This window comes from Bombus huntii, chromosome 7, assembly GCF_024542735.1.
Source record: "Bombus huntii isolate Logan2020A chromosome 7, iyBomHunt1.1, whole genome shotgun sequence".
In the NCBI taxonomy this organism is placed as follows: domain Eukaryota; kingdom Metazoa; phylum Arthropoda; class Insecta; order Hymenoptera; family Apidae; genus Bombus; species Bombus huntii.
In genome coordinates, this window is record NC_066244.1 from 4730780 (window position 1) to 5307495 (window position 576716).

A 576716-nucleotide genomic window follows, 5' to 3' on the forward strand; every position below is an offset into this window, starting at 1 on the left:
CGTAAGTTTTATTATTTTTCAGTGACAGATATTAATCCTTCGTTGTTAGTCCCGTGCTACCTACGCGATAGCCGCACATCGATAGTCTCCGGCTGAACTTTCGACTCTAAAGGAACAAGATACGAGCGATCGATAGAACGGACCTTGGAAATCAAAGATCAAGAGTATCGCGTACTCCCACCATAGCCAAGTACTTACCTGTTAATATACGAGCTCGAGGTGCCCCTTCCTCGATAGTGTCCACGGAAGGCTCGATCCTTGGACACTTTCTTATAAATGAAGCTTGTCCACTGGCTCGTTTCTCATTTAGTCCTGCATCCCTCGCATTCGGAGGGATCCATCTCCGTGTATACGATCGGCCACGTACAAGCATACTTTTTACTCTGTTAAATCGTCTCAGTGTGTCTGTGCATCGAATCGATAGTGATATACTAATTATATTCTTTCTTTTTTCTCTTCGAGCTTCGTACTGGTGATTTCAGCTGAAAAACGAGCAGAACGAATAGGTAAGTAAGAAGCAATAATAGACGATTTATTTTAGCGGTTGATCTCGAGTCTCGGTAACTCGAGTTCCGAGGGAACTCGTATTTTTAATACGATTAACAAATGGAAGGTATCCGGTTCGATTATTAATCACAACGAGCGCTATAACGCTTCGACGTTTTCTCTATTTTTGCGTCGTCAGATTCTCCGTAAATGCGAAAACGCGCGTCGTGTTTTTCGAGCAAACCAAATTCGACGGACGGAAACGGCTTAACGTAGACGCGCGAGGAAGAAGAAATTCCACTTCTGGAATATGCATTTAGACGTACATAGATATTACGTACTTGGAAAAATAAATGACAGTTTGCGCATCATGGCGTTCATCGTACTTAACGTTGACGAACATTCGTGGAACTAGACAAATTTGATACGACGGAAGTGAAACGTATATACGTAGAACCTAATGGAAAGACGCTGTATCGAAGCATAAGGATACGGATATGTGCGAATATCTTTCGTAGCCGCTGTAAGTTGCGTGCGAGGGACACGCAGACGCGTGGTGCAAGGATCACAAGCGTAACGACTTTGAGATACGATTTTTCATTGTAAGCTCTAAGTATATGCCTGTTATTTTTCATTCTGTAAGCCAGGCCAAACGAGTTCCTTTTTTTTCAAGTCGCGTCGAAAAACAGGATAGAATAATAAAAATAACGATATATAGTTGTAGTATCGAGTTTTGGTAGTTTTGATCAAACTTCAACTTGATCAAACTGATTAGGTTTAGGTTTTTAGGAAGTAGGTTTATATCTCGATTTGCCGAGGTTTCCACGGCGGACCAGGAGAACGAACAAAATTGTAGTTTTCGAATTACAGAGGCTCGAGTTATCGAGGTTCGACCGCATTTGTAACGGGTGAAACAAACTTCTATCCAAATTATGTTCCTTTATGTTCGTAAAACTAACTTGCACAAATTGCATAAATAAAATACTCGCAGTTTATAATTTTTATAATTACTGCATAGAATATTGTATTAATTATATAGTTATTATTGTTAATATAATAAATAATGTATTAATTATACAGTTATTATATAGTTAGTATTGTATTAATTATAGTATAGTGTTGTTCTCTCATATTTAACGAACGGTTCTGCAAGTTACAAAGTATTTTTACGATAGAATATCTTCTCACGTACGTGTAACGGAAGGTTGAGAACCGAGAGGCTCGATGTCGAACGAGAGATAACATTATGAAAATCGGGGAAAGAGATGTGATTTAATTATGTACTTCTATTTCGATGAGACGTTATCGAACTCGTATTGTTTGATACCGAGATCGATACTGTGACTAGAAATTTATAATTGAACGGAAGTTATTACGTACTTATCGCGTACTCGAGTGTGCAATAACTCGTATAAAATGTTATTTTTCTTAAACGCTGGGAAAATCGTATTCTCCCATTCCGATATACTTCTCTCGTTTATTTACGTTTTCCAAGAAACATCGTACGCGGATCCGTGTAATTTCCTTTTTGGATTTTTGTACATTTGATTCTACGATAACGTACTATATTCGTACGGCTTCAAGCGTATCACGAAGAATCGTAATCCATAGTTTAATGTACACATAATTAAAGTTAGTGGCAGCAAAGTTAGTAACTTGCTAAATAAATGGAAAAGATGACTAGCTTAATTTTTTTTTTTTTTTTAATTTTTCCATCGAGACAACGATCTACAGTGAGATCCGTTACAACGAGACGCGATAAGGTGCACGCGTACCGAGCGAAAATTCAAAGTGGATTTTCTCGAAAGCGAAGCCTCGAACGAAAAATTTGTATTCTACATTTTTTACTTGTTTTTTCGCGTAGAATCACCCCCTTTCCGCTTGTACCACCAGTTACCAACCACCCTGTATAACGTATAGATGGAATAAATTCGATCAGTTTGGGCGATCGTTCGCGCGATATTATGGAAAATTCTTTTACGGCAGTAGATAATTAATTATTAAAGGACAACAAACGCGTCCGTGCACATAATAACTACGTGTACGACTACGTAATCACGAACATGAGCGTTTTGCATTCCGGAACTCATTCCAAACGGTACGACTCACGCACGGATTTCTTGCGGAAAGCTCCGCGTTTCGTGTTTCGAGCTGACTCTGAATCGCGCTTATATTTTAACAGAATAAACACCGTGTGCCGTAATCTACGAATAATACGTCTGACGCGTGTATTTCGAAAGTAACGAAACACGAATAAGTTTTAGAAAAAGAGAAAAATCTACTGGCAAGCTTATAAAATACATTATTTGTTCAACGTACGATGTTCGCGAAGAGAAACGACGATCAAATATTATCCTTGTAATTTTCTGTTCTCAGCTGTCGAGATCTCCTTTTCTCACAGATTCGACGATAGACTTTCTAACGCGGCATTTAAATATTCCAAGCTGTCATACTCTCGATCGAGATACATTTTTCTTGATTTTCCGATCTTAATGTCGCTCTATGATGAAACGACAGAATTTTAAATATGACGTAATCGAAAACGAAAACAAACTGTCAGGAATGGAAAGATTGGAAAAGCAAAATATCGAAATAAAAATAATCTACCGAAACGGAGTATCGAAATACTGAAATATATAGATTTGAAAAATAAATGCTACAAAATTTAACGTAATCGCATCTAACTAACTTAGACGTAAGTATAATAAACACAATGGTACGTCGGTATCTTTTATAGTCACCGTACAACGCATCAGTTTTCTACGTTAAATCTTCCAACATTTTCATGAGTCACTGTATATGTCACTGCGAATCCAGTGAACGCCAAGTAGATCGGACCTCGATCGCGATATGGTTCTGCATTATTTGCGCAACGGTTGTTACGAAAGTGTAAACAGATATAACTGGCGTGTGCTGTCGAATAACTATCATTTAAGCGATATTTCCTGAACCAGTGTTTGTCGAGTTGAATCTACTTTGATTCTTTCGTGTCAACAACCATTAGCTACGTTTAAACGATGTACAATTCGGTCAACACCGCATTCTGAGAAAATCGTGATTATTTTTTTTTTTTTATTTATTTATTAAAATTACAATCAATTCTCGCGTTGAGAATTTTCAGTAATTTTTCTGGCGTGGCGCAGTGACATGGCTGATTATTTCTAATAAGTTAATACTTGTTATAGATAAGTATAATTTATAAGTATTATAAATAAGTAAATATTACCTAATTTGGATAACTAATTGAATCTAGCGATCCCGATTATTAACGCAAACAAGTGAAACTTTATTATATTTCACCCTTAAACGCTTATATAATATAATATCGTCGTTTGCTAATACGACTTATATCTCAACGGGCACGCGATACTTATCAGAGTAATTTACCAGACTAATTTAATAAAGAAAACGTACGTACTGTCGCGTAAACTTGAGGGTTGCGTGATAAAGCAAAAATAGTCGAGTCGTAGCACGACTATTAATTTTGTTTTAATCGAACTTTCTTACAAATTCAGCGATCAAACTGGAGTACACACTGAATTAACATAAATCACGATTCGCTCCAACCACGTTATGTAAAACTTAGTTACACCGATACGTTAGGTACGCGACTGTTACAAGGGTAGAGACAGGTAAAGATACGTCGACTATTCTAAGGATACGGAATAAGCGAGTTTCGCCGACGATACCGTGTCTGAGGAAAGCTGGGGGTGGGTGTGTCTAAGGACACGGGACTATCGGATTTGTCGATGGAAATTTTGGTTAAGGAAGCGAGGGCAGTAGACAGCGTCTCCGATTAGATAATAAGACGGTTGGTGGACCAGGAAGGGCTTTGGCCGCCCTCGTGAGAAAGTTGCTAACGGAACGTACCAGACGCGAGGAAAAACTAACTTTCCGTGTTAACCCGTGGCAAACGATAAACGTGAAAGGAAACCTAAGACAAGAGATACTCGCTTGGTCCGAAGGATCTTAACTATGAAAATTCCAAGACCCCCGGTGGGCACTTAGGACTATCGAGGGTACGCGCCAAGGATGTGCAGACATCCGGGCGCCATCCTGCCCGTGGTGTGCGACCTGGTCTCTGATGCGAATTGACGTTACAGTAGCATGGTGAAAGAGACGTTAAGAGATCCGTTGGAATACAACGATATTAATCTTATACAGACGAGGTGAGCGATCGAACGGATTCTTCCCTTCGTTGCCCTTCGATATCCCCACCAGCGTGCGTTCGTTAGACGCACCGCGGCGGCTGGCGCGTGTACGCTCTTCCGAGAATTCGGCGGAAGAAACGCGAGGATATGGGTGGAACATTGGGCACGTCGGTGTCGCGCTTTGTATCGCGAAGCTGCTGAAAGATTTCGTGGCGCATGTCGCCACACAGACATCTACACAGGCATTTGAACAGGGCACTTACACAGGTCACACTCGTTACTGTATAGAGAGTGGGGTTGAAAATCTTTTCAGGAGCCATGGGTCGCTAAACCCCGATAAATGCGACCATATTACATTCACACTGCGAAAACGGACACCAACAACGTCCTACTGAACGGCGAACAAGGCAAGTCAAATACCTAGGACTCCACCTAGAAACACAACTCACGTGGAAACAGCATACTAAATCGATAATAGACAAAATACAGACTGTTGAAGTGGTCACCACTTATAAGAAAACTCTGCATCTGGTCTTTTTAGTTTTCTTTTCTTTTTATTATTATTTATTAAAATTGCAATCAATTCTCGCGTTGAGAATTTTCAGTAATTTTTCTGGCGTGGCGCAGTAACATGGCTAATTATTTCTAATAAGTTAATACTTGTTATAGATAAATATAATTTGTACATAAGTAGTTTTTAGTTTTCTCAAGCACCGAAGCCATCGACAGCGCGTAGACAAAAGACTGCGACGAAGTCAGACCACAAACGGTAGACAGGCGACGTTGGCTTCGGGGTTTTCAGTTATTGGGTAACGCAGCTAGCGTGCGGATCTGGGCCAGCTGAAATTGTATTCTTACTTATAATTACGCTTCTATTTAAATATATTTTCTGCTTTACAATTTATCCACGTGTTTTCTCTGTTTACACATCGAATAACCTCAACACAGACAACAAGGAGACAAATGCATCGGCTGACAAATGGAAAATCCAAATTAAGCATAGAAAATAAATGAAAAATATACAAAACGATCATAAAACCACTATGGGGGGCAGCAGCAACGAGCCATATAAACAAAATAGAGACGGTACAAGCTAAAATTCTTAGAACAATAGTAAACGCCCCATGGTACGTTAGAAACGAGGATATACGGAAGGACCTGGGGATACCAACGGTCAAAGAGGAAATTAGAAGAAAGAATAGGAACACACCCAAACCGGCTAGCCGTGGAAACGATCAACACCTCAAACATGGATAGAAGACTGAAAAGGAAACACCCAGCAGACCTCACAAAGGACATAACCTGACAAACGCGAAGATGGTATCCTACTGGGGGTAGCCACCCACATGATAATCCAACAGCTAAAAAATTCTACCAAATGTCCAAACTGGACAAATTGCGAATGTAAACAACAAAATAAAAAAAAAGAAATGCGTCACTAAGTCAGTCAGTCTGAGAATAATTAGCCAACTGTCGACGTTCCACGACACTCGCTTGTACTTTCTGTAATTTTGTTTAATAAATATCGCATAATATTATTTCAACACAAACGTTGCGTCTTCCACGGATTATTAATCTTAATTTCGAGATTAAATTCTAACAAGATCGCGTTTCAGAAAATGTATACCTAACAGCCTGATTTACGCACGAATAAGAAATTCTGAGAGACTCGTCGATAAAAATCGTCACGAATTTGTACGATTCCAATTATATGATCCTTTCAAACGAGACGATAATCGTTAGTGTTAACAATGCTCCAAATAATTTGTCAACTTTATTTGATATTCCTGCTCGAAAGTCTTAGACCAGATTAAAACGTAGAGTCTTATTCCATGATTTTTGTAACACCCTGTACAACTTGTATCCGTAGAGTATGAGGGACACGCCTTCGTCTCCCGACGATATGCTCGTTCATTCGATCGCTAAACATGTTATGGCCTACATCTACAAACAATAGCCGGACTAATAATAAGATTGATCGTTATTATCGAAGTCATTACGAATACCGGTAACTCTATATACCTGAAGAAGTGTAGCAGGTGATTTAATCGAGAGGGCCCGCTATCGATATCCAATCGGCGTACTCGACTGCCGGGCATACGCCCATAAGGCTCGTCCAACGACGATTCTATCTATCATAGGTGAATAATTATAGGAAACTACGGCGGCTACGAGAGACATCGGTGCGATGAAATTTTCCTCGGATTCTATGTTTCTCATTCTCGTAGAATCAAGGTTTCGTAGTCGTACGAAGGTACTGTCGAACGATACAACGTTTGACTCTGCGTAGGCAAATTGCTTAAAAGAATGCCGAATACCTGAAATCGAACTTTCATTTTCGAAGAAGTGTCAGATTTGGAAAAAATCTCGGACTGAACTAGATTTCGGAAAAAACGGAAGAACCGTTTAAACCTTTCGCTCGAAAACCGAATGCGCAATGTACTCGATGTACGTACGATACGTTAAAGACTCGAATAAATAGACTGCGGATTTTTCTGCATTTGAATGGATTTGGATTTTCTGCATACGAAAAGATATACGAAACGTGCGAAGTATTTCGCTTTCTATGAAATACTTGGTACGTAAAACGATCTCCTACCCAGGAGGTGCTAATTTTTTAATTATATTCTCAGAGATTATCAGATTAGAAAAATTATGAACTCGCGTAAAAATTCGCGGCCTACCGACGAGCGTCTCGGAAATACTTCCGATACGCCTAAGGCGAGCATGGTAAAAAAGAATGAAATACGGTCGTGTACACGACTCGGTTTATCCATGAAAAATGCGATAATATGCTGCTTGCCCATGAATCTACCTGAATGTAATTAAGTAGTACTTAGCCGATACGTAAACGTTACATTAAACAGGAAGGTGTGTCGATACTTTTTATAGCCAGCGTATACCGCGTCGTCGTCCACTGCCGACGCTATCGCTCTTGTTTCTTATCTTTCTTCAGTTCCCCGTTACGATACGTTACGTTCGCAGAAAAGAAGAATCTAATACATCCGGCTGTTTCATTGTAAATCGATTCTCGTTCTATCCTCGTTCGTTTACGGCTATTATAACGTCGTTAACTAATTGTTCCAGTATGAATAGACGAAATAATAATAGACAAGCGAAGATTTGTCGATGATAATGTCTGAATGTAGATTTCTGGGATTTCCGATACATATTTTTTGATTAGCGACGGATTAGCATGGTCGGGAAATACAGTGGTCGAAATAGTGAGGAAACCGATGCGATTGCGAGCCATTCTGTTGCGTTATTTGTCCTATTGTTAATTAAAAGACAACAATATCGTTATTTAACAAAACAAATATCGTTAATTTAAGTATCGTCTTCGTCGTATTATTGTTGAAAATGACAACGTGAGTTCTCGTTCGCCATCTATATACTGACGACTAGTTACAAAAAGGAATAACTAGAAGATATTACTAGACACGGTCGATAACCCAGATCGATAGTTTAAGGCTTCATTTCCGTTCGTTCGTTCGTGTCCCTTCCAAGTGTGTGCAATAAAGGTTTTTCGGCTCAGAGAAGTGTGGTATTTTTCATCCGAATAATAAACTAATAACTAACGCGATTCTACCTCTAAATATAGATATAACAACAATTATTCATTGCTATTATAAAATATCGTATTATTTAAATGAAAATGTACGATTCGTTTGAATCGGAAAGAAGCGAAACTTTACAGTAGCGGACTACCGTCGATGGAATCCAGTCTCTTTCACTGTTCGATTTTTATGATCTTCACCGGCACTGTTCATACGACTTTTTTTTTTTTAATGATGTTTATTTAACCCAAGATACAATTTTAAATACATTTTGGTATTCACAATAAACGGTGAATTTTTGTAATGATGTGTTAGGCAAAGGTACCGATACGCGACGGTACGACGTAGCCATGCTATATTATGTGTCGGCGCTACTGTTCGTACGACTATTCCATTAAAGGTGAAATTTCCAACGAACATTGGATACATATAGTTATGACATAGCGCGCGGAGATTCTCAATCCGTACGAGGATATTTACGTTGCGCTATACCGAAAAAATTTTACTTTTAAACGATTCTGAAATTCTTCACCGTTGACTAATACTATCGGCTCGCAAGTAACCGAAATAGTCGGATTTGTATTCTAAATAATGGATAAATCGATGATATAGCAACTTGATGTATGTTGATTTTTTACAGTCGTCTCTGTTAGAAAAAGAAGAGGAAATAAAGGAAGGAAGGATAAACGAAGAAATTCCAATTAAATCAATGATACTGTCGTTCGATATTTAACCAATAAATCGACACGTTCCTTTGCATAAAAAGGAAATAAAAAATTACCAGTCCTTTTTAGCTTTTTAATCTCGATCCAATCGATAATGTGATAAATTAATTTATGTTAATTCGATAATCGTCCGATATGTTTTTATCTTCTTTTCACGATTATTCGTATAATTGCGGAATCTTCAGGAAACTACATAATATGTATCATCGATTAGCTAAAAGAACGTGGCTGAGAAACGTGTTAATTATATAACGACCGGAAAAACTATTCGCGCACTATTGTATTTATTATAGTATTTGTATTTATATTAGTACTTATTGTTATAAAAAACCAGATAAAAGACGCTTGATCGGAAGATAAGGGTACGTGGAAATAATTTTTATAGCCAATTTGCATATCGTTTATATATCGGAATGTTTAATTGCCGTGAAGTCGTAACGTCGCGAATAACAGCGTCTCTTAAGCGAAACCATAATCGTTTTAACATTGTAGCACGGACGCATGGTGGAAAAATGGTATACTTGTGCGTACTGCAAATACGATTTTTTTTTTATTTATTAATATTTACGATCAATTCTCGCATTGAGAATTTTCAGTAATTTTTTCTGGCGTGGGGCAGTGACACGGCTGATTATTTATAATAAGTTAATACTTATTATAGATAATTATAAGTTATAATTTATAAGTAAACGTTATAGAAATACGATTTCACGCTGAATTACAGTCATCTTCGAAAAATTATTTATTTCTACGTTGTTTAACGACCACCGATAGATATTATTTACAATTTTGAATGGTATTGCTCGCTAGTTGCACCATCGTTTATGCTATTGCAGCATTATCGTTGGAATGGTATCGGTATTATAATTAGACCGTAGATTTCTAGATCTTTATGGGGAATTTAAAAGTGGAAAAACATGTGAGCGATGCAAAATCGAGTGTTTCTTATAATATTTAGCAAGTGAAATACACGTCTGATTCAATCGTATTTATAAAAATATAATTTTGCATAAATGTCTGCGATTGAAACGTAATTATTTATATTTAATAAGAAATATACAAAAACCGTTGTATTGCCGAGCTAAACACGTAGATTGGTATACAGACAACAGGATATTACGCAATGCGAATAAACGACTTTACGGTGTAGTTTCACGTTTTCGGTAGTAGAAATTATCTCATATTAATCGTCGTCAAACTTACGAACGTTTACTTGAAACATCGATCGACAAACGTGATACAAAAATAAGAAAAAAACAATCGATCAATTTGTATTATATTCAAGAAACTTGCTTCAAGGTTTCCTGTTACATACTTGCACACATCATTGGGTGGAGTTCATGGCAAAAAATTGTACTAATGAATAACGAAACTTGATGTGGAAATATACCGACTACTATTTGCATACTAACAGAGTAGGAATCATGTATTTTTACGTTCCCTTGTTATTACGTATTGCATCTCCTTATAATAATTACCAACCTTTTACTTTTACTCGATACATTCTGCTTCTACTTTTATGATTATTCTCTAACGATTATCCTTATCGTTTTATTGGAAATTCGGTAATAAAAAGGAACAATATCTCGTAAATTATCGTGCAATGATATGGACAATTATTTATTGCGAAAGATCGTTAGAAAAGGGAATGTTTAATTATTTGAAATAAATACATATTATTCGATGAAAGATTAAAATCTCTAAGAACGAACGTTTAAAAATTTTCGAACAAAATACGAAAGAAAGCAGAAGGGGCTTAAATATTCAGATTCAAATTTATCTATCTTATATATATATAACTATAATAAATATTAAAATTACATAACATATACAGCCTGTAAACTAAATGCAATTGTGCTTAAATAATTCTTTATAATTTCCAAGTTAAAACGGTAAAGTTTCAGATATTTCGAACAAAAGAATTTTATATTAAGACAACAGAGTTGCTGACTATTTCTGGTAACAATGTAGTTACGTCAAGTATCGTCACAATGATATGGACAATTATTTATTGAGAAAGATCGTTAGAAAAGGGGATGTTCGATTATTTGAAATAAATACATATTGTTCGATGAAAGATTAAAATCTCTAAGAACGAACGTTTAAACATTTTCAAACAAAATACGAAAGAAAGCAGAAGGTACTTGAATATTGAGATTCAGATTTATCTATCTTATATACAGGGTGGTTGGTAACTGGTGGTACAAGCGGAAAGGGGGTGATTCTACGCGAAAAAAGACGTCGAAAATATAGAATAACAATTTTTCGTTCGAGGCTTTGTTTTCAAGAAAATCGACTTTGAATTTTCGCTCGGTACGCGTGCGGTACGTTATAACTTATCTCACCGTAGATCGTTGTCTCGATGGAAAACTTAAAAAAAATTAAAAAAAAAATTTTTATTCTACATTTTCGACTTCTTTTTTCGCGTAGAATCACCCCCTTTCCGCTTGTACCACCAGTTACCAACCACCCTGTATATATCTATAATAAATATTTAAATTACACAACATATACATCCTGTAAACTAAATGCAATTACGCTTCGTAATTTCCAATTTAAAACGGTAAAGTTTCAGATATTTCGAACAAAAGAATTTTATATTAAGACAACAGAGTTGCTGACTATTTCTAGTAACAATGTATTTACGTCAAGCGTTGTCAGAATGATAAATCCTAAATCGTCATACACGGCAACATCGTTACACGACTATATTTTTGTAATTATCTCGTTATACATACTACCGTTTCTTTTACGTCACTATTATTTCTAGATATCACGTGATTTCGCAAAAGATGCGATATAAATGTGCCTCGTATGAAACGTACAATTATACAAATCGATCGCGGATATAGTTAGCGAAGATCGATCGATTCAGTGCTCAATTACGCGCCGTATTATTTTACTGATTAGTATTTAATTATTAGGTGTACCGTGACACCGACTTATTTAAGAGCGACACATCCGATCTCTTTCGGCAAATATCGTCGCGACGAATTTTCTGTGAATTAAAAAAAATTATTTTTTATGACGCCACTATTCGTCTCTGATACTTTTTTAATGAATTCTTAGGAAGATAGAGGAGTGTACTTTATGATTCATGTTTCGTAATAACGTTGTAAACGTGAAAATCCATCTCAATTAGATTAATTGATCGATATGAAAAGCTTATTTTTCCAGCAAATTTTTATATCGTCGTTATTTTCAAGCTGACTTTCAAGCGAGTTCATAAATATTAAAACAGAGGAAAAAGAATTGTACATACGAGTCGTGACAAGATTCGCGAAAGGTAAAATAATTTGTCAGACAGCTGCATCGACGATTGCACTACGATTTCTACCAATTTTCAATTTTGTATAAATGGAAATAAAATATCTAACGATCTCGATAATGAATGCTGTTAACTACCTGTGTGATTCGCACTACAATTGTTAATAATTTATATGTAACAATAACTTATTAATAAATGCATTAGGACGCTTGTAAATCTCACGAAGAACGTGATAATTGAGTGAAATTATTAAGGAAAGAACGAACCGATTATGATTCCGCGTTCGTGCGAGATGAAGATTCAAGATACACGTGGAGAAAACAACGATCAGAGTCGTTCGATTTTGAACTTCCTTGAGAAAATACTCGACGAATTGGATACGCAATTCAAAGAAATCTGCTTAAGATCGGTCTCTGACTCGTGCAATTTGCAGAATCAAAGAACGACGAATATATCGGAAAATCTAACGAATAGAAATATCAAAGCGAACGAAAAGAACCTTTAATTATGCTAATCGGAATTGATAAATCTTTTAACTTCCATGATTGCAAACGAAACATTAAAATATATATTAATCGTCGACACGTAATAACAACATTTTAAATAAATAATTTGAAACGCGAATTAATTTACGATCGAGACGAGATCGTGAATGAACACGTGCGATGTGAGCGAGAGTAATTTTTAAAGGAACGAATAGAGGGGAGAAAGCCTGGGAGCTAAAAGGTCAAAGAGAATGGACGTATTAATTTCAAATATTATTAAATGGCTATATTTATACAGGGTGGTTGGTAACTGGTGGTACAAGCGGAAAGGGGGTGATTCTACGCGAAAAAAGACGTCGAAAATATAGAATAACAATTTTTCGTTCGAGGCTTTGTTTTCGTGAAAATCGACTTTGAATTTTCGCTCGGTACGCGTGCGGTACGTTATAACTTATCTCACCGTAGATCGTTGTCTCGATGGAAAAATTAAAAAAAAATTTTTTTAAATTTTTCTTCTACATTTTCGACTTCTTTTTTCGCGTAGAATCACCCCCTTTCCGCCCTTGTACCACCAGTTACCAACCACCCTGTATATATCTATAATAAATATTTAAATTACATAACATATACATCCTGTAAACTAAATGCAACTACGCTTTATAATTCTTCGTAATTTCCAAGTTAAAACGGTAAAGTTTCAGATATTTCGAACAAAAGAATTTTATATTATGACAACGGAGTACACGAAACCGTCGGACCTTAAATTAATCAAGGAAGTGCCTCACAGTTTTAGACAAAAGTTGTGAACAAATTTTCGAAAAGGAAATTCACCGGTGTTTTCTTATAAATCTGATGTCAACGACTCCAGATTGTCACGTACGATGGAATTAATATTATCAAAGCGATAACATCTCGTTACGTCTGAATGATTTTGGCTCAAGGTGACCAAGTCGCACGCGTTAGAAACCTACGGACATGTGAGTTTGCGTTTCTACCGAACACTCGCCATTCATCGGGCTACGTAATGATCGACGCATTAGCTCTTTCTCACTGTCCTTCTAGGGTAAAGCGTTAAATTTGCGGTATCGTCGTCATAAATTGCGATAAACCGCGATAGCGGTTGAAATTGCGAAAGAAATTCGCTCATTCGCAACAGAGCGTGTTCTTAACGACAAGAGACGTAAACGTAACATAGTAATCGACGTTTTTGCGCGTCTACGATGTTTTGCCGCATAGTATTTGATTAGCCAGACGATGACAAATCGTTTATTAGCATGTTATTAAATTACACCCAGCCACTCGAGACATTTTCAATCGATCTATTTATTTATCTCAAATTTATGTATTTGACAAATTAAGAAAGTTAATTGAAAATTATCGGTCGACGTTTTAACTTCGAAGCTAAAATCCTTACGCTTTGATGTTTTCCGTCTACGATATCGTTGCATCATTTATAAATTTTGCATAAATAACGACAGTAGAGTTTCGTACTTTTACTCTAAGCAATTATTTGCATAACAAATCAGCTTGAATAGAAATTACACCAGCCTTGAATAAATAACCCTGTTTAATAGAATGGTATTTACCGGCTGTGCCATGTTCATGGATTTAAATTGCAATTTCAATGCGTTTTTAATTACGGTCTATGAATATTAAATTTATTGATACGTTACCAATGTGAATTTATGAATATTAAAATTATCTGAATCTGCTAGGTCGAAAGACGACCCTATTGTATCGTCATATTTTATTATCAAAATAGTTATTACGACGACAATGTGTAATTTCCTTTGTCATGGTTAAACTGTACGTTTGAAACATTTATACCAATACTATACCATATTCTAATAATTATGTCGTAATATACGAAAAGAAATGAAAAGCGAGAAAGACATATTACGTATCTTATTGAATTTTCACTTTTTTGCTAGTGTCTGTAAAAAGCTGGATTTAAAAGTCGCGTAAAAATCATTTATTTAACAATTAATTAGTGTCCTATAGCGGCGAAAGTACAGGCAATGTGTACGTGGGAAGGATGCATTCGCGGTATTAATTACTTCACGGGCTGCAACAATGTGGAACAACGTGGATGTAACGGATTCAAATTTATACGATGCGTTTGTCACGATCAGCATACTTCAAGCGGTACTCGGCGACAACGTATATCGCTGAAGTGCCTAATGAACCATCAACGTCCCAACGGTCCTTCCACCGAAGGTTCTAGAAGAAAGAGCACGTGGCAACGGTCGCGGACGCCTAGCAAAAATGCATGAACGGTGGGGATGTCGAGGGATGACAAAAGAAAGTAATCGGATCCGATCGAAAGTAAAATCATAAGAGTCAGTCTTAGAAAGTCACGCCTAGAGTTCGGAAGTAGATTGTAAAGTGTATTGATGTTAAAAAAAAATAAAGTTTTCTTTTTTTATTTTTCACCTCAAATTCCTTTTTTATTTTGTTATTTTACGTGACACGTTCAACGAGGATCCGTGCTGGTTCTGAAGACGTAAAGTAGGAAATTTATTAAGAATCGTCATAAATACTTACAAGAAGAGAACCACCTGCTATCGCGATACTTTTTTGTTTTTTTATACATTGTCAAGATCATTATCCTGAGTAGTGTTGCGAAGGTTTCAACTGACGGTCACCGTGTAGCAAAAACATTATTATTGTTATTATTATCGGGAAGAATTTACTCGAAAGTACGTAATTTACCGAGCACCGTTTGTGTTTCATCGAATGCGATTATCTCTCTTTTTTATCGAAGTACCTTTATTACGAATGTTTATTTATTTACTATTTATTATTACTATTAATTACGCGAATATTATGAAACAAAAGCGAGGGGTATGATGCACGCCACGTGGAAGATGTCCAAGCTAACCGAGATCTGATTAATCGATTCGAGTTTTGGTGAATTTTTACGAGGTCGTTGTACAGGTAACGAAGCAGGAACCCCGCCTACGCATTTGATACACACGCCGTATTAAGAACTTCACGATGCAATTTTTTATTATTATTATTATTATTTATTAAAATTACAATCAATTGTCGCGTTGAGGATTTTCAGTAACGCGATGCAATCGAGAATGAGAATGTTGAGGTTATCCGATGTGTAAACAGAGAAAACTGGTGGATAAATTGCAAGGCAGAAAACATATTTAAATAGAAGCGTAATTCTAAGTAAGAATACAATTTCAGCTGGTCCAGATCCGCACGCTAGTGTCACGTAAAATAACAAAATAAAAACAGAAATTTGAGGTTAAAAATAAAAAAAAGAAACTTTATTTTTTTTCTAACAACAATCCACTGTACAATCCACTTCCGAACTCTAGGCGTGACTTTCCCAGACTGAAGCTCTTATGATTTGACTTTCGATCGGATCCGATTACTTTCTTTTGTCATCCCTCGACATCCCCACCGTCCATGCATTTTTGCTGGGCGTCCGCGACCGTTGCCACGTGCTCTTTCTTCTAGAACCTTCGGTGGAAGGACCGTTGGGATGTTGATGGTTCATTAGGCACTGATATACATTGTAGCCGAGTGCCGCCACATCTTTATCTGTGATTTTAAAGTGAGCCGGTCGTGTCAGCGGCCTAGTCTCTGATGTGGATTGACGTTACAACTTCCACGTTTTTTTTTTTTTTTTTTAATATTTATTAAAATTACAATCAATTCTCAGGTTGAGAATTTTCAGTAATTTTTCTGGCATGGCGCAGTAACATGGCTAATTATTTCTAATAATTTGACACTTATTATAGATGAGTATAATTTGTACGTAAGTATTGTAAATAAGTAAACGTTACTTAATTTAAATAACTAATTGAATCTATGGTTTAGGTCTAGCGGGTAGTGTCTCTTCAGCCTGCGGATCTGGTCCGTCGTATCAAGTAGTCCAGTGATTAGGGGGTTTCGGTGTTTGTCGACTCTTTTGCTATATCTGTCGCTATATTTTGCTATTTCCTAACAACAAGGTGCATCAATTAGGGATCTTAACTTCCACGTTAAATGAAATTTACGCGATTAAACCACTCTATCCTGCTTACGCAATGTTAAGTACGTATTCATAAAATAATTATCGCTAAAAAGTAACGCCACGATTTTATCGTATTTTTTAACGTCCCACCTCTTGGCAGAAACCATAATTTATCGTACTAGCTATATTATAGGATACGAAACTCCGCAATCGATATTAGGCATGCATATGCAAGAGAATAACGTAGGTATACAAACTACATATTCAGAGATAGCATCGACGACCATATATTTACGATCGAGTAAAATGTTAAGGAGTACGTAAGCGCACAATGGGAATATAATTTTCGCGATAATCGACGCAAAATTATACCCGTCCATTATATAATCCGTATTATGATTTAACGATAATCCGTTGTGTCATTTTATATACATATGTAAAATTATATGTCTGTACGATTGTAGTTAAACGATTAATTGACTTAAACGCGGATCAACAGAATTATAATTTAATAATTTTACGAAATTACTAATTCACTAGCGAAAACCAAGGGTGAAAAGTACCACCAGTCCCATTTTCATAGAATTTTAAAGCTCCATACGTCGGCCATACAAAATGAAAAGACGTATAAGAGAATAAAGAAAAATATGTCGGCAACTGTTGAATGTCAAAGAAATCTAGGAACTTGACTCGTAATTCTTGGAAAGATCTGTATTAGAAGACGTAATCGCGCGGGGTAAAGTTCTCACGCGAAACATCGTATTCTGTGTCCGATTGCTCGTAAACTGCAATCTTATCTTTTGGCAGTAACAATTAACAAAAAGAAGGACCAACCTAGAAGAAATAATAATAAAAATGATTTTCAATGGCGTTGTTCGTTCAGATCAGCATCGATATCGTATCACAGTGTACTTTGGTTAGCCAACCCATGGGTGAAAATCAAAAAGAAAAAGAAACTTTGCATCGTCGTTAATTCCTTTGTAGTTACGTCCTACAGCTTCTGTCGAATTCCACTTCTTTTATTTTACGTTTACGACGAAAGCCTTAAATCTTGATTTACGAGTTTGCTTCGTGGATTAGCACAATCCGTTTGACGAATTAAAAAGTTGTAGAATCCGAAGTACACGACTTTGCGCGTATTTTTCACATAGATAGAGCCTGGATACATCAGAGAGGCATAAGGCGATAAATTGTTAGCGATAACAAGATACAGTGACTCGACTCGCTTAGTCTTTGTCTGTATGTTAATTTCGTTCTCGATTAATTGTAAAATTATAAGGTCGTTTCACGACTCTGAACGAAGAAGATAACGATTTAATCTAATTTTACGTTCAACAGGATACGATGCTGAGCACAGCGACTCAGAAATTGCAGTTCTTGTACAAGCCGTACGCGTTGGCCATTGTTTCAGTTGGATACGTACTTGGCGAGCTAGGTCACTATTTAATTGGTAAGCGATGTACATTCAATTGCGCGCGCTTATGCTTCCTCTTCCTTAAATCGCCACTCAATTATCCTCGTAAACTCGCTTATTCGAGTAATTACGTTCGTCGCGATTACAGACGCCTGTCTCTGTCCTTTTCTCTCGAACGCGAATCTCGTGACGCGTAATACGCAGTTAAAAATTTGTGTGTTTTACGATTGGAAACTATAACGTCTAATTGAAATTTAACGCTTTGCATCTCAATCTTGAAATACTGCGAGATCGAACCGAAACGCGATGTTTCTCGCTTGAAAGTTTCAACCTCTTTATCTTTATATATAGCGCTTCCTATTACGATTTTTTTCTTTTTTTTTACTTTATTTATTAAAATTACAATCAATTCTCGCGTTGAGAATTTTCAGTAATTTTTCTGGCGTGGCGCAGTAACATGGCTAATTATTTATAATAAGTTAATACTTGTTATAGATAAGTATAATTTGTACGTAAGTATTGTAAATAAGTAGATGTTACTTAAACCTATTACGATTTAAAAATTAATTCTTGTTCCTTCAGTTTCGTCGAATTCTACGATTCCATGGGTTCTTTTGCCTCCTTCGTAGGACTCAGGCTACTGTCCATCGAGTGTCGCTTCATAGGCGCGTATTAGACGCGTCGGTGCTAACAGCACGTTGCAAAACGACGTCCACGAAATGCCGGCGAATGGTTTTCGTCGCTATGCGTTCTCGTCATAACCGCCGTCGATAGAGAGGCGTACGTTGCAGCTATAAACAAACGTAGCGATACAGGATGAAAGCGTCTTCCGCGTTGCTCGATCATATCGTCAGACGTATGGTCGCTTCCAACAGGTTATGTACGTAGAAGCTGGCGCTTGTACGAAGCGACGCTCCTTGGACATTGGGCCCACTTATTTCGACTTTACTTTTTAAATATCTATTTCATTCTAAATTATTTTGTAAATTCGCGTAGCTCTCCGGGTTGCAGTAAAATTCCTTTTCTTTCGTAAAATCAATTCAACGAAATATAAATAAATAAATAAGAAGAAAAGTGCAACTTATCTGCTTATTCGCCAGAATACCTGTTCGTTCTCCTAAAGTTTTCCGTTTCTCTCGGTCATCTTCTTATTTTTATCTTGTTTACCGTTAACGTCTTCCTCGCGACAGCTTTAATATCGATAATTTATTTCTGTACGTATTTTCACGTAATACGTCCACGCAATATACGGATACAATTAGATAACTAAACCACGGAACGCTCATTGTCGATGTAATTTTCTTACACGTGTTTTCAAGGTGTCACGAGCAAGGCGACGGCAGAGGATTTGCACTACGGCGACATTTCCTGCCAATTAAATACAACTACGTTATCCATCGTGGATTTACCAATCCAGTGTGAAGTGGCCAAAAATGAAAGTTTGTAAGTATCTTCGTTCACTTTGCATCTATTTAAATTATCGATAAACTATTTTTCTATTATTTTATTTCACGTTATACAACTCCGATCGTTATTTAGTATATCGTGTATCGTTATATCTTATATTTGATAATATCGTTCACATTTTTCATTTTAAAATAGCAAACAGATTACAGTACTTATGTAATTGGTATTGTAACGCTTAACAAAACGATGCGATGTATAAACAAATCTTATTTTATATTTCTATTCTGTCTGTATTATTATTATATTTTTATAATTACTGTTAAACGAGTCCTTTAACCTCCAACTATAAATTATTCTATATAATTTCAATTACTCATATACACATATACTTACTTCTTTTTCTATCTCACGTAAGATCAAAAAAATTAATTTTACAACTCACAAAACAAGCATTTGGACGTTTACCATAGAAAATAATCAGTCGCTAAAGCATATGTTGAAAATGACAACGTGTGTTCGTGCTCGCCATCCTAGTAACTAGAAGATAGTCCTAGTTACAATCGATAGATTTAATCGATAGGCTCAAGATGGTTTTTCGTTGTTATCCCTAGTTTTTGTAAGCGCGTGCAATAAAGGATTTTTTGGCTCAGAACGGTGTGATAAATTTATCCATTCGATAAAATAATAACTATTGTGATCCTACCTCTGAGTATAGAAATAACAACAGCATAGAAAATAAAACTGCCAATTGTCAAGGCCTTAATTAGACCTTCCTTAAATTATTACAAATTGTTAGATTACAAGTGTAACGCACGATCTCTCTCGAATTATCGTTTATCGTAGACACAGTATATCGCTAAAAGTTATTTCTACAAGTATTTCTATAAGATACTTTCACAAACTATTGCATACACGTTCGGACAAATATATTCGTGAACTCATATATCCGCTTAGCCAGAGATCGAATTAGAACGATGTATTGGAATGTATCTTATTTCATAGTTGTACGTCCCTGGAATTGAACGGGTCCCGCTATTGCGAATGGAACTACAACGGCCTTGGTCTCGACTATCAAATCCTAGCAGGGCCGAGTTTCATCGCCGTGTTCACGATCGTTGGCGTTATTCTAGGTATCGCAGCTGACAAGTACAACAGGTAACGTTTTTCTAATAACTACACGCTGCATATTTATGCGTTTATAGGAAATTTGAAATTGCGAAAATGCGCACGATGTGCGCATAATCCGCGGTCGACCAATAACGATAGAGGTGCAATGTAAAACGCGGTTAACGCTGTTATCAGCGTTACTGTTGCGGCGAATCGCGTTGCTGCGATCAACGCAATTTGAGGCGTAGAGATAAATTCCCGACGTTTTACTGGCGTTGCAGTTAGCTTGGTCAGGAATCAAGGGACGCAACGATGCTGATTTCAGTTGCAATACAAGCAACGACCGATAACGATGGGCGATATATCCATTTTAATGGAAGATTAAAATCTTAGTTTAAATTCAATTTGCATACTGTGCGAGTGGTTTGTACCGACTTCCCAATTATCATTTTTAGATACAATATATTCGTGAAAGGATTAAAATAACGCAACGATATCGACGAATATCCGGAAGCCTCGAACAGCGTCGAAAAGTCTCGAGGATCTCGTAGAAGACGACGAACAGAAAGATATCGTCGGTATTTTTACTTGAGAAATATTTATTCACATTCCACTTTAATATTTTCGTGCTTTATATCCCTCGCGTTCAAATGTTAATATAGCAATTTTATTAAAAGTATGCGTAACAATTACCACTGTCGTTTTTGTGTAGAAAGGGCCCCGGCGTAGTCGTTTGTATGCCTAGGGCCCGAGAAGCTCTAGACGCGACCCTAATTACTACTACTGTTACCGTTTACGAAGAAGAATGATGGAATATCGTATACCGTTAGGGTAATGCTAGGTATTTTTATAGTCTTATTATGCAATTGTTTTTTGCTTCATTTCATATTCTTGGAACATGATCGAAGCGCAATATTGAGAAGAGAAGCTAGACTAATTTCATATAATTATACTTATAATCGCGTAGGAACTATGAAATTGTTATGTTAAAGCAAATTTAGTAAAATATCGAAGATTACAGGAAATGAACGTCATAAGTCTATTTTATTGTCTGATTTTAACATTACAATCATCATATCAGTCAAATTAACTGGTTTTACAATTTTATTTGAAACTTCCTACTTCGTGTTAAATTTTTTTGTCACAATGATGTAATGACTTTCTCAACGATAACTAAAAGAATAATGTAATGAATTTTATTTTGTTTTCTATGTATTTAAACTGAAAATAATTTTGTATCGAGGCTACTTATACCAATACCAGTGAAAATAACTGGTACTTAATTAAGTGCAAAAGGGTTTATTTTATTGTCTGATTTTAACACTAGATCTACCCTATCAGTCAAATTGACCGGTTTTACAATTTTATTTTCAAATTCCTACTTCGTGTTATATTTTTTTCTGCAATGATGTAACGACTTCCGCAACTATAACTAAAAGAATAACATAATGAATTTTATTTTGTTTTTTATGTATTCAAACTGAAAATAATTTTGTATCGAGGCTACTTATACCGATACCAGTGAAAATAACTGAATACTTGACAAAGTGTAAAAGGATCTATTTTATTGTCTGATTTTAACACTAGAACTACCATATCAGTCAAATTGACTGGTTTTACAATTTTATTTTCAAATTCCTACTTCGTGTTATATTTTCTTCCGCAATCACGCAACGAGTTTCGCAACGATAACTAAAAGAATAATTTTGTTTCTTATGTATTCGAATTGAAAATAATTTTGTATCGAGGCTACTTATACCGATACCAGCGAAAATGACTGGTACTCGACAAAGTGTAAAAGGGTCCTGCGATCTGTTTATCGAACCCCAATTAACCAGTTTCCTCGTTTTGTACAACTTGCCACACGTTTTTCAAATTTTTACCGCGTATCGTTCGATATGACGACATCAGTTATCAGGAAAATTCCGGATCGATCGCTAGATCGCTAAATGCTAACGCTAGAAATACCACAGCAGTCAAAATGACTAGTTCTACAATTTTATAAATATGTCGACTCTCGTTTAGGAATCGTGGTCCTAGATGGATTAATAGTACCAAAAATGTACTGCGTAACGTGGAATTGCTTCTGCAAGAAAGTAATAAATCGATAAATATAAAAATATTCTATTATTACGTATTGTTCAGAGACCAGTCATTTTTAATGCTATAAAATTTGTCAATGCTATTGTCAATGCTATAAAAACGTCTGAGAAAGAATACTTAGAATAAAATATAGCAGAATACGGTATCGAAGCCAGCAAAGCAAGAGATCAAAAATATTTGACAAATTCAAACTGAGATTTCGTAGAAAAAATACAGAGAAGAGAAGAAGGATATTCCTGATATTAGAATCGACATTTATCGCTATTATTTGTTTATTGTAGCGAGGCTTAAAGCCTAGTACACAATCTCACAATCTCTGTTACGAACGTGCAGATTAAAATCTGTATTTTTTGAAACGTTCAGGATATATCAAAGATGTTTCGCGCAGAAGTCAAATAAAGATGTATTTCTTTGAAAAAGTAAACAAAGTGTATGGTGCATTTTCATGACAATGGTTACAGGTAATCAAAAAAGAAAAGACTCCAAGTCCCATAATGGTTATCGATAAAAGAAATTAAATTGTCATCGAAAATGATTACCGATAGCCAAAAAGATTCCATCGACGATAATTAGTTGTCTGTATTAACAAGTTACCTATCGGTTACTAAATATTTGATTATTTGAAAATGAGATTATTCGAACCTCTGGCCCATTCGCCTCGAAGAATCTTTAACAGTTAGATTACATTGTTCTTTCTCACCTATAAATACACAGTAACAAAATTCATTTTTATTTACAGAGTAAGACTACTAACCATATGCACGTTGGTGTTCAGTATCGCCATAGTTCTAATGGGAGCAGTTAAGAAATATTGGCAACTAGTCATTCTACGTATGGTACTAGCGGCAGGGTAAGCTTCAATTGCTTCTCAGTTTTAATCGATCGACTGTTATAATCTAAAACATTAAATAAACGTACAGAGAAGCGGGATGCAACCCCTTGGCCACGGGTTTACTCTCTGATTGGTTCCCAGAGGAACAACGAGGGCTCGTTATGTCAATTTTCAATTGGGGCATCTATGGAGGCTACGGTATCGCGTTCCCCGTTGGTCGTTACATTCCAGGACTAAATATCGGAGATCTGGTGTGTATAACTTGCGCTTGAAAATATCGAGAAACGTTAATTAAAATAAAAGACCGCATAGCGTATTGGAAATTCCCGCTATTTGTCCAAATGCACGGTGAATGTATTTTACAGAATTACCAAAGCTGATTTGGCTTGACCTGTAACAGAAAAATTTAGATAAAGCTTTCAAACTAGCACGGTCGTTTCTTTCTTTCGCGTTAAAATCTGCTTCCCGTTGCTTCGAAGAAACGATAGTGACGAACAAAAAAGAGGAACTTGATTATCCACAAGAAAAGTACGACAAGTCGATACTCGTGCAAATCGAGCGATCAAAGGGGATTCGAAGCGAAGTAAAGTTTCTTTTTAGCAAAGATTAAGCGAATGGATTAACGGATGAATCGTGTGAGTAGAGGATGAAGAAAAAGCAATTAGTAAAAGGATCAGATAACACGACTGTCCGGAGCAGTCAACCAGAAAATGAAAGATTTCGGACGCCACATTTTCTTCGCTAAATCCTGCGATTATCGTTTCATTTTGTTTTTTAGAATTACAGCGTGAAGGTTATTTTGTCGATATCTGACTGGACGCGTTTTCTGTTAATTGTATTTTATGGTATATAAAAAGAACGATCGTGAAATCTTAGAGCAGATGGGAGAAGAAATTCAACGAGATTGAAAAATAAATATATTGTAGCGTATCGAGTACTTGCTAGACTCGATAAGGATTGTTCCAAGATCAAAAAATCAAAATCGTACAATTCTTTGAATACTACGATAACGAATAAAGTACTAAGTTCGTTACAAGAGGTTCATATCTTATTACTATTGGTATCTCTATTACGGTCTTTTAATAGATTTGTAAAGGATCTACCTTTAGGTATAGAAAATTCTTTTCTTATTCGCGGTATACTCCGCGATACTTTTCTTAGTATATTCTGTAATTATTATTACAATTATTGCACGCATTATTATCACACGATAATAGTTACAGAATATACTAATATTCATGTTCAACTGGAAAAACCTCGAATCCTCTCTATACATAATAAATCATAATAATCAAAAGATGTTAATATTTGTTATCTAAATAATCTGATTCGATAAATTTCATCGATTAGTCTGCCGAGATTTAACAATGACGATGAATTATCTTTATCTTCTTTAGGGATGGAGAGCATGCTACTATGGAGCTGGTATAATCGGACTGATTATAGCTGCTCTTACTTTTACTCTTACCGAACCACAACGAAAAACAATCGGCGAGGAGGAAACGAATACCGATGGAAAGAAAGTGCCAGTTTGGAAAGTAATCCTACAACCGAGGATTATAGTATTATGCTTGGCTGCCAGCATCAGACATTGCGGTAAAAGGCAATACCTCGATGCAAAGGATTGAAAAATGCATTCGAAGGGTATATTAGCGTCTACCAGCCTGGTTTATTCCAGCAAAATTTCTAATGCTCAGAGATTTATTTGTTTATTTACATTCGCCTTTAGTATCGATGGATCGTGTATAGTAAATTTGTTGGTATTTTATATGACTTGCGTTCAAATTTATTTAATTAATTATTTATTTGAATGTCTATACTTCTAATATATGTCTATAAGGAAATATTTGTTTACATTGCTTATTGATATTCGCGAATCTTAATTTTAATCTTAATCATTCGTATTTTACATTCTCTGTGTCTAAATTTACGATATCTATACTACATTTATTTAGTCGTGTTCTTTTTTAATATCGATGAACCGTGCAGAATAAAATCTTTACGTGTTTAGAGTCGTTCGAGCATTGTATGAATTAATATGCAGTTTAAAATATTTCTTGCGTGTTACAAAAGGCGTCGAGTTTTTCAAGATTTCAATTTCCCTCGTTTTGAAACGAAGAGATATACAAAGAAAAATATTAGATCTCCTTCAATCCTATAAATATTATCTTCAAAATACTTCTACAAATTTTTCTTCGTATAAATTAACTCTTAACTACTATCAATGACGAACACAACAATTTAAGATTAGATTACTGGATTTTCGAATTTTTTATTTAATTGAATTTCATTATTAAACTTTATCACGGAGAATGTAAAACAGAAAGTAAAATGGAATACCCTGAATTTTAGTAATCTAACGTATACGATAATATAACGATACGAGTATTTAAGGGTTCAGATTCTTCTCAGATCCTAAAGTCTTTTTCCAAATTAGAGCGAAACTGGCCTTTTAGTAAAAAGAAAAAAGATAAACGACTCTTTTACAATTCGCATTTACAACGATTCGGTTCGCATATCTATACGTTTGAAACATATTTGAAATTATTTAAAAACAATTCTCTTGCTTTCAGGTGGAATGTGCTTCGCTTACAATTGCGACCTCTATTACAGAGATTACTTCCCCGACTACGATTTAGGCTGGTGGCTGTTCGCGGTGACTATAGTGATCGGTAGCATCGGTGTTGTGGTCGGTGGAGTAATTAGCGATAAATTTGTTGCGAAAATGGGTATTAGATCGCGAGTTGCTGTTTTGGCCATCAGCCAAATAATTGCTACACCGTTTGCATTTGGCTCGGTATACTTCAATCCTTTATGGGCTATGATCACCCTTGGCATTTCGTACTTCTTTGGTAAGTAAATTTAAATATGCTTTTTGTAAAGTATACTTTAGATTTGCTGTGCTTCCCAAAGGTACAGGTGCACAAGTCCCTATATACCTGTAAATAGATCTTCGCTGTTATCAGACGCATTGTTCGGCAATTAGTATAACAATTGGTAAAAAGTAAGCTCAGGTTGTGATAAGCTAAATTTAAATATGCTTTTTGTGAAGTATACTTTAGATTTGCTGTGCTTCCCAAAGGTACAGGTGCACAAGTCCCTATATACCTGTAAATAGATCTTCGCTGTTATCAGATACATTGTTCGGCAATTAGTATAACAATTGGTAAAAAGTAAGCTCAGGTTGTGATAAGCTAAATTTAAATATGCTTTTTGTGAAGTATACTTTAGATTTGCTGTGCTTCCCAAAGGTACAAGTGCACAAGTCCCTATATACCTGTAAATAGATCTTCGCTGTTATCAGACGCATTGTTCGGCAATTAGTATAACAATTGGTAAAAAGTAAGCTCATGTTGGGATAAGCTAAATTTAAATATGCTTTTTGTAAAGTATACTTTAGATCTGCTGTGCTTCCCAAAGGTACAGGTGCACAAGTCCCTATATACCTGTAAATAGATCTTCGCTGTTATCAGATACATTGTTCGGCAATTAGTATAACAATTGGTAAAAAGTAAGCTCAGGTTGTGATAAGCTAAATTTAAATATGCTTTTTGTAAAGTATACTTTAGATCTGCTGTGCTTCCCAAAGGTACAGGTGCACAAGTCCCTATATACCTGTAAATAGATCTTCGCTGTTATCAGACGCATTGTTCGGCAATTAGTATAACAATTGGTAAAAAGTAAGCTCAGGTTGTGATAAGCTAAATTTAAATATGCTTTTTGTGAAGTATACTTTAGATTTGCTGTGCTTCCCAAAGGTACAGGTGCACAAGTCCCTATATACCTGTAAATAGATCTTCGCTGTTATCAGATACATTGTTCGGCAATTAGTATAACAATTGGTAAAAAGTAAGCTCAGGTTGGGATAAGCTAAATTTAAATATGCTTTTTGTGAAGTATACTTTAGATTTGCTGTGCTTCCCAAAGGTACAAGTGCACAAGTCCCTATATACCTGTAAATAGATCTTCGCTGTTATCAGATACATTGTTCGGCAATTAGTATAACAATTGGTAAAAAGTAAGCTCAGGTTGGGATAAGCTAGGATAAGTAATTTCGTCAGAAACCCCGAACAGAGCATCCGATAGTAGCGAAGATTACGTATATGTACATAGGCCGCATAACGTGACCAAAGGTTGAGACTCTACTTCGTTGAAAATGAAGCCTTAAGTGGAAAGATTCTGTTCCACATTTTGGACCTATTTTCGCATATACAGAATAATCTGTCACTCGTTGTTCTCTCATACTTAGTTGACGATTAGATGAAAAGCAAAATTTTATTCTATATCTTCGGCTTATCTTCGCACGTAGAATCAATCTCTGATCGGTTGGCCAGATTACGCGGGACACCCTGTATAAGAGCTTTTATACCTCGAGACTACTATCTCGTCCAATGATCTCGATCAACGATGGCATTCGAAAGAATTTTCTTTCTATTTATATTTTTCTCTATATTTACTGTATTTACTAAACGTTCTACGTTTAAATATACTTTTGTATATTGGCAATGTACGTTAATACCGGGTGTTCCATTTACATCGATCCCTGAGAACATTAGCAAAATAATTCATGATATGGGAAAATGTTTCCAGCGAAAGTTAAATGATTTCCATGCTGGACATAATTCTGCGTCATTAATTTTGCCAAATGCACAGATAGAACTCGGTCTTCTTCCCAAACTTTTTCCTATACATGTTAGCGGTGGTCGGTCTTAGTTTCCGAGATATTTGCGAAAAACTGTAGTTACTACTACAACGAATCGTACGTAGAATTGAGAGTTTGCGGCAGCGTATGCGTCTGTGTTAGTTGCCAGCGATTGGATTAAATGAGCCGCTCGATTCTACGTAGGATTCCGTGTAGTAGTAACTATAGTTTTTCGCAAATATCTCGGAAACTAAGACCGAACGGCAGTAACAGTAAGTATAACGTTTCGCAAAAAGTCGAATCCGTAAAAGTGCACTGTCATGTGGCATATGCCAATGTAAATGTATAAAATTCTCTTTTATCTATGAACGATATTCTGGGAAATAATAAAATAAAAAATAGAAGAGAATATATAAATATTTATCAATGAAAAATGATATCTTTCTTATCCGTGAAACGCACTGTCATAAATCTATATCTCTCTAAAAAAATTACAAATTGGTCATTTCGACTACTCTGGTAGTTTTAATGTAGAAAAATAGGGATCAAAACCATACTTTACGAGGAAAACATAAATGGACAGACCGCAGACTCCAGATGGAGTTACAACATGGCCCTCCCCCGGAAAGACACCAAAGACAAACACAGAAAAAAACACAAAAAAATACTGGTGGATACAGAACCCATAACAAAATAAAAGAGAACATTAAACCGACAGAACTCAATTCTGACACCGCATAACACAGGTGTAAAATGTAAATATTGTAAATATTTGTAAATATTTGTAAATAATCCTATTTGACATCCCCCCTTCCCCGCCCCATCCCTCTCATCCCACTCCTCCCCAAAGTTACACAGCACCCAAAAAGCAAACTACCGAAGCGTCCTGTTTTGCGACCAAGTTTTTCAGGACAGAAAAAAAATAAAAAAAAAAAAAGCTCCGCTCCCCAGAGGCTTAAACCCAAAAACCGCATCATACAACAAAAAATGTAAAGCGCCGACACATAATACAGCATGGCTACATCGTACTGTCGCGTATCAGTACCTTTGCCTAACATACCATCACAAAAATTCACGTTTATTCTTTTCTATTCATGTTTATTATTAAAATCTGTATTTTCTGGACTCAATAAACTCCTTTGTAAAAAAAGGTAGTTTTAATGTTAAAATTCAAACTAAGCAAATATATTATCGAGTTAACGCGTACCTTACTTTGATTGCAGCCGAAATGTGGTTTGGAATCGTGTTCGCAGTGGTCGTAGAAATAGTTCCTCTTCACCTCAGGTCAACTACTATTGGTGCCTTTTTGTTCGTGATGAACAATATCGGTGGAAATTTACCAATACTGGTCGAACCAACCAGAATGGCCATCGGATTTCGAGAATCTCTTTATATTTATTATGCCGGTTTCTATGGTATTAGTAAGTATTTCACATTAATATTTAAGTATCGATTTATATGTATCATTTTATTCATTTATAATCAGTTACCTTGTAATCCATTTTTTATCCTTACTTGTATTTTCCAATTTATTCATTTATATCCATATTTTGTATACCGTAAGTTGTAGTTCGTGATACCAATGAAATCAGGCAGACTCTATGGTACAAGATAAAACGAAAGTCAAAAGTAACAAAATTCCTTTAGAGATCTCGTTTTTAACAGGATAGGAGTATGCAGTTGGCAAAAATATATTCTACGTATGAATATAAATAACAAAAGTAGAATAAATGTTTTCTCTTTAATGTCCTATTTTTTGAGAAAATTAAATTTGAAAATACATTGTGAATATTGGAATTTATTGGCATTTTTAATTACTTACGTACAAATACCGATGTTTAAAAAACAGAATTTCCAATACAATTTTATTACTCTGATTTTCACCTTATTTTAAACTATAGAATCTCTTTAATCACAAATTAAGATTTGTATTGTACATGCACATGTACAACGTATATTTTCATGGTTAAGTTTCGAATTATGCGAAATAATATTCTGAACGCGTAGTTGATTAATATTTAATACTTGAATTATTAAATTATTATTGTATATTATTATTAATATTTAGGTTCTATTATGTTCTTCCTAACCATGTTCTTGATGGACGGAGCCAAGAAAGAAGAATCGAAAACGGAAATTAGTAGGAAACCAGAATTTGGATATGACAATAATACCTTCACTAACGACGAAGGACGAGTACCAACTTTAGAACTTCCTCGATTATATCCACCACCACCACATCGATTCGAAAATTCTAGGTTATAGAAGATCATAACTTCGTAAACATCAAAGATTGGTTGTAAATACATAATATCGGGATTGAAATACAAAACTATTTTAAATGTATTCATGTAAGAAGCCACGTTTCACGAAATGTAATGTCGTCTACATCGATCGATTCGTTTTAACGCGTAGATTACAAAAATACCAAAGTTATTCCGCGAAAACCTGTTATTACTGAAATATTTCATTGCGAAAATCTCCATATTGTAATTCGATCTTTTAATGCAGATAATATCGATCTCATTTTAAGCAACGATATATCGTTTAATGCATTAATCGATTTCTAATCGTTATTATCGAGAAAATATAGAAGAAGAAAGGAAATAGCATAACAAGTAGAAAAGCAAAGTATTTTAATTTAAGATTCTCAAGCTTATATAAAACGTTGCGGGTAATTTAGACCGAAAACCGCGGTCCCTACTTTACCCTACTGTCCCACCCTGTCCCATCCAATCGTCCTTCCATTTAAAGAATTGAAAATCATCTTCGTTTCTCGAGAAATATCGTTGAGTTGTATTTATCGAGGTTCACCTTTATGGAAAACATACTTTTATTCACTTCGCCCTTACTGCTCACAATAACTCATATGTATGCTGTATTTGCACTACCGTGTAGAGAAGAATAGATATAAGGATGTAAAAACCAAAGCTCCTCAAGATCCGAAAGGTCAAATGAGGCATCGATAAACAAATGAATAGACAAGCTATGGGAATAATTAATAAAATTATTTATTTTAACTAATAACATTTTTAAGTGTTAAAAATTTGTCATTGTTTATTCTTGCAATAAAATTGTCTTTGTAGGGTAATTTTAATGTTTTTATATACTACGTATCAAAATAAATCGATTAATTAATATATAACATAATGTGTATTTCGCGAAACGTGGCTTTACTAGCAATGTGTCGAACTTCGACTTTCATGACAGCTATTCAAATACGTATGACGTTTTGTTTCTTCTTTCGCCGCGAAAAGTATGACAATAGGATAATTACTTTCTGATCAAATTTAATAATTAAATCGAAATTAGATCTCGACAGGTTAAATTATATAAAATCTTCAATAATCGAAATTAAAATGTCCTCTTGATTAAAAAATTCAATTTTTCATTGATGTTACAAAATTTTGAATTCTATGTCTTTTTAATAAATTTCTAGTTAATTTCCTAGATCCTGTAAATATAATAATAAAATAATGTTCTGTCTAGCACCTTAATTACGGTGAGTATGATAAGGTCAACGGTGAAGTCAACAGAAACGTTATTTGTCCACAACAAAGCAACTTCTGGAAATAATATTAATATACACACGCTACTTAAGATGATTATAACTAAGAATGTCAACAACTTTTGATTGATTAGTTGAAACATAACAATCCATTATAATATGAATGGAAATTTGAATAAATTGTTTAATTCAACAATTACAAGAATATGAATACTTTTATTATTGCAAATTACGCAAAAAATTGCTTATAATCAAATTTAATGAATGACAAATTGCTTAGTTTGACTGAAATAACTCTACCTTATTCAGTAGGGAGATGTAAGTACTTCTACAGTTTATACTTGATAAAAATAATAAGCCAGAAGAATAATTTTTATTTTCCACTGTATTTTAAAAACAGCCTATTGAATATACATACATGTATTTACGCGTCTCGACAGATATATAAAAATACATATTTCGAAAACACACACGTCGCACCAACTGTGTAACACACGATACACAACAAATATACTTATACCAAGATTCATCATCAAATCATTTCTTTTATGTACAGATTATTTAATATAAATAAAAAATTATCCTTTATTTGTAATGTACAAAATAGTTCAGAGAAACTATCCTCGATTACTTCAAGGCTCAAAAAACTTGTCATGAAATATTATTGTTGCGTGTGTTGAAGGTGTGTATATTACATATTTACATATGTACACGTTCACTGGCGAAAATACTTCGAAATTTGAAAACCACAAGGGAAAAACATAGTAAGTCACGCTTTCATTTTGAATTCAATATGCTGTTAACCAAACGCATGTTACCAAACAAATCCATATTTAGCTTGTGGATATTTATGCATTTATATGAAAATAATACAATACAAAATAGACAAAATATGCAGAAATATATAATACATCCAAAGTAAAGCGCTAATCATGATATTTAGTGGATAGAACAATTTTCTATTTAATTTCCATTCCTTCGGTTGAATTCATAAAAATATGATTTGCATAGAAGTCTGCACTCTACACATATTATATACCTAGAACTGTTTATATAGTCAAACTTCGATACCTCGAACTTCTTTAACTTAAAAACCTTCATAAAATAGATAAAAATGGGATCTATAAATAAAAATTTGATTACACCTCGAAGTAACAGGTATATACGTATCTACATCTTATAATGAAATACCGTAACCTAATCAACCTGCATTCACCATGCTCTCCTGGCCCTCGCTCCACCTGCGCACGTCCCACAAATACAACCTATATAAGTTAAACTGCTATTCACTTTTCTAAATTCCAAATAGATAGTCCATCTTTGAAAGATGAATTCCTTTTTCTTCGAGCCTCTACAATTCGAAAAATATTAATCAAAACATTTTTAAACCGTTTTCGCTCGTTAAATTTCTCTTAAATTTCGCGAAAAATAAAATTCGACATAGTCTCCATAGGTCAAAGATTTTAGCTTTTCCCTTGAAATTCGGGTTCCTGAAGTTCGACTGCAAAAGTATTTTTAGTTACTCTATAAGTGACATTCAAATTATGCATTTATAGGAAATTTGAAAATGCAAAATACAGAGAAATAAAATATTCAAAATATAGTATAATTATAGTACTTAAAAGTCAAAACTAATGTCTATCTAGATTCCATTTTCTAAATCGAATTTGCGAAAGTATGAATCATGGACATAAGTGTCCGTAATTTAAAAATCACGATATCAACAAAAATGAATTTGTCATATTTTTCCTATGTGATCTTCGTTTATATCGGTAATAAACACATATATAATTTATTCAAGTGTTGCTTATTGTACATCACTGAATAGTTCTGTAATAACAAAACATGTTACAGTGAACGTTTTATGTGAAGTGTCATTGGATACACAAGAGATGTAAAAAGTGTCTTGTGTACCAACACTTCACCTGACAACTTTGTTATTGTATGTCTGTGAAACGATTCAATCATATGATCTGTGCTATGAGATATAGTAGAGACCACAAGTATTGTACTGGCAATGAGATTTAAAGAGAGAAAATTGGAAAATTCAGAAATGTATAGAATAAACTTAATATGTTATAATATATTATATAATATATTATAAAACAATATACAGAAAACATACAAGATAAAGTACCTATAATAATATTTAGTGAATGCAATAAATGCCCATATTTAAATTCCACCATAAAAATATGAATTTGTGTAAGAATATGATTGGCCAAGAACTTTCTATGTATCTGCGGATTTCTATATAGTAATTAAAACATTCAATTTCAACAATTTCTCCATTCCTGAATGATTTAAATTTTAATTTCATTAGTTAACCGATTCAGGTTAATAAATTCAATGAATAAAAATATAGATTTCTTTGCAATACTATTTTAGGTATCATTAATAGTATGTGATAAGTTTCAATTAGTTATTGTGTTATTTAGTTAATAGCTATGATCTCTGCTATATATGTAGATTGTACATATGATATATATATATATATATATATATATATACATATGTATAATTATGATTGTGAACAGAACAACGCATATAACTCCTGATATTTTACAGATATCATGACGTAAAATGTGGATATCATCACTTGAACAAACATGAGGATCTATATATCTTCTGTACAGCCTCGTTGACAGTATTATTAATTTACTCCTATAAATAACATAATCCAATGTTACATAAACATTAAATACCTTACATATATGTATGTATACGTATATACATACCTAGATAATACTATTGACATCTCATTGAAAAAGTAGTACGAATAATTAGTGGAACAAACATAATGTTATGTCTTACACATATTCATCTCTGTGTATTAAAGGAATCATATATGACTGACAAGTATGATTCTGTGTATGCTGACTAATTCGCACTTTTTATCTTATAACTAGCTTATTATTATTTATAGGCTGGCTACAGGAATTAGGAATTAGTTGTTTGTTATACTGCAGAATGGTTCTTCAGTTTGTTTTCCACCGAATTAAATTATTATGTTCGATTTACCCAAACATTTCACTTTTAGAAAAGTACAATCAGTCACAAAAGTTCTCACACGCCCTAATAACAAAGATGTATATTTAATATAGTATCATTTTTAAATCTAATATATTATTAAGATATATTAAATATATTTTGTTTTTATTAATTTAATAAAGTATTTTTATTCCATATATGAGAATATATAGAACTATAAAATGTAAATGTGAATATAAATCATGTAAATCATATTCATAAATAAGAATGTGATGAAGATGTTTTATTTTAATAAAAACTAGTCTTTTTATAGAGCATACCAAGAATTTTGTAACTGACTGTATATCATTTTCACGCTTAATTGTTTTAATGTGTACTTATGTATACTCATTGGTTTCATTTGCTGAATTTTCACATTGATTCTTCTAAATACTAATTGTGCATGATCTGTATTCATTTATAGATACTCCATCCTAATATTCCTGTCACCAGTTATTTTCTAATTTCAAAAGAAATGTTTATTGATATTGATTACATCTATAGAAAGACTGTATAATTTAATTTCCCTTTCTCAATAGAATAATACACTTCTTTTGTTTTCATTTATAATTGTCTTACAAAATAACTTATAATTATTTTACTAAACTTTCATGATTTATGTACAGAAATAATTTACAGTTATTTATAGTTAACACATAGGGAAATTACAAGCATATTTTACTATTGTAAAGATTTGGTAAGTAGATACAATGTTAAAAACATTTCTCTATTATTTGGCCATTTGCATAGATCTGAATTTAAATTATATTTTACATTTAATTTTACTTTTCATCGAAGGAAAATATTCTCTAAAAAAAAATTTTCTGAAGAGTTAAATACATCTAAGAAGATATTTGTTATTATAAGTAAAATAACATTTATTTTACGATCTTTTTTTTAGAAAAATATTCTCTGATGATCAAAGTATGAATGCAGTTTTTCTTTCTTTCTTGTAATAAATTGTAGACTATAACCATTACCTGGTTCAAACTTCATTTACAACAAAGAGTGTCGAATATATATTTTTATAATTTTTATAGTTTTAGATAATATATTTTTATAATTTTGAGTCAAATGGTTGTAATGACTGCAGTTTATATCTTGTTTAAAAATTGAAGTTATTTCTGCACAGTATATCAACAACCACTGTTCTATCATTAGCACCAATGTTCTATTAAATCAATCATTTTTCAATGTGAGTATGATTTCTTTCTATGAAGAGTGTTTCTTTCAAAGTATTAAAATTGGATATAGATAGACAGAACATTGTTTATTTAAAAAAAAAAACTAAACAGATATCCGTCTTGAAATAAAATCTCTATACGTCTCAATTTCCTTCAAGAGCAATCCTTAATTACAGACTCTTACTTGAGAACTTAATCTCTATACTATTAAAATTTAATATAGTTAGTGTTTTTAATGACATATATATTTTTAAGTATTGAAAATATTCAACTGGTAATGTTTTTAAAGTTCTCTATCAAATTGTAGAAACTAGATAAAAACACAAGCTTTCTCCAGAGATGAACAATCTGTAGTTAAAGATTTCTTTCTTTTCCAACCTATTATTATTATTAAAATATTAGTGGCTCTATTTCTCTAAATCACTCGATTGTTTCTTCAAATCACTCAATATAACCAATTCTACTTGTTCACTCAAAACCTATCAACATCTCATCTAAAACCAACTGAAACACCTGCACACAATTAACTGCGCATTAAGTACTCCACAAAAACCATCTCCAATATAAAAAGAAGCCTATGAACATGATTAAGTCAGGAACATCACGGATCTCAACATTCCTCCGTCGAGGTGCTGGAGATCTGAGTACTGGCTCCGCTAGAGAAGCTACTCCTGCAAGTTTCCACAGCTAGCGCCGTGTCTGGTACTTGGACAAATTGAACCTTTTCCTTGGGCCATCGATTCTTCCCATACATGCAACTGAATATATTATACTTATGATCCATCTCAAAGTGACTGAGATTACTACTGTGTCTCCTCCTCAACACCTTTTTAGCCATTAAGCTTCTATTGTTCTTATAAGATAATTCTCTCCTGAAGCAGAAGAACCTTCTTAACTCGCGTTTCACTCTTTTTGATCTATAGCCGAACAACAGTGGGCTGATATACGCGGCCAAGATCAAGAGGCTGGAGGCCAACACGTCGTATTTATGGGGCAAATGTTGGTCAGTGGATCGAGGTAGATTCTTCATTACCAGTAATATCACGTACGGCGACCAGCAGATCAGACCCATCACGATCACCAGAGCACTTATTCGCGCCGCCCTCGTCTCCTCTCTGTGCCTAAATATAGAACCATTGCTTATCCTGTCCTTTAGAGAGTGTATGTAACTCGAGGTGCTCCTCACGCTCGAAACACGATGCAGGTTGTCGTTCTTGCTTGGCGCTGGGGTTATTGTCACTATTGGTGCTAGCAAACACGAGGACGATTCTGTAACGCTGCTACCGTTAGTCTTTTCAGTCTTGTTACTGTTTTCATATGTATGAGATAGAGAAGCGTCTTTATTCAAGGATGACGATAACCTACGGTTGGGCCTCGTTTCTGAAAAATTCACTGATAATTCAGAGTCTCCTTGACTCAATATTTGGTTCTTCAACTCGACTTCTACTTGCACCAAATGTTCTTCTTTCCGATCGTTGTTAATATCGTTCTGTTTGCTTTCATTATTTTCTTCTTTGATAATTTCAGAGACTTGCAGTGATTCTTGGAATAAATTCGAAGAATAGTTACAGAGAGGTGAGAATTTTTTATCGAAGCATTCAAAGCGAGTTTCTTCCTCAGAATCACTGCTCTCGTCGATAAAACTTCTTGAGATCCAATTATTCACCTGTTTGTGATCTTTTAGATCTCTAGACGATTCTTTCGTCTCTTCGTATCCCGAAGTTTGCAAATCTTGCTTCTGCAAATCCTGACACTTACTCTCTCTGGCATCTTTCTCCATTACCGAATTACAATTGCTTAAATTATCATTAATATAGTTTTCTTCATTTGTAGATTGAGAGACTTCGACTCTCTGTGGACCAACCGTAAAAACAATTCTAGAAGGCTTTTTATCCTCCGCTTCTTCGGGTGGAGAAGATGCATCCATATCTATAGAAGAAGCAAAGGATCGCCTTCTAGACAACTGACCGGTGGGTTGCATAGTCTCGCTGGTCTCGTCAATCGAAGACAAACTCGATATCTTAGGTAACTTTCTAATATCCTCTACAGTATCCGCCTGAAGACGTTGGTTCCTCAAAGGGCCATTCTGCTCTTCGCTAAAGCTTGCTGAAGATAATATAGGCCTAGAGCCACTTCTTCTAGCTCTTTCCGAATTTCTATGTGCAGCCACGTAAATAGTGACATAGATCCAGCAGACGGCAATGAATGGGATGAAATAAGCAAATATGGTATAAACAATGGCATAAATAAAGCCATAAGTGATTGTATCGTCTATAAGCGTATCAAAGATCACAGTAGTATTCTCTATAAGATCTATGTCGTCACTGAGACTAACAGTTTCCACTGTTTCAGGAATTGCACTGGTATTGAGCTCGTTGCTATTGGTTTTGTTCTCCAATACTGTGAGAGTCGATTCTGTGGAGAAACTTACGGAATTTTGTTCTTTGGAGATGCAGAAAAGCCAAAGACTTTGAGGATTTGAGTTGAAGAAAGCGAGAAAGCCGAAAACTATGGAGATCATCCAGGTGGAGAGGATTAGAATGCCGCATTTCAGTTTGTCCACACGAGCACGGTAACGTAGAGGATCCATCACGGCAAAGTATTGATCCACAGCGATTAACAGGACCGAGAAGACCGAAGATGTTGTTACTACCGCCATTGCTCCCTCTGACATTGAACAAATATTCAGTACAGGTGCAGAGTCGAGTATGGAGGAGTTGGAAGACGTTGAAATAGCGTCCATTATTAGTAGGGGGTTCATGATGGCACAGACCAACAGGTTTGACACGGTTAGGTTCATGACAAACCTGGAAACAGAAACAATGTGTTCCTTGTCACCTAATAATATCGCAATACATCCAATTCTGTTTTTATATAGATCTTGACGTGATATGGTGTAATTAAGAAATATGTATTTTTCTTTTTGCATGATTATCTGCAGTCTAATAATATAATATGCTATTACGATATAATATAACACGGTTCTGTCATATTAGTACGATAATAAAACGAAGAATAACCTGTTGGAAATGGTCCGTAGCGACGGACGTACGAGGAATGCCATTAGAAGTATGACATTGAGTAAGAAACAGCCAATAAAGGCGAAACTCCAGACCACTATCGCATGATTATTCCACCATCCCTCTAGATCTCCTAGATCTGAAATCGATCCTTCTCCGACGATGTCTGGCGAATCTCCAACCATTCATGTATAATAAATGTGACGCAATCCTGAAACGAAAGAAACGAAATTTATCAATGATTTTACAAACGAGTTTCGTAAAGTTTCGTTATTCTACGTTATTAATAAACAGCGGATATTTATGCAAATTCACATTGTTATGAACATAGTTAAGAAGATGAAACCTAGGTAATAAAAGGTTTTGTTTCGGTCTTTGATTTTTGAAAATTACCCTGTGAATTCTTTATTATTATAAATGTAATAATATATATTTATCATTGTACATATTCGAAACATAGGAATAATCTAGCACAAGGTACGGTCTACCCGTGCTAGATTGCATGGATATTTTCACAGAATGCGCATACGGGAAAATCCGTTAAGTCTAAATATACTCTGATGGTAACACTGTGCCGCAATATGTATGTATATTGAGAGATTACGCGCCATAATTTCAAGAAAAATTGCCCTATTTCGCCAGTTCATTCAATTCCAGTTCTTATTCATTGTTCCAGCCGTTCCTCTCGTTCAGCTATCAGCAGTCAAGATGCAGTTATTTTCGTTCGAAATACACTGTGACTTCGATCATTTTAAAATGTTTGATTAATCTACCAGACGTTTATGAGAGAAGTTAAACAGACTGTTACCCGCATAGATCAACAAGTTTAATAAAGAAACCCATCGTTCAAACTCGAGCTTGATTTCTGCTTTTGCAGTAAATGCAAACCTTGCTTATGTTTTGGAAACTCCACCGAATATCTACAGTGACTCACGCGTGTATTCAAACACCTGCCATAGATTATTTGTTAGATATATATATATATATATGTAGAATTCGCTGTAGCGGTACCGGCAGTTTTTTTGCGAATATCTCGGAAACCAAGGTCGATGCATCGGTTACACGTATGAGAAAAAGTTGCCTAAAATGTTAATTTCTACAACGTATTCAAAAATTATCGAAATCGGTCAGGTGGACGAGATACCGATAATTACCATAAATATCTGTTAGGTCGATAGAAGAACTCTTTATTTACTCGCGCGATAGTTTATAAATCTTTTTCGAAACACCACAAATTATCTACGACGCGCTAAGATATATTATGCGTAATCTTCATGTATGGCATTTATCATTCGGTGTTCGGATCTCGTGTTAAGTTTCTCTTAATCTCTGACACTCGGTAATTCGACACGCGGTGATTCATAGATATCCTGTTACGCGTTTGAAAATGAGAATTAATAGCAAAAAGCGCTGCGCTTTTTACGATTCCTTTGTCTGGAACTAAGGAGCGCGAACTTTTATTGTCCGTGGTCGATGGTTAGACACGTCATTACGAGAAAGAAATTTTGTATAAATACAAGGAATTCGAACAAAGGCGTGATAAAAATAAAAGACATAACGAATTAAATTACCAAGAAAAATTAATGTTTCCGTTAATTCTTCGTAACACTAATTATTTGATTAACTAGCTACAAACTCGACTGTATTTAATTTTTTAATTATTCAAAATATTGCATTTTCAATGAAAACCAATAATTATATCGTTGCATCGTAAATCTACAAGTACACCTATAAACAACAAATACAACGTACACACACGTATACATAGTATATATAGGAGTTTCACGATTTTCGGAGAATGAATTAAGATCTTGGGGGTAAATTACGCAGTAATTCATTAGTAAATTATATTGAACGATAAGCTTAAGTAAAATGCTGTATCATTTATGGAGTTTTTTCCTAGGATACATGATATGTAATTACCATGTGATGTAAATCTTGCATTATTTATCGTCATAGCAATTATACGATCATTCGATAAAGTTAAAATGCAGTAATTAAGGATACCAGAAATGTAGATGTCCATGTGAAAAGTTAGAATTAATAATAACAATAACAATAATAACCGTAACTCTAAGTTAAACATAATTAATGAAAAGTAACTTGAACGAAGTTAGGTTATTCAAATTTAACATGTCTAACTTCATTTTATATCTTTTCCGTGACAGAGATTAATAAGAAAATTCAACGAAATTAAAAATTACAATATCAAGTAATTCAATGCCAAGGTGTTATGGTGTCCAATGATTCTTTTATTTATCGTGGGACCGTACATCCCGATATACGTCTCAAATGACGTCTCAACGACGTCAGACGAATTATGGTAAAAGTTGCTTTGAAATCTATCTTTTACACACCGGTTAAGTTAAATCGAGGCGAGATCGAGATACGAGGGAAAAAAGTCGAAAACTGCAACGGACCAGGGATCGTATTTATTTCGAGGAAAAAACCTGGATGTTCACCTATCGACAGCAAGTTGTGAGAATGAATCGCAGCTCGTGACGCAGATGCGGGGTGACTTTAGTATTTTGCTCGCAAAATGCATTAACATATCAGCAAACAGCTTGCTCGAAACGCAAGAAACAAAAGAAAGGTTAAGACGTCTTAAGTTTTGGCGGTAAAAATAAATATACGCGGTTGAAGCAGCGTCTATATCGCTTGACGTCATAGGCAAGGTTTTTTAATACATTTTAAAATATGTAATTGGCTTGCTAGTTTTCTCGTTGCTATTACGCGCTTATTGCAATTCTCTCTCGTTAACCGCGAGATTTACAGAGAAGCGAGTCTTAATAAAGAAACAGTTACGCGTGTAAGTCCGACTAAATAAATTTCGAAAAATTTGGCTTCCGTAATATGAGATAACAGACTTTGAAATTTTTATGTTAATTGTAAACTAAATTAAATTGAATTTGGTATAAGGACGTTCTCTGTTTCTGTAATACAGAATTTTAATATACATTGGATGAATACGTATAGAATTATACAAAAATGTATAGAATTTTATACAAATGTTGATGAAGATACAATTCAAACAAAAAGTTGTTGCTACAATTGAGAATCGGAGATCGTCTTGCAAAAATCTTTGATAAATTTAACAAAACAATAAAATTAAAAAAACTGCTGTAACAATTTCCTTGTTCTAAAAAAAAACACCTTTCTTTGAATAAGAAATCCTAGAAATTAGCCAGTTTTTATATTTCTACGCTCAAGGATTGAAAAATCGCATTGCATTGCAAGAATACGAGGCCACTGCGAAACAATCTTTTTACTTCTGCAACTTGTACGAGTTACGTGGTTGAAATAAAACTATTTTTCTCATCAAAAACAAAAGAACACGTGCAAAAGGTGCCACACACTTTTTAAATTGTCATTAAAAATACATATCGATTGTCCATTTCCTGAGAAATCATAATTTCCCGTATTTATCAGCTTTCAACCACAGTCACAAGACAGTAATTAAATATAAAAAATAAGCAGGAACGAAATTTAATTATGGTTTGAAGCGGAAACCACGATTTCTCTAGAGAAATTTCTAGGCTATGGAAACTTTTTCCGATAAGAAGTAAACTCGCGATATCCTTCTCTCCCTTGTAACGGTGATTTTGTTGTAAAAATAATTTTGAAAGCTGCAGGGCCAAAATATTCGCACTTACTACTGACGGTGTTTCATATTTTTACATCGTTTTGTATAATTTATGAGAGATTTCTTCCTATTTTTCAAATTCACCTACGTAATAAATAAATATTTTCAATTTTCAAAAATTTGATTTTCGCGTAATTACAATTATCAATTATTAAAAGAAGATTAAAAATACCATGGTATTAGCAATACCAAATCAGACACGCTTCTTACAAAAATTCAGTTAACAACTTCGTTCGGTTATTTGAAAAAAAAAAAAAAAAAAAAGAAACTGGTGTATTAAAAAAAAGGGACGAACCGAAAGTTGCTCAATTTGTCAAGGAAAATATGCTGGAACGCGTAACGGAAGATTATTTTTCGCTGCTTCCGACGCGACGTTCCAAACATCATAATTCAACGATGAGTAGTTACGGGTTATTTGCATGTTGCGAGATACCTAAGATCAAAGATCTCGAAAAATGAATAGCTTCCACTAACGATATTTTGTTCTTTCTTTACAGCCTACCACCGGTCATTTGTTCGTTTTCCTACACCTTTCCATCATCTTGTGACGTACGTATGTATTACGGACGCAGTCCGCAGGGTATCTACGTATACAGAGTCGGCGTTACATACCGTTGCCTGGCAAAGTCCAAAGAAATGCTGGAACAGCGAACATGCCAACATGCTGCAATATCAAACAGTAGGGGTACAGCGAGCGGCGTCTTTCATCGTACTCGATGCCTCGTCCCTTTAAATTGGTCGTACGAACAAACGGGATGTTCGAATTGGTTAAATTCGATATCTTCGATTCACCTAACCCCTAATAATTAGCGATGTGTTTGTTTGCGTTATTCTCTGTAATGGCCGGATGCTCGCGATTACGTACAGTTTCCTTACCCTTAGTATTGAATCCCCGCATAGTCTTACGAATGATTCGATCATAGTCTTATTACCGTAAATTGATGCAGTTCGTGGGTGCGTTCCTCTTGAACGAGCGTTTTCAAAGCATCGAAAAAGCGGTAAAGCGCGACAGACCGCGTTTCGTCGTCAGCGGAATTTTCAATTCGCATCGTCGTTACGTACGAAACTACAACGATACTAGTTATTTAAACAGGAAAGCGTGAAGCTAGGTGACCTTCTACAAGTACATTCCATCGTTTTATATGGCTTCGATACGTAAATAGATATTACCTTCTAGCCGACCCTCGTATATAATTATGAGAAGTATATGGTCTTATCCAATAATAAGTTTGATCGGAGATTAGTTTTATTAATAGACAGAATAACGAATATATTTTAATTGCATGACTGTCGCGAAACGTATTTTAGTTTCTGTTCGATGTTTGTCACTGTAAAACGTTTCTTCCGTTATTGCGTATTTCCTTAAGAAGCGTTTCGTTTCTATCCTTATTTTTCAAATTATGTCATCGCGAGGCCGATAGCAATTTCCTCGTCGCGTTAGACAGGATGCTACGGTATATGCTGAACTTGCTTCTATCGCTATATAGCGTTAGCGAGATTGACCAGAGGAAATTATCGTCGCACGAAGCAATTTCGTATCGCACACGCGATTCACGTGCAGCGTTCTTTGGCTCGCGTGACAGACCGTTGAAAACGGTCGTCAACGACGTTTAACGTTTAGTGTGACATCTGCTTCGAATCCGCGTTGGTCGTTGTTGCGCATGCGCATCGATCTACGCTACGAGTTTCAAACGCTTCTTAAAGCTTCGTTCAAAATGGTCAAGTTATCTGAATTTAAGCGATTTAAGGCCCGATGCGGACGAGTGATTTTTCTCTGGGCGATATCGCTGCGATTATAATATGTCTGTCCTCGGTGTTTTTAAACTAGGAAAACAAACGAAGACATATAGCTGCAGCGATATTACGCAGGCAAAAATAGCTCACCTGTATCGGGTACTAAATTTCAATAACTTGAAACCTCTTCATCACCGTGGAATTGTCATTCACTTTACTCGGATGTTACGTAAAATTGTATTAACGAAAAATGATAGTTTTTTCGAGTTTCTACTCTCGTTAATTAAATCACTAGATTTGTGTAATAATTAGGCTGTGGATATTTTTGCAAATTTATATTTTGATTGACACGATCAAAGAGATGGAACCAATATAGAAATGTGGGTCATCCATTAAATAAAATAACGCGAGTGTTATATTTCGAATATTTTACATACAGGGTGGTTGGTAACTGGTGGTAACCACGCGAAAAAAGAAGTCGAAAATATAGAATAACAATTTTTTTTTTATCTTTCCATCGAGACAACGATTTCCAGTGAGATCCGTTATAACGTACCGCACGCGTACCGAGCGAAAATTCAAAGTCGATTTTTTCGAAAACAAAGCCTCGAACGAAAAATTTTTATTCTACATTTTCAACTTCTTTTTTCGCGTAGAATCACCCCCTTTCCGCTTGTACCACCAGTTACCAACCACCCTGTATATTTTCAAATTTTCTATAAATGCAAAATTTGTCGTCTTACTTGGTTTAAAATATGCTTTTGAACTTTCAAATGAAACCAAGGTTTCTTCGGTTGTTCCCTGACTCGAAAGAAGCAGTAATTGCTACGTTACGTTGCGTTATTTTCAATTTTCCACTTATCGATATCGTACCGACCTAAACCAGCTTAGTTAATCGGCCAAGTTTCAAGCAACTTAGTAAACTGAGTCGACCGACTGATTACTTAATTTTTTCAGTAACAAACCGTGTGAAATAACGATATAACGACAGTGTAAAACGTACGTACTGAATATTTTAACGATTGATCATCTTTATAATATTCACGTAGAAACCTCCCTTGTCGATCGTGCCACGATTACCGACACACCCTGCATTTTCTTATTCACTCGCATACACAATCTCTTTCCGTTTTACTCTCTATTGGATAGCCTTTCAAAATTAGGTTACTCAAATTTAAATGGCTCGAACTCGAGTATATCTTGACTAATGTGAACGAAGCTTAACCTCGACTCTCTGCTGCAGCTTTTCAGCTATATTTAGAGGTACGGTTGTAGCTTTTGCTCGGCAGTGGTAATAAAAGCGATCGTGACGGGTGATTTACCGGCGCTAATCTTACAGCTTATGCGCACGCGTCCCAAACGAACAAGCACTCGCAAATTTGATGGAACCGTGGCACCTCTTCTTTCGTTATAAAACGAATTCTCAAATGAATTTTACCGACGCGAAGTCACGTATTTCGTGCGGCCGTGAATAACGAGTTTCGAAATATTTATAGTCTGCAGATATGTAGCCTGGTTTTATGATATCTAAGGTATGAAGACGTTGTCCGTGAAGCTTTTCAAATTCACGAGTCTAATTATATTAGATACGGACATCGTGCGTGGTTATTAGCGATCAACGAGTAGATAACGGACGTTCGTTTAAGGCAATTCAAAGGTATCTGACTGACGATCGTTTGACAATTACAAATATCCCAAGTTGGTGGATCAGATTTAAAGATTAATTATTTGTCGTTTGCGGTGAAAATTTGCAGAGATTAGATCTTTGTGGAAAAATTCATCGTTGTCTCTTAACGTGTACAGAATTTTTTCCTTACATTTGTAGGAAATTCCGTGAATACAAAAATGCATAGAATAGGCACAATGCTCGTGGTACTTGGTTTTATTTTATTATACAGGGTGGTTGGTAACTGGTGGTATAGGCGATTCTACGCGAAAAAAGAAGTCGAAAATATAGAATAAAAATTTTTTTTTTATTTTTCCATCGAGACAACGATCTACAGTGAGATCCGTTATAACGAGACGCGATAAAGTGCACGCGTACCGAGCGAAAATTCAAAGTCGATTTTCTCGAAAACAAAGCCTCGAACGAAAAATTGTTATTCTATATTTTCGACTTCTTTTTTCGCGTAGAATCACCCCCTTCCGCTTGTACCACCAATTACCAATGACCCTGTATATTTCTTTCGGTTACTTCACTCGCGTAATAAATATAAAAATTGCACGATACTGATAAATACTTATTTAGAAATTAATAATCACATAGAACTCTTTTTATTCGATCAATCATACGTGTTCGACTCTACAAGGTCTCAAGTATGACAAATAAATGAAAAAAAAAGTATGTGGAATGCGATAAGAAGATAATTAAGCGTAGAATAGAAAGATAATTAAAAGATTAATTTAAATTCATTACAGTCTATAATATAGCTGGATGCAGATGGAGTTTGCGGGTATGCAGAGATTTAGAGACACGTGTGCTCTTAAGCGTGACTTGCAGATAGTCTCGAGATTACTTTATGGCTACACGTGTGAACTAAGGACCAATAAAAATAAACAAGAAACTATGTTTCTTCTTAGACTTTGTTGAAAGAATCGTTCAGTCATAAATGTTTATATTTATCGTAGTAAAATTTGGAATTTAGTGTCAAATTGATTTATGATCGTGAGTGTATAGATAAGGAAATATTTACTCGTAAATTCAACTATTAACTGTATTACGAAAGGTTCTATATTCTACAGATAGACGAGATAGGATATATAAATTGAAAGATAGAAATAATAACAACTGAGAATTAAGAGATAATTACAAAAAAAAAAAAAAACAAACAAACAAACAGCCAAGACCAAAGTCAGTATTTCGTAATTTTTACGTGCATTTCCACATGGCTTTTAAATTTCACCAAAATAATCACGATAGTCGGATCGCGTCGAAGTGCTGATGAAATTTTTAAACGTTTCGTACAATGCACAGAATATATGGGCATAAAAAGTTTCTGTGTCGGTATTGCGTGAATTTTATCATCATAAATCATATCTCTTTCCTAGTTAGAAGTAAAAAAAAAAAAAGAACGAGTTAATAGTGTTGACGATCTTCGCATGATTTGAATTCTTTCTTTTAATTGAGATTATGAAAGTTACTGATAGATGTATACCTGTTGCCTCTGTTTAACAACTGCAAATATTAACTTGTGTATTTTGAAATTCCTTCGAATGGCTGGAGACAATGGACACAAACAGTCTTGAATTTTCCCGAGACAAAAAGATGAAAATCATAATATTCAATCGGACATTCGTTGAAAATCCAAATCGAACAGACTAATTTTTCATTGTTTATTTCTTGCAAATTTATTCTCTTCCTCCTCCTATCTCCTCTATCAAACAACAGCATAGAACCGATCAAATTCTATTTTACGTAAAAAATAGTTTTTTTTTCTCGTAGAGTTATATGGAAGTAATATACATATATAACTTTTATATTACAAATATTTGTAATTGATTAAACCTCGTCTTTTATCAGAAAACCATTTTTCATTTTGTAAAGTTCTGTAGAATCAATGTATTTATAAAAGTTGTACAAGTTCGATAAAATATATACTTTTTTATTATTTTCTACTATTTCATTTAATAGTTATTCATTTAATCATTTTGTTCAATTATTATTATACAATTAAATAAATCCAACTAACTAAAAGTAAAAAGCTAAGGAAGATACTATTAGAAAATGTAATGGAACGTTAGAATTAATATAGAATAGGTGAATATACGTATACAGGGTGTTTGGTAACTGGTGGTACAAGCGGAAAGAGGGTGATTCTACGCGAAAAAAGAAGTCGAAAATATAGAATAAAAATTGTTCGTTCGAGGCTTTGTTTTCGAGAAAATCCACTTTGAATTTTCGCTCGGTACGCGTGCGGTACGTTATAACTTATCTCACTGTAGATCGTTGTCTCGATGGAAAACTTAAAAAAAATTAAAAAAAAATTTTTATTCTACATTTTCGACTTCTTTTTTCGCGTAGAATCACCCCCTTTCCGCTTGTACCACCAGTTACCAACCACCTTGTATATGTTCCCAGTACGATACAGTTCTATTATGTCTGTGTAGATACTTATATGAATGTTGGAAACCACGTTATATATTTTTAAAACTTACATAATCTCTATCGTTACAACTTTTGCATTTCTTATTCTATCAAAGACTAAAGTCTAGATTATTAAACAAGATTTGCTGGCTTCCATTTCATTATATAACGTCGCATATCTCTTTTTTCTACTTGTCTACCTTATCTTACATTGAAACTACTCGGGCATATGACAAAATATTCTTTACTATTGTCATCCTTTGTAATACACTAATACTAAAATTCACTAACATTAAGCGTTTAGATAGCTGATTGTATCATAGTTTGAGCTATAAGAATTGCAAGTTGAGAAACGGAAAGAATATTTTAGTCGTGTTATTTACAAAATGTAAACAAACTTTCACGACATACGTAAGTTGATATGTAGTAATAGTTCGGTTTGTTACTGTATATACACGGAAGTTATAAACCGGAAGTCATCCTAACCTATCGGACGAATATCGCGTGTAGTACACAAATAAAAAGTAAGTAAATAAGTAGATAAATATATAAGTAAATAAATACGATAGGAATCTTGAATACTGTGAATACATTTACAAAGCAGGCTCAGACAGAAAAAGAATGGTATTCTCCTTCTTCAAAAAAAAGCATCTATGTGTCATTAAATAAATAAAAATGGCGGTTTAATTGATAGACTAAACTCCGGTCTACGCTTTAATCGCTAAAGGGTCTCAAGGTGAACTTTATATTATTAAAACGGGATACTGTAATATATTTCCTTCTGTTACTTTTTTTATATTACTTTTATATATATTACTTTCTTTTTTAAGTATCCTGCAGTGATCTAGGTCATAAAAGTAAGAAAGGTCGGGAACACGCAATGAAATGAGGTTAGAAAAATATCACGTTGCCTCTAACCGTTCTCTGTAACAGATCTTCTCAGTTTTGACCTTCGACTGTGACACCATAACATCAAGTTTTATGCTCTGATAGTTCCAAAAGTATCTTTCATTGGATACACTACTGGCTTTTAATCGTTACTGGTTACAGTTAACTTCGGTTCCCACGAAATACATAGGAGTGCGAAATGGCAATTGCACAACGATACGCTACAAGATTATCTTGTTTTGGTATATGTTTGCGACAGGAAATGATCTTGTAACAGAGGTCGTTAAGCGCGGCCTAACGTCGATTGAAACACTAGAATGGGGGGCATAATATTTTGCTCGAAAGAATGATATTAACGCTAGAATCAATGTTTCTTAATATTGGCATACATTTCGCTTTTAATATTTGTGACTATATCTAATATTCAATAATTATCTGTGATAATCAACTAGGTGATATTTAATAACATATGCATATTTCGTATTTACGTTGTTTACATGTTTTTTATTTGTTTCTGTATATTATTCCTTATGTCTTATATTTATTCTGATAATTTTCCCGTTCACAAAATTGGTATTAATATTGGGAGCTATTTTCCTTAACGTCTTTTTTTCAAATTCGTAAGGAGAGAACAGAGGAGGTCGAAAGTTTTACGTTCGATAAAAGCGGAAGTACTAGGAACCACGTAGTCAACTTAGGCTAAAAAAAGCTAGGTTAGCGGCAAGGCAGATACGAGATTTGAGGAAGAAAGTATTCGGGAATAATTTTAAGATAAATATGTGGTTGTATGAATTATAGAATTGACCCATCAGGGTGGAAGGAACGAGAAATGCTGCAAATAGTAAAAGTAAGATATATAAATCACTTGATACACAGGGATTTGACAGATGGACATCTAATTACATAAGGTGATCTGTTCAGTGAATGAACGTCTCCCAGTGAATGAACGTTACTCATATCGTACGAAAAATTAACACCTATCGTGCTCTCTTCTCTTTGAAATTTACACAGCGCACAGTGTCCAGAGGAAACCCACAGATGTTTCGCAAAAGCGTCCTTCATTTACAATCTGTACCGCACTGCGTTCCATTTGTTTAACCGTAGTCCTCGTGGCGTCCCACGGGTCGAAGGTAAAGCCTGGTCTACGCTGGATTCGACAGGGACAGTCCGCTTGGCGACAGTCACGTTTTTATAAAGATAGATTACAACGATCCGTGTGTTTCGTCTCCAACACATCCTCGACTCATCAACACACAGGTATACCCGAGTACTTGTCACAGTGCTAGTGGACAAACGACACAGGCAGTTTTGTGGACTATCGGCGAACAATGTATATAGATGATACATCAGTGTACATCAGATATGTAAGTGTTGTGTCGCTTTATGCCTACAATTTATATTTTGAGGTGATTTTAGTGGTCCTACGATAAATTTGTTCTTATAATTACACCGTTTAGATCGAAAGACACTGTATAAATAACGGATTTTCAAGAATTTGCCGATTTTGTTAGGTTAGATTTTCATGCATCGAATGGGGTTAGGTTGAGATTAGGTTACACAACGATGTAAGAAAGGATCGTTGAATAAAATTTAATTTTGGAAAATGGGTCGAGACGCGACAAAAAGATTGAGAACGTCGCTTTTTTAGAAACTGTCGTCCTGCTTGAAAAACTTAAAAATTAGTACAACTTGTGCGTACTTCGAGATTATGTTAAGTATCGTGAAAATTATTTATCATGGATGAGATTGTAAAAAACATTTATATCGTTTAAAAAACAGGCATCGTATGGAAGAAGCAGAAGATTATTTTCCATCGAGAGGAGTGATTTATGACGATAATATTTGGTGTGTACCTTCTGTGTTTAAGCTTATACGTTATTTAGTGAAATAAAAGCATGTTTTAAAGCATGTTCGAAAATATTCGATCGAATATTCTTAGCGTGCTGTTTTAAACGAAAGTATAAAAATAGCAAAAATGTCGGTGTACAGTAACAAGTTTTACATATTATCCTGTTTTACATATAAAACGATACTTGTAGCATATTCTTCCTACTTTGACAGATACATAAATATAAATGTACATTATACAAATTCTCCATTTATTTTAAAGCTTAAAAATCGTCAAAAATATTATCCTGTAGTGTAATTTGCAAATAATCCATAACAGGATTTACTATGTAATTTCATATTCGGTACAAATAAATATTGATATATTGATAATTATTAAATATAAAATAAATACAAATATTTAAAATCAATGATCTGAGAATTTTATTATAAGATTGCACTGTATAAATAATTAAATAAAAATATATGAATGAGATTTATCTGCAGCAGACAGTGATATACCTAAATCTACAGAATTTTGGAGGTGAAAAAAATTCAAGATAATAAAAATCAAGTATTTTAGATATTTCTTTATTTCTTTCTATCATTCATTTATTGTAATCGTTCGTATGGCGTGATAATGTTCATATAATATGATAAGTGTGTTGTGCGAATAGTTCTTTTTTTTTTCTTAAGAAAATTTTCTTATCTTGAGTTAAACTCAACTCTCTTATCATACCTAACCCATCATTCATGCAGAATCATAATTACACAATTTCAATGATATACCATCGTCAGCAGAAGTGTCTAAATATTTTCTCTCGGTTAGAACATAAATTATTATCAACGTACAAATGATTAATGGTGAACATAAATTACCATCTTCCAAACGATCCATATTTGAAGTAATCTATTTAATCATTTCACTTGAAAACTACAAAAAAAGGCATCGCAGTCATTCTCATTTTTCATTCTTTTTTGAGAATAATTAAAAAATTGCCAAAATTATTTTTCTGTCTTCTGGAAATAAAAATTCTAAATTGCGCCAAAAATTATCATCAAAAATTATCTTTCCTACCTTTTTACGCCTTTTTCTGACGAGAAGGATACAAAAGAAAAGAAAAACGAATCGCTAATAAATTACGAGTAGCAAACGTTTCCCGCATCTTTCGTACGCCCACAAAAGCAACCATAAATCTCCTCAGATTATCTTATATGTTGGACGAACTAATCACTGACGTAGACACGATGCTCAACAAATTGTAGCACACTGCTTAAAGCACAACTAAGTCGGTTTATTGTTATAATCTGAAATAGAGATTTGGAATTTAATTCGAACTGCAAAAAATGTTCTTCCAAATCGCGTATCGTAGAAGATATCGTAGAAGATAAACCGAAATGAAACGTTTCATAGTACAGCTAGTTGAATTTACACATTTTTCATGTTTTTCGTATGTTTCAGTTTGCCACACTGTACTATTTATTATTTTTAAAAGGTACTATTATAGTTTTAGTATTTTCTTATAGTTACGTTTTCCCTAAGACAAAGAACAATTTTATTTATATTATTATCTACAGTGACGAACACTGCGCTTCTGTGCTCGCCCATCCAAGTATTATATATCGCTGGAAATAAAAGTTTGCAAGTCTTAAGCTTATGCTACCTCAAAGTAGGTACTATAAGAAATACATGTGCATATTTTTAAATCATATATCAAAGACGCGACGATTTTCCATCGAGAAGGAAAACAGAAATCAAACTTTCCTCAATACAATTACATAGTTGGATTTACGATTGAAATATTCCTCTATTCGTGATATTTACTAGACATTCATTTTCCATTTTATATCTGGTCGAATTCGGGCAATTTTATGCCAATTAACTCGATTTGTACGAGTAAAAGCTTGAAGTTTAAGAAAATGTAAATCCTTTATCTGAATTGACTTTTAAAAATTTTTAAAAATTTTCCAGCAATATTTTCGTAAAAACCTGGGTTCGCTCATACGCGCAAGACACAGGATATTTATAAATGGAACAGGTTATAGTAGGTACTTCTTTGAATATAAATAGAAAAGTAGAGGCAAGTATTGTGTACTTTGGTAAACTTCCATTTTTTTGCGAAGTTATTCTTGTGGTTTTCGTACTTTTTATACAACGATTGCTTCTCTAAAAGATTGGATTTTTCGCAAAATGTTGAAAATCACAACGTGAGTTCGTGCCCGCCATCCATGTGCAGATGCGTTAGTTGTAAGAAATAGTAACCAGAAGATAGTCCTAGTTACAATCGATAGGCTTAAGATGGTTTTTTGTTTTTATCCCTAGTTTTCGTAAGCGCATGCAATAAAGGTTTTTTGGTTCAGAACGGTGCGATAGATTTATCCATTCGATAAAATAATAACTATTGTGATCCTACCTCTGAGTATAGAAATAACAACATAAAACTATTATACACATATTTTTCTCGATGATTAATTTATACAAGGAATTAAATAATTTGAGAAAAAATAGCAAATATAGTAAATAAAATAGTATTTAACATATACTATGTTATCGTATTGTTATTCACTTTAGTAGTATTTGGCCCGTTTCTAATACATTCAATGTGTTATACTTTATGCAGAATGTTAACTTTTATGGATAAAGATACATATAGATTAATTACTCGCTTTTGTTGTAAAAAGTATACTTTAAAAAAAAGGTATCATAATTTTCTTACAAACTAACAGCGTTTTATTCGTTGGAACATTTTGAATTGTAATTTCTCATGACAAAAGCTTCTATATTGATTTGTAATTCTCTATAGCGATGTAACAAAATTGTTTAACGGAATCGCTCGATATCTGAAATTTATTCGCCATCTAATTTATCATTCGTTTGGACACTTACGATTTCTGCAGCAAACTCAACAAAGCGTGCAGATATTTATGAGTACTATAAAATTATTCAAGCAAGTACGATGAATAATCGTGGAATATTAAACCGAATGGTCGACTGTGGAAAATTTAATGGCATTTTAAATGACGAAAAATAAGAAAAATTTATACCATCGTATTATAAACATACCTATTTAAAAAAACGTAATCTAAGTAGAAAATTGTTTTACTTACCAAACATTATAGAGAGTACTATACTCTCGATCCTTTATACACAAAATTAAAAGTCTACTTATAAAAAATACAAATACGATTGTGTGCAAATACTTTTTGTAACCACTGTAGCTATATCTAGAGTTAATATGCACCAAAGATTACGAAACATTAGTTCGAACGGTTATTTTTCATCGGCACCGATGGAACACGTGCAAATCGTTACAGCTAAAATTACTCCGTATGATAAGTCGTGAAAATTGCACGTCACGTGCATCACTCGATGCATAATGGAATTTTTGCATATATTATATCTTCATATTCGAATATTAACGAGTATACATTAGCACTTGTAATTATTATTCGAACGATTTTTAAAGTCGATAAATGGCGTATGAATAATACAGATCGACGATACGTACAATAGCAGATGACGATGAGGGTGAGAGTAGGCATAAAGGAAGGTATTTAAAATCGTCAAATTATTCTCAAATAAATCTCAGCGAGGACGTATTTTGCGATTTTTTCCACGAATCAACGTATCTCTCTTTACCAGGTAGTCTAGAGGAAACTAAATGGCAGATCGTAACAATTCGAAAATAGACAGAATAACAGCTTAACGTCATAATATGCGGCAATTGGAACACCGATTTAGTAGTAATTCAATACTACCTTTGTTCGAAAAACGAGCCACGGTTGAGTCTCTTCTTTAGCGAAAAGATTCTTCTAGACATTCTGCTCAACGTAGAAGTTTCTTTAACAACTCCGTAAGAACGACTTTCCCGTAATTAATGAAAAAGTTGTGCAACGGCTTGCTACGTGTTAAAATTTCCAAATCTGAAGATCGATATCTCCACTTCGGTAAGGTTAGATTCTCTAAAAATCGAATCACCCGTAGATAATATACCGAGTGAGGCACCGTCGAAATTTCAAAGGATTTCAAGCACGATTTACGCTACAAATATCTTACGGACTCTGTAGAAAACTACTACTGGCCAACGATGGAAAAGAGGGCGCTGCGCGTTAGGTATACAACGACTTTCGAGTAACAGAACCTAACGAAATAAAATCAGGGGAAAAAATTACGAATTATATAAATCTAGTAAGCTATAAAAAGAAGAAGAATAAAGAAGGAGAAAAAGTAGATTAAACGAATTGTTGTTAAATGTAAATCTTCCTGGAATTTAGAGATTAAAATACTTAAAATGCAAGTCGGTCCCGCGAATGATTTACTACGCTATTACCCGATGAGCGCAAAGTATCCTCGAGTATACTGAAATCTTATCTGAGTTTCAAGTTTTCGTACCACAGGCATATTGTATTATACTAAAATACCGCTGCTTGGCACGAAACCAAAATTTTAATCAATTGCCATGTTTGAAACACTAACGTAAACAAAATAATATTTAACTTCTTTCTTACATGACATTTAGTTTAAAACAATTTGCAAAGTTTTTTTATGAAACTAAATATTTGCAGAACGCTATTTTCATGTACAATGTGTTCGTTTCGATTACAAGAAAAAAAAGAAAGAAAGGAATAGCTCGTACGACATGAAAGATTTAAACAAATTGTTCTTACATGAGTCGTCTCCTCGCGCAGGAAGATATTATACGATTTAAATAATATTTTCGCGTATGAAAGAGTTGGGTAGATTCCACGATTTTTCTAAAGGACAGATTATATCCCTCCATTTCTATACGCAAGCAAAAGTCCTGCCTTTTTGTGTCGTTCTATACTTTTATGAGGTAAATTTTACAAAATTAAGGTTAGAATATCTTTTGGATTAGTCACCGAATGTGTAAAATTAAAGATAAAGTAATTTTTAAACTAGTCACCGGGTTTACAAAATTAAAGTTGAAGTGTTTTTTCTTTCAAACTAATTGTCAAATTTCCAAAATTCAAGTAGAAAGAGAATAGATTGCATGTATGTAGATACACGCGAGTGTAAAAATTTGTAAAAGAACGGCCATGAGTCGTCGTTCTGAAGCAACTAACACTGTTTTGACATAATTGTTTATAAGAGCGAAAGTATGCAACCGAGATATCGACGACTGCGAGACGAAGGAAACATCGAGTATATAACAAGTTTCGCGAACACGAGTTCAACCAAGTGTCATTTCGCGGAAGGTCAGTACCCGCCATTGTTCTATTAATTTTCTTCTCTTCTATTTTTGTATCCTTTGTACCATATTTTTTTACTTTGGGTTTTTTTCTTCATTTGAGTACTTTGTTCGTTGTTGAATTTTTCACTCTTTTTTCTATTGACAAATAAATTATTTATTAAAAAATATAATAAGGGTTAGACATTAAATTGGATATGAAATAAAATGAACGATTTATAAAAAAGTTGGTTATTCGAGTTTGCGGACGTGTTTCGACAAATAAAAGATGTCTTCGTCGTACTAAAGCAAATTTACAGGATAACGTTATTATCCTTGTTGGTCGTATAAGGCAACCTATCTTCCTTGAATTCGAAAAGTATAAAATCTACGATAATTTCGTCTTTCGCGGAGCTAATTGATTCACGATTAAGCAAAAACACGTAAAACAATACCGATAAATATTTTCTCGTATCCAACCATGGTCGTACAAACGTCTTCGGTTCTAATTAACGATCCTATCGAATCTGTTCTCAAGAACAAACTGCAACAAAGTATTTCTCGTGACGTCGATCCAGTAAAATTCGTAAAATCGTCAAGGATATTGCGTTCGCACCGATTGCGTTATGCACAAGAAACAATCGAGCAGATAAGAGAAGCACGCGAATCGAGAAGACAACCTTCGGCAAGAACTTTTCCATCGGACAACCAAAATCAGAAAGAAAGAAATCGCTTCCTTGGAAATTTATATTCCTCGGATTTCTCATTTTCAATGATACATAATATCGATACGATACGATACGATACGATACGATACGATGCTGTGGATCTTATTAACAAAAGACGAAGGAGAACGATACGAAACCGAGATATACAGGGTGTCTCGGTAATAAATTACGATGCAACCGACAAGTGGACGATTGAGACGACAAGAATGAATCGAAAATGCGCGACAAGATTTGTTCATACCGAGAAAATCGGATTTGTAAAATTTAGCCAATTTCTGAGTGGAAATGGGGGGGGGGGGGTCGACTATTCTATGTGTGAAAATACGTCGAAAATGTAGAATAAAATGTTTGTTCTTGCATAAAGTTGCAATATACAGGGTGGTTGGTAACTGGTGGTACAAGTGATTCTACGCGAAAAAAGAAGTCGAAAATATAAAATAAAAATTTTTTTTTTTTTATTTTTCCATCGAGACAACGATCTACAGTGAGATCCGTTATAACGAGACGCGATAAAGTGCACGCGTACCGAGCGAAAATTCAAAGTCGATTTTCTCGAAAACAAAGCCTCGAACGAAAAATTGTTATTCTATATTTTCGACTTCTTTTTTCGCGTAGAATCACCCCCTTTCCGCTTGTACCACCAGTTACCAACCACCCTGTACATATACAAAAAAAAAAAAATATTTTCGGTTCTTAAAAGTCGATATACGTACCAATGTACCTCCTACTATACGGAGAAGACAATACCAATTCCCAGCGTGGACGACCAATGGTAAATATGTAAATATCCTTTCAAAATCGATAGATTTCTAGAGATAGAGACACTGGCCCTGACGCTCTCAAAATTTTACGTGCCAGTTACCTAACGAATATGCAAACCACAAACGAATACGCGTTTCTTGACACCTCGAAATTAAAACAAGGGGTTAGATGCGCGGTACGCGCTACAGATGCAAATAATCTGCTACGCCGACCACTAGAAGCGTTTACCGTTTTCACTAGCTTTGAAATATACAGGGTGTTGAGCGAAATCGCGCGCACGAGCTTTGAAGCATTTCCGATAATGTAACAAAAAAAAAAAAAAAAAAAAAAAGTTTCAAACGAGAGTCCTGTTTTGAATCAGCTATAAATTGCGATACTTAAAATCGCAAAAAAATATTTTTATAAAAGACTCGAGGTGGCCTTGACATTTTTAAATGGGCACGAAAATACTACGAGCTTAGGATGACCATAAGTTCAGAAATCATAAATTCGTTGATATATTTCTACTTCAATTTACGATTTATAATTCATATTTTATATCCACTGTTGATCGTTGCTTCGTAATATATATTGCGTCGAAGCATTGTGCTTTTAAAAATTATTTCATTGCTTCGCCTCTTAATAAGTTAAATACGTAGCGATAAGTATAGCAAGCATAATGAATAGCGAATAATTAAGAAACTTCGATGTGCGTATTATAGACTACATATAAGCGAATGCTATTTAATATGCACAGTGATGTCGTCAACTTTGCTTATTCGAAGAAGTAAGCATACAACGGCTTGGAAGGAATTTATAATTAATACAAATAGAATTGTACGTACACATAGCGGTATAGGAAAATTACGGACGTTGAAGGCGCACGTAGAACAATCGAATTACTTCGGTCAATACAGTTAATTAAAAATGCTTGGAAAGAAGGAGAAACAACGTTTTAGGTGATATAGACCGCTTAATGTAATTACGTTTTAATTAAAACAATTTAGCGATTATCTTATGCGACGGTTTCAGAAACATTTAACGAAGGATAAACGTCTAATAATTCTCTGTTGCGGCGCAGTTTATCATACAGACAAAAAGATATATATGATAATTTATAACACGAACGTTCAATTATTTTATTAGCGCCGAGATAGCAATTAAGTTCGTAAGTTCGACGATAAGTACCTATACGTATGTACGTATGTGTATAATATAACATATAAGTAGATAATATATCGTGTATACGGGATGTTCCACGCCTCTGGGATAAGCTGTATCTTGCAAACGGTTTCGCACAGAGAGAAATGTTATAGGCCAAAGGTAAATGGTACACGACCAAGCATAATCCGGAAATAATTTTATGCAATTGCGCCTGGAAAACGCAATTGCCCCTCTTTTTCTCGCATGAAACGCGTCTTTTTATTCTCTGCGGACGAGTATTAACGTATTTATCATATACCCGAAATCGACTACTTTACAAGTTACCGACTGAAAGTTTGCTAAATTATTTCGTCGTGTCGTGGGATACTGGCGCTGTAACAGATACCGATCCAGCGATTCTCAGTTCCAATCTCAACGTCTTTTCGTTCTTCTCTTGCGTTACGCGTTACTTAACACTTTCTCTAATTTTGGATATTTGTAACAGAATATCGTTATCGGATATCTCGAACACTAATAACGGGATGAAAATACTCTCTGTCTTTCGAGTATCCAACTGTCTCGATAATTTCTATTCAAATATTTGATGACAGCTCGAGAATGTGCTGAAGCACCGTCTTGTTGAAAGTATTCTATTTCTTCGCGGTGCAGATAACGGAATATCTGTATCGTGTAAATTAGTGTACAAGAACTGGTAGATGGAAATCTAAAAAAGATTGCCGTGTCTTTGTTCGCTCAAAATTCCGTAAAAAAGATAAGATCCGATAATCCATTTATCGGATATGTGGCAACAAACATTTACACTGTATCGTGCTCGATTATTAGTATATTTCATCTGGAATGTGGATTTTCTTTACGCGGTGTATGCCCGCTTTGTCCATCGATCGTTCCACTGTTGGTGAACGTCGTCTCGTCTGCCCGCGAAACTTGCCAAATAAAATTAGCATTTTCTCGAATACGCCGTAAAGAATATCGGCGACAGTTTATTCTTTCAATTTCGTCCCTAGATGGCAATGTTTGTCAACTGGAAAGCCGATAGGTAAGGACGAAACTTGAGCATTTTCGGAATACGTTGAACCGCTAACGTGTACTTATCATCGAACTTGTAAACTTAATAATTAACTTTGCAATAATAATTGCGACAACGATTCTACGTTCGTCGCATAAATTACACCACGAAAGAAATTATAATTATAATACATATGTATTTGAGCTGTGTTAAATGCTTGGAAATCCGTGGGATGAGATAATCAGGTATGTAAATATATTGTACGTATGTGATATGCATTTGTTAACATTCTATAATGAGAATGTTTCTGAATGCCAATGTACAAATAATTGAAATGTATTTTCCAAAATACGCGAATGTGAAAGTTCTTGACGCGTTCTATCTTCGAACGTAGTTCCGAAACGAGACACTTTTCTCAGTGTCAGACAGAAGAAAATAAAGGACTACGAAATTGAATGAAGAATAATTAAGAAATGCGCTTATTATTAGAAAGAAATATACGTACACTTATCGTGTTAACATATTTTACTAGATGACGGCGTTGTATTGTATTTTCTCAGATTTTTTCGCATTTACGTTGACACAACTATCGAAAAATACGTTTGGTCAGTGTGAGATCGTATGTTACCGTCTCTAGCATCTATCCAGTTCGTGATAATTAAGCATAAGACAGCTGTATTCTAAGAAAAGTATTTAATTGTGAGTGACGCACTTGAATCATTTCAGAGAAATGACATTAACGTTAGGTTCGATGCATTTTTTGATTGGCTCAATGAATTGAAAAACAGAAACGCATAGCAGTCGTTGAGTAACGTTGCTTTTCAACGTGGAACAGTCTCCGCTACCTGCTTTTACGTATTTTCAACCCAATTACGACGTGTACGTATTTTTCCAAAATTTTAGAAATATCTCTTCGAATAAAATCTGCAAAAAATCTTATCGGAAAATTTTTAGATTTTTAAGCGATTTAACAAAATAGTCAATCTTCCTTGGTACGATTTTTAATAAAATATTACACGCTTGTTAAATGCTGCTCGCATAGTTCGTTCCGATTTTCAACACTTTGGTCGACGTAACAAAACATATTGAAAAGTTCTTCGCCGAGAAGCCTGAGAGCTTCTGGAAGGATGGAGAAATATTCAAGTTGCGTGACAGACGAAGAAAGGTCGCAGAACAGAAAATCCTATGTAACTCGATCAATATACAGGGTGGTTGGTAACTGGTGGTACAAACGGAAAGGGAGTGATTCTAGGCGAAAAAACAAGTCGAAAATATAGAATAACAATTTTTCGTTCGAGGCTTTGTTTTCGAGAAAATCCACTTTGAATTTTCGCTCGGTACGCGTGCACTTTGTCGCGTGCTGTACGTTATAACGGATCTCACTGTAGATCGTTGTCTCGATGGAAAAATTAAAAAAAAATTGAAAAATTAAAAAAAAATTTTTATTCTATATTATCTTCTATAATATCTTCCGCTTGTACCAGCAGTTACCAACCACCCTGTATATCGAATCTTAAATCGGAACGAACTTTCCAAGAGACCGTTTGAATCCTTTCAATTGCGCCAAAAATACGCGGGCATTCAGACTATATGCTTATCAGAGTTTATGGTCGTGAGATTGTTAAAACGTTACGAATGTCGTTCGTTCGTTGAAATGAGATCAGGACTAAAAATCTCTAATACCAATAGAATAATATTTGTAACAGAAAAAAAGCATTTGCTACTGGGAAATTTTGTAAAAAATAAATATCAATCGTGTTGGAACAACGATGGTTCGGATACAGGAGACTGTACCGTAGTTGAAGTTCTAACTTCCGACTGCGTATATTACTGGAAATCAGGCACGTAACAAATGAAAAGGAAGAAAAAAAGAGGAGAAAAATAGCACGTGCAAACATCATGCTATGCCTGATGCGGGTTCCTGGTTCCTCGCGCGATTAATGACGCAAATTTCTCCGTTTAGAAGGCTCTGACGTTACAAATCAGTTGAAACAAGAGTTTTACACCTTATATCCAATTCTAACGTACGTTTAGCAAATGAAAAGTTATATTTGCTCGCGACAAATATTAGCAAGAATTTGTACTTTGACTGAACACTCGTGTCTCGAATACGGAAATAACCTGAGGTAGAAAAGAATTTTAAATTTAATGGAATTAGTATTGTCCTCCGATAGGATAGAAATGAAAACGTTAACCTGTGTAATACGGTAATTCCTTTAAGACAGTGTCAAAGACTTATTTTTATTCCACGTAAGACAGATAATTACACGGTTTAATATGTTTTTATTACACACAGAAAAAAATTATAGACACTAATTATGTCAATAAACAAGTGCTATACCTACTTTAAAGTTTAAAAGATTTACGAAGGTATAGGATAGTTTCGAATAGTACGTGATACGATATTCTCGTCAGATTTTGATATTAAAATACGATCGTCCATGTACAACCGGCGTATGACTTTTCGTATACTTCGTAAGAAGACAATGTTTATTAAAATAAAATGCTACAAACTTTCACTGCTAAGCTATTGTGTTCTATGTGGAAATAATGAAGTTTCATCTTGGTTTAGACGAAAGAAAAAATGATTCGGATGTTGTGCATATATTTATTTTACTATTGCTAAGAGCTTGTAGCATCAAAGTAGCATAGACTGACATTCAGTTTTATGCAAATCATTCTACGAGCAAACAATACAAGTATTTGCTGATGTAATTTAGCTATGGAATTTGATACGTTCAAACGACCATGTCGTAAGTTCCAACCTGGTAATTCACTAAAATGGAAAAATCGAAAGGATTTAGAAATATCGTCTGTTTCATTACTTGCTGCCACGTTTATATATTAGATGCCAAAAATGACGCGATCTCTCGTTCTGAATGCGAATTTGTAGAGTGTAACGCCGCTTCAGTTCTTTGGATTTCGTTTCCAGCTCGTTAACTTCTATCGAATTTAACGTTAACGTCCATCGAATTTCGCTTTGATCGATTGTTTTGGAAATTACGTTACGTAACGACCAACTCGTCCAGTTAAATAATGCGATACATAGTTTTAAGAATTCAAGGCCTGCAAAGCAATAGCAATTCAATCAGAAAGAAATCGACTTGCCTCGAAGAAAATAAATCGAATACGTGGAACGAAACTTTGTTTTACAAACCCTTATTTTGTAACGTTACCAATGAAAGCTTCGATATCGGTCGTAAGAGGCAAGATTGTTAATTTTCTTACAAATCTCTAACAGATTTATGCACACATTGAATTAAGTCATCGATATTTATAAGACATAATTGGCATTATGTCAAAGCAAAAAATAATTTTTTATCTTGTCGATGAATATTAAAGGCAACTATAAAAAAATAAGAATAGATATTAAAAGAATTTACCGACATTTTAGTTTTAATATTTTTTCTATTAAATATTATACGTCTAATATTTATCAGTATTAGGTATGTATATCATTTTACAGGTATTTAACTTCTCAGTTTTTAATTAAATAATTTGATTACAATTCATTTATACATCTAAATTTTATTTACATATCATCAATATTTTTAATATTTCTCAACATTTACAAAAGTTCCTTTACGTATCCAACGTCGTATCCAATATATTAAATTTTGTATTATACAATTAATAAGAAGAAAATTTAGTGACTTCTTCCTTTTGTTATTCCATTTTAAACGCCACGTACACCTTCAAAAATTACATCCGCTGATCGGTTCCCCAATAATTTCAATCAATATTTCTTCTGCGAGTATCGTTGTGCCATCTATTTTCGCACATCCTGTATAATATGCGTCCAGTAACTTTAATATCATATAACCAACTTGCTGGTATGCCAACTCATCGCTACACACGTGCGGTTTCAAAGTCCTTTCCTTCTGCCGAAAGATACGGAGGGGCATGAATTAATCATTCGGACACAATTGCTAATTTTAATGTGATTTCGATCGTATGGGTCGAAACGAACATCGTATCGACTTCTATGCCATAGAGCATATCTCGATATTATGTCAGTAATTATGGAGATACATTCAGGACTAGACTTTACGTGGTCGGACAAATTTTTATAAATAAATTTGAACAATTGCACTCCCTATAATGCAGGATTTAAAAATGCATCTCTTGTACTTTGTAACACTTCTCGGATTTGTATTTCTAATAATAGTTACCAAGTAAATCAAGTACCTATAATTTGGTATAGAAACTATCTCTAATTATATACCCGCCATTGTAACTGTTTTCATATCTTAGTAAAATATATGAATATAACCTATTTTCACTCGTACTAACTTTAACTTTAGAATTGAAAGTTACTTTTATTGCGACTAAATAATGTTCAATTTCTTATTAAAACTTTCCCTATTTATGTATGTTACATATGCTCACCACTGTAATTATTTTTATGTATACCGTAGAAAAATTTATATTTTTACGCGAATTTTTTACTCTTTTTATATTCATTACAGGAAAGCGCACAAGCTACATTAAGAAAGAAGAGAATTTCATGTACTTACAACCTACTTACTATCGATAACTAAACTTGCGATCTAATATATAGTAAAACACGACGCATGTATTCCGTTAAATAATAATTCGTAAATAGTCCAAGAAATGAACCATCTTCCATTTGTTTTATCGACGTTTATTTAATCGTAATTACGTTACTTAATTACAGTTTCAACCAACAATTACTGCATCAGTCAGAATGACTAACTTGTCAATCAACTATAATAATTTCGATGAATGTATGCTTGAAAACAAAGATTGCCAAAAACCATAAATGAAACTTACAAAAACATGTCACTCATCGACTAAAAAAGAACCTGTCGATGCCTTTCTGAAAAGAATCAAACCTAACCTCAAAAGCCTGGTTGCACAATGCGTGCTTCTCGTGCGCATTGGATCCGATTTTCGGATCCATTCGATATCGAATATCAACGTCTCGGTAATTATGGTACGATCGACGAGGATTCTACGTGAAAAGATAAATCGAAAACATAGAATGGAATAAAATTCTTCCATATATACCTCGCTAATAATTTATTCAGTATATATAAATTTAACTAATTACCGCTGGGCGCGGTTCTGCGTGCGAAAATAAATAAAAAACTATAGAATAAAATTTGTTCGTTCAAGACCTCGTTGTCAAGAATATGATATTTGAACGCGTTGAGTTAAGAATTGGCTTGATACATGCGTACTTGATTCAAATTTCATTTTCTCGGAAGCGTCTATGAGCAAATTTTTGATCTCCAACACATCTTCAACTTATTTTCGTACGTAGTATATTCTTATCGACTATTCGCTTCTGTCCAATCCGGAATTGGCCAAGTTCAAGTATACGACACAAGTTTTCATACTCGGTTCTCTCGAAAACGAAACGTCACATTTTCTTCTATATTTCCAAATTGTTTTTTCATGTAGAATCGCCCACTTACCGATTGTACCGCGATTGCTGGGGTACCCTATACATTATTGCGTTCGAAATTTCGAAGTGAATCACACTAAAAGCAAACTATCGAAGAATTAACGATGTATCTCGAAAACGCGATAGTTTACTATCTAGTGAAGTTTATATGAGATAAGGAAAACAAATAAAAACGGAATTTACAAAGGATGTGAGTATTTTGCTACGAAATCATTTACCTGAATTTATCGTGCAATAAGTTATCTAAAAGTGGCGAATTATATATATATATATATATATATAAATTTATGAATTTTATTCTAAGTAGAGAAAAAGGTTAAACGGTACAACTCTTTGTAGGGACTTTTCCCTGAGGGAAGCGATACGTAAATGTGGAACGAAAAGCTATTGTCTGTCTAACTGTTTGTTTCTCGGAGAAATTAGAAAAAAACGTATGAACGAAAAAAAGAGAAATTAAAAAATTCTTATTAATAAGCTTTTTATCGTCATCTCTTATCCCTTATTTCGCGTTTATTTATAAAGCCCGATATTAAAATTTAACATCTAAAACTACGAAACCGGGCAAAATGACTGATATCAGATCTTTTTGCTCTTGCAATTACTAGAACAGGATTTTCCTAGTTTTAAAAGTCACTTAAAGAATGAACATTTCGTACATTATGTAATATATAATATGTACAATATGTAAATGTATGCGTCTGTCAATCGATTACATACAAAATACTCCTATACATATTAATAATGAATACCAAAGTTATCATTCTTTGCAGGTAATGTTCTCGTATATTTGCATAAATTCCTGAATTATTATTATTAAACGATTACCGAAGGTCGTCTTATTTTGAAGTAATTATCTTTCCTAAATTTCCAATCAAAATGCTTTTAAGCTAAAAGGTCTTACACTAAAAGAAAAAAATCGAGGAATTAGATCGATTGATATTTGATAGCAAATACTAAGAGACCAGACATAATACAAACACGATACGGATTTTCCACGCAATAACAGGCTGATTGTCACAGGTTTAATCTCATTATGCCCGTCTGATATAAAAAATAAACTAAGTCGACACTTGTTTCTGCACATTTGACCAACAGCAGCCTACGTTAATTTCCATTATGTAATCAAACCCATAATGTGAAATACACGCAATAAAAATTTATAATTTATTATTGCTGATTAATGGCGTGTCAAAATTTGCATTCGTCAAAATATACACGCAAATATTTCTATCTGAAAAATTCTTCTAGTTTCGTACATCGTCGACTTTTGATAACTTCCGATATCGCTGACATATTTTCAACGAATCCCTCGATTTGTACATACTTTTATCTGTGCCAGCCTGTGGAAATTCTCACTTCCAGTCCACCAATGTTATATACACTTCCACTTATAGATATTAGGTCATTTATGGCTTATGAGAAATCAGTACAGACAAGTATACTTAAGGTTTATAACATTTTATTTCACGTATATGTACAATACAGCATATCCAGGGGACGTCTTTTTCAGAAAGATTATTCAGGAAGATGAATGTGTTTTGTGCTTTTTCCAACAATACGTCTACGATAGCTTTCTGTTTATGCGCTTCTGTAATTTATGCGCTTCGAGGTGCAATAATTATACATTTTTGTAATTCTTAATATTCATAATTTAATAACAAGTTCAGGTCCAATTTCAGATGAATAAGGTTGAACGGTAGATACGGACGTCAATTATGTTACTCTTTAAAAAAATGGCATAAAACTTTTTTATGACGTCAGTAGGATGAAATACGAGAACGATTCCAAGCATTGAATGTCAAAGTGTCACCTTTTTCATTTTTCTGCGATTTCTGCGATATTTTAAGGAACAGCTGAACACATACAAGCGTGTCTCAATTAGTTCTAATTAAAGCAATTTGTAAGTTCTTTTTCGATGAACGTTTCTTAAGAATTCTATTTTTGAAAGTAAAATAAACGTAACGATATTTGAGAACCAAAAATGGACAAGAATATCTGTTATTAAGAAAAATATAAACATTAATTTTTTTCGTTAATTTCGTTCGTGCCTTTACGGGTAAAAAATTAATTTTGGCAAAAGCCTCTAATATTTTATGTATATATAATAATAACATATAATGGTATTTATAAATAAAAAAATGGTTTCATTTTATTATTACGTTTTATTCTATTGCTACATTTTTCCTGTATCCTGTTGATATGCAAATCAGCTTATTCAGTGCTTTCAGAATAACATTTATAATTATTATTTACCTTATTTCTATTAATAAAACAAATATACGTTATAATAATAATCTTTTACTATTTTTAACTGACTTACAATTAAGTTCAAATTAAAAATTAATTTCTCATGCAGATAAAATCGATTTTCCTTGTCCTTAATTATTTTTCCTATTATTACTAAGTTTATCATACTTAATATTCACATTTACATATATGGAATTTAAAAATACTACCTCGATGTTCGTATACCTAACACCTAATTTTCGTCACCTAATTCGTTGTCGCAATACTTAATTTAAGAATTGTAAAACTGAACCACTCGAAATACCTCGTTTATCGCTTAAACCCTGAAATATTCCGCTTGAGATATTCACGTAATTATTAAAACAATGTCACAACAGTTGGGAACGTTGAACTGTGGCCAACGATACACGCAAATCAATTCATCGTCAGCCACCCATATAATATCATGGTTTACGTTGCACATTTAACTCGTTACTTCGCTAATTTATTCGAATAATAAATTATTCGTTATTTCCAAATAATTTCGTTCGTCTGTAACCTTCGTTGAAAAATTATTCGGCTTAGAATTAAATCGAAGTTGCGTTTCAATGATTTATTTAAAAATGTTCGAAAATTCCTGCTGAGAAATGTTTCTGGAATAATTTGTAAAAAATTATTTGGAAATTTGTATTCGAATAACATCCAACTCTGCAATAAACGTTTCATATATCATATACATGCAACAGACTTCACTTCCGCCCCATTCGATTCAAATGCAAGCTTACGATTTAACGAGGAAACCGTGATATTTTCAAAACAAATATTTCTACATAAGTTTATTCTTTTAATGCGCGAAAAGCAAGCGGAATATCAACTTTTAACCAATCTGTTTAAATATATACGTAACAAACACTGGTCACGATCTTCGGTCACGAGGAAGTGAATCAGTGAATTTTATTCGTTTCTCGGTATGCTCAACGGATTCACGAGTTCAACTACGATAATTGTTTTTTCCACTTCGAAAGCACGTGGTTCGTACGAAGAAAGGAAAATAACAGACTTACGACTGTAACGCTAGAAGATCAGCAGAAGGTTCTCGGTTGGCTAGAAAGGCTTCGACTGAAATCGGTTAATGCAGAAACAATTTGAAATCTTATACGATTTGAAGAACGTCAACAGTCTACGAAGCCTCTATTAGCGAAAAACTCGATTAGACATAACCTCCGCAACTTGAAGTTCTCAGCTCTTTGCTTGAGATTCGATTTATCGAGGTTCGATTGTAAAAAGCAAGTAATGGCACTTGTTCTACCATTCGAACAACAAAATTTTCATGACAGGAGGATAATACGCGCAAGCTCTAATGGTAAAGCAGGCATCGAGGTTGGTTAAGGAATCAGGATATTTATAAACATAACCTCAAAAGCTAAAAATGAAAGCATTGAAAATGACGTTACCCAAATGTTGAAGCAACATTATCGTAAAATTTAACTGTTATTAAAGAATTCCGTATTCGCTAATAACTCAAAGTTAGAAAATGTGGGTGTTTGATAAACAGCCAATAATGTACTTTAAGATATCCTAATGTATCAAATTTATTATGAAATTCTAATAAATAACGTTATTGATTAATATCATTATTTTTAATTTGTTATATAAAGAATGAAAAATAATAATGATAATGAATCAAAGAGGGAAGATTAGTCGAAAACAACTCGTGAAATTACAGAAATTACCGATCATTGAATCGTTCGACGTACGTTTACATTGCTAGTATATCGTTATTTATTACGTTCGAATTTATTATTGCAATTTTCTGTATCCTCAAACGGGATCAATCCAGAAACTAGAAAGAAAGTTAATAGAACTGAAATGGTGACTTAATTGTTCATATTTTGAATTTTGACAAACAATTGAAATTAAAAACCAAAAATTCGATTCTTTGTAAGTACATTTTATGTAATGTAAAATTTCCAACTTATGAATAATATAGTAATCTCGTTGCTTAGCTGGAACGGATCGAATTTCTTCAAGCAGTTCAAACAATTGATTCGACGAATCACGCAACGCCCACTTAAATTTCGACTAGATATATTCGCCCATCTCGTTCTTTGAAGTACCACATGGAAAATTTTTAAAAAGCGAAGAAGCCCTCTATGGATACTTCAAACATCTGATGTCACTATCATGATACGTACTACATCGTTAAAGATTTACAGTTAATCCTTCCTTTATTATTATTTTTTCTAAAACACGGAACTATATTTGTAGCAAAACTTTATTAAATTAAATACTTTGTAAAGTTCCATTTAAGTTAGAATGTCAACGATAAGCGAAATATATTCTAATAATCTCAGTTAGCAAAAATATACATGTAATCTCAAATTTTTTGGTGCTACATAACGTATAAGAACCATTAAGAAGAACCAAAGGTCATCAATATGCTTGAATATGAATTACGCAATCCAGCAAAAATTTATACTTTCTAAACGTGTACTGTATGTAGTTAGCGATATATACTACCGTCCATAAGTTGTTACACATATAGTTAGATAGGTTTCTAGTAAAATGGCGAAAAATTCTCATATATAATTTAATTTTAATTTATAATTTAATATAAATGATCAGAAATAGAAAAAAATGTGATCGTCATTAGAAATAACAAAACAATATTGTATAACTTGAGAAATCTTTTTATAAAAATGCATGAAAAAAAATATCATGTAATGAGTAAAAAATTGTTTAAAAGAAATATCGTTAATATCGACAAATATAAAAGAAAGTAAAGCAAAAGTAAAAAAAATTCTATGAAATAATCGAATATTTTCGCAATCGAATGACATAACAGACAAGATATAATGTTTCGGTCTATCTTATATAATAATTAAAAATACAATATTATAAAACTACTATAAAAATTACATACGATAAAAAAATTTATATATACACATGTATGCAAATAAAAAATCTTTTCTATACAAATAATTAATATTAAATTTAAAAATAAATATAAACATTTCCAAAAACTTATTTTCCGCCTACATTAATTCGATTGATTGAAACTAAGATTTTCGGTTTGGTCGACTTTTTTGTTCGAGTCCGATGACTTATGGCTGGCAATGTAGGGGCATAACAGGATGCTCGTGCTTCTCCGATGAGCACGAAAACGTTTACCGTACACGCTGCGACAAACCTCTATTATGCACGCGTGGCAATAGAATGAAAGTCATTGTTCGCAAGGAAAGACGTCAACGACAGGAATACAAATTACATATTTTCACCGATAACAAAATATTAAATCGGAAGCTTACTTAATGTTGATGGAAAACTACCAAATCACTAATTCATAGAATAAAATGCATTCTTAAGCTATGTTTCATTAAATGCACCTTCTATAACGCATGTTTCATTCAATTAAATATATTTCCTAATTTTAACAATTTCTATAGTTTTCACAGAATTACACATAGCTAATACTAAGTAATTAATTCGGTTAAAAATATTTCCTAATTTGCACTAAATATAACTTCTATACTATGTAATGCAAAATTACATATAGTTAATGCTCAGTGAGCGATTCGATTAAATACATTTTCTAATTTCACCTAGAATTATTTACTTTAATGCTTATATAACTATAAAAAGGCAACTTATTGATATAGTTACGCTACGTATGTATATTTTCGTGTTAAATTGAAATACAGAAATGCAATACAAGAAGAAAAACACGATGGAATCGTGTTATAAATTTTATAAAAAAAATCACAAAGCGTACATATTATCATTTCTTCCGTTATATGATCTGAGACTAAAGATATTCATTCCAGCATACTAAAGAATCATCTTTGTCAATCTTCATGTATCATATACACAAGGTGATCCAACGATCGTGGTTCAATAGGTGACAAACATTCTACGTAAAAAAACAGATCGAAGATATAAAATAAAATTTGTTCATACGATGTTTAGTTTTGAAGGAAAATTTGTAAAGTACAATTTGAACTTGGCTAATTGGCTTGAACTGGACAAAAGTAAATAATCAATAGGACGTTGTTCTACAAACTATGTGTGAAAGTAGTTTCCGAGGAAACGAAATTTGAAAATTGATCAAGTACGCGTGTATCAAGCGAATTCTTAGTCAAACTTTCAAATCCTATTTTCTTGTGAATGGTGTATTGAACCTTAAACGGAAAAATTCCACACTTTTTATTTATTCTCGCATATAGTATAACTTCCTGCTGGTTGTTTATTTCAATCCAGTCAGTAATTAGCCAAATTGTACACTAAACGAATTTTAAAATTCGATTTTACTAAAAATAGAGTTTGGTATGAAATATTTTATTCTACATATATTTTCGATTTATTTTTTCACGTTGAACCACCCCTTTGTGGATTGTATGACGATTTCTGGGACACCTTATACAATTGAGAAGTCTAACTGAAAAGTAAAAGTAGACACTTACCAAACAAAATTTCTTCGGAAGTAGAGAAGATCAATCCATTTGGACGAAGCAGGTTTCGGTCGACATGCAGCTTGCGGATTGCTTCACGAGGATTCGTTTGGAAAACTGTCAAACAATTCCGCCAAGCACAAACTTTGGAAACCTGACGCACCACTTTACATATTTTCGTGTGAAATGTATCGAGTCATGTATTTGAGGTTATGTTTTGAAAATTTTTGAAAAAAATTTCGCGTGTTAACCCGCCTAAAGCTGCCTATATACAGTAGATATAAACTGCAGCGTGAAGAACATCGTCGCGGAACGAGCGTTGCTTCTCTGCTGGACGAACTGAAGCGAATTGCGAAAGATTCACGAAGTCAGTCGTGCTTACCTCGTCCCAGCCGAACTCTCCCGAACCCCGAACCACCGAGCCGCTGTGATTGGCCCATTTTCTCCCTAGTTCACTGGACGAAATCCTGTCTCCCTGTCCCCTCCCTTTCTTATAGGAACTCAAAGGTAACAAGCACGAGTGACTTGTAGTCAGTGATGGGATTGATACGATGCATATCGATGATACTCGAACAATTCACGAAAATATTAGAACATTTACCACAAAAGACTGTTATACGTATATTGTGTTTGTTATATAAAACATTTTGAAATTTTATTATCAATGAGATGAGAATCGGCTATCTTCGTTATATAGGTTAAATTTGAAATCAATCTAAAAATGCATACAGAGTATAAAAATTACGGGATATTCATCGCAAACTTATATTTAGTGAAAAATCAGTATACAGTATGAAGAACTATCTCAAACACATCATTTTCAAAAATGGTTCCGTCGAATGTTGAAGTTTATACATTATTAATATAATAGATAATCGAAATATCTTAAATACTTTTGCGATCTCTGTGAAATATGTATTTGTATACTCGCGCTAAATACATATCGTGTAGCTTCTATATGCTCTTTCAAATTAATTTCAAATTCGATCGATATAATTAGGACAGTCTGATAGTTGAATCTCATCTTTTTACTTATTTTGTCACATAGAATCATCCTCTTACCATTCGTGCCATGATTACTAGAACATCCTGTAGATTGATTTCTACTTTGCGGGTATAATATTAGTATTAATATTTTCATGCAGTATCAATTTTTATATTAAATATTGAAAAGGTATCGACTATTCTTGATGCCTACGATCTTACGACGTAGAATCAAAATTCGTAAATTGATATCGATGCGGTATCATTCCCAACGCTAACGAAGCACGAATGACTTGTATCTTGAACAATTTCTAGTTAATGTCTTTCAGGGAATCCCCGTGCGATTTTATCTTGCTTTTTTTTTTAAGCTAGTCAGTGTGTATAAATAGAAGGTGAAGTATAAATATTGATATACGGAAAGAATGCAAATGTATTAAGGGAATTATCTTATTAGAAAAATTGCTGTAATTCTATTAGTTTCATTCGATCAATCAATGTTCTTATCGTTCTTTTTTCTTTTTGTAAGCTTCGTTTATTGTTCAGGATGATTGTGACTGTTGACATGATCTTTATACCTACGAAATAGAAGAACGTTCGAAATTTTGTTTGGATATCGTTGAAGCGCAAAAGAGAATCGATTATTTTAATTATTACTTATTTTATTTTGTATTATCATCGACTTTAAATTATATACAGTACTCAGATTTAGAAAGCTAGAATCATTTAATCATAAAAAATAAAAGAATCATCCACTCTACTTGTTATATCCTTATACAGGGTGGTCGGTAACTAATGGTACAATTAGGTACAAAGTGATTCTATGAAAAAATAAGTAAAAAATGTGGAATAAAATTCTTTCATACGACGCTTCGTTTCTTAGACTTTTCGAAGTTTGAAAATTGATCAGTATACGTAAACTTAGCTAAGTACAGACTAAATTTGGATGGAGGTTATTATATATGCAAAAATAAGTCAAAATTGTAAAATAAAATTTTTCTTGTTAATCCGTCATTTTCAAGAATCTAATGTTTGAACGTGTTAGTTAAGAACTGATCTGATGATACACATAAATTTTTAAACTTATTTTTCTCGAAAAAAAATCATCTTAAGAAAAAATTGTATTCTAAACTTGATTTATTTTCGCACGTAGTTTATTTATCTCTACACGTAGCTTATCCTGTTGATTATTTACTCTTGTTCAGTCCGGAATTAGCCAAGTACACTTATCAAATTTTCAACCTCGACTTTCTCGGAAATGAAACGTATAAATTTTTTATTCCATTTTTCCGCCTTACTTTTACTCATAGAATCACTCTATACCCAATTGTGTCAACAGTTACAGGTCACCCTGTATATACCTACTCTAAATATTTTCTAAACCTTCTATGAAAATAAATGAAATATAACATATAAGCTACTTTCACTTGGCTGCATTTGGATTAAGAAATATCATAATTAGTTTATCATGGATAATACCAATTAGGAGAAATAGAATAACAATCGACTCAGTTTATGATAAATAGTAAAATAACAACAAAGTATACATATTTTGCAAGTAAGTATTTACACATTTTTAAAAGTTGTTGATCAGTTAGAAGAAACTGGTGTAGGTTATGTAAATTAGAATCTCATTAAAATTTTGCTTGTTTTAGCAACATCACGCGGGTTAGTACTATGTGCATTGGCAATTAGTGCTAAAAACGTTCAATACGAAAACTGCAAACACAAAACGGTCATGATGTATATTTTTTCAGTTGTTTAAATATAAAACAACAATTCCAGTTAGTGGTTTATTAAAGAATGAAAGTACATATTACATATATGAATATCGAAACGTAGTTCAAGTCTCAAGGGAATAAATCATACTTGAACTTCTAATAGTCTAATAAAATGTGTTTTGTCACGTGCCACGTGACGAACAGAAAACGTGTTAAGATGAATGGTTTTATTTTAGGTGATAGACTGGCACGTGTATCGGTGAATCCTCTTATGATTATTACAATTTATATCAATTTCCTTCTCCACGTGGACTCCTTTTATTCGTGGTCTCCCACATAGAATTACACGTGTCAAGATGAACAAAGAAACCTCATGTGGCGTCTAACGAACGTATAACACATATGTACATACATATACGTACATACGTACACATATGTATATGTATAATATAATATAAAACGTACAAATTACGATGATCAAGGTAGCAAAAGTAAACAAAAAGTAAACACGATGATCAGCGATAATTATCAAAATTAAAATTTTCAACAAATACATTATTATAAAAAGGACTTTTTTATTTTTTATCCAAATAGTACTGGGAATTCGAAAATCCAAAAATTCAATACACTCAAGTCGGATCATAGCAAATCAAGGAGTCTTTCTTTATTGGAGGAGAGGGGAGAGTGGCAGAGACAAAGAGACAGAGAGAGGCAAAACGTACAAGAGTCAAGTATATATCAGTATATTTTCGAACTTTCTTTTACAAGATTTACAATTTGCTTGCAGTTTATATTTTAATATCTCTATCTGATATTGTAACCTAAATAATTAAATTCACATTAATTATAAGGATGACTCAGCCGAAATTACCATTAAAGTCTCCTCCTCTTTTCCTCTATTGGAGGATATGTGCCACCATTAGGTACGACTGTCGTATTACCTCGAGGAAGTAATCGAGGTAATTAATAACATATTTTATTCCAAGACGGATTTCTTCAGTCGCACAATTTTTCCTCTTCATCCTTTTTTCGGGCATGTATTTTGACTTTATACAAATGTTTTAAAGCCGCTACTCGATATTCTTCTCCTTTGGTGCATAACGTGCACGATAAATTTCTGCGATCTCCAAAAGTTCTCCCAACATTCGCTATAAATTTGGGATCGAAGCGTAATGATGTTAACGAATCCTTTGAAATGCCGTTCTTAAATTATACATTGAGATCTACCTCCATACTGTGCTCTCAGCAGATAAACGACGACCGTTTTTCCTTAATTCATTAAAAGTTGTTGCAGAATCGCAAAATATCATTTTAACTAAATCTTGTTTTTCGATTGTATACAAGAATTCCCGTGACGTCACTTTTGCACGCATATCCGTATAAAATTCATCCATAGTTTCTACCTTGCGCAACATGTTACCGTTGGATGATTAATTATCTCCATCAGTCTCAATAAACGTTGGCTCAGCGTTTATATTGACTCAACATGTCTTGAACATAAATTCTTACAAACGAATCCTATTCTTCCTACGTTGAACCCAAAGTTGAATTTTAACATCACCTGCCGTATTTAAAAATGTACTGCTTTCGGGTTGTTTCCCTCGACAATTCCATCGAGTCAATTTTACCATGATGGCAAAAAATGAAGCTATAGGAATTCCGATAGACAATCGGCAAACTCGTCATTCCACTTTGTGGAAGCGTTCTCCCTCTCTCATCTATTCTTTCGCCGACCGCTAATTCGACTATTTTATTAGTACGACTACCATCACTACTTGTAGTTAAATTATCGAAGTCTAACGTAATCGAAATTTAATCCAAATCTAATTCAAATACGAATGCAATGGAAATCTAACCCAAACTAAACTCGAACTCACTTATCTAGACATAGACTTATTTCTCTAAATGATATCGTACCTTTAACCGTTTTAACGCCAAGCAGCGCCCTCGCTGTTTGCGTACAGTGGTGAACTGCGTCGCGATGTTTGGTCACGATCGTCAATTCGAAGCGCTATCGCACTGCATGGCACAATCCGGCACGGATAAACCCCTGGCACTAAAACGGTCCTTCTGCCAGAAGGTTCATCGTCTAACCTACTCCGTGGACAGATCCTTTCAGGGCATTGTTATCATCTTACGCTCGCCGTGGGGCATCATGACGTCTGTAACATTAGCACCTCTTACAATTTGTCGGCCAAAAATTATACATTCGCGACGCTTAGAATTCGTTGTTAAAACAAAATTCGCGATTTTCGATAGTTCGATGAACCTTAAAAGCAATCGCTATGAATATCGTTGCCGGCATAACACATAAATACAGTATATAAACTTATTACGGTTCATATAATTTAATCACTGTTTGATGAATAAGGAAATTTGTATTTATTTGTAGAAGTCCATGTTCCCGAACCTAAGTAATTAAGCCACTTACTTTGAATTGGGTAAATTGGATAGATTTCATTTTAAAGATACCATAAGATGAAGATTCCTAAAATTAGAGAGAGAAAGGGAGGGGAACAAAAGCGAAGGGTATCTTTTACACATGCAAACGTTCCCTGCCACGTGTCGGTTTCTTCTACGTGTCGTTAAGATAAAAGAAATAGGGCATCGCAGGATAAGCAAGGAGTATGAGAAAGCGCAAAGGTTGAAGAACACCGTGTTAGTCGCGCTGCGACGAATCGTTCCATGATCGGTGACCGAACTGTAAACACGTGTAAGACGACGCTGATTCGAGATAACTGAAATCGCGTATAAGATACTTCTTCGTTCATTAGATACTTAACGTTCGTCTGCGTTAATGATTGTACAAAGAATGGACGAGTATCTTAGACGTTACAATCGTAAAACCGTTGAGGCCCGCCAACTTGTGACGTAGTAAAGAAGGGGGGCCTAACTTAAGGCATCTTCGAGTGTTTTCGCGTTCTCTTCGTAAAAAGCACAGAGTGACGAAAGCCAGCCGACCGTCTCAGAGTTTCGAGCTACACGTTTTCTTACACACGCAAGCCAATATAAAACAGAGTACAAAATAAAATAAAACCGGAACAAAGAAAACGAAACAGAGCTGGTGTATTTATCGAAAGACTATTTTCTCGTGGATTTGAACAGGACTTTTCTTAAATCATTTTCTTATGGCGTCCAGATAGCAAAAAGGAACAAAGTAATAGAAAAGGATTAGCGGATATCGGTGATCTTAAAGAAAATAGAATACTATAGACATTAGTAGGACGTCAGGCGGATTATGTACGACACGTATACGTGCTCCATGTGTATGTGTGTGTGTATGTATATGTGCAATTTGACTCACGAATATTAGATTAGGATTCGATTAGTTTACGTTAATACAATTTTTGGCGAATGCATTCGTGTAATAGTATGACTCATGAGTGTGCTAACAACTTATTCGGATTATTCTTTCTCTTATTCGTATGTCATAACAGAGTGGTTAAAAGTAAATCCCTTCAAAACCGTGAAAGTGTAGGTTTTCGATAAGTAACGTGTACGATGAGATATTTTCGAGAGTCAACGAATGGCTATGTCTCTACCGCTCATATGTTTATGCTTTACCAACACACTTGGTAAGGATATACGATACACCACGTGGAATACAAAAGTATAAAATAATGGACAAGGGACGATGGAGTGTTACTTTTGTAAGAGGATCATTCTTTTCCGTGATTGCAAATGGATGGTATCGAATCGAACGGAGATCAGCTGAGCATATAGAAATAACAACAGTGAAACAAAGTTCAATCGTTTAATTGAGAAATTATTGTAAACTATTGTAAAACGTACAATATATTATAAACATAAAATAAAAAGGTAATTTGTATACGTTACTATGTAATGTTTATAGAAATGGAAACTATCTCAAGAGAATTTTTTTTTAATATTTGTAGAAATCACTACCCAAAAGAATTTGCAAATCATAATGAAAGAGGAAGTACAAACATTTAGAAAATTAAAATAAATCTTGTCAAATTAAACCTTTACCTTTTGAGAATATTCTATCATTATATTATACCCGTTTCCAAAAGAAAAAAAAACGGATGAAATTTCTTTATATATTGCCAATAAATGTTATGAACAAAAATAAAAAATAACAATTATTTTTCAAATTTTTACGAAAAATATCAGCGAGAAAAAGTGAACCTTTTTTTAAATAAGAAATAGTGATTAGTAAAATCTAAAGATTTCATCCTTCTGAAAAATGAAATTAGTAAAAAATATAAATATCTTTATATATTCTAGTTACGAATAACCAAACAAAGAAAAAAATCTGTTTTTTAAAAACGCATTTTAAAAACATTGAGGTTGATTAATTCCCATAAATTAAAGAAACATACGATATATATTTAACTGAATAAAAAAATTTTACATGTGGTTTAGTGTGTTATCACTATATTATAGTGATGTGAAAACGTACTGCAAATATACAATTTTAATTTTGAATAATTACAAATTTATCTCTCTTACGATGTATGGAATATTACAAAATATTTCTTATCGTTGTCATAAATGTTAATCCATTTGGACCGATGAAGATTTGTAAAACAGAACTATCGCGCATAATTCATCTTGATGTTGAAATTTAAAACCTACGCTGCCCTTCAGTTATGTATTTAGTTACTATTAAAATCCTCCAAATATTTACTATATCGACGATATCAATGTGATTTTATATACAATAAAGAATCGAATACGCACAAAATTTTAAAATATTTTCTATGGCCTTCTTAAGATAGCTTTCGTAATAAAGCAATACATTTATATAAAAGATAAAAAAAAAACATTTTTACAAAAAAATATCTCGGTTGATATTGATATCTCGCTCATTCCACTGATTAGGATTTTTTAATGTTGTAGAAATTAAAATTTTTAACAATACATACATTTCTCCTATACATAAAACCGCCGCTCGGTTACTGCTTAAAACAAACCTAATTCTTATCATTTTTTATAGTTTATTGGCATATCTTCTTGTTGGATTTGGATGTTATTCTATCCGGCAACAAATATTGACACATACTTTGCAACGAATGCACAGTTATAGACACAATAATTCACTCTAATGGTATCGACAGTTCTTTGCGAATATCTCGGAAATTAAGATCGAGCGCAGGTTTCACGTACAGGAAAAAGTTGTTAAAAATTTTAATTTCTATATAAATAATAATAATGTATTAAATATTAATATTAATATTAAATATATTACTAAATATACTTAAGATATTAAAAAATCGAAATATTAATATTAAATATATTACTAAATATACTTAAGATATTAAAAAATCGAAATCAGATAGGATTAAATATTGATGATTATCGATTTCATTTGTTCTTGCAATAAAATGAATATAAACTCATTAATTTTTTGTTATACAGAGTGTAAATTAACAATATTCTATCATACACAGACGTCCGCTTTAAAAATTATGTTATTCTAAATGAATAATTAATAGTAATTAACAATTTTCCCAGAAAAAATTAATGTGATGGAAATTCATGGAACATTGAAATCTTTTAATATTTTATTACATATTACGATTTAAATACAAAACTTTATCTTAGTCTAATATTAAAATGTCAATTTATCAAAAGAAAAAAATTCTAGGACATACGTTGAAGACAAACTTAAAAAAGATGACCCTTCGTATGAGTCCAAAATATTTAAAGTCTGTAGTAAGATTTCATTTTATATAACCCAAGAAATCTCTCTGTCTTAGTTAGCTGGTGATATAACAATATGTAATTTGAGCATATCTTTATTTGGACCTACTAGAAAAGGAGATGTATTTTCCGAGACGGAACCCTGCTGCGGGTTAAGTTCCTCAAACGGTAAAAGATCGTCCAAATTAAGAACACGTTCTTTTTTACTAAATCTGTGAATAATTTCTGTTACTCTTGCAATATGTTCAACGCCATCCTGTAAACCATATATTAAAACACCTATTTTTACACGCATATCAGCATTACTATTTACAGATGGATCCTTACAGGTGAGTGATAATCTAACTGAACGTTTCACATGTTCGGGCATTTCTACGGTTCCTTGCCACACTATTAAGAAAAACTTTTTAAACCAAACACCTTTTGGATATATATCTACAACCCATTCACACGCGCGGTCACCAGCATACTCTGCTAAACACGAATGACTTGAAAATACGAGCGTTCTGGTGTGATAAGAGGGTAAACCATGAAAATTTTCTATCGTAAGTAATGAACTACAGGTGTCTATAGTGTATAATCTTGGTTCAAAAAGTAATGCACCATCTTCTTCGTTTAAACTTACTTCTTTAACTTTATCCAGCTGACCAGAATGAAATGACATTCCTATAGACATCCGTTCTACAAAGAATTCTTTGTATTTTTTCGTTAAAGGAAATAAAAGTAATTCTGCTAATTGTCGAGGAGACATCATTGGAAATCTAACAGGAGACATCACAGCTATTACCAATTGTTCTAACGTAGCTTCTAATTCGTCGTGCGACAATTGACTTTTCAACCGATTTGCCTGATGATCCAACCAAGATTCTAAACATTTGTATAATGTCATTTCATCCTTTACCACTAAACTACTTTGATGTAGCAACGATACTAAAATATCTAAATCAAAATTTCCAAAGTCTGCAGTTCTGGCCACCAATTCCAAATTCCACTTAATAAAATTTTGACATGCTTGAGTAATATTGTGATGACCACAATTTGACGTATACTGTAACCATGATACTAGAGTGCCGTGTATGGCAGCTAATGCAATATGATTTTGCATATAATCAAGGCACAATGATATTAAATCCTTAACATTATACTTATCGGCTAAAGATAATATTGGTAGAACAACTCCATAATTAATTCTTATTTGACCAGTATAAAAGTACCGCAAAAACTCACTAAATATAGGTACACATTGTGGCGTTTCTTGGAGGGTTACTCTACTTTCCTGTGACTCACTCCACTGAGGACTCATTAACATTACCTGCAATAAGAAAAATTAGAGTATATGTTGAAATGTTAGCTATACCAAAAAAGATAATAATAAATATAACGTTAGGTAATTATGTAAAATTTCATCGGCTTCGATGACTTTGAAGTATATCGACAACATTTTAACTAACTTTTTTCTATATATATATATATTTTATATATATATATATATATAACCATTGCTCAATTTCCGAAAAGTTTACAAAAAACTTCAGTTAAATTTAGGTTTGAGTTACACTACGTTTTTGTGAAGACAATTGTGTGGCGGTGACCGTATTTTTAAAATATAAGTGACCCGCAGGCAGCGACCAATAGTGATGCTGTCACAGACCCAAAACTATGCTCAAAATTCAATTAATACGGACAGATTTCGCGAATATCTTGGAAAGTAAGGTCGACCAACGTTTATATGTATAAAAAGATGTTCTAAATGTTGATTTCTATAACATATTCAAAAAAACACCGAATATAACATATTCAAAAAATTCCGAACTCGGAGAGAACGGAAATCGTCAAGAATCTATAAACACCACAGCTGTGACACAATGTTAGCAGTGATCACTAACACGCAATTTCAATTAGATGCTACTGAAAATATTTGTATTTTGGTCAAATCACCTATATAATCATTTTTTATTATTATTCGATTTGGGGATAAAAACTCAGAATATTTATTAAAACAATGAGAACCCGTATGTATCATACTGAAAAGGATATAAACTGTAGCAAATGAAAAATACAAAGAAGGAAAACACAAATTATTAACATGTACAATATGATGTATGAATACATATATAGTGAATAAAATAATCTCTACAGCAAAAGAAATTTGGAGCTGTCCTTGGCATATCTCTTTTAGCAATTCGAAACCATGCCTTTTCGTAGATTACTATCTTCAGGAACGGTACATTTCTGATATTTTTATTGAATCATTCTGACATTGTGGAACAAAAGCCATTTATAATTTCTTTTTTCATGAACTTCCATAGCGTTTATTAGATTCACAATCAGGAAATCATTCTCACTTTGTGTTGACTTGTACATATTGCAGACGACGCGACTGACTTGTGACGTCACGCGTTCTTGGAGTAAATTCGGTAAGCGATCGAAAATGTTCGGTTTTATTAATTTTTAATTGCTTATAACTCTTTTATTTTTAATAATTCAAAAAAAAGATACGAGTTTAAAATGTTTGCTTTCTGAATCCATTTACATAATAAATCAAATTTACATAATCTTTATTTTGCTACAATGTAAAGGTTGTTAATGAATTAGTTAAAAATCTTTTGTAATTTAATGAGCCCAAACATACTATCAGTCGGTCTATTTTAAATAAGGTGACTGTTTGGTGATCTTTTTTTTATAATGTTCTCAACACATTTTGAATACAAATAAAGTCAGATAGAAAAACATAGTAGTGCAATGTAAAATGTAATTTGTCCTCAACTCAGTTGTATTTTGAAAATTCTTGTTAGATATGCCAAAGTTAATCATTTTTAATATATGAGTGAAATAAGAAATATGTCAACCTATCATTATTTGGCACAATATACGTATTTTATAAGTAAATTAAATTCCACTACATAATATTTACTTTACTGCTAAAATTTAATTACATGGATAAGTATTTATATCATATGTACAAAATACGTTATTAAATTAGTGTTATCACCTAAAAGAAAGTAACTATACAGAAAGAAAAAAATCAACAAATTATAACAACATTTCGCCATAAAAAGCTTTGATTTCAAATAAAATGATAAATATACATTGAATATATGTATATAACACCATTGTACTTATGTCTGAATTAAGTTGTATCTATAAATTACTTTTATTACTTTATCATACTAAATGATGAAGAATGAATAATAAAACAGAAGTACCTTCCACTTAAAAACTTACTGTTTATTAATAAAAAAATTTGCTAGAACAAAATTTTAATGGTCTACCAACATAATTATATTCAATACGTTTATATCTTTTGGAATATACTAAATATACTGAATGAATTATTAATATCAATTTACATGAGGAAAATGTTACTTTATACTAATTTACTTTTTTTAATAAAATCATATTCTTTTAAGTTACATTACCAGTTTAATGACATCCTGTATAATGAACAATTATGTGTTTTATTTTATCTTATTTTATATTCTACCTTAAAATTTACTTACTTGGAAAACATCACTTGAAGCACAAAGTATAAGGCGATGTGCTGGATATTCTATACCATTAACAACAAGACAAATATCATTCATAAGACGTTCTGCATATAATGTTGCTATTTTTAAAAGAACTGTACGCGAATTATCCACCTAAATAGAAAATATAATAAATTCAGTTCTTCAAATAAAATTTTGTTAATCTTTCTTTTGCTTAAATGATAATTTATATCCCTTAATAACAACCTCTATTGAATCTGGACTTTCAGAATTTCCAACATTATTTGGAACATTACTAGATTCTTCCGTTTCTTTGTTTGTATCCATCTTCGAAGAACCTGTCATACTTGATCATTACTGTTTCTTTTGGACTAACTTTTAATTCCACTTCTATAGCATAGTACTCAAATTTGTTTTATAATCAGAATAATGGCCTGAATAAATATTCATCTTTTCTTTATAAATTTTAATGTTTTAATACTCTTATAACTGTAAGAAAGAATATATAATATATAGGGCATACGTATCTTTATTAACTAACTTATTATTATTAAAAGGTAAACTAATATATATATTGCAATATTTTGTATAATATAAAAGTATACATTATATCCTCAAAAAAGAAAATAAATTGAAAAATAGTAATGGATTTTAATAAAATTGTTGATTATTTATATGTTACTTAAGATTATTAATATATGTAATGCATATGTTTTATAAACAGAAACGTTATATGTTTAACAGTGGTTATGTTTATCTTATATAAAGACATTGAATAAAGTAGCAATTGATAAATTTTAATTTGTCAAAGACTGTATACGATTGTAATGAATTAAACAGATTTTGCTAATTAAATACGAAGGAGGTAAATTGTGAAACCTCAGTTGTCTATTTTAATATTAAATCACTAAGATATATAAACTCTTTTATTAAACTATGAAAGAACTATCACTGTTTTTATTTTGTATACATACGTTAATATTCAACTGGATTTATTTCATATACAATTTCGAAATGTCCAAAACTTGTAAAAACCACATCGACGTGAGATAGTAACTGAACTGATTTGAAAGTCGATTGTATAAATACATACAAGACTAGTGATAAAGTAAGCTAAGCGCTGTAGTATATTCAGCGCGAATTTTGATACAAGTTTTAGAATTACTTGATTCTTAAAGGAAATTTCAAATATACTAAATAATTTAGTTAACGAAATAATACACGAATAAATAGTTGTCTAATATGACTATGGTTAATCGATATAAGATATATTTATTTGATAAATTTAAATTGATCGATACATATTACGACTACTTTCAAATTTGGAAATTTCAATTTCCATGTAGTTTCTTATATTTTTATTGGTAAACAAGATTTTTATTCAAAAACTGAACAAATGATTTACAATATATGAAATAATCTGTATCATTTTATTATATGTATAAGATTCAAACAATAAAAAAGATACAAATCCAGATACTATGAACAAAATAATAGAGCAAAAGAATTGTATTATATCATGATTTCTCTCTTGATATTTTATTTATATCCAATAAGGGTGTTTCTTTGGAGTTTAATTTAATTTTATAACAGAATCTTAATTATCATTTTATAATACTTGAGTGTACTTTCTATAATTACAAATAAAAGAATATCAAATTATTAATTATTATTAATTATTATTATTAAGATTACAGCAGTATATTTATTAATATTTATTTTGTATAAAAAATACTTACAAAAAGTTGTATAATATATAAAATTTTATATTTAATTGCAGGTAACTAAAATTTGATAGGTTATCTGAATTAATAGTCTTAATGAGTCAACTTATACGTTTCCTTAATGAATTACAGATATCTGTATAGACTAGTTAGAATATAACTTAAAATTACGAGTACATGTTATTTAACATATTCTTATTTCATTAGATTTTAATATCACATCTTCAATGGTATTTCCATATTGTCTTAACTGCAATATTAGCTTCTGCGCTATCCACAAATACAAATCAATAGATTTGTGAATTTTAATTTTATGTTCAAGTGCTTGTAAATTGTGTTCAAATTTTATATTACACAATAAACAGATTGTATCATGATATTTTAAGTAATGAACTTTGTATTGCTGAGTATTTGAGAATTGTTCTGAACATGTTATACAACTGAAACATTTGTTTTCTACAATAGTATCAAATCTTTGATATTCGTAAAGTGACAATAAACGTTTTACACCAAGGATTTCTATTATATCATTTTGAGAATTTATATCTCCTTGTATTATTTCAATATTAGCATCGTTTTCTCTAAAACACACATTATTTGAGACTATGTGATCAGATATTAAATGTTTTACTACTTTATCTGTAAAATATAAGCTATTACAAATTTGACATATCTCTCTTTTATGTCTTTCTTCCAGATGAAGATTAAATTGTACTGCTGTAGCACATAATGTATTACAGTGCAGTATATTTTTATCATCGTGTGGTATATTAGATGTAATGTGCATTTCTGAAAGTTTTTCATTTAGTTCATCTAATTCTTTAATTTCCACATTTTTATTCCTATAAGGAATAGCCTTGTCATTCAATTGTTTTCTACTGAATTCAGAATTAACATTTGTATCATCTACAGTATAAGGTAAATAGTTTTTCGCAGGTACAGATAAATCTATGAAAGTTTCTGTAACATTGGAATTATTACTTATAGAATGCGTTGTTTCATGTCTTGTTAGCATGTACATTGTAAGAAAATTTAATTTACATGTTTTGCATACATGTGGACCTACTTTTTCTAAATGATAATTCATATTATGTCGTGTTAGAGATATACCGTTGGGAAAAGTGAGACTACATCTTTTGCAATTCCAGGTAGTAACATTAGTGCACATATGAATGTTCACCATTGCAACTGAAGTAAGGATTTTGTTACAATTATCACAAATATGAACTACAGATTCATCATTATGACAGTAATACTTATGTCGTAAGTAGTTTCTAAGTAATGCAAAATTTTCTTTACATGCGTTACAACGCCACTTTCTATATTTTTGTTTATTTTCCTTTTGCAAAACTTTCTTTGCTTCTTTTATTTTACATATCATATTGCGTTTCATTTTAGATACACGAGTACCTTGTGTAGACAGATCTTTTACTTTATATGGTATCATTGATAAATTTGGTGATCTTGGATCTTCAAACAACGAATCATGTAAAAAGAACATATGTTCCTTAAATATTGTCAAAGAACTAAATCTTTTGTCACATATAATGCAATGCAGTTCTTTTAAACCATAACTTACATTTTCTTTACTTGCATCTATTATTGAATTAGTATTTGTGGTAAAATTTGTTGGAAACATGTTTCCAATTTCATTTTCTGTATTTTGCTGCTCATTAGTACTTGTTTTACGTTTTTTTGTAATGTTCATACTGTATTTAATTAATTTTTGCCTTTTCGCATCATTTCTTGTTTTTTGTATGTGTGTAAGGTTTATATATAATGCAAAATTACAATCATCTGTTTTACTTGCTACATTATCGTCTTTAATATCATATTCTACATTTCCATTTTCACCACTATCAACTTCATTATCAATTGTTTTTGATATTAAAGTATTTTGGTCTGATTCTGCCAAATTTATAGTAGAATGTAGTACATTATTATCCTTGAAACTTTTACTGTTGTCTTGAGAAGTTTTAGTATGTGCATTTAATACTACATCATTTTCATGTCTGATGAGATCATTATTTTCTTCTGCTTTTTGTTGCTCATGTACATTAGTATTAAAATTTGTTACATGTTTAGACATATGAGATAAAAACGCTTGTTTTCTTCTATATTTTTTAAAACAAACATTACAAATAAAAGAAAAGCTTTTTTTATGTTTCCAATATTCTTTAAATCTTCCATCAATTTTAACAGATACATTAGAAAGTTTTAATTCTGAAATACTATTTGAATATTTTTCATCATTTAATTTTTCTATATCTTCCTTCAATTTTTGGTTTTCTTTTCTTATTTCAGTAACATCTGAATTATTTATATCATTTATTTGTTCGTCTTTTACTTCCATCTCCAACAATAAATTTTTATTATTTGAATTTGTATGGTATATATTGTTTTTAAGAATTATTTCTTTTGCGTTAATATCATATTCGTTTATATGATCATTTTGTATGTTAATTTCCTTTCCTGAATTAGAAATTTCATCTATATTAGTTGGAACATCAAAAATATAATTTTTATCTAAAGCATGAGTTTCATTAAATACTTGTTCATTTTTAAATGTTGTATATGTTTCAGAAGTTACAGCCATTTGTTCTGCCTCACATTTTTTAACATCATCTGTATGATGATCGAAGCCGTGATGCATATTTTTAATATGTTCCTCAAAATTTGTTGTATGATCAAATATTTTTGAGCAGCAACAGCATTCAAATATAAATTGGTTATTGATATTTAAATCTAATTGATCACTGAAATTAATAATAGCAACTGCAAATTTCTTTTGTTTACGTAATGATTTTCTTTCACATTGTAAATGTATATCCATTAGATGTTTTTGAAAATGAAATAGAGAGTTAATTTGTAAATTACATAGTGTACATTCAATGCATACTTTTTCATTTTGTACAAAGTTTACTTTACCTGAAAATTGTCGTAAAAGATTAAAGACTTCTATACATTTAATGCACATTGCTACACTTTTTCTTATATGATATTTATAGATATTTTCAATACTTGATCTCAATCTTGTTCTTATATATATATCTCTTCTGTTTTCTAGAAAAAATTGTAAAATATTCTCTGGAGATATTTTATACGTCTCTTTTTCAAATTTTATATTTCTTATATTTTCATCAATTTTATTCACTACATTTTCTTCAAATATTGTACATCTTTCCTCAAACACTGATTTATACAATATATTTATTTCCTGTTCTTGTTTGAGTTCAGTAGCACTGTGTTTTTTATATGCAGAACATTGTATTTCTACGATATTCCCTGTTTCATTACATATATTTTCATCTTTTTGTATATTCTCTTTATTTTCGATAGATTTGGTACTCTGAATTAATTTAGATAATTCAGATGTAGGAAGATCATCTATTCTAATCAAAGGTATTATCAAATTTTTAATATCTATACAATTTTTATGCCTTGCTATATCTTTGTTTATTTTGGTATCAATCTTGCTTGATGGTATTATGGTAACTGTGGAAAAATTACTTATATCCTTTCTTTTTCCTATTACTTTATAATATTTATTTTTGGTAACTTTATTACATTGTTTATATTTATGTACTGTACTGTATATCCTTTTTTGTTTGTTTTTCTTTATTTGTAAATGGCAAGTTGATTTTATTGTTCTTTGTCTTTTACCTTTTGTATAAACACCTTCCCTTGATTCTTCAGTTGTAATAGATTTCCTAATATCACAGCTATTTTCTCTTTTAGTTTGCATCGAGATATTGCAATCTGTTTCATTAGTAGCATTAGATTGATTTCTCTTCCTACGTGTTTTTGCTTCTAGAGATCTTTGTTGCGATATTATAGGTAAACTTTTCTGTTGAAATTTCACATTTTGTTCACAGTGAATTTCGTTCTTATTGTATAAATTGCAATTTGTATTAGATTTATTGCAAAAGCACGTTATATTTTGTAAATCATGATTTAATACTGCTTTATGGTCGTCTTCTATTATATTTGGTGTTTCAGTCATACTCGATTTCTTGTTATTCCTATAGTTTCCCAATAACAAAACAGAGGTATTTCCATCGCACTTGTTTAAAACTCGATTTACGATACTTGTAGATTTTAAAGTATTTTTTGGAGAACTACTTAAATTTTCTTGGCATTTATCACAGTTCCTTCTGTTTAATGTAGATCTGATTGTTGAATTCATTAATATATTTTGATTCTTATTTGCACAACTAGCTAAAGTGATATTATAATTCTGATTTTCTTTATAAATTACACTAACAATCGCTTGCCTTTCTTTTTTATAATTTTTACAAGAGAATTGCTTTTTATTACAAATATTTTGAAATCTACTATGCGATGAAAAATTATTTGAGTTCATTTTCTAATTGCATTTGCTTCTTAATAATATTAATTTTGATGAAATTAATATTAATATTTTTATTAATTGTAATAAAAATAATATTAATTTTTATCCTTCTGATAATAATATTGTATAATCTTCTGATGATAATATTGTATAATCTTTTATCGATTCTTATGTGATTCTCAAATTTTTTCTTTGGTAAATGATTTCATTATGGTCCTAACTACACCAAATGTCCATTTCCTGCTGTAAAAAATGTATTAAATTATTATTATTATTATATTTTCATATCTGATGAGATCATTATTGAAAATTATATATTTTATATAATTCACTTTTAATTCGTTTTTTAAAAATATAACTAATGTAAAAAATATCACACTTAATAATAAATAATTTACTTTTATAAAATTCCAATAGAATAAAAATTCACTTTATTTTTGGGAAACTTTTTGTTCAATTAAAAAAATGTCTTACTTACCTATTTATTATCGCATTTGTCTCAGGAGAACAATTTTGTAGAAATTACTCAATGGTATAAAATGTTTACGAATACTGCAGATCAAAATACAAAAAATTGATCTAACATTCAATATATCTTTGACTCATACTTCTGTACGTGCCTTGCGCTCAGTGACCAGTGGTTATGCATTACAAAGGTTCTAGTCAAGAGCCTAGAGGACGATTGTATAAACACGAAGTACATAGGTGTTCTAGACCTTCCTTACTCTTTACCATTTTAGTGTCATTCACGAGATTACCGATTTAACATAGAATAAGATTTGTTAAAATGAATAATTTTATTTTAGGTTTTATAAATAGATACGTGTATCGCTGAAATCGCGTATGATTCTTGTAATTTATTTTCCACGCAATTTTCTTTTCCACGAATAAAGATGCTTCGTGTACATATATCCTGGAGAATTATTAATTAGATAAAGTATGATATGTATTAGCAGAGAGGAATTTCCTCTCTGGTATTACAAAATAAAAATTTTGTAACTTATATATCAATTAATAGCAAAGTAAACAATGATAGATTAAATGATCAATTAAAGAAATTTCTCTTTTTATGATAGTTTCGCTATCAATTCTTCAGGACTAAACTACTAATTATTAACAATTTTTAAGGATTATATTTGTTTTTAATGGAGGCATTCATGAAGCAGGATAGAACAATTTTTTCAATTTTTATGTAATAATAAGTTGTAACATATCAACATGTAAAGTAACATACCATATTTTATTCATTCGTGTAATAAAAGTTCTTCATTAAGAACATAATCTTATTCGTAACTGTTATTGAACATTATCTTAAATATGTTTTCTATTCCTCAATTGCATCAATTTAACTGTTTGAATACACTAAATTTGCGCGCGCTCGTATATACAAAAATCGAGCGTTCCTATTGGCGCAATATATCGCGAAGTCGAATCAAGCGTGCCTATTGGTGCAGAATATTGTCAAATGAAATTGAGCGTTCCTATTGGCGCAATATATTGTCGCGTCGAATGGAGCATTCCTATTGGCGTGAAATATTGGAAAAGGCAAAGTGTCGTGGGGTGACATTGTACTCTTGAAAGTCGTGGAGCGAAAATTTGTTCCATAGAGCGTACCCTGTCATTATTAGTACTTTCATTTCGATTTTATCAACATTTCTACACTTCTCTCTGCTTCATTTAAATAGTACATTTTCATTTAACCACTTATTGATTATCATTTTAGTAAAATTAAGTAGTATTCGGGAATTTTTTTTTCTTTCATCGTTGACTATATTTGACAATTTACAGTCATCGATAGTTCATATTACCGATCTTTAAGGCAGAATTTGGAATCGATTATCGTTTCATTTCATTATAATTGGTTCCATTTTTGTAAATTACTGATTTATTATACATTTATTCTTGGCTGTATTTCTGATGGCTAGAATTATCGATAATTCACATTACCGGTCCCTGAGGTAGGATTTGAATTCTATTGTTGCTTTATCCTACTATAATTTGTTCTGTTATTGAAAATTATTGGTTTCGTCATACATTTATTTGAAATTGTTGATTTTCTTTTGTACAGATTATTGGCTGGTCACCTGATTGAAAGAGTAGAGGTTTACGGCACATACGTCACAGACGATTAATAATCGATGATTCGAACTGGTAGGAAATGAACGCCATAGGTGATTAATAACCATTTGATTTCCCATGCAGATTTAGTAAAGGTTGAGTTATTCTAATAAAGCAGACGTATGTACACGACTATTTTCTCTTTTTATTGGATCAGTGGTAATCAATATTTGCTATATAATTGTTATACGAGTTACAATTGATATATAATGATATTATTCTTTAAAATAATTGCATAATTTCTTGAAGATATTAAGATTTAAAAAAAAGGAATTAAAAAGTCACTTTTTAAAAGTACTTCGAATATACAGATTATCTTAAGTAACTAATGTTTTTATATCAATATATAGCAAATTATACGAATTATTCGATTGTTGTTAGACAATAATCTATTACTAAGTTATTATATTTTTATATATTTGTACGAAAAAATCAGTTTATTATTTTATCGAAAGAATCTGCGTAACACATGTTCAGACACGTTTCAGAGCAAGATTATATTATACATTGTAATCACTTGTAAGGCATGTTTAGTTAAGAAAGTTTAATTTATTACGAGCATTGTCAAATCTCTATAAAGTGCAACATAATGCGTTAGTAAAAATCATATTTCAAACTCTGATAACGAACGTTCACAATTGAATTCTTCTTGAAGAAAGTATTGATTTTACGTTTTAGGATATTAATAAATATTTGTAATTATATCAGAAGATATCTCGCAATATATAAACAGTGTTTGAAATATTACACGTATATTCCATTTTCGTAATATTTGTGTGTAATACCTGTTTGTCCGTGAAAAATGAATATACGTATCAAAAAAACAGCAGTATTTCCTAAACAAATACTCTGCCCCTCCCCCTCCCCGTCCGCCGGTCAGCTAACACAACTTTTTTTTCAGAGAATGTTTGTGACCGCGTGCAATGCAGCCAATAGAGTCAGTGTTTCCTGTGTAATAACATTTGTTATATTGTCTAGAGCACAATAGCTCTTAATAGTTATATGATAAATTCAATTACAATATTTATACGCGAAATTAGAGTCAGTATGTAAATGGAAGCGTCAATAACCATTTTTTCTTTTTTTTTTTTTATACATCTTTGTTTTAAACATTCGCTCTCAGTAGTGGAAACGCAAGTTTCGCAAGAGGATATAGCCTCTCCTGGAATCTCCCCAAGAATGTAAGTATTTCTGTATTTGTATTTTAATTTATTTTATCATTCGTATTTTGATCAAATTGTTATTCATTTCCATTGATGTAAGATCTAAAAGTTATAATATTGAAATACACAATAAAAATGTTTAGCATGCTTCAAAAACATGATTGGCTTCTCATCATTTCTAGGTTAAACATTGTTATTGTAGTTTTTCAATTGTTATAGTAATTAAAGTTTACTGGCAATTTAACTTTTTTGTTATTAATAGAGCTCGAAGTTTGCATAGAGTTTCATGGTTCATTATCTGAAATTTTTTGGTCGTTTATCAGCCAGTTTTTCAAACAAATTATTAGTATAAAAACGTTATTCACATATGTACATTATTCATAATAATAATTCATATTTTTTTAAAGATTTATCACTACTTCCACTTCTTCCTGTTTCCTGAAGAAGACCTAATGGGGCTTCAAATGTCTGGAATGTAAATAATTTTGTAATAATCTATACTTCATTTAATTCTATTGCTTCTATTTACATTTGCCATTCTTGAATTGAATGAATTTATTGTCTTTAAAAGTTTTACAGAGATTATTAGAGGCTAATTTTCCACTATTTCAAATTTTCCAACTTATTAGCATTATGTTTAAGAACAAATTATAATATTTCGTACCTTGTTACAGCTTTCTTCCATGGGATTGTATGGCTCCCCTTGATGATGGTCTTCACGATGACTTTCCCTGAGCTACCAGAGCATCGATGACCCTGTTCTTTGCATCTAATGGCGAGTCGCATGCATTTTTGTTCCTCCGGTTACTCGATCATGTCGTAGGACGAAAGGTCCGAATCGACACAGGTGACTGGTTGTATTACGTAGAAATTTTTGCGAGCACAGTGACCGTGGGTATTTATTATACCCGTGCGTAGTAACATTTCCTTTTTCTATGTATTATTTATTAGTTCAGGACAGGTCTTCTTGCACATCGAACGATTTTTACGAACGTTTACGTATTGCTCGAGCATGCACACGCGAACGGATAGCGACCGCTATAATCGTTGTTCATCCATGTGCGCTTGGATCAGCTTTCGCCACTTACATTTTCATTGCATCTTTGTAAGTTATTTTCTTGGTTTGCAATTTAGAAAGTCTCGAGCTTAGATGTAAGAAAGAAGAGGCTACGAGCCGAAGAGGCCCGGCAAATTGCCATAGAAGAGGGTGACTACCAATGGCTTTGCATCTTCTGCATCATCCAGACAATGGAAAGTCATTCTCGTTACTATTTCGTCACTGTGCTCGCCTTTAGTATCTGTAGTAGTAGTAGTTGTAGTACAATAGTTGTGATTTGTTAGCCGACCTACATATCGGCCCATCGTCGTGTTGGGCTAATCGCGCTCTTTGCCATTAGCGTTGCGAAGAAAGTAAATTTCGCGTTATCAGTTAGAGTTGCGAAAAAGTATCGACTTCGGTTTGGATTAGCGTTACGATGATCTCGTTTGCTTTAGCGTTGCGAATTATAAGATGTCACGATTCTTCTTAGTATTTTCTATCGTGAATAATTATTAGAATTTGTCGAAGAGTAGAGTTTGTTAATAATTATAAATAATTATTAAAATGACGTTAATTTTAAATCAATTTCGTAGCGTTGCGATTCGTGGCTATCGCGCATAGTTGAAATAGCTTTTTTTTCATTTATATGTAGTAACTTTAAATTAAACTCGTTTCAAGACTCGGCGTTGCGATATATTTCATCGAGATTGTTTTTTATCATTTTTCCGATTAACGCCCAAATTTCTTCCACTGGGATTGTGGAAATTTCTTATACTTGTCTATATTGGATAGAAAAGTAAATAGGTTCTTGCCTATGCTAGTGTGTAACCAAACAGGGCAAGTTCCTACTTTTATAGGTTCTTGTATATGCTAACTTTAGTTCACTTGAGCACTTGGCCGCATGGTGCGGCACCTGTACTGTGAACAACTAGAACTACGGGCGCGAGCACTCTCGTTTCTTGTTTGATATTATATATTCGTCAATAGTTTTATTTAACCTTGGTTGTCGGTCTAGTGGTTCGTTCTCTTAGTGTATGTTTATAACCTAAGTTTCACATTCTGTATCTGTCAATGTAATATTTGTTGTTAAATTTATATGAGCAACTATTTATCTCCGTAAGATTTGCAAAGTTATAAATATTTGTTTACATACTCTCTCGAATATATTTATATTAAATTTATGACGAATAACAAAGAATTGATTATTAATTATATATTTTAATCTAATATATGTGTAATGTACGAAGTACGAAAATTTTAAGAATTCAAATCGATTGATAAGTTATTATTGTAAAAAAAGATAGCTACATTTTTATCTTCGGATCACCCATATTAATCATAGATAGATGGTACTTATACAATTAAATATATAATTAAGTATTGTTATATGTAATATATAGATTAATAATACAGTAGTGTTTATTTATTTGTGAAGTAATATATATATATATATGTGTACATTAACATGTTACTAAAGTGTAGCAAATGTATGCATTGTTTAATAAATTAATAAATATATGTAGTAAATCTAAGGATGTTATACATTTTTATAATTTTTAATACTTTTGGACTAAAATCTCATGTAAATGCATACATTAACTAATTGAAGTACTTTTTTTAGAAAAACTTTTATTAGATTTTATGCTTTCATGACATATATATGTAATAATTAACAGTTTATTTTGTTTTGGCTTATCTAAAGCAGCTCGATAGATTGATTATTTTAATTTAAATTGTTACAGGTTATACTACAAAAATGTACGCGATATATTACATTTCTATTTGTATAACTGTTTGTATGATAATCATTGCAAGAATATATTTTGTAATGTTTCCTACATATAAAACAAGCGGAAGGAAATCGATTCGAAATAAACCAATTAAAACAATGATTGTATTAGGATCTGGAGGACATACAGCAGAAATGATAAGAATACTTAATTATTTAAGCTTTAGAAATTACTCGCCAAGAATATATGTGTATGCTGATACAGATTCAATGAGCATTGAAAAAGTTAAATATTTAGAAAAGAATAATGTAGATTATAAGATAATTAAAATTCGTAGAAGCAGAGAAATTCATCAGTCATACTATACATCTATTTATAGTACTATTTATGCAACTCTGGAATCAATTCCTTACTTATGGAGAGAATGTCCAGAGTTACTTCTATGTAATGGTCCAGGAACTTGTGTCCCTTTATGTATAGTAGCATTCTTATTTAAAGTATTTTGTATCGCGCAAACTACTGTAATATTTGTTGAAAGTTTTTGCAGAGTCAAAACATTGTCATTAACGGGAAAAATTTTGTATTATATAGCAGATTACCAAATAGTACAATGGCCATATTTACAAGAACCAGATGACAAAAGTAGTAAAATATTTTATTTCTAAATAAAATAACTTTAATTTATATCTATGATTTATTTTCTAGTTGCATACATCATTTTTAAAAAATGTCTAATTGCACAATTATTGCCAACTTTATATCTTGGAATCTATTAGCTGAAAATATAGAAAATCATTTACCTATTGAAATGAAGATACACTTGTCATCGGTAGAAAGCAATTTAAAAACATCCATTGAAGATAAAATGTAAATAGAAATTTTTATATAATTGTATAAAATAATTATAAAAATAAAAAAAATCAAATTTTACTTCATGATTTTTTTATTACGCATACATAATTATAATTACATGAATATATTTAAACTTCACAGAAATAATTTATAATAATACTCTATTTAATACTTAAATTATATTTTTTATTAATTGAAAAATAAAAGGAAACAAGATTAGCATGAGTTAGAAAAACAGAAGCAATATTTATAACTCTCTTGGAGATCATTTTAAAGTTATCAAATTGAATTAAATTTATACTACATTTTATAGAGACATATATTGTTTATTTATTACAAATATGTTATAGCTATATTATTGTAGCTATATTATAGTAATATATCTATAATGTGATTTCTAAAAGTAATTTTAAAATAACAAATTTTTATTCGTTTAATTCCTTCTTTTAAGGCTTCAAATTTATCTGATAATAAACAGTAATATATAAACATTTATCTAGTATTGTCAATATTATATTCAAAAATAAAATTAATGTAATTTCTCTTTAACTCTGTATGTGCTTCACTAAAAGCATAATTAAATATAATTATATATTATTTTATGTAAATTTGAAGATCTTTAAATGATATTGGGTCCATTTATATTATTTTATGTTACTTATTTAGCTATAATTATGGGATAGTATATACTATAAAACAAACTGCTATATGGCTTTATATATTTCAATCGTACTTTTTACATAAAAATGGTAAGAATAATATTTAATCCTTATCTTTTTTATGGAAGGATTCCATCGATAAAATGGATAAAAAATTCGTTAATAGTAGTTGAAGCTTGTATGGATAAAACGTGGGAAGTACTAAATTCTGGTCACTGGCAATTTGTTCCAATTGAATATCGATACTGTTACACATTATGTACTATCTTAAAGGTAATATAACATATTAATCATTCCGTTGAATGTATCTTATACTATATGTTATATCATATTTATGTAAGTGTTTGTAATTTGATACTCTATATCTACAGGCAGTTCTACTGGAGCTTCAGCACAATAATGATACTAAACAATTTACAAAGAATACAATTTTGTTGAGGAACATTATTCAGCAGATTGATAAAGGTATTCTATTAGGAGCACCGCTTCCAAATGTAATTGATTTATTACCAAAAGTTGCTTCAATGTTGAATAGTTGTATCAGTAAGTCTTACTTATTATAATGCCATATGTATGTTTATGATAGTGTTAATGTATTGTATGTATCAATAGCTGTTTCATGTGATTATTCGTTATCTTCTTCAGCAGAGTCATTGGGAGAGTTAGATGTAGAAGAATTAATTATTGATTCTGAAAGTTTATATAATTTTGTATTGCCGGGATTTACTGAAATTGTTCAGTATGTTGAACCTTCGATGGAATTATTTTACACAAAAATATTTATGCCAAAAGTACCAGCAATAATGAAAGGTAACATTTCTTTATCAATCTGTATATTTGAATATGTTCTTGTTATATCATGTCAATTTTAAAACAGGAAAGAAGATTATTTCTAAGCTATTCTAGTGTATATATACAGTTGATATCTTTTTTTTTATTAATTTCTATTGTAATTTAATTTGAAATACTTGTAATATATTTTAGGATGTATCAAACATTGGAAAGCTCTAGAACAGTGGAAAGATCTAAAGTATTTAATTAGCGTAGCTGGAAGTAGAACGGTTCCTATTGAAATTGGTTCACGTTATACCGATGAAAATTGGTCACAGCAGCTTCTTAGTTTTTCAGAATTTCTACAAAAATATGTATTAACGAAAGGTGACCAAGTTGGTTACTTAGCTCAACATCAATTATTTGAACAGGTTTTGTTTTTTATCTCTCGATATTTGTTATAGTTTTAACGTTTCTAACGAAAATCTAAATATCAATTATGTCAAAATGATTTTAGATTCCTGAATTGAAAGATGATTTTACAATTCCTGAATATTGTAACTTTACAGACAATGATGATGTGGAACAACCAGATATAAATGCTTGGTTTGGACCTAGCGGAACTGTTTCACCTCTACATTTCGATCCTAAAAATAATCTTTTGTGCCAAGTATGAAAATTAATTGTCATTCTATGATAAGATATAAGTTAAATTATTTGCGAAAAAAAAATAATATAATATAGTTTATTGTATATACTAAATCTCAAATTTTTGCTACATAATTTCATTATTTATTATTGAACATTATTGTATATAGAATTTAATTATTGTCATTCCTAATTTTTAACTTCTTCTATTTTAGAGAAGTAAATTATTATTTTTATACCTCTGTATTGTTATATTATATAATTATAATCTAATAGCTTTGTATTTGTATTAGATTAGTATATAATTTAGTATATTAACTTATAGTATTGGCTTTTTACTAAATTTCAGATATTTGGACACAAACGGGTCATTTTATATCACCCAAATGATTCATCTAATTTGTATCCATATGATACAAGATTATTGAATAACACTGCACAAGTTGATCCTTTGAATCCAAATTATGAGAAATGGCCTAATTTTAGCAAAGCTAAAGGTTTGATGACCTATTTGAGACCTGGAGAAATACTTTACATTCCTCCAAAATGGTGGCATCATGTAACTTCTTTGACTCCAAGCTTTTCGATTAGTTTCTGGTGGAGTTAAGTACGAAAGAATATATTTATAAATTATTAACGTGCTTGTAATGCTCCCCATGTACAATGATTTACTATAGTATTTGAAAGTTTTAATAAATACAGTATATATGTATGTTAAATTAAAGTTTTCTAAATAATAGAAGATAGAAAATAAATGAGATAAGTAGATAAAAGAAAATATATATTTTCAATACATATATATTTATTTATGATCATAAGAATAATTCATACGGTAGATAAAAACTAATTAAGAAAGGCAAAGAGAGAAATGGGAATAAAAGGAATATTGTCTAATACACGCGTAAATATGAGAAATTATGGGAGCATAGTGAAAGAAGAAATACATGAAATTATTCCCCCAATCTTACACAAATTTTCAATTAATATTTGATAAAATTGATTGAATAATAAGAAGAAAGAGATGGAGCGAATAAAAATGACTAAGATAATAAGCAAGTAATAAACAAGAAATCAATACAAAGAAGATGAAAAGAAAAGAAATGTTTGTCAATTTAAAAAAGATGAATTATATTGGTATTCTGCATATTTGTTATCGCTTGATTGGTTGTCAGTACGTAAAATAAGGGTAAAGTCCTGGATCTACTACGGATATAAAGTGTTAGATGGTGTAAATTTACTTTACATGTATTACAGGGCAAATAATTATTTTAATTTTATATTAGATCGCTCACATGACGAAGGGAAGGACAGAAAATTTGAGAATAAAGATGAAAACAATACACACACGGATATTCAAATTTTAATACAAAAATATAAATGAAGAAAAACAAAAATCGTACATCAAAAAAATGGATTAACAATATTTTGTATAATTTTCTTCTAACGAAATGTATTAAAAATTGATAATCCTTATATCTTTTTACTACTTTGTCATAAATAACTTCTAATCCATGAATTATTACTGTATAAAAATTTTAAGTTTATTACGTTTCATACATACTTATATAACTATGTATAAAATAAAAAGATATTTAATTTTTTATAATTATTTTGTTATTTGCTATTAATATAAATAATGTACTTATCATTATGATCTCAATTTCAATAATATTACATTTTTTCTTATTCTTTCTAATGGTGGTAATAGAATAACATCGAATTGTTGAATGTAAATTAAGCTGTTTAAAGGCTTATTCTAAAAAAATAATCAGAGATGATTTTGATATAAGGAATGCATGCATGCCTATCCTTCGATCTGATTTAGTAGCGATAACGATACGAAACAAGCATCTTAGGTCTATTACAATTGATAAAATAAGTCAATTATGCATGATTTTCTTAACGTCAGCGAAAAAAGAAATGGAGCTTTTTAATTCAGCTATTTTTTATTTTGGACGCCAGAAAATAATATTATTACGTTAAAGCAACGATTAGCAAAACAGAATAGTGCTAAGTATGTTTGATTGGTTTAAATAAAATATGTATATGCAAATCATTGAAGCAGATGCACCACAAAGGCGTTCATGAGAATAAAACGGAATGCTATAAATACCCTCTGACCTACGTTTTCAGTATAGAGTGTAGAAAATATACGTATACGTAAAGTCTGTCAAACGAAATACACAGTTTATTATTTGGGAATGACGACAGAGGAGGCATTTCCACCGATCATTAAGTTCCAGGTAAAAATGTGTGAAAATAACATATGTCAAAGGATGTGCAACATATTTGTGCTAAAGCTTATACCACAATGTATATGACGCATTTAAAAAATTTCTTTCCTCTTTTCAGTGCACATCGAGCTAAATATATTTCCGGGTTTTCGAAACAAATATTACAGTAATAACATCCCATGAATAATAATTGCAGCATACTATTTCTTGATAGAATTTTGATTCTCATACCCGTATCAAAAAGATATCGACTGCCTTGTTATTCTCATTACATCCATATTTACGTTGTAATATTGGCGAAAATCCAGTGTTTAAGAAGGTGAAAGATATTTTTAGAAAATTCATATAATTATCGTATTGTTGGTTCACGAAACGAAATGTGTTAGTTATGACGAAGTAGGAAGTCGAAGCAGTTTAGATTTACATACCTAAATGCTATAAGCTTTACATCATTTTTCAACATAAAGTATATATAAGAGTACAATTTTTTATAGTCATATCACAAACTTTAATTTGAAAACAGAGACGTTATTAATATTTAAAGACATGTAAGTGACGTTAAAGTATTTCGATTTTATTAAACGTATTCCTTTTGTCGAAATAAATAGGTTCTCAACATCTTTTTTCTGACTTAATCAACAACAAAGACAGTGTAAAACATGTACAAAGTAAAACATGATTTCTCATATTCTAACAGTCGCAGTATTCGTGATTTCAAAGCTTCTTTTTTTTACTTATGATACATATTCTTTTGTTTTCTAAGATATAATAATATTATTTTATAAAATGTAATAATACTAATAAACGATTACTTATTTACTATATTTTATAATTCTCTTTAACCCGCCACAATTCAATTTTCATTATATCTGCAATCTGTGTATGTTTTTTTTCTACAATGTAAAATGCAGGTGATTGTGTTTCGAAATTAAACGTAACGATAGGTAAATTACATGTTGTTGGTTGTAGAGAATTTTATATATAATAATTTGGAAATGTAAGATTATTATCAAGTCAGCTAACGCTCGTACAATTAAAATAATAATAAGCAGTTTGGAATGACGTTTAAAAATACTAGTAAACTCAATATATGAATATTAGTAAATTATGCGTCATAAAATATATTATTCTATTCATCGTGTGCATAAATGCATGTGCAGGAAATGCATATATTAATGGACGAATTAAATGGGTTAAATACTGGATTTTTTGAAGACAATTTAAAGTTTTAGAATATCGATGGAATATTATTTTTAAAAGTTGTATGATTATTTAATATGTCATATTGATCGTAAGCTTTCCGTTGACTTTACTTAACTCACTTTTACCACATTTACTACATATCGTAAAACAACGAGAAAGTTGGTTAATAGTCGTTTTTGAATTCGTTCGACTATCGCACATGCGTACAATCTCTCGAACGTATTATGTATTGTGTTTTCATTGCTACACTTTCCTATATATATATATATATATATATATATATAGTACATGTACCGCATAAAAAGAAATAACCTATCTTTATCTTTTATTTCTTTCTTAGAACGTAAGTTGATCAAATTATCGCGAATGACCAATTTGAAATTTGATATCGCATATAAGGTATTTACCTAAATGTAAGTAGACTTGTTCGAAGATAAAACAATATAGAACCAGCTGTTAAAAATATCGCTATGTCCGATTGAATTTTTGTCGTCGATGTAACAAGAAATTGTATCCCACGATACATTGATGTATGTAATATCGGTGGTAATATTTGTTCGGCCGATATTCGCATGTTGAGAAACCTGGTTAATTTTCCTAGGCTGTCATACCCCTAGAGGGAGGGAGAGAGAGAGAGAGAGAGAGAGAGAGAGAGAGAGAGAAGGGAAGAGAAAGTATGCGTATGCGTAGGTGTGTGATCAGATTTGATAAGCGCGTGCGCATAGTGTCGGGAACCGATACACCGCATGAGTTGGTGGGAGAAAAACAAGGACAGGTATAAGAAGGGGTGAGAAAGGCAACGATGCAACCCCTGTTTTTCCCGTAATCGTTGCCGCTCGATTCTGCGCCTTGGTTTCGTATGCGGGGCGGCTCCTATATTCCTATTCATCTATCGCCGCGTTACCTCAGGAGTGCATGAATGGTGATTTAACGCGTGCCTAGAAAAAGAACCTTCGTGTTCGGCAGTTGCTGGACGAGTGAAAGAATCAGGAGGATAGTGCCTAGTCTCTTATAAAGCACGATGGTTACGGATAGTACGAGTCAGGTATGGTTCTATATATTTTGCGTAGCGAGAGGCGCCGGAATGTCGCCGGTATTTTTTCCACCCCCGACTGATCGAAGGGTGTGAACGTTGACCGATAATATCGAAATTATTCGATTTCCTTCGTTGCTAGAAAATAGTCACATCGACTTTCCGAACGCCGTTTTCCCTTACTTCGTGAATTTTCTTTGCCCCGGCATTAAATGTACCGAAACGAGCGGAACTTTAAAATTCTGCCTGATAACCATAGATAAAGCAAAAGGCAGTCGTGAGAGGGGATGATGTAAGCAAGATATACATACGTGCATACGATAAAGGTAGACGTTTTATAAGCCGGTTGTTGCCGTGCGGTTACCACTTTGCAGATATTAATTTAGAAATAATCAAAGCAACGTAACTTGCTACAAACGTTCTAGCAGACAAAATTTATCAAGCGGAATACGTCGAAGTTGTTGGTGGGATAAAGGTCATGGTCAAATCATAGCGTATAATGTAACCAATTGCATTACTCGGATCGAGTACTTGAATCAAAAGTAATACCACTTCTACGTTTCAAAATGAAGAGGACGGATAAAAATTCTATGATAATATCAGTCTATTAAAAGTTTCTCAATTATTTGTCACCTGAACGTATCTATCATCGTATTTTGTAAACGTTAAATCTGAAATTAATTTTATTGCTAATATAAGGGATTCGTACGTAAATTTTATATCGTAGTAATGAAATCATTTCGATTTTAATATGACAACATCCGTATCATTTCTGTAGATAGAGTTTTCTTTTTCACATGGAAGTATATTTTTATACCGCATAATTTATTTATTCATATCGTTTATCGTTTGTCGTTAATTTATGTAACTCGTTTAGATAAACGCTTTACCAAGCTGTTTCTTAAGCAATTGGCAATGTACGCAGTAGGACAAAGTATCCCAATATCGAATAGTATTATACGATTGGTACTTGTACTATAAGTATTAATTTTGCTGCATTGACCAAAGGTTAACTAACGACTGGTCATTTTAATACTCTTTGATCTCAAACGAAGCAACTTTTTCCTTTGATTATCTCCTCTATCTTATGCTTATTATTATGAATTAAATTAAATTACGAATTAAACTGCTTAATCTTGGTGCTCTTTTTGTGATTGGTCCCATAAACGTAAATGTGTACAGTTATAAAGCTATGTAATTTTTTAAATTATAACATAGATCGCGTAAACAATTGGTCGAAGTTAATTATACTAATTACAAAAGGTTCTTTTTATTTATTTAGGTATTTTAAATACAATTTCTTTATTTATTCAGTTTTATTTTTCCCATCTTCTTACTTCTCGTTTAAATACAAATTACTACTACGAACTACTATGAAATTTCATATACCGTTGTTAAATATTACAAGAACAAAATTTTTATTTTGCACACTGGTCCACAAGCTAAAAATATTTAAGAAACGTTCCATTTTGCAATACCGCTGCTACGTTCGGTTATAAAGTCGTATAATATTTAATAAACATATTTACATTTTAGAACTTCGAAATATGTTTCTAATGATTACTTTATGTCAAAAAGTCATTAATCATGAAACGTGTAAAAAGACTAATTATCCAGGTGGAAATTATCCATGACTATTCCAACTTATTATTTCTATCATAGAATTTTTGCTGTTGAATGAATTTTTCTTCAAGGATCCTTTTACGTAAATTTGATATATTTAGGACGATTAATACCAATCGTGAAGTAAGTGAAAGGGAAATAATCGTGGAACATTACATTACGATTGGTAGTCGTAATCGCGATTATAGAATTTACAGATTAATCGAATAAAATAAATATTAATATGTGTGTGTGTGTGTGTGTTTCTCTGATTTAGGCTGACGACACGACAGCATTTCTTCGTGCTGCTCGGTCCGGAAACCTTGAAAAAGTGATCGAATTCCTCGACACCGATCTAGATATTAATACAGCTAATTCGGTAAGTATCGAGCTAATCTATAAATCGTTCTAATTAGCCCATGTTACGTACGGATTCATTAGATGGTATCACATATCGGTTCTATATTAAATGGAAAAACTTGATGTTACGTGTCGCATTTCAGAACGGTTTAAATGCTTTACATTTAGCATCGAAAGATGGCCATGTTGAAATAGTAACAGAATTATTAAAAAGAGGCGCTAAAGTGGACGCAGCTACAAAAAAGGGGAACACTGCGTTGCACATAGCTTCACTGGGTAAATATAATTGTTTATTACTAATTCACCATAAATATATATATATATATATATTACTGAATAAAATTTGTAACATGTTTTTAGCCGGCCAAGTGGAAATAGTAAATATTCTTATTCAGTATGGTGCTGCAGTTAATATTCAATCTCAAAATGGTTTTACACCTTTATACATGGCCGCTCAAGAAAATCACGATCAAGTGGTTAAATTATTGCTCGGCAATGGAGCCAATCAGAGTCTTGCTACGGAGGTGAATATTATCTGAAACTTTGCATGTCAATATTTAAAAATTGTATTCCGCGATTGAGATGTATTTGCGCTTACTTGTTTCTCGGTTCAAACGACTCTATCTATATTCATGAAATGTTTTATGTATCTCGTAATTGGAACGGTGAAAGATAAAAATAATTTTTCAGGATGGATTTACACCTCTCGCAGTAGCGATGCAACAAGGACACGATAAAGTCGTCAGCGTTCTTTTAGAAAATGATTCTAAAGGAAAAGTTAGACTACCGGCACTTCATATCGCGGCTAAGAAAGACGATTGCAAAGCTGCGGATCTGTTGTTACAGGTGAACAACGATACTAGTAGCTGATCGTTATTGGAATTGTTATATTTCTTATTCAAACTATCGCGATTGTTTTATATCGTCTTTGAACGTTGACGTATTAAAGATGATTAATTTTTTCGTTCGTTTTTCAGAATGATCACAAACCCGATGTTACATCAAAAAGTGGTTTTACACCTTTGCATATCGCCGCCCATTACGGAAACGAAGAGATAGCACGTTTATTAATAAAGCGTGGAGCTGATGTTAATTATTTGGCAAAGGTGCGAATACATCGACATCGACAAGAGTAGTTACAAGCCTGTACTGATATTTTTCATTTCTTTTATCAGCATAATATAAGCCCTTTACATGTAGCGGCGAAGTGGGGTAAAAACAACATGGTTAAAGTATTATTAGAAAATTCTGCGCAAATCGATGCTAAAACTAGGGATGGTTTAACACCGCTTCATTGTGCAGCAAGATCTGGTCATGAACAAGTGATTACCACACTTCTTGAACATTCTGCACCAATTAGTGCACGAACGAAAGTACGTAAACGACGTTAACCGCTCGTTGTATCAACGATTTTATCGGCCTATATGTTTGAAAGATATACGTACATGTAAATTGATCGACATTTCGACTTTATCGACGAACATGTCAATTCATTTCGCATACGTTTCACAGAATGGACTTGCACCGTTACATATGGCATCGCAAGGTGATCATGTGGATGCAGCAAGAGTATTATTGTATCACCGAGCGCCAGTGGACGAAGTTACGATCGATTATTTAACGTCTCTTCATGTTGCCGCGCACTGCGGCCACGTTAGAGTCGCAAAACTACTTTTGGATCGCAAAGCTGATCCAAATGCACGCGCTTTAAATGGCTTCACACCATTGCATATCGCTTGCAAGAAAAATCGAATAAAAGTTGTCGAACTCTTATTAAAACACGGAGCATCGATCGAATCTACTACCGAGGTAATTACCGTATAACGATTTTCCCCATAATTACACGTTAATTATTGCTTGTAAATCATATTCACTCGCAAAAAATAATTTCTTTCGTTCAAGTTTATTTTCTCTCTTTTTTTAAGTTATTCACCCGTTCATCGTTAATTTTCATTCTGAGTTATTCGTTTAAACGACTTAGACTTTAGAATATAATTTGGTAAAAGATGGTCGAAATGATATATTTTACTATATAAAGACAAAGTACTTACATTTGTCCGGTTTGCACTCGAATCTTGGAAATGAAAAACGTTGCATCGTTTCTATCAGATTATTTTACCTTTTTCGATTACCTTTACCCGAGGATCGATAACTGTCCCTTTTAACTACTTTATCGTCATGTTTCTCCACCTAAGAGTCGTACGTTTATAAGAAAAATTTATTTTAATTAGATTAGCGCGATTCGCAAGAAATAGATGTGTTTTGAAATTGGCCAAATCGTTAAGAAGATATTTAAAATTTCTCATTTTTTTAGCGTTTGACTCAAGAACTAAGTAAAAAATGATCGTCAGTTACTCCGCTATTATACTACGCTATTTATAAATGTATGCCTATAATTAAGATAATGAGAAAGAAACGCGTTAGAAAGGGAAATACATCAGGTTTGTTTGTTATAGAACGCTTTATAGTTCCTTGGTTACGAAAAGACTGGTTAACGGCTATTAATACTATCATGATCAATACAGATGATCATTTCTATGTATTCTATGTATGTTGATAAATATACTCCGAAGAAGAAAGTATCGGTACGAAAGTCATGGAGTCATAGTAGCAAAATGTTAATAGAAAATACATATATTTTACAGTCTGGACTGACTCCATTACATGTGGCCAGTTTTATGGGATGTATGAATATCGTGATATTTCTACTGCAACACGAAGCCAATCCTGATGTGCCAACTGTTAGGGGTGAAACACCTCTACATCTGGCAGCTAGAGCTAATCAGACAGACATTATTCGAATTTTATTACGAAATGGAGCCAAAGTTGATGCTCGTGCGAGGGTAAGTAAACAAAGAATCTTGCTTGAAAACCATATTTCCGGACGTGATCAGGTTTCCTTGATATTTTGGCAAAAATTGCACTTTGTAACAAAACGATACATATAAATGGTCACATGCGCATTCGTTGTTATTAAATGTCTCGCACATTCCATTAACCAGTCTCATTATGTTTTCTATGTTTATATCATTATCGTTATTATGCTTATCCTTTATAATACATACTCATTACGCCGTTAATTTATTATAAAAGTTATTAGTACTGATTATAAGCTATAATGATTGTACACGTGTATATACTTATATATATATATAATATTAACAATATGGTATATTTAGTATATGTTCCGATTTTTTAGGAACAACAAACACCTCTTCATATTGCGTCGCGATTAAGAAATATCGATATTGTTATGTTACTTCTGCAACATGGTGCAGCAGTTGATACTACCACAAAAGATATGTACACAGCGTTGCATATCGCGGCAAAGGAAGGCCAGGAGGAGGTAATGTACAAAGAAATTTCAAAGATAGCGGATTACATCAGTACACAAAGTAGATTATATTTATTTTGGACAAGATATCGTGAATACTTTATATAGGTTCTGTAATAAAAAAAATTTCTTATTTTCCGTTGTTATATGCAGATCTGTTTTCTCTTTATCATTTACATTTCATTTCATATTCTGTTAATTAAGTTTTGTTTACACTTGTTATATTTTATGTTAAGTTATTTATCTGTAATGAATTTTAATAAAATTTTTCACCATGTTAATTTATTTTTTACGTTGCCTTCTTTCAACGTTATGTTGCGTACGTCATTGTTAATATCTTGAAAATTCATAGTTTCATCTTATTATTTTCATTCTGCATTCGTATTTATGTTGCCATTTAGATTCACCTGTAAACTGATTTTTGCGAGGTAAGAAGTTGAGAAACCCTCTTCCTGTTACTAAGTAACTTTAACAACCTGATCAGTGAACGTAGTAATAAAAAATCATTGTCAGGTCATCCAATAATGTGATTTTTCCAAGAGCTAAGTTTGAAACAATGGGACAGGTTGCGATTGGAATTTTCATAGAAGAGGAGTAGGAATAATTCGATAGAAAAATGGCAAAAAGATTGTAGAGAACGGCGGAATATGTACAATGTATCACTTTCACTCGTCAACAGTTATTTCTAAAAAAAACTTGCATTACTTACATGGTACGATCTAATATACAGGATGAATCATTTAAGACTGGAAGCTGAAATATCTTCGAAACTATTAATTATATGGAAAAGTAGTTTCGGGCTATTTGTTCGATATGATGAGCATTTTCGTAAGCGAATCATACGAAGATTGGTATGTATTTAGGTAACATACGTTTTTTGATGGATAAATCGATTTATTTCGGCATTCCCAATGAACAAACATTAGCTTCTTTATGTGAAAAAACCATCTGTGTGCAAGACATCTTAATTGCTTAATTTTCTGCAACTTATCGTATGAAAAATAAGAAAATACCCGAAGCGATACTTTTGAGTTTATGTTACTCTTGTTCAGAGACAAACTGGTCATATACTGTACAGAGACTCAAAGAATTCCTCTGGAAGAAACGCGTGCCTACCGTATCGATAGAAAGTGTCACATATTAAGGCCTAACTAAAATCCTATTTAATAACAATCCTATTTACAGTGTTATCCCTCGAGGGAATTCTCAGATGTTCGATATATATTGTTAATATTTTATATTTTGGTTCTTAACACTATTGTTTACGTATAAAGGGATGTTCGGACAATAAATACATATTGCCAATAAGTATAAAACGTACGAGGAAGATATGGTTTGTCAATAAATATTGACGAAACATATTGTCAATATCATTTACCGACAAACCGCAATGATATTGGGAATCTTGAAATATTGACAACGTTATTGATCGTCCAAAGATACCCTTATATTCTTCTTGAAATATTTTCTATCTCTTTAGTTATGCAAAAAAAGATGGAAAGAAAATTGAATCGATTAGCTCCCTGTCAATCATAGTCTCATAGAAAATAATAATGTAATACTTAATATTAGAACTGTGACACCCAATATACAGGGTGGTTGGTAACTGGTGGTACAAGCGGAAAGGGGGTGATTCTACGCGAAAAAAGAAGTCGAAAATATAGAATACAAATTTTTCGTTTAACGCTTTGTTTTCGAGAAAATCGACTTTGAATTTTCGCTCGGTACGCGCGCACTTTATCGCGTCTCGTTATAACGGATCTCACTGTAGATCGTTGTCTCGATGGAAATATTAAAAAAAAAATTTTATTCTATATTTTCGACTTCAAGTTAGTAACTTGCTAAATAAATGGAAAAGATGACTAGCTTAATTTTTTTTTTTAATTTTTCCACCGAGACAACGATCTACAGCGAGATCCGTTATAACGTACAGCACGCGTACCGAGCGAAAATTCAAAGTCGATTTTCTCGAAAACAAAGCCTCGGACGAAAAATTGTTATTCTATATTTTCGACTTGTTTTTTCGCGTAGAATCATCCCCTTTTCGCTTGCACCACCAGTTACCAACCACCCTGTATATTTTGTACTTTGATTATACTTATTCAAGAAGAGTGATTATTACTCATGGAAGAACATTACGAAACTATGATGATATTTTGAAAAATAGTCCATTCAGAGGAGACAATAAGCAATATTCCATTTCTTGAAATAATTATTACGTGTAAAGGTAACACTTGAGTGAATATTTCAGTTTGTCGATATAGGCAATAATTTTTAATACAACTTTCACGATATTTTTTAAAGACGTTAAACGTGCAAAGTGATTTTTGTAAAAGCAGGATTGTTTGAGAAATTCAATGTCACGATGCAAAAGTGTTTGTGTTGAATATATTGGAGAAAAATTAATTTCTTATCTATGCATAAAGCTATAAAGTAGGTATATTTAAAAATTAATTTCTTGCTTATATGTATATGTATGTATACAACCAAATGCTACGTCGTTTATCTCACGATACGTCAAATCAGAATAAGACGCATAAGAACAAAGTGTTAGTAATATGAGGTCATCGATCAGATATCTATAAATATTATATCTGACGCTATATACGTTTAATCAAAGTTATTATATTATATTTAATTGATTAAATGTAATATAACAATTTAGCATCTAAATTATTATTTGTAGCTTCCAGCTTAAAAGATTAATTATAATTTCGTTCGATGTTTTATTTAATGTATTTATATGTATACAGGTTGCAACTATTCTTGTGGAAAACAATGCTTCTCTTAAGGCTACAACTAAAAACGGCTTTACTCCTTTACATATCGCGGCTAAATATGGCAACATGAGCGTTGCTAAGATACTTTTGCAAAGGGATAGCAAATTGGACGCGCAAGGAAAGGTACGTATCAATTATTATATTTTTATTCAATATGTATGTTATCTACATTTTTTTTATATATATGTTTTATTTAATGAAAGTTACGATTACATGTAACACGAGTACAAACTGAAAATTATGTGTCTCTTAATAATTCGATTTTATTTCTTGTCAACCTAGATATTAAAATTCTTTACCAATATTCTTACAAATGAATATTTAATTACCCTTTTATGTTCAGATTTCTGTCTATCTGTGTGTTATACAATTTAGTATCGTAATATCATAGTGTATAACAATTTACGTGTCATTATCTTATGTAAATAATCGTTTCATTATTTAGTTATACGTAATTTGTAAAATCTTTACTAAGGCGTTAAAATACGTTTCAGAATGATATTTCTCCTCTACATTTGGCATGTCATTATGACCATCCAAATGTAGCAAATCTTTTATTGGAAAAGGGCGCATCCCCTCATTTAGCTTCGCAAAATGGACATACTCCTCTACATATCGCTGCTCGTAAAAATCAGGTAATACTTACAATATAGTACGTGGCTGTAATGATTCGTTTTGGTGACCACTTAACCCGGATACGTAGCTTTTGACGACGAAAACGAATTCTAATACAATCTTTTTCTTTTTTTTTTTTTTTTTTAGCAGTTCTTTCACATTGCAGTCTGTCGTCGATTTAATATTGATTTCGATATTTCTAAAATTCGATTACAATTCTATTAAGAAGTTATTTGTATGATTTAAGCAATTCTAGAAAAAGATTTCAAGCGATATATAATTAATAGATTAAAAATTCTTTAGATGGATATTGCTTCGACTCTCTTAGAAAATGGGGCGAATGCGAACGCCGAATCAAAAGCAGGATTCACGCCTCTACATTTAAGTGCACAAAAAGGTCACTATGATATGACGAATTTGTTGATTGAACATGGAGCTGATCCGAATCACAAGTCAAAGGTAGGAGCATTGTCTGGTAATCAAATAAAGAAGCGGAGCGAATCAATTTACATTTGTATATCGTTATATCTCTAGACTTGATAGTCGATTATCTGTAATTATTTTGAACAATTAGATTTTTGTCTTTATAGCATAAAAATGCGACCAGTTAGAAAATTTCATACTTTTACGTATATCCTTTGATATACATTGTATACGATCAAATGTTGTTTCGAATTTCTTTTTACAAACAACGGTATTACTATCGGTACTCTGTAAGTTAAAGAATTCAACTTGGAGTTGTGTTATTAAAATTACAGTCAAATTACCTCATACGTAGATATTATTCTTTTCGGTCTTTTTTATTTTTCAACGACGAGCGTTGTTTTATCGCATAATCGTCAAACGTGTTTATAATCGCGTAATTGTCATCGTTAAAGGATAACGATCGTTTTGTTTAGAATGGTCTCACTGCGTTGCATCTATGCGCTCAAGAAGACTTTATTAAAGTGGCTTCTATCCTGGTGAAAAATGGTGCGAATGTAGAGAGTGAAACGGAAACTGGCTATCGGCCGATACACGTCGCGGCACATTTTGGAAACCTTTCTATGATTCGATTTCTCTTAAAACATAGCGCGACTATCGACGTAAAATCTAATCAAAATTACACCGCATTGCATCAGGCTGCTCAACAAGGTCATGCACATATTGTTAGCGCTTTATTGGAGGGAAATGCTTCGCATAAAGCACGAACCAATGTGAGTAATAATATTTCGATACATTTTCCTCCAACTGTATATACACGTATATGCTTTGTAATTGTGGAACGTTATTAATTTATAATAATGTAGAAACACGTATGGTACATGCTAAAATTGTTCTAGGATGGACTAACCGCATTAAATATAGCTCAAAAATTAGGATACATATCTGTAATGGAGGTATTGAAAGGATTGTCTTACGATACATTGGCACCTGATAACAAAAATTGGGACGAGAAGTACAAAGTGATCGCTCCTGAAAGTCTGCAAGAGACCAGCTTTATGTCTGACTCCGAAGACGAAGGAGGTACGATGTTTATTCATAACAGAACATTGTTACGCGTATACGTAGTTTAATATGTAACTTAACAAATATTATTATGTCTGTTTCCCGTGAAATGAGTAATTCTGTACGCATGCGTTGCAAATCAAGTTATATTATTGCATTTTACGTTCTATAGACAGGAAAATATACACTCAGACTTAAACAAAGCTAAACCATAGGTATTATATTTTGTTAGAATAAATGTAAATGTTAGAGTAATAAAATGCGAAAGAAACGAAATATTTTTATGAAACAAAACTCAATCGAGATATTTGTTTACAGGTTCGGATGCGTTGATCAGCGAGCAGCCGTATCGATATCTTACAGCAGATTTGATGAAAAGTTTGAGAGACGATTCTCTGCCTATTGATGTTACACGAGACGATCCAATACACAGACAAGGTAAAACACTTATTGCTTGTTTTTAAACGTCACGATCGTTTTACGTAATCTGCTGCGTTGTTTTCGACTAGTCACAAAAGAAGAAAAACAGGATTTCACTCAAAGCAATAATTATTGTCTAGCAGAAAACTTTGATACTGATGGATTTAATTTGGGGTATGTAAACACGATTTTATACAATAGTCGCTAAAGTAAATTACTTGGAAATATAACATCATTCAATGACGTATCAAGCATTTGTAGCGTAACATTTTGTACCAGAATTCCTATTAATGAAAATCAAATATTTTCATTTTAGCCGACTTCATTTCAGATCGTAAGTAACATTTATCGCTAAAGTTCGTATGTCTGATTTCACAAGTACATTGTACAATGTAAAGTCACGTTACGTTATTATACATATAACCTTTTATTCTAAAGAAAAATCACAGCAATGCGTGCTAACTTCACTTTTCATTTCGCTCGTCTGTTTACTGATTCGATAAATACATGCTTCGTAAAGATGCCTATTTCAAACGTAAATTTCGATAAACGAAAAACGCACCTCGTGTGAGTATTCGTTTCACAATACAGTATTCGCCAAAAATAATATGTAAAATGTTTAAAAAATCGCGAAAAGAGAAACATTTAACAGTAAGTTTATTCGATTTACTTGTATATTTACTAACATACACAAAAGTATTTTTCTCGTTAATGTCATATTCTGTACGTTTATCAGAAAAAGTCAGATTATAATTTTAATCAATTACTGTGATCTTTCTTTATGAAAGTAAAAATAAGATACACATATATTTTCCAATGCGTCGTTCAAGTCGATAATTTTTGGATTAATCGCTATTTTTGTTTCACAATCTTTTCCTTTTCTACTGGACTGTTCGTCATAAGGTGTAGTCGATTTATCAAACGTGACCTTATATCATTTTACCAAGAGATTTTATCGATTAGCGTCGATCGACATATTAATTTTTAATTAAACTCTCAATTTGAGCTTCCTTATCTATGCTATCTGATCGCAGATTTCACAGTTTCAAGCGAATCGAAAAATATGCGCACTTTTATACAAGTAATTATCTTTTTACGGTAAGCTGGTGCTACATGATATTTACAATGGAGATTTCAATTTTTAGATTTTTAGTAAGTTTCTTGGTGGATGCACGTGGAGGTGCTATGAAAGGGTGTAGACACAGCGGTGTACGTATTATCGTACCGCCACGCAGAGCGACAATGCCAATTCGTGTTACGTGTAGATTGATAAAACCTACTAAAATTGCGAATCCTCCACCTTTAATGGAAGGAGAGGCTTTAGCAACTCGTATTATGGAGATGGGGCCGGTCGGTGCAACGTTTCTAGGGTAAATACCATTCTGCGAATCGTTTTACACGACGATATGTCCTTTTTGTTATCAAGAACTGGACGTATCTCGTTTCAGGCCTGTTCTAATCGATATACCCCATTTCGCGTCTATTCGAGGCAAAGAGAGGGAAATCATTATCCTCAGAAGTGAAAACGGAGAAACCTGGAAAGAGCATGATAATTCTGTTGACAATGATACTACTTTGTTAAATACTCCATATGGTATTTCCGAAATATAGCTTACGTATTTCGTATCGAGATGGAAACGTAACAAGATTTTACGAGCTTGTTATTTTGCAGATCCACAAATGAGCGCTGCTCATTCTGGCAGAATCACTCGAATAATAACGACAGATTTTCCCCAATACTTTGCCATTATCACGAGAATTAAACAGGAAGTTCACGTAATCGGTGCCGAAGGTGGAATTTTGACTTCAAGCGTGGCCAACGACGTTCAAGCTGTTTTTCCACCAGGAGCGTTAACGAAGAAGATCAAAGTCGGCTTACAAGTAAGTTAGATCGTAATGCATCGTACCTTGGAACATTTCCACGAACCGTATCGCGTAAACCGACGATAATCGGGAAAAATGTGGATGGTTGCTTTTCATAGGCCCACGTGATTCCGGCAGAGCTTACAGCAAAGCTACTAGGAAATTGCGTAGCCGTTTCACCCGTGATAACAATCGAACCGAGAAGACGAAAGTTTCACAAACCAATTACTCTTACAATACCTGTACCTCAAGCTGCAAATAAAGGAATGATCAATCAATACGGTGGTGAAACACCAACGCTACGCCTGTTGTGCAGTATTGCAGGTAAAGTAATCGTAATTGAAACTCATCGAGTATCTATCTCTTTAGGGTAGAACTATTTATTGCACATTCGTTCGAATTGCTATTCATTTGTCTCGCGTTATTTTCAGTAATACGACTTAGAACATTACTGTCGATATTTCCGATATTTCCAACTCTTTTCTCCAGATTCATCCTCTAACGAGAAATCGCTACTTTGATTTTCGCGAACCATCGTCAAGTTACCCTATCTCCTTGGCAACGAGGTTTAACAAATTTTTTTATAATAAATCCTGTCGGTACTCTCTACGCGTACGTACTTTCATATATTGCGGCAAATTTCATGTTCCGTGGTGCGATCGATGATAATCGATAATACGACAAAATTTGATATATGGCATCGACCCCTAAAGTCGGAAACCCGGACCAACGATATTTCACATATACGCGAAACCAGTGACGCTTTTTAACGCGATGTCCTTCTATTTCATTTTACATTTAGGTGGGACGAGCGAATCACAATGGGAAGATGTTACTGGTTCGACACCGTTAACTTTTATGAATGACACAGTATCCTTTACTACGACCGTATCCGCTCGATTTTGGCTAATGGATTGCCGAAATATAGGCGCAGTTCCGAAAATGGCAACCGAGTTGTACGAAGAGTCGTTATTTGTGCCATATATTACGAAGTACGTATTAACGCCGACATCGCTTTGATTGGATTAGCAGTTTTTCTAAAATGTTAATATCTTTCTCATACAGTTTCGTAATATATTCGAAACGAATGGATGTGCTCGAAGCAACATTAAGAATATTGTGTATGACCGATGGAAAGGAGGGACTGCATACCTTGGAAAGGCAAGAGGAATTTGTCGAAATTGTAAAAAGCCGCGATGTTGAAGTAAATATCGTTCATTACGTAATTTTATTTTATCGCACTCGTAAGAACCGAAGAACGCGTGTATTCACATTTTTCGTTTTCTTTTCTTTGATGTATTTCGCTCGATTGTCATATAACGTGATATTCTTACACCACGGTTTCCATATGGCACGATTTAATGGACTTGGACAGCCCTTCTGTAACACGATATTTTTATAATACAGTTTCTATGCAACACGGAACGAATTAATCGCGTTACAGGAGGGTCGATTGTATTTAGTTTTATTTTATTCGATTTATTATTAACGAGTATCGTCTCTTTCAAAGATCTCAAAGATTTATTCATTTTTGGTAATGGCGTGTGCTTTAATACGCACTCTTTATTTTTACGCACAATAGATTTCATTTCTTTCATGTTCCATAATTCTGCTATGAATTCCCAATATTTAATAGACTTGAACAGCCCTTCTGTAACACGATATTTTTATAATACAGTTTCGATGCAACACGGAACGAATTAATCGCGTTACAGGAGGGTCGATTGTATGTAGTTTTATTTTATTCGATTTATTATTAACGAGTATCGTCTCTTTCAAAGATCTCAAAGATTTATTCATTTTTGGTAATGGCGTGTACTTTAATACGCATTCTTTATTTTTACGCACAACAGATTTCATTTATTTCATGTTCCATAATTCTGCTATGAATTCCCAATATTTAATACAACAAAAATTACAAAATTTAAATACAAAATTTAATTGCATATTTAATACTTGGACAGCTCTTCTGTAACACGATATTTTTATAATACAGTTTCGATGCAACACGGAACGAATTAATCGCGTTACAGGAGGGTCGATTGTACGTAGTTTTATTTTATTCGATTTATTATTAACGAGTATCGTCTCTTTCGAAAATCTCAAAGATTTATTCATTTTTGGTAATGGCGTGTACTTTAATACGCATTCTTTATTTTTACGCACAACAGATTTCATTTATTTCATGTTTCATAATTCTGCTATGAATTCCCAATATTTAATAGACTTGGACAGCCCTTCTGTAACACGATATTTTTATAATACAGTTTCGATGCAACACGGAACGAATTAATCGCGTTACAGGAGGGTCGATTGTATGTAGTTTTATTTTATTCGATTTATTATTAACGAGTATCGTCTCTTTCAAAGATCTCAAAGATTTATTCATTTTTGGTAATGGCGTGTGCTTTAATACGCATTCTTTATTTTTACGCACAACAGATTTCATTTCTTTCATGTTCCATAATTCTGCTATGAATTCCCAATATTTAATAGACTTGAACAGCCCTTCTGTAACACGATATTTTTATAATACAGTTTCTATGCAACACGGAACGAATTAATCGCGTTACAGGAGGGTCGACTGTATGTAGTTTTATTTTATTCGATTTATTATTAACGAGTATCGTCTCTTTCAAAGATCTCAAAGATTTATTCATTTTTGGTAATGGCGTGTACTTTAATACGCACTCTTTACTTTTACGCACAACAGATTCCATTTATTTCATGTTCCATAATTCTGCTATGGATTCCCAATATTTAATACAACAAAAATTACAAAATTTAAATACAAAATTTAATTGCATATTTAATACTTGGACAGCTCTTCTGTAACACGATATTTTTATAATACAGTTTCGATGCAACACGGAACGAATTAATCGCGTTACAGGAGGGTCGACTGTATTTAGTTTTATTTTATTCGATTTATTATTAACGAGTATCGTCTCTTTCAAAGATCTCAAAGATTTATTCATTTTTGGTAATGGCGTGTGCTTTAATACGCACTCTTTACTTTTACGCACAATAGATTTCATTTCTTTCATGTTCCATAATTCTGCTATGGATATCGAATATTTTCTGTTTGATTTTGTAACACCGAGGAACCTTTGCAGGATTAACGTGGTAACGTAACGCGTAATATATTGTTTTATACTTTAATCTTGGAACATTTCGATACGAATCGTCATAATCTGTTGCATATTCATCGCGATTTGTCGTTATGTGCGACGTACGATGTGCAATTTTTACGTGTGAATCACTTTTCGAAATCTGATAGTTTTCCAAATATTCTGTGAAACGTATTACCAAGCCCCAACTTTGGGGGTTGTTTTGAATCCTTCAACGTGAATGCCAGCACGTATTTTTTTACGTGTGAGATATTTTGTCGAAAACTACGTCATACATAAGTTTCATTGATCAGGGGATATTCCTTTGTAAGACTAAAAATAGGCGATATTCTACATGTAAAAATGTACTTGTAAAAAATGTATTACATGTATTTGAACATTTTACAAGTAACGTGAAGCATTTTTTTTTTAAATTATACGATAAGCAACTGAGAGTGATCAATATCCAACGAGTTGCTCGTTTGATAATAAAATAATTAAAGAAATATTTGATTAACGCAATGTGCGTATTTTCTACTTGTTGGTGAAATTTAGGGAAAATTAACTGACATAACTCGTACGTAGCTATATTCTTAAAAAAAGCATACAAATTCTGCATTGCGATTAAACAAAATTCTTCCAATCCAAAGATCATGGAAAACATCTAAAAATAAATACGACTGGTATCGTAGCATTTTTCAATTACGAACGTTTATTAACAAGCATATGTACAGGTTCAATCTTCCGACTAGGACGAAAAAACGGACCACTTTTCAATCCGATAGCGTGGTAGGATGACGTATTCAAGATGAAACAAGCGAAATTTCGTAGCAGTGAAAATGAATTCTTCTTTGGCTTCTCTCTGTCTTGTCATAAGACGTCCTCTTTGAGATAGAATAAGTTTTATTTTAGCAGTAACGAACAGTCGAAGAATAGTTGGTAGAGGATATTTCGTAGAGATTTATATTGTAAAAGCGACCGATATTTTCTGACTTGTTCGTGACCAGCAACACGATTCTTATGCTAGAAATAATTTTGGTACGGTTCAACAATCTCGAAGGAAAGGAGACATATCATTTGCGATTTAGATTTAAGATTTATGTTTACAATGTTTAATTACTTCTATTTTTTAAATATTATTTCTTCTGAAAAATACCAACATTCTCATGGGTGAAAATAATTTGTTTCTGCAATGTTGCTGGATAAATAATCATATTTTTGCCCGGCTAAAGTTGCATATACATATGCATGTATGTTAGTTGACAATTTCTTTGTATAAATTAATTCCAGTAATAACGAGTGGCGTTCGAGCCTCCTAATGACGACTAGTGACGAATAAAATGTGTATTCGATATAAATTCGACCAAAGGAAATGATATCAAATACGATATTGTTTGATTACTAATTACTAATTATCGAGATCATCAACCAAGAAGGAGAAGAAGAAACGAAAAAAAAAAGACAGTAAAGGAGCAGCAACCTGAATTTACCAATATGATGTTATTGAATAAGCGGCACGACTCAAAAAGCGATAATTTTACGAGAAAGAACAAGCTGACGATGCAGAATCAGATTTCTTATTTCAAATCTCGTTTTCCAGTAAATCAATGTGACGCGTTTGCGTGTCCTTTGTTCTTTGCGAAGATGATATCTTCCTATAAACCGACAGAGCTTATTAAAGATAAAATAACAAAAATTTGATGTACACATACAAAAGAGCTTGCTGTAAAGTAGCATAAGAATATACGTAATTTTGATAGAAACGTATTAATTGGTATATTTGTTTTGTAGGCGCTCGATGGGAAAGATCTTTATATCGAATTCAGTGGGAATTTAGTACCTGTGACGAAATCGGGTGTACAATTGAAATTTACGTTCAAAGCGTTTCGTCAGAATCGTTTATCTTTTCACGTAAAAGTGAAAGATCCGTTGTTAGATCCTGTCGCCAGGATGCTGTTTATGCGAGAGCCAAAAGTTGCGAAAGGAGAGCCACCTCAACAACCAATTTGTGTATTGAATATCGTTCTTCCAGAAATAACGACTAAAGTGGAAGTACAGAAGAAATTGAAAGGTAAAATTTGTTGAACGTTTTAATGTCGGGCAAGAGATCCAGTGCAAAAGGGATTTATCCCACAAAAGGTTGAAAAACGAGATTTTTATTAATTCCGAAATCTCTTGGTGTTTAGTTATTATCCCTTAATCGATAACTACGTAAGAAAATTCCTGCTTTTACCGTGAATGTTTCTAAATGTAAAGTAACTTCCATGTAGTTCTCCTTCTCTTTAATCAAATTTTCAGATCTAAGCGTATAGGAAATAGAATGAAGAATAAAACATTTCCTCAGATACACTACCTTCGTATTAACAAGTTTAAGTAAAAACATAGTAGTCTTAATTATGCAATTTTTATCGAAACACAAAATTTTCCATAAAAACGACGTTATTGTTGTGACGTGTAGCTTCCTCTTGCGCTGGACCTCGATAATACTCGTACGTGTGCTATATACGATACGTATATTTAATCAGGTCGTTCATTCTTTCGTTATAGATTACGAAGATTCAAATATTATCGATCAAAAATTGGATTCTTACGAATCGAAATACAAGATGGAACAAAAAGAAAAAGGCGACGAACCTAAAGATACTTCGCCTTCCGAACAGAAATTTATTACCGACACCTTACAAAAAGAACGAACAGGTATGATATTCATTTCTACCTATTCGCTTTATATTAGACAAATTAGAAAATTTGAAATATAATATCCTCTACTTTGTTATAACGGTATATAAAAATTATAAATCACAGTGAGACGTGGTTTCCAAGACACCGAGTGGTGTCGTCGAATATTCAAATGCAAGGTGCAAAGAAAGGAAATCTATATATGTATATATACAGGGTGGTTGGTAACTGGTGGTACAAGCGGAAAGGGGGTGATTCTACGCGAAAAAAGAAGTCGAAAATATGGAATACAAATTTTTCGTCCGAGGCTTTGTTTTCGAGAAAATCGACTTTGAATTTTCGCTCGGTACGCGTGCACTTTATCGCGTCTCGTTATAACGGATCTCACTGTACATTTTCGACTTCAAGTTAGTAACTTGCTAAATAAATGGAAGATGACTAGCCTAATCCTTTTTTTTTTTATTTTTCCATCGAAACAACGATCTACAGTGAAAAAATCCGTTATAACGCACGCGTACCGAGCGAAAATTCAAAGTCGATTTTCTCGAAAACAAAGCCTCGAACGAAAAATTGTTATTCTACATTTTCGATTTCTTTTTTCGCGTAGAATCACCCCCTTACCGCTTGTACCACCAGTTACCAACCACCCTGTATATATCATGTATGTATGTATATGTATATATATGTATATTGAAATACGACAAAGAACTATATACTTTTAACATGCAAATTGTTTTAACGATCACAAACACATACGACTGCGATAAAATAAACGACGATCGATTTTTATGCTAAGTTAGGTGAATTCGCTATTACATCGAAAAAGACAAGTTATTTTCAAAACAATCACGCTCCATACGGTAGCAAAATTCCACTGTAATTCTATTTTTATTTAAGAGGAAAAGTTAATCTGCTTATGGCTCGACCGTTGAGTGAGGCTTCTTTAATTTAATTATGCGTAACAGTATCAACAAACGTTCGACGTAGCTATGACGAACCTTGTTTAGTTTGATTCGAACCACTACTGGAAGCAGTATCTTTAAAACTTATCTTCTTTTGAGTATCACCCTACCGCAATTTGACACATGTGAGTTTATCTTACTTAAATCCAGTGTACTTAAATATCTGTTACACTCTTTGATTTTACTTTATTTATCCATAACACACGCCAGTCTTATATTATTCTCGTATTTTTGTTCGTTTTGAGCATTAATTTCCTCTTTCTTTCGCAATTTTCAGTTTCAGGTTTTTTTAAGTTCTTTAGTAATTTGCACTTAAGATCTGCGCGCTAAATCTAAAAAAGACGAAGAAAGAAACTTATTGCCGAGAGTCGCTTCTCGTCATGGAAGAATCAGGCGACAAACAGGAGGAAAATTGTACGTTTGAATCTGCGAACCAGAAGGGATTATCCATCGATAAGATCGTAGCCGGTACAGATTCTTTAGATCCTAATCGAGTCAACGATCGCTCAGAGACGGGGAAAAATGCAGAAAAGATCGTAGAATGTTCGCGGATGGTCGATGGAAACTCGAGTCCTTCGAAATCGAAAGAAAGTGTTACAGGCGCGAAAGTAAAGCGTAAATTGAGATCGACGCGTAGAAAACTGAACGCTATGATTAACAATACGTCGTTACATTTCTCCGACACCGATTCCGAAGGAGAGTTAACGTCCATTAATTCTCAAATCAGATCATTGAGTTATACGGCGGATGAACAACAAGGACCGATTATTTCTGTAACGTCGGACGACGTGGAGGCCGAAGGCTCCAAGCTTTTGTCACCCGATGATAAAGGCTCGTCTCAGCCGAATAATTTCATCGAAGACCTTACGGACGTTGACGAAATTTATGCCAGCGAGCCAGAAAACGAGCGAAAGGAGGATCGGAATAACCTTAAGGTTGGCAAAACTCCGTGTCAAGGTGATACGGATCTCGAGGATTTCGAAGGCGAAGACGAAGTACACTCGATGATTTACGTGAAACCGAGGTGCGATATATTTTGCGACTATAGCGGAGAAACGATAACGACGAAGGAAGGTGACGGACCGTTTTCCGTAGAAGTGCGAAATAAAATGTATCGGGAAGAAGAGCCGCGAAACGGCTTGGGCAGTAGCATGCCGGATATCGTGGTTATGTCGAATACCGACGAGGAAGATATGGATATATCCGAGGAGGAAGATATGCAAGAAGCCTGTTGCAGTCATAAAGAATTGCTCGAGGATTTGGACGTTCTGGCAGCGTCTCAAGTTATTATGAGAAATATCAATAAAATGGAGAACACGTTAACTGTGAAAGATATTGGTGACGACGCGATCAGCGATTGTCATACGGACATCGAAGAAGTCGATCCGAATGAATAAATTAATTCGAAATGCGTCGATGGTAAGGACACGAATATAGAAAATACGCTTTCTAGCGAGAAATATTGTGCTATTTAGACTCTGATGAAAATCTCATACATATTAAATCTAGTTTGACCAATTATGTATCGAATGTATTGCAAGAACGCACTGCATATTGTCCCTTGTGTTATCCACTCTTTGCTCGTTATAATATTGCTATATATGTTATACAATTACGAAACATATACAGTAAATATCATACGACTCGACATCATGTTAAACATAATGTTTATCGAGGAATTCAGAATATTCTACGAATTACAATGGATTACTTGTCACTGACCGTGAGGTAGGACTCTCCAAGAAATCGTTGGAATAATCATATCGATTATATACCTTTGTTCGGAGTAGAATCAAATATTATTACATTTTGTCCGACAAATGGACTTATTTCGTAACGCATATTAAATTAAAAATACGAATAATATAAAATTTAAATCAAATGAGAGAATATATGTAGGATTGTGTTAATCTTTCGCTTATATATATTTTGATATCGTTTATAATTATTTAATTACATATATCATGTCTTTCGTTGATTTCTGTAGAACAAAGTAACAAACGGAAACGAGAAATGTTATATTACTTATTAAAATATTCGAAACTTAATTAATTGTAATTGATCTACGATGAGTTGAATATAGAGTAAAGTCTTATTTCGTATATTTACAAAGTAGCTGCATCATGTAAGCTTACTCTTAATCGTTATTTTTACTTTCGAGCTATAAAAATACGTCTTTTATTATAATGTTGAATATGTTGGTTTAAAAGAAAAGAAGAATGTTGTACTATAAAAAAAAAAAAAAAAAATACTTTAACGTTTCCTTTCTTCGATATTTTAATTTTTGTACGAATCTCGGACTTTAAATATTTTTATACTTTAATCGCACGTCTCGTAAGATAATTTAGAAAATAATCCAACGTTTTAACGATATACCATGTTTTACGTACACGCTTTGAAAATTTGTTTTTACTTCAGCAATGTAAATATCTTCCTACGATCGCTATCTTTTGAAAATATTAACACGTTGATTCAATTTCGTCGTTGTAATTACGCATTTGATCATTACTTATACGGTAAACACATATTCGACGACTAGATTTCCAAGTCGAAAAATAACAAAAGCTTTCTGTTATAAGATTTTCAAAATTTATTTTATATACAGGGTGGTTAGTAACTGGTGGTACAAGCGGAAAGGGGGTGATTCTACGTGAAAAAATAAGTCGAAAATATAGAATACAAATTTTTCGTTTAACGCTTTGTTTTCGAGAAAATCGACTTTGAATTTTCGCTCGGTACGCGTCCACTTTATCGCGTCTCGTTATAACGGATCTCACTGTAGATCGTTGTCTCGATGGAAAAAATTAAAAAAAAAATTTTTATTCTATATTTTCGACTTCAAGTTAGTAACTTGCTAAATAAATGGAAAAGTTGACTAGCTTAATTTTTTTTTTTTAATTTTTCCATCGAGACAACGATCTACAGCGAGATCCGTTGTAACGTACAGCACGCGTACCGAGCGAAAATTCAAAGTCGATTTTCTCGAAAACAAAGCCTCGGACGAAAAATTGTTATTCTATATTTTCGACTTGTTTTTTCGCGTAGAATCATCCCCTTTTCGCTTGCACCACCAGTTACCAACCACCACCATATATATCATTTTCGCAAATTTATTCGATGCTCGTAGAGAACATATTTTTATAATCTTATACCTATAGAAATGTAATAATTCGGATGAGAAACTAAGATGAATCTGTGCGTATCATTTCAGGTCAGAAAATATCGTAGCATTAACGAGCGATGATTCGTGCCTTTTACTTTCCACAAACTATTCTCATCTTTATCGTGTTCGTAAAATTAACTTACTATGCAAACCTTCTCTTTCTCTTTTGCACCATGCTTTGAGTACAGTTACTGTTATTTTTATTTAAAGTTTAACCTATTAGCGTAACGTAATTAGGTATAATTAGAAATTTGGCTCGATTCACGCGAGCTTCGTTTGGAAAACGAACATTAACGAAAAAAGTCATCGTGATGATATAAAAATACGAATTACGCTTACACGCGCGTTACGAGAATCTATCGATAGAAAATATTTCTGCTTGATTGTTATCGCTTAGTATTAACGCAATCTTCTGTACTTATAATTGCAGACAAAACTGCCGTCCTCGACATTATCATAGACAACCGTATGGGATATTAATTTTAAGTCTCGAAGGATACCAATATCCACGGATATTGATAGAAAAAAGCAATTATAGTTTATAAAGGGATTTAGAGTTATATGCATATCAATGTTTATGTACTGTTATGTGCATGTTACAAGTTTAATGAAATTAACGATACCTCGGTGACGAAACTTATTTTTGAAATTGTATTTCTTTTTAAGAAGAAATTGTTATGTGTACAGTAAACAGAGTTTACGATAGTGTTGTGTCTAATAACGTTCTAAAAAGGATGCTATAAAGTATAAAAATCGTGTTTACTCGTTATGTTTGTGAAAGTTTGATCGTGTAATCCTTTAAGAGTTATATGCGAAACTGTAAATATACGCAATGTATTTCGTGCATATGTATTTACCTAATAAAAAGTAATGTGAGCATAATTCTTGGTTGTTCTAGATGCTGTTACTATCCACGAATTCCTTGCGCAAAAAGCGGCTTGTTCCTTAGAATCTGTAGATGCTAGTTATCCCAGTAAAGTAGTCGGACAAGAGCAAGACTTGTCGCCCAGTGTCGAGAGACAAACCTATTCGGAGAAGAGAAAATTCTGGGAGGATATTTCAAGGAAACGCGAAAGTTATCAACGATCGGAGTCCGAAATGTCGAGAACGTCGCAGTTAACGATAAACGAAAGCGACAGTGAGTATATACATAATATTACCACAGAGGACACGGCGGATATCGTCCAGCAGATGGACAAGTCCGAAACGTTGGAAGATTTGAACGTACCTGATATTTCCGAGTGCTCGGTGGCGGAGAAGGCTCAGTATTTCGAGGAACAGATACAGAAAGAAACCACGAAAATTCCACCCAAGTTGCTTCAGCAAGACTCGTTAAAGTCCGAGAAAGAGAAGCTAACGAAAACTAAAATGAGCGACAAAGAAAAGTTGGACAAAGATGAGAAGTACGTGACCGAATTGAAGCAAGTTACGAAGATGGAAGAAAGCAGAGAAATCGTTAGCTTGCAAAGGGAAGAGCGGAAAGAGGTGGAAAGGAAGGAGACGAAAGAAACGATGAAATTGTCTTCTGAAGATGAGAAAGAAAAAGACGAGAGTAAACCAACTTACGTGGATGTAAGTGCTAAAATAGAATTAGCCAAAGCGAAACTCGATGAAACGACTGAAAAGGGAGAAAGGAAGGAAGATGTGGAAAAGACGGATGCCGTGCTTTCTATGCAACCTCTAGAAATAAAGGATAAGCATGTAGAAAGGAAAGAGCATATCGAGAAAGAGGCGGAGCCATCGATGCCGACCGAAGAAAAATCACTCGACATGACGCAGAAGACGGAAGAAAGTGGCGCGATGGTGGAAGATCAATTAGTTGAGTTAAAAGTTGAACGTGTTACGAAGCAGGAAGATAGAGCAATTGTTATCGCCGAAGTACCTGTACAAGATATCGTAGAAGATGTAAAGGTAGAAAGAGAAGATACAAAACGGTCAATTATGGAATTAAGCGCGAAAGAAACGAAGAATGTAGAGGAGAGACATAAGGATGTTGCGGAGTCTGTGGAAGTAAGTATGCCGCAGGAAAGCATAAAGGAAAGAGTAGAAGTAAAGGAGAAGGTGGAAGAACCAAGGCTGGAATTAACGACAAAGGAAGAAGATATAAGAGAGAGAGTCGAGACAAGTACGGAAGGAGAGAGGATGAAAGAAAGTATAGAGGAGGAACGAAAGGAAAAGCGAGAAATTGTTAGCGAGGTAATTTTGCAAGAAAGTGTCGACCAGAGTCTAAAACGACAGAAACGAGGAGAGCAGGAGGACGCGATCGCGGAGGTAACTGTAAAGGAAGACGGTACGAAAGAAAAGGAAGAATACAAAGAAGAAGCGATTGAAGAACAAGAGGAAGCTATCGCAAAGGTAGCTGCAGAGAAAGAGAGTACAAAGGAGAAGATGGAATACAAAGAAGAAGCAGTGGAGGAAGAAGAGGTCGCGGAAGTAACTGCGAAGGAAGAGAGTAGGAAAGAAAAGAAGGAAGATAAGCAAGAAGCGACGAAGAAAGTTAGCGTAGAAATAGGTGGCGAGGAAAAAGTAGAGGATATCGAGGAGAAAGAAACGGAAGAAGAGAAAATAACCGACGCGCGAGAAAAAGAGGAGGAATTGCACGTGATAACAGAAGCTCCGGTGGAGAGAAAGTTACAACGCGAGGTAATCACGGAAAGGGAGACGGAAAGGGAGACGAAAAGGGAAGAGGCGCAAGACGAGGTTGTCGAACACGTAGAAAAACAGGAGAAGGAAAGTGAAAAAGTTGTTACGGATGTAATCGTGCGGGAAAGAGTTAGAACGCCGGAGATAAAAGAGGAAGACGTTGTTAGAGAGAAATCGACTGGAAGACGCATTATAACGGAAGAAACTACCATTATCTACAAGGTGCAGAAAGATGGCACTCTGGTTCAAGAGCAGGTGTTAAAATCGGTTCAAGTAGAAGGAGGAAGCGAGGCTTTAGCCGCCGCGCTAGTTCAACTTCCCGATAGTAAGATCGAAACGAAAAGTGTCTACGAAGTGGAATCTACGAGCGAAGTTACACCGGAGATTACGTTTACAAGCGATATCAGAAAAGAGATGCAAAAATTGCTGGAAGGTGAAAGAGCGACGGAAATCGAAGTCAAAGATAAGACGAAGAAGGAGATAACGTCGATCGAAGAAGAAAAATCGGAGAAAGCATCTCCTGTGGCGATCTCATCGATCCAAGAGGTCGAAGACAGAGAAATCAAAGGAAAGAGAGAAGAATCGAGAAAAGAGGAGAAAGAAGAGATTACGCTCGATAAAAAGACGGTAACCGAGATGGAAACGAAGCACGTTAGGAAAGAATTCGAGTCGCGTATTCCCGTTTCAACGGCAAAGATAGATAAGGACAAAATGCAAAAGGAAACGAAACCGAAGAGTATAACGGAACTAAAACAGATTCCGAGTAAACTCGAGAGCGACAAGGAATTAAGCACGGAGGAACAAGAAATTTCGCCGACAACTAAAAAGAAAGAGTTCGAATCTCGAATTCCCAAACGTGTTATAGATATCAAGCCAACATCGGATAAAGCTGGAAAGAAGGACACGCACGTTAGAAAAGAAAGCGAATCGTACACGATAACGGAAAAAAAATCGAGCGAAGAGGTGACTTCAAAATTGGAAGAGCACCTAACCACGAAGAGCGAAACACAAACGTTTTCCAAATCGTTCGTCGATCCGCAAGAAGCTTTCAAAATGTTCGAGGACATGGAAAGCGCAAAGAGCGAATTCGCCACCGTCACTTCGATGATCGATCATAAAACCTCCACTACGACGGAAAAGAAGGAAGTGGTGTCGTCGGAGATTTCCAACGGTAGGGACAAAGTAATCACGCTGGAGGAGAAGGAACGCGTGGAGAGGAAGAAATCGTCGGAGTCGCGATTAAAAAAAGAATCGCCGACCGAGACGTTGGAGGAGAAGAAAAGCAAACACGAGGAATTAGATAAAACGGCGATTCAAAAGTTGTCGATGAATTTGACGGATACGCAAGAAATAATAGACGCAGCTGCCTCCGAATCGAGAACCGAAACAAAGAAGGAAGAGACGTTGAAAAAGTTATCCGACAAGGAGGGAGTTATGACTCGCGAGGCGGGTAGTAACCTGTTAAGAGAAAGCGATGCCGACGTAGCCATTCGGATAAAGAAAGATATCGGTGGAAAAAGGGACGATGAGAAGGATGAGGTGAAAACGGTAGAAGGGAAACCGGCGACGGAGAGGATATCTAAACCAGTTGCAGATTCGGATCACATCGAAACGCTCGCGCAAGGAGAATCGCGCAAAGAAAGCAAAGAAAGTTTCGATGTTATTCAATTCGTTCCAAGCGAGAGGAGGAAAACGGAGGAGGAAGACTTATCGAAGAAGGAAGAAGAAGCGAGCGAAGCAATGGAAGAAGAAGTAACAACACCGAGAGAAAGTTTAGAGGAAAAGCAACGGCTAAAGTTTAAAGAGATCGAGGCACGTACCATAGCGGAGACTTTGATTCAATCGATCGAAAGGGAAATCGAAGCAAAATCGGCAGAGGATTTGAAAGCAGAACTACTTGGTAAAGGATATCTGGAGCAAATTATAAGCGAAAGCGTTGAAACGGATCACGAAAAACTGGCTGACGATTTGACGCGCAAGTTCGAAAGTATCATGAGGAAAACGATGGACAAGCAAGCGGCACAAATGAAAATCGACGAAAGTTTAATGGAATCGCCGAGACTGAGGTCGTCGATACAGGAAGAATCCCTGGACAAAAGTTCTACGAGAGACAGTATAAGCGTCAGCGAAGATATAACTAAAGACGAGGAATCGTCTCCGCAGGAAAAAGAAGAAAGTTTCCCTCTTTCGTCGTCCCAGGCTAAACTGCAAGACAGGGACATTACGATGAGCCCTAGCAGCATATCGGAGCAAATAGATTTCGAAGAAACCATCGACGTCGATACGGACGAATTGGAAAGCGTGTCGAAACCAATCTCGAGCGCACAATCTGAGAAACAACGATTCAGCAAGTCGAGCAGTCAAGTGGAATTGCAAAGAGATTTCCAGAGTGACGTTAGTTTGCCTCGGGATAAGATCGTATCGGAGATTTCAGGTGCCAGAGTTCTGGAAATTCTCGAACCTGGCGTAGACAGTCAATCCAGGGAAGATTCGGTTGACGTGCCTTCTTTGGAAATGGACGAACATAAAATATCCGAGCAGACAAGTAGGGGAATTCCGTCGTTGCACGAGAGTGCCGAAATGGATTCGTTCGATAAGATGGATCAAGAACGGGATATAACGATAAGTCCTAGTACCGTATCCGAGGATACCAATATAGATTATTCCTTGGTACAGGAGTCTTCTCAGCCTATCCCGATGCAGAAGGATCTGCCGACGATCAGTACGAGAAGAGCAGACAGCTTCGAGATCGAAAGTCCTCCATTGGTCTCCCCGAAACCGAAAGTTCGCGGACTTGAAATTAAACCCGTCGATTGGATGATCGGTGACGAGAAAATTGAAATATCAGAAACGCTGCAACCGTCTCAGATTTTCAACCAGGAGTTAGAAGCTTACGAATCGATGAAGAAGAAGGAACGATTATCCTCGTTGGATGGATCGACGGATCACGAACAAGAATCCGGTACTAAATCTTCGGAAGAGATCAGCGTGATAGAATCGACGAAAGAGACGGTCGCGGACAATGGTCGCGATAAAAGTACGGCTTCCTCGGTCGGTGAGACGAAATTAACGGCGATTCCTGTCAGCGAACAAGATTTTGACAGCGAACTGGTGGAAAACAAATTGGACGTTAGTTGTCAGGAGTTGGTAGACACGTTACAACGAGAATACGACGCGAAGACGCCTATCAAAGAGTACATTGAGAGTATTCAACGAGAAATATCTGGCGAACGAATCGTGGAAGCGATGGAAGAGCGAGAGGTTTTACAAGCGGACGAGTCCGCTTCGCAAGAACGTCCCGAGGTTCTACCTGCAACTACGACAGAGAAATCTTTGGTGGAAGAAACTCGAGAGGAAACGATCAAAGAGGACGCGTCTTCGGTCAGCGAAACTTCTAAACGCGAGGAAATCCTTTCAAAGTCGGGAATCGAACTGAAATTGGAAAAAACAACGACGAGATCGTTAAAGGAGAGCGAGAAACCCGCGGAAGAAGTATGGCAAGAAACGACAGACTCTGAGAAACCAGTACGCGTGGATGACGTGTTAAAGGAATGGACGGAAGCTTATTTGTCGAAAATGAAACCCTTAGGCGACGACTATAAAAGGCATATGGAGAAAGCTACGGAGAAACACGATAAGCCTGGAAGATCCACGACAGTTCCTTCCGACACTTGTGCCTTTAAAATAAAAAAAGACGATCTCCCTAGCGTTGATTTAAGCGCACGATACGCTATAACCGTTCTAGATCAGGTAGTTAAAAAAGAAATAGCCGAAGTGAAAGAATCTTTAGAAGCAGCGAAACAAGACCTGATAGAGGAATTAAGCGAAAATAGCGAAACTGTGATTCAAATTAAAGATTCCCCTTCAGAGTTCCGATTTAAATTACAACCCGAATCCATTCCGAACGATTTACCATTTTTATACACACCGTCGTTCCCTGAACAACAGCCGCACGAATCAGATACCGAAGCTGTAAAGAGCGAATCTCCTATCGATAAGTCGATGCCGTACGAAACGAAAGATAGTACAGAAAGTAAAGTGGAATTAGAAGAATCCACTTCTAGCAGTATCGAAGAACCGGTACATCTACAAGGAGACACACCTGTGATCAAAACCGAAAAGTCTGACGCAGAGACTGCTGCGATAACCGTCCACGAAGATACGAAAGACGACGAAGAGGAACATCCTAGTCCTGTACCTGCTAGCAGATCAGGCTCGGACATTGACAATAAAGACGAAAGTTCTTCTTTGGCTTTGCCACGCCCGGTACTCAGAAGACGACAGAAACCCGGTAGAAGTTCTAAACGCGTGGCATCTGACAGCGACGCGGATCTTGGTTCTAGTTCCGGCGAGAGTAGCAATTACCAATCTTGCGATTACGAGATCGGTAGCGGCAGCCGACCTAGTTCTTCCGACGTAGAGGCTTTGCAATCCTGTGGCGTACCTTCTGCGACGGCTTCGGAATACGAAACCGCGATGATGTCTATCGAGCATTCTTCCTCTTCGAAACCAACCTCTCAGGAGTATCATACAGCAGCCACCACGATGAGCTCGCGCGAGTCTATGAAATCTCTGACGTCTTTGAGTTCCGGTCACCTTGGTAGCATCGACAGTACCAGCGAATTGTCGGAAACGTTGGTGCCTTCCGAAACTGACGCGGAGAAAGAAGAAGTGGAAGAACGTCTCGACGGTGCTCTGGAGGAAGAACACACCGAACAGTCGGATTCTTCGGGCAGCGATATACCGATCGACGAACCGATAGACAACATCTATAGCAGTATACCTTGCCGTATGAAGCGATCTTCCGAAATGATTTTCCCACAGGTCCTCGATAACGCTGCTCTCGAGGTTGAGTCCACGGAGGAACTGACGACGAAAGACGCCAAGGGAATTGATTTCGCTACGTCTACCTTGACCGCGATACCCGGTACTCTTCGATCTGTAGATATAATGACATCACGGGTTTCCGAACACGGTGTACAGAGCGTATGCACCCAGGTGATTTCGACTCAAACCACGTCCGAGACCGAATCATCCTTCGAAAAGGTGGAGAGCGAAACTTTTGACGCGGCAACGGCCGAAAAGGACACGGAGGAAGTAACGTTGGACGTACCGACGACGACCGAGTCTGAGCTCTTGGAGCAAAGATACGTTGCGGCAGGAGTGTCCAGCGAGAGTCCTGAAATGTCCATGCAGACGTCTACGCCATCGATAATACAGCAGACGAGTATGTCGACGTCGTCAACATCGGGCGTGTCCATCGATACGATCGTAGGAAAGGAGAAATCGGACCGTCATTCGCCGGATAGCGATTCTTTCGAGATGGTCGACAAGCCTGATATCATCGACGACTTTGTAGTTATAGAGGAAGTCGGCAAAGAGGCCGAAGAATACGATTCCGAAGGTAAAAGTATACGTATTAGTTCCATACCGCAAGCGAGTAGCAAACAGTACGATCGAGATCTTGAGAACCTTATAACCGAAAACAAGCAGGATTCGCAAGTGTCGACCAGTCAAACGTCGAAAAATAACGAATTATTCGATTTCGAGTCGGAAGAAAGTCCACCGCAAGTCTCAAACGACGATCAGTATTCGCAGTCGTATTCGGACGAGGAGCAATACGAAGGAGGGAAGAAATGGATAGAAATGCAATTTCATGCCGATCCCCGAGTCTACGATATCGAGTACGATCGAGGCCCTCTAGAAGACATCAAAGAGGAGGAAATTACCGACTTTGAAGCTGGCAGTAGTAGATTTGGAAGTTTAGGTAGCCATAAAGAATCGATAGGAAGCGTGGGTAGTATGCGCGGTAGCTTTGGAAGCACACCCGATTACGATGTCTTAACGGGTAAAAAGTATTTCACTAGACCATCCGATCACGATAACGTATCGTTGAGCTCGTTGCAAGAATTCGAGAACTTGGAGAGCGCCGTCGCTGCTGAAAATTCGAAGAGATTACAATGCGGTTCGCACGATTCCGTTAATAACGGTAGTCTTCCAAGAAGGTACATGACTAGCCGATCCGGTCACGGTGACGATATCTCACTGTCCTCGTTGAAGGATTTCGAAGGATTGGAAAAAGCGTGCAGGGAAGCGCACTTGATCGAATTGCGCGCCAGAGAGGAAGAGGACTTGCTGGAACACGAAAGTCCCGAGAACAAGTACAAATTGGAAAGTCTACCGCGAACGAGGATCGACACGAGTACGGCTGGCTCGTTCAACGCGAGCACGTCGGGATCCGATGATTACGAGAAGAGAATAAAAGAGATCGACGAGATCATACGAATAGCTCAGTCGAACGTGGAGAAATTTGATCGGCAGGATGATACGACGGAGGACATTTCGCAAATCGAAATTACGGACGTTGAGAAAATCGGAGCTCAAGTTGGTGTGCAATCAATCTCGAAGCCGGAGGAACCGGAAACTGTACTGCCTCTCCAAAGGGAGAGCAACGTTATGGAAACGAGTACGGATTCTCTGGAGCTGGAAGATAATATGGATAAAAAGCATCACCCGTTGTGTCGAAGCTCCGATTCGTTAGAAATGAAAACCACGCTAGACTTTCCTTCGTTAAGTTCCGACTCGTTGAACAACGTGCGAGATGCGAAGGAGATGCAATCGGACGTAGAGCATCATGCAAGCAGCGTTAGGCGTATTTCTTCGGATTCTCTAGATATGCCTCTGTTGGAACCACAGGATGCTGAAAGTCGCGAGAGGCCAAGCAACGAGGACGATCATTCGGATGGCGTCACGTCGGACAATTCTCTAGAGCAAAGGTCAGAAACGGTGGACACGGATAAGAGTGATAAAATGAGGACAACACCAAGCACTAATACATAGGAATATTTTCGTAGGTACGTATCGTATGAAAAGATTATGTTCGACAACGTAGTTACCGACGTTATGGTTCTACCGTAGTCATCGTAGCGTGTACTACCCTTAAGCCCTTTGCTTTCTGTCATCGCCGATAAAATTGCGTGAATTCTAATTCTTTGCGCGGTAGTAACATAAATGTACAACTAAGATTAACCATACAGAGTTATGCTAAATTTTTATCGCGACCGTTGCTCGTCGAAATATCGGATAATTGGTTCAAGAATAAAAAGTACACGAATGATTTCTATTCGTTCGCTTGGTTCCCTTAAACTTCATTGTCGCGTTATAGTGGCCAATTTCGTACGATTATTCGAACGACTAATTATTATCGAAGAATCACTTCGAAAAATTCGAACGCTTGTTTTTTTAGGAATTTTCAAGAACGGTCTTCGGAAATATGCATTGTCTGAGCGGATATTCGTAACGAGTGATTTTAATATCCGAACACTGTGAAACGTTTACTTTGATGCATATAATTCTTTCGAACAGTAGCTCGATACAACCCGTTCTTTTTTTTTTTTTTTTTATATTTCGCATATCATTCGAAGACTCGTTTTTTCCTATGCAAAGAGATACGATCGTTTTCAATAGCATTCAACTACGCTTCTCACGGACGATCTGTAATGAAAAATATTTGAGAAAATTTGTCCTTCCATTGTAGCATATCTATATCCATAGATGTTGCTCGTTACGTATCGTGCGCTTGAATATTAAACTCGTTATCTCGTTACAGATAGTGGACCATCGAAGTGAATTTGTTACAACATTGGTTCTTAAGGCTACAACGATGTATTATCGAGCCAGTTCAAATGCTTTACGTATACAGCATAATATGGAAAATGATGTACTAAAGAAATACTTGCGCGCTGTGCATATGCAAGATATTAATGCATTTACCTTTATTTTATGCCATGTTTTATAAGAATACGTAAATTGTTTTACGATGCTTAAGTCGAATAGTTATGATCTTTAAAATATAGGATTGTTATGAAAATGAGATAGGAATACGAATGACGCTTACTTATTTCGTATTAAATCCGTACTAGAATGTAATTGCTTTCCATTTACTTGTTTAAATAATTACGAATATCTTGCTTCGTTGTTCACGTTTGTTTGTAGCGATTAAGTTTATATCGCAAAATTGTACTTTTAAATGTTATTCATATTGTCCTACTTGTATGATAATACTATTTACATAAAGTGTCATGTTTTGTAAATTTTCGATTATAACGTGTCTTTGTGACTACGCTTTCTTAAGGTGTTGACAGTTACGAACACTTTATATTGCATACTGATTTTCAAGAAACGTTTACGAGCTCTAATACTCGTTAATCTTAATTGCAAGTGTTCACGAAAGAACAAATATATTAATTAAATAGAAAATTTTATATACGAACCGTAATATTTAAGGTTTTAGGAGAAAACTATCGAGAGAATGCATTCTCTACGTAATATACGATGCATATGTGCAAATGTTGTAGACATTTTTTGTATGCGAAATTTTAAACAATTACGAAATTTTGCTTTCGTCTATTTGCCGACGATAAATTTCATGTATTTTATCGGTCATGCGAATTTTACGTTACGACAAAATTTTAACGATGTCTTTCATTTGTCTTCATAATCTGTTTCTTTCTTCATCGATGAAAATATAAATCTATATGAACCAAATAATATCATCATTTATTGAAACCCCAATGTTCATCGCAATTGATAGTTGCTTGGATAACATACTTGATAGAACTTCAATTATAATAGAGCAATAACTTCGTCTATACGTAAGGTAATTAATAAACGCAAAGTCATACGCGCAACTAACAAAATATTGTAAAATAAAATGAAGAAAACAATGAAGAAATACAAGATACGTTCAACATTCACGAAGGCCTTTTTTCGGTAGTTCCTTGCATCCTTTATTTAAAGATAAATCATCGCTCTTAGAAGCGTTCGTACATCTTCTCTCGCCTGTCTCACACGCCACATACACATACATATGTTTCTGTATTTTCTGTAAGTATGCCTATGAATATGTTCTCGATTTTGAAGAGCTATAACAAAAACTGATTGATAGCCAAAAAGTGAAACGAAATAAAAAAGCAAAATAATGGAAGTAACTTACTTGCCTCTGAAATTCTACATCGTTTCTTTATCCATTGCATGATAAATATTTACGATTATAAATAAATTCATAACGATATCTGTTGCATGTGATTGTCAAAAAAAAAAAAAGAAGAAACAAAAACATAAATTTGAAATTTATAAAATTTTAAGAATATACTTTTTAATTTTGTTATATAACATTGGCAAGTCGTTTTGTTGTATCATTTAGGAAAGGAATAAGAGAAACTATTTGAGAACTAATTGTATTAAACATAGAAATTATGCAAATTATTGTACGGTTGGAGCGTCTAGACCCAAATGGGATATCACAGGATAATACTACTTACATTAACTTACTAATAATAGCTATAGTTTCATTACTAAACGATTAATGGCTTTATTATTTTTATCAGTCGCTGACTTGATTTCTAAACATAATTTTTATCCATATTAGTTTCAGCAGAAATCTATCGTTACACAATTTTTATATTTATTTCCTTAATCATGATTCATAACTTGATGTCGATACTCTTTAGCCTGACGTATTCGCTTATGGTATACACCGACGTATCGAGAGTGTATAATACCAAAGATAATGATAAAAATCAGAAGACTGTCAATATTTATGTTCCTCAGAGATTATTCATGCGATTGTATGTGTGTTACGCTATTTCATCGTTTCTTTAAATGATGTATCAAAGTTCGTTAACTTCGAGCGTCTTCTGTAGTAAGTAAGTATCAAGTGTTCTAGCAAACAGGAGTGAATTATGAACTTTGTTCGATTCTCACATTGTTTTACCTAACATGAACATAAATATCAATTAAAAGATGTGATTTTTTATACTTAGGATCATTTGAAAACCATAAGATTTTTAGGTAATTGAATGTATTTCTAACATTTTTGTAACTCGAAATCTTGTAATTTCGTAAAAAATAAACATAACAAAAATTATAATCTATCCTACTTGGAATCGTATAATCCCATTTACCTAATCGCAAGTAGATTCGCTCTACTTTTAAATACATACAGCAGATATATTTTGAATCATCCTGTCTGGTTTAGTTTTTCGCACGCGTAAAGAAAAAGTACAATGCTCTTTAACTTTTACATATTTTCTAACTTTCAAATTGATTTTCCACGAAAAGGGAACGATGATTACTATAAATTCGCAAAATCCTGTAACTTCTTCTCTGTAACATCCTGTACAATACTTGCATATACCTAAGTAAGCGCATAAAACTATTTATAAATTTTATCTGCGGAACAATCTGCTGCAAGGCATATATTCGAGTTAACAATGCCGTTTAAACGCTTCACATCCCGCATTCTAAACATACTTTGAACAACGGCTATCTAAACCTGTTGCACACGTAAAAGAAGGAATAATTCAGGAATTTTAGAGCTTCCAATGTTTCAATCCAATCGAATACTTTGTCATAAAATTTCGTATAAGAAATATTTGGTAATTATTTATAAAGGGACCCACCTCTCCGATTTCGATGATTTTTTTAATGTGTTGTAGAAATTAACATTTTGAACATTATCCATTCGCATTATAAACGAAAGATAAGAGCTAGGTTTAGGTTGGTTTTTGTATTTGTTGGTTCGGTTGTTGTACTCGCCTGCCTCAAGGCTACCGGCAATACTTACGCGTACACCGCCACAGATGCACAATTACACGCACAATTACACACGCGATTCACTGCAGCGGTACCGACAATCTTTTTGCCAATGTATATTTCAGAAACTAAGGCCGAGTGGGGGTTACACGCATAGGGAAAAGTTGTTCAAAATGTCGATATCTGGAACATATTCGGAAATCATCGAAATCGACGAGCTGCTTTGTTAATAATTGCCAAATGTTTTCATTATGCAATGACGAAACAAGTACATTGAGTGTAAGAAAAAGTTCTATTTTTTTGTGGTTTCTATAGAATTCAAGGAACCAAGGGAACCTGTTTGAAATAAAATCGCAATGGATCGAAGATTTAAAGGAGACCAATGACGTAAGTTCAGGTAGAAAACTGATTATTATAAATCAAAATTTTATAGATCTGGTCCACAATTTTTGTCATATATAACAACAGTATATATATGGTAGTATATACATGATATTTTTGATTACTATATTAATCGTATTCAAAAAGTTATGTTATTTTCTTATTGCTTGTAGAATAATTTATTCAACATTTTTATGAAACGAGCATATAATACTCTGAAATGAACGAATACTGAATACAAAAGACATTTCATTATCTATATACTTCTATATTAATTGTGAAAAAGTTTTGTAGAATTGCGAATATGCCTATGTATAGAATATAGCTAATTTTTTATTCAAACGAGGATAACTATGGATAAACCTTCACGGTCATATCAATAAATACTTAATTTCTATATTCCACTATATTTATTGTTTGTGAAATGTGTACAACAATGATATCGAATAATGTATTATTTATCACATAAATATCAATGAGACAGAATAATCGTATATAGTGTAAATACAGAATTTATGTGTAAATATTTTCATCATGCTCCGTAACATTAGTTTGATTCCTATATCTTGCCACGGTTATAAAATTTGATTTTACTGTATGGTGAAAATGTAAAATCCAAATGCAAAACGAAGTTACATATACATAATAGATATATAAATTTATGGAACAATATATTTTGGAGAAACTTAAATAAATAAGGCATCGAATGAATTCCAAAATTCCAGCATATTTTGATTTATCGAATAACAAACCAATAGTGGTAAGAGCAAGCAAATTATTAATAACGATAAATCCTGATGATATGGTCCTTAAATCCTATATAGAAAAGTATTTAATATTTTAAAAATAGACAAGTACAACGTTTGAGCATATAAAGAAACAAAGATATTTAAATTACTACGATGCTCACCTGTGTTTCCTCGTATATTTGAAGATGATGATAAACAACTAGGCAAAAGTGTATAATTACGTAAATGTTTTGCCACTGCGGTATATAATTATCATATTTAATCCTAGATGTAACCTATTGGAAATAACGACAATGATATTATTACCATAAACGTGCTTTGAAATAAATGTATTCATGGTTATGAGATTCAGTGATCGTGTGGTGAAGAATACCCATAGTAAAACCAAACCGGTTTATGTGGTCTTGTTGGTGATTCAAACTAGTACCTGTGCCATATCGGCATTCGCTGTTATATGCCAATTACATAAATCCATTAGTATTCTTAAAAGCGAATTATATATTCGTAAATATTATTCAATGATGCGTCCGAACGTTTGCAGCGAGCTCATTTTACTTTCATACAAGTACTTTCATACAATCTAATTCTCTTTCTATCGGTTGAATTATTCATAAAATATTGTTGGTAATCAGAAAATAATGCAGTGTACAACAGGAGATGGTACTTTTTTCAAATACGTTTGTGAGTCGATTCTAATAATAACAGTAACGATATGTAATACCGATGATAATGTAGTCGTAACAACGTAAAAGTGTATAAAATATAAAACTTACATTAATTTTATATTTATCCAGACCTAAGCGAGGAATACCTGGAAACCAACTAGGACCTTTCCAGATAACACCTAACTTGTCCATAAAAGTTGACATCCGTGTAATCTTTTTAAATAATTCTGCAGTGTAAAATGTCTATAACAATTCAAAATTATTATATTTTATATTAACAAATGAAATCGTTATGCTATATACGAATGTGTTACATATACTGGACCAAATATATCTGAACGTATATCGAACAAACATGCATTGCTATAAACAACATGAATTAGTATATTAGAGGCAAAATTATTGTAAATTACATATAAGCATAAATAATTTAATTTGTAATTTTCATGTCGATGCAATTGAAAATATTCGATATACAAATTAATCTATAAATGAACGAATTAAAGTATGGATTACTACAGTTCATTAAAATGTAGATTAGCTCTGAAATCATGTCAACCGAACGCATATTTACATAACTGATTGTTAGCTTATGTAACAGAATGATCGTTCGTTTCATTAACGGTTAAACAAAGAGACATGGTCTAAACAAATATGACCTTACCTGTAAATACAGGGGATTAAAAGATTGAGCACTAACAACTAAGCCATAAATTATCTCTTCCTTTTCCTTTTCTCGCACGAATGTTCCAAATAATTTATCCCATATGATGAGAACGCCGCCGTAATTTTTGTCCAGGCAATATAAGTTGCAACCTATCCACGATATATAATAATTATAATTGATAATAATCGTAATAATGATTATTAACAATAACATTTAATATAATATAAAACCCATCTGTCCTTTACCATGATGTACACGATGATGTTTTGGTGTGTTGAATATTAACTCGAACGGTCCAAGATCATCAATGACAGTCGTGTGAATCCATAATTGATAAATTAAATTAAACTGATTATGTACGATGAAATGCGATGGCGGTATAAATAATGCAAGAGGTAAATATAACATCTGTAAACAGATTACACACATGTATCTCTATAATATAGCGTGGAATAACATTTTTGTACATTTGCACAATTGCACATTTGCATATTGTATATATATACTCGATATTTTATCTTTAGAGAAAGTTTATGCTATAACGTTATAACGTTTATGCAAGATTATTTATTTACAATTACAAAATTACGTCATATCGATAGAATATGTTTTAGATATTTCAGGAAGATGTGACTTACAAAGATGTGATTAACAGCAAAATTAAAGCATCGCGAAATTTTCGTTGAATATATCTTCACCTCCTGAACAAAAATCGTACGTTAATCTGTCTAGGACCAATTCGAAGAATCAAGCCTCTAGTAACCTCAACCTTGTTGAGAATAAATTGATTTTAAGGGAAATACTACAACTTTTCACTTTTCGATCTTCGCATTTACAGCGATTTGAGTCACGAAAATGATTGTTCAATTTCCGAAGGCACATTTAGTTCCGTAAAATCGTTGAGAAAAACAGTATCTTGACTTGTCCATCCTGCTGACTAGTGTAAAAGTGTCTACAACGATATAAGCGATATAAATGGCAAAATACATTTAACGAAAGTAAATTCGCTTTGCTTGTTTTTTTTTTTTTTTTTTTTTTTTTTTTTTTTTAGTATCACAACAATTCAGAGATCCATACCCTTTTCGGCAAAAATTTCGAGATCTTTCAATTTTGCTGCCAAATGTATCTTTGAAATCGTTTGATAAATTCTTTCATTCATTGTTGGTTCATTTACATATAAATAAAAAAAAAAAACGCAATGTGTACGCAGATATGCGAAACATCGAATTTCCTTTTTTTTTTCATTTCGTAGCGTGGAACATATCTGTATGTAACACGAGCGATACTTACGAAATTACACCAGTGTTGCAAGATGGATTGCCGCAGACCAACCGCGAGATTGAATTCTTCGCTGCTATGATGTACTTGATGCTGAGCCCATAAAAAGTGTATCTCTGTAAACGGGCGAGAAACACTATAATAAATTTGTCAAGTAGAGGATGGACAATCACACACACATGGTTGGATAGGAATTTAACCGTGGTTACTGCGGTGAACCCAATAGTAACAGAAATCCACCCCCACGGCAGTGATACACCAAGTCCATAGCGAGTTCCAAGGCAGATTCCACCAGCGACATCTCTCGTAAATTACGATGTACGCGTAATATTCGGCACCACGGAAGAGAGTACTGGAAGGTATCGTTGAAGATATTAGAGACGAATCACCCACTTCATCGTCGAGATAATTCATTTATAAAAAAGAGTCGAACTCATTTCGGTGTCATTATTAATTTGCAAAGTTTGATCGCGATTTTCGGTCGAAATATACGATGATACTTCGAATAAGACGACAGGTAATATATGTTGATGCGATTATTGGACCTAGTATTAAGAATTACTAGACCATACAAAAGCATACATCGTTTTGTACCAAGTACCGTGTCAATTAAAAATACGCATTAAGAATTTATGCCTTTTTTCGTATCTTATATCGTGCTACTATATCTACATTTAAGCAAATATGAAATTAAATTGTACGATTACTAAAGGTTTCTGATGCCTTTTAAGCTTGAATTATTCGCGTTTATCTTCAAGAATCGTATTCGACGATGTACTTGTTAACCAATAGAAATGTTTCAGATGCTGTTATCGAAAAGTTGTAAATCGGTATATTTTATATATGATAATTACGAAGAAATTTGTAATTCCTAAAACGATATACGTAACTATAACAGGACGGTTCTTTTATTACCATTGAAATCCATAAAGAAAGATTTTATTTTATCGTTGCACTTTATTTTCATAATATCGTACCAATGTTTAAAATTTGTCTTTCTTAATTGCAATGGGCGGTAATTGCGGATACATTTCAAAAGTTACCTATGCTTACCGGCTAGTTTCTTGCAATATCCATTGAGACAAGGAAGTCACTTGATCGTTCAAGCGGAATCTTTTCTTCTTAAAGGCCAGTATAATATGCTCAAATACGATAAGGACCAAAAATGGTAACCATACCTACGTATACATTTATCTTATCTTAATTGATGCAATATTTATGTTTGTTACAGTGTTATCGATAACGTATGTATCTACGTATTATTACATAAACTTCGCGATATACGAAATTTTGTCTTCTTTACCGAATACCATATTAAGATTTAACGTAAAAATATACAAAACTTACTATTCGTTGATTATATAAATAATTTTGCGGCATCAACGGTAAAAAAAAAGACGCGTTTCGCGCTTTATATTATTATAAAATATAAATATGGTTACCTGCTGCTGATAATCGGGAACTTCGTGTGGGAATTCGAAAATTGTCTCATAGGGGTTAACAAGATACCAGAATTTCCCTGTGTGTTTTAACTGATCGATCAAATCAGCCTTGGAAATATTCATTTCGTTCGATGCTATAGTACGTTGCACTTTGATGTTCAAATAATTCCTGTTGAACGACGAAACAAAGCAAACCCAGTGAAGCGCTACAACTCCATCCGATTCTGTTTTAGTCATCGAACTGAATGCACGTATCGTTTATATATGTAAGTTCGAGCTAACCGAGGACACGTGAGTATGTACGCGCGATGTTTATTTCACGGCCGTATGTGGTAAAGGCGCGACAATGAAGATAGCATCTTATTCGAATTAAACTATGCTAAATATATCGATGGTTGCTAAAAATAAAGATTGAATGGAATTAAACTGCACTCCGCGACACGTCTTAATTTCACAACACGTCGCATCTTCATCGCAAGCTCTTCGTATTATTAACGAAGTGATCAACGAATGTTTATCTATTGGACGTTTGTGTCATCTATTGGATTGGACATCTAAAAGCGAACATTACCAATAGAGTAATGTAATTTAAACATGTATCGATTTCCTTTTTTATCGTATTCTTTGATACAAATATTGTTTTGATTTTCGTCGAAAGCTATGGTGTCGGTACATTGGTAACCACTAATTTACTGTAAGCTAATCAAACTTAATTTAATTTTAATTAATTTACAGCTTAAATTTCACTTGAATCAAATTTAAACTGTAATTAAGATCGTTGAACGTTGATTAAAAGATACACGCGGTTTAAGAGGGAAGAATTAATCGCACAAACATTTTTTGCCATATTTTCTGAAAATCATAATCGACATACAAACAATAATTAACTAATATAAGTTTACGCGCATGTTGTATATTTTGAAAACGTAACGAAGACGATAAGAGACTTTACGGATTGTTATAAATCGCTATCTTCTCTCATTTTTTCAATATTACATGATTTTTTCGATATTACAGACAAACAATGATGTCATAAAAGATACGTTGGAAGAATTTATAAGAGTAGGAAAACGCATGATACACCACTGTATGCAAACCTTCAGCGTGTCAGACGCTGCATTGGCGGCAGACAGGGTGTTTCATAACACGCATTAATTATTCTCGCAAGAGTGGGCAAACCAATAAATTATACTACTGCCATATGCAAGATTGTTTGTATATTTCGTATGCCAAATTTAATATTTCGGTTAATCGCACATAACGAATAAGGTTACTATAAGATGTTGATATTCTCATTTTGAACTCGACTTCAAAATTGATTTTTAAACAGAAAAGGATATACGTACGTAAAATGGAATGTAAAATAGATTTACGTTCTTCAAACGGCTTTCGAAAATACATTAAAAATGATAAATTAATATTTGCTAACGTACATGTGTATCTAGTTTCTTTTAGTTTTAAATTTCAACTACATTTGTCACGTTCGTTGCAAAACAACGAAAGATTTATATCTTATAAAATATATATTTTTGAATAAATGTAACAAACTTTTGTCTTTTGCGTCAAGTGAAACAACTTCTAGTCGCATTGTGAATCTTTTCTCTTATTCATTTTTCTGTTAGAGCGAGTGTCTCACAGAAGAATTTACTTAGAAAATATCCAATTGGTCCGCGTCAAGTGAATTCTTTTGTATCAAAATTTAGAGAAGCAATCGATTTTCTATAGATGTCGTTGAATTCTGTGTCCTAAACATCCATAATATCATTACGTACTTTAATCGCAATAGAAGCTCCAAGCGGCCAATCGGTTACATACTAATTTCTTAATTAACGATAACGCTGTAGATTCGACTATCTCTCCGGCAAACATTGCATATATTTTAACCACGCGGTTCTTCTATTATCTATCGTCGATACGCTTTATTTTTCAGTGTGCTATGGGAAGTGACGTCTATGAACGTCAAATTCAAGGACCGTAATGACGATATAAGAATTGTTTGTCGCTTTCTTTATTTAGTCGAATGTTTTAAAAATTATATCGTATCGATAGTATCCCCTGTTGGTGGTAATCGCGATCATGACCCTACTAATATTGTTTAGGTAGTGTGCACAGCACATTGTTAATTTATTTCTTCTACAGTTTGTTACGCAATGAATTTGCTTACTACTAAGTTATTTAAGACTTCTTTTCTTTAGCAAATAATTGTTAAAATATAGGTATTTTTTCTTAAAATAGAAGAGTATATTGAGGAACCAAGCATGTTATTTGCGAACAAGATTTTACAAAACCTGTGAACATAGCGATTGCCTGAAACACATATACAGATTATAATAATGTACGACATCTTAATTATCGATATAATAATTCAAACATTTAGTAGTAAATTTTCTTAATTTTTAATTCAAATATTACGAGTTATTATAAATGCATCTGCATTAGGCGAACTCGAATGGAATAATAATTTTACAAGTGCAAAGAGGTAATAAATAATTACTTCCCGTCCTTCGTAAAATGAATTTATTTATTTTTTCTATTGTTTATTCGTATTGAAGATGTATTATTAGATATCTCTGTTGCGATGATAATTTTAGAAAAAAGATTTTTTTGAAAAGATACCTCCTCGTCCAGTCGATAAAGATCATTGAAAGTACTTGATGATAGGGATGGTTTCTATTTTATCAACATCAAAAGTTACATCAGATACCTACAATTACCAATATTACATGTTGTGTTATTGATTTACCAAGTTATGCACGTGGGAAGTTGAAGTAATGTTTAAAACGAGCTAGAATCGTAAACATTTTAATCTAAAAACCAAAAATACCATATAACATAAATAAACAGTATTCTCATTTTCTGGTACGTATCATATATTTTATAAGAACATAATATCAAACTAAGAAAATAGAAATAGAAGTTTTATAGGTTATATTTATTGTATCAATATTATTTCTTGACATTCATTTGTACATATGTATAAACTTATGTTTAGCTCGTTTCTGCTTGCAGTTAAATGATGAAGATAAAAAAGGAAAAATCTGTGAAGGGAAAAACAAAAAAACTTGTTACAAAGAAGAGAAAGCAATTAAAAGATGCAACTATGGATGACTTCTTTAATCAAACTTTTGAGGACGAAATAAATGGCAATGATAATAATGAACAAGGTACTAATGAATGAAAGAAACAATTAAATCAAGTAAATAGTCAACAGCGTTTTTATATGATTTTGGTTCAAAATATCCAAAATCATACATTAACCTCAAAGATACATTTGAAACTTGGGCATGGGTGAAACAATTACTTTAAAACATTGATAAATATTTTGATTTATAATTATGAATAATCCATGAAAATTAGATATATCAAAATATGTGAGATTAAAGGGAATTTAAATTTGAATTATATAAGGACGATACGTGTGTGACACGTGAATAATTTGCGTATATTAAATTATAAATATTGTGTCAATTTTTTAATAATGATTTTGCAACGATACTTTATTTTGTGGTTATGACTCTGATCGAATGTTTGTGTAAGTTAAATAACTTTAAAGAAGGAACAAGTAAAAATTTTCTGTGCTGTAGGTAATTAACTATAAAGACATAGTGTCTGTATCTTTTGTACTTAAGTATCCTTAGTAATGTGCAAAAAGAACTTTTTTCATATATGTGTAACATCTCTGAAAAATATAACATACTATAATTTGGTTTAATTTTAATCATTAACATATTTTGCAACCATGTGTTATACGTACTTAGCTTTTGAAAAAGCTTATGCATTGGATATATTATAAAAAAAGGTGATATCTATAAAACATATAATATATGTAATATATAATTGAAAAAAGATATTACTTTATTTTCTTCAGAAGTCGCAAAAAATTATATTTTATTTATGCAGAATTTTATATATTATACGATAGGTGAAAATACCTATGAAGATGATGCTGGAAGTAGCGAAAGTGACATGGATCCAGTAGAACATAAGAAGTCTTTAATGAGATTGAAGGATACAGATCCTGAGTTTTATAAATATTTAAAAGAAAATGATAAAAATCTTTTAGAATTTAATATATCAGACGAGGATGACGATATTAATAATGATGATAAATGTTCATTAAATGAATTAGATACAAAACATATACCTAGTAGTCGTTTAGAGGTATGAAAATGAAATATCTCCATATATTAACGAAACCAGAACTATTTGATATAAAAAATAAGAGGGGATAGAAAAATATTATTTTATATGTATAAAATTTCAGGTTGCTAGCGATGAGAGTGATTATGAAATGGATCAAGGTAGTGAAATAAGGGACAAACGAAAAATCACATTGAAATTATTAAAAACATGGCAAAAAGACATTCAAAAAGACAAGTACTGTCTTATATTATTAAATCATTTTATACCACTATTAATTAAACTGGTTGCATTAGTTTGTATATACGTACTATATGCGTCTGTATATAACTTTCCAGATCATCTAAAACGATTAAATGTGCTGTAGAAGCTTTCCATGCCGCATTACACACTGTAGCTGAATCTGCTGATCCACAATTATTACAATATAAAGTAGAGGGTGGTGCAGGTTGGTTTTTTTAGCATTCAATATTAATATCGAATAAATGTATTTTCTACTTCAACAATTAAAATATTTTTTAGTGTTTAATGAAGTTGTACAACTGTGTATACTGTATTTACCGGGTGCATTTAAGCGTTATTTAAAACTGAGTTCGGAAACTCAACCTCACATTCATAAGCTTAAACGGTTTGGAAAAGTAAAAAATATTCTCAAGTCATATTTAACAGATTTAATTAAGGTAAATACCATTACTACTATTTAAACATTGAGCATGGTGGATTTTAATCATTGTAGCTATATATGTGTATTTATTTATAGATTTTACAAAATGTAACGTCGTCTAATATTCTCACAATCCTTTTAAAACATTTACATCAAATGTTACCATATACACAGTCATTTTCATCATTAACTAAGCCATTATTGAAGATTTTGTTGAAATTTTGGTCAACTGGGGAAGAGTCTGTGCGTGTTGTTTCTTTTTTGAGCATATTACGTATTGCGACCAGCAATCAAGAATCTGTTTTAGAAATATTATTTAAGGTAAAAATAGAATTTTAATACTATATTGGTATTTATAATATATATAATAAAAATATAGCGAGGTACAGTTAACATTTTTATATTAATATGTTGCAGACGATGTATGTAAAATATGTTGAAAATTCTAAATTTGTATCCCTCACAACTTTACCTGCAATAAATTTTATGAGACATTCTTTAGTTGAAATATATTTGCTTGATAGTAATTTAGCTTACAATCACGCTTTCTTATATATTAGACAGCTAGCTATTCATTTAAGAAATGCTATGACTTTAAAAAAAAAGGTAATAATATTTACAGTAAAATACTATATATACTTTTCTGTTAATATTGTGTTTTATTAATAAATCAATCTATATCTAATGCATTGCAGGAACATTTTCAAGCTGTGTACAATTGGCAGTACATAAATTCATTGAGATTTTGGTCAGAATTGATAAATTTATCAAAAAGTGATTCCATGTTACATTCACTTTTATATCCTCTTGTACAAGTGTGTATTCTTATTTTCAATGTTATAATTTTTTTTATCAATCAAGTATTTAACATGTATTATGTATTTACAGATTATCATAGGAACTATCAAAGTAATACCAACGCCACAATATTATCCCCTGAGATTTCACTGTTTACAAATGTTAATAGATATTTCTAGAGAAACTGGAAAATTTATACCTGTATTACCATTTTTATTAGAGGTATGATGTGTTAAAGTATTTTGTCAGAAAAGATGAAAAATAATTTTAGGAATCAATTGTATTATTTTGATAAATAATGCAAATATTTAGTTGGAAGCACTAATTTCATCGTTTAACAAAAACATTTTCCATTTTTTTCATTTAAAACCCTTATTTAAATGTATATGAATCCATCTATAATTGACGTCACTATAACAATATTTAAATCTTTTGTATATTATAAGATTCTTTATGTTTGCAGATATTAAATTCCTACGATTTTAATAAGAAACATAAGGCAGTATCAATGAAGCCAATACCCTTCATTTGTATCTTAAGGATGTCCAAATCCCAATTACAAGAAAATGGTTTTAAAGACAATGTTATTGATTCAATATATAAGCTTATCCTAGAGAGTGCTGCTAAAGATAGTCATACAGTATATTTTCCTGATTTATATATACCATGTATAATACAGGTAAGTCAATTATTTATATTTGAATAGATGGTATAATTAAATAAACGAAATTATACTATTATACTATAAATAAACTAAAATTAATATTGTCCGTTGTTAATTATGGATGTTTTCATTTAATGAAGTGATAAAGTATAATTGTAGTATGTATACTATATACATAGTAGATAATGAAGATATTAAAAGCTTGAAGCACTGATTTGATACTCATATTGAAATTTAAGAATTACATATACACAACATGGTAATATCCATAAACATTTCAGAACTCAATAGTACGTACTGTATCTATATGTTCTTATTTTTATCGAATGAACGTTGACAGTATTAATGTTAATTCACTCGTTATAATCGAACTTTTTTCATATTAATGCAAATATGACACTTCGAACGGAAATTTTACACGCTTACTCGTTTTGTTTCTAGCTAAAGGCATTTTTAAAGAAATGTCACATAGCAAACTATTGTAGAAAAATGAAACAGCTGTTAGATAAAATTGCGGAAAACAGGAAATATATCGAAACAGAACGTAATAAAACCGCAATTGATTTAAAAAATATGCAGGAGATAACGAACTGGGAGAACAAGATAAAAGTGCAAGGTACATCGTTATCGAAATTCTATGAATCTTGGATAAAAATCCACCAATCTCAGAAACTTAAACTACTTACGAAGAACGAAGATATCGCTGAATATAGTTTACCAACTATCAGAAAATTAAAGAAAGGCATAGAAGATAAAGAAGAAAGCAGCGATGAGAGTGAATTTGATATGAGGATAAAATCCGATGAGAGAAAGTCTGATGAAGATGAGAAACATTCTAGACCAAAAAGGAAAAAGCTGAAAGTTAGCAAAGCCATTAAGGATATTGACCTACCTAAAGAAAATACAGATATCGTGCAAGATATCAATAGTGACGATTGGGATTAAATGTAATTAATTTTACATGTATATGACAATAAATAGATATCAGTTTTAATTTTATAAACGAAGTAATACTTTTTCAGAATTCAATGTATCGTATAATAAATGTTCTTATAGTTCTAAATAACGAAAAAAAAAATTACGTGATTATTAATCTAAAGTTAACAACAATATACTTTTATTAATTTAAATGTGTATTATTCCAAAGATATATTTCAATCTTCTAGGTATAAATTTTATTACGAGATAGATATTTGACGTTTAACATACGGCCGTTTCAAATAGAAAAACAGATTATCATTTATCCGAGATATCTCTCGTCAGGCAATTTTTCGGCTTCTATCGTTTATTGCATATCGATAACGTTTATTATGATAAAGTGATAAAATTGTTTAAGAGAAATTGTGACGGTATTGAATAGGTGCTATAACTTATGTGGTGTACAGCAACAGCCACTGATTTCTAAGGTGTCGCTTTCTGATAGTCTATTTTTACCGAAGACGACTCAAGGCAGTCGGGAAGTTGGTATAGCGACGGCTAGGCGCTATTATAAAGCATCCTGTGCTTATGCAGTAATTCATTCAAGTGAACGTTACAGATAAGAAAAAAAAATTTGAAGGAAGAAGAATCATAGTGTTTCGATTGTTAAGAAACAAAGGTAGAAGCGACGAGGGAAGCTTGACCAAGCATCGAGCTTGTCCTTCGAACGATTGAGCATTTGGGCGACTCCATTGGAAGAGGATTCGGTTACGTATGTAGGTGAATCGAAAAAAAAGCAAATGTTTATCGAACGATGTAGCTGGAGCGTGAAATTTTCCGTCACGTTTGCAAGAAATTTATGATAATCTGTTTGATATAAAAATAAATATCTGTTCCGCGTTCGGTTTCTTTGCCATAAGTCTCGGGCATGAATGAGCCAGTACCGGACGATGCTGGTGACCGCTAGCCACTAAGTGCCGCGCTGACGAAGTTGCCGCGGTTGTGTGTGCCTAACCGGCCAAGTCCGTGCGTGCCAGGGAACATTTTGTAAGATGCGATTTTGTCTTTCATGGCGAGGGAGCCTTCGTCGTGAGATTCGTTCACTTTCCGTACAGTCCACTTCGTTCGGAGTATAGTACGCTCGCGGGTTACGTAAATTCGCAAAAGAATTGTCGCGAAAAGGGAAACCGCCTCAAGATAAGGAGGAAAGGAACGAGCGAACTGTGCATAGATCGTCGAAATGAGGAGGGCACCGTTCGATAAGTAAATTTTCATTTCCTTCTTTCTTTTCGAAAGGCAATTAGGAAGAAATAGAAAATTAGCGAGAAAAAAAGTTTCTCATCGCGTTCTTACTTTTTGTGAAAGTTTTGGGTTATATCCTGCGACGGAAATGTAATTTCAGACAAACTGTGCTTAATCGTGCGATGCTTCGATGATTAAACAGGCAACGTATCGCTTGAGACCCTTTTTTGGAGTCTTTAAAGTCTGAAGTATACGGAATTTTAAATAATATCACTTTAAGTATCAATGGTTAACGTCAACCATTGGTAAATTTCTTTATATTCCTAAGGATAGTGGAAAAATATTTTAATTACATAATATTAAGAAACGATAAGTAATATCGTTAATCGTAGAAAATTTGTTCTTCACATATAATTGACAATAAAAAATTCTTTGAATTGAACATTAGCATTATTTTCGATCGGTGGGGATATTCCCTTCGATAATTCGTTCAGTTTTAAAACACTCGAACTTCTGCCGAATAATCTATTTAAAGCAACAGATCGATCACGTTATTCGTAGTTAGAATGTTAACACGGTAATATTATTTTAAGTTATAAAAGACGTTAAATTGGAAAAATTTTCTACAGCGTCTCAAATACATTTTTACATGTTTCCGAAGGAATTACCATCTGACGTTAATTGAGAATAATTCGTGTTATAGGTTTTATAGAAATACAGTAATTCGTTTTAATTATTTCCTATCGTATCGATATTGTAAAAAAATACAAGTCGGAATTAAAATTATGCAGTATTATTCAAACACGAAATATAATAAAAGTTCGACGATAAATGAAACAATCGAACGGATGTACTTTATCGGTCATTCGTTAATATTAATAAATTCTAATTAACATTTATATTTACGAATGCAGCGTTGATAAAACTATTTTTCTTACGACTAAATTATCTACAATCTTCTACTAACAACTTTCTTTCGACTCTTACCTTATATTTTATACTACGATATTTGAGCTTTTATAAATATTAATTGATTCACTTCTTCTAAGTTTACAATTAGTCTTGATTTGTCTAAATATTTTTTCGATTAACTTGCTTTCTAATAAATACAGCACTGGTAGTATACCCCGAACGCAAACGCTCGAACTGTTACTGCGTATTACGTTACAACAGATAAATTTAGCATTTCTTTTGCACAGAACCTTATTGTACCGCTGCCAATACTGCAACGCGGAATTAATTGGCTGCTTGGAAGAGAACCAATTTCCTTCGATAAGAAATCGGATTTATCCGATGTCATATATATATATATACATCGGATTTGTTGTCGATACTTTTTTTTACATTTGTATACTTAATTTCTTGAAAGACGTTTCGTTCAAATAATATCATTTACGAGATGAATTCTCGTTGAATCTTGCACAGTTTCGCTTTTCTTTCTTCTTTTATAAATACGTATTACGCATAATTTTACTAACTGTACGCTGTGTCTTGATTAATCGGAACCATTGAGCCGATCTTTGTACTAAAATATTTTAAGTTAAGTAACATTTCAAGTAGAAAGTGCTATTACGTTCGTTTTAAACATACGTACAAATTATATACTATGGTATTTATGATTTGTATAATCTTTTATACGTTATTATATTTCTCAATTGTCAAAATAATATCATTTAAAATTTACGTTACCACTCGTTATGGAAAAAAAAACGATTGTTTATTTCGTACCAGAAATGAAGCTTTAAAATTTAATTTCCATTTGACAGTGAAACTACGTCAAAAGTAGTTACGAGAGTAATATCGATATATTTTCTATTCTATTGATTTTCAAAGATCGATTTATTATAAGAAAGCAAAGTATATAGCGAAGATTGAACGGTTTGCGCGAAAACAGACTAAACAGTTACCATTTCGGCAGACACAATAACACGAAGCGGAACGTTTTGAGCAACACGTACAGTTCGTACAGAGTCGCGTCTGAAAATTCAAAGGATGCAGAGTACCAGTACAGTGTGAATTACGGTAATTTACAAGGAAACAATTACCTGCAACGAAGCGTCTCCGCGGACAATGTTGTAATACGTTCCCGTGGTTTTAAGCCCTCTGATAGGCACGATCCTGTGAAGAGGAACTTTCTCGAGCATCTTACTTCGAAAATACTGCATTTCGATATGGTGAGTATGTATATTGTATTTACCTTATGATCACTGAAACTAAGTCTTTGGTATGTTTGCACCACGGATAAGATTCTTAAGACTAATAATAGCAATTAATATTTGATTCTTTAAATATGAATTAGCTTCGTGTTAAGCACAGCGATGATAAGCGATACATTTACAAATATTTACGTTGAATTCTCTTTCTCCTCTGTTCCTCGTTCTTTCTCTATTACAAAGGTACGTTACTTAACGCCGTTTTAGTAATTCAGTTTAGGAAACAAATTATTTACATTTTACCATTGACAAATTACGTTTTATGCCTTGATCACAAAAGCAATCAAGATTTTACGACTCATAAATTGCCCTATTTAATGTAAAGTTAAACTAGAATTTTTCGGAAAGTTTATTTATTTAGGATTAAGAATATTCATTTGTTATTTAAACAGACGCGTTTGTCTCTTTATACTCACTTTGTGTTCACTTTATATTCACTTTATTTTGTATTACAAAACATGATCGCCTAACGATTAACATTTCAAGATAAACGAGATTCTTTCGTACTTGCGAGACATTTGATGGTTACTTTTCCGGATAATATTTATACATGTATATATACGTACTATTTAGTGAATATGGAATTAACCTATAATAACTTTGTGACCGTGGCTCTGTAAACTTGCCCAGTTTGTATTCGTCAGCTTGTTTACATCCATTTTATCTCTTTAAAATTACTCTATTACAAATGCAGTTCGTTTCATCAGATATGTACGTTTTAAGATGCGTAACTCTGGATTAACGAATATACAGTATATATACATATATGTAGTTTCATTTAGACTATTAAAATTACAAATAATTAATTAATCTCTTGCAAAGGAATAACTCTATGTATCAAACTTTAGTTGTAATATTTCTAAATGTAATATCAGTTACTCTTATAAATTTTGATACTAATCATACATTTTATTATACATATATTCAAAGTATTAATTTCTTATGAGTAACCTTTATTAAAATATTATATGAAATGCATATTAATATAGAATAACTGCGCTAAAGTAAGAATTGTGAAAACAATAATATGTGCACTATGCAAAAATCTGTTTGCAACAAGGTTTCACGGAAAATGCCAAGAATGCATTCACTTAGCTAAAACGCATTCAACTGTCAACAATGTGAAGTTTCTATTAAATAGGCGGGACAGAAACTTAAAGTAGGAAAAGCGAACGTTTGCTTTCGTTGTAATTTATTCGATATAATCTGATGATAAGAATTCCAAACAATTAGCGATCTCTATACTAACACAGATCTATATACTAACATACTATATATATAATACTATTGTAATGTATTATACTGTACGTTACTCTTATTGTATTTATATATTCCCCAGTACTTTTTAAACCATTTTTAGATTTATATAAACTTTTTTATTTTTCAATATTTTTATTAAACCGACTTACTTTTATTTCGAAGGAGAGCAATGGAAGTACACCGGTCAATTTGCAGAAATTACTCACACCCGCCGCAGATTCTCAGGGAATTATGCAATCCAAAAATAGTAAGTTGCCAAAAAGATACAAAATATTCGTATATTAAATTTTAACAGATAACGTTTATACTGTACGTAATATCTTTAAGTCGTCGTGTTATAATCGATAATAAATATACAAAATTTTCTGCACGTAGGAAAAATGTTTGCGTCTTCGTATTTTTATGCGCCGTCGCATCCGACAGTTGAGGATCAAGTTGAGCTCGCCCGACGAATTTCGCATTCGTTGAGCGATGTAAAAAATATGAAAAGTAAAGGTCAATCTATGTATGTGAACAGAAAAAAACGATCGGTCAAATGGATCCACGACGGCAATGGTAAGTACGTGTATACTGTACGTATATGCGTGTAACGATTGATAAGTTGAATTTGATGAACAACACCCCCTTTCAGCCCACACCTATGCGCGATACGTTGCGAATATCTATAAATCTTATTAAAATTTGTTTCAATTGTCTAAATCGATGAATTACAGGTGTAGAAGACGCAGAAGAGCCTTTGATACCTGTTCATAGAGTAAGTGGTGTGTGTTCGAAATTGCAGTGCGTATTTTTACATACATACTTTTCGTGACGTTTATGATGAAATAACAAACGTCATTTCGATAGATATATCAGCTAAATACGTATATACCTCGAATATTCGTTACTCGCTGTGTGATCAATAAATTCTTACATTTCAGAAATGTAAAAAATTGCGTTGCACATTCGGTGATCTAAAAACGTGAAAAACAACAAAGTAACTTCCACTTGGTTTCTGTAGCTTGGCAAATCCACTGTACAAATATATAGTATTCAATACAAATTTAAAGATTGTATTGAATTGCTTAAATTTATCTTTAGCGCGGTTGACTTTATACCTACTTGATTAATGCGGAATTTCTTTCACGTAAAAAATTAACAGACGATCTGTCGAGAGATCAACTTTCTTGTTTGTAATATTTCTACAACTCTGTTTATGTGACATGTAATTTTACGAATATTTACTGTAAATTGTGTTTGAAATATCTATCAAAATGAAACTGTTTAGCGAAATGTAGATATGCAAGGGAACGCTCGTTTCTACGGTTTCGATATATTCCTTGCAAAAGTATTCCTTTCTGTTTTTTCTCATTAACAAACCGAAATCATATATGTATATGTGTACCATAATATCATTGTACTCGCTAATATATCAATACTGTGCACAACTGTACCTAATTGAAAATGTTGTTTCGATAGGAGAAAATTCCTCTAAAATGCATGATGAACCCACATGGAAAAGTGTTGGATATACACGGTATTCAAGCTTTGGGAGAAGAAGTGAATATCGAACCAATACCGAAGAACCCTGAGAAACTCTTTGATATTGTTCGCGATTTAAACAATCAAAGAGGCCGTGGTAATTTACACGTATTAACGGTTTTATATCGTTAGATCTGTCCGAATCAATGATGTTCTATTACGCTTTCGAAGAAACATCGTTTTTCAATGTGTATAATCGATTTACAGGTGCTGAAATATTTGCGAAACGTAGGAAAAGATCTGAAAAATGGGTCGTAGACAAAGATCAACCACAGATACCGAGCACTCCTGGTATGCCGAAAATGTATCCGGGTAAACCGGTAAGGTTTATACTTTTGCAAACAACATAGCGCGTTAAAATAAACGAAACAGACGTTAAACGAAATTGAATTTCAATTAATAGGAGATGAATGGCAGTTCGAAGTTTACAACTCTACCTCCTCTTACATCTATAGTACCTGAGCCAGCCGTTGAAAAATCATTTTATAATCCTTTTACCGTGGATTTGTCTTTAGATGATACAAATCCACCTGCAACAGGTACGCAACTTTCGAACAAAGATATATCTTCTTTATTCTACTACGCAATCTAGTTGGCTCGTTTCTATTTGGCAACGCTCCACGCTATTTTCTCGTTTGTTCGAATTGTTTTCGCATCATGAGCAAATATCTAACAATTTCCAAGGACTTAAGTTCGAGGTAAACTACTTCGTATCTATTTCTGGTCTGTCTAAGCTCTTCTACTCTCTCAATCTTGCTTTACTTTCCATGCAATTCTACAGATTAAATTACGATATAGCCGACTAAAAAAACTCGTTCTAAGACATTAAAACGATCAACGTGTTCTATACATACCTGCGAGTCGATGTTAGACGCGTCTGCTTGAGATTTGTCTAAGGTTCAACAACCTGGATGACTTCAATTGGCAAACGACATCGATGTTATTCAATCGATGCGAAACTACCGCCGCGTTCTTTTTAGTTGTATATCTAAAATAAACAACTATTTGTACATCGGTGCCAACCGATCAAAGCTAACTAGACGCGGGTTAAAGCGCGTTTACGCTCAATTTTCTTAAACTTTTTTAAGCGGTTATAGTTACGTGTCAAACGATTGATTCTCGGTAACGTTAAGGCGTCGAATCTAATTAACCGAAAATGTCTTAGAAATCGAAAAACGAAGCAGAGTTTTGTACGTTTTAACCATCAGAGTTTCCTGCAAACGTTCCAGGCCGAAATCAATATCGATGTAACGGTAAAGAGTGCAACCACCAGACCGAAGTGAAAAAGATTTATCTGAGAGAAGTAGCCGTTGGCACTGACAATGACTTCCCTCTTGACAAATCTCGATCGTCGATAGTTGAGAAATCACGTCGAATCACTTTCGAACCTGATACCGAACAACGTAACATCTATCACGGCAGGAATAGCGTTAACGAGAATACATCATCGATCGCTACTAACAGACGCAATCACAATTATAGCAAAGCTTCGCTGAATAAATCTAATTTTTCTAACACGCAGCACGCTACTAACAAAGAGATGAAAAATTATATGAAAGAACAACGGATCACAGAGTGTGTAAAGAGCACGATTAGCGACAAGGGCAAGTTCGTGGATAATCGGCAAGAAATCGATAACGAAGAGAGCGAGTACACGCCGGTTCCGGTCAAACAGTTGATACAAGAGTTCGAGAAAACATGTAGACCGATTCTGCAATACAAACAATTCAGTCCGAAGGTTATCCCAATTATACGACAATCTCCTCTCGATAACGATATAACGCGATTTTTTGACACGCAAAATTCCGTTAAATACAACAACGAGGAAGAACATAGGAGGTGAGATAAAATGCCATTTAAATTTCGATGCTCTTTCCTTTTATTTCCTGTACAACGTTTTCTTTTCGATTCGCGCGTTATGTGCTTTCTTGGTATCTTTGAACTTGATGCCATTCTCATCGTTTTAATCGTTCTTGTAATATCTCACATTGAAATATGATTGCACACATGTACGCGTAAAAATAAGCAAATGCTTGCAAGCATCAAGTATAAGTAAAATACTACATTTATACTATTTATGCATAATGTTCTACCAGTAGTAAATTACCAATCTGTTCAAAGGTATAAGCGATTCTCAATTCTTTAATTTAATTTTGTTCTATCGGAATAGAGTTTCACTTATTGAATTTTAACTGAACATTGGTCGCACGGAATTGCAATATCATTTTAATTGATTACAACGCAGAATAACCGAGCGACAAAGATACAAGGAACTCGTAAAGCTTCAAGACCACTGTAACAATGGTTACGTGTCTACCGATGATACAGAATACACGACCGACGAAACCGACTCCCAGATGAACGATTACAGCGAAGAAATAATCTACCGAGAAAAATCGGAGTCCTCGAGTATGATGAACGGCGATCAAGAATATTCGTCGACGTATCGCGAAGAGTGTTCCAGTCGACGTCGATCTGTTACTTCCGAGGAAGTAGAAAACTTCTGCAACAACGGTGACGGGAAATTTGTGAATACAGAGTCGGAAGTGCCTGTGGAAGCGAAGTCGTTGTTACTCTCGATGATAGCTTCCCAAGAAGATATTTTGGAAACTATTAAGCACTTGCGCAGCACACCTGTTCTCGACAACTTATTGCATGGCGTTTCGCCGGACTGTAAATTCACTGACATCTGTTCGGATGTAGGCAAGTTTAACTCGCATGCGCTTCTACTTTCTTGTAACAACTAACTATTTATATTTTACGCCTGTTTCGCGAATATTCATCCTTGGGCTACCAACGCTAGATAAAATATTATCCCGGGCAGTAAATAGCGAATAGCCAGTTTTACCTTAGATCGTACATGTAATTGTAAAAGTGGAATATTTTATTTGTCGAGGAAAGCTTCTAGAATAGCGTTTAAAGCTTGTGTTCTATCCGAAGGATACTAAAAATATCGGGACTTTATTTCAAAGTATTTCATTAATTCTAGTTTATTCTCTATCCATTCACGGGCAATGAATATTTGTATTATCTCTGGAAATATCAATGTACTATCTTTGTTAGTGTAAATGTTTTTTCAGTTTCTTGGTATTTGACTCGTGGAAAAATCCAATGACGATATTGCTGACAGTGATCGAAGAGAATATCGAAAAGTTTTGCCTCCGCTTGAATGAAAGGAACGAACGTTGGGACACGTCTTGACGAAACAACAGTGAAAAGAAACTCTTAGTTTTTACTTTTGAAGTTACATATCTTCCTTCGCGGCAAACTCCACCTGTTCGTCACAGCTGAAACGCGAATCTTTCGAGTGTTGTTTTAGTTTCGAAAACTGAAAATCATTAGGTGCCAAGTCTTGACTGTATGGTACACGCGGAACCACTGAAAAGCCAAAGCGTTGAATTGCATCTTTTGTCGTTACACTCATTCACATCGAACACGCATTCCCATCGAGATAAACTAACAAAAATGCTTAATAATGCACATGCCAGCACAGCTACGACGAAGTGGAGATATCGTACGATTAGAAAGAAGTTGTTTTATCTGGATTCTGAAACATCACAACGGAGGCAAAACTTTGTTAGTCTGCCCTCGTGTATAGTTCAAACTGCTCCGTAGTTACATGTTTGGTACAAAAGCGATCGAAGAGGAATGTATAATTTTTGTAAATTTAATCTATTCATTTTCAGGTAAAAAGCTTTACGAAAGTGATACCTATACAGGACCAAAACTCGCTAGCGTTCACAACTTAGCCAATTATAATACGGCACCTCGAGGCTGGGATCAGTCATTGACATATTATCGGCCGATTAAATTTGAGAAACCGCAAGAAATTGTTTATTCTGATTTTTAGTGATAACTTGAATAATTACAACGTTATATAGACGGGTACGTAACAACTTTACAACTTAAATTCCAATTTTATTTAAAGGGGCAGCTAATTTTTAATTCAGAGAGTCTAACTGAAAATTATTTTCTTTTTTACAGAAAGCAAACATACAAAGATTGCAGAACTAATTTTCAAATTTCGCGTTACACATCATTTGAACTTTTTTCCCTTGTTTATAACGAAGTTACTGTTTCTTTTCATTTTTTCTTTTTTCCTTTTTTCGTTTTTGATTTTGTCAGATGCAAGATAACGTTGATGAAAATGATTGTCGTAAATAATGAAGGAAATTCTGCACTAGAAAATTGTGCGGTACAGACATATTACATACATATATATATGTGTGTGTGTATATAAATTATATAATATATTGTGTATGATATATTATATAAAAATATATATATATACACATATATATACGTATCTTGAAGCTTCGTTTTGCTTGATATAGCTATACATACATATATATGTCCCATTATTCAGATGTTGATCCTTATTTATGCTTCCAGCAGTGTTATTGCATTTTACTTTATAATATTGCGTAAATAAATGTTGTTTTCATAACAGTAAGGTGTATTTTGAATATTTCACATACTTTTTTTCGATAACGATTTGTAATTTTGAAAAATCTCAAATACCTTGTATTACTTTCTAATTATTTGATCAACCGACTGTTATAATAAAATTATTTTGTACAAGATTTTCTGCGTTTTGTCTAACTACGTTTTCCATTAAAATATGAGAATACCGAATAATACGAGATTATCGTAGTTGTAATGATAAAGTAGGTAAATTCTGTTTCAGGAATCAAAGAAGATTTCTCATAGTTTCTGCATTAGTTTTCGATTATCTTCTTATACGAACGAGTATACGATTCTTTTGTTTTACTGCGAGTTGATTGACTTTTCTGATCTTATTCCCATTCGACGTATTCTTGCGAAGACCAAGTTTATAACGTTCTTATTAATTTTATAATTTGAAGAAACAAAGATATTTCGTTTACACGTACGTGGCTAACCTAAAAATTCCGAGTCAAATAATTTTTCTAATAAATCGATACGAGTTTGTCGATTACATTCATCTTTATTTCACTGTTTGCTTTAATCGAAATGTCAATGAGCAAAGAAATCGATGGACGTGTCACTGTAAGGTATATTTTGGTAAATATCGTACATTTCACAGTCGCATTTACATCGATAGCAAAATTTCAACTACTTGTTATTGTTTAAACGTAATGTTATGAAATTCTGATTTTCTTGTTTAAATATCTAACGTCCTGTAATTTTTATCGATACCATTGATAACGCACATATAGTGTATCATAGAATTGTATGCCCGTTGTAACGATAGCTACGCTGATTTTTGCATAAGTGCAATTGGGACGAACGTTACTGGTAACGCTGCAATTAATTATAATACTATTTATAACATTTATTATTGACAGCATGCATGTATCTGAAAGATAAGATACACGTATAGCGATACATTTAAATTTATTCCTATACACGTATAAAATTGTTTATTCTTAATACGGCAAATTTTATAAGAGTCGTAAGATACCGAAAAATATGACAAGACGAAGAAACAGAACATCAAAATTGACTAAATTTGAAGCGTAAATTCATATACGTAGTAATAAATATGTACGTATATAGTACCATTTCCACTCAGCTTTTCTAGATCGTGTTTTTACTGCTTACTATGGTAATTTTACGATTTTTGTCCCCCTTTTATCTCGCTGATCTACATACAGTAAGTTGTTTCTAATACATTTACACAATTGTACGCTAATGGCAATGAACGAAGCAAAGTTTTCAAGTTTTAATTAATTTTGCAAAAAGGAGTAAGCTACTAAGGAGTTGAAAAATCCGTGGTACCAATATTAAGACTCGAAATAACATATTGTACCGCAGAACACTTTATTATCTATTATATATATGTATTATATATATTATATTTATGTTTATCTTTATCCTCGTGGATTAGATCTGTTGGTCGTTATTACATTAAATATTGTTAGATAACGAAACACGATATGATATGTATGCGCGATGCGAATCTATAATTTTCAAACGAAGACGAACACTTAATCGAACACGAAAATATTCTGTTTATCGTTCTTTAGCTAGTAAACACTTGAAGCATCCACGACTTTTATATGACAGATTATTTGTACTTCACTTTTTTCATAATAACTATATACCATTCCTTTATGGGGATAAGACAACGTAGAACTAAAATATCCAACAACGGATACTAAATATGCCGCGTTATATTCACGGGTATAATGAAAAGTATCGTTTAAGAGGCAACGCGATTACAGGAAAATAACTTATGGATAACCGAAAAGAAAATTCTAGAAACCACAACTTGGAAATGTTCTTTTCAATCTAAAATTACGCGTACTTCGATATTTGTGCACTCGTAGCACCACTCGTGGTACACTCATGCACCAGACAAGTAACTTATTGTACGAATCAAACAAGTACTTACGGTATTTGTACGCTTGCATGGTAAAAGAGATTTCTTCTTTGAATACTTGTTAAACACTAGCAACAAGTTTCCTTGCAACATTTCTATTACAATAAACGATTACATTGTACTTTCTTAACGTAATAAAGCATATAGAAATAGCACTTGAACGAATCTTTCGTTCCGTGAATCGATCCGACTGCGAACAAAGTTTGCTTTATATTATATTGATATAGAACTGTATTGCGCTCCTGCATCATTTATTTATTGCTACGTAAACGTAACACAGATAGTAGCTGGAAAAGCTGAGACTCGTTGGATATTTTCGTTGTTTTATATGTGTGTAGAAGCCGGCAAACGATCGGCAGTAGCAGACTATGTATCTCGTATGTTTGACGCAATCGCAGTAACGGCAGCGTAGAGAAACGATATAAATAGAAGAAGAGTGGACGATTATTTCATTAGTTGTGACTGCAAGCATCCAGCGACGTGTCGATTATGTCGTGGTCCGAATTCTTACTGCCACTGATCTCGCTTTTGTTATTGTCCGTCCACGGCGATGCAGCTAGGATTCCAAGAACAGTTATTGAAACCTGCGGTTACGAGGTACACACGAAACGAATTCTTTATTTCAAGTTCTCTTCGAGCCGATAGAACAATGGTCTATTCGGTTTCTCAGTCTTCCTTTTCGAACGTTGAGAGAAATTTTATCTTGCGCTATCTCGAACATATATTAAAAGCACCGGTTGAATCTAGAAAAACGTACAAATACTTCATACTCGTATGTGTGCACTCGTTACACGTTCTTTCTGAAATATTACGATTAACTATGCGTATAACATCATGTCTACTGTATATTACCACATAGAGAATAGCAATTAACTGGAGAAAGCGGATCCGTTCGAGTTTCAGGAACGTACATATCCGCGATAAAATAATTCTGCACGTGTCATACAAGAATATTTAAGAATCCTGTTAGATTATGTTACATGCAAGTTATTATCGTATTTGAAGAAATGATTATAAATTTCCCTATGAGAAGGTAACGTCTATGAAATATTACAGTTTTTAATTTAAAGCGATTGTTACGTTTCGAGAAACGGATCGCAACGAATTGTCACGTTACTATCTCGATTCTGTATTTACACTCAGCTTGAAAAATAACTATTATTCCTAGTGTAAGAATAAATAACAAACTGCCCCTCGAGCAGTTTGACAGGTACAGTGTGTTCCTTCGCATAAGAATCGAACGGCGTGAAGTTTTAATAAAAGAATCTTCTTAGAAACGAATAGCAGGAATGGAATAGCGTTGTTGTGTGCTTTTGGTATCGTTTATTTATGTTCTAAGTAACGCAACGCGTTTCATGACGAAGGTAATAGGATGAAAAAATCAACTATTTTAGAAACGGTCAATTTTGGGATAAACGCACCTTCGTACTTTTGAATATACTCGGAATTCGCTATTGCATCAAGATCAAGCGTAAAAAGTTGGATATTTCATTAAAAAAAACAAAATTGATCTCTACCTCTTCTACGAATCCACTTGTCAAGAAACCATTATTACCAGATGTATAGAATTCGTGGGACACACCGTATATCAACGTCGAATAAAAGTCACTTTATTCTGACTATTATGTTCATTAATTTATATATAATAATTTGTAAGCTTGGCATCTTTTAACTTGAATGAATTTTGTTCGGTATCCCATTTTGTATAGTAACCCATTCGAATTACAGGTAAAGTTAGGTATATGTGTAATGTAAGGTACACAAGCATCGTACACTTCGTTTTGTGTTGCAATTACGTACACTTATCGGAACGCAAAAGTTGAAAATGTGAAACAATTTAGAATCGTAAAAATCGGGACAGGGATTGATATTATCGATAAAAAGAAACATATTGCAAAGAAGTCCTAAATCCATAGATATTATGATAATGTAGAGGTTATTTATATGTATGGCAGGATATTGTATTAATATTTGGCTGAAAACTGAAACTCTGTAGACGAATGCTATATCTTTTAATATGTTATATGCTCTGTTCAGTAATTTAATTATGTAAAAACAAAATATCAGATTATTGTTAGTTTTAGTTTTACGAATGGAAGAAGAGAATTTTCTGAATATTTTTATGCAATCTATTGTACTGAAATTCGATCGGTTTTGATTGATTGGTCAAAAATGATTTTGCAACATGTTGTATCTAAATTGAATATTTCCACTGATCGATGATAGTAGTCTTATCGAAGTTTAATGTTCCAATTGAAATCACTGAAATAAAATATTCTTTATCTAATACGATATACGCAAGTAGTTTATTATCGAATTATGCAAACACTTTGGAAGCTAGTTATTAAACATATTGCCAGAAAAAATATACATAGGACGTTCGATAAGTTTCTTTTTTTCTGTTGACAGGAATGTTCTATGAACTGAAGTTAATCACAGATCGATCAACAGTAAACTGCGATATTAAATGTCACGCTTATTTAAATAATACCGTGTAACTTTCCCTATTATGCTATTATGTATATAGTGACACCCAAACAAATTCAGTCATTTTTATCTTTTTATCTGATAAATTTCTCCGATTAAATAAAAAATTTCTCCGATAAAAAATCCGATAACCTGCTTAGAAATGTTATATGTTATATGTGATAACACGTCGTTCATGTTGTGGATCGGTTCGTTCTTCGACTTATCTCTATTGGATCAAATTGTTTGATCACCGCCATTTGGTGCTCATTTAAAATTTTGTATAATATTTTCTTTGCAATAAATCCTATTATATGACATAATTTAAAATAATGATACAAAAATATAATATAAGATAAGAATAATCCAACATGTTGTAACGCATCAATTAGAAAATTATAAACATTGTAAAATTTGAGCTGTTTTTTGAAAAATTTGCTGATAAAACACAGAGAATAACGTGGAACTAACACGTTATATTTAATCTTTAATTCCTTGTATTTTATTAAAGATTTTCATTAAGGATTTAATACTTCAGAACGTATTTTATCGTGACATATCTCTAGATGGAAAGTTGAGGCAGTAGCAAACTTTCTATAGTTGCATAAGATTATTATTATTATTATTATTATATTGAGATATTGTTTAGAGAATAAGATGCAACGGTATAACATAATTCAGATTCTTGTTCGTTACAGGCGTGTCCTGTGGCAGATCCAAAGAAATTAAATATTCATCTGGTTGCTCATACTCATGACGACGTTGGTTGGTTAAAAACAGTCGACCAGTATTACTTTGGAAGTAAGTACTTTGAAAAAGATCAGCGCACCATCGCGTTACGATTAATTACAGTTATAGGGTATTTATTAAACGAGCCATCGAATGTTATCTTTTTGTTTATTTTTCTTAAACAAAGGTAACTCAAGAACTCAGAAAGCAGGAGTACAGTATATTCTAGACAGCGTCATTCAAGCGTTGCTGGCTAATCCTGAAAGAAAGTAATTACCACAGTTTTACTACGTTAATTTGTTAAACGATAATTAATTAGCGCATAAATTATTCGTCAATTATCGATAAAATCTCGTATGTACTTATTTTATCAGGTTTATTTATGTGGAGACTTCTTTCTTGTGGAAATGGTGGTTGCGTCAAAACGACGAGGTGAAAGAAGATGTGCGAAGTTTAATCAATCAAGGCAGATTAGAGATTATCGGTGGTGGATGGAGCATGAACGACGAGGCAGTCACTCACTATCACTCCCTTGTCGATCAATATACTTGGGGTTTCAGGTAATTTGACTTAGGGTTCCAGCGCTAATTTTTATTCCTCTTCTCATAGTTTATACGCAGAAACGAAACGATTAAAAAAGTTCCACGAAATTAGCGACAAGGCCAAGTGCCTTTCCAGCAAGTGCACCCTTTTTTACGTTATTCGGTTCGATTGCCATCGTTTTTAAGTTCTCCAATTTTTCTAACCTGTCTAGACGTCTTAACGATACCTTTGGAAGATGTGCTACGCCGCGTATAGGATGGCAGATAGATCCTTTCGGCCATTCCAGGGAACAAGCATCTTTATTCGCCCAATTAGGATTCGATGGGATGTTCTTCGGTCGTCTCGATTATCAAGACAAGAACAAACGACTCAAGGACAAGACGATGGAATTCATTTGGAAAGGAAGTCCAAATCTAGGTAATGACTGGAACATCAATTTCAAATTTAGGAAACGTACTTTTAGCGATCACACGTGTGATAGTCACTCGAAGACATAAATTCAACGCGTACGCTTTGTTACAGGAGCTCGTGCAAACTTGTTCACGGTTGCGTTGTACAACACGTATTCTCCACCACCTGGTTTTTGTTACGATATTTTGTGCAACGACGAACCAATAAACGATGATCCTGATAGTCCGGATTACAACGTCAAAGAGAGGGTACGTGTCATTTGTAGCGGTGTTTTCCAATCTTTCCCGAGTCGCGACTTCCTCTTTTAGCCATTTAAATAACCTGTAACCTCGTCCACTCGGATTAGCGCAGAAAAAAGCATTTTTAATAGGTTAAAGAATGCGTTAAAAATATATTTAACAACTTGACCAACCATATTGTAATTGGCAAGTACAGAAAATCTTCAAACCGAGAAACCTCTTTGGAAGTCGCGACCCGAAGATTGGTGATCCAGGATTTATAATTCATTTTCGAATCATTCTTTGTAAACTAACGCTTAAAGTCGAGTTCAAAGTAAAAATTAATCCGTTTATGCGTTTCGTTAAGTTTGTTATTCTCATGCTTCCTATTAATATCGTTGTGTTCGGTGTGCAAGGAATTGGGTTAAGTTGGGGTTAGATTTTTTTCTATTCTATAGCTTCCATTCTATAGCTTTTATAGTTTCTAGGAAAATTACATTCGTTGCTATAAAATAACGCAGCTTGCTTGCGAAAGCCTCTATTATTTATTTATTAACTATCGATAAGCCTACGATACACGTATTTGTCTGATTATAGGCCATATCAAATAATCTCCTTCGCGTTACACAGAAATATGTGCGAATGAAAGAGGATTTCTGCTTATAAAACACGTATTTGAGATTGCTGTCGTACCAAGTAGCTTAAAAATACCATATAGGAAGTTGTACAAATTTTTATAACGTTTATAACGTTAGTATATACATGTGCACTGTAAAAGTCACTTTGCCCGTTTAGAAATGCAAATAATCAACGATGAACGATTTAAGAAGTTTATTTTTCCCCATTTAAAAGAACAATTTACAAGAAATGATTCGAAAATCCAGAAAACACGTACGTACATCGACCTTGTACTTCCTTCCTTCCTACTAACTCTGTCAAAATAAACTTTAGATTTTTAATTAATTTAATTGCTTGTTCCGTCAATGTCCTTAATAGCGTGTTATCGTTCGATCTGAGCTCGATCGTTACGTCTCGATCATATTTCGAACGAACAGCTTTGACTCGTTTTTTTAACTGATATCAGTGTCTCTTGTAAAACAGATCGATATATTTTTGCAATACGTGGCTCGCCAAGCTGATGTATATCGTACAAATAACGTCGTATTAACAATGGGCGGAGATTTCACTTATCAGCAAGCGGAGATGTACTTCGCTAATATGGACAAACTAATAAGGTAGCTTCAAACTATTATTTTCGTTTCACGTACACAAAGAGTATAGAAGGAAAAGGATAGGAAAGGTCTTATAATCCTAATCATTTTTAATGTATTATGTTGGAAAGTAAAGTACATTGCGATATTAACAGGTTGAACAATTAGTGCGTTACGCGTATCGCCAAGCAACTTCCTACAACACTAATAACGTTATCTTTACGATGGGCGAAGATTTTAATTATCAACACGCTGAAATGTGGTTCACTAATTTGGATAGGTTGATCAGGTAAAATATAATCGATAACGTTCGACGCTTGCTTTGAAAATATTCTGTTGTAATATATTTATATACAGGGTGTCGAAATAGGTCGGGAGAAAATATACACTACGTATTAACGAGGTGAAACAGGTAAAAGAAGATAATATAAACTTATGTCGGAGAATACTGCGTCGAAGAATTATAAGAGTTGAAAGTTGTTTTTAAGACTCGTACAGAATCGCAGACAGACACAAATTTATTTACTGTTACGTATTTCTACGATAGTTGGAATATTCGAAAGAATTTGACGATCGTTAATGCGACGACTGCCTGTATCCCTGCAGAAGGAAGAAATTTCGAGCATTTGTTATAATTGCGTAGTAAAACAACTGATACAAATTTTTCAACATAAGTTTATGCGAACTTTTTTTACGTACATATTTCATGTACATACTTATGTCATGTACATCGTTTCGAATGATCGATTAGAGAAATTTGATGAAATAATTTAGAATTAATGAAATACATTTTTTTAACAAAAATTTAACGAAATCAATTTGTTGAAATTAAACGTGTAACGAAAACGCAATTTGAACATTGTGTGGTATATTAGCATCTTTCTCATTTATGTACCTCAAAAAATTAAACTTTGAAATTGCGCAATATTTATGGAACATCCTGATACATGTAATAGAAATTACGATTTACGATACGTTTAGACAAGATATTCTATTGATCTTATTATTTTTCTTTACAAATGTGGATAAAATTATGGAGACCAGAATTAAGTAAATATTTGTAGCGACAGTTACGACAACCAAATAATTTTGATACTTTCGATATTTGCAATAGCGATATTCCACTACTTTTGCCGTTTTGTATTTCGTAGATACGTAAAGGAAGAAAAAGGATCCGAAGTGAATATATTTTATTCGACGCCATCGTGTTATTTGAAAGCAGTAAACGATGCAAAACTTCAGTGGTCGACGAAAAGCGATGACTTCTTCCCTTACGCGAGTGATCCGCATTCGTATTGGACCGGCTACTTCTCCTCCAGACCGGCGATCAAATTCTTCGAAAGAATGGGAAACAATCTGTTGCAGGTAAAAATTGCATTCGTCTCGAAGAATTTGCAGTAACCTCGCGTCGATGTTTTTCCACACATTCGAGACTATCAAATCTTATTATACGAGTATGTAGAACGATCTTGCGAAGCCACCACATTTTCAAGATCTCGACGACTCTGATTGTAGAACCCACTGGTTCGTTACTTTCGATCAATTTTCGTTTTCACGTGTCTTATCCTACTAATTTTTTCTCTTTTTGTACGATTTCCGCGATAGAACAGCGTTGAATAGAGGACGAACCCACATTAACTTTCTACCAAATATTCATGCAAAACCTAAGGTTCGTGAATTTTATTTACGTTCGCTGTGAGCCTAAATTCGTGGTAGAAGTAAACTCGAGCATATTCTATGACTCGTAGCAAAACGAAAAATCGAGAATAACGAAGTTGCGTTTGGAGGCTTGGTTCAGAAAGAAATAGAATCTGAAAGCCTGTGAAAATTATATTTCCATTCCAGATATCCAAACAGTTATCTGTATTGACAAGGTTGGAGGGTTACGAAAAGCAATTGGAACATTTTAGAGAAGCTATGGGTGTAATGCAACATCATGATGCCGTTACTGGAACCGAAAAACAACTAGTTGCCTACGATTATGCTCGTATATTGTACGATGGTATGCAACAAGGAACGAACATTGCTGCTGACGCCATAAGGTAATGCGTCTTTTTTAACGATTTCCACGTTTTTCAATCTTTTTTGGATTAGTATCTTACGTGAGTACGATATCCATCGTTTCTCGGATTAAGCGTTTTCTTGATAATGCTGGTCGATAATCACACATCTGTATGTATAGCCTGGAATGAATTCATTCGGAAAAATGTATAATTAAATTGAATAATTAAATATCTTTTTTCTATCATCGTTCATTCCACAGAAAATGGAGATCAACCGGAAATTCGAATTTTGCACCAGAACAAATGCACACGTGCATGCAATTGAATATTAGTACGTGCTTGTACACAGAAGACAAAGACTTCGTCCTAGCAATTTACAATCCCTTGAGCCAGAAAGTGGTATCACCGATCCGCGTACCCGTTCAGAATGGCAAATACAACGTCATCGATCTTGCAGGTACGCATTTTACAATATCAGGTTCGCCGGTAAGTTCTGTCCATTTTCTGATCCACAGAGTTCACAAACATAAAACCATTATTACGTAATAACGATAAAGAATTATCTAAAACTTTCTCATAAATCCTTTTTTATTAGGAGCTTTTTCGTTGTGTTGTTTTGGCTATCTCAAGAGCAGAGATTAGGAATCGAAATTGAAAAATTGTTAATTGCTAATTCGTTACTACTGATTAATTGATTATTATCAATTTAATATTGCCGGTCGATTGACTACAACATATTCCAAATGATCACTATCGATCGATCGACACCTGTCTAAGAATTGTAAACACTACGATATTATCATCTTCAAACAGTTTTTTTGAATATGAAATTTTCCAAATCTTCTGATGATTATCTTCGTTCTTTGATAATCGCGCAGCAGTCAAATTATTGGCTGCGTGTCATTAATTTCACATGCAGCGTCTCAAGGAAGTGCTAAGTTATATAATTGCTGCTGGGTATCGATGTTACGTATAAAAAATTTGTTCACGAGAAGAGCTACAAATTAACTTTCATACTACATCTGTAGTATACTATTTTATTTGCTTGCAACGATATTATCGCACGCTATTATTATTATATCGTTATTTTAGTACAGTCACACATTTAGTTTCTCGTAAACCAGTAATATTTCGGTTACAGAAGATTAAAAGATTCGATATAAACGTATTCGTTAATTTTTGATAAATAAGGAACGCTAAAATTGGATTACCTGCAGTTAACAAACGTTAAACGTAATATTTATGATTTTAAATTGTTGCAATGAAGATTTGAAATTAAATATTATATAATATTTCATTTTCTTTCAAGATGGAAACGAACTTACTTCGCAAATAGTTCCTATCCCTAATTCTGTACGTGAAATACCGGGAAGGAAAAGCACTTCAACGCACGAGCTCGTATTCCTTGCATCGTTACCACCTTTGGGCTATAAGACCTACACGGTCAAGAGAAGTTCAGAAAATATAAGTCCACAAGTGGTCACAGCAAACTCTATTGGTAACGAGGTATTAATTTATGAGAATTTACGAGACTGATATTTAACTCATTTGCAACGAACGACGTATTACTGCGTCAAAGACTCGAAATTCATCTTCACATTTTTCAATCGTTTCATTATTACCGGTATTCTGGTACAATGGAAGACGAAAGAATTTATAAAGTTGGTTTATTACAGAAATAAAATAAAAAATATTTTCTATATTGTCAAATATATTCAAACATATGTAATTGTACAGATTGTACAGATTTCGTTCGAAGCCTATATTATCCGCGCTCGGTAAATTGCAGATAGTTATCTGTCGAAAAGGGAAGTCCCTGTAACGCTAATTATAACTCGTTCACTAAGTAATAGCACTATATGAATGTTCTTGCCTCTCGATCTATATCGAAGTTGCATTAACAATTTTCAAGGGAATTTCATTCGTTGATTAATCAAGACAGCGCGTTGCATTTGAAACCATTTGATTCATCCTAATAGAAATAATTATAAGATGGTAATACTTTTTTTTAGTTTTATAACGTATCCGTCGATGAGTACGGTCAGATTGTGGTAGAGTGGAAAAAACAAAAAGATATGGAACTGACTCAATCGTTTCATTATTACGATGCAATGGAGGGAAATAACGAGGAATTTAGAAATAGATCTTCGGGTGCATACATATTCAGACCAAAGAACGCATCCGCTAGAAATTTCGTGAACTCTGCTTCTTACGAAGTACACACAGGTAATGATTTGACAAGAGATGCGTTGGAAGACTGAAATTTGATTGACAAATCAGATTCGTTTTCGTTATAGGTCCATTAGTGGAAGAAATTCATCAGTGTGTCACTGATTGGATATGTCAGGTAATCCGAGTTTATAGTGGAATGGAATACGTTGAATTTGACTGGCTCGTTGGACCAATACCTGTTAAGTAAGTAAATCGTAAATGTGCGAAGAGATACTTAAAAATATTCGGCATATCGGTTTGTTAGACCGAGAAAACATTATCTAGCATAAGCTTTTTAATTTCAAAAATAGGTAATAACAATGGAATACGATTTTAGGGATAGGATCGGCAAAGAGGTAGTAACGAGATATTACAGTAACTTAAATTCTTCTGGAGAATTTTATACCGACAGTAATGGTCGCGAAATGTTGAAACGGAAGAGAAATTACCGACCAACGTGGAATCTGGAACTAGAAGAGCCAGTATCTGGCAACTATTATCCCGTTACATCGAAAATTTCCTTGAAGGACGATGAGAAGCTTCTCAAACTTAGCTTACTAACAGATCGAGCAGAAGGTGGAACTAGTATGAGGGATGGAGAAATTGAAATGATGGTAATATTAATTACTTCATATTTTAAAATAAGAAGATGCTAATAAATTATTGTCCGTAGAATGTTATAGCGATATTCTATGCAAATACAAAATTCAAGCGTCGTATTGATACGTAGTACGTTGAAAACGTAGACGTTACATACATATAAACTAATATCTAAACTAATAAACATTTATGCATTTGCATGTGGATATGTCATAGATTCATAGAAGACTTTTAAAAGACGACGCATTCGGTGTAGGGGAAGCTCTCAATGAATTTGCATTTGGTGAAGGTTTGGTAGTCAGAGGTTCTCATTACATCATCGGAGGTAGCATACAAGATCTAGACGAACTTGCAGTGAAAGAGAAAACTCTGGCGCGTCAATTATTGCTTCGTCCATGGACCTTTATTCAATCTATCGAAAAAAATTCTTCAGCACCCACACCACATGTACCTAACTCCCAAGTAAGTATCATTCTATATCAGTATGCGACGAATGCAGAGTTAAAAATTATATAGGATACATCAAAAGTCATTAACAATATTAAAATATCTTTTGTTTCTAGGGTACAGGTCTTGCTAAATCATTACCACAAAATGTTCAGATCTTAACTTTGGAACCATGGAAAGACGGCTCTGTTTTACTGAGGTTGGAACACATTTTCGAATTAGGCGAAACTGCCAGGCTATCGAAGCCTGTGGAAGTTAATATTCAGGTATTTACGAATTTTCACCGGTCCTTTACGCTTACTTTTTATACACCCTGTGCGTATTATTCGATCGGACACGATATAGTGTCATTTATATATTAGTATACTCATATTGCCAGTCTGGTCAATTTATTCATATCCATTATCGGTCTGTTACAACAGGATCTATTTACAACTTTCACGATTGTATCCATCAAGGAGACTACATTAGGTGGCAATCAATGGATCGATGATATGAATCGTTTAAAATGGGAATCCGAAACAAACGATGTTCTCCAAACGGAAGAACACATTTCTCATCCTGTTGAAATTAAAGAAGGTGTGATAAATGTTCTTTTAGAACCATTTGAGATACGAACATTTATCGTTGAAATAGCACCACGATATCTATAAGTTGAAAATTAACAATTTATTGCCATTAAGCATTAAGAACATTTAAATTCGTTAAATGTAACGTATAATGCAATGGTGATCACGTAATTATAATTGTATTGGGAAAAAAATATAACAAATACAAATTTTTCATCTTTCAATTTATGTATATCTATCTCGAACATGTTCCTGCCTCTTAAGACTAGAATTATTTTTATAATTAAACTTATTATATGACTTGTTCTAGACACGAACGAGTTATTTTTACCAAGATCAAAGACCTATCCCATCCATATATGATGTTAATAGAGATTTAATTCTTTTATTTCAAGTAAATAGAATACATTATGCGACAAACCAACAATAAAATCATTTACACGATAATTTGTTGGTATCCCTCGCTATTTACGGGTTTTCGTTCCATTAGGAATCAGAATAGAAGCGTTGACTGAGACATGCGGTTACCTATCTTTTCGCTTGAGAGTGTAAATAAAATTGAAATTACGTCATAAAGATAATGCATAGGGTTATTTTCATTTTCTAAGCCCTAAACGAATATCCTCGCTAGATTACTAAGCTATAGTTTCATCAGAAGCATTTGAGTGATATTCCTTGCTAGTACATCCTAGTTATACTTGTTCTATAATCAGTACTCCGATGCGTAATATTGCGTCTAGTATCCGGCTAATTGTCATAAACTATCATTTAGAAAATTAAGCTTTGGATAAAGAAATGTTTTCATTCATTCCCTTACATAAAAAATGTGTTGTTATTTCTGTATTCAGAGGTAGGATCACAATAGCTATTATTTTATTCTTTGGATAAATCTATCACACCGTTCTGAGCAAAAAAACCTTTATTGCACTTTCTTACATGGACTAGGGATAGACACAAAAAAACATCTTAAACCTATCGATTAAATATATCGATTGTATCTAGAACTATGTTCTAGTTACTATTTATTGTAACTAGCGCATCTCCATATGGATGGCGAGCGCGAACTCACGTTGTCATTTTCAAGAAAATGACATCCTTTTTCCTTCAAATTAGGTTTTCTATTATCACTGTGTATGTATCTTATACATATTGTATACTATCTCAGGTTGAATATCATTGTTTTTTTGACATATCACAGAATCTGTATAACCTTTTAATATGCAAAATTCCAATAACAACATTTTCAAATAACTTATTTAACCCTCGGATAGTTTTTATTGGAACTCTGAGATGACATCTCGGACTAATAAGTGTATTTGTTCGTTGACAACAAATTACATTGGAGATAATAGTAATTTAATTTCTTATCAGAGTAAGTACTGCACATTTGTAATACTTTCAGAAATATCAAGTATTACATTTCTTCTTAAATTTAATTTCACATAATTTTCATAATTCATTTCTTAACTAAGTGTCTAAATTGTCAATAAAATTAACGTAAAATATTCTATTCTGACTATTTTCGACTTGATCGTACTTTTGAGAAGAATATGAGAGAGTCACTGTTAATGTGCATAAAAGATTTGTCTTTTTTGTTAACGCGATAGAAAAATCGAGCCATAGAAATTCCCAACATTCGCAAGATTAAGTACGTAAAGACTTCTACTTTTTTCTTGAAATTTTATTAACTAAATGATCGATATCTTTTCGTATTCTCCTATATTAGATGACTTCGGAAGATGATGCTTGGGCTCAAACTCTTATCACGGTAACCCCAGAAGACGATGCAACGTTAAGGGAAATTTTGGATACAGCGACCGTGTCGTCAACACCGGACAAACACCTAGTTCTTGATGCTGATAATATTGTATATAGACGATCGTTTACTCACAAACAATTTGTAGATTCTAAAAAAACGAAAGACGAAGAGCCGGGAGAACCAGAAGAATCAGAAGAAGTAGAACAACCAGAAGAATCAGAAGAAGTAGAACAACCAGAAGAATCAGAAGAAGTAGAACAACCAGAAGAGTTAGAAGAAGTAGAACAACCAGAAGAGCCAGAAGAACCAAAGGTCCAAATTGAACAGAGGTCGAAAGAGGATGCAGAAAGCCAAACGTATCTACAAGGAATACCAGTTGTGCACATTTCTATCGAATATCGGGACGAAGCCTCGCAAACGATATACATGAGCACGCCATGTCCGCCTTTAAAATACTTTAAGGATATTATGAGTACGTCTCACTGCTCTCTATTATTATTCGTTTGACACCTTTTTGATACCTTGAATACCGTGAAAACAAAAAATTTCAGTATTTAATTTAAAAAGACGAAGACGATCTTTATTTTAATTTTACAGAAAAATTTGTATCTTTGAGTAATTTCTTCTCGCTATTTGAAAAATTACGTCATTATTATCGTGATTAATCTTATCAGATACCGCAAGGTATTCGAAGCAAATGAAATTAATTATCTAAACGAGTTAGATCATATTTACAAGATACGATTACTGAATTCTTCTCTACGCGCGTTCATCAACAGCAAGAAGGTATTAACCCCATAACCTACAACTACGGGATGATCGGGACAAATGTAAACATTACGGGCATAGCCCGTAGTAGATGATCGGACCAAACGTAAATATTAACGTAAAACGTAAATATTATGGTATTATTATAGCTCGTAGTAGATGATCGGGCTAAATATAGTATATAATATAATATATAATAGCTTGTTTACGTTTTCGGTCCAAAATTCTTGAACGTAAATCGTAGGTTAAGAGGTTAAGGTGCTGTTTAATTTTAATGCAAAACCTAGGTATAGGCTCTTGGTTACAACTACATAATTTTTCTTATATATTCGGATAAAAAAATAAATTAGAATCGTGTCATTGTTCCATTGAAGCTTAACGATGTACAGGGTGTTTAAATTTAATCGACCCACGCAACTATTTGCTAAACTATACATTATTCGAGAAAGTGTTTCAAATAAAACTTACTTTGTTTCAAGGGGCGCATCTTGTGCTCCTCCCCACAACGCTCCACCTAGGCAAATCCGGTAGCCGTCATAAGACGTCTCTCTTGAAATAAAACAAGTTTCATTCGATACACTTTTTCGAATGACGTATGGTCTAGCAGATATTTGTGTGAGTCGAGTAAAGTAGGACACCCTGTATATTTAATCTGCTATTCGCGCAAAGTAATTGGAATAATTATGATACTATTCACCACGGGGGGAAATATCTTCATGTACGCATTAAACAAAGAGATGAACATTTTCCCAAATCTAACTGTTAAGAGACATTTTGTGTATGTAGCGTCAATGAAGGAAGGTCCCATGCCTGAATTAAAGAGAAGCAATGTGGCAGCAACTATTCTTAGCTTCCATCCCGAAACACCGCATGATGTTGTGATGGAACAACTGTCCATGGACGTCACAGATGAAGAACGCGAAGTGTTCGAGTCCAAAGTTAGCGCCGAAGAGGAAACAGAAGTGGAAATTACTGAGATTTTGAATTTTCTACTAGCGCGTGCATTTTGGATAGACGATCCGACGAGTCAAGCACAAGCCGAGACGTCTGATAAAGCGACGCAAACTTATATCAAATATAACAATCGAACGAAAATCTTCGTTGTAGATAGTCAAGTACAGACAGGTTTGAGTTGCGAACCGAAACAATCTAATACGATGCTTTTAACGGATTATTGGGAAACGAAGAAAATGATTTCAAGTTACTTAGACGATTGTATTTCCAAAGGAATCGACGTTAGGATCGTAATAGACGATATAATAGATGAAATTGTCGACAAGTGTGCCGGAAGGATTAGATATCCCATGAAAGAACAAATTATACAAACCATAGCTACGTACAAATTAGATGATGAGAAAGAGGAAGACGTGTTGAGAAAATTGAAACTCGATATGGTAGTGGACCCCCTAGAAGCATCAATTATCGTCATACCTTTGATGGATAATTTGGTGGAAATGACTTGCAACGTTGTATCTGAAAATGCCATTCATGCCGTTCAAATCATTTTGAAGGGAATTCTTCAGCGAACAATGATTATTATCGTAAAACTTATGGAACTGCAGAAGCAAGCGCAACGTTAGTATCAAACTTGGAACGTTTTATTATTAGACTGCAGATTTTTATGAAAATTAATATTTTTGAGAGCGTAATTAAGAAAATATATAGTCCTATTTTCCTAAGTCCTAATACCAACGTAGATAGACCCCCTAATATTTCTACTCATAAAACATACTGGTGAAGTTTGATCGTTAAAATTTGAAACACCCTCTATAAGGTTGTAAAAAGATATCTTATATTGAAATAAGATAGACACGCTATTATTTGAACATCGACAGGTTTAAATTTGAGATATAAGAATACGCAAAATATTAAAAGCATTTATTTAACTCGATCGTGTACCTCATTGTATCGTGATTAATAACATTTCGACAATGCGTTTCAGGTAAGTCGATAGATCAAATATTGGCTACAAGAAAGAAGAGAATTCTTGAGTCGATGACAAAGAAAGAAACGGAAACAATTTCTACGCAAACAAGTATAGCTGCAATTTCGGAAGTCAAGAAAATAAAAAAATCGAAGGAAGTTCTATGTTCTGTCTGTAGAAGACAATCGATGTGCCAGTGGTGCTTGAATGATCAAGAAGTAGAAAGTGTTCGAAAAGAGGAAATTAAGATACTTCGTACACAGGATATATTGCTAGCGTATAAACCCTGTTATATCGTGACTAAAATGACTGAAAAAGATGAAAATCTCCAACCACCTTGCCCTTCAGAAACGAAGCTCAAACCTCCCCTACAACTTCCCCCGATAGGTTCATGCGGAGAATCTCGTCGTACAATCTGTGTATTCTTACAAGGTGACAAAGAGATTGGACCTCAAGGTAAATATTACAATATTTCGTACAAAATTATACGTTTATTTGCATTTATATATTTATTATCGTTTAGAATCTGTTAACGAATGGTCTTATGTAACGGACGCTACAACGATGAAAGCATGTTCGATAAAAGGTAAAGCTATCATAATTTTATTTTGCTTATTTTAATCTGCCTTCTTAAGACTGACTATATATTACGTTATACTTTGCAGAATCTGTGAGTAGCTCAAGTCAGACAATTGTAACTTTGCTAGATCAACAAATTTGCCCGCCTTCTTCCAGCAACCATAGTACATTAACTTCCCAAGCAGCAAATGCCTTACAAATATTAAAAAATACATTTTGTACCCAAGAAAACTATATTACTTCCTCGCAACAGACTTTGAAAAATTATTCGTTTACGAAGAATGAAGACGCGTGTACTAAATCAATTTGCAATGCATGTTTAAGTATAAATAACATAAGTAATAAAATGGTCGGACAAAAAATCTCTTGCACGCAACAAACCTGTAAAACTTTCTCAAAGTTACATCTGCCCAATACAAATACTTACATCAACCACACCCCTTCACGCATTCCTAACAAATCACATGGAGACGGTTTAAAAATTATTCCTATATATCTCTCTCAAGACACTCGTACCTGATAATTGCAACAATTAATTAATAATAATTACTGCATATTTCCATGATAACAATTAAATGTATATACATACGTTACAATAACACTTTTAGAATGTTTATTTGACAAAAATAAATGCGCATACACTATTATTAAAGTATCCTCAGGGCAAGCTATGCACATCACAATGCAACTATATACATATAATATAATATATTCAGTAATTGCATTATATTGTAACATAAACCTAACATAAAGATAATTACACAAATTACGTATAGCTATATCTTGTATATGATTTTTAAATTAATTATAATGAAATACATACATGTGTAAAAAGATCTATTTCTGTAATTTTTGCATATCGCACATTGTAGATTATATATAAATTAAATATATTATAAATATATTATATTGCTCATGCTATGTTTTTTTGTATAAAGTCAAGTCATATATACTTCTGCATATTGATATTGGGAGTTCCCATGGTGATATCATATTCATTCTTATATTTACAACTGTACATTTTATATTTGTGGTTTTATAAACAATATTTATAATGTGTGTGTTATAAGCGCTTGGGAACAGTGCTGAATGCAAGGCTAAGAAAGTGAATAGAGAGAAGCAGAATCTTGAGAGAGAATCAAGCGGCTTTTCCAACGAAAACAGGAACGAGGGATCATATCTTCGTACTCAACGCGTTGATAAACAACAAACTGAAGAGGAAAAAGATGTGCATAAGATGAGATAAGCATTTTTATACATAAGAAGAATATACATGTATATAAAAGAACGGTAAATATAGTCAACTCGTAGTAGGGACTAACGCAAGAGTTTTTAACATCAAGTTTAATCTATTTATAAATGATCAATAGAAGAGAAAACATCGACGAGAAACGGGAAAAGAATGTTGGTACGATAAATGCAAGAAGAGTAGAGGAAGAGAAATCAGAGATGTTAAAAGATCTCAATATTAAGGTTTGCGAATATATCAATGATGTATGAAAAGGTGAGGTACAGGAAGCGGCGGATAGATGGGGAGGACGACCAACCGAATAGGATCAATGTGAATGATATTAAGTTCACAAACAAGTAGATACATAAATGGTTTAGGAACAATATATAGTGTACGTGACATAACAAGTTGTACGTTAGTATTAACAAAATTTCATTCATGTAATGCATTCAAAACGCTGGAAGTACTATTAAGATTATGATACTGTTGTATTCACGATAAGTACATACTATGACTTACATTGAAACTAATTCGATTTGGCACGAAATTAAGAAACGTAGTCGAGAGTATTTCTTAAGTTTTAATAGATAGTCTAGTATGATGTTTGGATATTTTATTAATGTAAAAAATCTAATATTTTTAACTATTTCTGCATTTAAAATGACATCACTTTTGGGATAATTAGGATATAAAATTATTTACTGTACACTCAGGACAGAGAGCTTTGTACTTTTCATATATCATTAATTCGTTACAATAAGTTAAAGACGCAATGTTGAAACAACGAAGTCAAATAATCGCTAGTTAGTCACTTTTTTCTAAGGAATTAGCCATGATATGAGACAAGCGAGAATATCTTCTGGCAAAACAACTCGTGAGGAACGCATGGCACCTATCCTTAGAAGCTCCGAATCGTACGAATATTTGAACAATTAGCCATTTTTCTTGCTACAAGTGACTGCAAATACTTAGTCCTTAATATTTTTAACTAATAATTTACCTCAATTTCGGAAGAATCAACTCCTTTAACTAATTACACTAGAAATTCTTGAAAGGTATTCATATAAATGTATAATGTTCCAGAAAATATTAGCATCGCTAATATATTACAAAGATTTGTAATATAAATTGACGATATCATATATAAGTAGATAATGCTATATAAATTTTTCACATACATATATGCATATGAATCACATTAAATTGTATAGTTTTAATACGCTTATTGTTAAGATTTATATTATAAGCATTTATTTGGTCAAGTATGCATACTTTTAATGTATTATTAGAGCAGTGAAGGAATAACCGAGTATTTTACAAAATGTTAGTAATAATATAATAAAAAATGATTAAAAGAGAGATCGACAAATTGACAAGCAAATGACAGCGTATTGATTACTAATAATTGCTGACCTATCCCTTTCAGAAAACGTAATATTCGTACTGCTTATGAAATGATCAGACATATTAATGCAGTTTATGTTGAATTAAATAAATTAATAAAAATGAATATAGTATTATCTTCTTTAAAGATACAATTTTTTAATTATAATGATGCTTTATATTCATTGTCTTCTTCTTCTTCTTCCACGCGTGATTCTTTAGTCGGTATTTCAGTCATTCGTGTTTCTTCATCAGGAATCGTCTGTACTTTCTGCTGACTTAAATCATTCCATGGTTGAATTTCTGCTGAACCAAATAACCAAAAGAGTACTGTTGCAGATGTAAAAACTGCTGATGAAATCCAGAACATAACACGCCATTCTTCTACTCCATTCTATTAACAAGAAATAGTAAATAAAAAATTTTATATTCAGAATTTAGATTTAAATTTAGAAATTTTCTTAATTGTTCAAATATAACTTGTTCGATTATAATGGAGTATTAAAAATTTTATACTTGATTAATCCATACCCTTTCATTTGTTAAAACGCCAATAACTGGTGGAATAATAAATCCAGCAAAACTGCCAAAAGTATTCATAATACCATACAAAGAACCAGCAAAATTCGGTGCAAGATCTTGATGATTTTGTAAACTGGTCTGGCATGCAGCTCCATTAAAAGTTAGTGCTACTATTAACATAACGATTGCAGTTACTGCATCACAACCAACGTACGTCATTATAATCAAAGCAAATGCAGGACCCATATGTGCTATTAAACAAGAAATTTTATTTATTTATCGTTATCAAATAAAATTTATCAAACCAATTTCCATTTAAATTTACTTACAGAAAATCATAAATATTTTTCTAATCCATTTTAAAGTAAGAATATTTTTCTTTCGAACATAATCACCAGCTGCAGCAAACAATACACCAGCGCCAAGTCTTGCTATGTAAGGTAATCCTGTAATTGACCCTCCCTAGATATAATTAAATTAACTTTAGTTTAGGTTATATAAATTCATTTTAAACAATACATAAACAAGACAGTATACCGATTTCATATTAAAACCAAGAACTTCCAATGTATACTTTGGTCCGTTTGTAGCGATGAAGTATATACCCCACATGTTTGCAAAATGAGCCCATAACAGAACTATGAACGGTACTGATGTAGCAACAGCTCTCACTGGTAATTTTACCTATAGTTCGACATTAATATTTAATTATATATATATAATTAAATGTATATAGCGCTAATATTTATACTTACTTTCTGTTTAGAGACAGAAGTACCTATTTGTTCTTTGATGTGAGCTTTTTCACTTTCTGTGATATTTGGATGAAGATCAGGGGTATCATATATAAGAAGAACCCATAAAGCATAAAAAATCAGTATAAGAACACTCGTAACATAATATGCAGCTTTCCAACCAAAAGCACTAATTATTTGGCCACATAATGTAAACGTGACTACAGTTCCAAAAGGTCCACCTAAAAAACGATATCTCAAATTATATTATGTTCGATTTATTACTTTTGTATTTAATTTTTATGTAAATACCTTGCATTGTCCATACAAATATACCCTTCTCGCTAGGAGGAACCCATCTTGCAATCATTGCATGAAGAGCAGGATAAACAGCTGCCTATGAATTTAGTTTAATAGTAAAAATTTATCTTGATTACATTATCGCACGTTATTAACAATAATAAACACACAATGAAATCCTTTATGATCAGCTAAATATACAAAGGATATATCACCTAAAATATCTTTGCTACAATTAAAATTTCATAAAAAATGTTTTCTACAAAAATTCCATAGTTTTATAGAAACCAGTGTATATTAAACGTAGCTCTAATCGGTTAGTAGAGTTAATAAGATGTAAACTCTGTTTTTTTTTTTAGATAGAAAACTGTCTAGACTGCTTATCTAATAATAGCCAGTCTTCAGTCGTCAAAACACGTATGAACAAAATTTTCTGTCTAGTTTAGATTTCTAAATTATTGATATATCCATTACTCATACAACACAAAGCCGTTTTATTTACGTAATATTTATGTAGTGAATAGACGTTCACAAGACGTCGATAATCGTACTGTTTTGTATTGTAGCAGACTTTTCAAAGATATAACTCGACGCCTTAAAAGCGTCTTTAAGATGTCCAAGTCTAAAAATTTTATGTACGCTTCTATAAAACTATCTTATTTAGTAAGAAATTTAATGAAAATGGAAAAACAATAATTTATAAATGATAAATAATTTAGTGAGTGACTTACTCCAAAGAAGCCCATCAAAAAACGAAGTGCAAACACTAAACCATAATGTATACCAGAAGCCCAAGGCATCAAAAGGTTTAGTACTGCAGGTATCAACGTTGCAAATCTATATTAAAAGGTTATACAAGAAATAGGTAAAATACATGTAAAGGATTATAAAATGTAATGCGAAATAATAAGGTATACATACATATATCGTACATATAATTGGAAACTATACTTACGCTACTACTTTCGAACCTCCATATCTTTCAGCTAAAAGACCAGCAGGTACACTTGCTGGGATAACTCCGTAAAAATAGCCAGAAAGTAAAAGACCTTGTATATGCTGATTCCACTCAAATCGTTCGCCATACTGTAAGATGAAAATTTGGTATTGATCTAATGTATAGCAAATAACAAACAATTTAATGAAATTATCGTTACATTCTTATTTTACGAAATTTTAATTGGTAGTTAGTAATTCTAAACAAAAGTATTACACAAAACAAAAATAAACATTTCTAAACAAAAATACACATATTAAACACAATTAATCCTAAAACTAACAGTTTATAACAACGGAAATAATCTTCTATAGATGCAATCCCTTACGCTTTACACTTTACACCGTTACTCTATCCATGATAATATCTTTACTTTTTTACGCACTTCCTACTAGTGCAATTCATTCATTTATACCCAATCAACATAATATGAAAAACATTTAGGACCAAACATAGTTAGTCTCTTTATTTTATCGTTCAATATTAGATCTTTTCTTCGTTATTTTAGCACCCTGTGTCTTAGAGTTCGATGATCTTTTGTATTTTTGTTGAATTATGCATAGAAAATTTCATATTTGTGTTCATACCTTTTTGAAAAATTATAACAAGATCGTAGATACATGTACGAATCCTAATTTGCGCGAAGGCATTTGTGTGTTGACATTTATGTAAAGTGTGGTATAAGACTCTCTAAAACTAAACCTAACTATTTGAATTTCTTTGAAAAATTAGAAGAACTAGTTTATTAAATGATGCGTGAAAAAGATCTTAAAAAGATTGTAGTTGATCGGAATCGAGAAAAAGACGCTAAAGGTCATCTTTTACACCTTTTTTATCTGAGCCTGTAATAAAAATTTAAACAATACGTTTTGTACATTTATGTCAGCTATATATATATATATATACTGAAAGTTTTATCGGGATCGGCTAACATTACTGTGAGTTGCGAACGGTTAAAAACGTTGGAAATGTTGAAAATTTATATCTTTCAATGGTTGTTGCTTGTTTTTGCCTCAAGCGATTTCTATGTGCATGTGTAAAATGATTGATTTCCATTCTTTGAATTTTCACAGGAAGTCAACACTTTGATAAAACATAATTAATTGGCTATAAAGATGTTATTGCATATGACTCAAGAAAGCAGTATGTAATAGTAATGTTTACCACAAACACATCCATAAAAAAAGAAGATGTATCTAATTGTTTGTGTAAACAAAACACAATCGCTAATCGGGTGCATAGATAAAATTAAATTTTCCATGCTTTTAATGTTGATAACAAGAAAAAACTGCACAAGATATATTCAGTAAATCTAAAACGTCTTTAAGTTTAGTTTACTCGACGATGAAGCAGAAAAAATGATTCTACTTATATCTGAATCTTTGGTAATAACGTACTGTGTATATCATGCGCTTCTCGTATAAAATAATTTGTCATACAATGCACGATATAAAAGCTGTGTTCTGGCTGCGGAATATGCTAAATATTTTGTTGCATGTGTAATTAAAAAAATACTTACGTCTGGAAGTATAGTAGGTTTATAAGTACTGTTACTGCTATTAGTGGCGATGGGGGCAGAACATGCTGGACCACTTGCTCCACTTTTACTAGTTGCATTTACCATAGCAACAATGGTAATCGACAAATTTGTACGAATCATGTATGAAAACATACAAGCTAAAAACATCATCGCGCCTAGAATCGCTCTCCTCGGTATTCTGTCTGAAATATATGTACATATGTATATTTTGTTTGATAAGAACGTCAGAGTTAGAAAATTTTATTTACAATTTAAAGGTTATGTTTAAGAATCAAAGGAACATTGATACTGTAGTTAATATTTAACAAGTTTTAACACAGCACGAACTATAATGGAATTTCTATTCAGGCTGCTTAGTATTTTCAGTATATAATAATCAGATAACTATATTATTATTAATTGAGATATACAGAATGTTGCATATAACTTGAGCACCTTGAATATCTCATTTATTATGAATGATAAAAAGAAAACATCAGAAGAAAACAATGATGACAGACATGATATTTTTTTAAGGTCGTATTTCTTCTAGATTTTACGATCGTCGATGTTTCTTTCTTTACAAATAGGACTATATGTATGCTTTTATCGTTACAGCGTTATAGCTCAGATTAAGACCAATCCAGTGACCTATACTACTACGTCTTCGCGTGATCTTGATTCTCAATTCTTGACGTTCAACACGATCTTCATTTCTCAATCTACACATGGGCTGTGGAAAGGTTTGTTTCCAGAAAGTGAAAAGTAGTTTCTCCGTTTTTCATTTGATCGATATGCAGATGTCTATCTGAGCTTAGAAAGAGATAGTAATTCGTAGAATTATGATAAGAAAAAGCAGAAGAATATACAGGGTGGTTGGTGGTACAAGCGGAAAGGGGGTGATTCTACGCGAAAAAAGAAGTCGAAAATATAGAATACAAATTTTTCGTTCGAGGCTTTGTTTTCGAGAAAATCGACTTTGAATTTTCGCTCGGTACGCGTGCACTTTATCGCGTCTCGTTATAACGGATCTCACTGTAGATCGTTGTCTCGATGGAAAAATTAAAAAAAAAAAAAATTTTTATTCTATATTTTCGACTTTAAGTTAGTAACTTGCTAAATAAATGGAAAAGATGACTAGCTTAATTTTTTTTTAATTTTTTCATCGAGACAACGATCTGCAGTGAGATCCGTTATAAAGTACCGCACGCGTACCGAGCGAAAATTCAAAGTCGATTTTCTCGAAAACAAAGCCTCGAACGAAAAATTTGTATTCTATATTTTCGACTTCTTTTTTCGCGTAGAATCATCCCCTTTTCGCTTGCACCACCAGTTACCAACCACCCTGTATAAGAAGTTTCTACTCAAAATCTGGCTGAGTAACGTGTACAATATGCGACCTTGCAGTATCACGTAGATAGGAACAAGGATGTCGTCTTCATCATTCTGGCTCATTAATATCACTGGCTGTTTTCTTAGAAAGACTTTGCGATTACAGTAGGCGAAGTAAGTACGTAAAATATCCGCAGCAATAATTTTAGTAATAATTCGTCATATACGTTATCTTTTGACGCCTAAACGGTCATTACATTGTTAACAATTCACAAATAAGAAATATTGGACAGGTTTTTTAACTTCCAAAGTAGTAACGTACGTATATAAAGAGGATATTTATAAGCTGGTTTCCCTTGAGAGAAATTGCGAATGTCACTACTTTGACGAATAAAACGTTTTCCTTCAGAAAGCAACGCAAGAGGTTCATCAGTCTCTTAGTAATATACGCCGACAAACATGACGAGAGTCACGTAGTTCTTTGAAGTATTATATAAAAACAAGGATAAAACCTGATGCGAAATCAAAGAGACGCTAGAATGGAATTACATACTTAGGTGCAAACAAACTTGATATTAACGAGGAAATGGCAGGGGGAACGAAACTTTTGCAAAGACTTTGTGAAATATCGAGATGTCAACAAGATGAAATAAAGAAAATTTCGAAATGAATTCAGTTCGTAGTTAAGGAGTTGGTCGGAGGTTATAAAATACACAGATAAATTCGGCACGAATTGGGAAAGTGCCAAGAAGGTTAGAAACATACGAATATAAAAACCAGGCAGCTATAAGAATCGGACGAACTTGATTCAACAATCAGGTTATAGGGTCGTGGACAAACCTCGCGTAAAATCATCTTCGGTAATTTGCGAAAGAACTGGATACGGAATCAAAGCGTATCGCAAGGATAGTTAGGTTTCGTAATCCTAAGAAGTTGATTGAAACTCGAGTAGTTTCAGCTTTAATCTTCTTTCCATTGCGTCAAATTCGAATGAATATTAATAAAATGATGAGTCTTTGAAATTTGACAATTTTTCAATAGTATTCTAGTAACGCGATAAATTTCTTCAGTAGCATACGTTCTTTAAGGTCGTAGTTGAGTCATATCTCTGTTTCTAATTGCCGTTCAATTGATTGGTGTCAAGCTCGCATCATTGCTCGAGGTATAAACAAGAGCGATTTTTAAAAGCGACAAGAAAATATTGTTCGCATGTAGCAAGATAGTACAGGAGGGAACACTGTCATCAAAAGATAAGAAATTAATCTTACATATCAGCAAATTCCAGTCATAATAAGAAACAAATTATTGAACAAGCTGAAGTTTACAATCCTATTCTATTTTTTATACGAATTTGTAGCTTCCAATATTTTTTTTTTTTTTATAGTTCGTGACATCTAAAAAGGCAAGAAGATAAAAATGAATATTGAAGATCAAACATTGAAACGAGATTTCTTGCAAGTTTTCTTTTGTCTTTTACAGGAGTTTGGAAGTATTTTAAAAAATAGAATCAAATTTTGTAGAATTGAATACCTACATATGTGGTATTTACGTGCAATGCACGACAAATAAGAAGTTTGCAGCATCAAAAGAAAAAATGTTGCATTTTAGACAACATATTATACGAGAATACTTAAAATATTATAATCTGGAAAACCTTCGGTAATTAATAATCTGTTTATATAGAAAATTTATATATATTTAAAATACCTTAGAAGTGCATATTACGGAAGTAGGGAAAGTTTCTACATAAAAGGAAGTATGTACTGTTTACTAATCGGAAATAGGAAATTGCCACGGTTCCTTGCAATTCATCAAGTTAATTTCATCGTGATTAAAGCAAGTAATTAAGTCATCTATTTCGAGTGGAACACCATGTGTAATGATATTAATAACTTCCATGTACATGTACGAAGTATTTCGCTCATCCTTGTTCGCTTACATACTTTCGCTATTTTGGCAACACGAAGGAGCGTTACGAAGAATAAAATATTTGCTTTTATATAAGATGCATTGCAAGCAATAAAGTTTGTCATTCAACATCATTCCTTTTCATAATTAGTTATCACTGAAATCCGAAATTAATTATAACATATTTACTTTCACGTCTAAGTGAAAGAAATGAATGGGATTCATATATATAATATAGTATACACAATTGTGTAAATATATCTATTTTAGAAGGTGGTGAAACGATTAAGTTTGCGATTTTACACCTTCATAACGCGGAAAAGCGTACAAAGAAAATTTCAATGTATATGGATCATATTAAATTTGATATTTATTGATAGTATGAACTAGTTATTTATTTATTGTTCAAAGATACGTGGAAATTAATAATAAACGTACATCTCCTAAATTACATATTTTCATACCGACATAAGCTTCAAAACTACTTTTCCATCGTATAAAACGATTTTCGTTGTCTACGATCATTTGAAGGCTGATATGCTAATTATGCGCCGGTGATTATGAAAATGGCCTATGTCATTTATTTTTCGTTTCGAGATATTTAAAGCGCTCCGTTCGAAGCATAAACTGGATTCTATTTAACCACGCAACAATCAACTCAATCCAATGGTTCAATATCTATTACCATGCAAAGATGATTTTAGATTATCGTAATCTAAATAGACTTAGGCCACTTTCAGAATCACCGGTACATACCTAATATAGATTTTGTCTTCTTTATAAATGACAATAATACGATAATAAAATAATATTATTGTTAAAGCATTTCGATGATTGTACGAATTTGAAGAAGATAACCTTGGAGATAAAAACGTTCTATCGCGATATTATTCGAGTAAAATCAAACATCTTCTTCCTGTAGATGTTCTTATGCTGCCAGAAATAACGAAAATGCGAAGGTCAACAATAATAATAAATAACGGATGAAACAAAAATATCAATTTGTTTACTATGTAAAAAGACAACGGTACGTTATAGCATTTGATAAAAGTCTTAAGTTACGTATGTATATATTTATGTATATATATACAATAATACACAACGATTATTTTTAAAGTACGTTTTCCATGTCCACGTTCTATAGCGTTGATTCTAGACGTTAAAACGATGAGAAAAATTCATATAAATAAATTAAAGCTGTCATAGGTCAATAAATCAACCGACGAACTTTTTCTTTTTTGTTTCGCTCGCTCTGAGCCAAATAAATGAAATTTTAATGATAATCAGTAATGGTGGAAATTCTGTCGTCATTGTTTCTTCAAAAAGAGAGAGAAACACAAAGAATGAGTAAAGTTGAAAGAAAGTCCGTCAGCTGAGTCATTTTAATCACAACTGTCAGTATATCTACATATCTCTAACGTAAAACTAAATTGATTATGACTTGAAAAATAATATTTACGTGCACGAATATTCATTGTCTTGATGTATAGAATCGATCGTACAATTAACTTCCACATACTTTGGGACACCATGTATATTGTGAAATTATTAAAACATGACAAATACAGTGCAATTAACGATACATAACGTTGCTCATTGACGACAACCGTATTTGTATGATTCATAGTTTGGTCAACTAGTCATTTACATATTTTATTTAACATTATTTACGATCGTAGATAATGTAATAAAAGCATCAAAACGAATTTCAAGATATAGTAATAGTAACTTAAATAATAATAACATACATGTTGTAACTTACTAGCAGAATTGACATATGTTATCAAATTTAATGTTGCGAGTATGTTACATAATTACTTATCTATGTATATAATAGCCTTTATTTTCTTTTTCTTATCTCTATCGTTTGGCTTTATTTTTATAGACATATTCAAAAATGTCGTCAATACTATATGCATCTATGCATATCGTAAGTAAATTTCAGTTAGGTTCGGTTAAGTTTAGGTACGATTCATGCCAAATTTCATATTATATCATCATTAACAGACATTGGGAATATTTCAGCCACGATAAAATGATCTGCAATTACATATTCGATTATCAAAGTACTAAGCTATGTATAGAGTTGTTTACGAGTACATACACCGTAGAATATTTGCTTTCTTTGCATTAAACACGTTCTATATTTTGGGTGTAGGCATTAGTGTCCGCCCTAATTTATTCTATGATCCACTGAGTTCTTTATTTAAATTCTTATAAAATTTCCAACAATAGGAAATTCTATTATTTATGGCGTGGTATTGCGTTTGATTCATTTGTGGATGGCTTGAAGCAAGGTTGTAGACGTTCTATTAAGAAATGACTCAACAAACAAATATTTACTCAAACGTTCGATATCCATTCGACTGAAAATTTATGCTCCCATAATAACTCGTCTTATGTTATATTTTCGTTTTTTCAAACCTGACACAAATCTAACCCAAATCTACCTCCAACATATCCCAAACATATCTCAATCCTATTTGAAATCTCACAAGTATGATATATGTTATTCAAAATATATCCTTGCATACGTGTACATATCTGTGAAGTTAAAGTTGAATGACGTACAGATGTATAATCCTAATGACATATCTCAGGGTGATATCAATGAGGATTTTTTTTTTTTTTTAGATAATTATCCAATCTATAAATTAGTAACGCTTAGATTTAAATTATATCGAGACAACAGCTATGGCAATTATTTTTAATTTCACGTTGGCGAAACTAATTTAAGAACTAAAAAAATTAATTAGCTTAATTAGATTATTAAAATGTTAATTGTTATAACACTTCTGATACATTCAAGAACAAAGTTTTTCTTCAATAACTTAATCTATAAAATTTTGTAAATATACATATCAATAGCATTAAAAATATATGAGTTGAAAGGTAAAGAAAATATTTTTGAACAAGTCCTATGTATAAAAGAAAATTATTGATTTGCAATAAAACTCTAACTCTGCACATAGAAAATAATGGACAGTGCATTATTTGCGTTACGTATTATAAAAGATGAAAATTTCACTTAATAAAATACAAAATACGATCAGCTTCTCTGTATAAAAATAATGTTATCATTAACGCTTGTTTAGTTCTCTGCTGAACGGTAACAAATACATATTGTGCACATTGAATTCACTAAAATAATATCTATTGCATAACATAATTGTTATATAATTATGTACGTACGTATGTTTCTACATTGTTACAAATTAACCAACTGTAACAATCAATGTACGATAAATTTATGATTAATGATTTATTTTGATAAAAAAATACCATACTTTCAGATTACTTATTCTTATTTGAGTAAGAGAAAGAATTTAAGAACTTTGTTCGGAATTAAGTGAAGTAATCAAAGATGAAATAAAAAATAATTATTATTATTATTTTAAATAAAGAATAAAATAATAAAAGATTAATGAAAAGCCAGTACTTTCTTTCTCGAAAAAATGTAATTTCCTACATCAAAATTTAATTTTTCCTAAATGTGCCTTTAGCACGGCCATATGTCTAGCACTTTTACATGTCAGTGTAAGAGTTAAAAAATCCATTTTCTAACAATACTACATAGTTAATTATTATTTAATAACATTCTTTTCAATGTTTATTTTACAGTCTAATTATTATTCTATGAATTGTATTTTCACATTATGTTATATGCACAAAGAAGAAGCAAGATATAATAATAGTGACCTTTTTTAAATATAAACAAAAAGTTATATAATATTTGGTTATATACAGGGTGTTCACGTTCACGCTATTAGTTCTCAGCGTTCTTCTGTAAGTGTGGGAAAAAATACAAGAGGAGAAGAATAAATTACATATTTGCGATAATATACTTTTCACAAGTGTAAAAATGTATACGCATTTCACAGTAACATAAGCGAGGTAGTTTCAAGAATATTTTAAGATTAGTTTCAATTTTGCAGAATTTATTACATGTAGAACAAAGAAAACATAAATAGGAAAGTACTGCGTTACATCTTTCCTTATTTTTCATGACACTCTACAAAATTAAATTTAAAATATATTACTATAATACTATTTTAAACTAACCAGTTTTCGACTATGTTACATCAATACTTTTTTTCGTAGAACGTTGAGAGAATTCAGTGTATGCAAAAAGATATACGTAAAAAAAAATATGTAGTTCACTTTGAATCGTTTATCTTTTTCCTTTCGTTTTTTTTCTCATATTTATCGTTTATCGCTGCGAACTAATAGCGTGAGCACCCTGTATATAAACTTTATATAATATGTATATATATATATACATATACAATTAATTGTTTATTATGTAAATACGAAAATAAATTGATTAATCTTATTAAAAAATCCATGAAAAATTAAATCGGCAAGAGAATAACAAGAAATACGAATAAACATTTGCAATGTACAAGACTGTGAAATTTGAAGAGTTTTAGATTCTTAAGAATTTTAAGATTGCAAAGTACTTACCATTAACCTTCCGGAATAGACCCATTTTGTTTGTAGAATTGGTCACTGGTATACGAACGACAGCACGATGTTTTGAATTATTTAAATTATAAACCGTATCTATATTTGAAATTGACGGTTATTAATAATGCTTTTAATCGCTATCAATAACAATTTTGTAATAGCAGGCAAGAAATTTTCGCGTCAAGTTACTCTGGAGGATATCATCAGGATTTAATCAACTTTATAAACTATTGGTTCACTCGCATTACATCATGTTCACGCAAATGTCAGATATTAGTAATAGCGATTCTTTTCACTCTTCTTCTGGACTTCGAAATCATACGTTTTCACGGAGATGCTGAAAAAAAAAACACCACTATCACTACATCTGAATTCTATATTTAATCATAATGGAATTACTCGGAGTTATGTAATATTACATATTATATGTAGAGAAACTAAGTTTGAAAACAAACGCAGAGAATATTTAAATACGCCGCCAAATACGTATATCTGTATGTAATCTGATTAGCAAAATTGACACGAAGATAATCTACAATGTACATATATTTTATTATTTTTATACCATTGATAAAGTTAATATCACTTGAATTCAGTGAATTATATGACATTAATGTTGTAATTGTCATATTATATATACATTTACATTAAATGTGTACTTTCAAGCATTTGATAAAGTTATTTAACTAAATATATAAGAAACTGAAACATTTACTAGAAATTCATCGGATACTATAATAGATTATATTATTGTATTATTATCTACTGATCCTTTAAATGTAAGAATATTGCATGTTAATTAAAAAAGAAAGCTATGAGTAATACACGAAAGTGAAATTTAATGGCTTTAAAAGCTGAAATTAAAAACTAAACTAACATATGATATTATTGTAACTCGATTTTAAACGAAATCTTATGAAATTACAAGTTCGTAAAAATTTTACTTTTTTACGTCACATAAGATTAACTAGTTGTTTGAATTGGAATTCAAATTTTTTAAATGTTACAAGTTATTATTTTCTAACATGTATTTTCCAATTTTATTCTTGACTAATATATCTACCTAATCTAACGAATCTATCTCTATATTTTTATTTCGCACGATGCCACATAGTGCATTAGTCTAATAATTAAGAAGGGCAGCATACGATTATCTGAACAATATATATATTATTCTGTTCGCATATTGTTCTGTTTCTGTATTGCATCATATTTATGTACTTTGTTGGAATAGGATTATGGGATTGTATGTACATTGTAGATATATTACATATTCCAAAAACATTGAATAATGTACGGATGGTACAATAAATATAATTATAATTACAATATGCTATAATTAAAAAATTTGTTAAATATTTCGAATTTTAAAACAAGTCAATATTATATGTTGATTAATTGATAAAAATGTAATTTTGTGTAAATATTGAATTAGAATTAAAGTAGAATATAATTTTTAACATTCTAGTATATTAAAATACATTAAAAAATTCATATTTTCATTATATCCTTAATATTCGATATATTCAAATAATAATAAAATTCGAATAAATATTAACATCAAATAACAAAATAAATAATTGCACTTACAACTAGTGTAAATCACGAGTATCATCAACTTACATACATCACGCGTTTCATTTGTTGCATGATGGCACAATGAGACTAACCTATTTCAGTCGTATCTTTTCTAAGATCGTAAAACGCACAATAATATCCCGCCAATTTGTCGATCAATATTCACAAAACTATGTTACTCTTTGTCGATACGATTTTTCATATTAAAATAAAAAATTGCTTTCCGTTTAATTTATTCCCATACACACATAATAAACCTTGTATAAAGAATTGTAATATTTATTTTACTAATATTGTTAAATCACAATGAAACGCAACACTACACGCCGATCAAAGGAACTGTTACACATACGCCATAGCAAACGTGACTACGTGACTGAAAGACAGTCAGTTACTCCCGTCGTCGTCACTAATTCTTACTGAACGGCGAGACGCTACCTTTTTTTAGTCCCCAATTCGCGCTTCTTTTCTCCTACCACAGTCACCTGTTGAATGTATGTGTATGTATAATGTATTCTCTGCATAGATGAATGAATTACACGTAATGGATAAGAATAACTATTTCCTGACTGAAATTTCACACTATTATCCTTCTATTTGTACGTATGAAATAGCTTTAATTAATATTAACATTGATAGATATTATTTTCATAAAATTATAAAACAAAAAATATAAAATTAATATCAACTATTCTAGCACGATATGTAATATCTGGTAATATCTACATATTTATTTTGGAATATTATTTTTATCAATTATAAGTAATCGCAACATGCCTTATTTGTACTTAGAAGAAATATGTAAATGAAATTCTACAAATTTTTTAAATATAATTTGTGAGAAATTTAATTGAATACATGCATATTTAGTATATTTATGTAACACAATTATTATTAAATATAAAGGATTATAGAAAAAGGGACTGCTTTTAAAATTACAGAAAGTTATATAAAAATGAGTAAATCAATTTAAGAAAATAATTTATTAGGCTTTAATAACTTGTTTTCAATTTTTCCATATTCATGAATATTTTATAATTAGTTAAATCAACTTTTATATACACATATGTCAGCGTAGCTCAGTTCATAATAACGTAGGATTTCTTTAAATACTAGGATTTGGGAAATAATATTACTTAAGATTGTATTATTTTGATGTACGATCACATTGAATATAAATTATTTTGTAAATTGATTTATAAATCCACAAAAATTAAGATTAGATGATATTTTAATAATTTTAAAATATATGAAAGCAATAGGTAGTATTTAATTTTAATAGTACAAAATACATGTAAAAAGTTTAAGCTAATATAAAACGTCTTATAAAAAAGAGTTAAAATAATGATTGCAACACTAATATAACATATAAACTTTAGAAGATAAAAATTTTTATTAAAAAGACGTTATAATTTTCAGGCTTTTATATAAAAAATTTAATTAAATGTATGTCTTAAATCATTAATTATTCACATTATTTTATTTCATGAAAATGTAGCAGTATTTTAATTTGTCATCAAGACTAATATGTAAAATAGTTTTGTAAATATGTAAAAAAAGGCGATATATATATATTACCTAGGACTAATTATTTTAAACATCTAAATTATTGAGTGACTATTGACATATTTAGTATATGAAGTTATATCTATGTCAATATATACAAATTATAACAATATTTTATTTATGTCATTAATTAAAAAATAAAAAAACTAATAACTAATATACATACTATAATATTTGAACTGTTAAAAAATTCAAATTTTCATATACTATATATGTACATATACATGGAAATGTTTGAGTAAAGAAAATATTTTAATTATGTAATGATAATATAAAAATGTATTTATTAATTTCAATTTATTATTCATAACAAACAGTACCGATTTCAATAGAAAAGCTTTGATCTGGTTTTCCAATATCTCGTAAGGCCACATCTATTATAGGTAGTCTTACAGGCTTATCAGTTTCATATGAAATTACTGTTTTACCCCATTGTCCATTATATGTCTGTAAAGACATTGTCATAAATATTATAATGTTTCAATGTTAAATATTTTGCGAGGTTAACAAATCATCATTTAAATAATGCGAAACTTACTCTACATTCATCAGTTATCATTTCATATCTTAGACGTTGATTTCCACGTGGTGTTAATTCTACATCATTCCAGGTTAAAAATTTCATACCTTTTCTATATGTCTTTCGTTCAGAATCAAAATAGCCTATGCTATTTTTACAGTGATATATTATATTTTGGTATGCATGTCTCGATAGAAGTTGCAAAAAGCCAATTTGATTACTGTCTGCTTTATATGTAATCTATATATTATGGGTATTAAAAATATATAGAACAATAAATTGATTCATCATATTGAAGATGTATACTATTACGCAACAACAGTAAAAAATTGTTACCTTCATTCCATTTTCTATTTCGCTTAACCAAGTTTCTGGTTGATCAGTAATATAGTTAATTTCTGGGGAACGTACAGGATTAGGCAATAAACATGTTGCACGTTTCTTAGCATCACAATACACTAAAATTGCATCTCTTGCATCACCTTCGTTAGGATCAATCCAATATTCTCCTATGATAGGATAATATTTTCAGTAAATAAATTCATATTTCCTAAAATGAATTACTGACAAAAATAGTTGTAGTATTAAACATTATTTTTCTATTTATAAACTGACCAGAAAGTTTATCTGGATATGCAGTATAAAGGTCCTTGCAAGTTTTGGCTGGTGAACTTTTTCCACCATCTGGTTTTACAAATTTCTGGAATGATGATTTCAATTGTTTATATGCCTTCAAAATGAGTTCTTTCCTTTCTTCTTCTGTCATGTCTTGACTAAACATTCTAGGTGGTTCATCACCAACTAATGGATCTGGTCCTTTAGTTTGACCTTGTCCTATTCATATAATAATATGATTAATTCCATGGTATGGAACAATATTTAATAATAATAGTGAGTATAATATAAAATTATGAAGTAATTTCATGGTTTAGAAAAATTATAATAATCACCTAAAAGTGCAGCTAAAGAAGCAGCATCATATCCTAATCCAAGTTCACCAGGTGGACCTGGAGGCCCTGGAGGACCAGGAGGACCTGGTGGTCCATGGCGACCTTCTTCACCTGAAGGACCTTTTGGTCCTGGATTGCCAGTTAATCCAATTGGCCCAGGGCTGCCATCTCGTCCAGGACTACCTCTAGGTCCAGATTCGCCATCTTTTCCAGGTAGTCCAGGAAGTCCAGGTATTCCTTTCTCCCCTGGTAGACCAGTAGGCCCGGGTAAACCTTGTAAACCAGTAAATCCTCGATGGCCTTTCGCACCCTTCTGGCCTTCTTCTCCGCGATCACCTTTAGGACCTTCCAATCCTATAGGTCCTGGTTTCCCTCTAGGTCCCTAATTGTAGAAATGGTATTATTTGACTTTTTTTATTTCAGTTATTTTAAAGTCACAATAAAAATACATACCAATGCTAATTACAACTCTTATAAATTATTATCATGTATCGTGTATACATAAATAATATGAATGATGAAACTAACTTGCTGTCCTTCTACACCTTGTGGTCCTGTTTCGCCCTTTGGTCCTCTTTCTCCAGTTGATCCTGGAGCACCTGCTTGACCAGGTGGTCCCTAGTTACCAAAGTGTACATGATGCTCATATATAGCTATATACATAACTGTTTTGCATTGTTAAAACTTTATATTTAAGATTTTTTTATTGTAATTTATAAAAAAATACACTATGGTTATATCTTACGGGTAAACCAGGAGATCCGGGTAATCCCGTTTGTCCTACCGCTCCCGGTGGTCCTTTATCTCCAGGACGACCTGCTATTCCAGGTGGTCCAGGTTTACCACTGGGCCCTTCTGCTCCAATTTCTCCTGATGGTCCATGTGGTCCAATTGGTCCAACTTGTCCAGGAGGTCCAGGTGGACCTTCTGGTCCAGGTTTCCCAGGTACACCGGATTCACCCTGTTATATTACATTAAATAAAGTATAAATTATTCGCAATTCATAATTTAATATAAGTAGATATATGTAAATTTCACAAGATAAAGAGATAGTTGAACATACAGGTGCTCCTCGTATTCCTCTAGCGCCTATTGGTCCAGACGGACCTGGTAAACCAGGTAATCCTCTTTCGCCAGGAGAGCCTTGAGGACCCTGAGGACCAGGAGTACCTGGTGGTCCTTGAGAACCACTCTCGCCTTTATTTCCATCTGCACCAGGTGAACCTGGATTCCCAATAGGCCCAGGATTTCCGGCTCGTCCTGTTTCTCCAATATTACCTTTACTACCTGGTAACCCAGGCGGTCCTGATGGTCCTATTGCGCCTGGCGGGCCCTATAGAGATTTAAAATTGTTAGTTAAATTACATTAATATTTTATGCTTTGTTTGTAACAAAATAATGTAATATATTAGTAAGTAAATATTCTCTAATATTTATAGTAATTTAAACAATATTCTTCGATAATAAAATGAAACATACCGTTGCACCAACGATTCCTGGTACTCCTGGTGGTCCCATAATACCAGGCTCTCCTCTAGCACCTGGTTCTCCTCGTACTCCTTTAGCTCCCATCAAACCAACTAGACCTTGTGGTCCAGTTTCACCTGGGCTACCTGTAAAATTTATGTTAGAAGCGTATATTTACAAGAGATGTAAAATTTGATATGTTTTTATATCATTTAGTACATATTAATTATTACCAGGTAGACCAGGATTTCCTTGATCTCCTTTTAAACCTGGATAACCACGGTCACCCTTTAATCCTGGTAAACCAATGAGTCCTTGTGGTCCTGGGAAGCCTTGCAGTCCTTGTAATCCTTGGGGTCCTCTTTCTCCTGGATTGCCAGGAGCACCTACCTCTCCTGGAGGTCCAGGTAATCCAGGATCGCCTCGTTCTGCTGGTTCACCTGGCGGTCCCGGTGAGCCAATTTGACCTTGTGGGCCACGCTCTCCAATCCGTCCTATAATAGAATATGTGTACATTATATATCTTTTTAAGATAATAAGTATGTTAATTTTTTTGTAATGTACAACCTGAAGGTCCTTCAGGGCCAGGCGGTCCGCTAGATCCTCTTTCTCCTTTCGGGCCTGACTCTCCCGTAGCTCCTCGTAAGCCAGGCAATCCTACTAATCCAGGTGGTCCTGAAATTCCTCGATCTCCTTTTGCTCCAGGTAATCCCTGAAATATAACACTTTATGTAAAATCATATAAACAAATAATGTGTTAAATTTTATGCGAAAAGTAATTTCTAGTAGTTTATGTTGAATAAATTTAAAATTAACATGTAAAATATCTAAAAATGCTTACGGGAGGTCCATCTAATCCTTGTGCACCTGGTTCTCCTCTTGGTCCTGTTAATCCTGGTCCTCCTGGTGTACCTCTTTCACCAGGAAATCCTCGTTCACCTCTATTTCCAGGTATACCTGGTGGACCAGGTGGTCCTTGAACACCTGATTCTCCATCTTTTCCTGGTGTTCCTGGATTACCAGTAACGCCTGGGAAACCCTAATTACATAATCAAATTATGTAATAAAATCATACTGTCCCTTTATTATTTTTACACCCATTTTATAAATATGTTTTACATTTAAAGCAATTATTTTCAAAATCAATATTCATTATTGAATAATTGGGTAGCGGGAAGAGTGGAATATGCAAGTCTGATTGGTTCTTGTCTATTAGAATCATTTTCTCTGATATAATCATAACGATAAGGTCTACGTGAATTTTTTTTTATTTTATACGTATTTTTATCAATAGAATCGAATAAAGCAATAATGACCGATACATGAACTTCAGAATACATAACTCTGTGTTCATTATATATTATTGAACGTTCAAAATATACCTGAAAACCTCTAGGACCTGGAGATCCTGGAGGTCCCCGTTCACCATCTACTCCTGATGGTCCAGGTGAACCTTGAGGTCCTGGTGCTCCTTCTTTTCCCGTATCACCTCTAGGTCCAGGTGGTCCAGGATTTCCCGGCTCACCAGCTTTTCCTGGTTCACCCTTTTAATGAGTACATTTTCCGTAAAAATATTAATTTCACATACTTATATTATTATTATATTAAAAACAACAAAAATATAAATATTAATACCGGATATCCTTTTTCTCCTGGGAGACCTATTGGACCAGGTAAACCTTGTAATCCAGCTGGACCTTGTTCACCTGGTTTTCCATCAGCACCTTGAATTCCTCGGTCCCCTGGGTTTCCTGGTTTCCCGGGAGCACCAGGGCGACCCATTAAACCACGTGTGCCCTGTAATATTTTATTTCAACTATTTCTCTCTTTGTATAATTTAAATTATTTATTAGAATACTAGTTAGGATAGTAATACTATAAATGCTAATATCAGGAGAATTACAAAACATAGTTAGATATTCTAATATATGTTTCTTAAAATATAAAGCGTAAGTACAAAGTAAAATTGTAGTACTAGCACATATAATTAGCTAAGCGTGGATCATTAGAAAAAATATTATATCTTTTAGTTCCTCAAAACTTTACAAAATATTTGAGATGTAACTTTATTCGTTATTATTTAATTTTCTAAATGTAAATATTTGATAAAACGCTATTTTCCTGTATTTTTAAAATAATTATGGACAGAGACCTGTAAACCGGGAGATCCTGGGCGACCAGGATCTCCGTTAGTTCCTCTGAGCCCTATTGGTCCAATTGGTCCACGATCTCCAGACTGACCTGCAAAAAATTATATAAATTATTTTTATTGACATAAATATGTTAACATTAATTATTAATACATCATTGTAAAGCAGTTTTAAATAAGACTTAAAAGATCATGTCCAGAAATTAAAAAAGAATTAAGAATGCATGTTCTTCAAAAATGAGTCTTTGATAATAATTTTGACAAATTATGACGTTTATGACGACATACCTTTGGGTCCCATGGGGCCATCAGGTCCCGGAAGACCTGGTGCGCCTGGTGCTCCACGTTCTCCGGCAGGACCAGATGTACCAATTGGTCCGCGCATTCCTCTTTTTCCTCGTTTACCCTCGTTCCCAGGAGGACCAGGTAAACCACGTGGTCCTGGAGTTCCTGAATCACCTTTAGCTCCACTATCACCTTTGAATCCTCTTTCACCTGAAAGTCCCTGCGAATTATAATATTTTGGTACATATAGTGCAATAAGAAAGATGAAGCACACAATTTGAAAGTGTAAGAGATGAGAGAATAGGAATACAAAAACAATATTTACAGGCATGCCCTTCGCTCCTGGAACACCAGGATTGCCAGGTATTCCAGGTTGTCCGCGAGCTCCAGGGAAACCTGGAGCACCAACTAAACCAGCTGCTCCTGTACTTCCCTTTTCTCCAGGTATTCCATCTTTTCCCTGGGGACCCTGCGGTCCTGATTCACCAGGTTGACCAGGACGACCAGTTTCACCTACGCAGGAAAGAGAATTGAAATATGTTATACCTCTTAAAGATATAATTTTAAAGGTCAAAGGTAGACAATGTTTCGATGCAAATTTCAGTCATTTAATTTTAAAGTCGAATTTATTTAACAGTCTTGATTTGAAAACAACATTGAAAATTGTTTTCTAAAATCTCACTTATCAGCGATGTATACAAGTACTATTAGGATATTTCGTCGTCTACTTCCAAATTATACAATACTATACGATATTTTTATTTATGATGTTATTTATGCTGTAGTTTGTTGATTATCTCAAGTTACTTGATCATGGTAAATAATATCTAATGTAAGAAAATATACCTCGAGGGCCTTGTATGCCTTGGCTTCCTTTTGGTCCTTGTGCTCCTTGATCTCCTTTTACACCTGGACTACCTGGAAATCCAGGAGAACCTGGTTTACCTACCGTACCCTATAAAAGTTACACATTTGTTAATACATAGTCGATACTATACAGACGATTTTCTCTTTTTCCTTTTTCTTTTTTTTTTTTGCATTCCAGAGTTTCTAAAATACATCTGGCAAAATACATTTTCGGGATTTAATCTTCAGAAATTTAGGATTCAAATTGTTCTTTCGATCGCTACACTTGACAGCTCCTAATTTTTTCCTTTGGGGATATCTCAAAGTGAAGGTGCATGTAGATAAATAAAGAATCATTCGGCAGCCGAGGGAGAACATTTGAACCAAAATGCAGGAGTTAATGCCAAATGTTTTAACAAAGATCATGCAAAATATTATTAAAATAACTCAACTTTGTGAGGCTAAAATGGTGGGCATTTATGTATCACAGTTTTTTGCACGTAGCTCAAAAAGATCTCTATGAATTATATTTTACTTTTTTGGAAAGAAATCTATTTTAAATCAAATATATTTTAACTTATTATTATTTCAAACTCCTTCGCGACTCTTTTGCACCACTCTATATTTGTAATCTTTATTATTCTACTTACAGGTTGACCAGGGGGCCCAGCAATACCATCCACTCCTCTAATTCCTGGAGGTCCAGGAGGACCTTCTCTACCTCTTTCACCACGTGGACCTGCAGGGCCCTATTTAATTATTAAACATCTAATAAATTATTGTTTTTATATAATTAAAATATATGATTACAATTTACAAAATTTAGTTTTATTTATGTGAATATGAATATTTAATATTTACCATCGGGCCTACATGTCCCATCGGTCCAGGTACGCCCATGGATCCTTTCTCACCAGATACACCTTGTTCCCCTTTTGCACCATCTAACCCTGGAAAACCTCGGTGTCCTTTTACACCAGGAAGACCAGGCATCCCTGGTAGACCTCTTGGTCCGACTGGACCAACCGATCCTGGAGGACCAGGTTCTCCATCTTCACCGGTATTACCCTAACAATAACATATACTTTTATCTAACTCTAATATTAATAATTTAATCAATATGTATACATACATCCTTTCCCGGTAAACCAGCTAATCCTCTGGGACCTGGCGCTCCTGGAGGACCCAAAGTTCCAGGTTCACCAGGTTCTCCTCGTACTCCTTGAAAACCCTGTGGTCCAGGTGGTCCAGGTGGACCTATTACAATTTGAAAAATATCGAATAGACGTCTAACAATTGACAATAAAAATAGAAATACATAATTAATAAAACGAGTATAATGACCTGATGGACCACGCGGTCCAATAGGACCAGTTTGCATTTGTAAGTAGGCTTCTGGACCATACAAAGGTGCTGCTGCTCCCGTCGGTCCTTTATCTTGATTTGCTTGAGATAAAGCTAATTGTTGATAATACATTGATACCTGTTAATAACAATTTAGTTTAAATCTAATATTCGATAGAGTATTAGAAATGTTGACACTAACAGCGATAATTCACTGCTATGTACGTTGCAATATTCAACATCATTTTGTTAATAATCTACATTAAATATTTATACTATCTGTATTAATCATAAATTTATACATTAATAATAATCAGATTCAAATAATAAATTTTAGATAGAAATAAATGTTAATGACGCTACTTACGTCAGGTATAGGCCCTGGTGGCCCCGGAGGTCCCGGAATTCCCGGAGATCCAGGGTGTCCTGGAAATCCAGCATCTCCCGGACGACCCATATCTCCAGGTCGACCAGGCTCGCCCTAATTTACGAAGACGATAAAAATTATTATTGGAACATTGCATATTGTTACGTCCCATTTTTCACAAAAGATTTTATGAAGAATTCACAGTCTAATGACAAAATATATACATACGTGCCATTGACGATATATCGGTTACAAATGTAAAATATGTATGTTTTTGTAATAATATTTACCCTGGGTCCAGGAACAGCAACCGCGCTAATCACGTTACTTTCACCAGGAACAATCTCTGTCGGTGACTAGCGATATAAATAAATTACATTTATTATTATATATATCCACAACGTCATAGTATGTTTTAAATTTCATACTTACTGCATGATTTTGTTCTGGTGTTGTTTGCACTTCGTTTGGTAATATACCGACTACGACATTCCAAATGAATCAGTGTTTAAAAAAATATTAGCTACATGATTACATCTATTTAATCATCTATCATGGATACATAATAAGAAATATGTTTGATATCCAATGACACAGTACATCATTGTTAGTTAAAAGCAAAGTTTGTTGAAAGCATAATGCTTGTTAGCGCATGAAGAGTTATTACAAACGAATCATGTACAGTACGATAAAAATTATCAATAGCTTGCGGATTCTTACGAAAATTCGTATTTTTGACTCTTACAGATGCCAACATTTCGTACAAAATGATAGTACAAAATATAATCATTACTTGACAGCACGTAATATTTACTATGAATTTACAGTCGATAAATTATACGCATATTAAAGTATCAAATACCTTGACTGAAAGTTCGAATTGTCGCTTGCGTTGGTACATCTGTAGACAGTCCAGGTCTGTAGAAAGTTTGCAATGTCTCTGTCGGTAATTCACCCCTGCCTTAAGATAACATAATATAAATGACGTAGTTAATGTTTTGTCACTATTTCTTATCGGCGTTATATCGTAATCTTTCGTTAATATTTAATTTGTTACTTTTTATAATCATACACAATTTCATCGCTATCTATTCTAAACAATTTCCTATTCTTCTATGAAAATTCAGTCATATATGATTCCTTTTCTTAGTTACTTTTATACAACGCATGTTTCTATATGTATCTCGTTACAGGTGCTTTCTTACATATTGTACGTACTTGCAGTATTGACGCTGGACGTAACAGGTGGTGATGGCGCAGTTGTAGTTGTAGTTTCTAAACAGAAATATTATTAAAATAGAAATATTGTATAAGGTATATAATAAAATATTAATATTATAAAATAGAAAATAGAAAATAGAAAATTATAGAATAAGAATAAAATAGACTCGAACAGGTAATCGTGACATACGAATGCTCGGACAACTCGATATTTTCGAACAGTTTTGACAGTAAGTGGAAATATTATAATACTCGTTAAATGGGTAAAAAGCTAATACGACTGGAATATACATCGAGATGCGTTTCGCTCAATAGACTACAATAAACATTTTAATTGTTAATTTTTATCAGTTAATGTAATTGATCCAAAGCTTCCGGTGTTGCTTGCATGGTTATTAATACTTCCTTTAATTGCTTCGCAACGACATAGGAAATAACCTCTTACAATAACGAAGAACTGTTAGGTAATTTCATAGCATATCTAAAGCATAAAACAGCATAAGAATCATCACTATTAGGAATTGTTTTCCGTGTGTGTTCTATATACTACGAAATGAACGTGTTATACGTTTTCACGAGGGAATTGAAATTGATATAACAAGTTTACAGAATTATTACACTTATCAAACCTAAAAATTGGAATCACTTACCATTGTATAAATGTATTAAATTTTCTGCAAGATATGACAAAGTAGCTGTTACAACGAGAGAGAAATTTATTCTATGTATAAAAATAAGTCAAAAATATAAAATAAATTCTGCTCGTTCGTTAGTTTTTGAGAAAAATCATAAGAGCTTCTCTACATTATGATTTACATTTTATTATTAATTGTAAATTATGAACTATATAAATTTTCACTTTACATTAACATTAACTTTGCTTGAATTTGCATGTTCATATGAATCGGATTTTACTTTTCAGGATCATGATGCTGAAATAATTTACGTAGAAGATAAAACGTAAGTCTCTGGCAAATAAAGAATCATATGGACTTGTCGGGCGATTAGACATTAAACTACATAGAGACAGTGTGAGGCAGACTCGCGAGACTGCTAAGGATTGTCGGTTTTTTGACGAGATCAAAGGTGCCTCGCAGTTTTAACTATGTAATCTACATGCAGACAATGCGAGGAACGCACTTTAGCTTTTATACGTAGCTTTATAGCGTCGCTTCGAATTCATCGAGCAAAGATTCGTAGGTGTCAGATGTCGATACAGATGTTAATTTCATCCCCATAAATATCACATAGAAAGATTCGCTTCTACATTAATTACAATACATGTATGTACGTATATTAAAAACAAGCGACAGAGATCATTAAGAAATCAATTTTTCTATATTTCACTATTACGATTGAAAATGGTAGAATTAAGGGAACGGATAATATAACGAATTACATTAAACGAATAAACTTTCGCGTTCTTTTCTATAGCATCATCTTGCTCCTTAAGGTTGATCATTTATAAAACTCATAAATGTAAAAGATAACAGCTAACATCAAATTAGCAAATCGTATCTGTTGCGGGAAATAAGTTCTTTATCCAAAGAAAACTTTGCTGCTCATTTTGCCAGACATAATTTCGAAACAAGATGAAACCATTTGCAAGTTGAATCCACCGTGAATCGTATTGTACTCGTATGTTTCTTAAAAAGTAAGCGATACTTATGCGCACCATAATATTCTTATTTTCATCGCCGTGATGTTTGACTTCATATAAAAACGAACTCTGAAAGGAATTAGAACAACATAGCCAAAGATCAATTTCACATTTATCGTATTCTCAGAATTATATTTCATTTTTCAAACTATACGTTCTATGATAATAACTCCGTTAAAACAGATCAATTAAAATACATGCTCTCTGATTTAATAAATGAAAAAGTGGTACACACGATGCAGTTATTGCACTTGCTAAAGGGATTAAATTAATTCGAATAAATTGTGTCAAGTATTTGTAAGTTAACATAGATATAGCTCGATGCACGATTCTGTCCTATCCACGTAAATATAGTTTGTATATATATTATAAGAAGGGTAGGAAAAAATAAGTTTAAGTATAATATTCACCATTTCTATCATCGTAGTCATCGTAACCCTCGTAATAGTCGTAATCGTATTCACCATTGGCGGCTTGTTGAGCTTGCAGCGGCTTGGACCGTTGTTTCCTGAGTTTGGTCCGTATGGAATGAACCTGCGGCAAAAGAAGTTGGATGACGGCGAACGCCGCGGCTAACCGAAGGGCCTTCGGCCCCATGAGCAACTATGACGATAGCCAGTAACGTGATCCTAGAGCCAACTCGTCTTCGTCTGAAGCTGAGGACAACTAGACTTACGACAACTGGCGTATCATTTATTTAGCAGATGCTTTGTAACTCAGGGGAGGTCATCATCCTCCGTTTTACGATCTACATGCGGTCCTCCCACTGTATTCGTTCGATCTCATCCCTTCTCTTTGATCCCTTTCCTTCCATGTCATTTTTCTCTTCTGTCCTCTTGTGTTTCTCATCGGAAACCGCGATCTTCTTCTTTCCTTCGCATTCACGCCAACACACAGGGGTGAAACGCTATCACGAAGAATGACGAAATCAAGCAACGTTCGTTAAATTAATTATTAACTTTACGTACATGTGTCCATACTCGTTCGAGCTTAAGACGTTTTGTAACTTTGGAATTGTTTGAGTCACACAAGGGACATTTTTTCATTTTCAAAGATATCTTAATTATATGAAATTGGAAATGTCATTCTCTTTTGTTCGAATTTAACATTCACACGATTTATAGAAATACCGTCATTATACAATCCTAATGCCGTTACTTGAAAATCTTTGTTTCCTCTGAATGACGAGAAAATATTGTTTTTAGCTCGTTTTAACTATTACGTTTAACAACTAGAAAGAAAAAACGAGAATATGTTAGCAAACGTAATTCAAAATTGACGTACCACTTGTTTCAACACGATTGTGAAGGAAAGTCAGTAGTTACATATCGCTTCTTTTGTACGTATATGTCTATTTCATCCTAGATCCGTTTTACGAAATGGAGAGGTCATCACCCTTTACTAAGAAACTGCATGTGTCTTTTATTGCGATGATCGAGTACGCACGCCACTTATTTTCTTCTGTTAAATATGCTTTTAATTTTATCCGCAGTGCTTTCGCGTATAATAAAAACGAGGGCAATAAGAGATAAACAGAGTTTTTACGCCTTATAAAATAAAAAGAAATCATTTTTCTAACAATTTTTATAATTATCTTGCCAGCTACATTCTATATGTACGTGCGACAGAATTATAAATAAAATAATACGAATTTTACTTTTAGAGGACCAACGGAGAAAAGGGGGCAGCGCGCGCTCTTTGTCACACTGGCCGTATTAATTTAAATTTTAATTTTCCCAGTTTTACGGCAGCTATAGGAAATTGAAGCGTGCAACGTACTTTTCATTTTGTACAGTTTAACGCGTTATATATTGCTTAACATAAAAAAAATTATAAATAAAAGTTGAAAATGATGTAGGATAAAACGAAGAATGAAACGTTTTATTTCGATATAATATCTATGAAAAAATACAAAGGTGTGACATTATATATCGAAAAGTAAATTTTCGTTCTCTAAAGAACGCTAAAACTTGGTATTCTCCTTTTTTTCCCGTAAACCCTTCATTTATTAACAACGCACATTTTTCCGTAGTAAGAAATAATACCTAGTAGAATAATCTGTCGTTAAAATAAATGGCAATTTAATGGCATTTATGTTATATTATATTGGCAAAAATATTATACGCATATTCAGAATGATCGAACTGGTTAAAGATATTCAAATATACTGTAACAGTTCTTTTTTACGTAAATTTAATACATTATAATACTGATCTTTCTTAAACGTGGAAAATCATGTTAAAAAGATCATGTTGGAAGAGAAACGAATTTGTACAGTTTTAAATATACATAGAACTTCGAGGAAATTTAATATTTCGGAAACTTCGAGATATAAGATCCCTGTTGAAATAAAATTATTGTGTTAGGGTAAACGTATGTGCGAAGAATAATTCTTATGCGTGAAAAATAATAAATTTAATGCCTTGTTTCTTTGTGTAACGATTGTTCACCTTTAAATTAAAATACGGAATATTAAATCTGATAAAGTTATCGTAAATATACAAGGATGGTTAACATAAGATGTATGTATGTGTTTGCGGCCAGAATGTTGCGAAAGCGTGAATTAGAACATAAATTAAACGCGACGTATCATGCTATAATAATATAGCGTTCCCGTTCAATATTCAAGTGGGATAATCAGCTCTGAAGAGGATTTTTTTTTGAAAATGTAACACTGCTTATTTCATTTTCTTCTAACAATAAGCAACATTAGCGAATATAATCGAACGTTTGTTAAATTTGAACTACCGTTGCATTAATAAAAATTAAATATATGCATTAATTTTGTTAACATGCCTTATGTACCTTGAAATGAAAAGGACGATCGATATAGGTGACATTACTTGAAAAATGACGTTATTATCATGTTTCCACTGTAAGATTAGAAAATCTGATATATTTAAACTGGAGAAGTAATTCATGTATTTATATTTTTATCTTTTAAATATATAAGACACCTTAAAGTACATAAGATTAAATTTGATATTAAGAGCTTAATATTAAGCGTCAATGTGACGTCAAGATGACATTTTATTTCAAAACTTTTCTTAAACATTTGTTTTAATATACGTATATACCGATTATATAGATCTCTGGATACAATCCTTGAAAATAATGATATATTATTTCATCATTATAATCTAATAAGCATGAATAGTAGCGTAATCGTAGGATATAAGACATTATAAACACCCGTGAATTCGATCCGTTTTATCTCTATTCGAAAATTAATCGATTATCGTCTCATAGTCTATCGGCATATCTCCTTGCCATTAAACTATTTTTAATGTAACTCTTTTTTTAAGCGGTTCAAATGTCATACACATGGTACAAAACACAAAAGTTCAGCAAAAATACCTACATGGAAATTCTGTTACATAGATGTATAATTTAATGACTAGAATATTTGTTCAGAAAAAAAAAAAAATGATTATTTGCAGTACTTTCACATACTTTACATAAGTATGCTTCTATGTTAGTTTAAAGAAGGAAATCGTATTATAATCGTGATTAATATCATTTAAACATCTCATGGATTTGTCATTTGTTATTCAAAGGAACATTAATTAAGAGGTAATGTAAAATGTAATGTATAATTTCCAATCTTTACCGTAGGTCACGATTGAATACATTAGACAGAAGAAGCTATTTCATTCATTATTTCGCTAAAAATACGACTACACGAACAGTTGATTGACATACTTCGCGATCTTCTAGTTTTTATCGGTTGCAGTTACGATACTATTGTCGATACAGATCACGTCATTTCGACTTAATAAGTTTATTAAACGACAATCATTATTTTGGCCGCATTCCCGCAGCGCGACTTACTTTACAAAGCGTTAACCGTAATAGGCTACATTGACCCAAGTCCCTGTATCGTTGTGTCCGACTATAAATCAGAGTTACCACTATTTCTAATAGTATAACTGGGCCAGTGTGATATTAGTCTGTGTTGTTTTCATAATCTTGCACAATGAACGTTTGCGATAATTCCTATTGTTGAATTTATCAACCCCGAGTATCCTTGTTAAGCGTCTTTGCATCTGATTTGTTAATTAGAAGCGAACAAACTGATTACCTGTCTTGTCGTTCTTTCTATACATTGACATAAATTCATCTTCGTGTTATGCAGTTGCCGCACACTCATTTTCAATTTAAGAATCTAACATATCCCCAAAAAAAAGTTTATTAACTTTTAACGTATCTAGATTGATAAAGTAAAAGGCATTTTAGGGTTGTACTTATTCATATTAAAAGTATCGCGATGAGAACTGGCGTGAATCCACGCATTTTAAAATATTAGCTACGAGAGAACCTGTAAATTCTCCATATAATTCTCCAAATAATATAACCTGTTTTAGCGCATTTAAAATGCTTATGTGTGTTCGCGCCAGTTCACGTTGACATACCCACACCAGAGAATATAAGACTCTCTTTGTGCGATGACGATATGACCGCCGCGGACTTCTTTGTACTGCTATTTTAAAAAGCTACTTATCTCTCACACACAGTCTTGATGTATCATCCCTTGTAGTTTTCACAGCGCATTCAGTTTCCTGTACGTTTCCAGTTTTTTCCTCGTCTTGTCGCGCATTTATCTTCACTGCTCGGCTCCATAAAAATCAATTTTAACCAAACATAGCTTAAAACCTGACCGAGAATGTACCTATATGGGAAAGAAATTCGATTCAACGGTTCTCGAGTAGCAAGATAACACACACATAGGCAAAGAAACGTTGCATTTGACAGTTTACGAACTATACACATATACGTAATGTAGGAAGAGAAGATACGTTTAAAGTTCTGCTGAATTCTATCGCAATATTACAGCGGAGGTAAATTCCACAACTATGGCATAGCATCTAAGCTTCAGTTGATATACGACTGAATATGCTGTCGATCAATTTTTAAACAAATAATTAAATTGTATTATTTGTCGATTCTTTAGGAAGATTATAGGCATTATTTTTGACTATTAGTTTCTCGTTAATTGATACATTTTACGTACATTCGTGTATGTAAGTATTGTTGCTGTAAGTTGTCTAGCGTCTGAATATTTATGAGTTGTATTGTCAGTTTAGCAATAAATTCTAAGTAATACTCAATAAGGCTGCGAAACAGAACCAGTAGAAATAAAATGAACAAATTATTAAAATCTTATAATTCCTTCCATGGCTGTCATACAGGAATAAATACGTTACATACTTGTTTTAATGGAAACTACGTACAGATCTCGGAATGTTATCTGCATCAGTGTCATCGTCATTGGTGTTCCGATTAAACTACACGTTGTACGTACACAGTTGTTTCTGTAGGACATAACGAAGTCGTTAAAAACAAATACTTTCAAATATAAGAATAAAAATCATATCCTCACAGATTAATTAAAATATGCGTTATGATTATTAATATTACACTTATGAAAACAGAATTCCGAATTTTTCATCTAATGGTAACGTTGTGCTTTAAGCATAAAATGAGCAAGTTTTTTCTCATTTCTCGTGCGACGTAGGATATTCTTCCAGTGAAAATGAATATGCTAAACTTTCTGAATATTCTCCGCTGGTCTAAAAATATGAAAAGATCGATATAAAGAATATAATATTAAATAAATAATGTTGGAACTCGTCAAATTTGTACCAATATTTTTCAACAGATATTCATGTTTGTACAGGGTGAACCACGAAACATGCTTAGCTTAGATTATTTCATTGTTACTGGGTGGATTGATAATTTTTTGTCTGGTATAACATGATTCAAGGGGAGCTTTAAAGTGATAAAATAGCAAACTTCTTCTGTCATCTTCCTTTTCCAAGTTTTCAATCACCTTCAGTTTTTAATAGGTAAAGTTTTCTTACACCTATCTTTTAGCCAACACTGAAACGAATTAGACAAACATCGTAACAAATGTTTCGAATGTCATAATCTCCTCTGCGTCTTGTACGAGGTAAGTTGCCGCCCATGTATCGTTCGATTTGAGGATCCCTGTGCACCCCGCTGCTTAGACTAACCTACTTGCATTCGTGTAAGGAGGTTTGCTCGCGCACAGTGATACTTCGGCTAATTTTTAATTATCAATAACTAAAAAACAAATCCGAAAACGCAATCTTTTCATTCTTGAGTTTCATCTTATTTTAGCTTCACATCTTGTATAAAGGATAGACATTTAAAAACTAATAAACAGTATATTATAATAAAATTTTTTATCCTAGAAAGGTACATGTTTACAGACTTACAATATAAAAATTATAATTTTTTAAACATTTTATATACTTAACTTAAAAATTGACATATTATTTTAATTTAATAGATAATCTATTACTTATACAAATAATTTATTACCAAGCAACTTTACATTACTAAAGGCAATTTTTTATATTAATCTAGTTTAAATAAAAATAAAAATTTTCAAAATAATTAAAATACGATAGTAGTATTACCTCAATATTTCCAAAAAGAGAAAAAGATTAGAAATAAAAACTTGAATTATTCGAATAGTCTTTGAAATTTGTTTGATTTGACATTCATGGGTTATTTTCCTAAATTCTGATACAAGAAGTTTTAAAATGTCTTGTATGTGAAACAAAACTATTACGTGCGAAAAATAAGACAAAATAAAACACAATTGAAATATGTATAATTATAATTGAAATATACTCTATCAATTAATGTGCGTGGGATATGTAGTTAAATCAAGAGTTAATACTTTACTTTCCAAACACTCTCCAACCTGTAATTAAAAAAATATATATATGTAATGTAATTTTGCTAGGACGATATAAATTTTCAGTTATACTTACATCAGGGCAAATACCAATTAATGCATCAGCATGGGAATAAAATTCTTCTTTCAAAGATATGACAATAGTTTGTAAAGAGCTTGTTTTATCGCGTATGTAACTAGCAACTTTTCCTATGTTAGTATTATCCAGTGCAGCATCGATTTCATCCAAAACAAAGAATGGCGCAGGTTGAAAACTATAGATTTGATAAAATTAGATTATAATCGAACATAATTTAATAATAATTTAATATAATGTAAAATATATTATGAATAAGAAATAGATTAATTTTAGATTTAAATTTATTTCAAAGTAAAAATTTAAAAACTTAATAATTAGAAACTAGATACCTGTGAATTGCAAACAATAAGGCTAATGCCGCAACAGTTTTCTCTCCACCAGATAAATTAGACATTGGTTGGAATCGTTTTCCTGGCGCTACACAATTGTAATTAATACCATCCAAATAAGGTTCTTCTGGATTTTCTGGTCCAAGGAATGCTTGAGCAGATTGATTTTTTGCTAAACTCTAAAATAATAGATATATTTATGTACCTTTTTTTAATTCATATACTTAACATATACAAACCTTATAAATTGGATCAATTTCATTAGCTACATGCTCGAAACAAGCCATAAATCTGTCATGTCTTTCTTTTTTGATTTTCTCAAATTGCGTTTTTGCTTTTTTTGCTTTTTTACGAGACTGTTCAAATTCTTCGTTAGTTTCTTGCAATTTCTCCTTAGCAAGATATAACTTTTGAATAGCCTTAAAAAGATCAACATTATGAATGGAAGATTTTCAAGATGGAAAAGGAAAATATTCTATCAAAAAATTAACACATTCCAATGCATGTAATCGATTGAGAAATAGACTAAATATGCAATCTAAAAAATGTTATCAGTCCCCTCTTATTAGTTGCATAAAGGAAGGAAAACATAAGAATATAAATTTCCATTAGTAACCGAATTATTGGACATTTAAAATTATTATTTTTACATATTTTCACTGTGAGATTTTAGAGTTACTTGTTGCTGTTTTCACTGAGTTAGCAAAAAGAGTTAGTGTAACTTCACAAAACCCCTTCATCTGAGGTATACTATATGTAGTATCTTAAACAAGATTAAATTGTAATTTTCTATTTGCAATATTATATTTGTTACCTTCATATTTGGTGCTTGAATACGTTGAATAGTACTCTGTAGATCATTAATCGTTTTCGTTAGTTTGTCAGTAGTTTTCTTAATATCTTCTTCTTCTATATCCTTCAAATTTTCAGGAAGGAGGGCATAATCTACAGTTATTCGTTTTTCACGTTCATATTGTTGGTGAGTACTTAAGGATGAGTCATTATTAGTTTCCGAATTATTAGTCGCAGTAGTTTCACTAGCTATATCTTCCATATTTCCATGAAGCATTGGAATTGCAATGTCTTCCATCTATATAACATTACATTCATATATTTGTTTCTATAAAATCCTTAAACAATAGATTGATTAATTTCATCTTGTTTTACAACATACCTTACATTGCATTAAAATAGCATGACGTTCAGCTTTTTTTTGTTCAATTTTGGTTTCAATACCATTTAATTGTTTCTGAGCAGCTTGTATATCTTTCGCTATTGCTCCAACTTCACGTCTAGCTTTGCCTATTTCATCTTCTTTTTGATCAACTTCCATCTTTTTTGCGTTTCGCGCGGACTTCAATTGCTCCATTTGAGTTTCATCGTGATCTATTTCTGCTTTTTGATTAGATTCAGTCTGCCGGGCAGATTCAAGTTTATCTTCTGCATCTTGAACGGCACGTTCCCATCGTAATACGTTACCTAAATTTTACATATTCTCATTTATAGGTTTCAATTAAATATTAATTTAGCAAAGCGAGTATTAAATTTCTTAAAAGTACGCATATAAAGTTAAATTCTACTCACTTTCTGTATCACGTTGTTTCTCAAAATCTAATTGATTATAAATGCGATTGCATTGATTTTCAAATTCCATCCTCTTCTTTGCTCTTTCTTGTTGTGATCTATAAGTATAATTGTAAGAATTAATCAATTGTAAGAAAAATTATTTTTTCTATCTTTTCCTAATATAAAAAAATTTGTTCATGAGAATGAAACACTAAGTTTCTTGTTACACTAAAAATTGAAATGGTAATATATTTTGTTTCCCTTTGTAAAGGGTAAGCGTTTTGAGTTAAAGAATACTATAAAAATGAAGATTGTAATGTAAGAGACAGAAAAGCAAATTTATTCGTATTTAAAGTATTAATAAATGTTATTATAAACTACATTTTTCAGATAATTAAATATTATTACCCAGATAATGAGGAAGAAAGAGAAAAATGAATAAGAAATTCGAGATGTTTAATATTTAAAAATTATTTTTTATGAACGCAGAAATTATTAGAAGTAAACATAATTGCAATTTGCATACAATATTTGTATGAAGTATGTATTTTGTATACGATATAAAGTGAAATAAAATTTTTCTTTCATTTTTCATACATTTTTTTGTGTTTTTAATGTATCTATTCTTTTAGAAAATTTTTAATATCTTATATATTGTAGTTATAATACATTCATTACTTAAAAATTAATTGACATAAAGAAACAAGGTTCCTATATTAAAGAACTTTATTTATATTTATTAAACTTAATATCATATTTATCAAATTTAAGTACACATACCGTAATTCCCTTTCTTCATATTGTCGAATATTAGATACACCTATTTGTTCACAAAAGCTGGCAAATACATCATCTTCAACATTATTCATCTTTTCCTTGATATTCTGTATTTCTTGATCTCTCTCAGCCATAGTTTTTTCAATTACAGTTATTGTTGGCTATATACAAAGGATATATCAAATTAGTAAACATTCTTACATAAGTGTAATAAGATATAAAAGATCTACATACACCAAACATATTTAATTCGTTCTGAAGGGCATCTAATTCTGTTTCAAGTTCCGAAATTTGTTTTTGCTGTAATACATATAATTTTCAATAAGCATAAAAGATATGTTAAAATACTGTTATTATTATTATAATTGCAGTTTTATAGCATTATAAATTATATTATTTACCGTAGCAGTAAGATCGCTTTTATTATATTTTAAACGTGTTTCCAATCCTCGTATTTGAGATTCAACTGTATTTAATTCAGATTCTTTTCTTGATTTTTTCAAAGATTCACGTAATTCTTCTGTTAATTTTTCCTACAAAATATTTAACATATACTGCAGAACAATTTTGTACAGTAAAATATACAAGTACGCTGTATATGGAAATAGAGTGTCTTACTTTTTGTGCCTTTAATTGAGACATTTGTTTCTCATCCCATCTTTTCGCTTTCTTTGCAAGATCTAAACTACCACCAGATATAATACCTGCTTTCTGATAAAATGTTCCATCTAATGCAACACACTGTAATTACATGCATATATTAATTATTGTAACTTTTTAAAAAATTAGTTATTCTATACACACATACATCGTATCTTGCTTTTTTATCCATTTCATAAGCTACTTTATTTGCATCTTCAGGTGTTTCACATACAAGTGCATTATTTGTAGCAAATAATACAGCTCTGTCAATATCTTTAGGTGAAAAATGTAACACATCGTATAACAATTTTACATTTTTAGGCTCTTGTATATTTCTAAAACAAAAAGAGAGAAAGAAGAAATCAATCGTAACAGAAAGAATTAAAACTAATTAGAAATTAGAAATTACTACAATCTTTGTAATATGAAGGGAGAAGTAAGAAAATATACAAAGATACTGTTAAGAATAGAAATAATGACTCTTCTAAATATTTAAAAAATTATGCAGCTGATGTCTAAAGTTATTTTTACGCTACATACCTAAGTCTTTCTTTTAATGGCTTTGTTTGGATGTAATCAAGAGGAAGAAATGTTTCTGGTTCAAGATATTGCTCTTTAAGATACTGGATACATTGTCTAGCTGTTTTTTCAGTATCAACAACTATAGCTTCCATATATTTGCCAAGAACTTTTGTAATTGCAACATTGTACCTTTTATGAATAGGTTCACACATATTGTACATGCGATCATACTAAGAAATAATAATAACAATAGTAATTACATGACAATTACATTGCTAGACTGGTAAAATAATAATTTGTAAGAAAATGATTTATAAGTAAAATATTAAATCTAATTTGTTACTTACTACTCCAGGAAAGAGGCGCTTAAAATTTTCTACGATCTCAGTTTTCTTTTTAGTTCTTGATACTTCATGTTTATCAACCTTTGCGTCACCTAGCTGCTCTGAAATGCTCTCTAATTCCCGCTGTAAATTTTGTATTTTATCTTTTGATGTACCAACATCAGATTGTAAGTCGGCCCGCAACTTTTTTTGATCTTCTAAGGCAGCTTCTGACGTCCTTATATGTTCTTCTAATTTTTCTACTCTTTTAAGAGCTTCATCTCGCATATGACCTTTTTGTTTATGTTTATTCTCTATTTCTGTCTTTTTTCTTCCTTCATTATCAAGTCTATCTTGATCAGATTTTTGCTCCCGATTAATAGAATCAAGAAGTTGTAAATATCTCGCTGATTGTTTACCTGCTTCCTCTTTCAAACGATTATACTCCCTCACCTTAAATTAATATTTAATATAATGATTATAATAATGATTACTTTGGTCTTTAAATTTTGAGATATATATAATTATTGTAGCTTTAATTAAATAGGATTATTATAACATAATATTAGAAAAATGAGAAAAATATTAGAATTAGAAAAATGATTTATAATCTTACTTTGCTATGACATATTTTGAAAAATATTTTTATATATAAATCCCATTTGAATTTTCTTACCTGTTCATCTTCAAGTTGCACATCTCTTCCTTGTAATTGTGATTGTCCAGCAATACTTGCTTCATAAGCTGCTTTAGCATCTTCTACTTGTCGCAGTTCTTCTTGAAGTTCGTGTATATCTTTCTTATGAGCTTCATCTGCAATACGTGCTTGAGCTAGTGACTTCCGAGCAGATTCTACTTTTTTTTGCATATGTGCAACACGTTCTTTTGCTTTGATGAATGTGGGTCTTTTCTTTGTTATTTCAACTTCTACTTCTCTAATATCCTGTTCGATTTTAGCAAGATCCCTCCCTAATTTCCCAGCTTCTTTCTTTTTCTCCTTTAATAATTCTTCTGCTTTTTCCTTCTTCTTCTCAATCTTTTCTATTTCATGTTGTTTCTTTTTCTGTGAAACTTCCAAATTCTCTGTACTCTTTTCATTATGAAATAAACGAAATAATTGAAGCTCTACTTGTTTTTCTATCTACAATGAAACAGATAATATTAAGTCATTTAAAATTGATTCAATAATGGATCTATAAATTATATAATTTGTTTAAATTTGAAATTAATGAGTAAATAAATGACCTACATATTCTTCCTTTAAACGTTGATACTTTTCAGCTTCTTCTTTTTCTAGTTTTGCTTCTTTTCTTTCAGCAGCAATACCTTTCTTTTTCTGATATGAAAATTGAGTTTCTTCTTCTGCTTTTAACATTTCCGTTCTTAATCTATAAAAGTAAAAAATCTATTTATAATTGCAACATGTTTATCAGAAACTGATTTAAAAAAAGATGAAATATTACACAGTATATTATTTATCTTTTAGATACACTGAACTGTTATATAATACGTTAAAATAAAGATTACCCTTAGTTAATGATAAACACATTTTTATTAATAATCCTCCTATATGTATATACATACACAATTATATATATATACATATATTATATTATAAATTATATTATATATATTATTATATTGTATTATATATATTATTATATTATATATTATTAATTATGTATATTAATTGTATATATATATATGCAATTAATATACAATTAAATAGATGTACATATTGAAATTACTAATATGATTGTAGATAATATTGCATAAAAAATATATGTGCAAGTTTATGTATATAAGTTACCTTTCATATTCTGCCTTTAATGCTCCAGAATTACTAATTTCTTCAAAAAGTGCAGTACGTTCTTTTGGATTTTTCATTGCTATTGATTCTACAGCTCCTTGAAATACAAGGAAATTTTTTGCTTTGACATTAATACCAAGTTGTTCTAACTCATTGAGATATACTTGGCTAGTAACTACCTACATAATACACATGAAAATTTGTAAATTTCCATTCAAATTAAATTTCTAACTAAACTAACTAAAAAAATATATAAAACTTACATTGTTATTTATTCTGTGTTCCGAAGAAGAGCCTTGTACAGAACGTATAAAACTTTTTTCGGTCCCATCTTCTAGTTCAAACACAGCAGTTACAGATGCACTGTAATTTATAATGACTGCATAAGATGTATCATATACTTAAATACATTTGATACGCAGATTATGCTTATAAATATTATGTTTATAAATGCAGATATATGCATATATATGTATAGGGTATTTTGTTTAACTGAAAACAGTGGAATATGAGATTTAGTAAAGAATTTCATAGACAGTATCCCAACAGACCAGAGCTGTCAGTATTGACTTGTTCAAGGATACTGGAAGTGTCATATAGCGAAGAAACTGGTGCTATAAAGGTTAGAAGAATGGTTAAATTGCACTTCTGAATTTTTGTCTCAATAAAGACATCTCTTAAACTAGCTGTTAGAATATAAAGATATGAATCTAAGACATATAAAACGAGAAAAGAAGCTTGATCTTTATTTATAGTGCATAGCATAATTGGCATCATTCAAAGGTGTTAGCTAATGATTTGCATTGATTTGACTGCTTTAGATCTAATTTATTATTTGTATCTCAACAAATGCCACCATATTATGAATACTTTACATAATATTACTATTTTTAAAAAATTGACTTGACTTTGACATCTCTTCTATTTCTACACTCAAAATAATGTTATTTATATTACCTAATGTCCTCCTATGTACTAAACAATTTCTTTGAAAATATTTTTTTATAACTTCATTCCCTTATGGAATATTTCACTGTTTCCTATTAAACAAAATACCCATATTACAATTAAGCATATGATTTAATTTTAAGTTACTCTCTAACTTATATTTATATTCTGATACATTTTAAATAATAAAATTAAAAAGAATTATTTCTATTTCCTTTAAATACAAATTTATACACATTCAGAAAGAAGGAAGTTAATTTATTTAAAAATTGAATTAGTTTGTTGAAAATTATTAAATCAAACTGTACAAAAATTTATATACTTGCACTTTTTCTTTATCTTATAATATATTATAAAGTTATATTCAAAAACAAAATTAAATACAATTATTTTAGATGTTGTTTTTTATACAATTTTTTTCTCATGTTGTAAAAGAGAAAGAACAAAAATTATTAAATTTAAGATATTACTATTTCTTTAAAATATGTAAAAGAAAAAAGAAAATTATAGCGTATTTAAGCAAATAAGATATTTATATAAAAACTTTTAATAAATGTATGTCATAATAAGTCTTTTCTTTTAATATTTTAATAAATTCAAAAAATACTTTATATGTAACTTTGAAATATGTAGAAGTTTGATGTCTTATGAGTAGAAATAAAAGCGTAATTTAGCATAGAAATAAAAACAAAAATTATATATCTAAAATAATTGAAACTTGAAGATATGAAAGTATAGTTTATAATATTAAAAGTATGTAAAGGTTAAAGTATGTACAAGTAAGTATAAATGCTGTTAAAATAATTACAAAAATTTTTAGTCTATAAGATCCAGAAATACCTTCGTGCAACTGGCATTCCTATTGAAGCTCCATGTATCAACTCACTAAACCGTTTTACCCGGAGACTACTTGTTTTTTCTCCCATAACAAAACTAATTGCGTCCATAAAATTAGATTTTCCTATATTAAAAACAAATATATAATGCATAATAGGTCTGAAATTATTAGAAGTTTTCCATATACTAATATAAAAGAACATAACCTACCGGATCCATTTGGTCCAACAACAGCAGTAAAGGATTTTAGAGGTCCTATAATAAGCTTTCCTCTGTAAGACTTAAAGTTTTCTACTTCGATATGCTTCAAAAACGCCGGCATTTTTAAAAACAATTTTAAAAAATTTACAGCTAACAGTAAAGTGGTATAATTGGCGCCATAAAGTTTCCAACACAAACAAGCATTATACGTCAACAATTGGTTTTCTAACTGCAGTGAAGCTAGTGACGAAATGTTGTCAACACACTTCACTTTCAATTAAATACAAATTTACAAACGATACTTCTATAAATATTATTTTACATATGTATATACGTATGTGTGTGTGTGTGTAGTGTGTGTGTGTGTAATAGTTCTTAGTATTATAAGATTAAGTAAATATTTTAATTATAATTTTATGTATAAATATTGAGTGAAATTATTTTTTCTTGTTTTGTTATACAGGCAAAAATATGAAATAAATATAAACAATAATATAATAATAAGAATCAGAAGTACATATGTGAAATAATGGACATGAAATAAAGTATATTACATAAAATTAAGGCACACGGAATAATTTATTTGACACATTATAATTCTGAGTAATGAATAATCATTTTATTATATACGTATTATATATGGCAGAATTTATAAATTGATCAAAGCATCTGTTTATAATTTACTACATAATAAACTGCTATGTTATACTTTCTAAAGTTTAATATTTTCAGCCAAGGAACAAGAAAGACCTGTATTATCAGGCTCAATGTTCAACTCCTTAACTACTCCATCTTCAAGGAGCATAGAATATCGTTTACTTCTTCTTCCACCCAGTACTGGTAAATCTACTGACAGTTCCATCGCATCTGTAAATTGAGCTGCTGGATCTGCCAGCATACGTACCTGTACGAGAAAGTATAAAATTTACTGATAAAAATGATGTTACATACAAAATATATACAATAAATAAAATATAATCTTACTTTTCCATCTGCTCCATGTTCTTTACCCCATGCTGCCATTACAAACGGATCATTTACAGAAATACAAAAAATTTCTGCAATTCCTTTAGATTTTAATTCGTTAGCTTTCTGTATATAACCAGGAAGATGTGTCTAAAATAATATAAAATTTTTAAATATAATATCCACCATACTATTTCTTTTAAATACAAAAGTAAATGTTTTTACTATAGAAATATTTTTGTTTTATATACATAGAATATAACTTTCTTATAGTTAAAAAAAAATTAGTTTTACTACCTTAATGCTTAATAAATATTAACATACTTATAACATTTACTACATAACACTAATTTAATATTATTTGTTCCTTTATTTATTCAGTTACTCAGTAAGCAAGGATAGTTATTAATACATTGAATACATTAAATCGATTTTTGAATAGACATGAAAATATATACCTTGGAACATCCTGGTGTGAAAGCTCCTGGCACTCCAAAAATTATAATTTTTTTCCCATTTGCAATTTTAGCAAGATTCACTTTATTTGCAGGAGAGTCTTCAAAAAGATCAATTGTGGGTAGTTTTTGTCCTGCCTATATAAGCACATCAACATATATGTATAATTCATATTTACAAAAAGAATTATAGTATTTTAATATATTTATACATCAATTGCAATAATTGTAGTGATAATATCATGTAATTTATGTCATTATTCTTTAAAACTAACGAAACAAAACTTACGGCGATAACCATGTTTTGGGATGATACTCGAAATTGTCGTATGATATAACCAAGTGACAGTCGTTCATTGACGGAAATTGCGCGACTTATAAGTGGGTTCATCTGTATATATAATTGATAACGTTGTAAGTAAATCAAATAATCAACTATTTGTAATAGAATGAAATTGTAAAAGAATTTCTTTAATTGGAACACGATTGACTATAGATTGAATGAACGTACGGAATTGCGCAACCTATTCGACCCATTACATAAATATAATCATTTTCTTTTGCTATATATTTTTATTTTTAATACTCGTCTCGTTTACGTAGTAAAAATTAATCGATAACATTGCCACGTAAGACATTTTGATAATTTATCATTTTAGACAACGATCGATAATTAGTTAAGGTTCCAACTCCCTGATTGAATCAATGATATGTACACAAAGTTATCCAAATTTTATGATTTTTATCAGACTTGATATCAGAAAACCACGAATAAGATATATATATAGATAAATTATATGAAATTCTTGATTGTTACATTTCATTTATTTAAAATTCAAATGTTTCCGCATTAAAACTTATTGGATATTTAAATTTGTAGGGATATTTCTCATTCGTCCATCAGAGGGCCATAGGCTTCGCGACTTTACGCAAGAACTTTTCTCTAAACTTTAACTCAGAGCGCTTCCTATAAATATACGTTCCAAAGGTGTCATAACAGAAAGGAATTGAGAGTGCTTATAATTATAAAATTGGTGGCTCTCGGACTGATGCTGCTACCACGCGATAAAGTCCTGAGGTCAAACCTGCTATGATAACCAATCTAAAAGATACAACTACCGACCGATGTTAAGAGCCTAGTTCCGTCTGCGGAACTTTTATGTCTTGTATGGCAAGGCCGTAATTTAATCTACGAGTATGACCAATAAATGAGCATTTGAGGCCATATATATATATATATATATATATATATATATATATATATATATATATATATATATATATATATATATATATATATATATATATATATATATATATATATATATATATATATATATATATATATATATATATATATATATATATATATATATATATATATATATATATATATATATATATATATATATATATATATATATATATATATATGTCCAATCGCAACGCCAATAAAAAAGAATAATATATCTTGGTAAGTTATTTCTGCATGTTTCGGAATATATTTCGGCTAGTTTAGGGAAAGAACATTACGATACTGCGACAGTAAAAGAACTGTAGAGGACTTGTGTAGAGGACTACGTTTGACCGTGAGATTTATTGAACGAGATTGCTCGTTGTTGAAACCGTCGAATATATTTAAAATAATAAATTAGTATACAGACCATATTCGCTGAGACGCTCGTACTGTGTATAAGTCGTAAAATAGGATAATGACTCGTTAATTAGATCGATAATTCGTTGATAACTGGTTGATAACTGATCAACAACTGAACGTAACTCTTCTTTGCGATCGCGTCCGTTTATTTATACACGTAGCGGCGACATTGTTTTGCTCGGAGTTTATTTATTCTTACATTACGTGTATCCTAACGATCTTGATACTCCGAGGTAAAACAACAACATGATTTGAGTTGTCCTCTGCTTTGCTTTGTTTTCTTTGCTGTTTTCGAGTGCGGTTGCGAGAGAGTTCGGTATCTGCGGGTTTGTCGTTTCGATGCGGGGTAAAGCGCCGTCCGCTTGTTGTCAAATCCGTGCAGATGTTACGCGACGTCTTCGATATGCAGCGGTGGATGCCTGTCGGTACGATGCAGGCGTTCAACACACGGTCGCCGCGATGTCGTAGGCCTTCGTTCTTCTTTGGTATAACGTGCAGAGACGATGCCCATGGACTTTTCACTGGCCGCATCACTCCTTGCTCGGTCATCGTCTCAAATCTCGCCTTCAACTGCTCGCGTCGAGCGGAGGCGAGGCGTCGAGGTTCGTTGAAGACGGAAGGGCCTGGCGTGGTTTTCGATATGAAGTACCGCACTGCGTCGTATTTTGTCGCTATCGAACGAGTGGACGAGTCGCGTCCGAAAATTCGACGAGAAATCGGCGATACGTCGACTCACTGACGATTGCTTTGCTCGATACAGCCTCTGTCGTGTCCTTGTATCGTTTTGTCGACAGGTCGCTGTGGTGTCGACCAGTAACCCGTAGTGGCTTAAGAAGTCCACGCCGATGAACGCCATCTCGTGTTTGTCGTAGTGGCAAGTCCCGTTTCCGATTTCAGGTGCCTGGAGAACGGCGCTTTTTCGCACGGTCCTGGAACGTCGCGTGGAAGTAACAGAGGCCGGGCTGCTGCGATTCGGGTGCTTCCGACTTCCGGGTGCCTTCCGTGGATGTTATCGGTCACTTTGATCAGGGCGTTCGTTTCCGTTATCCTCAGCGCGGTTAGTACATGTTGAGTATTCGCTGGGAGGTGTTTTTTCCAGGTCGCCAGCACTAAGTCGTCGAAGGCTGACGAGGGCGCAGGCTTCTTCAGATCCGTATAGAATCGAGACGACGTTCTATCGCCCATTTCTTCGTTCTCGAACTCCCAGTGCAGACTAGAACCGTTTGAGTCTGCGAATTCTGTACGAAGTTGTCTGTTGCTACTCGTCATTGTGAATGTTCACTTTTCGCACGTCGGTGTCACCAATGTAGAGGATTGTTTAGTCGCGTTCAACTCACGTCGGGGTTATCAATTTGTAGAGGTTTGTGCGTAGAGGATGGTTGGTCAGTGAGGTTTAATGACGAGATAGTTCGTTGTCCCTGGCAGCGTATCCCTTTGATGATAATTGGGTCGTCGTGTCGATTAGTCTTTGTCCGACGGTTGCACGTAGCGGCGACATTGTTTTGCTCGGAGTTTATTTATCCTTATATTATGTGTTTCCCAACGATCTTGATACTCCGAGGCAAAACAACAACGTGATTCGTATTGTCCACTAACTCGTGTGCCGCTACACAGAACAGACAGCAACGATACTTCTTCGGTAGATAAGTTATCGCGAAGTTTGAGGATCGATGCGTGTGATCTGAAAATCTTCGGAAAGCAACAGTTGGTAAAAAAGTACTATAATAATCACAATAAAGAAATTTTTCGGTTCCGCGTTAATAGCAGAATAATCGTTCTGTGCATTTTTGTGTCTTCGAACCTCCCATAAAAATCGTAACGTATCTAATCGTAACGTATGACTCGAGATCTTAATTTTTAATCGAGACAGGTGCGTATCTATCTGAAAACAACAGCAGAGAATTAACGTGTAACCGTTTCACCATGGTAGTTACGGATTACATAGTAGATTGTAATTATACAACATTTATAAGTATCGGTAGATAGAATTGGAGAAGTAAACGCACTTGTTACGATGAAAAGAAAGCCGGCAACTGTACATCGGGATAACTGGTAGGTGATTTGAAGGAGCATAGGCGAGCAAGTACGTGCAAGTAATCGAAGAAATCAGCGCGAGTCTATCGGTATGGTAACGTGAGCCGAACTTGAAAAGGGTGAAAGGAGTGGAAGAATTGGAAAGAGAATTACTTTGAGTTTACGGAGAGCATGGAGTATACAGCATAGAGGTTGTAATCGAATACGACAGTGCTAGGTGGAACTATACACGCACGTCCGGGTCATTAAAAGCGGTCCTTCTGAACCCTACAGACACCGCCATCACAATGCATCGCACTGGGAATAATATGCTCTATTTACAAATTAAAATATCAGATTTCAAAATATTCCATGTAGTATTTAATCAATATTGGCTCCATCTGCGTCTTGTTCGGGCTTTGTGTCGGCCTATCTTTTGCAACCGTTGTAATAGATTTTCCGATCCTGTATTAGTTAATTATCATACAACAAATTTTATATATTGACATTGTACCGAGTGTCGGTAACATCAATCGCGTAATATTATCTTTAGAAGTAAGGTTAATAGGACGTGTTCCAATGATTATCTAAGAACTACGAACATTGGTATAATTTGAGATCTTATAGAAAGAAAAGTATCCGAAAGATGTAGATGGATATACGTATGAGTAATTTTTCATACTAGGCCAGAGAATTAGTTTCGACTTCGAGAAACGTCGATCATCACTCGGTATAATCGTAATTGTACAGTAGTACGAACGAAGTCAAAGTTGTAACATGGAGTTCATAAAGGTTATAATACATGGGAAATATTGCAAGCATTTTTTCAGGTGATGTATTTTGTGAAAAAAATCTACCAAGGTTTTTTACAGTTAAAAAACGTCGTAAATTCTAGCAACACTTTTTAAAAATTGTTTGTATGCGTATTCTTAAAGAGAAAAAAGCGTTACTTGGAGAAAAAAAGGAAGTCGAAAAGTCAGCTTCCCAAGTAACGAATTTTTCTAAGTTTCTAGCAGGACCGTTTGTTTTCGAGAAAACATTGAATTTAATGTTTGAAACGTTTGTATCGTCGCGTATATTTTTTACATGATAGGTGAACAAATTTTGCTGACAGGATGGTTCCTGTTTTATCTTCTTTCTTGAGACGACCAAACGTAAAAAGTTACCACTGTAAATTATTTCTCCGCTGCTTTTTTAACTGTTCCTTCTAACGGCAAAAAACTAGTTCCACTATCCTTTTCGAAGTAACGGAAAAAAAACTGTACCACTTTTAGCCAGTAAGACTGACTAAAAATTTTTACGACTGATTCTAAAAGAACGATAAAAAAACAGTCGAGACTTTTCTTTCTTTACGGCACACCTTTCTATCGCGACGTTTTTCGAACTAAAAATCCTTTTTACGGAAAGTAAATTTAACAGTACCGTTTTACCAGTCGCTTCCTGCGTTTCTTCATTTATGTATACACGTGTACAATCAGGAGTAAAAATATCGCTAGAATTTTTCAAACGGAATAGCTGCTATTTGAGATCGAGCCAAACAGCTTGAATTTTTTTTTTTTTAAGAATTACCAGGACCAATTTACCTGGTGACGTGTAAAAAATTTTCCGAAACACTGCGGTTGGTCGGAATCGCGAAGGATAATGGATAAAGGTGATTTTTTACCATCTTTTTATTCTTCTTCTTTTAGGCTTCTAATGAATATTTAAGCAATAAATTTCCACGAAATCTATTAATTGATGCGGAAACAAGGAAGATAGAATTTTTTCAAAAACTCTTCACGCATCGTCAGAAAAATTCAAATCGTTTGGTTCAATTAAAAAAAAAAATTAATTCTGTCTCAAAGCGTGTGCCGGTACTTTTGTTCGCCACCGTATGTTCCCTCGTGATATTTTAATATCACGTAACCGTAGATTTTTAGCAACGGACAAAGGGAGGAAGAAAAATTGCCATATTCTTAATAATCTTTCGCGACGACGATTATAAAGCGAAGAAAGTAGACGAATAAGAAATATACACAGCGTGGAAATTTTCTGTTTCGCGATTGGGGCGCGGATTACAGGGCGTCATGTAGAAACCGATACTCCACGCTCGATTGTCGTTTTGTAGAGGTACACAATATAAACGCAGACAGCCAGATTCTCGTTAAGTATGGCCTGAAGGCTCTAATTAAAATAACAAACGGAAAATTTGCGAGTTTCCATCATTTATGGAAAGTTCTGTTTCCAGTGTACTCCCACCGGCGCGCTTTGCTACGGGCAAACGACCCCCACGGAAATAGCGGTACCGCTTTGGTTCTAGTGTCTGTATATAAATGTTTCCATATTATTTCGTAGAATTACCTCCACGTAAGAGACATCGATATTCCGTTCTTACGTGAAGTGCCTATAAAACGCGACGACGCGCAACGAATATAAATGCAGCTGGCGTAAATAAACGCCAGAAAAGGAGAGATGAAAAATTCGTAAACGAAGGGCAATAGGAAAAAGGGTGGAGAAGTGGATTCTCTTTAGCGTGTCGTGTAGACGGATATAAATAAAGTCGATGAAACGAACTGTGGGAAGTGGGGGGGGGGGGGCGAGTGAAAAATTACGAAGACGGATTAGAGAGATAAGAAAGAAATTTATATTCGGAGAAACTGAAAATAATAATAAAGAGAAAATAAAGTTTGTAGGGAAGACAAAGAGACGGAAAGGAGGGACGAGGGAATAGGGAAGGGTGTAACCGCGAAGAGGAGTTGGCGTTTTCATCGAAAAGGAAGGTTAGTTCCAGCGTCTCGTTACAGCGGTTGGTTGCTGAAAGCGTGGATGACGCGGAGGTGGCGTGAGGCAGGCGGCGGGTGAAAATTCCCGGAGGGTGAAGCGGTCCTGCCGTGTTTTTCGCCGATTGAATCAATTAAAGAGGAAAAACTCCCGGGGTAAAATATTCGAGACGTGTCCTTTCAGTCTTGTACCGCGAATACGTGCGTGCTCGTATGCCCGTACCAATCGAGACGCCGACACGATGGTTCGCCTTCGGAATTGCTGGACCTGCTGGACTTTGAACAATTATTTCTTTCTTCCTCTCTCTCTCTCCTCCACTATTTTTCTTCCTCTTTATTTCTCTGTCTGCCTTTCGAGAAAATAAGAACAACAATCGGAACGTTGTTTGAAAATGTCGTTACGATTGTATACATAGAATCCGTGACAATACGCGTTTCGCTACGTTCTCCTCTGACGACGTTCTAACGTTCATGGTAAACGTCATGATACAATCGTAGATGACCCAAAGCTACGAGATACGACTTAGCAATTATCAAGCAAATGGGAAAACCCACTTCTTTTTACATCGTTACATTTTTAATCATTTTTTCAATCTTCCAAGTATCGATTACCCTTTGTTCGAATTATTATTTGAAAATATAAAAAAAAAAAGAAAATAAGGTAATAATAATAATAAGTATATAAGGAACAGCTGAAGAAAGCGAACGCGTAGTGAACTTGTACTAGTAAATAACGTGTTTGTGAACGAACGAGGTGAACGAGATAACAGATATGTAATTTGATAGATTGATCGTTGTCATTTACATAAATATGTAATCTAATAGAAGTGCAAATTGAAAAGGAACGAAGGGACAAGAGGAGGACGTTGTAAGTCAGTGTCAGACAACAGAGTTTAATCTCTTAATTACTAAAGAGTAAGTTTGCATGCAGGCGTGCAGCATGTTAAAGTCGTTGCAAAGATTAGTGGTAACACTACTCTGATAAGTCTTCCATCCGGCTTGTTTGTTAAATAATATCATCGCTACTCGGATACAAGATTGCGAAAGTATCTCTTATTTCATCTGCGTGCATGCGATTCTGCTTAAATACCAGTCCATCTACGACACGGATGCAACAGGGAGGATCTTGAAAATTTCGTAAAATTTAATATCCGATCCACGAAAAATATAAATATAGATTTTTTCACTAGTGAACTTATTGAAATTATTTACAAGAATGGAAAGAATCTTTTATTATTGTACTATTGTATTTATTATTGTAATTGCGTACTACTACTATTAGAGGAACGCAATAAGATGGATTGTTAATCGTTTTATATTCGTTCAGACCAGCAAGTATCTTTAGTTACCGTAATTTCTCTTAATATTATCACCCTTTACCTTTATCACCCTACTTGTTTCTCTACATTCACACGCGTGTACTTATGTATTAACAAGAATATATACTGTCGATCGATATAGTTTTGAATAAATTTTCTGTTTTAATAAGAAAAAGCATTATTTTCATTTTGTCTCGAGTATTACCGATATCGTTAAATTATCTGTTTCAATTTTCGAATCGATCTCGAGCATATTATACAGGGTGGTTGGTAACTGATGGTACAAGCGGAAAGGGGATGATTCTACGCGAAAAAATAAGTCGAAAATATAGAATAAAAATTGTTCGTTCGAGGCTTTGTTTTCGAGAAAATCCACTTTGAATTTTCGCTCGGTACGCGTGCACTTTATCGCGTCTCGTTATGACGGATCTCACTGTAGATCGTTGTCTCGATGGAAAAATTTAAAAATAAAAATTGTTATTCTATATTTTCGACTTCTTTTTTCGCATAGAATCACCCCCTTTCCGCTTGTACCACCACCAGTTACCAACCACCCTGTATATTGCGATAAACAATTGTTCGAATAGAGAATATTCTTTCCACTAATAATATCGCTATAAATATTTAATATTTTACAATTTTTATATTTATTACAGAGAAAAAGATTCACTCCTGGTGAAACTTAGCCGTTGAAGTTAGCTTATCGATCATAAACGAATAATCTCTGTATCTGCCTTTCTTTCTACGATGTTTGTTATCTTACAGTTAAACACGTACATAGCAATGCAATGTTCCAACATGACAAAGCTATACTTCTTACTACCAATTTACAGTTGGCGTAATTCTATGATTTCCGGCGTTGATACACTTAGATACACTTAGATACACACTTATATAACAGAGCTCGCATGAGAAATGTTTCCTCTTTATTGTTAACTCTCGAGGGTGTTACACACGGCACGATCTATCGCGAAATCCTTGTATTTTACGATAGATTTGACATTCGCATCAAAATTTCCGACGACCTGTCATCGACAACCGCATTGTTTCATCCATCCTAAGTGCGTATTGTTAGCAACAATATCGTCCGATTCTGGTTTAGTTTCAGTACCGAGTGCTGTACAACAGAGAAGGAATCGTTATTTTTGGAGAAATTATGAGAAGCTATTTCCGAAAAAATTAAAAGCTACGGTATCTTCGTCATTTTTAATTTACGGAATAGATTTATGGATAAATGATATTGCTTTTTTTCGAAAGAACCTCTTGGAGGTTCTTACAGGTTCGGATAAGAAAGTTGTAAAAGATGATGTTTGTTATTTCCTTCGCAACTCCTACCGATCGCGATTTCTTTGCAATTTATTACGCGTGTCATTTGGTAAATTAATCCTTTAACTTCTCGAGGGAACTTGTCAGGTCGTTCGATCCAATTTCAAAAAAGTCATTTTTGTTTCAAAGTGTGTCCGAGTATGTCCTTTGTATACTATTGACTTTGAATAAAAACAAATTTAAAATATAAAAATTCTAAAAAAGAACTAATAAAGTACCTAATAACGAAATACCTCAAACTAAAGATTTTTTCTTTTTTACCATTCAATTCCAATAAAAATGAAGTAAAAATTTCTTTCTAAAGTCTACAAATCTACGAATCTAAAGACATTCTTTTCTAAAGATGTTAATACGACCGATTGTATGTACAAGGAACATGGTAAGAAGCGTCCGGTAGAAATTTGCTTTAGATCGCGCTACAAATACTTTCCATTCTATTTTTATTATCTCGTGTCAAAGGTAAAATTGTTGTTTGTCGAGAGTAACATAAAAAAATGTGTTCATAGTGATATTTGATCGTCTCGTGTGCAAAAGGACCGTTAAAACAACCTACTGTTCACGAGGTACCGCGAAATTAATCGTCGATCAAATAAATAACGTTCAATAAATCTAATTATATATCATAAGATTTATATATAAGTTCTCCGATCTATTCGTTGTATCTGTAATAATTTGATAAATGTATGTTTTAGAGAAATTGTTTGTCGTAAGTACAGGTAAGCAAATTTCGGAACAATTACTTGTGACAACCTATGAACGGTCGGAAAGGATCGATTCAGCAGATATTGAAATCGACCGACGGATTCCTAATTGACAGTTTCACGTGATACTGCACTGTTTCAACTTCAACGACGATTTCAACGTTTACTCGCTGCTCTTACAAGTATTTATAAAATTATAAAACCTATCTTTAAAACGTTAATTATAAGCCACCCGATATTCAAGTTTAATTTCATCGATTTCTCTGTTCTAATTCTTATTTTTCTCCTATTGTTATAATTTGTTTAAAATGCCTGGTAACCTCGTTAAACGACGATCTTTTAGCATCTTGGAACGGAGGAAATAAAAAATTTTCTCCTTTTTTTTTTTAACTTTCGTAGATTGCTAGTTCTTGCGGAAGATTTTAATTTCAAATAAAATTCGGAGCTTCTGTTTAAAACCAGATATATTTTAATAAAGATACAATTGATAAACGCTTGATAATTATATGTTTTAAGGAACATCTAGAAATATGATTTTAACGTGATCTTAATTATCTTGATATTAAGTTAGTCTATACGTATACGCGCGTTGATTTTACTATTTCCAAAAATTGTTCAATTTTATTATTCTACGTCTATAAAGATCATTAAGTCCTGTGGCGTCGAATAACCGTAATTCGCTTGTTCTTATTTAACGCGATGTGCGACAATTACATAACAAAATTTACAGCATGTATCCTTGTTAATTTCAGAATCGAAACATAACATTTCATATGCACGAATCCTAATATCATCGGAAAAACGATTAGATATGGCATTGTAACGTTTAGTTTTTGTTTACTTGGCATAAAGCACAATGAATACAAATACGAGTCTATTAAAGGGTACGAGAAACCCGCTGCGCTATTCAGTCGTCCAGATTATGATCGCGATTTTACTCCCGTTTATTATGTAATGCGTATACTTAACTCCCTATGCGCAAGTGTCGAAGGGATGGAAAGGTTCCTGTTGAGAATATTACGCATGTGCCGCGTACATTAAAATCTTACGTTTCGTCGTTATATTTTTGTCTTTTTTCGTCTGATTTTTATTTTCTAATATGAGAATATTCGAAGCTCGTGATTTCGTGCAATAGGTTTCGCGTTATCTGGCGTTATTTTCGCGACAGCGGTATTAACTTTGACGAGTTTTCCGATTCATGTAAATAAAGAGAATTGTCTCGATGGCCTTGTTGTTCGTATGAAAGTTAATTTTAGCGAGTGAGCTAAACCCCACTATTCTTTATTACAGATAGTTGACAAAATACGTTATAGGAGATTGTATCGTACAACGTATCGCGATAAAAGATATTCAAATCAATTAACTTGTTTCTCGTCAGAGCCTACTAAGAGAGAGTTACGCGAGAAAAGGTTAAAAAGAAGAATTTTTAATTCTTTCCATAAATTCGACCATGGCGATTTTGGGACGTATCGAGTCAAATTCGTACAGTTAGTACGTGAAAATTAGTCAACGACATATTTAGCGCTTTACTCCGTTACGCGAGCGACGATATCGTGGAAAGCATGGATCGACAACGAAGGCAGTGTATTTGAACGTTTGAACGTTTAAGTAGATTTTTAAAAGATCGCGAATTCGTTTGACGCGACGACTGCAAATTTTTATAGAAACCGAGGGTGGTCATTTCGAGCATCTTCTACGAAGCGAAAGGTGTCGCGGATTATCATAACGCAAGAGTGGCTACAACTTTGAAACAAGATCAAGCGCAAAGCACATGGCTGTATGAATCTTTTCCTTTTTCGCTTTTGCGTTCCCTGTCCGTTTCTGAGGTGAAGAAATTTAAAGCCGACCGCGCGTATAAGTGAAAATAGAACGTTGATCTCGACAAACACGTAGAGATGAACGAAATCTGTGGCTTGTGCACCTTCTCGTATACGATGATCGCTCTATTCCGTCTTGAGCCATAAAAATATAATATTCTGAACCGTGATTATGTTTAAGTAATAGTTATACGATATTTATATGCCGAAGTTTTACGATCGTAACTTAACTACGGTTAGTAAAAAGTCCGTGCAATATAACGCGATGAATAGTTTACCGGCAAGGATCGCGATTCGGTCACAATTTACAATGTTACTTGGGTAGTTGTGGGGAATTTTCACTTTCCACGGGAAACAACGGTTGTTTGCAAACGAAATTAACGGGACAATAGTTAACAGGTATGATAAGCAAGAAACTTCTTGGTTTCGTTTTACGATTATTTATACGCAAACACAACGACCGTCATTGCTCAAAGTAAATACAGGTTCAATAAATTCTACGTTGATCTTGTTTCTTCCGGGGCTTATGGACAGGTTAGGCTTGTTCCTTTTCGAGAAAGTTTTCAGGTGAAAGTCCTTCGTTCTACCATTTTCTATCCTTGGCCATATTTCCTCTTGTCGAAACGTTTACAGCGATCGTTAGATTTTACTACGCGCGTCTACGCAGTTGGTCAAAACTTGTTGGAAATTTTCGTGGTAACCTAATGACTTTCGCGAGAAAGATTACGGACGTAAATCTCGTTTACGAGAGATTCCTGTCATAATCCTGAAATGCTATCTCCTTTTGGACGTAACGCGTCCAAAGAGAAACAGGGACGAGATTAATTCGCGGGCTAAACGCTTGAATCAATGTTAATAGCTTCGCGTAGATACGATTTTATAAGAGAGAAGAAAAGACTAGCTAGATATTCCTCTAAATTTTATCATGTTATGACACACGAAAAGCATAATGAGCGAGCGGTGCTGGACGACGTAGGGGGGTGACGACTTTCTATGGTATCATTGGTGGTCCATGCATATGTAAAGATTCTTCGAAAGGGTTTCTTCTGTAGCACACTGGCTCCAGAGATACAAAAGGGGCTTCCCTTTCGCGTGTTCCTGCATTTGTTTTATGTAACCGAGTTTATGTCACTCTACCCAGGCATCGTTCGCAATCATCCGGCAGTGTTTTATATAAATTTTTAACTTGATTACACACAAGAAGCTCGGCACATGAGAGGTCTCTCATCGCGCTAGCTGATTGAATAATACAACGCCCTTCGAGCTTCGAAGCTGTATTCAGAGCGCATAGTTTTAAAGAGTCTAATTAAATTTTTATTTTTCTTTCTAGAACGAATAACGTTCTTCTTTATCGTGCGCTGGACAGATAAACAGATAGATAGATAGACAGATAGTTAGATAGAGAAGATTTTCGCAAAATTCGTTTAATATATTTTTCATTCGATCGTCCAAGATGTCACGGTTTACCGCGTTATTTACGCAAATACGCGCGATTCTTTTCTCGTTATTCGAGACAGCTGGATGGAGAGATGTAACGTACGTACGTTTTTCACGAAAAACGTACAAGATTACACGGGCGAATGTGATTTTGTCGTTCGAGGCAGAGAACAAAGATCTCACAAAAGGGAAAAGTACAGGCGTAGCAAGGTAATAAAGGTAAAAGAGGCTGAGGAAGAAGAAGAAGAGAGAATCGAAGGGTAGCCTAGATCACGGAGGCAATACGCGTGGCAAAGTATGCCACATTTCCAAATGACGTTCCGAATGAACCGCTACGTGTTTGGATCGTTTTTAAGAGGGCACCGTAAATTTTGTGGCCCAGCAGGGTCGTAAACTCGAACCGAATCGAACAAACGGTCCTCGCGAGGTAGGGGTGCCACCGAGTCACAGGGGGTAGGACGCGCGCATGCCATGCCACGCCACGCCATGCCACGCCACGCCAACAGACATCGCGCTGGACTACCTCGTACTGCCTCACAGCATGCCACGGATGCGCATCTTATTCTCTCTTCCCCTTTTCTTCCTTTCTCTTCTTTTCTTCCCTTAGTTCCTGTCCATTGCTTTGCCACCACCATTGGTGAAAGTTTGACAACTTTGCATCTCTTTACCCTTCTACTGTACATCGCTATTAGTAGGCCATAGTAATCGATGACACCGGTGAAAACGTTTTTCCTATCAGGTTGCTACTTTAGCTCTTACTTCGCTTTAGCTCTTTGGGAAAAAATGTCGTTCGCATAACTGAAAACAGATAAAAATAACGAACGTGCTAATATCCAACGGAAGAAGTATTCGATCGAACGAGAAGTTATTTCTATGAGAGAAATTCGTTTAAATGAAACAAATTTATAATATGAGTAAGGTATTATCGTTTCTTCAAACTTCCATTGGCTACCACATTCGTTCATAGAGGACACGATGCGAAATACGTGTACAACAGGTATGAAACTAACTTTGCTGTTAAATGAAACACGATTTTGTTCTGTAAGACTTTCGATTGACGATTATCTTTTAAAAATGAATGATCTTTCATTTCAACGTATGTTTTTCATGAATACTCACGTACACGCTATTTAATATATATGTAAAGCTTGAAACGTTCGTGTACCCGCTACGCTATGCTTATTTGAACTTTATAAAATTTTATAAAACTTGGTAAAACATATTTCTTATACCTATTTTACTTTTTCGCTTTTATTAATTATATCATTATTAACAAGGTTTAACTATACATACTATAATAATATACATGTTGAAAATTGTGGATCTTTGAGGCCGAAATAATGTTATAGGAACACTAAATTTATACTGACGATTAATATTAAAACAATGATATATTTATTTCATGGACAAAACGATACACACATGCACGCGTCTCAGCACTTTCTTCTATACCCGACTGTAAACCGACTCTTCGACGACTCTTAACCGACTGAAGAGTTTACATTCATTTGTTTTCGAGACGCTTCGGACACACATACTTCCACACACTGATATTCACATACAAGTATCTCTATTACGCCTTTAACCTAGTCCAGCACAGAAAATTATACATATCTCAACAATACATATTAATGGAAGAGTAAACAAATCGACGCGACGTTTGGAAGAATATCCAAGCAAACGTGTGATAGTGAATAAATAAACGACTGATGTAACAGTTAGTATATAAAATTAGGTTTCTTCGACTACGATCTAAGGATAAGATAAAAGAAAATGTTGGAAAAGAATGAAAAATGTCGACTTTCTTAGACGTATACTGCATCCTCGGAGGTTTGGTTCCTATTTGAAATCATAACCGGCTAGTGGTTGTTTGAACAAGGTGTAGGCGTTCGTAAAAAAATAAAAACAAGGTACGAGAAAAAGGAGTGAACGTGATTTATTATTTTTGCAGAGGTTTCCAAATTTTTCGAGGTACATCGAAAAGTTTTCTGGTCGTGGAAATGCGGTAACCGAGGAAACAACTCTTGGCTTACCGCATGTGCCATAAAAATGTTGGGTTCCCAAAAATTTAATGGAAACGAAGGAAAAAGAAAAAAAAGCGATGGCAAGACGAGAGATACGGTAGCTGTTTTGTGGCCCTCTATAAAAGTTATACGATAGGACCTGGGCTGCCTCAAGGTTTGAAAGTTTTGGCATTGTGAATGATTTGTGAGGCTGCTCTGATCGGACCTAACCATAGTTTTTCCTTCGTTTCTTCGTCTTTCCTCAAAAAAAAAAAAAAAAAAGAATATGTAACAGTTTCCAGAGTTAATTCTTCCTCCACCTAAAAATGTGTGAAGGTATAAGCAGAGCGTGTAATATCGAGTTATATACAGGGTGATTGGTAACTGATGGTACGAGCGGAAAGGGGGTGATTCTACGCGAAAAGACAAGTCGAAAATATAGAATACAAATTTTTCGTTCGAGGCTTTGTTTTCGAGAAAATCGACTTTGAATTTTCGCTCGGTACGCGTGCTGTACGTTATAACGGATCTCACTGTAGATCGTTGTCTCGATGGAAAAAATAAAAAAAAAAAAAAAATTAAGCTAGTCATCTTTTCCATTTATTTAGCAAGTTACTAACTTGAAGTCGAAAATATAGAATACAAATTTTTTTTTTTTTAATTTTTCCATCGAGACAACGATCTGCAGTGAGATCCGTCATAACGAGACGCGATAAAGTGCACGCGTACCGAGCGGAAATTCAAAGTCGATTTTCTCAAAAACAAAGCCTCGAACGAAAAATTTTTATTCTATATTTTCGACTTCTTTTTTCGCGTAGAATCGCCCCCTTTCCGCTCGTACCATCAGTTACCAATCACCCTGTATATAAAATAAAAACTGCTGACATAGGATACGAATTTACATCAGTTACGACACGAGGATACGCAATAAGCGAATATCTAACTTAAAAAATCGTTATGGTTAAACGCAACTCGATCGTACAGTGAAGAAACATGAATTAACGTAAAACGTATATTTTTTACAATGGCTAAAAATGAAGTGTCAGCGAATTGCTTCTCATTCTTTCAATCTCAGAACTTGTATGTTCTTCGATTGCAAATGCTCTTTTCGATACTGTTTCCTCAAGAAGTATTTCACTCTCGTTATTACTTCCGAAATCGCGTTATGCAGCGTCCTATTGTACTTTGGTATTAAAACAGATAAAGTTCAACCGATCTAATATCGATCAATTACGATTTGAGTTTAAGTTTAAGTATGGCCTTCGTCCTGCTGAGTCATAGAGAATACTATCATAAGCAACTAATTCTCACACTTCTATACAGCGTGAATTAGTAAAACTCTATGTGTATGTACTTCGTACGTATTTTCAAGCTCTTGAATCGTTCTTGATGATCGTGGGCGATCAGAGAAAAATGGTAGCTCTGTCATATTTGTACAAGCACGTAGCGTGTATGTATCACTAGTACGTTGAGCCTATAAGAGATCAGACGTAGAGTGTTGGCAATTATTGCAGCACACGGACGTGAAAGCTACGCATTAGACGGTCGCTCTTGTGATTCAGAAATTTCGTTCACTTTCGAACGTCGCTGCCAGAGGGAATAGTTAGAAAACGAATATTTGCAACGTCGAGGTAATGTAAAGTGTACTTTAAATTTGAAAAAAAAAAAAAACGAACAATAATCGATAGAAGGTGTTAATTAACCTAACCTAGGTGTTAATTAAGGTTTCATCGATGTTTTTGTGCTTGGTATTTTGTTGACGTTACGAGAAGATTTTGCAACTTCTTTTCAAGGCGAATAATTCGATGGAATACTATGTTCCTACGTACAAGTTATATGTGTATTTTTATAACGGACGGTGTAAAGTATTTGCTCGAGGAGAATAATTCTATATGAAACAGCAAACATCGAGTGAAAGTGTACCGAATGTTTATAAACTTAGGTATGTTTATAAACTAAGGTAACATCAGACCAAAATACTCGCAGAAAATGAAAAATATACAGTACAGAAATAACAAGACGAAAGGTTAGAAGTTGGTGTAAGAAGTTGGTGTATGCGAACATAAAAGGAGTGATTGTTCAGCATCGAGCGTGAGTTTTATGTGACTATGTGCTCTTATATCTGACACGGTATTTCGTTTTTAATAGTTTCTATCGAAAAACTCGACGCACGTTTTATTAAATTTCCGATAGGATCTGATTTTTATTAACATTTGCCATTCCTTGTACGATTAAACAGCCAAGAATCGCCATCGAACTCGACAAGATTCGACAGAAACTAACAAACTCGATAAGATTCGATAGAAACTGAAGATAGTTGCTACGAATTTTAACAAAAAAAAAAAGATACTTGCGCAATTATGCCAAAGAATTTTATGGATAAATAAGATCCATGGTAGAGGTTCGTGGAAAAATTGTACGTCAGCGAGAGAAATAAACTACTGTTTGAATATTTTTTACCACTCGCTATACATGCACTCGAAGCAACCTTTTGTTCGCTTCTTAGCAGCGTCATTTGATTTCGAAACTCGTCACTGGCATACATCATTGAATTGGAGCTATATGTATACCTCATTTCTCACTGTTAAACATATGCACACACATATATGCGTTCGCTTACACTCCATTCCTTTTCGGTATAAAAGTATCGGCTCTCTTCTGCAGCGTTTAGTTTCTGGTTGACCCGCGTTCTTACAGTATCTTCTCTTTCTTTGGAATTTGGCTTCTTTTTGTTTATTTTTATCATTAGTTCTTTGACTGATATCTCGATGACATAGTTTCTCTTACTACACCATTAAGAAACATTAAGAAAAGCTTCATGGAAAGAGTTGTTAATATAACGCCAGGTATATCGAGTTGTATTTTATAATAAAAAAAGTAAGCATAGTAAAAGATGCACTTTAGAATGGCAGATTCGAAGCGAATCATAGAGTCGAAGGGTTCGGTACATTTTTACGAAGTTAAATTTATTAATCGTGATAGAGACAGTATGCGATGCTTGAGTCGTGGAAAACGTGACGCTTGTGAACAATACGTTTGCAATGATTATGTCTCTCGTTGAAAGCGAAAGGCAGAGCGTAGAGCGTAGAGAAAGGGAGCATTGTATAACGTAGCGTTTCAAAGACACGCGATGAATGCAATAAATGCAATAAATGTCGGAGGAATGTAATAAAAAGATAAGTAAAGTAAATAATCTCTTCTAGATTATTAGATATACTATTACGATAGCAAATATAATTTCGCAAGTATCACGATAAACGCTATTTAGTATTTTACAAAAGTAAAATCCAGGTATCCCAGTATCGACGTAGGTTTTATATTGAATTCAACCGTACATTCGGAAAGAAATATATACAGGGTGGTTGGTAACTGGTGGTACAAGCGGAAGGGGGTGATTCTACGCGAAAAAAGAAGTCGAAAATATAGAATAAAAATTTTTTTTTTAATTTTTCCATCAAGACAACGATCTACAGTGAGATTCGTTATAACGAGCCGCGATAAAGTGCACGCGTACCGAGCGGAAATTCAAAGTGGATTTTCTCGAAAACAAAGCCTCGAACGAACAATTTTTATTCTATATTTTCGACTTGTTTTTTCGCGTAGAATCACCCCCTTTCCGCTCGTACCATCAGTTACCAATCACCCTGTACATATTGTATAGTATATTATAGTATAATATTTTCAGAATGGAAGTAAATCCTTTGAAAATCGATGAAGCCATCATCGAGAAAGCCCTTCGAAACAAGTTATCGGATGAAACTGTTAGAGTTTTGGAGATCCAGCTAAACTGTATGTCAGAAAAAGGATTAAACTTTCTTAGTGATCTGTATAAAGCGCACATCAGATATACAGCTTCTTCGATCAAAAAGAAAGAGGAAACGAAGTCGGAAAGATCGATCAGTTTGGTTATTAAAGCCGAACCTCTGAGGGAACTGTCGCGCGACATCGTTCGTCAACAAAATCTGTTTCTGATCGAATTGAAAGTTCTGCGTGACGTTCTACCCAAGATGAAGGAATTTGTTTATCATCAACTCGGTCCAAATTTATTATGCGATTTCGACGATCCTCGCATTCTTGTTATGGAAAACTTGATAAACAGAGGATTCATTATGAAGGATCGTCAGAAAGGATTGTCGTTCGAACACTGCCGTTTAGTCATACAACAACTCGCGAGATTACACGCTGGATCTGTCGCAGTTTTCGAAAAGGTACGGATCGCACATTACGTTCTAAGCTGTATCTAAACGTTGCTTAAAAATCAAGTGTAAAGATCATCGTAGCGTGATTCTGGATCTATGCAGCATCTGTGAAAAAATGTTCGTGCGCAATTCACTTCGAGCACGAGTTACTAGTTTAAAATTTTCCACATTCACTGCCGTCACACGTGCGGATCACATCTGCGTCCTATTCACGGTGATCCGAGATTCAAAAATTGGCCGATTATGGCGAGATGGAATACCACTACGCGCCATTAATTTCGTCTACGAGATGAGAGCGTACAAATTGTAAATGCGTTGTTATCGACGTAAGCAAATAAACGAGGCCGATAATATGATTTCCAGTAATTCCTGCCCACGCGTTAATTGCCGAGCCTCTTCTATTAAATCTTTCGACTCTTGCGGATTTCTGACGGCGGAAATTCCCTTATTTTGTCGATCGAGGATGATACACTACTCGAGAAACTGCTTCTATTTGTAAATAACAGACGTTTCGAAAAGCACGGTTCGCGTTGCAGCGAACTATCTTTATGTAAGTCCGACGGTGGTGAATAGGCACGAGAGTAGAAGCTATAATTAACTTATTCGCCTTTACGTCAATTGGTACGGAGTCGACTTTGTTCCTTTGAGACTTTTTATTCTCGCGATGAGTAGTTTACGGCACGATGAATAGAAAGAAATGTGACATTGAAGTTATAGCGTTCGAGGGCAACTTTCCACGAACTTCTTCTTACAAATCTCCACCGATCCGGAGGTTTAGAGTCAGGCTATAATGTTTTTTATATTTACTTTTTATTTACATATTTTTACACACATGTCATTACACACTGTAATGTTATGTACGTACAGTACTATAGTTTACCGACAATGTGTGCGTTCCTGAACGCCTATTATCCGATTCTACTTCATACGTGTGACGTAACGAATTAATGTTTTCGGACTACAAGTATTTACAAATCTCAGCTCGTTGAACTCACAAGGGAAGCTTCAGACCTGGTTCTCGCGGATTTCAATGAAATCGAACGCGGCGGTAGCTTTTACGCGAAATAAACATACCCGTAGTTTTATCTTCGGATGATCGATCAATTCTGAAGGTAAGATAATATTAAACCAAGTTTTCAGGACAGAAAAAAGAATACATAAAAAAGCTCCGCTCCCCAGTGGCTTAAACCCAAAAATTTGTATTATACAACGAAAAATGTACATAATACAGCATGGCTACGTCGTACCGCCGCGTATCGGTACCTTTGCCTAACATATCATTACAAAAATTCACCGTTTATTGTGAATATGTACCTAAAACTGTATTCTTGGACTCGATAAACTTTAAATCTCCTAAAATAAGATAATATTAAAGATATTTCAATTTTAACGTTGTGGAACTTATGGTATAAAAGGGAAGGAAAGACTTGTTTGTTTATGTTCTCCTTATATTTTGTCGAAGCTTCTCTAGTTAGTTTTACCGAAACCTTGTATTTAAACAAACGAATAGCAAAGTCCAGTTATATGGACATTGTTTTCGATTATGCGAACAAAGAAACAGCCAGGGAAGGGAGAACCAGTGCGCTTCTACTAAACTTTCCGTTTAAACAAATTAGACTTCTTAAATTCGTTTATCACATTTCACTTTTAAACTCTTTTAAAATTCTTTAAATTTTAAACTCTTAAGCGAGGCGATTAGCATTATCCGTTGCGTTAGATCGTATTTCTACGTCGGTGTATTCGATCGCCATTTAAAATTACAGGTCTCCGCGTTCGTAACTATTTCTGGTAGCTACGTACAAAGATCATCCGTCGTTTAACCCCAGGGTGGATCACGCGAAATAATTTTATATTAATCGTCGATAGCAGCGAATCGGTATATTTTTCGTTACTTGTTACTCAGTTATTTGTCGTAACTAATGGTTGCGTCTTTGATAAATTATTTCTCCTGCATGTCTGAAATCTCTTCAATTTTTACGTGATATTAATTCGAGTAAATTTTTCAGGATCCACAGATAATTGAATCTTTTATAGATACTGGCATTGTGTCGACCAAATGTCCGAAAGCTTTTATACGAATGATGGAAGTAAGCCTTCTACGAATAGCTAACGAAATACAAAGATGGTCGAGCGAAAAATACACGAGTGCGGCGAATAAGCTGATCAAATTGTCACCAACTATCGGAACGCGTTGTATCGATGTGTATAATTACGACGTGGATGAATTCTGCGTACTAAATCACGGAGATTGTTGGATAAATAATCTAATGTTTCGAGAAAACGAGAAAGGCCAGCCTATTGAAGTCTTATTGGTAATACGTGTTCCATTACAACATACACGGTGTTATACTCTCTTGTAAAAAAGACGCAGTCACGACAGAAGTATAAAACATATAAGAAACGTAAATAGTATATCGACAAGTTGCCGATATATTTTATTTTCATCGACTAACGATAAATAGGTCTACTATAAAGAAATGTATCAGGAGAAATTAAGAGGGCGACGATGAAAATTTACGTGGCGTTTTATATGATACGTTCGTCTTATCTTAGTCATAGTCGAGTCGATATATAGAAACTTGGAAAATAAATACGCATTAACATTTTAGAATAGTTCGAGGTAAACGATCTTCTATCATATGAAAACTAAGCCACCGGATCGCCTTCCTTATGCCGTGAAATCGGAATTTTTCTTTTCCTTTCTCTGGTTTTACCATAGAGTATTTTCCAGGTCGATTATCAGATGGCTGTTTACACGTCTCCAGTTATCGATCTGTTGTACTTTTTGAACATTTGTCCAGAATTTCACGTAAAGTACGACAACGACGATGATTTTCTGGAACTTTATCTGCATACTTTGCAAGAGACTATGAAAAATATCGATTGCAAGAGAAAACCGCCCACGATGGAACAGTTAAAAGAAGCGATACATAAAAGAAGGATATACGCTGTTTTCTCTGGAGTCGTGCTTTATTTACGAATGATGGGAAGTAAAGAGGATACCGAAGATTTCGAGGAATTATTGACCAAGTTGTTAGGCGAAACTAAAATGGACGTTTTCAGAAACCCAGACGCGGTGAAACTAGCGCATAAAATGATCCCAATTATGAACGAAAGAGGTTACTTCGATTAAAACAATTCGTTTTAGCTATTAAGATAAAGGAAGATTATTTATTCTCGATCGTATTCGGCATTATTTTGTAACGTTATTATGCCTATATATATATATATATATATTGCCATCGTATCTTGTAAAACGTGGCTACAAATACGGTGTCTCGCGAAAGTATTCGACTATTTATCGCGCAACCTTTTATACGAATATAATATCACGTGCATTATAGAAAAAATTTTGAAATTCTGTCCGCACTGAGACACGTGTCTCGCGTTTGTTGCGAACATACGCTTTGCGAAAAATTAATATACAGCGTGGATAGAAATCCGAAACGTACATTGAACGACGTACAGATACTCTCGCTACGTATTGTAGCTTATTAAGATAGCGAATAACAGACTGTTCGAGTACCTGCTTTGCTATCGTATTTGATATCTCGTAACTTCTATTTACGTTTACAGATTCGTCTCGAGCTTTGCCAATATGCGTAATCGCGATAGTCTCGGGTAGTTACAGTGCCAGCGAGATTTCAAAATGTTTCGTATAATAGAGAAATGAAAGACAGGGAATAATTTCTAGGAGAGTTGGAGTATCCTTGCCAGCTACTGCCTTACATAAGAATAAAACATGCTATAAAATTCCGACATTCTTACTAAATTAATACTTTTTTCGTTCCTTCGATCCTGGGATATATCTTCTCTACTAAAAGTAAAGCGAGGAACTTTCGATATATAACGCTGCTCGAAGTCGAGTTTATCGAGTTTATCATAAACGTTGCGATATATGGAAGAATTGTAATCTCCAGGAGAATATCATTGTATTTGAGATTTGTATCAGAACAATTAAATATACGATATTAAAACATAGACGCGTACGTTATGTCGTAGAAACGAAATCCCTCGACGCTTTTAACCGGAATATCTATGAAATACCGCATCGCACCTCGTTGCTGGTCTCCCATAGAACCATTTGAAAGATTTTTTTTTTTATTTATTTGAATTTTTGCAATTTGTCCAGTAGGACATTTGGTAAAATATTATAGCTTGGTGGTATAATAATATAACATGTGGATGGCTACCCCCAATAAGTGAGATACCAATTTGAAAGATGACGCGTTTCTTCGATCAACGATTAAAAGGGTTGAAATAGTAAATCTCGATTAACGAAGAGGCTAATCGCCAGTGTCGATCCAAGTTGTAAAGTCGTCTCGAGATGCAGCGAAGAAAAAATTGCACCATCCATTGGACACACTGGATGTGCTTTCAAAAAGATTCTTGGAGAGCAAGCGTGCGACCTTGGCGGTCAGCCGGTAGCAATTGATTTATTGTAGGGCAGTAAAGCACTAGGCTAAAAGGTCTCTGAAAGCATCGTCTTGGTAACCTACATCGTGAACAGAGAAATTGTTGTGGCAAGCCTCGATGGGGTGGCCTTTGCCTCGAGCAGAAACTACACTATCGGGTAAGGAAGAGAAATCCGCGATGGAACAGATGGAATTCATCTGCACGAGAGAGGTCTTTTTGCAACATTCGTCACTGTTTCTCCCTTTTAGTCTCTTCTGCCTTTAGTCTAGTTGGCCAACGACCTGTCTACCTTTCTTGTTTGCATTGACCTGAAAAATGTACGTAGTCGACCGAGAGTCCGGGGATTCGTAAATCATAGTGGAAAGGCGAATTGGAAAAATTCGGTAGTCGATTTTCGGTTCTCCGCACGAGGTATGAGAAAGTTGGAGCGAGGATGCAGCGCCGAGGGTAAAAATAAGACATAATAGAGAAACTAGACGCCCGTGCAGTATTCAGGTTATTCGGTCGTCAGTGGCAGAAAATTCCGGTAGCTGGCCGCGATTAGTTCCGAATCGGTTCGGAAATTACGTTACAGTAGAAACTGTGCGTCCCTCTTACTTTCGTATTTTCCGCTCGATCTCGTACTTGCGACAAAAAAGTATCTTACTTCGTAAATACCGTGTGAAAGTTTATTATCGAGCGAATCTCGTCGGCAGTTTCTCTGTTCATCGAAAAAGTAAAATAAATTGCGGAAAAATTATAATTTCGATGGTTGTCTCTTTCGACGCGTACAGAACGTGCCAGCGATCGCGGTACAATCGGCGATAGGGCGATTCTTCGCGAAAAGAACAAGTCTTTCGTCATACGATGCTTCGGTTTCGAGAAGATCGAGCTTGGAAATTTATCAGGCAGATATACTTTAACCTTCACTGATTAACCACTAGGTACGACTAAATGATCAACGTCGTTCTACACGCGAGAATACGCGAAATATGTCAAACAAATTCTACAAAATGTCCAAATTGGACGAATTGTGAATGTGAAATATTAAATAAAAAAAAGAAGAAAAATATGTCAAACAAAATTTGTCCAATTTTCCTTATTTTCGGGGAAGTAGAGTTCGAAGTTGTTTAATTAAGAACCGAGCTGGTACACGCGCGTGATAAATTTACAAACTTATCTTCCTCGAAAAGAAGGAGATCCTGCGAACAAACGTGCAGGTACTTACACGCGTATGACGCGGTTCTTGTACCGATTTATATCGAATTCTCCGTGAAACTTTTTCCTATCGAATTTGCGTTGTGTCTGGATGAAAAAAAAAAAATGATTACGTTATTGCGATATTAAATTACAATTGCTATCGATTATTCTAACCGTAAGATAAAACGCTATGCGGCGACGATAAAAGAAGTTAGTCTGAAAGGACATAAGAAATCGCTCGAAATTCTCGTGGGAGTTACTAATCCCCCAATTTTTCAGGTGTTCCATTTAACTAGGCGTCGGACAACTGATTTGTCAACGTCCTTTACCTGAATAACGCCTGTTTCTTATTTGTCTTCTAAAAGAAAATGGTGTCAACCCTGGGAATACCTTTGGAATTTGTGAGCCGCGATTGATGAATTTCGAACTTGGAAATTTTTTTAGAAGCCCGAATTGTGCAACGAGATAAATGTGATTTTTCCACCGACACAAAGGGTTTGATACTCTTTAAAAAAGGGAAGGAAAAGAGGGAAGAAGGGGAAAAAAATCTTTTGATGGTATTGAATAACACAGTCGAACGGAGAATATTGATCCTCTTAACATCTACCGCCTAATCCTTCTATTATTATATCATCGCGTGACCTTCGTTTTTGCACCTCTTTGAAAAACGTTGGAATCTAGTTAGGAAATACGCGACGTTATTAACAATATAAACGAATTTCATATATTTTAGTTACGCACTATATTATACAGGGTGGTTGGTAACTGGCGGTACAAGCGGAAAAGGGGTGATTCTATGCGAAAAAACAAGTCGAAAATATAGAATACAAATTTTTCGTTCGAGGCTTTGTTTTCGAGAAAATCGACTTTGAATTTTCGCTCGGTACGCGTCCACTTTATCGCGTCTCGTTTTAACGGATCTCACCGTAGATCGTTGTATCGATGGAAAAATTAAAAAAAAAAATTTGTATTCTATATTTTCGACTTCTTTTTTCGCGTAGAATCACCCCCTTTCCTCTTGTACCACCAGTTACCAACCACCCTGTATATGCTTGTTACATATACATTTTTTAATAACGCGACGCTTCTATAAAGATAGTTTTGTAGCGGCACATGAGTCAGAGGACAATTCGAATCACGTTGTTGTTTTGCCTCGGAGTATCAAGACCGTTAGGTTACAAGTAACGTAAGAAGAAATAAACTGCGGGCAAAACGACGTCGCCGCTACATGCAACCGTCGAATGAAAACGAATTTGCATTTTCCGACTCCCCCCGATCGGTATAAATAAATGGACGCGATCGCGAGCGACAGTACATATGAAATTACAGTCAGTTGTCGATCAGTTATCAACCAGTTATCAAGGAATTATCAGCCATCTAATTAACGAGTAATTAGCGACCCTATTTTACGACTTATACTTTTACGACTTACGTCTTAGCGAATCGGTTAATACGAGCGTCTTTGCGAATATCGCCTGTACTTATTTATTAATCGTTTAAAAATATACTCGACGGTTTTGCTTATCAAGTATCTCGTTATTTAAACACAAGAAACCACGCAACATTTACCACACTGGTAACCCCGACGCGAGTCGAACACGACTAAACCTCTACAGTTTCGTTTCATCGAAGATAGCCGAAGAAAATTCTGTTTATCTACGAAGAATACTATTGTAATTATCGAAAATATTATAATTTGTCAATGTATATCTACATATGTATATCTGCATAACGCGTTAAATAGAAAAATATTCAAATTGTGTAAAAAAAGATCGCTTTGGAGGGGATGCAAATTTGACGTATGATACCAAGAGGCAAACACGGTCTTATTCGATGGAACGTTTATCCAATGACAAGTATCTATAAGGATAGGAATGAGATTGTACGAACGACGATAAAAAGAGAAAATCTACTTATCGATATTATCCCTGAATTTCGAGATTCATAGGGGCGTATTTACCCTGTCGGGACATGCAATTTTGGCATACGACGTGTAAATACAGACGTGTCATTGGACAACAATATACCCGTGGGATCGAAAGCTCGATTCCCGGTGTCAACGACCACGCTATCCTGAATTTTTCGATGGTGTTCCGTGACGACGCGACGTCGAGTAAATTATTGCTAAATGGTGTACCGGCGGATGTCAAGATGCGGGCCTCGTTCGGGTGGTCGTGGGATCTTTCGGCGGCGACGACCCTTTCGAAATACTAGAATGTGGAACAGAATCTTCTTAATCATCGACCAGCAAAACAAACAGTGAACATTCTTACGAAAATTGTATTAGCGTTTCTCGTACGTTGAACGAACAACCCTATTCTTTTTCCGTTTGCAGCATTTGTCGATGTTTCCTCGTCGCAGCTACCTCTAAACGAGTTTCTGAACGAGCCTAAAAAGTATAATTTTTGTTTTACATATCGCACACATCGAAGAACGATAGGAAAGTTTTTTTTTTTATTATTTAATTTATACTTTACAATTTGTCCAGCTGGACATGTGGTAAATCATAGGAAAGTGAAACATGGAAAATGTCAATTTACCAATATGTGGTAATGACTTATTGAAAATTTTAAGGAATATGTTCTTTAGAATTTGTCAAAAGAACGTTTTATTCCATTGTTGCTAATTTTAATTGTTTCTTTTATATTACAGGCCAGATATGGTATCGCGATAGTGTACGATATTCAAATATATACGGCAGATGTGATACGAAGTGACGTTTGAAATTGAAAACAATTTATTCCAAGCTTTACGAAACGAGAGAAAGTGGAAAGGGAATATCAGGTATCGATGTTTTTGTTTTGTCGCCAAAAAGGATACAGGTGTCTTGAAATAGTCAAATCGATCAGATGTATTTTCTCTCGCTCGCGAGTCCCGTTAAATTTGTTGTTAATAGTATACAGTGTGTTTATTTTTATATTGAATATTTATAAATAGAGAAGTTCGTGTCCTTGCGCAAGAATCGATCGAACGGTGTAGCAAGATCGTCGTAAAGGTTTGGCTAAAATTAGCAAAACTTCATGACGGCTAATGGAAGTAACCTTAAGAGCTCGACCGTAGACTTGCCATATATTCAAACGAATATCAACGCTACGTCACCTTGGTTCTACGATGTTTTGAAAATCTGCGACCACATTGACATTGAACGTTGACGAGTATTCGCGTTGAATATTCCCCCGGTTTGTTTGTAAGGACTATAAATCATGTAACAGATTTATGGGTCAGTTCCGTGCGGCTGGAAGGTACAGCTAGCCATTCGACACTTTCTTCTCGCTGGTTTTTCTTTCACATCCCTGTCACTACATCTTCGCCTCAACGATCCAAAGACTCGACCATGTTCCACAAAAGCCTCTCGTAAATTGTTTAGAAAGCCTTGTGCTAACATTTACGTTTACTCTTCTTCGAACAATTCCACCGAAGAAATAAAGTTCGGACCATATTTGTACCGATATTAGTAGCACAATAAACTACCGCTTGATATACGTCCACTCTGTAATTTATCGATATCGAATAACGATAGAATAACGCGACAGAACAACGATAGAAATAATTACGAACAATGTCCTTTCTAACAGACTCTGTTATACCGCTTTACCACGTACAGACGAGTACATAACACGATCTCTGTTTGGACGTGATTTCTGTGCGAAAGGCAGAAGCCAAATGCGATTATGATCACCGGGGACACAGACAGGGGTGTATTATAATAAAGCGAAAGTGCTGTTATAGAACTCACGTTGAGCGACACGTGGCGAATCGTATCCTGATATTGTATCACTGTCTGCCACGTGACTATCACTTTATAAATATATCTATCGCACAACGTTCAGTTAGTGGCGCGCTGAACGTCGAGTTTCGGTCGAACTCGCTCGATCGTTCGTCTTCTTTATCGGTATTTCGATGTAAGCAGGCCAATTGTCATCCTCTTCGGCGTTCACATCTATTACGCTAATGATGGTTCGCGAATTAAATAGACCGGACAAAAGTTGCCATACGTTGCGCGAAGTACAACAGTTGTAGCGTATACTATTTGGTCCTTGAACAAGCGTACAAAGTGGATCAACACGGTCGAATGGTGAAAACAGGAGAGTCCCTGACGTCGTACATACGTGTCTGTTAGGGGTGTCAATTTGTCCGGTGGAAGTCCAGTTTGTCCCTGTTTGTTTCGAGGAGAGCTTTATTTGCAGCACACAAGGACCACGAACGACAGCGACGGCTCGAGGGTGACGGGGTGGGTAAGAGGATGAAGCCCATATAGGAGCGTGGAAAAGTGGACGCCTCGCGTTATAACGACGTCCTGATGCCAGCTTCTTGTTTCAGGGAGGAGAAAAAAGGCCGGTAACGAGGCGCGACAACCGTAGAAACAGCTGTTTCACAAAAGCTGCGATCGAGAAACTCTTGGCTCGGTCCGTTGAGATTCTGGCTGAACGAAAATTCTCTCGCTATTACTCCGACTACCTCTCGAAAGAATTACCGCACAGCTGTGTCGGTTGATACGCGTAAACACGAGCAACCTACCATCTATCATTTTCATGTGCTTCGAAAACAATGATTTTTGATAAACTTTACGGTAAAGCGCAGCGACTTACGATAGCTCTGACGCTACCATACGCATTACCTCACACTCGACAACGCTTCCTCTTTTATCATTCTTAGCTAGCGTCTAAACTATGATCTATCAAAAGTTATTTAAAATATTCAATTGACGATATTACGATATCATTGACGGGAGCAAGCAAGTCGTCGATATATCGCCGTTGATTGTTTCATCGATATGGAACTGTAGCGGTAGATGAGAAATGGCGATTATACGCGGATGAAGCGGTAACTCTGCATAGAAAACCGCAGAGACGAATGACGAATGGCTGGACGAAACAGAGTCGAAATCCGTAGGAGAGAAGAGAAGATCGAAGGGAAAGAGAGGAGGTTGGAAGATGGGGTGCTGGAAAGGGAACCGTGTATGTTTGACGCACGTGCGTCTGTTACGCGTGTATCGGGTGCAAACGGGGCACGAAACCCCAACAACAAGGGTGAGAACATGCCGCACGGACAAAATGTGACATCCGGACTGATCAATTCCCAAGATTTCCGAGGACATGGCCTAACCCATTTACCCCCCGCGGAGTTCTCATTCTCCATTTTTCACCGCGCAACTTTACGTATCTTCTCCAGGCGGAATCTAACTCGGCAGTGAATTTCTGTCGTATAAAGATACGAATATATATAATAACATGGACATACTACAATGACGTAGTAAATATACGACAGTAAGGCGACCCTAGTATCATCGAACAGGTTTTACAATTTATATTTGATACATGCTTGTACGAAATTTTGTTCCTTCGCGGCGCGTAGAACCGGCGCTTGAATGGACGAAATACGCTGTAGACTTGCATCAACTTTTATAAAATACGTTCTAATTTTAATCATTATGCGCGTTATGGTTTCGTACTTCTACTTGTATTATATTTACCTTTCTCGACTATATTTACGGAATTTATTTTCCAAACAACAAGCGCGTCAACGATATTACGCGCGTGATACTCTTTTTTTTAAATAAAAAAAGATATTTACAGTCTTCTCCGTCTCTATTCTGTGATAAATAAGAAGTGCATCGAGGATAAAAATACCAGAAAACGAATAAAGAGGAAGAGGAAGACAGAAGGAAGGAAAGAAGAAGGACATAGTGTTCCTTGTAGACGGTTTCTATGGCGTTGTTTTCGCCGAGGAAAGGACATGGCAGAGAGTTTCACCGCGATTGCTGTAACAGCATCGCCGTGATGAGAGACGCGCGTATCGGTAATGTAACCAATCACCGAGGTGAATCTGTCTGGCTATAAAGCTGGTACCGGGTCCGTGTTGGGTCGCGTACCCCCGGCGTTAGTTCAGCTACACCCGGTACGAGTTGGTTTAGCTTCGGCTCCCCGTAACGAGGAGTTTAATGACATCGTCGGCGTCCACGTTGGACACGTGAATGTCAGGAGAAGTTTCTCCCTCTCCTTTATTTTGATGTATCCACGCCCGCCGTACTACAAAATTTGCTTCCGTTACCTTTTCTATCGCGCCACGCTATTTTCTCTTGCGCTACGCGTGACTATTATTTCTCTATCGTTACAATCTCATGGTAAACTGCGTCTCGAACAACGTCTCAAATTACGTATTGGAAATCTGTCTAGTTCGAAGTAAAAGAAACCGCGATAAAATAGCTTAACATGTCGCGGCTCTCGCTGTAAACTATCGCTGCACGAAAACTATGCCCTTCGCGACATATCTTCTCCGAATGTCACACATTTGTGGCGCAAAAATAAAATTTCATCTTACATTATCGGTGTAACAGAGTTTACTTACTTAGAAAGAGAGAGAGAGAGAGAGATTCTACAAAGTTTTGAGAAAAGAATGAACCACACTAATAAGAAAACAAGGTGTATAGGTATCTACCGATACATGTTCCTTTACATTTAAGATTAAGAATATTTCACTTTCATAAACGATTTTCTTCAACGTTACCAGGATATTTTTGTCAACGTGCTGTTCTATGTCACTTGCAAGTCGTACGATTTAAGATGAAAATGTTAAGCACGTAAAAGCTTCGACGATAAAATAACAGAATCCAACGTGATTACGTTATACCTGTTTTATTTTGTAATCAAGTAAATTTCACGCTTCGAATAAAATTCGAACGTGTATCGTACCGAGGCTTTATAAAGATACCTAAATACACGACCACCAATGATCCACGAATCATTTGTTTCGACCGTTTCTAAGCTTTTGTAAAGTTGGATTTTGCGAAGCGTGATTCAGCAAATCAAATTTGTTGTTGCCAATCGGTCAGCAATGTTTCAGCGGTATTAATTTGAAAAAGGTGACACGTGCCCGACGTAGGAACGTTCCGGTCCCCCGTGGTTAAAACAGTAAAAAGATGGACGAGAGACACGCGGCTCTTACATCGGTTAAAATAGGTAGACAAACCAAGTAGCACGGGTGGAGGATGCGAGCTAATGACGCGTGCTTGTCCAAGTCGTTAGCGTCCAACAGTACCCCCTTATTTTTGTATTAAAAACACTCCCACCCGGCTTACACAGTTTCCTTTATCACGGTCCGACAAACGATGACGATAATCCTGTTAATTGTTCTGGAAGAAATTGTACTAGTCGTGAAATTTGCTTGTCTTTGATTTTAATATAATACGTACGTTAGGCTGTTATCGATAGCTCGTCGATAGAATGGGAATTTTTATACGCAGATTGATATTTTTATGGTCGCAACTAAAGAAACAGAGCTTTTTGTAAGCATCGACGTTCAGGAAACGCGGCTGAAACCTGTCGACGTCAGAAAATTTCCAAGTTCGTCCGACGTAAGATATAAGGAGATTTTCTCGGGTTACTTTTACGATCGTTCGCTCGACTAGCCTTTGATAATCGACGCATTTAAATGGGAATTTTATAGCTCATTTCGAACGACTTTTTAACTTAAGTAGAGCGTGAAACGGTCTCTTATTTTGTTAATCTTACAAGATCGTTCAGAAAAATTTGTGGACATGGACGTGGTTTATGGTGTACTATCGTTTCGTGAATACAAAATGACAGTATATTATGAAAATATCTTACAGCGCGTGGAATAAATATCGTATCTATAACCGATTTTTCTAATATTTATCAGCGTGCTGAGACGTTAAACGCTGCAACAGAGATACGAAATTTTTGTAAACGAATAAATATAAAAAATATACGTATAGTTATATTATAATACGAATAAATGTATACGATGTTTATAAACGTTTAGATTAATTTTTATCAAACTGTCGCTAAATTTCTAAATGATTCCTTACGAAGATGTAAAAATGCACGAGACATTTACACGTTTACTAAGAAATACGAGCAACAAAGCACAATGTGTCAATCTTTCACCATTTACGACTTGTTTTCTATGACTTTCTTGGTCATTTACGAGCTATTTTAAGCAGTCCTACGACTGCGATGAATCAACATCGGACCAGTTGGTTTTAACGTAGCAGGAAATCGATCGTAAAATTTGATCCAAGATTCGAAAACGGTCGTCATGTTCGCGGAAGCCCACAAAACGAGACGTGTGTCACGAAATTCGACTTCTTTATTCCTCTTCTTATGGCGGTATTAAGCATTACGTCGTCCTATTTACACAGTGTTGTAAGATTTTCGCTATTCCAAAGAACGGTATCAAAGGAAATTCTTTTTTTTTTTTTCGTTTTCCTCTCGAAGAAATCACGGAAAGCGATATTTACAAGAAATAATTTTTCATCCCTTCGAACGTTATTGTTTCGCGCGACGTAAAATTACTTGCGTCTACGATCACGGCATAATATTTATATATTTAGAACATTGATGGTGATATACGTTTAGGGAGAGATCGTTCGTAAGAAAAGGACGCGTGGTGGTATAGTTTCACAGAGTTTCGAACGGAATCGTACAATTTCCATGTTATCTAATTGCGTCGTGTGTGTACTGCTCGTTACGCGCATAATATACTCGTACAGTAGCCCTTATTTGTCGGCAAAAAGAGAAGTATAAAGCGAGAAAAAGCAAAAGAAAAAGCCACGGGGCGTCTCAGGCGTGTATCATCCCGCAGAGCTACAGTATAAAAGGGGGATGGAAGGAGGGTTGACAAAGGGAGGGTGGTTGTTAAGTTGTCCGACAGATGCCTCGCCACGTGAATTCACCGTCTAAATACCCAACTTCCACCCTCCATACGTTTGTATTTTCACATTTCGAAATTTAGTTTCACCTTATCCAGGCGATCCTCGTAATCAGCGCACAGCGCGCGTACAACTTCTCCATTATAAGTTGGGCAAATCAAAGATTGGAATTGCCTCCTTTCGCGTTCTATTTCTCGTTATACCGCTTGATATAAGCAGAGATCAACATTTCGTATCATTTCAGCCGCAAAAGGTGTCCTTTTTCGGGGCACGTTGCATTTTCGCTTTTATTTATTTATATAAATCACAGAGAAAATGAATTTACCTATACCACCTATAATACGAGCGGCAATTTAAAGGTTTTTAAATAGACTCTCGTAACTCTTAGACAGATACTTGAATTTGTAAGGAAATCGTCGAATAAGGTTGAAAGAGACGCGAAAAGCGCATCACCTGGTTCCGTTTATTAACACGTCGTTTGCCGAACGGTGTTAAAAACTTCCTGCTGATCCTTTGCGTTTTCTATTGGAGGCGGCGGCACGCTTCGTAGGAAGGATGAAGAGAGGAAGAGAAGAGAGGAAAGGAGCAACGACGGTGGGAGGGTAGTAAGAATGGACGCGCGAACGCACGCCCCATTATACGAAGGTAACGCAAATCTGTTCGGGCTTTGAGCGATCTGTAACAAACGGACTTTTACACCGGCTGCACGGAAGTTTTTCACCTGCCCGTCCGACAACAACCCCCATCGGGTAAACCCATCGCTAACGAGCCTTTGAAACGACCGTCCTTCCACACGGAGAATATCATTTTCGGCGAGTCGATCGTACGTGACTTTCTGGACCTACCAAAGGTCTCTTTCGACCTTTTTCACGCGTACTGTCAGTCCCCGTTGCCTCTATATCAATTTCTACGTTCGCTATATTCGTAAAGGAACAGATGTGTGACAAATTAACAAGTAAACGTATTGTTGATCACACACCGGAGGAGAAGCGAAACGTTTCTTCGAAAAGCCATTAAATCGCATAATGATAACGGTCTAATTAGTCGATTAAATCGCTCAGCTCGTCAATTTTCTTTTGCTGTTCGATACAACGTTTCGTTGCTTGGTTAGATAACAGTTATACGTCGCGACTTCAAGATTCCCACAGTCAAAGAGGAAATAGCAAAATATAGCGGAAATAGAGATAGCAAAAGAGTGAACATCGAAATCCCCTAATCACTGGATTACTTGATACGTCGCACCAGATCCGCAGACTGAACAGACACTACCCGTTAGACCTAAACACTAGATTTAATTAGATATTTATATTAAGTAATATTTGCTTACTTACAACACTTACTTAAAAATTATACTTATCTAGAATAAGCATCGACTTATTAGAAATAATTAGCCGTGTCACTGCGCCACGCCAGAAAAAATTACTGAAAATTCTCAATGCGAGAATTGATTGTAATTTTAACAAATAAATGAAAAAAAAAATGATTAGGTTTAGGGGCGTGTAACGAATCTTCATTTGAACTAGACATCGTTCTTGTACAATAGAGATTGTATTTACTGTTATAAATACGAGTTTTACAGAATTTGACAAATAACCGTGGTGATTAAACACTCGAGATGTCAATGACGATGATCTTAGCTTCGATAACGAATCCACGGTGAACGGGGTAACTCTTTGTTAAACGTAGAATATTTTTGAAGCACAAAGTAACGTTTGCCATCGACGCTCGGTATATACTACTCGTAAAGACGACGCGAAACTCTCCAAGGGGATCGCAAGAATAGAAGACTGACGAAAACTTTCCTCTCCTTACGATCGCGTATCGACAAAATTCCAATCGCCGTTGCTAGGAAATCCCGCGTAACGGCGACATTGTTTCTGCCCGGGGTTTCATTGTTAATACAACGCGTGTTCCATAATATTGGCACTTCTGAGGCAAAACCACGCATGGCTCGATTCGTCCTCGAGCCCATGTGTCGCTACAACTATATTTTTTTTTGAGGAGAACGATACAACTACTCCATACCTCTGTAAAACGTCCATCCCGTGACCGTGGCTACGTTCAGCGACCAGTCGTGTCACCTCGAGCCCAAGTCCATTGTCACAAATCTCATCGTAAACAACTAATTGTAAGCTTTATCATTTAAGTACAGCTATACTAAATACTCTGGACTAAAGTATTGGGGATCTTCCCAAAAATTCCAAAAGAAAGGCCCCGATGTCCCTTCATCTCCGACGTGTATATACGAAGTATGAGTCTGTTTTAATAGCCGGGCGGTTGAGAAATAAACTGCTGTTAGTATTATTATCATAAGATTTAATTGCAAACGTACGAAATTCCCGATATATTAAGAAGAACAAAAAAACTCGTAAATTATCGATGTATTAGGTTGTCCGAAGTGTCTTCTTTCGCAAACGTGTTTCTTACAACAGTGCAAACGTTCGTACAAACGTGAAACCAAGTCTGTGAAATTGTTTGTTTATCACGACAGAACAAAATGGATCCTACGTAATTCGACAAAATAATATAAAACAAAAAACATCGTGCGTCTATTATTTCCTGATAAATCGAAAGAAACTTTTCGCTCCATCTAATACCGTATCGTGACTTGTCGTAGAACGAAGATTAATTTGTTCTATAAAAACTTGGTGATTTAATCGGATGAAATTTTCCTGCCGTGCAATTACAGATATATTCATAGAAATCAGATGGTATAACGAACATAACACATCATTTTAAGAAATGGAAACATATTCAACAGGAATCTCGCTTCTCCGAATTAAAAGAGAAAGATAGACGAGAGTCGTGTTTCTTACGAACCTTCATAGAGGCACGTTGATGGTCTCTGTCAATTGCATTCCGTGTATTGCTTCCTATTTAACAAGCTTTACACGGCAAACGCATATTCCATTCTAATTTATAATAAGACTGGAATGTCCAAATGTTTCTTGCGGTGCTACGTGCACGGAAGTGCAGTATTTGGTGCTTGTAAAGAGTTGCCCATTAAATTCGTCGTTTGTCTGGCGACAATTCGTAGATATCTGTATGCGGAGGTACGAAGGTACCAAGTGTCCACACGATTTCACCCGGTACTGTATTTAGCGCTTGTTAGCGTCGACAATACGTCGCTGCAGATCCCCCTAACGAGGCCGATGCTTGCATTATGCGGCGAGGGTGTAAGCTGAACGCGTGGTCTGCGGGAGAAACGCGAGCACGCGACACCAACGCCGACCACCGAGTCGTTATTTCTCAAACTTTCTCAAAAACACAGTTCCAATGGCTCTGCTTCGCCCTTATGGGTTTACGTTTTTTTTTTTTTTTCGTACTTGAAAGGAAACCTTCGGTTTCACCGTAACTTGCAATTTTTGCCCTTTTCATATTCTGCGCCTTTCACACCGACTAAACGAAAAACGGCGCACTTACGGTTCTCTGGGTTTATAATCTTCTAATTTATGAAACAGATCCTACAAACACAATTGTGCTTACCAGATGCCTTCGGAACGAACATAAAACAACAAGAGTAGAATTGAAAACGTTATTGTCCGGACATAGTGCTCTAATTAAATTTCCTTTTCTTCCCAATTTTGTACCATGGGACAGTTGTCTGAAAGTTGTCTGAAAACGTATACGTTGTATTACGAACGATCTTCGTAAATAAACATATCGTGGCTTAATGAATTCATCTCGGAAAAAGATCAAACGAAAACGTAGTTTCATCCGAAGAAACAAAGATCACCTTGGGAACCAAGGACGCGTCTCTGAGTAGATAAAATTTACATTTGTCAAGGAACGTTTTTCCCAAAGCAGAATAAATTCTACTTTGAAACATAGCGAATAGTTTTGCAGATGATTGGGTGGATCAATTAAAATGGGACACCTTGTATATTTTCAATTTATTTCAACATCGGTAGCTTCGGTACGTAATGGGGATATTTCAAATGTATACTGTACGTCGTACGAACGTGTAACGCGATAAACGTGCTCTGGGCAAAACGAGTTAACAAACGAGATCGTTTTTGGAGATTGATGTCATATGGTAATTAAGCGAAAAAAAATATGTAAGCGAACACATCGAACGACACGTCACACGATACGTTTCTGTTCGTTGGAACTGACTTGTATAAACTAATTATAGGTGTTTTGTCAAAGGTTGGAATAGTTCTATCGAAACACACGCGTGAAACGAGTCAGGTTCGCCTTCCTTCTTCTTGGTTTCCTCTTTCTTTTTACGTTTTGTAGAAGCAAGGCCATCGCGTTATTTATGTAAAATGGCATTTACGTGTCACGCAGAAGTTAATAAAATTTTCGCTATTTCGATTGCGACATTTAGTTCACTCACGAACGGTACGAATAGCTCGTATCTAAAATAAAAATTGTCGATATCGAAATATTTATACACGGCGAAGGAAGATAAGCTTTTTTTTTGCAAGATGAGCGTTTTTTTATAATTTTAAAACTACAATGGGTGTTGTTAAGTATCAAGTGGTTTGAGATTATTTGCAGATCGACGAAAAATCTTAATATAAAAATACAAGACAATAGGATACAATAACAGATATTTGCAAAAATACGAGTCACGAGTACGCAAAAATTAATAGGATCTTTGCCTTCGAAACTTGTGCCACGTGGCAGTTATGTATATGAACGCGTATCTTGCTTCTTAGGATCGAAATTACCTTGCTTCTACCTTTCGAAATTAATTCGATTTATTACGACAGTGTGATATTTAAGAGATATTAGAAAGTAAAATAAAAATATCTTCGCTATAAATATATAAACATTCGCGGTCTAATGATCAATATGTATGCGATATGTATAACTCGTGACGCGTTCATTACCATTTTACGCGATCTTTTAAATTCAATGAGCTCTTTAAAGTTTTGCAATAGTCTTGTAACATGTTGGTTATATAACATGCAGCGTGACATATAATAACACGAATATAACACGTTCATCGTAATGTTTTATTTGATTTTGAGAAGCGCTGCGTGATAGCGTCCAAAAATTTCACCTGGTATCCTATTGGCATGATCTCGTTCTTCGTAACTAAGAACGAGACGATACGATAACGCTGTACATTATCGAAGGATGTAAATAAGATCATTTACATATTGTTTCGCCAACGTAAAGAAAATATATTAGAACGCTAAACGCATTACACAGGCTATGCGAATCGGAGATACAAAAGAATTTTCCATCCTCGTGCTACGAGTCTATAAATTCGACTTATTCGAACTTCGTAAAAAATCGTAGGATTTCAATGGAAAAAGAAGCAACGACGAGCAAAGATCTTTTTTTTTTCTTTAAGAATTCTAAGATTTCTTTTGATTAACACACAGCGTTAACGAATACTATTCAAACGTGTTGATCGACTGGAAAGGAATCGTAACGAACTGTTGTCTCAACGAAATCTTTATTCGTACTTAATGAGTTAATCGCTACCCGCTAGACCCAAACGCTAGATTCAATTAGTTATCTAAATTAAGTAATATTTACTTACTTACAACACTTATACTTAAAAATTATACTTATCTATAGTAAGTATCAACTTATTAGAAATATTTAGCCATGTCAGTGCGCCACGCCAGAAAAAATTACTGAAAATTCTCAATACGAGAATTGATTGTAAATATTAATAAATAAATAAAAAAATGAGTTAATCGGTATCGCGCTATCGCTATAGCGAGGCGAAACTGTATAATAAAACGAAAAAAGTAAGCTTACGTTCTAAAAGTAACCTTGTAAAGTAATATAATTTTGGGAAACAATTGCATCACGATAGTACGGGGTCTAATAATAGGAAATTGGGGATTTAGTGGGAAGAGTTAGGGAAATTCTAGAAAGGGAAACTGCGACCATGCGTTCCTCCTGGAAGGATTAACCGTCTTGATGTATAACCGTCTGCTAGGAAGGTTATTTGTAAAAACTTGCGTGGAAGCGGGCGTTTCGTTTTTCGTGCAAGGTGGAAAATGTCCCAGTTACGGCTCAGTCGTACATCTGAGGGATTTGTCGCGTTGCCGACGAAACGTGAAGCACATTTGAGAAGCGCTTGTTATATATCGGTTCCGGTTCAGCTTACTCTCAACGTTAGGTCGAATTTTGTACGTCGTGAATCTTGTTACCCACGCCACAGAACGTAACGTGTTCGGTAGCTTTTACCATTTGTCGTACGATCGGTCCGTTTAAAGAATAAATGTCAAATTGGTTGCAAATAGAATCGAAAATTTAACTTCAAATATGGCATTTTTTATGGCAAAAGAATTACGTACACGTACCGCAATGGAATATAACGTGAGATGTAAAAAGATTGGCGCGTGAAATTGCAAGCGAAACTGTGGGAAGCAAATTTCGGCTACGAGAGGGCGACTTTGAAGCTTCGTTGATACAAAATGATGGATCATCGAATGATCCATAGAAGACTGGAAGGGACATCGCGAAGGAGAGAAAAGACTTTCTGAGAGCGATTTGCATGCGAGTCTACCGTGAATACTATGTGATTGCCTTTGAATCGAAGAATATCCTCCCTGGGAAGATTCTCTTGGTACCGGTGACATTTTCGAAATATCATCACGTATACAGTCCACTTTACGTTCTTTTCATTTTTGCAGGCGAGATTGTTCGTACGAGGAAAAATCGCATGTCTTTTCATACAATTTATACGCGTTGTTATTATATTTTTGTATATCCTAGATCCGTATAATGGTAATGTAGCATCGTGTACCATTACGATTAGTCTATTTATAATAAATGGATTAAACAGATGTCGATTAAACAGGAAACGATGGTTATTTAACGCGAACTAATCGCAACGACGTGTTATAATCAAGACAACTAGATAATTAATTAGCAACTCTCGTCACCACGGATTCGACTCTCTCTCTCTCTCTCTCAACAACGCTAGCAACGCTATCTCGACAATTCGCACTCTCTGGCTTCTCAACTCGTACTGCCGTTGATTCGTTTATGTCCCTTAGCAACCCCTCATCTTTTGTCTTAGACTCACCACGCACATGCTCAGCAACCGCTTGTTTATACTTCGCGCGACAACCCCCTAGGACCCTCGTCCGCGATACTGCGGTAGTTACATTTTAATCTACGACGTTTCTATCGCGTTTTCCTTCTTCTTCTATTTTTCAAATAATAATTACGTTCGTACGCGCGCATTGTCATTCTCTCTTTTTTTATTTCATTAAGTTAAAAGTCCAACACTTGTCGTAGTTATTTAACATCGTCGTACATTTTTACGGTTTATTTGATCAAACGAGTTTGTTTAATTGGACGATTAATTAGATGGAAAGAAAAGAAAAAGCAGGAAGCACGTGTCAAAGTGCTATGATCGAGCTGTCGACGAGAAGAGGCGTTCGTATCTCAGATAGCCGCTCGTTCTACGCGATCCTGCTGTGCCAGAAGCTGTGGGGACCAAGACCGCTGCTCGTAAAGCGAGCGAAAAAATGGTCAATCTCCGGACTTCGTGTTATATGCGATTTCAGGGTACATGAGCGCTCTCGCGCCAACCTACAATAACCATCCTAAACGTTTCTGCGTCAGTTGCACCCTGCTCCCTTTTCCTGCTGAGAGACCAAGCGAAAATCGACAAGGTCAGGAATCTTTATTCGCAGCGGAACACCTACGGCTCACATTCACAGCTCGTCGTAATTTTAACGCTATTAACGAAAGAAACGTTTTCGAGCAACTGTATAATACGTTGCTCTACGACGTAACATCTTTATAATAACGATGGACATGTTTATTTTGATTTTCGTTAGCCACGTTAATAACGCTAAACAACGTGTTTGATGCGAACGTGAAAGATAAATCGCGCGCGAAACAAATTGAAAACAGTAAACGTCAGATTTACTTCGAATATGTCGCGAATATTTCATGAAAATTCTGTAATGAAAATTTCAAGCCTATACTTGGAAGAGCCTATACTCTCAGGGTACCTGTATCGCTATATTTCCCCATAAGCGAAGCTCCAAACGAAGAAGTACTTTCGCACAGAATAACTTGCTGCCTATTGTTCGTTCTTTCGCAGTGAACAACAAACCAAACGTACCAGATAAGTTTTGAAACTCGATTTTCTTCCCACGCGACTGTCTCACACTCTTCGTGACGTCGTTTCGAGTCATAGAATCTCCGGCAGTCGTACGAGGAATTTACTCGTATTTGTAATTACTGCGACGTTAGCGGATCTTGCGCGACGTTTCTGTGTCCCTTTACGAAACAGCGAAGTGTCCCAAAGGATATTGGGCGATGAATCGGAAGCAATGGTCAACGGCGTCGGTCGAAATGGCAGAAGAAGATTTGGTCGTTTGACCAAAACGGACACGGTTAACATGGAAAACGTGGCCGTGCTAAGAGTGCGTGTCGCCGGGACAATGCTCGAGAGATCCTGGTGATGTTGCACAGCGTGATCCTCCTTCTTCGGCACAATTGGCCGCTCTATTACCGGAAATTTGCCCCGAAACGACCGATCGATGATAACTTTGAGCGACGCTTTCGAAATTCTTTCATGGAACCGATGATATTATTACATTCTGGCATAGCGTAATCGTTTCTTAGAAACATCTTTGTCCGCGTTTATACCTTCAATGAGTAGATATATCGTATTTTTCGTTCGTTTTTAATTTCTCTTAATTCTCGCCGAATTTGGTCTGCTCGAAAAGAAATTAGAATAGATTACCAAGGACTAGAAATAATCCTGATAAATTGTTCGGATCATAGATCGTTACTACCTATAAAGTGTTTGTTTGCTATTGCGATTACTACGCAAACGTAGTTAGGTTTATCGAAGATGATCCGGGGACAAAAGTAAGCCTAGATTTAGTAACCGAGCTTCGTTAAATCTAGCTTTTTTGTACAAAAATGGAAATATTGGTTTTGGACAAATAGAAATAAAGATACCCGATAAAAGAAATCCATTAAACTTGTTTATCTTAAGTATCCTAAATACTTATTTTACTACCTTTCGTTTAGGTGTTTTCGTACTTTTTAGTACTAATATACTTGTTAGCTTAGGTATTTAGGTACGTTTGTTCACGGCTGTGTATAGGATAAACGTATAATTTCTTAATATACAGCCTTAATTCTATGTCAAATATTAAAACGCGAGGAAGAAATCGCGCATGGCCGTTTCCGCAAGAAAAAGTATTTAGCGAACGAGGATGGAATTTGCACGAGGACAAAATAGTCGCTGTTAATACGTATCCCTGGAATTGATTCTTGTTCTAATTGTGTTTCAAAGCGGATATCGACGACTCCACTGGTTGCTCTTGCCTACTGGAATTAATCAACGGCGGATCTTCAAAGATTCAGAGAAGCTGCCCCCTCGAAGTAGTTTGTTTATCGTCGGCGTGGCGGTTGTGCGGCCTGCTCGATCATTTCCTTTTTTCTTGTCAAGAATTCATCCGATCCAATAGCGCTGGTCGAGTTTCCTAGAAGCTGTTCGCCTCTCTGATCGGCCTACCAACTGACACGCACCAGCCCTCCTCTTCCGGGGGAGCTTTGTCGTGTTTTTTCCTCCAAACTTCTAAGTATTTTCGTTTAGCTTTAAATCGTACATTTCGTAGATGTTTCCATTCTAAATCTTCCGGCTGAAACATTACCGGCATTCGAGAACGTTTTATCGCTTACGTTCGAATGTAAAAACTTGCACGCGAAATGACCATTGCGTTCTTCTCTTAGTCGATAAACGAGATGCGTAGTTATAGTTAAATTAGGTTGCGTCCTTCTTTCACTGACACGTCTTTTACAACGACGCATCTTTATACAAACGTGAAATCTAATTCGTCGAACGTTGTGATCTTTATCTTGATAGAACAGAATGAATCATACGTAATTCGATAAAATAATATAGAAGGAAAAATATCGTGCTTCCGTTATTTCCTTGTAAAACGAAAGAAGCTTCTCGGACCACCTAATATAAAAGGGTAAAGATGTAGGAAAATTTGATGTAATAAAATATCTGGACGATTCGAGGGAAGCATATGCAGTAGTGCTATGAATGCGAAAATTTCTTCGTACTTCGTAAGATCGCAGCATCTCTGCGAAGGAAGAAAAATTGCAACGAACAAATTATTAGGCAATTTTCTTAGAATCGCCTTTCACGATCATCGTGAGAATCGGCTAAACGAAAGAAGAAGATCGCGACTAAATCGCTCGGACGTTAACGTCCGACTACCGGTTAACCAGACGAACGTACTCCTGTCTAAAGAATACGTAGCAAATTTGATTTAACCGAACGATACAAAACAAAGTCGATATATCAGGTATTATTAAAATAAGATTAACGAAATTTATTTGCATCTCCAGATGCATCTTCGTCAACCGCTATAGGTAACCGACGAAGCGTGCGTGAATTTCTCGTTAGAATATTTGAACGATATCTAGCGGAGAAATTGAAAGAGACGATTAAAATCGCGGCGAGTTATTTTCGAGTGCTCGTTACTGTTCGTAAGTCGACAAGTAGGATCGTATTACACGACAGGTTAAGAAATTCGGAGGACACGGTGACGTTCAGCGGCGAGAGACGTTCCACGAGTCACGATAAAAAGATGCAAGCACGGTTGTTATTGCATGGAGAACGACTGCGGCTCTCCCGCGGCGGGATTCTCGGTGCTGAGTAAACATCGAGTGGACGTCTAGTTAGTTTACACTTTGTTTTCGGAGATGTTAGCAAAACACGCGATCGCTTTGAAGCACCGCCACCAACCGCGAACCACCGATATAAACCTTCTCGTCTCTTCTTCGTTGAGAACATTTTTTCGGCATACTGTGTCTCGAGTACGCGAGATCGCCCTTCTCAACGTTTTCCCTCGCTTGTCTGTGCGCGAGATTCCACAGACAAATAAGCTTCTGTTGCCGGTCTCCCTTTCCCCCTTCGCCCCCTTTTTTTTTACACTTCTTCGATCGATCATACTTTTAGATCAATTTATACAGGGAGAACATCCACCAATCCAGAGTTATTATCACTGGGGATAATATTTCTGTGCGCGTTTATTTCAGCGAATTAGGAATCGATCGACACGACGCGTTAATATCAGGTTGTCCGGAAAGTGTCTTTCTTTCGCGAGCGTGTTTCTTACAACAGTGTGAAACTTTGAAATTTTTTTTTTATTTGGAAGTAGTTTACGGTCAATTCTCATTGACAACTGTTATATAAGTAAATTATTCCGGCGTGGTACTATAACGCGAGTAATAAACGATCATCGTATGTTTGATTCTAGCTGAATCTAACGTAACGCGAGTCTGTGAAATATCGCGGTGTTTATCTCAGCGGAACAAAATGGATCGTACATAGTACGAAATAGTATAAAACAAGAAACGTTGTGCGTCTATTATTTCCTGATAAAACGAAAGAAAGTTTTCGGGCAACCTAATAATAACGTTTAGTCGATTGGGGAGATATCTTGCAATTTCGATTGTCGCTTTCCACTCGTCTGATCGAAATATCTTATTTGTAACGTTGGTATGTCGTTCGAATCGATCGTTTCTCATTTATCGCGATATTTCCGCCGCTTGTGTAACTTGAACGATAGTCTAGCGTTTGCAAGCTGAAGTTTGGACGCAGGCAAAACGTACACAGCGAATTCGAGAAGCATGTTTTTATTCGTCAATATCAAGTATTTCGATACTTGTTTGGTAGTTTCATTTCGAAGTAGCAATTCGACATCGTTTGAATAGCGAAACGTTTACACGAACGTTGCAATAAGAGAGGAGAGCCATCCGACTACAGGACAAAATCGTAATCTATCGTATAATTTCTACATTCATGGAAAACGATGTTGGAGGGAAAAAATTTCGAAACTGTGAAAATGTAGCTATCTGCGAACACTTACAACGCTGCTTAGGTAGCAAAAACTACTCGATCAACGATACATAAATGCTTTAGCAAGCGTCCCTTCGAAACGACGCTAACCATTCCATTTAGTTTCTTGTAAGCAAAACGTTTGATCAAATAAACCAGTGTCTATGGTTTATTTACACGTTGTTGCTTTAAAGTACCCTAGTCGGTAAAACGATAGTCTCCGATTGTTACTCGAAGCAGATTTCGTAGAACTGCCGAGTCGACGGACGTAAATCTTGTTTAACGAGATTAGAACCGGAGTTGCAAATGGAGTGATGCGTTCACGAGATGATTAGTTGATTCATCCATTCATTATACTATTACCAAGGAACATTTATAAACAGAAAGGAGCGAGTATCGTTGCCGATCGACTATGAAAAAACTTGTACCGTATGTAACGCGATAAAAGCGATTTCGCGATGATGCGTATCTTGCTATTAAAAATATCATATTATTTGCAAAATATCTAAATTCTTGAAAAGATTAATTTTCATCGCATTTTCGCGCTGGTTTGAAAAATGATGGCTGTTTATATTTATCGGAAGCATAAAAAGTATAATTTTAATAATAAGTAAAGTGTAATTTTGTCAAACACACGTTGTTAAAAAAATATATCGATTTATTATAGTGTGCGATCGGAAGAGCGATGGTGTAAAATTTGCATTCCTTCGGGTACTTCAAATTCTTATAAGGCGTCGTCCTAGAGATGTTAAGGTATCGTAAAAGTAACCACCATTTATAGTAAATATGACAGGAAAGTTGTAAAAAAAACTGTGCGCTACGAAGCAAATGGAAACTTTGTCGCTCGACGACGAACTTTCTCACGGATGATCGTAACTTGGAAACGAACGCGCGTGATGTAGAAGTTCAGAGGCTATTTTGTAAAAGGAAATCCAAGCTTCTATGTGTAATATGTAAAAACATAGCGCGCGAATTGTTAATTAATAGCGATCAAACTGGGCGAATTGTTAGATGGAGGTGTGCGACAAACTTGCCACTTTTCGATTATCCCCTTTTGTACACAGAAAGTTACATCGATAAAATCAACGCTCTAATTAAGATCTACAAAAATAACGCGCGTAAAACGATAGAAGATAGATACATCTCGATGAATTGTCGAATGTACAGGAAAGTTTACGCTCTGTTCCCAAAGGAAACGCATTTCTTAGAAAGATCTATTAAAACAGACGTTCCTGGAAGATTATTCGCGCTACGATGAACGAAAGTGTGAAGAATAAAATCGAACGGCTTTCGCTGCTGTGGCGACCGCTTCCTGCCCCGGACACCCATAGGGTCGAAACAGGGAGGGAGTTCCGTACACGCGCGTCAGCTACGAATTTAACGACTTCATCTTCGGTTGTCATTCCCATTGCTGTCCACGAGGTTACTCGATTTCCTATTGAAAGCGAGCCGGCCATTCTAGTTGAAAAAGACGCGCGACCGCGTCTCTTTTTCGTAAAATCCGCAGCAGGGCGCGTGTGTATCCAATGTATTGGCCGAGTGGGTCATTGTGGCGGCTTGTTCGGTAACTTCAGAAGCTGAGACTCGTACAAAAACCTTAGCGAACGCTTCCTCTTTATCCAATCATCTCGGTATTCACGCCTCTGCAAGTATGTACATTCTTTCGATGACATGCCCTTCTTTCCACGACTTCTCCCATCTATTCCGTAGCCACTTGCCTAATGAATACTTTGGGAACCGCGCAAGAGAATGCGCTCGTAAAGCGACTGCTTAATTTCAAAGCGCAACTCCATAGTAGACGCTAAATCCGAACATAATTCGTTTTATTTTCGACTTATCGCGCGACGAGTATGGTAATAAGAAAGGAAATAGCGATGAATCATTTTCAACTACGTCGTAAGATACGTATTGTTATAGATGTTACAGCTGTTTTATATATTCTACTTCCTATGCAATTGATGACAGTTGTACAGTTGACCTATATATAGTATACGGTATACAGATGGCCTATACAGTTGACTTTTTCTTAATCCTCGTCTGAATGGCCTTCTTTGTGGACGAGTTACAGGAAAACGTTGCTTTATTGACAATTTAATCCAATTTTCCTTCGAAGGAATAGCGTGAACTTGGTTTTATTTATCATTTGGTTGATCTATCGGTAATTTCTGAGCCAGCTATTACGTTTCTGAGACTAAATTTTCAATCCGATAAATTATCGCGTAATGGAAAAACGTTGGTCACACACATGCTATTTACAAAGTCGCAAATATACGTAGGTATACAAATATACGATATTCGTAGTAGGTATATTGGATCAACGTTTTTCTTGAAAATTACAAGTACTAGGTCCGTAATTACATTACGTATGATCCAATTTGTTCTATCAAGATAAAGATTACAACGTTCGACGGATTAGGTTTCGTGTTTGTATAAAGATGCGTTGTGGTAAAAGACGTGTCTGTAAAAGAACACTTTTCGAACAACCTAATATTTGGTACGAGCGAGAGAGAGAAAAGTTTAAACGATTTTTGCGACGAACCTGTAATTTCTTGTTACGTTTTTCGAGAAACCAAGGTGAGCTTCGACACGTAGCACGTGTAATACGTACTTGTGCTATATAAGATGGGGAAATGATCATTAACGATAACCTCAAGGTCACGAGTCCTTCGACAGCGTAACGAGTACGACGAAGAATTTAGAGTACCTTAGAAAACAATGATTTCTTTGTCGTTAGAATCTCTTTCGTGTTTGTTTACAAGACACGCGAAATTCACGTGTCTTGTAAAAAAATTCATAGTATCGCGTATGCTGATGATCGTGACGTAAAATTTATAACATTAAATTCGATAGTTTCGTCTGTCTCGTTACAGTACGAAAAGATTACCTTAATACTTACGCTAGCTATTATTTCGAGCCAACTATTAATCCTATTGTACGATTGAAATTCTTTCCGATTAAAATGGTCGACGAATCGGAAACGAATGTAAAATGTTGGCCGTCGCATCGATATATAAATAGTATTTTCGTAACTAACTACCAAAAAATCCAGACAACCTCGTAATTCGATACTGCATGTACAAACGATAGATGATATCTCTCAGAAGATACAGTTCTGCTTTTCTTCATATTACGAATACAATGGATCTTTGTCCGTAATCCGATCATTTCCTTAGAGACGAGCTTTAGCAAAACGTATTGAAACTAGAACGAATTTGCTAAACTTATTTTTAGTTACTACAATAGGAGTGCCTCCGGTTTCACAATTTACTAAATTTTTCTGTTAGATATCGAATGAACATTCATGTTTTATCGTTGCTGTCTTTGCCATAATTTACGTATCCATCAACGAACACGGTCCAGAAGTTTTATCGTGTGTGAAAATTTCTATATCGACTCGGTTACATTGACGATTTCGACATCTTCAACGTGCAACGATGCGTGTATATTATATATGTATATGTAGAAATTATTTACTTGCTTTTAAAGATATACAATTAGAGATAGCCGTACGTAATGTAATCGTAATCACAAAGCAAGAAGATCAGTGTGACATAATAAAAAATATTATCAATATCATCGTACAAAAAAAATTATAGAAGCTGTAATAAAATCACAAACGGGAATTTTTATCGACATTAACACTTTGACTGCCACGTCGAAATCACATGTTTCGCCGAGGACGGCACGGCAGTATTTTTATTATTCAAAGCATATAATGGCAAAATAATAATAAATCGATGATGTAAGACAACGTTCTTCTTCAATGGACCGTTTATGTTATTGGTGGTCACGGGTGACCACCGTGGTGCCTTGGTAACAGTTGGTAGCTTGGTAACATATTACAACGAGGCTTCGTTTATTTCAACAAACCATTCGCATTCGTTATTTCGTCGCAAGCAAAACGTGCAGAATATATCGTTGAAACGTGTAGAAGATATTAGTAAACGGTATTCGCTCATTGTACATATAATAGCAAGGTATGTGCACACTTCTAACTTCAATTGTATGATTATAAAGCAGCATTTACGATTATTTTCTGAGCTGTGTTTATAATAATATTCGTAGATTTTCCGTCAAAATATGGATGCAAACACAGTGCACCGTTTGATGCAACATTTGTTCTCACTTTCTTTTTATCCATGTTCTAATAAAAATGTTTAATCGTTCAATGGGACACTTTTTATTTCAAGGTGTCATCTATTCATCGGTTATATTCAAAATGCCCTAACTGTCAATTTTTATACAATTTTTACAATTGTAAGAAGTTCAAGCGCTCCGGTCACCGATGACCACCGTGTCGTCACGGGAGAAACCGTGGCCGATCGTATGTGATCGACGTGGCAGTCAAAGTGTTAAAAGTTGCGTAACAAAGTCTAACAGATTAAACGTTTTATGTATGTTTATACGTATGTTGTATGTACGTAATAACGTAAATGAAATTTCAGGTGGTAATGGCGCTAAATTGATAATCCTAATTGATAATCACTCCCACTAATCCGTAATATCGAAACTTACTTTTCAAAGAGATTATATACTTGATTTTATTATACCTTGAAATATGTCGCCAAGGTGGTCATTGAAACAAGAATTTTTTCCGACTGCCCAATAGCGGTATATTGGCTGTAGAAAGATGCCCGTGTCAAATTGATCCATCCCGGAATTAATGGCACGCTATAAATATTGACACCAGTTAGAGACACAGTGATATACATAGACATAAATTCAGAAAAAAATGTGTCACGCTATCCTTTTACCGATGTAACCAAACGCCAATTACCGATATCTCTACGAAGAAGACGAAACCTTATAGCGAGCGGCGTGATCTGGATTCATATTCGCTTTATAAGTGGAAAAAGCTCGCAACTACTAGTCGCAATATTTCTACAATATCGCGTAACCTCTGCATCTACTCCTTTTACATGGGGGTCGCAACTTTTATTCATGTGCATCTGTCTTTATGATTAACTATAAAAGCGGCTTCATTTATCGCTAGTACTACACAGAGAACGTTAACCGACGTAATGAGGATCGATAAATTTTCTTTTTTGTGCGCATTAACAGTATCGTTTATTCGCTGTTTTACTAATAATATATACAGCTAAAAAATACCAAATAATTAAGTCGATACAATTGTGATTAATACGTTTGTAGAGATGTAAAACAAAACTATGTCATTATGATACATAACCAGCTACGTAATTCGATGTAAGTTTTACCTGTTATTTGTAACCTGTTAGTTGTTTATATCGTTGAAAATGACGACGTGAGTTTACGTTCGCCATCCATATGCAGATACGCTAGTTACAATAAATAGTAACTAGAAGATAGTTCTAGATACAATCGATAGATTTAATCGATAGGTTTAAGAAATTCTTTTGTTTTTATCCCTAGTCCTAGTAAGAAAGTGCAATAAAGGTTTTTTGGCTCAGAATGGTGTGATAGATTTATCCAAAGAAGAAAATAATAGCTATTAAGATCCGACCTCTAAATACAGAAATAACGATAGGTTATGGGTCCAAGTTCGATAATTAATTATCATTTTATTGAAAATATCATTCATAGTAATAATATCGAGGAGCGTAGAAGATAACCTAAAAACAAAAAAAAGGGAGTGCGTGATCGATGATTCAGTGTTGAATATCATAAGGGCAGTTATCGAAAGAATATAAAAATAGCTATTATGATCCTACCTTTAAATACAGAAATAACAACATATGTCGTAGCTGTTTTTATTTTATTGTAACTTTTATGGTAAGTGTTAGTTGTACCTGTTTTTACGAAATATTTGATGCAGTATAATCTACAGTTTTCTTATTTATATTTCTCATGCTCTGTTCATTTTAGATGTGAACATATGTGTATATCATGAAACGTTCTTTTCATATATGCTTGAATAAAAATGAAATCGACGAACGCTCATCTAAGTGACTGATATACATGGATGGTTAATATTCCTTTCTCTTTCTCTCTCTCTCAATCGTACTACTATACGTTCAGGATATAAATAAATTATACCGATGCAATTTCATTATCAATATACATTATCTCACTGTAAGAATTGCTTTATATTTATCCGCCTCATATATATTTGTTAGTATATAAGCAAAGTGTTCGTGTATCTCGCAGGTTCGAAGATCGCGAAAATCGCAAATTGCTGCTTCTATCGCGATTCCTGGTCACGTGCCTATGGTGGTTCTCGTGCGACTTCCATCGGTGTCGTGACACTACAATATCTTGTAATACCCGTGACCACAGACAAGTCTTCGAGGTCTCTACTTCCACGATAGTTGGAGTATTTTGAACCGGTTGAAGGAAGAATCGTAAGTCAGACAGAATTGCTATTTTATTTTACGACCTTTGCAAAGAGATTGCGATCTTTTTCGTTCGTCGAAAATTTCGAAAAATTTCAATGTACCTTTTACCGAACCGTTGTTCGCTGTTTCGCGTAAAATCCAAATAGACGACCCTTCGATCTCGTCTATCTTTTAAAGGAAATACTTCGTCGAAAAACGTGTACGATACGAGAAGATATTTTTAATCGAAGAACGAACGATGGACGCGTGCCTTATACGCGTGTTCTCGCGGGAAATAACTCTGACAGGCAAGCAAACGCGATTTTGGCGTTAATTCCAACATAGAAATTCTTTAACGATTCCAGTCGAACACTCTAAGATCCTTAATAGATGCACCTTGGTATGTTACATTAACAATACATCGCCACCTTAAGATACCTACAGTTAAAGAAGAAATGTCCAAATTCAGTAATAGATATAACGTAAGAATTAACAAAGCCCATTAGTTGCTCGATTACTTGATACGACGGATCAGATCCGCAGGTTAAAAAGACATTACCCTGTAGATTTAAACGTTGGATTCAGCTAGAACCAAATATACGATAATCATTTATTATTCAGGTTATAGTACCACGCCAGAATAATTTACTTACAATTCTCAATGAGAATTGATCGTAAAATACTTCCAAAAAAAAAAAAAAAAACAGAAAATGCCCGCGACGAAGGATCGACGCGTACTACGTATCTTTATCCGCGTTATACATCGTTGGCTTGTCGAATATTTCTGTTCGTTCGTATTAAAAAGCAAAAGTGCATTCAACAGTGGCATCGAGCTCGATGGATCGTTGAAATCAAAGAGATAGGAAAAATATATTAGACATGTTCAAATACAAAGTTGCCGGACGTTGAGCGAATTGAATCACTTAGTCGGACGACATTCTATGATCCATCTTTTGTGCGTGCAAATATTGGCTTTCTTTCGTCAAGCCCGTTGGCTGCATTAGAATCAATCGTTTTATAGCCTGAACGAGACTCGTTTTAAGTGCTTTGTCTGTCAATAAAGTTCATCAAGGCTAAGTGTCTAGTGTGGCCCACAGACTAAGCTGAAGGTAGACGAGCGAATGATTGTGTTGTTTGTGCGAGTAATTGCAACGTTGCTCGTTTTGATAAACCGCAATATCTAGATACCGACATTAAAATCCTATGTGCTTGAAATTATCGGATACTCTAGCAATAAAATTATTCCCATAATAAATTTATCATATACGTATTTATTATACCGGTATAATATTTTTCTACCAATATTCGATATATTCAACGTATAACATATTACAATATACGTATTATACCAATGTAATAAATGACCATAAGCAATAAAAGCGATTAAGCTATTAAAAAATGTGAGATGATCGTCGGTGAAGGTGCCCGCGCGAGAAATACTCTTGATTTTCAACAATAACGTTTATTAAACTCTTAACAATTAACAACAAACAACGATTAACCACGATCAACGATTAACAACGGTTAACGTTTAACAACGATTAATAACAAGTAACGATTAACGTGAACTCTCAAGAGTCGATAACTCGTTTCTCTAATTGCATTGGCTTCGCCCAACCTTTCGCACTTTGCAGCTCGGGGCACAATGAATCTTTTGGTTCAAAACCAAACAGATTCTTTCCTTTGTTGCCCCTCGATATCCCCACTATGCGCTCGTTTATTACAAGTCCGAAACGATTACCGCGTTTTGCCGACGATTAGCCTTACGTTTTGAAGGTCGTCTACCCTACCTAACCTAACTGCCACAAACGTAATGCAAAGGTATAAAGCAAAGTCGGTATATTTGCAAACAAAACCTAAATTTCTTATTTAAATGCTGCTAAATTGATACAACGTGGCTTATAAGTTAATCGACGAATGACATAGAACAATAAGCGAGCGAGACAAAACAGCAAGAATTTTACTGCTTAGTCCGATCTTAAGGTTTGACTTTGTGCATAATGGTAGTAGACCTGGCATAACGACAGGATTATATAATAGAACCCTTTCAGAAATCGAACGGGTCTTTTTTGTAAAGGAATCTACAATACCTGGTGTCAGGCTAAACATCAGAACGAATAAAAATTGTTTAATTTTTATAAGAGTATGCGTGAAGTGGTGTTTGGAAGGCAAACCAAAGGCAGATCAGCTCGTTGCATTTAACATCTTCTATTTTTGTACGGGGACTGCATTATTTTTATAAATCACTTTGGCCATGTCACGTCGACGTTTGAGACGAAGTAATCCCGGTTGAAGGTAGGCAGAAACCCGAGCTTCTTAGAATTCATAAGTCTGTGAATATTTATGATTTTGTATACCATTTGTTCGTATACGCATGTATTTTAATAGAATGTGTACGTAGCTATTCCCTTTACGACCCTTTTCATCTTTTTAATTCTTTCCAGATCCCATATGAGATTTTTAATTAAAGGGCATGTTGTGCCTGATGTGTTTTACATAGAACGTGTACCTATGCTTCCTTTCCGTATTAGGTGAATATATACAGGGTGTTTGCGAACGTATTAGGTATTCGAAAAGTTTCTTTTTATTTCGTCGAATTCGTTTCACTTCACAGACATTTCGCAGACTCGCGTTATCGTTTATTATTCGCGTTATAGTACCACGCCAGAATAATTTACTTATAATTTACAACGAGAATTTATTGCAAACTACTTCCAAATAAAGACAACAACAATCTCGATGGCGCTAATTTATGGAAAAGGAACTTGGTTAGGATTTCTGTAAATATTTATTCCATATTATATATTACAATTTAATAATATATTACATAATATATTACAATTTGTATGTTGTATATATATTGGTATGAATACCAACTCTAAGTACTCTAAGTACACAACAGACACATTACTGTGCGTACCTGTAACGTGCCTGTTGTAGGCACCGTGTTGCACCATTGTTGCAGGTACATTCCCTAATAATTTATCTCTCGTTTAAAGGCCATGCTGACGGTACGACAATTAAATCTTAAATAGCCATCGATCTTGTTACCGTTCCCATTTCTGTTTTATTTTGTGTTTCCCATACAAATCGAAAGGTTTCTTCGGCAAATTGTCAGAATCGACTCAAATATCGTGCTGATCGATTTGCGAACCATCGGGTATACGTTTTATAGATAACGACACGTTATTCTTCGTTGCATCGAGATCTCAACGAAGCGTCAACGATACGTCGTAGTAGTCAGAATATTTACACCGTGTAACGATACTAACTTGTAAACATATTCTATACGATCGTCGGGGTTTGATACTGGCGAAACTGAGACACACGAGCGGTCAAGCTTTCACGGACGATCGAAACGATTCCGACAGTCCAGTGCCGCTTAACTTTTTAAGTCGAGCAAATCGCATTAAAATCATATCCCGTTGTCACGATTCACAGGACGTCAGATACTGTTTGACTTTTTCGGCAGATTTCCCGTATCCGCAAACTACCTTCGACCCTTCTTTTTTAAAGCTTCTTCAATCCGTTCTTCTCGGGATCGCGGATGATCCTCGTGTAAAACGTCGTCCTCCGAAACGTTCGAAGATTAAAGCTGGTTTATCTTATTCCGGTCTTTTATTCTTCGAAGTTGGCGTCTCGCGGCGTTGCGGTTCGCTTAATCCAAAAATTTTCTTCCATTTTTGACACTTTCGTCTCTCGTCGACGCGCTTTTCGTCCACGTTTCTTAGAGCAGATCATCCGCTTGACTTGCTCACCATAGCTCTGAAATACGGCGGACGCGTTATACGCTTCCTCCTTCGTGATTGTCCACGTTCCTCCAATGGCTAAGGTCGACGCTTCGCTTTGGAATTTTCTGTCTTTCCATGTAAATTCTTCCTGTCTGATAATAATCGTAAAAAGGAGCGAACGTTAGTATCAGAATCATCTTGTGTCTGCTCCTTCGGCGTACACTCGTAGAATAACGTTTGCATCGATCTTGAGAAACATCTTTTCGCTTACCATCTCCGATCGAATAACTGTTACCTGTGTAGAGGGTAGTTAGTACGTGCTGTTTTAAGGACGAGATTGCTCGTTGTTGAAACCGTCGAATATATTTAAAATAATAAATTAATGTACAGCTGTATACGCGAGCCGTTAGTACAAAGTATAAATGTAGGAATGTTTATTATAAATTAAGAGAAAAGACAGTATGATAAACACAATATTGTACACTCTCACAAAATCGAATATAATATCGCGTTTCACGAATTCGCTTATCACTATTTCTACGTCACAGCAACACGATGAACTTCTCTCGACCACGATTAATTCAACTCTGACAGCATTACCACGCTCATTTTTCCCATTTTGCTCCTTGACAACATTAACATATCTTGACAACGTTTATAAACAATAAGCCACGTCCTTCCCTGACGTCACATCATTCCACATAAATCGCAAAATGAAATCGCGGAATAAGTGCTCGTTAACGCTAACGTCGCGTAACTCGGTAAATACTCGCGAGATACTCGCAGATACTCTGTGGATACTGTTAGATACTCGGTATGTACTCTCGTGCTGGCGATCGCGTCCTTTTATTTATACTGGTCGGGGGAAGTCGGCAAATTCGAATTCGTCTTCGTTCGACGATTGCATGTAGCGGCGGCACTGTTTTGCCCGGAGTTTATTCGTCGTTACGTTGTGTCAAGGTTGTGTCAATGACCCGAGGCAAAACAACAACACGTCGTCGATTCGCGTCGTCCTTTGACTCCTGCGCCGCTACACCTGTTTCCATCGTCGACGATAAGCGACACGTTTAACACGTGTTTTCAAAGAAATGTCCGTCAGGCCACGCGTACGGGTGCTTCCATCGATATTTCAGTAATGCGAATCGCTCAAGCGGTGGTCTCAAGAATGATCGTTCGTTTCGTTTGTTCGCAACATTAAAACCACCAGCTGTTGTTGAATATAACGAAGGAAAGTGTGGTATAGATTGTTCCGACCAGATCGTTTCTTATGCCACCACAATTAGAAAAGAAATCAAATGGTACGGAAAACTTGGCATTCGATTCCTTCTGGGAATCTTTCTGTTGTGAACGCTTTGACGGTTTACAAAATTGCAAAGAGAAAAAATATATTTTATTTATTTATTATTGTTTAGTCCGTGCGTTTCGGTTTTCGACGAACTTTCGGTTTTACATCTCTTACGTCTATTTCTCTTCTCACGTGTCTACCTCCCCTCTTTTCCACTCTATTCTATCGTACTTCCTCGCTTGTTCTACCTCTAGAAACTAAAAATTAGGAACTATAAATTAGCAACTAATGACTAAAAGCTATCGCCACTTTGGTCTTTAGCTTGCTTGCTGTGCCTTCTTCTTGTCGTTTGCCCTTTTCTTCTCTATTATTGCTCTCAGTTCTGCTAAACCTTTTCCGGTCTCGTTCAGCGTTTTTTCTTTGTCCTTTGGTCCTCCCGTTATTTCACATTCTTTTATTACGCGTCTCGGGTCTTCTTCTCTCATTCTGGATAGTCTGCATCTTTTTCCCCCTCTTTTTTCCAGTATTCCCTTGCTTCGGCCTCGTTTCCGCATCCGAATCTTGCCAGTCTTCCGTCCTTCCACTTCATCCTCCCTTCCAGGTACTTTGGTAATTTCTCTTTGGCTATGTTTCTCTAGTGTATGTCGTACTTGGATTCCCTTACCCTTTTCCGCCTCTCTTCTGTAAGAAAAAATACAAATATCGGAATATTTAGACAATTATTAGTTGGAAACTTATCAAGGTTGTCTGAAAATACAAAAAATCCTTGTCTTCGACGGAGTCAGTATAATATCGCCGTTCGGAAAAACGATTCCGGAAGAAGCATTAGACACGCGTGCGAGCTATGTTATGCGAATAAAAGACGTCGAATGGACCGAACAAATGCACAAAAGAATTTAAAGAAAACGAAAACTTATTGTCCAAATTGTTCCGACCAACCTCGACTACGTATAGAATGCTTGAAAGTTTTACTTTCTAAATAATTTTCTTAATAAACCATTTTCGAATTTTTATTTTATAAAAATTCAACTATTATTGCAATTAATTATTGATTAACGATTTATTATTATGGAATATCTTTTCAAATACCTACGACGATCCTTCGCGAGTAGTCAAACAAGCGACACTCAAATTCGAGTTACGAGGCGGTCAACGCGTTCAAGCGCCGTAGAAACCGTATAAAATATCTCTTAACGTAAATAGCCGGGTGGATGTAGAAGCTTCGCATGGTGAACGTTGAAATATTTTCCTGATCCAGTACCTGTATAGGTAAAAACGTTTTCAAGAGTTTCGCCACGATTCGCAGGTTTTCCCTACGAGAAACGCGGCAGTAACAGCGAATCGTTGGATCGAGCATAATCGACGAGATAAATAAGAGGTTCGGTCGACGCGAAACGTTGGAGACGTCGATTCGTGCGATAGGGGAGCGTCGACAATAGGCGAGAGTTTCATCGATCTTGAAACCGCGTTTTCAGCTCGTAGACACGTGGTCGAATCGTCGTCGGTTGTGACTCGCGTGCAACATAGAAAGCGGCTCGGACGCGTCGCGGCAGCTCGCTTTGTTGAGCAAATATACTCGTTTGTTGGTCCTCTTCTGGTTACCTGCGCGTCGCATCGGGCCCCGTAAAGGCGGCTGCGTGACAAGGGGATGAAATAATGGGAACGCGCTGGGTTGTGCGCTGCGGAAAACCGATTTCCTACGCCGTGGAAAACGGCCACCAGGGACAACCCGAAACTCGCAACACGCGGAACGCGCCGCTGGAAGTCAACCTTGCGAATTCGTGCTGCGCTCTTCTAATCATGACGTAATGAGCGACCATTCGCTACGGTTGCTCCTTTTCGCATCTCGACCGCTCCATCCCGGCAAAAGAGATTTCAGCGAATTCCACATCGGCTTAAAATCTGTTCGCGCCACGGCGCAACTTTTCGCTTGTCGGCTTCCGTTCCTCCTGACTGTTTTTGCAAATATTGGCTCATTCCGTTCAGGAATATCGCCTTTACGTAAAATGCTTAAGATATAAAACGTTTGTCGGATTTATCAGTAAACGTACATAGCATACCATCCGTGTACATCGGTCTGAAACTACGTTTTTCCTCTTTCATCGTCCTTCGATTTGTAGCGGCACACGCGTCTTAGGACGTCGCGATACGAAGATGCCTCGCGTAGTTGTTTTGCCACGGTTTAACGCCGTACGACGCGCGTAACGTAATAAACAAATTCTGGACGAAGCAATTTCTCTGGACAAAACTTTTCGGTACCCTCCCCCTCGATTAGTATAAATAGACGACCAAGTTCTCCACTAGTCATTAGTAGCGCGAACGAATATCAGTATCGAGTCAGTAAGTCAGTCGCTTGCGATTAATTTTTTATTCTACAGTTTCAAATATCTGTAAATATAGTTAACTAAATTAACTCGTCTCCTTATTACTTCAATCAACGACAAGTCTCATCGTCCACCGCAGATTCTTCTTCTTCTTACGAAGTTTGTTAGAAACGTTTCGACGCGAGATATTTGGTCATCACTTGGAGATACGCCATCGGGTTAAATTTTTATTAGCGTTAACTTTGCGTGGGCGATTTTTATACCTCGCGTGGTATAAAAGACCGTGGACGATGGTCTTGTCAAGCAAGTTGCTACTTTTTATTAATTAAACGTTCAGACGCGGCTGCTTTCCGAGTGGCGTTTCGGCGTTGATCGATCGCGGTATTGGCGATAATTCGTAAGCCGCGAAAAGGGATAGTTCGATAGGTTCGGCCTGAGATTGAAATATCCTTATTTCGCACGCTGCGATCGCTTCGTTTCATTTCTAGTGGAAAATACCTGGAATCAAGGAATTTCCCGATCGACCGAGTCACGAGTCAGCCGTGGCGAATACGAATTTCTCCTGCCATAATTAAGCGATGAACGTTCTGGGACTAGGATTTGATACGCTCAGCAGACCTGCGCCCAAGTTTTTAGGTATAGCGATGGCTTTGAACCGAACGATCGAGCGAACCGAAAGTTTCGAAACTGATCGAGCCAATGCGACCATTATCGCAACTAAAGTAATCGTTCGAACGTCATCAGAGTTGCGAAAAACTGTTGTTCGGACGAGAATATCGATAAGAGAAAAGGATTCGACGATCGTGATTTTCACCGAGGGAGATTTCGTTTCTCGGAGAACTTGAAATTCGCGACGTAAGTAACGCGTGCCATAAATTTCCCATAATCGCGAGACATTGGATCGTTGATCGGAGTCGCGAGACGATCGAAACTTTCGACGAGGAAATCGTGGAAAGTACGAAAGCTTCGCGAAGGTGGGCACAGGCAAACGTACGACTAAATCTATGGGTCACCATGGGGGTGATGACGTTTTCACGATGGGGAGTCGAACAGTCTGTAGTGTATAGAGATAGCATACCGGCGACCCGAGAAAAGTTCTTTGCTTCTACCGATGTCTCTTTTTGGGAACCAACCGAGCAGCACAGTCCTTCTCGGCTGTCCCTTTTTTACGTTTGTCACGTGCCTTCTTCCTCGCAGGCATCCTTCGCGCAGACGTATTTTTCCAAAAGTATCAATTTTATTCCTCGATTTCGTCTTTATTCGTCTCTTACCTAGGAAGCTATTGTGACAAGGGAACGCGTCTACGTCTATCGTGTCTTCTTTTAATTATATCTGCGCAAAGAGAAAGACAATAATATCCTAAAATTATTATCTTTCGTCGCTGTTTACCGATTAACTTTTGCAACTATGCGATAGAAATTTTCCAGGGCGGTAGAAGTAAAATTTTCGCGAATGTCCGCAAGAATTCGTCCGCAAGAATCGTTGTTCGACTTACTCGAAGAAACCATACGTCGACTTATCGTCTAGTTTCCTTTGAAATTTATTCGAGATCTTTCGTTTTCGTCCGTCGCCCTGTTACTTAATTTTGTAGCCGAGTCGATAATTTTGAAAATACGCTCGAACCTTTTGAAACAACGATATTCTATTACGTTCGTTTGTCCAAACGTTTCGTAGACTCTGTGAAACATTCTTGTCTTTTTGAGAAAAACTTTGCTCCAGGTTGCTTGTGTTCTGGTCTCTTCTGGACCACCAAGAGTTTTCCCATCGACAGACGAAATCTACGAGACATCGTTTTCGAGAAGGCATCGCTGCCCTTTTCGGAATTAACGAGCTTCGGCTAGAAAACTACCGTGTGTGGTGTTACGCCCGTAAAATGGCATAGCCACGCATCAAACGTGCCGACCAGTGCGGTTAGATATCGGTCTTTGGACGTTAGACCGCCAGGTAGATATTTCGTCCCGATGATTCAATTAAACGACGTACGCGATTATCCGTAAGATCGTTCGAATATATAAACTGTGTTGATTTAAAACAGTCGACGAGATACGACAGCTAAATTGCCATAATTATTGCAAAACAAAATCGATCGGTAAAATGATTAGTCACTGACGTACCTCGTATACCTGCCGGTACTTGGCACTAAACATTGCTAAATTGCTTTATTATAAGAAAATTTCAACCGAAGTTACAATTATTAGTAAGTAGGGAAGAACTGTTAAATTTCTTTATTTCGACGAATTGTTCCGAGGTTTATGAGTACCATAACTACTCTAAGTAGTACCATATAGAGAACAGTAAATCTACGGCAAATGCCTTCCTGGGGATCGTTTTGCATATAAATCACGTGCTTTTACGACAAGTACGATACCGAAGACGATCTTCGATCGTTTTCCAGATTGCTTCAGTTAATTGTTCGAAGAAATGCATATAATAATACGGAGAATAAATAAAGGAGCGAGTTATTTTTATTTATAGCTATCTCGATTTGCGAGTCACGTGTAACACTGCAAAAGTTAATTAGAAGGTAGTAAAATGGCCTGGTAAGCTGAAAAGAAGAAGAAGGAAGGTAGAGTACAAAGGAACGACAGAGGTTGTAAATATATCATTCGAGTAGTATACAATTGGGTCGTTCAACAAACTTCTTCCGTTCTATAAGGAAATAATGGATGCACGATATTTTTATATTGCTATATTATTTTTTATAGTTTATATTATTTTATATATTTTTATAGTTTTATATTATTCTATGGAATTACGTGCGATCCATTTTGTTCTATCGAAATAAAGATCACAACGTTCGACGGATTAGGTTTCGTGTTTGTACAAAGATGCGTCGTTGTAAGAGACGTGTCTGTAAAGAGAAGACACTTTCCGAACAATCTAATGTACATCGAGTAAGTCGGACGATATCTAAACGAAAGAGAAGGGAAAAACGAGAAACGTTCTTTAACGCCAAACCTACCGACGTCGTCGTGCCTGGTCGAAATGGTCGGTCCTTAAAAAAAATTATTGTTTTTGTAATTAAAACGTAGTAGGCAGTTTGTTGTCGAACGAATGGGTGTACGAACGACTCCCATAAAACGACCATAAAAAATTAATTTCGTATAATCTCAATGACGAACTGGGAAAGAGGATTAAACAGGAACGGTCATACACATTTTTCCAAATATATAAACAATGCGTATGTTATTTGGTTTCGCTGCATTTTTTACAAATTATTTTATACTCGAAAGTACGTTTGCTGCACGCGTATCTTTTGGAAAACCTTTGGAAAATTTTACTCGACGAGCTTTGCGTACATGCGAATCCGAACTCGAGTTTGTCGATGTTTTCGACACATTTTCTTTGCTTCGCGATTCTCGATACGCAGCGTCAAGTCCTCCGGCTAACTGGAACAGAAATTGTTGTTTCTGTATACAAAACCTGGACGTTTATTCCAGCTACGTCCGGAACATCGAGACGCACCTGGAGAGGCCACTTACGAGACTTCGACTTGACGCTGTATTTAGTTGCCACTCGGTCGTTTCTTTCGAGTTGACCATGCCACGTCCACATAGCCTTTCTTTTATACCGATCGTTTCCAACTACCGCGTAACTAGCGTGTTATCTCGGGCGCCTCGAATAGATCGGCGGCGGTAGAGAGGACAGGCTCCGTATGTTTCTTGAAGAAGAAAAACGAATAAAACGAGAGAAATACGTCGTAGTTTTACGAAACAAAGTTGCGGGAAAGTTAAAGAGAAACGATCAAATTGGCCGACAATTCAGCGTTAAATGAATTATCGTCGTAGGATAAGCGATCTCGTTTCTGGGCAACGACGTCCAAACGTAATAGAAATAAAGTTGTTCGCGAAGTTCGTGTACGCAACGTACTCGAAGAAAAAAACACTCTCGTGAAAAACAGCGCGATACGCGTACTTACGTACGGATCGACGTATCTAATTTTAAGTTTGTCGCGAGAAGAATCGAAGTCTCTGCTCGTTACGTTGACGAGGCGTTGGATCGGTGCGGGCAAGGGAGAAAAATATTTGCAAAGTGGAGGAGAAAGAAAGAGAAAGATAATTCGCTTATGAATAGATCAACGAAACAACAGCAGAAGGGTGTATCGATTTCGGTGGTCGTAGGATTCGATGGAAGAAGGCCGGCAGTGGCTGCAACGGCAGCGACGAAGGGCATTCAACCCCCCACCCCCCGCCAGCCCCTCTTTGGTTCGGTGTATTCACGCGCCGACGAGGAACACGGTTCCCGTGGAGAGAGTTGGCCGCTCGAACGCCGTACGAGGGCGTAGAAATACAGATATCGCGTTTGGATTTGTTTGTATACGGGAGTTGGCGGCTCGGAGTCGAGTCGCGGCTGCGCTCCCCACCTTCGAGGCTGGCTACGATCGGCCACCTTCGAAATCCCTGCCTCCGTTGTAACGCTGCGCGCTGTTTGCACAGTTTACTGTCAAACATTGGCCGCAAAGCGGCATAGTGGGGAAGAAGGACGTCGCCGGTTGAAAACGCCAACCTGAACGACGATTGGTGGGATTAGTCCGTGTACAGGAGATCGGGGATTAAGGAGGTGTGGCTACCGTAGCCATATATATAGGGTGAGTGGCGGGGATGACAGCAAATACGCGGCATAACTCCGACAGGCAACATCGGTCCTCTCTTATCGGTCGCGCGAAGGACTAAGCGGGTGAATAAAAAGGTACTTGGGTGAAGCGTATTGGTCGATCGCGAGCAGTGTTCGTTGTGCGTTCAAATGCTTTTGGAAAGGGAATTTGCTGTGTGAACATCGTAGTGGCAGAGCCGGTCGCTTTCGTTCTTGGCGATTGGAAAAGTGCGAATTATTCCAACGACACGTGTTGAAAGTATGGTGAATATGGAAGGATCGGGCGAGCAGGAAACGGTGACAGCGTCGCCGTCGCCGCGCGTTGTTCTCAAAAGCAGTTTCAGTATTCGTAGCATCCTGCCGGAGGCGTGCGCGGGAACACCGGCCCCGACCGTCAGGCGATCCGCGTCACCGGAGATCAGCCACGTCGACGATAGCGAAGATTCGAGCGATCTGGACGTGACCGGGGACGGCGGCACCGAGACGCCGCCCTTGGACTGCTCCAGGAACGCCGTCAACTCTGCCGCCAACTCGTCCGAGCAGAAGGACTCGAAGGATCGACAGGCGGACGACAAGAAGAAGTGCGAGAAGCCGCCTTACAGTTACAACGCTCTCATCATGATGGCCATCCGTCAAAGTCCGGAGAAGAGGCTCACTCTGAACGGCATCTACGAGTACATAATGCGCCATTTCCCCTACTACGAGAACAACAAACAGGGCTGGCAAAATTCCATCAGGCACAATCTCTCGCTGAACAAGTGTTTCGTTAAAGTTCCCCGGCACTACGACGACCCGGGAAAAGGAAATTATTGGATGCTAGACCCGAGCTCCGAGGACGTGTTCATCGGTGGCACGACCGGTAAGCTTCGTCGAAGAACCACGGCGGCTTCCAGATCGCGATTGGCCGCGTTCAAGAGGAGCGTGGTCCTCGGTGGACTGTATCCATCGGCGTACGCTCCCCCGGGATGGCCAGCGTCCCTCTACACGCTGCCTTATCTTCATCGGGCCGCCGGTTATCCGCCAGCGACCGGAGCCTACTCCACACCCGCCGGATATCCAGCGAGTTTATTGCCCGGCGCGGCGACCAGTTCGGCCACCAATTTACCTTGCAAACCGCAACCGTTGCCGGCCACAGCCGCGTCCCCGCAACACGGCCCGTTCTCCATGGAGAGGTTGCTGCAGCCGCCGACCGCCGCTGGATATCCGACCGGCATCGCGACATCCGCCATTCCCGTCTCCGGCAGCCCCTACGACTTCTACTCGACCCTCAGATCGTTGGCGGCGCATCAACAGCATCAGAGTAGCGCCGCGGTGTTCGCTCACAATCAGCAGCCAGCCAGATATCACGTGAACCAGCCGCCGCTTTTGGCGACATCGGCTACGGCGTCGCCAGGAAGCAGCCCGGAACCGATGTCGCCGAACTCGCCTCCCATAACCGTCTGTAATACCGCCGTTGTACAGCAACCGAGATCTCTTCCGCACAGTCCGCCTCAACTACTGCTGAAACCGATCACAGTTCTCACCGGAAGGCAAAGCTGAACGATCTCGCTAGTCTAGTTTCGGTCGTTTTTCGTGTAACGCTCGTACAGCGGTTACGATACCGGGGCCCCGGCAACGTACGTAGCTTCGACGAGCCTTGAACACCGATCGACTCGCCACTCGCGATTCCTCCGCTCCGTATCGGAGTGCGTTCGCGCGCATGTTGCTACGTTATCGCCAGTTTCTCTCCTCTCGACCCAGTTAATACGTGTACACGGTGATATTGTACCTACGTTTACTTTCTTTTCCTCTTAGGCTGATTTCTGTAAATACTAGCTTTTAAGATGTATCGAATTACGTCGATCGAGCACGAATCCCGCGACATCGAACGACGATATCCTGCCGAGCTAAATCGTAGAAGAGTAATATAATGATAATTGTAAATATAAGGCAAGATTCGTTTAGATGATCTCTCGTCGCCGATCGTTAAACTATGTACATAATCGATCATTGTTATTCGTATAAGTCATACACACGACACGTGTATATATGTATACAAGCCAAGAAATCGCGAATATGTTGCTCTAGCAGCGTGTATATAATCGTTAAAATAAATGTTTAAAGCTTTTTTTAGAAATTTTGCCTTGTGCTTTACGATTACCTTCCAACCTTTCTCTCACTCGTCCCATTACCGATCGATCTTTTCGTCGATTCGCTCGAGACACGTTCTAGTCGTCGAATCCTTTATTCGTTTGTTCGTTCGTTACGTTCGATCCCAAGGGAAAGTAAAATCGTCGGATTACCGCAAGCGCGTTGTTCCAACTCCGAAAGTTTAACCTTCTTTGCGCACGGCTGATCCTGATCATTTTTGCGCGTCAACGTTGTTCTAGGATTTCCAACAATTACACGCTCGTCCAGTTGCTCGAATATGCGCGAGCGATAGGCTCGACGTAGTAAATTTCCACGGAGCACGCAACGAAGCTTCGTCGACGGGCATCGTAAAAGTAACAGGCAGAACCCAACGGCTGTCAAAACATAGCGCGGGATAAAAGTTTCGTTCGGGTAAAGTCAATGGATAGCGGAGTAACGAAGCGAGGTCGAAGCTTCGAAATTCTCTATCGGTTTAGTGCTTCAATATAACCATAAAACCATTTTTTAGTGGCCTTCGTGGATATTCCTTTGTGGCCTTTGATTTCACCAAATTAGCCTGGCTCCAGCCTCTCTTAGTCCGACGTAGTCGTCGGCTTCGTCCTTCTAGTCGACTCCGCTTTTCTCTCCTTTGGTTGTTTCGTTTCTGTTTGGTTTCTACGTTGACCTTCTTCTCCGGTTCTTCCTACTATAGTGGCAAGATGTACACGTCCGATCGAAATACTCGTCGGCATCGACCTCGTAATTGTCGCGACGTTGTCGATCGTCCTTTTTGTTAGCCATTTTTCCATCGGCTACTGGAGAGACTGGATCTCGTGCAGCATAGCGTGGAGCGCAAGGAAATTCTTTGAAAAAATACAGCAAACGTAAAAACATCTTGCTGATTAAACACAATCTCACGAGTCATCGACAAGATCGTCGAATTGCAATTTGCCTTAGTCGGTGAAAGAACGAACGATCCGACTCCTATTTCCTCGCTGTACGACGACAACGATCCTCTTCGTCGTCCATCGAAACGTTAAAGACCAGTCGATTTGTCTTCTCAAGGAACGGAGCAACGGTAAAGATACAACTGGTTCTCGTACCGAAGGAAAGAACACGCGATTCCGCGTTACATCCGCGTTAGGGTAATTCGCAGCACTCGGAAACTTTATTCTCTTTTCCCACTTTTACGTATTCCGAATGGTTCGTAGGTTGACGCGCGTATAACGCGATGCGAGCGAACTCTTCTAAACTCGATGGAAACACGCGATAACCGTCGCGATATGGATTTTCTTTTCTAATTCGATCACGTCCTACGAAACGTCTCAAGCTGAAATTCTACGAGTTTTCTAATTTCCATCGCCTTCCCTGGCTCGCATCGCGAACAAACAACGTTGTTCGTCTTTGTGCAATTTCATCGATTCGACGCTCTTCCTCTTATCGCCAAGGCAAATCTCCATCGAACGACTATCGACAAACGTTTTCGATCCTTTAGAGATCGACGAGATCGCGTTAGCGACTTTCGACGCGCATCGTCGAAGGGCGACGCCGGAGATTAGGATTCGCGTAGGAACGCCGATTCGATGGAAGCTCTAGGCGGGCTACTTTCACGTGGACACGACTCGGCAGCGTGTTGTTGCTCGGTACGAGCGGTCGCTGGATATTGCTATGATACATTGAGACAATGAGGCGTAAATAAGATAATAGCGTACGCTGGCGTACGTCGAACGGAGGGTTTAAGCGTTTGAAGGGCCGAGAAACACGCGAGAAACAGAAGGAGAACGAGATAGACGACCGATTAGGATCCGTAGATGAGATTGTGACCCGCGCGGCCTCTCCGCTCCAACGCGTACTTTGCATTCTTCCAAAGCTGTTCGATTCTATGCTTCGCTCTCTCCACCACCGCTGTCGATGCGTTTTATTCTAATTACGCGTCAAATGGAATATCGTTCCGTCGGTACCGCGCGTGAAAACCATACTCACGCGTTTCCAGTTTTAAACGCTGTTCTATAATAGGAACGTTCGTTCCTGCTAGATAAAAACCAACGATTCGTAAGATGCAAAAATAGCAGCTTCTCCGTGAATCGTTTACATTTGCGATTCCATCCTTTTTTTTCAACGAGTTGGTATTTTCGCAGTACATAAACGTGATCGATGCGCGATACAGTTTTTACGCGTAACGGAGAGCGCGTCAGCATTAGACGTTTGATAGAATTATTCCGTTTAACGAGTAAGACAAAAATATGTACGCGTATGGTAATTCGATAGCAAGATCGGTTCAACGGTATATTTTAAAGGATAGGCAAGAAGCGTAAAAAATACTTTGCTCGTTTTTCCGTCGCTCTACTCTTAACGATGTTGTCGACATCGTGTCCTGTGGCGATTAACGCGAGATACTTTTATCGCGAGAATTATAAAGTAGATAACTGTTTCTATATTTCCGACATCGATCGATCCACGTAAACGTTCTGATAAAATCGTACGGTTTCCTGGATACAGCAACACAAGGAGAAAAAGTACGTACACGCGTACCGTGTACCGATACGCGAATTTCAAGCGTCCTGTAAATTGCGTTAGATTTATAGCGCTGGCGTTTGAAATTCGTATTATCGCAACTTAGACGTTCGATTTAACGACAGCCTGGTGGCGGATCGGAAATTCTGCCTGTAATTACAGGAATATATTAGCGTGCTGCCACTGCGCATTATCACCGAACCGATAACGCTTGTCAGCGACGTATAAAGCGAGATTAAACGAATGTTGCATAGCATCACGTAGTCGAAGGGGACGATAAACACTTGCGTGGTCAATTGGTCCAAGTGGCGAGTCCTCTATGGGCGTGTTACTTCTCCGGTGTATACGATAGACGTTCTTCTCTATCCGCACGGATAAATTCGAAATAGTTTGTCCTTTGTCCACGCTTCGTCGGTGCAGTTATCCTTCGTATCGCGCGTTTCGTCTCGATTACCGCTACTTTCCATCGTTTCGTCCGATCCTCCGCGCCTTAATCGCTTTTGTTCCACGAATCTCTGCTCTCGGCAACCGCGAGTCGCCGCAATTGCGAAAGTACGTTCGTATCGAATCGTTTATTTTACCGCGTTTCTCCCAATTTCTCCTGCTAATTACGTACGACTGAGCAAAAAAAAAAAAAAAAGAAAAAAAAGTAACGTTAACTGGTGTCTGGACGCGAGGCTAAGAGGTTCGCGGATTTCTCGACTTCGATTTAGCAACGCGAAGTTGAAATTTCTTTGGAAGGAGTAGCTTTGATTCGGACAACGCGCGTAATCTCTATTTATATCTGATAACGGCGCAGCAGGGTCTGCAAAACGCGTAAAGATCATAAAGTGTTCCTGGCATTTTAGTAAGTAGTCGGTAACTCGCTGAATTACTTTGCGCTATTACATTATTGTCGATGTCGTCAGCGTTAGTCGCAGAGTCGGTCTGACTAGGGTTGCCGTGATGCCTTTCGGGGCCCTTGTAATACCATTTCGCTAATACCAGATGATTGTCGCGTTATTCGCACGATAAAAAGGTATTCGCATTCCACGCGTTGGACGGTCGTCCCTTGGTACGCCGATGAAATTGCCTTCCATCGAACCACGCGAATCGTCGTACAAAGAGCGCGTATAGGTTGCGCGGCGCGGCCGGTTTCGTAGCTCGCTTTCAAAATTGCCTACGGTTATTTTGACATCGCCATTTTGCGTTCTCGCAAGAGTCAGGAACACGCGTACTCTTCTCTCGCACGAAATTGGTATAAATAGAATGGGCGCATCACACATGTGCGACGCGTTTTGGGGTGGCGCGTCAATAGATTTCAATGGCAGCGTGTTACATTATTTTCATCCGTGGATGCATACACGTATACGCGTTGTGGGGATCGTTGCGTGCAGTTTCGCCCTCCCCCTCTCTTTTTCAGCCGTGTTAGAGACGCACGTTCACGCAGAGAAAGGAATAGACTGGTTTTGCTCTCGAGCAGAAGGTCTCCTCTTTCCCGCAGGGGTAGCTATCCCCTAGTCACCGAGGGGAATAACAGGCATTCCGGCCGAATTTCTAGCCTATGGGGATGCGCGGTGAGCGCGATGGTGGCCGATTTGCGGTTTATTCGGAACGCGATCCGGCGTTTCTCTCCAACCGCGTCGATCCTCCTGCCAACTTCCGCCGCTCGTCCGCCAACGTTCTTCGAGATTTCGTTTCGCCTCTGCTTCGCTCAACGTTCGCCTTTGCCGCCTGTTGTTCCGTACGAGCGGAACCTACGTGCCGCCGTGATTAATCAGAGAAATCGCGCTACTCGAGAAGCTTCGATACTCGCGTTTTCGTGAAATACGGTGCGTAGAGATCGTTGCTTACGATCCGCGCGGAGTAAGCTCGCCATCGTCCAGCGGCCATGGACGTTCGGTTCGTACCACGTATCGTAAATCTTTTCCGGTTTAATTCTAGCGAGCACGTGAATAGAAGATCGGAGAAAACTCGAGCTAAACGACTCGCGAGTGGTTCCAAGAAAACGGTGAACTCGTGCGAGAGAAGAGAACGATGACGTATGGGCGTAATCGTCGGTCGAGTCATCGATCTTCCGCCGAAGAATCGCCGCGAGCGGAAGTCCGGTTGATTTTCGTGACGCGGACGAGCTGGATATAAGTGGTACCGCGTAGAGAATGTTGACGTGGCACTTTGATCGCGGTCAATTTCGAGCAAGATTCAAGGATAGTATCAAGTACCCTGTTGGTCGGCCACGCGCGCATGACGTAAGGCCGCGTACCTATGTAAGTAGCCGTGTTCGTACTGTCGCAAGATGACTCGGTTAACTTATTTAAGCGAGGAAGAAGGGTTAAGAGAAGACGCTCGTCGGCCGCTAACAGCGCCATATTCCTCGCCACCTCCGCACGGTTGGTAGCAATTACGAGCTCGCGATTGCTCGTCTGGAGCGAACCAGTTTGCGGGCTTTCAGTCGCGTCTCCTTCGTTCTCCGAGACGCCCACTTTCCATCCAGCTACGTCTTCACCTTTTCTTTTCGTTTTCTCTTACTTTATCGCGATTTTTCTTCCGTTCGATCCTATTTCCTCGCCGATTCGCCTCGTAAATCCACTTTTGCCCGTAGACATCTTCTTCGCCGAAGCATCTATCGATTTCTCTAGAAACGTCGTAAATTCGGCGAAACGTTGTTCGAATCGAAGGACGCGCTAGTCGAACGCACGACCGAGTACGAAGGAAGAAACTGCGCGTTTAATCGTCGGATCGGGAATCGTCCGATCTTTCTTGCAATTCTATCTCAACGAACGAGTCGGTTACATCTGCGATATTTTACAGGATAACAAATATTCTCGAGTAACCGATTTAGTAGGTCGAATTGAATAATAATAACTCGTCGCAAATGCTATTATTCATTCTTCTACTTTGTCGTAATCGACGTATGGAAAGCGATACGTGATATTTCGGCGAAGAATCTCGCGCAAGATACGATGTACGTATCGTATCTCTGTATCGCCGTTAAGCAAATGGTGTAGGACAGTTAGCTGGTCGTCGGATAAATTAAATTATCGAGGAATTTACGATTGTATGGTGTCGATCCATGAAACTTAATAAAACCTAGTCCGGATTCGGATGGTAGGAAGAGCAGAGACGGGATTGAAGTAATCACGTTATACAAAACAGTTAAGAGGTTCCCAGGCGCGTACCGCCGCGACAGACGGCCCGTATCTTCGTGTGGCACAAAAGTGTTAAACGAATGAATGAACGAATGAATGTACGACCGTCGAATGGTCGAATGAATGAGCGGCTGCTCGTATGTCTCTGTTCAAACGTTAACTTCCAAGCAGAACGAGGGAGGAGAGGAAAAAGCGCGCGAGCGAACGAAAGCTTGGAAAGGATGGAAGCAGGGAAAGGCAGAAGAAGAACCGTACGTTCCAACGTCGTCGGAATAAATGCTGGCAGTCGCATGCTTCTTTACATCGGATAAAGAAACGATCGAGAATTTCATTTTTGGAAAAAGGTAACGCAACACCCATCCATCACGCTATCACGATTTATTTGTCAGGCTGTTTTCGTCGATCGCGTTACGAGCGATGCGACGACTTTGCGAACATTTTCCATGCATGCTACGATAATTTAAATAAAAAACGAAATAACTGTATCGAACGATGTTTGTAATTTAAAAGAAAGTATGCGTTGCTATTTTATTTTCACGCGTGAGATGTATTTCGTAAAGTAAGTCTTCGCTCACCTTCTGATACATCGTTCTCTGAAAAAGTAACAATATATCTGTTAAATTTCATCTTCGAAAATTTGGTCAAACCCTATATGAGAATATTGTTATAAATTATATTTAAATGGAAAAGACGACAGCTTTGATAACTTTAAATGTAAAATTCTATTGTATATACAGGGTGGTTGGTAACTGGTGGTACAGGCGGAAAGGGGGTGATTCTACGCGAAAAAAGAAGTCGAAAATATAGAATAAAAATTGTTCGTTTGTGGCTTTGCTTCCGAGAAAATCCACTTTGAATTTTCGCTCGGTACGCGTGCGGTACGTTAGAACGGATCTCACTGTAGATCGTTGTCTCGATGGAGAGATTAAAAAAAAATTTTTACCACCAGTTACCGACCACCCTGTATAAAAACATTTATACGGACGTACATAAATTACTTTAAAGCAGCGTATCTATAAATACGAGAAGTGCAAGATTTGCTCGAAGATGCAATTAAAAATTGAAATGAGCGATATTAGGAGCAACGGAGCGACGAATCGACGAAAAACCGGCGCTGCGGTAGAACGACACTTATCGAGGGAATATAGGAAGGATCACGCTGCATGCGTGATCAAGATCAGAAGGAGAAAACGGGGGTTGAAAGGCTGTTACGGTTTGAAGGGACTGCACGAGGTAGGGATAAACGGAGCGATAACGGCCGGAAATGTGTCGTGTCGCAAAGGAGTAACGACGAAGAGCGAACACGCGGCTAAGACGCGCGAGAAAGACGCTCGTAGGCGCTTCATTCAACTTTATTTGGCGCGGTGGAAACGAGCAGTGGCTCGTTTACGCAGCGAGTAAACTCGGCGAAACGCAGTTTACAGTGTTGTTCTTGTCTTCTTCTGCACCATACCAACCGACACCGACGCGTTCGCCATGATCTTGAATGACTTCAATTAGCTTCGTTTAGGCCGGTAATTGTTTCTTGAGAATTCTCGCAGAAAGCTTCTTGCAGCAGTGTGCCGCGGAATTACTTGCCATGATACACGGTGAGGAGGAAATACAGTGACACACCTAAATCTATAGGATCGTTGGAAAAACGGAAGAGAAGCGGAGGAACGCGTGGCGGACGAACAGAGTGTAGGGTGGAAATGGACAATCGCCGATTTACTTTCTTTGGTATTGAAAATAGTAATTAACGCTACAATTACCACACCGGTCTAATTGACTGGATTTATAATTTTATTCGAAAATTCCTACTTCGTGTTATATTTTTCTGTCACAATGATGTAACGACTTTCGCAACGACAACTAAAAGAATAATATAATGAATTTTATTTTGTTTTTTATGTATTCAAACTGAAAATAATTTTGTATCGAGGCTACTTTTACCAATACCATTGAAAATGACTTGTAGTTGACAAAGTGTAAAAGGGTCTATTTTATTGTCTGATTTTAACACTAGAACTACCATATCAGTCAAATTGACTGGTTTTACAATTTTATTTTCAAATTCCTACTTCGTGTTATATTTTCTTCCGCAATCACGCAACGAGTTTCGCAACGATAACTAAAAGAATAATTTTGTTTCTTATGTATTCGAATTGAAAATAATTTTGTATCGAGGCTACTTATACCGATACCAGCGAAAATGACTGGTACTCGACAAAGTGCAAAAAGGTTCTGCGATCTGTTTATCGACACCCATCGATATTAAATAGTTAAGGTTCGATAGATTTAAGAAAAATTGGAACTGCTTTTTGAAAGCTGCGAGTGCCCTTACGGGAGAGCATTAGCTTCAAGAACACGGATATCCGTTCGAGTTGTCGAAATATCGTAAAAGAAATTTTGCAACATACTCTTTCCGGCGAATAAACACAATTTACCATAAGAAAACCATGAAAATTTCCTCTATTTCGTTACTTGTCGATTATTTCATTCATTTGCGAAATTTCATTTTTTGAACTCCTGTAACGGCACACGAGCTAGAGGACGATTCAAATCACGTTGTTGTTTTGCTTCGGAGTAACGATATCGTTAGGATACACGCAATGTAATAATAAATAAACTTCGGACGAAACAATGTCGTCGCTACGTACAACCGTCGAACGAAGACGAATTCGAATTTTCCGGCTCTCCCCCGACCGGTTTAAATAAACGGACGCGATCGTAAAGAGTTGATGTAATTAGCGATTTACACGCTGTCTTTAGCGAATTTGTTAGTACGAGCGATCATTGTCTGTATTAATTTATTTATCGTTTTAAATACACTTGATGGTTTTCAACAGCGAGTGTTCTCGTTATTCGAGCAAACCAACCATCCCCCGAGTGATCGACAATCCTCTACACTCCATTAACGCGAAATTATGTTTAATTTATCGTCTTGATGGAAGTAGCTTGTATCGCGACCAATAACAATTTTGTCTATTGTATCGTAACTATGTGAACGAATTACGCGATGTTTCTGTTCGAGTAAGTAAAGTCGTTTCTCCAGATGAAACTTAATCCTGTCAAATAACGTTTCTTTTCGCGCTAACGTTAATAATTAAAGCGCTTGGCTGACATATCTACAACGGTCAGTGCGCGAATAATCGCGGTATCGAATAATTTTATCGTATAATTCTAATGACATTTTTATAACGTTGTAAATATAACCGTTTGCATATATTGTATCTTAGCTAATTATTATGCGAAAGCTAGTCCATTTGATCAGACAGGAAAGTATTATTCACAGTACGAACAGAATTATATCCTTTTAAGGATCAGGATGTTTCGTACGACGTACGTCCGTAGGCAGTGGATACGCGTGTGCAGAGGACGAAAGAACCACGTGGCTTATATATATTACTGAAAACAAATTAATTTTAATTCGTGTTTTAATTCATTCGGCAGATAAGGAAAGAAACCTTCGCTTCAGAGAGATCCGACAAGCGAAAGAGGTTAATTGCTTGGCGCAATAGATCAGCTGAGAGTTGTTTGTATAACGACGGGCTTCCGATTTTTTCCGCTTCTTTGTTTTTTCCATGTTGCCGTTATAAAGTTACAAACACAATTAATCAACGAATCAATTAAGTTCGTATCGTATCTACGATAATTTTTTCATTGTCGTTATTTATATCTTCTACGCAGGCATTTTAAATACAATTTATTCGTTTTGAACGCAACGTTGGTTCGATTCAAGTTATCGCGCACGAGTTACGCGTAAACCGGCACGCTGAAACATATTTTTATTTTAAAAGAAAATCTTGAAGTATCCCCGAAAAACGTTGCTCTTTCTTACAAAACGACACCGGGTATTTGTAGTCTTTAAGAAAACAAAGTATAAGTATAACATTTTTTACGATACGTGCTATTTTGTAACGACAGTTTTCAGTTTGTTTTCGTGTTAAAGCGAAAATTTTATTTTCAATCATCATCTTAAATAATTATTTCTGTAATAAGTATTTCTTATCGTAGCATCGACAATTTGTAACTTATCATCAAACTTACTACCTTCTTTTACCATTAGCTTCCAAACAATTAACTCTAGTGTTTAAATATACAGGGTGGTTGGTAACTGATGGTACAAGCGGAAAGGGGGTGATTCTACGCGAAAAAAGGAGTGGAAAATATAGAATAAAAATTTTTCGTTCGAGGCTTTGTTTTCGAGAAAATCGACTTTGAATTTTCGCTCGGTACGCGTGCGGTACGTTATATATCTCACTGTAAATCGTTGTCTCGATGGAAAAATTAAAAAAAAAAAATTTTTATTCTATATTTTCGACACCCCTTGTACCGCCAGTTACCAACCACCCTGTATATTTCGATACGTAACACCGGCATACAACGCTCACATACACAGGCTGCTTCGTAAGACAAATCGAAACACGTAGACTATCGTCGATGGGATAGACGAATCTGAAAACTTTTCTCGTCGATGAAAGCTGAGACTCTCGGTTCCCTAGGGACGCGCTTCCTGCTTAAACGACTGGTGCGATCGTGCTCGAGTATAGAATAGATCAGAGGGAACGAAAGAAGGAGAAGGTGAATTAAAGTGCAATCAAGGCTCGTGTCTTTGTACCGTTGCTTTCTCCCATTCTGTCTCCCGCGTCTCTAACAAATGACCATTTAAACCAGAGGTCCAGCGGTACTCGAGTCTCGTGGCATTTAACCGCGTTGCTATCCTCTCTTTCACAGCCATCCCCCTTCCTTTCCCCCTTTTTCACCCTTCCAACCCTCTGTCCCTTCCCTTTACTCTCCTTTCCTCCGAGCGATTAGGTAAAAATCGGAGGTCGATCGAAAGATTTCGGGGCGACTTGCGAACAGACAGAACTTTACATTTAGATTTTTGGCTTTTCTTTTTCGAGATCGATCGGATCGTTGCGTCGTACTTTAAAATAATTTTTACATATGTATATATCGTGTGCGTGACGATGATTCGTACAAATTACGTTATGAAAATTCTTTTTTTACGATTTAAAGTTGTTTATTTATTACATATTCACAATAAACGGTGAATTTTTGTAATGATATATTAAGCAAAGATACCGATACGCGGCGGTACGACGTAGCCATGCTGTATTATGTACATTTTTCGTTGTATAATACAATTTTTGCGTTTAAGCCGCTGGGGAGCGGAGCTTTTTTTATGTATTCTTTTTTCTGTCCTGAAAACTTGGTCGCAAAACAGGACGCTTCGGTAGTCTGCTTTTTGGGTGCTGTGTAACTTTGGGGAGGGGTGGGATGAGAGGGAGGGGGGGATGTCAAATAGGTTTATTTACAAATATTTACAGTATTTACAGTTTACACCTGTGTTATGCGGTGTCAGAATTGAGTTCTGTCGGTTTAATGTTCTCTCTTATTTTATTATGGTATCCACCAGTATTTTTTGCGATTTGAAACTTCTACTTGTTCATTTAGTGACAGCGGAGAAACGATCGTACGATACGAACTCGGTCGATAAGTTTTGTTCGCAATTTCACGACGGTAACATCGAGAGACAAAGAAAAGGCGAGCGTTTTGAGAGAGTTTGAAGAGAATGCGTTTTCGCTTATTATTTTCGCTTATTTACTAGACTCTCGTAGTAAAGATCGCATATATATCGCCGAGGAAAGTAAATTGGAAAATCTACCAGACGCGTGTACCAGACAGATTACTATACATCGTGCAAATATACGCGACATCGACTAGCGAAGATCGCACGTAGCAAAGAAACTTTATTCCGCTTTTGTTCCTTTCAGTTTCTTCGTAACGAATCACACAAGGTCCGCGTGAACGCGTCGTTCACCGCACTCCGCATGCGTCTAACGGATGATCTCGTTTAAGTCTTGTGTCAGATACGTGCGAGGTGTTTCGTGTAACGTCGGGACACGGGTGGATAAGAGAGCGTACGAAGCGTCTAATTGAGAGATCAAGTGTAGCGTCTTGCATCGTTGGTCGGATACCCGTGAGAACGAGCGTGTTCTAGCAACGCACCAGACGATTGATCGTGAAAAACCAAAAGCAGATTTTCGGACGGACGAATGGGATCTGGTGGACGAAAGGAAAGAGGAAAGGCGAGAGAGAGAGAGAGAGAATAGAACGAATTAACGCGGTAGATAAGGCTCGTGTTCTTTCTCCCCTCGGATGTTATCGCGGTTTGCTCGGAACTCGATCTCATCCTTCGGAATAGGAGTGCGAGTGCGGGTACGCGTGCGCGTGCGTACGTGCGCGTTGCGTGCTGGCATACTCGCGCTAACACTTACCGCAAGAATGGCAGAGGGAGAGCGAGAGAAGAAGAGCCTCGCCGAGCGAGAGGAGAGCACGAAACGAGTGGAGCTGACTGAATGACTGAGTGACACTCGGCTGACGTCCCTTCCGATGTGTCTCGTGTTACACCAAGCCTGTTAAGCGTTTATATATTAAAGTTACGGCATTGGGCGCGTGCCACCCACTGCATTCTCTCTACCGATCATTTTTTCCGTCTCCCCTTTTTACCTTGACCCATCGCCGAGCGCGACACGGCGATGGGTCAACGCGTTCCGCTCTCTTCGCTGTTCCATAGAAATCCAATCGCCGATCGATCAGTTGGTTCTTTTCGGTTTACGCGGTCGGTTAGTCGGTCTACGTATTTCTATCTCCGCGCGAACAATCGTACGCGATACTTTTCCAGATTTCAATCTCCGTCGTTGGCGTTGAAAGGCAAACTACGTCGACTCTGCGCTTTAACGAAACATCTCGATTCGGTACGTTCCGTTCGATCCATCGTCGTTGGACGCGCGTTACCGGACGCACGCCGATTCCATCAAGAAAATTCAACGCAGGTTTTTACGTTTCTGCGTTCGGGTTTCTACGAAATCGGTAAGTTCGTTTCGACGACTACGATCCGTTCTTAAACCACTACATAGACAGAAATTCCGCAGCTTTTTCAGCTTGATGCTTCGTCTAGGGCTCTCAGGAAGTTTCCATTACTCCACGCATCTCCGTACAGGACTAACTATGCCTCTAATAGCTGCATCAATCGTATCTGCAAACATGCCAATCTACTCGACTCGTAATTGTAGCTCGTGTTTAAGAAACATCTTGGAAACGTCGTATCTGCGTAATACGTTTTTATTCCCGTATCGCGTGTAGTTTAATTTAATCGTTGATCGTTCGTTTCTTTATATCGAGGTCTGTCTGTACGAAAAGATGCGACCCGTGTAACAAGTATAAATAAATAAATTCGATCATTCCTCTGTATCGAGTCAGTGTTATCCATTCGTACGTGCAAACGAAAAATTTCTCCAAATTACAATTTTCCAAACATTTCGTCGTTACATCTTCGTTATCCCAGATTCGTAAACATCGTTAATTGCAAAATTTCACAAATTTTCCAAACCTTGCTCGTATAATTTAACGACGAATTTATTCGTTAAAAAAATTTGTTCGAGTATTCGAGAATTTCCACGAGATCGCAGGAATAGGAGAAAGCGTAGTGAAATTTCACGTTTTACCGGTTCGAGTTTTCAGCTGTAGCACAACAGAGTCAGTTTTTATTTATTCATTCGCGCGAGTTACGTCCCTTGTTACTATCGATATTTAATCGCCAACGCAATATGAAATATTCGTAACAACAGCTTCGTAGAAACGATTATTAAGAACAGAGCGTTAGGTTTTCACAAATATTATATCGCTACGTTTCGTTAGCGATGTCGTTATATGCACAGAAACGAGTCTTAAATTATCGATTAGCATTAATCGTTTTTCCGTAGTGCCATTTGATCATTTCGTAGAACGAACAATAGATCCATCGTACGATGGGTAATCATTATCGAACAACGATGTACAATACGATGTAGTTGCATCGATTCCCGTTAATAGTGGTACAAGTCCTGAGAATAATGGGGGTCGTTTTGTTCCACAGCTGTGCCACTTGTATACATAATACGCGCCACTTACGAAATCGAGCATCAGAGGGTTTAAACCCGATAAATCTCCTTCGTTCGCCCTTTTGCTCCGTCTTTTTCTCTTCGTTTTCATTTCTCCGCTACTCGTTCCCGAATCTTTGTTCCCTAGGCGACGTCCTGTTTGTTTTAAAGGGTCACAAGAGCTGTTCAAATGGGCAACGGGTTAACACATCGAGTATGTAGACACGTTTTCATGATCGTTTCGAACCCCTTGCGAACGTTGCTCCGCACCAAATCAGCCGTTAATACGTACACGCAAGAATAAACTTTCCACCCCTGAACCATGGATCACGATATCCTTTTTATTTGAATTTCTCGTTAACCATGCACCTTCGTCCCGAGCAACTAAAACCAACAGAACTACGTTTTACTTCGAGTTTGTCAAATTACGTTTTCGATCGTTTTCCTAGGTATCGGTGTTTCCAAACGTAGAAAAAGATTTCAGACAACGACAGCTTCCGTGGAGAGAAAAATACGAATCCACGGTCAAACGTCTCGACTCATCGTTTCTTCCTTTTCGAACATTTATCGTTCCACGAACGCGTTTATATCCACTTTTTTCCACAAATATTAGACTCGAGATAACGAAGAAACGACAGAGAGAAACGACTAATCGTTCGTCGAGGCATTTCCGTAACGTTAGCTGTCTCGCGGTTTCAATCGTGGATAGTAGTCATAGCGCGTGGTTCATTGAAGCTTCGCGCACGAGCTAGCCGTTCTCGGAATCGTCGAATTTTATGAATGAAGCCAGAACCGACGACCGTACTATTTACGATGTATACAACATACGCAAGAACGATAAGAATAATCGTGCAGTTGTCTAGGGGGCAGTTGGCAGCGGTCGCGAGTCAAAGAGTTTGACCCGTGGGCGCAGCCGTCAATGAGGCAAGGGTCTAACCAAGACCCAGGATACGAGGTCGTCTACTTGACCTCAGAGCGCGCGCGCCGGATGCCACCGTTTTTCTCCACGGAATTGACCGATTCAATTGGGACCGGTCGCGCTTTGGCTCGCCAAAATTTACCAACGAGACTTTTTAAAGACTTTTTTTCTCTATTTCTTCTCCGTCTATCGAACTACGATCGATCCGCTCGTCCCGTCTCGTCTCTTCGTACCGCTGAAACTGCGAACTTTGCTCGTTTTGGCGCTCTCTCGCGCGTCCATTGAATCACGCGTTCGAAATCTCTGCGTCTCGAGAAGCAAACGCCTTTCGGGCGGCAGTTTCGTCACGCGGATCGAAATCAAGCGCGTTTCCGTGGGTAATAAGATCGATTCGACGCTCGTCGCGCTGCGTCTACGTTTTCGTAAAGCTGGTGGCGAACGAACTAGGGTGGCAAACGAGCAACGTCGACCAGGGAACAATAGACGAAATTAAAGTCACCATGGGAAAGCCCCAACCTCTTCTGCTCTAATGCACTTCCAACTATTTTCTCTTCCGGGGCTCTTCGTTGTTGTCGAGATCCTCGATGCGTGTACACGTATCCTGGTAACACGTGACTCACAACAGTTTAACCGTGTTGCGGCTGTGCCGCGCAAACACGTGTCATTCGTGTTTCGTCATGCATTTTCAACTGCAACCTCAACTAGAAGTGCACACAACTCTATTCGCGCTTGTTTATGAATGGCCCGTCCCTCCCTTTCTATAAACGTTGCGTCTTTTAACACGGACGCGCTCGGGGTAACCACGTAGGTAGCTCGAATGGCAAGTTAGTCCCATTCGAAACGCTATATTTGATCTCTAACCCGTGTTACACATTATGCAAATTTCTTCCTTGACGTTTCTCTTGCAAATCGCCACGGCATAGAAATTAAGAGGAATTTTCAAAACGTATTTGTAACATCGTCCGGACGAGAACGTGGCTACGAACCAGTTTATTCGATCATCTTCGGGTAATTCATTTTCTGCAACGTTTGCTAACGATCCTTTCGATCGATCATCGAAATATATAAAATTACGTAGTTGATCGAGTAGAAAGTCGTGCAATTTTACGGAAACATTTTATATTACGTTTTCTCTGTTTCGTCACGCGATTGGTAGTTGTCGAAGATAACGTAAACGCTATAATTTATTCCTCGTATTTCTTTAACCTCTTTGGTTACAACACGCTTATTCTCTTATTCGGTCTAAGTCATCCGCTCGAGTAGCGTGGCTTTCTCGAAAGCGCGTTCCTCAAAATTATCTATCAAATATTCGTTACGTATTGTTGGCTGTCTCGCTTTATAAAAGTAGTATTTACACGGTATTTGCGGGCTAGGAAGATCATCGACGAAGGAGGAGAGTAAAAAGCTGACGCGGATGAGCGCGCGGTTAAAATTCAACCGGAGGCAGGAGAGAGGGTGAAAGACCGGCTGCGTCGTGATCGATTAGTCACAGTACCCGTGTGCTCGAAGGGTGACTTTACGTTTCGTCCGAACGAATTAGTTTAGGCATTTGTCGTATGTGGCTGATCGCCAACGATACGATGCGCCCCCGCGCGCATCGACCTTACCATTCTCGATGACCTCGCGTCTGCATGGATCCTATGCTATGGAACAAGCCATAATGGCTTCAAATTACTCGCGCAACGATGAAATTGCTCATAACTGGTTTTTCCACTACTCTGACAAATATTTGTATCGACGGTACATCAGGCGTCGCTGATTTCTTTTATCTTTCGCGTCGTAACGTCGTCGTCGCGAATAAATTAAAACGCCGTTTAACGTTTCACGCTGGCAAATCGGTAATCGATCGGTAAGTTTTATTCGGCCGAAAACGGCCGAAACAACGACGATCGTACGCCGTAAAGACGCGTTTCGATAAATTGGCGTTTACCGAAATGGCGAAACTGACACGGATGCGCGGTTTCGAAAGAATGGAACTCGCTACGATTCGAAAACGAGGTCAGACAGGGCACGTGTTCACGCGCTCTCGTTCGACTTGCCACGGGATGCTACGGGACACCCTGTATATACAGGCTCGCGGGAAGTCGACGGAAATATTCGAACGCTCACCGCAGGAAATTTTTACCAACGTATTACGTACCTACGCGTGTACATTTGCCGCGACGAACGTGTCACGTGGTAAATACATTTGTTCCACCGCACGCGTATATTTGTTTAAAAAAATCGTATACGACGATCGATAGCTGTTTCAAGCGACGCAATCGGTCTATGTGCGTTTTCATAGTCGTTTCATCGATATAATATCGCGACAACCATCGTTTTCGTCACAGTGCCGATGAAATTTCAAGATATTTATTATATTTACTACGTACGACAGACGCGATACGCCCGGAAGAGGTTTCAAATATTTTCACGAGCCAGTTACGTAAACGCTTAGTTACGGTGTGGCTACGTATTGGGAATAATTTGTAGCGGAGCGTATTAAACAAGCCACTTGCTCGCTGTTCTCTGGTTGTCGCAATGCGGTGCGGTGCGGTGCGGTGCGGTGCGGAGCGTCGCGTCGCGCAGCATCGCAGAGACAAGGAGGCGCGCGAGCGAGACGTGCAGCGCACGTGGACAACGTTGGATCGCGTTCGTCATCGTGGATGCGTGGTAAGCCTTTCGGCGTTATGCGTGTGCGTACACGCTATTCGAGGCGGTGCGTTATCGCTACCAGTGACGTCGCGTGCGTCCTCTTCGTATCTGCGTTTCCTGCGTCTTGCGAGTGGGCGCCCCTCCAGCAATTTCTGCGTACAAACAAAGCCCGCTAGCCCTCTGTAAAATGCGTCTCCGTGCTTAATCGCCGGCCAACGACGCATCGAGGAAATTTGTATGGCCTTCGTTCTTGTCGAATTCGTTAACGTTTCTCGTCGCGCAGCCTTCTCCCGCTTTCTACGTGGGTTTCGTGCGCGCTGTCTTTCGCTTCTACTTGTTCGCCATTCCTCTGTGAACACACGCCATCCTACGAGTCTTCCTCTCCATGTATTGTACGAAGTACAATATCTGGTCTGAACTAAAATCGAGCAAAATTTTATTTCGCCAACGAGTAACGGTAACAGGTAAAATTTTCATAATTTTGATATTTTATCGAATAAAAGTTTGTTTATATCGCGCACGATCGCCCATGTCCGCATATTTCTCGAGAATAAGCTTTTTCGTAAGATCGGACGAAACGACTCGGGTCTTTTCGAGAAGCGGGAAATCGCAATGGGAAATCTTGTAATTTCCAAATACGTGTACGTCTTCGGATTTATCTCGAATTTAATTAATCGCGGCAGCCGTGCCTCGTTACAGCGCTGACGAGATTACTCGGAAATGTTTCGTACAATACGTAAAAATGATCGTCGGTAAAATAGAAATATGCACCGGCCGAAAACGCGTCGTTGGCGTAGAACGAAAAAATCCGATTGGACGGTAGGGAACACGGATGGTGCGTAGAGCGAGCAGGGCTTAATAGCGGAGGGCCGAGCATTCACGAGAGGAATTAGTTAGCGGTTGCTTTGGAAGCGCGGACGCCCCGTGGTGCCAACAAAAGAGTTACAGACCTTTCGCACCTCGACACGGGGGATTACATGCCATAAAATAAATCCTCCTGCACTCTCCGACGTCTTTGCTCTTATGACCTCAGATTATAATGTTTTGCCCGCGCGTGCTTCAACGTCCACGGAGAATCTTCTTTTCTACGGCAGTTTCGCGTCTGCCAGCAATCGTAAGCAAAAACTCGCGTCCAAACCAATTTCTCTTTGGCCGTTTTCTCGAATAGCCTAATTGTTCCACGTGACGATTAAACGTTTGAAAAAAAAAAAAGAGCTGGTTACGTCTCGCGTTTCGTAACTCGAACGAAGCATCAAATACACAAATACGTGTTTCGTGTTCGAACCTGAAAGAAGATGCGAAAGAAACACGAGTTTAATGAATAACGCAATCGCGTAATACGTTCTTTTGTGAAAGAACGTCACGCGTCCTTCTTTAAGTAGAAAACATCTACTATCGTCAAACAAACCTGTTCGGATACAAAGTACCATCGTCAAACGTGATACATCGTACGCGCGTTTGATCTTCGTGTCTTTAGCGATCAATTTTTTAAGGTCAAAAAGAACGTAATTTTTTAGTTTTCGATCGAAACTTCAAGATCGAAATGCGGAAAATGCGAATGTGCGAGACCGACGTTTAATTTGTAATTCGAAATTTCGTTATCGATGTATTCCGTTAAATTATGTGCTCACGTCCTTGAAGAATCTCCATCCCGCTGTGGCAATTTCTTTCGTAGCCTAATTCGTCCAAAGACACGCTCTGACGTACGGAGACAAGATTCGAAAGTGTGAAAGATTAGGTAGTTAAGATCGCAAAGAACCAGATCCGAGACTCGAAAATCATCTGTCATAAATATTTTTTCGTCGCTGTAAATGAAAAGATGTACGATTTAAAATTATTTCCAGTCGCCGGATATTAAGCAGCGCGTATTCGTTTTTTAGATATTTCACGTGCTGCCTATTTACATGCATTATCCTATTATGCATTATGCTAACCGATACGATAAATATTTTTATCTATTGTTTCCCGATTAATGGTTATGGATAAATAAACGGTTACTACCGGAAAACGAATAAACAACAATCTCTTTTTCCAAGCATAACGACGTAACGGCATTACCATAATTTACGTTAAACGCTACGATTGTTTGCTGTCGCGTAGATATTACGAAAGACATGTACGATAAAAAGATTTAATTTATTTTGGTAAATAAAAGACGAAGCTTTCGACTTTGAAATTCCTCCGCGTTACCGGAAACGATGGTCCACTACGATTAAATTTTAAACGCTGTGCTTGCGCGATCATTATCCCGATTATTAAAGCGAAGGGGCGCGCGAAGAAACGATGCTGACGTTTGACGAATTGTGATCCGTAGCTGTCGTCGATGACACGAGAGCATAAAAGTTTTATCAAAGGGAGAAAAAATAATCAGGTTGACCGGAGTAAAAAAATCTTGCTGCTCGTTTGCTGTAAAAGGGACGAGTATGGTTGGTGGTAACGCGTACGGAATTCAGAGGGGGTCGTGACTTTTGTCGTTTTTAATTGATTAATCGCTCGCGCTATTACGTGATTATCGTAGCTCCTCGAGAAGTCTCCAAGAGGACGGAGAGGGAACGAGCGGAGAGTTTTTCGGCAGACAGAACCGACTGTCTTCCTGTCGCGTGGCCCCCACGTTATCTCGCTTACTCGTCTCCCTTCGCTGGAATTAACCTCTACATTGGGATTAAAAAGCGGATATATTAATTTGTCCCGTTCTTTCTTCTTCTCCTTCGTCGTTTTCTTCTTCCTCGTAAAACGCGATACGCTGCATGAGCCAGGAATGTACGCAAAAAGCCGCTTCTTACGGCAAAAACGATAAGTCCGTTTTCTGCGTCGATGGACCGATCGTACGAGTTCCTTCGCGTATTTCCTCCTTTGCGGAGTCGCACGAATCTTTCTAAACGCATTCGACGTGATCGAATTTACGAAAATAAACATATTTTTTAAATAAACGTTATACGCGTTGAAATTAGCGTGGATGATCTTTTTCTTTTTTTTTTTTTCTTTTTTTTAAGAAACGCAAACAAACATTGGACGCGTGCGTTTAGTGGTTTAGTGTACAACGTAAGTACGTGTAGATATACCACGCACACGTCCTAAAGGCGCACGCACAGACGCATGCATGCGTGCGTGCTCACGCGCTCCAGGCGTACACTAAACACACACACACGCGTACGATGAAAGATACAAGCGCGACCCTACAATCTCGTCGTATTTTACGTTATACGACCCTTTTCGTTCAAAATACGATAAAACGACGCGGAGAGATCGTGCATTAACTTTGGAAAGTTTTCGCGCCCGATTCGAATGACCGAAAAGGTTTGTCGGACTTTACAGAGACTTTCCACTCTGTAAAATCGTCGAGCAAGGGAATCGCTTTTACTTTCCTGTCCTTAGTGTAACGAACGGTATCCCTGGAAGAAAGTTGACGCAGCGAAACGAGATGATGAAAAAAAAAAAAAAAAGACAGAAGCGGGTCTTTTTCGCGAAGAACGATAAACACGGATCGACGATTATCCTAGAAAAATTTCGTAATCGTTTGATCTTGCTGGCAGAGGCGTTTAAAAAGAGCGAAATTAACTTGTACGCGAGCATTTATACGCGTAATTGATCGTTGCTTGTTACGTATTTTCGTCGCTTTTATTTAGTCGATGTATCGTTTAAGACAAGGAATATCGAAATACGAAGGAACGTATTGACGAAACACGTGGAAAGGGATAAAGACGTTGAGTTTCAATGGAACCAGCTTTATTATATCGCGTGTTTTCTAATACTTCGTCGTTGAAAATCACAACAGACTTTGAAATGACGAAAAATTTAGAAATCAATCTCCGTCGGTGTTCGCCGGCTGAATGACAATTTTTCTCGGTCATCGAGCTATACTTCGGTCCAAAATGAATTTGCATACGAATGTGTCGTTCGAATAAAGACAAGAAAGTCGAACGTCGTCTGTAACTAATCGTTCTACTTGCCTTTCGCTATTCGGTTTGCTGAACCCTTTCTTTCGCGTTCCTCTCTCCTAAGTAGACTTCTTATTGTATTTTTGTTTCCATTTGGCCGGACAAATGAAATCGTTCTGTGGAGTAACATTCTTCGTGGTATTTCAAAGAGCGTACGGTATTTAAGATGTTCGCGACGAATTTTAATCGTCATCGAATCTGTCGGCCTCTTCGTTCTCTTCTTCGTTCGTAACCCGCCTCTGTCTCCGCAGCTTTCCCAATTTCTTTCTCCCTTTTTTTTCCCCTTCTTCGATGGAAAATCGATCGTAATTCCCCGACGTATGAACCTCGTTTCGATCGATAAATTTATTACACAGCTGTAGACAATGAACGTTAAGCGAATTCTGTTATTTATCAGGTACACGCTTATGAATAGATTCTAATTTCTGCGCATGAATAAAGATCGTATGCTTTAGCAATTCATAAACATTTTTATGTGTTTATGTAACGTGAAAGAAATTGAAACGTTTATGACTTGGCAATAGACACGTATTGTGGAAGAATATACCATATGTAAAGACAGTAATACCGTGTTTAATGATCATGAAATTTACATTCAAGCGAGGTATGTTGTCAGATTTGCATAAAATATTTCTATTTAAAAAATTGAACAGACGTTAAGAAGATATATATGCAACGGTAATTTGAATAATAAAGACTACTCTGTGATATTTGAAATTACATATACACAAGTATATTAGAATCGTTCAACGAAAGACTCTTGCGAGTAACATCGTTTGTTTGCGTTCTTATATTCTACGTTTGTTAGCATATGAAACGTTGTTTCCTTAAATAGAATTTTATTTTCCTATATATATATATATCATATTTTTAATTTTATATCTCGGTATATATTTAATTGAAATAATTTCCTCCATCCTTCCCTCTCCCACTCGGACTGAGATTCTAAATTTATGGAAGTAGTTGATTTTAAAATCGAAGAGCTATTTAAACGTTGTTTGCTCCTTTCCTGAAGGAACATTCAGGAGTTTGTTATATCATCGAACTTATTATATAAATAGGCACACTCGTGCTCGATAAAAGAAGACACGTGCTTGAAAACACGAGTAATACCTCAATGGTCAATGGTCAATAACGTATTAATCATTAAGCAGTTAACTGCGGAATTTACTCGTAGAAATCTCTCGTAAGACGAGGAAACAAAATCAAGCGATTGCAACGATTTCGTTACAATTTGTAAACGCAGTTAACTGGCTAGTGAACGTCAAGTTCAAAAAACAATACTTTGTGTGTGTGTGTGTGTGTGTGTGTGTGGATACAGCAATTTCTACTTGAACGAGTTTTACATAATCGATGCGATTCTTCTTACCGCAAATGTCGTCAAACGACAAAAAACTGTTGCAAAATGTTTTATAATATTGATTTCTGCTATTGCCTAAATAATAGCCTAATGATAAAGAGTTTAGTTTTGAATACGAAGCAAGAAACATCAACGACGCGAGATTTACTCTGAAATCTTATTAAATTCGATTCGTAGAGGATTAATAGAAACGAAACGGAGGATGTTTGGGAACAGCTTGAGAATCATGAATGGAGGTTGGTTCTCATTACGGCAGTGGATCAACGAGGTCAGATCTCGTACCATTTGACTTTCCTGCCGCGAGGTCGGGTCGGTTCGAGCCAAGAAAGTCGTTTCTTGTGTCACTAATAATCCTCCAACTCCGTCTAAATTGATCGAATAACTAACACAACCACGGTCGCTATTACGTTATAATTTGCTACTGATTCTCGTTGATCTTCGCGCGATCGAATTAATCCCAAGCAACGGAATCGTCAAATCGTAGAATTCGATCGACGTTAAAATAAGACAAAGGGCGAAGATTTTCGCCAGTTTCTACAACGTTAGAACGCTCGTTGGTATGAGTTGTTTCATATCGCGCAGTTTTACTTGTTTTTCTCCATTGATCGAATAATTCGTGCAATCAACGCCACCCTAAATTTTACAACGGCCCGCATAAGTTTTTGAACGCAGGTAAAAATCTTTTATGGGTCTGTTATATTACACGAAGCATTATGAGGTCCTAAATGACTCGAGTAAGCTCTATTGAATATTTACAGGATTATTACAGGATTAAATATTAGGGCAGCAGCCTAATGCAGGTACCGACAAACAGACAATCGCACAGGCAAGCAGCGTTAATTCCTAAACTACCAAATGCTTCTTTGTGGTTTCTTCAATTTGTTTTACAATGCGGTTGTTACACTGCTTTATTACGGGGATTCTAGCAAAGCACGTCTGTAAACGTACTTAACTTTTCGACGAAAGATAATAGATTTTTGCACGATAAAGAAAACTAATCGTTTCTCGTAATAATAATCTGCAACCTAATAATTTGCAACACCTCGTCAATAGCTTTTCGTAGGAATTACTATCTTTCTAATAATCGTGGTGTTGACGAGATATTACGTACATTGTCGTAAAATAAGTTTCGATAAGCTACGTCTACGATTCCGATATCGTCAACGGTGATTTTCAAGTCGATTTAATAAAATAGTACACGATGATTACGCTATCGGACTCTGTATTCGTGGCTCTCCGGATTTCGATCGTGTCTCGTGGCACAGTCGCGGGTCTGGCCTTAAAAAGTGATCCGAAACGTCGGAAACGCCGGGACAAGGCGCAACGTGCTATTAAAAACACGATCGAAGCCTGAGAATCCAGAAATACGTCGGTATAACGTCGTTAAACTTATACCTGCGTCGCGTTGCGGTACACAGAAGTAAAAGCCAGAGGAAGAGCGAGAAACTGAAAGGCGTATAATGTTTATAATATTCAAATATACGTAAAATATGCGAGGTACGTCGGTAAACTTCGAGCGAATCGAACAAATTCCTGCTTAGGCTTCCCTACCAGTGGAAATATCGGTCCGACTACGTTTCCAAGAGGATTTGCCTATTGTCATACAAATTGACCGGTGTAATGCCTCTTCCGTACTTTTTCAAACGTTTAAATCTCAGCCATTTTTAAGGACGAGTTGTCTCTTCCGGAATTAACCCGATCGATTCGAATCCTTTTTCGATCGCCGACAGTCTTAAATAGCTGGACCGTGAAAAATTGCGAAAGCGCGGAGCGAAAACAGCTCGAAGAGAACAGAGTTGTCGATTCTTCGGATAATACCGGGTAGTTTGGGGCTATTGGATGGAAGGTAGCGCAGACGCGGGGAGAAATATCGAGGAGAGAATTTCGAGACGAACGATTTGCTGGAAGTGAAAGGAACCCTTGGCCTCGGGGGCCACTTGTTGCATAGCGCTGGATTCCTGCTGATCAAACTCCGCGGGACGTGGCTTGCACTAACGATTCCGAATGCTCTCGAAAACCGACTCCCTAACCTTTACCAGGGTACTGCCTAATCGTCGCTTTATTCCTACCTTTGTTCCCTGCCTAATCGATTCCGCGGCCGCTCCAATAGCCCATGCCGAAATGTCTATTTCCGTCCGCGTTTTCTTCGAACCGAAGAGCCAACGGAATCGTGCGAATCGCTCTACGCACGAATTCTCGATAGATGCGCCTCAACAGGCATTCGTTGGCTTTTCCGTCCCAAATAGCGTAATCGACCGCTCGAACGATGACAAGCGTAGCTTCAAAAACGAACATCTCCAAAGTCAATCGACCGAGTAATCGACGTATGTTAGTGTTTTTGTTTCTTCTTTTTATTTGCTAGACTTTTTACGATCGATTCTCATTGAGAATTATAAGTGAATCATTTTGGCGTGGTACTGTAACTTGGATTATAAGAGTCTATGGTATGTTTGATTCTAGTTGAATCTAATCTAAAGGGCACTGTGTCTTTTTAGTCTGCGGATCTGATCCGTCGTGTCAGGTAGTTGGGTAACCAATGGGTAATATGTTAGTGTATGTAGTCACATATATGTATATTCGCGGTTACGCGTGGAGTATTTATTTGTAGCGCATCTACAATAAAATACACAGCGACGGATAGAAGAATTCGTACGATGATCATCGGAAATAGAAGGTAGATATTTTCTGCGTTACTCGATATATCCAAATACAGTGGCTACGAAAGGTATTGGCGTGTCGTTGTATTTAGCATTTGTACGAGTATTCGTGATATATATGTCGAGGCTACGCTCGGCGACTGATCATCGCCTTGAGCCCAAGCTCATTGTCACAAATCTCGAATAAATACAATTGGGTAGAATGGCGGCAAATTGTTTAATTACAGCTATAGACTTTAATTACAATTTTACGGATTTTCTCAAAGTTCCAAAGGGAAGGCTCCGGTGTCCTTTCATCTCCGACATATATATGCAGGTATGCAGGGAAGAGGAGGAGAGAAGGGAGAGACTTCCATATCCAAATACAGTGGCTACGAAAGGTACTGGCGTGTCGTTGTAGTATTGTACGTCGTGTAGTATTTGTACGAGTATTCGTGATATATATATGCAGATATGCAGGGAAGAGGAGGAGAGAAGGGAGAGACCCGGGTACGGTGCATGATAGGAAATGACAAATGGGAGTAGAATAGGAATAGCGTATCTGGCAGATTAGCGAGAGAGTTGCGCGTGTATGGTAGAAAACTTGAGCGATTGGCGAGAGAATCGAGTGGCGGTAAAAAGCAAAGAAAAATTGTAACCACGTAAGCAGGTTAGCCGTCTATTCGTAGGCTGTGGGTGAATGCCAGGCTCTACGTTTAAGGTCCGAGATTTAGGTTTATCGTTTGCTGGTATTTCCATAGGACCGCGGAGATTTTATACTGTGAGAATGAAACGTAGAAACTAGGAAATTTTCCCTTTCGAAGAAAGGTTTTTCTCTTTGATGAAAGGTAGAAAAACAGGAGTCGACTTTAAACGGTATAAATTGGCGTGAGGAAAACGAACATCGTAGGATCAAAGGAGCGATGTTCGGCGACGTTTATTAGCTTGATTTAATTCAATTTAGCTACTAATAATGAGTGCGGCATTTAATTGGTCCAGTGAAGATGTCACACGGTATTTTTCTAGTTCGCTGTCACATAATGCTCGATTACAGTGTCATTGATATCTATCGCTTAATGTACATGTCAATCTATTCTTTAAGAAATATTTATCTCTTGTACCGTCGCTTGGCGTCAACGATAATCCAGATTATTTTCTATGGATATCTACGATACTAATTTTACGTCTGCACGTCGCCAATTCGAACTGTTCTCGATAAGCACGAAACGAAAGTTTGCGCGAATTTATACGATCATCGTTGATATTTATATCTCTATACATAGACACATAAAGAGACACGTTCTTATAGCAACAATTTTAATACGATATTTTTCCACGACCTCTTTTTCACGAATGATTTTTCATTCGCCGAAATGCTTTCTCAAGTGTCTCGCGAAGAATTTATAAAGCTGGACCATTAAACGTTCACGGTCGAACGAGTTTTCGAGATCGCGGTAACGACTGTGAGAAAATCACTGTTAACTGTTTTTCGACAATAAGGCGATCATGAACGGATGATTGGGTATCAATGATCGGAGAATCGATCGGTGAAAACGTATCCGTGTCGTGACTCTGGAACCTTCTCTCGTAAACCGAAGTGCCTCTCGACGACTAGGCGATTAGAAATATTTTTTACGGTGATTTGCATTACGCGTTTCGTACCAGCGGCGTTGCACCTTTCCAATCGTCACGTCGGTGGAGATCGCCCTTTAATTTCCGACATCTGTCCGTGAGAGAACAAGTTGGGAAAAACGGGACTCTAACCTTTTTCAAACAAAGATACGCTATACAGGCTTGTTACGAAATAACGTTAAAATATTTCTAATCGAACGAAGGGGAACAAAGACGGTGCAAAGAAAGAAGCTAAACTTCGGTTTTTTCGGCTGTTTTGAAACGCTAAATATCGCGTCCTAACCGAGGAGCGGAAAAATGAATTTCGCAAAATCAATTGCACGTGAGATCATCGTTCGTCGATAAGACGTATAACACAAGTACCTGCGTGCACCGTCCAAAGTGAAACGTTTTAAAAGAACGTTCTCGATACGTATTGGTAAGATCGTGCGTATAGGTACGTACGTAGAAGAAAAGGTTACACGTTACGTCGCAGGATAGTAGAGTGAAATAAAGGTAAAAGGAAAGCGGTTGACATGTTAGCGCAGAGACATTGTTACAAATAAACAAAACGATCCGGGGGAAGAAGAAAAGGAAGATCGCTGCACCACGTAGGTTGTGAACGTTCTTAAATAAAGTGATCATCATGCATCGGCGACTCATAAAAGACGACAGTTAGCGGTAAATGGAGGAACTCGGAGAACATAGCGCGAGCCGAGGAGAGCTGTACGTCAAAGAGGAATAGACACGAAGAGTAGGATACGAGGCGAGGCGAGACGAGACGAGACGAGGCGAGGCGAGGCACGTTTCGGACCGAATAAAATTACAATAACCGGGATGTATAGAGTTATTCGTTACCCGGCGAACTTAGCTCGGGACTCGGGACTCGGGATAGCCGCTTTGACGACACACGCCGTGCCGCGCGGTGATCCATCTTAACTGCCAACCCTTGCTTCGGACCGTGCGTCGCCGTGGGATTGCAGCCGATGACTGAGATGCCACCGTCCGTTAGAGCTGTCCTCCTCGATCATCCTTCGATCGCGTTGATTTTGCTCGACCAGCGAGTTCCCACTTGCTTCGACACTGTCCTTTTCTTCCATCCACTGCCACCCTCCCAAATCCCGATCGCTGATTCTATTTCGGTTACTTACGTCTGCACTCGCGTACGCTAAGTACACTAAGTACGCTAAGTGTAATTCCGAATCTGTCTATCGATCTCGTCGATCATATCGACAAAATTTCTAACGAATCCGAGATTCTACGTAGAAGATACTGTAAGACAATCGTTGGGAGCATCACGGTCGATTATTCGCCGATTAATAGCAAGCTACGATTCGTGGCAACGTCGTCTTCCGCGCTCGTCCTACGTTTAACACTACCGTTCATTCCGTGTGCTAATCTTGCCCTAAACATAGGTATGCTCGTAATAAATAATCGTGCGATTTTTAACGTCTATACTGGTTTTCGAATCGGCTGCGAGACAATCGCGACGAGACGCGATCGTCGATTAAACGTGGAAAAGTTTCGTACAACGCGCGTAACAGGTACATCGACGAAAGAATTGCGCGACGAGCGTTGCGATACTTTCGCCATCCACTGTACGTACCTACATATTGCTATACCTCGTTCTCGCGTACGAACCTTCGCTGCTCCGCGATCCTTTCCATTCCAACTGACAATTATTCGAATCTGACTGTCTGTAATTTGCTTTTTTCCTCGCTGACGTAGTAGATACGTATGGTGAATCCTTCGGATCGTTTAATCTTTGTGCTTCTTCGTGACCGGACCAGGCTGAATAAACGTTACACCTTTGTGTCGTTTCCTAGAGATTCGAGAAAACACGCGCAAACATTTCGGAGGAGAGTTGCACCGTGTGGAGGGAAAAGGATCGTGGCAACGTTCACGATGGCTTTGCAAAGCTCGTCGAACGTTACGATTAAATTTTGCATTTACAGATCTATACGCGCGTTTTGTACGCGTTATTTCTTGCAGCTGACACGCAAAGGTTTTCAAAACAGTAACCAGTTGTGTCTTTCGCACGAGCTATTCCCGACGTACGTATTAACTTTCAAAGTTGACATGCCGCTGGCATTAGCATTACGCGATGTACATCACGGGAACAGATAGATTCATTACTTGAAAAGCTATACACGACCTCGTGCAGTTGTCAGCTGTGCACTTACTCGTATGTACTTACTATGTAAAACGTGTACATAAAACTGCGTGTTTTTTTATTCGTACGTACTTGAGCGTTTCTCATGAGGATTATTTACGAAGAAAAATACTTATTAAATTACACGTTGCAGTCGCTGTTAGAAAATATTGTGAAACGAAAGAGTCGACGGTATTTAGAAATAACGACTTAGGAGACGTACCGATGGGTACAAATATGAAATAAACGCATAAAGCGTTTTAATAGCGCGTATTTCTGTCAAATCGTAGATAACAACCAAAATACGATACGCGCGCATCTCCTTTCTCAACCGGTTTTATTATTAAGCGGAATTATTATTTACGCTTCGATACATGAAAAATGACAAATAATATAATTTATATCGCGTACTGTAGCTAAACACCGTCGGTTATCGTAAAATTTTCAACCGATCGAGGATGGTTCGGAGCATAGAAAATACAGAAGATATTACGACTTTAGATAGAAAATTTCAAGTTGATTTTGGCTGCGATGTTAATTCTCTAAATAAATCAACACGGTATTAGTTTGTTTCTTATTACGAATCGAATTGGCACGTACTAAATAAACGTACTAAATATAAATTTTTTCAGAGTAGATGTAATATCGAGTTACGTATAAAATATTATTACACACCAAAATATAACGATTGGATAGGATAGAATTTCGCAACAGGTGTGCAAAGATGTCAACCGATCAGGACGATCGGTAACAAGGGGAGGGGAGTTGCGTAAGCCACACGGTGTTTTTAACGACGCTGCCACCAGATGCGTGTAGATAATTGCTGCTTCCCTATCACCATGATTGTATGGCAGTAGGAATTACGCGATCGGACAGCGACACTTCGCACTCTGCTAATTTTATTCGAAAAATACGTCATATGGATTACGGAAGATACGACGCGTAGATAAGTGGCGGATTTCTTTGCTGCTTCCACGATAAAGATATCGCGAGTTGTTACGTTTTTTGAACAAATAACGAACGAACAATCGCGATATAATAATAGGAAATTACATCGGACGATAAACATTTCGCGCAGAATATACAAATAATTTTAACGCGATAGGAACTTTGATTCTGTAAAAATCTACTAATTTCTTACAAACCGCGACGAAAGAAGAAAGAAGGAGAAAGGTTGAGCCAGACGTCCGCCTTGGTCCGCTGGTGGATCAAGGTCGGTGAAAAATCGTGGTTCGTGCAGGGCAAAGAGATTCTCGAAGCGTACAATGTGCCCATAACGTTATTATTCCAACTGGTCGAATATGGAAGCGCGTATTTTTGTACGTTAAAAATCGGTAGCTAAGCGACGGTAGCAAGAGCAAGCTGCTTCCGGTTCGACGAAGAAAGAAGCTTGTTATAATAGCATCTGATGGCGAAAAGAGGAAAATCCGCTTGTGCACCGGCGAACGTTGTGTTGCGATTATTCCAAGTCCGAGGATGAAAAACCCCTTTTTCGAGGTAATTACGACAAATATTTGGCCAGCCGGCCGACAACCCTTCTCCGAATGGGCAGTCACGCGAGCTAAGAGGTTGGCAGAAGAGGAGAATCAAAAAGAGTCGCAGAGAAGGCTGCTGGCGCGTGAGAAACAGAGACGAACGAACGAGGGTGAACGAGCTGAGAAGGAAATCCGATAATGCAAATATGTCCATAGGACAATATCAGCTTGAAAATCTAATCGGTTCTAATGATTGTGGACGATTCATTGTAGCGACTAAATTCCATAAATATTTTTCCCTATATTTTCGGAAACACTACTCGAATCGTGAAAGAGTTCCCAGAGGTTTGAAAAGCGGTTGCAGAGCAATGCCTGCCACTTAATAGCGTTGCCTGATGGAACATTTTCCTGCCATTCACGGCTCGACAGCGAAAGAATATCTTTTAAAGACGAACGCCGTGGATACGTAGGAAAGATTGAAAATAGCGTTCGTCTCGTCGAAACAAATTGAAATAACAAGCTGTAGAAAGTAGAAATTTAATGGATATTCCATTCTTTTAAATTACACTCAACCAACGCGACGTTTCGCTATAGGATTCGTCGAGCAACGATTATCTTATAATTCGATTATTTCGATCATCGAATGGAAAAAATAAAACTACGTGCGCGACGAAATCAATCGCAAATATTTCAATTCCTTCGTCGATCGAAATTATTTATTTGCTCACCTGCGTGCTTTACGCGAATGTATTATTGTATGCGTATTAATAAACGTATTTATCGTTTACGTAATACCGACGTTAAACTTTACGATCAAATTCGATTTACCACCTAACGTCCGCGTACAGCGATAATATTTATTAATGTTATGCTTATTGCCTATCTACTTGGTATATCGTAAATTAGAAAGTCGAGTAAAATATAAGGTAGATCAGCTGTTTCCTCCACCGTTGCCAGCAAAACTCACACGCAAACTAATTTATATATTTATTTGTTTCTGGCTTTTAGTAATTAAGAATCTATTCGAAGATTGTCAAAATATCGTGTCATAACTCAGTCGACGTAGGGTAGACCGGAATAGATACACAGTGACATTGTAGCAAGTTGGATATTTCAAAATATACCACCGATCCGGTTCGTTGGTTGTACGATGAAACATCGCAATTCGTAAAAATTCGTACGCATTCATACTTTAACAATTTACACTCGTATAACGCGTAAAGTTTACGCGCTACATGGATTTAATAACGTTTACGTTTATTTAAATATTAATTTGCTCTTTGTTCTAAAAGAACAAATCATAACGGTAATTCGTTAATTTACATAAATATCTTCTGCGTCAGTACGATGTTTTCTATCCGTTTGAATTGTTAACTTAATTTAGTCATTCGTTCGCTATACCGGGGAAGACCAAGATTCTAATGGAAAATAAGATAGTTGGTAGAATTATAGAAAACGAAGATATAATCTTTACAAAGCTCGCGGTAAACAGGTTCGCCCGTTCGCTTTCCAGAATCTGCGATTCTTTTCTCGTTTCGTTTCCCCGTGAGAGATGACAGAACGAGCGAGGATGAGTAGCCTATCGCGTAATGATCCTAAGAGGAGAGATCTGTCAAAACGATGGCTCCGCTTCGGAGATTCCTCGGCGCGTGTGTTTAGTTTTTGTCATCGATATGCTCGATTCTTGATGGATCTCCGAGGTAGCCGTCTTTCTCGCGTAGATCCTCAGAAGATAATGTTTTAAAGAAACAAAGGGGACCTCGCGTCTGAAACCGATACCTTAAAACCTTAAGAATTTTCGATACTAGAAAAATTGGTTAAAAGCGAGAACGTCGTCGGTCGACGAGCGTTTTAAAATTCAAACGTGTATCGAGAAAAATCGAAGAAAACTAATCGCTGTTCGACGCATTTCGCTTTTCGCTGATAAAATGTTTCACGCAAATATTTGACACGTCTGTAACGAAAGCGGAGAATTTAAAGTTTAAATAAGTTACAAAATTGTGGATGCGATGCTCGTAGCTACTATACCAATCTGATTGCGTCAACGTATACATATATTCGCTACCTAAAAAGTAGCAACCTGACAAGCGTCATTTTTGTCAACAGTTTCTCGGTTTCCGACGCTCGGATTTCCAAAAACTCGAGGAAGTAGACGACTTAACCGAACGTGTAACGCGAATGAAAAGGAAACGCGGTTAGTTACCAGGTTCCTGCGACTTGCGTGAAAGTGGAGCGCGGTGAGATATCTATTTTTGAATAGCGAGGTTTTAGTTTGTTTTTGTCGATAACACGGAACGTTCGTTCGTTGTCAAGAAAGATGCTTGAAGAAAAAAAAAAAAAAAAAAGAAAACGCAGACTTGGAAGGACGAATTATAAATATTCGAGAGATGGCGCAAGTACCGAGTCGCTGAGACGTTAGGTGTATCTCTGTGGTAATGCCGGCTTTCGGCTCTGCGAAGCGAACGAAGAGGCATCGAGGCCCTCAAAGGAGCCGCCCAGGGACCGAGTCGTATCATCGAACCAGGTCCAAGGGAGTCTCGACGTCTCTTCTTCGATGCCTATTAGTAAGTCTCGTCACAAGCAGCTAATGATCGCCTTTTACCTCTTTGACACACGCACTCTCACTCCCGCGCTCTCTTTTTCTCGCATTTAGAAACCAGATCGATTTTCGCTGTGCCGTCAGTCAACGTTAACCGCTAACGTTTTACGCTTGTTTTTCAACGTTTCTTCCGCGTGTTATCGTCTTGTGTTAACCATTTAACCGCAACCGATCGCACTCGCGATATAATCCATTAATGCGTTAAAAGTGCGAGCACGCTGCTCGCTTATCTTCTTCAAATTACCACGAATGCGATATAGAAATGTTCGTAACAATCGGTTCGTTTGACGATTCGGTCGGAAAATTCGATCGAATTTAACTTGTAAAATTATTTGAAAAATATACAAAACCGTCCTATTCGATAGCGAATCGTTTTACGTTATTGCCGGCGAATCGACGAGATCGAATGAAAATTGCTCGCGACGTTCACCGATAAATAAAATCTCGTCCTTTTAACGTGCTATCGACGCTGCGTTAAATTATCATAGCGACTGGAATTGTTCGTCGAAGATTCGCGTTTCTGCCACGAAGAAATTCGCGATAAAAAGGTAAAAGAGACATCGGCGAAATGTAAACAGAGACGAAGAAGAAGATAGAGAAAAGAAAGCATCGAGAGCGAAGATGTCGAGAATAGAGTAGGAGAAGAGAAGTTGAAATAGAAAGGAGGGAAGAGATAGTGTAGCAAGATGAAAAGGAAGAGGAGGAGGAGGAGGAGGAGGAGGAGGAGGAGGAGGAGGAGGAGGAGGAGGAGGAGGAGGTAAAAGGCAGGATAAAAGAGAGAAGGGAAAGAAGAAGGAGACGAAGAACCCCCCGCAGCTGGTAAAGGGTTTACGGTCTGTCAGGCTCTCATACACGTCGCTCGTCCTTCCTTCCACGTGAGCGTTTCAGCTGGTATCGGGCATGCAATCACACGGAGGATTAAAATGGAGGCGGCGTAAAAGAACGTGCTAGAGGAAAAGGGAGAGCATTGCCTCCTATATGCTCGCGTTTAGCTTCTTCGCTGGATGAGGAGACCCGCTGACGGATTATCCTTTCACGGCAAGTCGTGGACACGGACATTCTTCACGGACAAAAACTTCAACTCGTTCCGCCGACGTGACAAAGAGGAGAAATTTGTTGTTTTCTGCGGTGACGGGTGTTTTAAACGACAACGCGGCCTGGAAAATCGTACCCCTTCACGATTCTTCGCGTTCCTTCGCTTCTTAACGAGCTCGTTCGAACCGACGAAAATTCCTTCTTTTCGTCTCTCGCCTCTCGTTTTCATTCTCTCGACGTACGACTTCGATCGATCTTCGAAGAGACGAATAAATCGTAAATTGGATAAAGGAAACGATCGTGCTAATAGCGCATCGATCGGCCAAACAGCGTTGCCGTATCGTCGGTTTAAACGCGATTTTCTTCGTATCGTTGTCTCTATCGTTAATTTTAGGGAAATACATGGTGCACCTATACGAGAAAATTCGAACGCCTTTTCCGCGGTAGTCGAGGCTTTCAATTTCGATTCGTTAAAATTCCATATGTTCTCGTCCTTTCAGATACAACGATATGTTTTTAAACGCCGAAGAATAAACGTTCTAACGCTTGGCATTACCGTGTCAAAGGGTTGAGACGTATTTCTTTATGGCGGATCTTCCTAGTGCGAGCGCGTGACTCTTCTCCTTCGGCTCGAGAAGATACCGTCCCGATATCGAATCAATCTGCTCTACCAGCGTCAGCGACATCAGGCTAATGGAATTATCAGACGGGACAGACACCCGCATCGTTCTTTGTGGCCGCTCGCACGTGGAGGTTGCCGATCACCGTGATGACCGGGCCGAGTATAACGAAACGAAACGAAACCAAACGAAACGAGAAGAATCCTGAAAGAGGACGTTGCGTCACGTAGACTTTGAGCGGCATTATTCCTTCACGGGCCGTTACAATGCCTCCATTACACGCGTGATACTCGCTCACGCTCCAATAAAACTGTCAGACGAAACCTGTTCGAGATGCACAATGCTCGAGCTTGATGCATCGTCTCGTTGGTATGCGATACGTGTTTCGCCTTACGTCTACTTTATAACGAGTCACTTAGATCGAAACAATTCCTCTTGCTAATTTCTAGAGGAAGCAAATTACCATGCGACAGCGATTCCCCTTTTTCGAGTAATTCCTTACCTACGAGTCTCTTGTTTGCCAATTCGATCAACGCGTATACGAGACAACGAGCAGACGAAATTGACAAAGTTGAAGAAATTAACAAGCATCGACGATAAACGTCGATCGAGTACTCTGGCAAGTGAGATTTAGAAAATTTCTTTGACCAGAGTCAAAACCACTTTGGCTCTGACGATAATATGATAATGTACGTGTTAGTGTATGGAATTTTTGTTAGGCACAGCGAATGGGAAGAGCATATATCGGAAAGAAGAAAACGAAGATATAGGAAGCGTGGATTATATGCATAAAAGTGACCTAGAATCGTTAAAACGTTACCTAAATGGAAGTCTGTACAGCAACAGAAAGATTGGCAGGTATACACTTACTTACTTACGTACTTACCTACAGTGTGCTATAAATAGTTAAAAGCTAAAGAGTCGAAGCAGAAAACAGAATAACGAAATTATACCCAGGTACCTATACGAGTGTAGTACGATAAATTTATGCTACGCACAAACGATATACACGTTATAAACCGATATATCTACCTATAGATACTTTTTACAAATACGAATGAAAAGTAGTCTTGCTTTTTGAAATTATAGAAGAATTAACGGTTGGTAGAACGACGAGTAGTTCGTATAGGACTCGTGATTTTTTTGAAAGCCAAAAGTCGTCGACTTAAACGACGAAAGAATATGCTCCGTTGCTACATAGACACGCATTGTAGAACGTGTCCAGAGTGGTGGACGAATTGGTGTATTTTACTCGGTGCCGCGAGTAAGTCATAGCTTAACTGTATATATAGATAAGTACAGTTATGACAAGTCATTCGGGCTATTGTGTCTCTGCCATTGGATCCCACAAACTCATGGTCCCTTGTCTCGGTGTATTGTATTCGGTTGTAGTGGTGGCGTCTGTTGATACGAATTGAATAAATAGGTAGGTGTATCGGAAGTTCCTGGAATTTCAAGAAGACAACTTGCACGTTCGAACATCTGTAAACGAATTTCTATGGATTTTGTTATGTTCGGTACGCGTTTCATTGGGGCAATCTAAATAAACAATTTCTTCGAACTCGCGAGCCAGCGTCGAAGAAAAGGGGAATAAAAGTGACGAGAGAAATTAGAAAATGATTACGAACGTTGTAACGGCGAAATTCCGTAACGGGATATTTTATTCCACGTTTTCCACTCATGTTATTAGCGTCGAACGTTGCGATCTTTATTTCGATAGAACAAAATGGATCAAAATGGGTTAATTCGAGAAAATAATATAAAACGAAAAATATTGCGCATCCATCGTTTCCTTATAAAACGAAAGAAACTTTCCACCACCTAATATCGATTCATAGAACGATCTTCTGTCGATCGTTTATTCGTATCCAGCTACCAACTGACCAATTTCGATTCGACGAATTTTCAAACTCGACGAATTTTCAAACTCGACGAATTTTCTCGAGAACGAAGCTTCGCGCGAAGAAATTGTACCGCTATATTTTCTTCTTACTTGTAGCATCCTAATAGCGACGCTTCGATAATTTGCAAATGGTAGGAAGTTTGCAGCAAAGTATCGGAGCGAGAGAATAATAACGAAGAAGCGAATAAAGTCAGAAGCAGAGCAGCAGGTGGCTGACAGTTTCCGGCGAACCAACGAAGGATCTGAAATTACGAGTAACCATTGTGTGCCAGGACGAAAGCTGTCGTGGGATCTTTCGGGCGGTCTCTTTCATCTTTTCCAACCCCCTTTGGACACCTCGGACGCCCTCTGGCGCATATTATGAGACGCGACACCCCCGCTTCGTTGGCCATGTGATCGTTTCTTCTCGTACAATTGGAACGAAAAGTATGTTGACAAGATACCCACCGCTATGTTACCACCGGTGCGGTGTCGGTTCTTACAAAACCGTAAAATCCACTCTCACGATCGTCAAACATGTCGGTCGTTTGCTCTCTTTCCACTCGTTTCACCAGACATAATCGTTCGCTTGATTCTTCACAGTAGTCGCGTAAACATTCTCAATGCGAGTAAAACGTGTTAGCTTGTCGGAAAAGTTTCCTTCGTTTTATCAGGAAATAACAGACGCGCGACGTTCTTCGTTTTGTATTATTTCGTCGAGTTACGATCCATTCTGTTATGTTGTCCATTTTGTTACATTTCCGCGGACTTGGTTTCGCGTTTGTACGAAGGTGCATTGCTGTGAAGAACACGTTTCCGGACAACCTAATAGAACGATGATCATAGAAAGAGACGATCATAGAAAGTTACGTCTCTTGTCGTTGATTCGGACAGCGAAGATCGCAGCGTAATAAATACACGTTTAGTTGGATCGTAGAGGAACGATCAGACGTTACAAAGTTGAGAGAGATCGCGGCATACGGACGACCGAAAGATGAAAATGGAACGGTGTTCTGAAAGCAGGACTTTGCTTCGATGAACATCTATGAGGCTAGGTGTCAAAGGTGCCGATCGTTCGCTCGCTACTCGCTCTTTTTAGACGTGGTTCGCGTGTTAACGCTTTGTACGGTCGGGATCGAATGCACCTTAAGAAATGCGCGTTACAAAAGCATCTTTGGTGTACAGGTGATGCACGTGCGTGCTAAACTCGATGTCAATATTATGTGAATATCTTTTTATACAAAATTCTTCACCGCGTCGAGTGAAACGTTCTTTGCATTTCTATTTAAAGATTTCATTTTTAAGAAATTATCCAGGAAACGAACCGAACAAATCATTCGATTTCAGTTAATTATTTAACGGAAACACGCGATTATTAGTCGTGTAACCCTTAACACTTCCACTTTTAATTGCAAATATCTACCGGCAACTCCAATTTATTCTCATCGTACCACGATCCGCAAGTTTTTAAGTGTCGGATTTTAATATAATATTATAATATTAAAGTCATCCAAAACGATCTTCATTTATCTTAGAAGCGATAGAATTTTGATTACAATATTTATATTAATTAGAATTGAGCAATGTGTGGGGAATTTTTTAAAACATTCATCGGGATGCAAACTACTCGATACTCACTGAGGAGTGTTATTTTTTATTTATAGTTTCAACGAGTGCGTTAATCTGCGACAAAATACTTTGCTACGTTTGAGATATTTCCTCCCCTGAAAATAAGTAGAATATTCGTAAATCGTTGATCGATGTACAGATTACAAAATTGGAATTGGCTGCTTTATTTCTTACGATTCTTAAGAACTAAATCTTTCCACTCGAAGGTAGTAAAAATGCTAAACGCAATCGAAATATTCAAATAAGACGTTTCAGCTGAACGTTAAGACAGCCGTCGGTGCAACTTGGCCGATTAATTTTGCCACGAAATTAAGAAAAGCGTTTTAAGATGTACAAATAAATCGGAACAGAGCTGAAAAAGCGACAGGGGCTGGTGTACTTTCTCCGACAGAGACAGCTCGCTACTTTTGTATCCAGATACCATAGATCGTGTTCGTAGATGGTGGACAGCGGGTGGCATCGCCGAGTTCTAGTCTTCTTGTCGACATGTACGTTGCATGAGTTTATGAATTTATCGGGAGCAAAATCGGCTGCTAGGTGACTGATGATCGTTTCGTTTGGAAACCGTTTCGTATCGAGCCTACTGCCGGAAACAGGCCGAAGGAGCCTCGTTTCTTCATCTTCATCTTGACAATTCACTTCTACGACTCTCGTCCTTTTATTTCGACGGTTCTTCGTCTATCCTACACCTTTCCAGGTCGTTGCTTTCTCTCGAATCCCGATGGTTATCGATTGCTATTATTTAATTTCGTATAATCGTATTCTATCGAGTTAATGTGTATTTAGTGTGTTTTTGAGCGAATGAAACGTAATTAATATCTTTCGAACGAGATTTAAGATAACAAAAATATTTGCCAATCGGTCGATCGATTAAAATCGTTCTTTTTTTGCGCTTTATCGTTTAACGATGGATACTTGTAATTATCGTGAAATATACAGGGTGGTTGGTAACTGATGGTAACCACGCGAAAAAAGAAGTCGAAAATATAGAATAAAAAAATTTTTTTTTTAATTTTTCCATCGAGACAACGATCTACAGTGAGATCCGTTATAACGAGACGCGATAAAGTGGACGCGTACCGAGCGAAAATTCAAAGTCGATTTTCTCGAAAACAAAGCCTCGAACGAACAATTTTTATTCTATATTTTCGACTTGTTTTTTCGCGTAGAATCACCCCCTTTCCGCTCGTACCACCAGTTACCAACCACTCTGTATATTCTACGATAACTTTTATGTTTCGAGAAATTTTCAAATCGTCTTCTAATTACCGCATCGACGCACTAACGACGAATTTCTACCGTTTCGTACGATTTTTTCTAATAATTATTTTATCGATCGAGCATGATTACGCTTATTCTTAAACTTGAATTTTCCTTTATTTTTACTCGTTTCTTTTTTTTCGAACAAATAACATTAACGCTTGATTTCTCTTATTAGCGGTGTTTTGATTCGAAGAATATGGAAAACTAAAGCGCACGTTGGTAACGCGATAATCGTCGTTTTCATTTTGGTGGACGGTAAGTTTTGATTTGTTACGTTATCTAGGCAATTTGTAAGCGAAACCAACTGCCAAAACATTGATCCTATTGAATTAATTTTACGAACAGACATTGATTTATGACGAACAAGGGTGCACACAGCGATCTACCTGAAGACTCGCTACCTGCTATGGTCAAACAAAGAACTTTCGCTTCCAACGAGTATATCCAAAATTTTATTTATCGTTAACCTTCGTTCTATTCGTAAGCGATATTACTTCTTGTTTTACCGCGGCATTTCCGCGTTTCCTAAATATCGAAGGAGTAGCGACCACTCGATCTATGTTTAACGAACAAATTGCACGTTTTTATTAAATATTTTTTCAACGATCGTTTGTCATAAACGAAAATAACCTCGTTTTTTCTCGCGAATCTCTAACGCCATATCCGAAATTCTTCTATTTCGATTTCATTGTCACGAGATTCGACGATATCGTTGTAACGTTCAAAATATCGAACGTTGAAAAGTCGATGTAAAACGCCGTGGAATCGGTGGTTTGTAATTTCCATAAAGAAAGCGATTTCGTAGATACGATAGGGATATCGAAATAAAAAATGTTCAGGTAATAGTCCTTTAATTTTTTAATTCGATAGTAGAGCAGCTGCCTGTTCCCCGAGGCATCTTCGGAATGTTTAGCTGTGAAGCCATCTAACTGCATAGTTATTGCATACTTCTGATCAGATTGAAATAGTAATCGAAATGCATATCTCTGTGTCATCTTCGTGACACGAGCATCCATCATTTTTGAGCAACGTTTCTAAGATCGCAGATTCTGAGCTGTTGCCGCAATTCCATTAGAAGCAACCGACGTTGTAAAGTCTTTTTAGCTTTTGCGTTCAACAGAATTACGCAACTATAAATTACACGACTACGAACATAACGATGACATTCGAACAATAATTTGCCACGAACGATCGATAATTTCAAATTCGATAGATGCGCGGCATAAAAGTCTAGAAAATCTAGCGACCGATCAATTAGAATTTAAATCAGTATTTAACGCTCGTATAAATATTAATAAATCGTGGAACCGTATTTGTTACTGACATATTTATGTACGCGCGTTATTAACTACGTTTCTTATACCGTTCCGATCCATTACTTACGAACTAGCTAAAAAGAAATGCTATTATGATCGTTGTACGGTGGAGTATTCACGATAGAATATTCAAAGAGGAAGATGAGTAGTCACTTTGAGTAGCTTACGTATGTAGATGGACGAACGCGATAACTCGCTTCTATCCGTACGACGAGCTCCTTCTCACGCTAAAGGCAGCCTGATCCCTCCTAAGATACGTTGCATTTTCATTTCGATTTGTTGCTAACACTGGTCATTTATCGATAAGAATTCGCGCGAGAATTAGGGAAAGATTAGCGCCACGCGTACGAAACGTACCAGACGATATTTGCCAAGGAACGTTGAGACGGTCAGTGTTGTATGGTCGATGTTTCGGGATTCTCAGCGTTGTCGTACAGGCTCCACGTATATTGCGAATACGATCTCGAGGACCTTAAATATCGACCGAATAATACGAGTGATTTTCAGAGTTTTCAAAAACATCGTAACACTTCGTTTCTTCTTCTTTCCACACGGGCAATCGGGTAAACTATAAACCGACGTTGTCGACTCGTGCGAAACGAAAGAAAGATCACGGACTCGGACGTCCGTCTCTTCTGGAATTAGTTTAAATGGATGTAAGCGAAAGAAGAAAGGAAAGAAGAGGAAAAGAAGAAAAGGAGAAACAGGTGGTATCTCTTTTAACGCTGCGAGAAGGAAGTTCTTTAAGGATGAAATTCCTACGAAGTGCAGTTGAGTCGAAAAGCAAGAAAAAGAAAAAAGAGCGAGGAGAGGTATCCAGCGACGATCATCCGGCTGTAGGACGACGTCCTGGCTCTCATTGTTCTGGCGACGAAGCAAGGAACGCTTAGAGGGAACATTGTGCGCGTTAGAAGAGAGGTTCGCACGACGGTAACCTGATCGACTTATCAATAACCGCGTAATTATAGTACCAAAGAGTTGGTAGAGCTCAAAACAAGCCATAATAAAACGTAGGCATCTTTCCCACAAGTAACCTTATATCCCTGATGAAGGAGACCCGTGCCGCGCCCGACGTCTTTTCAGCTTTCAGCCTTCGCCCGAACCAACGAGTCTCTTCAAGAAGATGGAGGCTACGAGGTTCTTTGCTTTTCACTATATCTTTCCTCCTCTCGCTCTTCTCCGTTCCTCCTTCGCCTTCCGACGCTCTTTCGCTCCGTCCTCGTTGCGCTGCGTCGTTTACGAGCTAACTCATTTGGCCGCGGTTTCTCTTCCAGGCAACGTAAACCAAAGTTTTATGCTAGCAGACTCTATTGAAACCTCGTGTCCCTGTTGCTGCACCGTTCGTTGTTTTGGCCCCGCAGGCTTTGTCAGCGAATTAATTTATTACGACCCAATTATCATCGTGTTACCTGCTCCCTCTAAAAGCCTAACCCTCGTTTCCTGCTTTTACAAACGTTTCGACCATTACGAATTTACTTCTGCTATATTGCACAGGATCAACGCGCGTCCTAATCGAACCCGCCTTTCAACGGCTCCTTTCGCTAAATCGCAAATTAGCGAAATCGATTTCACCGATTATAAGTCAAAGAACGACTCGTCGTACGCGTTTAGCGAACGAAGAAAGATCGATTCGCGTATCGAACGAAACTTCTCGCCGAATCTTACGTACGCGACAACAGGTTCGTCTCGATTTTCAACGCTCTCAGCTTGTATTAAAGTTTGTCGACTTAATTTCGTCGAATGGTATGGCACAGTCATCCTATGATCATAGCTGTCACAGAACGTCATCCTAATACCATTAAACGGGAATCGATTTATAAATGGACACGCTTACGAATTAGAATACCAGGTAGGCGATGAGTAAAAGTTGGAGCGAACGAAATCTTGGAAGGTGTACAGTTCGATGGTTCATCCGCGTAGAACTTGAGTGACAAGCCATGAGCCTTCGGGGTATGAGAAGACCCATCTTCGACTTTGCGGCACATCAAAGACGTTAATGCTCGCCTTTCTTTCTCTTCTTTTCCTTTTGTCTCTGTTCCTCCCGCGATCTTTCCTTCTCTCGCGTTAGTCTACTACGCTCTTCTAGCTCCATTTAATATCCCCACTAATGTTCTTCGCCTCGCGTGCTCTTTTCCCTCACTCTTTCCGCCGATAAACTAACTTTAACAGTCGTCTAACCGGACGTGAGTGCACAAGTACCTGCAAATCTTTAATTACGATAAAAATCTGTAATGCCAGTTCCGCGATCTCCGACAAAGTCTCGACACGATCTTCGAGAATATTTTTACCGCAAGAATAAACAAGTTCGTTCGAGCAAATTCGCCCGAGCTTCGATATTTATATTAGAATTTAACGCTAGAACTACCGATAGTTAACACGAAGCAATTTCTACCAAAACCAGCGAAAATGATTGGTCTTTAAAAAATACGTAATAGTAGAATATTTGTATATTTATTGATTTATTACTTTCTCGCAGAAGCAATTCCACGTTACGTAGTACATTTTTGGTACTATTAATCCATCCGGGACTACGATCCCTAAACGAGGGTCGACATATTTATAAAATTGTATAACTAGTCATTTTGACCGCTGTGGTATTTCCAGCGTTAGCATCTAGCGATCTAGCGATCGATCCGGAATTTTCCTGATAACTGATGTCGTCACATCGAACGATGCGCGGTAAAAATTTGAAAAACGCGTGCACAGTTGTTCAAAACGAGGAAACTGGTTAATTGGGGTTCGATAAACAGATCGCAGGACCCTTTTACACTTTGTCGAGTACCAGTCATTTTCGCTGGTATCGGTATAAGTAGCCTCGATACAAAATTATTTTCAATTCGAATACATAAGAAACAAAATTATTCTTTTAGTTATCGTTGCGAAACTCGTTGCGTGATTGCGGAAGAAAATATAACACGAAGTAGGAATTTGAAAATAAAATTGTAAAACCGGTCAATTTGTCTGGTATGGTAGTTCTAGTGTTAAAATCAGACAATAAAATAGACCCTTTTACACTTAATTAAGTACCAGTCATTTTCACTGGTATTGGTATAAGTAGCCTCGATACAAAATTATTTTCAGTTTGAATACATAAAAAACAAAATAAAATTCATTATATTATTCTTTTAGTCATCGTTGAGAAAGTCATTACATCATAGTGACAGAAAAATATAACACGAAATAGGAATTTTCAAATAAAATTATAAAGCCAGTCTATTTGACTGATATGGTAGTTCTAGTGTTAAAATCAGACAATAAAATAGACCCTTTTACATTTAATTAAGTACCAGTTATTTTCACTGGTATTGGTATAAGTAGCCTCCGTACAAAATTATTTTCAGTTTGAATACATAAAAAACAAAATAAAATTCATTATATTATTCTTTTAGTTGTCGTTGCGAAAGTCATTACATCATAGTGACAGAAAAATATAACACGAAATAGGAATTTTCAAATAAAATGATAAATCCAGTCAATTTGACTGATATGGTAGTTCTAGTGTTAAAATCAGACAATAAAATAGACCCTTTTACTCTTTGACAAGTACCAGTTATTTTCACTGGTATCGGTATAAGTAGCCTCGATACAAAATTATTTTCAGTTTGAATACATAAAAAACAAAATAAAGTTCATTATATTATTCTTTTAGTTGTCGTTGAGAAAGTCATTACATCATTGTGACAGTAAAATTTAACACAAAGTAGGAATTAATGAAAATAAAATTGTAAAACCGGTCAATTTGACTGATAGGGTAGATCTAGTGTTAAAATCAGACAATAAAATAGACCCTTTTACACTTAATTAAGTACCAGTTATTTTCACTGGTATTGGTATAAGTAGCCTCCGTACAAAATTATTTTCAGTTTGAATACATAGAAAACAAAATAAAATTCATTATATTATTCTTTCAGTTGTCGTTGAGAAAGTCATTGCATCATTGTGACAGTAAAATTTAACACAAAGTAGGAATTAATGAAAATAAAATTGTAAAACCGGTCAATTTGACCGGTGTGGTAGTTTTAGTGTTAAAATAATGGTTGGTATTCTGCGTGCGATTTCCCTTTTTACGTATTAAAAAAATGTTTCTCTATCTGTTGATTATTAATTATCGCGATTGTAAACGTCGTTACAGTTTTACATTTTTATATCGAACGGTATAACAAACGGTATTATTACGTAACGTTATATCGATAGACGTACGAGAACCGATAAAAACGTATTACATTACCTTACGCTACACGCTGTACACTTAACACTAGAGAAAAGCTTCTGAACTATCGTTTATCGTCGTCGAAATATTAAAAGAAAGACACGGAAAGTTTCATCGTTAGCCAAGAAATCGCCAGGAATTATTCACAAATGTTCTTGAAAACGTTCCTTTTTTTCTTTACATATTATTCTTGTAATTTTTATTTTAAATTATATTTTCTGTATCGTATCATTGACATTTTCATGAAATATATTTTGCCGTTATTAAACCGCGGATTTCTACGCATTTATGAGAATTTTAAAATTTGCAAAAATGTATAAAACGTAAAAAGCATGAAAAATATTCAAATTGAAGTACTTGTTACGATATTTAATGGGCGAAACAAATCGTCGAATAGGTTCTTTGGTCGTGTTGATAAAAATATGAAATTGCATAAAAATTCGCAGTCTAGTCGTTGTACGTAATACGAAGACGATACGGAATACACGCGCAAAACGATTACACGACGCGTACTTGATGATTCAAAGTGTACCAAATTTGCGGGTTGTCTCGCGTGTTGTTTAAACTTTTTAACGATGTAAATAGTAATAAAACGGTTGCGAGAAGAAGGCGGAAAGGCAATCCGCTGAGAAAGCAAACGATTCGTCGAAACGATTGGCGATGGTTCGGCGTGGAGCAACGAAGAATCGTATTAAATTCCAAGAGAATCCCTGGGCCAATAAATCTGTTTGCAATTAGCAGGGATCTACACGCGAACGTCGCTCGCCTGCGTGGACTCGTATGGGTCGAGGATCGAGAATAAATGACGTCATAAGAAATGGGGTCCTCGATGACCTCCCGTCGCGAAGAACGGGCTTGAGAATCGGAAAAAGAAGACGATCGCAGTAAGTAAGAGCTGTGTTTGTCGCTGTCCGTAAACAAAACTTTGTTAGACAACATTTAAAAAATGTGAAAAAATTACGAAGAAGTCGGATAAATACCTCGATGAATATTTAGCGAACTCTCGGAAACGTCAATTTTAAAAAAGGAATAAAAATAGGAAATTCTGTGTATTTTATCAACTATGTGTATTATTATCTTTTGCTACTTTTTTATTTTTTTCACAATATAATAATAACCGTATCTTTCTGATTTCGATTATCGTGTTACAATTTTAGCGCTACGTATCGTATTAACTGTGCCAAAAATATAGATTTCTGCTGCAAGCTGAAACGCGCAGCATTGATCGTACTTGGACGATAATCGTTCGAATTTAATGGAAATGAGAATAATTCCGACAGCAAATATCGTCACAACAGCCTTTATTGCACGGAGCAGAAATTTTCAACAGAAACATTAAAAACGTTGTTTCTTAAAAATCTTCGAAATAACATCAAAATCCAAACTACCTGTATTACTCGATTTTGACACACGAAATAACGCCACTCTCCGGTACTTATCTTCAAAGTAAAACTTTGAACAGTATCATTAGGAACGTTGTTTCTTAAAAATCTTCGAGATAACATCAAAATCCAAACTATCTGTTTTACTTGGTTTTGTCACACGAAGTAACGTCACTCTCCTGTACTTCTTTTCAAAGTGAGACTTTCAACAGAATCATTAGAAACGTTGTTTCTTAAAAGACATTAAGATAACATCAAAATCCAAACTACCTGTATTACTCGATTTTGACACACGAAATAACGTCACTCTCTCCGGTACTTATTTTCAAAATAAAGACAGCGACTTTCCTATAAAATATCTCGTTATCTCGGGCTACGTTTTTCTTCCGCTCGAAGAAGAAATTTACCGAGATCCGGCATTAATTAATAGAAACACGTAGCCGATTAAGCCGTTCGAGTGCAGAAGCAGCCAGGTACCTGTGAAACGTCCTCGTCGAACTTTTCCGTTCAGCCGAATATTACTATGTAGACCGCTGCGGACTCACCGGTTTCGATAAATAATCGGTGAGTCGAAAAGCGCAGCGGGACTTGATCTACGGCAGCCGAGGAAGAAAGTAAAAGAGGAAGAGCGTGGAAAAAAGGATGAAGCAGGGGACGCGTGTAATGGAGATATCGTGCTCACGTGGCGGTAACTCGCGCGACGCGTTATGCAAATAGGATTGCCCTTTACACGCCAAGTCGGATCGTAATTGGCTCTCGCAGAAATGGCCTTTCCGTCTTGCTACTCCGCTCCACTCCCTCCCCCCCCCCCCCAGCCTTTTTTCTTTCTTTATCCCGCAGTTTCTCTTTCTGTCAGCATTTTCTCTCCTCCGTTGCTCCGTACCGACTAGCCGTAAGTTTGCGAACTCTGGCAAATTGACGGCCTTCGTCAGCGATATCGATTAGTGACCTCTAAGTATTCTCACGTTCAGACGTATTATACCTTTGAAATATCACAATTGGCGAAATCGAAAGTTTCGGAGCTTCGTTTCTCACAGACGATTTTCTTAATTTGGTCCTTGCCAATTGATACGTATCGGGCGAAATAATAATCGACACGGTATCAGAACCAACCCGATTGTTTTTTATACCAGTGGACAGTTACGTTTCTTCGCATTTAGAAGAACACCTGTTTTCCATCGCTTCCTATCTTCCCATTTGCATTTTATTATCAAGCTACGACGTTAGAATTACAATAGAACGTTCCATTGAAAACAGAATTGTGCTTTTTTCACTGGTTAGGTTGAGAGAGATTGTGCGTTGAGAGGTTAACGCGTTTCCTATTATTCGTTAGGCGTAGGAAAATATTCTATGCTTTAAATATTACACTCTGTAGCGTTACTTCGAATCGAACATTCCGATTCGCACTACCATAGCTATCGACGAAGCGTACGTCGCGTTCTGCCGCGATTTGTTCTGTTCCTTCGAACAACGTCGTAACATACGCTTAGATCCAACGTATATACTTTTTAAAAGAAACGTCGACAGCAAAATTAGCCATATCTTAGTGCCAATAAGAAGCTCGAGATGCAGAAACAGGAAGAATCGAGACGAATGTAAGACGAGAAGTCCTCGACGTGTAGTGGAAAACACTTTACTCGCCGAGAACGTTCCGTTTGAAAAAGATCTAGCGTATCTGTTATTTGTAGACAGTCTATGGATTTGTAAAGAATTGAAAATTGCAAAAATGCACAGAACGAGCACAGTAGAGAAAAAAGCGCGTGAAATACTCGGAATATGGCTCTCTTATCGTATGGTACTCGAGATAAATCTCCGCTTACGTTACGTTTTCCTAGTCGCATCTATAGAAATACCAACGTGCATGGAGTAAAAGATAAAGCGTGGAAACTACAAAGCGCGAAATAAAAAGTATAAAATCTCTGCCTAAGTTTGCAAAGAAGAACTTCCGTCTTTCATGCAGCTTTCCGTACGGTACTTGGAATCGAACGCAGTTAAACAACAGATATAAACAACGGTGGGCGATCGAATTGTAAATGGCGACGCTTCGAACGCGAAATTATTATTAACAGGGATGAATCGTACGGTAGAACGAGACTGGTGCGCGATCGCGTGTGCCTGATCCGTGAGATCTTAATTAGAACGCATGACTAGCGGATCTCGATCCTCCGCGTGGCTCCCGCGGTCACCACATTTTTCTCGGGGACGGAACAGCATCCGGTGGATTCCCGCGTGCAGTTCCACCGTGGCGCAATTAAGTTGCACGAGCGCAATTCCACTGAAAACGCAATTATGCCGGATCCTGACTGCACGATTAATGACCGAGCGAATTACCGACACTATTCGCTATCGGACTCTATAAATATGGGACGTTAATCCCATTAGAATGCACTACGAAATCCTTCGATATTTTCAGCGGCTCAATTATAAATAATTTACTATTCGCTAGAATCGTATAGAAAATACGAGTGATATACGCGCGTATAAATACGCGTAGGACATAGAAAATATCTCGGACCATTTAACCGATATTATTTTTTATTTACAAGGCTCGCGTTTATCATAGAATACTCGTGATAAATTGTAGGGGAAATAAAGGCGGTGCGAGAAATTTTACGAACGAACGTTTTCAAATTCGCGTTTCATACGCCTAACGCTTTGGCAAAAATTCGAACTTAACGAGTAGAGAGATATTTGATTTTTAATACGCGAATGTTTACACTTTGATATGACGCGCGATCTTTGGCGTGACCGTGGATATACAAAACGAGCCGAAATAAATCCAAATATATACGAGTCCGGGTTGATGAAAATTATTCCTTGATTTATTTAATATCTACCCGTTTAAGTACGCGCGTATCTACTATTTTTAGCCGAAGAGACACCCGAAAATAAAACATTTATATTACATATAACAAGATAATTTAATAAATCGACGGTAACGAAATATTTCTGGAATATTTTCCGAGGCACGTAACGCTGGCGTTTCGCAACTCCTAATAAGCAGATCCTTTAATTAACGAGAGTGTGTGATTACTCGCGCGTTTTTTTTTTCTTTTTCTTCTATCGATAGCAAGCGTAACGTTAACGGCGGATGATAACTAGCTGCCGCGTTAAATATTCACCGAACGAAATTACGCGTTACTTGTGATAAACTAGTAGAATAAAAGCACGAAAAACAGTTGAATTTAATGCGTACTACCAGGAAAGATGGTGTGAAGACCTGCCGGGATATCAGCTGCACCTTGCCGGTGATTCTTAATTGCGTGGCGAGACTTTTCGAAACTTTTAATCGATCGTATAATTTCACCGCGTTGAAAGAAGAAATTTTATGACGACAGAGATGCTCATTACGTGGCCAGCCTCCTGCCCGTGTCCCGCAGCGTCTTGTGTGTGTTCACTGTTCGGTGTTCGCCATTGGGCCAGGTGTCGGTTCACGTCCACCGGGGGTTCGAACTTAATTGTATCGTCCGGATACATTTCATTTTTTTTCCACTTCTCCTTTCCGTCTTGTTACTTACGAATCGACGACAAATTAAAGTGTCCCTTTAATTGCCTCTTTTCTTTCCACGTCAACGTCCAACTGATTTTGTAAACACACGATGAAATCAATTTTTGTCCGCCTTTCCATACGTTTCGTAATAATTCCTTTTATTTGGTTGTCGTAACGAGAAAGAGTACGAGAAAGCTTGTAACCGAATTCTATACTAATGAGTTATATGTTCGTGAACGACGACGACAACAATAATAATAGTAATAAAATAATAATATTATCGGTACGTGATCTTTTGAAACACAATATCAAAGTTTAACCAGGCTAGAACTCACAATTGGACAACACGTGGTATGTACGTGCTCTTGGTGCGTTTCTCTGTTCGAGTATTTTGATAAGGCAGCCGACTCTTGGTTTAACTGTATTGTTGTGTGTCCCACGGCACACGGTGCAACGACAGGATCTACATAATTAGCTCTGCTATTATTTTTTCAGGTAATGTTCGAAATGCCAGTTTCTGCGACACGTGTGCAATAAAAATATCTGTCCGTTTGGCGAACACGTGTCATCGAGGAATTAAGACTTTAAACGAGAATCGAGGGTGATTAGCAGAGAACGTAAGGATATCAAATATTAACAAAGCCTTACGAAAATTTCCCTTTCAAAGCGTGTATCTTCGAAATATTCGAATACGAGTATCGGTTATTATTTATCAGAAAGACCAAAGTACGATGAAACTTGCTCAAATATAATATAAAATACATAACGTGTGTAATACGCGTAATACAGGGTGGTTGGTAACTGGTGGTACAAGCGGAAAGGGGGTGATTCTACGCGAAAAAACAAGTCGAAAATATAGAATAGAAATTTTTCGTTCGAGGCTTTGTTTTCGAGAAAATCGACTTTGAATTTTCGCTCGGTACGCGTGCACTTTATCGCGTCTCGTTATGACGGATCTCACTGTAGATCGTTGTCTCGATGGAAAAATTAAAAAAAAAGAAAAAAATTTTTTTAAAATTTTTGTTCCATATTATTTATTTATTTATTTATTCTTAGTCCATACCTTTCGGCTTTGGACGACTTTCGGTTTACATCTCTTATATAGTGCCCTTACATCACATATATTTCTCTTACTCTAGCTCTTCTATAATTATATACAACTGCTTATAAATTTTTATTCTATGCTTTCGACTTCTTTTTTCGCTTAGAATCACCCCCTTTCCGCTTGTACCACCAGTTACCAACCACCCTGTGTATCAAAGTAATTTGAAAAGTATTACATTTACGTCGCATCTTATTCCTTGCAATTGTTTCTGTCTGATTCTCTTTGAAATATAAAATAATTAGGAATATAAAATTACAAAAGAAAAAAAAACGCGTATTTTATTCTCCATGTTAGAATTTAATCTTGAAGTTAAGATCAATAATCCGAGGAAGACACAATGTTTATGTTGAAATAATATTATGTGATATTTACTAAACAAAATTACAGAACCAAAGATATTTCAAACATAAGTGAGTGTCATGGATTGTTGACAGTTGGCCAGTTACTCTCGGGCTGAGTGTACGTAGTGACCCATAGTCCCTTAAAACATTTTCAACCCCATTGTCTACACGGTATCGGGTATGACTTGTGTAAGTGTCCCGTTCAAATACCTCTGTAGGTATCTGTATAAGATTAGTATCGTTGAACTCCAACACTCCAAGTTCTACTATGCGTTCTATTTACCATCTTGTTATATAATGAAAGTAAACTAATTTCAATCGCTGTTGACGGTTACGGAGTACGCGGAGTTTGCGTGTTAAATACAAAGATCGTTGGTACGGGATTTTTGCAAAACTTGAAACAAGTCGAAGGGTAAGAGGCCTCCCTTGGTGTTCCCGAAGGAGTAGCGTCGGAGGAGTGGATCTATAATGGAGCCATATTGAATCTCTGACGGTCTTTCATGCGACACCACGTGCCTAAGTGGTACCACGACAACCTATACCCTCTTCAAGGTCCTCACGATTCACGTGCCAATCCGGAAACGGAAGCTAACCCTCCGAAGGCGGGGTAAGTACAGAGGGACAAGAGGGATGTCCCAAGGTACATGCTTAACCCTTCGAGATCGACAGTGAAGAAGTCTACAAAGATAGGGCCAACTGATTCGAAATTTGATCGCATCCTGTCATTTTCATCTCCGGTCGAAGGGGACCGCTCGTAAATATCACACCTTTGCTTGTCAATCCTTTGTGAATGTTTTATCAATCTTTACGACTGGCCTCATCCATGTATAAAATATTCCAAACTTGTAGTCGAAGGTTGGCCATTTTTCACTTTTCACATCTTTCGTAACATTTTGATATATTTCTATAGTTAAGATTCTATTCGTACGTAGTTTGCTTTACATTTACCGAAGGTTTAACGAAACATCTGTCCTTTCTTGTCTTCTTGTCTATTAGTTCTCGAAACAGCTCGAAGTACGATTTCCTGGTCTTCTAAACAGAATTTTTATACGTCGCGATCGCGATCGATCGGTGATAACGAAATTCGCGTAAAAAATAGTACCGTTTTCGTAGTTTGATAGAACAGCGAGACACGGACGTGGCTTAGAAAGTAAGGATAGTGGCGTCCCGTAACAGCGCTAATGGACGAGTCGTAAAAAATTCCCTGTGGCACGCTCGACCTGTCCATAAAAGTTTTTTTCCATGTAAATGTAAGCGTCGCAATACATTGGTCGATCGTCGTATACGTTTCAGATATTAAACGGAACTGTGCGATAAACATTTTTAATCCACGTTGACACGCATACCGAGGATGCATCTAAGCGTAATCATTCATATGGATTACGTATGGTGTTGGGTTTCAGCGTGGTCTCCCTACGATCTATTTTCAAGTAATCCCCAGCGCAAACCAACAAACAGTGACAGCTGCTGATGTCGACTAAGGAACGATTACGTGTATCCGATTTGGTCTCGTCCCTTCGCCGGTCAACGCAACGTCCTGCGGCGAATGCGTTCTCTAGCCAACTCGAAACCGCTTTTCGCTCGCAAAAAAGATCAAACGGCCAGCGACTCTGTCTGCTCGATCGCGCGTAAAAGTGGAAGAAATTCGTCACTTTCGATGCTGCTTCTACGGTAATAGGATTAAACTTTATAATAGTACATAACAAGTACTTGCTTACGCTTAGCTGCCATTCGTTAGGCTTAGGTCTCACGATGAATAATACCTTCGTATTTGTTACCGTTGATGTAGTACTTTGCGAAAAAGAATGAAAGCCGACGTCGCGTACAAGGAAGTTCCAATAAATACGCGCGTCTACCGTTAAATGAATTTATACCTTCGAGCAGACACGCAGCAAACGCGGACAGTGGACGGTCGCGTAAAATCTAACTTTACGACGTTCTCTACTTTCTTTCGCTCGAATTCGAATAAAAACGACGCTCGTGTTATTGTATTTTCGTGCCATTTTCTATTCGTCGTTCTATCTTCCGTATAATTTCGTTGTATTTTTAAATCGAACGGTCCGCAATTCTGTCACCTAAGGTACCGCAGTGTTTCGTCACGGACGCGAAGGAGACCGAATTTTGTAAAAGTAACGGGTCTTTTCTTTTTTCAAACGTTCGACGACCGCTCGGAAAATATTCGCAAAAGTTTTCGATGACGTTTGTGTTAACGAATAAGCGTTTGCGGCAACCGAACGGCAGGTTTCTTTGACGAGTAAAAGCTTCGAGGAGATTCTCGAGGTTCCGTGGCAATCCTTCTTGATCCATTGCGTCCGAAAACGACGAAGAAACGCTGCTTTCACGGGCTTTTGACTCGCGCGTTTTTTCACCTTCGTTAAATCGTTTTAGCCGCTGAACGTCGAGGATCAACCAAGGTTCTCCGCCACCGAAGAGGAAGAGGAAGGATCTTTTGAAGGTGTACCGAGAAACCACCTGGTCGTTGTTCGGCTTTAACGCGCAATAAGATCGCCCCTTGAGATTGCCATGGCCATTATCTCGGTAATCGGTAAAGAGTTCGACAGAGAAACCGGCTCTGTGTGTGTGTGTGTGTGAACACTCTCTGCACCGGAACCGTTCTTCGACGAGGATGCGACAGGAATAAAACGTACACGTGGAAAATGTACATCGTCCCTGTTACGAATATCATTTGATCGTCGAAGAACGACGATCAAATGAAATATTCGTTGCTCGTTTATCCATCTACGAGCCATGAAAAATTCGATCAACGAAATTTCCCAATCGTCGAAATCTCTCGCATCGTTTCGATAACGGTGTCGTGTATATATTTTATTGTGTGGCGTAAATCTATTACCTTTGTGGACAATAAAGATAACCCGACTGTGTGTTGGAAAATAAAACGCGTACCTTTGTATATTTTTACTTTATCGTAGCAATATTTTCGTTAAAGGTACATGGGCGTGGAATATGGAAACTTTTTTTAAATAACCAACGTAATCGTTTATTCGCGAATTATGGTACAATCGCGATCGATCGTCGTTTCGCAAACGTAAATACGAATATTTCCTCGACCGTTTGTCGATCCGATCGCAGACAGGCTAAAAGAGAACGAATCTGATCTACGAATCTACGAACGTCGAACGAAGAAACCGAGCGTAATCGAGAGCGACGTACTGAAAATATCTATGACAAAATTAACTGTTGAAGTTGGTAGTTGGAAAAATAAAAGCCGAACGAGGAGGGGATGCTCGAGATGGGAAGAACGAGAGAGAGAGAGAGAGAGAGAGAGAGCGCGTTCGAGACAGATGCCGAAGACACCGTTGGCAGAGACGTCGAGAACGGAGGAAAAATAGTAACAGGAAACGACGTGGTCCACGAAGAGTGGCTAATCTCGCTAGCAAATATTTGGATTGTCGCATCGATGGCATTGATACATCGAGTGGCGTGTGTGGGTATCTACGGTCACGCTCCGCAGGCAAAGCTAGGGAAACCTGAAAGGATCGAGGATAAACGGAGAACCGACCACTGCTCGTGTTTACACGCTATTTCGCCCGCTTCCAACCGTTCAATGCATATCCAAGAATTCCGGTATTAAGATGTTCAGATAGAGTTGTGCGAATCCTGACGGCCACTACGGATAAGCTGCTTCCGAAATATCGATGATCAGCTAATATGGGAATGCGACCCCTCAGGCGCACCGGCAGATGTAATTGAGAATAAAGCTGAGAACAGGATTTCTTTTCTATTCGCCTACCGAGCTCAACCGGTTCGTGTACCTCGACAAGCTGTTCTTAATATCAGCTTGTAGGATCGCTAACGATGTTTATATTTATATTTGTTCGAGATTTTCAGAATTATTACGTATTTGCTGTTGTATCGTATTACCACGCGATATATATTATTATACAGGGTGGTTGGCAACCGATGGATGGAAGCGGAAAGGGGGTGATTCTACGCGAAAAAACAAGTCGAAAATATAGAATAAACATTTTTCGTTCGAGGCTTTGTTTTCGAGAAAATCGACTTTGAATTTTTGGTCGGTACGCGTGCACTTTATCGCGTCTCGTTATAACGGATCTCACTGTAGATCGTTGTCTCGGTGGAAAAATTAAAGGAAAAAAAATCACCCCCTTTCCGCTTGTACCACCAGTTACCAACCACCCTGTATACCGTATAATCGGTGCGTATATGTACGCGTTGTACGTACTGACATTTCACTGAAACGTAAATTTGCAACAATTTTTGTCGAGGTTGTTCGTAGCTCCCGCGTCGATTATGCAAACATCAGGGTTTGCCGCTTGCATCGCTGAGGTGCTTCCCAATAGACCAATTCCGCTGTGATCTCGATTTTGATTTCTGGGTTCCTGGTTGTCTCTGCTGTTGCTTCTTTTATTATTTTTAAAGCAATTTTTACCAATTTGTGGCCTTTCCTTTTGCACATGAAGCAAGTCTAAAGCAATCCTTCTTTGGATTGTCAACTTTTCCACAATTGAAGCAGCTTGGTCCTTGTTCCTCGTATTCGCGTTTGCTCGACTGCTTCTGCTGTTCCATTTTATAATTGTTACCCTTTGTTACTAGCGCCACCGATGTTTCCTGGTCGTCTTTCTTCCATCTGATTTCTTCCGTCATCAGCCTGGTACTAAGCCCGTCTAAGGTCTTCTTTCCTTCTTCCACCGAATCCCACGCACTGTGAAAATGGTCAAATTTATTGGCGGATCTGGACTTGTACCAGCTGAAATTGTACTCTTACTTATAATTACATTTCTATTTAAATATATTTTCTGCCTTACAATTTATCCGCGAGTTTTCTCTGTTTACACATCGAACAACCTCGACAATTTTATCATTACGATCGCCGTGGTCGATTTTTCAAAGACTCGCAAGATTTAAGTAAATCGAGAAAATAAGTAAACAAGACAAATTTCAATAAATCACGTGATACGACGTAAAGTAAAAGAAAAGCGTTCGAATTCTTTCACGAACCACCGTAGATCAATGAGCGACGTAGGTCTACAGTTTGCGCGGTGATGAGAAACGCGGAAACGATCGGGCGGAAGTGTCTAGCAGCGCAGCTTTATCTAAGCAAATACAGATTGGTAGGCTGGCGTTAAGAGCACTCGTCCGCGGAATTACATCGACGAGAGAATCGGCGTGATAAGAGGAGCAGCGATTTCCATTAACGGTCGAATCATCCCGTGTGCGATCGAAACGACGCGGTGTGTAGTTGAAACGCTCCTACGCAACAAGGGAGAAGAAATCCGGTCCGAGCCGGTGCCGGTCGGTCCAGGTCGGACCAATGTCTATCACGCGAGAATCTCTTCGAAGTCCTGCGAAACGATTCGTACGCGCGCATTCCATCCGAGAGGACAGAAGGAAGCAAGAGAGGGCAACCGAGGAACAAGCAGACGCCGAGATTAACTTCTTCGCCGAATAACCGATCTCCGAACGACTCGCGTTGGTGTTCTTTTTTCTTCCTTTTCACCTACTCCTTCCTCGTCTTTCGTTTCGAGCAACGGAGCGATGTTCCCGTCTAATCGTTGACTTTCTCACTGTCCGCTAAGATTACCGAGCGCGACCATATCTGCCGCATTAATCTATTTAGTTTAAGGCTCGTTGATCACAAGCGTCAAGGCACCGTATTACGTCGTGCCACGAATTCCGAGGTTAGGAATGTTCCTTCCTAATTCTTACGGTTACCGTCGTTGCTTCTTACGAAGGGAATCTTTCGGAAACGTTGCGACGAAATCGACCGGATAAGCATTTCACGATCGTTGAATCGTCGAAATCGTGATTTTTAGAATCGTCGTTGCAGCGATTCTTCTTCCTTTGCAATTGATCAAATTCGTCGAACAAATCGGTTTATAATTTTGACCGAGTCGCTGATAACCTACGACGACACTTTACGATCGTAAAGGATCGACCAAAGGAAAAAGGCAAAAGATATCGGGGTAATATCGTTTGTTTTTTCCTTTATCGAAACGTGGAAAAATCGATAGAACCGTGTACTTTCTTCGTTTTACCGTATTCGTGTTTCTACGATATGTGGAAATATCTGCGTAGAGCAGCGAATGATCAATAAGCAAGCAATGCAGGTGTACACGCGAATGGGAGTTTGCATCCTCTTGTTAGGGAAAACGCTGGACGACGGTGGTGGTTTATGGTTGAAGTTCCGTGACAGGTTCCTTTACCTTGCACGACTCGGCTGAGAGAAAAACTGGCAGAGTCGTACTCCGACGAGTTACGGTTTCGTGACAATCGCAACGTCGCGTCGCGTCGGTCGTTCTTCTCTGGCTGAATCATTGATGAATTGGCGATGGGGTCGTGGGAAATCGCAGCTGTGATCGGCGACTCTTCCATCGCAAGGTGCTCCTCCGGTGCTCCACCTTCGTTCCCCTTCCACGAAACCTTACATGTGTCTCTGATCGACTATGCAAAACAGCAGAAACTTCGACCTATTACGACTTGCACCAATACCGTAATATCGTGTTTACCTAACGAATATCGAGGAAACGTTTAAACGTTGTGCCGCGCCGGCTATACGTCGCATCGCGGTTAATCGACGTAGTACTATGAAACGACAGAACTTTATTTAACGCTTTATCGACGCACGGCTGACACGGAGATTCGAGAAATGAAATTCATCGATCGAACGTAGAACGTACGTTTGTTTCGCGCAACTTGCGCGATACGTTCGAAGACCACGGAAGGAAAACGTTAAGCGACGAGTACGTTTCTCGTACTAATTTCCAAGTATGCGATTTCTCCACTAAGAAATAGCGTTTTAATACGACGTAGTCGAAAACAATGGGATTCTTGCGATTAATTTACAAATCAAACGAGGCAGCGTGTACGCTCGTCGTCTTACGGTAGAATGGCGGGCAAAAAGAGTGGACGTAACGACGTATGCATCTTACATTAACACCATAATTGTACAACATTACGTTGTATCTTGTCACGCATTGAACGAAGACAAAACAGTATTGACGTACATGTTTGCCGATTTTTTGCCACACTACGTTTCAGTCTTGTTTTTACATTATAAAACACACGGGCAAAATTTGTATATATGGTAAATCGCCGGATACCCTGTATAACTTTACATACGAAACTAAAGAAGACGTTTTTCTAACAAATTATTTTGCAAGTAATCTCCGCGGAGATAAATAAATTCGATACATCGCCGAGAATATCGCTCGCGCTCAGTCGCAAAAATGATCCCGAAGCAGGCTGAAAATATTATCGCGAAATAGATCGATCGATGTTATCGTCGAATTGTAAAATTAGCGTTTAATTGATCGAGAGCGGCGTGTAATAATTTTGAATCTCCAAAGTGAAAAATCAAAGCCACCGTCTTTTATTCTATCGCGGTACATTCCTCGGGACGATGCTTACACAGTTCGAAATCGCTTTGTCACTCCGCGTTTTCAAACGTTGCGCGTAGTTTGGCGCCTTATTTCTTTGTCCTAGAACGAAACGTAATCGATCTTCTTACGCGAGAAAAGACAACGAATCTTCCTTGAGAGACGACGAAGTACGCTTGGAGGAGCTTGTCGGGTCGCGAGCTCGAAACGTTGTAATTTTCGTAAGAACGGTGAATTAACGACTAAAACAACGTTATTTGACGCTGTATCTACGATAACGTTGTAGCACGCGAGTAGTAACTTAATCGGATAATCGATAGACACGCGTTTGATCAAATGAAATTCAAAAATGATATCGTTATTTCAAATTCGACGCTCTCGACTTAACGAAACATTTGCAATATCATCTTAGTTTCGTGGAAATGAACATTTCGCTATCTTTGATTCGTACGGTATTACGTACGCTCCGCAGAATCAACGTACAAACGCGAAACGTTTGCAAAATAGTTCGATACTTTTTTCATCCTTCAAAAGTTCACCTATGCTCCCTTTTCGTATTTACGAGGGAATTTCTTTATTTTTATTACTCCTTGTCTCTTGAAACTTACGTTATAAATATATATCTATGAATTTTTATGAACGTTACGCCGAACAGTAAAAAGAGACGCAAAAGCGTTAAGCGCTTAATCGACGTAAGTTCTAAAATCGATACTTTCCGCGTAAACTGTATTTCGCTATTTACGCGCGTTCGATATTCTACGTACGCGCGTGAATCTTCTAAAGCGACGCTTCGATCGCAATACATTTATAAGCAAGAGAATCGCTTTGGATTTCTTTCTGCCGGAACATCTACCTAAATGTTATGATTGAATAATCGACGATAAACTCGCTTGTGTCTACGAATAGAAAATTCAAGTCGTTCGATCCACGACGCGGACAAAACGCGTATTTGAAAATGTACTTCTTTTACAAACCTCTGTTATAACGCAGGGAAGACGCATTAAACTTCTGATCTACGTCGATCGACTCATCTTCTAGAAAATTATTTTTAAGGGACAAAATGCTTTGTCGAATTTTATACATTTTGCCCTGGCAGTCGCGATAGATCGAAATACGTTAGCAAGATCGATCTTCGCAAGATATTATATCGTATCGGCGCGCTTCTTGTAACGCTTTGACTGCCACGCCGAAATCACGTGCTTCGCTCAGGACGCCACAGCGTTTTAACACGGTGCACCGTTAGATGCAAGATCTGTGCTCATTTTCTTTTTATCGATGTTCTAATAAAAATGTTTAAGGGGGTATTCTAGTCTACTGTCGCGTCCCGCGCTACGCACGCGCCGTAACGTAGACTAAAACTACCAATAGCGCGAGTGAGCGTTTCAATTCGAGATTCAAATAAAATTTAACAATTTGTTAATAGAAACGAAATTCGAGCCTCACAACCCCCACGGAATAACCTGTCGCATGACGACCCCTCCACGGTAGACCTAATTATAAATAAACGTAGCGACATAGAAGATAGAGAGATAATTCCTTCAGAGTAGTTAATTCCTCAGGTCTGTGTTCCTCGATTCTTGGTGATTAATTCCTTGGTTCTTGGCGATTAGTTCCCCAATTCTTGCCAAGTAATTTCTTTGTTCATAGCGATTAGTTTTCAATTCCTTTAGCTCTTAATTTCTCAGTTCCTTTGCCTTTCAATTCTTTAGTTGCTTAGTTTTTCAGCTCTTAGTTCCTTTAGCTCTTAGTTCTTAAGTCCTGTAGTCCTTTAGTTCTTTAGCTTTTAGTTCTTTGTTTCGTTAGTTCCCAGTTCTTGTTTTGTTAATCGACGTGTTTGTATTTGTCAATTTGTAAATTATCGAAAATCAATTAAATTAAAATCTTGTAATTAATAAGAGTGAAAACGTATGGCGAACGATTGTAACTTCGAGTATTCGAAATCTCAACGACAATTCTGTCAATACCCAGTTAGAATTAGAACAAACATTCGTTGTGGAAAATATTTGTCTAATAATATAATAGGATTAAGCGAACATTTATTTTCACCAACTTTGATCCTCTCCCGTGTCAGTACTCCTGCGCGTAGCAGGTTAACCGAAACGTGAAGTTTAATTGCCAATCGCATTAAACATCAGACAACGCTACCATTTAATCTAAATTCAAAAATTAACGGCAACACAACCAAAACGAATCAAACAAAAACGTAACGCTACAAATTTGAAAAATCGAAAAATTTTTTTTTCATATTTTCAAAGTTTAGACATTCAAGAACATGCCCTTAAGAGGATTTTTCAAAATTTCAATTATTTTATGAGTTACAACTATTTTTGTGACGCGGCATCTGCTCCGGTCCGACCGGAACAAATGAACAGTAGACGATAGACGTTGTCCGAGTAAACTTGTCTCAAAACTTTAAACGCGTTTTTCTCGAAACTACTTTTTTCGAGTTGGCGTGCACGATATCTCAAGTTCTAACGAACCGATTTATTTTAAATTTGGTCTGAATATTCCTTATATACTCCTCTATCGTCCGGACCACGCTCAGCTCAAAATCTTTAATATTACTATTTTTTAAACGTTCGGAATCGTCAAAAAAAACGTGCGAAATAAGAAATGTTTTTTCAAACGGCCGTCATTTTGCGAAAAAATGTTGTATTGAATTTTCCAAGGTTCAGACGATAGCGGCATCCATACTAATTAAGAATCCGTTCGCATTTTTCGTTTCGGATGACCAGAAGGGTTGATATCATGCACGCCACGACACCCTATTTTTTTGGCAGCACCCACTTTGCCAGCTAATAACTTTTTAAATATTGAGTTTTTTCTCAGTGAATTTTTTACGTAATCTCGAAATATCAGTAAACAAATGCTAAAAAGAAGGATAGCAAAAGTATTTTTTGTTTCGCTTGTACAGAGCTTCGAAAATCGCCCGAAATTCATGCCTCTAGACCAGAATACCCTCTTAATCGTTCAATGGGACACTTTCTATTTCAAAGTATCTTCTATTTATCGGTTACGTTCAAAATGCCCTGACTGTCAATTTTCGTTCAATTTTTACGATTGTAAGAAGTCGAGTCTGGTCACCAATGACCAGAGTGGCAGTCGAAGCGTTAAAATTTGTTAGTTAATAGTAAAAAGCCTAATAACGCGACGATCAACGTGTGACAATCGACGCGTCGAAGGAAATTATTCCCTGCGAATATTTTTCCTTGTCGCTGTACGTACGTTGAGAGATTTTCGCAATGCGGCTACACCGATGCATGCCGCGGTCTCCTTACGCTCGCGTCGATGGTAACGACGAACGAGAAAGTCCATAGCGTGGAACGGAGACACGAAATTAGTCGGTGACATAACCAATGAACCATTCGACCGGTTGATTCAATAAATCCGTGCTATGGAGCAGGGTTGCGCGTTGCGACGACGCTTACGATTAATTCGACAGAATTAATGTGAACCGCTGACACTGTGCCGCGAGGTTAAGTCGTTTGGTTGAAACCGTGCGCTTCGAGCAAACGGATTCGTCTTTTCCATCTGGATCGCGTTCTCGCGGTGATCTCGGCCGGAAATCGCGATTCGATCCAATTTCGCTTAACCAAAGCCATCGAACCGGCATAAATCGTTGGCCAAATCGACGAATTTACAGCCGATTTTCCTCGGCTATGTAAGAAATGTCGTAAATTCGTGGAGATTGGCGTAGGCTGCGAGGTCACTTGATCGCTTATTGACCACTGTTGACTCGTGTTGACACCACAGACCTTAGGTAGATAAATATACCGTCGAGGCGCGGGTCAAGTGGATATCTGCACGGTGTTCGCCCACATCGGGTTTAAGCTGCCGCGGAACTCTTTGCCCTCGAAAGCTTGTCTCGTAACGCGTTTCCAACACCTTTTGTAACCTGGATCTCGCTTTTCTTTAAAGAGTATCGACGCTCGAGATTCGATTTACGGTGAGAAGAAACCTATCTTCTCGTGGTTAATAAGTGATAATTGGAAGTAAAAGGCAATTAGAAGAATAATAACACCGGTTATGCGATAGGATGGAACGCGTGTATCGATCTTTACCTTGTGTAATTGTTGGACCTCGTATTTGTCGGACAATTTTCTACTAGTCGCTTTTTGATTGAGATTACCAGTTTCCAGGAGGTTTTAATCTCTAATCGATATAACGATTTAATTATATTTAATATTACGTTTAATATAACGATACGCGATATACAGATCTTTCATTTCGAGATTTTCCTCGAGTCAAACCTCGAACGAAAAGATAATCGTTTCTCGTTAATCGATACAAGCGAACGAAGGAAATCACGATCGTTTGAACGTGCGGTAGATCGTGCGGCGAATAAGGGAAGAAAATCGATGTTACGGTACTCGAGGATACGTAGCGTGGCGCTGCAAAAGAGAACAAGCAAGAAAGCATCAATTTATTTGGATGCTTAGCAAAGAAGAAGAAGCAGCAATTATGATATTTGTCCCCATTAGGTGAATTGGGGTGGCGACTTGCGTGACCCCAACTGATCGCGGCGGTCCGCTAACTCGCGCAATGGGCCCGGGGTCAAATAAGAGCGCTTCTCTGTTCGTTCGTTTTATTTTCCCCCTTCGCCGAGCCCCACCTTTCTTTCTCTTGGCTGTGCGCGAGTCTTACGAGTCCTCGCGATTCGTCGAACGTGAATCGGTTTCGACGATCCGTACACATCTAAATCTTACGCTATGCGTGTCGAATTCGTATCGAGTCGGCCGGCACATATCTCGATAAATTGGGTCAAACGAATCAGCAACTTGGCTAAGCGTGACGAAACCAATCGTCCAGTGAGATTATTCGTACGACAGAATTTTGAAAATGCCTCGCTACATCTTTCAACGACGATAGGCGATTACTTTCGGCGTTACATATGTCGCGATCGATCTATAAGATTCGAGTATCTTGTTATCATCGACAGCAGGTGTTTCGTATCGAGCGAAAATTTCTTTCGTCGCGTTTCGTCGTGTTTCTTTGAAAGAAAGTCAATTCTAAATATAGAGAAAATTTTATTTGGAAAACAACGTTGGAAATTATTATTATATATATATAGGTATACATTATGTCAGACTTTTAGACTACATAAATCAGCCAACTGTGATGGAAATTAGCATTCACGTACTAAATAGAAAAATAATTCTCACGTCATGAATAATGTAACTTGGCTCGCTGTTAAAAAATTACTCCTAAAACTGAGGACACTGCACATACATAAATCATATATTCAAAGTCAGCTATATTTGCTATTTGCTATTTGCTATTTGCTATTTGCTATTTGCTATTTGCTATTTGCTATTTGCTATTTACTATTTGCTATTTGCTGTTAAATATTATTCAGTTATGCCCGTCTTATCCTAATACTAATATTATAATATCGGAAATCGTATCTTATCCAATTCGCTTTTTCGGTGCACACACAATTGCTTATCGTATATTTTTCTTTTCTATCTTTTCGCGATAAACAGACTCTAAACAAAATACGTTCGATGCACGTAGAGGAAAAATTTACATCACTGTTGAATTTTTTATTCTACATATATTACACGCATTAACGTCTGTATTCGGTCTTTTGATCTTTGCATTCAATATTTATTATTTACTGCTCGTACCACGTGACGTTGACGTCTATGATACGGAGGAACAAATTGTTTACACGTCCCAGTTACGTCGCCTTTGCAAAGCGTGCATATGTCGTTTCCATACTCCGATTATTACGCCTACTCGCGTTCATTCGTGTCGTATCGACTGTTAGATCGTTCGAAAAGTTTCCTTCGTTTTATCAGGAAATAATAGGAAAGGAATAAGGAAATTTTTCGTTTTACGTTATTTTCTCGAATTACGTACTATCCATTTTGTTCCGTTCAGATAAACACCGCGACATTTCACAGACTCGCGTTACGTTAGATTCGGCTAGAATCGAACATACGATGATCGTTTATTATTCGCGTTATAGTACCACGCCAGAATAATTTACTTATAATTCTCGATGACAATTTATTGTAAAGTACTTCCAAAAAAAAAAAAAAAAAAAAATTTCACAGACTCGGTTTCGCGTTTGTACGAAGGTGCACTGTTGTAAAAGACACTAATAACACACTAATACTCGAACAGGATCGACACCGAACAGGTTTTGGGTTGGCAACTAATTTACGTTATATTTAATTAACACGTTATAATTTACGTTATTTACTAAATAACATTACCACCTAACGACAAAATCCGCTGATCGCTTAGTTGCCAACGCGATAGTTTCCAAGCTGCCATTTGCTTGACTTTACGATCCTTCCACTTTCTCGATGCGACGTTACTTCGCGAAGCGAGCGAATTAATCGAATTAATCGCGAATATCGGAAGAAAACAGCCTACCAACGCGAAGATAAGAAAATTGGAAACGTTAAGTTAACTCTCAACTAATCGTAATTTTCGTTAATTTTATCCGATACTGTACGCTTTGTGTTTATTAGTTTTGCAAAATCCTTCGATGGTTGGAAGAATCGACGTGTTTTACGTTCCAAACAAAGGTCGTAGGTTAGAATCTTGCGCAAAACACATAATGAATAACGTATGATGCGACTGACGTATAAATGTCAGTGTTTTTTACACCTACGATACTCATCTGCTGATCAATATTTGTTATCGGTCATACTCGTGCATCTATGAATATTAAATATAAACATAAAATATGAATTATCGCGAAATACAAGCGTTTGCAATTACGGTGTTGTTTATAACCGCGATCGTCAAGCGTGAAAACGTTAAATCAACGAGTAAAATTATAGCATACGATTAACTTTGCATGTTCGTCGTCCGTGTATTCGTTCGGCACGAAATTCAAAATCGTAACGCGACGAATCCTACGTGATTCTCTAACGTGACTCGATTTAATCGGAAAACGATATTTTAATTAGAAAATAATTTAGTTGAACGAAAGGGCTGCAGAGACTGGGAAAAATAACCAGTTTTTATCGTGTGCGTAACATCTGCGATCAATTTATTAAGAAAAGGACGAAAAAGTGAGGAAGCGCGTTTAATACACAGCGGATGAAAGGATAAAATCGAAGGGAGCTATAGATAACTCTTGTACCGTATGTAAATAATTTTGGGAACTCGATAAATTTTTCCAACGAAAAAGAGCGTTCTGTATTTTACGCGACGAAGCTTGGAGAAACCTCGCAACCTGACAAAAGAAAAGTAGATCGCTGTCGTGGTAAATCGTTGCTCGGACTTGTACTGCGACGATCGTGCGTGTCCTAGCTTCCATTTCTTTTCGGCGTACAAAGATTTTGTAAATCAGTTTTCGAGGCAGAGCTGTAAGTGTCAAGGCCAAATGTACCTAATGTACCTTTAACTGATATTTTATTTTCCCATATTGGTTCTCAATTTTGCTTCGTTTAACAAAATCGAGGTAACGCGTAGCGATAACGTCTATCGAATGTCATTCTAGAAGCTCGAAAAAGTAGGAATAGTAGGAAAGTAGGAAAAAAGGAATAGTAGGAAAGGTAGGAGAAAGGAATATTTTGGACGATCCTTTGAAACGCGAGAAGTTTAAAAAAACCTAACGATCTTAACGATCCAGTATGCAGACGACATCGGTGAAAATAAGGTTGCAGACGGAGCGTTAAGCGTGTGTTTCAAGAATCTTCGTTGCTTATGGCAAGCGAGAACCGTTCAATTTCTCTAAATTTTAGTAGATACGTTCTTGTTTAACGGCGCAACGCGTATCCCAACGTAGACACCAAACTCGTCCAACTAGCTCCATCGTCGAGTTACGTTTTAATTGTACGACCAACGAGTACCAACGACGATTCTACCAAATTTCCTCGTCTCCACCATACGACATCGATTCGATCCGCAACGCGGAAACGTTCTCGGATCTACGAAATCGTATCGCGGCCAGGCATGGGCCGTAGTTCGTGGATTCGCGAAAGGCTGCAAACCGCGGTCACTTTGGGTCAACGTCCGCTCGTATCAATTCTTTTCACGGCACAAGGTTCGTGACTCGATAAAGCGTTCAGCACCGAGGAGCAAGGTTGGCAGAAAACCGCTGCGGCAACGTGCGTTTCTCTTTGAAAATCGAAGAGGGAGACGATGGAAAGGAGCGCGGCGTGTACCGACGTACACGCGGCCGGAAGAGGAGGCTGTCGAAGAGAGGGAGAGAGAGAAAGAGAAAGAGGAGGCAGAAAGGGGGAGAGGGAGAGAAAGGAAGAGAGAAAGAGAGAAGGGTGGAAAGCGGTCCCGCCCGATTCGTACACCTAACCAGGGAGATACGCGTCTGATTCGTCGGTCGCAATTGGTGGAGGCGGTACAGACAGGTATCCATATCCGGTATGGGTTGGGTTACCGTTACTCTCCGGTTCACCCTCATCCTCTTCATCGTCTTCCTGATACGGATACAAACGTACCTACCGTCGACAGGTCTCGGCCGATATACGCCCCATTCGCCTTCGATTCGCTTCAATTTCGTTTCCTAACAAATACCATGTTGGCCGATCCTGGGCATTGCCATTCCTTCGTTTCCAACGATCACGAATGCGCCTGTCATCCGACCGGTTTACGCGTGATCGATGTTCGAAAACGTGCATACGCGTGTGCCTGGATCGATTACACTTGAAATTTCTCGCGCTAGCGAGTTAATACGTTCGCCGGTTGCTTCTCTTGTTCCGCGCTTGAAATCCCGTGGCAGAGGGATATCTCTTTGCTCGCATCGATTCTACCGTGTTCGTCGCAGATAGTTCGTCTAGCTTCTACGATCACGCGTCTCGACGTAAGGATGTTCAGGACGATGAGCGTGTCCTGATATTCGAGTCACGGTAGAAACGAAGTATGCACTTGCGCGCCGTCCTTATCGCGGATTTGTGTTTCGACGAAACGGGTCCGAAAGCGTGAAATTTCTTATCTTGCGGAACCATTGGTCGAATCACAGGCAATCGATATGGGCGAAGTAACTAACGAGAAGCTTAATCGGAAGAATTATTTCGTAGAATGGTAGTTTAAGATTTACATGGATACGCATAAATATCTTTCGCATCCGACTATGTGGATTTCAAGGTGTTCGTTTTCTTGGCTCGCTCGCGCTAGTTGCTCCGTTTGTCTTCGATTCTTTGGCTCTTTGGTTCAAAATAACGATACGTGTAATTTGTAAGGGAAAAGAAGAAACGGAAGATAACGATGCGCACGAGCATATCGATGTCTGGAGAATAATTAATTTGAAAGATATTTCATCCTTAATTTTCATAATTTCGAAAACTTGCACGAGAGCTAAATATTACGTGGTCAGGTACTCGCGTATTTATGGCCTGCCAAGCATTTGCCGAAGTACAGCAAAGGTTTTTCATCCCAGTAACAAATGAAATTTTTAAATAAAATGATTATTTGCGTATTCTTCTTCGTTTATCGCGTTTACGCAAATGATTCTTCTAATGAAAATTCACCAGCTAAATCGTCCGTATTTTTGCTTGGAAAATTGAAAGGACAATCGCCCGGCTGACCACCGAACACGAGCAAGGTGCAGTAGCGCGTGGTTACATAAATTAGCACCTACGCGCTCAACATTCGTTAGCAAATTTATTGCCTGCGTCATCGTTAAAATCCTTTTCGTTCTTCCTTACCGCACCCTTTTCTCTGGCGTTCTCTCACGGGGAAAGTCTCTTTGTCCCTCGTCTTTGTCCGACTCGTGATTTTAGAAACGTTAGATCCACCGAATGTCGCTTCCGATTGTCGTAGACGTTTATAATATTCTCGATTACGAAGACGAATATTCTCAAATTCTATCGTTTGCGCATATATCGCTGCGTAAGCGATTCAAATAAATTTCTTCGTTCGCTAATTTGCCTCTACGCTCATAAACTTCTCGATCGACGTTTCTCGCTCCAAATTAAAGAACATCGGACCCATTGGAAATTAAAGAGCCGTTGGAAATTGGCTTTTTAAACATCCGACTTTGAACGATCGGCTCGATACGTGGACCACGTGTATACAATTGCGAAAACCTTCAATTTCGGGTCTGCCCCGAAGAAGCGAACTTCGAGCGGCTCGCGTCCACTCGAGCAACACGGAGCATATTTTTGTTGTCGTTTCGTGTTCCTTGGAAAAGTCGTCGCATGTGGCCTCGGCCTGCAGAAGGCGTTGGTACAGTTGCCGCTTGTTGGAAATATTTTGGAACGTACAACGCGATAGAAGGCGACAGAGAAATTTTTTTTTATTATTTATTTGTTGAAATTACAATCAATTCTCGCGTTGAGAATTTTCAGTAATTTTTCTGGCGTGGCACAGTGACATGGCTGTTTATTTACAATAAGTTAATACTTATTATAGATAGGTATAATTTATAAGTATTATAAGCATACGTAAGCAAGTATAGTGCATATGCTTAATTTGGATAACTAAATGAATCTAGCGTTCAGGTCTAGCGGATAGTGCCTCTTCAGCCTGCGAATCTGATCCGTCGTATCAAGTAGTCCAGTGATTAGGGGGTTTCGGTGTTTGTCGACTCTTTTGCTATATCTGTCGCTATATTTTGCTATTTCCTCTTTGACTCTGGGTATCTTGAGGTCGCGATGGATGGTTTCGTTGGTAACATACCAAGGTGCGTCTATTAAGGATCTTAGCGTTTTCGATTGGAAGCGTTGTAGTATTTCGATGTTGGAGTTACTTGCTGTTCCCCATAGTTGGATTCCGTAGGTCCAGACAGGTTTTATTACGGTCTTGTAGAGGATAATTTTATTCTGTATGTTTAATTTGGAGCGTCGGCCCGTGAGCCAATAGAGTTTTTTTAGTTTGTACTTTAGTTGCTTCGTTTTATCTGAGATGTGTTTCTTCCACGTTAGTCTCCTGTCCAGGGTCATGCCCAGGTATCGGACTGGCTTGTTGGAAATATTTTGGAACGTGCAACGCGATAGAAGGCGACAGAGAATTATTGCTCGTTGTTGCCTCGCCGAAGACGAGCCGTGATATTCATGAAACGCGCGATTATTCCGAAAGCTTCGAATCGAAAATAAAAATCTTCGTCGAGGTTGCTCTTTAACGCTGACTTTATCAGGCTCGTACGAACGACCTGTTACAAAATTCAATCGATCATTGTATTGCCCGAAAATTTTCTTTAGTCTCGTAAGGTGATAACAGATGAACAAGAATTTCTGTTTTATATTATTTTATTCAATTTATGATTATGGTATGATCCATTTCGTTCTATTTCTATTATTATGTTCGTGCATAATTCGATAAACTAATATAAAACCTAAAACATTGCGTGTCTATTATTTCCTTATAAAACGAAAGAAACATTTTCGACCTAATACATTCTAAATTTTAGAAATTGCACAAAATTTTACAAAAAGTTTCACACAAGAAAGAAACAACGACGAGTGTACGATTTGCAATGAAATTTTGAGAACGGACGTTTCACCGGGTCTGTTAAGACCAGAAAATATTTCTATAGCGCATATCCTTATTTAGTAACGAATCATTTTCGTCACAGGCCCCGCATTTCCACTTAAGTATTTACTATTAAGGTATTCGACATTCAACGTACCTGAGCCTAAAAGTAATTAATGTCTAGCCTGTGGTCAACATTTCGATTTTGTTTTGGTAGAACGGAGGTCTACGTATGAAAAGAACAATTTTCATAAATATTGACTCGAACCTTACTCGTCGACCGCAAAAATGAAACCGTTCTATCGGGGAAAAAGGCCAGGTTCGACAAGAACCTAAGAATTATCCTATTCATTGTTAATACCATACTGTTTTGCTTCGCCTGTCGATTTGTGTTTAGAATTAACCGCAACTGAAAGAAACCGTTATTGGGAAACCAAAATCCGCAATGGCAATAAATCTTGTTTGCGGCTAGAAATGTCATACTTGTTTGCCAAAGTGATGACAAGTTTCCATAAGCAGCGTTTTACAGAGAGAGACGGAGAAAAAGAGAGAGAGAGAGAAACGATGGAAGGATCCTGTTAATCCGCTTAATTAACAAGTTCACCGTATCTTTGCTTATCGTCGGTATACGTTTAGGTAAATAAAATCCTTGCCTCTCTTGCTGTTACTTTGTCTTGCCGTCCATTGTTTACAGAAACATTGTATACGATTGTGCGGTTGTAAATTATGAAAACAAGTTTCCCGCAAAAGTTCTGCTTCTACGAACATTGGCCAAAGCTCCGTTGAAATTGCATTTCTAAGATGTTATTTCAAAATCTGCAGATAATCCTGTTGCTTCCGTTCCAGGCTACGACAGAATAGCGTTTAGACTAACCCCCCCGTCGTTCAAGAATTCATTTCGTTCGTTCGTTTTGTTCGTCTTCCGGACTCACATGTACGTTAACCATCTAATTTGAAAAAATAAAACTTATTTAACGAGTCCCTTTGACAGATTCAAGGAGGTATCCTCCTTGAAGGATTAGAAAGTTCTAGAACGGCGTCTTTTTGTGATTTTTTTTTACAAGGGAAAGAAAGAAACGAAGTTATCGAATTTTGAGCTATGGTTTTATATATATTTAACGAATGCAACGAAATTTTGTTTAAAGTAAAAAATGAAATTATAGCGGATTTCTAAGCCTATTTCGTGGGCTGCGGTTTTCAGTCGGCGTGAAAAATACACCTCGTAATTCTTGACCGAAACGGAAAAACCATAAGAGGATTAAATTGTTATATATTTTTCTTCTCGATGAACCAAAAAAGTTCGTCAAAAAGTTTATTTAAATAATCGTTATAGCACCTTAGAGTTTATTTTGTCTTTTTAAAAAACACATTTTTTCTTTAAACCCGGCAAAATTTTTAATTTCACATTATTCCCTGCCTTTCTTTTAGTTCATCGAGAAGAAAAATATATAATAATTTAATGCTTTTTTGGTTTTTCGCTTAAGTCAAGAATTACGAGATGGATCTTTCACGCCGAATGAAAACCGCAACCCACGAAATAGGCTTAGAAATCCGTTATAATTGTCTTTTTTACTTTAAACAAAATTTCGTTGTATTCGTTAAATATATATAAAACCGTACCTCAAAGTTCGATAACTTCGTTTCTTTCTTTCCCTTGTAAAAAAAATCACAAAAAGACGCTGTTTTAAAAAATTCTAATTCAGGACACCCCCTTAAAATTCCACTTGTACGAATAACTTTTCCAGGTACGATATAGTTTATCTTGTATCTGGTTTTCGTATTTCATTTGCAAATTTAACATTCTTATCAAGTACGTTCGTACGATTATTCCAGAGGTTCTTCATACGCGAATATAGCAAATTACCTTTGGACAAAACTATGGAACTTCTGCGAAATTTAATTCGGACGTCCTCTTAATAAACGGACATTGGCTATCTCGTATATGCCTTTAATTTTGCTATTTCGCGATTTTTCCGCTTGAAGAGAACTCCGCATAAAAATGAGACCATTTCTACTTAAATCGACCTACACGTTTTATGTACGTTGCACGTACGTGGCCCCTTTCCCTTCGCGCAAACGCCGATAATATCTTGGAATCTGCTTGGCGTTGAAAAAATTCAAGATTCCGTCTCGTTTCCGACGTGATTCTAATCCAAGATTTTTGCCACTTAAACGTTTAATTCTTTTTAGATTCCTTTTAGAAGCACGTTAATGACAATCCTATCGATACGGATAAGCGGAGAGCGCAATTAAGTTTGCGACAAAGCGCGTTCTTTTAAATCTTCCTCTTTCTTGATCGGACTTTCGCGATCGACCGTGTGCACATTGTCGCTATAAATTGGCCGAAGCGCATCCGTATAACTCTAGCGAACAAATGGATGAAAATTTCCAATCGTCTTGCTTTCTAATCGCGCTGCATTGTATTCGAAACGAGCGCGGCTCGTAGTTGAAAATCTCGTAGACGCGTTCCCGTTTGAGATGGCTGGAACTTTAATAATGGGGACGTATTCGTGGTGGAGTAAGAGCAGCATAGAAATAATATTTAACGCACGTGTGTGCACGCGTGAGTGAACGCATGAAAAATCCCAGCAGCGTAAAAATTTAGCTCCGTCTCGGAAACACCGGTCTCTTCGATCTTTCCGACCCCTCTCAAAACGAGAGACGTCGTATTCACGAACGTCTAGTTGTCATCCTCGAGCTACGTAAACGAAGAAAAATTCGATAGAAGAGGTCGAGTCCTTGGAAATCAAACTGACGTTCTTGTCGTGCTTCCAGTCTTTCTTTGCTTTATGTCATGTTCTTCGCTCGATCTATATGAGGGAACCGCGCTGCTATTATTTATTACGATATCGTTAAAAATCCATGAAATATCCGTATTATATGGAAGCGATCGTGAGAGAAGAAGACGTATATTAAATGTCGTATTAAGCGTTAACGAAGGAATTTTTATTTAATTTGTAAATTTAAACCAAGGACACTAACCGTAAGACTCTGCTTTTCTTGCAACGATCATATCGTAGTTTATGTGTAATTAACCGTTGAAAATGACAACGTGAGTTCGTGCTCGCCGCCATCCATATGCGGATGCGTTAGTTATAAGAAATAGTAACTAAAAGATAATCCTAGTTACAATCAATAGGCTTAAGATGCCTTTTTGTTTTTATCCCTAGTTTTTGTAAGCGCGTGCAATAAAGGTTTTTATGGCTCAGAACGGTGTGATAGATTTATCCATTCGATAAAACAATAACTATTGCGATCCTACCTCTGAGTATAGAAATAACAACATTAACGAATAATATCTAGGTTTTCTTTCAGTATATTCGTAGTTCGTCAATGTAGTAATATCGTACTGATAAATTTATCGTTTGTAATTTGTTGCTTCGTAATTAACAATAATTTATATATGTTATAAACGTATAGGAGTAAAGACGTCTTTCAAAATTTACTTTACTATTTTTAGTAAATAGAATGGAGATATAAAGTACAATTAAAACTTGAGAATTACGAAATTTCGATGAAATGACAGATGAAAATTATTAAATTGCGTTTAACATTCGCGCTATGATTTTAAACGCGCAAACTAGAACAAATGTCGTGGAAAATTGAAAGAAGATATAGAATCGACACGAGCCACGGAAACAGTTGCTCGTGCGTTGTTAAACAAACGGCGGAGATAACCGTAAAAAGCGTAAAAGTTGTACGGTTCGTGAGATGAATGAGGTAATTACGTAGCACTGGCGAATAATTCTATTCGCTGCGCGTAATTCCATCGAGGCAATCTTGAGCAGTCAAGAGAGCGTAGTACGTCCCTGAGGAGACCGTTTGAAAGCTGTAAAGGGACACGGTCGCCATAGACTACCTGCGAACCCGTAAAGTCCCACGATCTGTGTACTCGAAAAGCCAAGACCCGTGATGAATCGTTCAGGTAACTACATTAGCGAGCAACTTGAAAATGCAAGCGGACTATAAAGGTGTTAATACGAGGATAATTGATCAATTCGAATTCACCGCTACCAGAGAAGATCATGCGCGATTGAACACGCAAATTGAACACCTTTCGATCTCGTTCTCTCAACTAGACCTTCTATCCTAAACCGTGCATCTTCGTAGCTACAGTCGTCGAACTTTTACCTTCGAATCGCGTTCTTCTGTTTTAACAAACGAAAGTGTGTTTAGTTAATTTAATTAAATGTCATTAAGTGAAAAACGTAGTAGAACGAAAGAGGTAAATATTTAGCAGGACACACCGTACAAAAGTTTTAATACTTTTGATCGAACAAAATGTTCTTTGAATATCTTTTTTTTTTTTTTTTTTGAAGTAGATGATTTTTGAAGTAGACGTAGAAAGGCGTATAGCGGCGTTTTATTTCTCATCGGTACGCCGTACAAAGAGCTTCGGACATTTTTTTGGAAAATTGCAAGGCGTGTAAAAATCTAGAATTTCTTCCGACACTTGGGAAACTCTGAGCTCCTTCGTAATGTTCGAATCAGTTCAATGAAACTACGTTGGTTAAACCTTTTCTAATGGGCCTGCGTGATCCTTTCACGTGGTTTCTGCTAACAAAAAATAATCCATTATAAGAGGAGAAATGGATAGAGGCAGCAAAGCGTAGGACTATTTCTCTGCGTTCACGTGGCTTTAGAAAGGATGGCCGAAATAGCGCATGTGTCTATAACCCTTCGGAAAATCCGATCTGTCCAATAAGTAGGTACTATACACCTTTCACATCGCGTGTTAATAAATCAGATCTCCGTTCTACCGTTGTAAGATCGTAAAAAACGTTCTTCCTCCGTTAATGTTACATTTTACTTTTGTATTTTACTTCTACGAACACCTGCTATCGTACGATACAATGGAAGTTATTCCGATGGAATTATTGGAAATGCGCGGAATTCGTCGCGTAATTTTTCCTTCTAACAAGCGCGTACAACGCGTCGTACGATTCTACTAATAAAAAAAAAAAAAAAAAATGACGATATTCGTAGAATCTTCGAAAAATCGTCACCGTAAAGAATACTTTACGTAAGCGTAAGGTTTGTTTATTGAGTTTGAAACGTCTTACGAATATAAAGAGGAACGGGACAAACGATCTTTCGACATCGAACGTTTCCTCGTTCGATACATCGATTAAACCGCGTAATTCGACGTTGTCGTAGCTTGAAATACGATGTATGTAAATACATCGTTTTGATGATAGCCGCAATTTTTTAACAAATTACGTAGTAGGTACGTGCGTAGCGAGGGGTTCTCTTTAAAATGAATAAAACATTCTCTTGCTTCGCGTTTCCTTTAAACAGGTGTGCGTCTATACCGAGCGGGGAAAATGAATCATCAATTCGGGACGAAGTAACACGTACGGATAAATTTTTAACGAAGTGCAAACGCATGCGTGTACAGTGCACGGTATTGCGCGAACGTTGCAATCCCGTTACTTTCCAGTTTATTTATATTTATATCTGAAAATCTCGTTGTTCTTTTCGCTCGGTTTACTTTCCAACGTTCTTACGTATCTTAAAAGCAACAAGTCGAAAACGAAAAAATCTCGACAGAGATTCGTTTCGCTCGTCAAACGTTACAACGAGTATTACACTTTGCACATCTTATATCGTGAATAAGAAGGAAGGACGAAGTGGAAGGACGGAAGACTGCTGGCAAGATTCGGATGCGGAAACGAGACCGAAGCAAGGGAATACCGGAAAGAAGAGGAGGGAAAAAGATGCAGACTATGCAAAATGAAAGAAGAAGACCCGAGACGTGTAATAGAAGAATGTGAAATAACGGGAGGACCAAAGGACATAGGAAAAACGTTGAACGAGACCGGAGAAGGTTTAGCAGAACCGAAAGCAATAATAGAGAAGAGAAGGAGGAGGCACAACAAGCAGGCTAAAGACCAAAGTGGCGCAATGGTTTTTAGTCATTAGTTGATAATTTATAGTTCCTAATTTTTAGTTTTTAGAGATAGAACGAGCAAGGTAGTGCGATAGAATAGAGTGGAAAAGAGGAGAGGTAGACACATAAGAAGAGAAATAGACGCAAGAGATGTAAAACCGAAAGTTCGTCCAAAGCCGAAAGGCACGCACTAAGCAATAATAATAATAATAATAATAAATAACAATATCGTGAATATTTTCTTCTATCGTATCTTTGAATCTCGTATCTCGAATATAGTATCTCGCAGATACGCGTATTTTATTATTATGCCGCACGATCGGAACGAGGAATTGATCGCGCGTATCGATGATCGTTTCTCATGTTCTCTTGAAATCCGAGGAACTTGCCAACGATAGAAACACGCGTTTCGATCGAGAACGATCGAAAGGACGTGGCCAGGGTTAAATTTCCCCATGAACTTCCGCGGTCTATCGATCAAATTTATCGCCGTTGTAAATTAAACGCCAGTCTATTTCACCTACTTACGAACGGTGGTATACATAGATAACTTAATTATGCGAGAGCTTGTGCATCGGAAAACGGCAGAAGGAAAGAGAGAGAGAGAGAGAGAAAGAGACAGAGAAAAGAGATTTAGGAGGTATAAGCAATAAAATAACGACAGCTGTTCCGTTGGCGATCTATCGACACTGTAGCGAATAGCGCGAACCAGTCGGTGGTGTAGCTCCGCGGTATCATAACACCAAACGCCTATTTGTTAGACGATAAATATGTAAGTGTAACACAATGTCCCTCACCCCCCGTTCAAGCATAGCCAACCCATCCTGACGCATTTCCAGGGGGTTGCGTACGAAGTGTTAACCTCGACTATACCGATGACTGAGGGGCGCGGTACGCAATATTAAATCATACACGTTAGCAGCCGCAGTTTCGATAGCTGCTACTCGCTCGGTTACGCTCGCCCTTGCGCTTGTATACGTGTACACGTTTGCCAGGTCACGGTACGCGACCCACGGGGATAGGTAAGTGGAGACAGATGGTGTCCGCGAAGTCAAAAGTTCCCAAATAAGGGCTCAGCTACGACAACATCGGATAGATACGGGAAATTGCTGGCCGATTGTAACATACCGCTAATTGTAACACGTTTCTGTATACAGTGACTCGCCGAGATATTTGAATATCGCAATCGTGAAAAGCTTTTAACCCTTTGCGCTTTTTCGGTCGGGCGTAGCAGCTACTCGAGATGATTTAGCGTATACGCGACGAGCGTCTTACGGCTAGCGTAACACGATTTTATATTCATTATATTCTTAATAATTTATCTATATCTCCATCTTTGAAAATATGATTTTGTAATATTAATTTCTGTATTTTTTTTTTGTATGATAATTTATAAAGCATTCTTGAATATAATCGATCTTATTTCTCAACAGTTCGAAAACAAGTTCATCTTCGTTTCGGATAATTTCACTTCCGAAAACCATTTTCGTAAGGTTTCTAAACTATGATACTTTTGCTATGATCGTCGAATCAGAACTAACGTTGGAGACGTTGTCAGAGACATAGTTTCGGAGGGATATGGGATTAAATATTTTATCTCCATTTTAAAGTCTAAACCAGTCTAAGTCTAAGTCTAACCAGTTTACGAACCAATATTGCACTCTCATCAATTGGAAATGAAATCTAGCAGGGACTGTCGCTTCTCGCTCGCCACTGCAGTTGCAGCACGGAACGCCGTGGTGAGCGAGAGTCGCTTCTCGAGTTCAAAGGATCGAGAATACGAAATAGCATAAGAGGAGTCTGGAAAAACTCTGAACACACTCTTCGGATACGCGATATTTTAGTAAAAATGTGAACTTTATTTCATCGACGTACGTACTGTTAAGATGCAACGCGATTCGTTTATTCTGTCGTGTTTTATTAAGAAAAGAGAAGCAAAAACGTGAAAAATACGATGTTATATAAAAGTTACATATATACACCTATTATATCCAGGTGAAATCATAAAAAAATAGTAGGCCTAAATATCCTACAGGCCCCTCCTACCCAGACAAGCATCGATAACGTCTTGCTCTCTTTCCACTACGTGGCCATTCAATTTCACTCGATGTAAACCGTCGTTCTTACTACCTCGAACGTCTTAAATATTTTTCTCTATCTGTAATGATTTATTTACGTATACGCGACGTATTTGAAAAGAAGAAGAAGAAATCTAAAGCACCGATAACGTTCAAAGGATACAGCAACTTACGTTCTGTTGTAAAGTTGTATCGAACGTTGACAAAGAAACGTAAGGCTTGAAAAGACGCTTCGAGTAAATGAACAGCATTTACCTCGCTGACACATTTATGGTCATAGAAAGGTCTAGTTAGAAACACGGATTGCCGTCATCTTTAAGTTTTCATACGCGCGGAATACGACAGCATTGCGAACCAAGTATGATCGATATCATACCACTTTATTTTTACATTCTATTAGCATTCTCAGTTTCGCCAAGAATGTTGACGTTACCACAAAACTTTGCTGCGTCGCTTGAGAAACAACCTTCCCTTTCTTGCATCGCCTTTCTTTCTAATAAGCCTGCAAATACGCTTGCCTGTTGTATCTATCGACGAGTATACGCGTCGAACAGAAACTTTGCTTCGGTACGTTCGACGAGTATACTCGTCGTAGCTTGTGTTTACTTACTTGTATATTATATACTTGCCTGTTACATCTATGGACGAGTGTACTCGTAAAACGTATCGAAGCAAAGTTTTTGTTCGACGTGTATACTCGTCGATGGATACAACAGGCAAGTATAACAGACAAGAGTACACTCGTCGAACAAAGACTTTGCTTCGGTACGTTCGACGAGTATACTCGTCGTAGCTTGTATTTACTTACTTATACGTTACATATTATATTTATATATTATACTTGTGAATGTGATAAGAAAAATGACAGAAAGAGCGGAAATTGGGAAAAAATTGTTTAAATTGGAGTCAAGTCTATTTCGAAATATCTGTGGGCTACGAATCGAGCTTATTGTAAGTTAAAAACGTATTTAGCGTAATAAATTTGTTTTGACTGTTCGCCGAGAAATAGTTTTTACAGCAACAAATGCCCGTGAACTTTCCACTCGCCATGCATCGATCAAAAGAGGTTCTACAACACGGCTATAGAACTGGCACGCTTATGTACAAAAGTTTGCAAATAAATTACGATACCGTACAATGAATGTTTTTCGTCAGCCGCGAGTAATTGACGTAAAAAGAAATAGTACAGAGGATAGAAGAAAATATGGAAATATAAAAGGTCGTAGATTCTTACTTCTATGAAACTGTGCTTTTCGTATTTCTTAAACGTTCGTTTCTTTGCGAAGAACAGTTCGATAGAACGGTCGTTCGATAATAGTCTCGCGAAACGATGTATTGTCCGTATATGCCATTAATTTGAATAAAGTAAAGGAGAGGATGTTCGTGAAAGCGGCAGAGCAATCGACCTGTACGATTACAGGAAACCTTTCGTTATCGAACAATAGCGTCTTTCGATCAAGCTTCTGTCATACCTAAGTAGTTCATAGAACGAGGAGGGGAAAGGCTGTATAGATTTTTCTAGCTCGTTTATAATACACGAATTCTTACATCGCTGAAAGATGTAGGGATTAGCTATCGAATTATCGTTCGTCGTTAGACGTAATTTAGCACGGTCGTTAAAATCTTTATACGTATCTTCGTAATTAATTCTTTTGTACGATTGAAAGAACAAAGACTTGCCGTGTCAACGCAACTGACGACATCCAAACGGTCAATGTACGTGGTAACGTACGTAACAAATAGCAAAATATAATTATTCCATAAAACGCCGATCGCGTAAAACGGTCGCGAACGTTGCTTCCAATTTCTAATTCACCAGCTTAATTCGCGTAGCTTGGTAAAATTCGCACCGTTATTACAATTCGATCACAGTGTTCGGATAGGTTTATGAACGATAGTGTAGGTATCTATCTCGGTAATTAAATACGCGGTTCGTATTTCGTGGCACGAACCGACGTAACAGGATCGCGTTTACAAAGTATCGCACAAGTATTTCGTTATTCGCGATCGATGACAAACGAAGAGACAACTTACGAAGCATGTATTTCCGGTCTGTGATTAGATAGCAACCGGCAAAAACGCGTCTAACAGAGTTTCGTGCCACGCAAAGGCGGTGATCGCCGATGCTCTGGCTGTGGGAGATCCTCCACCTGTCTTTACCACTGAATAGTTCGAATAATGATGGCTCATCTCTAGGCGTACCGTTACCACATTATTAAGGAGCTCGCATAGAATCGAGTAAATATCTAATACGATAATAGGTCGGCCAACTTCTGTCACGCCTACCTTCTCCACGAACGCTTGCCTTCTTCGCTACATGGAATAATTATACTTTAATAAATTACGTTAGTCGAATCTTCTTCGATAACAGTTCTAACCGGCGCCACTTTTATCCGAGGATGCTTGAACGGACGGTTGAAAACATCGCGACACATACCGAGGGTAACTTTTGATTTTTATCGTCTTGCGCGGCAGACACTCGCGAGGCAGCGACTAGGAAAATTACGACTCGTCGATTGTCGAACGATCGGATTACGGGATCCAGTATACGAATAATCGCGTTTCCAGGTAAAATAAAATCCATAGCAATTATCAGGCGAGATCGATCGTCGCTCTTGGAATTTTTGAAGCGAAATTAAACGGTAATATCGATAAAATTGGGACAAAGAATTTAGTAGTAGGGCCACATAGGCGAGAAACACGTTGCACGAAATAAAAGAGCGTAACTTTGTTACTCGTTTTACTCGTAGAGTTCCCAGTGTTTCTGCTTTCGCAACCACAAAGCAGGAGAAAAAAGAAGGACAAAAATTACCGTAAAAGTACTTCCAGAAGAAACTTTCTCGGAACGTGGATCGCGTAAACTGTATTTTACGAACTTAAAACTACGGAAAATATCAACCACCGTGACACGATAGGAACAAATACACGTACGTTACGAGCAAGCTTTTCTATCAGCTTGGAAAAACCATCGTAATCTCACAAATTCGGCTCGACGGGCGACAAAGTATCACCAACGAATTTGACGATCTGGAATATCGGTTGCTTCGTCACGAGTTACGTAAAGAATAAAACAGACGACTAAGGTGTTGAAAAAAAAAATCACGATCGCGAGGAAAACAAAAGGATGGAATTTTGCCTCGAATCGATATCGTATACATTTCGAAAAATCACGTGTTTCATGGAGCACCCTGTATAAAGGTGGAACGCGTAGGTACAGGATCGGCCGAATAAAGACATCAATTACGAATTAACGGCGAGAAAGGGCGGATGGCACACATTCTTCTCGGTTGCTTCATAAATCCAAGTTCAGAATTCGGCACGGTTCACGACCGCGGTCGGCTTTTCGGAGTTAATAACGTCTCTATCAGCGAGAACCAGTAGAACGCGGTATTCACGGCGAGAATCTTGGCAAAGCGGTACCTTTGCATCATTTAATATTTAAAAACAAGCCATAAATATGTCGCCTCCGCGTGTTGGTCGTTTAAAACGCGACCGCTGGATTATGGGTGAGAGCACGTCGTCGCCGAGGTCGCCCTAAAAGCAAGACGAATGCTGTGTTGAAACGAGCGAGGTGTTATAACGACGTTGCTCTGTCGCTGTCGCAAAGAACAGTCCTTGCCACCTTATCGCGAAATAATATTTCCATGGGATATCTGATTCTCCAAATTTACGTTTTATCGAGACGCGTCTACAGCGCTGAAACGAGTGCGTATCGAGTACACGAATATTTGTTGAGAAACGTACCAAAGTTTAATTGGATGCGAAAAACCATTGGACAATCGATAATAATTATTATCTGATGTTTTTCATTGTATTTATAGACATTAGACTGGAAAGCATATTCGATGTTACGATAACAATCTCTTTCGTCGACTTTTGTCAGAAAATTAGACGCGCGCTTAAATTTGAGCGATCTTTGTGAATGTAATCTTTGCGTGCCAAGTTACCTTTGTTCATTACGCGCTATTTTACTTCCAGAGCAACTACCTAAGATTACGTACACGTTCGATAAAATATCGAGTTATACAGGGTGGTTGGTAACTGGTGGTACAAGCGGAAAGGGGGTGATTCTACGCGAAAAAAGGAGTCGAAAATATAGAATACAAATTTTTCGTTCGAGGCTTTGTTTTCGAGAAAATCGACTTTGAACTTTCGCTCGGTACGCGTGCGGTACGTTATAACGGATCTCACTGTAGATCGTTGTCTCGATGGAAAAATTAAAAAAACAAAAAATTTGTATTCTATATCTTCGACTTCAAGTTAGTAACTTGCTAAATAAATGTAAAAGATGACTAGCTTAATTTTTTTTTTAATTTTTTCATCGAGACAACGATCTACAGTGAGATCCGTTATAACGTACCGCACGCGTACCGAGCGAAAATTCAAAGTCGATTTTCTCGAAAACAAAGCCTCGAACGAAAAACTTTTATTCTATATTTTCGACTTCTTTTTTCGCGTAGAATCACCCCCTTTCCGCTTGTACCGCCAGTTACCAACCACCCTGTATATTGTATTATATTGATAAATATCGAATTATAAATATAAACTAATTCGTAAAATGTCTTCGTAATTCCGTTTATGCCTAAACGTACTACGCTGTACGGAGTAGTATTTGTACTGTACGTGCGCGCGCGCCAAATATCAAAAGATCGGTATAGTACGAAGATGCGAAAACCTGTTTCCCATGCGGCTTCTGTCGTTAGGACTCTCGAGAGTCAAATGAAGACATCAATTTGTTGTTTTTCATAATAAACGGAGGGCTTAAAAAGTAGGGATCCGTTCCGCGCACCCCGTTGCAAATGGTGGAATTATTTAGTGTTGGAAAACCGTGTATGGACTGTACCCACCGTGAAACCGCCCCGCCTAAACAGTGCGTTAACCGATGATTTACGAGGCGCTAGTTTTTGGCCCTGTTCTAACAACCCTTGCCAAACCTATATAACCCTCTTTTGCTTTGCTCCAGATCTAGTTATGCGCCTATTGTCGTCTATCCCTCGCGTCATTCCACACATGCGCGTCCAATGTTCGTTCGAGATTCACGTTTCCTATCGCTTAAACATTCCTCGGGGAATTTATCTTGCCTCCTCGTAGGACTATTTTTTATCGAGTTTTAGAGAAACGTCCAAAGCTTCGAAACGCAGAGAACGGCGTGAGATATCTTGAAAAATCACTGTAACTTGGAAATAACGTTCGAACGAACGATTCGTTCGAAATATCGGACGAAAGAACCGAACATTTTCGAAGAGTGGAACCCGTCTATCATAGCGCGCGGAAAATAGGAAAACAGCGGACTGCTGAGAACGTGGAAGATGTTTCTACTTATTTCGCTGTTCGTATTATCGAAATCTCCTTATCCGCTTACCGTTAAACGACTTTCGTCTGTTTCATCTGTTCTCTTGGTAGATCGATACGAGTTTCGGTTTGCGTCTATTGGATAAAAAGTCACAGAACGCGGTATGAAGCAAAGAGTCTACGCAGGTGCGACACGAATTCGCACGAAACCATTTAAGGAAGGTGCTTGTACGCGGGGACAAAGACGCGAACAGACGTTCGAATTTATTCATTGCGTCGTGTCTTGTGGGAAGTTTACGAAGTTAGAAACGCGAAAGAAAGTGGAAGGGACGAGATGAAAAGTGTAGTATCGCGTGTAAAATTCAAGTACGAAGACAGACCGTGGTAGTGGGTCTGTGGATAATTGTATAACAAGATATAAATATAACACGCGTCTCGTAATGTCAAGACGTTGCCCAATGACATACGACGAATACGTTGATACCAACTGCCCTACCTTTTAATCTTCGTACACGACCACTTCCTTCGCTTCTACCTTCTCTATTTTCTTTCTTCCACTCTTCTTTCTTTTCCCCCTTCCTTTCTCCGACACGATTCGATTTACCCAGTTACGTTTTGCTTTGTCCATCGTCGAATCACTGACTGCCAAGCCGTCGCGTGTCGTCTCTTTGCAAACGATTACGGCGTCAAAGTAATCGCGCGAAACGTTCGAATTTTATTCAACTGACAGGAGAATTAACGCGCAACCGTTGCAATCGCGCTTTCACATTGGTCTTACGTAAAGTTACTTTTGAGGAAGGCCGTATCGTTGGCTTACACCGGCGCAAATATCGCGCGTCCACTGTTAGCGTCGTCGAGAAGAGCGGTTTTAACGATCGAACGAGACCTTTTCACGTAACAAAGCGGATACAAATGCGGGACTAATACGGCACAGAGGAACAATCGACAGGTATTTGTCGCACGTAAAAACTCTTTCGCAAAAGGCGAACGTATAACATTGCTGCATCTTTAAAGAAAATACGTTTTCAACTGTTAAAACTGTTAAAATATACGGCAGAAGTCCACTTACCGAAAGAAAATTCTATCCGATCAATGAAATCTACTTGTTCGAGCTTCGACTCTTATTATTTATACGACACGCCGTATTCGAGTAAAGTCGAATTATATGCAGCGTGTGTATCGTTAAAATCGTGCGCTTTAAATATTTCTCTTTGTTTCTCACGATAAAAAGAATATCAGAAGAAAATGTCGTTTCTTACGAGAGAGTAAATATTATGACAAACGACGTATTCCTCTGTGGCTTGTATTCTTCGAGATTTCAATGTCACCTGTGTTATTTTACGATATCGCGTGACGTTTAAGATCGAAATCGATTCGACGATTTACGATACAACCTGGTTTACGTGACTGATTGGTTACAAAAAAATTCTGATAATCCTCGTGGCTAGGAATAGACAAGAATAACGAAATAACTGCGATAAAGAGATTAGCGAGGCAAATTTATTTTAATAAATGCGCAACGCGATACTCATTGACTAACTTCTATCCATTTCCCTAAGTAATCAATAAACATTCTATTTGATAACGTACGAATTATCGTCGAACGCGATTGCGATGTATTCTTTCATACAGGACATTCCGATGTTGCAGGAAGTTTCAATTATCCTGTTAAATGTTGAGGAATTAAGACGGCGTTCGATCGTTTCGAGACACCGAAGTATCTGTCGAACACTTTGACCGCCACACCGAAATCACATGTTTCGCTGAGGACGACACGGGAGTACTTTTATTATTCAAAGCACATAATGGCAAAATAATAATAAATCGATGATGTAAGACGACGTTCTTCCCCGATGGATGGTTTATCTTATTGTTGATCACGGGTGACCACCGTGACGCCTTGGTAACAGTTGACAGCGACATATTACAACGAGGCTTCGTTTATTTCAACAAACCATTCGCTTTCGTTATTTCGTCGCAAGCAAAACGTGCAGAATATATCGTTGAAACGTGTAGAAGACATTAGTAAACGGTATTTGTTCATTGTATATGTCGGGTTAACGTTAGAATTTAGGGCGCGTAACAATTCTTCGTTTGGATTAGCCATCGTTTTACGAAGCAGAGATTATATTTACACGTATATACAAGACTTTCACAAAGTATAACGAATATTGAGTTTAACGAATAATGAGTTTAACGAACGCTATTAACAATGTTCTTGGGTTCAAACGAATCCACGGTCAACGGGATAACTCTTTGCTATGCGTAGAATAATTTTAGGCACAAAATACGATTGCTGAGACGCTCGGTATAAACTGCTCGATGTGTCACTCTCCAGGGCGATCGCACGAATAATAAACTGATGGAAATTTTCCTCGCTGTACGATTGCATTTGTTTGTTATATACTCGTTGGAAGCATCGAGAAAGTTTCAATCGCCGTTGGTAAGCAGTTTCTGCCTGGAGTTTGATTATTGATACAACGCGTGTCCCATTATATCGACACCTCCGAGGTACAATCCCACGTGGCTAGGCCCATTCTTGAGACCGTATGCCGCCACAACCGCATTTCTAGGGAGAACCATACAACCACTCCACGCCTCCGTCAGGCGAAACGTGCATCCCGTGACCGTGGCTACGTTCGGCGACCAGTTGTCACCTCGAGCCCAATCTCGCTATCGCAAATCTCGAACAATTACAATCAGATCGAATGACAATTGCTTAATTACAGCTATGATAAAATCTAGATTGCGATGTTGCGGGATTATCCAAAATTCGAAAGGCTCCGGTGTTCTTTCATCTCCGACGTATATATAATAGCAAGGTATGTGCACACTTCTAACTTCAATTATATGATTATGAAGCAGCATTTACGATTATTTTCTGAGCTGTGTTTATAATAATATTTCTAGATTACCCCTCAAACATATTAGATGCAAGATTTGTTCTCATTTTTTTTGTTATCGATGTTCTAATAAAAATGTTTAATCGTTCAATGGGGCACTTTTTATTTCAAAGTATCTTCTATTCGTCGGTTACGTTCAAAATGCCCTAATTGTCAATTTTCATGCAATTTTTACAATTGTAAGTGGTTGAGTCTGGTCATCGATGACCACCGTGGCGTCACGGGAGAAATCTTGGCCGATCGTGTGTGATCGACGTGGCAGTCAAAGTGTTAATGGCCCAGATGTAAACGATCGATATAAAAATTTGTATAATTTTCATCATTCAAAGTACGTGGAGTAAGCTGGTCGATAAAAGATGGTCGAGTAGCGTCGTTCGCATACGGTTTCGTTTCGTTTTGTTCGAGCTGAAAGATTGTACGCACTCGCGTAAAAATGTTTATGTTTTCGAGAGTAAAAATTGTGGCGATCGAACGAGCCACAAAGGGTAGGAACCGTATCGTTTGTTTCGTGTTTTAATGCATCGCTTAACGCTTAACGTGTAAAAGAGGTCAAGGTATGTTTTATAAAGATGCAGGCAAAGGTTCGCAACAGAGGTACGTGTATTCGCTGTGAGCAAACTCACGCGATGAAAGAATAAGATAGTAATCTAGATATTGAGAGGAAGAAAAGAAAAGAAGCAAGGACGGGTAGAAAATAAAAGTGCACCGTGAAAAGAACAGCACTGAATCATAAGAAACCAGGGTCCGATGCTCCTGTCGGCTTGCGTTACCATGACGTTACCATTATATTACGCATCGTATTATACCTGCAATTTTCAACTGCTATCTAAAAATCCGATCGCTTTAACTTGAAAGTCCAGTTCTCCCAGTGATACAGAACTTGCTCGGCTATTAAATAGCGTTTACTTTAACTTTAACTTTAACGTGGCGGCGCGACTTTCCTTTTGCAAATACCTAAAGTTAACTCGAACGAGGATGTTTTTCGTCATTGCCGATTTAACGCGTTCGAAATTGTTTCCATCACAGATAGGTGCAATCTGATATTTAGACTCGCGAAACTCGAAACCGAAACATTGTCGGGTTTCGAAACTCGGAATGCTTATCTTTTTCATTTTTTCTTTCTTTTTTTTTTTTTTTGTTCTTAAGAAATATAACTATTTTGACAGAAACTACGATCTTGGCAGACTTTCTTCGGAAAATGAAGCTATACATCGGTGAAATCGAGGCAATTAAAACGAGTCTAGGCGTAAACTCGATCGGGTCGTAATTATGCAAAGAAAAATAAATTCCCATTGTCTGTTCTCATAGGAATTTATGAAAACGTACATGGCGCGTAAACGCATAGACATCGACCATCGACAAATTACGTAATATCGATACGTTGTAAATTCCAAACTAATACGAGCAATGTGATTTCTATTGCGATTGCAGAAGTGGAAACGAATTAATAAATATGTAATAGTTGTTGCTCAATATTTGCCAGATGATTCGATATAATCCTTCTAACGCGATATAATCGTCCTGAAATCCCCCGTGTTCGTGTTTTCAAAGCGGAAAGATAAGACATCGATAAAGCACACACATCGTTTTCAATTACATTCGCTGTGCATGCAAACGCATGCTACTGTTGAGTGCCGGGACGAGCAACACATGTCCTTTTCCTCCTTCGATGTTTGCGTTCTTATCTCGTGAATTTTGTGCTTTATCTCTTTATACCGGAAATCAAAGATCACCGTCATTTTTACCCCTCTACCTATTCTTATCTGCGTCTCGTAACGTGTTTTGTACGAAACACCGCTTTGGACCATAGGTAAAAAAAAATCTCCTATAAAATTTACATATCTTGAATCTCGTTTGACGAGCTCGATATATTGGATTGGCGACTAAGTGATCGCGGATTTTATCATTGGATTGTATCGACAAAACCCGCAATCACTTAGTTGCCAAGTCAATATGTGTTTTAAAAACAGATCAGATTAATATCGATTAATTCCAATAATATTGGATTGATAATGGAGACTCGACGAGTTAAAATATAAAATATAAAATAGATAGGAAAAGTTAAAGAACGTTTTCGTTACTTCCTGCGACGTTCTCTCACGAGATCGACACCCTTTCGTTCCTCTGCTTGAAAATGACGTTTGTTGGAAGGGCAGGTAGAATCAGACAGCGGGTAGAAACAAATATTAAATGCGGTCAAGGAAGTGGAAGTAATCGAGACCGACGATGAATCTCGTAAGCTGCGAACTGTCCCATAAAACACAGTGCGACAATGCGAGCAACGTGCTGGATAATATAATATCGTAACTACGTACCTTTCTAGACGCCGTAAACTGTGTCTTCCTCAATAACGATTCTACGACTCCCTTTTGTCGATCGAAAATAGTCATAGGATGCGTTTTTTTTATTTTTCCGTTGAACGAAAACAAACCATTGAGATCGAAATAGTTTACGAGACAGCGCGACAAATCTCTACCTACCTTCTCCCTTTTGTTTCTTATTTTTCCATTCGCACGTCCACCTCTTCGCAAACGTTATATATGAAAATGTCCTTGAAATTCTCTTCGACAGAAACTTTCTGACAAATACGGACGAAACGATTCGTCGTTCCTTTTTAATTGTTATTTATTCGATTATAATGTATCACGAATAAACGGCCAAATATGTTCGATTAGGAGACGATAATACGCTGCTGTATGGAATTACGTACTTAACGGGATTAGGTGCTGAATTAGAATGTTCTAAAACGGCGTCTTTTTGTGATTTTTTTTAGAAGGAAAAGAAAGAAACGAAGTTATCGAATTTTGAGGTACGGTTTTATATATATTTAACGAATACAACGAAATTTTGTTTAAAGTAAAAAAGATAATTATAACGGATTTCTAAGCCTATTTCGCGAGTTGCGGTTTTCGATCGGCGTGAAAGATCCACCTCGTAATTCTTGACTTAAGCGAAAAACCAAATAAGCATTAAATTATTATATATTTTTCTTCTCGATGAACTAAAAAAATGGCAGGGAATAATGTGAAATTAAAAATTTTGGCGAGTTTAAAGAAAAAATGTGTTTTTTAAAAAGACAATAAACTTTAAGGTGCTGTAACGATTATTTGAATAAACTTTTTGACGAACTTTTTTAGTTCATCGAGAAGAAAAATATACAACAATTTAATCCTCTTTTGGTTTCTCCGTTTCGGTCAAGAATTACGAGGTGGATTTTTCACGCCGACTGAAAACCGCAGCCCACGAAATAGGCTTAGAAATCTGTTATAACTTCTTTCTTTACTTAAAAAAAAATTTTGTTGTATTCGTTAAATATATATAAAACCACACCTCAAAATTCGATAACTTCGTTTCTTTCTTTACCTCCTAAAAAAAAAAAAAATCACAAAAAGACGCCGTTTTAGAACATTCTAATTCAGGACACCCCCTTAATCGCGTAGACACCGTTAAAGGAAGCGAGTACGTTGGCATCGATGGAATTGCGAAAGAATCGATCGATAATTTCCCCCAAAGCAGAACCCCATTAGCGTAAAAGACGAGCAAGTGATCTCTGTAACGTATGTTTGTTAAGCGAAGGTTTTCGCGCGGATTATAGAAACGAAGAAGAGGCGAGGAAAGTGGTTCTCTTTGTTTGTCTTAACGAACAAAAGCACGTTGCTGAAGAACGTAGCGAGAGAGGGAGTGTTACCCTGTCCTTATTTCAGACAGACAGACAGACAGAAAGACAACCTAGAATTAAGTCATTCCGTTTGCCCGTCATGATTACGTTTCGATTGAGGATAGTCGCCATTTTATGCTTAGAAATTGAATAGATGTGTGCAGGAAACGCGGCCATGCTACTCGGTTCTTTGCTGACACGTATTTTAACAAGTAAACTACCTCGAAACAGTCTAGTCTCATTATCCTGACACGCGTATCCGTTCTCCGTTTCCCTTTTCGTTTCCTGCGTTACTCTCGTCACGCTGCGGTCGTTTTTATTTGCCCGGAGTACCGTTTAACTTCCAATTCGAAAACTAAGCCAAAGCTACCGAAACGAGTTAATGGAATATCGTTGTACGCGCTACTGAAACATAAGTAAAGAATGGAGATAATACGTTACAACGTTCTATCGCGTTGCGGTAACGAAATAAAATCAAACACAAAAATTTCTCCAATTTCACTCTATGGTTTATCGTCTCCTCCTCAGTTTTCTCCTCAGGAGTCTCCTCAGGAGTTTTCGTCTTAACGACACCGCACTCGCCTCGCTAAAGAAATAAAATAGACAAACTGTCATTTACACGTGTTATTTAGCGATAAAGCTCGAAAAATTTAGCGAACGTGCAGCTGGACAAATTGCAAAGTAGAAATTAAATAATAAAAGAAAAATACGCGTTCGCCACGCTTTAAACGCGATTTCGTACGAAAGAGGAAGATTCGAGGGGACACGAACTTGGAAAGCTCGAGTACGCGTTAACTCGCGGTTCGAGATGGATAATCGGTGGAAAAATAATAGCTCCGTGGACAGTTTCATCGAGCAACCATTTTATAATAAGTTGTCAAGTTTGATAAGTGCGCGCTATTAATTTCGACGTTTGTTACGCGCCCGGGTGGTCGAACGGGTCTCCTTCATTTTGTCAGCCGCGCGTTTTATATTAATGTTTTCTTGACACGGAAAAGCCACGAGTGCAGTTCTTTTCATCCGACGAAAGCAAGCTCGATCCTTTGGCCGGCCAAACGACGCTGGCTGCCGCGCCTTTGGACCTATACGGACACGTCCGTAGGGTGCTAATGACGATCGATTATCCTGTATACCGGCGGCACCGTCTTCCTGCTGTTATATCTGCTACACCTCTTCTTTATCCAGCCTTCTCCTTCGATCGTCGCTTTTTGTTTGTATAATATGTGCCGCAATCGCTCGAACCTATTTGTCGCGGACACCTATTAGGTCTCCGATCAAAGGCTCTCATATTTCAGCGGATCTGATACGAAACGGACCGGTACGACGAGTTCCACGCGCGGTCGACTCTGTTGCAAGAAGGCAATTGAAAAATCTCTGTAGATGCTGTATTTGGTGCACGCATATTCCATCGACAAGGTGGCAAGAAATGTGACAAGAACAGAGCAGTGGCATTCTAGTTCGTAGTCCACGATGACGAAATTTAGTAAGCGACGATAACCAACCGAGCTAATTCCTAAATAAATTCGATATGTGCGAGAAATGCGCAGAATATACGGATAGAGACGCGCTTATGCGTATAAATAGAAAATATATTTCCATCCAAGTTCCATTTGATCGCCTAATACTTGTGGACTTACGAGGGCAGTGTATGTCGGATCGTGCTTGGTTTGGGTTAGGATTTTATAAAACGAAGCTACGAACCGATATCGAGCGGATAGCTTAACGTAGGCGAAAGTTCGGTTTTCTCGTTCGTTGAATTCGATTATCCTAAGATTCGATGGCTGTAACAGTCGCGTCGCGAATCGACGAACGCTATTGGAACGGACCTTGTGAAATAAAATATTTGTTTCCGGTAAAAAGGATCGTCGACGTGTCCTACCGCTGTAGGTGCTCCTTGATACCTGACGTCTCTAAGAGGATTACGTATTACCCGCGAATTCGAGGAGGAAACAAAACGGTTCGTCTTCTCAAGCCTAAAACTTAAGGAGATTAAAAGTTAACCCTGTTTCGTTCTACATCGTTAAGAAACTTAAGGCAGATTAGCGGTAAGTTCGGTATAACATTACCTTCGCTCTCGCTGATCCTGTTACATCTTGCCTGGAATTAAAAATATTGTCATCCCGCGGGATTATACCAACGGATATCTCCGGCCTTGTCAAACACGAATAAAAGTTTCGTCGAATCTCGCTCCTTGGCCACCTTTTCGTCATCGTCTCCCAATCTACCTGTACGATCGGAGTTTCGCAACCTTCGATACTCGGTTCTCGTAGATTTTTCAATTTTTGCAGACGATTTACGCTTCCACGGTAGCAGCTGTCGAGTTATGGAAAAGATCCTGTGTACTCTACCGAGTGAAACGACTGTTATCACGTTATAAACGTACAAATATGTCGAGACGACGATGAAAGTGAAAGCCACACCTGGAAGACGCGCCATTCTTTCCTCGTATTTCTCAATTTATTTGAAAAACCGAAGATCCGTGGAAAAATCTGATTCGTAGCGGGCGACAGGGCGGACGTTTGTGCCAAGGAAAGCATCAGGGAAACTACAAAGTGGCGTTCTATTTCTAGGATAAAAGCGAAACGCCTTGGCGAGACTGGCGGCGATGGCAGTGACCTTCGACGACGATACGTAGCCGCCTGCCTACCGCTTGGCGCGTACGAACGCAAAACGCGCGCGATTATTACTTGCCAACATTGAGTAACAGTGCGACCGCCGCCGCCACGCGCCTTGCCAAAGTATTTCGCTTTTATTCTAAGAACAGAACGCGATTTTGTAATCTTCTTGCGTGCTCTTCTTGCCAGAAACGTCCGCTCTGTCGCGAGCTCAAATTTTTTCTTAGACCTTCGGTTTTTGAAATAAATTGAAACATATAAGGAAAATACGGTGCGTTTTGGAGGTGTTCTTTTCGCTTTGTAACGCGATAACCAGACAATTTTTTCCTATTCGATTTACAATTAATTAGATGGAAAAAGATTACTTTGATTTTATCGGAGATACTTCGTTTTGTATTTATATTTCTTATCTTTCGAGTTTCAACCGAAGAAGGAAGATAAACTTAGAAGATATAGCTGCGATGACACAGCGAAAGCTTTGCCTCTAATTACAATTTCTTAAGAAGTCGGTTTCATGTCGGAATCGTGTCAGGCAAGAATTTGATCGTCTTCATCCTAACCGTCCGGTTGCATCGGGAACTGTAATTGTTTTGGTTCTTAAAGCAGCCCTTCGTTTGTCGCGCAATAACCACCTGTCAAACTCTGCTCGATGGTACCCGCTACCTAACTGGAACTTAATCATAGCTCCGCTCGTCTCGGTTGTATTCGTTCTCTTTTCTTTCTTCCATCTCGTCCTGACGATTCTCGAAGCAACATTTACACCCACAACAACGATTCGTCATTCTCCCTTCTCTCCGCTATATAACGTTCTTCAACTTCCTACCTCCTTGTAATATACAAATATACCATCGACGCAGGGTTTATAAATCGTCATCGATCCAGCTTGAATTCCATTCCTATAAAATACCTTGGGGAATAATTTTTGCGAATAAATTTCGTCGAATTTTAAACGATTATTTCCGTTGAAGTAATTACCTCAAGAAAAGCTCTACATCTTTATTACGATACAGATATTACGCAGAAATATTCTAAATAAGGAGAGGTGCATATTGTTGTACCCTTGAATTTACATTATGTTTTGGGTTGCAAGGTCTAGGAACAGAGGAACTAATACAATAGAAATCTGATAGAGTCGATCGAGACATCGAAGAGTAGAGTTGAGAGAGCTAATCGAGTCGTCGAAGAATAGAGTCGTTAGAGTTGATCGAGTTGTCAGTGTCGTAGAGTTGTTAGAGTTGTCCGGCAGTACCACGCCGCTTTTCCCCAGAAGCGACCTGGTGTCCGTGCGGATTTCCTCCACGTTAATATAAAAAAAAAGAGTTGTTAGAGTTGCTAGTGAGAGAGAGAGTGTTAGATTCGTTGTGACGAGAGTTGCCAAATAACTGTAAAGTTATTTGAGATAGACACGAGTATCGCATTTAGTTTCAGTGAAACAAACATCGTTTTCTGTCCAATTAATACCTGTATATTCGATTCATTGTTAATAAATTGTAAGTAATCGGGAAAAAATGTATATCTTAATTTCCACGATTTTACAAGTGGGAGGAACTACAACAGATTTCTATTTGTGTTCCCAGTAGCCTCTAACCAAAGCTGTAGAGTTAACTATTTTGGTAATGTCCTTTTGCTGTGACTACATGAACGTGCTTCTTATTATTCCATTGTCTAATAACACTAAGAGAACAAGGATCTGGATCAGCATAAACTTACACTTGTGCATTATACTTATACCTTTATACTTTTCAATTACAAATTTATCCACGCGTTCTTCGATCGGTCAACCTCAACCTCGACGATTTGTATTCTACGAACGTTTCGTTTCAGAAAGATGGTAACTAAATTCCGTGACAAAACCAAACAGACAGAAAACTACGCGTTTCTTCGATTCTGCTACTTGTCTATCCGATGAATATTCGTATTGTAACCTGAATCCTGGCCAGTGACGTTCGAGAGACCGAGGAGCTGATCCATCAAGTTTCGTGATTCCTTTATCAAAACGAACAGAAAAGCGTGCAGAGGGTTATACGCACAGATACTTGTTAAATATAATGGGTTAACCCACGGGACACCGTGTACGGACGAGATTGGACACACCTCCGATTCGCTGGTGTCCATTCGCTTCCGGAACCCGCCTACGGTGCAATGCCAAAACAACCTCGCTGCTATTGTCTATCGCAATAACGTCGCCGTGATTGATGGATCTGTTACGTCTCTCTCATATCGTTGTACGATTCATAGACGCTTTCTATATTAGGAAAGATGTAGGAGCTGAAAAACGCTACGACAGCATCGTTCCGGTACGAATTTCTTTCGAAATATAGCCCTGAAAACCAGGTAACGAATCTGACCGGTTTTACCGAAATACTTGGTTTCCTATCAGTCGGATCGAAGCGAAGACAAACGTATGGATTCTCGTTACTTTCACGACTGTGTAGGTATCCATATTGTTTTTTTTTTTTTTTTTTTTTTTACAAAGGAGTTTATTGAGTCCAGAAAATACAGATTTTAAGTACATTATTCACAATAAACATGAATTTTTGTAATGGTATGTTAGGCAAAGGTACCGATACGCCGCGGTACGACGTAGCCATGCTGTATTATGCGTCGGCGCTTTACATTTTTTGTTGTATGATGCGGTTTTTGGGTTTAAGCCTCTGGGGAGCGGAGCTTTTTTTGGGTATCCATATTGTTATCGTCTTCATATGATCGAGAGGAAAATTAATCTTCTCTCCGAGAATTCGTCTACGTTACGATAAACCGTGCAACGTGTTCCTATCGTCGTCTACCATAACGACGACGAATATACAAAAATTGTACTCTTCGCTACGAATATTTGTGAAGATTAATTTGGCTAACCGACAGTAAGCAACCGACAATTATTCGCGTCTAAGGGAGAAAGAATCGAACGTACGTGCAGCGAGAAATCTCAAAGAATATCGAAGAGAATTCATCGGTATTGGATCCATGGCAAATCTTCCCTCGGGATAACTCGGTTTTCTCGAAGGACAGATAATTCAGGGCGGAAAAGTCCAACCTCCTAGACCGTGTGCTTGTCGGTTTGCCCTTGTAACGAATTCTAGCGCGAGAAAAGGCGCGGACGTTTGAAAGGATCGAGCCTGGCAATGATCGAGAGTGATGTATTGATCTTCGTTCGTGCCACGCGTTCGCTTGCAGTTGCATCGAGCCATGGTTCTCCATCTTCTTGAAAAGTCAAACAGACTGTTGGAAGCTTGTTCGTGTACGCCAGCCCTCTTCCCTTTCGTCGTTTTTCCAGATATTCAAAATGTATAATATGGATTTAAGAATCCCAAGGGGCGCATCGATCGACGGATTTCCAGTTAACTTTTTCCAAGCTGAAGAACTTGTATTTTCACATAATTTAACTTATCTAAAACAGCAAGGTTACTTGTACATAAAAATTCTCGCCATTCTAACGCACTGCTATTTACAGGGTGGTTGGTAACTGATGGTACAAGCGGAAGGTGGTGATTCTACGCGAACAAAAAAGTCGAAAATATAGAATAAACATTTTATTTTATTTTTTTTTTAATTTTTCCATCGAGACAACGATCTAGAATGAGATCCGTTATAACGAGACGCGATAAAGTGCACGCGTACCGAGCGAAGATTCAAAGTCGATTTTCTCGAAAACAAAGCCTCGAACGAACAATTTTTATTCTATATTTTCGACTTCTTTTTTCGCCTAGAATCACCCCCTTTCCGCTTGTACCACCAGTTACCAACCATCCTGTATATAGATATAAATGTGGGATGGTGTGACGTCAGAGAAGGACGTGGCGTGAGGGGTGATTGTTTATAAACATTGTCAAGATATGTTAGTGTTGTCAAGGAGTGTTGTGAGCGTCACCAAGGTTCGTTAAGGGAAAGTGCTGTCAGAGTTGAATTTATCGTGGTCGAGATAAGTTCGTCGTGTTGTTGTGACGTAGAATTAGTGAGAAACGAATACGCGAAACTCGATATTATATTCGATTTTGTGAGAGTGCAACGATATTGTGTTTATCATACTGTTTTTTTTTTGTCAACTTATAATATAACATTCCTACTTAGATAGATAGACTGTTCACTGTTTAAACGTTTCACGCCTTTCGTAATTGGATCGGATCGATGATCATATCGGTTGAACGCAAATTCAGATCACCGAGCAACTGTATAGTTTGTTGAAATTATTCAGTCGAAAAACGGTGTATTTGACAAACGCATTGAAAAAGATCAATTTCTCGATCGACGTTAGGGTAAAAGGTGGACTTTAGCGAACGTAAAGTCAGGTAGATGAAAATTGGAGGAAACCCTTCGGAAATTTATTATCGAAAAACGGTCCGACCTTCGACATCAATGGATCTGAAAATTGAACTTAAACGAGGGGGAAAAAATCGGTAATTTCGTCGAAAAATCGGTGCAACGGTTGTACCGGGTGATCCGTACACCTGAATTACGTTCTACAGAGCGGAGGCTAAATTTTTGGACAAAAAACTTCAATTGCCGAACCAACCACCCGTTTGATTATACGTAATGATCGACATTTGATTCTGGAATAACCGCGGATAAGGTTACACGTACGGGGTAGTCGAAGAGCCCTTCAGCTTTTGCGCGGATTGATTTATGAAAGTTGCCAACTGAAATGATTTCCGTGAAATTTTTTTCCCCGTTGAAATTATAAAAGTTAGAGGCGACAGTCGTGCTAACGATAAAGCGACGGAAAAACGAAACGCAGATTTTTTTTTTTTTTTTAATTACGCGCGACGCAAAGTACCGTCGAAACACGGTTTCGTCCGTCGATTTTGATTTTCGATAATTAACATAATTAGTAGCCGATGCGATGAGAAAATAATTGTAATCGAGGGCCGAGACGGACGAAACATCGGTTGCGACGGATCGTAATCCCAGAAACGAGATTATTCGAAATATTTTATAATCGAAGCGTAAACGTTTTTAATTTTAATACGAAAGAATTACGCGCTACGTAGTTGCGTCATTAGCCGATACTAACTTTTACGATATACTCGGAATAAATATTTTATATATTTAGCTCCGTTAACGCTCTACTCGCCCGTTCAAGATGCAAACGATACTTTACATGCAGAATTCTAATACGATTTCTTCCTTTCTGACGAGCGTAGATCGTACAAAACTGTAATTATATTACGTTACGTGACAACGTGTAGCTTCGTAGTTTCGAATTCCTCGAGTTTACAGTTTCCTACGAGTGGCTGAACCTGATATCTTTCGTTTAAATAGCTGTTTTTATATACTTGTTTCTCTTTAACGCTGTCCGTTATTATACCTAAAACACGTGTTTCGTCGCTTATTTATTTTACGATGCGAGATTAGAGCTACACTATCCCTTGATGTCTGTGAAATAACGAAACTCTAACGATTACCATACGATATGGCATAATGTAATATTTTGTCCAGAATATAAACGAATAAAAAATACGGTATAACGTGTTTTTAATACTTTTATGTCGTATATCCTCTATATAATATCCTATATTTAATTAACTCGATCAAGAAGAGCGTCATCCATATTTGGGTGACGGGGCCCCCACGGAAGTATACCCGTCACACAGATACGTGCGACGAACGTGTTAAGCTTAAAACTCGATTTTTACCTAACGACCATCGGCCTTAACGCGAAGAGCCGAGATAACCAAAAATGAAACACTGCCACTTGTCGTAGCAACCAACGAAGTAGGAATAACGTTGGAAGACGAAAACTCGTGAAAAAACGATTTAAGAAATTATTCGAAGAAAGGAAAGCGGCCAAATGAAAGAGAAATTTTTCAAGAATTCACTTTTACTCGGTAGCACCCAGAGATTTTCAAGAACAATGGCCACACTGATGATGACAAACGTCTTGTAACACGATACTCGACCATATGCCGTCGGAAAACTACCCTCCGGCATTAATCGTGATACAGCGAAGCGTCTGTGTACGTACAACCTTGCGGCCAATAATGAAACGAAACAACATCATCGAGCAACAAAGGAGGCCGTGACCTGAAACCCTGCAGCTCGATACAAATGTGCAGATATGCAGGGTTATAGAGTTACACAACGGGACCGAAGCCCTCGAGGGACGAAGAGGGCATGGCTTCTTACCAATCGAATTTTTCTAGTTTCCATGCAAGCTGTTATCGAACGATCGCGCGTTATTCGTTACAACTTGCGGAAATTTCACAAGTTCGACTATTAACGAAATAGCAGAGTTCCTAAGGATGTTCTATGTTACGACGATGCGTGCGACGTTACGCGTCTTCGACATGTCGGATGTTCTCGTTTCTACGTTTTCAATTCTTGTACGAAACCATAATAGAAAGAAGACTGAAGAAGAAGCATCGCGCAGACCTCGCAATAGAAATAAAATAAACAACTTGGAAGATGGAACCCCGCTGGGAACGTGTTATATTATTATACCACTAAGGTATAATATTTTACCAAATGTTCTACTGGACAGATTGTAAAATTTAAATTAAATAAAAAAAAAAAAATTCTTGTATTAGGTCGTCCGGAAAGTATCTTTCCTTTAGAGACACGTGTTTTACAGTAACGCAGTCATCTTTGTACAAACATGATCTTTAGTTTGATGGAACAAAATGGATCGTACGTAATTCGATAAAATAATATAAATATGGTTGTGCATCCATTATTTCCTTATAAAACGAGGGAAACTTTTCGGGCTATCTAATACACGGCGATTTATATTTATCGTAGCTTGTACACACCGAGGATCGTAATTCGCGAGACGTACGAAACGAAAGAGATCCCTTGACTCGAAATAAAAGGGAAATTAGCGATAACGCAATTTGGTTGGAGGAAGCCCTCGAGGAACGAAGAAGAGGCTTCTTACCGATCGAAAATTTCGAATTTCCATGCGAGCAATTAAGATTACGACCGAGGGAATTTTCTTAAGAACTGAAAATGCAACGCTCCTTGTTATTTCATTTTTTTCGTTCTCTATGTTTATTTTTTAAGTTGTACGTCTTTTTAATTCTTCTATCTTACCGATTCTTCGACGCTATAACGAGATCTAAATAGAGACTGGACGAATATCGAACGATGGCAACCGATAGAATTGTAAAATCTTTTGTCTAAATCCGAATCGATCGATTCGAAAAACAAAAAAGGGACGCTCTTTAAAAATTCTCTAAACGGTATGAAATTAGAGAAAAGGTATTACACTGTGCAGAAAATGGACTATTTTACTATATATAATTTGGAGTAATTTGGAGTTGCGCGTATTTTATTTTACATGTAAAATTTCAAAAGCTCCGGCACTCCTTCTCTCGTTATCTCGTTCGGCTTGAATTTTTCAAAAATTATTTTTTCCTCATTAGAAGAATTTTATTAGAAGATGTAACGCATAACTCACGTATTGTACATTATTTACTATAAACGACAGCGTGTTTCCTCGCCTCCTAATCTTCTGAAAAAGCTGAGCAAAAAGGCTAACAGTCGCATCGACGAGCTGTCGCTTAACAAATTCCCTTACGTTTATTCGCTTTATTTACAAATACGCTTGTTTCTTACTTCGTTCGTAGCAATCGTCTATCCGGCATTTTCATTGCAAGCGGAAAGTGTCAGCACCGATCGATAATTTATTTATTCGTAAAACGTGCTTTTGTAAAATCGTAGGAAGCGAAATATTGGGTTGGAAACTACGTGATTGGGGATTTTGCTTTTTTTTTTTTTTTTAAGGAGATTCAAAGTTTATTGAGTCCAAGAATACAGTTTTAGGTACATATTCGCAATAAACGGTGAATTTTTGTAATGGTATGTTAGGGATTGGGGATTTTGTCATTAGATGGTAATGACACTCCGATACATCTATAAGAATCCTTTTTTTTTTTTTTGTTTATTTGGATGAATTTTACAATCGATTCCAATACGATTATAATACGCTTTTGTAAAATCGTAGGAAGCGAAACATTCGGTTGGAAACTACGTGATTGGGGATTTTGTTTTTTTTTTTTTTTTGTAAGGAGATTTAAAGTTTATTGAGTCCAAGAATACAGTTTTAGGTACATATTCGCAATAAAATGGTATGTTAGGGATTGGGGATTTTGTCATTAGATGGTAATGACACCCCGATACATCTATAAGAATCCTTTTTTTCTTTTGTTTATTTGGATGAATTTTACAATCGATTCTAATACGATTATAATAGGCGATTATATCGTATGTTTGATTCCTGTTGAATCTAACGCTTAAATCTAAAGGGTAATGTCCTTTTAGCCCGCGGATCTGATCCATCGTGTCAAGTAATCGAGTGATTAACGGGTTTTGGTGGTTGTTAACTCTTACGTTATATCTGTTACCGAATTTGGATATTCCTTCTTTAACAATGGGTATCTTAAGGTGACGATGTATCGTTTCGTCGGTAACATACCAAGGTGCGTCCATTAAGGATCTTAGAATTTTCATTGGTATCGTCGAAGAATTTCCATGTTGGAATTACTCGCTGTTGCCCATAGTTGGACCCAAACAGGTTTTAATATCGTCTTATGTAGCATTATTTTACTCTGCACGCTCAAGTTACAACGTCTGCCAACGAGCCGGTAGAATTTTTTTTAATTTTGATTTAAATTGTTTGGACTTATCTACGATGTGTCGTTTCCATGTCGTTCTTCTGTCCAGAATCGTGGCCAGATATCCAACCAGAGTCTTTGTCTGGAATTGGAATATTATTTACGGTCACCTGTGGACAGGATTGTTTTTGCAGCGTGGAGGTCATACGACTGGATTTACTTTCATTTATTTTCAAGCGCCATTCGTGCAATCACAAAGCATACAACCCAACAAACACGAAGATGGTACCCCGCTGGAGGTAGCGACCCACATGATAATCAAACAGCTAAAGAATTCTACCAAATGTCCAAATTGGACAAATTGCGAATGTGAAATATTAAATAAAAAAAATTTGTACAACCATTTTTCCATAGAGTCTATCTATAAGAATCTATCTATCTATCTATCTATCTGTCTATCTATCTATCTATCTACAAGAATCGTACGAAAAATAAAAAAGATACGAACGATTGAAACACGTTGGCCGATCATTCGAACAAGTGAAATTTTGCTGTCGATACTTTGTAGACGAGTGTAGAACAACACAGCTGAATTTCGACAAACGGTTAAGTACAAATAACCGGCGAAGACGCAGACAGTAGTGGTAGTGAAAAGAAGAGGATGTAGCTGTCCGACGAAAGGCTTTTTCAAACGAGCTTGTCAGCCATAGCATGGCGGAGCAGCTGTAGCGGCTCGATGGCATTAAATGTATAATTATCGAGTCGTTAAGAAGTATATTCTGACAGCGGACAGGCAGGCTCGCTAATTAATAAATTGCTTTTTTACTCCAACGTACTCGCTACATCTGTCAAAACGTGATCAATAAGAAATATTTTCTCGTCTCGTTCAATTTATCTTCGCTTCGGACACGCTTTGCTAACCGTTAACATCGTTTCGTTCGATTCTTTTCGTTTCGTTATACTAATTAAACGATACCCGTTTCGTAGCCAGTTGTCAGTCACCGCGGTAAATCGTTGCGAATGTATGACGAATTTGTTTTGAGTTTAATGGCTCGGTGCTGAAAGAACACGAATCGTTAAAACGAGCACCACGCGAAGGAAATAAAACGGAAATCTTTATATGTAATTGCCATTATATTTTACACGTGTGATACGTTAATAGCGGTGTTAATAGCCAAGAAACGCGCGATCGAAAATCCAATTTCACGAGCTATCCTCCGTTACTCGCGACCATAATACGTTTATGGCAAATTTAACGATACGATTTCACGAAAATATGCTAATTATATTACTCGTTGCAATATTTGGCGCACGAAGTAAATCTCTGCTTAGGTTCCGTTTCTTCGATTAGCTTCGCAAGAATAGAAATTTGCGTCGCGCACACATTTCTAACTGTTTCGTCGAACCCATGATCTTTACAACATGTGCAAACAGATTACGTGCGCAAACCCGGAATGAAACGAAGGATAAGACGAAGAGACAAAAGTATCGCAAAGAATAGAATACTCGTAGGATGTGACGTTAAGTGATCACAGCCGGTCAGGTAAACAAAGGAAAGAAAAAGATCAGCAGAAGGGGTTAAATGAAACGGTTGAACCGATTTAAGAAGATACTTTTCTGGTAGACTAGGGAAGCAGCGGCGATGAGCCACATAAGCAAACTAGAGACAATGCAAGCTAAAATTCTTAGAACAGCAGTAAACGCTCCATGGTACGTTCGAAACGAGGACGTTAGAAAGTGGAGAGCACGAGACACGGAAGAAGATAAGATCGAGATGAAATTCGTCATTGTATCGTGTAGAGAAAAGCTTTATTCGATACTTCGACGAAGAGCCACCCTGTTTGTGGGTGTAGCGCGATTAAGGAGACACCCTGTGTAAATTGTACAGGCATACGTTAAATTTAACCGGATAAATTATTCAGCGGGTTGGCACGTCGTTAATTAATGCGGTGTTTTGCAAACTTGCAAAGAACGCGTTTCGTCCTCACGGTTGCCGATGGAAGTTGAAAGGGCAGTTGAACAAATAGACTCGCAGCATGTTCGTCATCGTCATCTGTTGCACTCTGGTCACGAAATACTCAGAAACGAAGACAGTCAAAGATTTTCAAGAAACAATGGCACGGCTGGCAAAAGCTTGACTCGTTCACGGCTGGACGGTGTTGGTGGAGCGAAAGAAGCAACAGATAAAAATGATGGAACACCGCGAGAATTTTCGAAGGTGACCTATCCTGAGAACGAAGATGCTCGTACAGCAGCCTACGAGATGCTTTTGAAGTCTCCCCAGACCCCTGAAGAGGCAGTAACGGCTGCATTTGTCATGATTAGCCCTTTTAGTTACGGTGACCCGCCATTATGCATGTCTTAAGACGCGCTGTAATGTTCCTACGCTCTCGGCGAAACGTGCTGATCGCCGTTATTAACGCGACCAGCGTTAACATTTTCACGTTACACGATTTTTCATGTTCACGCTATATTTCAACGTATAGAAATATCTACGCGAAACTTAGTTCTATTACTTACGTTATATGCCGATGGAAAAATTTCCACGACTTCCATAGATCTTGTTCACGATCCAAGGAACACGTTTATATCGTAGTTCGCTGTTTCATAAATCACCGTGTCTATAGAAATTAGCAAGTTTGTGTATATTTGCTCTCTTCTTATACGCGCGTTGCCTTATACGTGTACGTATACGATCGCAATACACGCGCAATTTACTTTATTTCGTCGGCTTTCGCTAATTGAACGAAATCAGCGAATAAATTACGCGTGGTAAAAATATCGATTTACGACGTTACTTATCGACAGTTTAACCAAATAACTTACGCAAATTGTTTAATACAAAGGAATTCGCACGATTCTCGTTGTCGTCTGTACGTATTGGATGTTTATTTTTTTTTAATTTAATTTGTACTTTACAATTTGTCCGGCTGGACATTCGGTAAATATATGTTTATTATAAATAATATATTTGAACGTAAGAAGATATTCGCGTACTTGTACATATGATATATCGAAAAACACGAGAACTACACGGTGTATCTATGGGACGCTCGAAACGTCGGCTTGGAAATTCGTTTGGTAGAACTTTCTCTGAAGAACAAAGTCATTACGATGCGATCGTCCGAAAAATTCAAAGAAGGCTTAGAAAAAAGATTGGACGAGCTGCAAGTGTTATTTTAGGTTCGAATACAAAGCGCTGTATCAAATGGACCCCACCTAATTGAGGCAAACACAAGGATTCGTTATATATCGAAAACAAATCCTTATCCGTCTATGTAAGCATAACTCGCAGCTAATCCGTGTGTAACTGAAACCTTCCCCGAAAAGAAAACAACACGTGCACGTAAAAAAACGTTAAAGTTTGAAACGAAACGAAACGAAAAGACGAACTTTACGTTAACAAAATCGAATAACTATAAATTCGTATTTTCGTGTATCTTCTTCTTCTTTTGAAATTTCTTTTCCCTCGGCTTATGAGAGAAAAATTATTCGTTATCGTTACGACATATTGCGATGACTATGCAAATAATATTGTACGTAGAAGATACAAGGTCGTTGAACGTTTGAACGACACGACGTGACAGAGAATCGATGTTTAACATAGCTTTTGTTAGTCGTACGATTGATCGGTGATTGTGTTTGCACAATGCCGTGTTACCGTAGAAGCTGATTGTTTTGGGAAAACTACCCTTATTGATTTGTTTTGTGTTCCTTATACGTAAAAACAACCGAGAAACACGACACCTTGTGTACTTCTATCGAAACGAGACTCGCGCTTTGTGAGGGCTCGTTCGTTCGCAGATTCTCAAAAGGCCAAGTCGCCTATTGTAACATTTTTAGGCATAGAAAAATCGATCGTACAAGGGAAAAAGGGAAGCAGAAACGTTGGCCCTTCATTATGAAATTACGCAACTGTAAATTGAGCAAATACAACGGTCGTGACCCTGCTCTGCTTCAGGTCTACATTTTTTCCTCTTCTTCCTTTTGCTACCCTCTAGTAATCTAGGTATCGAGTTACGCGCAACCAAAGTAACTCCTATCTGACGAGACATCTATCAGAAGGAAAAGATTCAAATAGCGTTGAATCTTTTAACAGGGAACGTCGCTTTCATGACCCGCAAAACCGGTCAATACGAATGAAAGATTCGCTTACAGATAATTTACTTTATAATAAATCGTATATACGGGGTGGTTGGTAACTGGTGGTACAGGCGGAAAGGAGGTGATTCTACGCGAAAAAATAGGTCGAAAATATAGAATAACAATTTTTCGTTCGAGGCTTTGTTTTCGAGAAAATCGACTTTGAATTTTTGTTCGGTACGCGTGCACTTTATCGCGTCTCGTTATAACGGACCTCACTGTAGATCGTTATCTCGATGAAAAAATTAAAAAAAAAAAATTAAGCTAGTCATCTTTTCCATTTATTTAGCAAGTTACTAACTTGAAGTCGAAGATATAGAATACAAATTTTTTGTTTTTTTAATTTTTCCATCGAGACAACGATCTACAGTGAGATCCGTTATAACGTACCGCACGCGTACCGAACGAAAGTTCAAAGTCTATTTTCTCGAAAACAAAGCCTTAAACGAACAATTTTTATTCTATATTTTCGACTTCTTTTTTCGCATAGAATCACCCCCTTTCCGCCTGTACCACCAGTTACCAACCACCCTGTATATATAGTAGAATTTGTCAATGTATTCGATAACGACTAAACATATCGTTTAAAAAACGTCTCTACATGCTGTCATACGAACATCAATCTTTGATTAACCCCTTAACCTACGATTTACGTTCGAGAATTTTGGCCCGAAAACGTAAACAAGCTATTACATATTATATTATATATTATGTTTGGCCCGATCATCGATTACGGGCTATGACCGTAATATTTACGTTTGGTCCGATCATCGACTACGGATTATACCCGTAATTGTAGGTTAAGGGATTAGTACTCGTCTACCTTTTACTACCTAATACTACCTAATACTTTTACGATTCGCATATTTCTTTGCAACGTTGCAAACAGACTGTAAGTTGGCAAATAGACTGTATAGGACTGTAAATTGTGCCATTTGTTATAGAACACTCGTGATCTTTTTTTTTTAATTGGTAGAATTTTTACGATCAATTCTCATTGAGAATTATAAGTAAATTATTCTAGCGTGGTACTACAACGTGAATAACGAGTGATTATCTAATGTTTAAATCTAATGTTTAAATCTACAGGGTAATGTCTTTTTAATCTGCCAACTAATGGGTTTTGGCGGTTGTTAATTCTTACGTTATATCTGTTACCGAATTTGGATATTTCTTCTTTAACAATGGGTATTTTAAGGTGGCGATGTATTGTTTCGTTCGTAGCATACCAAGGTGCATCTGTTAAGGATCTTAGAGTTTTTCATTGGAATCGTCGAAGAATTTCCATGTTGGAATTACTCGCTGTTCCCCATAGTTGGATTCATAGGTCCAAAGAGATTTTAATATAGTGATCGAGAACGTAAAGCAATTTTCTTCAAAGTAGGGCGCTTGTGAAAAGTATCGGGTCGTTCTTTCGTTTTATATGTCGGATTATCATTAGGATTTAAGGCGCGTAACGATTCTTTGTTTGAGTTAGCCATCGTTTTACGAGACAGAGATTATATTTACGCGAATATACAAGATTTTACAAAATATTATGAATATCGAGTTTAATGAATGATAAGATTAACAGACGATAAGTTTAACCAATAATTAGATTAAAGAATAATAAGTTTAACGAACAATAAGAGGTACGAATAATATGTTTTACGAATAATAAATTTAACGAATAATGAGATTAACGATTGATAGGTTTAACGAATAATGAATTTAATTAACACTATTAACAATGTTTCCGGGGTTCTAACGAATCCACGGTCAACGGGATAACTCTTTACTATGCGTAGAATAATTTTAAACACAAAAATACGATTGCTGAGACACTCGGTAAATTGCTCGATGTATCACTTTCCAAGGCGATCACACGAATGAATATCCGATGAAAATCTTTTTCGCAATACGACTGCATTTGTTTGTTATATGCTAGCTGGAGACATCGAGAAGGTTCCAATCATTGTTACTAGCCAATTTCTGTCAAAAGTTTGTTGTATACTTTTTGGAAACATCGAGAAAGATCCAAACGCCGTTACTAGGCAGTTTCTGTCTGGAGATTGATTCCTAATACAACGTGTGTCCCATTATATCGACATCTCTAAAGTACAATTCTATGTGATTTCTAGGGAGAACAATACAACCGATCCACACCTTCGTCAGGCAAAACGTTTATCCCGTGACCGTGGCTACGTTCGGCGACCAGTTGTCACCTCGAACCCACCTTCGCTTTCACAAATATCAAACAACCACAAATGACAATTGCTTAATTACAGTTATGATAAAATATAGGCTAAAGCATTAGAAGGCTTCCTCAAAATTGCAAAGGGAAGGCTCCGGTTTTCCTTTCATCTCCGACATATAAATAATGGGTGCGCGACATTTTCCATTTTATATTACTTTGTCGAATGTATTTTGTTCTATCGAAATAAAGATCGCAACGTTCGACAGATTAGGTTTCGTGTTTGTATAAATATGCGTTGTTGTAAAAGACGTGTCTGTAAAAGGAAGACACTTCTCGGGCAACCTAATAATTTCTAACTTTCCCGAGTATTCGACGTATTTCGTTTAAGCTGGAAGTCATCGGTATCTTGTAAAGCGTAAACCGAGATACTTGAACATCGAAATAGATGGAGAGAAAAGTGGCTCTGTAAGCAGGAACGAGCTAAGTAGCGCATTCATACTGGAAATTCGTATCGCGTCACTCCATTGAAGTCAGATTATCCCTAGCTAGGATTACGTAGGTTGCGCTCTTCAAGGCGAACAGCATTGTCGAAGCAGCATCAAATTCCAAAAATCTGACATATCACAGATAGGTATACACTTACAAATAACCGTACAATGCTCCATTTAGGGCTCATAATACATTCATTATGGATAATCTAGCGCTCTTTTTTCGTGTCTTGCACGCTTCGTCTTAATACAGTTTCGCAGATTGCGTCTTCGTAGGACTAAAGCTTGAGTTTTACAGTCTTCCTTCGATGACATTTTGCGAGTTTTTCGTACGATATAAAAAGTAGTCGAGAAATGAACGAGATATCCATCGATTAGCTGGGTTCAATTTTTCGCTCTGCAATTGATATCTTCGAAACGTAGATTGATACCAGGTAAACAGTTTGTTCGTACGTTCAACGAAACGTCCAACGTACAGAGACAAATTGTTAGAAGAACGGAGTATCTTTTATAACGAAGATATTATTAAAATCCAATTTGTGGCTGTACAAACGAAAGAAAGAAAAGTTAACAAATATAAAGGCAGGGTACACGCGTTTGTTGGTAAACATATTTTTGTCTGCATATACGTACGTACAACGACGACTTTAATATAAATTTACAAAAACAAATAACTTTGTACGAAACAACGCGCGAAGCAGATAAGAAAAAAGACGTCGTTGGAGCAAGATTCGTTTAAAGTTGCTTTAAAAAACGATTTCGCGTAGAAGCGGTAAAACTGTTGGCAAAGCCGATCAGAGATCAACGAGGTTTCATATGACAGCATTTTTGATCCTATTGTCCTCGTAACTAGGAATGACGTGCGAACGCGTCCCCCAGGATTCGTCACAGGATCCTGAGCGACTAATTTATGAAGCAGTAGTGTAGGATAGCCTTATTGTTGGATACAATTGTCATCCGCATTGTGCCGCTACTGTGACATAACAATCGAGCTGCTTCTCTTTGTTTGCTTGTTTGTGGCTTGTTCAAAGATCCAAGTTCTCCCAACGTATGAACGACGTGGCCGTAAAAATGTATCGAATTGTGCTTCTTCGATTTCTCTAGTTTCCGTGTGAACCTTTGAATTCGCGCAAACTTTCAAATCACATACTCTGCGTGAATTATTTTTTTAACTTCCGCCAAATCAAATTGAAAATGAAATTCAGTCTGAAAGCTCTCGCGCCAGACGCAAGAATCGAATAGCACGAGCTATGTAATATATATACTTTGTCATTAACAAGGAAAGTAAATTCTACCAAATGTCCAAACTGGACAAATTGCGAATGTAAACGATTAAATAAAAAATAAAAATTAAAAGAAAATTAACAAGAAATCAAAGGAAACGGAAGGAACTGTGGATGCCATGGAGATTCCAAAATTAACTTTGCAACGGGCATTTCGAAAGTGAGTTCGAGAAGCAAGTCGAGAGCTGACCGTTGGAAACGATATCGAAATCGCGAACCAACAAAAATTAGCTTTGGAACGTCGTTTTTCATCGGAGGCAAAATATACGATAAAGATGGTTATTCGTAACCAAAATCGTTTAAACCAAGATAAGACTTCTTACGATGTAATCCTTGTAACTGGCATTGCAACAATTGCGCTTGCTGATCTCAATGACGCGATCTTATTCGCATAAACAATTACGCGAAATGAAATGTTTTACACGTGCAGCGTAGTTTTAAATGGTTTAAATATTCGCCTAGATGTTTCGTTAAAATCAAATATATTAGAAATCCGTTTCAAGAGATCATAGCGATGCCGTTATGGCTTGACGTTCGATATAAACCACCTAAGTCGTCGAATCGCGTTAAACGGTTGTTTACGATTGGGCAAAGAAACGTAAGAAAATTGATTGTCTTCGATAAATCGGTAGATGAAATAGAAGAGACGTGAAATTAATCGAGTCGGTAAAATCATCGATCTTGGCATCGATACCGCTACCAAAGTAGGATAAAGCGATAAAAATTACTCTGATAATCAGTTCCGAATAGAAGTGTAAAACGCCGTTGGGCGTTCTAACGATCCATAAACGCCTCATTAATCACACGGTAGGTGCTCGATTCTTGGCCCTGTGAAAGATGAAAGGGGGACGCTAATAAGACTAACAAGAGACAGAAGTATATACATAACGTTTGCGGTGCCTAAAAGACGAATCTCTCCTTCACACGATGGACGATAATAGAGCCGCCACGAGCACGCCCAACTAATAGTAATAAAGTTAGAAATCGTGTCGTAAGCTACGGGACGTATCACGGGACGAGCAGAGAACACGTTGCGTATACGTCTATCGACAGAGACTAATACGGTAGTCGTCGAATTAGCGCAACGCGGTTCGATAATCGTGAACCTGAGAGCTTGTGTAAGCAGAGACGAAAGAGCTTGTCAGCATCTTTGTTAATTCGTCGTTTTGTGGTATTGATCGGCGAATAATAGAGAGATGAAAGGCGATAACAGTAAAATCTTCGTATTGTAAGCGACCGATGATGAATTTATAGACTTGGAAAGATAAGAAGAAAATGTGTCGTTCTGTGGCGAAAATAAAATTTATACTTAAATCGCAACTGGTTGGAACTTCTTACGATTATTATTAACGAGCGATCGAGATATGGAAAATTAAGAAAAACGGAAGCAAAACTTAAGAATTGTATGGTATTAGGTTGTCCGGAAAGTGTCTTTCTTTTACAACTTTTAATCTGTTGTGATTTTTATTTCCATAGAACAAAATGAATCATACGTAATTTTATTCGATACAATAATATAAAACGGAAAATGTTGTGCGTCCATTATTTCCTTATAAAACGAACGAAACTTTTCGGACCACCTGATATATTTCGATATCGATGTTTCTAAAAATATAAAAAAAAAATAAAACATTTCGACCGAAAATCGTACGTTTGTTCTTTTACGTTTAAGATAAGGATTCAAATCGTCGACGATCTCCTGTATTCCAATACTTGTTCGTGATACGTTTCAACGAAATGTGCAACGAAATGTTTAAAAACTCGCGATAACCCGCGACTGCGAAAAGAACGCAAAGCAAGTTCGCGTACAAATGCAAAAGTGAAAGGTTGGTTTCGCCGTTGATCGCGTACAATGTATCGTATCGAGTGATGGATATTGGCTGCGCATAGATGAATACGTTTGGAAGAACAGGGGTCAGCTTTAGTCTCGTTCGATTAGCATGAAGGAGCAAATAGAAAGCGCCAAATGATTTTTGTTCTGCACACGCGGTACATGATGCGACACAATACGGGCGATTGAGCGTAAGGGATGAGAGGTGGATCAGTGTCTGCCCCTCGTGGTGGCAGGAAAGCTTTCCTCTTCGGTTTCTGTGTGGTAAACACGTTGTGTTAGCAAAAGTAATGATGGCCCATCGTGCGATTGATTTGTGGCTCCATTAAGTCGGGGCTCGTCGGTTTCACACCTGGCGGATCTCCTCTTCCGTCGAGCGCATCCTGCTATCGTTCGATAAATCCGAATTATTTCTCCTTCAGAAATTTCTTTCCACGGAACCGCAGGCAGCGACACTTTCTCCCTTTCTTGCCTATTCTATCTCGATTCGTTCATTGTAAGTTAATTTCCGACCATCTTCTCGCGTGCTCGCTTACCGTTATACGTATGCGCGTGCATTTGCTTTAATCGTTGGAAAATTGTTACAAAAATACCGAAGGATCGTTTGATATCAAATTTTTACAATTACGTATACTCCGAGACTGCGCTACGTACTCTGTTTATAATAAGCGTTTCGATAGGAAAAGTGTAATTTTAAGGAGCAACGAGAAGAAATAAGAAAACGTATATATACGTATAATCCCGAAAATAAAAAAAATTTTTTTTTTATTTATTAATATTTACAATCAATTCTCGCATTGAGAATTTTCAGTATTTTTTCTGGCTTGGCGCAGTGACATGGCTAAATATTTATAGTAAGTTGATACTTATTCCAGATAAGTATAATTTTTAAGTAAGTGTTGTAAGTAAGTAAATATTACTTAATATAAATAACTAGTTAAATCTAGCGTTTAGGTCTAACGGGTAGTGTCTCTTCAGCCTGCGGATCTGGTGCGACGTATCAAGTAATCCAGTGATTAGGGGATTTCGATGTTCGTCGACTCTTTCGCTATATCTGTCGCTATATTTTGTTATTTCCTCTTTGACTGTGGGTATCTCGAGGTCGCGATGTATTCGTTCGTTGGTGACATACCAGGGTGCATCTATAATGGATCTTAGCGTGAGATTAAAAAATAAAAATAAATTTACCGCGGCAAAGTTACAACCGCACGATCCCTTCTAAGATAAGAGATATGGATAAAGAAATGTAAATTTTAATCAGCAGTAAATATTTGCTACGATTGGCACAAATGCGAGCGTCGTTTCATTACTTGCTTACGCGACATGATGTCTTCGATTGTACTCGGAGGACAGAGGCGAACAAGAGGCACCAGACGCAACTAATTTTTGAAATTCACCGTGACTGTCTCGCAAGAAACCTTCTGTAAGCTTTTCCTCCGACACATTTCCCTCGCATTTTTTCGGAAAGTGGTTGATCCTGCCTTTCGGAGTAAGTCTTGGACGAATTCTTAACGAGTATTCAGGAAAATTCGTCACTCACCACAGGAGTCACTATCGCCAATAATCTATTTATTGCGTGCATAATCGCCCTCTTACAATGCCTATGGGATTCTTATGGGATAGCCTGCTTTGCCTTCCGCTACGAAGCTGTGACTCTGTCATCGAATTTTACAATGCTATGTATTGAACTTCCTTTCCCGTACTTTCAAAGTTGAACTAAATACATTTATAAAATAAATTTTAAATTATCTCTTCTAAACAAATTTTCTGTAACTGGTGGTACAAGCGGAAAAGGGGTGATTCTACGCGAGAAAAGAAGTCGAAAATATAGAATAAAAATTTCTTTTTTAATTTTTTTTTTAATTTTTCCATCGAGACAACGATCAGTGAGATCCGTTATAACGAGACGCGATAAAGTGCACGCGTACCGAGCGAAGATTCAAAGTCGATTTTCTCGAAAACAAAGCCTCGAACGAAAAATTTTTATCCTATATTGTCGACTTCTTTTTTCGCGTAGAATCACCCCCTTTCCGCTTGTACCACCAGTTACCAACCACCCTGTATGATATATTTATAATTTGTCATATTTTTTTTTTAGTTGTTTACATTCACAATTTGTCCAATTTGGACATTTGGTAGAATTTTTTGGCTGTTTGATTATCATGTTGGTGGTTCGCGACCTCAAGATACCCACCGTCAAAGAGGAAATAGCAAAATATAGCAACAGATACAGCAAAAGAATCAACAAACACCGAAACCCCCTAATCACTGGACTACTCGATACGACGGACCAGATTCGCAGGCTGAAGAGGCACTACCCGCTAGACCTAAACGTTAGATTCATTTAATTATCCAAATCAAGCATATGCACTTACTTATAATACTTATAATACTTATAGATCATAAATTATAACTATCTATAATAAGTATTAACTTATTGTAAATAAACAGCCATGTCACTGCGCCACGCCAGAAAAATTACTGAAAATTCTCAACGCGAGAATTGATTGTAATTTCAACAAATAAATAAAAAAAAAAAAAAAAAATGTTGGTGGTTACCCCCAGCGGGGTACCATCTTCGTGTTTGTTAAGTTATATCCTTTATGAGATCTGTTGAGCGTTTCCTTTTTAATTTTGTCATATAGCGACAAATCGGAGTTCCCTATACGTAATTCGGTCATATGGAGTAAAACTACGTTTTACAGACGTTTACGGTTGTTCCAAAGCTATTTTTTTTTTTTTTTATTATTTAACTTGTACTTTACAATCTGTCCAGTTGAACGTTCAGTAAATTTATCTTGTTTCAAAGTGCACAAAAAAATTTTGGCTTGTAACGATAAAAATGTACCGGTTTTATCGTGTTATAGAATATTATGGAACGTTAATAATTGTAAATGTATGTATGTAATGTATGAAGCTATATTTTTAGTATGTAACACGATAAAACTCTGTACTCTATATCGATACTCTGCGATACTCTATAACACGATAAAACAGGTACATTTTTATCGTTAAATTCGAAGATGGTATCCCACTGGGGGTAGCCATCCACATGTTATATTATTATACCACTAAGCTATAATATTTTACCAAATGTCCTACTGGACAAATTGTAAAATGTAAATAAATAAATAAATACAAAAAAAATTTTTATCGTTACAAGACAAAAATTTATTGCGCGCTTTGAAACCAGATAAATTTACTGAACGTTCAACTGGACAAATTCTAAAGTACGAATTAAATAATAAAAAAAAATAGCTTTGGAATAGGATTGAATTACGTATATAGAACTCCGATTTGTTGCTACATGACAAATTCGTTATTACAGACTTTTAAGGATATGAAATTCCGTTGATTGCACTTTTCTATCGTACGATAATCTAATAAAGCAAATATGATTTTTAGCAAATAATTTATACCATATGAAAATATTAGACCACAGACTCTCGATACTATAAACAGTCGATTCTAATTCTAAACAAAACCGTGCACAATGCGTGTTCCAGACGATGTTTATAAAACGATCCGTATCGAGGAAAGAGGAATACCTCTTTCAGGCTACTAATTTTTTCTTTCGACGAAGAAGAGAGAAAAGGCAGCGACGAAGTGCAAATAAAGATATCATGGATTTCGGTGAACGCGGAGGCTGCCTTGCTGTACTCTTTTCAATTCTCCGCGTCTCCACGGTCTCCCTATAATCCCGAGGTAGGCTCTACCTGCGCGTATAGCTGTAGCGGCAGCTGCTCTCTAATTGAATTATCTAGTTTCCAATTCGACGCGGAGATTTCGCCCGAAAGGGCCGACGAAAAGTCATGATGACTAAATATTGAAAAACATGCCAGAGTATTGTCGGCGTGGACCCCTGACTTCTTTCTTCTTGAGGGCGGGGCTGTCGATTTGTGAGACCTTTTGTTTGTGGTGGTTGGTCTTTATGCGAGATCCAGATGCTCCCGGCAGAACAAGCGACATGGACGATGGTGGTTGGATGCCGATGTTAGAGAAACAAGTCCGCGACGACGATGGTGGTGGCGTTAGCATCCGGTATTTTTCCAGGTACGAAAAGGCAGCGCGAAGAACGGAGCGAGAAACGTTGCCAGTGAATTCGATTCGTTTACTTCGGTTTGCTGAAATTTCAACGCGACGTCGTGACAGCCTTTTTGTATCGAGGAGAGCTTGTTATCGAAACACGTGGCCGTATAAAGTTTGCCGAGTAAAGGAATTCCGAATTTTTAACGTTATCTATCGATATTACCAATTTTAACGTTATCGTCGATAATGTCATATAAAACGTATTATATCTGTATACGTACGAGGGCTATTACTTGTAAAATAAAGGAGAAGAACCCATCGCGAAACGTAGATCGATATTATCTAATTAACATTCTCGATATATAGACGAATGTCGACGAATAAATACACGTTCGATAAATATTTCGACGTAGCTTGAAAAACGAATACGCTCTAAATAGGATCGTAACTTATAATAGCAGGTACTGATCGTTTCTTTTTGCATAATCTCGCACAATTCGCAGACGAACACCTGACGAGTAGGTACGACAATAACGACAGAGTAAGAAAAAAATTGGAATACGCGAGTAACAAGTTGCAGATTTGAAAAGAGGACGTTGTTCGGGGAAGTTAAGGGAATCGGCGGGTGGTCGAAGAATACGGTTGTAAATTACTGATGTTCATTGCGTCACGGTTAAACATGCCAGATTTACGGAGAGACGATGAAAAAGAAAGATCGCCGCGTGCGAGCAACGTAGTTTTGTACCGATCCCTTTCCAATGTTTGCGAACAATGGATGTCTGGATCAATACTTATCTGGTAAACGAAAAAGACGCTTTTTTCCCTCTAAAGTCGTATACCTCTTCTCCGAGACTGGTACGTCGCGTCGTTCGACCTGCTACAGATCGAGACTGATTTTTAGCGACAGCCGTGACAGCACGGATAATATCGTGTCGTAAAATACTAATAGCCTATCGTGACACGAATGTTAGCTTGCGATTTTTCTCTTTGCCAGTGCTAAACGTCCACGCGCTTCTATGCATTCAGGTACATTTAGCAAGGAAAATTGTAAGATTGCACGTGGCTGCTTATAATTAATCGACGTAAAATTCTTAACGTTAATAAGGTGTTAACGTTCTTAACGTTAATAATTAATAAGGTTCTCTAATTCCGCGAACGTAATGTTAGCGTAGTATCGCTATATAAATAACTATGATCAGTTTATCAACGGTAAATGGATTAAGCAGATGTAAATTAAACGGAAAACAATGGTTATTTAACATGAACCGATTGCGACAAACGTATAATAATTAAAGACGACTGGATAATTAATTAACAACTCTCGTCAACGCAATCCGCGCTCTCTGGCTTCTCAACTCATACTGCTGTTGATTCGTTTATGTCCCATAGCAACCCCTTGTCTTTTGTCTTAGCCTCGTGTCTTTTGTCTTAGCGCCATCGCGTACGTGCTCAGCAACCGCTTGTTCATAATTCGCACGACACGATACTACACCGATAGATACGTAAGGTGTTTCTCTAATAACGTTAGATGTACGTACGTGTTATCGATCATTCGCCATATGTATCGCTGCGTGAGAAAACTTCTCAAGACGAAGTTGCGTTACTTCGAGGAGTATGGCGGACTTTCTTTGTACATTTTTAAATATTTCTTTTTCTTTTTATTTATTTGAATTTTATTTATTACAATTTGTCCAGTAGGACATTTGGTAAAATATCATAGCTTAGTGGTACAATAATACAACATGTGGATGGCTACCCCCTAGTGAGATACCATCTTGGAATATTTTGAAATTCGTTTCAAATTTCATCGATACACTCGCGATAGCCGTGTCTCGTTACGGCGCTGGCGAAATTGCAGCGTTCGGATATTCGCGCGAGACAGGTGATCGATTGATTTGTTGCAATTATCGGATCGATTTGCAAGACCGTTGATACGAAGAACGGAGCGAAAGGGACGAGGACGAACGAGTTTCGGTAAAGTTGAAAAAAAGAAAAAATGAAACGGCTCGTGTGGTGTGTCGGTAAACCCGGAAACTCGATGGGCGCATTAAGGGTCGAACTTAATAGAAAATCGAGCAAGGCGTTGAATAGATTCCATTTTGATGGAGAAGAAGCGTCGGTAGGTTGGCCGACGTGGAAGAAGGGAGGCTGACGTCGGTGCAAAGATTTTGCGCATTAACAGCGTCGAGGGAAAAAAGAGGGTGTTGCCCGATATCGTAGGTTTTTACAGGACCGAAGCATGGCAGCTCGGCCATTTATTATTTCCCGCCACGCACCAGCGTCCCAACAATACCGTCCATTGACAATTTCTGCTTCACACACGACGCCGCGCACCGCGACGCTCCGCCCACGATCGAACTACAGAGAGAGCCGACGAGCTCTCGTCCCGACAGAACCTCTGTCGCTCTCCTTTGCCGACACCGATCTTTCGGGGAAAAGAGCCCAGTTCGGATCTCTTACTTCGAACCCACAACGCCTTCTTCTCTGCGTTCTTCATAAATATTTCCTTTCCAAATCTCCTTCTGTTGGGAAACAGAACGCTTCTGTTCCCGTAGAAACGGGAAGAATCCCCCTTATCGTTTCTTACTTAAAACAGACACGACGGAGGTGGGCCTATAGACCAGCGTTGTATTAGTTTCGAATTAACGCACGTCTCTGCAACTGTTCGCATCGAAACCGTAAATTAGGCTACGCGATTGTACGGAACAGAAACAAATCGCACAGTTTGCGTCTGATATCGGAATACCGCACGCGATCGCCGATAAAGCGTCAATGTGCAATTTTTTAAACTGTATATACGAAAACCAACGACCGCGTTATTTACGAGACGATCTAACAGAGACAGAAGCTGAATTTGATATCGCAAGCAATTGTTTAAAAGAGAATATCGTCCACGAAACGAGAATACCGGAACCGAAAGGAGAGAAAATCCGTTAGGAAACTAAATCGTGAGGAAGTGTCCTCGTGTCAGCGTGTTACCGTAACCTCGGAAGCAAGCACTTGTCGTAAATCAAGAGCACGACCCATCGCTTTTACGGTATTCCTTTACTCGATCTATAGTTTTCTTTATGTATTGTGATCGTTTATGATTTGTTTGACGCGTGATGTATTGTGTCGGCCTTAGTTAATGCATCTGTTAGTTTACGACCTGATACCTTGGCCGTGGCATGCGCTAACGCTACAAACTACCACGCGACTCTCGTTGCGTGAAATATTGCTGCGATGCTTGGATACTGAAAGATGCCTAACTACCTTGAAACGAAAACATGGCATTAACGTCGACTGTAAAATCGGAGGTGTCTTCCTTGAGAATGATATTTTGCTGGTAATTCGGTAAACTCGGTGCTACACAATGGTTGCAATGGTACACCGATAATTACAGCGATTTAATAAAAGTCAGAGTGGACATAGGAATTGTAAAATTAATTTATATTCTAGTTAGAAAAGGATTCGGCGTTTTCTTAAGTTTTGCATTAAAATCGATACGGTGCCTGCAGAGAAATCGAAGTAATTGTAATAATCTTACAGAAATGTAATTGATAATCGTTGACGAATTCTTATGTAACAACATATCGAATCAAATTTTCTAAATAGAAATTTTAATCAAAGGATCGTATCTATACGAGGAAATACGCGATTTTTTAATCGAAAACCTTATCGAAATTCCACGGAAGCTGGAAAGTATATGACTGGTTGCTCGTCGACAGGCGCCCCCAGGAAGCTACGTTTCTCGAGCTTCGTCGTCAAACTATCGTCGCTTTCTCGATTAAAGTCGCGATTCCAAAGCATCGTATACAAAATTTCGAAAATTCTACCGGATCGAATATTTGGCTAATGTGCATCGAACAACAAGGGTACGAGGCAAATATGACGGACTCTTCGTTTCGCCATACTCTATTTTGCGTTACTTTACTGTACTTGTTAAACAATGATCCGTGACGATGCCGAGAAATAAAAGCTTCTCACAGAGTACACGAAGAACCCTTGCACCTAGCTCGTGCTAAGCACAATGGCGCCATATTGTGAAAATATTGATTACGATTCGCCAACAATGGAGACAATGCCGTCGACTTCGCTGCCGTAGCGACACTTGAAAAAAAGAGCTTCTTCTCGAGTACGTCTTGTATGCCTCACGGCGTCGTGTTTCGCTCAAGTTGAATCCCTCCTACGATGAATATATTATACGGGATTTGTTGTAAAAATACTCGAGGTAAAATACTCGAGGTGCTTCTAAAAATTACGATATCGGAATAATTGACGTAAAAGAACGCGTTTTTAGAATTACGTTACATACATATACCCCATTTGCATCATGGCCCTACTTAAGCGTAGGTGCAGTAGGTGACATCCGAATTCTTCGTGGAGTTTATCGAAAATTTACCGTTTAAACCGATTGGTAAACAATGTTATTTCGTGGACATCGCATCTTGTATCCTTTATAATAGAGGAAGAAAGTAAAAATTATTTATTTAAAAAAAAAATGGCGATAGAAGACAGTCGCAGCGCGCGGATTAATCCGCGCTTGGATGCAAATGGGATACCGACGACTAACTAGAAGAGTCGGAACATCGACTAAGATATACTTTAACTACAGGTAACGATGCTTCGTATTCGTATTAATGCAAATTATTAGTTCGTTGATTAATTGTTTGCTACGGTCGCAAGTATGTAAATTCACGTTATAGTTTATAATATTAGGATATGGAATTTTACGAAACGTTGGAAAATAATCTTTCGCTAGTAGAAAGATGTAAATAAGATATGATAAGCAAGTAGCGTTCCATATCCCCTTAACCTACAACTACGGGACAAATATAATTGTCCCGTAGGGGACAAATATAAATTAATAATATAATACAAGCGGAAAGGGGGCGATTCTACGCGAAAAAATAAGTCGAAAATATAGAATAAAAATTGTTCGTTTAAGGCTTTGTTTTCGAGAAAATAGACTTTGAACTTTCGTTCGGTACGCGTGCGGTACGTTATAACGGATCTCACTGTAGATCGTTGTCTCGATGGAAAAATTAAAAAAACAAAAAATTTATATTCTATATCTTCGACTTCAAGTTAGTAACTTGCTAGATAAATGGAAAAGATGACTAGCTTAATTTTTTTTTTTTTTTAATTTTTTCATCGAGACAACGATCTACAGTGAGATCCGTTATAACGAGACAAAACGAGTACCGAGCGAAAATTCAAAGTCGATTTTCTCGAAAACAAAGCCTCAGACGAAAAATGTTTATTCTATATTTTCGACTTCTTTTTTCGCGTAGAATCACCCCCTTTCCGCTTGTACCACTAGTTACCAACCACCCTGTATAATATATAATAGCTTGTTTACGTTTTCGGGGCAAAATTTTCGAACGTAAATCGTAGGTTAAGGGGATATTGTCTTGTATCGTTTAATGATAACATTTCGAGGTATTTTGCATGAAAGTTGTGGACGGGTAGTTTATCAATACTGGCTTTGTTTGCGAGGGGAAAGTCAGGAGAAGCGGAGTGACGCGCGCAAGTGGGTAAAATATAAAACAGCAACGGCAGCATTTAAATATTTTTCACTCTCGAAAGATCAAACAGATAGGTAGGCCGTTCGCTTCGTGCTCACCAATAAGCCGTCCAAGTACTCGAAGAACTGTTCACGTGCTTGTACGTGTCCAACTTAAATTTGCTGACGAGCCTTCGGGCATTCTCGAATGACAAAAAGCGGGATGAAAAGAACGCGGGGACAAAAATACCGAAACTTTCCAGTCGAGTAGACAACGAATTAAATACCGAACTAAAAAAAATTAGTTCGTCGAGTAAAAGGACGTGTACTTTTCTACCTAAATAAGACAAATTTAATGTTTGCGCGTATCGTAGCGTTGCACGAAAAGTGTCGCAACTCAAAAAACGCGATTTTTCAGTTATCGCTACAAAAATATCGCAGTTATCGCTGTGAAAATATCGTTCGACCAATTATATCGAACCAAGATATTTCCAACGTATAAGAGACATCTTACGTGCCTCTTAGTTGCATAGTATACAATTCTATCTCACGGTCCGCCTGCTTTAATTTCGTGTAATCATCTTGACCGTAAGAATACGATCGAATAAATATGATTTTATCGTCGTAGATAAATATGGTGTTATCGATTGCTGTATTTTCTCAAGATCTCCAAAGGATCTGCAAAATACGATTGAAAACGTCCCTGAGATGTCGAATGTATCTTGACCCGATATAGCTGAACTCTTTCGAAGTGAAACGTCGAGGAACAGAGCGAGCCACGACGAGCACGTAGTAAGAGAAAATAAAAACACCGACGAAGAACGAAGAAGGGAAGATGTATGTATGATTTTTTACGGCGATTCTCTGGAATCAACGAGCCATTACGAAAACGGTCGGCCTCCTCTCCGCCCCAGTGCCAACAACAAAACGCCTCTCTGGAGCTGGCGAAATGCTTCTGAATCGAACGAATTTCGAGTTTCGTGCATGTGAAACGCAAAGATATATGTATGGTGCGTGTACGTACGCGTAAGAGCACGAGCAAGAGGCAAACGAATGCACGCACTCGCTCGAGGGACCAAATTGATCGAACCCGTTTTGTTTGTGGTCACTCTTAAAACTCGAGTGACAAAGAATCATGCTCCCCTAGCGCCGATATGTTCGTTTCGAACGTTTTTCTTTTTGCCCGCTGGCTGTTTCCCCTTTGTTAACTTGTACGCTCTTTCTCGCATTTCGAAAACGTGAGACTATTGTTCTCCCTCTTCTTCTACCAGCCGAATCGTGTTCTCTTCCGTAAAATTTTCAGCACACGCGTTCTTTCTCCTCTTCTTCCTCCTCCTCCTCATCCTCCTCCTCCTCCCCTTTTCCTTCTCGCGTCTTCTCTCCGATTTTTCACAGCGAACCGTATGGCGAATATACATATACATTTGTTTATTTATTCCCAAGTTTATCAAAGTGTGGCGAATTTTGTGCGCCTATAATCGAAAACGATAGACCGAAGTCTAAAGTCTACGTTTTTTTCAAAAATATACAACAATGATCTATCGCATATAGGAAAAACTTTATTTGAATCGTTTGAATTTAAAGGCGCGTTGATTATTCTTCTGTTAGAAATCGTGTCTCGGATAGAAAACGTATTACTAGTAATTAGAAAATTTGCGTTAGTTTCTGGCCGATATCGATAGAATTTCGAGCTTACGGAACGATGCGATTCAAACACGGACAACCGATTCATTATCCTCCTCTTGCTTTATTATTTTCGCATCGTTCCAATTTTTACTTTTTTCTCGGATCGTTTCAAAGTCATCGTGTCATAGGTTATTGAACTGCTCTTGATACCGTGTACAACGTCACATTATATTACAAGAGCTTGATAATAACATGCAAAAAGATATCGACGATATTGAAATAACCTTCGTGGCGATCTTTTTTCATCGTGCACATTATGCACATTTCGAAACATGTAGCAGCAATCTATGCGTAACTATAGAATATAAATTAAATTTCTTTTTATTATTATCATTTAATTTGTACTTTAAAATTTGTCCAGCTGAACATTCGGCAAATTTTTCTAGCTTAATTGCCAAACAACATGTGGGTGGCTTACCCTCAGCGGATTACCATCTTCGAGTTTGTCTATTTTGTTTCGTATAAATTACACGTTAACGTTGTAAACGCATCAAAGAACACTAAACAGCGTACCGTGTAGATTTGAGCCAACGAAATAGTACAAATAAAATGGAAAGCAGAGAATATTTTCCTAAAGCTGATATAACAATAATTGTTTGTCATGTATGCGTAGGAATGTTGGTATTATTTAGTGCAAAATCTAATGACCGGTTAACTACGTTCTTTAAAATAGAACTTATTATAATGAAGTAGTACTCATTCAGAAAATATGGCAGTAATACTTATCTTATCGTGTATGATTAGCCAACAATATTCGTTTCAGCGAACACTGGCCGTGTTAAAGTGTACTCGCCTACTAATGTACACTCGCATGTCTTATAAAACATATTCGAAATCAGTGCAAGAGGTTTACATAAGAAGCGCGAAACAAGCAAAGCCGATCATTGAAACTTAGAAAGTGTCGCCGCTCGGTCTTCTTACTTAGTCGGTTGGTTCAATCAGCAAGATACACGTTACGAAAATATTTAAGAAGTTTTCCACGAGTGTAGGCCACAAAGAACAAAAGATGAGCAGTAAGGATTTGTGGATGCGCGACGTGATTACAAGTTATGGATTGTTAATGCTTATTTTTCTTACCATGGTGATTTCGATATTGCGAAAATGGCCAAATTTGAGACAGTACGTTTACAAGGTTCACTTAACCGGATTCGAAGTGGAGTGTGCCGAACTCATGGTACCTTATAAGAAGCATTTATTCAAGTCGTTACAGTACATTGTTTCAAGCGACAAAGTATTACGATCCATGGGTTGCATACGTCTGCTTGAGATTGGCGTTAAAACGGGTGTGCATTCCATGTACGTACATTATTAACGGTTAATATCGTAATGTTCAACTGAAATCCTACTTAAATACGTATTTTGCCTCGTGATTAATTGGTACGCGATAATACACTGAGATTTTTCCGTGATTAACTTTTTATTCCTGTTTACGAAACTGAGCTTAATATTAAAGATATTAATTTATTATTACCGAATGAATTATTGAAATTAAACGACGTCTTTAATCGTGGTACGTTTAAATCTTACCGAAAGTAGAGAAGAGTTACTCCTCGAGCAATTATTTTTTATTTGTACCAGCGGTTTATATCGTAACACATATAGAACTCGTTTCAATTTTTTCTTCCAAAAATGCAAATGGACAGTTGGAAAGTTGTTTGGAATTTTTGTCTTTATACCGCTCGTATTATCCGTGATATTCTGGATACGTATGTAACACAGCTACATTACGATATTTACGACTTAGAATAATTAAATGAATATACACTACGAGCATCGAGCGTCGATATTAAACATCAAGCATTAAGCGTAAAGACTTGAAGATATTGTTCCTCGCAAGTGGGTCAAATTTAAGATAATAAAAGGAAGAACAAAAATATTTAAATAATAAATCGCGTATTAACAGCGTACTACTAATTATAATTTCGTGCGATAAAAGATCGTTGTATGCAGCAGAAATGGTAACGAGTAATAAAATGATAAGGAGTATACGTATTATTTCGACGACTTTGCATCTACGTATCATTGTACCGTTAAATATAAATTATAAATTATAAGAGACAAAGATACTTCGTTATTCGATATAATTCTTATTCTTCCATATACGCGCTGTCTAAGCTTTATTCGTTGTATCGAAAGCGCACTTCTGTTACTTCGCTATAAGCACACGTACAAACAGGGTGGTTGGTAACTGGTGGTACAAGCGGAAAGGGGGTGATTCTACGCGAAAAAAGAAGTCGAAAATATAGAATAAAGATTGTTCGTTCGAGGCTTTGTTTTCGAGAAAATCGACTTTGAATCTTCGCTCGGTACGCGTGATAAAACGAATAAAATGAAATGAATAAAAACACACATAAACTACACTTCTTCGATACACGATATCAACGTAAAGCAGGACAAAATTACAATATACTTGATGTTACGAAGTAACTGTATCTTTTCACAGAGGATAGACAATATCGTCTTATGTTATTTCTATATTAATATATTGAATATTTAATGACATTACAATCGTAGAACTTGTATCCTACAAATGTTTTGATGAGCGTCGATTATGTCACATAGTATAGCTGTAGTCATAAATTACACAAGTATAATTTGCGACAGGAAACTCTTTTATCAGTAACATTGAAATGCAACGGTATTTCCCGCTTTTATTGTTAGACGATACAAAATACCGATACAAAAGTTTCTCTAAAAATCGTGTCTGCCTTAATATTTACTCTCTTTATTCAAATGTCACAATATGTATTTCCGAACGTCCTAGCAAAATGCAAAAGACCATCGGCGATTAACATTCGGCAGCTGATAGGATCACGTTATCGCCTTAGGTTAATTCGTTTCTTGTTGTATAATTCAGTATGCATAGGTATGAACGTAACATGACTCAACTATACCAAAGTTAAAGTTGATTAGATTATTCCTCTAAGGTATTATACACATATCTACGCAATTCTGTTTTATAAAAATAAGCATCAAAGTAACGTGGATATACATGCATTAAGTTTAAATGTTACAGGTGAAAATATACGATTTTACTCGGACAGTACGCACTTGATCGGAGTCGACCGAAATCTAAAACTACCAGAATATTTGATAAACGGGAATCGTTCCTGGCAATTCTCGCATATCATTATCGAACGTCTAATAGTTGGCGATGGTAGCTGTTTGAAAGAGATACCCACTGGATATGTAGATGTAGTTGTGACAACAAGATCGTTATGCTCGGTGAAATCGTTGCAGTCGACGCTTCGAGAGATCCACAGGGTATTAACGCCGGTAAAATAATAATTAATCAACTATACTATATTATACTATACTATACTATATATATATAGTATATATATATACTATACTATATATATATATATGGTACGTACTAAATTTGATTGACATATTAATCGAAGGCTTTCAATGTACGCCATGTCGTAATTTAACTTAAAAGATATTAATATTCCTATGTATTACAATCAATGAGAACCAAGCTAATAATTATTAACAATTAATATGTATATATTATGTATACACACGTGTATACATAGATAAATTCTCGTGGTAAAGTTTAAATAATGCTAATGATATTCGTTTATTTAATATTTTATTTGTTAGTAAGATTAAGAAATTTAAATTTCAGAAATTATACATATATATATATATATATAGTAGCTTGCGATTAGATATGATCAACCATGTACATAATTATAAATAATAGATTACATATTCGCCATCGTACATTTCATTATACTCATCGTGAAAAATCCATGACCTAAACAACCGAAATAACTTGACAGAAGTATGAAAACAAATTTCACAATTTGTCCAGAAGGCTTAGAGATGGTGGTTTCAAATCGGACGGCGTATCTCGTTTTAAACGACTTTAGACGATCGAAGACGAGTATCGAAAACGTGTCTGGATAAAAATACGACACAAATGTAAAAATATCTTGTCGTATAATTTAAAGTGACTCCGACCATCATCTTCGAGCGATTTCTACTTCGTGATAACGCGAAATCGTACAAACCGGATTGCCACTGAATTAAAAAGGCATCGTTTGACCTAAAATCTATAGATCTTGCCTTACCCAATATATTCAGCAAAAGTGCTTGGTTAATAGGCGGAATTAAAAAATATATCGATAATCTTATCGTTTTGAAAGACGGCATTTCTTTTTTCGCAACGACATCCATACGTTATATATTTAATAAATAATCCGAAATGGAAGACAAATGCTTTTATCAAAATTATTATTACATTCTCTTCGTATTAATTTTTCGAACAAAAACCACAAGTACATGTCTGTGCTTTAATAATAATTTGGATTATGGAGGCTTTCGATTTTACAGGAATATAAATATCTTTAACTTGAACTATCTATAAATCTTTGCGCCAATATAACAAAGTTATGTTAGTGGAATAAACAGCGTTGTTATTTAATCTTCAAACTTCTGGTGTAAATAATATAACAAATGCTTGCAAATATTTATATCATAATTTTCGAATTATCCATTAAATATTATAAAGGGTAAATATCGTACTTATGTGAAGAATAAATATTGCATGTTAGCTATTTTATGTATTTTCGCATATTATGTGCATTAAATACATAAAAATCTACTTATTATTTTCCAATCATACTTTTCTTCATCTTTCTATACATATATATATATCTATTACTATAATTCAATTTTGTATACATAGTTAAATACAAAAATGCAATTTAATATTATCAGCAGATATTTTATTCAAATAGATAAATATATACATATATATATATATGTATAAAGATTTTATCTAACTTGTTCTGTTCTTTGTTACAGGGTGGTCAATATTTATTTATAGAACATGTACCTGAGAATGAAGGAACGTTTGTACGATGGTTGCAAAAAGTGTTATCACAAACAAAAATATGGCCATCGCTTTTTGGAGGTTGCCACCTGGATATCGATCCTATTGTGAATATTAAAGATGTTGGTTTCCATCATGTTACATGGGATATATTTACTCTTGACGGTTACGTATCCCACCCTTTTCATTTGATTCTTTCGAGGCAACATATATTAGGCGTAGCGATTCGATAGTTAAGCTTAACAAAACGAAAAAAATTACAAACATTTATATATATAAAAAATACATGCATGCATATATTAACAAACTTATAATGTATGGAAACAAAGGTAGAATTAATTGCTAAAATGAAATTATCATGTGGAAGTACACTGTATTCAAGCAAGTGTACTTACATATTTATAATGTCAATTAATTCACAAATAAAGTGTTATTCATTTACGAAGTATAACTTCTACAATATGTCCTCCACGTATAAATACGTCGTAAAGGTTTCTTCATACAGTAAGTAACTTTGCAATAGTTTAAAATCATGAAGTGAGGTGCTACGTTCTATTTACGAGGGTTATCTCACGCGCTAAGGAATAATTTCCTGTTTCCTAATATGAAACTACTCTCTTCCCATCTCGAATCCCATCCGATTTCGAAATATAAATAACACCGATGTAAGAGTCAATGGAAATTTAAGATCATTTTCCAAGAGAACGCAACCCATTTGCAAGAGATTCCTCGGATTCCTTTGAGACTTTTGTTCTTCGGGACCAATGTCACGCGATACAAAAATTCAAGGTCAACAGCGATTTATCGATATAAGAAACCAAGCAACGTAAATAGGGATAAGCAAGACTGAGGAATCCAATAGGACAATTCCATAGGAATCATCGACACCGCCAAATATGTTGGCGCCAAAAATCCAGGTTAGATATTATTCAGATAGAATACAAATAGAGTTTTATAAAGAACTGCTTCTAAACGTGAAATGCAATTACTAAAAAAATTTAATAACATATAAAAAATGATGTAAATTCGAGCAGACATTGCTATAGAAGAATGGCAACCAATTGGACTCTAAGAGCTGCAGAGGTATTACTCTGATATTTACAATTCTAAAGACATATATATACATAAATGTTGACAAATTGGAGGATCACTAATTCGTATAAGGAAACTAAAATTCTTTCGGAATTTGTTAATCAGGTTCTGAAGCGAAGACAGATTATACGAGTCTGTATTAAACCTGTTTGTACTGAACATCAAGATAACAGTGAAAGTAAAAGATAAAAAGGAAAATTACCGACAACATTCATAGATTTTCGAAGAGCATTCGACTCAGTCGTGAACTCAGTATTATGGAAAAAGTTATTTGACATGGGCTTGAGTTCACGAATGATAAGGCTGATAAAAAAAAATAATATGAAAAAGCAATGATGAGGGTCGAGACAGCGGGTGGAATGAGAATAAAGGAGATGCATGTCTCAGACTCGTGGAGGACTCATTGAGCACGACTCTATATTCCTTACTAGTATACGATATTGATGACTTTTTTATAAAAAGAGGATACCAAAAAGTAATCAAACAAATGGAACTGTTGCTGTTTGAGGACAATCTTTTGCTAACAGAATATATATAAGATAAGCAATGCAAATGAAGACGTAATATGGAAAAGTTGAAAACATTGAAATGTAAACACCTTTGAACTGTATGGAAAAGAAAAGAATTGGAAAGACTTTCTGCAAATTTTGATTATAGGGAACATATGTACAAGAAACAGGATGCTTAGCAAACTATACTCAAACAAATAATAATAATAAAACTATGTAATAGCTTTGGATCTGGAACAGAACATGTATAAAAAAACAGTTTATTGTTATATTTTAATATAAGTTGTTATAAAGTATCATAGGAACGAAACATTGATTAATTGCAAACAATAAATTAATTGAAAATAAGAAATTAATCAAAATATATATACAAGAGCAAAAAATATATAATAGTGCTTTATATGTATGTAAAACATGCAATATAGAGAATCAAACAAATTCTTCATTTAACCCTCCGTCTAACCTATTTTTTAACCTTTGTTATGTATATCATTTGCATACTAAGTCGTTTAAGTTCAGGCAGCTTGTTTTAGTTCTTTATGTTTGAGAAGCCCCGAAAATTCTTAAATACTCCTGCAAGTCTCTGAAATATCATCCAGCAATTTTAAAATAAAGATACTTCAATATTACCTGTTTTTAATTCATTCAGATCGAGTTAATTTCTATATAAGTACGCTACTTATATTAATTTTTATATTTTTACATTTCGTTGCAGCGATAATAAGTTCCTTGTCAATTTTTCTACATTTTTTACACATTTACTTAGATATCTAACCTTTGGAACCTATTACATTTAACCATATTACTACTTTCTATCAAAAACTTGAATCGTTATTTGAGAGTACTGGTTAACGTATTGCCGCAAATGACGACTATGGTCGTCACGAGAAACTGCATTTAGTGTCGCCTACGAAAGAAATGTGCGGCAGAAGGTTAAATATATCAGATATGTACATTATTACTATAAGATAGATGTATAGACATTTTTCTCGTAAACGGAGACAGAACAAGATGAAAGAGAAAAAATACAATAACATATATAAACATTGTAAATATAGAAAATTAATATACGTTGTTGTATCGCTTATAAAACATTGTATAAGTTTTTCTTCTGTCATCCTTTCTTCGTATTTGTCATTTAAGAACAAAATGCGCACTAAAAATAACAAGAATATGCTGTATATAATATCTATTCCATATTAGTTGAATCTTATTCTACGTCACCAGCATTTACTTCTGCACACATAATTTGCTGCAACGAGTTAAATGCATTACATTTTGTTATATATACCAAGGATTTTTTTTTAATATAATAACTAAATTATTTTCTATTAAGTTATTCTTTGTCATCTCAAAATAAATTATTAGGTCAATGGTTCAGGATCAAAAATTTTTGTTTTAAGACATAAAGACTTGCTTTTGTTTCCTGTAACACTCATCTTGGATAATAACTTAAATTTTCAATTTCAGTTCCTGTTTTACATAACTTTTGATTACGATCTTCTTCCACCGATAAATTACATTGTTACAAACACTTCTCATTTTTCACTGGGCTTACATTTTCTTGTTTTTTTTTAAACCTACCATCTTTAATTATAGAATCTGAAAATAACTTATTTGATAAACTAGTTGAATTCATACTTGAAACTGTAAATTTTATTATACTATTCCTTGTTTCTTCTAATTTATCTACTGTACTATTGAATTTTTCATTCAATACTTTATAATATTGTCTTAGTTTTAATTTTTGCATATCTTCTGAACAATGTACAAGTTTCATAAATTCATTATCTTCGTCAGAGGAAAACGAGATATGTGATTTCTTTTTATTCTTATTCATACATTCATTACGTCTTTCAAGAACTACGTCTGATTTGTTCAAAGATGATGCTATATCATTTATATGACGTACATCTTTATTTATATCTGAAGTTTCCGAATTAGTCTCAAAAGAATTATCTTTACTATGTAGCTTTGTAAATTGTCTTTTTCTCGAATCACGCTTATTCTTAAGATTGCTTTTATTGGTACTAAGCTTTAATTGACTTTTATCATTTTCTCTTTCTATTTTATTTTTAGCAAGCGTTTTTGTCATACCTACTTTTTTATTACATATTTCGCTATTTAATTCTTCTCCTTTTTCATGAAATTTTTCTTTTATTTGTGACATATGATTATTACGAGTTTTTACAGAAATAGAATGGGGTTGAGAACTATTTTTTGAAAATATAGATAAATTATCTGTAGAACAGTCGCCGAGTGACATATTATCACACTTACAAAGCAAAACAGTAGTTTGGTCGCTAGCTGTGTCTTCAGTTACTGCAACAGCATGTAACATAGAAGTCATACGCATTAATTTATCAAGTTGTGAAAGGTTATTAATCTTATCACCATTTTGTAATTGGGCGAATTTTGAAAATGAATCACTTCTACCTAATGTACTTTTATTATTGGCACTTTTATATTTTTGAATATCAAAGTTTGACAGTCTTTTTAATAAAACTACTGGATTTAAATTTCTAAAATTGTTCATAGTGTTAATAGATTTTGTATACCTTTGAATTTCGATCTCTGATAATTGTTTTAAACGAACCTTTGAATTTAGGTTTAATGCCACATTACTTAGCCTCTTATATTTTTTAATATCGTGTTCTGACAAACGTGATAAACGAACAACTAAGTGTTTCATATTTGTCATTTTATTTAATCGTCTACGTCGTTGATTACTAAGTCTTGATAATTCAATTGTACTTAAATTGTTAATACTTTTTATTATCTTCTTTGATCTTTTATATTTTGCAATATCATCTTTTGATAATCGTGTTAAACGAACTACTGGATTCAAACTTTGTAATTCTTCTAATTTCTTATGTTCTTTTGTATTTATTTTTTGTAAACGATTTACGGATTTATTAAATTCGGATTGTTTATTTATAAATACATTAGCTGATAGAGATCTATTTACATATTTATCAGTGCCACTTTTTACTAAATGTTGGTCTATCACTGAATTCTTTGTAATGTTGTCATTTATAGTTTTGAATTTTTGTATACTTTTCTCCCATTTACGTTTCTTATGATTAGAAGTACTAAATTGGCTATTATTCATTAGTTTATTATATGTGGAAAAGCAACTCATTCTTCTTTTCTTACTAATTTTACATTTTTTTGGTAACTTACATTCAAAATCTAATGCAGGATGTAAATTTTTATTTGAATTAGATATTGTACTTCTGTTACTACTTTTCATGCTAATAAGATCAACAGGTGAATCTCTACCAGTATATAATTTCTTCCGATGTCCTATTTTTGTGGGACTATCTTCGAACTTAAAGCTTTCTTCTGTCAAGTAAGTTTGGTTGACATGTGGTGATTTTGTATTTGATAAATTTTGTTCAATGTAAGAATTTCTATTAATACTATCATGAAATGTACGTATTAGCTTTTCATGTCTATTAATTGTTCCTGACAGCATATCTGTAGCAACATCTGCACATATATTTCTTTGTGCTTGTGTCGTATATTCCTCCTCATCCTTATCCTTTTGTAATAACACATGATTTGACATTTCACAAATCTTAGGAGAATATTGCTGTTCATCACTACCATTAGTCTCCAATATATTTTCATTACTGTTTCCGTTATTCTCTTCACATATTTTATTTTGTATTATATCGATATCCTGTATCTTTTGAAAACTTCCTATTGAATTATATTTTGCTCCCTCTACAATAGCCATTGTTTCTACTTTATTAGTTGTGTTCATATTTGATAAAATATAAGCAGCAGTATCAACAGAACTACTAGAAGACTTATGATGCGACGAACTTATACATTCTTCGCTTGTCAAAGACAATTCAATATTCAATTGTTTGTCTTTATTTACGTAAAGTTCTTTATAAGGTAGATAACCTGTATTTACCCAATATTGTACCACACTTAATGGTTTACACATAGGCTGCTTTATCGTTTCTACTTTTGTTTTCTCCTCCTCATAGAATTTTTTTCGACATGGTTTTAATGTAAAGATATCTAACTCAGGTTCATCAGATTCCTGAAATAAAATATATTATAATTACTACTATTATTATGAAAAGAAGAAACTCTTTAGTTAATATCTATGTAATAAAAAAAATAGAAATTATACATACTCTTTCTGAATATTTAAGAAATAATTCATTCCAAAATTTTTGTCTCTCTTCTATGACAGCGGGAGATATTTTAAATGTTGAATAATGTTTAAAACCTGTGATTCTGAAATATACATATAATACACACTCAATCAAAATAATTAGAAACAATTAAATACAAAAAAGATATAAATAATATAAATAATATACTGCATAAAAATGTAAAATTTCATATATTGTTTATATGTATATCCTCCTTTTCTTATATTGAATATACTACCTTATAATTATACATGTTTAGCTAATACATATTCAATAATGCTATTAATCGAAATAATAATGACAAATAATATTTATATATCATGCATTAAAATACTAAAACAAATGCAATGTTAACACTTAATTAATTACTATGAAAAGATTGATATGCCTCAAAGATCAAATTAAAAATGTTGGACTAATATATAATTTAAGAAATAAAGTTATTATATGTCTGTTTTATATACCATACTCTTAATTGTATTTAGTAACTTCACTTGTTTTTTAGAATTTAAGCTTTTTCTTCAAAACCATTACAGGGAGATACTTATTTGCTGCTTTTTTAATTAAAAAGGTACGTTAATGTTTCATTACTTGTATAGCTATTAAAGTTAATAACTAAACTTTGAGTAGTATGGCAAATTTATATTTTTACGAACACAACAGAAAAAGATACACTATAAAATACTAAATTATAGTTGCTTAACATTTAACATATTCCATTATCGAAACCATTAAATCAAATATTATTATTAAGAATTTGCCAATACTTTTATCTGGACATAATATTATCGTAAAACAGGCTTTTTTACTTGTATTTATAATAATGTGTGTTTTGTGCTTTGTTTATGTTTGTATTATTATATATAAAAGAGTAAGATATTGCAAATACAGATCCATATACTATAAAGAAATGATGTAAGTTTGTTTACTACTGTATATTTTAACATATTAAAAATATAAAACGAATTAAAAACATACATATTAAAAAATTATAAAATATAACCATAGAATTATTATATTTTACTATTTCTATTGTTATTCTTCCAATTTCTAAATTATATAGATGTTATGATAAGCACAAATAGTTTGAAATAAATTTAAATATAATCAATGAACACTTAATACTATTATACTAAATACAAATTGATGAAACAAAAATTAAAGATTATGGAGGTACTGCTTGCAAAACCTACGCATTAATATCACAATCACTTTTCATATTAATATCTGTCAAAATGTCAAATTATAATATTAACCTATACCAATATTTACTTTACCTTCCAACACCTTTATTATAAGATAATGAAAGCGAATCGTCACTAGAAACCTTTTTACTTATTTTACTTGCCATAGCGCATACCGATAGACTTTTCTTTGAATATCACGAAAATCAGTAAAAAAATATCGGACATCATGACCAGATGTAATAAAACCAAAATATGTATGTAAATATATATAGTCGCTGTATATCTAAGGGTGACATCTATTGCATTAAGGATTCGAATGTGTCCTAATATATATATATATATTAAAATTTATACATATATGTTAAAATATATATATGTCAAAATTTAATACATATCTATATACATAAAAACATTTATACGAAAATGTGCACATATTCAATAACAAATATATACCAAAGTAAGTACTTACGTTATAATTTATATACTTTTTCATTGTTTGTCATAAAAAACGAAATATTAAGTAATTAAGAAGAATTAGATAATTTTGAGATATTTTCAAGTAGGAGTTAAAATAATTTATAAATTTTACTGTTACGTAATGAAATTTTAATAATTGTATTAGATATTTTTGTAATTAGGCGAAACTATAATTTGGTTCATTTATATAAATATATATATATATATAGTTACATGTACATCATGATACACATATATTCTTACATAGATACATATGAAGCACGATATATAGAAAGATCTAGATGCTAGCTAGGGTAAACCGTCTAACCGTAAAAAATCAACATAAAAGATCAGTATTCGCATTCCTTCGAGACAGATAAAGATGAGTAGATTGTATCTGTCTCTATCTGAGCATTCATAGTATATCACGCATGCGTAGAACCATACCTTCTTGTCTTCCATGCTGATTTTTCACAAGTGGTCACGATTCAATATTAGGATGATTTTCCCTAGCGAGTGTCCAAATCTGTTTATACGTACAGTATGTACAGCTACTGATACGTAAATGCCTAAATATGTAAGCATACCTAAAAAATAGAATCGAATTCAGTTGTGGGAGAAAGGTCACTTCCCTCGTTTCATGATAATGAATTTGACCATCACCTGTGCGAATTTGTTTGGTGATGTTTCTGCCGTTATAACATCGATTTGTTGGCTTTGTTGATAGAAACGATCGAAAAACACTCTATTCTTGAACAAGGTAAGTGTATGTAGAGAGCATGTGAATGCTCACCTGTGCCAACCAATCAGATGTCTCCTGTGCGGTCCACTCATTGGACGAAGCATAGATAGAAGTCAATATGGCGTCAAAGTAATATGTAAAATACCCTTAAAATGCTCAATTTTACATAGTCTAAACTTTTGAACCAATGGATTCCGCAGATTCTACACGTCGAAAACCACAAGATTGCGAATAAAAAAATAAAAAATTTTTCGAACCCTAAAGTAAAGTATAACCAGAGAGATTTCTATATTTCCTATATGACAATTATTGTCATAAGACAAGCTGTTATAATTCGTACTCTATTAATTTATTATTTTATATCTTAATTTATCAAATTCATGACTAATATAAGATACAAACCACTTATTTAAGTTGAAAACATATATTCTTTATTACAATATAGATTTTTTTTTACAAATACGTAAATTGAGTTGTATGTTGTTACTTGATGTGATTAAAATAAATTACTTGTAATTCCGCGATAATTTCACAAATTGCATATTAATATATAGTATAACTGTATTAGCATATTAGTAGTTTATAATTTATATTATGTATACAATTTTAATAAAAATATTATAAATGATTTAATTAATAAAAACATGTTGTATATACTTCTTCCTGTATTAATATGGCTATTTTAAATAATGTTAATGAATCGATAAGAACTTTTATGAACATTTTGAATGCACATGATCTTTTGCGTTGAAAATCAGTCTAGAGGTACAAGATGGGCGCACTAGGAAATAGCGACTAGCGACAGCGACCTTTCGTGTCCTTAAACATCAGTTTCTTGTAAGCTGTGGGCGTGTTAGTTTGGTTTTTACAGACGTCTGATCTGATCATTGGTTTCTGTCTCGTTAAATTCGAGTTTGTTTCAACAGTTTTGGCAAGGTAATAGTTAAAATAAATTATGTAGTTTTATAAAGTAATGCATCATAAAGTGATATAAATTTTGCTGTCGCTTTGATGATTATAACCTTAAGAATTTGTATACTTTAAGTAACTTTTTCTATATCATTGTAACTATCGATAGAAGTTCCAACTTTTACTTATTCTTTTCATTTAATAGGGTTTTACTTAATTTTCATTGTATGTATGTATTACCACATGGATTTTATTCAGGAATACGTGATATTTATAACAAATATATAGCCAGAACAACGAATATCGTTTTGACCTTGAAACAATAAATTCTTTTAAATTGCTTTCTAAAAATTCAGTACCATATTTGAAAGTAATCTTGAATCATTTTTATACTTTATAATATTCGTATATTTTCCAAAATTGTTTTTTATTTATTCTTGATATAATTAAAATTTCAGTTAATATATTTGAGATTAACTATTCTTTCTTTTGTTTAAACTATATTAGCATTTTATATAATTTTTTATATATTCATAAAAGTGTAATAATAGTGTATAGAGTTTTTTTGGAATTAACTGTATAATAACTAATAAAAATAGAAAATATACTTATACACAAATTACAAAGTGTATTTTTATATTTTTATGATTTTTATATTTTCGATGAGTAATATATCAGACATTTTAATTTGAATACATTTCTGATAAGTAATATATCAAATGGTTTTAGTTTGGACACATTTTTAAGGATTAATATATCAAACATTTGTTGTTTAGTTTGTACAAATTCATCATTCCTTGCATATGTACAATATGACTACAAAAATATTTAAACTATATTTAAATTTTATATTGTGCATAAATACTTTACGTTATTAAAGTGTACAAATTTTATACGGATAAATAATAATGACATAATAGATAGATAATAATGAAATTAAATATTAACCCACAATTTCTATAAAAAATATATTTTTGTTTAGATATACATATGTACTTTGATTCAATTTTGCATTTTTAAATTTTATGGTTACATAGGTAATATATAAGTCTTGTATGAATCTTAAATGAAGTATATATTAAAAAATAGTATGAAAATTAAATTTATATTTCAAATAAATATCCCTCAGCTTTTTCGTTGAAATAATTTTTAAGACATAGTATATGTCTTAAAGACATTTTCATATATATAAAAAAGATGTCTTTTCTTTAACGTAACGTTATTACATCTGGAATATCATAAATTATAATACAAATATGAAATTAAGCTTATAAGAGGTACGAAATTGGTTGTGGTATAAAATAAAAATTCAAGTTATACATAAATGATAATATGAGTATATATTATTGGAATAAAAACCTAACGTCGTATCTTTGTTATGAAGTATACATATTTTGGTAGAAATTGACAAAGATTGTTATATTTTTCATGAATTTAATAATTTTTATACTCGAGAGGAACGAAATTTTACTTATAATATTGTTAGGAAATGTGAAGCGATTAGATTACTAGTCTTATACAAAAAAGTTTAGTGGGGGAACAAATAATAAAAAACATATCAGTATGATATTTCAAATGCCACTTTGTAATGAAAAAGTTATATAATATAATAAAATTATATGCGTATGTGTGTGTGAAATTAATTCACTTTTTTAATTGGACATTTTATTGACCTATGAATAAATTGTAATATATTAAATTCTAAAAAAAAAAAAAAAAAGAATGAACATATAATTTGAAAAATACATGTTTGTGGTCGAAATATCATATTATAAAAGCATTGATATTCTGGCGATATTCGATAATCTTTTATAGTAAAGATTATCATGCAGTATGTTTTGGGATTTCTTTCGTCTAAAAAGGGAAAAATAATGCATGTATGACTTGGAAATCACTGCGTTATAGCGAAGCTTACGTCATGAAATACGATTCCATAATAAGTTTATATCGCCAATTGCTTCAGTTGTTGAACTGAAGATTAGTTGATGAAACTTTAATGACACGCTCTTTATGAAATTGTATGTGTGACATGATTTATAACACGCCACTATAGCGTGATGATTTTATCATCGCGCGTAATTAATCTCCTGTTTTGAAGTTAAATCTAATTTCGTTGATAATTGTTAATCAGATATGTCCTTATGTGTTTACTGATAATTATTGGAAAAATTACTGATATTCAATAATTAATTATTTCAATGAATTTATAGATATATCATTTAAATACAGAAGTAAATACAATAGTTAACAATTTCTCTGCTAATGTATTTTACACAATTATTTTAATATTAAATATGAATTTTTGATATCTAGACTACGATGTTTTTTGTAATAAATTCGTGAAAATAGAAATTAAATGCGAAAAAGTATGCGTCTCCTTAATTTTTCGTATTTCTCAGAAATTTATTAGAAATTTACTGAATATAAATTTTTATTTTGTACGAAATAGTATAAATTTATATATTTACGCTATATTACTGTACATTTTTGAGTATTTAAATAATAGTGATGTTAGAAATATTATTTCTAAATCTCTAATTGAAATATTTATTTATATTACTATAAACTTATTTCATCTGAAAGCATTTTATTAGTTTGAAGTAGGTATTGTATCTGTCTTAAGCACAAAAGTAAAGATAAAGAAGATAAATGCATACGCTCCATCGTCAATAAGTTTTGCTACCTGTACATACTTGTTTCTAACTACAATAAAATATCAATAATTAATAGTTAGTAAAAAAAAGGAATGAACGAAACAGTTATTAAAATCACGAAATAAGAAAGAAACGCTTTGAATATGCTAAACAATTTATAAATTGGACACTCGATATCAAGAAAAAAGCACTGTAGATCGAATTCTCGTTCCTCGATGCGATTGTGACCGAAATATATATGTATGTAGGTCCTAGGGTACAGTACTCACAATAAAATATGGTACAAGTTACATCTTCGTTTGGGAACACTTTTCCTTTGAACGAATAGAAGATGTAAAAATCGATGGAGCGTATTGAAATATAATATCGTTTGGATTACATGTAGTTTAGAACATAAAGAAACGAGATGATTATTTCGACGAACAAGATGCGTAGTAACACGAAACCTTTTTTCTTAGTAATATCACTACAATTGAGTTAACGCTACGGTACAACAAGAAAAAAGAGAAAAGTTAGTTCCAGTGTTATGCTATATTGCCAAAATTTGCTATAGATATGTTATATAGATATGTTCGATTAATTCTAAAAAATACAATAGATACGCATCACGAAAGTTCATTAAACAATTTCATTAATATAGAATGTCTCGCTTAAATCGATTCCTGTGAGTATCTTTAAAACTGATGGAAAATGTTTCGGATAAAAATTGAGAAATTTTTAGAAGCACATAATTTGATGTGAGTAATTTATATGTTGGTAAACATGTATAGGACATATGATGGTCAACTTATATAAAACATGTTATTTTTCAAATCATTTCATCGTAGGTAATATTCACAAATGTTCATCAAGATCATCAGACAATTTTGATATTGCATCGACGATGTTTATCTTATCCTGTTAAGTTTAATTTATTGCTGCATTTATTGTTTCGTTCGAACAAAGTGAGGATTTACTTTTGTTGAAAACTAGATTACGTTAACTTGAAAAATGTTTGTTTAATGAACATATAATATTTCATAGAAATGTGACAGTAAAAATGAAACAAAAAATATATACGTGCATATACACGTATTTTGTTATCAAACATATTATGTTGTTTTTATTTCTTAAGTTCGTAATTGTCAAAGAATCGTATAATTCAGTTAATTAAAGACCCCAGATATTTTCAGACGATGGCGGCGAGTGCAGACGGATGATATACATACATGTGTATTCCGTAAAAGCCAATATTTTTATTTGATTGTTCACCTTTTATTTTTATTAATTTGTATTGATTAATTCATTATTAATTGATTGCTTGATTAATTGTATATTAGTATCAATTCTTTTATTTGATATTGTAAATGAAGATATCGATAAGATATAAACGAATCATAGAAGAAATACAAACATTTCTTAACTATGATCGATAATTATTAGGTTAATGATGTTTATGTATTATCTGAACATTGCGTGAATCGCAAATTGCTTCGTTTGATGCGTGTTTTCTGTATTCCATACAATAGGCTGTGTGAAGCTTAATACCGAGTTATTACTTCAATTTTTTAGATACAATTTTGACAACATTTGCTTAGAAGAACAACACATGCATCGTATACTTTATTTATTTGAATATAATTTCGATTTCCTGTATAATCTAATAGTAAATTAAATATACAAGGAGACTACTTAAAATTGTACGAAGGATCAGCTTGATATAAAATTGTCGTTATACATACGTATAATGTGTTTCACGTAACTAAGGCAAGCTATCTAAATCTACGAGACATAGAAAAAGATATCGTAAGACAAATTCACAGACATTTTCTTTATCTTTACGACTTTTACTTTATTGAACTAATTTTTGATACTTTTTATATCATTAATGAAATGAAAGAACGCAGTTGGTGTGGAAATTATAATTCTTTTGAATAAATGAATTAGAATGCCGTCATTTGAATTTTGCCGCACTTGCTGTGTGCACTGGTACCGCCATCGTCTAAGACGTCCATTGGACGTTTTCGATTCCTCTATATACTTCCGTGTGTTCCGAAACTTCCGTTGCTTAAGCGATAAGCAGTTTATACCTTGTACATCAACGAATGCAGTCAGACGTAGGCTCGCTGTCATCGAGCCAGTATTGCAACTAATTCCTGTGTCCTCTTTATTTGCGCAGCCTACCAAAATGGTCTGGGTTACCATCTACGATAAGGTATTATTGTGGACAACTGTTTTGCAGTGATTTTACTTTATGTGTTGCCACAGTTTCCTTTTTTTTTTTTTTAACTTCGATTTTCTGTCGCACGTATATTATTATTTCGTTAGCTTAGGCCATTACACGAATTACGCTGAATGTCGCGAATATGTGAAACTCTGTTTATATGAATGAAATGTTATGTAACACACCCTTACGCTTCGCAGTTGCTACAAGCTCGCAATATTATTATGTGTTTAAGAGTAAATGTTTCGTGGAATTCTCTTATATAAACACGAACTCCTATTCACTGAACGAAGAATCACAGATAATGTTCTACGAACGAACTTGCTTTTCAATAGATTCATATAAACGAAGTTTTACCGCAGTGTCCGATACGATTAAAAATTGTTATCGAATTTGATCGTAGCTAAATACACCGTTGTCGAGTGTAACAAATTATAAATAATATATTTGTATTGTGTTTACTTTTTTGCATGCGATCCTTTCGCTTGATTTCAACTTTTAAAATGTAAAGGTCACTTTTAGATTTAAAAGTCACTATTTGGCACAAACTTTGTAATTAGAATTTCTAATTTACGAAAGTTAGCGCCTACGTCAATCGGCAAAAATTTTCATATTTCAAAAGTTTAAACTGCTTAGGAAGTGAAAAAATGCTATTGTAGATATTATTCATAGACAAAGAGTTATGCGTAATTCTTGTCGAATATCACGATCGTGAAAGATAATGTAATGTTAGCAAACATTTTTGTCTTCAAATTTATCTCAATGCAATGATTCGATGACATTTTATATTTTCTGCGATGTTTTTCTTTTTATTTAATTTGTTTCGCTTGTTTTATAATATCTTAATAATAATCGAAGGTAAATAATTATCGAATAAACGTGATAAGTATCTAGAGTGAACTTAGTTTTTGCATGACTTGTATCTGACCTGTGCTATGTGTGTTCTTCGCAGTATGAATTTTAATGTTTCCATTTTTTCACATAGTATATTGCCTAATGTATTCGTTAGAAATTGACTTTGAACGTTCTTCATTTTTTTAAGCATGTTAATTTATGTTTCTATAAGCTATATTACAAAACTTTAGAAGCTCATTGAATTTGTAACAAATTCCAGTAATATGGATAATATTGTTTTATTATCATTAAATCGATAAATTCAAGATATGTAGAAAATTAAACATCTAAGTGTACTATTTATGTGTTTACTAATTTCTATGTCATATAACTTTCAACAACTTGATAGTGTCCTTTTTTAAACCAAAATACTCTCTTTATAACCTTTTAGTTTCCTACAAATCATATCCAAGTCTGATTCTAATTGTCCGAATAACAACAAATGTTTCTCAAAAGACGTTATCGGACTTTATGCTCATTGTTACTGAGTTAATCTGTTTCTGGTACTATATATACAAGATTTGTAACAGAATATATACTTATACTAAATGTATATTACAAGTTTTAGCGAATATATTATCACATTTACTGCTATTGGCACATACGTTGCGTATTTAAAATTTACATAGCTGATAAGTAGCCTCTCAATAATAACTACTGACGCAGTTGTTAAATTTTTTAGTTCACGCATTTTAACGAAAATATGTAGAGAGGCAAACAAAATCGTAAGAAATGAAGCGAAAGCAAATGTTATTAGTTAAACTAAAGATATCTCTGATAAAAGGTATTCTGGCGAGAAATAGCTATATTTTAGTAATAGCGAATATGTTAAGTGTTCTGTGCTGAATAATGCAATTATTTTGGTTTGCTTCTATGCTGATCTGTATGGATGGAACTTTTTAAGCGAAATTTCAACCACTTCTCAATCAGCTAGAGAGCTAAAATTTGAAACGCATAACGCTCATTTTCGATGATAATATAATATCATTTCAAAAAATCGACAATTTTCTTTAACTCACTTTTCTGCTTCTTTTTCTTCGTTTGTAAACTAATGCTCGATTTATAGCTTCGTTGTATTCGCATTCATATCGGTATCGTCACTTTAACGAAAATGAATGTAAAATCGATTTTTAACCTTATCTACAGTACCTATCTACATATCTATGGATAATTATTTACAAAGAGGCACGCCTCCTCGATCTTGATGAGCTTGAAATACGTAGTCAAGGTCATCATTCTGAACAACTTTTCCCTATATACGTATATATATTCGCAAAGAACTTCAATTAATTATTTGTATGTAAACTCAACTCATTGATGCTAATCATCTTTATTATGAAAATAAAGAAGGATAAATCAATAGGTTATATGTAAATTGGATTAGATTAATATTCGATCAGCGCGAGGCGGTCGGTAACGCTGTTATGACTTAATTTTATGTCATTGATTTTGTAAGTGTAATCGTAAATTCGATTACTACCATTTAGTATTATATATACAATATATCGACAAACATACTTTCATGTATAAGTCGCAAAGTAAAGATCGTCCATGGATTATCGCTAGGTTGGCTATGGGATACATTTATACATATTTGAACGATGATACTTAGGTTGAGTGCTGACTCTAATTACTATTAGTATGTACGTGACGAACAGGCAGACAAGACGTACGGAACTTGTGAACAAAATTACCATTATATCGTAGAACTTTTATTTCGTCGCCGGTATAATTTTGCTAATCGAATAACTGCATTTTTCGATATAGTGGTAGAAATATTTTCCGGTTACATAATATCAATTACGATACGTAGCGATACATTTAGTAATTATAAATCGTATTATAAATGTATTTATTTCTCGCTAATTAGCCTTAATTTAAATAAAGATCTTAACAAATACGTAATATTAAAAGTGTGTACATTGTGATAAAAGTGTTCTTGCCTGTATATCTGAGAACATAAGATCGAGTGATCGCGACGGTAACATGTACAAGGGAAGGTTGTTCGGAATGATGACAGCATGTTTCAAGGTAATTCAAATCGATAAGAATAAATGTCTCTAAGTAAATATTAATTACCACAGTATGTAATACAAGTAAGTAAATAGTCAGTGTGTAGCAGTAATATAATGTAAGTTTGGAAAAAAGACCATGTTGGGAGAGTACTGTGTGATAATAGTCATTTATTATACTAAACTATAATACTTGAATAAATAATGCTTGAAGTTTACTGTGACTTTCATTTTTCTTGTGTACAACCTAATATTATGTCCACGAAAGACACGATTCTGTATATTGATGGTTCTAAAGACTCCATAGATGTAATTGAAAATTGAATACATCTTCTATATTGTAATGTTTCAACAATGAAACTGGAAAAATTTCACAATCTTTCTTCATATCTATACAAAAAAATAATTACAAGATTTCGTGAAACAAACTTAAATAACTATCGGTCCCCAAAGTTTTGACATTTCAATTGGAGACACTCTGTGTATCATTTCGGTCAGCGATAAATTACACGTTTCGCGGTAAACACTTCGTTTTTGCCTACTGGGTTAAACTAAAACTGAGAACGTAAACATTAGTGGTGATCGCTGCGTCAAAATGATAGCGCTGCTTCAAAGTTTTCCTTTTTCAGTTAGCGCGAAGACGTCAAACTGCTCATACGAGAAGATATTTAATACTGCGTGTTTCAATATCGAAATTTTGTGCAATTAAGAACAATGGGTCGTGGTAAAAAATTGAGTGATGGTGAAGTAGCAGCAATTCATAATTTACGCGAAGAAAACTGTTCTATTTCTAAAATTGCGAAACAATTAAATCGTAGTCGGAAAGTTGTATACAATGTTTTAAGAAATGCAAAGGAGTATGGAAAGAGAAAAAGCACAGGTCGTCCAAAATTAAAAGCCGATCGTCAACGACGTGCGACTTTAACAAGTGCATCAAATTCTACTGCTATTGCAAGAGAAATTGTTGCAGACGTTGGTGTAAACGCTAATGTGCGTAATGTACGATGTATTAGAAAAGAACGTAAATACGTAAAACGTCAAAAATTGATCACCACCACTAACGAGGCAACGTAAAGAAGCACGTTTACAATTTCCTAAAAGATATATGCTTTTGAGAGAGAAAAATGGCGAAGAGTTATTTTTAGTCAAAAAAACTGATAGAACATAGATATTAACTTGCCGACTAGAAGGTGGTAGAAGAGTAACGGTGTGGGCTGGCGTTGGGTACTATGGAAACACTGAGATTAAATTTACAAGTGGAAAGATGAAGAGCTCAAATTGTATTACTTTAATAGACGAACAATTGAAGAAATACATTGTAATAATTCCGAGCACAAACTTTATTTTCCAATAGAATAATACAAGTATTCGCAAAGCAAAGTCAAAAGAATACTTCAGACAGCAAATTATCCAAGTTTTAGAATGAAAATGTTCGATGGTGATCGCACTAGGACTTGACTGAGATGGGCCACTTTAGAATCACAGCTGGACAGAACGGTGGTTGGATTACGTTCGGACAGAGCGACACGCCGACCACTTGCGACCACTCGCGGCTATTCGCTACTACTCGCAACCATGCAAGTACAAAACACGGTAGAATAGAGACGAGTGATTCGCGCGTGTTCTGCGAATGGTCACGAGTGGTCGGCGTGTCGTTCTGTCCGAACATAGTCCAACCACCGTTCTATGGTTCAGCTACGGTTCTAAAGTGGCCCATCTAAGTCACGATCGTACATATTCGTGGTCTAAGTTGAGCCTCTACGAAAGATCAGTACATGACAAGGAAAGATAATTTCACGGCGTTGAGAAATTTAAAAAATGCATCGAGCGAAACTGGATATTAAGCCGAAAGTTTGTTAAAAGATGATTTAAATATTTGCCAATGTATGACGTTTAATGACGTTTAATTGCTTATAAAAGCAAACGTTTGAGCTACGAAATAATATTTTTCTATACATATTAGGCATTTAGGCATTCGATTTTTCGTTATTTTTCAATACGTATTGTAAAATAAAATTTTCTTGTAATATACGTATTCAAACATATCGAAATAATACACTATTCTTATTAAACGGTATAAAAGGCAAAAAGTAATGTTTTTCGAAAGTTACAAATATTTATATTTATATAGCGCGCTATCTTTTTGTCGCGAAGGATTATATGCACGACGTGACAAACTAATAGATGCATGTCAAGAGAACTTTACTCTTCTTTAAGAGCATTTTTAAAACGTTTATCTTATAACCATGTTATTTTCAGTGCCAAGTAATAACGTAGATGCATGACCTTTGAATGAATCTTATTACTAGATCAACATTCGCATTTTTTATTTCGATTAATCTCAACATCTATACTAATTAGCATGCAATAAATATCAATGACAAATTATTCATTCAAACTAAAGGGTTTAAAAAAATATTTTCTATTATTGACGTATGTGCAATTTCAGTAAGTGTTCGTAAATATTCAGACCTGAAATGTATTGAAAAATACAATACAGTTAGAAATATGATGAAATTAACTTACTGAGCTTACAACAAAATGTAATTTCCTAATAAATTGTAAGCAATCTTGTCCTTAACACGGTCTGTATCATATAAAAGACTATGAAGGTCAAGATAATTAACAGAAAGTTTTTCCTCGATTAAGATAAATGTAAAAGGAAGTTTGATGCTCGATGAAATTGATATTTTTCTCCAACTAAGCATCCTAAGGCAATATTTTAGCATAAGTACATTTTAACAGGATCTATTTAAACTTGAAGGCCACCAGAATGCTTGTTTTTCCTTGTGCACTTCGTAGATACTAACAAAATAAATTAGCGTTTTTTTTTATGACTAGTATTAGCTGTTTACCAATTAACAAAGACCAATTAATAGCATTCCTATTTATTTGTTTAACGTGAAATTATGTTATAACTAAAGCAACAAATAATTTGAAATAATCACAAGATGAATCATTATTATCATTGTATACGTACCTAATAGTTCTAGATAACCAATTCCTATGATTTTTGTATTATACGTGTATTAGCTTTAATTTGGATTCGTTGCATTCTTTGAGCGACTTCTCTCGAAGAATAAAAGCATCATAAATTTAAAGCAAAATAAATTTCCTTAGTAAATACACGTTTTTTAATGAATGAGTTTAATTTAAAATAATATATGCTAAGCATGGGTTAGGTTGTGATCATCGACAACCATCTTACCGACAATGATGGACGTTTGTCTGTCGAGTTATCTATAACTCTAAACGGCAAGCCTCAGGTAGAAGTGTTCAAAAAAGTATCAAAACGTAGTATGCTCTTCACAACTGACGAGAATATACACATTATGGAAACAAAATATTTAGAAATATTTGTTATTTTCAGTAATTGACAAATTTTAGAATCTTCTAATTTATTTTTTAACTTGTATCTAGTATATGGTTAAAAATTCTTTGTTTAGATGAGTATCATATTCATTTTTTACTCCTTTAAAACAAATTAATTATGATTTATATTATAATATATTTTAAGTTAATTTTAAGCTAAATAATTATTCAAATGTATGCAAGCTTAGTTCATCTACGTACGATATACGGTTTATACCGGTTTTATAATATATGCTCTATTTAATGTTTCGTACGTAATTGTTTCCCAAGCCATAGGTCGCTTTAAAAAATGTTCCAAATAAAACTTACCCTGTTTCGAGAAAGGGAGGGGATCTTATCATGGCCACAAATCTAGATGGATGCACTTCCATAATTTCAAGGTGACCTTTGTTTTTTTTTATGCAGTATTGTATGTTTTTATTTAGGTAGGCAAATTCATCGACCCATAACGTGTTGGTATTCTAAAGTCATCCAAAATCATTTACTGTCATTTAAAATTTACTATTTTCCTATCTCCTGTATTCAAAAGAATAATTTTGGACGTCGATACAATTATTTACTCTATCCCCAAATGATAGCTCGACTCTTCTCAAATTCTTCTCTAATTCTTCTAACTTCCTCGCATTCTCGTAAACTCACAAGCAGACCGACAATTTCATTAAGCGTATAATGCACTATAGTAAAGCAGATGGTTACTGAAAGGAAGCACACGTAATACTATTTGCAATAACACTGATTCCTTCGAAGCAACTGTAACAGAAACTGAGAAGATCTGCCTAGCAGCAGATTATAGATAAGAATAAGAAGGAAAAAATAAAAATAATGATAAATCGCATCATTAGTGTGATTTCGATTCATGTTTACATCCTAATGGATGCACTACTCCGGTAAATCAAATCTTGGGGACGTCCAACGAAGGCAAATTTGGAATGACAATAAATAACGTTCAATAACTTTGGAACAGCAACATTATAGGTCGATAAGTTCGCTACGAAACGGGATATACGCCTACCTAAATAAAAACATATGGTTTCGTACAAAAAGCGAAGGTCACCTTGAAATTAGGGAAGCGCGTGCAACTAAAGGAGATTTGCGACCACCGTAAGATCCTCTTCTCTCCTTTTCTCCCGAAACAGCGTAAGTTTTATTTGAAACTTCAAATGGAACATCCTGTATGTATATATATGTACATAAGTAGTTACGATACTTTAATCTCATGTTATGCATACCTCAATAGAATGGAGGCTTGTAGTTATAATCAACCTAAATTTTATGAAGGATGTCTATTGTTTGCTTTGCCATTTTAAACAAATCTTTATGTTAATAGTTAAACGAATTTCCCTGGTATTATATAATAATAATTTTGTTTGCACAGTTTTATGTAAACACCACTTTAAATTTAAATTCATCGATATTATAATAATAATAAGATGTAGTAGTTTATAGACTCTTGTGTGGGGGTTACAAGACATTCCCTTTACGTCTTAACCACGCTTTAAAAACACAATTCCATATAAACGAATTACGCCTTATGAGCACCTTTACAGCTTATATAATATTATGATAGTAATTGCATTTACTTGCACATATTAGATTTTATTTGCTAATTAAGAAACAAGTATGCAGTGCTTTTTTAGACAATTTTTTACGTAGTAACTACTTTTATAGTTAAATGTTACGCAGAGTCTAGCGATGCTTTAAACTATTAAATGTTTGAATTGTTTTTAATAATCTTGAAATATTTCTTATGAAAACAGAATTAAATTTAATCGTTATGTATCTTCACAGATGGCTGGAAAGCCGAACACGCAAGTTTTGTACGCTCAAAGCCATTTAGATCATATGTGTGCCTTGGACATCGACAGCCATGCATCGTTCGTCCGTCTTTCGGGAATTATTTGCACGATCGGACCGGCTTCAAGATCCGTCGAAACTCTCGAAAAGATGATTGAAACGGGCATGAATATCGCTCGATTAAATTTTTCTCATGGCTCTCATGAATACCACGCTGAGACTATTAGCAACGTACGAAAAGCGCAGAAGAACTTATCCAGTCGATCAGGCATTAACGTTCCTGTAGCGATTGCTCTCGATACAAAAGGTCCTGAAATCCGTACTGGACTTTTGGAAGGCGTACGTAACTCATTTATTTGTTCGTATATTGGATCATAATACAGTAATTTAAAGTATTTCAAGATCTTTCAAGATCTTTCAGAGCCACTACCACACAATCACACACAAATTATGAAAATAAAAAGTTTAAATATATAAAAATATTCTGTCTATTTACAATATCCTCGTCGAGAAATTTTTTAATGAAAATATGTAGTGTGATAGGATTTTTCACGCATCCTATATCGTGTAAGACATAAAATTAACATATAATACCTAATTGTTTATTACTTTCTCAGGGTGGATCTGCTGAAGTCGAATTACTTAAGGACCAAACGTTTAAATTATCTACCGATAAGGCATACATGGAAAAAGGCAATGCAAATCTTGTTTACGTAGATTACGAGAATATTTCTAAAGTATTGAAAGTTGGAAGTCGTGTTTACGTTGACGATGGTTTGATTTCCCTCATAGTTACTGCAGTCAGTACGTGTCATTTCTCTACGTATATTCTTCTTTCCTTTTCTATGTTTAAAAAATATACAATTTAGTTGATTTCAATTTAATTAAAGTGTATTGAATATTTTAGATCCTGATGTGATTGTAACTACTGTTGAAAATGGTGGAATGTTAGGTTCTCGCAAAGGTGTCAATCTACCTGGATCACCAGTAGATTTGCCAGCTGTTTCTGAAAAAGATAAATCTGATTTGCAATTTGGTGTTGAACAAGACGTTGATATGATCTTTGCGTCATTTATAAGAGATGCTAAAGCTTTATCAGAAATTCGCGCAATTCTTGGTGAAAAGGGAAAGAACATTAAAATAATATCCAAAATTGAAAATCAGCAAGGAATGACAAATCTTGATGAAATTATCGACGCTTCTGATGGTATTATGGTAGCACGTGGTGATCTTGGTATTGAAATACCGCCAGAAAAAGTATTCTTAGCACAAAAATGTATGATCAGTAGATGTAATAAAGTTGGGAAACCAGTAATTTGTGCTACGCAAATGCTTGAGTCTATGGTGAAGAAACCACGTGCAACTAGAGCTGAAACATCGGATGTAGCTAATGCTATACTTGATGGTGCAGATTGTGTCATGTTATCAGGTATAAATTATTTAGTTACTATATTATTAATTCGTAATAAGCGATTATCATCTATATATAACTTCTTAATTAATCTACTAAATTTGTATTTATTAGTATTTACATAAATATGTAATTATTTATTGTTTCAATAGGTGAAACTGCCAAAGGAGATTACCCACTGGAGTGTGTGCGCACAATGGCTAACATCTGTAAAGAAGCGGAGGCTGTAATTTGGCAGACACAAATTTTCCAAGATCTTACTCGCAAAGCATTACCACCAATTGATGCTACTCATGCTATTGGAATCGCTGCTGTAGAAGTATCCGTAAAATGTGCAGCTAGTGCTATTATAGTAATCACAACTACCGGCCGTTCAGCGCACATAGTTGCAAAATACAGACCACGTTGTCCAATTATAGCAGTAACTAGATTCCATCAAGTTGCACGACAAGCACATCTTTATCGTGGCATTTTGCCCGTTTATTATGAAGGTACTAACCAGAAAATAGTATATTACAGGCTTTGAGATTGAATTAAGATTGCTAACTAGATATATTTTACATAAATAAATTGTTAAGAAAAGGAATTAATGAAGAAGTGATGAATATATTGAATTCCTATGGTTAACGTTATTATTAAACTTGAATTTTTTTATTCAAAAGAAATATACTAAATAATCCAACTAAATGACGTTTACTAAGTAATGTAGAATAAAACTTTTCTAATAAGAGTATAAATATAATTTAAATATGAAAACTTTGTATATAATTATGCTATAATAATCATTTCACTTTTTTTATTTATGCGTAGAGGCGCCATTAGCTGATTGGGTGAAAGACGTTGATGTACGCGTCCAGTGTGGTTTGAAATTCGGCAAAGGCCGCGGTTTCATTAAATCTGGAGATTCAGTTGTAATAGTTACTGGTTTGAAACAAGGCCCAGGATTTACGAATACACTTCGTATTGTGTACGTAGATATAGAAGTTCCCCGAGATGATGATGCATGTACTATACGTAGTGATACAGATAGTTATGAATCTATTATGTAATTTCTGCATTTATTGTATGCAGTCCATTGATATCAATTGCTAATTTATTTCGCTTGCACTTTGCAAAAATACAAATTTATTACATTATATGTGCCCATTTTAACAAAGCTTATTAAACAAAAGAAAATAGTTAGTCTAATTAACATTTATGTATTTGGCTTTGTTAATAACGTTTTGTGTATTAATATTATGTTGTGTATTAATAATATATTTCAATATTTTCACGAAAGTGAAGAATATTTTTCAGAAAACATGCAGTGAATTTTCAGTTTGTATAAAAATATATCGTTCTGCTTAATGAAATAGAAAATAGTTAAAAAATAATATTATCTACTTTTAAATTATAAATTGCATTAAAAAGATTTGTTTCAATTCGCAATATCGTAATTTTAAATTTATGAAAATTTTTCATCGGAAGAAAGTTATCTGTTCTAGTTATCAATAAAGTAAAATTTGAAAAAATCGGTTCAAATTGATATATTTTTGGGTGTACTTTATTTTAGTGAGGGCTAATATATCAAAACATATCTTATATTTGTCTTGGTAACGATCGTATTCTTTTCAGTTCTTAGCAGTTTCCAACGAAAATTTTAAATCATCAATAGGTATTTTATTTAAAATGTGTGATTTAATTCACATTCATTTTTTATACTAATAATTTTATCGAATATATAGATTCACAAATAATAATTAAAAAATTGTTTGAAATATACTATAGCAAACTGTACATAGTGAAAAGTACTAGAATGTAAATGTTGTTTTTGTCTTACCTTTTGTGTCCTTAACTATTGTATTTTTACTTTTAACGAATTAACTTTCATATTTTTTATTTTTTACTCTTAAAAACTCGTGATATAATTTTAATATTTATTTTTCTTTTTTTAGGACGGTTGAATAAATGTACACTGGCTGTATTGTAAAGAGCAGGAGATACTAAATAACTTTAGATTTTGGAAATTTAATATGTAACTTACATTGTATGATGATGTATGATAAACTTAGTAAAATCATTGAAAGGATAACAATCTAAAGATGCCAGTAGCTGCAGTATTAATATCATTACAATGTACCTCCATAAATACAGCACACCAAAATGTATATATACATACATATGTATTTACATGTGTATACATGTATGTATATCAGGTTTTACGTATATATATGTAAATGTACATATACATGTACACAAACCCATTGTTCAATAATAAAGTACAATAATTATTTGAAATAGTAAATTATTGAAACTTGAATTATTGTTCACCAAATGAAACGCTATGCTTGATTCTTTATCTTCTGCAGGAAACATAAATAAAGAAATTTATTTTACTTTTATGCGTTTTTTTATTATCGTTTTAAAATTACTCATAAACATAACAAACTTCAAATTCTAACATCTTGTATTAAATTTCAAAAGACTGGACTACCTTCTTATATCAGAGCATGCAGTGTTCAAATTTTTTAATAACCACAACATGTAACCTGACCACTTATAAACCTCTACCAAATTACTAATAAAATGGACAAATAACTTACAATTCCCATTCTTAATAATCACATACATCTCTTTAAGCTTCGAAGGATACACAATTGTAACATATACTGAATTACACAATGTTATGTACCAATGACATTGCACCAGCAACTAAATGGATAAAATCATGCCGCCGAATGCCATGGGTACTATTTTTATAATTGACATTTTTGTACCTAATAGATATTAGTTGATTAATTATCGTGATTAGGTATACGTGCTTCATTTACATTAATAAATGAGTAGGAATCAAGGACTGTTATTTCGATTGAACATATTAAACGTACTGAATTTATACAATTATGGTTTTATTTTTTAATTTAAAATTTTCTATTTACTTTCATAAAAATTTAGCGTTATGTTTTGAAACATTTTCCTTTTTCTTCAATACAGTTCTAATATTTTAATACAAAACAGTAAAAATCATAAAAATATCATACAGGGAACAAAGAGAATAGAATGTAAAGCCAAATACGTTTATACAACGAAATAGAAGATAAGTTGCGTTGATTATAGTAAAAATATAAGTAATACGCTAATGTCCCATATTTGTTATGTTATAACTTTTTGCTTTTATGCTTTTGATTCATTCCAATCTGATCTCATAAAATATGTTTTTTAAATTTGTCAATTTATCTCGTAATACACAGATGATAAATCTTGAAGATCAGTATATAACAGACGATCAAGTAAAAGCAGCATATCAAAATACACGTCTTGAACACAACATACAACTAGATATCAATTCCAGCCCTAAACTAGCAAGGCTTACACGAATTATGGTTACCCTAGGTGAGCAAACATTTGTGTCATTTTTAGTCTTTTAATACAAATTGCTTTTGATAAGACGGTACCGTAAGATGCTCGGATAAACTTTAGTTATATGTCTCTAAATAAAACATTTTTGCTTTTTCAAAACTAGATATTTGAAATTATATTTACAATGACTAAAACGATGTCCATAAAGTACATTCTTTTAAAATATTTCCTTTAACAAGTGCCTTTAGTTTGTCTTCCGGTTGTTAGACACAATCATTGCTTACCATAAAACATTAAATTTTTAAAATCTGGCTACCTCATTCGTAGTGACATTCCTTTGATTATTGGGTTATATTATTTAAGTTTATTAAAAAGGGATAAATAAGTAAACTCTAGATATGAATAGAGTGTGTACTGTAAAATATCTTATATATTTAATAAGGCATGGCGAACTCTCATCCTGACGCCGTCGTTAATATGATGATGGCTGGTGCGAACATAGTTCGTTTGAATATGTCTCATGAAACAGAGAAATGGCACGCAATCACTGTACAATCTGTTAGAGAAGCAGGAAATAGAATGTATGAATTGACGACGGAGGTTTACCCCTTGGGAGTTGCAATGAATCTCCAGGGTCCCGAAATAAGAACGGGTGTATTCCGTGGTGATGAGAAGAGTATAGTATGATTATTATCTAAAACCACTTGAAACAAGATATTTATTGACGATATTGTTTAATACATGTATATTGTATATGTTTTAGTAAAATTTTTACATGGCATTCTATGTGGCGATTGTATATACTGAGTATTAATATTTATAGGGATACGCTAAATTAGAGGAAGGTAAAATGGTAAAATTGGTAACGAACAATATCGCAAAACGTGGAGGGTGTGCTACATGTTTTTGGATTTCTTACCTTGAATTACCTCGCGTATGTCGGGTAGGAGATAGGATATTGATTGATCGAGGCGCTGCTCTATTACAAGTCACCTGTATCCGTTAGTTACACTTACCCTATGTTGATAAATTAATAACTAAATGGATAAATTAGTTGTGAATGTTTCAGATTTTAAATGTTTTAGATTCAAATTTTCGCTATGGTTACTGGAACTACCTTTCGCTGATTGTAAAATATAAATTTAAGAAAATAACAGTAGTATTAATAATAACTTATTTTAGCTTTTGATCATGAAATAGAGCTTGATTTACAAAACATTAATATGCACACGATATAAACATTAATAGAAACCAAAATACTTTTAACGCAGATGAAGAAGCTGTAACTTGTAAAATAATTAAAGGTGGTATTGTAAGGGATAACAAATTGGTGCAATTACTAGACAGTGTAGTTTCATTACCACAAATTTCGGAAAAAGACACTGAACATATGAAATTGGCTTCAATGTTAGAATGTGATTTCCTTATAATGAATCATACACGTAACGAGAAAATGTTGTACGGCATTAAAAGTCGCTTGAAGAAAATGGGTATGGATAAACTGTACATAATTCCAATGATCTGTTCGATGCACGACATTGACATTACGCTAATCGATACTGATTAAAGGTGTTACTAAAATTTGCGTTATGGCAAAGATCTCAACTCAGCAAGGATTCGAAAATTTCGATGAAATTTTACATTCAGCTGATGCTATTCTTCTCGATAGAAACAATATTGAAATAGACGTAGGGAATGAAAAACTATTTTTAGTCGAAAAAATAATTATTGCGAAATGTATAAAGGTAAGCTTTTATTAATAAATATTTGCCTTGCATAACTTCACTGTAAATTCTTTAGAATACTATGCAATTCAGTTCCGTAACAAAACAGATTTGCCATAATGATAGAAATTTACAAATCGTCAATACGAATATCTGTCACAAAAATTTATGTTCCTTTTAAGTCCAGTTTTTGTTTCTGTAATTAGGTAATGTATAAATAAAAAGAAAGAGGAATTGTTCAGAAATTATATTAATTAATCGTAGCTAATATTTAACGAAACTAGCAAGCTATAATTCTCAAGATCATGATCCATAAATAAATTTCTACTTTGCTTTTTCCTTTCCTATAGATAGGAAAACCAATTGTATTAGGGTTTCAAGTATATAATAACGAACAGTTAAATATTGATATGAATTTAATTGCGCATGCTGTTTTAAATGGAGTCGATGCAATTTTTCTGAAAACTGGTGCTATGAATATGAAAGATACTACTAAATTATTAAGAGATGTCGATATAGTATGCAGAGAAGCTGAAAGCGCTCGGTGGCAAAAGGAAATTTTCGATGAATTAAGCTACAAGGTAGGGATATTCAGTGGAATTAAGCTGATATTATTATAATTCGATTTTTCGTAATACAATATACATTGATATGAAGATATTTTGTGCGAAAATAGGTGCCAATACCTCTAGATCCTTTACACTCTATCATAGTTGGAGCAGTTGAGACATCGATAAAATCAAATGCAGCAGCAATTGTCGTTACTACAACAACAGGACGCAGCGCTGTTTTATTATCGATGTATCGTCCTAAATGTCTAATTCTTGCAGTTACTCGTTATGGAGTAGTCGCTAGATGGCTACAGCTGTATTATGGTATCCATTCTCTTCATTACAGAAGTAAGTATATCTTATGTTTTTCCTTAAAATAAATATACTATCCTTTTCATTTCTTCATATGTATGGATGTGCACATATGTTTTTTATTATACAGAGTCCCCAAGGGTTTAACGACTAAACCTTACCAGTATATTCTATGAGTAGAGTCGAGTAAAAAACGTTATATAAACGTAGATCGTTTAAAGTTTTATTAAAAGATTGTAATATAAAAATACGAAATGTACCAAGAGAACAATACTTTTCCTTTCAATATCGTTTCCACTTTTACGGCATTAGATTTTTATGCGTGGATAATTTTCTAAAAGAAAGATACATATATCAAAGTATTTGTAACTGTGGTGAACTCATATAGACAGTTGATTATTTCATTGTGATGAAACTAAATCAAACGAGTTTCGCAGCGTAATAAATTAAATTTCTTATCGCTGTCTTATAATACAATTAGTACTAATGGTTTAGTTCTTTAGTAAAAATTAATGTATTTAATATACGTAATTATCAATACAGCGGAGCCCTTGTCTGATTGGGGTAAAGACATGCAAACTCGAATACAGACTGGTATCGACTCTCTCCGAAGAAAAGGGTACATTAGAGTTGGCGATGCGATCGTGATTGTTAGTGGATGGCGTCAAGGAGCAGGCTTTACAAACTGCATACGTATAGTTTATGTGTCACCTGGACACATGGAAAATCAAATAGCGGATTTCGAGCCTTGCTGGTGAAATATATCCCTTTTTTTAATTCAAATAAAACAATTTTACCATGGTTGAAACAATTAATAAAACATTTTTAATTAACACTTTAGTTGTTTCTTTTAAACAACTTTTTAGATATTGTTTAACTTTATTAAGTTTTTATAACATGTATCTATATACTCTTAATTCCTGCCCGAGTCATTTCTTTCTGTTAATATTACTATCCATAATCCATATACCAAAAATCAACCTCTATTACGTATTTATTTGTTTAAATCGATCAAATTTTAAATTTAAATTTTATTAAATTTATTTTCCGTTTGATTTTGGATTTAATCGGAAGGGAAATATTGAAATGATATTATTGTGTATGAAATATTGATTTAGATTTCTGATTAATACGGTAGTTGCTGCCACCAGAAATAGACTAAGGACTATTTCAAAAAAAATTTTTTTTATTATTACTATTATTATTGTTTCTCTTCAAGTTAAGAGTATTAGTGTGTGATGGATATTGTTCGTCTATAGTGTCTTTGGTAACTAGATTGAATTCCCAGTCTGGAAGTGCATCTGTAGCACGTTCTTGGCTGTAGGAAGACAAATCTTTGTACCTTCGTCTGTCGGGGTTTTTGTTACTTCGTAAGTGCTTATCCAATAATTTACGTTTAATGGGTAGCGTTAACTAACGTTTAATGCAACTGGCAAACGAATTCCACTTTTCGGCTAACCTGCTATGCGCAGGAGTACTGGCACGGGAGAGGATTAAAGTTATTCGGAATAGACAGTTGATATTGACAAATGTATTTATTTCGTCCAATTGAGTTATATCGATGTAAATATGTTATAATTTATTCGATTTTTGTCGATTAAAGGTGTTACAATGTCGGTTATAAGTATCGTCGGATACAAATATAGAAATAGTATATGGTGGTGTACAATAAATATGTATATGTAGATATAGTAAATACTCAAACTTCTAATCGGATAAGTTTTACAAATGTTTAGTAGGGTAAGATTTATTTGTATCGATAGGATTAATGGCGAAAGCTAATTTTTACTCGTTCGGGCGATTAACATAATACGATTTATGACAAACGCTATCGTATGATGTAGGCGATGGCGATCGAGATTGGAAGGAATGCGTCTCGCAATGTTCGGAAATAAGTGAACTCGAGGGCGAAAAACTCGGTACAGAATCTTCGTGATTTAATTCTAACTCTTCTCTGCGCCTCTTTTCTTCCCTTTTAACTTCTGCAGCAATTAATCGTTTGTACCAACGTTCGGCTCGCTTCTTGCTGAGGTGACTTTTATCTTTTCGATTCTTTCTTGTTTTTGTCATCTGATATGATCAAGGTGAAATGAATATCACTCTCTGTGTGCGACTTGTGCGATTTCGCAAGCCTTGCCCAAAGACGGGCGATATTTGCCAACGATGGGAGGAGGAATGCGAAAATCGATAAGTGTTTTCGATAATTGAAAACACCGTTAACACAGGTTTAACACAGCGAACAATCAGTTAGATTTAACAATTTAGAAAATATAAGTCGTTCTTGGCAACTAGTGAAGTCGTAAGCGAAAAATGATTATTTTAATTGGCAACTGGATTCACTGTGGACAATCAGTGTGGCTTCGTAGGCCTCGCCCAAGGATGAGCAATCTGCTAACGATGGGAAGAGGAAAACGAAAAACCATAGATGTTCTCTGCGTTGAAAACACCGTAATCACTGGTTGATACAGCGAACAATTGTAAACGAAATAGATCGAAATTTGATAAAGTTGTTTTATTCCAGACAATTTATTAAATCTTGGCCAAGAACGTTTATTTCAATTTTATATCGTGAATTCAAGACGTTCGGATGAAATCTACGTAAATTGTGTGCTTGATAGTTTTATCTGTCAACTATAACTGCCGACGGGTGCTTTTGTTCAGAGACAACTTTGTTCGACTGCAAGTTAAAAGAGAAGAGGATATACAATTTCAAATTTCCTACCTTGATTAGATGTAAAGTCGATCGGCGGTATGTATGGCTTGGTGATGTGTCGAATTTTGACAATTAACTTTGATTCCGCAGATGAAGTGACAATACGAATGATGATTTTTTGAAACCATTTTTAATATTCGATTTCGACGGACAGAGTGACGATGTGAACAATTTGAATTTTGGATGAAGACTCTTGAAACTATTTAACTTTTCTAATATTCGATTTCGACGGACAGAGTGACGATGTGAATGGTCTGAATTTTGAATAAGGACTCTCCTACTCTATGTTATTCCCGCTTATTTATAATATCCTAATTGTCACGTGATGGATCATCTCTATGGGAATCACAGCATTGCTACGTGACAAATTAGGAATTTTGTAACTGTCTACATTCGCGGATTGTGCTGAAGTTTCGTCTTCTTGATTATCTTATTTACGCTATTCCTAATTTCTCATATCCTTGAGACACGTAGATGCTGCTGAAGTTTCGTCTTCTTAATTTCTCGTATTTCGTTGGGTATTAGGGACATGCAAGGTGCGTGATAAGATGTAGGTATCGTAGTAGCTCGTATTTTGCTAATGTTGCGTCTGCGATGTTTCCCAGAACTTCCTTACTGATGCCAGTGGAACGTGGCAGGCGCGTGCCAACTTGTCCTTGCTGAAGTTGCATCTACGATGTATCTGGTAACTTCCTTGCTGATGCCAGTGAATCGTTCAAGGTGCGTGGCAACTTAGTATTTGCCGAGTCTTCCTATGCGTTATTTCCTGTTTCTTTCAATAAAATATCATTTTCTTTTTTTTATAATAGTAAGTTTAATATATTATTTCATGGTTTGTTTCTCACGGCTAGATTCTATTAATTTCTAATATTCTTGCGTTACGTTGTATTGATCATTATTTATTCCCTCCTCGTTACGATCTTTCAGTTTATTATCATTTATTAAATATTTATTCCTTCGTTGAAAATATGATTTATCCTGCAACGCATAAAGGCTACTATATGCACGTGTTGATTATCCAAAATGGCCGCCTGTGAATGTCCCTAGTATACAGTGACATTTTATTAATGTGAAATCTATTATTTATCCGTTAATTATTTGTGACTTTATTTTAATAGTTGACGTATAATTGTAGTGGGAATAATATTATTTTGCATTTATTTACTGTGTATAATTATTGTATGTATTCCGATGCGCACGTGTAGGAGCTATCATAACAATCCAAGATGGCCGCTCGTGAATGTCTCTAGTAAAAGTATAATGACGCGTCCTTAATTTGTTTAATACTGAAATAATTATTCGTCCGTCGCTTATTTTCCTCTATTTTAGCGCAGTTAGAATTTTTAAATGACAATAGTATTGTTTGTGTAATCATTATAATGTGTATATATACTATGTCTTACTTTAGTATAATAACATGTGGATTGTGTTATTGTTAATTTTTATAATTTATCAATAGCACTGTTTTATTGGTGTGTTTTGAGTAATTTATTTTTATAGAGTGTTCGCTTAATTAATTTGATAGTAATATTTTACTTCGGATATTTTTTCAATTAAAATATACTGAGCGAATCAGTCCTTCTACAGTTTCACTAAGATTTTTATGTTATATAACATTTATTAGACATTAGTTCGATACAAAATAATAATAATGTAATCGTAATAATTATATATATATATGAGGCAAAGATCAGTCTCTAGTATCAGTATTGTGATACCGTCTTTTCTTTGCATCCCGCCTGCTACTCAGTTCGCCGTGAGTCGAATACACGACAACATTAAGAAGAGAGAGAAAGAAACAGAGACAACCGGGTTCGAACTATATTTACATGATGGCGTCACGCAACGAATCCTAACTACTTGATTGAAGCGCTTTACTGCAGCAGGTGATCAACATCGTCCAGTCACTAAGAGTCTTACCCCACCAGAAGAGTTTTCAGACCTGTGTATACCACTGTTTGTTAATCTATCTTATATGTATGTAATTACACACATAACTCGTCTGGATAGAACTGAATAAGTTCTTGTCTATGCTAGGATGGAACACAATAAGTTCTTGTCACGACCGTGGTTCTTTTATATACTAGAGTTGAGTTAGTGCAACACTTGGTCCCTTGGTGCAGCACTTGCACCAGCAACTCAACCTACGGGCGTGAACACTCTCATTTCCTCTATGATACTACTAGATAGTAACGTCTAGGAAAAAACAATCGAAATCTGACAACAGCTCAAACGTTGTATCACTTGTAAGTTTTATCGTATATGTATTTAGAAATAAGGGTCACGAATTTGGATTACGACTTGATGAACAATATTCTATCAGATTATGAAATAATAAGGTAACTATATCTATAAAATAATAACAATGTTTCAGAAAATATTTATAATTATTAATTAAAAGATTAAAGGATTTAAATGAAATTTTAATTTTATCTATACGCACATGTATACATATACGTACAGTATGTATATGTATATACATATTGTTTCACATTGCAGGTTCAATCATTACATTTGAATACATTTTAATCTCTTGAAATAATCCTAACGTATAGCAATCGACGATGGTTCAAGTACGATATACACGTAATTTATTTTTACGAGGAATTTGCATTATATATCTTTTTGCCTTTCTTAGTTTTTATATACAAATACCGGGTGAGTACAAATTGAAAGGTTCAAAATAAATAATATTTATTTTACATTGTTACATTATTACATTGTTCCTTCTAACATTTATTCTTTTCTTTTTCTATTTGTGATAAAGGATTATATGGAGATAATGGCATCCTACCGGCTAGAACTCAGCTAGATCTTAAAAGTCGTTCACCTTTGTTTCATAAATTAAGACAGAAACCAACATTACTGTGGTTTGCTCCTTATCTTGGGTTAAATATAGAATACATGTTAGATGTATTATCACTTGTGGGTGTTGCTCTTTCTTTCGCAGGGTAATGATTGATCATTTCATTGTAATTTATATAACCAAAGTGTATGTATACATAAATGGTTATAATAATGTAAATATTGGTTATTTTCAGATTTATATCACAAAGATTTTGTATTGCATTGGTATTTGCACTACTTTGGTCATTATATTATTCTTTGTATCAAATTGGTCAAACATTTATGTGGTTTCAATGGCAAGTAATATTTCCTAAATTTGTTAATACTTGTGTCGTATATGCACATTACATACATGTATATATATATATACATATATATATATTTTGTTGTTTTCTGAAATTGACTTCAATCAGCACAAATATATGTATAATATAATATAACATGGTTAAAGCAATTTACAAGTTAATTAATAAAAACATATTGCAATTATGTGTAACATAGTTAGAAAAATATAAACCAATAATTCCATAAACCATATAAATCATTTATGATAAGCTTATAGATATTTTTGTATACTTTTACAGGGATGTACTTTTATTGGAAGCAGGATTTTTATGTATATTTGTAGCACCATTTTGCTATTCTCAACGTGGAAAATTAAGTACACCAAGCGATGCTGTAACCTTTTGGACTGTGCGTTGGCTACTTTTCCGCTTAATGTTTTCCAGTGGAGTAGTGAAACTTACTTCTGGTTGTCCTGTGTGGTGGAAATTAAATGGTATAATATTTTGTCAAACATGCATTTACACTATAACCAAGTGAAAGAAGAATGTTTAGTTCTTTGCAACAATGTTTCAGCTTTAAATGTACATTTTGAGTCACAGTGTATACCTACTCATTTAGCATGGTATGCACATCATTTGCCAACATGGTTTTTACGTTTTACTACTGTGATTGTCAATATTATTGAACTTGTCATTCCATTTTTATTCTTCTTTCCAAACAGAAAAGTCAGAATAATTGCATTTTATACACAGGTAAATATATTTGATCAATAATTTGAGTCATAACTATTTGTATTACCTAATGTTTAATATATGACGATTGTTTAATAATCTATATTAATTCTATTAGGTATTTCTTCAGATACACATTATAGCAACAGGAAACTACAATTTTTTCAACTTTTTAACTATCTGTTTATGTATCTCTTTACTTGATGATCAATTCTTTTATAAAAAAAAGTCTAAAAATGGTACTTATAATATCATAGAATCTTTTTCTACGATATTGTGTATTGTAGTTTATGGAGGAATTTTTTATGCAACATATGTGTATTACAATCTTAGAATATCTGATAATTGGACAATCCAAAGCGACATTGGTATGTAGATATCTTTAACAAAAGACACAAATATATTTCTTAATTGCCATTTCTTTTATTATTTACTTCATTATTTCAGCATTTACGCAAGAACAATTTGATTACATTTTATCACGAACAATCCCAGTTTCTATCTCCATCGGCATAATATCCCTCGCATTTACAGTTGTAAATGCATTAGTTACATCTTTATTAGCCATTAAAGGAATACAAAATAAAATTTTGGCAACATTCGTTACGATTCTTTATGCAGCAGCAGTTTGTTCTATCTTCGCTATAAGTATTGTACGTATGTACCTGCTATTATTATGTGTCACTGTTTATGTTATTTAATATTCGTGTTCATAATGTTTGTGTGCCTAGGTACCGTATGCCACCTTACATCACAGTTATAATTCAACAATACCAGTGCAATTAAAACAGATACAAGGGAAAGTCGAACATCTTCATCTTGTAAATAGTTATGGATTATTTAGACGTATGACCGGAGTAGGAGGTAGACTAGAAGTAATCATCGAAGGAAGCAATGACATTGACGGGCCATGGAAAGAATACGAATTTTTATATAAACCAGGAAATGTTAATAATTCATTACCGTTTGTTGGTTGGTCATTTCTTCTTCTTTCTAAATCACATTATTCAACATCTTTAAGAATTGCAATTAATTATTATTAATCTTTATTGTTTTCAGCTCCTCATCAACCACGGCTCGATTGGCAAATGTGGTTTGCTGCGTTAGGTACTTATCATCAAAATCCATGGTTAATGTCATTAGCGTATCGCCTTTTGAGCGGTCAACCAGAAGTGTTGGCTCTAATGAATAACATGAAAAACCCATTTGCTGAAAAACCACCTAGATATATTAAAGCTAGTCTTTATCGTTATCATTACACCCCATGGAGTCAATCGTAAGTATTTATACGCATGTATATCTTCTCAATTATTCTTAAGTTTGAATAGTCTTAATTATTTTCTGTTTCATCTTATCTTTTATTAGGTGGAATAAACAAGCTTGGTGGACAAGAGAAAAAATCGGGGAATATTTTCCAATATTTAGTCACGATCATCCACCGCTTCTCGAATATTTATCAAAAATGAAAATTATTCAAGATAAGCCAACTTTCAAAATAACAAACGATTCGTTAAAACTATTCTTCGATAGCATTAGGTCTTTGGTTTACAAAATCGAAGCTAGCCTTCTCTTATGGGGAGTTTTTACAGCAGGTTGTACAATCATCATGACTAGTTACAATAATTCAATGTCAAAGAAAAAGTAAGTATTTATCTCATTTTTGTCATGTTCTCAGTAAAAAATAATTCATAGTTGGTTATGTTTATAAAAACGTGCTTGTGTATAGTCGTAATCAAGTTTGGTTGTATCATACATATAAATTATTTCATAAATTATGCATATATTATATTTTTACGAATACATAATCATCTGCTCAATACATTTTTCTTTCTTTTTTTTCATACATCTTAATCAAACATCTATTGATCATATGCATCTACATAAAATTTAGAAAAGGTGTGTGGGAGGGGGGAGAGAACGAATTTACTGAGAAAATATACAATATGTTTCCTATCAATAATACTGTAAAATATCTGTACTAAACTTATAAGTACGTTTTTTGTTGTCAAATTTTTTATACATGTATTAAATCGTTTTACTTTACCTTATTCAAAAATGATACATATATATGTTCTATGATATGTCCATACATACGATAATACTCTAAATCGCATTTAAGTTTAAATTAAATTATTTGTGATCTATTTTTCTGAATGTATTTCTTTTAAGTAATTATTGCAATGTAATATAAGTGTATATAGTATGTTTTGAAATTTGTTGTGCATTTAATAAATAAAAATGGTCAGAAAGTCCACTTCCAGGTGGATTAAAATGGTATATGTTTGCATAATGTAGTTAGTATAGTAGCTCTGTGTCACTTTTCTTCCTCAAGTGAAAAGAACTATCATATTATTACAACAAAAGTAAATGAAATCATTTCGAAAATTTGATCGATAAAAGATTTATGCCATCAACTAATATTTGAATTTTTATATTTCTTATTACATTTTCATGAAATTATTACTGATGTATAATGACCTGAAAAAAGAAAGAAATATTGATTCCCTTCTTTTAATAAACATTTATTTTGTATAATACAATACGATTTTTATAAAGTAAAATGCTTGAAAGATATAATTATTTTACATAAAGATACATAAAGATGTTAATATCATTGTGGTCAGTATATTAATCGATATATTGAAATATAACTAATGTAGTATAATAAAGACATAGGATTAAGAGAAAAACATAATTCAGGAAATATGCGATAATTGCAGAGAAAGAACCTCTCGTTAATTGCATGGTTTTCATGCCCATCACAGAGGGGAGGTTCCCCCCCAACCGTGAGACAATGTTCAACTACCAACTACGGTCGAGTAATATAACATAATTTAATATTAGATATGGTTGAGACAATGTATGTGGCTACTAATTCAAAAGCGGAACTTTTTTATTTTCGACATTTTTTAAATTCAATTCTTACTACCGTATTTTTGAGATCTTTCTGATTAAAATGAGACCAAACACGATATAATTTGAATTATATTTATTTATTGTTATATCACTATCATTTATTAATATAAGCAAATATGCGCTAAATCATATCGTGTTTGGTACCATTTTAATCAGAAAAATGTAACAAACATGTTGGTAAAAGTTTCATTTACCAAAATTAAAAATAAGAACGTCTGATTTTTGAGTTAAAGATCTCAGCTTATCGCGGGTCTTTAATATTTGCCAAACACTTCGACTCTCAGTCCCTCGTTATCTTTCATTCGAGTTGTTCTTTTCCACGTTCGGCACGTCTAAGATCTCGGTTTTCAGAAAGAAAATCGTTTCTACCTTTACATAGTTGCAAAACTTGGGTCCCGATTTTTGTGCAATTATGAAATGTTTCCTGTTATTCTAATTCATCTGACAGTTAGTCTAATTTACAGTTACCTGAATTACTAAGTATGGGTAAAAATCACTTCATATTCTTCGTGTTTCATCTCTTTCTAAAAAAGATTTCCAACTTATTATATATGTTGGTGTGCTACAGTTTATAGGAATGAATACTAATAATAGGAATAGATAAAGATTCACACGGAGAAGAATATCTCATTATCAGTCGCTTCTACGAGCCGCTATTCAAGTGGCTGTACGATCTCATATATGGGGATACACAAATTGTTAAAGTCCACAAATATCGAAAAATTTGCAGAAGGTAGCATCTAAAATTTATAAGCTCCCTTTAGTAATTGTTTAAGCTTTTGCATAAAAATACTTTGACCCTATAAAAGAAAGGACTGCCGCTTCCTTTAGCCATTGTATAATAAGCTTCTTTCAATAGAAATGTGTCCAAACATCAAGCTCACATTCACTTAACTTTAATTCCATTTACTATCTTTTTTCACACATTTTTACTAAGGAAAAATGTTATCAACCTAATGGTAGCAGTTTCATATAGATTTAGTTATAAATAAAAATATATGTCTAAATAATATAAAAACAGAAATTTCTGAAATATCCCCATAAATTAAACCGTAAGCCAGAGAAAAATAATATTTACCCAAAAATTAACGTAGTGCTTTAATTTAGTGAAATGAAAGTTGCTTTTATTTGGAAGTGTAAAACTTATAAAATGGATTTTATAAGTTATATAATTTTGTTCCGCCCTTAAAATAAAAAATGGTCTAATATCCTAAACTGAATCCTTATATTATATCCTAAAATTCTCGCTTAATATTCGTTACTTCCTTGTTTTATGTTCCACTAATGTGTCTAATATTTGAGACGTCTCTTTTTCGGTGGAATATCTTCGAACAAAAATGTATCCTCTACATAAACTTGTGGCAATAAGATATTTGACAGACCTAATGGGTACTTAAATAATTGTTCTAAACGTGTTTCTAATAAATTAAATGCTTGTAATTCGCTTGATGGTATAAAATATTCATCAAGAAAACTATACTTTTCATTTAATCGTTTCAAATATGTTAAGTTTTTAAAACTTATCAAAGTTGCATAGCTAGCATACATCATAGATGTTTCATGGTTTTGAGTAATTTCTGTCATACTGTTAGATAGACATTTGCTTTGAAATTCCATATACTGAGATTTGTAATTGACATCGTCATTTTCATGAGATGCAGCGGTACCAATGTCGAAACGAACGACTGACTCCAATTTTTTTAATGTTTTGTCAGTTGAATTGTTTCTATCGTTGCTATTATTGGTACGACATCGACGTTGTAATAGTAATTTTGTTAAAAATGTAGAACAGTTTTGAGTTTCAAAGGCTGATTCACAGCATTTTGGATTATTAACTTGAAAGGAACGAGCAAATTTTTGAAATTGTAATTCTTGTTCATCACCACCGATGTAAGGAATTATAAGCTCTGATGTATTAAATTCTGTAGGTAGTTCGAATACAAATTTATTGCTTCTATCTATATCATAATCGATACACTTCTTTAATTTCTTCAATTTTATTTGCGAATCAGAAGGACATGGAGGTAAAAAACAAGAATCTTGTTCAGACTCATTGCGTTTAAACATGCGTGATTCATACTCCTCTACAATTTGAAAGTACTTTTTCTTATCACTTTTTAGTTTTATATATTCCCTTAATGAATGCAAAAGCTGTTGATCTCTATTGTTTAATTTTTTATCAATAATGTTGTTGGATATACAGAGTTTGGCATTCAATGCTTGTAAAATATTATATAAGCTTATTGTTTTACATTTCAACTTTTCCACATCATGAAGTTCCCACTTACGTATCAAGTATTCTGCTTTACATTTTTTATGAAAATAGTCAATTAGTTCTTGATCTATATTCGTAATATTATTATCATGACCTTCATTGGTAATACTATTATTAGGTTCGAAGATATTTTTACAAAGTTCTTCCTTTTTTTGTTCCTTGTTTTCATTTTCTGAATGTTGTACTCTATTTTTTAAGCGATATTTATGCAGTTCAAGTATGGAAACACCTCTCTTAATGTATTTTTGCAAAGCTGTATATCTATGTCTTAATTGAGTCCTAGTTTTGCACGAAAAATTTTTAGCTATTACAGACCAATTTGGACCAATGCACTGAAAAAGATGAAGTAACTTTGTATCTTCTTCAAGCGTCCACGAAGTCCAACTTTCAATTTGGTTAATGGTTAATGTTTGATAACGATCATGAAGTTGAATGGTAGATCTATTAGGCATTAATGCAGCTGATATTTTACGAAAGTTAGTACCATATTTAGTAACAGCATCTTTCAAGATATCGTCTTCAGTTTTAGTAAATCTGCCTTTAGTTAAATATGGTGATAAGCTGTATGACCATCGAAAATAAACTTGTTGCTTAGTTCTATTTTGCATCCAACTAGTTACATTGCCCCAAGGAATAAAGTCACCAATTTGAAATATTTCTACTAGTTTCAAAAGTCTTTTATCTTCTTCATTTTCCCAAATGCAATGGACTTTAGGTAATGTTTTCCTTGTATTATATCTAATAAGACATTGATACGCACTACGATTTGTATTTAACTCTTTGGCAATTTTGTCCCAGTTTTGAAATTCATACTTTTGTACTATTCTCTTGAGTTTAGTAATTTCTGACTTCGTCCAATGCTTCCTGTTGATGTTAGGGTGAAGAAAAACATTCCACATGATACGACAATCAAATGGAGAATGGACATCTTCAAAGTAATTAGATGATATTTTAAACCAATCAAATTCTTTTTGTTGTAATGGATTGACTGTTTGTAAAATATCTGTAGATGAAAATTTCTTTTTCCTGTTGTTGTATTCTTTTTCTCCTTCAGCTTCTTTTCTTACCGCATCTAAAAGCACATCTCTTTCCTTTTTAGTCCATGCAGAAATTTTGGGAAGATTTTTGAGCTGTAATTCTTTATAGCTTTCCTTCAACATTTCATCTTCATTATTAGAAGCAAAAAAATAATGTTTATCCTTAAAATAAGGCATGCCAGCATTGCAAATTGAAATTTTTGTATCTTTGGCTATATTTTTTTTTAAATTACATTCTATCACTGCTAATTTTTTTTGACATTTTGTAAGAGCAAGGATTATGTTGCTTTTTAAATCCATTAAAGAAGAGATTATTTGTTTGTTATATTCTAGCATATCATAGCAATTTTCGATACTATATTCCGTAAAGTCGTCTTTGGTTTGACATTCATTTTGTAGTACACTTATTTGATCTTTAACAGATTCCTGTTTTAAGTTATCGATTAATTCGATGTCATTTATTTCGTAATTATTCTCAAAATGATTTCCATCTTCACATTTGGGAAATATACTTTCTAACAACATTTCGACTAGATCATTATTTTCATCACCTTCATCGAGTACCGTGTTCATTACGAACAGATTTGTAAATAAGTTCGTTATTATTTATCGATTAACAAATTACACTTTCGATCAACATTAAATTCACATCAATTTATGAAAAATAACCATATCTATTATTAATATATTTGCAATAATTGTAAGCAAATTACAAAAGATAAAATATGAAGTGTACTAAAAAACATAGGTACGTGTTAAGACTTTAAACTGCGTGTATCTATATTTACATACGTAAATAAATGTGTCGATGTAGTTTTCAAGACGTGTTGTTCGACTATTCGTGCTGCTTTTCTTTCATCTGCCTCAATATGTAAGTAAGTACATACGTATTTTGGAGCCATGATGATGCTGATTAAGTTTAAAGATTTCGATCACGAACACATTAAAAATTAAATGTTAGGTTAACCGGAGTTGATCGGAATTTTTCATTTAAAATATCACTGCACAACAAATAATGTACGTAGAAATGTATACGAATAAATGTCAATTTGACATAAACAATAAAAGTATTAGGAAATTTTGACATTCGACCGGAAGTCGTGCACATATGTTTACGATATAGGTTGTGTAAAATGGTGCATGCGCAGTTTCTACGGCCTGAATATGTCGGCTGGGTAAAATACGTTAACTGTTATCATGACTGGAACGATTTCCTTTCGTTAAGTTCATTGCTGTTAAATTATTACAAAACTGATCGTAACTTAAAAGTTGAAAGGTACGAATACGATAAATATTATTGATTTAGAAAGTCAAACTCGCCATATTGTAGATTAAAAAATTTAGTAAAGGAGGCCTTATGTCAACTCAGTTCAACATTGAAGGGGCCGACGACGTGTGCCAATATGAAGAAGCTGTTTTCAAAAATCGAAAACACGTCGAAGGAGCCTAACAGTTACATAGGAAAAGTTTTTGTGGTGGGACGTTACACTGTCACTGTCGAAGACATTCTAGCCGAAGGTGCGTCTTATTATCAACCTTGAATACTCATCACCCCTTTCCACTATTTCATTCGTCTGTTCGATCATCTTATGCTTCCCATATACAACTCGTTTATAGAAAACAACAGTATAGTTCATTATGTGATATCGAACATGAACGCCGAACATTAACCGTATTAAACTAAGAATAATTAGTAGTAATGTATATATACTGTTTGATATTCCAACTATTTTAGTTGGAACACTCAACTTCTACATTACATTTATATTAATTTATATATACATAGAGAATCTATTGATGATATTTACATTACGTGAGTGTGAATTTAAAAACTTGTTTTATATGTTTATATGTTTTCTTTGAAAACTTTATTGTACCAGATCCTTTAATTTGTATAAAAGTTAATCAAGTGTATACTTGAATAAAAATATGATATCTTTAGATATGTAGAGGAGATTGTGAGTAGATAAGCACAACCAGTTAGTCATAAGAAATTCAATTGAATTTTACATCATATTGTAGCAATAGTCTGGCTTAGGTTATATATTTTTACAATTATCTATTAATCAAAACATCTATTAATATTTGATATCTGCAATCTATCATGACTACATAGTTATATACTGTAATAATATCATTGCAGGAGGATTTGCCATTGTATTCCTGGTAAAATCTTCGAGTGGACGTTATGCACTTAAACGCATGTATGTTAATAACGAACATGATCTCAATGTATGTAAAAGGGAGATACAAATTGCAGTAAGTTTTATATACTTTTTCAACTGAAATAAAATTTTCTTTTGCATAAAAGGAATTGAATCTAGCTTCTACCTGTAAAGCTACATTTGTATTTTTATTTTCAGAGTAACTTGAATGGTCATAAAAATATTATAGGATATTTGGATAGCAGTATCACTCACATAGGTGGAGGAGTACATGAACTTTTACTTTTAATGCCTTACTGCAAATCTCAAGTTTTACAAATGATGAACAATAGGTTAAAAAAATGTGTTAAATAAGTCTGAACAATCACATAAGATATAGAAGAAAATTCGCAAGTACTTACCGACTGAATTATTTACAGGTTACAGACTGGATTTAGCGAGTCTGAAGTTCTGCAAATATTTTGTGATGTTTGTGAAGCTGTATCTCGACTGCATCATTGTCAGACACCGATAATACATAGAGATTTAAAGGTTTGTGTCTATCACATGCTATATTTGTCAGGAATGCCAATAATTCTGTAGCAGTTTTATAATATCCTTTTTTAAATATTTACTTAAAATATTTTTCAGATTGAAAATATATTATACTCTGATACTGGCCATTATGTATTATGTGACTTTGGTTCTGCAACAGCAAAAATTTTAAATCCCAGTATACAGGGAGCAGCGATAGTCGAAGAAGAAATTAAAAAATACACGACTCTCAGTTATAGAGCACCTGAAATGGTTGATATGTATTGTGGAAAACCTGTTACAACGAAAGCAGATATATGGGTAGAATAAATTAAGAATTTCAAATTTAAACAATTTACTCGCGGAAAGAAGCAATAAACAAATAATATTTCATAAATCCTTAGGCATTGGGGTGTTTGTTGTACAAACTTTGTTTCTTTACATTACCATTCGGAGAAAGCACACTTGCTATTCAATCGGGAAATTTTACGATACCAAATCATTCAAGGTTTGTGTTTTATACATTCATATTTTTTGTTTTCATATATTTTATTTTTGATCGTCTTACATAATAAAACTATTACAATTATTTTACATCATACAGATATAGTAGAAGCCTTCATTGTTTGATACGTTATATGCTCGAGCCAGATCCTGATAATCGTCCCGATATTTATCAAGTGTCTGTGATTGCATTCCAAATTCAGGGAAAAGAGTGTCCAGTACAGAATTTACATGTATGTAAATGCGCACGTACTTATTTATTAAATATTTGAATATTTTATTATATATTTTATTATATTATTTATTTTATATATTATTTATATTATGTATTTTATATTATTATATTATTTATTATTAAATTCAATTTGAAATTGTTATATTTTTCGTATAATATGTTATAAATATAATGCAAAATGCAGATTTATGTTTAGACATATCGTGGACATATCGTGCATATTGCATTTTGTAATGAAATACTTTTATTCTTTTAGAAAGTTCAAACACCAGTTTTGGAATCATTACCTTGTCCGCCTATGGAATCTGAAAATATGAAAAGATCATCATTAGTGAAGACACCAAAACCGACTCCAGTAACTACTGTTGAGGGTACGTCAGTTACACCAAGACAACGACCAAAGGGGCAGGCTGTGAGCACAGGTCCGATAAGTCTAAGCGGTCAGATCGTGAGTCAAATATCTGGTCAAGGAACTCAGACTCAGTCGCAAAGTTCTGTAGGAAATACGATTTCGTATGTTCAAATGGGTCAACAACTTGCTTCGTTAAACGCGTCACAACCTTACTTAGGACAAAATATGCAAGCAAGTGTTCAGCCATTACCAGTGAACTCTCAACCATCTACTCATCAAGTGTCAACGCTCACTCAAGTTTCGCCTCAAGTTTGTTGTACTACGACTAATCAAAACGTTCCCTTTGGAACGCATCAGTCGCAAATCCAAAAATCACAACAGAGTCAGTCACAATGTTCTACGATTAGACGATCTCCTGTAAGTGTTCAAGATACCGTAGGTTCATATTACTTTGATTCACCAGTGGCAACAAACGTGAATGAAGAAAATCTAGAGGCGCTATTTCCACCGTCTGGTAAGAAGATTTATATGCAAAGATTTCTCTAAATTTTTCTTCATTAGATTAGATTGTATCTTATTTACTTTATTATATTTGTATAGGTTATCCAGATCCGTTTAAAGATGATAACAGAGCTATGCCACCACCCGCAAAAATACCACCACCTGTCGCTCCTAAACCTTCTAAAATTCTGCCTAAGGCAAATGTTTCTGCTAGTTGTCCACCTCCAAAATTTACGCCTGTTAATTCGTTAACATCGAAGCTAAATACTCCAACGGGGCCTAATAAAGCTACTCCTGTAATGGTACCAACTTTACCGAAACCAGTCAATAAGACTGAAAGTTTAAGTCAAAATATAAGTTCGAGTACCTCTCCGCCCGATAGTCCGACACTCTCCTCGGTACGTCATAGAAGAAATGTTAGCGATACAAGTGCTTTTAATAAGTAAGTATATACTTTTTTGTTCCACAAAACTAATTTATATCGAAACGTTTGCAAAATTTATAAAACACTTATTTGTTGTTTGTACTATAGAGCATTTGCAAGCGAAACAACACAATTTCTAGCACCGTACGAAGCTTCAGTGAAAGCACGTTCAGAAGATGCTAACACTCCTGAAGTTCTAACTGGTGTAAGACCTTGCCTAGGTTCTAGTGCTTCGCATGTACGTATTGTAAGTACATAAACTGCACTGATTTGTCTTAATAATTTTCTTTAACGTTCATTTGGTATCTATTACTTAATTTTAATTATATCAGTATTGTTGCTATTATCACCATTCTTATTACTATACGCTGAAAAAATGTTTATTACATTACATTATATGTATTATATTAATAATGTATTTAAACATTTTTGGATCACGAATTCATTACTATTTAAGTTCATTAAATGATTTTAAATCGTTTGAATTATATAATTTATTGTTTTTATTTTCTGTATAGCACCCATCTTAAAAACATACAGGGTATACAGTGTCAATAAATATTTTGATACATTTGAAATCACTAAACAGTTGATAATGTTTCTAATTAGGGCGAACTTTCAAGCGTAACTGCTACTGAAGGAAGATCTTTAAGTGCGGATGTAGCAGCTTGGAATCCGTTTGAAGACGTACAACCTTTCAACCAATTAACGGAAGATCATATTTTTGGTGCTGAGTTTGATAAAATTAGAAGGGGCAGTAATGCAAGCATCGCTGGTGTAAAAAGTCGCGAAAGCCTCGTTATGACGTATGCAGAATTACCAGAAGATCCATTTGAATCTGCACCTTTTAGTTTGCCAAGTAAGTACACGTTGTGATTAAATTCATCTTTAATCGAATCTGTTTTTTGAAAAATCATCACTATTAGTTGTAACATAAATTAACATCTCTATACTAAAAAAAATTGACATCTTTATACTATAATGCTTTTTTGTTGTTCGTTTGAAATAGTTGTAACATATTGACGTATTTTTTAGCAGGAAAGAAGAACAAAATTGGATCAAAGACTGCCGCACTTGCTGGAGGTAATGCATAGACTGCTTCGTATACATTCTTATTCCATTTGCCTTTTTCTCCTTTATGAGTCTGTATACAGCAGAGTTTTACAAATGATACGTAATGTGCGTAAGCGTATTAAGCATAATCGATATTTCGTAATCTTCCTTTTCTTTCTCTCTTCTTCCACCCCCTTCTCTCACTCTTTAAATCACGTTTCACCAAGTCGTAATTAAATAGTATACTCAGGGCTATATAATTCTTCCTTACATTTATGTACAACTTTTTAAATGTAGATTTTTGTCAAAGATAGCAAGACTAGCTTAAGTCGAATCTGCTGTCTAATGTGATACGAATAATGTAATTTATAAAATGATATATCGATACGTCGAGGAACAAACGTTGCAAAGACGAATCTCTATCAAAAATTATGTTCCTAGATAGACGCGTTTTAAACCTATCTACTAACTACTTACAAATTTATTAGAAGATAATGTGCACATGGGAAAACAATGTGTACAAATTTACCATCTTTCTTGACTTGTATGCTTGAAGATTTAAAGCAAAAGGATAATATAAAATAACTTATTCTCGGTGTACATACATTGAAGACGATCGCAGCAATGCAATTGGGCATGATTATTCTTATAGAGTTACACTACAGCTTCTCTATTCAAGAAACGATCAAGTATTATTTGTGATGATGTAGAAAAAGAGATTTGATTTTATTAAAGCAAGGATAAAGTATACACAACTATAACAGAAAACAAGAAATTTCTTTATTCTGTTTTGTCGTTAATACTCTGAAATCATATATATATGTACATGATTATGCTATGTATGTAATGTCGGGTACAGAACAAAATTAGTTTCAGCTGGGTCATGACGCACATGATAGAACAATAGAACAATAATGTGTACAAATTCCTTGCGATATACAGGAATAGGATAGTGACCCGAAACGATGATCGATTCTAGAACAAAAGAAACGAGGAAAGATAAAGTGGGAAAAGAGAATATTAAAAGCAAAAGAAGTTATTAGAAAATATTCGACAAGGGTTTGTGTTAGGATTTTCGACCCATAGGTAGGGTTCTTCGCAGACAGAGTTAACAGTTAGTCCGCTTTAAGCTGAACTATAATTGCTAACAATAAATGAATAATCGTTATAAAAGTTACCATCATTTCGTACTAACTTAACGAATTACCATGGTAAAGATTACATAAAATTCACGTTCTAATTTGTACGATATTGGTGTCTTTTGTAAGATGTGTTTTTAATAATTGTTCGAATTACCAAAGATAGAGGAATAAGTTTTGACAAATGTCTGTTCTATCACGTACGGTGACGCGAGGAAAAGTAGGGAGAGGGGTGGTAGAATATATAATATTATTGTATAGGCAAGGATGAATCGTTAAAGGAAGAAAAACTGATACATTACACGAGAAACGTGTGTAAAAATTGTAAAGATCGCTGTTGATAAGTATCGATGATGGTTATTGTTATATACAAGGTGAAAAATTTGATTTTGATGTTTGCGAGACACAGAGAGAATTCCAATGTTGCTATATTTAACGATGGGTTTTAAAGATAATCGGAAAGGGATAATATTACATATTTGATACGTTGATGTCGAGTTCACTTTTTCGTTGTGTGCATTCGAAGGGGAAAATTTGTGAGATGCTAATCGCGATCGTTGCTGCTATCTGATGTATTATTGTATTATTCATGTGTTTATTAAGTAATACACTTGAAGTGTATCGAATGGTGTTTCTCGTGGTTGTATATCTGTAGATAAGTAAAAAGATTACAAATATAAGAATTTAATAAATGGTGGCGATAGTACTGTCCGTAATAAAATATTTCACGTTAGAAACAATTTCACGATACTCGGTTTTCAATTGTTCATACAATATGTGTTACAGTATACTTTAATTTGATTTTTATGCCATGAAATTACACAACTATGTACGTATTTATGTACATATGTATATACCTATCCGAAACAAATTTCAATGTTTATTCATACATATAACTCGAATTATAAATTTGAGAGATTCCAAATAGAAATATAAATAGGTTAAATACGGAATTGAGACGGAGAGTAAATGTATATTACAATATCCATTCGTTGTTACATATTATCCCTTTTAACGAATTGTACACGTTATAGTCAAGAAATGCGATGCATTGTAATCTTTAAGTAAACTGTAATTTTAATTAGCGTATTACAGGTATACGTGCATAGGCACAATTAATTTTTCTGTTAAAATAACAGTTTCGTAAGACTAAATAACGAATGAGAGATTTATAACTCTATAAATATGTGTATACATAGCCATATATACATATACACGCAAGCGTGCACGTACATCAAGAGACACATGTTTCACGATGTCAAAAGACAAATTTATATGGTATTGGAAAAACATAGTGTGTGTAATATTATCTATCTACTAGTTTAACAAACTTCGATCCGCATAGTGTACAATTTAGAAGGGGTTACGTGAAGTTAAGAGTGCAGTGAATGACTTTACATGAATTTACGGGTAGTTATCGATTTTTTTTCATTCATACATCTCATCCATCTTTTATTGGACACGTATTATTACTATTAATAGTATTTTGGTTTTAAAGCACAAACAAATCGGAAAAATGAAAAAATTAGGAAGTATTAGGAAACTGTCAACCAACGCGGTGAGTTAACAGTAAGCGAAAAGAGGCGAGGGAATCCTTTCTCTTCTTCTTTTTCTCTTTTTTCGATTTTCTTCCTTTTTTTTATTTCTTTCCTTTCCTATCTATCTATCTATCTATATATGTATATATATATATATCCTATATATATATATTTATGCCGTAGAACTTGGTTTATGAGTGAATCTGTCGTATAAACATAGGAAAAGCAATTCTGATAATAGGAGTTCTCTGATGTTTCTCGTTATATATGTTTTTTCATTTATATATAATAGGAATTTACGTTCACATAAGTAGATTTATTTGGTAAAAGTTTATGTAATTAGGCATTATGTAATTAAAATTTCGTGATATAATCGGCTGTTCATATAAACGGAGTTCTACTATAAAATATATTTATTAGATTGCTTTTCTGTATATACAGCTACGTATAAGAATATAACAATCGATTAACAACTCCACACTAAGTATTCACATACTGAATTTCACTTTGTTTCATGTTTTCTTATTTCTTTGATACATTTCTCTCTATCTTTGTCTGTGTAACGTTCTTTTCCTTCTGTAAATTTTATTCTCGTACTTATCCTTCTTTTTGCTCACGCTGTCTATTTTCTTTCTTGTCTTTAATCTTCTGTTTCCCCACTTACTTACTTCTTGCTTATATCTCTCCTTATTTTCTTTATAATTTGTGGAAACACGTAGTACATATCTGTATTTCCGCGTATACATCGGTATTTTGAATATTTATATGGTAGTTCTACCATAAGTCTTGTAGGTAGTTGCGTCTTGCTTTTCGTTTTTAACTAATGTTAATGGAGAAGCATCAAGTATTTTTTCTTTATTTGTATGGCTAAAATGTCTGATCGTATCGTTTGATAAGCACGTATGTGACTCCGAGCAAGTATTTCTCTGATTTTTGTCTTCACGAACTGCAGATTATATTAAGATGTAAATAGAATAGCAGTATATAGTTGATCGAAATGTTTCTTTAACGTGATATTTTATTGCCACGTCATTACCATTCAAAGCCAATAAAAACTCTTCTCGATAGGTTTTTTCTTTTTTTTTTTTTCCGAATATTTTTTCGTAATTGTCGTTTTTCTTCGTACATATTTGTATTTTATTTCTCACTGTCTGGAACACCCTAATGAGTTTGGGAGGCATATATAATTAATTTTCACTGAATTATCAGTTTATACGTTCACATACAGTAATGTACTATTCTTCGTAAAGAGGCATTAAAAAAGAAGAATTTGTCCCGTGTCGTTTGCCTTCCATTGTGTCTCTGTGTCTTCCGTTTAAGATTTGTGTATAAGATCTAAGTTTTAGATTGTTGTGGTGATAATGATGACACACAATATGATTCAATTTGTTATTGTTCCGATACATTTGCTTTGATCCATCCATCCATTCAATACGCAATATAACGAATCGCACTTATGCATTTACATGCATTTTAATCACGAATGCCAAATGACGAGCACGTAACTCGAGAGCACCATAGGAGGCTGACAATCTTGGACATCTCGTATTCGCTGTATTAAGATAATGTTACAGCAATAAACATGTAAATTACCATATAGTGTATGGACTATTGTTTTTTTCGAATGTAAAACGCAGCAATTCTTTGTCCGTGGAGCAACTCTATTTCATTCTACATATAGAAAAATGATAACATAACTGATCGCAGTACCACTGCTAGTATTGGGTTGATCGCTTTTATGCTAGACACATGCAATAATATATCATTGAATCATGTTACCTTTACACAAAGATCATTACTGCGTTTTCTTACATATTATCCTTAACCCCCTGAATCTGATTAGGACTGTTCCAGACCATATGGTGACGGTATGAAGTAACACGGTGATGGTAGTAATTAACGTTGTCTAAAATAGAAAAATGAGGGACAGTTGCAAAATAGAAGCGGGGCTGATACCGAGAAAAAAAAGGAGAAAAAGAAGGATGATCAGGAGAGAGGAAGGAGGGGAGGAGGAAGAGAGCAGATAAAAGAAAAGGAACGAAGAAAATAAATACTGACGCTTAATTTTTAGTATATCTGGTGTCGTGTAAGGAGTACTTAACGTACGTTTAAGCGTTTTAGAAGTACAGTGCACCGACTGTAACAGACCTAATCAGACACAGAATAGGCCTAATATGACTCTTTATTATACAAACCACTTAAAATATTTGATTGTTTTCTTCGTAGTAAGATGGATGAAATTGTTTTATGCGAAAGGCAATAGCAAATATATATATATATATATCGAACGTGTAATTTAAGAAGCAGTAGGATTGCAAAGCGCGATGTTTCCGTTTATCTTTCATCATTATGAATGATATATTAAGAGGTTGATAACATGTACGAATCGAAATAACGATACAATTAGAATGTATTGGTATTACGTTAAATGGTTTCTAACATATTTGCGCATATATGTATATGTAGGTAAGTACAAGTTAGTTTCTGCTGTTTTAAACAGAAACGTGGGTGACGGGACGATTTTAGCAAAAGAAACTATGAATGCCGATTATGTACATGACTCTATTGGTAAGAAATATCAATTATCTTGCTGCTATCGTTCTTTCTTCTTTTTTTTTTTCTTTTCTTCTCTCTTCTTTTCTTTCCTCTTCTTTTTGTTTATTTGTTCCTTTCGCCAGACTGACATCATTACAATACGGAAATGTATGAATCGATATGTTGTCGAGTCGCGACGAAAGTTGTTAGAATTAGAAAAGATACGATAACACAAGTTATGGACACATTCTGTTTTTCAGGCAAGTCGCAATTAAACGGTAGACCAAGAATACCATCGAAACAATGGAACCCGGGATTCGAGCGCCCCGAACTGGACCACAGGATGACAGGAAATAATCCTCCTATTTCTCCGCCATTCGTTCGGGTTCCTCTAGAAGATCGGTCCAAGTACGAAAAGTTAACGTTCAACGCTGGAGACGTTTCCAGCGATAGCGACAAAGATTTGTCGCAAGAGCGAATTCAACAAAAGAGAAAAAGGGTGAAGAATGCGATACGCAGAAAGAGGAAAGCGCAGAATGTGAACAAAGTCGTGGGTGATTCGACAGGCTCGGCTGGTAATTCGAAGACGCTCGGTAATAACTGGCGTAATCAAAGTATTTGTAACAGCGCCATTAAATTGAATGGTATCGGCGCTGATGGGTACAGAAAGCATAATAATATTCGAAACGGAAGTAACAAAGGAGAAATACAGGAGGAAGGAGAGGAGGTGCAGGAGGAGGGAGAGAGTATGAAAAAGGAAGAAACAGAAGGAGGAAATAAAAGAAGAGAGAAAGAAGAAGAAGAGGAAGGGGAAGCTGAAAAGGACGAAGACGAAGAAGAAGAGGAAGAGGAGGAGGAGGAGGAGGAAGAGGAGGAGGAGGAGGAGGAAGAAGAGGAAGAGGAAGACGACGATAAAGATAACGATGACATAGATGATAACAATAACGACAACGACAACGAAAAAAGAACTAATGAAAACGATGAAAAATATGAGGGGATAAACGAAGCAACTCCGGATGGTATATATAGAGTTTGTGGTTCTCTTCATCATTCGGAAAGAAATGTTGTTACTACGAGTGAACAAGATTACAGAACGAAAAAGTCGAAGAGGTATTATCGAGAAGAGCGATCGTCGATTAGTCCGGTAAATACGGATCCAGTTGTCGGCCATCAATATGGAGAGAAGCCTCTTTTGCTCGATGACGAACTTGATCCGGAACCGAAACTCGATTACTCTTATGGCGATCCATTCGTTATGGATGATCGGTATGGGTCAAATTATCAGTCGTTCAACGACATCGGTTCATCAAAGAGAATCGAGAAGACGAAACTCCTGAGCGACGTATTATGGAAATTCGACAAGGACGTTTTCGCGTTAGCTCCGTTTCCAAAGTCGTCCAGCTATTCGAAAAAAGGTAACGATTTTCAAGAGAGTAATCAATTTAAAAACGTAGCTCCCGCTATCTTTGACGTGACGGCTCCATCCGAGACGGTGACGGATGTAGAAAACAAGTTGCTTTCTACAGGAAGATGTAATTCATCCTGGAAGTGTGCAAATGTCACGAAAACAGAGGGATTCACGAACATCGACTTGTTATCCGGAGAAACGCAACGATCTCCGGTTACTAAGGCAATCTCGATTGTTCGCCGAGACTCTGAACGGAAAAGGAACACGATGCAGAATCAAATAAAGGAAATGGATCAAGATGATGAGATTAAAGCGGGAGGAGCAGGAGACCGAGAAGAAGATGAAGAAGAAGATAAAGCGAGAGTAGCGATAATCGAAGAGAAAGAGAAAGAAACGGAAGAAGAAAAAGGAGAAAATAAAGAGAAAGATTTATTTGGTTCATCGCCGTTTAGTCCGAGCAGTTTTGTAATAAATTCATTTGATTTTAACAGTTTACGAAACGTTACGGAGCAACCACCGAAACAATCGGCAAAAATGACGTTTGCGAATCAAGAAGAATCGTACGATGATTACACTCAAGTGTCTGCCCATCCCATTCAAGCCCAGCAATCTTCGCCGAACGTTTGTCATTTGAAACAAGCTATTACTACTGCTGCAGCGGCAGCATCATCGACTACAAAAACAGTATTGAACTCTAAATTTACCGATGTCTCTGCGAATAGCGATTATTCGCGTACGTTTTTGGATGCTTCGAAAGATCTTTTTGGTTCCATTCCGTTCGACGAATTCGCATCTTTGCAATTAAACGAAGAAAAAAAGAGATCGGAGACTCGCATACCATTTGTTCAATTATCGTCATCGTCATCGTCATCGACGCAACTGCGCCAGTCGCAGCCACAGGAGCCGGGTTTCGTTGGCGAAAACTTAGACGCGATGCTATTAGATAAAGCACAACCGCCGATCTCTGATCGAGCAACATCTACCTTACAAGAGGTATATACGATTAAATCGGTTCATCATACTGCTCGAATCACTGTTCAAACGATGAACAGTGTATCGAAACCAGATGTTGCGTCGGATATTGTTTCACCCATGTCACCGGAACCGTTGGTTGTTACCGATGACGATCACCACGATATGCCAAGACATAAAAGAGAAAAATCTAATAAATCGGAGAAGTCGAAATATCATTTGATCAGTGAGATTCATAGCGATATTAGCGATGTACTGTCATCGTCGAAGCTAACTCACAAAAGTAAGTCGACTTGTTACGGTAAAAAAACACCAAGAGCGAAAAAATGTTCTGTCGTTAGCACAGCTGCTGGTTTCAGTAACATGAGCTTCGAAGATTTTCCGAGCGATGAGAACGAGGAAAGACAGATTAGGAATACGAAAATCGCGCCATTCGAAGTAATAAGAGAACCTGAAAAACGATTCGGTTCGTTGAAGAGGAGAAGCAATCCTTTCACTTGAGACTCGAAAATAATGTGAATAGAAATTACCGTGAGTCTATCACACCTGTCGGAAGGACATTATATTGACATCGATCCGCGTAGAGACTCGACGGTTACATTTTTTCATTTATTTTCAAGCGAAGCGCAAAGCACGGAGAGAGTAAACTTTACAAAACGATGTATTTTGTCGATATTTGCATCGATTTACATTTTGTAATACTGACACTCTCTGTTATCACATGCGATCAACTTTCCTTTCCTCTCAGTTTCCCTTTTGCTTCTTCTCCTTTTTTCCTTTTTATTGTACATGTATAAAACGCTATGTGATTTGTATATAATATCGTGCGGACGTATCGTACGTAGCTGTAGTTAGCGATCGAAATGATAAGCAACAAAATTTCGTTCCATCCTTGTAACGATTCAAAAAATATATTCTGTTATGGTTCTCGCTCCATTTGGAGAATCTTTGCTTTAAAGAACAATCTCCTATATATATTTACCTTTCAATTAAAATCATACGCTGGATCAATGTTGCTAATATATATCTTTTTAATCAATACATGTAATTAATATATATAATTTTAATCAAACTCCTGAATTCTGTGAAAAAATGGAATACCATAAAAAGAGAAATAAATAAGAGTAAATAAAAAGGTAAGACAGTGGGGGAAAAGGAGAAAGGAGTCGAATAAAGAAAGCTGATGTATCTATTTTTGTAGCTATGTGTTTTCACTATGCTTGAATAGCTTTCTGCTACTGCTAGTACTAGTACTACTACTACCACCACTCCTACTCTTGCTACACTACTCCTAGTCCTACTACTACTACTACTACTACTACTACTACTACTATACTACTACTACTATACTACTACACTACTTCTGTTGCTACCGCTACTATTATTATTATGATCTGTCAGATCGTAGAAACGATGCAATATTTCGTAGAATAGAAGTACAATGTCAATGATACACGTTTTTAGTTAACTTTCTGTTGATTGTTTATGTTATGCATCTTCTAATCTACATACTACTTTTACAAAAAGCCAATCTTAAGAGAGAGAAATACCGAATTATGTTGTATGCTATACATCATAAGTAATGGCATAAAGAAAACGAACACCGAACATGTAATTGAATACGAATGGAGAAAATATTTTTGAATTTATTTCATTAACGCGCGCGTGTGCCCACCCCCTTCCTTTTCTCCAGCACGCGTTACCAAATAAATTGACATCGCGATGCAAGTTAGTATATGTATAAATTTGACAATTATATACATATACATATACTACATATACTACATTAAGATTGATAGGTGCACGTGCAGCTTAAAAATTACTGAATTAAACGTACGATCAACATAGTGTCTACGAATTGAAGCAATCTTTTGCTGGTAACAGTTTTTATGTACGTTTGTATACACGTGTATACGTAATATTAACACATTCCATGCGTAAGACGTGAACGTACGCGCCATGGGAATATGTTATATTTTTGCGGATGGCACCTGAATAAATGGATACATGTTGTAGAAAAATCGATTTCCGCCACTAGAGATCCCCTTCGATTTTGTGTGCCGCATTGAATGTGTTAATAAGATCCTAAGCAAGTTGCGATATATTAAAAAATTTTCGCATCGTACAATACATGTAGAGAATGATTTTAGAGATTAGTAAAGGCTACATTAAAACGAAGAGGATCGGTGGGTAATTATACACAAAATTATCTTTCTATGATATCCTTTAAACACTGGTATAGTATTGCCTTCTTTTTCTTTCTTTCTACTTCGGATTATGCAATGATTCATATCATTTTTGTACAACGATGAAGATTCTATGTGACTTTTCTTGATTCAAATCTATAAGTAAAAAGGTGCAAGCTCCCGAAGTATGACAAGTAACTATTGCGATATGTCATAACAATAAGTGTTTGATATATAGGTGTACGAGTGAAAATGTTTAGGGAAACGCGCATTTGAGGATGTTTGAAAAAATGTTAACGCGATCATCATGGCTGTATCGAAAGTGGTGTAAAAATATCTGCTCAACGATCATCTCATTCTTTGCGTAGTCGCTGCAAAAAATACAATACGTTCGAAAAATCGGTCACGTTGTAAACATATTATTATTATTAGTATACATGTCGCTGCTACGGAAACAATGATTTTGGGCATTGTGGCAGGAATGATCAGTATGCGCTGAGATCAAAGTTGTTTCAAGTAGGTTTCAAATAGAAGATAGAATTTATAGTTACCTTCTTAGTAAATGAGCTACGATTGTAGCCGCAATTTAAACACGATCCTGATAATGAGTGCCCTAACTCGATGCATTGATTTATATTAAATCAAAATAATTGATACATCTTAAATCTACGACGATTGTAGCTTAAAACTGATTGTGCGAGTGGATGAGTGAGGAAGCGAGTAAGGGAGAGGGGAAGCGATGAAATAACTATTATTGTAAATATTAATAACATAGTATTACTCGCCATAATGGTAAAATTGGAAAAGTAATTGTTTCAGTATAGCAAATATATTTAATGTTTTCTTCTACCATTCTTTTCCTCCGTTTGTTATCGTTATCATAACGTTTAAGGAAACATTACGTTATCGTAATGTTAATTAAGAAAATGCATCGAAATTCTTTTCCATGTTGTAGTCACAAACAAAAAGGAGGGAAAAGGGAAGTAAACCAGACAATATCGTAAAGATGTTTGTATAATTATTGTGTATACAAGACTGTGTAAGTACACATTTATGTATATGCACATTTATATACATTTCTCATTACATGCTTACATGATAATATTTCGATTCTTGCAAGAAAGAACTATAAAATATAGTCCTTAGAATAACATATATACATATATCATGAGTTTTAAACTTGACGAATTTGTAATTTTCGGGTGATAGGGAAACTGTTTAATTTAATATGCAAATTTAAATTGACATAATATGTCTTGCAAATATTATTTCTAAATATGTATTCGAAAATGTTAGTTTTTCCAGTATTGGAATATTAAATATGACAAAATAAATTAATAATTTAAAATATTCTTGGTATTTTTATCTTAATTTTCTATTAAAATTAATTTACATAATATAGATGTACGTATATTAAAGAAATGTGTAACTCTATATTTTGTATTTTCTTAACGAAAAATAACTATATTTTGAGCATGTTGTCAGTTACTTTAATAATCTAATAATTAGTGATCCTGGTCCACTGTTGTCATACGATGATTAGCACACTTTAAAATATTCGGAAATATGTTATCTATTGTGTGCGTCCTGTACTAATAAAAGGATAAATAATACATATATATATATATGTATGTATATATATATGTATATATTCTGATACTTAGGTAAGATAATAAATTGTTAACATTCACTTTGCAGTAACATTGTTTTTTTATAAAACAGTATTTTTTTTACAAATTATTATTAGCAAAACGTCTTGCTTTTAGTGAACAAATATTTAAGAATGTAATGTATTGATTCTCTAGAAAAATCAAACATCATTTCCATGCTTGCTTTTGCGCTTTCTGGGATGCTAGTTTCTTTGTGATGTACGACGAAATTAAAAGCGCTGCCAATACTATCACAATAAGATAATAATCAAAATCTTCTTTCAAAACGTCAAATGTTTTAGACGGTGCCACACGTGTGTAGAACAAGTCTGCGAACATCGTATTACATACATAATTACTTGTAATTTTCTAATTGTAATACATTACTAATGGGTTAAATGTATTAGTCCCTCAGTGATTGATAAAGTTACGGTAAAACAAAGTTGTATCTCAAAGTACTTACCAAGACCGTGTACAAAAACTAAGCAAGTACTTTCAAGGCCACTAGGACTAGTATGAATGCCGGAAACCCTAAAGACGCTTTGGTTATAATTAATTATTGCATCCATATGAATAGGTATTTCTGGCATATATGGTATGACACCTTCTTCGCGTATTTCGGGATTAATAGGCCGCCGTGGATCTACCATCATCCACGGTAATTCCAATACTCCGCCATTAGCTAGGGCCACTAATACGTATAAAAAGTAATTTATAAACAACTATGTTTTCCTATTTATAAATTATTAGTACAGTACTATAGTACTAATTATAAAGTATTAGTCATACAATTCATATACATACCTATGATGTGTTTACTCGTGATACCTTTCTCTGTAATAGTTTCCCGCATAGATTCTATTGCTGCTGGGAAAATAAAAGCTTGTCTTTCTACAATTGGCAACTTAGTTGTAGCTAACGATGAAAACACTAGAATAAGATATTGAATTTATAATATTTAATATAAACAAGAACAAGGATATGAATCAACATAATTATAATAAAAAATGGCGTGAACAATACCTGTGGTATTACTCTGTATTTTTCCTTCATATAATTCTAAACTAGCAATTTCTGTTCTACGACTCTTTTCGTTAAAATAACTGTACACTATCCAATTTTCTGAATGCACAACATGGACTGGACCACGAACTCTCTTGTGCATAATAGAAAATATCATTGCTCCAGACACCACGTCCAATAAATATAAATTAAGCGTATCTGTAAGTCGTGAATTATTTTTAAATTAGTTATATATATGATATGGAACTTCAATAATTACAATATTCTTATACAGCAGCATAATAAACGTACCTTTATGAGTGCGTCCAACACCCTCAGTTACAATTGCGACTAAGTTAGGATTAATATACTTATATAGAACTGATCTATCACTTAGAACCCTACCCTGGGAATGAACACGTTCAATTGGATTTTTCGATACGACGTGTGTTATTCTTTGGTTTTTTGGTGACAGCAGTAATTCCCATACTTTATGAGAAATGAGTTCCTAAAGGATGAAATTAAGATGAATATTTAGAAAGTTTGCTAAATAAGCTTATACATACTTGAGCTGTACTATATGATAAAGAATATCCAGACAATATTCCAGTTGTTTGATCAGCAGTAAATATATATGTATTTTTAGCGAGTGATGCAGCAATTGCAGTTGCACCTTCAGGATATACATGAGCTTTATCTCGTGTGTCAAAAATAAGTACGCCTCGCAGAAAATCATCCGTCGTTACATGAAGTAACATAGATTGCTTTATTCTATATCCTAATTTTATTAAACCATCCAATGGTTGACCAGTAATCGGATTAAAAGTATATACAATTCCTTCTCCCGTTTGCTAAAATATTTAAAATCAAATAAGAGATCTATTTATATTGAATTAATGTTTTAATGCATACAATACATACTTTATCCTCTGCCAATAACGCACATTGTGGCGGATATGGAAAATGTCTGCTACCACGTTGTACGTATAAAATTATTGCATCAGATCTTTTATTGAAACCTCGAATACCTCGTACCCTAAGTTGCCAAATAATTTCACCTTTTCTAGTTTCAATACCATATAACTATAAATACATAAAATCAAGGATTAACATTAAATGTATGGTTTGAACTAAATGTATATAATATATGTTAATTAATCAATGTAAGTATATTTATTTTCATACTTTTCCTGTTGATGTAACGAGGACAATCATTTTATGTAAACCAAATTTATCTCGTACTAAATCAGTACGTTGATTGGATTGTTGAGGTGTGAGACTTAATATGGATTGGAAGAATGTTCTTGCTTGTTTAAGTTGAGAACTGACTCTTCTAAACATCATGCTCAATACATCCCCTAGATATAACACAAAATTATAAAATATGTCAAATGTGTAATATTAATATTGTAAATTATTTTTTTATAACATATTTATCATAAAAAACAAAGGAACAACAAACTTTTTAACTGCAAACCTAACAAACAACTACAATATTAATAATATATGTTAATAAAAAATTACAGTAAAGCACAATCAAATTTACAAGTATAATAATAATTATTATCTTTTTTTATCATTCATGCATAGTGCTTCAATATTCTATTTGTAAGGCAAATTTAAACATACTGTTGTATTAAAAAAGTTTATATTAATATACTTTATATTGTCATGCAAATAATAACATTGTAGGAACTTTCTTAAATAGCAAAGATAAAAATATTTACTAGTCTGCATTTAATTCGTTTATATTTTCTTGAGCTTCTAAAGAAAATTAACGTGCCTATAAGACTAATAAACAGCAGGAATAAAGTAATTTTCAAACCAGCCTTTGCTGCTCCACTACTTACATGAACTGTCTACATCAATACCTGCCAGCAGCCATTCACAAAAGAAATGTAATTAATACAACATAACTAATACTTTTCTTATTAAGATATAAGTTGAGAATATATAATGTGATTTATTTATTGTTGTGTGTGTTACAATTAAACTGTAACATTAAGCTGTTTAATACTTTCTAAGTAATAATATAGAAACGAAGACGATAATACAAATAGTTTTTAATCAGAATATTACTTTTATACAAGTACTACTTACTTGCATTAAAAAATGATTTACTTCTGACAAATATCAAAATATTTATATCAAATATAAGAAATGTTGCAATTAAATTACTTATAACAGATAGACACTTATTACAAATCTCAATGTGAATCTTTAATATTATAATTATCAATTTTTATAATATTATTTTTTAATATCTCGTTTAATGATCTTATACAAAAATATTTAATTTATTTTATCATAACGTTTGCTGTGCCTTAAAAAATATGATAAGCATATATTATAGTTTATACTTACTCTCTTTCTGATCGAATTCTGTTTCTATTTCTTGATCTCTATCTGACATAGGTAGTTCTATAATCTCCACTGCTACAATACTAGCAAGTGCTTCTTCCCTAGCCCACACTAATTTATTATGCTGTAGCAGCGCAACACTGTGATCTTCTGAAGCTAATAAATGACGGCAAGTTACACCTTTTGTTTGTCGAGGACAAACAGAAGCCATAATTGTTGGTGAGAGTAGTGAATTATGCATTACAACGATAGATAAATTTGGCATAGGTTTTGATGTTAAAAGTTCTGAAGCAACAATTTCTGTTACCTAGAATTATATCGATAGAAGTTCTCAGTATTTTTGTTAATTAATATTCAAAAAATCTTTTTTAATACAGTTAAATTTTAAAATACTTACTCCATTTTTATAAGTTGTTTCTAAAAGCACTTTTTCATTATCAACTGAAACAATATAGAGCATAGAATCTTCTGCTATATCCCTTTGGATAGGAACAGGTACCTCTCCAACAAGAAGAATACGTTTCCGTTGGTTATTATCTGCGCTAATTGATACAACAGGTTCTTCACCTAACACTGATTCTAAATGATATGGACCTTGTGCACCAGCACCAAATATGGTATTTATTGTAACTGATTGCGGTTGAGAATGTGTATCAAATAAATGTACCAAAAGCAATATAGCTAATGAACTGTCTCCTTTCAAGCAAGCTAAATATGGAGCTGCTAAAACACATCTAAAAGACAAAAAGTTATAAAAATTTTATTACGTAGGAATTTTAAATATACCGAGCTTTTTACTAACATAACATATTTCTACTTTATAAAGTAATTTCTTACTCTGTTTCTTGAGTTATAAATGGTGCTGAGACCCTTCTTGTTTTCAATTTATCTCCTGTTTTACTGTCATAGGATGTTACTTCTACGCCACTATTATAAATTGGTAAAATATGGTGTAACGTTCCATCTTTTATATGCCATTTCACATCTTTAATTCTGTATGAAAAAATGATTTTATTAGTAACACCAGTATACGTAATGTAAAATATTATGTGCTGCTGAAATATAACATTTATAAAATTATCGTATACTTTCATGTTTAGAAAGAAATTATTTTATAGAAATTGACCATAATTAGGAAATGAAATATTTTTGAATACAAAACAAGATATATTTTAATATATGAAACTTAAAAAGATCTGAAGCAGTTTATATTAGTTGCTTAACGAATTCATCTTGTTTCAGAGTAAAAAATCTTTCATTGTCTTGTTCTATTGTATTACGTTTTACAAAATCCTTTACAGATTTCTTTACACTGGAACTACCTGGTAAATACGTAATAACGTAAAGGTAACATCAAGTGTAATAACATATTACTGTGAGATATAATCATGTAGTATGTAAAAAGATATTATTGAATGTGCATTAAATACGGATAAAGAAACCTGTTAGCACTGTACAATCCCAGTGTAGAAAAGGATATAAATGGTGAGAAACGTCTGAAAATCAATAATGATAATTACATTTTATTTTGTATATTATAACTGTTTCATGAAAACAAATCTTGTTAATAAATCTATAACATTAATATTAAATAATATAAAAATTTTCTTTCAACGTTCAAACTATCTTTGAAAACGATTAATTATCTATAATTATCTATAGAATATCAAATAGAAGTATGTTTAATTAAAATATATAATATTAACAAACCTATCGTGATTTTGTTCAGCAATTGGCCATTCATGAAGTATATGTCCAGTAGCCAAATCCCATGCACGAACAATAGCCGGTACACCTCCACTTACAGAAACAAGATCTCCATCTGCAATTCCACCCAATGCTCGAATCCGACCTGCATATCCTTTTTCTAATACACGTCTCCATAGTATTTGTCCTAAATCAAAAGATTATGTCTCCCTATCTTTCTTATAATTTATACTTTTATAGTTTACATGTACGTATGATATCATATAATCACATTGCAAAGGAATGTTTAATAAAATTGTAATAAAATACTAAATTTAAAATGATAAATTGTAAAAATAGCACAAAGACAAATGCTACATACTTTTTGATCTTTTCGGCTAATTTCAAAGATTTCAATTAAATATGATAAATTTATATTCACACGTATATGTAAAATTAAACAAATGAAAAAGTTTCGCATATCTAATCGAAACGGCTTTACGTCAATGTTTATAGCCCACCTGACTTTAGATTTAGCGCAGCAATAACATTTTCTTCAGTAGCAACAATAATCTTTTTTGCGGTCGAGACAGTATCAAAACTGGCGAATTTAATTTTGCCGACATAATTCTGTTTCCTGCAAGCACAACGGCAAATGGTTCATTGAGAATGATTCGACACAACTGATACGCTGTCAAATCATGGTAACATGCTACTGCATTATTTAAGAGATTCAGCATTGTAAGCAACGTTTGTTCAAGGATTCCAAATAATTTACCAGTCAAATTTTCCAACTTGATCTTCGTACAGACACAGAGACAAATTAAATAGTCCGACCAGTATGATAAGATATTGTAATATCTGAACATCGATTAAAAACCGGTTGATGTTCCCTCTAAAACTCCATACGAACGGAGCCATGACGATAAGTGTGAACGTATCAACGTATTAATCCATCCGCTTACACAAATTTCTTCCGCACCTGATGTATAACCATTGGTAGTGTAAGCGAACGATGGTCACCTCATATAAAAACTACGTATTTTTTTATTATTTTTATAATGATTTCCATTTTGTAGTACATAAAGAAAAGAAAAAATAGGGGACATTTAAAAAACCAACGATCGAATATATAATTTATAGAAATCTATTTTGTAATGTATAAAATTATGTTACAATTATCGTCGATAAACAATAATATTTATGTAAATTATTAGCAATTATATACATTGCAGTTTTAAATATGATAAGAAATATTTACAGATAAGTTTTAATTAGTTAATATGTTTGGTATTAATAAACAATGTAATAGAACAGATAACAAATTTTTTTATAAATCCTTGGAATAGGCAAATATGTATTTATATTTCATATATTACAAATGTTTTTTATTCTGTTTCTATTAATCTGTATATCAATTTTTACATTATCGACGGAGTAAATTTCAATAGTTGAGACATAATATATATACATACTAGACCATATCAATGGTCTATTCAGATTGGCGGGAATATCCGGTGCTATTTGAAATTATTTTTAGCGATGGATGAAAATCTTCATATTTAAATAGTTTAAAGTAAAATTGCAATAATTAGACACATTCTCTATAATTATTACCTTGAAACAAGTATTCTCCAAATTTTTTACACTTCTATAGGTATTATTATTTAATATTTTTGCTTATAATAATTTTCATATTTGCAATGTAAAGTAAAAACTATATATAGTAACACAATAGTTTATATTCACAAAAATTTAATTGTCAGTAAAATTTCCAGCATACATTACTGGTTTAAAATTTCGTCATAAGAAATAGCAATAGTATAATGCAAATATATAATATTTATACTATTTTTTCTCCTGGCTAGTAGTAACAACGTTCATGATAATTAAAAAGAAAAATAAAATTATATATAGTTATTTTTTTCAAATATAATTGTTATATTTGTGAAAACTTACAATTCGCATTAATATCTTTAAACAGCATAAGAAATTATTTTCTTTTGGTGGCTCAAAGTATAAATTCAATTTACGAAGTCATTGGATATTCTCTTAAATACCATTTGGGAAATTTTGCAACGGAAATATTAAATTTTGAACACATACATACAGCAAATTAAAATTTTATGATTTTATATTAATTTAACTTACATCGATAATGTAGTTTACGTACATATGAACATATCTGCAGATAATAATTGGTATACCCAATATTTATTATTCTACATTATATCAATTTATTGTTATTCGTAATTTATGAACAGTTGTCTTCGCACACATAATAGAATTTCGAAATATAATTAAAGACTATAATTATATTCTATGTATGTATGTACAAAGAAGCGAGGAAATTATTTTCATAAATATAATGTGTACCGACAGATGACGTTATATTACATTTCAGGAATTTACAACGTTTGAAACAACTTTTGTAGTAAAAAGAAAAACATACCAGCATATTAAAATAATATTAATTTTAGCAATTTAACTCGTTTAAGTTTTTCGTAAATTGTAAATCTACAAATTATTTAAGGATGTATCTTTCATATTACATATATGTACCTATATAATGCTTTAGCAAATATTTAAAAATAAAATAAATAGAATTTCTCAAACATCGAGAGTTATAAAATTCGTTATTGACTAATTTAAAATTTATTACTCAAATTATTATTCATTCGCTTAGATAACTTGACTGCTCGATAAAATTGATAAACATATTCCGTAAATCACGCCAATGCGTGAACTAATAAACGTTACATTTTTATAACTAAAGTTTACGCTTTAATCCATTAATTTCATTATATACGTTATTTACAATTTTTCCTTACTCCTAATAAAATATAACATTCTATTTATTACACTTCCAATCTATTCACCTCTATATATCATTGCACTTACAAAATCGACGTATAAACTACGTTATTATCGTACTGTTGCTTCTAAATTACGTGTATCGTTAGAATTGATATTCGAATATAACTCAACCTCTTTCGACCTTTCGAAAAACTTTCACTTTTCCTTGGCCTGTGTTTAACCAAGCGGCGATTCTTTATCCGCAGGAACAGAGAGGAAGAACAGGCTGGCGCCGCGCCGGAAGAATTTACGTAGCACTTAATCCCACCGCTTAGAGGGCCCGACAAAATCACCCTACTTCGCATTCTTGGCTACCTATTCTTCCGCGCTTCTGCTCTTCCTGCGCCACTCATCATCACGCGAACCTCTTCTTACGTTCAAACACTTTCACCTGAACTCTTATTCCTTAACGAGGCGAACCCATGGCCCTGTTGCTATGATTTAAGAAGGCGAAACTCACTCCTTGTAAATTATCAAGCGATGTTTTACGATAAACGTGTCCTAGGACTTCTTTCGAAGAAGGCAAGTTAGATTTCGATATTCGCCTTCGTACAGTAGAATCTGATCGGAGGAGACGGAAATAGGAGATCGAAACCTACCTATGGCGAAACATGTGGAAATATTAAATAGATCAAAACATTAGAAAAGGCTGGCCACCTGAAGATGGACGCTCCTTTATCAGTGAAACGGACAATGGCGAAGCTAAGATTGCCAGGAGAACGAGGATGGACAGTAACGACGGAAGTTGGGATAAGGCACAAAATAGAGGGAGGAAAAGCTGCCGTGTCGGATGTACGATACACGGGAAATAGAAAACAGGGACCGCCTATGTACTATGCGAGTGTCCCATATACGAAGAAATCAGGCCAAATATACTGAAAAACATAAGGAGCAAATAAAGTAAAGAGGAGAGTAAGGGAATATGGGAATCGACAGAATTCATTAAGCGATGCGTAAAATAAAGGTCGTTTTGTCTACAGGAATAGTATCAGCAACATTAAGTTACCAACAATTAAAACGAATCTGAAATAAAAAAAAAAAAAAAAAGAAAAAGAAACGAACATCGCTTATGATTTTTAATCATAAGAAACTGGTATCAGTCGAATATTTGATTGTCAGCCGAATGTTAAGAATGGAAGATATTTCATTTTTTGGCACCTCGTTATCGGTATTTTAATTTTGCTTTTGTCACTCGATAATATTTAATCGATCGAGATAACTTTAGATAACTTTAATTAGATAATAATTCTTCAGTTTCCATATTTTCCTGCGAAAGAAGTAACTTTCAGTTCGAATAATACAATACTTCTGTATGAAGCAGTGTATTTATAAATATTTATAAAATTATTATACGCGTTATTGAAATAAAATTTGGAAAAATTATACCGATCGTGCAATGGAAAGAAAAATTGTTTTCTCTGTAGAAGATATCGAAGGAACAGCGAGAAGAAAATCTCGAATCAGTCGTGAAGCCAATCCTTTAATCGCCTGTACTAAAATATTATAAGACGCGTAATCACAGTGATCGTGCCAAAATCCGACGACTAATCTCTTAACCGTAAAACCGGTTTTATTTACTCATTCGCTTACCCTTACTGGGTACTTCACTGGCTGCTTTCACAGATTTTAATGACAGTTGCGAATCGTTATTGTAACCATTGTTGCGAATGCGTTATTTCATCGTTGCTGCTAGCGGTATCGTAATATCGTCATATTATCTGTATTCGCGTAAACTTAATTTTCCATCGTGAAACTTATCTCGAAGAGCTTCGCGCTGAAATTTTGGACGATTTAGAAATGTAGAATTAAATAACGTAAGACTAATATTTCGAACTAATTCTGGTTTTAATACGAATGAATAGAACGCTTAATGTTCAATTTAATACATGTACATGGAAGTATCGAATTATATCGTTCGTAAGTTGTTTAAAGATCTAGCTCGTTAATTGTTTTACGTTACATGACACGTGTATACGATACAGCGTTATACGGCGAACAAAAGAGTACGAATCAAATTTTGCACGAAACAGGATAAGTACAATGCCGTTCTTTGCTTGCAGTCTATGCATAATTCGATTAATTTTTGTAAAATGTCTCGATTGTTACGAATATCGTTGAAAGAGAAACAACATTTGCAGCGAAAATAACAAATACGAGTGACAATTCCCGAAAGAAGAAGAACGTTTCTAAATCGAGTACGATACTCACTCTGTAAGGACGATATGACGTAACATTTGAAATATCACGAGTGCCTCTTCGCTTATATTCTTCGACTGGCCCACCAGGGAGACGTAATCTCCATTCTCGATGATCTTTCAATTTTAATTTATCAGCGTTCCAGGCATCCTTCGATAAAATATCCAGTCTCGTAGATATAGTTTCGATATTTCGAGTTCCTTGGAGCGATATCTACAACGATTCGAAGATCCAGTCAGCCTTCGATTCTCCTCTAATATCCTGCTACGTGTTATTTAGAGGAATCGTGTCGGTTGCCAGAGGGTGTATCGCTAGAAAAAGCTCGGCGGAGAATAGAAAGGGGCAAGAGGAGGGCGTCATGTAGAAACGACACTCGTAATCGACTTCTAGGACGGTCTCGATTTCCTTTGGCCGCTGCCAGAAATGAATGAACCTTGCCGGTCGAAGAGAGGAGAATGGGAGGGCTGCGCTAGGTGCCGGCTAACCTCCGTCAGATGAGATAGGATTGAATGGACGTCGTGAAGACTGGGGATAAGGTGTAGAGAGACGAAGCCAGGGCTGGCGAACAAACGAACACACGTGGGTGTGGAAATGGGTGGAAACAAAAAGACAAAGCTGGAGAAAATAGAGAGAATACGGAGGAACGAGGGGGCGAGGGGAGGAAAAACAAGATCCAAAGAGCGCACGAAGAGACAGGGTTGGTATGAAAAAGCGTACTGGCGGAAAAGGAGGGAAAACCAGATGAAACTGTATAGAAGAAGAAGGAGAGAGAATATAGCGAAGAGAGGGAATGGACAGGGATAGGTGGAAAAAAATCAGCGAGGAAAGGAAGCGAGACGCGAGAACGGAGAAGAGGAAAGAGTTGGGCCGAGGTACACGGGCGATGAGACGAGACCGGATGAGATGAGATGATAGTGTTGCATGTAGCGCGTGCGCGTACCGACTCAATAAACATCCGTAGAAGCCTCGGTAAGACCCTGGCCTGCGCTCTGGATTACCGCCGCTACTTTCCTTTATTTTCCGGATGCAATGCCTCCCTCTTTCGACCCATCTTTACCCGTGGCTCTCTCTGCCCTGTCGGGAAAGAGACGGGACTTGTCATTCTTTACGTACTTCTTCCGGCTTCCTCGCCTCCCACGACACTGGATCAACCGGCGAACTGTGCCGGAGAAATCGGTGGCCGATTGGCGACGAATCGCGCGACCTACTTACAATTTTGCCTGGAATAGTTGTAATTAGGATTTTTACACTTTAGATCGTTGATTTGGTTTATCGAGAGCCAATTTGCCGCCAATTCTTCGCTGCGAAAGATAAAACGAACGTTTTCTTGATACGCGATACGAGTATTTGTAACTTTATGTCGCAGGATTGCAAGCTGACCATTTTAAATTGATCGATACTTGTAATTTTACGAGGAACAGTTAGAGTCAGATCGCTTGATTTTTCATTTGGCTTCCGTTCTTAAATATACACACACAGTCGCACAAAGGTCTTTATACGCACATGCATTTTATTCGACTCGAGAAGAATATTCTTGGATGAAATTTTCTTTTCGTTCCTTGTTCAAAATTAGACCGCGTTACACGTGAAAAGGCGTTCTTCCATTCGTTTGATCTACCTGCTGAACGCAATCGAACCAGGTACGCGGACAAATTTTATAAATTACCTCGACACGTGGATACAACGTACTCGTAATTAGAAACGTTCCATCGAGAAGGATTTACTGCTTTCACGTTCACCGGTCCATTTCCAGAGCGATGTGGATTTTGGCTAGACGGTTCTTTGGTTTTCTTGTCTTCGCTGATAAGAGGCAGAACTTCGGTCTTTATGTACTACGACTCTCTGTTCGCGTTTCTGGGCCAAATCGACGCGATTAAAGTTTCTTGGACATTGCGTCTTCGCATTTTCCGAACGCTTGATTTTCATCCTGCTTCTTGTTTATAGTTCCTTCAGCGCTAAGCATCTGCGAATCTTTGTAAAGAGCTTTTAAGTAGCAAACTCTATCTCTCGCGACATTCCGCAACGTTCTCTTTTTCATCCAGTCTACTATTGCTTTATGAATATAATAAATATTGTCATTTGTTAATTTACTTTTATAAAATCTCGAATAAGTCTACATACATATATATATGCTATGTATATGTACATTATGTATATAGTCAGATTACCTTGTAACTCCACTAGTATAAGCCTTAGAAACTTCTTCCTTATTTTTCTTACGATACCACGTCAGTGTCTATTATGAATGTAATAAACGTAATATCGCGTGTACCTAACAGTTTCAAAGTACACGCAGAACTACCATGTACTCGTTCGTTATTCGATCTGCTTAAAAATGGGCTGCGAGTTTCGTCTTTATGTGGCGAGTAGCTGTTGCTGTAAAGTGTGTACATCTTCGACGAAGTGAGTTTCTGAAATTCGGGATTGATCGCTCATAGTTCATCCACGCACGCGCAGATACCAAAACTACGTGCCATTGGAAGCGAATAGACACACACACACACACACACACACACGTTAAAGAAAGTGAATTAAAGCACAAAAGTTGCTGCGCGTTTATTGTTAAAACGTTATACGAGTCTCGACTCTTTTTTCGACGAAATTATTTAGAATTCATCGTTTCGGAATTCGATTCTAAAGTCAGAAGAACGTCTTTTATCGAGATTAAAGTGTCGATTTCTAATTTTTCTTCTTATAATGTAACTGTAAGCGAATGATTTGTTCAGACAAGCATGTACGTACTATGTGCATGATCTAAATTGAAAGAGGTAATTCGTAAAAAAGAAAAACGTGCTCATCCCCCTCGTTCAAATATTGTCCTATTTGTCTGTGCTTGCGCGAAAGATGGCACAAGTGCTACGTAAATAAACGAGCGGACCAATTAAAGAGATAGAAACATCATGTTTCTCATTACATTATCTACGAGCAGGCAAAGCGTGGTACAACTGTCGTTTTAACTTTCGTATCTTCGTAATAATCTCATATCGTATGCGTTGGTTATCAATGAGTAAACCACCCTTTCAAGGGTCATTTTCGAGCACACGTGTTTTTCGATCCGGATTTATCCGATTTCGAGGTTCACGGGGTCGCGTAAAACTTTTATTAATACACTTACGCTTCGATAGAAGGTTGTTACGATGTTACGTACTTTTACCATTATTGTACTGTAAGTCATTCACAATCTGTTTCTATAAACGTTAAACAAAAAGAAAATTCTCATTCGACGGCTGCTATCGACGCTATTGAAGTTTATACAAATTTCTTGGTACGGTTCCCAAGCTGAGACCGTGACAGTCAATAAATTATTAAATTACCAACAGACGTAAAAAATGTCAAAGTTAGGAATTTTCGTAATATCTACGATACTAGTTGGCCTTTAAGAATCGCTTTAATTACATCATAATATCTTATTATATAAGGAATGATTACCAATCAATTTTATCTGTAATTTTCTGATTAAGATACCTTATAACGCTTATATTACATAATCAAAAATAAACAAGCGTCTTGACTTTTGAACGATAGTGTGTACGATATTTCATAATCATCCTGCGAGTAGATCGATAAATTTTTGTTCATTCAACAAACACCCTCTATATTATTTACCAAAGATACCTCGCTCGCGTAACATCTGTCTACTAAGAATTCTTTGAGAACCTTAAATAAAAGTAATTGTCGAAAACGTCAAATGGAATTTTATAAAAGTATGTAATTATGTATATTTCGAGGACCAATTTCGCGGACAGAAGTATAAGTCCGCTCCCTCGAAGGCGACAACCACTCGCCCTTTACTTAATTGCGAAAATCCAAGAGTCGTAAGGTAGACCAGGCTTGGTCTTCCAGGCGTAGGGTTCGGTTAACAGGAAACCCCGACTCTAACGTCGCCAGTTCTCCTCTCTCTCTCTCTCTCTTTCTCTCTCTCTCTCTATCATCATCCAACGTCCCGTTCCATGCTGTACCTTTCCATTGCTTCTCGTTCGTCACCAGCAACGTTTGGCCAGCTTTCTCTTCTGTAGAGAAGAGAATTAGAGACGCACGAGGAGAACGACAACGATGTCGACGACGACGTCTAGCTCTCATCCTCTCTGTCTCGCCTAAAGTTTCCTCACGGTTCCACTCGGAACACGCTTCCTTCTTGCTCTGTCCCTCTTATTCTCGGTTCTCAGTTCTCCTGCTACTCTATGCCGGGAAGCCTCCATTAAATTCATTAGGCCATTAGTGGCTGCAACCCTCCAAGATGGCTCCCGTCGCTTGGCAACGCTCTGCTTTTCCACGCTCTCCTCTCTCTCTGTATCTCTCCGGGTCTCTCCTTCTTTCTCCTTCGAACCTTCGACTCTCCAACCCCCCTTTGTCGAGTCCCGTTGTCCCTCTTGCTCCGCTCCAGGGACCGTACGACCTCTTCTTCCGTTCCTCTTAGCAGCTTTACGTGTCTCCCTCTCGAGCGGGTGGGTCTTGGCGGGTGTAATTAGATTCAACGAGCGAAAAGGGAAGGCGGTGGGTAGGTTCGTAGGTCGGAAAAGGTGGTGGGTAGCCCAGGAGGGTAGCTCGAGAGCGAGCTACGGTTACTGAAGAGGGCCATTGCCTCCGGATGTCCAGACTCTCTTCCTCTTCTGTTTCTCTCCGTGCTACCGATCCCCCATACCATCCTCTCTTCTTCTACACGGTCTTCCGTCCGTTTCTCGGTCTCACGATGTGTGCTGGTTTGACGTGGCTGCCCGTGGAACGTCGGAAAGAAGTTTAGTCTCCGGGGATTATGTTGTTTGAGGAATGGAGATCCGAAAGGTGCAGGCTATCTTTCCGCTCGAATATTAGGATCCGACTTTAATGTGCTTCGGAGCTCGAATTGCGCAACATCGCACTCCCGTCTAATTCTCTACTTTTAGTTTGATATTTGGACAAATTGTCCCGGGGATCGAGTATCTTTCGTTTTTCTGGATATCGGACTTTGGGTTTTTTTGTTGTTTGTTCTTTTCCTTTTTGGTTTTAATGCTTAAGCGCTCGATTACCTACTCGTTACATTTGTTGGAAAACTCTGGCAAATTTTAGTTTGTTCAGTATTCTGCGTTATATGGGGACTATGGAGGTTTATGTAAATTCATATTTTTATGAATATAATTAAGGAAACCCTTGGCGACATAGATAATGAATATAATAGATCTTTCCTAAATGTGTTCTGCTCTATCAATGTTTAGTCGAATTTATACTTTTAGATCCGTTTTGAATACATTGAAAAATATTCCACGTATAATTAAGAATATCCGCAGACGTTTCAAAACGATGAAAAAGCGTGTTTCCTACTTTCGATAACTATACTTACATACACTGTGTCTCACGTACGTAAATTATCATAGAGAACGCTCTAAAAGACTTTTGCAATGTTTACTTATTACGTATACTATTTGCTTCGTAGTTCTGGCCTCTTTCATGAATTATAACAATGTAAACGTTATACACGATTAACATGACCTGAATTAAGACAACCATAAAACCTTCTCCTTCTTTTAGAAGAGTCGTAATAGTTTCATCTTATCAACATCAATTTCTTTCGAGTCCACAAAGTAAATTTCGAAAAAGTCTATCGAATCGTTTAAATCAATTCCGAGACGTACATAAGTTAAATAGCGATTTTAGGAAATATATAAGACCAATTTTTCCATACCAATGTAATTAATCGTTATATTTCATTTTCTGAATGGATAGAAAAATATAAATACAATTAAATATTATTGGAACACATTAAAAAATCATTCATCGTAAAATCTTCATCTTGGAAATGTAAAGATTTAGAAGGATCTATTGTATTTACGAGTCGTTTGTCTGACTCGCGGTGTCCAGATCTACTTCAAATTCCCAATACGTACTAGGAAATCCTGAAGTCGACGATTTTGTACAGATTTATGATAATTTAAAACGGAGGACTGGTGCTAAATTATAGACGGAAACGTAATAAATGTTTGTTGATACTATATAATGGTCAATGTTGTTAATTTGAAGCAAATTTATGTAGACATAAATACTACGACTATTTTACATATTACGTATGAAACGAATAACGCCTTTATAATAAAAATAATTGTATACATAATTAATTAGACAACCTGCCACAACGACTTGGGTGTTTTAAATAAAACAGCCGAGATATTTTATATAACGCGGACAAAAAATATAACAGGAAAGAAATCATTGATATTATAAACTTTACATTCATCTGCGATCGATTAATCTATAACGTGTCGTCACTTTATAATTTCGCTGATATTATTCAAATTTTCCTCTGACGTATATAAAGAAAGCAACTTCTGTGTTCAAGATCTTGGTTACACGATACAGAGTTAGGGTAGAATTTTGTTACTTCGCGTTATATCTCTTTCAACAGGCTTATTGTCCAAGATCGACTGGGAGATCTTTGTATTTCTTCTCACGTTTCCTTTGCTTCTCCAAGAGTTGTATTTGGAGTTGCTTGCTTCCAACGGTTTCGTTTACTAAAGATGAAATGTATATAAATGTAGAATTATTTTTCTCATTTTCAAAGTAAAACGTTTAATATATTTATATCGCTTCGCATTCCATGTTACAATAATTTAATCAATTAATCAACAACGATGTGCTACCTAGAAGTTTCTATATGATATCGTTTCTATATAATAACTCACTCTCTCTCTCTCTCTTTCTCTCTCTCGTAGTAGACACAGACGCTATAGGTCAGTCAGACAAGTTTGATCAACTAGACAATTTTAGTTATAATTTTGTCAATTTTCGGAATTTTTTTAATGAAACTTTCACAGAATATCCTTTACATTATATATGATTAAATAAGTAAATAGAAAAAATATAATTCATTTTTTGAAACTCACAAAGATGATAGGTATACCTAATATCTACTCTTTTTAATTCCTTACAGTTCTGATAATCTCGTAATACATGATTTTTAAACGTGTTTCAAAATGTTTAATTGCATTTGTACCTTTTATATTTCTTTGTTGTATATCGTATACCAAAATTTATTTTCGATTATTAATTTATTATTAATTCGATTAGTATGACATCTATTATAAATGATGGACGATAATAGGTAATTTAATTATTAATCGTAGTATTTGATATATCTACCACATCAACGATCATTATCGTGACTTGTAGCGCGCGAACAATATTTTTAACACTTTTCTTAAGAGCGAGATCCAATTACTAATCGTCAAACATATTTTACATTATTCTCAACAACGCTCCATTTCAATATACACTTCTGAATTCGCTTATCGTTAACTATCAATTAACAATATTAATTTACAATTTACGACAATTAATATTCTTATATTCACGATATACCGCTATTCATTCACCATTCATCGGCATATTAATTATTAATCTGCAAGACGAATATGCGGTAAGCCGATTGCGTAACACTTTTCTCAAAATTGGAAACGTCGTTCTTTACATCTTTGTATCTCACCTTGTATTTGTCCATTCTACGCTGCTGAACCAGTCACTGTTTCACTGTTTTCGATCAACTACCCGATACATGGGACGACAGGGATTAAGAAATCAAAAACGACGATGGTCCCGGTGTTGCATTCCAGTCGCGGGTCCGAGTATTTGTACGCGGCTGTTTTCGGGGGTGGCAGAGCAAAGGGGACTCTTAAAATACTCCAAGAGCTTCTAAATCATGGAGGCTTAGTAGCCGTCGTGCGAGCAGGGATTACCTACCTTACTTCAAAGTGCCCTGCAGGTGCGGGCTCTTCGTTTCGGATCCTCTTCCACGACAGAACGTTGAATCATGCGTCAGTTGCACTTTAACGATACCGTGCGTGCGTGCTCGTCTTCGACTCTCTGCTCCTTTTCCGAACGCTCATATTTTTCTCGTCCACGTGCCTTCGTCTTATCCCACGAATTCCGCCCTCTCGAACGATAGGTTTTGTCCGAATGCTGTTTCGATATTTCAAATTTTCAAATGCGAACTACGTTTGAACCGGTCATGTCTTTCGTATATATCGGTGTTGCACCTGTGATACGCTGTTCGATCGATTAATCGGTGTTAATGTTATTGTACGAAAAAGAGAAAGAAGATATTGGGTTTTGTTTATGGTGGTGAAACGAAATGATTGGATACGATGTTCGACGATTGGGTCGACTGGTGAGGATGTGATTGATTTGTCTTTAGGGTTTTTGAAATATTTCTTATCCTTTTTTCTACGCATGATCGTATGTGTATGTAATAAACGAATGTAACGTTGTATACTTGTGTAAATTGTTTGTATATTGTTCAGGCGCACATGCTGTAAAAAAGTAGCGGTATATGTAGCAGTAAACGTGTGATAAATAATTCACTTTAAATGCCATACGTATTAAAAAATAACTTGCAGCAAGTAATAAATTTCCTCCTACGGATAAATATATCGTATTTTAATTCTATCTGTGAAAAACAGAGAACTGACGTCAAAATATGTAACTACTATTTTTTTTTTTTACTAAAAAGTTAAAAAACATTAAAAACAGAAATCTAGAAAAAAAAATAAGCAGAGTATATTTTAAAGATCCCGAAGAATTAAAGCATCAAAGTCAGGAAATCTTAACTTGTCAATAATATTGAAAATTCTCTACCTACCTTCGATATGAAAATAAAAAGTTTACTTAATATTACTTTGTGTTTACACATAAAGCTTTCCCACTCGATCCAGTATGTAGATACGTATCGCTGAAACGATCTGCTAACCCATTAAAATTTCAGAAGATCAAACGTCCATGAAAAAATCCCAACATTCGAGGTCAATGAAACTGTCAATTCGTCTTAGTAAATATTTAAGGGCTCCGTGCTTTTTAACCGCTAAACCGTGCAAAACTTTAACGTAAGAAAGTGCGTCCTCGCCATTTTCATTTGCTGCTTATGCTCTGGCACATGCAATTACCCGTATAATAACAGTATTTGCAACATACGAACGATCTTCCCGGCAGACATTCTGTTCGGCTAACAGAATGTTTAGACGTTATTGGGATAAAGGATGTTCGGATACGGGCTCGACTGTGCTTCATTTCCAAAGGCCAATACGATGTTCCAACTTCCCCCAAAATTAAATATTTTCCTCCTGCTCCAAAATTCACGCCGCATCGAGCAGGCGATTAAGGCGGGGATGAGGTAATCGGGTTGGAAACGGGCACATGGTTAAATCTTCGATTCTATTAGCCAACTCGGAACTTCCGTTAGCGAAAATACTCAATTACCGTGGTACTGGTGTTACACGGTGCGGTTGAACGACACGCGACGTAGAGGAGGAAGCAGGACGGCGCGTAACGCGGAAAATTCGAAAGCACGAATAGCGATTACCATGAGAATTAAATGAATAGGTCGGTGGTAAGGTGGCGCGACGCAGGCCATCCTCAATGCCCGGTGTCATTTCATTTTCGTGGCGAACGAAGGAGACGAAGAATTTGCCCGATTTTCTAAGCCCCTGTCTCTAAGCCCTCAATTTCACTAGAGTAAAAGCTGAACGGAGAACGTGATAAAACGGCTTCTTATTCCCGCGTTTATATTCAATCTCGGTCGAGTCGGTGGCCACAAAAGGCTCCATTTGAAACACGTTAGTCGATGCGCCGTATACGCCGAATAGATACAGGAAAACGTAGAAGGGAACTGGAATCGCGGCGATGCATTATGTAGTACCAGAGATGATCCTGATATGCATCTATGCATGGGCATCCTGTAGAAACATCGAGAATGATCCGTCACACACACTCTCGAATAGTATGCGGGTATTTAATATTAAAAAAAATGTAATAATATAATAATTATCTCGAAAGCACGTCGATTAGGCGGTCGTCTAGAGTAAAATTCTCCGTTTGATCGTTTGATGACTATTAAACAATTATTAAGCTTAAAAATTTACGATTCGCTCGATAGAAGAAATTGATCGTTGAACTGCTTATTTATCGGTTATTGATCGATCGTGAACAATTAAATGAGTTTTCAAGTTGAAATTTGATTTAACTTGTATTTCGTGTATTATAAGTCTCAATCGATGTTCTGTAAAAATTTGTCGAAACTTCGGAACAAAAGCTACTTGCTGGCAATCAGAATCATTATCGATGGTTACACGGTGCACGAAGCTCAAAGGCATTTCGTTGCCAATTGAATGATCGTACAGTGAACTAGCGCATACCTACTCGAAGTGAAATTACGTACTCGCATGCAAAACAACTTCAAGCCAAGTAACCTGGTCTATGCGAACAGAAACTCGAGGTCAAGACGACTTCGGTCAAGTAATTTAACTCGTATGACGGGAACTCGAACTCAAGATGACTTCGATTCAAATACATAACCTGACTCGTACGAACGTTAACTCGAAGTTAATCTACTTATATAAATTTGAGCGACTTGGATTCAAGCATGTAACACGATTGATCTGAACGAGGCTTTACGTACAGTTGAGGAAGCGTTAATGCACGCAACCGTATTCGCAGTTAGCACATGCGTTGGCGCGGTCGCAGCCAGGCATATTTCAAGCGTCTCTACTGAAAGTTTGTCGGTGCTCGAGATTAGTTTGTATCGTCTTACTGGCGGGCGTCGTGTCCTGTCTCGTAAAAAGTTTCGGGAAATTATGCGGCCGCGACGGCGGGCGCGTGTGCCCGGGCGAGCAAGCAGCCTTTTTAACTTTCCCCGGAACTTTGTCGGCCTGGCTAAATTAATATCTACACGCGCGGCATTCAGAACGCTCGTGTCGGGCTCCCTTAACGCGGGAATAATATCAAACAGAAGGATATCGACTTTTTAGGGACGCTTCCTCGACGAGGAAGGAAATTAGCGTAGCGATTTTGGAAAGAGGTTGTTCACGGTGTAAAGTAAGATGTTGAATTTTGTAAAAATAAATCGTTTGTTTCGAAGAATACGGTAAACTAGAAAAGCGTCGGATACTTGTTCTATGAAAATGTTGACGGTGATGTCGTAATTAATTATTTACTTGTTAAGTTAAAGTAGATGGATCTTTGGATCTTTCGTTATTTTTGCATTTATACATAAGATGAAAATAATTGGTTGTCATAAAAATAATCGGGCACCGATTTCTGTTATATATCTTGGTATTTTCATTTTCATCATGCTTTTTTTCATATATATTTCTTCTTAATTTAAACAATATCAGCGTTATACACAGAATGGAGCAAAGTTTAAAGTCGATCATTTGAAAATTTTGCGATATATCGTACAATCTTTTAGTATAAAGTGCGTAAATTTTGAAAAAATATGCAAAAGAAAGAACATTGTTGTATAGCGATAATATTGATTTCTACGGCAACTCTATTCTGTTGAATACTGAATTAATACCTGTATCTATCCAATATCTACCGACGTAATTATTTGAAATTGTAAACGGACTATCATTTAATTTAGAAAGGGTACACGTTTCAGTTTTATACTAAAGCGCTAGCGTGCATGCTAAAGTACTATCACACTTTGCACTCACGCTGATTGCGACACAGTCACAAAGGCTGTCGACTGTATTAAATGGAGAACAATCGTTGCATCGTAACTGTTGGAAGAAGTAGAAGAGAAGAACACTTAGGATCCTGAATCTTTATCCAATTTTTCAACACGATGAGAAGAAAATCCTCCGTTCAGTTAGATTAAAATGGGATTACCGAATGTTTTTAATACCAATTATAGCAGTAGTTTTCTTTAACGAATTGTATAAACGACAAATGTAAATTAAAAATCCCAAGGTATAATAATTCCAAGGTAAAATACATATTTCAAGTATAATATAAAAATAGAAAATTAGTCTATACCATATGCGTACTCTATATCATAAGCGTAACTGATAAGTCTCTGATAATACAAGATATAATAAATTTTGTAGAACTATTTTATCTGGATTAGATTTCATTTATTTATACGAACTCGCGATGTACACGCAATACACAACTTTATGTATTAACTTACTTTCAATTATTCAAAATTCTTCGAAATATCCTCGACTCGATCGTACTTTTCAATCGTCAACGAATCCTCTAAGTTCGAAGTAAATCTGAAAGAATACGCGCGAATTTTCGTTTCAAGTTTTTCCCCGAAGCTTATCTTTAAATATTACGCCCTTTGTTTGTTAGAACAAGAGTGAGATTAGAATATAAGAATTCGAGGATCGCGGCGGAGTTAAATTAATAAGATAAATAATTCAAAATTAAATTTCACGGATAGCATCGTCAGACAGTATTATTAAAGTCCACGTAAAAATCACGACGATATATCTGTCTTATATATTCATTACTTTCCTTCTTCATCTTTTTTCCAATTCCTTAATTTCCCTCACCCTGTTATCGCTATTAAAATTCATCACCCCGTGTCCTCTTCAGCCTCCTTGATTATTCCCCCCTTCTTTTTTTATCATTTTCTTTCGCTTTCTCTCAATTTTTTTATCCTCGAAACCTAATTAAAGCTAGCAAACCCTATTAGTTTCTCGCGAACGAACGATCCGTATGGTTACTTCGTTCAACATCGAACGAGCCAGCTGGTATCGAATGTAAGCCGAAGACGGAGCACTGGTCTGCTGCTTTGGCTCGATTCAAACCAGCGCACCGCCAATAAATAACACGCTGCTCGAGATCCACTCTATGCGGTATATACAGGATACGGCATGGTATAACCTGTATAAGCGTAGAATTTGGAAGAAAGGAGGAAAAGTCGAGGAAAATTACGCGTGACTTTCAGTATGCGACAATGGATGTCGTGGACAAATTTTAACGATCATTTTAATTTAATTCTCTGGATGAATAACACTTTAACAACAAAATAACCGGAAATCTTGCACGATAGATTAATTTTATCGAAGAGCGACGAATATATCTTATTATCGTGTCGTGTACATATAATTATTTTCTGTCGTATACATGTAATTATTTTATTAGTCTTATAACGAAATAGTCTTTATTGTATATTAGAATACGTGGACGAAAGAACTGTATAGGTGGATATAATAAAAGGAAAGCGAATAATATTCCATATGCGAAGAGTTAATCGATACGAGGTTAATAATATTTAAACCGGAGTAGTTAATAAAATAAAGTGACGAGGAATACAGTCATTTTAATTAGCTAGATGAATGGAAGTTGCACGGTGAAATTAATAAAGAAACTTAAATGAAATCCAATAAGTGAGTTGTACAAAACGGAACCGATGGGTGTTTCGATTAAGTTGATTAAACTGGAATTAAGTCGATTAAAACGGAGTACCTTAATAACAAAGTTGATAGCTTTTAATTAAACGGAATAACTACAAGTTTTGCCGATAACAGGACCATTTAAATCTCAACCGAATAATTATAGGTACCGACGAAAATGATTAAACACATTGAAATTCTATTTCGAATATTCAAAATTTCTTATCTTTCAAGAAGTGTCTTCCGTTTTGAAATATACATATATAACTGCCGCGCATACACACAATTTGTTATACGCTTTATCGAGACAAAAACTGCTCAAAAATTGATTCTTGTCTTGTCTCGGAAAGTGAAAGTAAATAGGTAAATTAGACGTGGGTACGAAGCGTTTATTACTTTCGATCGTCACATAAAAGTAAAGTTCTTTATGTACAATGAAATTTGATAATTACATAGAAGACGCGGCGTAGAAATGGATTATTACCGAAAATTACGACGAGATAGAGATACAATTTTTTTTTAGAAATTTGTATCATTGTTTTGCAGTAACTTCGCTCTGATTTCTAAATTTTTTATATGCTCCCAAAATATTTAGATAATATAGAAATTATCACGCGGGTTAAAGATCGCTGTTAGACTACGGATTGTTATTTATTTATGTAAAATTTAAAAATCCATAGAATGCACACGACGTGCGCTGTTTAATACTAATCTAAATTATCGTCAATTATTATCGCAACTATATTTACATTTAGTTAATATCGAAAATTATATCGAAGTAAAAGGGAATTTCTTTAAAAAAATCAAGGACCACTTCCGACCTCTGTACACTTCAAAAAAATTGAAAAACCATCTTTCGTCATTGCTGAACACTCTTTGGAAACGGAGATTGCTTAATCGAGGTAGATAAAAATCTACGAGCTGTTCCAAGAAGTGAATTTCAGCGATGCGATCAAACGTATACAAACCCACGAAGATCGTCGGTTTGAGTCACGAGTACAGAAGGATTCATCGAAGAGTGTTTGACATTACTGATCTTGGTCAAAGCGATTTGCAACGACTCTTTCAGATATTTGAAGGTCGTGTAAACGCGATCACAGGCTACGCCAATGGCGAACAATGATAATGTTTCTCGGTGATGTTGGCAGAGATACGAGACACGGTATCTTTATTACCCTATGTGAGACACGTTGCTCAAGTTAATATTAATTGCCGTTTTATCTTGCTCAGACGCCTGATATTTCGAACGAGTAATCTTCGCGAATTTTATGACGCTCGAACCAGCACGGAACTAGACCTTCGAATTTCGAGAACAAACTTTACTCGATGATTTTCGCTCGCTATTTGCAGACACCGCTTTCATCGACAAGCTCGTTGCGCGCACCTTAATTTAACTGTTGCTACGGAATCGCCTGAGACGTTTTACGACTCTGACGTTACCGCATTGCTTACCATAAGATTGTCGGAAGAATTTTGCAACGGACTGAAACGTTTCCTCGTAACGCGAATTGTCTTCCAACGTATTAAGAAGCATTTTTCGTCGATGGAAAATTATCTGTCGCCGCTTTCGTTATTTCGACCCGTAGGAATCTCTTCTTTGTTATATTAGAATGATTTTCTCACTGATTAAACGTAGTACATTTGAATCAAAGACCTTGTAATGTACCTAATAGGTGAGCGTTTTCAACCCTTTCAGGGATTAACGATTAACAACGAATGAATATTATTAAATACGATAGTATACGTAGACCGTAATAAATGTAAGCTTGAAGAAACTTATACAAATTAAGTACAACTTTCACGATGATATAATAGATTGTCCGAAAAGTGTCTTCCGTTGTGATTTTTATTCCGATAGAACAAAATGGATCATACGCAATTCGACAAAATAACATAAAACGGAAAATGTGGTGCATCCGATATTTCCTTATAAAACGAAAGAAACTTTTCGGACCACCTAATACTTATCTCAATAAATTGAATTCCTCCAGAATGGATCAATTTATAAATGTTAGATCTACGTAGAAATATATTAAAATAGTTGCGATCGACAGTCACGGATATAAATTTCGAAACGTAATAATTAAAGGTAACTTGTACCAGAACGTAATAACGTAAGTTTCATAATAAAACAGAAAAGTAAGATGAAACGTTTATACGCCATTTCGTTCCATCTTCGATTTCCACCTCGCATTCCCTCAATCACATTACGATCAACTTTCGCCTGGCAGTCAATATCCCGAGCAACTGTGGAATAAAGGACGGGAGCAGCTGTTGGAAGACGGAATATCTTGGTTCTCGGTGAACAAGCTGCGATATTCGTTTCCAATGTCAGAATTCCAGCAGTCCTCGGGGGAACAGGCGACGGCAACAACGTATTCACGAGGCCGTATCCGATTTTATTCCGTCGCTAAATCCTCGAATCTCTACGGGCCTGAGTCTGCTCCGCGTGCCTGCGACCCGTGGCTCTCGATACGTAGTCGAAAAGAAAGAGCAACGGCGAAGTTTCGGGAGTTACTGCGACTCCTCCTAATCCGACGCCGATGACGATGCTCCCAACCCAGCTTTTTTACAGCCGAGGGACACCTCGACGACGAAACGACGCGACGTCGAAAAATCGCTGCCCTTCGCGCTATTTCCACGAATTCTGTCAAGGAACTGTTATTTAACGCGTTGGTTGCCACGTAAATTTGACACACAAGTACGGCGGGAAACAGAAATAAGCGAACAGGTAGTGGAAATTATCAATGAAGTTTCGTTGAATACGGCCTGTTTACGCAAAAACGTAGATGTCAATTTCGATTATTTGTACGTATTCCGTATCGAAAAGATATGTAACGAATAAAACTCGATTATTTATTTATTACAGTAAACTGAAGGAGCAGCTGATATTGGCAGGTGTGAGTATTATATATATATGATATACCATTGTCAAGAGTTTTGATGATTGGGATCGAGATTGAAGACGATGAGGAGAAAAGAAACGAGGAGGAAAACTAATTTCAGAAGAAGCAATTGTTGGTGCGGGAAACTACTGAAGGAAGGAATGGAGTGAGTGAGTTTATCGTTGGTGAAGGATTATCAACGTGGATTATCAACGATATTTAATAGCTATATAGCGTGTACGTATAATTATATAATGTATATAATAGTTGGATAATATTATATCGTTGTATAATTATTAATAAATAGAACGTAGACCAAATAGTATCAAAGAAAAGGACGACAATCTTATACATATTTATAGTTGAAATTTCGTAATTAGATATTTAACAGAAATGGAAATATTTTAATTTTTATGTTGCGCGTTAGGTAATATATTGGGAAAACTTGTCAAAGTTCCCCTTTTTTACGGTACTTGGATATGATCCCGAAGAGGGAAGAAAGTCTTACTTGTTGGAGAGTCGAATCTCGCGAAGAAAAAGTAGAATCGGCGGGGATTCCATCTTTTTCCGCGCGTAAAATTCCCTTTGTCAAGACGGACTCCAGTTAACTGGCGCTCCTTTCCGGTTGTGAAATAAAACAGGTTTAAGAATACGTTGAAAAACGCGGAAAAGTAATTTGAAAGAAGTCCTCTGAAAGAGTGACAACGTATTCCGTGATTTACAGTGAATTTGACATTTTTAGATAGTTTGAGATTTATCTGTTTGTAATTTGAGGGTCGTAAACGGAGTATTAGTAACACTGCGTTACATAGCAAGATTTCGTTCCTCGTGTTTTCAATGATATAACATTTTCACCTATATTTTTCACCCAATTTTCGATAATATTTATGCGTACGTGTCGTTTATTCTATTTATTCAAAAGACATTATTTCTTGATCAATTATCGTACGTCACAACGCCCTGCAAATTTTATTTACATTGTCAAATATAAATGCATTATTTCATCGATCTTAAGTTTTAATATATACTATACTTTGAAACGTTTTTAATATAATCAGATGAAATCTTGTCTCATTTTTTATCTTGTTTTCTTTCTGGAAAGCAAAAATAGAAGAACCTAGCGTAATGTATGCTGGGAAATAGGAAGGAAATGCATCAAACTTTGCAAGAATCTTTATTTTGCGCAGAGATTTTTGGTATAAGTGTGTCGCGCGCCAGTTAAACGATAAGATTACGAACAAAGATAAGTTGCAGAGAGATAAAATACTCTTTGTACATTGGACCTATAATTAATAGATGTTTCAAAAGTGTCTGTCAGACAGACAGAGTCTCGGTGCAATTAGTACTTCGATTACAGACCATTGCAACTTTCTTTATCTCCGTTTCTTTTTTAACTGTACCACGTACTTTAAAATTACATAAATAAATAATTAACGCTTCTAAAATTTTATCAAATCGATTAAACCGGCAGTAGGATTTTACAAAGACGTTAAGGATTTCAGATATTATACGTAGACCGATGATGTAACCATTTCGTGGTGTTAAACGGACTTAACCACTTTACTCTACCACTTTTGGCATATTATGCGAGGATAGATTACGAAAATAATAAACAAATTCTGTACATTTAGAAAAGATTCATGTCGTAATAAATTGCACACTTGATAATCGATACTTTAATAAATCATATTTATTAACAATTCTATCGAAAGTAGTAGCGATAACAAAATAAATCATAAATACAGTATTCTTCAAACATAAATATCGACAAAAGATACATTTCAAAAGAGCAGAAAATACTTCGAATAATTTAATCCTACAGATTATTCCTATTATACACACGATAGAATAAAAATTCCACAGGTATCAACTTAAATAAAACAGGCAAGATAATAATTAATTTTGAAAATAAATTATTTTTTATAACGACGCATTGCAGGACCCTCTTACATAATTGAACTAATATTATTACCAAAACTTCAGATATACACACGTGTTATACAAGTTGTCAGAGTTAATAAATGCTCTTCGTACAACAAGTTTGGTAATGGGAACAAAGATTTATGTACGACACTTTACAAGTTTGACAATGGAAACGACAAGATTTACAATTATACAACTTGTCCTATTCAACATAAAATCGCAAAGTTACAAGAAACTATTTCTCTAACAAAAGTCTATGGTCTTGTCATTTGTAAATTCACTAAAATTATTACTTAATAAATTATCGCGCAAGGATGTTCGAAAGTTCTTGTCCATTGAGATAAAAATTCTTCCTGTAACACGATGCCATACTTTCAAAATTCTCGCAAATTTCTATGGCTATTCCCCGCGTCATATCGTCTCGATTGTCGCAGTTAAATGCATAAAGCGAGAACTGCACCGCTGTCGTATATAATTAGGAACATACGGACTGCAATATCTTATGACTGTGTCGTGCCATTAACGGCACAACGATCATCGTAATATACGTTTAGTTTAGTTTAGCGGGACGAGGGGTTGCCAGGCATGGAGCGACCCTTCGCGCGCCACCAAGGAGGGTGCATAATTTATCGCTTTTCCCCGACCACCATAATGCAACACGTTACACGCTCGGTATGCATGTAGATTCCGTAGGTTATCGATGCTCCTTCAATGTCCGAGAGGGTGTAATATGGAAGGCCTAACTACCGATAAATAGTCTAATCATCGATCGGAATTCATTGCCCTGGCTTCTGTCTTAATTCAATAGGAAGCGTGTAATTATTAAACCGTTGCAGATTGGCGAAGAAAAATTGCTCGGAATTTTACTCTGAAACGTCGAAAGTGCCTCGATTACGTCGTACCTTTGCTACGAAAATCATACGATTTCACGATATCGCGTTCTTTAAAGAAACGCAGAAACGTTATATTTGAACGTAACGGTATATTACCTGGTTAATCAAACGTATGCTGCTATTGAAAAATATCTAGATACTCGTTTATTATCGGTATTTTAAGTACATGTAAAATTACGGATAAATTCAACTGAAACGATTTTATTCTTTGTAATAATTGTTCTAATAATTAGTTGAAGACAATGAGTGATAACAAAACGGGTATTTGTAATCGTTAAACTTTGTTCAACTACCTTACTCTTTGATTCTTTGACAAGCTCCTTGTCTTTTTTGAATATATTGCATCATAGTTCGTACCATTATTATTACGTTCATTGTTTACGTCACTTTTTGAGCAAGCGTGGAATTTGATAAAAATTCCACAGATCTTATCGATATTTTTTCTTACTTTTACTACTTTTTCGTAATATAATCGAACTGAGAATTACCTGTCTCTCGACCCGATGAATCAATCGAAGTCCGAACTATGCCGATGTATGATATATCTAATATTCCATGTTATTTTTTTTTTTAATAAAATCATCTAAGAAAAATTTGGATATTCAATCGTATTAAAATATAAACGAAAAAGTGTTTGAGAAGTAAAGCGGAGTAATTGGGATAAAGAATTTTGCCTTTTCCATTCGAACGGAATACTATTGTATCCAACTTGTTAATGTCATCGCGGAGTTAGAAAATAGGTTTCGCGGCCGCAGCATACGCAACTCTATACGAAAAGGTACTTTTGACAAGTATAAATCATGATAACCTGTTCTGACGATAGAACTTTGTACGCATCTTTTGTTAAGTAAACCTAGCTAGAGATAACCAATAAAAACAGAACCGTAGTTTAAAGGCTATCCTTCTTCGAAAATTATCTATGTAACTGTACAGAAATAATTGAAGTAATTTGACTATGTATTTTGAAACATTGTTTGTAAGACATTTTACGATGTTATCGTTAACGATACGCTCTCGTCCATGAGTTACACTTGATTCTATAAAATCGATTAATAAGTCCGAACTCGTATGTGTCAGGTACTGTGTGAAAGTCAGTAGGTACATATTTCCCATGCAGTTGTAGCAACAGAATTGAAAATTACTTGAGAAATCATCATTAAAAAGCATTGATTCAAACAAAAAGTAAAATAAAAGAAAATATTATTCACGTTCTTTCAGCTACATAGATAATGGCATAGTTCAGAAAAAATCTATTTATACCAAATAAGGTGATATATTATTTAAATAATCGTTCTTAAAATATTTTATTTAAATAACGACTAACTTTGGCATCAACTTCATTTTGTAATCACAATGTTCATTTATCCCTATTCTAACTGTACAAAGTGTTTGGTAATTTATGGATAACGGTGTATCTAATTTGAAAAAGAAGATTCTGTTGTACATCTTCATCGTAATATTATTTAAAAGAAAAAAAAAAGAAAAAGATTTCTTGGCGAAAGTATGAAATATATTTGCTCGTTGTTAAATCAAATAAAAGTTCGCGTAGAACAATTGAACTAAAACGACGGACGAGACAGGTGACGGTGAAGCAGTGACTTCGCTTAGAGTAGAATTGGTTTTTATTGTGACTAGATTACAAACGGGGCCTTTCGGCGCTCAATATCGCCCAGTAGGAACGTTTACACGTAGTGAGTGAAACGACGCGACGACGGGAATGAGAACATGTCTTCTGCGGGCATTTGCAATCACTCACCGCGGGAACTGGGATATGTGATCACGACGAACATTTGTACGACATTGGGATTCATACAAAATAGCGGTCGTTTCTTAAATCTAGCTTACGTCACTATTTGTTCTATAGCGTTATGCCTGCATCGACTTTCGAAGTTGATCGATTCACATCGTTTTCCTCTCTAGATTCACGTTTTATCGATGGTGATATGCCATTTTTTTTTTTTAATTTATAAAGCCTAGTCTATGTTCTTCTTTTTAACTGTGTATTCCAGATTCCATTTCATCGAACGATTGTATAATTTAGCAATTTTACAATGTACATGCGTTGATGAAAAGTGGTATTATTGAAGATATATGGTGGAGAACGTAATGAAATAACGAAATACGAAGAGAATGAATCGATGGACTTCAAAAGTCCAGTTACACGTGCCCTGCAAGGGTATCGAATACAGTTTTTTTTTTATAATTATTCAATAATATTAATAATATTTATAACGTACGCATAGTCGATAAAGTGATTTCTTTCCTCGTACACTGTACAAAGCACCGTTTGCAATCGCAACGGTGGCCATTTCATTTACTTACAGCCTGTGTATGGTTTCTCTTTTCATTTCTTTTATTCTTTTTTTTTTTGGTATTCTGCTGGATAATGTTATTATTATCATCATTACAATATAACAATTCTGAAAGATATTTACGAACCGCGTAAAATCAGCGTCTACTATACATATATCTACAGAATAATGAGTACATCTCGATCCGCGACGGATCTTTTATTATTCATCCCGTTACTTCTTTTCCATCTCGTTATCCTTCTAATTTGCGATTAAATTTACTCGTTTTCTCGTTTGGAGTCTTGAAAGACTGTACACAACGAAGTTCCGCAACGACGTTGCTCGTGAATTCTGTTTCGAAACGCACGATATCCCGTGACAAACGCGCGAAGAAGAAACTAATCGCAAGTAAAAATAAATCTTTACGAAAATATAAAGCTCGTTGCTCGATAGATCACACTTTCAGCGACTATTTTTCTTTTCCTTTTTCGAGAAGAACGACTATCAAGTCGAATATATTGCACTTTGGCTCGAGTATTTGTTGAACAGGTGGCATTTTTGTAAATGCGAAGAAAATAAAAATTCTAATTAAGCTCAATCAATCTTTAGGAAACTTAAAATTCGCCCTACGCTCTCTGCGATTCCGTTCATTTTTTTACGGATGAAACATGCACCTCGAAACATTAAATATTATATACCAATATAATCGTTCCATCGTTCGTGCATTTACAATCCTATGTACAGTTTTCTCCCGTTTACTTGCACTGGGAAGAATGTCGTTAAATCGTGTAAATAACCGTTAAACGCTCGATCTACGAATTTCGATGAAGAACAGCGTACGACTGAACGTAATAACGCGTAAGACTGCGGATTTTTATGCGTTTATAGAAAATTTGGTTGTGAAAAAATGTATAGAAAATGCAGGAATATATAAATTATTCAAAGTATAATATTTAAGTAAACAATTCTCTACCTACGTTCTATCGCTTTAACTATATCCACAGAAATATGAATTTGCATAAATATCCGCAATTTAGTAACAATTCAAGATCGTCGTAAATGCCACGAGTCCTCGCAAAATCCTATCCACAAAGAAGAAAATAAAAAAGGAAAAACAGAACAAAAGGAAAGAAAGAAAGAATTGACTTTCAACTAGCGCGACATAGATAAAGTCAATGACGGATATAACGCGTATTTCTCACATTTTGTATTTCTTTTCTAATGTTGCGTTTCTTATTATCTGCCTTTGGTACCACTACGGTATACGATCAATTGTGAGGCGAGCTATTTACCGATCAATTGTCTGTTCGTTACTGATCACCAATCTGATCCACGCCACGCCAGTTGAAGCTTAACAAAACACAAGTTTCATAACCTCTAAAAGTGTAACGATAGAAATTAAAAATACAATAAAAGATACTTAGCATCCCCAGATCCAAGATACTAATGTAAGAATTACTTGCGAAGACATCGCTGGCATCACGATAGCGTGCGCTGTTCTCAGTTCTCGTCTCGTGGCAGAGAGAGTGTCTGCGAGGTGGAAGCGATGGACGGCGTGGTCCAACAGTCCAATAACGAGGGCCAGTATCCGGTAGCAGTGGTAGCGTGTTGCCAATAGCTGGCTAATCCTGTGCTTCCTCCAGGACCCGCACCAGAGCCACCAATTCCGATGCCAACGCCTACTCCGATACCTCCGGCTGTCGCGATAACACGTTCGCCACTTATGCCTCCTGCCTCGATCACGCTTCTGTCATCCTCTATCTTCTGGTCCGCCGTGGTCCCGTCTTCGTCGTACATTAGGTAAGGGGGATGAGAAGTGGTGGACGAAGGGGTCGACGACAATGTCGGCGAGGCGGCGGACCTAGGCCTGGGTCACTCTTGCGTTCTCAGTTGATTGTCGCTTTGCTGACCGGCGGACACGTTGGCTGCAGCTCCCACCGGTACCACTTGACTGCCACCTCCCAAAGAGCTCCCGGAACCGGCCAGGGAGCTTCTAGAATTCGCGGTTACAGTGTGGTGATGGGGGCTAGATGTAGCCCCCGCTTCACCTCAGACTTGGGCTCTGGCTGTAGCGTTCACGTGAGCTTCTGCGCTGCTTGGCGAGTGAGGATTCGCCTCGCCAGCGGTTGTTAGGGCGTATTGGCACGCGCTGAGCGGTCCACCGCCGACCGAAGGAGCTCTTGAACCTACTGGACTCCCAGCTGCTGAGACTGGCGTGCTGTCCATGCTGAACGAGTTGCCGCTTAGGCTGCTGTAACCGCTGCTGTGTTGCCTGGCCTTCAATCGTAACGAGGCGATGCTGGATGTCATCGCGGTACAGCTTTCCGGAGCTGCCGCTGTTCTATGGTGTGGCGTGTATACCGGTGGTCCGTAGGGATGATGGGGTGCCGCTGGTGCCGCGTAAGGACACGCAGCTCCTGTCGCTGCCACGGGTGAACCGGCAACTCCCAAGCCCGATCCCATGCCTGGTAACATCGACGTGGCTGCCTGACCCACGGACACGGACATTCCACCCATGTGGTTGCCCGCCACGGACGTCGCCGCGGCGTTGAAGCAGTTTACGGGACTGACTTGGGTGTGATGATGATGGTGCGACGCGGTTGGTACCACGGAACCCAAGGTATTGACCCAAGGAAAGCCTTTGCCGCTCAGAGGCGATGGCACTTTGGCGGCCCAGTTGTTGTACGTGCTGTACGAACTGTAGAGCGCGTCTGGGTCAGTGAAAGGCTGGCCGATGAAGCTGTTCAGGCTAGCACCGAAGCCGGGCTTGAAATCTACCGCGTCAGCTGCGGTGTTCGCGTTGCGCGTCTGTTTCCGCCATTTCGCCCGCCTGTTTTTGAACCATACCTGCGTTGACAGAACAAATTGTTGCGTTAAATATAATAGTTTGTGGTAGAAACAATTAATTGTGTTAGTCGTGATAGGATAGACGGTTAGAGGTACGAAGATTAGAGATGTAGTGTTTAGCCAAGCAAAAGTGATGCTTTGTAAATGTAAATGATGGAATTGTACAGTACGCGTGCTCTGTTTTTAAGCTCGTATCAAGAAGGGTCATATTAGATTGAACCAACGAGACCTGCATTTTTTCTGGTGATCTTCTCTTTAACCACGACTAATGGATGATAATAAGTTAATATTTTCGTTGCTACGAAAATTTCACCTTTTGCTTTTCCTTCTTTCGTCGCAAGTTTCTTTGCATCTAACTTTGTTGTCAACACCTATTTGGATTGTCAAAAATCAATGAGCTGCTATGCCTGATACCTATCACTTTCGTACGATATTCTTCTTTTAACCGATGAATATTTAATAAAAACAAAAAAGCGCGACAGTAGCGGCGGCATTTAATTTAAACAATTAACGTATACAACGAATTAGCAGGAAAAATGTCAATAATTAATAGTTTTAATATTTTATATTAAGTGGAACATTTTGTAGAAGAAAATTTTCAAAACGAGGTTGCAGTGGTATGGTCATTATGCATCGATCAAAGTTTGCATTAATCTCATAATACTTTTTTCAGGTGCATATGTTATGCCTACTCAAATGGAACTAAACTAATGCCAATGTAAATAACGTAATGATACTTTTTAAATAAAAGCCTCTGTTTAATCACATCAAACAGAAATTTCAATATTTTCAAACAGAACACGAACCGAGCCGTATCTCAGCCAAGTACGGCCGCGACACGCATCAAACCGAGGAAAACACTTCTAAATACAACAATTACCAGGAAATTATCTTATCTTATCACCGTGAAACAATTATGTCTCGTTGAAAAAGCAATTGCAATCGTGGTCCAAAAAATTCCCGTATCTAAACCGCGCCTACCGGAGTCCCTCCCCCCGCCAACCTCCGACGTCATTTCTCACTCGTCCAAACTAATCTAAACACCCTACACTTCAACGGTGTAACCCACGCCCACAAAAAATCCACGCGAAATCCTTCCCCTTTTTCCCTAACTATATAAATTTCATCGGTTAACGAATACTGCTTCTATTATGCTTCGCAGCTCTCGTTGAAAAACGGACGAAACGCGCGGGGCTCGCGTTTCTGGTTTTTCGCCAGATTTCGCGCGGAGGACTCGCTCGAGCCAGGTATTACTCATGTTGCGGGACGAAGGCGAGGTTCACACTCGGTAAACGGCCGAGTCCCGAGACAAATGGCAAGAAAACCCCGGCGAGCTCCTCCATCCTGAAATATGATGGCGTTAATTCAAGGCGGCCCTCTCTCGCGTTCGATACTGCGAGGGCGAGCCGCTCGTCAGCCGTTTCCACCCTCTTTCCTTTCCCATTCGCCCTTCAACCTCGACGCCATCCCTTCGCCTTCGGCTCGTTCCTTCGTGTTGCTTTTTCCACGACGCCCAACCAGCTTGCTCCCGACAATTATACGGGTGGTTGCACTCAGATACTCGCGTAACTGTAAGGCAACCAACGTTAGAACGTTTGGTTCGGGTACCGAGGCGAGGGTTCGGCCAGTAGGGTTCGGCGAGAAGGTACAGTAGTTGGTGAAAGTATTCGAACACTCGTAGAAACCTTTTACGAATATATTATGCTTATTATAGGAAGCATCTTGAAATTTCGTTGACGTTGCTGCGAGATTAGATCGTTGTGATTATATTGGTATAATTCTAAATCAATTTGGAAACGTACATAGAAGCTGCAAGATATTTGGTGGATATATCTAGTCAGAAATTTGTAAAATAGATTTAGTAGAAGTCGAATAAAAAATAATATACAGAATGATATGTGTATTCGTGTGTATTCATGATTGTACATTCATTTAAAAAATGATTTCTTCCCTTTCATATATCGCAATGAAACTCTCTTACAAACGTATGATGTGTACATCCTTCGAGTATACTCTTTGTTGAAGAAACAGTATTCGTCTGTCCAGAGATTATTTGACCACTTATAGTCAGCTCGATCGTCGTCGTCGTATTCATAAAGATTGAAACAAATTTAAAAATGTATGTAGGACTTGCAAGATGTATAGCACAAATCTATATCTCGCAGAGATCTCTCGCAAAGAATTTAAACAGTCAATCGCCCATTACATCGACAAGTCGGAATATTCAATGGGATCTTTAACACATTTCATATGTTCAAAATAATTATTCGCGCTGTATGCTAATTTTCTTTTACTAAATTTATCTGTTTGCAGTAAATATTTTATAACTTCTATATACATTTTCAAGTTGCTTCCAAGCTTCTCCATCTTAATCATGAAAATCGTGTCTCGTTATAACGCTAACGAAATTTCAAAATGTTTCGTAGAACACAACAATAAAGATTTGGTGAGCGTTTAAATACTTTTGCGAGCCACTGTATCTGCTTCCAGTTGGCGAGGTGAAGTTTTGAGCGAAAAAGGACGACAGGAAGGAAGGAAGATATCGAGGGAGAGAAACAACGAAAAAGGTTGGAGGATCCTTCGCAAGATGGATGGTCGCACGATCACGCCGTGAAAACGCTAAGAGGCGCGACGAGTCATTGAAAGAGGGGAAGAAGACTGGCTAATGAAGAATAATGCCCTGCCTTTTGCCGATTATTCTCGGAACGCAGCACGTAATCGCGCGAGGTCAAGAAGCGACGTTATGATGCGTCGGATCGAAAGGATTACCGATGCGGTTTTAATGGAGATCTTTGTTCGAGCTTTTTGAGCTGGCAGGAATTAGAAGCCAAGTTCCTCCGGATTACTTTGGAATGATTTTGAGCCTCGTGTATTTGTCTGTGAGCGTAGGTTGCGAAGACAATTTTCAAGCGAGTATTTCGAGGAGCATGAAATTGTAATATATTGAAATGATGGAATTTCAGAAATTGGATGGCTGTTATAATACTTTTAACGTTGACTGGTTAAGATTAGCACGTTGAATATGATAACGTTATAACGTTACGAAAATTTGTAACGCGAGGTTAAAGAAAAATTGGCCGAGATAAGTTGGAACGTATGCCATGTTATTATATGTTATAAAACTTATTGTTTATTATTTCATAGGTAGCAAAGATTTACCAAATCTTGCAGTATCCCCAATCGTTAAACATCTCGTCAACGATAATGGAACTCCGCGAACAACATCGAAATCCAAAGACCGTACGACTTTCCTCCCCTATGAATTTCACGAAAGAGCAGAGTATCTCGTGGCGCGAGAAAAATATTTCCCCTTCGTACGGGCGGCGTATGAGCAAACTTTCCTTGCTGAGCAGGAACATCATTGGATTTCACGAAGCAACCCCGTAGACATGACACGGGGCGACGGTAAGCCAAAAGAGGGGGAGTAAACTCGATAGGACAGAACAGCGGCCGAAAGATGCCGTGGCTCGAGAATCAATAAACTCTCGGAAGGCGCGCGCGAGTCGTTTCGTATACACACACAAGACCGCGCCCATAAACTTTAACAGCATCGCAGAATTCGAGTCGACTCTGCTGGCTCATAAGCTTGATGAATGAACTTTCGAATCGCGCCCGTCACGATAGAAGTCGACGGATTAACCAGCGTGCTGATAATTTTCGAAAAACGATCTTGACCGGCGTTAACCGCAACCACAGCGGCCATTTGTATTTTAAAGCTGCAGGAAAAAAGATTTGGATAGATACATTGGCACGTGAAAATATTTTATATGAAAACTGCGAGAAGATATAGAAAAATAGAAATAAATTCGTTCTGATCAATCGACTTCCTTTAAATCAAATAAAATATATCGAAAATTCACGACGTTTTTATTAAACGATTGTCAACGGTGAAACTACACGAAGAATTTTCACAGGTAAATCGTCGTCAATTTTAACACATCATCAATTTCCACTAAGAAATTACTCTTCTTTCGTACGTTATTCCAACCCTAATAAATCAACGACGATACACGCTCTAATTATTTGGTTGTCTCTGCGATTTGTCGGTCGTTGGATTTTTGCTTAATGGAAGTAAACGTAATGTGAGAAGCAAGTTGGTAGACGCGATAAATCGAATCCAATGTTTTCCACTCGACAACCGCTTGAACAATGGCTCCCGTCACGTCATCCGAGCAATAAAACCTCATCAAATCACGACCCCTCGCCACCGCGTAAGCTTCCGTGCACGGCTCAATCTACGAAAGCTTATATAAATGTAATGAGACCGTGACCGGGGCTAGCTCATCAATCAAGCCCCCACCAACCTACCAGCTTTTACCTCCCCAACCTCGCATTGGCCACCCTTGATCGTCTTTTCTGTGCCACATATACGTTTCAGCATTATATAGACACCCCCGAAAATGCTGCCCCATACAAGGTAATCCCACGACTTAGCAACGGCCAGTGAACAATCGGATAAGCGCGATTCGTTTCGTACGAGGTGGCCACGCTGTTAGCCTATTTTTTTTCTTTCAATACGTCAATCTTGTTGCTGTTTGAGATACAGGTGGGTGAAACGTATCTCTAAAGACGAGTTTAACAGCTCGATAGACGAATTTATTCAGAGAGAAGCAATCGTTCGTTCTTTTTCTACAATAATGAATGTGTTAGTAATAATTATTTTGGTAATAAGCTAAAGTTAATTATTGGCTAGAAGATTTCGTACACATACAAATTCATTGATTAATATTATAGATTTATGGATAAAACAGCGGATTGTTCGTATAAATTTTTGCGGAATATAATAAAAATAAAACGGAACAAGCGGAAAAATCCTCTTTTTAAATTTTACATTCGCCTTCGTGCTACATAAACGTTATGTAAAACGAATATGCTTGTAATTCTGTACAAACGACGCGGGAGATTGTATTTTTAAAATTTAAAACCAAATATATTTAGTCGAGAGAATGCGTTTGAAACACAAATATCGATGTGATTCGTATTACTACCCGAAAACAATACAAAAGATATCTACACGTTTTTCAAAGTAGCAGTAAAACGATATTTATCGCAAACTGCTATTTAGAAAATAACTTCAAGTATTACGTACAAATACCTGTTATACGAAACAAAACTAGATAAACGAGCAGAACTGAAAATAAAAATACGCCATTCGCTTTATTAAATTGAATACATCTTCTTAATCGATACAATAGAGAAAAAAAGATTAAGTTATTTGATATCGAATTTACGTTACAACTTAATTTAAGATTACATTCGAACCTTATCAGACAGAGTCAATAATCGAAAACGTTGTAAAAATTTGACGACTTAATTAATTTACTGTCACAGTACGTCTTACCGAAAAATAAATGTTCCCAAAAGCTTTTCTCGGTATCGATGCATCGTACCGCTCGGAATTTACATATTCGTGCAAAATACTTACCTACTTTTAAATCTGTATCTTATTTATTCGTCGCTATATTATTATATCGCATACGTTACTACAGCTCTGCGTTGGTGTCGTATCATTGCAACGAATTATTAATTCTCAACTATCAAATACCAACAAATATAAGCAATTAAAAGTTCTCTTCTCGCAGGCGAACAAACTCCTTCATATTTCTAAAATCTCGAGTTCCCTCCGACTTTTTCAGAGAATCTCGCCTTTATGAAACCATAATACCAGAAAACCCACTGCCAGCCATTCACGGCCTCGTTCAGAAAGCTCTGCAGTTACTCGAAATCAGCGTTGATCCAGCGATACTCAAAAAACTAGCCGAGCATTGAAAAGTCGTTGCTCGCGATCAACGAGTCGCTTGTGCCTCCTATCGTGATAAACAATCTGCGTTCGAAGCCACAGTTACGAACACATGTGTACAACGTGCGCATGTATGTAAGTACTTGCTTCCATGCACACACGTACGCGCGAGCGCGCGCACACACACACACACACCACATACATACATACATACACGCGAGTCGGAACGTAGCGAGGCGTCGCGTCGCGTCGGCCCAGCAATTCGATTCGTAAGACGGGAGACGTCGCGGTCGGAGAGAAGGACGAGGAGGCGAAGGAGGAACGTCGGTAGAAGGGAGAGAAGGTCGACGGTTGTAGGGTGGAGACGACGATGGTGGTGGAGAACAGGAGGAACGAGAAGGGAACGAGGGGAACACAGAGGGAAGGTTGGCCGTCGGTGAAGAGAGGGGAACGGCAGAGGAAAATGCGGAGGTGGAGGTGGAGGAGGATAATATTGATCCCCTCGTAGCCCCGCCCCTCCTTGCCCAGCCGACGCCATCATTATATTATCCACCATCCCTCCGTCTACTCGACATATGCGCACACCTACGACCTCGAAATCTACGGGACCCCTGGTCCATGCATGGACTACGCGTTGCTCTTTCCTTCCAAGACGCATCTTTTCACCAGAGTAACGGAGTATTTGTGTATCGGAAGTAGAGTTAGAGTTGATAGAGTATAGCTTTGCCTCAAAATCGAGTACCGCGTAATTTTATCTCGAGCGGTTATAGCGCGGTATATGGTTTCGTAAATGTAGTCTTGGTAGTAGTATGGTGAAATTGAAAGATCACGTAAGTTGTGGATGTTTCTAGTTAGTCGCGGCGAAGGCGTTATTTCACGCATGTCTTCGTTTAAAAATTCGTTTCTTCCTTTATGTAGGTCTCGGAGGATACCATCGTATGTACCACTTTCGAGCGTGTTCTTTATTAACGTAATAAAGTCTGACCGTGCGAGAACGGACATATCTACTTACATCCCATAGATAATAGGTACGGTAGCTGACGAAAGTATTCAAACATTTATAGGAAATTTCCTGTGATTTTTTACTGCGTGTGTTGTACGAAACTTTTTGAAACTTCATTAGCGGTATAGTGCGTGAGCTGCTGTACCGTGTACCAGAGGTAAGTAGATACGTCTGTCTCTGGACAGACGAACGTGAAAGAATAATTATTTTTATGTGTGATTTCTCGCTTCGACTCTATTCTAAAGAACTGGGAGACCAAAGGGAAATTGAGATATGAAATGTGCGAATATCAGAGCAGAATTAAGTGGCTATACGTGTAGCGTGAATTGGTTTTTGTCGACGAATTAATATCTTTTTGCAGTGAAGATATGTAAATACGACAACGTCGGAAACTTTGAAACTGTTGAAAATATAATTGCCTCCGGTTTTATGCGATTTCGACTGGCTGTTTTTTACATCTCGTTCTTTACGTTTCGTAATGGTAGTAGAAACACGTTAACGAACATGGTTGTTTCACGACGGCCAAAGACGCCTGGAGACAGCACTTCGTTAAAAATAAATTTCGCGAAGAAATCTCGTTGGATAACGGAGGGAACTCTGAGAGGATTTTAGGACCGTGAAAATCTGCCCTCTACTTATTCGCCTGATGCCGCCACTTTCTCAGCTCTATACATCTTTGACGAGCTCGAAGGGACATCACTTTGGACGATTGCCGTGGCGGTTTAGAGACAGCCTGCTTGTCGGGCATTTACGAAGATATTGGCTCTTGTATGTCATTTTTCAAATTGTCGGTGATATCGATTAAGAAAGACGTAAAAATGGATGATAAAGTGTAAACCTTTAACAAGTACAACGATTACATATTGGACTGAAATATTTACTTGGACCTCGGTTGAATTTGAAAGAGTTACTTTTTAATTTTCCGAGAGTTTTTTTATTTGTATGTCTCAAACTTTGAAATATCTATCGAGAAATCCGTTCCTTTTACTAATTCTAAAAAGAGACAAGTAGAAAAATAGGAGATGTAACTCAATAGGAGTAACTGCACCCTATCTAAGTATATCTTCATGGCCAAATATTCTGGAATGAAGAACCGTATCCACTAGGATACGGCGAAGAAGCATCATGGCTCCTAGCACAAATTCTTTTTATCCTTCGTCTCATCCTCCAATTCTGCAATCGTCTTTTTTTCGACACTGTCCGCCATCCTGGCCGCTTTCATGCATTCACGCGTGCTTATACCACCCTCGTACGCTCCTTCCTTCCCTTTTCTTCTCATATTTTCGCTATTCCTCTTCTCACCCCTTTTCGTCCCTCCCACCTCCAGAACAGGCAGTCTCAGTTTCCAACGGTACCGTCTCCATAAATCTCACTATAACGGCGAGATGGATCAGCCGGAATGGCTACATCCTACGTAGAGGGAGCCAGTTCGTACTTGTATCGTGTTCGCGTGAATATGTGTGCACGGTTGGTCGCGCACGCGCGCGTATATCCACAAGAATTGCTATGAATATGCGGCTGCGTGCGGCGAAATCGCGTTGTCAGGACTGGATATGAGGGAGGATCGCCTTTGGTCATCGTTCAACTTCGTAATTATGAAAAATCTTATTATAGAAGAGATTTGTTATGTGCGAATATTGACTGTATCGATTATTGATAATATGAATATTCGATTGTTGATAATTGTATGGAAATAAAGGTCTGTAGCACATTTTGGTCAAAGTGGAGCTAGGATTCGGCGAACAATTGTTCGAGGTTTCGATTTTCAGGTTTAATTATATTGGTTGTTTAATTAAATTTCAGTAATGGAATACTTCGTGCTTGAGAATCTATTGCGAAAGAATAGAAATCGCTATCATATTCGTAGCATCGATTGATTAACATCGAATGATTAACACGATTGGCAGGAGAGGCGGTATAGCTTACAAATTTTTGGCTACGTATGTCACTGACATAGCGATTTGATATATAAAGTATTAGATAAATATAGCATGGAAGAATGATTTGTCTATATGATCTTAAGGGTCCGATGGATCTTTGTAGATTTTGTTAAAATGTTTACGGAATAACTTCGATTTGGTGAAGTATCTCTAGGACTGAAGGGAAACTTAATTAATTAGACTTAAATGAGAACGTCTATCATGAAATCGCGTGACAGTTCCAAAAGTTTCAAAATGCCGCGGACAACGAGACAACTTTGTTGGATCGTAGCCAAGACGACGAAACAATCTTCCGGAAGACGACAGCGCAAGATCTGGTTTAGCGAATAGTTTGAGAGCATTTTCACGTAATTGAGAATACTCGCAACTATCGAGACTATATCGAACGCAACTGCAACATATTACGATCTTTCTAAAGACCTAAAGGAGACTATGACAGTTGCCTTGTGTTTTTGATAAAATGCTTTGGTCTTTGTTATCTTCCACGATACATAGACAATACAATTTTAAGACGACTATTGTAAAATTCATACGATTCGATCGATTTCATCGAATAAAGTAGAAATTTAAAATGTAAATAGCAATAAAATAATTAAATAATAATATTTTAATGATTGATTTTCGTTGGTTTAGCAAAATCGTAAGTTGTTCGGTTTAAATACTATTTTATAGCAATTATGCTAGGTGGAAATATGAGTTGAATGTAAGAGAGATTGATAGTACGAAACAAAGTGTATTTTCAATCTTCCAAATTGTTTTCGTGCTAGAGCTAGACAAGTACTAGAGCGAAAGAGTATTAGAGTTAGAAAATAAAAAAGGAAAGATAGAAATAGATATTATCATACATATCTAATCTACTAGATCTATTAATTAATGGAGCGCCGTGCTGTCGGGTCATTATCATTTTAAATATCTAAGATTGGTAACGTTCAACGAAATGATCCTAAATTAAAAGTTGATATGGACCAACGAGTTTATAAATAAATTTTTTATCATTCAGACATACTGACTACTGACATAAAAGACATACTAAAAGAGAAATTGTGTTATGAACTACGCAATTAAAAAAATATACATGAACCGTATAATATAATTTTATGTTTGTTTACATCATCATACATAAGCAATATATATATATATATATATATATATATATATATTGATTAAATATAAATATAAATATAAATATAAGTATATATAGTAATGCATAATGTATTTTACAAATTATTACAGATTATTCACAAAATTTCAACGAACTAGAACGGAAAAAAAATCAAAGAAGCATCACGTATTACTTAATAAAATACAATACAATTCTATCGTTACAATTTACCATTCACAGTTGACGTATCGATGTTCCCTTGTGTCCGATTGTTTGCGAATTTTTAACGAATCGAAACAAAGAAAAGAATGGAGGAGACGAAACCCATAGCTTCTCCACTTACCCATGGAGAATTTAAAAATCAAAGATACACGATACGATCGACACGATATAAAAGATGCCATTGCAATTATATTACCCATAATTGATAGTACTCTTCACGCGTCGATAAAAATAAAAAATAAAGATTGAGATTAGTCAGCGCTATCGGACGAATTCTTGACGGTTGCGACCAAGGGGAAAGGATTGGGTAAAAAAAAAAAAAAAAAAAGAAGAAAAGAAAAAAGAAAAGAAGGGAAAGCGACGGAAGCGAGTATTATCGTTTGTATTAAAGTGGTCCGGAGGGCAACACTGAACGATACAAACGGCATATGAGCCGGCGTACGACATGGAATGGGAAGCCAGCTAGCTCTCTCTCTTGGTGTGAGCAGTTTTATGGATTTTTTTTATCGTTGTGGTAGTGGACTGTACAGCTGCAGCCAGTGGGATTCGGATATTCAATGTTGGCGTACCTGTATGGATATTAAATTAACACCCGTAAGCCGCGAGTATTAACAACTTTGCAAAAGATTATACGAGATTATGAGCTCAAGCGGAACACGTGATTTTTAATGCCGTGTCCCAGCTAGCTCTCGTGCTTCCTCCATTCCTTTGTAATTTATAAATAGTTACGGCTCATTGCGTTACGCGCGCTATCGATTCGCGTCGAATTCAATGCATCCACCCCCTTTTTTTCTCTTCCGTTCTTTTTCCTTCCTTTTTCGTCATTGTTTTCTTTCGTTCCGCGCCCCAACAGTCAGAAACTGTATCTGTCGTTAACGCGATCGCTTCGAAGATTGTCTGGAACCTGCTTCCCGCGACGAAAGGGTTTACGATGGATCTGTTTCTTTTTTGGCTTCCACGTTGTTCCAGAGGAGTTCGACCATTGTTCGAATCCGGGCCAAACTGATTTCCAGTAACGATTGGACGAATTTCATTGCTACAAACTACGAACAGATTTTACTCGATCTATGAAGTAAAATTCGAAGCGGATTCAGATTTCTGTGTTCTCCTTTTCGTATTTTTCTTCCTTCGAAAATCGTTTTAAAATTTGCCACTCAAACAGCAGTTATTGAAACATTTTGTTGTCTGTTGTTCTCACTATAAATGCCTACGATTAATTCATATAAAAAAATCAATCGTATTTGGTTATCTTATTACTAATCCATACCTACCTATACATTTATATTTTATTCACATTAAAATTATAAAACGTTACTTTTAATGTCACAATATATCGAATGATTTATAATTTATAAAATTTGTTCGTGACATTTATTAGCCAAGTTATCTGCTATACTTACGAAAAAATCTATTAACACTCGTAATTTATGAATTAGTAAAATAACGCCTTTGGATTTATCCCACTCCTTTCTGAATCAACTTCTGTATATATTAATGTTTGTAAATAACGATTTTGTGGTTCGTACAAGGATTTTCAACGTCACTGATTAGCGATTATGCCTACATATTTTCGCGATAAGAAAGAATTCCGTGAAATACTTATCACCGGAAGGTGGATTGATTAGTTGCAATTATCATTACATCTGTGCCATTTTGAACTTTGAATTTTATAAATGGAAGATATGAAATATCTGGCGCAGAATATGATCTTTAATTGTGTAATGTAATGATGTGTTCCTTTCTAGTTTATCAACTGTAAATTATTCCACAGAATGATAATCTAATTAGATTCATTAGATCGCTATCTCTCAGAGTACAAGCGCGTGTAACTGATTAAATATATTTGAGACAAATTTCTCGTCACGTTTGTTATCTTTCGTGTTAATGTTTCCTATCGAGAAATTTATTACTTTACGTTTTACACGTTTATGATCGTTTTGAAACGATCGCAGAAATAATACCCCTTAGTCAAATTTGTAAATTCTCCGAAAATCTGTTATCGTAAAACTATCTTTGCATTTCCATATCATTTACGCGTTATTTCGCTCCTGCTTCTTACTTACTCGATCCTTAATGCGTCAATAATAGAATCTTTTATTTTTAATTCATTTTTCCGGCAGATATTTTTAATCCTTAAATCATCTAACAATAGAATTTAAGAAACTTTCAATTTATTCGATAATAGCGTGTTTTACCATTCGATTATTGATTTGTCCTTTACCACTATAGCTGTACACTATGTACTTTCAGTTTCTTCTCTTTCTTCTCATTTTAGAAACACGCTATATTAGTACAATAGATTCTCAGTTATTATATTTTACTTCGACCATAAATCAAATATTGTAACACGAATCTTATCGACTAAAGATACCAATATCATAATCATAATACTGTCTATTATATTAACTATCCATGTATACCAGCCGACAACGCTAAAATCCATATCAAGAAATCGTGCAAATTTAATCGGTCCTCTATATATACGGCCAACGTTGGTTTTAATATCGGACGATATTCCGTGGAGCAGCCGCGGAAAATAAATCCGGAAATTCGATAACGTTACTTCGGGACTACAATTCACCGTAAAAGGTTAATATTCACGCTGGTAATCCACCAACGGAATATCGCAGATCACGCATGGCGGCCTTCGACGTTTTCCAACCCCGTCCGCAACGGTATTAACTTCGCGTGCGATTTACAGCGTACCAGCTCGCAATCGATTTACCGTGCCTCGAAATCTCCGATACAACCATCATATCGTCTCATCAAAGAATACGTTCGCCCGAATTCACGAAGTTGCATTCGCAAAGCGAGAACTTTCGGTTTCGCGGATCACTGCGCGTTCAAATCCGATCTTAAAAAAAATAATCGATGTTATATAAAAATATTACTGTACAACGTTTAGAACTGTAGAACAATACCTCCGTCTTAAAACGATCGTCAGACGTGTCTTTCTTGTACCGAATCATTGGATGTTACGTTCTACAAATTCGATATTATGTGGATGCTATAAACAATTTTTTCGTTTTAAACGGTGATTGAAGGTGTTTGTACGTACCGAATTGTTAAGTCATGGAATATAATGAACAAATTTCAGAATTTACAAATGTTAATATACGTAATACAATTATTTTAAGGTATCTGTGATTCGTGAAAGTTTTAATGCTATACAGAATAGCAAGAAATCTCGACGAGAAAAGAGTAAGATATTTCAACGTATTGTTTTAATATATTTCAGACTATTTTACTTGACGCTTTTAATTCAATCATAAGTAACATCTACTTTTTGTATGTATGAAATAAAGTAAAACGTATAATTCAATCAGGTTAATGAAATATTTGAACGAATGCGTCGTTCATATAGTATTATACATATAATCGAATAAATACTTTATAACAAATTATTAAATGAACATAGATACATATATTATACATATATACAGGTATTTAAAAAATGTCGTATATATCGAAATAAATTCCAAATCTACCCTAAATTCTACACGAATACTAAACTTTTATCTTCCTCCAACTTCAAAAGCCTCCACGTAATCGCACTGAAAAAATATCCAACGAAATCCCGAAACCAGACTGGCCTCGGTCGCTAAAAATTGTTTTTCCCTGAAAAAGTGTGTCTGTTGCGGTGAAAAGCGGGAGGGTTGTCCCTGAATCAAACGAAGCGGCCGAAAAGCTGGTCTTGCTTATCCCTAAATCCCGCGTATCACCGTAACAGATATCCGCGCCATTACAGGCTCAATCACTGGCCCGTTAATCTGGAGATCTTTGCTCGGCCGCAGCAAAGGCTTCATAACGCGAGAGCGGAGCACTGGAATCGGGCGGCGTTCGCCGCGAAATCCCGAAGACAGCCGGCGTTGAGCCTTTGTGCACACGAGAACTTACGAGCTGGCAAGTGGCGGGCTCGGCCTGCCAACAGCTGGTTAGACGTTAAACCCTGGCGTATAACCGGAATTCGCGTTGGAGCGCGACAGTCGTACATGGCTTGGCGCGAAAAAGAGACCGAGACAGAGAGGTAAATGGTGAAACGAAGGCGAGTCGCGGTTCATCCAGGGGCGGCGAGAGAGAGAGAGAGAGAGAGGGAGAGGGAGAGAGAGAGAGGGGAGGGTCAAAGCGTTCGCATACCGGATGCAAATCGGTCTACGGAAGAGATATGCAACCGGACGACCGCAGTGCAGTACGGCGCAACGCGTGCATCGGAATGCAACCGGCCGTTGCAATGGCAAAGGTAATAATTGATATATAGCGATGGCATTGGCCGCTGACAGCCGCTAACCCGGCCGAATACGGATGACACCCGGTAATCCTCACTCTCATACCGGTTAGTGTCCACCTATATTCCGTGGCGTCCCATTTCCCATTCCCATGGCGTGTAAGCTCGGCCCCTCTCGTTCCCTCTACTCGTCTATCTGCCTTTCTCTAACCCTTCTATCTGTCTCTCTCTCTCTCTCTCTCTCTCTCTCTTTGTACATTACGCGTGTGCGTTTTCTACCTCGCTTCAACTCTGTCGGTCTCTTGTACGCCTCCTCTGTTCCTCCAGCAGGTGTACCAACACACGAATCAGCGACGTGTGTCCGTCGCGAGGGTGGTGAAAGAAGCGAGAACGATACCGAACTGATAGAGGTAGATAGGAACAGTGGGAATGCACCGAGAGAGTGGAAGGGCAGCAAGAGGAAGGGGCTGCAACGAGGGTGAGATAGAGAGGGAGGAAGAAAGGGAGAGATGCACGTTTGCAGTACTATAGCGGAGGCTGCAGCATACAGAGAGTCCCGTGCAACGACGCCGCCACGCGGTGTGCGGTGCAACCATACTAATCCGCCGATGGATTTATGGTCTTAATCACCGGCGGATTATCTCGGACAGCCGCGCTCTGCTGCCACCGACCGAAACATACGCCTGCCTCTTTGCAGATAACTCTACCCAGCTCTCTCTATCCTCTCGCGCTTTCTCTCCTCTCTCGTCCTCTCCTTCTTTCTCTGCAACCTTGCACGCCTTGCACCCTGCTTCCACTGTGCCTTCCTTTTTCTATACTTCTTGGGACTCGTTCTGCAGGCACAACGTCCGCATCTGGATCTTTTATGCGCCGGAATAGACCGCTGTAATCGAGGACTGTGAATCGACGGCACGTGAAGTGACGCCGAAGCGACGGCAGGGTGAAAATCGAACCCGTCGAATGGATGGAATTTGTGAGATCTCTTATTCGTTGGTATCGGCAAACTGACGACGATCGGGTAATTTGTGAAACTGCCTTGTCGCGGAATATCTCGCGGCCGAAAGTTGCGATTCTATTGACAATCCTTGAATCCACGAATTGACAATCCTTTAGTTAGTTCAAAACGATAATCCTATAGTTGGCGAAGCAACTCAAGGTTTTGAGACTTTGAACACTCAAAGTTATCATACTTTTAGTTTAATAATTACTCGAGTTACAATGTTACTCTCGGCTGCCGAATTTCTTATAACAAACGTAACCGATGGTCTTGGAATAGATTTCCCTTAAACATAAATCTACGTATATTTTAACGCATGCCGAGATTTCATTTAAAAATCGGATTATCTAGGTTTGAAGCTACGTGGGTATATGAGAAACATATAAATCACCGAGAAAAAATGTGAAGGCACCGGTAATAAATTTCCGTTGTTGTGATATAAATTGCGCAGCGATGAAACAAATAGTATAAAATAACAACGAGCCAGCCTAGTTCTATGAATTTTTATAATGCAAATTGTTTGCTATTATGTGGTAATATAACCTTCGTATACGTAGACTGTTATACGCTATTTAGGAACGTATATCATTATTCGTTTTACAGAAAATAATCGTCGTATTGTTTATAATCCTAACGTAATTTGTAATACAAAAGAAAAACCATAAAGCAAGGGAGAATGTAATTTTAGGAACGAGCAGTTCCATCTGTTTTATAGTAAACAATCGCTATAAAAACTGCTATTACTTTCATCGTAACACACCTGACCAATTCTACTTAAATTCAAACGACTTAAACTTGATCAATTCAAACGAAGCATTATCACGAAATATCCTATCAAACGAATCGAATCAGCCTGTTCTTTCGAACGATTTCGCCTCAGGTCGTGAACCACCCCATTCAGATATCGGTCGAAATACCGGCAAATCCGTGGACAAAATAGATAAGCTTTCGCGCATTTATCGGCAAGCATTAAATGTTGCGTCGGGATTAATTAAGCGTAATGCCGCGGCTAGAATTGACTAAATGCGTCGGAATCGGTTCGCGTAAATTCCGCCGTTTGCAGGTTTGTGTCACGTAGAACTTTCCACCGAAGGACGACACAACAGCGCGAAAGCACGGTTGAACGGATCCGACAAGGATCGCGGTTCGTACCGTAGACACGATTTCGCCTCGCGTTCCAGGCTCGACTGACGGGAACACGTACCGTGCTTTGCCACACGCGATTCGTGTGATAAATTGAAAATTTTGAGAGCAGTCTATCCATAAGGTTAACGCGAAGATTTCAGGCTTTTTGTATAGCGACTTGCGAAAGTATTCGAACAGTTTATCGTAGGAAATTTTTATGTATATATGGTGATTACAGAAAGTATAGGCATATATCTATATTTTATACTGTAAAGTATGTGTTTATCGGGTTCTAAAGTGCTGCTAAACGATAGGAAATGTAACGTACTTGGAATTTGATCGATTAATATGTAAATACTAGCAAGAGATATAATTTATTACAAAATAGTTAGCACAAATTGCAGTACAAATTAACCATTTTCCACTTGCTCTCCTGGTTTCCTTACATATAATTACGTTTTTGCAAGAATAAAATATACTCTCGGTATTTTCGAAACCTCCAAACGATATTCCTTTCTCGAACTATTCCTCGTTATGAATTACTTTTTCCTTCGAAGGATTTGAAGTATCGAAAGACCGTATTAAAAGACCGTACAAAATTATTATACTTCGTTTTCTACTTTTCTGAATTTTGAAATGTAACGACCCATCACGAGTAGGATATAGTATGCACTATGCTCTAATATCAGTTTTCCTGTAACGTTTTCCTTATTCGATGATCGACCTCGACTACCGTTAACCGTGCGTCAAAGCCAAACGAAAGAAAGCGAGCAAAGCGGTGTCTCGATGAAAACGTTAAAATTCGCGAACGCATCGGTGGTTCCACGATAGTTGGGATCCGCAGAATTTTGGTACATGGCGTATAGCGGCGTGGCGGGAATACCGTGCCATGCTCCGTGTGGTTCTATAAATCCAGAAGGGCTTACCGGCGCAAAGCTTCCCTTGTGAGCTGCGCAACCTCACGTGACCTCATACCTGCCCACTTCCATCCCTGTTTCTCTTTCGATCCCTATGTTTCTCGTCCGAGCTCTCATCCACTGATATGACCGTTCCTAAAAGCCTTGCTGAAACGCACGAAACCGCGAGGATTGTCAAGTCGAGAAGCATGTCCCGGTCGCTTGATCCAACTCAAATTGTGGAACGAGACGTGGATTCGTCTCGTTTGCTCGCGTTTTACCCCGAAACGACTGGCGATGAATTTTTTCTTCGTTCACGATACAGAAGGCTTACTTTGTTGGTCCTTTCGATATTATTTTTCCTTTCAGCGTTTCTCGTAACCTTCGATATTTAAGTTTATGAATTTATTTGCTCAGTGTCGTGTTTTTTTTTTTTTTTTTTTTTTTTTAAAGCGCTATGCGATGAGTTAGATAACGGAAGAACGTTTTATAATGTGTTACAGAGTTGTAAAAGAGTTTTATGGGACTTGTGTAGGTACGCCAAATTGGTTAAAAAGTATAGACTTTTAAAGCTTACAGACTCTGACGATTCTTACGAAAATTACTTTCACAGAAGAATTTTTATCTCCGCGACTATTAAACGTACGATGTTCTCTTTTTGATTACTTGCAAAATATCTTTCCAATAATTATCGATTTTAATATAGATACGATATAATAAGTTTAGTCATTTTTGTGCTACAAATCGCAGTATGACGGAATCTAATAATCGTACGGAACGAATAAAATCGAGTGACATGTTTGTATTAATTGAAATTAAATTACCTTCCAGAAATCTACAAATAGAAAAGTAGAATGTATGTTATGTTTTAATAAGCAGCTCGCCACGTATTTCACTGCATTGGTTTAAGATTTTCCTTGATAGTCATATTTCTCACTGACTAACGTTCGAAATTCTCGTTGTTGAACTTCACACATCAGACGCGTAAGACAAGCAGAAAAATTGACCGCCTACTTCTCGAAAATATCAGGTTCGGTGGGCAAAGAAATGGCATTTTCCGGTCACGAGCCATGTCTGCAGACGCGAGACTGGCGAGACCTCGAGGTATCGGCCAGTAAAGAGCATGAATTGTTGCCTTTGTAATCGATACTTCAACGCATCAATGCGCCCATTGTAAGTTTCTGTTGCTACTTTGATCAACTCGATTTCACGTCACCCTGATTCGTGTTCGAGCTCTGACTCGAATCTTTCAGAATGAGTCGAGCAACTCCGTTCGCAACGAGGAAAAACAATACGTCGACGCAGATAGATGAATTTCCATTCTCCAAAATTTGTTTGTCCGAAATTAGACGCATGATCGATGGACGTTCGCCCAACCGGTGATAAAGCGAGAAAACGCTGATAGCGATGCGTTACCTTCACGCAATGACGAAAAATTCATCAAAAATTATCGATTATCTGTACGATTATGTGTCTTCTGTAAAAAATAATTAGTCACGAGATCGATAGACTCGTTGATGGAAATTTATAGAAAGTTTAATTCAAATATAAGTCTTGCAAATCTTTCAAATAATCGCGATTATTTAGTACTCGATAAAATTAGAATTAAAGTGTCTGGATTCACCGATTAAACAGAGCTTAATATGATTATTTATTGATATTAATTATTTAAATGAATACTTTCTTATACTGTTCTTTATTACTGATAATATACGAATATTAATTTGCTGTCAACTCAAGTTGGCTTATTACTGACTTATATATTGTATTTGCAATTGATTTATTTTGCATAAGAATACTTTTATTACGATAATAGATGACATTCTTTCATCTAGTTGTCAATCTTTCGTTATGATCAAATTTCATTCTAAAGTATAGGAAAGTTGTCACTTTTTGATAAGAATAGAATTATATATTACGTATAGTAAATTATGGAAGTATCGCATCTTAACTTTTAACTCTCGTAATGGTTATTTAATATAAGTATACATATAAACACTGCGTAATAGTCGTTTGCTATCAAACTGCACCATGTTTCGCAATGTAAGATTAATTTTTTATTTGTAGCGCTGCAAGCAAGATAAACTCGCTTAGTCCCCGAGTATTCTAGTGATGTACTGTAAATCAATCGAAACACCAGTCGTACTCTGAGTACCGGTTGAACAATTAGCAAAAATAAATGTTCCTTTCCTCGCAGACAAAATTCGGTAAATCAATATACCTCTTTAATTCAGAAAAATGACAACGATTCGAGAAAACATTCATTCTTCCCTCTGTAAAAATCGTAATAAACGAAATTGAAAGCATTCGATTATCATAAAGATATTATCGAAAATAACAATTTAATCAAAGACCGATCGAGAATATTTGTCTACCAGCAAAGCGCAAAAATGGATTTCTCAGCGATATCGTAGAAAAGAAAGTAGACTGCGAATTTCTATGCATTTATACAAAATTTGAGAAAGTGTACAGAATTCATATAATATGCAGAGATCTATAAAATATTCAAAGCAGAGTAAACGTTACGATTTTTCACAGATGAGACAAAATTCCGTTTAAGTTCTTTCCTTTTACTTATATTTCGTGAAAATATAAACTTGCATAAAAGTAAATCGCGGACTATTAAATTAAGAATAATCGTCACTCACCCTGACTCGTGGCTCGGGAAGCTTCGTGAACAGACCTATCTCTTCCCTGGTCGACATATCCGGATACCGATTCCTCATGAACAAGGCCTCCAGCTCCTGAAGTTGTTGGGACGTGAAATGCGTCCTCTGCCGCCTTTGACGTTTGTTCTTCTTTCCATCCTTATCGTCCGCGTTATTTACCCCAACTACACCATCCGGAGAGACCACTCCTCCACCGGCGCCCAATTCGTGTTTCACCTCTGTTGGTGTTGCAACATCTGAAATGTGTTAAAATATCACATTCTCTAGAAAACCATGCCACTTATACTACGAGAGTTCAATGTACCTTTACGATTAACAAATCGAGTCTCGTATTTCGAATAAATCACACATTCCACGTTGTAACGAGGGAAATGATCTTTCTCGCGTGAAACAGCAAAATGTGAGTCACTCGTGGCATAGCGGAATATCTGTTGTTTGTTTCTCTATTCCATTTTTCCCGCTACGATGTTTAAAAGCTTTCGTAATTAATCAAATATATCGAAATCTTCGTGAAATCAAGGGACCACCTAAATGCGAACCTTGTTAAATCTTAATTTCGGCAAAATCCATCAACAAAATATTTAATAGCGTAACTCGTTAGATATATTATACTACATGTGCGTAATACCGTACGACGTGACGATCATCGATCGATTAGACCGTTTGATCGGTAATCTCTGCCGTGGCTAGACCGTACCCTGCCGTTCGAGAATAACACGAATGTGTTTGTCATGACCGTGACAGTGACAGGTGAGGGTATTTCACCCCTGACTCCGCAGGCAGCAAATCGCCAGCTTCCCTTACTCGTATTGACAGCCGTGTGATCGATTGCCTCTTTTTTCAAAGAGCACCGCTATCACTGCGTCTGATGATGCCGCTAACTATCTTCTAACTAAGACGACCGTTTCTATTTACAGAGGTAGCAACCCAACATGAGGTCGCTCCGATACCAACTAAGTCGCGTCACGAAGAACCTTCGACTTTTTTTTTTTTTTTTATCACCGTGTTTCAATTTATTCAGTATGATCCTAATCTACCTAGGTTTGTAATGTCGTACATGAAGTTTCACTGTTCTCGTGGAACAAGATATTTCAGTCGTATGACAAAGAGTACAAGAGTTACCAGGAGTTGAAGGAATAATGTACTTTATAAGTCATTTTGCATCGTTAATTGCCTTAATATCGATCTTATCGTTGAAAAATATTTGCTTCGTGTTTTATTCAAGATGAATTTAGATTCGTAGGAGAAACGAAAGATTTCAGATGTAATTCGGAGTAAGTTCGATTCCGTCAAACAAAGACTAACAAACAAACAATTTTCAACGCGCTGCAACTATTTCTCAAAAAAGGAGCAGACGATTGTCAAAATATATCTAAAAACAAGATATATAATCGTATTAGTAAAGAGTACGAATATAAAACTTTTAAATATTTATGAAAGAAGAAAAAAAAAACACGGGAATTATCCAAAAAGAAGTATAGTCAAGAAATAAAGTTAATATAATCGTTAGTTATACTTACAAGATGCTAAATCTAAGTCTAAACAAGGAAATAATTTAACTTTCAAATCTTTTCTTCTTTCAATCTTATCTCGGCTCGTTTTCCATTCGCCAATATCCAAAATACAGTTACATCGTCCTTCTTACTTGACTCCTTAACGCACAAATTTTTCCTCGCTTTGGCCGCAATTTACAATGAAATTTCCCCATGATAAAAGCAGTTCAACGCGCAGTGCAAAATGAACGTACAACGTATTCTTTCTTCGGGTTATCATAATCCTAATTTCCATGAAGATCGATCCCCCAAAAAATAATAGGCTGAACTAAAAACAAACTTAAGCGATATTGCAAAAAAAAAAAAAAAAAGAGAAGCTCGTCAATTTATATGGAATAAATTTCAGGGAATTAATTCGTCGAAACGAGAGTTACTCATCGAAGTATGTGGAATTCAAACATCTTTCACGGCTGACTGACGCGAATGAGAGGAACGTGCTGGACTCGGTCGAAGGAGCACGAGAGGCCTCGCCCTCGTCTCGGGATTACAACGAGTGAAGTGAGATCCGTCCCCGGGGTTTGTTGTTAACCAGGCCCGTAAGACTCCGGGAGATATTTCAATTTGCAGGGATTTGGGGCGGCTGCGAGAGTGCCGGCTAAGTGCCGAACAAACCTGCAAACAAACGACGCCAGCATTTTCCTCGTCTTTCTCCTGCTGCACCCGACAACGGCACTCTCTGTTATCATTTGATTTCACAGTCGTTCGTAAGACGGCAGCTCGGCATCGTTTCCCGCTGGAATCTCCATGCTATCCTACTTGATCGATGCGCGCGAGCCTTTGCCTTTCCTCGCGCAAAGATGACACGCGACTCTGTGTATTTGTATTATTTATGTATGTATTATTTGCACAGCAGTTTAATGGATCGAGAATATTGTGTTAAAATAAACTTTTCAGTTGATCGATCGAGGTTACGTAAGCGTATCATAGAAGCTTGTTGTTACAAGATTTTTGTTAAGAAGAACGTGTTCGATCGTGATATTAATACAAAGTTTCTTAGTTTTGGATGATTTAACACGCGATTACATGTTTGTTGATAAAAGCTAGTTAGTATCGTTAGGACGAAGCTGTATAGTAACGTTATACAGGAAAGTCTGTTATAGACGAAAAAGTGGATCAAAAGTATCGAATACGTATTTTCAAGACAAATTATGTTTAAGATAAACTCGATAGTTTCTTATCGTGGATCTTTTGTTCTTGCTTTCGCCAGCTCACGCAGTAACGATACTTGGTCAAAGTCATTTCGAAATCTTAAAACGGTACGTCTGTAATATTTTCTACGATAAACAGTTTCATTCGTTGAATTATTCTACAGACCTGTGAAACTGTTAAATCATGTCTCTTCGACAATTTGCACGTACGTACACCGACTAATTCTACGCATACTAATTCCACGAACTACGAATTCCCCTTACTCGTCGAAAATAACCATAAAAGAGGAAAGATCATGCAGAAGCGAGCTAAACTATCTATCTCCTCTATACCACTCTTGGTTACGAGCTATTCTCGTTAACTACTCCGCATCTATTGTCTAAATACATAGTCTACATCGAAATCTAACAATTTTTTATCGGATTTCTATCGTTACGCAATTTCCACTTAACTGGAAGCAAATCACCTCGAAGACAAACGAATCTAAGCGGAACCACTCTATCACGAAGAAGCGCAACGTCGACGAAGGTTAACGTTAAGAAAAAAAAAAAAAAACAAATTGGAAAAAAAAGGAGAAACGTCAAACGAATTGATTTGGTGAAACGAATAAACAGGGAGGAAGGGGTTGCGATAGAGAAGTTGCTCGTAAAGTGGCGAGGCGTACCTTTTCGAATATCCGGCCTGTGTGTCGTGTTCGTGCGGGACCTAGGCTGTGCGGTAGAAAATCCACCGGAGGGTGTCGTGGGTGTCGCACCCGGTGTACTGGGGTTGCTGCCACCGGGAGTGTGAGCTCCGTGACCCGTCAAATCGAGCCTCGCCAAACCCCCGGTCACCTCGTCCCGGAAGTCGCCCTGTGCCCATACTGCAAAACGCATCACACCCTCTTGCAACATCGTCTAAGCTCTCCGCAAGCTTCGCTATTTACTAACTTATTTCGTTACTAATCCGGAATCCCGCGGGGTCAGTTTCGCCCCTTCTAAGACGACAAAGGTGTTTCCTCGAGCGGCAAAGTGGCAAAGAAGAGTTACAAGGCAAAGGTTTGTCGAATATGTGAAAAAATGTAAACGATCCTGCCCTTTTGTCTACCTTTCTTATCCAAGCAGATTATCTTATCTTCGCGTCTTTCCTCTTTTAGTTTCTTAATATTCTTCTTTTATACCGAGATATGTATTAATGCGAGGTAGTTTTATTTGATTTCATTTTTTCAGAGATCTAACCGTGAGATGTAATCGAACATCCTGATTACCAACAGACGTGGAATTTTATAGGAAAATTCTATCTTTTGGAATTCCGTCTTTTTCCTCTTACGCTTTCTCCTATTCCTTGTCGTTTTATCCAAACAAATTTTCTATTTTTCGATACTTATATATCTTTCTCTTCCATATTTTTGTCCTGCTTAATAAATGTTGGGTCAATACGAGTCAGTCTTATCCGATTTCATTTTTGTAACTTTCGTGATTTATTTACATACTGGTGTTATGATTACCAAATTCTTCAACACTCTTTACCATTCTACGGTGTATAACATTTATCGACTACCTCACTCGTCGATGTTCGACAATTTTAGTAAAAAAGCGAGAACCGTTCAACTGGTTCACCGGTCGTTCATTTAGCGTGGCGAGAAAGAATGCAACGAACGTTACAAGTAAACTACATACACTGTAACTTCCGAGGGCACAAAACTATCGAACAAGCAGAGAAACACCTACCAGTCCTTGCAACTGATCAACGACAACAAACGGTGTCGTAGTTCGTGTAAAAATATTCGATTCACGCTGACAACACATCGTTTCGAATGGCGGACTCGTGTTTTCGTTTGCAACAAGCGTACGTGAAAAATCGCGCGTATAAAAACGCACTTCACAGCCCGAGAACCCCGACGAAGCACTATTTTGTCTCGTAATTAACGGCAGCATACTTTTCCCTCGCGTTATTTATTCACATTGGGTGCTCCACTGCCACAGGAAAATAAAAAAAAAAAAAAAAAAAAAAAAGGAAGGAAAGGATAGAGAAGAAAAGAAAAGAAAAAGTTCGTTCGGCTCCAAACGAGTGGTAGTCGAGAATAGGGCTGGCGAGAGTGAGCTGTCGGTGGTAGCCAGCCAACGGAGAAGTTAATCGGCCAGGCCGTTTAGTTTCGCTCCGTTTAGTTATATTTGGTTTCCACGGGGGCGGCAAAGGAGGAGGGAGGCGGTTCACAATTAGTCGGCGCGTAACTCGGGCTCTGATTTAGTGTCACAAGCCAGCCACGAACCACGAAAACGCGCGTGTCACTCTTCCAGGATATTGCCAACCGTGTTACGAGCTACTGCGCGTGTTGGCTGTCTTCGAGACGCAGTCCCAGTGAGAGACGCATGTACCGTATAGACCAACAAGGATATTATTCACCAACGTTCGAAACGTAAAAACAGGCGCAGACTGTTTGCATCCGCGAGATGCGACGTTAAATACTCGAAACAATTTGGCAATTTGCACAGTTTGTCTCTCTAAATGCTTCGGGTATAGTTCAAACGCATCCACAGGGAAGAAATGTCCATCAATGTTGAATTTGTCGAACTCTTGCCGAGGTTTAGCCATTTCTGTTGTTACCGGATTTGATTTATACGGACGTTTGCAATTTCGATTAATGCGTTTGATCGAGGAAGATTCATCGTTTATGTGCGTTAGTATCTCGTACGTGTTGCCCCTTTTATAGTAGTTACATTTTCTACATTTTCTGGGAAGACTCTGTTTTTATATTTGTTCTTATATTTTATATCTTTAACAGAAAATAAGCTTGCCAGAGATATAAATATTATCTGAATATTTCGTATAATCTCTTTAAGGGTTGCTGTTTACTCGGTTCAGAAATTCAATTACAAATTCACTATCGTACAAAGTATTTTTTATTTATAGCTACGTATCTACACGGGTTATTACGTAACTAGTTTTTCAAATTTCCTCAGTTTCGATTTGCAATTTGTATCTAAATCGATGTTATACGTATATTCTAAAAATATAAATATTACGTATCGAGTAGGATTCGAGATATACAGGGTGGTTGGTAACTGGTGGTACAAGCGGAAAGGGGGTGATTCTACGCGAAAAAAGAAGTCGAAAATACAGAATAAACATTTTTTTTTTAATTTTTCCATCGAGACAACGATCTACAGTGAGATCCGTTATAACGAGACGCGATAAAGTGGACGCGTACCGAGCGAAAATTCAAAGTCGATTTTCTCGAAAACAAAGCCTCGAACGAACAATTTTTATTCTATATTTTCGACTTCTTTTTTCGCGTAGAATCACCCCCTTTCCGCTTGTACCACCAGTTACCAACCATCCTGTAGATAGAGAATGCGTTAAAACTTAACAAAGGAGCGAGTAATTGCATGCATCCAATTATCTGAATACGATTTAATTAATTAGATCAATGAACGCAATCTCGTTATACATACGAGTTATCAATTTATCCAAATTATACGGATAAATAGAGTTGCATTTTATAGTAAACATTGCACAGCTGGTTTGGTCGATTAAAAAGGATAATCGTTAATTTTTCAGAATGAGCATAATTGAGAAGTTACGAGTATAGCCATTTCTGGTTCGCAAATGCTGCGTTGTTAATATAATCCGAGAAAAGTTGTTTCGTTTAGAAAGAAGCGAGAATATAATTTATAAAGTGGATTACGATTATTTAAATACAACTAAATTTTGTTAGGAGCATAAACGTGAAAGAAGATTAAACGTATCTGTCAATTAATCCTTGACAATTATTCTAAAGCTTAGAATTTACTCATAACGTTATTATAATAATTGTTGGAGAAACTATTATAACTCGTAAGACAAGCTTTAGTTGTTTAAATATAAATACGTTTTATTACGAACCTAGATACAGAAAATGATTAAATACTTTTATAAATCATTATAACGCTCCACATTGTAAATTTTAACAACGCGTGAACTCAACGCCTGGCTGACGTAAGCACATTTAAAAAGAAAATGAAAATGGAACAAGAAATGGATGGAGGAAAATAAAAAAGGAATTTAGAAAGAAGATCTGTCAATTTTACTCGTCCTTAAATTATTAAATCCGAGCCCTACGATAACTAGATATAATATAAACACTGAACGAAATTCATCTTCAAGGAGTGAATGAGACTTTATCTTCTCTACCAGTTACTAATATATATTATTTAACAAACATGTACAAACCATTGCCATCTTGTCTATCTCCAATTGTTCGGTGTTCCTCGAAAACACTGTTTCTCTCAGAAAATACGCAGTTGACGTTGTACGTATGAAACAATAATTTTACAACATTGCTTATCGCGATTCGCGATCGATAAGCACGATCGAACGAAAGCACAGTCGATTCATATTTTTCACGATCATCGTTGCACAACGCTCTCTGTCTTCATTAAACTGACTCACGTTCTTTCGACATTATATACACGACACAACGTTAACAATATTGAGTTGTTGAATCGATGCAACGATCGATAACATTGTTATCATTTTGAAGTATTTTCTATATATTAGGAACGTTTTCTCCGTCATTTTTCTCGCAAGTGAATAATTCCGTCAAATTCGCCGACAAACTTGCCTCTTAAACAAACTGCACGAAATAGTTTCTTTTAATCTACGAGTCTGCAAATAGATCGGTTGTCTATTTGATGGGCTAACGTGGAGAACACGTGTAAAGTGCTACGAATGGCCATACGAGGATAAGCTTCATCCTGCTGATGCGATGGTTAGGTGGTTTGTTTGTCAAGGCCAGTCCCCTAGGAAAAGCGGCCGTGCCGCAGTGATGTCGCCGTTATCGGTGATGTCTCCTCGGCAAACAGCATCTGAGAGCTCGAAACATGGATTCCGTGCTACTTATCACGATCCACGTAACAGAAGAATGCAAACGATGTAACACGTTGTAAATAAACGGCTAACGGGCGAAGGGACACGATGATGACTCGTCGTTAGTTCGAAAACAACTAGCAGCTGATTTCGATACGTCGACGTATTTTTGTGAAAAGATAACGCTCTATAGAACTGTTGTAAGTTCTGTACGACGAGTCGAAAATCACGGAAACGTAAGTTAAGACTTCAGCAATTAGAAAATGTATTTAACATACAGCGAAAGGAGACGATATGAATAACAAATTGGAACAAATTTTTTAGATTGGAAAAGAGCAGCTCGAAAGAATGGCGAGCGACAATTTATAAATAAATAAAATATAGAGTAAATAAATTTAGAACAATGGTAGGATAAACAAATAAATCTTTCGAGAGATAAATAAAAGTACGAAAAAAGAAATGGACGACGATTTATAGAGAGATGCTAGAAATTAGAGGGAAAAAATTAACATATCGTGGATAAGTAATGCGAATTAATTTTTTCTTTTGGAGTATTTATTTTAAAAAATCAAAGATCTCGAAGTTTGGAAAATTCTATGCTGTTAAAGATTTTCGACCGTGTTATTGGACGCGTTAAATCCTAAAATACACTGAAAATATTGAAATGAAAAAAGAAGACAGGATATTTATTTTTTTGTTGTTTCTTAAATTCTTTAAATTCGGGATTTCGGTTCTTAAAATAATAAACACACGACACACGGGGTTTTCTGTCACAATTACCTCGTGTAGATTCTATTCTTCGCGCTTGTTGTGCGATCGTAAACATCCGAATAATCCTGTGCATATCGGGTAACAGCGAGAAATTTCGAAATTGACGAAGAACACATAACGTTACGTCGGTTCACCCACTAAAAATGTATTTTTCGTTGCTGTTTTGATAAAACCAGTGTACACCACTGAAACTTCCTCGTTCCGAAGTTTGTATATTATTTCAAGATTAGAGTTAATCTTATAATCTACATCCTGATCCGACACACGCTATTCAAACGGCCTACTCAACCCGGTGAAATTTATAGGGTCTCCATTTTTCACGTTTCAATACCTTGCCGCTCGATGGTGTAGCGCGATCTATTTTGTGCATAAGGTTCTCCTTTTCCGAGAAACGATATCGTACAAAAGAAATTGTTGCAATAAGAATCGTAAAATGTACCAACAATATGTACGAATCGAAGAATGCTACGTATGCGCGTTGAATGGCACGTACAAATATTTGTAAATCGTATATTTAGTTTGAAAACGTTGTTTTTGACAATTTTGGAGAATTTGAAAAAGTCGTGACAATACGAAATTTCTTACATATCTCTTTCAAGAATTTTCTCTTCGTTCATTTATGACGCATTATACGTGAAGAAATTATTCGCCGTATTTACATGTACGTAATATGTGTCTTACATATGTATCTTCCTCAACATTGAAGAAGATATGACAACACAAGAATGATAAAGTATTAGATTATATAACGTGTATAAACGTAATACATTTGTCGTATCAAAAATTAATTTTGTCTTTAACGAATCGTTAGCTTCTTCTTCGGCAATAGGAAAATTTTACGATTACAGCGAACATTCTCTTTGTCTTATTCCTTACTATTCAATTCCAATTTTTTCTTTGAACCATTTGTCACGAATAATTCTTCCTTTCGTACGCATCACTAACTATACCACTTTCTGCTATTAACGCAAGATTAATAGAATTAAGATAGGTAAATATTTCGAATTAAACTGAAGTACGCGTATTAAACTGAAGTATCAAAGAGTATTATAGGATTGACAAATGCGTGTACTATGTTGTGAAAATTGGAAAACAAAGTGAAATTATAAACGAATTTTTTCGATGCCGGCTCAGTGTAGGATAGAATGTTCGTTACGAACAGAGCTTGAGAATGTTCCATTCTATTCTATTCAATTTCAATTTTTTCTTCGAACCATTTGTCAAGAATAATTCTTCCTTTCGTACGCATCACTAACTATACCACTTTCTGCTATTAACGCAAGATTAACAGAATTAAGATAGGTAAATATTTCGAACGCGTATTAAACTGAAGTATCAAAGAGTATTATAGGATCGGCAAATGCGTGTACTATGTTGTGAAAATTGGAAAACAAAGTGAAATTATAAACGAATTTTTTCGATGCCGGCTCAGTGTAGGATAGAATGTTCGTTACGAACAAAGGTTGAGAATGTTCGATTTGGTCACGTATGACGTTCGAAGACAAAGAGCTATTATGACTCCTTCCTATATATTTTGCTCGATATATTCTCCAATATAGTTCCCACGAGATCTCCTGCAGAGTTCTTGGAGGCTTAACATGTCGTATCGTTTGACGGTTCTACTGTTCGTTGCTATGGATTCGTGGCAGAGTTACACGAGACGTGAAAACGGAAGATCCTCGAAGGGCGAAATGTGGCCAAAAACTATCCTACCCTTTCCTGTCAAACATTCGACATCTATATCGGTCAGTGGCTCGTGGATATTTCGTTCTGTCCGTTTACCAAGAACATCGTATATTGATCCTGGATTCTAGCGAATTTCAAGAAGAATATAGAAATGAAAAATATTAAATACGAATGTTTCGGTATTAATCGTAAAAGTATAATTTGACAGAGTATTGTCACATATATTAAATTACAAGCATATTTAACACGACGAGAAAATTGGTATTCTCGCGAAACTTTTATATTGAAATTACAAACGTTTTGCACCTAATCTAGAGAAGTATTGTTCGAGTATCGTTGGAATATTATTCATTATCGCAGTACACGATTATAATATTTGTGTAATTTACGATTAATAATATAATCGTTCTGAACAACAAAATAAATATTCTTGTCAACTTTCTTCTTCTTCTAAGATACAAATATCTCCGAGTGGAAGGAAAATAATGATTATTAGCAAATCATGATTAGGATATTTCTGTGTTTTATAATCGGTTTCGTTCAATACTTGTTAAACAATATATCGGTTTACTGTTTTTGTGATATTGATAAATTCAAAAAGTTTCGTTCCTTTAAATATTATTATGCACTGTACGCCTTAAAATTTGGAAACATTTATTTCTATCTTCAATTTTTCGTTCGGTGAACCCTATCCATAAAACTTTATGGAGTACGAAAACTTCTTTTCTTCTTTCGAACGTGCTACTATAAAATATTCAAATTTATGACACTATAATGTAGTTACCAAAGAAATATTCACTCGAAACAAAGAAATTTATATTCAGTGGCTTATCAGTTTGCGATACTACCTCTTTTCGTCATTTCAGTAAATTTTAATACCTCGTAAACAACAAATATACATAATTACACAATTATACACAATTATACACAATTTTCACCCGATGATTTTCCTTATTCTCTCAATTTTTGATACGCTGTAACTCTTACAATTTTCGTAATTTTCACGCAATAATTCACGTACTCGTCGATCGTTCTATATTGCAATATTCCAAAAATTTCTGAACTTGGATACAACCGGATGTCGAGACAATTTTATGCCGCGATATCCCACAAACACAGAACGAATAAATGAAATTTCCACGATCCGGCGAAAAGCGACGATTGTTTCGATTTTCATACTATAATTTACACACTTGCCGATTCTTCCGCATTCCGATATTGCAAAAATTTCCAAACTCGAACTCGACCCAATCCTGGACAAATTTTCCACAAACAACGAAAGGGAAAAATTTCCACAACGAAGTAAAATCTACGAGCGACAAGCTTTCGTGCGATAATTTGGACACTTGCTCTAAAATTCTGAAAATTTCCAAACTTAAATTCAACCAGCCGCTCCTTTACATTCCAACGCTACAACAATTTCTGAACCTAAATCCAAGCCAATCTTCGATCGATTTTCTGGCCGAATTTTTCCACGCATAACGAGTAGGCGATAATTCTCTCAATTTTCACGCGATAATTCTCTCAATTTTCACGCGATAATTCACGCAGCCTGTTCCCGGAGCCTTCGACCTTACCCAAATTTTCGGTAATTTTCTTTCTAAGAAAGAAGGCTTGGTAGCGTGGCGTCCCGTTGCGTGTCCTGGTTCGCACGTGTTTTCACACGGAGAAAAAATCGCGCGTCGAGGGGAGGAGGGTGAGATATCGTGGTGGACGAGCAAGAAATAAAGAAACGCAAGAGAGGCGAACGAGGAGAGGTAACTAGGGGTCTGCGTGGACAAGTTGTAACTCACAAATTTATTACTTTCCCCGTGACTTGGAGCTATTTTATGCCAAAGACAAACCGGCTGGCGCGGCGCGACGAACGCGAAGTGCCGAGGAACGACGAAAACGAATATCTCAGCTGCTTCGTCGCGTTTTTACGCCCGCGGGATATATTAGTGGATCGCTAATCCGCACGGATTTTACGGGACGACTGTGCATGCGACCGTCGACGTCGGCGTCGACGAAGAACACAGCGTCCCCGTGATACCGCCACGTTCTCCACTCGAATAAACTCCATTGATTTCGTTTCATATCGAAAGAATTTGCTCAAAGTTCTGGTTGTTGATTTTATTAAATTCATCATTTTAGATATATCTTAACGGCGATGTTTACACGACGATAAGTATAAGTTGATAAGTTGATAATGTATCGAAATTATAATATTTTTACGTAGGTTATTGTTCAACCCTGTTCAATCCTTTATGCCATTTTCGATCGAGTTGTATTCTTTTCTAACGTTGCAAATTTTGTTTGTTATATGGGTATGATGGGTATTCGTAATTTTCTATTCCAATTTTAGATTCGTGTTCGTGAATCGTTTGTACACTTCCTTGATTAATCAAACAGTTCTACGAAGATTTTAATATCATTAAGACCGTAGCTTACATATACATATATATACATTCGTTCTTTTATTCGAAATGAAATAGTACCTTTCATTCGCTGATAATGCAATCGATGTTTCCTTTTATCGGATAGATTTACTTATAGAATTAACCGCCTAAAATGTGCCAGAAATAATTTTCATTTTTTTTTTTTTTCAATTTCATAACACACACAGCACCGGCGACGAACGTAGTCCATGGAAGTTATAAAACCCGGGGGATTATAATCTCCGGCGGTGCATCGTAATCTCCGATATAAAATTATCGATGGAGAGTTATTTCAGCGCTGCTTTCATTACCCGGAAATTTTACTCGCGCGGCAATAAAGCTTGTACCAATATCCGTGGCATCGATCAAGAGATATTTGGCGAGGACTGACATTTGCCGCTTGTTGATTTACTATTACAGTAATATTTTCTTTCCTAACACATTCATCTAATGGTTTTAATAGCCAACCAGTTAAAAGGTATTCACAAGGCTTTTTCCTCGATAAAGGGAAACTGAACGATCATTTTTATATTTTGTTTTCGACGTTTTTCGAACTTTTAAATCGCCCGACGAACTTTCATTTTTGTTTACTTCGGTGGTATGATTATTCGTGGAAAGATAGAAATTGGAAAGAAATTTATTCATAGGTCACTATTTAAAAATTATTTATTTAGATAAACTTTATATCACCTGTCATTCTAAAATCTATTTATCGCTGATTAGATCGCTATTGTATCTACTCGTACATCGTTTCGTTATCTTAAATGTGCGATTAAACCTATTCAATATACCTCTCTACTTTTGATAAAAACAGGAGTAATCTTCATTGAATTGAATATCTTTTGCGAAACGACGAACGATCTTTCGTCGATGCTAACAGTAATAATTATATAATAGACATTTTTCAGCTACTTTTTCATCATTTTCCGCGTACAGAATAAATTTAAGAACAAATTATGAATCTTTCGCTGTATAAGATGATAAACTATTTTCAAATAAACTTTCCACAAAAGAATTCCACGATTACGATTAACGACAAGAAAAATAGTACTCCTTGCGAAAGTATTCTCATGACTCGCCAAACTTTATGGATTATCATCAGCCAATGAGAAGGTAATGCGCGAACATAAATAAAACGGCATGTGCTGTAAAAATTGTAGGTGTTCGGTGGACCGTGTCGTGGTGCAACTCAGCGACAAAGAGGGTTATAAGGGTCGCTAAAATATCCGTATCGTGCAGCTGTGGGATCCTTTGAAAGTCACACGAAATTAGTCATTCGCACGAAATTCTTGTACCGATCTTTGAATATCATAACGTAACGTGGATTTCGTTAGCAAGAAGAAGAATCAAAAACACGGTCGTTTCTATCTCTCAAAATTGATAACTTTTGTTAATAATAACTGGTTGACAATTCTATCCCAGATTACCCCCATTTAATCCCCCAGTTTCAACCCGTATAGAACCTAAATGTTATTTCTATGGCACCATCGAGCTTTTATATCGCGATAAAGAAACTGGAACTCGCGCAAAAGTTCCCTTTCCCGCCGTTGTTTTTCGGTATCTACCTCGCAAAAGTACCCGGCGACGTTCACACGTTTCCCCGAGAAGTTGACCGCACGTATTTCCTGTTCCTGCTCGGGAACACGGCCGAGAAAAACCAAAGTGTGTCACGTAGCGAGATGTGTGGCGGCGATTTTAGAGTGACGTACGAGCACGGTCGCATGGCCGATAATTACCCAGACAGCTATCCCTCGGACGTGGAAAAACGTCGGGAGGTTGAAGTACGACAGCGTGGCGGGAACACCTGTGAGCGCACAGGCTCCTCGCCATCTCCGGCAGAAAGTCGCAGTCTGCCGTTACGGTCTTCGCTCCTAATCTCGTAATCCTTGGCTTCCTTAGGAAGTCGTTTATTAGTCAAGCCGACCGGTACGCTCGTCATTGGGACAACGACCGGGACGGAGTATCTCGTACGAGCCTTAAAGTCCTGCTCCACGTTTATAAATATTCGAAAACGCGCATCGATCGATGATATTTTTGGCCCGTGAGTTGTTAAGGAGCTTCGTTCTTTTTTTCTCTCTCTCTCTCTCTCTCTCTCTCTCTCTTTCTTTCCTTTTCTTTTTCGGAGATTTCGAAGGGACGTACGTGTAAAATTTGTCGGCATATGTGTGAAAAATGACTCGGGATAATGATGGTGCTCTAGGTATAATAAGTCGTCTTTAGGGTGCAGTTGTTTATTTTAAAGCAACTGTTGGAGAAAGTCGTTGCGACGATGGATCGTATGTTCATCTTTGTCGTAGATATCGTCTTGAATCCGTGGTTGCGGTTTTGTTTGATTCTATATGGGTAATATTTTGGTCGATATATCGCGGTAGATTTCGTCTTTCAACCTTTTAAGATGGAATTTACAACGCTATTTCCGAGATTAACGGTCGATTGTCGTTTGATTATTCAACCCATTTCTTTTACCCTTATTCAGTTACATACGACAAACGAGGTTCGTATAAACAGAATTCTATCGTCCTTAGAATTAAACCGAAACTAATCATGAAAGAAATTATAGAACGCGTAACTCTAAAGAAATAAACTTTGATCAATGTTAACGGACCATATTCCATAAAAAGAACGCTCGTTTCAAACATTGCACCTTCGTATTAACTTTATTAATTCTCTAAAAGTGATCTATTAAAAAGACGACAGATTTAATTTTCTACAGAGCGTATTAATCGAATGTTGCAAACGCGAGATACGGAATATTCTAAACTATCAAAGAATTAATGTTACAAAGACAACGTCTTTGAGGAGAGTTAGTATCCCTATATGCATCTTGTCAAGTCAGGATAAAGCACGTTCGTTTGCAAAATGATTTGCAAGTGCTTCGAAGAAACTCGCATCTTTCCGAGAAGAAAGCGGTGACGAGTACGCGCGAGTGTCAAGGAAAATGTCGCGTTTGTTTGTTCGGACGTGGACACATCGAGGACGAGCGATTCCGTGGATAGGGTTCGGTAGCTCTTGTCAAGCAATTTGTTTAGTTTCAACTTGACACAAGGGCGAGAGCACATGGAACCGATAAGTAATCTGAGAGGCAGTGTGTCTTTCGAGTTTAACACGCGTGTCACAAGCGTTTCGGAAAAGTTCATGGATAGAATGTCTTCGGGAGACCTTTCAGACGGCCTGGCGCTACCGAGGGAAACCCCCTATAGCTCCTATGAAAATTAATTGGAATCTAATCCGCTCGTTTCCTCTCTTCTTAGCTCATTTTTCTATGCAAGAAATTATCTAGGATAAAAAATAAATTGGAATACAAGCGAAGGACGTTTCTTCTTACCAAATATAGTCTCGAGAGGATCAAATTAAAATTAAATTATATAAAAGAACGTATTAAACATATACGTGATAAAGAAGGGATGTATTGAAATTTATATTTTATTTTCGCTAGAAAATAACAATTTTATTCGAGGGGATGTCTGTGTCATCGTCATAAAGCAAGTTAATATTCTCGTAAAATGATACACAGCTGTAATGACGAAGATGGTGATTTTTAAGACGATTAAACGAACCGATTGAAAGTAGTTCGTCTTACGCGTAACAGCAAGAGAGAGAGAGAGAGAGAGATACGTTATAATCCAATGTTCTATTTACTCGCTTTCGTGGCTATTTATGAAAACATCGTGATAATTATACGTATATTCTAGACAAGATAATTCACAAATACAAAACGATATATGACAGTAGTAATATTCTAAAATGATATAATAGTACTGACTTATAAAACGTATTGTAAAATATAACTTAGCGTTATCAGAATATCTCATAGATACGGCACGCTTTTAAAAACCGAGATTCGTCTTTGTCAAAACCTGTCTATCACGGTCCTAACCACGTATCCTGCAATTAATTTCACAGCATCACCAGAGCTCTATAACAAAATAAGAGCGAGATATGCCGTTCGTTGGTGCAGTTTGTAGAGGCTAGAATTAACTTCGTAGAAAGACCTGCTATATTTTGAGGTGCTTCTAGGATTACACCCTTAAAGACCGCAAGTTTCGCGGCGGTTCGATGGCTTCGGGGTTCCCCCGGTTCTCACACATCGGCACGCACAGAAAATTTCCTCGGCGAAACGATCCCCGACACCGAGCCAGCCCACTTCAATCGAAACCCACTGAGTATACAAACCTTGTTTCTGAGGTAGGCGTCCTCCGACCGTGCCACCAGCGCCAGCTGAGATAATGGGAAGGAAATCAGTTCATTTCTATGTTGATCCCACGGGCTTGGTTCCTGTCGCGCTTAGAAGAGCGCCACGATTGCCTCGGTGATCGAGAAAATCGAGGCAGAAAATCAGCTTGATAGCTCGGCTCATCGTCCGACTTAACTGTTTCTGCCGAGTCTATAATGTTCCTACTCTCGCAGACGGTCGTCTATAAAATCGACGATTTATCGAGGCACCGAGGTTTTTCTTACGAAAGTGACTGATCGTTTGTCCTTCGCGAGAAAATCAAGTTTCAATTGGAGAAACGGTATGGTAGGTTTATCGATGGACAAATTCAAAATATCAATTCAATATCGGAAGACGAGTATGTACACGGTATCTTCTGGGAAATCAACTACCCGTTCGTTTTTCTCGAGAAAACGATTATTTTTTTTTTTTTTCTTTTTTTATACGAGGATAAGCGGCAACGTAGCACGTAGTTAACCGCGTTATTAATCGAGAACATTCTCTGCAATTATTCCGCACACGTTACAATTCATAGGGTGCGTGATGGAGGCTAAAGGGAGAACGATACGTCTTATTCGGGTGGCGCAGCGATCTGAAAGATTGCACGTCTAAATGCCAATGAGTCTGCGGTCAGAAGAGTTCTACCGTGGCTTCCCTAGGGAAACCTAGCGGCTAGCCGAGCAATTTGTCAACACCATTAGACGATGGCAACAAGGGTTGACTTCGGCGCATCTGCCAGCGGATCTCGCGCAGCCATCGCCGCAACAAAGGGGTAGTTAATGACTATCGGGGGTATTCCGATCGAAAACCCGGTAGCAGACCGTATGCCAGCCTGTTGACAAAATATCGGGATATTGCCATTGACCGAAAGGGATAACAGATTTGTCAAAAGGGTCCTTTTTCTATGAATTGCCCGTGAAGAAATCGAATTTTCAAACTGGACACGTATGGGGACGGTTATCGATCCGATTTCCCTTCTTTCACGTTGTTTTGCATTAATGGCATGTTAATAAGAACTTCGGCGAAAGCGAAATGTAAATGCGGCTTTACTTTGGGGGGGAGGGTGGGTGACGATATTGGAAAATAAATCGGACGACAGATGATCCGAGTTTGTCCGATATTTGAATGGGGAAAATAAGGTTAGAGATAACGAGAGCTGGTAGAAAGTGAAGTTCGTATATCCATTTAAACAATACCACTACCTCCGACACCAAATAACTGAAATTATCTTTCGCAAACTAAAACCTTCCCAATAATATTCCTGCGGATTAAACGGAATTGAAGAATCCTTTCACAACCACTAAATTCTTATTTAATATCGCAAGAAGAACACGAACTTCCAATTTTTCATCCGAAACTCAAAGAACAGATACTATCTACACCCGAGGTATCATTCAGTTCCGCAAACCTCTACCTGACAATAAACAAATTTCTAACTGAGATCGAAAACGAAACGCGCTTCGTCAAATCAACGATCCACCTCGAAGCAAGCGATCATCCGAACCAACTCGACGAACTAAGCGAAACAATTCTCGTAAAAATAACTCCTCTTGGCTCGTTCGGATCCAAAGATCCTGGACCGTTCAACCTTCTAACGTATCGAATTCTCGTCAAATCGATCGGACGGATAGAGAGTAGTACGCGAAACGTAGGAAAGATCGCGATTCCGCAAACGAATGGAACGGAGAGTACCTGCGGTCTGGAAGTGGGAACTGCCGGCTCTGGGAGTGAAACTGAAACGGGGATAGGTGGGATGCCATTGGAATAAGATCGGGTTTAGCCGCAGTGTCGGGTTCGAGCCCCGGATAAGTCTGCCTTATCCCGATAAGCCGGTGAGTTAATGAATCACAAAACAGGTGGTGGCGCCACTGAGAGATCGTCTTCGTCCTCGACTCGTTGCTACGTGCAGCTTGATTTCTCGCGAGATCGACGAAACGATGACGCTCTTTTCCCTATTCTATTTTTTTTTTTTTTAATTGTTCTTCCTTTTCGATTATCTTTCCTTTCGAGGATCTTACAGCTTATAAGGAACTATACTGGCTGATATACTCGGTGGAATTCGGCCTTCGATGTTTGTTCACGCGTCCCTTGTCTCCGATTTTTATCTCGGTCTCGAAACTACCGTTCGTGTGTTTCATTTTCTCGCTATGAAAAATTAGGACGCCACGTATGCTTTACACGATTTGGAACCACCTAAGAAAGGCTTCCTCGGCTGAGAGACGAAGATAAGAAGGGAACCTTGTGTTCGTAGATTTACGAAAAGTATCACGAGAAATACGATTTTACCTGATATGTCGTTTCGACAGTCGAGTAGAGAGGACACTCGCAGTGGAAGAAATTTTGCTACTGTATTTGGAGAATCCGTGTAGCTATCGATCTGATGTAATAGTATGTGATACTATAACGATCGTATTACGCGATATGGTAGCGTTTGCTTCGAAAATCGTATATTTTTGATGTTAAGAAAAGAAGCGAAAGCAACAGCCGCTCAAACGCGTTAACGACATTCAGTAATGGTAATTTAAAATTTCTCATCTCCGTACGATATGTACACGTAAGAACGTTTATCTCTGGATGTTTAAATAATTAAGGACGCCCTTGGAAGCTGACGATATACCGAACGGCCCATGTATATTTCAATATTTTACACTATTTTAGGCGATGGCAATTTCTGGCGATTGCATTAACACAGGAACGAGGCCGAAATTTCATTCGTCATGTCGTATCAAAGCTGGAATAACACGATGGGTGCGGTGCTTATCAAAGCTATTCGTACTAATATTTTATCTGTGCTCCGCTGGCACTTGACAAAAATCAACGTACAATGTTGCTTTATCGCTCGAAAATATTCAGCGAGATTGCAACAGGAACGTCATATATTGTTTATAGCGTGTACTCGATATTTCTACCATAGGAACATGACTTAAATTGTGTTGGTACTTCGAGCCGTCGAAAAATCCTCCGATACATTTATACGCGTCATTCGCCTACAAATTGGCAATTTATCGTCGCGTAAAATAAACATTCAAGTCAGAAATATAATCGATAAAATTCATTCGGCAAGTCGATCAATGCTGTCGTTTCTCCTATCGAATTCCGTTGCTCTAATTTTTCAGAAACGGCACGCTTTTACGTTCGCTCGTCACATCGATGCAACGAACTGACGCAACGACGAAAAGTAGAAACGAAGCAACGTGCAAGCGTTAATCTTACTTCGCACACGTGCAAATTTGCTACGACAAACGATACGAGATTTTCTGAAAAGATGCGCGATAACGCGAACGACGCAGTGAGACGATTTAAGAGCAGGGAGGTGCTCGACTATATTTCTCGCGTTCGAACGTCGATGATATCGCAAATAATAAAATCACGTGAGTTGTCAAGTTCCCCGCTACAAGCGATTATCGCCGATATTACCAGCCGACGAAGAAACAAGGAATGTTCTTCCGTCGTATCGGTGCTTCGATCAAGACACGCGAAAAAAGGCTATTGTACGTAGGTACTTCTGACAACTCTTACAAAATCTACGTACAAAATATATCTCGAACACTGCACTCAAATTTAATCCGTATTGTTAATCCTTACGATTCTTTCATCCTTCGATTTACGCGACTTCGATTTAAGATACAACCTCGCGTTCGGTCGAAACGAGTTAAGAAGAAAATCAAGAATGACGAATTGCGTTTAAAGTGATCTACGGCGATGTCGAAGTAGAATGGCGATTTCAATTCGATCGATACAACTGTCAATCAGTTTGATAAAAAGGACGACGAAGACGTTGAAAGGACACTGATCCGGTTATCAGTTGCGTGCCATGTGATTTGGAAATTCTATATTCCTACGACTGTGTCTTTTAACTCTTCCGAGTTTATTCATTTATAATTGCGTTACTCTTTGCTGTTCGTTGAATAACTTGACGATCGTTTCTTTCGAAGTACTTCTCCTTTTCAAATCAAAGATAAATTCTTTGAGATAGTTTGTACAGATTCCTAGAAAGATTAATCGTTTATTATGAAAAGTAGTTTTAGAAAAATCGGAGCAAACGATAATTTGATGATACACGAATAAGACGGATAAGATTAACAATATTTTATCTGCCACTGTCTAATTTAAAACGACGTTATTTTAATTAATCGAACCCGAATTTTCCTTGGCAATTGCTGCATTTAATATCCAATTATTTGCATATAATTACGTCATTTGTTAACGACTCGATTCAATCAATTAGAATTTCCTTTTTTCATAAGCGAAGACAACGTTTCTATCACAGTGTGATTTGGAAATTCCGATATAGCGTAAGAAGAAATTTTTCCCGGCGATTAGCGATCGAGATAGTTCACGCGAAGCAGATTATAAAAATATTTTCCTACAAATGGGACAACAACCTCGAGTAAACGTTGCTACTTTCTACGCATTGATAAGTACGCTAGATGAATTTCAGATGCACGCTACAGCTATTATTTTGTATAGCTAACAAGTCACGCGATAAGCGATATTTGTTTTTTACATTCAAGGTGCAAATAAATATTTAATAATAAATACAATTGTAATAATTGCGGGTATCTTCGACTTTAAGCGAACAGAAAGTACGACAATGTAATTCCATTGTTAGATAAAAAGATACAGGTACTTGAATAGAGATGTAACTATTATTTTATCTTTATGTCGTCTAATCCCCGAACAAAGACACTTTATGTCTAAATATTTTGCAGAAAAATAAACGTCTAAAAATTATTCCAATCCTAACGAAATAAAATTCATTTCCAGGATCATGATAAGCATAAGTTTTAAGTTTAAAGTATTTAAATAAAACTCTGCTACCAGGTAGATTCAAATTAAACTTTCACGTCGCGATAAAACTTTTGCCACGTTTGAACTGCCTTCGTTTCGAATAATTAAATTGTCCACCAAACAATCGAGGGACTATCGTACAGTTAACTTTTAATTTCTATGTTTCATCCAGATATTCTAAAATGAACGTTGGATTACGTAAAAGTAAAAGGCAACGCGATCGTCTTTGCACGATATATTTTTCGTACAATTAAAGGAGGAATCGACCAACGTATACAAGCTATAAGACACTCAAGTGGAACGATAAGTAATATTGGAGTACTTTGAAGCATTGTTACCAAACCTCTTACAACAGTAACACTCACGGAACAGCACAGTATCGATCAAACAATTAATAAAATCTATCAAGATCTAGTTTCGCTCGAATCGTGTAATATAACCTAATTAATTTTCGTCTAAAAATACTCGTGTATCGCTAGCCATCCTCGCAGCTATATAAAGAACATTTCCTTATCGCTAGATTGCGGATGTTTATGCATTCGTAAGAAATTTAAACGTACAAAAACGACATTCCTGTGTTTGAATAAAATAAACGGAATATACACGACATATGAAATATTTAAGGTGAAAAGAAAAAGAAAAGAAGAAAATGTATCTAAACGCGTAAAATATATTCAAAGTAAAAGTATCTATCTAGAAATATATAAAATATTCAAAGTAAAAAGAGAAATATAAACAGGCATAAAATATCCAAAGTTCTCGTTACGATGTTTAGTAAGTAAAACGAATCTTTCTTTGGATGCTATTTCTATCCGCAAGGACAGGAATTTGCATAAACATGCCCGATCTATATCCCAGCACTAGCAACACTTTTTCATCACACGTATCACGTTGGATTTTAATCTCCGTCGAATCTTCCCCGCTGCAAGACTCGAACCAAGCTTCATCTACCGCGAAAACTTCGAAAACACTGTACAATCGCTCATTTCCCTCGTTCTCCGATTTCCTCCGATCAGACTCTTAGAATCATCGTCGCGAAGGAAGAACGCGGGTCGAAACGACCCTCGATATTGTGACCGACTCACCACGTTTCAGCTTCTCCAGCGGTTCGTGCAGTTGATGGTTGGAATTGTGCAACATGGACGCGTCGTGGTGCGAGTTTCCGTGAAGATCGTGATGGTGCATCGTTGCTTGAAGATGATCGCCGTGGAGGCCAGCCATGGAACCCGCGGCGGCAGAGTGCTGATGGTGCTGGACCGACAGGCCGGTCGTCGATCCCGTCACGAGATCTTGAAGACACAGATCCGTGTTCCCGCCGCCTCCTCCTCCGCCCCCGGCTAGCTCGAGGCTCCCCCCGCCCCCGCTGCCCCGCTCCATGCTGTAGAAGGTTAACGTCGTGTTGACTGATCTGTACAACGCAACGCAAGATCAACCGAGCCCTCGCGAGGCCGTTTGTCGCGCGAAATCACGTCGATTCGGCTCGTGTTTCCAATTTGCCCTCAGGAACCAGGCATTCGAGTCGAACGCGCGCTAGATTCCACTCCGTTGCACGCTTTTACTGGCGACGGCCGTCGGCCGGAGGCATCCGTTTGCACCAACGATTTCTCCCTCTGCGTCAGAGCTCCAACGAATCAAATTTGATTCCAATTTGGCGATTTATGGTCGTTATCGGTGACGCGAGTAGTGATCGTGCTTGCACAGAGAACGCCTGGTGACTAATTTTGGTAGTTTTCGTCATATGGTTCGGTTGAACAGCTCGTCGCGGATCACGTGGAGACGTCCGAACGTTATCTGCGTTCCGTCGCTACGCGTCGGATAGAATTGGACGAGCGAGTTTCTGCGTTTCTGTGGTTAACGACACTGACGATGATGTCGGAGCCGGACGACGACGGTGGTAGGTGTTCGTTCTCATGGATCGTATCTTGCGTTTGAAACGAAGAAGAGCCAGGTTAACGCACGTGCTCCAACGCGGTACGTTGGTAGAAGCGACCGATAAATCGAATAACCACGGATGCACGATGAGTTACGTAAGGATCGAGAAACGCGGTTGAAACAGTGGAATAGAAAAGTAGGTTAAAGAGGTCGCACTATGATCGCCATAGATTGCACGCACTGTGATTCTTGGGTATTCCTTTGACAGGCGATCGTATTGTTTACGTACGTTGAAAACCGTGTGTCGCGTAGCGTTCGAATCCTTACGCGGGTACTTGCCAACGCGTGTTCGATTCGCAGGAACGTGGACAGTCACCGATCTTCGATAAATTCTACTTTTTCCGATCGACGGCTGAGTCGCGAATCTCCGTAAGGAATCCAGCTGATCAGGTACAAAGGCCACGGTTCTCTGTTCTCTGTTCTCTTACTCGACACTGAAACTTCGATGCAACAACAGCGACAGCTCGACGTTTACAGGCCCGAAGAACGAATCCTCGCGAAACTGACTCTCACGACAAATTCCGCGTCACTGCACTGTTTCCAGCCGCGTGTTCGAACCGATCACAGCAGAGAACTTAGGTGTACGTGCGTATATCCAGTCGTGGAAGGATCACCACCGAGTATCGCGACACCGGCAACGCCGGACAGAGCAACACCTCCGACACGTATCTCGATACCGGTCACTGGAGTCGCGATCGTTGACGCGCCAGCGGGACTCGCACCAGAGATTTCCACCCACGCGGTTCACTCGGTAGCTCGCGCCGATGATAGCGTGGAAAATCGAGCGCGGGATCCGCGTCGTGACATCGCGACGATCGACGACCGGAACCTTTCAGCTCAAGTTGAACGTGGCGCGCCGGCTACGCTCTCGTCTCGCTCGTCTACCTCGGTCTTCTCGCCTTAACGGGGCACGCGTTAAGGAACAACAGACAGACACACAGCGTGTAATAGAAAGAGAGAGGGAGGAAGACAGACGAAGGAAGCGTAAGAAAGCGCGAGTGGTGCTGCAGGTCGCGGTAGTATAGCCGGTTTTCGTAGTAGATGGAACGTGTAGTGGCCGCGCGTCGGTAGTAGGTGGGTCCGCCAGGCTTAGCCGGTTGAGCCTTTCGGACTGCCTGCCGGCTTAAGTCTCTAAGTCGGTAAGCCGAGCGGATCTAGTGGTCTTGGCTGGTGCACTGGCTGCCTGCTAGCCTGTCTGCCTTCCTTGCTTGCCGGGCGGCTTGCCTGACTGTCTGACTGCGCCTCGCCCTGGCTCGCTCGCTCTTACTCCCCTCCATCCGTTCCTTCTCTCTTCAGCTCTCCCACTCCGCTTTCGTTATCTCCCTCAAAAGTCTATCTCGCTCGCACCGCTACGATCTCTCGCGTCTTCGTGCCCCGTTTCATCCCTCTGGTTACCGTGGCCACCGTCCTTCTCCCTCGTCCTATCGCTCCCCACTTTGACCCGCTCGTTTTCGTCCTTTCTCGCTTTCTCCGTCTCGTCGAACGCTGTCTTCCTTCGCATTTTCTATCACACACACTCTCTCTCTCTCTCTCTCTCGCGCGCGCGCCTCGTTACACGATCTCTCACGCCTGTATCCGTCACCTCGTCCCCGACACTGCTCGATTGGACGACCCCGCGGCTTTCTCTCTCGCTCGCGCTACCCCTACCCGATATCGCGCCACGTTTCGTCTCGTTTCCTCGTTGCCGCGATCTCTCACGCCTGTGCCTCTCTTTTCCGTGCCAGTCGTGTCCGAAACAGTCACCGGTTCGCCTATGTTCGGTATCGTCGACGCACCTCTCTTCATCTACCCCCACTTGCAAACGGCGCCCCTCCAACAACATCCAAGTCCGCCCCTCCTACGTGCACACCGATCTCTCGTCTCTCCCTCGATCCAGCACGCACACCACGCACCCTCTGTCCTTCCCTCTACCTTTCTCTCTTCCTTTCTCTCTTCCTTTCTCTCTTCCTTTCCCTCTTTTCCTCTTTTCCGCGCTTCACGAACCTCGCGTACCTTCTGATTATCATTTGTTTCTTTCCGTTGACGTTTGTCGCCTTGGATCGTCATGAGTTGCTTTAATCTCTAACGACACGCTCAACGTGACACTCTACGATGCACGTATATATAGCTGCGTATATAGTTGAAAGGGAAAAAACACGTGGACGTAGTTCTTCTCCGTATCGAAGAAAAAAAATTTGCCTCTCTAGTACGGTGATACGATTTTAATAGTTTGCACGAGATTGATAACGTCGGTGTTGCGATCGCGTTTGATTCGCCGCCTCCGCCATCTTTAACTCTTACGCGATGTAAAATTCAGATATAACGTAGAAAATCTTCGCCGAGATACCGTGATTCGAGTCGAGCGTATGCAGTTATCGGTCGTCTTATCTGTCGAAGCAAATACCTATCTTCGTAGACTTAGACTACCTCTGTGCTGGGCGTTTCAAGCGAAATGGGGAGGTGTGTCGTATATTGGCTGCAAATTTCATCGAAAAAATCACCACGATGTCCCGTGTAAAGGGCGGAAGAAATTTTCTACTTTGTTACTGAGAATTACGATTTCGAAATTTTCCATACAATTTCTTTGATTCTACGAACTTTTTCGTACAGATTCGTTCCGTTTCAGTCTCGGGTAGGTGTACTATGATGTTTTAATTTCTATAAATCGACGGACACGGAAAACTCTACGTGCGTAAGTAACACCTCTATACGGTTTAGAGTTAATTACACGGTTAATTTTTTAATTTCATACGGACCAGACGATGATTAATTACTTTCGCACGATTAAAAGCAGCAATCGTCGTCCTTGCAATAGTCTAGAATCTAATCAGATTACGAAAAATTCCAGAAGTGAAATACACCGTTCGAATCGGCCATTTACAAACAATATTTTATCTACGTTTGTCTTATCTTATTTCGAGAATGCCGAGTGACCATGTCGTCTAACTTGCTCGTAAAAATAACTTAAGCCTCGATTGAAAGGTGTGGAATTAATTAATCGCGTATTCTGGTATTGCTAATTAATTAATACGACTGGTAAATCGATATCAGAAGGAAACGAGAAAAAGATATTTTGGTGGAACGAAACGTACGTGATAATTTTATTGGATACACTTGTAGCGGAAAATTATTTCATTAAAATTACACGCGAAATCAATGGAAAATATTTCGACTTTTATTCCGCTATCTTCCACTCTTTATTACATAATGTGTATCGCTCGATGATATTATTTGTTTTATCATCGGTATATTTCATCACTGTCCAAATAATTTCTTCAAAATTAATGCGAACGTCATCGAAGCACGAAAACAATAGGCATTCGTCATCGAGGTATCTAATTTACGATACTTACAACAATTGGAAAGTATCTTTATTTTTGCGTTACGAGTTACGTGTAACTTAACAGAACGGAAAACAGAGAAAATATTAATCGTGGTAATTCAAACTCTATCTCCAAGTTTTACGGATGAAAATCAATAAAAAATTTTGCAAACTGTTCGATCTTAACTAAAAATGTCTTACATCTACGATTGGATCAAATATAACAGCTAAAATATACAGTGACTACGGAAGATGTTTATACGCAATTGTATCTACTCTAACTTTTGTATACTAATTGATTAGGTTCAAGTTAATCGATACCTATTTTCGCGTAACCACGAACAATGGATACCTACTGTAAAAATGAAATATACGTACTTACATAGAATCCTCTAAAAAACGAAAACGCTTCACTGGAAAATAAGCATAGTATATGTCTAAGAAAAGGAAGGAAATATCAAAGAACCCTAGAAAAATCTCCAACGTCATACAACTATCCACCGTAGGAAAATTCCTCTTGCGAACGTTCGCAAAATTCCAAGCGAGACCGACTACTTATCCAGCACACCGTAAAGACGAACGTAAAACCGAGGATTCAAATGAACGAAACGACAGACCACACGAACAAGCACATAAAGTTCGATAGAGTCTCGAAGCATTCGGTGATACGTGCGCAATGCGCAATCAGCGGTGACGTTGAGTCGGCGATCGACGGCCAGCAACGAAGAGAACCGCGAAGAACCTGAAGATCGCGAAGGACACGAGGAGAAAGATAAACGCGGCGAATGACAAAGCGGATGATTTGGCGGTCGAAAAAGGGAGAAAGTCTCGGAGACGAGGTTGGAAGCGGAGCGAGGATCCGCGGAGCGACGAAGATGAGAGAGGCCAGTCGTAGGAAGACGGGCACGCAGAAAACGAACAGGAGCACGACGACGATACGAAAAGCGGGTGGAGGCTGGTGTAGCGGCAGTACATACGTCAAGGTACGAACAGAGACCGCCATCCCCGGGATCCCCCTAACGCCTCGGCAAAAGTAGAAGAGACAAATGACAAGGTGGCCACGCCTACCGCGTCGCGGCGTGGGCGTCGGGTATGCTTGTGTGAGTGTGACTTCGATAGAACGTAGTGGGAGAGACGCCGGCGCTGGTGGGATTCGTGATATCCGAGGGACGAAGGGGTAACCGTCCAGAGTGTTTCCTGATTTTTGAAGCGGCCGACCGAGTTATGGACGTCCCTGCTCGGCTCCCGTCTGCCGAGAATTAATGGTCGATGTCTGTTAAGAATGCGACCGCAAATGGGCAGCCGCTTTCAGTCGCTCGACGACGTCTCTTTCTCGATTGATCGACGCCAGTCGATTTCCCTTTTCTACCTTCTGCCTTCTCCTTTCTTCCCTGCTTCTCGATTCTTTGTTTAGGTTCCTCTAGGTCTTTTAGGACCGATTTAATTCGTTCGAGCGCGTTGTAGGTTTTCGATCAAAGTGTTGGGAATCGTTCTCTGCAAACGTTGCGCAGGTTGTGGTGGAAGAAAATCAGACGTAGTTGGATTTGTCTTTTTTTTTTTATTAACCGAACACGTTGTACGTTCTGGACAGAGTGTCGTAACGTTCTTTGAAAACTTTTGGCGCGAGTCGCAATACACGGGAAGATAAAGTACGGAGAAGAAGGATCTTGGAACAGGGAGTAGGAGTCTTTTTGAAAAAGTGTTTCTTCCTTCGAAGAAGTGTCGTATGGTTTGTGAGAAGTTTCGATGGAAATCGCAGTTCACAGCGGAATAACTCGATCGTATTCGGTTTTTTTATCTTCAATTTTGGGACTCCAGGTTTGTAGGAATTAATATTCTTTTGGATACGTTGTACGCGTGTTTCCATTTCGTAACACCAAGCGTTGCATCGTCGGTTGAAGATCGCAGTGCAAGTCGTGAGCCAGAAAAATATGTACAATATCGAAAAAAAAGATATATATCCAGAAACGTATCTACATAGGAGAAGAATAAAAAAAAAGGAATTGAGTTCCAAATTCCTTCCTGTCAATATTATATATATTTTTCTAGCTCACGACTTGCATTATATGTATATATATAGGTCGTAGTATAATCAAAATGTTTTAAACGTTGTATTATTTTCGACGAAGAATCGCTTCTTGAAAATTTCAATCGAAGCCGTAGTCCGTAAGAAGATAAAACATAGGTATCTACGGAAGCAGAGGAAATTCGGAATTCGACTCTGTTCTTTATTTCATAATCACTGACAATTTTTTATTGTATTTTATTTTGTTAAATCGTCGATTAAACTCGTAACTCGTAAGAAAATAAGACGTACACAAGAAAGAGTTTCTTTCTTCGTTCTTTATCCAGATTCTTATAACAACGTTGCAAAGTTAATCAGAATTTTTTTAGATACGTTGTATATTTTCAACAGTGTCGTATCGTTTTTTTTCTTTTTTTTTTTAATAATAATTGTCATAATTCATAAGACGAGACGTAGAGAAGAAGGAGTTTGACGTCGTTTCGGCGATGGTAATTTGCAACGAGGCAAATCGTCGATCGGAGTTTGAGTGCGATATTGGTTCGCTTATGCGAAATGAAATACGGGCGAAATATATGAATATGCACAATATTCCTATTTATTGTAATGCGGTAGCAATTGAAGGATTATAGATTATCTGCGGATGCAGTCGATCGACACAGGGGCTTTGCGGCTGACCCGAACATGTAACTACCGCACAGTCACCGACTATTCATAGTTGCTTTCATGACACGTGGTTATATAGCAGAATCAAATCGTACGATTATGAAATTAACAGAAATTTCCAGGAGGAAATTAATTATCTCTCGTTATCCAATTTTTCTGCGTGCCGTTACGTTATTACATATTTATAGAAAAATATCGGTAGAAATGGTAGAAGCGAATCGGCCAACTGTATTTCACAAACTGTGCGTGTAATCGATCGATTTATGGTATATTTCTATCGATCTTATATTACGTATTTTTATAAATTCTTCGAGTAAATTAGCTTTTCATTTTCGGCAAACAGCGGCAGATTTTTCTTTATCGAGAATTCAGAGATATTAATTCTAATTCTACTAACAAGCATCGTTTGAGAAGACGATTTAAAAAGATGCTTTGAGAAGTTGGTTCTTTACACTGTCCTTATAAGATAATCTTTATAAAACGTGTTCATAGCTTCTAATCCGCGACGGATACTTCGAAGCCATTGCCGCTTATTCCGAGCAATCAATTTTAGATAATCGATTTAACAAAACGCGAATTTTCAAACGATCCATCTTAATCGTACCTATAATAATCAGAAGAAAGAAACGATCAGGTAGAAATTTGAGCTTACGTTCTGAAATCAAAGATGATGTATTACGATAATTACTGGCTCTAAAAATGAAACTTTATTGCATGGACGGATAAACAGATAAGCGTATAAGTAAATATTACATATCGTAATATTCGATATTTTTAGAACATTGAAATTCGAGATTTTTTTCAAATGCGAGATCTATTTCTGTCGATATTATCCTACGATCTTAAATTAGCTACGTTACTGTAACTGGCATTATCTAATGAAAAATGGACGTTTTAATTGTCCTTCTAACGTGTCTCCATTGTTATTTATACTTGTCATTTGCTTGATATCGGTGAAACGATACCCATAAACTCGGTTATTGCCGGGATGCCATAAAAGGATAAGATAGACATTTATCAGCTACGAATGGCTGGTTATGCGTTTAACAGCGTGACTTCGATATAACTATCCGGTTGACGTTCAATGTTATTCAAATACCGCCAAATGGCCGTTTATTTTGCACCAAGCCAAATAATGAAAAAATAGAAGACGCGTCGTATAAAGCGTTACGAAGCTATTTTCCCAAAGGATATTAGAAATAGAGATGAATTTCCTTCTAACGTTTTCAAAATCAGATAAAACTTCTCGAATATTGTTATAAAATTATGCGACACTCTTGCACGCTTGAACTAATATTACTAGTGAAATTTTAATTTCCTTAGATGTTTAGTCTTAACGAAACGACTAAAATTTTATGAACTAGAAATCGTCAAAGTATCTTATTGTAAACGTAAAATTATAAATTTATAGAAGGGACGTTGTACCTTGTAACCTGCGATAATCCAAAAAAATATTATTTTTAATTTAAAAAATCAGACAAAATTTCTTGAATATATTATAAAATTATGCGACACTCTTGCACGCCTGAACTAATATTCCTAGTGCAATTTTAGGCAAGTTTTCTTGTACGTTTAGTTCTAATGAAACGACTGAAATTTTACAAATTAGAAATCGTCTAAAGTATATCTTATTGTAAACGTAAAATTATAAATTTATAGAGGGGCAGTCTATATCTTGTAGCCTGTGATAATCCAAAGACTCTAACTGTGACGATCTAAAAACTATTTTACTTCTTTTGCCCAACTGGACACGTCGGTTACATATACGCACGTTCTCTTCTTTTACGACTTATTAAATTAAGTCTAAATTAATCTTGAAACGTCACTACAAAAGTGTATGATAATCCAAAAACTCTGTGACGATCTAAAAACTATTTTACTTCTTTTGCCCAACTAGACACGTCGGTTACATATATGCACGTTCTCTTCTTTTACGACTTATTAAATTAAATCTAAATTAATCTTGAAACGTCACTACAAAAGTGTATGATGATCCAAAAACTGTAACCGTGACGATCTAAAAACTATTTTACTTCTTTTGCCCAACTAGACACGTCGGTTACATATATGCACGTTCTCTTCTTTTACGACTTATTAAATTAAGTCTAAATTAATCTTGAAACGTCACTACAAAAGTGTGTGATGATCCAAAAACTCTAACCGTGACGATCTAAAAACTATTTTACTTCTTTTGCCCAACTAGACGTTGGTAACGTCGGTTACATATGCGTACGTTCTCTTCTTTTACGACTTATTAAATGAAGTCTAAATTAATCTTAGAACGTCACGATATAAGTCACGCGATAGCAGCAAACGAATCGAGTACAAGTAGAAATATTGAAAAATTACAATTGGCAATTTAATCTTCATGCAAATCACGATACGAACCAAATGTTTGAAAGTGATCGAAAAGAAAGTTTCATAAAGACCTTGGAACGGTATGGTCAGGAAATCTCGCGCTCCTTGTAATCCAGTTCGCCGACGAAATGTTAAGACTTCGCGAGTAAGGTTCATGACGAGAGTCGTGAGATTTATGCTGTTCGAATCCTACGATTTGTCTTCTTACAGCTTACTTTTATAAGACCGTTCCTTGCTTAGGTGCTTGTTGCCGTATTACGAGAGATCAACGAAATTGAATTTATTTCAACGTTCGTACGTGTTCTTACCCCGTGGACATATTCCAAGTCACATAAGTATGTATGCTCTCTTTCTCTCTTCGCGGAATTTAAAGGAGAATACAGGTTACCGATACACGTTACGAAGTACATATTTGTACAATTATGTTCTTACATCGCGACTTAATCTTTCCATCGTTCGGAATTTTTATATTTCGATCTCGTTGTCGTTTTAGCAAAGGAAGAAGATCTTTAACGATCCGGGAAAATTAATCGAACAGGAAATCGATTAACTGGAAATCAGGCATATCGATAACGAATTAAAAATATTTTTGTCGAACAAAATAATTGGATTGAAAATTGCATTCGTATATTTACAGTGGCCGTATAAAGTATTAATCGTATTACGCGTTAAATATATCGGACGTTTCGTTTCAATCCCTGATTAAATATTCATATATTTGATAATATTACAAGGCATATGCCATAAACAAGCGATAAAGGAATGAAAAAAAGCAACGAAGAATTGCTTATTTGAAGAGATTTATAAACTTAATTCTACTTCAAATCCCTTTCCGCGTTTACTCCATGGATAAATCTAACACGAGTACCGTAATATTGCGTTATTTCTGAAATAAAAAGAAGAAAAAAAAAAAAGGAAAGAATTACTATCACGAATATATCGTTAATATTTTATAACTTATCAACGTGACAGTAACGATTTTACAACGATAAGACGATAAACTGCTAATCGTATATTAAAACTGCGACTCCAGTGTTAATCGATCGGGTTTATTTTCTTCTTTCGCGGTCCGAAAATGCCACGGTTACTCCGAAACTCTAACCCAGTTTTCCTCAGGAAAAAGAACTATCGATGGTCTATTTAACATAACGGAGTCTAGATAAACAGCTGGTCGTCGGTACGGGTACCATAAAGGATCTATCGGTACGAGGCATTTCTATGGCCGTGGCAGATCAATTGCTGCCGACACGAGTCGGCCGTGTTTTATTAGCGATAGTAAAGCGTCCGTAAGGCAAACAATCGATATTTCGCTCGTAATATCGTTTTCAAGATTCCTATCTGTGCCGCGATAACGTTTCTTTGTATGTACCTGTTCTCTTGTCCTCCTCTCTTGTCACGAGATTCGAACAAAGAACCGCGACAGAACACGCAACTTTGTCCGTCGTCATTGGTACCGGGGCCAAGATACATAAATAGCTGCAATCTCTCGCCAATATCCTCGCTCCTCTCATATCCAAACGATACGCATCTCGCGAGACGTTTATTGTAAGCTGACCAATTAATTCGGCTTATAGCCAATCTGACATACGCAATGACGTACCTATCGCGTTTAAGAAGACGAAATATCGCGAAAGGAAAGATTGGAAATGGCAAGACCATCGACTATAGAAAACAATCATAGTTTTATATAATTGTTAATATCGTCTGTGATTTTGCAAGTCGATCGAAGATACTTTCAGTCGTTCGGCGTATCAACCACTTCTTTTCTACTCTTTGTCCATTTCGATCGACTACTTTCTTTTATCGCGATATTTTTAAGTCAGAGTATCGGGGTAGTTTTATGGCGAAGATCTCGTTCGAGAAACGTATTATTATTAATAAGAGGAAATCGAGTCGTTTCAATTCTAACAGACGTTTTGTCGTACTAAGAGCAGCGTTGAACTTGAACGTTTCATGGGCTACCATTTCGTAACAATTTACCATCGTCTTTGTTATTAGTTGAAATCGATCGAAGTGACGTTGTAGGATATGAAATTCTAAAGGCATGAAATCTTCTTTTATAGATACCTGTATCATACGATTGGACACAGATAGTTGATTAAATCTGGTAGATAGAAAGGATAGTTTCATTTCTATCTTGCAGTCACGAGGATGCGATTTTGAGAAAGATACGAGACTCGCGGAATAATTTATATCCGTTGGCAACGTTTCGTTTTTTTAATTGGACAATAGAGAGATAAATATATATCTAATTTATTGCACCATTGTAAAACACAATCTTTGCCGCGATAAAGATTCGTCGGCGTAAAAGTACCTAAACCGTCGCGCGTAGATCGATGATTCCACATTTACCGAACACGATCGATCGATCTTTTTTTCCAATTTCTTCTAAATGATTATCTCGCTAAAAATTACAAAATCGAACACAAGCGAATAACCGAATCGTTTTCATTATTTTTCTTTTATAAACGATCTTCGGACATGTAACCCATGGGATGTTTCGTAAATACCCATGGGATGTTTCGTAAAATTTAATCGACGAATCGAACGCGTTAATTACTCTAAATTGAATGAAATTAAAAATTTAACCGAAGAAAGAATCGCTCCAGGAATCACCCCTTACAAACGACGATTCGATTTCGAACATTCCAATAGAAAATACTCGTCTGGCTAGCTGAAACAACCACGCGTTATTTCATAAAATTGAATGGAAAAATGAAACGCGCCGATCTGTAACATCCGTTATGACACAAAATTTTCATCTGGCTACCTAAACGAATCTCGTTTTGCCTTCTATAGTTTAATTGAAAAGAATCGCGCCGGCAGCGAGTGTCTAAAAGCTTCGACTCGATCGATCGAGAACAGAACCAGTCGAAGGTTACACATTTTACGCGTCCATTTTCCAAGTGCCCGAACTGGCCGGATTTTATCTCCGCGCGGAATCATGTCGACTACCGTCAAGGACGTCGGTGTACACGGTCGCCCGCTCCTTGCTCCGCTTCGATTTCGTTTACTACTCGTCTCCCTGCGCTCACGTCGCTCCTCGTTTTCCCCTTGCGGCTCTTCCTTTTCCTTGAGCCTTACCCTCATCTCCCACTCCATACGACGAAGCCGTTCGGTCGTTACGCCGCTCCGTCTTTACAAATTTTATATCATTTTTATGAGGCATAAAGTCGTCGAGAAGCCGACCAAGGAAGAAAGAGGACCAGAGAATCGGGCATAGTGGAGGGGTGCGTAGGTCCAAGCTGGTGTACTCTGTCTCTTTCTAAACTCCCTTCTGGCCACCAACCCCCTCGCCAGCCGCGTAGTCACGTGGCTGGGCGGAGCGGTTTTCAACCCCCTCGTGCTCGACCACCACGTTTGGGGTAAGAAAAGGAGGGATACCGAGGGTCTAGGAAGGGATGCAGCACGCGAGGGGAGGTTTGCCAGCCGGCTACAGCCAGCTCTATCAAGAAACGCTTCTCTCGTGTCTTGGCTTATTAAAAATTTCCTAATCGTCCACGGCACTTTCCTCGTTCCACTGAAAATTCCACCCTCACCGCCGCTTCTCTATACTTTCGTCTACTTCGAGATTCGCCGAGATTAGGTAAGTGTCGCGCGATTATTTTTAGTATTATTACCGTTTTAGGTTTTACCGGAGAAAGATGGTTTCTCGTACTTCGCGAGAGGACTGCGTCGTTTACGAACAGACGTGTATCAATCGTTTGGCTATTTCGGGCTTTTAAGAACGTGCGAAAAGATCGTGGAACGTTCGTCGACGTTTCTGTCGTATTACGCAACGGTTGGTCGTATCAGACGTTCGAAACTTTCTTCGATAAAAATAGAAATTCTCTCTTGAAATTGAAAGACGATATTCCGTTTGCGTCGTAGAGATTCAGTTTGCCAATGGAAGATTAAGAATTAAATAAAAATTACGGTAGACTCGGATTTTGACGTTTTTAAGGGTCTTGTTATTCTGAGTATACTTCGTGGCATATAGTGTACACGATACGGTATAGAAATATTATTCCGTGGTATTTTGCCGCACTTTACCTTTTTAATAATTCATCGGTTTTCGCATTTCTCTTGTACGTAGCTACCTTATTTATCATTTTTCTACCTTTTTAATTACCCGTAGAATTCCTGTAACTTCTATCGTGTATAGCTTAGAATGAAATTAAATTTAAGCACGATCGGAGAGATTTTTTATTCGCTGTACAAGGAACATCTAACACACCTATCAAGTTCCGTTCGTTTTTAATATTATCAAAAAATGTAAGTGTCTCTGACGAGCAATTTTTACGAAGATACAGATGCAATTACACGTATTTCATCTTTTTCGTTGTGTTAATATAGAAAACGTTATCAATTTTGACAAAATTTTCGACTAAATTTGACAAGTATTCCATTTAGTCGTAAATTCAGCCGATCAATTAATTGCGTTGTTCGTGTCTCGTAAAAAGAACACGATCGCACGATACCACGACAGATCGATGTCTTGATTTTACATAAATCAGATAGCGATTGTTCTTGGACGAAAGTGATATTGCGCGAATTGTTAACGATGAACCGCTGAATATCGCTATATTCATCGATTAGAGTGAAAATGAAAGGTCGTGTAGCAGATTGGTCGATTCGGAGCTATTCCTGCACAGGCCGATTATACGGCAAGGATTATTCCCAGTTTAAGGTTAATCCTGTTTAAGATGAACGGAAAGTAGGCGAAAACTTGGCTTCTTACTCGGTCAGCCTTTCGGCGATGGTACGGCTTAGTGGCATTAGAGCGAACGATCTCGTTAACGAGCTTTCAATGCAGCCGATTTCAACCGCCAATCTGTCCATGACTCGTTCAAAAATGTTCGCGAATTTGAAGCACGATGACTATCACCGATATAATCGATCGTTTGCGTGTCATTTTGTTTCCTTCCCTGTGCTTTTCTTATTTTCGTCAAACGATCGGTCGCGTTCATTGTCTTTCACGATGACTAAACGACTTTCTGAAAATCAAAAGCGTCGTAAATCATATCCGATATCGTCTTTAGGCGGATTATATCGCAATCGCGAGCAAAATGCGACAGACGAAATTCACGTAGATACGAAGAAATTTACGTAGAGCAGTGAAAATAAACAAAATGATAAGTTTATTGAATAACAGTATAGAGAAGCGGAGGAAGATGGAAAGAAAATTCAGCGAAATACCTCGAGAATGCGAAGAGATTACGATCGATACTGATAATATTACAAATTACCCTAAGTTTACTGAGATTTCTTATTATTTTTCGATATATATATATTACTTGTACAGACTATCGACTATTTACATAAATTTATATAAACTTAACAAGCGAAGAGACCAGAGTAATAACGTTTCTTGAAAAATAGAGACACGAGAGAAACCGAGAAATTTGTAGAATTTCCAAGAATATCGACAAAATAAAATGTCACGAGCTACGATAAATTCGTTCAAATTGCTTAAACCTTTGCGACGTTTTCAATTCAATGAACACGCTGTGAAAGTTAGAGACTCTTATTGCGTGGAATATCTTAGGTATTGGAAGATGTAGCAGTTGCCGCTGGTGAATACACTTTTTACACGAATCGAAGGTACTTTTTATCCGGTATCATCCATCTTTTTACCTTGGAATTTTGCATGCACGTGTAAACGGCATCACCCTTTTGCGTGTTTTGATAAATGAACCACGAGCTCCCTCATCCCCTTAACCGACCTCTTTCAGCCCTCTTGATTCCACTCCATCAATTTTCAATCACAAAGAAGTCTCCGCTCCGCTCCCGCGTATATCGTTCCTCCTTTAAACGGTTCCATGTAAGTATATAAGCACTTGCATTTACTTTTTCCTATCGTATTAACTCTCTATAACTTGTTTACTTTTTAGGAAAAAATTACAATCGATCGCAGTTTCTTATTTTCAGTCGACAATCTAATTGGCCAGTGGGAAAAAGTGATTACGACGGTATAACGATGCAGAGATGGAACAGAATGATACGATGATAAGCGAATAAAAGGATAGTCAGATGCTTCCCGGGTACGATCAGCGCATATCGGGGCCATTTTACAACCACCACATTATGTGTCCGGTACTTTATGGTTAAAACTTTACGAACGTATCACAAGATAAGCGAATAAAAGGAAATTTGTTTAAATATAGGTATAGATACCGTAACATAGATAGGATTAGCAGGTAACTTGGAAATTATACCCTAGAGGTTTAACAAACCTTTTTGTTAGGTAACTAGATTATTATAATTCAACGGTTCGATTCGGATTATATTTTCGGAAGAAATAAATTAACATCATCCTGAAGATAAGAATACGCGGTACGTAACATTTTTACCTCTGTTGTAAAAATTTTCAAATATTTCACCAGCTCCCTGGACCGAAGAATGTACCTACGATCGAAACTCGACAAATATAACATTTTCACGGCAAAACGTTTAACAGAGAAAGATCTACGAATCAAGCTTCGTATAGAACAAAGAAGCGATATTTTTCGTTGATTGGTCCAATGAAAGCTGGCCGTTTTAAAAATTAGTAGATATCGACTCGAGATAGGGAAATTTATCGAACGACGCGATCTATCATCCGTGTCAAACGTATCGAAATGTAGAAAAATTGTCATGGAAAAATACAGTGCTCAAAATTACATAAAAAAAAAAAAAAAAAAGAAAGAGAAGACAGAGAAAAAATATAAAACAATCGCGAATCTTTTCCGACTGTTGATAAAAAATTATTACCGCTATTGCATTGGTAGATTAATGGGTACTGGTCGAGATTAAGAGGATAAAGAGAGGCGTGCGAGATAAGCAAGTTTTTTATTATTGGCGAATGTTCGAGTCTCGTACGTGACTAATCCGAATGAAAACGAACAGAACGCGTTGGTTACGTTTAAACGTCGCTACAGATGACAAACGTACGCAAATGACAAGTATTAGTGATCTTAACCGACGATTACGTTTCACCGTTCGATTACAGAAACGGGGAGGGGGGGAATGAAAAACGCGACGAGGAAGAATCGCACGCTCATCGGTTTCAAAATGTACAGGTACGCCATTGTGAATCGGAAAATTCTCCCTTTCGATGCTCGTTCGCGATTATTATCGCTCGGTCGTTCGATCGAAGAGGAAGAATATATTTGTCGGTGTCGTTTAAATAAAACGTACGACGAATGATCATCGACGTAATTTTTCTAATTTTGCGTCCCTGTCTCAAATGAAGCGAAATATTCGAAGCAAAAGCGAGCCAAACGCGGTATACGACAGAGTTGTCCGGGATTTGGATAACAGTTATTATATAGTAAATAGGTAGTAAATTACAATATAGAATAGGATAACGATCGACTGATTTCTATATTATTGTTTGGCCTTGATCGGAGAAAAATAAATTCTGTTCGTTTTTGTACGACTAGTGCAGTTGATTGCGATAAATTAGCGTTAGAAAGTGAGATTCGGGAAATTGTAGCACTTTTCCCTGGATGCCTGTTCAACGCCTATATCTTAACTTTAATTGTAATTTTAATCATCTAAGATAATTTTAATATTTTATTTTATTTTATTTTATTTTATAAAGTGAGCTAAACGCGGTATACAACAGAGTTGTTCGGGATTTGGATAACAGTTATTATATAGTAAATAGGTAGTAAATTATAATATAGAATAGGATAACGATCGACTGATTTCTATATTATTGTTTGGCCTTGATCGGAGAAAAATAAATTCTGTTCGTTTTTGTACGACTAGTGCAGTTGATTGCGATAAATTAGCGTTAGAAAGTGAGATTCGGAAAATTGTAGCACTTTTTCCCTGGATGCCTGTTCATCGCCTATATCTTAACTTTAATTGTAATTTTAATCATCTAAGATAATTTTAATATTTTATTTTATTTTATAAAGTGAGCTAAACGCGGTATTCAACAGAGTTTTCCGGGATTTGGATAACAGTTATTATATAGTAAATAGGTAGTAAATTACAATATAGAATAGGATAACGATCGACTGATTTCTATATTATTGTTTGGCCTTGATCGGAGAAAAATAAATTCTGTTCGTTTTTGTACGACTAGTACAGTTGATTGCGATAAATTAGCGTTATAAGGCGAGATTCGGAAAATTGTAGCACTTTTTCCTGGATGCCTGTTCAACGCCTATATCTTAACTCTAATTGTAATTTTAATCATCTAAGATAATTTTAATATCTTCGGTAGCTTCCGTAATCTTCGCTAAACGATGTAGGTAGCTGTCATAATTGTTTCATAGTTTTACGCTTCTACGGTTTCTATTACCTACGTAGCGCAATTTCCATAACTTAAAACTTCTATAGTTTCGTAGCTTTCGCGAGCGTACAATGAAAACGCAATATTGCTGATAAATAAATATATCTTATTTTTTACATTCCCAAGTATATTTATCCCTATTCTTCTATCGTTCTCTAACAATGAAATTACTTAAAAAAACTTGGAATTATATGGCAATTGATACCACGTAATTCAGTAAAACAGCGTTACGAGTAATGTATACTTAAGAATAATCCGCTATGGGAAACCAGTCGAATAAAGTTGAATAAAGAATTGTTATATGTAGCGAGTGTGATAAATCGATGTAATAATGATACGCGATAATTTTAGATAAATTCTTGCATAGCGTGACTTTAAAAACGCGACGTTAAGAAAGGTATCAATAAAATTATTGGGAAAGTCAAAGTAACTTTCTAACTATAAATCCCTACATACCTATATAGATAGGTACCGTTACCGCGATAGAGTTTCTTCTATCATCGCACGACAAAGATCGTAAAACATTACGTTACATGGTAAACATTCAATATTGAATTTTCACGTCGATAAACGTTCAGCCTGTAGCTGTATCGGATGTAACTTGGATGAACGCGTTGTTTAATTAGAACGAAAGCTGGTAATTGGTAACTATGTCTTGTCAAAATTAACGTCGTTCCATTTTTCATGTAGGATTAAAAGGTTCCCATCCATAGCGGCGATCCATGGTAGGTAGAATGTAGGTAATGGATATTTTTGAGTCGCTTGAGCGATGTCCTCGAGTCGTTCGTTATGGACGAATGAATCGATTAAATGAATTCCGGCTTGCTAGTAAAATCTGCTATTAGGATAATCCTCTAACTTTCACCTTAAAGCATAGGTATTGAAATTTTTGATTTGTAAGATCAGCTGGACAGGTTTGTAAGTCGATTAATTTTTATATTTAAATAGAAATATTGCGTAAGTTTGGTCGTTAAAATTTGCAGGATACAAACGTATTTGGTTAATATTTGCCACGTTTCTTTACTATATATATCGTAGTTACGAGATTATAAGAATTACTGGGGGATGAAAAATTGTATCGAATGAAAAACTTAACGGCCTGTAGATTAACCGCGAGCGTAATTCGTATTTGCAAATTATCCGATCAATTTACCCAATTATTGAAATATGGAATTACCCATGGAAATGTATTGAATCTTTTCATTCAAATTTACCTTTGACAATTATTCACAGTTATTGAAATCTGTCCAATTCTTGCGTTACAAAGATAACACGTAACTGCCTATAATTCATCCTGACTACGAAATAAATCAAGCAATTTCAACACATACGATACAACTACGCGTATCCTTCGACTATATCGTTATAAAAAAGCAAGTAATTCGTCTATAACCAACGCGTTTACTTATCGTTACGCTACTCAAATAAAATGTAAAGAAAGTACCGAAACAACTTGCGACAAGGTGGAATATTATCGAATCCTTTGAAGATATTGTTTCCGACTCACCTCACGCCTCGCCTCGCTTACCGCGAACATCGAAGAACCGCCACGTGGGACAACGCGTCCATTCGAAAAACAAAAATCTCCGTTCGGATTCTGCGAGCGGGCCGCGAAAGCGAAGCACGAAGCATCCTTGAAATTACCATCTATCCAGTTGGAGACGCGTTCCTGCCCTCGATTCGACCCTGAGAACCCGAGGAGAAGCTTCACGAAATTACTTCGTCGTAGGTGGTTGTACACGCGCACACTCGCAGTCGCATCGTCTCTCAGTTTACGTGACGATGTGTCCGTACTACTACACGCGCGTCTACAATAACGTGTACGTAGGTGAACGTTCAGTTCGAGTTTGTCTAAAGACGCGCGTTTGTATGAGAGAATGAAATTAGCGGGTGTGCGAGCGTAGGTAGAGTAGTGTGCGTGCGCGTGACAGCGTCGCGACAGAGAATACGCTGCGACTGTGTGCAGCGTGCAACGAGGAAAACCGATTACCCCCACCGCGGCGCGCTGGTCTCGTGACTACGTCGGCCAATCGGAGAGCGAGTTCGGGGCGGTGCCTCGCACGATAATCAGCATGGCAGCGCTCTGTCTTTCTCGGTGGCGGCGAACACAGTGCGGAGAAGAAACGCTTCGTGGGTCTCTCGTCGATACTCTCGTTCTCCTTTCCGTTGTTATTCTTGACCTTGTCGTTATCGTTATCCGAATTCTGTCGATTTTTGGTGACTCGTCGATCAGCGAACAGGTTGGAAACGGACCGAGTGAAACGTCCCCGGCATCTCCTGCGGGGACGACACTTGTTTCTCCGAACGGAGGTCGCGAGTGAAAGTAACGAATTTGCAGAAATAATTGCTTCTCGAAAGGTTTTAAGGGGATGACTGTTTTGGGTGGAACGGAAGTGCGGCTCTTTATGCAGATTTCTTTTTAGGATAATTTCGTTTGTTTTTTTTATTCTTTGTAAATGATTTTTAGCTGATCGGTCTTATCGGATTGAGAAAATTTACGCTTATTTTTACGTTGTCTTTTTTTTTTTTTTTTTTTGTAGCGACGTTATGGTAATTTCTGTATATTTGCTATGTCGTGGAATATGGTATGGATGTTGAATTTCGTTTGTTTGTAGTCTGTGTGCAAAAGTTTGCGTTTGAAACTAATATATAAGATCGAAAAGATATAATTATTGTTATTTCGTTATGTTTTAAAACTTACTTACGTTTAGAAAAAAGCACGTTTTAGGTAGGTATTTCATTTTTGCTACGAGATTTTCCAGCAAATAACTAAGAAAATTTTTCATCTTTTAACAACTGTACTTCGACGGGCATTTAGGAAATCGTTTATAAATCGTTTTTAACGGGGAACGTAAAGAAACGTCTTGAAACAAATCAAAAAATTGTATTAATTACTCCAAATAGTAAGATCCAACTGTAACAGCCTATTTCCAGTGACTTTTCTAATTTATTTCAAAATTTCTCCCATTACGTGCGTCTCAGGTTCCTAATTCCTAAGTATTTTTAAATACCTATTTAGGTACCCATCTATCAAGTCCTACAGAAATCTGAAACAAACCACCATAAATAGAATTATTAATAATATTGATAAAACTTTGCAAAAATACCAGAACGAGACGCGATTAACCTATCGATATTTGTTTCCTATAAAAAAAAATTGGAAATACGTATTTCTGTATCTGACGCCTGAACTACGAGCGATTGTTAAGACACGGAAATTAATTACTTTCTAAATTACGTATTTTGGAAATCTTGATTACCTGCGTGCTTATCGTACACAGTCAAAGCGTTAATTTAAAAATGATAAATAGGTAAATAAATTTATTCTCTATATTTCCATTATTCGTACATCGAATCCCAGTGACCTACATTTCTACGAGTAAAGATTGTTCCGCGGGATCTATGGGAGTAAAAAAGAAAGATCTCGTTGCTCGTGGTTCGCCACTTGTACGAATACAAATATGTAAGTATATCGCTGGTTACCGATATATCATTGCGGGATTTGAAGGAACGTCGCAGGCACAGTTTCGTAATGGTCCCCTAGTAATCTCTTATGTGGATAATAATGACTGGAAAAGCATTGTACGTTTGCCTGTAGGCTGGAGAATTCATTTAAACCGAAGCTGCGCATAACTTACAATGGCTTAGGTGATGCTGCAAATTATTTGTCCGTGCCTTGGATTAAGCATCCTATACCTAAAATAATTATCCCCACCCTATTTTCACTGATCTTAATATTCCTATAAAAAGCATTAAAAAGTATATCTCTACTTGGTATACTTAACCCTTGCTGCCAATTAAACACAGCCCCCCTGATTATACTTGATAATAGTCTCATTTAAGAGGATGGTACTAGTTGAAATTGCGATATCTATTCGCTTATGAGAATAATATTTTTTATTTTGTCGATTTAGCGGGTAAAATTCGCGATTGTTAGATATTACGATAGATTACGATACATAGGATTAATTAAAAAGTATTCTCAATCATGATTCGCTTTGTATTTAATATTCGAACCATCGAGGTATATAAAATTTGTGTTAAAGGAGGACGTTAGAATATGTAATACGAGAGAAGAGTTTTTATCTTTGTATTTTACAAAAAAATCATTGGAATCCCTAAAAATGTACTCTAAATATTTACAAAAAAAAATTGTATCTTGACCAATGTCCTTTTAAAGTATAACGGTGTTTGCTATCAGCTCGATAATTTTAAGTAATTTCCTCGTGTTACTTAATTACCCTCTTTGAGATCTTCGATTGTTTGAGACGTTTTCTTTATACGAAGAGGAAGAATTAAATAAACCGTACGAAATTCAAATAAAATGGGAAATAAGGTAAATTAAAAGCACAATAGCAAACGTTTTAAAACAAGTAGGTACCTACTGTGTCTAAGTATCTTAAAGCGATCTAGTAAATTAATTTCAGTAGATTCTAAACGTCAAATCGGCGTGCACAACGTCAGCATGTAACAGAATCTCAGATCCTCCGACTAGTCCAACTTTTACACGTCCATGGAGAGTAAATTTTTGTCGCGGTCTGGAAATAAGATTAATACGCACACATTTTGTCTTGGTAAATAATATCGCAGACTGTTGACAACTTCGAAACGAGTTGAAAAGATCAATACATAGGAAGTTGGATTTTTACCACTTAAAAAAGCACTTACCCAAACAGTGTCGACAGATATGAGGATTTGAGCGATCGAAAATTAGATCAGGGGACTCGCAGAAAGTAAAGTAACTTCGATGAACACGCTTGCACTGCGATCGATTTTCTTAATGAACGTAAACGATGATACTAAATGATTCGAACCACAGAGACAAATTTTGCAACCTGTGTCAAAAGGAACGAAAAATAATAAATTCCAGTTTCATTCGATATTTTCCATTATTGTATCTTCCACTCTGTAGAGAAATGTCAAGCTACAACCAGCAACGACTCGCGGCACACCGATTAGAATCTGAAAGAAGTAACAGACATAAACCATGAAATCGTAGAGTGGAATCAAAGGTACGCGATTTTACGCGGGTGTTATTTAACTGGCGGCGATAAGGAAAAAAGTAAAAGAGAGTAGCGAGTCGAGCGTTACGACGATAATGTTCCTCGTGCTGAAGAATGCGAGGACATATACACACGTATTATGCAGCTATATGTGGACAGAAAGTACGTTCAAGGACCGACGTAAAGATAAGTTCCTTCCACGAAGACAGCGAAGACAAAGATTGTAAGAAGGTGTGAAACGAGCCACGTGCTGGCCTGTCATATATCACGACCCCTTCTACTTTCCTTCTCTCCCTCTCTCTCTCTCTCTCTCTCTCTCTCTCTCTGCAAGGGACCGTGCTCTTTTTCTGACGAGGGATGCCGTGGGTTTGAGGGGGCTGAGAAGTGTAGTCTATGAATATTCTGGCTTGCCTGCGCAATGAAATGATGAACGACACCCTCCACCCCCGTCAATGCATAGTCGTCTTTCGCTGTCGCGAAAAGACGAGCGTTCACGGTTGAATTGCTCCTGCGTGGCATGCGAACGGAACCATCGGTTCCTTAAATTCTAACACCCTGCCGCGCGCCACCCTATACTCGTCATTTATCAAAATCAAGTCGTACGCCTCGCGCTCGTATAATTGACCGAAAATGTAACGAATCATCCGCGGGATATTGTGGCAACGGTGAAATCTGAGGATGGAAGATCGAACCGAGAGATAGAATTGCATTTTGATCGATAGAAAGTGAAATAGACGTCGGATTTGGGTAGACGAGGATTTTATTTTTTAACAGACTTGTAACGTACGATATGGATAGGTAGAAGTAGCAAGTTTAAGTTTGGATTCGAATCGATACCGAATCTATCGACCACTGAAGCGTAAAACTTGTATCGAAGAGATCGAAATTAAAGGTACGAATAATTTGCAGATACTGCAAGGGGAGAACGATTTTTTATTCGCCTATTTTGTAAAGGATCGTTCAAGTTCCGAAAAATTCCTCGCTCTCGATCCACGCGAAGAGTTACCAATTGGTGATTTTGATTCTTCACGTGGGG

At 35.9% G+C, this 576716-nt stretch overlaps 29 protein-coding genes and 7 long non-coding RNA genes across 72 annotated transcripts; 19 read left to right on the forward strand and 17 right to left on the reverse strand.

Moving 5' to 3' along the window:
* The first annotated feature begins 294 nt into the window (after positions 1-294).
* On the forward strand, positions 295-31562 carry LOC126867767 (D-galactonate transporter). The gene is made up of 10 exons (XM_050622653.1): positions 295-506; positions 17984-18095; positions 19379-19502; positions 20469-20621; positions 23416-23526; positions 23597-23759; positions 24906-25104; positions 26082-26360; positions 29374-29571; positions 30219-31562. The coding sequence occupies exons 2-10, from the start codon at positions 17990-17992 to the stop codon at positions 30413-30415; spliced, it is 1530 nt and encodes a 509-aa protein (XP_050478610.1). The 5' UTR covers positions 295-506; positions 17984-17989; the 3' UTR covers positions 30416-31562.
* A 463-nt stretch (positions 31563-32025) lies between these two features.
* Positions 32026-72364, reverse strand: LOC126867764 (uncharacterized). The gene is made up of 3 exons (XM_050622649.1): positions 72014-72364; positions 38893-39103; positions 32026-38679 (listed from the first exon to the last, which is right to left on the reverse strand). The coding sequence occupies exons 2-3, from the start codon at positions 39075-39077 to the stop codon at positions 36483-36485; spliced, it is 2382 nt and encodes a 793-aa protein (XP_050478606.1). The 5' UTR covers positions 39078-39103; positions 72014-72364; the 3' UTR covers positions 32026-36482.
* LOC126867771 (uncharacterized) lies at positions 39106-40115 on the forward strand. The gene is made up of 3 exons (XR_007690413.1): positions 39106-39242; positions 39353-39475; positions 39569-40115. It is a non-coding gene; the product is annotated as an uncharacterized LOC126867771 (long non-coding RNA).
* LOC126867772 (uncharacterized) lies at positions 64425-68673 on the forward strand. Its single transcript, XR_007690414.1, has 2 exons — positions 64425-65517; positions 65667-68673. It is a non-coding gene; the product is annotated as an uncharacterized LOC126867772 (long non-coding RNA).
* Positions 72365-75430: 3066 nt separating the features above from the next.
* Positions 75431-76763, reverse strand: LOC126867495 (uncharacterized). The gene is made up of 2 exons (XR_007690318.1): positions 75931-76763; positions 75431-75851 (listed from the first exon to the last, which is right to left on the reverse strand). It is a non-coding gene; the product is annotated as an uncharacterized LOC126867495 (long non-coding RNA).
* A 2269-nt stretch (positions 76764-79032) lies between these two features.
* LOC126867482 (BTB/POZ domain-containing protein 17) lies at positions 79033-84981 on the reverse strand. Of its 5 annotated transcripts, XM_050621961.1 has the most exons (5): positions 84833-84981; positions 84105-84347; positions 83871-84011; positions 80698-81682; positions 80487-80626 (listed from the first exon to the last, which is right to left on the reverse strand). In XM_050621961.1, coding segments are annotated over exons 2-5 (1227 nt in total). In that variant the 5' UTR covers positions 84204-84347; positions 84833-84981; the 3' UTR covers positions 80487-80624. The 5 variants fall into 5 exon arrangements, with proteins under 5 accessions (XP_050477914.1, XP_050477915.1, XP_050477917.1 ...); XM_050621957.1 differs by having other exon boundaries at positions 79033-81682; XM_050621958.1 differs by lacking the exons at positions 83871-84011; positions 84105-84347; positions 84833-84981 and adding an exon at positions 82566-82860 and having other exon boundaries at positions 79033-81682.
* Positions 84982-85110: 129 nt separating this feature from the next.
* Positions 85111-90063, reverse strand: LOC126867462 (variant-silencing SET domain-containing protein-like). The gene is made up of 2 exons (XM_050621919.1): positions 85598-90063; positions 85111-85489 (listed from the first exon to the last, which is right to left on the reverse strand). Exon 1 carries the CDS (start codon positions 89943-89945, stop codon positions 85767-85769), a length of 4179 nt encoding a protein of 1392 aa, XP_050477876.1. The 5' UTR covers positions 89946-90063; the 3' UTR covers positions 85111-85489; positions 85598-85766.
* A 3865-nt stretch (positions 90064-93928) lies between these two features.
* On the forward strand, positions 93929-96676 carry LOC126867491 (UDP-N-acetylglucosamine transferase subunit ALG14 homolog). 2 transcript variants are annotated; one of them, XM_050621986.1, is made up of 2 exons: positions 93929-94061; positions 95996-96676. In XM_050621986.1, the coding sequence occupies exons 1-2, from the start codon at positions 93965-93967 to the stop codon at positions 96646-96648; spliced, it is 750 nt and encodes a 249-aa protein (XP_050477943.1). In that variant the 5' UTR covers positions 93929-93964; the 3' UTR covers positions 96649-96676. The 2 variants fall into 2 exon arrangements, with proteins under 2 accessions (XP_050477943.1, XP_050477944.1); XM_050621987.1 differs by lacking the exon at positions 93929-94061 and adding an exon at positions 95364-95602.
* On the forward strand, positions 94375-101971 carry LOC126867487 (bifunctional peptidase and arginyl-hydroxylase JMJD5-like). Of its 4 annotated transcripts, none has more exons than XM_050621974.1 (9): positions 94375-95369; positions 96689-96850; positions 97623-97767; positions 97866-98037; positions 98140-98304; positions 98479-98696; positions 98783-98935; positions 99263-101156; positions 101266-101971. In XM_050621974.1, the coding sequence occupies exons 2-8, from the start codon at positions 96711-96713 to the stop codon at positions 99518-99520; spliced, it is 1251 nt and encodes a 416-aa protein (XP_050477931.1). In that variant the 5' UTR covers positions 94375-95369; positions 96689-96710; the 3' UTR covers positions 99521-101156; positions 101266-101971. The 4 variants fall into 4 exon arrangements, with proteins under 4 accessions (XP_050477931.1, XP_050477932.1, XP_050477934.1 ...); XM_050621975.1 differs by having other exon boundaries at positions 94375-95285; XM_050621977.1 differs by lacking the exon at positions 96689-96850.
* LOC126867463 (ankyrin-3-like) lies at positions 101028-120732 on the forward strand. Of its 5 annotated transcripts, XM_050621920.1 has the most exons (25): positions 101028-101156; positions 105263-105364; positions 105489-105621; positions 105706-105869; positions 106036-106191; positions 106323-106451; positions 106521-106718; positions 106858-107154; positions 107991-108188; positions 108545-108691; positions 111433-111582; positions 111954-112094; positions 112378-112533; positions 112974-113270; positions 113397-113580; positions 113881-114000; positions 114072-114156; positions 114299-114316; positions 115128-115352; positions 115431-115576; positions 115655-115863; positions 115965-116169; positions 116648-116837; positions 116911-117049; positions 120246-120732. In XM_050621920.1, the coding sequence occupies exons 1-25, from the start codon at positions 101115-101117 to the stop codon at positions 120246-120248; spliced, it is 3834 nt and encodes a 1277-aa protein (XP_050477877.1). In that variant the 5' UTR covers positions 101028-101114; the 3' UTR covers positions 120249-120732. The 5 variants fall into 5 exon arrangements, with proteins under 5 accessions (XP_050477877.1, XP_050477878.1, XP_050477880.1 ...); XM_050621921.1 differs by lacking the exons at positions 115431-115576; positions 115655-115863; positions 115965-116169; ... (1 more) ...; positions 116911-117049; positions 120246-120732 and adding an exon at positions 115017-115063 and having other exon boundaries at positions 115128-115265; XM_050621923.1 differs by lacking the exons at positions 115431-115576; positions 115655-115863; positions 115965-116169; ... (1 more) ...; positions 116911-117049; positions 120246-120732 and adding an exon at positions 115017-115063 and having other exon boundaries at positions 114123-114156; positions 115128-115265.
* Positions 120733-121506: 774 nt separating this feature from the next.
* On the forward strand, positions 121507-126641 carry LOC126867488 (uncharacterized). Of its 3 annotated transcripts, XM_050621980.1 has the most exons (4): positions 121507-121652; positions 122435-122721; positions 122874-124015; positions 126190-126641. In XM_050621980.1, exon 3 carries the CDS (start codon positions 122977-122979, stop codon positions 123991-123993), a length of 1017 nt encoding a protein of 338 aa, XP_050477937.1. In that variant the 5' UTR covers positions 121507-121652; positions 122435-122721; positions 122874-122976; the 3' UTR covers positions 123994-124015; positions 126190-126641. The 3 variants fall into 3 exon arrangements, with proteins under 3 accessions (XP_050477937.1, XP_050477936.1, XP_050477938.1); XM_050621979.1 differs by lacking the exon at positions 126190-126641 and having other exon boundaries at positions 122874-124847; XM_050621981.1 differs by lacking the exons at positions 122435-122721; positions 126190-126641 and having other exon boundaries at positions 122874-124847.
* LOC126867502 (uncharacterized) lies at positions 125395-126191 on the reverse strand. Its single transcript, XR_007690324.1, has 2 exons — positions 125473-126191; positions 125395-125432 (listed from the first exon to the last, which is right to left on the reverse strand). It is a non-coding gene; the product is annotated as an uncharacterized LOC126867502 (long non-coding RNA).
* Positions 126569-135242, forward strand: LOC126868119 (microtubule-associated protein futsch-like). Its single transcript, XM_050623338.1, has 2 exons — positions 126569-126578; positions 126658-135242. Exons 1-2 carry the CDS (start codon positions 126569-126571, stop codon positions 135240-135242), a joined length of 8595 nt encoding a protein of 2864 aa, XP_050479295.1.
* Positions 135243-136942: 1700 nt separating this feature from the next.
* On the reverse strand, positions 136943-164239 carry LOC126867484 (alkylglycerol monooxygenase-like). 4 transcript variants are annotated; one of them, XM_050621964.1, is made up of 10 exons: positions 163977-164239; positions 144181-144349; positions 143792-143916; positions 142939-143090; positions 142751-142854; positions 141706-141868; positions 141458-141609; positions 140902-141036; positions 140290-140403; positions 136943-140195 (listed from the first exon to the last, which is right to left on the reverse strand). In XM_050621964.1, the coding sequence occupies exons 2-10, from the start codon at positions 144301-144303 to the stop codon at positions 139893-139895; spliced, it is 1371 nt and encodes a 456-aa protein (XP_050477921.1). In that variant the 5' UTR covers positions 144304-144349; positions 163977-164239; the 3' UTR covers positions 136943-139892. The 4 variants fall into 4 exon arrangements, with proteins under 4 accessions (XP_050477921.1, XP_050477920.1, XP_050477922.1 ...); XM_050621963.1 differs by lacking the exon at positions 163977-164239 and adding an exon at positions 153594-154518; XM_050621965.1 differs by lacking the exon at positions 144181-144349.
* Positions 146880-151453, forward strand: LOC126867473 (nucleolar complex protein 2 homolog). Its single transcript, XM_050621943.1, has 12 exons — positions 146880-147039; positions 147190-147344; positions 148103-148341; positions 148445-148557; positions 148659-148768; positions 148843-149000; positions 149081-149305; positions 149402-149590; positions 149680-149799; positions 149873-150004; positions 150246-150461; positions 150888-151453. The coding sequence occupies exons 2-12, from the start codon at positions 147194-147196 to the stop codon at positions 151389-151391; spliced, it is 2157 nt and encodes a 718-aa protein (XP_050477900.1). The 5' UTR covers positions 146880-147039; positions 147190-147193; the 3' UTR covers positions 151392-151453.
* On the forward strand, positions 152151-162183 carry LOC126867472 (uncharacterized). The gene is made up of 12 exons (XM_050621942.1): positions 152151-152627; positions 154525-154780; positions 156242-156326; positions 156455-156634; positions 156793-156833; positions 157538-157697; positions 157808-157920; positions 158004-158139; positions 158830-159439; positions 159846-160303; positions 161287-161485; positions 161585-162183. The coding sequence occupies exons 1-11, from the start codon at positions 152605-152607 to the stop codon at positions 161448-161450; spliced, it is 2226 nt and encodes a 741-aa protein (XP_050477899.1). The 5' UTR covers positions 152151-152604; the 3' UTR covers positions 161451-161485; positions 161585-162183.
* A 154-nt stretch (positions 164240-164393) lies between the features above and the next one.
* LOC126867465 (lysosomal alpha-mannosidase) lies at positions 164394-175596 on the forward strand. 2 transcript variants are annotated; one of them, XM_050621928.1, is made up of 17 exons: positions 164394-164561; positions 167129-167231; positions 167347-167428; positions 167534-167719; positions 167914-168119; positions 168225-168361; positions 169433-169566; positions 170694-170907; positions 171388-171584; positions 171806-172002; positions 172855-173051; positions 173558-173771; positions 173843-173960; positions 174094-174370; positions 174573-174818; positions 174920-175069; positions 175226-175596. In XM_050621928.1, the coding sequence occupies exons 1-17, from the start codon at positions 164454-164456 to the stop codon at positions 175454-175456; spliced, it is 2997 nt and encodes a 998-aa protein (XP_050477885.1). In that variant the 5' UTR covers positions 164394-164453; the 3' UTR covers positions 175457-175596. The 2 variants fall into 2 exon arrangements, with proteins under 2 accessions (XP_050477885.1, XP_050477884.1); XM_050621927.1 differs by lacking the exon at positions 169433-169566 and adding an exon at positions 169698-169831.
* Positions 175597-175719: 123 nt separating this feature from the next.
* On the forward strand, positions 175720-182228 carry LOC126867471 (uncharacterized). Its single transcript, XM_050621941.1, has 6 exons — positions 175720-176744; positions 177099-177603; positions 178686-179474; positions 179842-180279; positions 180347-180409; positions 180489-182228. The coding sequence occupies exons 2-6, from the start codon at positions 177099-177101 to the stop codon at positions 180920-180922; spliced, it is 2229 nt and encodes a 742-aa protein (XP_050477898.1). The 5' UTR covers positions 175720-176744; the 3' UTR covers positions 180923-182228.
* An 897-nt stretch (positions 182229-183125) lies between these two features.
* LOC126867481 (sialin-like) lies at positions 183126-196798 on the reverse strand. Of its 2 annotated transcripts, XM_050621955.1 has the most exons (11): positions 196386-196798; positions 194793-195132; positions 187089-187291; positions 185528-185658; positions 185304-185409; positions 184585-184669; positions 184294-184514; positions 184076-184222; positions 183868-184000; positions 183548-183789; positions 183126-183410 (listed from the first exon to the last, which is right to left on the reverse strand). In XM_050621955.1, the coding sequence occupies exons 2-11, from the start codon at positions 194815-194817 to the stop codon at positions 183180-183182; spliced, it is 1524 nt and encodes a 507-aa protein (XP_050477912.1). In that variant the 5' UTR covers positions 194818-195132; positions 196386-196798; the 3' UTR covers positions 183126-183179. The 2 variants fall into 2 exon arrangements, with proteins under 2 accessions (XP_050477912.1, XP_050477913.1); XM_050621956.1 differs by lacking the exons at positions 194793-195132; positions 196386-196798 and adding an exon at positions 187358-187504.
* Positions 196799-198195: 1397 nt separating this feature from the next.
* On the reverse strand, positions 198196-214025 carry LOC126867461 (collagen alpha-1(I) chain-like). Its single transcript, XM_050621918.1, has 28 exons — positions 209159-214025; positions 207086-207142; positions 206730-206828; positions 206300-206349; positions 206158-206223; positions 205868-205981; positions 205501-205639; positions 205289-205413; positions 205018-205224; positions 204807-204905; positions 204157-204265; positions 203636-203823; positions 203314-203530; positions 203029-203117; positions 202512-202673; positions 202259-202420; positions 201718-201915; positions 201444-201588; positions 201110-201370; positions 200889-201022; positions 200473-200742; positions 200155-200370; positions 199938-200027; positions 199410-199791; positions 199075-199293; positions 198796-198968; positions 198478-198699; positions 198196-198386 (listed from the first exon to the last, which is right to left on the reverse strand). The coding sequence occupies exons 1-28, from the start codon at positions 209343-209345 to the stop codon at positions 198240-198242; spliced, it is 4527 nt and encodes a 1508-aa protein (XP_050477875.1). The 5' UTR covers positions 209346-214025; the 3' UTR covers positions 198196-198239.
* Positions 214026-214937: 912 nt separating this feature from the next.
* Positions 214938-223760, reverse strand: LOC126867464 (structural maintenance of chromosomes protein 1A). Its single transcript, XM_050621926.1, has 20 exons — positions 223519-223760; positions 223312-223432; positions 221787-221886; positions 221524-221702; positions 220963-221101; positions 220390-220854; positions 219738-220166; positions 219409-219620; positions 219035-219203; positions 218845-218967; positions 218628-218759; positions 218461-218526; positions 218230-218387; positions 217468-217565; positions 217058-217362; positions 216698-216973; positions 216123-216302; positions 215884-216062; positions 215552-215729; positions 214938-215481 (listed from the first exon to the last, which is right to left on the reverse strand). Exons 1-20 carry the CDS (start codon positions 223628-223630, stop codon positions 215413-215415), a joined length of 3690 nt encoding a protein of 1229 aa, XP_050477883.1. The 5' UTR covers positions 223631-223760; the 3' UTR covers positions 214938-215412.
* Positions 223761-224106: 346 nt separating this feature from the next.
* Positions 224107-226734, reverse strand: LOC126867492 (peroxiredoxin-5, mitochondrial-like). The gene is made up of 5 exons (XM_050621988.1): positions 226595-226734; positions 225220-225321; positions 224934-225068; positions 224494-224625; positions 224107-224413 (listed from the first exon to the last, which is right to left on the reverse strand). The coding sequence occupies exons 1-5, from the start codon at positions 226595-226597 to the stop codon at positions 224222-224224; spliced, it is 564 nt and encodes a 187-aa protein (XP_050477945.1). The 5' UTR covers positions 226598-226734; the 3' UTR covers positions 224107-224221.
* Positions 226735-232521: 5787 nt separating this feature from the next.
* Positions 232522-248142, forward strand: LOC126867485 (uncharacterized). 6 transcript variants are annotated; one of them, XM_050621968.1, is made up of 5 exons: positions 241214-241593; positions 241735-241904; positions 243648-244170; positions 246168-246473; positions 246893-248142. In XM_050621968.1, the coding sequence occupies exons 2-5, from the start codon at positions 241855-241857 to the stop codon at positions 247292-247294; spliced, it is 1281 nt and encodes a 426-aa protein (XP_050477925.1). In that variant the 5' UTR covers positions 241214-241593; positions 241735-241854; the 3' UTR covers positions 247295-248142. The 6 variants fall into 6 exon arrangements, with proteins under 6 accessions (XP_050477928.1, XP_050477925.1, XP_050477924.1 ...); XM_050621967.1 differs by having other exon boundaries at positions 241756-241904; XM_050621971.1 differs by lacking the exons at positions 241214-241593; positions 241735-241904 and adding an exon at positions 232522-234887.
* A 40160-nt stretch (positions 248143-288302) lies between these two features.
* On the forward strand, positions 288303-297116 carry LOC126867486 (fork head domain transcription factor slp1-like). The gene has a single exon (XM_050621973.1). The coding sequence runs from the start codon at positions 288721-288723 to the stop codon at positions 289996-289998; it is 1278 nt and encodes a 425-aa protein (XP_050477930.1). The 5' UTR covers positions 288303-288720; the 3' UTR covers positions 289999-297116.
* Positions 297117-302063: 4947 nt separating this feature from the next.
* LOC126867489 (putative methyltransferase-like protein 7A) lies at positions 302064-417850 on the forward strand. 2 transcript variants are annotated; one of them, XM_050621982.1, is made up of 3 exons: positions 302064-303068; positions 415583-415842; positions 417382-417850. In XM_050621982.1, the coding sequence occupies exons 1-3, from the start codon at positions 302735-302737 to the stop codon at positions 417640-417642; spliced, it is 855 nt and encodes a 284-aa protein (XP_050477939.1). In that variant the 5' UTR covers positions 302064-302734; the 3' UTR covers positions 417643-417850. The 2 variants fall into 2 exon arrangements, with proteins under 2 accessions (XP_050477939.1, XP_050477940.1); XM_050621983.1 differs by lacking the exon at positions 302064-303068 and adding an exon at positions 413268-413849.
* Positions 381131-382842, reverse strand: LOC126867501 (uncharacterized). Its single transcript, XR_007690323.1, has 3 exons — positions 382705-382842; positions 382351-382628; positions 381131-382263 (listed from the first exon to the last, which is right to left on the reverse strand). It is a non-coding gene; the product is annotated as an uncharacterized LOC126867501 (long non-coding RNA).
* On the reverse strand, positions 414117-417387 carry LOC126867498 (uncharacterized). The gene is made up of 2 exons (XR_007690320.1): positions 415920-417387; positions 414117-415887 (listed from the first exon to the last, which is right to left on the reverse strand). It is a non-coding gene; the product is annotated as an uncharacterized LOC126867498 (long non-coding RNA).
* Positions 417851-419256: 1406 nt separating the features above from the next.
* Positions 419257-425910, reverse strand: LOC126867468 (uncharacterized). Of its 5 annotated transcripts, none has more exons than XM_050621937.1 (4): positions 425492-425910; positions 425276-425397; positions 423165-423267; positions 419257-423067 (listed from the first exon to the last, which is right to left on the reverse strand). In XM_050621937.1, the coding sequence occupies exon 4, from the start codon at positions 422966-422968 to the stop codon at positions 420536-420538; it is 2433 nt and encodes an 810-aa protein (XP_050477894.1). In that variant the 5' UTR covers positions 422969-423067; positions 423165-423267; positions 425276-425397; positions 425492-425910; the 3' UTR covers positions 419257-420535. The 5 variants fall into 5 exon arrangements, with proteins under 5 accessions (XP_050477894.1, XP_050477892.1, XP_050477891.1 ...); XM_050621935.1 differs by having other exon boundaries at positions 425276-425415; XM_050621934.1 differs by lacking the exons at positions 425276-425397; positions 425492-425910 and adding an exon at positions 425093-425249.
* Positions 425911-426339: 429 nt separating this feature from the next.
* LOC126867480 (pyruvate kinase-like) lies at positions 426340-443103 on the forward strand. Of its 2 annotated transcripts, XM_050621953.1 has the most exons (8): positions 426340-426506; positions 431292-431327; positions 439403-439747; positions 440026-440212; positions 440316-440837; positions 440972-441310; positions 441630-441786; positions 442754-443103. In XM_050621953.1, exons 2-8 carry the CDS (start codon positions 431301-431303, stop codon positions 442764-442766), a joined length of 1590 nt encoding a protein of 529 aa, XP_050477910.1. In that variant the 5' UTR covers positions 426340-426506; positions 431292-431300; the 3' UTR covers positions 442767-443103. The 2 variants fall into 2 exon arrangements, with proteins under 2 accessions (XP_050477910.1, XP_050477911.1); XM_050621954.1 differs by lacking the exon at positions 431292-431327 and having other exon boundaries at positions 426344-426506.
* A 132-nt stretch (positions 443104-443235) lies between these two features.
* Positions 443236-450008, forward strand: LOC126867479 (pyruvate kinase-like). Its single transcript, XM_050621951.1, has 8 exons — positions 443236-444191; positions 444601-444839; positions 444982-445159; positions 445430-445648; positions 445728-445903; positions 446233-446463; positions 446559-446781; positions 447289-450008. Exons 1-8 carry the CDS (start codon positions 444011-444013, stop codon positions 447501-447503), a joined length of 1662 nt encoding a protein of 553 aa, XP_050477908.1. The 5' UTR covers positions 443236-444010; the 3' UTR covers positions 447504-450008.
* Positions 450009-451949: 1941 nt separating this feature from the next.
* LOC126867475 (lipase maturation factor 2-like) lies at positions 451950-455598 on the forward strand. The gene is made up of 10 exons (XM_050621947.1): positions 451950-452116; positions 452226-452409; positions 452500-452601; positions 452890-453083; positions 453164-453342; positions 453440-453689; positions 453769-453974; positions 454053-454293; positions 454381-454597; positions 454687-455598. Exons 1-10 carry the CDS (start codon positions 452023-452025, stop codon positions 454964-454966), a joined length of 1947 nt encoding a protein of 648 aa, XP_050477904.1. The 5' UTR covers positions 451950-452022; the 3' UTR covers positions 454967-455598.
* LOC126867500 (uncharacterized) lies at positions 455352-460480 on the reverse strand. Its single transcript, XR_007690322.1, has 2 exons — positions 460342-460480; positions 455352-455799 (listed from the first exon to the last, which is right to left on the reverse strand). It is a non-coding gene; the product is annotated as an uncharacterized LOC126867500 (long non-coding RNA).
* LOC126867470 (snRNA-activating protein complex subunit 4 homolog) lies at positions 455823-460125 on the reverse strand. The gene has a single exon (XM_050621939.1). The coding sequence runs from the start codon at positions 460120-460122 to the stop codon at positions 457528-457530; it is 2595 nt and encodes an 864-aa protein (XP_050477896.1). The 5' UTR covers positions 460123-460125; the 3' UTR covers positions 455823-457527.
* A 197-nt stretch (positions 460481-460677) lies between the features above and the next one.
* LOC126867458 (uncharacterized) lies at positions 460678-474088 on the forward strand. Of its 6 annotated transcripts, none has more exons than XM_050621912.1 (14): positions 460678-460825; positions 460880-461067; positions 461693-461808; positions 461913-462046; positions 462134-462245; positions 462345-462548; positions 462632-462735; positions 462832-462964; positions 463223-463832; positions 463919-464261; positions 464352-464490; positions 464853-465102; positions 465279-465326; positions 470769-474088. In XM_050621912.1, the coding sequence occupies exons 1-14, from the start codon at positions 460683-460685 to the stop codon at positions 473387-473389; spliced, it is 5145 nt and encodes a 1714-aa protein (XP_050477869.1). In that variant the 5' UTR covers positions 460678-460682; the 3' UTR covers positions 473390-474088. The 6 variants fall into 6 exon arrangements, with proteins under 6 accessions (XP_050477869.1, XP_050477870.1, XP_050477871.1 ...); XM_050621913.1 differs by having other exon boundaries at positions 465282-465326; XM_050621914.1 differs by having other exon boundaries at positions 464352-464481.
* Positions 474089-476072: 1984 nt separating this feature from the next.
* LOC126867467 (ER membrane protein complex subunit 1) lies at positions 476073-482766 on the reverse strand. 2 transcript variants are annotated; one of them, XM_050621930.1, is made up of 15 exons: positions 482551-482766; positions 482294-482409; positions 481797-481980; positions 480924-481079; positions 480484-480820; positions 480090-480393; positions 479576-479596; positions 478911-479083; positions 478647-478808; positions 478292-478576; positions 478038-478233; positions 477747-477944; positions 477528-477653; positions 477187-477414; positions 476073-477052 (listed from the first exon to the last, which is right to left on the reverse strand). In XM_050621930.1, exons 1-15 carry the CDS (start codon positions 482691-482693, stop codon positions 476892-476894), a joined length of 2790 nt encoding a protein of 929 aa, XP_050477887.1. In that variant the 5' UTR covers positions 482694-482766; the 3' UTR covers positions 476073-476891. The 2 variants fall into 2 exon arrangements, with proteins under 2 accessions (XP_050477887.1, XP_050477889.1); XM_050621932.1 differs by lacking the exon at positions 479576-479596.
* Positions 482767-509771: 27005 nt separating this feature from the next.
* Positions 509772-555366, reverse strand: LOC126867494 (pituitary homeobox x). The gene is made up of 4 exons (XM_050621991.1): positions 553220-555366; positions 534091-534288; positions 530704-530960; positions 509772-510805 (listed from the first exon to the last, which is right to left on the reverse strand). The coding sequence occupies exons 1-4, from the start codon at positions 553506-553508 to the stop codon at positions 510008-510010; spliced, it is 1542 nt and encodes a 513-aa protein (XP_050477948.1). The 5' UTR covers positions 553509-555366; the 3' UTR covers positions 509772-510007.
* Positions 555367-576716: the final 21350 nt, after the last annotated feature.

Bases quoted from the DNA above. Each gene is read 5' to 3' on its own strand.
- LOC126867488 (XM_050621980.1), top strand. From the start codon at position 122,977: ATGGAAGAATCAGGCGACAAACAGGAGGAAAATTGTACGTTTGAATCT.
- LOC126867475 (XM_050621947.1), top strand. From the start codon at position 452,023: ATGGTTCAAGTACGATATACACGTAATTTATTTTTACGAGGAATTTGC. The intron at 453,343-453,439 runs GTAAATATATTT...TAATTCTATTAG, and splicing joins TAATTGCATTTTATACACAG to GTATTTCTTCAGATACACAT. The intron at 453,975-454,052 runs GTACGTATGTAC...TTGTGTGCCTAG, and splicing joins CTATCTTCGCTATAAGTATT to GTACCGTATGCCACCTTACA.
- LOC126867473 (XM_050621943.1), top strand. From the start codon at position 147,194: ATGATGAAGATAAAAAAGGAAAAATCTGTGAAGGGAAAAACAAAAAAA. The intron at 147,345-148,102 runs GTACTAATGAAT...ATTATACGATAG, and splicing joins CAATGATAATAATGAACAAG to GTGAAAATACCTATGAAGAT. The intron at 150,005-150,245 runs GTATGATGTGTT...TTATGTTTGCAG, and splicing joins TATTACCATTTTTATTAGAG to ATATTAAATTCCTACGATTT.
- LOC126867468 (XM_050621933.1), bottom strand. From the start codon at position 424,536: ATGGCAAGTAAAATAAGTAAAAAGGTTTCTAGTGACGATTCGCTTTCA. The intron at 423,268-424,462 runs GTAAAGTAAATA...TGTATATTTCAG, and splicing joins TATAATAAAGGTGTTGGAAG to AATCACAGGTTTTAAACATT. The intron at 423,068-423,164 runs GTATGTATAATT...ATTTTATTTCAG, and splicing joins TTCTTAAATATTCAGAAAGA to GAATCTGATGAACCTGAGTT.
- LOC126867461 (XM_050621918.1), bottom strand. From the start codon at position 209,345: ATGGGGCCGAAGGCCCTTCGGTTAGCCGCGGCGTTCGCCGTCATCCAA. The intron at 200,371-200,472 runs GTATGTTCAACT...GTAATATAACAG, and splicing joins GAGGAATACGAGGAGCACCT to GGTGAATCCGGTGTACCTGG. The intron at 198,969-199,074 runs GTCAGTTTATAA...ATCCTATCATAG, and splicing joins ATATCCAGATAAACTTTCTG to GAGAATATTGGATTGATCCT.
- LOC126867464 (XM_050621926.1), bottom strand. From the start codon at position 223,630: ATGCCGGCGTTTTTGAAGCATATCGAAGTAGAAAACTTTAAGTCTTAC. The intron at 221,887-223,311 runs GTATTTCTGGAT...TATAAATTACAG, and splicing joins GGAATGCCAGTTGCACGAAG to TGCATCTGTAACTGCTGTGT. The intron at 215,482-215,551 runs GTAAGTATAACT...TTTTAATTACAG, and splicing joins TAATTGGTATTTGCCCTGAT to GTTGGAGAGTGTTTGGAAAG.
- LOC126867487 (XM_050621974.1), top strand. From the start codon at position 96,711: ATGTCTAATTGCACAATTATTGCCAACTTTATATCTTGGAATCTATTA. The intron at 96,851-97,622 runs GTAAATAGAAAT...TTTTTATGGAAG, and splicing joins ACATCCATTGAAGATAAAAT to GATTCCATCGATAAAATGGA. The intron at 97,768-97,865 runs GTAATATAACAT...CTATATCTACAG, and splicing joins CATTATGTACTATCTTAAAG to GCAGTTCTACTGGAGCTTCA.
- LOC126867480 (XM_050621953.1), top strand. From the start codon at position 431,301: ATGGTCTGGGTTACCATCTACGATAAG. The intron at 440,838-440,971 runs GTATAAATTATT...TTGTTTCAATAG, and splicing joins AGATTGTGTCATGTTATCAG to GTGAAACTGCCAAAGGAGAT. The intron at 441,311-441,629 runs GTACTAACCAGA...ATTTATGCGTAG, and splicing joins TTTGCCCGTTTATTATGAAG to AGGCGCCATTAGCTGATTGG.
- LOC126867492 (XM_050621988.1), bottom strand. The intron at 225,069-225,219 runs GTAAGTTTTGTT...GTGCTTATATAG, and splicing joins CCCAAAACATGGTTATCGCC to GCAGGACAAAAACTACCCAC. The intron at 224,626-224,933 runs GTATATATTTTC...ATATTATTTTAG, and splicing joins TCACACCAGGATGTTCCAAG to ACACATCTTCCTGGTTATAT.
- LOC126867463 (XM_050621920.1), top strand. From the start codon at position 101,115: ATGACGACAGAGGAGGCATTTCCACCGATCATTAAGTTCCAG. The intron at 108,189-108,544 runs GTAAGTAAACAA...CCGATTTTTTAG, and splicing joins AAGTTGATGCTCGTGCGAGG to GAACAACAAACACCTCTTCA. The intron at 112,534-112,973 runs GTAGGAGCATTG...CGTTTTGTTTAG, and splicing joins ATCCGAATCACAAGTCAAAG to AATGGTCTCACTGCGTTGCA.
- LOC126867482 (XM_050621957.1), bottom strand. From the start codon at position 84,203: ATGACAGGTTCTTCGAAGATGGATACAAACAAAGAAACGGAAGAATCT. The intron at 84,012-84,104 runs GTTGTTATTAAG...TTTTCTATTTAG, and splicing joins AAAGTCCAGATTCAATAGAG to GTGGATAATTCGCGTACAGT. The intron at 81,683-83,870 runs GTAAGTAAATTT...TTCTTATTGCAG, and splicing joins CTTCAAGTGATGTTTTCCAA to GTAATGTTAATGAGTCCTCA.
- LOC126867470 (XM_050621939.1), bottom strand. From the start codon at position 460,122: ATGAACACGGTACTCGATGAAGGTGATGAAAATAATGATCTAGTCGAA.
- LOC126867481 (XM_050621955.1), bottom strand. From the start codon at position 194,817: ATGGGTCTATTCCGGAAGGTTAATG. The intron at 183,790-183,867 runs GTAAGTAAATTT...CTTGTTTAATAG, and splicing joins AAAAATATTTATGATTTTCT to CACATATGGGTCCTGCATTT. The intron at 183,411-183,547 runs GTATGGATTAAT...TCTTGTTAATAG, and splicing joins GCGTTTTAACAAATGAAAGG to AATGGAGTAGAAGAATGGCG.
- LOC126867484 (XM_050621962.1), bottom strand. From the start codon at position 144,417: ATGACTAAAACAGAATCGGATGGAGTTGTAGCGCTTCACTGGGTTTGC. The intron at 142,855-142,938 runs GTTAAATTCCTA...GCCCGTTTACAG, and splicing joins GGTTCACCGCAGTAACCACG to AGATACACTTTTTATGGGCT. The intron at 141,610-141,705 runs GTAAAGGACAGA...TATCGTGGATAG, and splicing joins ACATCATCGTGTACATCATG to GTTGCAACTTATATTGCCTG.
- LOC126867486 (XM_050621973.1), top strand. From the start codon at position 288,721: ATGGTGAATATGGAAGGATCGGGCGAGCAGGAAACGGTGACAGCGTCG.
- LOC126867764 (XM_050622649.1), bottom strand. From the start codon at position 39,077: ATGGTTGGAGATTCGCCAGACATCGTCGGAGAAGGATCGATTTCAGAT. The intron at 38,680-38,892 runs GTTATTCTTCGT...TTCTGTTTCCAG, and splicing joins CTACGGACCATTTCCAACAG to GTTTGTCATGAACCTAACCG.
- LOC126867767 (XM_050622653.1), top strand. From the start codon at position 17,990: ATGCTGAGCACAGCGACTCAGAAATTGCAGTTCTTGTACAAGCCGTAC. The intron at 19,503-20,468 runs GTAAGTATCTTC...CTTATTTCATAG, and splicing joins GTGGCCAAAAATGAAAGTTT to TTGTACGTCCCTGGAATTGA. The intron at 26,361-29,373 runs GTAAGTAAATTT...CTTTGATTGCAG, and splicing joins TGGCATTTCGTACTTCTTTG to CCGAAATGTGGTTTGGAATC.
- LOC126867471 (XM_050621941.1), top strand. From the start codon at position 177,099: ATGACTTCGGAAGATGATGCTTGGGCTCAAACTCTTATCACGGTAACC. The intron at 179,475-179,841 runs GTTAGTATCAAA...AATGCGTTTCAG, and splicing joins ACTGCAGAAGCAAGCGCAAC to GTAAGTCGATAGATCAAATA. The intron at 180,410-180,488 runs GTAAAGCTATCA...TATACTTTGCAG, and splicing joins GAAAGCATGTTCGATAAAAG to AATCTGTGAGTAGCTCAAGT.
- LOC126867491 (XM_050621986.1), top strand. From the start codon at position 93,965: ATGACCCTGTTCTTTGCATCTAATGGCGAGTCGCATGCATTTTTGTTC. The intron at 94,062-95,995 runs GTGACTGGTTGT...AAATTGTTACAG, and splicing joins AAAGGTCCGAATCGACACAG to GTTATACTACAAAAATGTAC.
- LOC126867458 (XM_050621912.1), top strand. From the start codon at position 460,683: ATGGTGCATGCGCAGTTTCTACGGCCTGAATATGTCGGCTGGGTAAAA. The intron at 461,068-461,692 runs GTGCGTCTTATT...ATATCATTGCAG, and splicing joins CGAAGACATTCTAGCCGAAG to GAGGATTTGCCATTGTATTC. The intron at 462,549-462,631 runs GTAGAATAAATT...ATAAATCCTTAG, and splicing joins CAACGAAAGCAGATATATGG to GCATTGGGGTGTTTGTTGTA.
- LOC126867472 (XM_050621942.1), top strand. From the start codon at position 152,605: ATGAGGAGGGCACCGTTCGATAA. The intron at 152,628-154,524 runs GTAAATTTTCAT...CCATTTCGGCAG, and splicing joins AGGAGGGCACCGTTCGATAA to ACACAATAACACGAAGCGGA. The intron at 156,834-157,537 runs GTAAGTGGTGTG...TTGTTTCGATAG, and splicing joins CTTTGATACCTGTTCATAGA to GAGAAAATTCCTCTAAAATG.
- LOC126867467 (XM_050621930.1), bottom strand. From the start codon at position 482,693: ATGGCTCCGTTCGTATGGAGTTTTAGAGGGAACATCAACCGGTTTTTA. The intron at 482,410-482,550 runs GTAAATTATTTG...TTGTGCTTGCAG, and splicing joins CAAGTTGGAAAATTTGACTG to GAAACAGAATTATGTCGGCA. The intron at 478,577-478,646 runs GTATGTATTGTA...TAAATATTTTAG, and splicing joins CGTTATTGGCAGAGGATAAA to CAAACGGGAGAAGGAATTGT.
- LOC126867494 (XM_050621991.1), bottom strand. From the start codon at position 553,508: ATGGAGCGGGGCAGCGGGGGCGGGGGGAGCCTCGAGCTAGCCGGGGGC. The intron at 530,961-534,090 runs GTACGCCTCGCC...AACACATTTCAG, and splicing joins CAGGCCGGATATTCGAAAAG to ATGTTGCAACACCAACAGAG. The intron at 510,806-530,703 runs GTGAGTGACGAT...CTGTCAACGCAG, and splicing joins TTCCCGAGCCACGAGTCAGG to GTATGGTTCAAAAACAGGCG.
- LOC126867479 (XM_050621951.1), top strand. From the start codon at position 444,011: ATGTTTTTTAAATTTGTCAATTTATCTCGTAATACACAGATGATAAAT. The intron at 445,649-445,727 runs GTATGGATAAAC...TACTGATTAAAG, and splicing joins AAGTCGCTTGAAGAAAATGG to GTGTTACTAAAATTTGCGTT. The intron at 446,782-447,288 runs GTAAGTATATCT...TTATCAATACAG, and splicing joins CCATTCTCTTCATTACAGAA to CGGAGCCCTTGTCTGATTGG.
- LOC126867485 (XM_050621968.1), top strand. From the start codon at position 241,855: ATGAAACAGCAAACATCGAGTGAAAGTGTACCGAATGTTTATAAACTT. The intron at 244,171-246,167 runs GTACGGATCGCA...TAAATTTTTCAG, and splicing joins CTGTCGCAGTTTTCGAAAAG to GATCCACAGATAATTGAATC. The intron at 246,474-246,892 runs GTAATACGTGTT...AGTATTTTCCAG, and splicing joins AGCCTATTGAAGTCTTATTG to GTCGATTATCAGATGGCTGT.
- LOC126867465 (XM_050621928.1), top strand. From the start codon at position 164,454: ATGTCGTGGTCCGAATTCTTACTGCCACTGATCTCGCTTTTGTTATTG. The intron at 173,772-173,842 runs GTAATGATTTGA...TTTTCGTTATAG, and splicing joins TTCTTACGAAGTACACACAG to GTCCATTAGTGGAAGAAATT. The intron at 173,961-174,093 runs GTAAGTAAATCG...ATACGATTTTAG, and splicing joins GTTGGACCAATACCTGTTAA to GGATAGGATCGGCAAAGAGG.
- LOC126867489 (XM_050621982.1), top strand. From the start codon at position 302,735: ATGGGTCAACGCGTTCCGCTCTCTTCGCTGTTCCATAGAAATCCAATC. The intron at 303,069-415,582 runs GTAAGTTCGTTT...TAAATGTTACAG, and splicing joins TTCGGGTTTCTACGAAATCG to GTGAAAATATACGATTTTAC. The intron at 415,843-417,381 runs GTAAAATAATAA...TCTTTGTTACAG, and splicing joins TCCACAGGGTATTAACGCCG to GGTGGTCAATATTTATTTAT.
- LOC126867462 (XM_050621919.1), bottom strand. From the start codon at position 89,945: ATGAACTCAAATAATTTTTCATCGCATAGTAGATTTCAAAATATTTGT.